The sequence below is a fragment of the Embiotoca jacksoni genome, unplaced genomic scaffold, assembly GCF_022577435.1.
Source record: "Embiotoca jacksoni isolate LCO1_2020_lvr unplaced genomic scaffold, fEmbJac1.0.p SCAF_8, whole genome shotgun sequence".
In the NCBI taxonomy this organism is placed as follows: Eukaryota; Metazoa; Chordata; class Actinopteri; family Embiotocidae; genus Embiotoca; species Embiotoca jacksoni.
In genome coordinates, this window is record NW_027185436.1 from 11,291,620 (window position 1) to 11,823,492 (window position 531,873).

General features: G+C 39.8%; 20 protein-coding genes and 1 non-coding gene across 45 annotated transcripts; 9 read left to right on the plus strand and 12 right to left on the minus strand.

Annotated features, from left to right (window-relative positions):
- Positions 1 to 146,182: 146,182 nt before the first annotated feature.
- stpg2 (sperm-tail PG-rich repeat containing 2) lies at positions 146,183 to 204,868 on the minus strand. The gene is made up of 14 exons (XM_069178323.1): positions 204,737 to 204,868; positions 204,113 to 204,216; positions 203,539 to 203,706; positions 201,534 to 201,692; positions 197,894 to 198,009; positions 196,348 to 196,459; positions 192,421 to 192,528; positions 186,110 to 186,269; positions 182,562 to 182,725; positions 182,064 to 182,156; positions 159,015 to 159,180; positions 155,235 to 155,350; positions 147,016 to 147,213; positions 146,183 to 146,384 (listed from the first exon to the last, which is right to left on the minus strand). The coding sequence occupies exons 1-13, from the start codon at positions 204,834 to 204,836 to the stop codon at positions 147,049 to 147,051; spliced, it is 1,731 nt and encodes a 576-aa protein (XP_069034424.1). The 5' UTR covers positions 204,837 to 204,868; the 3' UTR covers positions 146,183 to 146,384; positions 147,016 to 147,048.
- Positions 204,869 to 207,187: 2,319 nt separating this feature from the next.
- bri3bp (bri3 binding protein) lies at positions 207,188 to 213,370 on the plus strand. Its single transcript, XM_069178325.1, has 3 exons — positions 207,188 to 207,516; positions 208,668 to 208,770; positions 209,388 to 213,370. The coding sequence occupies exons 1-3, from the start codon at positions 207,340 to 207,342 to the stop codon at positions 209,807 to 209,809; spliced, it is 702 nt and encodes a 233-aa protein (XP_069034426.1). The 5' UTR covers positions 207,188 to 207,339; the 3' UTR covers positions 209,810 to 213,370.
- Positions 213,371 to 213,459: 89 nt separating this feature from the next.
- Positions 213,460 to 223,900, minus strand: wdr31 (WD repeat domain 31). Its single transcript, XM_069178324.1, has 10 exons — positions 223,638 to 223,900; positions 221,194 to 221,265; positions 220,687 to 220,819; positions 220,357 to 220,431; positions 220,086 to 220,230; positions 219,091 to 219,191; positions 218,848 to 218,915; positions 217,377 to 217,518; positions 216,625 to 216,787; positions 213,460 to 216,512 (listed from the first exon to the last, which is right to left on the minus strand). The coding sequence occupies exons 2-10, from the start codon at positions 221,238 to 221,240 to the stop codon at positions 216,310 to 216,312; spliced, it is 1,077 nt and encodes a 358-aa protein (XP_069034425.1). The 5' UTR covers positions 221,241 to 221,265; positions 223,638 to 223,900; the 3' UTR covers positions 213,460 to 216,309.
- A 3,105-nt stretch (positions 223,901 to 227,005) lies between these two features.
- On the plus strand, positions 227,006 to 246,223 carry LOC138215839 (guanine nucleotide-binding protein G(q) subunit alpha). The gene is made up of 7 exons (XM_069178265.1): positions 227,006 to 228,035; positions 235,894 to 236,078; positions 239,502 to 239,656; positions 239,824 to 239,952; positions 240,724 to 240,853; positions 241,631 to 241,784; positions 242,072 to 246,223. Exons 1-7 carry the CDS (start codon positions 227,900 to 227,902, stop codon positions 242,260 to 242,262), a joined length of 1,080 nt encoding a protein of 359 aa, XP_069034366.1. The 5' UTR covers positions 227,006 to 227,899; the 3' UTR covers positions 242,263 to 246,223.
- A 1,985-nt stretch (positions 246,224 to 248,208) lies between these two features.
- Positions 248,209 to 261,710, plus strand: LOC138192010 (guanine nucleotide-binding protein subunit alpha-14-like). The gene is made up of 7 exons (XM_069139150.1): positions 248,209 to 248,630; positions 257,219 to 257,403; positions 257,860 to 258,014; positions 258,943 to 259,071; positions 259,183 to 259,312; positions 259,439 to 259,592; positions 260,255 to 261,710. The coding sequence occupies exons 1-7, from the start codon at positions 248,507 to 248,509 to the stop codon at positions 260,443 to 260,445; spliced, it is 1,068 nt and encodes a 355-aa protein (XP_068995251.1). The 5' UTR covers positions 248,209 to 248,506; the 3' UTR covers positions 260,446 to 261,710.
- Positions 261,711 to 261,789: 79 nt separating this feature from the next.
- Positions 261,790 to 301,577, minus strand: vps13a (vacuolar protein sorting 13 homolog A). Of its 4 annotated transcripts, XM_069139148.1 has the most exons (76): positions 301,447 to 301,577; positions 300,288 to 300,331; positions 300,153 to 300,195; positions 299,969 to 300,064; positions 298,964 to 299,065; positions 296,488 to 296,597; positions 296,193 to 296,252; positions 295,968 to 296,027; positions 295,553 to 295,633; positions 295,111 to 295,168; positions 294,545 to 294,672; positions 294,289 to 294,395; positions 293,993 to 294,164; positions 293,543 to 293,605; positions 292,893 to 293,025; positions 292,687 to 292,781; positions 292,355 to 292,497; positions 291,832 to 292,033; positions 291,625 to 291,739; positions 291,049 to 291,185; positions 290,757 to 290,889; positions 290,301 to 290,418; positions 289,791 to 289,929; positions 288,960 to 289,068; positions 288,661 to 288,836; positions 288,024 to 288,180; positions 287,780 to 287,859; positions 287,611 to 287,670; positions 286,618 to 286,816; positions 286,300 to 286,416; positions 286,019 to 286,122; positions 285,566 to 285,733; positions 285,067 to 285,374; positions 284,819 to 284,966; positions 284,144 to 284,315; positions 283,784 to 283,908; positions 283,478 to 283,647; positions 282,972 to 283,228; positions 282,448 to 282,626; positions 282,164 to 282,307; positions 281,756 to 281,965; positions 281,466 to 281,609; positions 281,123 to 281,224; positions 280,857 to 281,009; positions 280,502 to 280,760; positions 279,995 to 280,155; positions 279,620 to 279,723; positions 279,158 to 279,470; positions 278,006 to 278,142; positions 277,450 to 277,744; positions 276,968 to 277,072; positions 276,658 to 276,804; positions 276,106 to 276,237; positions 275,764 to 275,897; positions 275,159 to 275,227; positions 273,317 to 273,449; positions 272,635 to 272,692; positions 272,152 to 272,323; positions 271,573 to 271,720; positions 271,259 to 271,405; positions 270,983 to 271,064; positions 270,810 to 270,879; positions 270,414 to 270,528; positions 270,201 to 270,314; positions 269,841 to 269,986; positions 269,650 to 269,731; positions 269,362 to 269,475; positions 269,041 to 269,116; positions 268,216 to 268,379; positions 267,977 to 268,022; positions 267,647 to 267,770; positions 267,224 to 267,338; positions 263,478 to 263,563; positions 262,942 to 263,065; positions 262,705 to 262,779; positions 261,790 to 262,478 (listed from the first exon to the last, which is right to left on the minus strand). In XM_069139148.1, the coding sequence occupies exons 1-76, from the start codon at positions 301,544 to 301,546 to the stop codon at positions 262,428 to 262,430; spliced, it is 9,819 nt and encodes a 3,272-aa protein (XP_068995249.1). In that variant the 5' UTR covers positions 301,547 to 301,577; the 3' UTR covers positions 261,790 to 262,427. The 4 variants fall into 4 exon arrangements, with proteins under 4 accessions (XP_068995249.1, XP_068995250.1, XP_068995247.1 ...); XM_069139149.1 differs by lacking the exon at positions 275,159 to 275,227; XM_069139146.1 differs by having other exon boundaries at positions 292,687 to 293,025.
- Positions 301,578 to 303,586: 2,009 nt separating this feature from the next.
- Positions 303,587 to 304,890, minus strand: LOC138191854 (C2 calcium-dependent domain-containing protein 4C). The gene has a single exon (XM_069138907.1). It carries the CDS (start codon positions 304,888 to 304,890, stop codon positions 303,622 to 303,624), a length of 1,269 nt encoding a protein of 422 aa, XP_068995008.1. The 3' UTR covers positions 303,587 to 303,621.
- A 10,445-nt stretch (positions 304,891 to 315,335) lies between these two features.
- foxb2 (forkhead box B2) lies at positions 315,336 to 316,496 on the minus strand. Its single transcript, XM_069138752.1, has one exon. It carries the CDS (start codon positions 316,376 to 316,378, stop codon positions 315,419 to 315,421), a length of 960 nt encoding a protein of 319 aa, XP_068994853.1. The 5' UTR covers positions 316,379 to 316,496; the 3' UTR covers positions 315,336 to 315,418.
- A 6,290-nt stretch (positions 316,497 to 322,786) lies between these two features.
- On the plus strand, positions 322,787 to 358,493 carry LOC138215792 (uncharacterized). 4 transcript variants are annotated; one of them, XM_069178184.1, is made up of 21 exons: positions 322,787 to 323,119; positions 328,721 to 328,822; positions 329,310 to 329,512; positions 330,022 to 330,188; positions 332,026 to 332,160; positions 332,494 to 332,582; positions 340,965 to 341,114; positions 341,488 to 341,819; positions 341,931 to 345,494; positions 347,134 to 347,652; positions 349,322 to 349,410; positions 349,804 to 350,025; positions 350,383 to 350,562; positions 350,964 to 351,038; positions 351,181 to 351,280; positions 351,798 to 351,929; positions 352,879 to 352,965; positions 353,306 to 353,404; positions 354,050 to 354,091; positions 355,655 to 355,687; positions 357,229 to 358,493. In XM_069178184.1, the coding sequence occupies exons 1-21, from the start codon at positions 323,081 to 323,083 to the stop codon at positions 357,254 to 357,256; spliced, it is 6,387 nt and encodes a 2,128-aa protein (XP_069034285.1). In that variant the 5' UTR covers positions 322,787 to 323,080; the 3' UTR covers positions 357,257 to 358,493. The 4 variants fall into 4 exon arrangements, with proteins under 4 accessions (XP_069034285.1, XP_069034286.1, XP_069034289.1 ...); XM_069178185.1 differs by lacking the exon at positions 350,964 to 351,038 and having other exon boundaries at positions 349,319 to 349,410; XM_069178188.1 differs by lacking the exon at positions 347,134 to 347,652.
- LOC138215794 (beta-1,3-galactosyl-O-glycosyl-glycoprotein beta-1,6-N-acetylglucosaminyltransferase-like) lies at positions 358,487 to 362,403 on the minus strand. Its single transcript, XM_069178189.1, has 4 exons — positions 361,878 to 362,403; positions 361,657 to 361,750; positions 360,595 to 360,999; positions 358,487 to 360,471 (listed from the first exon to the last, which is right to left on the minus strand). Exons 1-4 carry the CDS (start codon positions 362,183 to 362,185, stop codon positions 359,986 to 359,988), a joined length of 1,293 nt encoding a protein of 430 aa, XP_069034290.1. The 5' UTR covers positions 362,186 to 362,403; the 3' UTR covers positions 358,487 to 359,985.
- Positions 362,404 to 370,013: 7,610 nt separating this feature from the next.
- Positions 370,014 to 375,474, plus strand: rfk (riboflavin kinase). Its single transcript, XM_069138651.1, has 4 exons — positions 370,014 to 370,607; positions 371,781 to 371,932; positions 374,334 to 374,436; positions 374,676 to 375,474. The coding sequence occupies exons 1-4, from the start codon at positions 370,526 to 370,528 to the stop codon at positions 374,852 to 374,854; spliced, it is 516 nt and encodes a 171-aa protein (XP_068994752.1). The 5' UTR covers positions 370,014 to 370,525; the 3' UTR covers positions 374,855 to 375,474.
- Positions 375,475 to 378,424: 2,950 nt separating this feature from the next.
- Positions 378,425 to 453,869, minus strand: pcsk5b (proprotein convertase subtilisin/kexin type 5b). Of its 3 annotated transcripts, XM_069138269.1 has the most exons (37): positions 453,230 to 453,869; positions 448,726 to 448,830; positions 438,851 to 439,003; positions 436,050 to 436,193; positions 434,411 to 434,487; positions 430,911 to 430,999; positions 429,163 to 429,335; positions 425,812 to 426,024; positions 424,117 to 424,217; positions 419,459 to 419,562; positions 417,297 to 417,414; positions 413,210 to 413,398; positions 411,967 to 412,103; positions 411,238 to 411,363; positions 410,940 to 411,042; positions 408,289 to 408,482; positions 406,169 to 406,253; positions 404,310 to 404,413; positions 403,996 to 404,134; positions 402,473 to 402,588; positions 394,799 to 394,901; positions 394,315 to 394,451; positions 391,556 to 391,756; positions 390,206 to 390,268; positions 385,780 to 385,840; positions 385,554 to 385,699; positions 384,878 to 385,084; positions 384,374 to 384,457; positions 383,112 to 383,298; positions 382,796 to 383,010; positions 381,597 to 381,839; positions 381,233 to 381,466; positions 380,940 to 381,120; positions 380,284 to 380,501; positions 379,721 to 379,821; positions 379,303 to 379,501; positions 378,425 to 378,852 (listed from the first exon to the last, which is right to left on the minus strand). In XM_069138269.1, the coding sequence occupies exons 1-37, from the start codon at positions 453,407 to 453,409 to the stop codon at positions 378,425 to 378,427; spliced, it is 5,658 nt and encodes a 1,885-aa protein (XP_068994370.1). In that variant the 5' UTR covers positions 453,410 to 453,869. The 3 variants fall into 3 exon arrangements, with proteins under 3 accessions (XP_068994370.1, XP_068994372.1, XP_068994371.1); XM_069138271.1 differs by lacking the exons at positions 378,425 to 378,852; positions 379,303 to 379,501; positions 379,721 to 379,821; ... (12 more) ...; positions 394,315 to 394,451; positions 394,799 to 394,901 and adding an exon at positions 398,489 to 400,972; XM_069138270.1 differs by lacking the exons at positions 378,425 to 378,852; positions 379,303 to 379,501; positions 379,721 to 379,821; ... (12 more) ...; positions 394,315 to 394,451; positions 394,799 to 394,901 and adding an exon at positions 398,489 to 400,981.
- Positions 453,870 to 459,215: 5,346 nt separating this feature from the next.
- Positions 459,216 to 473,701, minus strand: LOC138215777 (ubiquitin-associated protein 2-like). Of its 10 annotated transcripts, none has more exons than XM_069178140.1 (30): positions 473,619 to 473,701; positions 472,204 to 472,335; positions 471,919 to 471,996; positions 471,671 to 471,781; positions 471,366 to 471,525; positions 471,080 to 471,157; positions 470,369 to 470,432; positions 470,028 to 470,116; positions 469,669 to 469,721; positions 469,457 to 469,512; positions 469,054 to 469,276; positions 468,684 to 468,939; positions 468,461 to 468,592; positions 467,881 to 468,017; positions 467,121 to 467,353; positions 466,536 to 466,776; positions 466,331 to 466,370; positions 465,978 to 466,107; positions 465,727 to 465,784; positions 465,292 to 465,511; positions 465,004 to 465,095; positions 464,656 to 464,706; positions 464,479 to 464,557; positions 463,793 to 463,993; positions 463,207 to 463,377; positions 462,192 to 462,296; positions 462,069 to 462,101; positions 461,652 to 461,725; positions 460,586 to 460,777; positions 459,216 to 460,055 (listed from the first exon to the last, which is right to left on the minus strand). In XM_069178140.1, the coding sequence occupies exons 2-30, from the start codon at positions 472,291 to 472,293 to the stop codon at positions 459,960 to 459,962; spliced, it is 3,543 nt and encodes a 1,180-aa protein (XP_069034241.1). In that variant the 5' UTR covers positions 472,294 to 472,335; positions 473,619 to 473,701; the 3' UTR covers positions 459,216 to 459,959. The 10 variants fall into 10 exon arrangements, with proteins under 10 accessions (XP_069034241.1, XP_069034240.1, XP_069034239.1 ...); XM_069178139.1 differs by having other exon boundaries at positions 469,042 to 469,276; XM_069178138.1 differs by having other exon boundaries at positions 471,068 to 471,157.
- On the minus strand, positions 470,245 to 470,327 carry LOC138192060 (small nucleolar RNA SNORD121A). Its single transcript, XR_011177770.1, has one exon. It is a non-coding gene; the product is annotated as a small nucleolar RNA SNORD121A (small nucleolar RNA).
- Positions 473,702 to 474,104: 403 nt separating the features above from the next.
- On the minus strand, positions 474,105 to 483,552 carry LOC138191886 (kinesin-like protein KIF24). Of its 2 annotated transcripts, none has more exons than XM_069138948.1 (14): positions 483,487 to 483,552; positions 482,525 to 482,678; positions 481,566 to 482,438; positions 481,028 to 481,190; positions 480,793 to 480,890; positions 480,419 to 480,637; positions 480,010 to 480,097; positions 479,260 to 479,381; positions 479,005 to 479,110; positions 478,826 to 478,897; positions 478,600 to 478,709; positions 475,704 to 478,355; positions 475,420 to 475,513; positions 474,105 to 475,309 (listed from the first exon to the last, which is right to left on the minus strand). In XM_069138948.1, exons 2-14 carry the CDS (start codon positions 482,581 to 482,583, stop codon positions 475,163 to 475,165), a joined length of 4,803 nt encoding a protein of 1,600 aa, XP_068995049.1. In that variant the 5' UTR covers positions 482,584 to 482,678; positions 483,487 to 483,552; the 3' UTR covers positions 474,105 to 475,162. The 2 variants fall into 2 exon arrangements, with proteins under 2 accessions (XP_068995049.1, XP_068995048.1); XM_069138947.1 differs by lacking the exon at positions 483,487 to 483,552 and adding an exon at positions 482,812 to 482,828.
- A 1,194-nt stretch (positions 483,553 to 484,746) lies between these two features.
- LOC138191460 (Rieske domain-containing protein) lies at positions 484,747 to 486,823 on the plus strand. The gene is made up of 4 exons (XM_069138301.1): positions 484,747 to 485,066; positions 485,491 to 485,709; positions 485,793 to 485,827; positions 486,041 to 486,823. The coding sequence occupies exons 2-4, from the start codon at positions 485,517 to 485,519 to the stop codon at positions 486,329 to 486,331; spliced, it is 519 nt and encodes a 172-aa protein (XP_068994402.1). The 5' UTR covers positions 484,747 to 485,066; positions 485,491 to 485,516; the 3' UTR covers positions 486,332 to 486,823.
- Positions 486,824 to 487,041: 218 nt separating this feature from the next.
- Positions 487,042 to 490,713, plus strand: gtf2h3 (general transcription factor IIH, polypeptide 3). 2 transcript variants are annotated; one of them, XM_069138589.1, is made up of 14 exons: positions 487,042 to 487,087; positions 487,210 to 487,278; positions 487,427 to 487,506; positions 487,599 to 487,705; positions 488,343 to 488,479; positions 488,677 to 488,739; positions 489,118 to 489,147; positions 489,241 to 489,269; positions 489,358 to 489,432; positions 489,539 to 489,592; positions 489,719 to 489,787; positions 489,888 to 490,023; positions 490,146 to 490,182; positions 490,289 to 490,713. In XM_069138589.1, the coding sequence occupies exons 2-14, from the start codon at positions 487,269 to 487,271 to the stop codon at positions 490,356 to 490,358; spliced, it is 897 nt and encodes a 298-aa protein (XP_068994690.1). In that variant the 5' UTR covers positions 487,042 to 487,087; positions 487,210 to 487,268; the 3' UTR covers positions 490,359 to 490,713. The 2 variants fall into 2 exon arrangements, with proteins under 2 accessions (XP_068994690.1, XP_068994689.1); XM_069138588.1 differs by having other exon boundaries at positions 487,065 to 487,278.
- A 4-nt stretch (positions 490,714 to 490,717) lies between these two features.
- Positions 490,718 to 494,174, minus strand: psmd9 (proteasome 26S subunit, non-ATPase 9). Its single transcript, XM_069138590.1, has 6 exons — positions 494,004 to 494,174; positions 493,791 to 493,890; positions 492,394 to 492,587; positions 492,170 to 492,271; positions 491,770 to 491,858; positions 490,718 to 491,507 (listed from the first exon to the last, which is right to left on the minus strand). Exons 1-6 carry the CDS (start codon positions 494,127 to 494,129, stop codon positions 491,480 to 491,482), a joined length of 639 nt encoding a protein of 212 aa, XP_068994691.1. The 5' UTR covers positions 494,130 to 494,174; the 3' UTR covers positions 490,718 to 491,479.
- Positions 494,175 to 494,824: 650 nt separating this feature from the next.
- On the minus strand, positions 494,825 to 499,869 carry LOC138215797 (rab5 GDP/GTP exchange factor-like). 3 transcript variants are annotated; one of them, XM_069178198.1, is made up of 9 exons: positions 499,652 to 499,869; positions 498,574 to 498,746; positions 498,111 to 498,238; positions 497,233 to 497,384; positions 497,068 to 497,137; positions 496,840 to 496,975; positions 496,655 to 496,749; positions 496,036 to 496,292; positions 494,825 to 495,935 (listed from the first exon to the last, which is right to left on the minus strand). In XM_069178198.1, exons 2-9 carry the CDS (start codon positions 498,735 to 498,737, stop codon positions 495,522 to 495,524), a joined length of 1,416 nt encoding a protein of 471 aa, XP_069034299.1. In that variant the 5' UTR covers positions 498,738 to 498,746; positions 499,652 to 499,869; the 3' UTR covers positions 494,825 to 495,521. The 3 variants fall into 3 exon arrangements, with proteins under 3 accessions (XP_069034299.1, XP_069034297.1, XP_069034298.1); XM_069178196.1 differs by having other exon boundaries at positions 498,562 to 498,746; XM_069178197.1 differs by lacking the exon at positions 499,652 to 499,869 and having other exon boundaries at positions 498,562 to 499,645.
- Positions 499,870 to 501,330: 1,461 nt separating this feature from the next.
- cfap251 (cilia and flagella associated protein 251) lies at positions 501,331 to 510,018 on the plus strand. The gene is made up of 20 exons (XM_069178190.1): positions 501,331 to 501,764; positions 501,947 to 502,087; positions 503,524 to 503,633; positions 503,722 to 503,830; positions 504,246 to 504,326; positions 504,409 to 504,486; positions 504,581 to 504,622; positions 504,754 to 504,992; positions 505,093 to 505,269; positions 505,379 to 505,629; positions 505,753 to 505,904; positions 506,328 to 506,504; positions 506,615 to 506,799; positions 506,891 to 507,005; positions 507,319 to 507,482; positions 507,577 to 507,667; positions 508,424 to 508,567; positions 508,644 to 508,872; positions 509,028 to 509,141; positions 509,239 to 510,018. The coding sequence occupies exons 1-20, from the start codon at positions 501,540 to 501,542 to the stop codon at positions 509,412 to 509,414; spliced, it is 3,000 nt and encodes a 999-aa protein (XP_069034291.1). The 5' UTR covers positions 501,331 to 501,539; the 3' UTR covers positions 509,415 to 510,018.
- A 386-nt stretch (positions 510,019 to 510,404) lies between these two features.
- Positions 510,405 to 523,945, plus strand: mlxip (MLX interacting protein). Of its 4 annotated transcripts, none has more exons than XM_069178192.1 (17): positions 510,423 to 510,952; positions 513,881 to 513,987; positions 514,485 to 514,570; positions 514,726 to 514,815; positions 514,960 to 515,001; positions 515,661 to 515,901; positions 516,185 to 516,274; positions 516,452 to 516,546; positions 518,034 to 518,502; positions 518,660 to 518,766; positions 518,874 to 518,985; positions 519,070 to 519,179; positions 519,336 to 519,440; positions 519,552 to 519,679; positions 519,791 to 519,914; positions 520,310 to 520,439; positions 521,677 to 523,945. In XM_069178192.1, the coding sequence occupies exons 1-17, from the start codon at positions 510,645 to 510,647 to the stop codon at positions 521,775 to 521,777; spliced, it is 2,445 nt and encodes an 814-aa protein (XP_069034293.1). In that variant the 5' UTR covers positions 510,423 to 510,644; the 3' UTR covers positions 521,778 to 523,945. The 4 variants fall into 4 exon arrangements, with proteins under 4 accessions (XP_069034295.1, XP_069034293.1, XP_069034296.1 ...); XM_069178195.1 differs by having other exon boundaries at positions 518,187 to 518,502; XM_069178193.1 differs by having other exon boundaries at positions 510,424 to 510,952; positions 515,730 to 515,901.
- Positions 523,946 to 531,873: the final 7,928 nt, after the last annotated feature.

Genomic DNA, 531,873 nt, shown 5'->3' on the forward strand with positions numbered 1-531,873 from the left:
TCTGTCTTAATTCTCTGTACATGCTGATTGTGCACCTGAAAGACTATCCTAATTAACTCACACACACACACACACACACACACACACACACACACACACACACACACACACACACACACACACACACACACACACACAAAGACAGTTCTTGGGAGAGTAAGCTGACCCTTGTTGAACTATTTAAAGTATATAAGAAAAGAAAAATGAACTGTGCTTTTACATTTTAGTCATTCACATCCTGTTGTGCCTATATCGTGACCATCTAGCCACTGAACTAAGGATGGACTCGTTATAATCACCCTGTGGTACTAAGTATTGTTTTTGGGTAGCACAACAGAACGGGTGCATGTGTCAGCACACCACAGGTTGCCAGAACACAGCAATAAATAAAAAAAACAACAAAAAAAAAACAAAGGGTGAGTCAACTGTGGGAGGAGAAAAAAACACAAGAGCAATATCAACACATTTAGCTGTGTTCAGAAAATACCAAACATTTTCTGTGGAGACATTCACTGTCATATTACTCTCCATTGAAAGTGTGGTTTGCATAATTTATTAAATTAAATTACCATTTTTCTCCCAGATGAAAAGGTATTTGCCCTATTATGCAAGCATTTTGATATCTAATATGTCTGTAGTTAGTATTACTTTGGATTTAAAAGAAAGTTACTCGACAACACTGCACTTACACTGTGACCCCTTGAATGAAATATGAAAAAGGCTCTATATCCTACATCCATTTGATAATTTAACAACTTAACTATTTGGAAATAGTTTTTAAAAGATAATTATAAACAATTTGATTAAGTACTGAAGTCATCTAATAAACCTTAAGAAATAAACATCCCAAGACCCATTGGGATATTGACAACAATCGGCATTCACACATTTAACAAAGGGGCACAAAAGAAAAGAGTGTGGAGAAACACTCAGTCAGTAGCTGACACAAACAGACACCATTCAAACACATTTTCTATTGCTATTTTCCAAAGGGGGACAAAGCCTCTAATTGTGTTCGCAATCGCCCCCGTTGTTCACTCTTGCGTTTCTCTCCATATAATGGTCATTCAATAGTTCATTCAATAATGCAGTAAGGTGAGATTTTGGACATTTACTAATTATATTCAGCTGTTGAGTTGCACAATGGTGAAATGTGGCGCATTGGATTGTTAGCAGAAATCCGTATCTATGCTATCGACGCACCATTTTTTCTTCCACTGTGGAAATTTTTGAGGGCACGATACATTAAAGTGGACAAATTTTGACACTCAATTCGGACAGTCAAATAAAATGCAGGACAGTAAAAGTAGTACACTACAGAGCAAGTCCTGAGTGAAGTCCCATGCCAAGAAATCCAACAGTGAATATTTACCACAACCACGTGGATTTTCTTTTGTTACATTTTGAGATTGTTTGTATTATTAATGCGGCTGGTATTAAAAAGTAATGCCCCACCCTAGTCAAGTGTCTGGATTTCTCTAAGAACAAGTCTGCAGTCTTGCTAGCAGCTATCTGAGGCTGCAGCAAATACTAACATGCAGACAACAGCAATGGTAACAGGTGGATGTTTAGTGTGTGCTAAAAAAAAGAAAGAAGCCCCCTTGTGGGATTAATAAAGCAATTATCTATCTATCTATCTATCTATCTATCTATCTATCTATCTATCTATCTATCTATCTATCTATCTATCTATCTATCTATCTATCTATCTATCTATCTATCTATCTATCTATCTATCTATCTAACTAACTAACTAACTAACTAACTAACTAACTTACTACCTACCTACCTACCTACCTACCTATAACATTTACCATCATAGGTTTGGTGTGTTAGCGTGGTAATAGTTACTCATTTGTAGGGCCTGAGGGTAAAAGTGTGTAGAAAGCAAAGATTTGAATCTCATGATGGTCCAAGAGAAAGAGTCAGGGCAACACTAAATAACAGGATCGAACCTCTGGGAACCATGAATTTTTTATTTTGTGGCAATCCATGTAGTAGGAGTAGTAGACATTTCAAAAGGATAAATTAAATCTTTGACTTGGTGATGCTATCAGAGGAAAAAAAAAAAAAGGGAAATCATTAGGATTAATTACAATTCATCCTCGAGGGACTGTGCACTATCTCAAGGCAATCCATCCAACAAAATGCCAGACTAACCGACTGACCAACATTGCCCAGCCCTAAACCATGTCATGAGCATGTCTAAAAAAATCTAGAGCATAGATTGTATTAGGGTGAATAAAAATAATGTGATTTTAAAATATAATGTTGCTGCGATTTCGTGTTTTATGTGTGGTAGACTAAGTTAAGATGTTTTTTATGATTAAAAAACAAGAAATGAAATACATGTCATTTTTACTTCACAACCTTATTTCGGCCCAAAACTGTAAAGTCACTTAATCATAGCAAGAAGTAGGCAAATAACAAAGAGAAGAGTGTGGATGAGGTTGCTAAAGGACTTGTTCTGCTTTAGAGTGTGTACCTCGTATAACAACCCATTACTTTTTATTACTCTGTTTTGTCCATGGTAATTTGATTTGGGAGGCTGAATGGGTGATATAGTTGGGTCTGTTCTGGTGTGTGTTCGCCTAGGGGGACTGAGGGGAGAGCATGTCAGCGGGAGAGGAGCAACAAGAGATGGAGTAAGAAAGTAAGAGTGGAAGACTGAGCAGCAGAGGGGAAGAGGAGGGGAACAAATTTTGAAAATCAAATAGACGACTTAGCAATTGATGTAAAATCATTTAACTAGCAAGGACCTCCACCTCGATTGGGTATGAACATAACTTATCGATTATGGTACGGTGGTATGCGTTGGAGCTGAGCAAGACATGCGGTTTGGGGAAGGCTCAGCTGAGAATCCACTGCGGCTCTCGGGCCTTGCAGATCCCCACGACATTATAAGAATCACAGAGGGAATAGAAAATAGAAGGACGAGAGGGAGGGTGGGTGGGTCACGAACAACGGGAGCAGCGCACGTACACCAGTATCAGACAGATGCGCCGGGTAGGCAGGTATTTGTAGGCACATGGCCGGAAGGGGAGTGTTTGAGGTGTGGTCCTGCTCCTTAAATTCAGATAAACTTTATCTCCAAATAAAAGAATGCAGAAAAACAGATTAGAGAAATCCTGAGAAAGAAACAGAGATGCTGATGAGAAACAGACTGCTGACCTCCCTCCTTGACTCTTGACCTCCTCTGTCACTCCAACAGGAAGTGTGCCCCTCTCCTGAAATAGGAAATAGACTTATAACCTGTGGATTTATGGGAGTCAGTAGTATCTTTGTCTAATTACAATGTCTGGATTTATAGGAGTCTGTGTTAATTCCCCTTGAGAGCGAAAAAACCCTCAGGATATCGTTGACATTTTAGCTGTGATGGCTATATTGAATGACTCTGTTGTAATTGTGACAGTTATTTCGCTACAGTTAGATACAGATGTCATTCATACATATTATATTACAATGAATTCTTTATATAATAAGCATTTTAAAGACATGATGTTTTGAGAAAAATGTGTATAAATCTAGATTATGTGATTCTGAGCAGGAGGTGCAGCACATTTATGGCAAACTGGAGTGTTTGTTAGCAAGAAGCTTGGTCCTCTACTTTTCTTTAACAGAGCTGGCTTAGATAGAAGAAAGGATAATAAACAAAAGGGATCTTTCTGAGTTACAAATATTGACTCTTTCAGCCTTGTAATTGCAGCCTAAAACTTTTCTAGCCAGGGCAAGTTAACTTTTCTGTTTCCATTTTTGTTTGCCAGGCTTTTTGGTTGATTAGAGTGGTCTGAAAAAAGGTTTGGATAGCATTTACTGACGACTTTGTAGTCCACAAAGAAAACTGTCTGGCAGCAGGGCAAAATGGAGTTCCAGGAGAAAGGACAAGAGGGACAGAGAGAAAGGCAGAGATGACACATACACATGCGCAAAGTCAGTCAGCTCTGCAATAAACAGTAAAGTGGGCCGTCTCATGGAGACACAAAACAATGCTGTTCAATTAGATTTCAGCAGCATTTGCCTCAGACCCAATACAGAGGCGAAGGACCCTTGCTGATTGCAATCGGTCAGAGTGGCAGGTAAATTGGATTACTATTATCCCCCAAAAAACGATTGAATGTGTTTCCTTCCTTTCCTTTCCCATTTTCCATTATTTTATCATCCTATTGGCTGTCAAAGGGTAAATACAGGTCTATCAAACATTACACTCAGTTCATGGTAGTGATATTTAGAGATTTCCTTGGCGCCTGGAAAATGGAGCCATTGTTTTTGGGATGAAATGTGATTATTATGGCAAAGTACATATTGTTCTTCTAAAGCGGACAATGTGACTTTTTTACTTCCTGAATGGAGTTAAACTAAGTTACTGAGTTTGAATTTTAAAGGCAAACATCCTACAATCATTTAATGGGCCTGTTATTACTTTTTGTTCAAACATCTATAAGAATGTGGAGGAAAAACAATGTCACATCTCATGAGATGGGTCAAAAGTGACATGTTCACAGCCCCCACTGTTCAAGGGAGATTTAATCTTGCTTGTTGCCACAGATACCATACAAACCCATACCCAACTATAATGTCAGTTAATTACATATTCAGGTTAGCTCCACTTGATGCAGATGGTGTCTCTGTGGCATTACTTTATATCCGCAATAAAGATGAGCAGGAAGCCACGCTGATACTATGAGCCTGTAACCTAGAATTATCCCATGTTTGCCAGTTCAATAACTTCATAAATGTTCAATGGCTCGTAGGGAAACATAGAAACCTGTAGGATACGGTGAGCGATTCCACATCTGACAAATGTGTCACAGAGAAACCCAATGGTTTGAGCTCTCTTTTATTTCTGTTTGATAATAAACAAGAACATTTCAGTTAATGGTCTCGTTCTCATTCTCATTCAAACTCATTCTGGCTTTTTTTTTTTCTTCTATCGTTACTATCTTAAATATCATTCAATGCAAATACAACGTATGTGCTCCTCAGAAAAATTGGGGCTAAATCAGAGAACATTTTACTTCCAAAGTATACAAGAATTGCATGAAGTAGACTAAGATAGGCATTGTTTCTCTTGGAAATACTGAACCTTGAAGTAAAGGATGTTTGTTTCCTAATTTGAGCCTCTCATACAATTTTTTTCTCCAAGTTTGTTTGCTGCCCCTGACAGGTTTGATCAATGAGGATTGAAACTACCAAAAAATTAAAGGGTCTGGTGATATTCTTCATATTTGTTAGGATCAATAAATCTCATGAAAGAACCAAAATCTACAAAGAACTGATCATTATCAAAACAAAAGCCCGATATCACTTATTTTTCTTTTGTTGTTGTCCAAAAATGTACTTTTTTGTTCACAGCCTGAAGTAAGTTGATGTCTGTGGCCTTGGACACACTGCCTGAGTGGCGTGTGCATAACCTGTCATGCCTAGTGGCTTGTTTGTGTGTGTGTGTGTGTGTGTGTGTGTGTGTCCACACAGGCTGTGTGTCAGCAGCGGTCGCACGTCTGCAGTTTCTCTTTGATAATGGCAACCAATATTGACTTCTTAAGGTCTGACAAGTGATGAGTTGTAACCAAAAAGCAGGCAAGTGATTTTTGTTTTCCTATGTTCAAAATGAGACACTCTGCCACACTCATGCACTCACACTGACACTGAGGAGTGATAGAAGGAGGTGGGGAGAGAGCAGGGTGAAAACATCACCTGGTAAAGTGTATCGATACAATTAGAGCCTACAGTGGGTTTTAGCTATAATCATGTTAATCACGTTTCCCTGTATATTTTAGCTGAGAACAGCACGCAGTTCGCGTGAAAAATAGGCATCGTGTCTATTTTATTAATGACCCACCGCACACACGAGGCGTGAGATGCACAAGACACTCATCTCAGCAGGCAGTGTGGCGACTCTAATCTGTTGAAAACACGCATCCGGTGTGTCCCAGACCTAATGCTACAACTCAAAGTGCAGCATTTGGATGAACTGGTGATTTAATAAGTTAAAACTAAGGGAGAATGTTTGTATGTAATATGAAGGAAATCAACAAGGCACACAACAATGTTTGATCTTGTCCATCACATTCACCTTTGTACACTACAGCACTATTACACTCGGTTGCTGGATTTTACAGATATTTTTGTATGTTTTTCAAGTAAGTATCAAGTATCTTAGCGAATGTCCCCTCATTGAGTCACATTAGCAAGTAATACAACAGTGACACCATCACCCCAAAACATTTGACTACAAAGCTAAGCTACAGGAATGCAACAATGCTAAACAAATAATAACTGAGGTATCCTTTAAAAACCCTGAAAACATATTTTCTCAATCAACGTTTTACTATGATGCAATCGTCCAAAACATTTTCTAATTGGTTTTGGTTACTAAGAGATTTCTGTTTGTGTTGTTTTATTGTTGCTCTTTTTACTGGTTATGGCGGGAAAGAGTAATTTGGAAAAGTTGCACTTCTGTGCACCAATTTGGAGTTAACTGTTTGAACCAAAACTTACGGATGTTTGTTTATCTTTACAGCACTGTCTACGATGACATAAAGTAGATTTACTGAGTTTGATTGTTGTTTATATTGTTATGCATATTTAATGTTAAAGATACTTTGTTTTCTGGCCTTAAAAGCAAGCAGCATTTGCCTAGACAATTATAATTAAAACTAGATACTTAACTTTACTAAATTAAAATACTTCTTTCTTGTTCCCTACTTTGTGGTCACTAACTTCTCTACCACCTGCTCTTCAGTGGAAAAAGTAAACACTCCCCCAACACTGTGTATTTAACCTTGAGAAACTCATTTCTCATTTCCACAATCAGTCTCCCTTCACCAGCAAGAGCCGGGCTGTTTGTATGGGTAGATAATAACTGACTCCCCAGAAGACCTACCTTCATGATTTATGATGCAACTGTCAATTCAGCCAGTTAGTGGTGATTGACAGTGCACAACGATGGCATTGCAGGAGTATTTGGATCGCTAGTGTTTGATTAGAAGCACGTTTTTTTTTGTCATTCTGGAAAAACTTGTTTCCTAACCACAGATTTGTTTCCTGAACCCGCATCTCATCTACCTCTGCACATTTATATAACTCAGACTTTTTTTTAAATTATTTTTCAGAGATTTGGTTCTGCTTCTGCCACTGAAACAAAACAAAAAAGTTTACAATATTAACAACTCAACCCAGATCAGATAACTCATATCTCATACTCATGTCTTGTAATGGAAAAATACAAATGTAATGTTTGGACATGGCACATAACATGCCACTGGTCCTGTTAATGTGGTTACAAGTAAACTGAATCAGCATGAAGACTAGACTCCTGTTAAGTCTTTGTTCGCCGAGTTTAAGGTATGGTTTGTTCGTTTGTCAGGATGATTACAGAAAAACTACTGGCCTGATTTTCATGAAACTTGGTCAAAATGTGTAGCATTAACCAAGGAAGAACCACAAATTATGTTTCAATTCCATTAACATTGCAAAATAGAGAATTTGGCCAACTAAATGCCATAAATATTAAAATCCAGTAGATGTCAGTTAAGTTCAAAATTGACAAAACATAGGCCATTCCAAAACTACTATGACTTCATATTACAATCCACATTCATGGGTAGCAGTAATCCTCTGGGAAATACATGGACTTGTTCAAACTTCATACAGGAAACAGTCGTTATGGAGCACCAGGGCTGTACTGGGAAAAAAAATTCAACCCTAGACTTAACAGCTGGGACCAGACTGCCCACAGCACGCTTTCATCCATACCCAGAATAACTGGCACATAGAGAGGACAGGTAAAAACGATATGGATTTTTTGACCTCCCACCAGCCCACCAATGTGGTGGCCCACTGGGATTTGTCACAGTGTTCCTGATGGCCAGTGCACCACTGTGGAGCATTGGGGGACAGTTTCAGGGTTTCATAGGGAAGACGCAGCATCGGTACAATTGTACACTGTAACATCACGGCTACAGTTTCCAGTTTACTATTTTCAAAGCAGGCTACACAGTAAGTCAAGTGGTAAGTGAATCATGCCAGCTTTAAATGGTGATGTGGTGGCCGTTTAGGTTTCTTTGTAAATGCTCTTTGTACAAAAAGAGGAGAAAGTACGTTTGTACAATGGACATTGCAGCTTTGTTAGGTTGGAAGCTGCCACTTTCAAACCCAAAATCGTAGTGACATCATTAAAATAAATGAATGGGAGAGTGGCAGTTAAAGGATACAGCTGGCAGTCAAGTGTTCATGTCAAACTTGAGGGAGAATGAAATCAGAATATTTCACTAAAATAATTATGGTTGCACAGGTTAAACAAGTTTTTGTCAATAAATTGTCTTAACTAAACAAATAATATTGTGTCAGAACAGGTAATGACTTAATTAACTGCTTGATATTAATTTCCATAAATGCATCTCTTTTGTGACATTTAAATGCTTCACTTGAATTCTGACTACAAGGACTGATTGATGCAACTTTGTCAAAATAAACAGTGACAGACCACCAGCTATGACACCTCTTCTTTGGGCCAATTGAATACATTAAAACACATGTACCAGATACACCAGATAGGTGGACAGAGTCTGTGTCTGCGTGTGTTCAATTGAACAGGCAGGAAATAACAGAAGTGTTTTTGTGTGAGAGGGAAAGAAAAAAGAAGATATGACAGGGTTTAACGACTACAAGGCAGTGAAGAAAGGAGAAATAGAGTGATAGAAGATGGTGAAGAAGTGGACAGCATGATGGGTAGAAAAAAAAAATGGATAGGGAGGGAAAGGCAGGAGGTCCCTACTGAGACGGACATGTCACACACCAGTGAGCCTGACACACAGAGAGGGAATATCATGTTTCTCTCACTTGTGCTCCCTTTTCATAATATTTACTTCTTCTTTTCTATCTTAGTCATGTTTTTTGTTCTTTTTTTCTGCTGAAAGCATAGTACAGTAACTAGCACTCGAAGAAATCTTTCTGGGTATTTTTTATTGAAATGCTGCTGTTCAATAATGCATGACTTGATGCATAACTTACCTCATGACGTCCCTGTGTGAATTTCAACCCTATCGGTCCATGCGCACTTACAGTACAGGTTATTGTCGTGCTTTATGCTGAATTTGGCCCTTGTATTCACCCACACACATGAGCTCATGCTTGCACACAGATGCACGCAAATGCGTGCACATAGGCACATGGAGCATTTGGCTTGTGCTGGGAATTACCTGTTTACCTAATTAACAGCACTTGGCTGGAGGCTAAAGATATGCAAACCAGGAAGGGAAAAATAAACACCACAAAAATTTAAATATTTCTCTTCCCATCTCCTGTGGAGAAAAAAAACATTTCCCTATGACTGCAAAAGCAAATGAGAAGGGAGGAGAAAAGGTTAGTCAATTTTAAGTATTTTATTTAAAACACTGATCGCATTACATATGACTTTTTAAAAAAAAATATATTCTCTCCATGGTGAAAGATAAAAAAAAGAAATACCATAGCCAAGTCTTGGCTTTGATAATTCTTGCTCTTTTTGTTGCTATGAAGCCACATGAGGTAGTATAGCATCACTCCTTACAAGTTGTTTTTCTTCCTCAATATGTCAGGAACCAGGCCTTTCTTTTTCTCATTTTATTTTTGCTTCATGTTTTAGTTCACACACCATGAAGTCTGAGAGGAGTTTCTTTATGAAAAAAATTAGGAGGCTCGATTCTTTATAGAAATGCAGTGAGACAGTTTAATATTAGATGGAGGAATGTAGTCAAACTGTGTGTGTGGATGGAAACTATATAGCTCCCTATATCAGCCTCTCCTTCCTGTGAAACCAGTACCACCCCTGAGACTGATAACTTTCCTGTTTATACAGCTCTAATCAATGTGTGTGTGTGTGTGTGTGTGTGTGTGTGTGTGTGTGTGTGTGTGTGTGTGTGTGTGTGTGTGTGTGAGAGAGAGAGAGAGAGAGAGACAGAGAGAGAGAGAGTGCAGACATGTTCAGTCAAACTCGAGTCAACACAAGTTTGTCTGTCTTGCTACTTTTATGTTTTTGATTAACACTGTGGATATTAACCAGACCCAGGAAACCCCCGAACTATGCACACAAATGATTACACTATTTTGCACATACACAGAGGCCCCCAAACACACACCCGCACACACTAGAAGTCCACACAAAAGGCACTCGAGCGAAACCTCTCACATCCACCCACACTGCCACAGACACCCCAAGTGAAACGTATTGATGAAAAGACCATGAAACTGGCTTAACAAGACTAATTCACGCATACATACAAAAATCTTTCACACATTATAAAGGGATCTTTCATTCACAAATACAAGGGAAAAGAATTAAACATGACCATATGTGCTTCTAAAACAAAAGGGGCCAGCTGAGGTTTTTGTTTATACGCAGTTACAGATGCCATGAATGTGCCACCCCATTACACCCAGATACAAGGCCATGTGCACAGTATTCTTAGACAACAGCAAGTATTTGTAGTGAGACCAGCAAATACAGCTTCACAACCACACCACAATACTGAATATGTCACACTGAAAAATCAGCACAAGGTTAACAGTCAGACACATTTTTGCTTACTCATTTAATGAAACAAAGAAATCAAATGGAGGTCGTGTCTCTTACGCATGAAGAATAGCTCCCTATAGTTGTAGAATTAGCTGAATTGGGACAGCACATGTGATGTAAAGGTCAGACAAACCAGGTTATGCAGTCCAAATTAATCCATTTTGCAGCTATAAACTTGTACAAAGAGTGACCTTTTGTGTCTGTTTACTATTGAGTTGGTGTACAGTAGGTGACTTTGTGTCCTTGCTCCAAGCAGCTGAGGTTTTCACTGTGCAATCATCAGTGTACATTTGACCCTAAAGTCACATACGATTAGAAAAGAGTGAAGTGAAGTAGTGTACTAAACAAAAGGTTTGGCCTGGCATGGTGGCTAACAGCTTTGGTTACTGTTTTGATCTGATTGCAAATTGTTCTGTGCTTTGTTTTTAATACAATGGTGAAGAAGCATAATTAAATATAAATAAACACTGGAGGTTTGTACCAGCATTTGATCTAATGGTCATTTTAAAGTAGAAACTCCTGGAGAACACCCTTTTCTTGGTTGTGGTTAAGGTTAACTCGATTTCTATTCAGCTTTCTACAAACATACATGTGCACAACAAAAACTTGAGAAAGTAGAAGAATAACAGGCAGGTGGACTAAAATAGAGATTATTACTCACAAAGATATATATCCTTGGATTTAATGTGAATCCATCTGAAGTCTGACTGAAACAAGCAGCCAGGTTACAACAATGCTCATAATGTGTTCGCTGATTTCCCTTACTTAAGAGGGACCTATTATGATTATTCCAAAATTTAGTTTTTTGTTGTTTTGTTTTTTATTATTGCAGAACTCCAGGTTAACTTTGCATGATTCAGAGTTCAAAATAATCCTTATTTATTTATCTCATAATGGCCCTTTATGCAGACCCTTATTTCATTCTCTGTCAGTAATAAGTTGTTTTAGGTCCTGTCTATTTAAGGCCCCCATTCCCTGAAAGACCTCTTTCTCCTGATTGGCCAACTTCCATAAAGCCTACACCCAGTGCTTGTGACCCCCAATGGTCGTATGACTGTAAACCTACTAAAATATGATCCATGATTGGAAATGGCAACTTCTCAAATCCAGCTGTACATGTCTGAGCCCCAGTGTCATCTGGAATAGTAGAGTGGAAAATGTGAATACCTGCAGCAACACATCACAGCAACACATCACAGCAGTACATCCCTGTCCAGTAAAAATCACACTCATTACCTTTTTATTGTGTGGCATAACAGGGGATTTAGTCTTTAGATCACAAGCCATATATAAATTATTTCTATGTATGCCCTTGTCATAGATGTACATGAGGGAAATACACTAATATAGCTAGGAAAATGTTATTGTGCTGTCACCAAATAACTCAGTTACAGTATCTCCTTGCACTGTCAGTCTGTACTTTTTTATACTGTGTCTGAAGCAGATGACCAAACAAAGAAATGTGTCGAGCTGATATCAGCTTGTTGCTAACTGAGTGCTCAGAGCAGTCTGAAACTTGAGTTTTTTCTCAAATTTCTTTTACCTATGTTTACCTTATTATTTGAAACTTAGTCCCCTTTTAATATGAAGATCTGATACGTAGTATCATATACATGACAGAAAATATGGAAAAGCATAACAGGTATTATAACTGTGAGGAACACTACATCCAAGGTGAATAACAGTACTTAGTGATCTTATCACAGGAGAGGGTCCACACACCTGCTGCTCCTCAGTGGTCAGAAAATGGTTTGACCAACAGTGAAAACCCTCATATTTTGGTGCAGGGGTCAAAGGAGCCCAAAATGCTTTGCAGAGTTCTCCCTGACGGTGAGAGATGAAGGGTGAACTCCAGAGGAGTCCCACCAAGTTAGACTATGGTTCATGCTCCCCTACACTGGTTTCTGTAGTTCATGCTTTGCGCTTCTTCAACCCTCCAAGTCCCCCACTGATTAGTGACAGCACAGGGTAGACAGCATCACAGTCTGGAAAGCTCTCCCGGCTGCTGAACAGTAGGTCAGCTTTTACAGGTTGTCACTTTTCCCAATTATTCTCTTTGATGGGTACGAGGTCCCTGATTCACACTATCACAGGATAGTGAGGCCTGAAGTGATGTGAGAAACAGAGCAATTGCTCTTCAGTAACTTTCAGAATGCTTCACTGTTATAACCTCCTAAGTCATTCTCAGACCCACAGGAGCATACCATAGGCAGGAGATATGCCACAGTTAGTACCTACCCTCAATGGGTCATATCAGTGAGGAGGGACAAATAACCTATAAGGTCATTTAGGTTGCAGGAGCCGGTGTAGCTAATTAGTAATGCTCTGAGCAGAGTCACCATCTAGCTGGCATCTGTGGTTACTAAGCCTTTGGCATTTTAATGCTGTTCACTAAAAGCAGAATACCCATTACGTTTTTAAAGAGCAAGAAAATCAGGAGACTTTCAAAAGTCAATGAGCATGTTCATGAGCAACTGAATGTCTGATTCAAATGTACCTACAACTGGTTATCAAAAAAGACGTTCCATACCTTCTCTTATATTTTCTGTCATCCATCCATCTATCCATCCATCCATCCATCATCTTCCGTTTATCCGGGGTCGGGTCGCGGTGGCAGTAGGCCAAGCAAGCTGACCCAGACTATCCTCTCCCTCGCAGCATTTTCCAGCTCATGCTGGGGGATCCCGAGGTGTTCCCAGGCCAGCCGGGAGATATATTCCCTCCAACTTGTCCTGGGTCTTCCCCGGGTCTCCTGCCAGTTGGGTGTGCCTGGAAAACCTCCGGAGGGAGGCACCCAGGAGGCATCCTGATCAGATGCCCGAACCACCTCAGCTGACTCCTTTCGACGTGAAGGAGTAGCGCCTCAACTCCAAGTTCCCTCCTGATGTCCGAGCTCCTTACCCTATCACTAAGGCTGAGCCCGGCCACCTTATGGAGGAAACTCATTTTGGCCGCTTATAGCCGCGACCTCGTTCTTTCGGTCACAACCCAGAGTTCGTGACCATAGGTGAGGGTCAGAATGTAGATCGCCCGGTAAACTGAGAGCTTCACCTTCCGGCTTAGCTCCCTTTTCACCAGCATGGTCCGGTGCAGCGCCTGTTGTACTGCTGCAGCCGCACCGATCCGGCGGTCGAGCTCCCACTCCGTCCTCCCCTCACTCGTGAACAAGAACCCGATATACTTAAACTCCTTCGCTTGAGGCAGGCACTCCATCCCCACCTGGAGGGAGCAATCCACTGGTTTCCGGCAGAGAACCATGGCCTCAGATTTGGAGGTGCTGACCCTCATCCCCGCCGCTTCACACTTGGCTGCAAACCGCCCCAGTGAGGGCTGGAGGTCTCGGTCCGAAGAAGCCAACAGGACCACATCGTCTGCAAACAGCAGAGATGCGATCCGGTCAAAAGCCTTCTCCAAGTCCACAAAACACATGTAGACTGGATGGGCAAACTCCCAGGCCCCCTCCAGTAGTCTTGCGAAGGTAAAGAGCTGGTCCACTGTTCCACGATGAGGATGGAATCCGCACTGCTCCTCTTGAATCTGAGGTTCAACAGATGGTCGGAGCCTCCTTTCCAGCACTCTGGCATAAACTTTGCCCAGGAGGCTGAGTAGTGTGATACTTCGATAGTTGGAGCACACTCTCCGGTCCCCCTTTTTGAAAATGGGGAACCAGTCCATGGGCACTGTTCCCGACCCCATGCGACATTGAAGAGGCGTGTCAGCCAAGACAGCCCAGCAATGTCCAGCGCCTTCAGCATCTCAGGGTGGATCTCATCCACCCCCGGTGCCTTGCCACAGAGGAGCTTTTTGACTACCTCAGAGGCCTCTGCTTCCGGAGACCCCTGAGCCAACCAGGCCCGAAAGGCCTCCTTTTTCAGCTTGACAGCTTCCCTCACCCCGGTGTTCACCACCGGGTTCTCGGATGACCTTCTGACCACAACTCTTAGCGGCCGCATCCACAATAGAGGCTTTGAACATGGTCCATGGCCCAACCTCCCTTGGGATGTGCGAGAAGCTCTTCTGGAGGTGAGAGTTGAAGACCTCCCGGACAGGTTCCTTGGCCAGACGTTCCCAGTTTACCTTCACTACACGTTTGGGCTTGCCAGGTCTTTCCAGCTGACTCCCCTGCCATCTGATCCAACTCACCACTTGGTGGTGATCAGTTGACAGCTCTGCTCCTCTCTTCACCCGAGTGTCCAAGACATACGGCCGCAGATCCGATGATATGACTACAAAGTCAATCATCGATCTCCGGCCTAAGGTGGTCTGGTACCAGGTACACTTATGAGCCACCTTGTGCTCGAACATGGTGTTCGTTATGGCCAAGCTGTGACTAGCACAGAAGTCCAGTAACAAAACACCGCTCGGGTTCAGATCGGGCAGGCCGTTCCTCCCAATCACCCCCTGCCAGGTTTCTCCGTCGTTGCCCACATGAGCGTTGAAGTCCCCCAGGAGAACTATGGAGTCAGCAGGCAGCGCCCTTTCCAGGACTCCCCACACCACCTCCAAGAAGGCCGGATAGTCTGAGCTGCCGTTTGGTGCATAGAGCACAAACAGTCAGAGTCTTCCTCCCTGCAACCCGGAGGCGCATGGAGGCGACCCTCTCATTCTCCGGGGAGAATTCCAACACATTGCTGCTCAGCCGGGGGCTCGTGAGTATCCCCACTCCCGCCCGGCGCCTCTCACCTTGGGCAACTCCAGAAAAGGACAGAGTCCAGCCCCTCTCCAGGAGCTTGGTTCCACAGCCAGTGCTGTGCGTGGAGGTGAGCCCAACTTTATCTAGCTGGTACCGCTCCACCTCCTGCACCAGCTCTGGCTCTTTCCCCACTAGCGAGGTGACGTTCCATGTCCCTAGAGCTAGTCTGTTCTGCCGGCGTTCGGTTCACCCGGGCCCCCGGCCAGGCCTGCCGCCCGGTATGCAATGCACCCAACCCCGATGCTTGTCCCTGCGGGTGGTGGGTTCACAGGGTGGCTGGCTGCTCCACGATGCTTCTTCGGGCCGAGCCCCATGGGCAAAGGCCCGGCCACCAGACGCTCGCCGGCGAGCTCCCCTCTTAGGTCTGGCTCCGGGAGGGTGCCCCGGTTTCCCTGATTCAGGCGAGGTGGCTTCAGTCCATGGGCTGCTGTTTATTTTCTGTCATATATAATGTAATGACCATCCATCTGCTCAGTCTAGTTCTATTAACCCTCGTGTTGTCCTTGGGTCAAAATGACCCGCAGCTGTGTTCAACCAAGTTCTATTTTATTTCTATATTTTTATATTTTTTTGGGATCATTGGTCATCACTCTTTAAAGAAACCCTCACAGCCTCCTTGTCACCAATGATCCCAAAAAATATGAAAATAAAACCATCTTATAAAGATATTCCAAGTCAAAAGCCTGTCAAAATAGTCACGGCGCATTTTCCACACTTACACCTATTGAGAGAAAAATATATCGAAAAATTGTATAAATGGCTTATGATTGAAAGACTAAATCCACCATCATGTAGAAAAATGTCGCGGTGAATGTTTGTGCTGTCCACTCTAATATTCTGGTTCGCATTCTGGTTCCATCGAACACATACAGAAGGATTTGAATAGTTGTCATTTTAAAATCCAAACGTGAAATTATATTAGTTTGTAGGTTTAGAGTTTTCTTTAACAGGCAGACCAGAGAATGAGGTGGGGGCAACAAGCGCTGGGTGCTGTCGCTTGGCAGGCTTCCTGGAAATTGGCCAATCAGAAGACAGTTGGCTTTCAGGGAGGGGGGCCTTAAAGAGACAGGAGCTGAAACTGCTTGTGTCAGACAGAAGGTGAGCTCAGGAAGTGTAGAAGGGACCTGTATATGATAAAATAAGGACTTTTTTTTTAGATTGTTAATTATAAAATGCTACTCCAGTGGAGTCACAGAATAAAGATATAAAACCTAAAATGAGCAAAATAGGTCCCTTTTAACTTTATAGTGAAACACCACTTTTCACATTTGCCATATTCACTTTCTTTCCGACGTGTAATGAAGACAAGGGTGTTGAGGTCAGCAGTCTGATGAACAGCAGCAGTTACCAAAATACATCAGCCCTGTTACACTGATCACAGGGAATTAACTTTCTGTCCGGAAATGTATCTGTAGTTTTTAACTTGGTCTTGTTTAAGCACAAGTCCCATTTTTTTCCCTATCTCACTGTAGTACCAGTACCAGCTTAACTTGGTTGATTTGGCAGTCTAAGTATTTACCACTGCTCTCACAGAAACCAAGCTGCCAGTTTATTTTGACATGTCACAAAGTAATGCATTCTTTACACAACAGCCCTGCAATAAAACATGCCTTCATGAGGATTGTAATGTTTAGTTGTTGTTGAGCCTGTTTTAGAGATGTGCTGATTCAACTTCATTGTTATTTTGGAGTCTGACTTTGTTGTTGTCTCATTGCACTGGATTATACCGGGAAGTACTGATATTTACCACAAATACTTCATTGTACCTGTGCTGACTTTAACGACCTTCATCAATATAAATGGGGTTGACAAAATAAAAGCATCGTCTCAAAAAATAAAATCAAGTAAAGGTAATACATGGTTAGACATTTTTTTTATGTCCCCTACACAGGGTAAAAAAAGTAAGTTTGGGTATTCAGAAACTGTTTGAAGAAAATGGTTAAAAAATTGTTGCACAAAATTACACACTCATACACAACTGTGCAAAGAGTAAAATGATTGAATGGTTGTACAGTGTGTCATTGTTGTGCTTGACATGAATGCAAAAATCATGTTAAATAGCCAACCTGCTGTTTTTTTTCACTGTTAAGTGAAAAAAAATTAATGGCTTCCTTCTTTTCTCTTCCCACTATTCCACAGGTTAAAAGCAATAATCATCACTTTTCCCTGATCCTATTTAAGAGGTAAATATCAAATTTAAAACCAAATAATTGAAGAAAAAGGGATGCACCTGCTGAGCCAAAACCACCCTCAATCCATTAGTCTTCACATTTGTGAAAGTGTGTGTCAAACACTTTCAGTTAAAGTCAAGGCCGGTCCATCTAATCATGGTTCGCAACTGAGAGACAGGGCAAAGATGGTGACGCTGGAAAAAGCATTTATTTTTGTGAAGTATTAAAGTTCCCAGAGGCTTCTCAGCCCACATGTACACAACGACCAGAGCAACATAAGACCAAAATATACACCCAGCAACACGCAAGCACTTACATAAAACAGAGCCACAGTCAAGTCTCTTCATATGAATTACAACTATCTAGACTCTACTTAATTATTTATCATGTGTTCTCCAATATCTTCTGCAAGCAGTTAACCTGATTTTGCTAAATCTTATACCTGTAATACCTGCCCATATCCTTTCCAAACCTCAAAGAAAGGGTATCTGATTCATAGTAATACAACAGAGGGATGTTTTGTCCGTTGGGCTAATGTCAGTCACACAAATCCATTTAGTCTGCATGTGCTTCTTGGTGGCACACTCACTAACACACATTAAGATGCTGGTGTTTTGCCAAAGAAGACCTCGAGGTTATTCAGATTTCAGCTCCCCTGGAATGTGAATTATCAGACTTAAAATTATTTCAGATTGTAAAGACTGGCTCTGCTTCACAAGCATATGTTCAGAATTGAGGATTTGATTGCAAATTGTCTTTGTTGCATTTATTTCAATCTTAAACTGGATGTTTTTATAAGACTGTTGTCACTCCTGTTTTTTCTATTTTATAATTGACTGCTAGAAATTACTGTAAAATAGCTGTGGGTCTCCATTAATATTTTTGCATGACACTTGTGAGTATATTTATTTATTTTCTGCATATTATCTGCATTCACATGGCAATATTGGATTTTACAGGGAAGACTTAAAAGGACCTTGAATCTTAATATCTTAACTGAACCCAACAGTCTCTGTATCCAGGCAACACTGACAATGTCATTTCCCTGCAACTGAGCTGCTTCATGTTGGACATATACTGTACAGTACATGTAGACGCAGGTCTTTTGTAACTGGTGAATGGATTTGAACATATACTTTCACACTGAGGATAAGAGATACCCTGAATTAGCATATAAAACCCCAGAAGGGGTCTGTTCTTGTTCACCCATCAATGATTTGTGATACTTGTATTAGCCTGTTCATAAAGCTGCAAGAGAAACAGTGTGAACTATTAAAGAAGCGATCAGATCTTAATCAATTTCACAAAAAAACCTCTATGATAACAAACCCAGTCAAAGTTTTGTTGAAGAAATGAAGGCTGGTCTTTATCAATTATTTAACAAGAGCATTCAAAACCAACTTCAAGTTAGCAGCACCTTCCAAAAAACATGTCACAATACAAAAATACAAAAGATACACAAAAAAACTTGCACATAAAAAAAAGCTCTTTGAACACATTGCACTGACTAGAGGACTTTAAAGCTGAATTTCTCTTTTTGATCTTTTTTTTTCTTGAAAATAACTCATTATTTTCACTAACAATTTATTTGCAGTCATGTTTCTGGCCACTCAACAAATGTTATAACCAATTATCACTCTCATCTAGCTCTGTTTCAAACACCAGGAGGTAATATCTGGGTTTGGAGCTGCTAAATGCTACAGTATGTTCTTCAGCTGGTTGTTGACCTTGTCTTTCTGCTGTTCAGAGGGAGAGGGAGGAGGATGAGACTAATGAAGAGGAAGAAGAGGAAACTAAGACAAAAGAGGCATGAAATAGTGAAGGCTCAAATAGAAAGGAAGCAGTAAGACTTAAGAGGTGTGAAAAAGCCTGGTTTTAGCAGGATCTCTTTGAATTCTGAGATGCTCAATTGATAAGTTTCCAAGACAAATTACTTGGAAGAAGTAAGAATAAACATTGGTCTTTCTCTTTGATTCAATGAATTGATTTTTTTTAATCAAAAACCTCCATCTTAGATCTCTCAGTACGCTGTTATCCAAACACAACACTTTGCTCCCAGAGTGTAGCTTTTCTTACATAAGTTTATAGTTAGGCCTGTCGAGTGATGGTCATCCCCCTCTGAGCCTGGTTCTGTCTAGTCTGGTTTCATCCTTTTAAAAGGGAGTTTTCCATCCCAGCTATCGCTCATGTGGGAATTGTTGAATTGTTGGGATTCTCACTTTAATGTTGCTAAGGTTCTATTGAAAGGACTTAAGTGTCCTGAGATGACTTATGTTGTGATTTGGCACACTATAAATAAAATTGGATTGAAAGTTGAATTTAATGTAATTAATGCAAACAAGTGTTTTACTCTGTTAACTGGAAACGATTATCATATCCTGTTAACAACCTTATAATGACAAAAACTGTAACGGTTATTATTAGTATCTGATAACTAACCAGACCTTTAGTTATGTTAACTCCAACCAAAACAATTTAACTTTCTATGTTTAATTAATGAAATGTTACAACCAACTAGTGCTATATGTAAGCCTAATGCTTTTGTCTTGAAATAATGTATTCAGTAAGAAGGAGGAGGAGATTAGAAAAGGCAGTGAAAAGAAAAAGAAGCGCGAGAGGAGAGAAGGAAAACAAAGAACTAAATGGTGAGAAGGGAGGAAGTTGTGAAGGAAGAAATAAAAATGTTGGAATGGAGATCAAAAGTCAAAAGTCCTGACACTGAGTCACAACCAGATACTGACAGCCCTGACTGACTGAAGTGTTAATCATCGACTCAACAAGGACGCTTGCCACTCCAGGGCAAGGCACATAAATCAATACAAGTGCTCACAAACTGATAGAGAACCATTTCAACCCTGCAAATCAAACGTTGTCTTCATGCATTAAATGAGTATTCTAAATAAGAAGGAGAGAAAAACAAAAAAATCAAGCTGGACCTGAAATAGAAAAAAAAAGATTCATAGACCAAAGAACGTCTGCAAACATGAAGTTAGCCAATGTTTTGACAGGTCATGTTGAGCATGTCAACACACTGATAGACTGATGTCCAGCAGATCAGACCTCCGAATCTTCCAGCCGAATGCTCAGCTCTTCCTTTGCTGACAGGTGGCTGCTCTATATCAAACCAGACAGTCTAATTAAATGGTCCTCTGGCTCAATGTGCTGCTATGGTTTTGAACACACACATAACAATACATCCCACCCACACAACATCAGGTATGCCTATGTATTACCTGTTAACCGTCTTGTGTTTTCTCTGTCGCTGGTGATTTAGATCCTTGTAAACGCCAAATTTATCTCCAGAATATCTCTAATACTATTGTACCGATAGACGGTGATGTTTGCGCTTTAAGAGAAATATAATGGCACTTACGATTGATGTAATGAAATTTGATGAATGTAGTTGGTTAAAATAACAGATTTCCAAAAGTTGGAAAAGCTCGGCTGAGAAAGGCCGAGACTGTGGCAATCTAAAGTGTACTATTACTTTCCACATGAAAGTTCACCAAAATATTCAAGGCAAGTTTGTTTTTTTTAGCAATGAAAGTATGAAGTGTTCATGACTGTCAGATCTAATATTTTACAAAAATAGTTCACAGTGCAGATTCACTGTGAGAGTTCCTGTGTTGAAAAACAGAGATCAAAGGTTTGTTTTTCTTGTCTTCATTCTTCCTTAGCATTGTCAAAACTCCCTGATTTGCTAAAGTATTAAATAATATCACAGTAACATTTACAAATACAAATTTGATCACACTTTCATTTGGAAATAACCACAAAGAAATATTTTTCAGAAAAAGGCCTCCATGCTGACACATCTTTTGTTTTCATGCAGTTCAGAAGTTAAGAGTGAAATCCATCTTATTTTCTGTGGCTACAATTTATAGGTAGCGCTTATACACCTCACATGCAAGTTATTGCGAGACACTTCAATTTACTGATGACCCCTGAATTCCTTCCATGCAATCAGTAGATGCTAGCTAGCAAACTACACACAGAGAAGCCCCCCAGTTACGGCAGCGTAACTCAGACAAGTGTGTGGCCAAAAATAGTTTAAAGAGAGTGAAATAAGGTGTCTTAATGTAAGATTTAGGATACATAAGTTGAAACTGAGTGATTTTCCCGACAAGGGCAGGCCACCCAAAAAAACATAGCAAAGACTATGCATGAAAAATGAAAATGCGTTTGTTTGGATGCAGCTAGGATTAAAAAATTGGTACCAAATGGCAAAGTGTTTTTTTTTTGATAGTATAGTACCAAGGCAATTCAGTCAGTGCCATGAGAATATTGATGTGTAGTAATGTGCCCTACACATTAGAGTTAATTTTTTTCCCAGTTAGTTGAAATGTGAACTGAGCCACAGAGACAATGGCAACCTTCCATTTCCAGTTTACCCCCAAAACCCATCAGACAATAATCACGAAGGGAATACTAATCCAGCAGCGAGGGTCCTGAGTCTTCAGCCATCAAAGCAAAGAGATGGAGATGGAGGGGGAAGAGACGTAAGAGGTTAGAGAGTGATGGAAGGGAAAATAAAGAAATAACAGGAGTGAGCGAGAGATACAGTATTTCAGACCCGAACAAATTGAAATTCAAGTTGGTAAATCGGGAGAAAGTTGCAAAATTAAATTGATGAGAGATAGTACTTAGATGTTAACCGTGCAGGTTTTGCCTTCACAGAACTTGATGTTCCTGTTTGCACTCTGTGGATACTTATTCTGTTCTAAAATATTTATGTTTGGTTATAATGCAGCAGCACTGCTTGTCCTTAACTTTATCTGCTTGTCTCCCTGCCTGCCTGCCTGCTTGTTTATCTGTAATATCAATATCTTTCCATGATTCTCCTTTATCTGTCTGTGATTGATCTGCCTGTTTTTTCCCCCATGTCTGTTCATATCTGGTCTTCTGGCCTTTATATATATAGATATATATACTGTATATATTACTGCAGTTGTAAAAATTATCTTTTGATTAATACAGTATATAAATTTTACTTTTTTCAAAATCTTTACTATGTATTTGTCAGCTTCAAGAGAAAAACGTACAGCAAGAGTTGGGTATTTACAGTTTTGGAGTGTAAAAGATCAGTTTAGGTACAACACAGTTTCTGCTCCTTGAGAACAATGTTGTGGCTTATGTAACTGCTACTAGTCCAATGTCAGCCCTGACCTCACCATAATTCTTGTAATAATGTGAAAAGTTTCTTGCTTTATCAAGATCCTTTCCGTTGGATCTTTCTTCTGGTCTGAGAGCTATGTTACTGATTATGAGACATCCATAAGCATGGGATCAATCTGTAGTTGGCAGAGACAATGTAGCTTTTGATGGGCAATTTGTATATTTGAACAACAGCCAACCAGTCTGTTGCAATTCTTTTAAACTTTCACTACATATAAACAGGACCAAAAACACATGTTCCAACACCACTATGAGAAAGGCTAATTTTATTCTTCCCATGAATCACTTCTGGATATCAAACGAGTCTTTGGTAAACTGCTGACCCATGTGGGCTGTCAACCAATCAATCAAAAAAACTTAATGTAGCCCTGTTTGTGTAACTAATGGCTTATATGTAAAAACTGTAGAACTGCTCACCTAAGACAAGGCAAATTCTCTTTCTCGCTGCGACAAATTCACATTCCAATTGCCACAGACATTAAAAAATGAGTGATAACTTGTTGCACTCAAAACAGATGCCCTCAACAGCTCCTACGCATATTCGTATTACAGACTGTTGCACATTAGCACCTACTGTTATAAGCAAATGGCTGACTAAAAATAGCTAAATATGGCAAGTGGATAATGTAAACTCCAAATTGTATGGATACCCTGTCCACCCAGATTTATCTTTGATTACAGATCTTCTGTGCTTTCAGGTTGAAGATGTATGTTTCAAAATTTGTAGTTTCTTTGTAAGCATATTTGAAGCTTTGTCTACTGTTAGGGCAAAAACTTTATGTCCTATCAGAATCAGCTTTACATATCACAACACATAAGAGTGAACTACAACTTGACTGGTTGGCAGAGGTACACAACAGCGTGTGTGGAATTCTAATAATTGTATACGACTTTATATTTTTTAAAGTGAGATTCAAGGAAATGTATTTTGGCATGGTCGGCAAATGCTCTCTGGCCCAGTCAGCCATTCTCCCTTTGCACGTGTCATCTGCATATGACTGAAGTCACTGATGCATACCTGTCAACTGTGTATTTTCCTAGAAAGTGCTCAACAGAAAGGCCTGCAGAGAATAAGCAAGAATGAAAATAGCTGTCAACTGGTCCATGAGGAGCACCTTGAAGCACCTTCCCTTTATTGTCAATCTCTCTGCTAGAAACTATAAAGAAAAATATTTGTATTTTTAATCAGAAAGCAGGCTTATACGGCACAGTGTTTCCTCTTTCTGTTCTTTTATAAGAAGTGAAGGAGATAAAAAAAAAAAAAAAATTTAAATAATATATATATATATATATATATATATATATATATTATAATAATAATAATAATAATAATAATAATACTGCATGCATGTACAAACATTCTTACTTACAAAACTGCCACAACCTTCTGTCTCATAAATTGGGATATTAGGTTGGTTTTATTTTTTCTTTCCAATGTGCTTCTCTGTTTTGTGGACTACTTTGCTTTTGTATATTAAATTGGAACATTTTAGGTATTAGACTATTAAAAGTTGTCTGTGCATCAGTAAAATTCAGTTGGGTGCTTGTCAAACAAAGACTATGTGAAAAAAATCACCAAAAAAAACCACCAAACTGGTTTCTTGACCAAAATATATTCATTTATTTTAACATCTCAACATTCTGCAAAAATGAGCAGAACATTTCCTTCCTTATGGATTCTGGAGCCTTTTGTTGCATCATTTTGTCATGGGGTTGCCTGTTAAATTGTCAGATATAGGTTAGTTCAATGCAATGGAGCTGGTTGAGTTTTTATTACAGATTATTACGAGGAAATTGTTTCTCATGTTTGCCTTTATGAATGAGGTTATGCGAAAGCAAAAACCATCACAGCACTGAAAAGGTCCACGTGGAAATTATTGAGGACCTGTTTGAGTTGAGACTGTGAATCTCAAAATTTTTATTTTCTTGGACCTCTGTGCAAGTTTCATTTGGTACACGTTGTGTGACACCTTGCAGGCAACAGGAAATCACTCACAGACCTTAAATGGTTCAAGTCCTACCTCTGTTAAGACTTTAAGTGACGGCATTGGTCATTCAGTGATAACCCTCAGGGTACCGTGCTTAGTCCACATTTACGCTGTCTGTGTTGAATGTAGTGATCACATTAAAAACCAGCCTTTTATTAGACCTACTACACCACGACAACTTAAAATCTTAGCTTGTTCATCGTAATTTAAAAACCCAGTCTACGTGAACCAAAAAAAGCTGTTTCATTCATAGTGCACTCAAACTATATTGTAATGTTGTTGAAGAATCTGGATTCTGGATACAGAACATTTAGCTGGCGGGGTTTCAATGGATAAGCATCTGTGAAAGCTACCCAAAAAGCTGCTCTGTGAAACCACTTAGTCAAGCAAGGTATTTTTATTTATTCACATAAAACCAACTTTAATTTGCACGATATCAAATGTTTCCACTGATTTATTGTTAACGTTCACACTATGTCTAAATCATTGACTGTATATAAAAGTGGACGTAGCTTCCAGGTCTTAAAAAAAGAGGCAAATGCGGAAGTACCTTAAAGTGCAATACAACTAAGGGCCACTCGAGGTTGGCTCCAAAAAGACCTTCGCTCAATAGAGTCCCATTTAAATTCTCTCATGCAAGTCTTTTTTTTCTTGTTGTTGGCTAAAGTCCATCATTCTTATTAGTTGTCTGGCGGTCCATCGGAATATAAACCCATCATTAATTAAATATTAGGCCTCAAAATGCAGAATGTTTGGGGGCATGTCAGTTTGATTAACAGGACTGTGGTGCAATCAAGTTTCTGCTCTCGGTGGGCGGGGCGTAGTGTCCTAATCAGATCCAATGAGATCCCTGCTCGCTCCTCCCCAGCTCGTCCAAATATGGTCATCTCTAGCTCAAAAAGAAGCAAGATAGCGACGGCCAAAATCTGAACTCGAAGATTCATAAAGGCGATTCAGAAAACGTCACCGTTAGTGGGTGACGTCACTGTTAGTTGCTGCTTGGTCTAAGTGAAACTTTAACTGCCTGATACACAGTCTTTGATAAATTGCAAAAGGGACGTGAAATCTTACATAAGTGGTGAGTTCCACACATGAACAGTTGGTGCAGCTGGCAGTGTTTGTATGAAGCATAAAGTTGAATAAAGTTCAAAATCAAACCATTTGCTACAACTGGGAGACTCGATAAAAAAATAATCTGTCTTCACTCTATTGGTATTATTGCTGATAAATTCCTTTTGATCTGCTTGTTGGTCTATGGATCTACAGTGTTTTATTTTCTATCTTTTTATTACACATACTGTATCTAACACCAGCTCCTCTTTTTACATCCCTTTATTTTTATTCTTTCGTCTCGTTCCTCTTCCCTCTGGAGCCATTTTCAGGATTGTAGCATTTACCAGGAAGATTTGATAAACACCATATGCCGACATGTCTGCTCTTTAGTATTAATGAGATCAATCACAAGCATCGGCATTACGCTCTCTTTCCACTCTGTCCGCAGGCTCCAGAAATGAGGAGAGAGAGACAGTCAGAGAGATTCATGGAGATACAAGAAGTGGGCTTGTGTTGGTGTAGCATAGAGTGTGTTTGTGTGTGTTTGTGTGTGTCTGTAAGTGTGTATCCTAGTATAAGTGATGAAAAAAATGGTACCAGTCAGTTTGGTATATATATATCTGAATGTGTGTGCCTGTGTATGTGAGAGAGAGAGAGAGAGAGAGAGAGAGAGAGAGAGAGAGAGAGAGAGAGATGTATTGGGAGTATGGGTGAGTATGTATTGTGTCTCATTTGGGCATTTGTGTGTCTGTGAAAGTGTACATCCGCCTTTGTGTGCGTGATGTAGCAGATTGCAGAGGGCGGGGGAGAGTGGGTTTTGCCTGCACACTAACAGATGGCTGGAGAGAGAGGTTTTAAATGTCTTTTCTCGCTTCTTAAAGAGCAACCAGTTAAGAGTGTTTGTATGTGTGTGCGTGTGTGTGTGTGTGCGTGTGTGTGTGTGTGTGCGTGTGTGTGTGTGTGTGTGTGTGTGTGTGTGTGTGTGTGTGTGTCTATAAGCCTTCCTGCTGATATTTTTTTCTTTTTTCTTCTGAAGGAGAGAAGCAGGATTCTGTTTCATTCTCGAGAGTGTTCACTTAACTAAATTCATACAGCGTAAGCAAGCTTGCTCTTCAACTGAAGTACGTACACACACACACACACACACACACACACACACACACACACACACACACACACACACACACACACACACACACACACACACACACACACACTAAGACAGACACACCATACAGGGATGCAAACACATGAACACAAGCACACAAACTGACACACGCAGGCAGGTGTTGCAACCGCATCATCAATGTTTTCTCTTAAGAGGAGTAAAGCTTGGAACAACACTTTTCCCTGCTATGCTTTTCAACACCACCTGGTGGGAAGAGGGTAAGAGGGGACGGAATGAGAGGAAAAGGTGGTGGCAGTGGTGCGAGGCCATTGTGAAGTAGGGCACAAGAGGGAAGAAATATGGGGCGGGGCTGTGCAACATCAATTTGTCCATCAAGGTTTAGACTATCAACACTGAAAATGTGTCTGGCCATCATACAAAAACAAAACAAAATCCAGATTTCTGCCACCCTGACACAGGTTATATTTGTGGTTTGTTTTTATTTTGTTTTTAACAATGCATTTCTTACCGACACTGATAACCTCACATACAAATATATCCACATTGATGCAAAAAATAAGAACATACACATGTAATGAACGGATGGGTTTAACATATACATCACACACACACACACACACACACACACACACACACACACACACACACACACACACACACACACACACACACACACACACACACACACACACACACACACACACTCACATCTGTCAGGGGAAGACTGCATTTAGTTACCGGACAATTCAAACATACTTTAAAGACCAGATCGACAGGTGTCTGTTTCTCAAAAAGCTGGAATCTTGAGAAAGTGGGGGAAGCAGAGAGATATGGAGGGCTTTGTTTTATTAAAATCCACTATAGATTTAACTGTAAGCACAGCATCATAAGCTGCATATACAAGAGAAAATCTTAACTTTAATGCTTCAGCACAGAACAGGTTTGGTGAAGTGATTTGATTCCGTCTGATCCACTGGTAGATCTATCCGCCAACATGGGGTGATCACATACTGCCTTTAAAAGCAAAACAATCATTTCTTTGTGCCTTGGAAATCTAGTCTTATTGTAAGTTTGCTGACAGAAAAATTCATATAAGGATAAACAGTATAATTATCACATAAATTAGCCTCTGAAATCTCTGATATCTTGCATCACTACAGACAAACATCTACTGAAGTAAAAATATGTAAAATGGAAATAGTGCAACTTAAGTGTCATCATTCATAAATTCATACACACAGAATCCATGCAGACAGCATTTCCTGTCCCTGGTGCTCAACTTGTCAAATACAATGCTAGCTTGCTCACATTCTGAACTAACACAGTTAACATTGTAACAAGTATGCCTGCTTAACATCAGCATGTTTCCATTGTCACTGTCAGCATGTTAGTATCCTGACATTAGTATTTAGCTCAAAGCACCGCTCTGGCTGACAGACCTGCTAGCATCGCTGTAGACTGTTAGTGTTGCGACCTAATCTTAAACCCCTTTCTGCTTTTCTGGTTTTCATAGCTTTATTACATCAGTTCATGTGCCCACAAACAAACTGATGAACAGCAACCTGTTGGTATTTAGGTAGGTAGTATAAGACTATTGGTCTCTGGTCTCGGAAAAATGTAAGTTGGCTGACTTGGTCTATAACATAACTAGAAGGTATCTTTTCCACAGTGTCACAAAGCTGTGAGTGGTGTGCATATGGTAGAGGAATCTCAGCCCTATAAATGCCTGTGTCCGCAGGCATCTTGTCATCTCCATCACTAGTTCCCTTCATTCACTGATGCTCTTACATGTATAGATATTTCATCTGAAGAGTTTTTCTTTTCTCCTGTAACTGTTATTTTTTTTCTGATACTCTGCATCATAAAAGCCAAACTATTTCACACGAATATTCAAAGGTTAAGTGGGGTGGATAGTTGCTAAGACACTCCGTAAGTGCAAAACAGAAATAGATATATAAAAATGAAACACACTGAAAAGAATGCACTTATACACTACATGCCTGGCTACAAGGAGGTAGAGTGTGTTACGAGTACAAGAATGTTGGTCTCTACATGTGTGTCCTCAGGGAAAATTCACAACTGTCAGTCTGTGACCAGCTTAGCCTTGCACTGTTATACCACGTGACTGCTAAAAGACATGAGCACACACATGACTTGTCTCTCACACACAAGCACCAACAGGGATGACACTTAGATGAAGGAATGGAGACACTGGCATGTTCACTGATGTACACATGCAACACACACATACACATACACATACACATACACATACACATACACATACACATACACATACACATACAACAGGGCCAGGAGAGGGTTGAGGCTGGTGACAGTCCCTGTCCCTGAGTCAGTGTCAGTCTCTCCAGAGGAATGAGGCAGAGTGACACAGAGTGGTCAGTGGTGACACAGAGCCTGTCATCCAAAAGTGACATAAATGACCCACTTTCCTTTACAGCAGGCCCTTCCCCATTGTCAGCGCTTATTCTAGGTTTGTATATCTGGTTTTACCTTCCTCTAATTCTGTCTTGCTCTTTGTCTCGCTGGCTTTCTCTCAACAAGCCTCTGAAACTTTCTAATCAAACAAACTGCTAAATCAAATACATTAAGACAAAATCAGCAATAAAAACAGCAAGGAGACATTTCCATTGACCTGTAAGGTCACATGAATACAGTATTTGGTGTAGTTATACGAAAAAAATACTGTTTAAAACTGCATTATGGGCTACTTTACCCCTTCTTTGATGTTTGTGTTGCAGATTAGATTTATATTTGGGACACCGCTTTCTGTTTAGCAGAAAGAATCAAGATTACATTTTAATAGGGTGTACCGTGACTGTACCATGACTTCTGCATTCAGGGATTTCTTTCAATATCTTCCAGGAAATACACAAAAACAAGTGCTTGGTCTGAGGATATTTATTGAACAATATTTACACCAAGAATAAACTATGGAATATTTATTGTAGTGTATGGATCATGGATGTGATGAACAGGATTTCTGAGCTATAGAGGAGTGACGGTGGGAAGAATAATAGTTAGGCTATTAAAAACGGAGCTAGTTCCTGACTTAAATGAGAAATTATGAATTTAGAATTGGATAAATCAGCTGTCAGACATCAACCCAATGGATCAAAGTACTCAGTTTTCACTCAGCTTACTCACTTTTCACTCCCGCAACTGGCGTCCCGTCCAGGCTTCATCTGCCGGTACCGGTGGGTCTTGTTTAGGATCGACGACCAGGGTGCAGTGATGCAACAGCTGTCACCTTTGGCAAAAATGATCTTCTGAGCTTTGTCCGGGTTGAGAGATTACTGGATTTATCCTTACTAGATTATCAAAAATAAAGAATAAAACAATGGCGTTGTTGGTTGCAGGTGATAATTAAACTCAGTTAAACTTAATTCAAAGTATGCGTTCTTCACTTGGTTTAAAGTTTACTGGGGATTAATAAAAATGTAGAGCGTGGTAATTCTAAGATGATCGGAAAGAGTGTATTTGCATGAGAAACGAACAGAATAAAATATTATATGCACATTATAGTTTCAGCTTGAGTATTGCGTTTGTCATTGTGGAGTTGTAACAATGTTCCACTACAGGGCAGCAGACATTAGTTGTCTGGATAGTTTCACCTTGTGGGGCTGATGGAAGGGTCAGAGGTCAGCTGGTTCACAGCATGAGACAGAGTCAAACCCAAGCCGAAAGGGCAGTGTATGTTTGTTTATTCAGCCTGATGACTCTTATGACATGAAAGCTTTTGGGAGTTTATCTGTAGATTAGTGGTGTATTGTGTCGTAAGTTTTTGTGACTTCAGGATGACCTGATGCGCTATGTGCTGAAGAGCATGTCTTGCTACATTTGACATGACTGTTTTTATTTCCATTTAAATAAAGTATACTTAAAGTAAAGATACAATGTACAAGAGTTTAGCACAAACAAAGGAAAATAATTTTTAAAGTTGTAAATAGTCCAAACCTTCTCTCCCACTAAATTCAGATCAGATGTTAACAGAAAAAAATTAGTTGAATTAAGTAGATGGATTAATGCCGTAAGAAATGGAGATGGAGTTATTGAACTGAGTTTTATCTAGGTCAGAAACATAGTATAAAAAAAAGAGAAACTCAAGGTTTGGAGTGATAAATGGATGGAAGGAAATGGTCTGACTGATAGTGTTAAATGCTTAGATAGATCAAATAATATAAATATGCAGCACGGTTGTATTCATGAGCGGCCACGAATGGAGACTGGCTTAATATAAAGTTTAAGAGACAGGCAACTAAATGTTTAGACAGGTAAATATATAGAGACAGTTTTTTGACAGTCAGACTGGCAGGTCTTACTAGTACTCTTGTCATTTCTCACCCCTGCCCTGTCTCTTGCAAATTACGTGCACATGCAACTGTTGTGCATTTGCTTAGATGTTTAAGGAAAACTTGGATCTCTCTCTCTCTCTCTATAAATTCCTTGAACATGAAAAGGAGTGCAATCCCACAACATTTCAAGCCAGTAACTTCATGTGGCAGGAAGAGAAACTTGTTTTGAAATATTGCTCTATGAGACAATCCAACACAAACTGTATACTATGTAAAGAAATTCTATTTCTGTTTTGCATAGATTATTATGGATGAAATAAAAAAAAAAAAGTTCAGCTAATACAGGAAGTAGTATGATTGGCATACAAAGTGTGAGGTGAGAGAAGTATTTACTTTTGTGAGGAAGTATTCCAAGTTACAAGGCTTTATCAACATCAATACCTGAGCTAAATGCATTTTTGTAACAATACGTGTTACGTACAAATTTACAATATTGTGAATTTTGTGCCAAACTCAGGGAATCATAAATCTGTGCTCGGCCAGACCGTTGCTCCCAGCTTCAATCGTTGCTGTGATTATAATCTGGAAACTCTGTTTGCATTAAGGTTTGGGAGCAGCTAAGTGCAATGACATTGAAGTAGTTCGTACATTGGCAGCAATGGTAGAGTTTCAGCACACAAGAAAAGTCATATGGTGTTTAATGGTAATTGGTTAAAAGCTATTGGAGTAGTTTTAAAATTAAAACCAAAGGTTTGGGTCTATTAGGATGCAATGATTAGAAAAAAAAAAATCCTCAGTGGAGCTTGGCTAGACTCATATATTCACGCAGTGCATTTGGGTCTGGTAATAACAGGCTAGGAAATTGAATATGCAGACCTCATTGTCCAAGACTTAAGAGACACTTCAGGCCAGGAGCACAAGTGGATTTTCTTTGAAATTCACAGGGTTTGTGCACCCTGAATTTATCTCCAGGGTCAGACTGTCTACTGTCATGTTCTGAGGCGTCTGAGGGAAAACATTCGTTTGGGAACTTTTTGATTGCACCTCGTATAGTCTGGCACAAAGTAAAAGGGTTGGGGTCAGGATGATGAATGCCATTGTCAGAAAGTGTTTAACCGTCATTGTAATCTAAAGTTGATATCCCACATCAAGTAGGAATCTTCCTACCTTAGTTGTTTCTTTACCTGACTAAATTGCCATAAGGGGATTATATACCCAGACAGGCAGCATTACGCCTAAAGGTACAAAATAATTAGTGTGAGATATGATTGACAGCTTTATTAGAGTGCATTCATAAATCAGCTAATAACAGTATTAATTACAATGGGCGGACAGACTAAAACTAAATAGAATTTCTGCCTAAAGTAAACAATTTAAAAAGTTGAGTGAAAGAATTTTATAAAATTAAGAAGAATAAAAAAAAGAAACACAAATTATATTATCACAGCAATATTGGTTTCACACAAAGCAGCTTAATGGAAATATTGTTTTTGCTGCAGTGCAGGGATGTACTGACATCTGATTCCTGGTGTAGTAAATGCTCACTGGCAGGATTTCTCAGGATAATGAATTTGGAAATGATGAACTAAGCAAACCTTCCTTCATCATCATTAAGTTGAAAAAGACATGCTGTTTAGCAGGTGCAACTGAGTAGACACCAAGAGAAAAATGCTCTCCTGAAAACAGACAGCAAAAAGTTCAGCACTCTTGATCAGATATGATCGGAGAGATAGTTAACAAAAACTGACATTTTGTTCAACAGCTTACATATTGTGGATCCCGTGTGACGTAAATGAGCTATGTATGCTCTAAGTGTTGATTGTACATACACATGAGTGTCAAATGAAAGAAAAAGCCAACACAAAATGTCTTAGTAAAGATTTTGGGCCAACGTCATACATCAGAAGGGCTTCAGCGCTTCTTGTAATACATTTTACAAGTGTCTGAAAACCTACCGGAGGCATGGAACGCTGTTCTACTAAACAATATTTCCTATAGTCATTCGTCTAACAAGTGCTTTGTGTGGTTGAGATGTGGTGACTCTGAAGGCCAGCACGTATGAATGACCTCATTTTGATACATTTCAAACCATCTACACTTGTTATATTTCACCACTCTTTTATCAAGTGTTTTCTACTGTTCCAAATCTTTATGCTGTTTTTTTTTTCTTCATGTTAGACCAAAAAAATTTCAAAAACAACTCAAATGCAAAAAATAATAACCTGTTATATATCTTCCATTTAATGACCTGAATTAAATAAGCTGTTTTTAAGTTGAATCCTGCAAAAACATTTGAGTTTAAAAACATGTGATGACAAATCTGTGCGTAAGAAAATGTCATTAATAAAATATGCTAAAAAAAAAAACAACCTTTAGCTGCCTTTCGGTTTCACGTCAAAGCACTACTGCATCTGAATTTACCTTGTTTTACACAAACATATTCCTTGGAAGCAATTCTAGCAATTCGTGTTCTGCTTAAGTCGCGGATTCTGTAATGCACAATCCCTGCCTTCTCCGATTTGCCTCATACAGTATGTCATATATTCTGCATGTGCGCAAAAAAATCCTCACCCACAGACAGACACACGGATGAGCAATTTTTAGCATGACATTGAAAATTCCCTTTGATCTTCATGTTAGAAGACGTCTGAGCTGTTTACTAATCAGTGAGTGAGAATAGGAAAAAATTATGCATGTGCACTATCTCAGTTGTACACATACAGATTAGTGAGGGGGGTACAAAGCAATGTTAGGAGGCTACATGGAAATCACCATGACACTATTCACTGTCATACTGAATCCACTCTGATAACCCATGCAATGTCAAATGACTACAGTCATTAACAGGACTTAAATACTTAACTGCTGGATCCCGGTTTCAGAAAGACGAGAGGAAAAAAAATTGTGTTGTCGGAGCGGTGGAGATTGCAGGGAAGACGATAAAGCCAGAGGAAAGAATAAGAAAAAAAAAAAAAAGAAAAAGAAGCAGAAAGAGGAATAGAATCAAAGAGACAAAAAGTTAAGCTTAGCCATTTTATTTTGTTGCTGCTCTTCTCAGACCATTACAAACTACTATTTTCAGCTTTCTCATTTCAAGAGCCAAAAACATTTGGCTTATTTTCTTGTTATGTGAGCCTCATTTGTTGTTACTTGTGTTGTGGCCTCAAAAGACCAAAAATAGCTTATTGGCCATTTACTCATTCAAGAAACCAATAGTTTTGAGTTTTAGATGATGGATGAGGATGAATAAATCAGGTGGCTGCTGTGTTTCCTCAATCTCCGGTATCTACTTCCTCTTTCAGATTTCTTCCCAGATGGACTTCCTGTGTTGCCTGGGAGACCATTCATCACCATGACAACCAAGTACACCACATGCAGTTATTACTTGAGTCTATTATTATAAGTAGAGCTGCTCCTCGATGTACCGAACATTGTGGAATTCATGTAGCTTTTGTGTGAGCTAGTACACACGTTTATAAAGACAAGAAAGAGAAAGACATGAGGAGTAAGGGACTACTTATACATACCTGCATCTTCCAGCCAACTGTATGCATTATATCTATCTTCTATTTTTTTACTTCTTTACTTTTAATTGTTTCCAAGAGATTTACTCCATGCTGCCAAACATAACCCTTTATATCACTTTGTCCTTCTTTACTGCTGTGTTTAACAGAAGACAGACCTGTAATGAAAAAGAACTATCCTGATTGAAAATGCAACCGTTCTTGCTGCTAGCTGGCTTGCAACGAGCTTTTACCAAAAATGGCAATTCAGAGTACAATTAACAGCCTTATAAATACTGAAAAGAAGCAGCAGTGTCGTCCACTGTGGCAGAAAAATGCTGTCTCACACACACACACACACACACACACACACACACACACACACACACACACACACACGTGTCCAAAGATAAATGCACACAAAGAATACAGACACATAAGTCATTAAGTGGTTTCCATGACATTCAGTCATGTTAATGAAAAATCGGACAATTAGACCAACAAGTTGTTGCAAACTATGTGCAAATTACTCTGCAGAGAATTAACATGAAGTGGGCAATTAAAAAAAAAAAAGCTCTAATATGCTTGTATTCTTTTATTCATAGAAGTACAATCAATGATGAAATTATTGTATTCTTTTGTGTAAATTGGCACAAAAAACCTCACCAACGTGAATTTGATATCACAGAGGTGTGTGGGCTACATCATTGCTGTCAACAAAAGAAATACATATAAAGCAAAAGACGTTAAAAGCCCACAATATACAAAGTAGTGTAGTTTACAATTGGGAACGGGATCAGCAGTTAATCTGCCCGAAGAACCACTGACGTATTGCAATGGAAATCTTGCATTTTAAATCCTCAGAGACACTTCAGTAGTTCTGTAAATGTAAATCATTGCTACTAAAGGCAACTAGAATGTCTTGACCATTTAGAGCAAGTAGCCATGTAACTGTGTATGGAGCTGTTATCTAACTTGTAATATATTCACAAGCTTCATTAGCATCTTACTGAAGACAGAGATATGCCCTTCATTATATGCGACAGAGAAAGAGAGATCATTAAAGCTGAACTGTATCCTACTGGGATTAAAATATTAAAAATTCTGACACAGAGGGTGACAACTGTAATTAAGACATTCACAGCAAAAGAAAGCTGCGAGTGAACAAAACCTTATGTTCAACATAAGCAAAAATAAGAGCAGAAGAAGCAACCAAAGAATATAAGTCATCAGGGAAAGACTTGAATAGTGACTGTGAATCATGATCATAAATGTGAATCACAACCTTTCTAAGAACAAAAAAGGGTCCAGAAATTCTTAGCATGAATGCTCATTATTTTTAGTTTTAAAAAGTTGACTTCAGAGAATTTTTCCTAGATTTTTTCCACAGTTGTTTTTAGTAGTTATTCAGAAAAGAAAGAAGGAAGGAAGGAAGGAAGGAAGGAAGGAAGGAAGGAAGGAAGGAAGGAATTAATTAAGAATGCTAATATGATCTGAAAAGAGTCAACTTGTTTATTCAAATGATTGTGATTCTTAAAAAGCTTTTCGCTTTAAAGTATCAAAGATTTGGGATGGTAATTTCCTTTTGTGGACTGACATGCTTCTGCATTAAAAGCAATTCAGTTACTTTATTGGAAACGTTGGAAGAATCTATGCTAGCATGTATGGAAAATGGCTCCTGTTTAGACAGTTATGGCAACTTGTCATGAGTTACACATGTTGTATTCTTCAGAATACTTCAGCATATTCAATATGAAATAAAACAATGGATAGTAAATTAAAGCGTCGTCAAACAAATTCAAAATATGGATTATACTGTGTAAAATTATTTGCACTCAGTGACTGCCTGAGGCTTTTGACCCATGGACATCAGCAGACACTGTGACTCTTCAGTGGTGATACTCTCCCAGGCCACCTTCAGCTCTTGTGGGGTCTCGTTGCCTTTAGTCTGGTCTTTAACAAGTGAAATGCTGCTCAGACGAAATGAGATCAGAGTTTCTTGACTTGCTGTGCAGTCATAAAGGGGTTTCTCTTCATTATGCAAATACGCCTCCAGTCATGCATAAGACTTGTGCTCCTCAGTCTACCAGGTAATTTGTCATTTTTTTGTTTTCCTTTTTCAAAATGAACCCAGCTGCAAATTTTGGCAGATCAACTGTTCTTGATATCCTTCTGGCAGTTTTTTTTTTTAAAGTTTTTTTCTTATCCTCTTCACTTGAATGGTTACCTTTTTACTCCTCATGTTCTCAGAGAGCTGCACCTCAGTCTAAATGACAACTCTCAATTAAATCTGAGCCACAAGTGAGACCGCTATAAGGAAGTATCAAGGATTTTATTTCAAATTGTATGAGCTGAAACACAGAGCCTGAAGAACAAAAATTTCTAACTGTCCAACTACTTATAGTATGTACTGTTTTCTGCCAGTTGTTAATAAGATGATTTCCATTCTTATAGTGGCTACTTTGATACAGCCAGCTGAGCTGTTTCCTCTAACTACCAATTAGAAGTGAAGTTTGTACCCTTTCTCTGCACCCACACTCTGTTCGATAAGGTGACCCCAGATGCTTTACTAACCTAAACCATCTTTTTCTGAGGACTTAATCAGACACTCTAACAACCAGTTAGTTGAAAATATTAAAATCAGTAATACAACATTTTAAAAAGATAGAGAAATTAAGCAGTTTAGATCTTAATAATTACAAAGTCAATGCTAGGTGTATTTCTCAACTGTATTTCTCAAATCCAACCAGACAGAGATTTTGCAGGAAGCCTCTTAAAAACCAACAAGACCTCCAAACCATACGACCTATACGGATGGTTTGTTCCTAGCCTCAAACAAAACCAACAGGAAGGAAGGAAGGAAGGAAGGAAGGAAGGAAGGAAGGAAGGAAGGAAGGAAGGAAGGAAGGAAGGAAGGAAGGATGGATGGATGGATGGATGGATGGATGGATAAAATCCTTCAGCAGCATGGGAAAACACATTACTCAAATATAGCTGTATTATAGTGTACAACCCTGCATTAATGACATGACAATGAGTGTAAGAATTCCATTGTGACTGGCATTTCTGTTGGAGTAGTACTATAATCTGCTGTCTAGTATGGATTGCGAGTCAAAACCGTAGTCCATCATTCTTTTCTAAGAGGAAATAACTAACAAGACTCTTAATATACCACAGAAGAAGAGAGAGACAACCTGAGAGAGAGACAGAAAATGTGAAAGTCAGAAAAGGCAGCAGAGAAGAGCTGAAAAACAGACAGATGGATACTTCCCACACAGTGTATGTCCAGGAAATGTAATCTGTGATTGTCTCACACAAATGTTTAACCTTTGCTTGACTTCAGCAGATGAAATGAAACAAACTGAGGGTGATAAATACTATTACAACATAGGTCTCATGAGTTGGTTATAGGGTGAGAAATGTCCTCCAGTTTTACTCAGAGCCACTGATCCTTCATAATCTTCACACCAATGATGGAAATGAGTCATATTACATAGATGCACTGTGTTACTGGGCTAGATGATGATGGGCACATATTTGGTCATTCATCATTTTTTATGAATCTTAGAAACAGCAAACAGAATAGCAAATGCACTCTGTTTTGCACATTTTAGTCGTTATAATTATTAAACAGCAGAAAAGCAATGTTTCACTGTCCTCTTTGCAGCTCTAATCACACCCAGCTTCGATGTGGTTGGATGGCCAAAACTGTGCTGTGTTACACCTTAAACCCAAGCGGCAACCAACTGTGATGTTACCCATTGGTTTGGGAAGTTAGGTATTTTAACAATTGCCAGCTTGCTATTTTGGAATGAGAAGTGCCTATATTTGAATGAGCTGGGGAGGAGCAAGTGGTGGATTTTACTTAATTTGATTGGGAACCCAGGGACACTATGCCTGCTCACCTAGAGCAGAAACCTGACTGCACCACAGGCCTGTCAATCAAATAGATTCACCCCCAAAAACACTGCCTTAATATCTAATTAATGATGGAAGTATTACAAAACTAATAAGGAGTGATTTTAGACATTTATTGACTTTGTATTTCTTGAGAGAAGTTTAATGGGAGTCCTTTTTTGGAGCCAAACCTTAGGGGCCTTTGGTGGTATTGCAGTTTAAGGTACTTCCGCACTGGTCTCACATTTCAGAACAGGAAGCTGCGTCCACTTTTATATACAGTCAGACAGATACACCCTGGAGTGAAATCCTTTATCAAACAATATTTTCTGCTGAAGTCCATTTTCATTAACTTACATAATAACCCCTTCCTGATTGCACACCCTCATCAGCACGACTGTCTGTGACTACCAAAGCCTTTGTGGGTCTCCCAGCACTATCATTAAGGTTTTGTTAAGTTTTGGGACAAAAGCTGTTTGATCAAAGTTGAGGAACAATTGTGGCCATAGTTAAAAGAAGTTTAAGCAAAAATTGCTGTCATGGTTAAACCATAACAAGCATACTGCAGGCCACTTTTCCACCATCATCTCCTCCTCAATAGGTGTTTTAGCACTGCAACAACATCACACTACATTTACCTCTGTTTCTGAAAGCTAAATTATTTTGAATGGTTACAAGGGGTCTTTTTCTGGCTAACTTGAACACAATGTTAATAAATATTATTGATATTTTTGGTGAAAACAACAGTATTTTTTTTTTTTTTTACCCCCAACGAAATGAATTTAGAGTGAAAATAAAAGTTCTCTGTAGTGGTTTATTTCTGCTGTCTCACACAAAGCCTTTATTGAGTATCATTCTCTACAACTCCTCACCAGGAGCTGGACAAGAACTTGTTCACAGTTTGATTAACTTGCGAGGCTCGTCACTGTGCGTTTCAAGAGACTAATCTCTGCTCTCTTTCACCTCTCTTAATTAACAGAGGTAGGAAAGAAGAAAAACTGAGAGGGAACTGGAGCAGAGCTTGATACAGCAAGAGAGGAAAATGAGAGCTACAACAGCTGTAATGGCGAGCACAGGCTGTGTTCCTCTTAAAGTCTTCAAATTAGAAAAATATTTTCTTTATCAACTGGATCACCTTAGAAATAGAAAAATAAAGGCCAAGCCGTTGAATAAGATGTAACTGGGGTATTTTACCCTCAAAAACACGCAGCCACAAGTGTTCTGTTAAAAAAAAAAGTATATTTCCTGTGACATTTTATATTTACATGCGTTAGCATTGTATTAGCAACATGAACATTAAAGCAGAAAAGTTTTAGATCTTTAGATTCATATCCATCATACCATAGCAATCATTCTGCAGCATAATAATGATCTCAAACATAGTCACTTTTTTCATTGCCAAGAAATTCTGCACTAGATGGGGTACACAATAATTATTAGGGCCCAAGCACCGAAGGTGTGAAAGCCCTACTGTTATCCAAGGAATTATTATGATTCTCAGTGAACAACTGCATTTTTTGAGGCTTTATCATATTCAAAAACTCATGAAAGTTGGTACACCCGTCTGTCCCGGCGAAAAATTTGGTATTTCAGTGGAGTTGGCGTGGCCAAATGGCTCACTAGCGCCCCCTAAACAGATGCCCCGGCGGCTCCATTTACCTACATTCACGAAATTCGGTGGACGTGTGCATCACACCTAGACGTACAAAAAAGTTACATTGCACCATTATGTCAACTCAACAGGAAGTCTGCCATTTTAAATTTAGTTGCCATTTTTGGCAATTCGCACATGTTGTACTTTAACAAACTCCTCCTTCAGATTTTGTCGGACCAACTTGAAATTGAGTCCGTGCCCTCTTAACATGTTTGGAATTAAAAGTTATCAAAATAATTTGTTTTCGTCGATCGGTGTGCCTGTGGCATGGCGGCCAAAAAGTGACCCAAAAGTCATGCTATGGCATGTTCAAAAAATAGCAGAGACAGCAGTGCTAACCACTGCACCACCAATCTTCCCAGGAGATAGTATGCATTGTGACAAATCTTTGGCTCAGTGCAACCTATAACTCTGTATAGGCTTGTATAAAAAAATACTAATAGTATAGTAAATGACTTTTTTGTCATATTTGGGATGACATGTTATAGTATAACTTTTTTGTCATATTTTGGACGAAATGCTATGGTATGAATTTGTTTTCATATTTCGGATGACATGCTATAGTCTGACATTTATTTTGTATTTTGGATGACATGCTTTAGTATGACTGTTTTTTCATATTTCTGATGACGTTCTATCTTCTCTCAATTAACACATCAAGTTGAAATACTTGAATTACTTCAAGCAACTGGTGATAAATAACAGCAGTAATATTGTGCAAATCAATTTCTTATAAAACTGTAAATACACTCAGTTAAACCAAAAAACTAGAAAATCACTCAACATTGGATTCATATGATTGAAAAAATAAAAATAAGCATTCTTTCATGGTGGTGGGCTTTCATGGTTTCAAAGTGGCTTTTTCAGGCATGACAAATTAATAGAGGAAGCTTCAGAGAAAAATAAAACAAATTCAAATGAAAAAAAAAATAATAATGTAAAGAGAGAAAGAGGAAATGCTCTTTGGGCTTCATTTGCTTTTAGCAGCCCCAGGCCAGTTTAATCATCTAATTCTGATAACACCTGTTTCTCAATTTTGCTTCATCCCACTATTTCAGCACCCAAAGCTAAGTAAACTATCTGCCTCTTCTCAGCAATGTCCTAATGCATTTGGGCACCTCCATTAATGTTTAAGCCACTGGGGAGAAACCACAACTATTTTCTACAGTGTATTTTCTCAGTTTGTAGTGAGATAGTAAATACTTGGCAGGGTTCTTTTACTCCCACATGTTCATTCTCAAAATGTACTAATCTTTTCACTCTGAATTTCCAACCAGTAAAGTACTGCTGCCCGGACGCAAGTTCAATTTTACACGTAAACAATTTTCATATTTGCATTACCTTGGATAAAGATGTTTGCTGCGTGCCTCTCCCTTCGTTGTGTATGTGGTGTGTTGTTAAGGTTTTACTGACATCTGCAATGCACCAAGAGGTAGGGAGGCTGTGGCTCAGTCGGTAGAGAGGGTTGCACACTAATCAAAAGGTTGGCAGTTTTATCCCCAGCTCCTCCTGTCAACATGCCTAAGTGTCCTTGAGCAAGACACTGAACCCTAAAAAATAATAATAAATAATTGCTCTCAGTGTGTTGTAAGTCGCTTTGGATAAAAGCGTCAGCTTAATGAAATGTAAAAACAAAAAAAAGGTCCAAACTCATATATGTTGCTGCAAATAAGCTATAAATTATAAAATGTGGATGGTCACGTACAATTTCAATACTGACAGCAAAGAATATCTATTAAATCTATTACTTTTGGAAAACTTAAATATAGGTCAGTAGGTTACAGAATTTTTGGCAATGAATCTAACGTAGCTACTAAAAGGCAAAAGAAAGAAAAAGAAAAAGAAACAATAAAAGGTAGTCGTTTCCGCTGAGTATGCTAAACTGCCAGTCAGCACTGGCCTAAAGTGGGATTATTCACTCTTTCTATGCACCCAATGACAGAAGATGCAAATATATTAAAATACTGAGCCATCCAGAGACCACCCCGGAGACACACACACACACACACACACACACACACACACACACACAAACTCAGTTTGAGTGTGAGATAGAAAGGCTGACAGCAAGAACAACAGTGGAGAGTCATGAAAAGTTAAAAGTGAAAGACACTGAGGTCAAGAGGTGGTAAAGCAACAGAGAAAAAAGGCACTGAAGAGAGAAGGAAAGAATAAATATTTATGCCAGCTTTAAATGTGTTTTACATATGTATGAATTTGTACATTTTAACAGGTCAACTGGTATTTAGCTAATCTGAGAAATATTGACATAGTTCTATTATTTTATTGTGTCTTTTGCTTCTTTATATGCAGCTTGACATGGATAAATTAAGTTAGAGAACAAGGTTTAAGGCTAAAGGCATATGGAGGCTGGGGTCTTTTTGAAAGCTGAATCAATTGAAAAGGACTTTGAAGTCATCTTGGAAGTCTTTTGTAAAAATGGAATTGTTTCTTTTAGAAGACAGTGTGTTAGTTAACATGACCAGCCCTCTCAAACGTATCACTTCACATTTATATTTTCTTCAATCTGAGACAGCAAAACATATCCGTGAATTATTTCTGAATCTGTGCTGTCAATTAGACAGCAGCCTTCTTTTTAAATGCTTTCCACCTGGTTCTATTTATCTATTTTTTCGCATTAATGCATAATAGCAGATATTGGCAATTACTGGTCTGCCACTCAAAAAGGCGCGACAATGTTAATGCTAAAACTGTTGTGCTAAAACAAAATCTATAATCCTGCAAATGCACTGACATACATTTGAATAAACATGATAAATACACAAAAAAATTGGGGGTGCCTAAAAATAAACAAAAATAAAAACAAAACAAAAACATGTATCATACTGAATTACTGTTTATAGGGTTTGCAGCACATTAAACAATATAAGTCGCATAATATTCACATGTAAAAGTTGGCCAACTATTTTAATTTCCTGTAATGATCCAATATGCAACAGCATGATGTCCAGTTAGCATGCAGCCGTACTATATTTTGAATAATTCAAAGGCTGTGATGGGACTGGAAAAGAAGACAGACATATCCAATAATGGACTGACATTTCTTTGAGAAAATAATAATAATAATGCAAAGAGATTGTCATTTTGCTTCTCTCAGGCAATATCTCTGCAAAGAAGAAGGGGGATAAAACAAATTAACTGCATGTTAGATGTTATCTTAACCTCAACTCTGGAAATGGTCCACAAACATTTCAAAATTGCTTTACATGTTTACTCACCCCTTCTTGTAATCTGTTAATAGGTCAGATAGTGATTGCTGGAATTATTTTTTTTTTCCTTCTCTCTGTACTTTAAAAAAAAAAAAAAAACTTCCTTTGATTGTGTTAAGTCTTTTCCTAAATTTATTTCAGAACAATTTTCACATCTTGCACAGATTTCATTCAGTTCTAAACCTTTTTTCTTTGTAAAAACATCTCTTAATCACACTGAATTAGCTTTTTTTAGTTTGCCCACTTTTTATTTAAAATACATGTTTCTTTGCATGCTTCTGAAAATGCTGAAAAAAGGCTTTGTATATTGTGCACTGTAAGAAAAACATGGTAGGAATAAAATTAGAACGACAGAAACACAGAAGAGAGAGATCAACAAACCCTCCAAGAGTGTAACTTTGGAACCTGGCTTAACACTTCAGTTTTTTTTAGTTTTCAACAGTAGTAAGGCAAGTCTTTGTACAATGTTTAAAGAAAGTTTTTTTTTTTTTTTTGTTCCCCCTAAATACTTAAGGAGCTAAGCAGTGAAGCAGTATATTCGGGTTTTTTTCAGTGGCCTTTTGATTGGTCCACTTAATGTGTGGAGTTTACCAGTGACTGACGACCACCCACATCTACACTTTCTTCTGATATGTCCTGGCTCAACAAGTTGATGCGGACCGCCTGAGTACATTATGAAATATAAGTGATTGGTGCACAATTGATTTGGGAATATGGAGTTCAAAGGATACACTCACTCTGTTGTTCCAATTTAAGCAAAAAAATGGCATAGTCCCTAAATCATAACAAAAGACACAAGACAGAAAATGAAGACAAGGCCACGTCTTTTCCTTGTGGGCAGAAAAATTGCATACCACATTAGAGGGAAGCAGAAAGACAACAAATTATGTAGGAACAAGGGAAAGAATGAAAAGAGGACATGAATGACGATTGATGAGTGAGACAGAAAATGAACAGAACTTACAATATGCGGCTGATTAAATGTGTAGACTGATTCTCCCTTTGTTTCTTCTCGTTATTATTATACTTATTATTACTGTTATTGTGGAAAAGTACTTTGCTCAAAGCAGAGCGAACTCTGGTGCGTATATGTAATCATCTGATGATAGAGAAAGGAAGCCAGATTAGCCACAAAGTGAGGTAGTGGTGTAAAGTCAGATTCTTTTAACCATTAAATCATTCAGCCTGTCCAAATCTGATTGTTTTTTTTCCATTCATTTGACTCTTTCACTCTTTTACGAGTCAAACAGGATGAACAAAAACAGAACAGTGTAAGGTGGCATTATAACATAAACACACCATAGTCAATGATGTTCGTCAGAGACTTATGTTGTCCAAAAATAGCCTGTGGTTTTATTCACAGCCAAGAACTGACACTTTGGGGAAATAGTGAACAAAAACTAGATAGACCTGCTCGCCTCACTAATGGTACACTTCCATTTTATCAAATGTACAAATCCACACTGACTCCCTAGTTAACCTTAGTTCAGTGTCATCACCTTAGTAGCTGTTAAAGTCACACAAATTCTCAACTGATCATGTCCTGAACTTATTAAGGGTAGCTTTCATGACTTATGGAGAAAATCAGAGAAATAAACGACATACTTAACACACAATCACAGCTGAGGTAAAAACAAATGCACACAACACAGCATAAAAGCTGTGTGCATGCACACAAATACACAAATTGTTTTCAACAGTTTTTGGGGCAACAGTTGGTGATAAAGCTAAGGGGCTCTTAAGTCTGTTTTCACCTATATACAGTCACTGTAAAACGAACATTTATTTAAGAATGTGTGTGTGTGGATGTGAGTGTTTGTTCTTAATATCTATACCTTGTGGCCAAATTCCCTTCATTGTGTTGGTTTCTATAAACTCTGCAGTCATAGTAAAAACATTGCTCTGTATGTGTGCAAATTTGTCGACATTACATGGGATTTGGTGCACCAAAGGATGATCTTCAGGAGGGGATATATGTATATACATCGCTATGGGAGGATGTCAGAGTTCATTTCTTCAACAAAAACTATGACTAAAAACATTCATAGACATCCTATTGACATATACTAATATAAAACTGAATAAAGAATAATACAAAATCATTTCATAGCGCCTTGCCTGCTAAAATAAAGATTTAACAAATACTATTTATCAAAGTCTTATTCAGTGACCTGCAGCATCAGTGGAATCACACTGCTCACACTGCTAATAGTGAGCAAGAGAGAAAGCAGTTCTGTTCAGATTGCCACAGCAGAGGTCCAAGCTTGACTGAAATGTTGTTCATTTTGTTGACTAAAACCAGACTAAATCTAACAAAAATCAAATGACAAAGATTTGACTAAATCTAATATACTAATATAAATATAAAACTAATATACATTACCAGGTGCCAAAATTAACATGGTGTGTTGACAAGATGACACAGAGGCTGCTGGGAGGGCCCCCCCCCCCCCCCAGTATTTTGCACGTTCAAATAGAAACGCCCAATACTGCCATGCATTCAGGAAAACATGCAAAATGGACAATGTGTGTTAAAGTGTACATTTGAAAGTAGACGTAATTAGTAGATCTGCTTGGACATTTCTTTGCGGGTGGTGTGAAGTTTGCGTGTGCTTTTACACATGCAAACTTTTAGTTAATAAATACAGATTGTATTTAGGGTTCCCTGTGCTGGTTAAATATACCAGTCTCTTCTTCCTTCAATCGGAGATAAAAGTTTTGGCTAAATAATTTTTTTTACAATTACATCATTAGGTTACTCATATACTTATGTTGATCTTAATTAAGTTTGTTTAATCATAGAAGTTTAAATGTCTATGTCTGACACAAAAACACAGGTCACTAATTGGCAGTATTCTTTTAACATCACAAACAGCCCGTTTGTGATGTTAAAATAATACTGCCGTTTTGAAATACAGGCCCATTAGTAAATCTATGTTTTGTGCACAGTAATTGTGATCCTTGTTAACATCTTCATGAGACGGAGTTGTCAATTCACAAACAAATGCAGATGTGCACAAACAGAGTTGTAAACTCACACATCCATATTTAAAATCAGGTTCCAATGTCATTCTCATTAACAGCTTGTAATTAAGGGAAGTTATTAAACACAGAAAGACTCTCATGTGCACACACAATTAAATGATACACAAGCAGCAGTTAAACACACACACACACACACACACACACACACACACACACACACACACACACACACACACACACACACACACACACACACAGATGACAGACATTCCTCTTTCCATTGGTGTTTGTGTACATCCACACTTGTGTGAGTCCAGCGCTTGAAATGTCAGTGTGATTACCTGAATGCTTGCATATATGTGACAAATTCTTATAAGCACACATTCTGGTGTTTTTTTCTCAGGATCAAGCACACAAGCGTGTTTGCTGTCTTTTTGGGATGAGACAGCAATTTATCACACTGAATCGCACCCCCCAATGGTGTTCGACCTCAAGCAGAAAGAACAGAGAGAAAGGAGAGAGGCAGGAAGGGTTTTTGGGCCTTGTGGGCTCCTCTCCGCAGGCGGTCCCCATGCCTGCACCGTCTGATAACGAGAGATGGCAAGAAAGGAGGGACTTGAGGAAAGGTGGAGGGGCCAACGACTCGTGTGGTGGCAGTGGGTTTTCACACAACACTGCACTCTTTTTCTTTATTTAACATCTTTTCTGTTTTGTTCTGTTTTTTGTTTTTTTTACAGTTTACAAGTTCAAGTTCACTTTTCTTTTTGCATCAAGTTGGCAGTTCAAGTATTGATACATCATTTTTAAAGCTGAAGGATTCATTCTACCCAAGGTTTAAAAAACTGTTTTCCCAAAATGTCATGAAGAGGTCTTTTCTGTGTTGTTGTACAGTTTGTATTAACAGCAGATACATTTGCTAATGAAAATAAGAAGTTTTATTTGTAGTTGCCTAACTTTTTCCGAACATTAACCATATCATAACAACAATCTTTCCCTAACATTGTGACCATATTGTAGTTTGCAAATATTGTACAAAGTGAGACTTTAAAAAACATTTTCACATACTGTAACACAGAATTAAGAATATATGAATTAGAAATGTGACTTATAAAATGACAAGCAGACAGCGACTGGTCAGATTTCTCTCAGATTCAGTAATGACTGAAATAGCAGGCAGAGCAACTGCAACAAGAGGCTTGTTAACAAGCTTGGAAAATGCTTGTCTGAGCAGATTGGGAGTGGGACTCTGTATACTCAGCGGGATGGTAACGCTAACTTTTCAAATAGATGAAAAGGTAAATTTCTCGACTTCATTATTATCATAGGCCGCCTGAATATTTTGCAGCATATATTGCTCTGCTGTTTATCCAGCTTATGAAGCCAAAACCATTTCCATATCACCCATTCACCCCTGTTGTGTGACCTCCCTTTGTCACAGTTTCCTTGTCTTGTGCTGACGTCTGACTCGGCTTACAGTTGCTCACTTTTATCCCAACACATGTGCACTTTCTTTTGCTGTTTTGTTCCCAGACAATACAGCTACCTAACCCTGCTGCAATAGTGTATTAGGGCATATGTGTAGCTGAAGGATGATCAAACTAGAACACGTACACTTATCATAAATTGCTTAAGTTCATCAATGTTGTTGAGGATGTTGTTTTTTTTCCAAATAATTATCAAGCTCATTTTATTATATAAATCTGCGGATTCATGGAATCGTTCAAAATTGTTGTGCACACCATTAGGGTTAAGTTGGCCTGCTCAACTAAACTGAGGTGGGTGTTTAGCTGCTGTCCAACGCCATCCCCAACAAACAACGACTTCAACTTTCAGTTCGTCTCTTCGGTCCGGGTGTAGAGAATATTCACAGAAAAAAAAATCACGGTTTCCATTTTGAGCTCCTTCATAAATGACAAACTAGAACTTGATGAAGAAACCAGTTTAATTTTGTTTATTTTGTTTATTTTATTTTTTTTTCCAGTGATGCGGATTCTGCATATTTGTATTTCAGATGATGTAGCTAAAAACTTGATGTAAATTCCTCTTACAATAAAAACATTGAGCTCAGAGAAACATTAGTGGTGTGCCTAGAGTTTCAAGTCATTTGAAGGTTTGTTTGTTATTATTTGTTTTAGACTGCCTTAAACCAGCTGTTGTGATGTGTAACTCGTTGGTTGTTTTTACAGTTTGCCTTGCAACAGGAATATATTTCTTACTGCAAAAGTAAATCAATATGTTTGGAATCATAGTTTTTAGCCATATAAGCAAGACAAGGTTAAAATGATGGACTGTGTATAAAACACTAGAAGGCTTTTAATTTGAAAGAGATCATAAAACATCATGTAAAGGAAAATGCTCAGTTCTTTGACCTTTAACTTATTTTTGTATCCTTTTGCACATGCTCTCTCTTCCAGAACCGCATATAGCAATGCCATTTCCTGTTTTACATTAGATTAATGAGTTTATCGTCTTTATGATATCCCTTCCTTCCATCTGTTATTTATATTCCTCATACTCTTATCTTCTTTTTCTCATCGCTTCTTATTGATTCAATAATGTTTTTTGTTGATGACATTGATTAGGACAGAGATGAAAGCTCACCACCAAAGCATTAAAAAGATAGTGTAAGTAATCTCCATAACAGGATAACACTTGACATTTGTATTTTTATGCTTTTTGTCATCATGACATTGAGGGAGTTTTAAGTTTCGTCATTTCCTTTATGACAGAATTTCTTGTAGCTGCAGTTCAGCTGTGCACATCCAAAGGACACAACAACTCCAATACATAAGCCCAGACATGATTTAAAGCAATTGTAGTCACACTGATAATACATTATCAAAGTTGTACTTGCTTGGGTTTTTAAAGGTTTTATTACAGTTGTATGGGAAAGTTTGGGCATCAGAAAGTAAATTCCACATTTCATTGATTTTTTTAAGTAAAAAGTGAATTCAGCCAAAGCAGCCAACAGACATTACAAAGTCAACTTTGGCCACCCAAGTAGAGTCTTGGCTCATTGACACAGATTTACTCCTTCATGTATAAAATTTTAGCAGTGAATGACAAGGCATTTTTCAATTCCTGATAGTATCGAAGCAATTGAGTAAGTTTGACAAAAGGTATCCAGTTCAAAAACGACATACTTATTTTAACCCACACTATAATCTTTTCTTGAACCTAACTCAGTCGTTGTGGTGCCTAAAACTAACCAAACTGTTCCCCACTGTCTGTGTCTTTTAGATATCAGGGCATGTTGGTCTTTAAGAGGTCACTTAAATTTTGTTCTAGGAAGACATTGGGAAATTCAAAACCAACCTTGTGTCAATCCCGCAGCTTCTAAGAGTGTGGATCAAAACGTTCAGTGACTGCTCCTATTGCAAACGAACGATACGCAACAACATGATGTTCACGGAGCACAGAGAATATATAATCTTCCTGAGTAAGTACGTTTTTTCCCTGGATCAAAATTAGCACCTAAGTTACACGTGCTTTTGTGAGCGGTGGTCCTGGTGCGCTGGCAATTCTTTAAGCACTTGAAACTTGAGCAGAGAGCACACATCAAAGTTTGTGACATTTATGGGGAAACAGAAAGTATCAGCAGGCAGCCAAATCTGACGAGTAGATGGGGATGGACGCTTGTGTTGTGAGCGAGAAACTTGTAAATTTTTAACACGCAGTGAGCAGGCTCATTGTCATGCTGGAGAACATAAGTTTAGATTATTTGCACTGAATATTTTCCCTCAGACACATCAGAGCATCACAATAGAATTTGGTGTTGACAGTCCGACCGTGTGGGACAAAGTCACGGCGCACAACCCCACAAAGATCAAAGTAAACTCACCTGGTTGCGCGCCTGACCTGATGCGCCCTTTTCGGTTTTGGACACTGATGGTCTGCCCCTCGGAAACGCAAATGCCACTCAAAAAAACCTTTTCAGGCTCATTGCTTCATTGCTGCAGGCTTCCTGAAACATGTCAAGGGTATTAGTTGCCGAATTCCAGAGTTTGACTTTTTTTTTTGATGTGCGCTCTCGTCAAGTTTCAGTTGTGTAAAAACAAGAACTGCTGACTCACCCGTACCACTGCTCACAAATGTATGTGAAATTCAGACACAGACATTTTTATCCGACACAAAACTTGGAGTGCTTACTCACCCAGGTTATAGTTTATTTTTGCATGTCATGGTGCTGCACACTGTTGGCGCGAAACGGGAACAGTCCTAGAACTTTTGGATCCACCCTCATATACAATGTAGGGTTTTTGGTTTTTCAAATCTTGTCTCAAGCCCATTAACTTCCATTTCTTAAAGCTGGAGTGCAGGACTTTCACAAATACCTGAAGTTACATTCAAGCCCTTGCCAAACCAGATTACACAATGCTGATTAAAGTTATCACCACCTGGTAAATCTTAATATACAGAGATGTTAAATCTGGTGAGACATTTCCACGCTGGCTGGATGAATACAAACTGGGCATGCTCTATGGGCCGAGAATACACACCAAAGACTTGCACTGCTCCCTAACTTTTGAGTTTAGCACTATGCTTACTAAAATAGGGATAGAATAATTCAATCGTGCGGCTCCTCTAGACTTTCCACGTTATCGGTCCAAATGTGTCTAATTCTGATAGTGAAAGGAATCATTTGACAGGGGTTGTGACACTTTGCAGCCGTAAAAGCAGTGACATAGTAAGCTACAGCGGAGCCTTTGACGCAAGCACGTGTTGATGGTGTTTTTTTTTTATCATTACTGTTACCAGCAGAGGGGGAAGGAAAAGGTTCTGCATTGCAGGTTTAATGACATTTCGGACAATGCAAGGCATTGGCTGGAAGTGCTATATTTTCAGATCCTTAGTATTCAATAATTCATTATCAATAATTTAAGCTCAGCCTAATAGTTTTGAACCAGGGCCTTCAGTATTGTGATCAAGTAGCCAAGGAAGAATATGGTGTGTGAGATTCAAAAGGCTGCAGCTGGTATTTCAGTCATATACCTTTTTACCCACAAATAGGTAAATATCAGGATCAGATTGGATTTGGTATAGGAGACACCCAATATAAAATGATTAAATATTCAACCCAATCAGGATTACGAAACATTTGCCCCACTACAATATCTGTAGTCACCCATTAAGTGGTTGTATGTTGTTCTATAATCGGCACTGTTTTACTTTGAGAAAATGTGTGTCAATGTGTGTGTGTGTGTGTGTTTGTGTCAGTCCATCCTCTCCATATTTAGTCAGGCCAACAGGAATGCATTACATATTCATGAAATTACCAAATTATGAAAATGGAACATGAGTCAATACTGGGATGAAAGAAAGCCAGCCTTCCATGGCTTCAAAGCCTCCATCTGAAACTAGTTATAATCTGAACGCATGGGTGTGTGTGTGTGTGTGTGTGTGTGTGTGTGTGTGTGTGTGTGTGTGTGTGTGTGTGTGTGTGTGTGTGTGTGTGTGTGCGGTCACACTGGATGTGAGAATAGAGAGCAGACAGAGAGAGAGAGAGATAAGGGCTGACCTTCAGTGAATCACTTCCCTCTCTGGACAGACTTGTAGAGAAGCATCATGTTTGGCAACCGTTCTTACAGAGGAAAAAGACCAAAAAGACAGAAAAAAGGAGCTGGAAAGAGGCAGAGAACTGAGGGCAGAGGTACAGCAGAAGCAAGAAGCAAGCAGAAGAGGTACAGAGTTAGAGGAAGATAAAACTAAAAGGAGACCAAAATGTAATCTGTTGAGAAAAAAGACTAAGGACCAGAAAATATTGGAGTGGAGAGGAAGCTCAACTATCCAAGAAAATCCTAAGAATTGGCATAGACGTCAAGACCGGCTTGGCACAAACCTCAATGAGGGCATTCAAAAGTTGCGAGTAAAAAGTTTTCTTCTTGTGTATCAACATGACAGTTCATCAAATAGACATCACAGTAGCTCTGACTTGAAAAGCAGTTCAATCAGCCAGATTTGCAGCCAACACTGGAAAATATTGAAAAATATGTGAATATAGAAACAAAGACAGAGTCTGTGTTCAGCTCCTGTGAGTAATTGAGTGTCTTCTCCTTTTTTTTTTTTTTTCATGTTAATTTCAATGCTCATGCCATTTGTCCGTCTTTATCAACAATGAAGTCAGCTATCTTTACATTCTCAGCCTGTACTGTGATTGGGCAGTTTTTTTTAACTGTTATATACTGTATACAAGTGTGACACACCTCTTAAAAGGTGGGCTGATGTTTATCTACAGCGCCATGAAGAGAGAAGGAGGCTGTCAACTCTGAAAGAAGGACAGCTTGAAACAAACTGATGGCGGTTGAAAAAGACACTTTTCAAAAACTGCTAGTTGAGATGTGCACACTCTCAATAAACTTGATACACCACTCATTGACGTTATATAAACTGTAAATAGTAACAGGCTTCTAACTGGGATCAACTTCCTAAATAAATGCCTTTCTTATATGTGAGTCAGTTTAAAAGTACAGACATTAATACACTGATATACAGTGAGAAAAGCTATGAGAAAAAGTATGACAATGTGGCCCAACAGTAGTGGAAGTGATGGTTTGTGTGTGTATGTTTATATTCACTACATGTTACTCTGGGCTTGTTAGACCTCAAACTGTACGGACTCCTGAATTGTGAAAACATGCTGCTGCTGTACTGTAAATATTAAATAGGATATTCCAGAAGAAAAGTCAAGTCACCACTTTTGTTTCATAGAGTTTATACTGACTAATACATACAGTCAATTTTAATGATTGTATGAGCTTCCACAATTTAATTCCTCAACAGTTTTGCCCCAAATTAAGAAAAGGATGCATCACGAAACATCAGACCACTGTGCTTTTGTTGAGGAGGTGCAATTTGTTTATTACGATAACTTTTTGTTAGGTTAAACTGTAACTTTATTTGCAATCATTGCGGGGGGGAAAAAATGATCTCAACTGTCATAGCTTCTTTGGATTTTTAAACGAGCTACATATCTTAGAAAATGAATACTTTGTAAAGGTTATATTTACATAATTATTTCTACAGTGACACCTTCATTTTAAATGTTTCTGCAGTTTCCTTTTCCATGTTTCAGTTCAGAATGAAGGTATTTCTGTCATTCAGCACTGAATACCACCCCTATACAGTCACCTCGCTGCACCTCTGGTTATAAATCAAACATGACGCTCTTTAAATAGGGAAATTAATTATTTACACTTCAAGCCAAAATACCTTGAAGAGGAAGGGAAAAAATACTGACACATAATAAGTCATTTCCAGGCCTGAGAGGCTGGCCACTCTATTACCATAGTCTAGATTTATAATGCTCTCATAAGAGTCGAGCCGCCAATGGAGGTACGTTGGTCAGGCAGTACTCTGCACGCTTTTCTATCGCCCTTTCTGTAAAAGGGAAAAAAAAGTGGCTGTCAAATCCAGTGATTGAGAGAATTTGGCGAGTTTAAGCTGTGGAAACCGTGCTGTTCCCTCTTCTCTTGAACAGGAAGTGTTGCAAATAGGCAACACTTTTCTCATCAACATCATCATGCTGAGATGTTGATCAACATTTCAGCTGGCAAGAAATTACATGTAACCTAGCAACGACGGTGGAGCATTGCAGTGACTAAACTGTCTCTACCAGTGATGTTGATAACAGTGTTTCAAAGAAGTACCGGGCTTCTTTAGAGTGTGAAAACCATTGGATATGTCAGCATAAATTCAAAGAAATCGCTAGATTTTCTGACCTTTAGGGACTTAAAAAAAACAACAACTAACAAATCTAGAAATATTTTTGCCAGACCAACTATTTTCTTTGACGGGAGGTGCAAATATTTCTCTGTGGAAGTGTTTTCATGTGGCAGTGGCTCTCCTGCCAGACTGTTCAGTGTGTGGGGGAGGGCAGCAGCACGTTTGAGTGACCAGTTGACTGAATACGCTTTCACAATCAATCACTGAGCCCCATTAAATATCAAAGGAACATCTACTCTTTTGTTTCTTATCTAAATGAGCACAAACGAAAACTAAAAGTTAGTTTTAACTTGACTATTATTCCATACTTGGTATCGAAGTTCGGTACCCATGCCTCAGATAGGCTCAATGCGAAGCAAGACTGGTTCTAAGGCAAAGTCTTTGAGAAGCACCTGGAAAGAGAGAAAAAAGAGGAAGCCTCTGCTGAGGCTCAACTAAAAATACAATGTATTGAACTGCAGATATTGGTCCATAGTATCTGTACAACCAAAACTGAACTTGAGTAACAGCAGTAGGTTTCAGACAAATATTACCTACATTTCTGGAACCACGCAACTTACATCAAACACGTGTTTGATATTTTACTTTCTTGAATTTTGTTGATTTATGTGATGTGCAGTGCTCTTGTCAATAAACTGCCTATATTCTGTGCTCAGTTGACCACCATCAACTCAAACCACAATGTGTGAAAGCTCAATAATCTTTCACTGATCCACACCCAGCTGCCCATTTATCAGGTCCTGTTACTTTTAGTGGCTCATATAAACTGTGAAGGGTACATTGTCTGATCCATTTACCCTGCTGTTGCTTACAGACGCCATTCAGTGAGCCGCTTAAATGGATTTGCTAATTTGACCAAAATCAATCTGCCAAATATTCAACAGAGTATGCTTTTTAACATGTCTTATAAAAAAAGCTAAGTGAACAACTATGTAAATCTCTGCATTCTTAGACAATTTTATATTTATCAATTTGTGAAAAGTACTTCTTTCGTGCAGTTGTCCTCTATATTTAATATTTTCAACTCCCACAAGGCCATGCCTTATGCATGTCTTTTGTTTAAATTTAGAATATTTTCATCCCCACTAAAGTGTTTTTATGAAATAAGTGGGCCAAGATCGGAGGGCTGTCAATATAACACCAAGCAAGCAACGTCCCCAAATATGTGCTACAAGGTCACTGCTTTTAGTGCAGTGTGGAGGACTTGGTGTTCACAAGAGGTCTGCCGGGGCCAGATTTACTCATCTCTGAACTGCATCCCTCTGGGTATTGTGTTTGGACACTTTAACATGCTCAGGCAGGTTTGGTATTTGTCCCTGTGCAAAAGCCCTGTCTAATTCAATTAACATCCTGTTTACACATTGTCCTTCAATTAGGGTATGATGTAATTCAGTTTGAAACTCATTCATTTAGACCTAAATAACCGCTATTTTGGCCACTTGGGCAGATGAAATATTATGTTATAAACATCACCCAAGTTGATATGGCAAACTTGTTTGGGAACCAAGCTCCATGAGGACCACATGGATAATATCAAGATGCACAATATAGGGTTAAATAATGATAAAAATTGAACCTGATTTTTTTAGAAACTTTCATTTTCAATCAACAAAGCTTTTTTTTGTGTGTGTTTACCAGATTTCCTGTTATTTCTTTGACTGGTGATGTATTGGCTGGTCTGATTAATTTTGTTGCCTTCTCACACTGGTAACTGTATCTATAAAGCAGTTGCTCTGATAATATGACAGGTTGCCTGTGGCATAAAGACCTACAGTATGTATAACTCTGTGATGCACTGTTTATGCAAATCAGGCCAGCTGGGGCTTGGATGTGTCAAGAAGAGCGAGGATGATGTCCTCATTTTACTGTAGGTATATTATAGGTGTATTATAAACTGAATGAATTATACTTCAGAACGTAAATTACAATAGTACTTACACTTTACACTACTTCAAGATAAGCAGCATAATAAGATCAACAGATTTCATAAGGATAGTAAAGTCAGACAAACGTACATTATGGAAATTTGCATTTATTACATTAGGAAACCATTGATGCTAGTTTGGATCAGCTGGAGGTATGCGCTTGAAACTCTGCAGTGCTGTGATAGGTTGTTTCAATGTCAGTCAGCTGATCAGCTGGTCTCAAGTCCTTATCTTATCCCTAACGCTCCCACACGGTAACATTCAATCACTAGCAGAGCATCTCTTCCACTGATCCAATCTAGTACAAGCCATCAGGCAACTTGTTTCTGTAGAATACAGTATTATCCATATGCTACCCACATCTTTTTTCTTTTGTTCCATTTTCTGCTTTTTAAGGCAGTAAGTTAAAAGTCAAAATGATAAGGTCGGAGTAGCTGCTTGTTGCTGAAATGCATAACATCAATATATAAAATAAAACATAAAACAGAATGAGACTGCTGTTTCTATGGAGACACAATCTCGGCATGAAAATACATAGAGGACAATTCTAACGCCTTCCCTTATCCATTTACCATTAGTGTAGACTATGGATGACAATGAGTAAAGCAGCCATGTCCAATATAATACATGTGAAATAGTTGCATTACTTAAACTGAGCGTCAGAACCAACTGCACAAATATTACATAAAACGTTTTTAAAACAGCTGCATTAACAATTTGGTTTACTGATCACACAAAGCAAAATCAAGCACCAACATGTCACACATGTCAGCAGCATTCTGCCACCGCCCACCTGATGTTTCACTTCCATTAACTGTAATGTTGACAAAACATATGAAAGCAGTCATTTGCAAATTTGTGCCCTCAACAATTCTCTCACACACAGACACAAACCGCACGCACATTCAAATCCATATGAACACGTTACAATGAACATCCCAGTTTCCCTAACCTTTCTTTCATGTGGAAAAACAGAGGATGAATATAGCATTGCAATCTTCAGAAATTAGGTTAGGTATGTTTAAAGTTATTTGTGCAGGGATATAGTGAGGAAAGAGATTAAACACATGAGTCACGAGCTCAAAAAGATCAAAACGCTTGTTGACAGCAGGGAGCAACAGCCTGAAGAAGATGAGTCCCTTTTCTAAAATATTTTTTTTTTCAGCAGGTTTTGGCATCAGGCTACAGTGTTTCAGTGAACTACATTCTTATTACTTGTGAAAGAGGCAGTTCAGACTATTAAATATCAGCTATTTCCAGCAATAGCCATGTTAGTTCAGCAGTACTGCACAAAAACTCACGCACGCAACGGGAATTGAGCTGAGAAATTAACATGAGCAACCAAGAAATTCTCCCTTCAGCAGCTCTGACTGGCAAGCCTGAGCTCTGTCCCCAGCAGGTTTACACTACTTTTAATGAGAAAACCTCTATAGGGAGAACCGACTTTCAAATAGGCTCTTGTGATCACAATTGTATTGCGATCATTATGTAATACAATCGTTTCTTTCACAGCTGGAAAATTATGTGTGAATTTTAGCAATCCCTCTCAGTGGTAACTTTTTTCACTCATCTATAAATCATGTGCATTTTTTCAGTGCATTGTTATAATTTATCAACCCTTGTGTGGGTTTTTGCAGGTGGTCCGGCTTCTACCCACAGTCCAAAAACATGCATAGGCCATAGGCTAGAATATATTAGCCGTAGGTGTGAATACGACCGTGATTGGTTGTCTGTCTCTCTGTGTTGTGCCCTGTGATGTCTGGCAACTTGTCCAGGGTGTAGGTCGCCAGTCCATCACAGGGCCAACACAAAGAGACAGACAGAAGACAGACAACCATTCATGCCCACATTCACACCAAGGGAATTTAGAATCACCAATTAACCTTGCATAATGTAGAATGTTATTCATATTTCATTAAAGAGCTAATACAGACAGCAAAATGTATCAAGAATAATGTAAAATTTGAGAAAAGCAATATTTTATTGTTTCTGACAGAAAGGTAAATATATGTGTATTGTGATTTCAAAGTAAATTTCTCAAAATTGTATTAGTTTGAGCTGTAACACTGCCGTTGTTCCAAAAGCCTTTTCAGTCCATTTGAAACTATAAACACATCACCAGTCCCATGCTGTTATTTCTTTTTACATTTGATTTGACATTTAATGGCTCTAGGACGCATTCATCTCTGTTGCTATGGGAGATATCTACCCAGGCAATGTAAATTATTCCATCTATGTTTTCCAGCTAAAAATAAGTGAAAAAAAAACCATCCTCATCAGAATTTGACAAACCAATTTAGCCTGAATCTTAACTCACTTGAGAGAAGAGAGGAAATAAACCCTATGTCAACCATATGCTGTAGATGTCAAAATAAACATAATTCACTTTTTAAATAATTTATTTTGTCAAATAATACTACTCTGTATGTTGCTTTTTTATATACATTTTTACAGTAGAAATGTACATTTAGAAAAATATTCAGCCAAAGTTCGCTCCTTATAAAAGGACAATTCCATTTTTTGTTCAAATTCATTTTTTTCAAAATAAAAAATATCTTTTGTTTACAGCTGATTCTTGATTTTAATCTTACTTTGAAGGTGCTCTTTTGTTTTGTGAAATTTCTGCCTGCATATTACTAGTCTGTGTACTTGTCAAACTATTTTCATTAGTTGGTCTAAAGCTGGACATTAACTTTTGTAGGGCTGAGGGTATGACTTACACACTCCACTGTATTGACCATTTATTGTTGGTGTGTGACCTAATTGTTTTGGTTATTTGACAATTATAAGAAAAATAAAATAAAAAAATAAGATGACCACATTCTAAACACTGTTTCTAAAGATTAAAAGACAGTGGAGCTGTGTAAAATTCTACTTTGAACAAAAAGCATGAAAAAAATAGAAACATGAACCTGCAGATGGAAAGATGTGCAAGCAACTTGAATGTTAACAGCCAGTTAAATGGTCATTATTGTTTGTCATCACACCCATAATTATGCTTTACACTGGGCAAACTGCACATACTACTGCCACTAGAGGTCTGCCACAAACTATGAAGGGAGGAAAGGTGAGGCACGTGACATTTTATAACAAGTTAGAAAGTATGCATGGGGAGTTCTGGGTGAGTGACGGTTCAAACGCAGGACGTTCAGCCAGGACACCATTGTCCGTGTCCCAGGTGACAACAAAAGTCAACATTTGTGTAATTTAAGTTACAAACCTACACAACATACAGTATTTATCATATGTAAAATGCATAACGTCACACTTTTAACCTGAACCTAACTAAACATCGACAGTATCACAATGTTAGTAATGTGTTTATTAGTGTCACCATAGCAACAAAGGTGCAGAACATTGGTTACTGGTCATCTCAAATGGTCATATACTGTATGTCATTGATAATGGCCTACTTACCCAACCTGGAGGTGGAGTAGGGCTTTAGTGGACCATATATCTATGGTCGGGATGACAGCTGATAACTTCTTGCTAATGACATTCGAAGTAGGTGGAGAGATGTGGACAATATGGTCTGTTCTGCAGAGGAGCACAGGTATATTTATAGCACAGCAGAGTCTCAGTCAAGAAAGCAGTCAGGCATAAATGTTGGAAATCAAATAGCAAGAACTGCTCAAATTGCAAGACAGCAGACCAAAATTGCTGACATGTCAAAAATCCATTTTATCGTCCAGCAGCTGGATTGTTCATTGTTCTAGTAAAAAAAAAATCCGAAATCATAACAGACCTTAAACTGATTGTCAGATGATGGCCAATCTGATGGAAATGTGGCCCTTTTTCTAAAATTAGTCAGGGACAACCAATTTGGGATTAAAATGGGGTTTAGAGCAATCCATACAATATCTGTCATAATAGCTGACAAACTTTAGTGGGAAATTGATCTCCGTGCACATACGCTGTAATTTATGCAAGATTTTTCTTTGAAAGAAATTTCTTTAACAGGATTAAATATGAACCAAAGAAAATTCATGTTTGAAAACTGATTTGCATTGCCGGAACCAGTTTTAAGACGTCAAGAGAGAAAACACAAAATCAAAGCAGATCGACTTGTCAGTGGAGCTACTCTGGCAAACTTTGTAATCAACAAATCCTTTCTCCAAAATAACATCAAAGTAAATCAAAAAGGAATAATCACAATAAAAGGTAGGATGTTTAACTTTTTACTCATTGAAGGTACAGCAGCTTTGGATGATTTGGACAAATTTCAGGTATTGTGTTAATTAATGTGGACTGAACCAAATAAATAAACAGTACATTTTTATGAGGGAGCTTAATGTTTTTCATCATTTATCTTAATTAGTTTGTCAGTCAATATAAAATGACAAAGGCATACTGGTGGATCTATGTACATCACTGCTCACATTTACACTTTGGTTTTTGGCCTTTGAGGCTGCAGCAGAGGGGGATTTGAATTGATAAGACATGTAATTTGATAATGCACAAAATTCATCACACTGCTAAGAGCCTTTATTCGCTCTCCTCAGACAGACTCATCTATTATGTAGAGATCCATAAGTCTGAAGACATGGGGGTGTGTGGTGGGGTAGTTGAGGCGCAGCGAGATAAAGGGAGGGAGAGGACAAGAAATTGAATGAGATAGATCAGGACGAAGATATTTTGTGAAATCTGTGGTAATTAGATGGATTAATGAATCAGAGACCGTCCCCAAAATCGAGATTAATTCCCGTGACGTTGCCATCATGTTATGTATTTATCAATGCCCAGCAAGTGTTTTATTAATAAGCCATAGATCTGGCCCCGTCCCAGTAGCTAACAAAGGGATAAAACGTCTAATTCATAAAGTACAGATAATCTGGTGGAAGAAGTGATGGGAAGAGAAAGTGATAAAGAGAGCAACGTAGAGAGAGAGCAGTCGTTGGTCTTTGACAGGATTTAATGACAATCATATTTAGCCAACGATTTATGGAATTATGACTTCACACAAATTATTTATGATAATAATACGCTAATCTCTGTGTGTGTGTGTGTGTGTGTGTGTGTGTGTGTGTGTGTGTGTGTGTGTGTGTGTGTGTGTGTGTGTGTGTGTGTGTGTGTGTGCTCGCATGCTGTACTTGCATGTTAGCATGTTCCTCCCATTTAATTGGTAGATGAGGGTTGGATATTAAAAATTAAGGTGTAAACCAGTAGCTTTTAGATAAAGATGGTACTAAACATGAAATGAACGTAGATTAACTATCTCCATACGGTTACTGTTGCACGTCCCACACAAATCAATTCATGACAGTTAACAGAGATAAAGGCTTCACACACTGTGAACCATTTGGGTTATTATTCTCAAAAGACTGCATTGACTTGGTCTACAACTGTAGATCAGTAAGTTACCGGAGTATGTTTACTTTTATTTCCATATACATCTTACTGCTTCAAGTAACAAAAAACAATAAATTCAAATGCATTTCTGCATTCTTCACTGGCTGGAAATTTGAGCTAAATTAAGACAAAACGTCCTACTCGGGTAGTCTGCAAATAGAATATTTAAGTTGAAGTTACTTTATTACTAATTAGGTATTTATACTAGTAAAAACTACTTTTAAAAAAGTACTTCTCTTAAAGGCCTTACTGCGAGAAAAAGAACAATTTTAACATTAGTCAGAGCCAATATCAAACATGAAGCGTTGGCTATGTCATGTCAACATCAGCAGAAAGGTCGGAGTGACATTGTGTTATCATGACTTGCTAAGATGAGGGAGTTGTACTGAGGGCTACAGGCAGTTTTATTACTGAGCAGATGATGAATGTTTACTGTAAATACACAGCTGTTCATGACAACAAATGACTGTAGCCTGAAGTGAAACCGTCAGTGTACGGCATGAAGCATTTACTGTGAATGCTGACTTACTGCGACCAGCTGTGGGGTTTACTCGGCGGAGACCAAATGTCGCAGGCTGGTTCAGTGAAGCTGTTCTCTCCCAACCCAAGTAATAAGTAACATTTTATACTCTAATACCAAGTATGTGACCTTCATAAGAGTCTGAATAAAGGTCTTTGCTACAGGTTTTGTGATCCACTTTAAAGTCAGGACATTTCAGCACACAAGTGGTGTGTTTTTGTCACAACAGCACCCAGCACGGATGCTGCACAATGTGACTTACTACCTGTGATTAATGATGGTTATTATGTTTTTAATTCCCCAGGGTTTCACAACATTTCCCATGATCCCTGGGTCCTGGAAATCTCAATAGTTGACCTTTATCTGCAGGGAATACTGGTGAGATATTGAGATGGTGATACATGCCCTCACGTATGCATCACTTGCACATACACATGTAGCATTTCTACATACACATGTAACTCCTCTTTCCTCCATCTGACCACAAAATCCATTAGGGCAAATGTTTAAACTTCCCAGCACTCTAAGCATTGCCAGAAACCCATTACTATTTTTCAAGAAAATAGAGAAAGAAGAAAAATCTAAATGTCAGTGCATGTCCTTGAAACCACTCACTGTTTCGTTCCTCTCTGCTGTCTGCCCTTCCATCACTGCTAATTACAGTAAATGAGTTTTAATTGGCGATGCTGAAGCCTGCCTCATGTTGGAGATTTAGAGTCAATAGGCATGTAATAGCACTCTGTCTTTGTCCATCATTTATCAAGGTTACGTATTGAGTCGCAGACCAGAAGATCGGATGAACATGTGTAGACTACCATTAGACAAAGGACCGGGATGGGAAGACTTTACAAACAATGTTAATCTTTGCTTGAATTTCACCAAAAAACTCTATCAGTAGACCCCAGACTTACATGACAGACGACCTTGGTCAAGAGATGTATAGATATATCAGTCATCACAGCCTCTCATCACTTGTGCGTCAACAATGTTTCCAGATATACAGAAAACTTCAAACCTTGACAGTAGTTTTTATGTCTTTTTGAGAACTGAAATAAATGTGCAAAGTTTTTGCCACCAGGCTCCAGCAACTACACAGGAGTTCCCGCTCCTCACTAGAAAAGGAAACATCAGATTAAGAAATTCGCTCACAGGCACTGAACTGAGCCGAGAGCAATAGCACTAGCTAATATATTTGAATTGGTCCTCTTTATATTATATATTAAAAACGTCCCTTCAAAACATAAACGTTTTATGGAAGGTCGATTGGATTTGCAGGGCGAAATGCAAAAGCTCTTAAATTATCAAACATCAGTGGGAAGTCTGATTCAAAATGTATAAACTTATCAAAGCCTGTCTTTACATTTAATTACACATAATGACATAAGCCTGCAAACAACCCACAATGATGTACTTACATGAAAATATACATACACTCAATGCAAATAACCCTGAAAAGCATAAGGTCATATTCAGTAAAAACAACAAAACAAGCAGCTGATTGTCCTTGCAGAACTCATTCAGTTCTGAATCACCGATGCATCATTAATTTTGAAGTACTGCAATAATAATGCTGAAAGCACTTGCAAGACATAGTAGGGGCGCCAGTCTAGTCATGATTTTCAGCCACTATGCTATTTAGTAAAATCCCAAGTATTTGGGACACAAACTCTTACACACCTTTTGGCACTTCACTCTGCTTATGGATTATGGACTATTTAACCAACAGGCCACAAAATGTCAGAAGGGCAAATCACACTTCCTCCTTCTCATTCTGAAAGAAGACCTGCCACAGGAATTTCACTCATAATTGCACCACTTTTCCCTCCTCAAGCACTATAGCAAAGTCCACAGATGACCCCATTATAGGGATACCTCCCGCCCCAACCCATCCCCTATACATAAACGGAGACCAGGTGGATGTTGTCAACAACATCAGGTTTTTGGAGTCCACATAACAAAAGAACTGTTGTGGTCCCTCAACATGTCCCAGCTGGAGAAGAAAACACAAAGAAACCTTCTTTCCTCTCAAAAGAAGAAGTCAAAAAGGCAAAATTGCCCCTGCAGCTTGTGGTGAATGTTTACCCCAGCACCACAGAGAGCATCGTCCTCTACTGCACCACAGTGTGGCACAGCAGCACCACACAGAACTGAAAAGACTTGTCTCAGGAAGTGGAAACAGCACAGCGGATCATGGCAATGGAGCTTCCAGTTTTGGATGCTTTGTGTCCTTAGCCGTTTCACAGGAAGGCTAGCAGCATCTGCAAGGACTCAACCCAACCACGACACAGTGTGTTTGTGCTCCTGCCATCCGGGAAAAGATCAGAGCCATCAATTACACACAAGCAGACAGAAGAACAGCTTCTTTCCCAGAACTGTAGCTTCTCCTCCTCCCCCCACCCAAAGGCTGACTAAGGACTTTAAATTCAAAGGCTGCCCTCATCCACCCCCCACTGTTGCTACAGCACTGCAGACATGCACGCCTTATATATATATAATATAGAGAGAATATATAATACAAAACATTGTTATTGTATGAATATGTTTGCTGTGCTAGTTGTTGTCATGCTCATTTTAAACATACAAGACAAACACAAAAGTATTTAAGGCTTCCTCAGAAGGAAATTACATGTGATTGATATTATCATAAAAATAATCAACATGTTCATCATCAGGCCCACCACATTGGCCTGGGGTTAAAGTCACCAGCCATGAACTGGAACACCCCTGGTTCCTGTCAGATGGTAAAAACTGTTTATCATCAGAAATTAGTGATTTAATTGTCGCTGAAGGCAAAGACCATTGACACCCTCCCTCATTTTGAGATGATGCACAATCTTCTTCGTGGGTAACTGCAGAACATCAATAAACAAGTGAATGGTGAGCTGTCAAAGACCTAATTAGTGGAAAAAAGTGCAGTTATCTTATTTGGAGAATCAAATCATATGTAACCATCAAATTTTTCTTTTTGTGCTAGATGTGGAAATATTTAGTAGTTTGTAGAGACTATAAACTATGACTTGGCTTATAAAATGGCTTCTGTAAAACACATGCCTTGTTGTACAGTCTGTGAAATATTTTTGAGGTAATGTGGTGTCATCAAAACACTGATGACAAATCACAGATGCCTTTGAAGATGATAATGCTATGCTGTAAAAGCAGCTGCATGTTCTCACTGGAGAAGAGATATTGCCCTGATCTGACATGGAGTTATATTTTAATCTTCTTTAAGTCTGGCCTTCTAATTTGCATCGTCTATTACCATGCTACTAACGACTCTGACCTTCTCCACTGTTAAACAGCAAGCCAGCAGAGAAGACAGGGTGGACGGTGAAGGGAAGACATGGTGGGGGGTGTGAAACCCCTTGAAAAAAAGGAGCGAAAGAGAGAAGGACAGGATGACAAAGAGAAGGAGGAGACACGATTTTTAGGGGCCTGGCATTCACTAAAGCAATAAATCTGGGGTTTATGGTGAAATGATGGCAGATAATGTAAGAAAAGGTCAGTGCAGCATGTCAGCCAACAATAGATCAACGGGACTGATGACTGTGGTCACACACTGCTTGAGCTGAATCCTTTACACTTCACTCTTTTACACAGGTTTGTCATTTTGTGGCTTACATTTTTGTCCTTTATTTTTTTGGCTTTATCTCATTTAGAGCCTTCAACTCTCATGTTCATAACACAGCAACAGACTGGATAAATTGTTATTGATAGCAACCAGACAGAACGTGTCAACATTGTGTTTCACAGTCAATATCATATCGCCACTGCGGTAGCTCGGGCATGAAAATCTCCTAAATTTATTTGGCTGTTTATTCCTGTAAAGAAAAGTAATGATTTGATACTAATTCATTAATTACAGACCTTGACTTGACATGTTTGTATTTCATCTGCTTTGCCAGACAATGTAAATTTTCCTTTTAGCAGCATATCTGAAAGAAAAATTGATTTTCACTTTTCTGTGTCTTTTAAAATTCAACACCAGCTTTTGTATCTGACATACTCTTCAGATGTTAGCCAGTAATCAGTGTGTGTCCAATGTGCCCCCAAAAGCTTTTATTTGCTCTGTTTATACGATTCAAGATTCAAATAAAGTGATGCCCAAACAGACACGGCTTCACCTATTGTTGCTTTTAAGCTTTTGTAAATTGGGCTGGGAATCCTAATGTGATTGATTTGCCATACCAGGTTATACCAGCATATTGTTGTCAAATACTATCACAGACAAAAATAAACTCAAGCTCACTAATTTAAGTCTCAGGAAAATGGAAAGAAACAGCAATATCACAATATCTTTTAGAATACAATTATATGCAAATTTCTGCTTTATTGTAGATACTTCTATCAGACTACCCGCAATGTATGTGAGCAGTGCACTGCACATTTGAGGAAATTATAACACTCATGAGTAACTGTCACATTAGTATCAGTTCCTGAGTTACGCAAGTTTTAGTGAGCCCTGACCCGTGGGCACTGCGATATCTCGTGGGACCTGAAACTTTAGCAGAGAGCTTACATCAAATTTTGTGTCCAATTTTTGACAAACACAAAGAAGTAGCAAGGAGTCAAATCCAATGAGAAGCGGTACTGAGAAGTGACAATTGTGTGGTTCCGTGTGAGAAACTCACCTGTTTTTAATGCACTGTACACGCTGTCAGGATGGAGGACAAAAGCGCGACAGTTCAGGTCGTTTTCGCCAAATGTTCTCACTCAGATGCCTTAAAATGTCACAGTGGAACTCAGGGTTGACAGTATGACTCTGGTTAACGAATTCAGGGTGCACAACCTCACGAATGTCAAAGAAAATCCACCCGGTTGCACTGCTGACCTGATGCACCTTGTTGGTATTGAACAGTGATCTTCTGCCCCTCTTAAAATGTAAATGTCACTCAAAATAGCTCACCTGGCTCGTTGCTTCATTGCAGTAAGCTTTCTGAAGCATTTTAACCCACGTGTTGTCCCTGGGTCAAAATGACCCGCAGCTGTGTTCAACCAAGTTCTGTTTTATTTCTATATTTTTGGGGATTTTTTTGGTTTAAAGAAACCCTCACAGCATCCTTGTCACCAATGATCCAAAAAAATATGAAAATATAGAAATAAAATAGAACTTGGTTGAACACAGCTGCGGGTCATTTTGACCCAAGGACAACACGAGGGTTAATGGGTCTCCATTGTCGATTTTGCGAGTTGGCCACAAAATTTGATGGGTTAATGACATCAAGATGCAGACGCAAAACAGACTGTTCTTGGTAGAGCTCCAGAGAGAAGCTTAGATAAGAGATGTAAAACTATATTGAGATGATGTTTGGTACTTAAACCCACACAAATACCTTGTTATGGATATCAAAGCCTCAAATAAAACACCGGAAACATGTAAATGTAACCCAGTAACGAATAAAATGTAACCTTTATGATTGTACAAGCAACCATCATGAACAACTGGCAAATATCAGGCTTCCTTCACATAGAGAGACCAAAACAACCGTCCAAGACTCTTTCGCTATCTACTTTTGGCTAAATTGACAATTGTCAAAAAGATAACTGTGACCGACAGAGCTACACCTTCACTCTGTTCCCACCATTTCACACCAAAAAAACATCACACCTCCTGACATAACTGCTGTGTTTAATTAAAGGCACCAGAGATAAGTAACTTGTACCTTTTGAATACTAAGTTACAATTTTCCCTTTCCCCTCATTGTTCATGCCGTATGTTTTTTGGAAACTAAATGGTACTTTAATTGTCTTTGTCATGTCTTCAAACATAACTATAGAACAAAACTAGTAGTAATAGTCTTATATCCAAGCTATTTGCACAAAATTATAGCTATCTAGAAGGCAATGTAAAATTAACCATATTAAATAACATTGAGGACTTTGAAACACATTTAAATAATGGGGCGACTTAGGTTAAAAAAAATGCTTTTTTCAGTCTTCTCTGAGCCCCACATGGGTCTATATTGACCTACTGTTATGCACCTTTACTTCTTTTAGTATGGATAGCAGCAGAGGTCCTAACAAAAATGAGTTTGAGATTGACCGCATATTTACTGTTCGACTGAACATTCACCACCTTTATGTTTTAACACGGGCATAAATCAAGGTTATCAGATTCAGCTGAGAATTGTATCCCCAACACAGACAATCAAAGCAATCCAATATTACCTGAGCAAATTGCAAGGGTGTAAAACTTCTCTCATTACCCATTCACAGGCCTGTCTTATCATGTATAACCAGACAAGCTGCTTGTTGACTCAACCTTGCCTTCCTCAGAGGCAACATTTTGAAGGGAAAAATTATCATTTTGATGGGAATAATGTCTCGGTATGCTGCTGAAGCCACTCTGTCGTCTCCAGCTGATAAAAAAAAAAAAAAAAAAAAAAAAAAAACTGCCAGGCGCCATCTCTCATGAGATCAAATAGGGATGAGGTGATAGAAACATGAAAAGGTTTTATATTTGTGTTCATTTACTTCTTTACTTATTGAAAAAAAAACAAGTTCCAAAGTGCCGATAGAAATCATGATTCTGACTTTTAAATTTGAATATTCTTGTTAATTGGATATATTCTCAACTTTCTCCGTCTTTGCTCAAAAGTTTTGCTTTTGTTATGTGTGTCTCTGTCCTTTGAAATCTGGGCATATAACAACATACAGCTGGTCTACAATTATAGTATATACCAGGTTTAAATCAGTGACAATGTTTTATCCTGAATGTCTCCATACTTCAAAGAAATGAACTTGCTAATGCCATTTGCAGGAATATAGAAAAGCAGCTTGTACATTTCAACGGAATATAACGCAAGTTTGGTCAAAATGGTCACATCCTAGTCACGAGAGCATGTTTGCCCTAAAACTATTGATTGTTATTGGCTTTCTTTATAGATAGACATCTGTTAATCGAAAGTCTCAAACAGCAGTAACTGTATACCTTGATGCAATCTAATGTTTGATGGCCCCATTTGAGATGGTGCTAACATTTCAAAAGTCTGGAAAACTAATTGATGATCATTTCCTCTCATAATGGGTACACAGAATGCTATTGATTAGACTTAAAAGAGAGACGGTACATTGATTTTGTTATCTGCTGAAGCTTACTGTCTACATTGTTATTTTCTTGTGTCACCACCTACATGAACCCGAGACAATCCATTACTTGTTTTTGTAAGGTTTTATTTCTTAAATTGTTTTTTTGGTCTTTTCTTGCTCCCTTTTCTTTTTCTTTATAACCCCTTCACTGTGGATGTCTCATCTATTACTGAGTTGCTGAACTGGGATAGAACAAGCCCGTATCTCAGGAAGTCTTCCTCGTACCCTCTGGGGTTTCCTCATCTGTCTCATTGTGCTGCTCTGGTTACTTCTGTTGTATCTGAAGTGCATGTCTGCAGGTGCACATACATATTTCGAATATGGCGGAACACTTTTGTATTTCATTTGAATACATTAGAGTCCAAGGTCCTGCATGGACATCTGTGCCAACATTTGTTATTGTGTGTATGTGAAACTGTATATGTAGGTGTATGTACCTGCTGGGTATGAACTGTACCTCCATTCTGTGCATATCAGTACGTGTGTGTGTGTGTGTGTGTGTGTGTGTGTGTGTGTGTGTGTGTGTGTGTGTGTGTGTGTGTGTGTGTGTGTGTGTGTGTGTGTGCACACAGTATGTATGTACACTACCTTGCATTGGTCTCTGTGTTGGAATCTCCCAGAGAGTATCTTCCCCCAGGTGTCACAGTATCATGATAAATGGGCTCGGCACCGCTGAGACAACCACAATACCCCACAGCAATATATTTCCATAACTCCTCACCGCTTTGGAGAAATATATGCTATTTCTCGATAATACGGGGGCACCATTATGACACATTATGGGATAGACCTTTGGCTTCAAAAGCTTATAAAAAAAAGGCTGGTTAACTTTGGAGATAGCTTCTGACATATCAAAAAGAAGATGATAAATGAAGAGTATGACTAATTGTTACACACATACTACATTAACTATACATAAACAGCTACAGCCACTTCAAACCCAGATACAGAAACATAGAAACTTGTGTTTGCTTTAATTAATATTCTTCTTGGCAAATGTCTCCTTCAGCCATTACAAAATTTGGTTAAAATCAAAGGAGGATGTTCACTGTGATAGCTCACCAAGTTTTAAGTCTCTGTTATATTTTAAGTTTTCATATTGAAATGACAGGAAATGTTACCTAAGTTTATACAGTATGTCCTTCTCCCACTGTATGTAATTTGAACTTTCATGGTAACCTTCAAAAACAAAAACAATGCCTGCGTCAGATTCCATTTTGTTTGTGTCAGCATCTTGGTAACATCAAACATTTCCACATTGTCTCCTTGAATGTAATTTGCATGTAATTTAATGTTGCACTCCTTTTCCCTGTCCTCTGCTCATGTCCATCTGCGCAATGTCCAGTAGTGGTCCTCTATAAGGCCTAGAATCAGCACACTACAAGGTGTCTTACAGAGGCAGCACACTGCTCCTGAAAATTATACACCTTTACTTTGGTAGTCAAGTCCATCCTCTGTTGTAACTGTAAACAGAGTCCTTAAAAACAAGTGAGTCCCCTTTAAGTGTTGATTACCTCATATTTCTTAGTCTTGGCTGGATTTTTAAAGCAGCAGCAGCTGGAATCAATTGGCAGGTTGATGAAAATGTATAATGAGGATGCAGAGAAAGATGCTTAGCTGATGCAACCTCATTATCTCACAGCTGATGGTGAACTGCCAAGGAGGACCTGCCAAGTTTACTGGATTTCTATCAAGCCTTTATCACAGGATGATTGACTAATCTGACTTTTTCTACATGTGTCTGTTCATAAAATAAAATCAGATTCAATAAAATGCACATTCATAGCTGGGAGCTGAAAAGTGCAATCACTTTTATGTTAGCTACGTAATAGCTCTATTGTGTCCAACTGTACTTTGACAGTAGTGGTCAACAGATTTAGTGTTCACTTCCACATTTTCAAAGTTTACTTACACCTTACCACATTCATATAACTGTGGTCACATTAAAACACAATTTGTCCAGTCAATTGTACATAAAAGGAAAGTAGTCTTTCCTGCAGCCCATATTTGCATTGGAATGATCATCTTTCACATAGTGATCAATTCTGGTCCCAGTCAAGACTGAAAACCATTTGCTCTCCCTTCTCTTTCACGCAATCGATAGAAAATATACGGTATATTACATCCTCCTCCTGTTCATCCATAACTGACACGGAGAGAGCATTTATTCGAGCGCAATAACACTCTGCTCCTATATTAGTATCGAGTAAGATGATTAATCTGCTTCAGATCCACCTCAATCGATAAAGGAGTAGCAGTCTGAGAAGTTACAATATTGCTCAAGCACTTATGAGATGAACATATTAGCTGAACATATTTTTTTGTATTTACTGTCTGTGAGAGTTAGCTTCACTTCCATGTTTTGCCATAGCCTCATAGAAGACCACAACACCTGAGGACAGGGAGCCAGTAAACTTGGGTGGACGGAGTGGCGGAACTGCTCCGGCGGATGGCCCAGGAGCTGGACAAACAGGCAAGACCCACTCCGGGGGATTGTCTCGAGGCTGGAAAGACTTGAGGAACCGCTCCAGAAGGCGGTTGCGAGGCAAGACAGACTTGAGGTACCGCTCCGGAGGACATTGGAAGTGGAAGGCTTGGGGGTTGAGTGCTCAAAGACTGAAGCTAGGAAAACTGCAGGGCTGGGAAAAGAGCCAGCAGGGCTGCTGGACCGATGAGAATGACGTCACCTTCTCCAGGTGGGCCCCCTGAAGGCCAGGCGGGTTTCTTCTGAGGCCTCTACAGGTTCTACTGGTTTAGCCAAGAGCAGGCTGACCAGCTCATTGCTTGTGATGTAGTCTCTGGGATTAGCTGGCAGAACGCTAGCAACTGGAAGGGCAACAGTGTTATTCTAGCTGGGGACTGATGGCTCAGCAGTAGAAGGCTCAGAAGCTGGGTGGGGAGGACGCTGGAGACACAGAGGATGCAGGAACAGAAGAGGACACAGGAGATGCTGGGTAAACAGAGGACGATTTGGGCAATGAGGCTATTAGGGCCGAAGCCGACTGTCGCAGAAACTGAAGTAGCGTAGCAGGTTGAAGACCGGGCCAAACTTGAGAACTGCAGGGATCTTCCAAAAAAAGCCTCCAGGCACTCCCTAAGCTTGGTCATGTTATTGATAGTCTTAGAAACAGAGGGTATAGTAACCAGCCAGGGCAAAGGTGTCACAGCCCTCTCCCTTAGTGAGAGAGCTGCCAACTGTCGGTCAACGTCACGGTCCAGAACATCAGCATATAAACATTCCAGGGTGGACCTCACCCCCAAGAGGTCCTCTGAAGGGTGAGTCTCGGTCGGTGGAGAGAGTGGCGGGGCTGGTTGGCTCGACAGAGAAGCAGTCGAAGGGCATAATTCAACGCCAAGGGGTTTTGACCATGCAGAAGATCTGCTTGATCTGCTTAACCTGGGTTCCGATTGACTTGTGGGCAGCAATTAATCCCTGGAGCACCTGATGATGCTCCTCTAGGAGTGTTCCATGAACCAAAATGGCTTACTGTACCAGTCTGTGGCCACTGGGTCCATACTGGTCAGTCCGTTCTGTTATGTGGCAGCTGGTTGTGGACCGAACATCAGACACAGAGGCAGAGATGGTAAGAATAAAGTGGAATGTTTTATTGAAGACAGGGGTTGTAGATGAAGCTTGAATGTGTACTGGAAGTCTATTCTGAGGTAAGGCCGAAGGTGAGTCTGAGTGTGTGAGGGTTGAACAGGGATGCAGAGTCCAGGGATCTGGAGAACAAGAGTGTGTGCATGTGAAAGAGTTCACCAGCAGGGGCAGGGACAGAGCAAAGTTCTGAAGTCGTACAAAGTTTGGCCAATGGCGAGTTTGTGTAAAAGGTCACTAAATCCAAATGTGCCACAAACAAAAGGACAATGAATCTGTAGAGCAAAAACTGTTTCCAGAACTGAATACTTTGGAGAGTTGTCTATGTGAGAGTTGGCTACTATTGTCAGCATGAATATGGACACAACATTTTGTTTCAGTATCAGGGTCAACTGAAAGTTTGTCTTGGTGGTGGCATACATTTTCGTAAATTGTTATTGCTCACCCATTTTAGGATATGATGACAGCAGATAAACAAACACAGGGATGAAAATGATCAAATATCCTCTTGAAGGAGCTGTTCCGTTAAGGTTAGTGGTAAGACTTGGTAAAACATCAGTTAATTTGATTAATCTGCCTTCTTGTACCAGGTAATAGACTCATCCATGAAAGCATCGACTATCCTCCGACAAGTCCTCTTTGATGCAAGTGTGAGTTAATCACAAGTACGTGAAAGTTAACTGCTCCATGTCTTGGTCCGTTTGAAGTGAGTAGTGTCATCTTTATGCTTCTAAATAGGGAACATTTTTCTTCAAACGCAGCTGACCAGTAGAACAAGAACAACCTCTTCTGATTTCTTCTCACTTGAGGAGCAGCTGCTCTAATGACATATCAGTCTTAGAACCATGAATACATGGACTGTAAAATTGAGGAGAGTGCAGTCACATTTATTTCCCCCGGTTTCTTATTCAGGCTTCAAGCATCTGTGTCCCCCCTGTAGTTAATTGCGGTTCTAAGCCGATGCGATGCCCTCCCTGTCTATTACGTCGCGCCTGGCTATGTCTGAATTGTCTGTGTTGATGTGAGTCACTCTAGGAGAGAAATTCAATTACCTCCCCTCTCTCTACCCAGTCATGGCCCTGCCCAGCTGAGCTGAAGTATGACTGATGTCTGAAGGAGAGGAAAGGAGAGAGGAAGAGGGAGCGAAAGAAGAGGTATACTCAATGTCTGAGAGAAAGAGAAATCGTAAGAAATAAAGACAAGCAAAACAGAGAGACAGGTTAACAGATAAAGTGTGACAGAGAGACAGTTTGGAGAAGTGAGAGACAGGAGGAGATGAATGGAGAGAAACGGGAGATGCCCAATGTAAAGATGCATTTCCATGAAAACATAATCTGACATTCACCATCCAAGCAATTTGTCCTGGATGGAGGTCTGAAAGATATGGGCATCACAACCCGGAAACATGATTATTGGAAGCAGTTTGGTTTTATGAGATATCAAATAAAATTCCATAAAAATGAATCTCCTCATCCTGCTCAGGCCTCCTGGAAGACTCTTACCATGCAAATCTTTGTATTTATTGAATTTTACACAACATTTTAAAGCAGATTTTAATATTTGTCTTGATATACAATCAATATCAATGAGTGTGAAACCCTTTAAGACACTAAATTATGTTTGACTCTATAAATTTCAAAATGTACGAGATGCAGCCCTCTTGGTAGTAAAGTTTTTCTTTTTAGGTACATACATATTCTGTGAGAAAAGGGAAAATGAAATGCAATAAAAATGTTTTGTCTCTGGAAATGTTATTATTATCCAGCTGTTAAGAGAAATCTACAGGGCAATTACAACCAATTCCAAAAAGTTGTGACACTGTAAAATGTAAATAAAAACAAAATGCAATAATTTGCAAATCACATAAACCAATATTGTATTGCCGATAGACCAAAGACAACATATCAAATGTCAAAACTGAGAAATGTTATTGTTGAAATACATGCAGAACGTGGTTTGACATTGTTTTGCTGAAATAAGCAAAGACTTTCCTGAAAGACACGTTGTCTGGATGGCAGCATATGTTGCTCCAAAACATGTATATATCATTCAGCATTAATAGTGTGCAAGCTACCCATGCCATGTGTACTAATGCATCCCTACACAAACACAGATGCTGGCTTTTTAACTGAATGCTCATAACAAGGTGGTTTGTCCCTCTGCTCTTTAACCTGTTAGATGCAGCGTCCATGATTTCCAAAAAGAATGTCAGATCCCAGCACAGTTTTCCACTTTGCCTCAGTCCATCTTAAATGAGCTCAGGCCCAGAGAAGGTGGCGGTGTTTCTGGATCATGATTATATATGATTTATTATTTACATGGTAGACTTTTAAACTGCCTGCATTTGTGGATGCAGTGAACTGTGTTCACAGACACTGTTTTTCAGAAGTGTTTCTTAGCCCAGACTATGTATTCCACTACAAATGTGTGTCTGTTTTTAATGCAGTGCTGCCTGAGGGCCGGAAGATCACGAGTGTTGTACTTAAAAAAAAAAAATTAAAAAAAACTAAGTTTAAGAAAATTAAAACTATCTGCACTAACGAGCTCAGCAATTTTTAACTGTCAGTAGAGTACTGAATGTCTTACCCTTCAGTAACATCTTGGTGGTATAATACAAACTGCACCTGTCTCATGAGATTGTAATACAACTTGATATTTTATTTTGTGGCTCCAGTTCTTTCATTATTAAAAAAAAAAAAAAACTTCCAAAACAATGTCAACAAGCTGCATATCATTGCTTATAGATAATGCTATCTTAGCAGAGATGGGTCTATCACAAGCTTCGGGTGAGAGGCCTAAGGATGAGTATGGCAAAACGTAGATAGTCAGACAATGTTGATATCGCTCCACTGGTTTTTAGTGCCTCTACTGTCTCACTTGGGGCAGTAAACATGCAGGAGAGTCCTCAGATTTGTAGTTACTGTAGAGAAAGGCAGCCTTCAACAAGCCTCCTGATCTTTGTCAATAGTGTTGCCATCTACTGTGGAAAACCCAAAATAATTCCACTGTTTCTCCCGCATGTGATTTTCTGATAGCTTGGTTGCTCGTGTTCCTAGCTGAGTTCATAAGCTGAGTTACTAGCTCTGCTTATTGATTGGGATCTAATAGGTCAAGCAGAATTTTAGGCGCGCCCTCTGTTGGACTACATGGCAAACTACTTCAAATGGTTTGCAGTTGTTGACAAAAGATTTTGAACATGACAATATAGTTTTAATGTTAATTTTTTTCAAGTTCAAAAAAAAAAAAAAAATATATATATATATATATATATATATATCAAATTAAAGGTTAATTATATTCAAATATAAAATTACAGTTATCTCCAATGAAACAGTTGTTGGTAGAGACACAAAGGTGAGACACATGCTAGTGCCCCCATTCCTATATTTTCCAATTTCATGAAAGTATGGCCAAAAGGCCCTGACCTTATTTTTCATGACGAGTGGACCAAGAGAACATTAAAGTAGAGAAGGAGAAAATACCAGAAGATAAAGATGATGAAAAAGAACAACCAAGAGCACAGTTCGTCATTTTCAGATAATGCAGACACCCAGAAGACCTTCAGAGGACATAGTGTCCACAAATGAAAAGATAAATCGGTCCTCTTTAACATATGGACAGTCAAGGCAGTGTTATAGCACATGGTAGGATCAAGATGACCCCAGGGCCTACTAGATTGCCATTTTCCAATTGTCAGGAAACTGTTTCAGTTCTTCATCTTTTCAGCACAGTACTATGAAGCTAAGGCCGCTTCAGTTACGAGAGCACAATGAATACACAACCAGTGTCTAGCACAGACTCCCCATGGTGGGCTGAGAACAGCACCCTTCTCCTAGCCAGACACTTCATCGTAGCCTTCTATTAACAACCACACCAAAGCTCTTCATCATCTCCTGTATGGACTGAAGACTAGACCACAACTTCCTTTGATCTTCCAACCTCCTACAGTGAGCAGCCAGCAACCTGAAACAACTCAATTCAGCTCATTTTTGCCAGCTGTGAGATGATTCTCCGACATCTTACAGTCAGAGATCCACACCTAACAAGCTAACACATTAGTCTGTAAAACAGCATTTGTGCTTGCCAAATAGTAGGGCTGGTTCCACATGGTCAACCATATTGTAATCGATAAGAAAAGGCTTAGTCAACCAGGTTTTCACTAGTCTGTTAGTTGGTACCACAACAAAGGCAATAGAGGCACTAGTGAGAGACTTCAAGAAGACCATAGAACAAATGGACTTCCTACCGAGAGTCTACCTGGTACGGTAATAGCCTAGCCTCTGTAATCGCACCATGCTGGAATAAAGAATGAAAGAAAAACAATATAAATTTGACAAACAACAATTCGCCACCCGATTTGATTAGCTCAGTGAAATGACCTGGGTCAAAGAATTAGGTTTTTGGTCTGTCTACCAACACAGCCTCAAACTCCATTTGGGAGCTGCACCTTGTTAGAGAAATTAGCATCAAAGTTATTTGACTGTGTGCAGCAAAATAATCACAAGCTGTCTGGAACCCTTTAATTAAGCCATTACATTACATACAATGTCTTAATTGAGCTCACAAGAGGAACAGTTCCATGAGGCAGCCCAAGCTCTCTAAAAAGACATGGAAAGCGACCCAAACATCTGAGCACATAAAGAAAATGGTACAAAACCTCAAAGGAGGCAATTCTAAGAGATCCCACCTCCACTGGTTTGCGGTGGGATCTCTAGATAGGAAAAGCCAATACTGATCTACTGAGAAGTCAGAAAATATGAAGACAGTGATATATTTTTCATGCTTTAGTTTCTACCCTGGTGCATTGAACGCGAAATATGAGTGGCAATGAATTTAAAGTGCTGACTTTCGACTCTAAGCTTGTTTGACAGTTATTACATCTACTGTATATTGGCTGAACAATATCTCACTCATAATCACTTTTAGTCCCCCAAATTTGGAACAATGCAGCACAACACTCCAAACAAACTCAAGTAGGGTCATTCGTACTTACAAAAATAAAAAAATATGCTTGACCTTTCTGATTTTCTGTTTAGAAAATGTGGAGCAAAGACTAATGAGCCACGTGAGTGGGGAATTTGTCTCATCAAATCTAAGAAGGTTTTATTGTTGATAGTTACTGAGATTTAAGTTGGCGTTGACAGGCCTTGAGATGACGACTGAACCAATCAAAGACTTAAACATTGCAGGGCTGTTTGCAGGCTAATCCAAATCTTCCCAAAGGAAAAGCAACCAGCCACAATGCACAGGTTTCTGCAATGTGGTGAGGTCTTAATGAATACATCTAGAGCTCAAAAATCATAACCTGACACACACTTTGAGGATAAGGTTTAGATAAGGTCATATTGACAAGAGAGAGAGAAGTCATTACTGGACAAATACACGTTACATTTCCAGTGGCTGCCAAAGGGATGTCGCTTGATAGTTTTCCTCATATTTCATAGCTCTTTAGCAGTGAATTTAGATAATCAAAATGGCAGTCTGCCAGCTTGTCAAAAGCTTGTCTTGGAGCAGCTTGTCTGTTGCCTTGGCATTTCTATTCATAAGCATTCCCACTAAGTGCTTTTTGTTGTATGACAAGGCTAAGCTGAGGCCCATTTTCACCCTGCTGAGAGAGCAGTTACTGGAATCAAAGCTAGATCATAGTTGTCACAATGCCATTTCACTGTGTATTACCATAGCATGCCACCAGCGCCAACAATCACTGCTCTGTCAATGAAAAGAACAGACAACAGAAGGTGAAGTGATCCAATCATTCAACTGAAACAATGGAAAACATGACCAGATCATGTTTTTATTTTCCTCAGGTTTTAAAAAAAAAAAAAAATCATTGATGACGTAAAATGATTCATTCAATTAAATTCAATTACATTGTATTGATATAGCGCCAAATCACAACACAGGTTATTTCATGGCATTTAACATATCAAAGTCCTTACAGAAGAACTTTACAATATTATATTCATGACTTCTAAAGAAGGGTGGCTGGAGTGGGGGAGGGGGGAGATTCCACATTTACCTCATTCAAATCAATATGTTTATGCTGATAGATGAGTTACAGCTGAAGCCTTTCACTTATTAGTCTTAGAGTGTCTGTTCTATCTGTAATACATTTCACTCACAATGAAAATCCACCAGGGATATCAGATTATATAATTACAAGCAAGCTGTGCACATTTGATTGTTGCTGCCATTATAACTATATGCAAAGAAGCCAATCATTTCTGATATGTCCAATGTTTGCTGTAATAGAAAGACTACAGAGCAGAGAAATATTGCTTTGAATACAATTTCACATTTCAGATGTGGTAACCTGCAATTATTAGTAATTGTTGGTTATATCAGAGACTAAATCTGCTACATATAGATTCATTCCCACCCATGTATTATGAAAATAATATTGAGCACCTGTTTCTTGTGCAGTGGGTCGAGTTGCACACAGCAATAAGCCCCGGAGAATATGTCTTGCTGGATTATTAAAGTCTGGTTCTGTCTATATTGATTGGTCCTGATGCCCTTGAGGGAGGCAGGCTGTTTAGTGGTGTGACGGGCACACTGAGTCATAAACACAGCGACAGGATGTCAATGAGCCATAAACACTTCTATAAAAACTATCTCTCCCTGGTGCTGCTGAAATTTGTTTCACATCACATAAACATAGAGGTGAATTGACAAGGCGTTTCAGTGCATGTATTTCTCCATCATCACATTTGGCTCGGATAATAACTCAACTGTATAGAAGAAGAGAAAAAAAAGAGCAAGTGTTTTCAACGTAAAAGTATAATTGAGTCGCGGTACGAAACTTTAAAAAAATAAATAAGATAAACAGTAACAACCACCTTTTATAAATTAAGCCAGGCTTTGCTGCACTCAAACAGTTTTACCGTAGGTCTGATTTTTCAAAAAATAATATTATTCTGTTTGTTTTGTTTTTTTCTTTGTGGTTGTTTTTTGCCAAAGTGTCTTTGTCCCTTACTGTCCAGCCACCATAGCCCAGGTAAGAGTAGAGTTGAACAAAAATGGTTGATGAGGTCATCTAAGCGGCATTACATTTTTAGAGTGTGTTTAAAGCAATGAGCAATGCCCAGCAAATGTTTTTAGGTCTTGTGTGTTCCTGGGTTTTGACTCTCAGGCTACATACAGACTGCTCAGTCTAAATAGTTTTGGAGCTGTGTATAGCCAGAATGAAAACCTGCAGACACTCAAGGCCCAAAGAAAAAGAAAGTGGTATTTTGAATGTGCTTCATTGCTCACCCCGTCCACAGCAGTACATACTCTAACTTAGCCTCGGTGTCAGCACTGCTGCCTGCTTCTCCGAACTGGGGACATGCCAACAAACATCTTCAATACCATGGATAACAACCTTCTTTTACTACTTATGTTCCTTTAGAGTTGTGCCAGCCATGCAGAAATGTACACACAAAAAGGAGAGTCAAAAATGTTACCGAAAACATTTTGTCAGAGAAACCCTACAAACACACGTATGAGCAATTAGAACAGAACAATGTGTCTTCATTTGTAATCAGTGTGGAGTCAAACACGGTGCCAAGCCTCATGCTGAGGGAGCTCCCATAAGGAAAAGGCCTTGGCAGACACAATATACTGGCAGAAGGTGTCCCAGACCTCTTTCTTCTCTGACTCCCCCCAACCACCCTGCCCCCAAAACACACATCACATCTTTTTTTCAGAGACAAACAGCCGAGAGACAAAGGACAACATGTCATCTGTCAGTGTGTACAACTACTGGTGTGTCACAAATGGCCATTATGTGAGTGAAGATGGATTTTGGCTTTAATATTTCTTTAGAATCAGACAGAGAGAAGAGTTCAGTTAAAACTGTAGAGAAGTCATGAAAAGCACAGCTTTAACATCCTGACCACACAACACAGCACTGAAATACATAATCTATCATTTCCAACAGTACTGGCAGTCATTACTAACAAAAGAAGTCAAAACAAGCACCAATCATTTTATTGGAAACAGTCATTAAACTAGCACTAGACAGTGCAGCACTCACTGTAACCCCAATTTTCATAAATGTCAATATTGGCACATAGCATGTGTCACTGACCGAAATAGTTTTAGTTCATACGTGAAATGTTTGAGTATGATTTAACAATGAAATTTTTTTTGAAAAAAGCATATTAAAAAATAAAGATATAAGGGACTCTCTTGTTAGTCCTGCCCTCCTGAGTTTGTTTCTACATGCAGTAAGATTTCCATTCCTGCACCACAAATATATAGTTTACAATAATGGAGGCAGATTTACAGAGTTAGACAAAAACAGCGACTGTTGATTTTGCTGTCTGAAAAATGTTACTGGCAAAAATGATCAGTTCTAGCTGGCTGATGTTGTCTCTGTCACTTCATTTTGAAATCAACAAATTCACCAGTTGATGAAAGAGGATGTCTTAAAAAAAAAAAAAAAAAAAGCAGCTGCTTGTAGTTTCAAACAAAGTGGAGACACATGACAAAATTATTTTAAGACTTAACTGATGAGTTTGCGAAATGTAACACCATCAAGTCATGAGTTTTGCTGGGCTGGCTAAAGTGTTAAAATCTCCAAATGCAATAGAGAGCAGGACATTCATGAGCCGACACTGACAGCATAGCATTGACGACTGTTTCCAAACAGTGTGGGAATACTGGAGAGTGACATGTTAAGCCAGCAAGAAATGGTAAACCTTGCTAGTTTATCACTGTAGCATAGTATGCTTTTTAGCCAGGAAGAATTATATACATTTGAATAAATTAAGATAAATTCCTAAAATCCCTATCTCTACTGGAGCTAACCTCAGATGGCTGAAAAAAAACAAAACGCAATTTAAGTTTTTAAGAGAGAACAGGAAAGTGTGGGCTGGCCAAGTCAAAGAGCGACGTGTCCTGTCCCACCACGACAGCTGTATGTGAAAGGACACTGACAGAGACACAAAACAGAACAAAGTAGAAAGAGACATCATGAGGCAAAAAGGTAGGATTCCAGCCAGAGCACCTGTGTCTACTGCTGGCTGTCATCATTGCAGGTGACTCTGTACAAAAGAGAGGACAAACAAGCGGATGATTGGTAATTATAGTGACGCCGCAACATATGGAAAATCCAACCAAGCTGCTTTTTATATGAACACTGTCTAAAACATTTAGCTATCGGCCTAACTGCATTATAATGTCCAGGAAGTATGTTTATTTAATGCCTCAAAGGGCTAAACCGATAAGTTCATTCACTCATCCGATGTCTGCAAGATTTAACAGAAAGGTTAATATACAATTTTCTGCCTCTGTGTGAAAACTGCCAGAAGCACACAGACAATAATGTTGGAATTCAACACCAATGATTCATGCACCTTTTGTGTCTGCAAGGGATTCAAACTATTCATTTTTCTACTAAATCCAACTGCAGAGGTGACTCTATCTCATGAGCTGAAATCTGAAAATGCGTAACCCGTACAGTATACAGGTGTTGTTGCATTGTGATGTGCTGTCTGAATTATAATAAGAGGATTTACTGCAGGAGCATAGGTAAGACTTGCATCATACATTTCTACCAGATTATAAACAACCTAAAAAGGTTTTCTTGCCAAGTGATCTTAGTGCACCTCCAAAACAACTGTTTGTGATTGTTAGCAAAATTTCACATATTTCTATCAATTTCTATATACGATAATAAAATTAAATGTAATTCACTCAACAGCTGCCGCATCGCCTAAACGTTGATGTATTTCAATTTTTTTACAAAAGTGGATACACACAGGTAATGTGTTCATAAGTACATACTATAGATGGACAGATAAGATAAATTAATGAAATTATTTCTTTCTTTTCTTGCTGCATGTGCGCGTACACTCCGTGCTCTTACTCTGCGAAGGATATGGTATTATTTGTGTGTGTGTGTGTGTGTGTGTGTGTGTGTGTGTGTGTGTGTGTGTGTGTGTGTGTGTGTGTGAATTACAATAATACATTCAAGTGATGGGTGAAATTTGTTTTCCTCACGCAAGCATTACACTTGCCCGGAGTGGAGGGTGGAGAAAAAAAAAATCATCTTCCTTAATGGATCCCTGTAATGTTCCAGTCACAGTCATTAGGGATTCCAACAGGACACATATTTAGAGGAAATCTTTGAGTAATTAAAGGAACCATATGCTATTCTGAGAAAGGGGTTGGCTTTAATAGGAAGTTCTATTAGTCTGTCATGGTGAAACCTAATGGCTGGCCACAATACTATCATTAGAAACACTGTCTGTTTGTGTGTGTGTGTGTGTGTGTGTGTGTGTGTGTGTGTGTGTGTGTGTGTGTGTGTGTGTGTGTGTGTGTGTGTGTGTGTGTGTGTGTGTGTGTTAGCTAATCGCATAATTAAATGGACTATGATTCATCGCGGACAAGTAATGGGAATACAAACCTTTTCTTCCTCCTCCTCCTCATTATCTGTTTCTGTCCTTTTGTTTTTATTTCAGCTGAGCTTAGCTTCTGTCTCTATTTGATTTACGCACTGTCTTTCTTGAAACCTCGCTGTTACTCACCGCAGAATTGCTATTCCTAATTTCTTCTTCTATCCATTTCCATTTCAGTCTGTGATTCCTTGTTTTCCTCACTCCTCTTTCATTCTGTCACTTTGCATTTCTCTCTCCCGTTCTCCCTTTTTATAACCTCCCTCCATCTTTATCCTAATTCTTTCATCTTTCCTTCTCTGCCTACATTCAATTTGTCTTTCTCTCCAGTGTCTGTCAGCATTTTCTCTTTTCCTGACTCCCGTTGCTGCTCCTTCTCTTTCAGTCCCTCTGTTCTCATTAACCTACAGTAATACTATAGTGTTTTCCAGGCAGGGTGTTTTCTGTTCGCATATGGTGAACTATCTTTACTATAGAGAAGTCATCAGTATTTGTATTGCCCCATAAGATCCAAGCAGATGGTTTCTTATTATGAACCGCTGATGAGGGTGTTCTTACCCGAACCGAGGCGACGAATGTGTCACCAGATAGTTTTAACTCTTTTCTTACAGGGCATGGCAATACAGAACGTTTTATTATTAACTATAGCTTTGAGGAGTTTTCGTCAGGTGATAGTGCTGCATGCATATTCACAAACATACTGCATCTCCTACACAACCGCTTTATATTCTCCTAAATTTGCTTTACAAACTATATGCATTTCAGGATGTACAATATCCTATTCTGCACATAAGTTGTGGACGAGTAGGAAACAATCATTTTTTTTGGTCGAATATTGACAACCGCTCAAGTTTCAAGTCAGGTTGGTTGCATCCAACATTAACTGAGGGTGCTATGCTGGCTAAACATTATTAGAAGTAAATAAATAAATAATATTTCAGTTGTCAGATGCTGATTTTGCAGGAAATCAAATGAAATATGTTGACAAAGATTGACCTGACTTTAAATAATCAAGTCAGGAGCCAAAATAAGCATAGTCAAAGTTATTTTAGTTTTTTCCCCAATTGACAGCTCTAGACCCTGAAATGTTAGAAAGCATTTGCAGGTTAACATTCTCAGGTTTTGGTTTCTGAAGCCATTTTCATACAAAAATAAAAATTAGAAACCATTAATATAAAATTTTGATTTAACAGGATCCTGTCAGTGTGCTCCCTCCTGAGAACGTTCAGTATGATCCAACAGCCATCTTGTAAGATATATCTGAGCAGATGGCCTCCCTTCATGAAACTGATGATAGCACAGTAATCTGACTCACCAGAGAAAAGTCTGTCAGATTAAGGGCTAACTCCATTCAAGTGGAATACCTACACAGGTGCTCAGCACTGAGCTAGAATGTCTTGTTCATCAAACAAAGAATGTCTCGAACTCATGAGGTGTGTGTGATTGGCACAGTTTGAACACAAAAATTACACTCCATTTACTTTCCACTTGAGTTATGGATGCCAAACACAATGCAGTTTTCTATTGAAGAGGCTGAAGATACAAAGGTTGCAGTCTCAAAAGTCCATAATATTGACCGAGAATGATGTAGTCAGGATATGCAAACATAGTCATCGAGTTATAACGGCTGGCTGGTTGGCCATTTGACAAATTGGTTGCCATGGATGTTATGAGAACCCTGGGCAGAGGTGATTGGGTCACAGTATCTGTCGCGACTGTGGTCGAGAGTTACACTGAGGGGCCAGATGGGGCAGCAGCAGGGGGGGGAGAGTTGCCATCCTCAGTACTTCATCACAGCAAAAGCAGAACAGAGAAACGATGTCGGTGTGAAAATGATGATCTCACTGAAGCAGTATAAGGAAATTCAACATGACATATTTTGGAAGCAATATAAAACTCCAATTTATAATGTAGATGTGTGTGGACATCCTACACAATTCATTACAACAGCGCTGCAATGAATTTCACATTTCCTATCTTGCATTGGTAGATTTTTGCTGATATTGTGTCATCAAATAGCTCACACACCATTGTATATTGTTTTATTCTTGTCACCGATGGGCACGAAACTTCTGATTGGCTGTTTCTTGTTTTTTTCTGAGTGGCACACACCCAGGCCAGGCACAGGTTTTCCTCAGTCTTGTAGCTTCGCTAGCTCCACGATGGAGTGACCACTCAACGTTTTCCTCCACACAAAAGGTTGGACAGTGGGCCATGCTGAGGGCGGTCAAATGACATGAACGAGACCTTGTGACATCACAAAGTTATGGAAATCCACACAGCCCTATATTACCGAATACGGGTTGTGTGTATTTTTCTGTAGACTTAGTCTTTTGACACTTTCACTATTTATATAGCACCTAGGCATGTTTAATAATGAGTAAAGGAATGGAAATCTGAATTTATACATTATGGGACCTTTTAAGTAAATAATGAATGCCGTTTGCTTCCCTAAAATCTGGTTAATAACGTACCCTTGGGCAGTTCATCAGCTCCGATGGAGATGCTCACTGGGCAACAACATACTGTCACACTGACTGACCATCATCCTTTCTTACGTACATTAAAAAAAAAAAAAAAAAAAAAAAAAAAAAAGAATTCTCCAATTTGGAATTTGCAATTTCTTCTGTGTGTCAACCCTACTGTTGGGTAGGGCTGCAGACAGCCATGTGCTACCGCCATGACACATGGTGTCGCAGACTCTTTTCCCCACCAGTCTGTCTCACCACTCTTCCCACAGATGCCTCAACCAACAAGCATGGGTCACGAGTGTAAACCATCATTGGCTTTCCCTTCTGCAAATATGGCAACTCATGTTCATAGGAGGGTTACAAATTATCAGCGCAAAGGCCAACTCCAAATTACATGAGAGACATGGAATGGTATAAATATAAATGGGACATCTGATACACAAAGAAATTGATATTCTGTCTATTTTATATTTGTTCTGGGGCCTTAATGCTGAGTAGTTGGCTCTTTGTCACTACAATAGCAAGGTATTATCATTAGCACAGGAGACCGAGGGTAAATTTGTTATATTAGTTGTGTACAAGTCTCAACAAAACCCTAAAATAAGTTTAAAAATAATTTTTAAAAAACTGTGAACAATTCTGCAAGAACTATTCTGCATACATTATGCTTAAAAAGCTAACCTAACAAGCAGTGTGTGTGTGTGTATGTGTCTGTCTGTCTGTGACAGCATGTGAGACTGGCACTACACCGGCCCAGTGTGTCCACAGCAGGCCTGTCAGTCCCAGTCATATTTACCTGAATGATGCCACCATGACTCCATCTGTCACCACAAACCCAGGCCAGAGGAAGTCAAATAAAAAAAAAAAAACACTGAGTGTGAAGAGACAGAAAAATCAGAGAAATTGTAAGCAATGTAGCAGAGTAAAAATAAAAATAAAAATAAAAAGCCAGCAGTATATACAAATAAATGCAGTTTGCAAACATACAAAAATAGAAGTAAAACAAAAAAATAAGAAAAGGATGAAAATATGATTTTTAAAAATAAAAGCATATTAAAATGTAAGCTGGGAGAGACGAGAAGAAATGTAAACAGACAAAACCACAGTCTACTCACATGGAGAGGAATATTGAATTTTGCTGCAATATCATCCGTATGTATGAGCTGTTTATTGACAAATGCCTATAATAATGCATCTTTAAACCCTATCTATCCCATGTAAGGAAGACACACCGATTTCAAAGGATTTAATTGTAGATATCCAATCAGCTGTGAGCAAAGATCTCTGAATGCATTTGTGGAAAAAAATGCTTTTGAAAATTCCCTGCCTCAGTCTGTGCTGCTGACTTCTTTATCTTTATGCAAGTGAAGAACAACATGCTGTTTGAAGCAGGGGAGCCTCAAAAGCTGAGGTTGAATTCAAGCAGCAGAATATCATTAAGGAACATTAGTGATTTTTTTTTCTGCATTTTTCTTTCTTAAAGTAAAGAGTGAAGCACGTAGAAGAGGATGGGAACTCATTGTTGTAATAATAATAATAATAATAACTTTATTTCTATAGTGCTTTTTGAAAACAAGTTACAAACCTAAATGGATGAAATATATTAGCATACAAAGTATAATTTGTCATCACTTTGTGAAATTGCTCCACCATGTTGCTTTAAAGTAAGTTCTACAGAAGTTCACATGATAATGTGACCTCACTAGTGATCCTGAGTGAGTCCTTTAGTTCTTAGAAGCTGTGCACACACTGGCCCAGATTTTCTGTGCTGTCTAAATCCCGTCTGGGCTCTCAGTCTGAAGATCTTACACAGAATCCTAAGGATCTGGCTGTGAAGCTCTAAAGCTGAGCTTAGTGATGTGAATCAGTACCATCTGGATAATGTGGGTCACAACATTTTCAGGAGACACAATGTTTCTCAAGTCAGCTGATGCAGTCAGGCCAAATCTGACGGTGTCAAGAGTCAGTGTCTCACTGTAAAGGAAAGATCCACTATGAATTTTACACATGCAGTCACACACATGCAACATGTATGTACACCTACCCTCTCATAATGTGCACAGATACTTCAAATCAATTTTGAAAATCATCAGAAAAAACATACTGTTGCTAGACTCTACAAACTACAACACACACGAACACTCACAACCCCTCTACCCCACACACAGTACCCATGTTGCAATTAATTCACAAATGTTACTACCTTTATAAAAGTAGCAGCTATTGGTAATTCACAGCCTTTTTTTTGGAGCAGGGGAGAGAGGAAATAGGTTTGGTGGTGTTAATGACAAGAGGAGGTGAGGGGTCATTTAACCTCAGCAGCTCTTTGCCTCATTCTCAGATTCAATAAGCAATGAGAGGAATAAGATATATTGCTACTCCTAAAACTTACCAAAATAGAAAAGAGGTAAAATGTGCACAAAAAAGTACATGAATAAGCACAGGAGCAGAGAAAGGAGGATGTTCATCCCCCCTTGTGCCTGTTCCTGAATTAGTCAGTCTCTAATCTTGAAGTCAGCTGTGTTAAAAGTAGAAGAATAAAAAAAGAAAACCTCAAACTGAGCAGAGCACTGTCATCACTGACCTGCAGACCCAATAAGAGTAGCTCATAAAAATGGCAACAATTAGACGAAACACAGGATAATTAGCAGAGCAATTGTGTCAATCATTCCTTGAAAGATTTTTCTTCAATGTTTCTTCGTCTAGAACCATCTTCAAGCTGCAAATGGTGCAATTTTCTTGATAACACCACTTAAAAAGAAAGAGAACAGAACAGTCAATATAATTTTCTATTTCTTTTTCATCTGTCCTTTTATCTGTTCTTTCATAAATAGAAGGCAAGATTAACACTTACGTCTAATAAAACAGGTAACTTCTTACTTTTTAAATACCATATGCACAACTGAATTGAGTAATTGATGGACCAAATTTAGAAATTAAATAAATTATTTTTGGCTGTCCTACATTACCTGTAATTGTTACAGTTTGGGTCATTTAATTCACATCAATAAAAAGTATGGGCTGAAAAAGTGTGCATCCTCCTACAACTTAAAAATCTACAAAATAATTCCACTCTTTATATATGCAGCTCCAAAATAAGGACAATGTTTTTGTGTAAAGGATAAAAAAAGATGAAAGAATGGAATGGATAGTTGATGAAAAATAAAGGGGGAAAAAAATTGACAATAAAATTTCAGCTATAGTGCAACAATAAGTTGATTACTCGATTGGTTGATCGACAAAGTTTTTTGCCTTTGAGTTTGGTTAGTGCACTGAACAATCTTTTAACTTTCGTCAGAACCCTGTGTGATTCTGCCAAGCGCAACAGAACTGTACAGAAATTAGGCAAGATTTACTTACAAACTGAATGTGTGGTTAGCAACTGTTTACTGAATAGGCTGTCTACCTGACGTTTGCTTTACCGAAGCCTCCTCTGGGTTTAGGTTTAATTTCTGCTTTTAGTTTACCTTTTCTGCAAGTTCTGACACATCAGACCCACAGCTGTGGAAAAGCCCCGCCCTCTCGCACAGTTCATGTATCCACCGCAGCACAGAGCCAAACCCTCTCAAACCTGCTGGAATGATTAAATAATCTGATCTTGAATTGATATAATTGGGTCAAGCCTGACAGTTCAGATTGTGAATTACAAATGGAAGCATTCAGATATATACAAACGTAAAATATGTTATAAATGTCTAATTGATGGCGCCTATTATGAGGCTTCAGTAAGCAAATATATTTCAAGAAGCTTCGACTCCTCTCTCCTCTCAGAAGATGCGAGTGGTTGTTCATGGGCAAATATCTGCTTACATAGTTGTTGAGTGTGGCCAACTGTGCATGTGGATTCTGGGTGGGAGGGTGGGCTATGACCACGATGTCGGGCTCCCATTGCGGTGACTGCCAATGGCAATGGACGACATCCCTAGTACAGTAGAGATAAAAAAAGATCTATGTTTGACCCCAGATAGTCACTTAGCTTCTTGCTGCAGATTCTTTTCAAGGTTAAGTAATAAAAAAATGCAAAAGTGTGTGAGAACACCAAGTGTTTGAGCTTTTGCTCTATTTTGTAAACAGGTTTGAAGAAAACATACAGCATACGTCTTCTTTTAAATCACATACTGGCAGCATTAATTATGTCCCATGAGCTTTTGCTCAGTGTTGATGCTGTTCAAAAGAAATATTGAAAGAAATGTTCTGTTTCCCCCACTAATAGATATATTTTTTTTAAGTAATAATAAACAGTAACCCAACAGCTGTTGTTTATATCAAATTATGATTTTTTTGTACATTAAACTGCTATCCATTCAATTTTTAATATGTATTTCTTGAAGAGCCTTTGTGTAAAGTCATTTTTGTATGTTCTCTGTTTATCACCTGTAGTATAAAGCTGCAAAAATGGACATTAACGTCCTTCATATGTGTTTTGGATATGGTACAGTCAAAATAATCAGTCGAGAAATTATTCACTCATCGATAAAGACGAATTTAATGCATCTTCTTTTTGCTAGAGTTTTCTGTTCTAAGCCCAAAAGCATTTTTCTCTCACACTTCTTTTCCCTCTCTCATTGCTACTGTATAGATCACAATAATGTTAGTGGTGACACTCCCTTCCATGGTCATTCATCTGAAACAGAATTACATAAGCCATTTACCACCCGCTCTCCATGATGGATGGCAGGGCCCCCAGCCAAAGCACCCAGGCCTGATCGCTCCGCTTTTCTCAGTGACAAATGTCACCAGAAAGACATATGACACTTCTTGATTTCCTACACTTTGAAATGAGACTATGTTTCGGATAGTAAAACAGAGCCCAAAAAAAATACACAGGGGCTTTGCCCCACATAAAATTAGCAGTTTATTTTAGTTTTTAGTTTTTCCCTTGATTTTTGCTCGGTAACGGTAACAACCATCCGTCATTATCATATCGTATTGTAAAGTAGCAATAAAAGGCCCAATAACAACTACTGCAAGAGGAAACTTGTCCAATATGTGCAGAACTGTAAGAGAAAATATGTAGTGACCCCTGAAAATTATATTTAAAGAAACAATCTATGAGTTATCTTTAGTGGCACCGAACATGACAAGCACTAATGTTAGCTTTTGGATTTCACTTCCCAAAAACAGCTGCCTTTGTGACATTTGTCTTTTAGAAGTTAAACTGCTTCCCAAACAATTGGGCTGAGTGAAAAAAATTAAAAATGTGTTGCTTCAGGTGTTCAACAGATAATTGGTCAGAATTTGCCGAAAGGGGTTTTAAGAGGAGAAGGATTTTTTTTAATTACATTCTGACATTTTATCAAATTCAGTGAAATGTTTTTTCCGTTGTGTCCTGGCGACAATCCCGGACTCTCAAACAACCTTGATGATTTTTACTCCAGAAACTGGAAAGTTGTGTAGAATAGCAAATTATGGCCAAGTAGATGTGCACTTGCGCATAACCATTTATGTGGTTGGTTTTGCAACAGCCTGGTATCTGTACAAGATGTAATCAAAATAACTAGATAATCGAACTCCGAGCTATAATCAGCTAAAACAGAGAGACTCTGTATACGTTGCGGCTGACAGTAAAAATCCAACAATCTTTACCATGAGCTTTAGTGCCATTATCAGAGAACACAACTTCATTTGTTTCTGTGCAGTTGAATGGGTCTACTGGCTGAAGGGTGCCATTTTTATAAGTTAAAAGCATTAAGTTTTTCTTGTGCAAAATAAGATTAAAAGACAATGAAAAAACATAAAGGCATAAATGGCTGTTCAGTAGAATTAAAGAGAGTAATGTGACTGCAGTGAATGCCTGTACAAGCAAAACACCAGCATGTGGTTTATGTATGAGGAGAAGAGAAAATGCATGTGTCATACTTTTGACCTGGTGCAAGCAGGTCAGAGCCCATGGTGCAAAAAAAAAATCTGTCAATCTTGATGCAACTTCTGCAGTGCAAGTCTTCCTTGCCAGACACCAAAATGCTGAACAGCTGCAGGTGAGTTAAAAAAGAAATTCCAGCTCTGCAGGAAAACACCTAAACACTGAAGCTTTGTGCCAGCTTGAAAATGGAGCCTAGAGTTTATGTGTTTGTATGAGAGAATTTGACAGTGTGGTCGGCCCAACATCACAGTGTGTGTGTGGGGGGAGGGGGGTCTTTGCAGACAGATTTGAGTGCATGTATGGTTGGCAGATAGAATTTAGACCAGTCTGACAAATGATTTATAGGTGCAATTTTACCCAGCTGTCATTGCACTTTATTCAGCTTGACATGGTTGTGTGTGTGTGTGTGTGTGTGTGTGTGTGTGTGTGTGTGTGTGTGTGTGTGTGTGTGTGTGTGTATGTATGTTCTTTTGGACTTGTGCTTATCTGTATGCATGTAAGTGTACTGTGTGTGTGTGTGTGTGTGTGTGTGTGTGTGTGTGTGTGTGTGTGTGTGTGTGTGTGTGTGTGTGTGTGTGTGTGTGTGTGTGTACATGGAAGTCACCTGGGGCAGGTAGAAGAAAATATGAGAAGATATGAAAAGAAGCATGTTAACTAAACTGATCACTGCTTTCCTTTAATGGATAGAAATGACTGGTGTCATGTACAGTAGATCTCTATTAACTCATGCATCACACTTCATCCATCTTTCTTCTTCATTCCCTCATTCACCTCAGTTAATATGATGCCGTTATGTGCAATTTCCCTTCTCATTCACCTTTGTGGCTTCTGCTGTGACTGTTGATGGATTGACAAAGCCAGGAGACAACAAAGTAAATCAGTAGAATCACTTAACTAAGGCCATTTAATTAATCTTAGAAGCGGGTAACTAGCATAATTATACCAAATATTTTCTCCTGTGTTGTAAATATATGGGGGAAGAATTAAATCAACAATACTTGCAGGGAAGGAAGTGATGACAATCAAATACAACACAGCTTTTGAAGAAAAGCAGAGATGATTGATAAGTAAAAAACAGCAAATTAAAAATGGTATCTGACAGCCTACTTCCTGAAAATGTAGCACTGGAAAGACAAATGAAAGATAGACTACACTTGTTATCTAAAAAGACAGTGATTAATGATTGCATGAAGAATGTACTGTAGATTGTACTAATCTCTCTGTTAAAACTCATCCCTCACTGACCTGATCATTTCTCAAGTTGGGCTCTTCACTCATAAAAGCAGCAAGGCCACTCTTCATATTCTTTTGCTGCATATTATACGGTCTATTCCATTAATACCCTGAGTCACCTTCTGATCGAATCAGGAAATCTGAGTTTAGCAAATTGTACTCTCACCATTACATGCTTATGATTTTAATACTTTGTTAGTAGAGATGTTGTTTTGCAGAATTCGTTGTTCCACCTCACTGTGTTTTCCACATTCAAAATAGAGGCAACCTAAATACAACAAAACTAAAAACGTCTGTGACCACTGCAACAAAAGTTAGTTTACTTGTGCCACACCATTTTCATGGACAAAGTTGTTAAAGAACCTGAACACCACTGGGACTGTCTGAACAAGTAAGAAACTCGACTGTGAAACTTAATTAAACTAGGAGAGGGTATAAGAGGGTACAAGAGCGTCAGTGGTCTTCTGAACACAAGCCGAAACACACTTGCAGCAGTGGTAAGGAGGGACAGAAAGTGACATAATACCAATGTCAAATGACATAGTTGCTGTCCTTTAAAAACGGAAGCCTTATCTGTAGTTGCATCACATCAGATAGGCGAAACAGCATAAGCCCAGCAGCACCCAGCGCTACGCCGAGCACGTACGTAATGTCTGGTGTCCGAATTTGCTCTGTAGCCCGTCAAGATGAAGCCGTACCCAGTATTAGTGTGGTGTTCCTTACATGGTGTGTTTCATGTGCCTGTCCCAAATACAGTACATCTTGTACATTTTACCTTGCAGGTTGGCAAAGACAGATGTGTCTCCAGAGCGCGATTGATCCTGGATTTTTGGGGCCGATGCAGATCTCGAAATGTAGGAATAGTAGGACAAAAATATGCAATGGACGCAGGATATTTTATAGTTTAACGATAAACTTTATGGCCCAAAATTACATTAGTGAAGCAGTCAACTTCCCTGGGAATTCAATAAATATAAAAACTATACGCACACAAAAATATATATATATTGCTAAATTAATCCAAGCATCTTTTTTCTGCACAATTTTTTTTATTTTTTTATAACATTTCCGAAAATTAAATTGGGCAACCGAAAAAAATCGTTCAGGCTCTACCCGTCTCCCTCACATCCCTTCAACAGTTTGAATATTGAGTTAATTTTGCTGTGTCACTGCTGCTGGCTTTTAGTCACAAGTTAGAGAGCGCTAATCAGCGGAGCAGCTCATAGCCTGAGCTGTAGTCCTGTAATGCAGCTTGAGAAAACCAAGTGCTCTCCATTGAGTCATCTGCTGACTGACTGAAAGCTGAATGCCCGAGTGCCTCACTTTCTCTGCTCTTCATTCATCTCTTGTGCTCTTTTTGGTTTCTCTGTGCTGTTCTGTTTCCAGTTTCCTTACACTCAGTTCATCAAGATATATTAAAACAAGTTCAAAAGGATCCGTTTATCCTCACAATTTTACAAACTCGTGAATGCTTTTTTCAGGTCCCTGCATGCAGTTTGAAGTTACCGTTCATTTAACAGATTAGATAGATAGTACATGATTATCAGAGGGTACAAAACTATCACTCCCTTGAGTAAAGGCAAAATAGACTTGAAGCGCAACAGGTCTCTAAAGATTTTTTTTATCAGCTTTTGGAGGCTAGTACACTATATTTTGCTAAATTGAGAATAGCAGTGTTTGATAGAATTGCTAACTTGGAGGTTCTGATAGTTTATTTAAAACATGTTTGTGTAACAATGCAGGTTAAACTGTAAACATATACTTTGTTTACCATATTAATCATTTAACTAGAATCTGTGACAGAAGGGTATGAGAGTGTGAACATTGTGATCTGAAGGGCAGAAGTACAGTATATGTGGACCTGTGTGTCCAATATGTTTCAGTTGACTGCAACAACACATAGAAGCAGGAACAAAGCAGCAGGGAATTTCAGAAGGGTTATTTTTGTTCGCCGTCTACAGCAACGGATGGTCAGTCTTTATCCAAAAGTATTGTGAAGCTTTGACAGAGCTTTGGCAAGAGTCAGAGCAACATTCCTCACAGGGGGCTCGAGAGCCTTGAAAACAGGTCTTTGTTTACTTGACTGTTTCTCAGCCTCTGCCTCATCTCACACACACACACACACACACACACACACACACACACACACACACACACACACACACACACACACACACACACACACACATCTCTATAGGACTACAATCTCTGTGAAGCTCAGCTGGTGAAACTGTTGTGGCTGTAGGCAAGGACATAAACACAAGGCTAGCAAATGGTGGTTGGTGGGCAAGAGGTCCCTATTTTTCTGTGTGTGTGCATGTGCGTGCGATATACTGCAGTTCTATTTGGATGCAAATGACACCACTAAAACTGAACACATATTGTTCAGTTTTAGTCCCTGATTTTATTCAGTTGCTTAAAATTAATGACAAATATATCACTCAAAACATGAATGAAAGCTGATGTCTCTCTAAAGGTGAGTTTATTCAAGTAGTTCGGTTCTCTTGGTCCAGACAAAGCAGACAATGATACATTGTCGAATTTTAGTCCCGGTCTGTTTGGCGTTCACGCTAGCATTTTAAACATCAAACCAAAAGATGTAAACGGTAGTGAACTTAAAAAAAAAAAAAAAAAAAAAAAAAAGATGCAAGAGGACAGAGACCCCCTGGACATGTTTACACCACGATTCAGATGGCAGCATTTCTATTTGTTTAAATAAACCACACTAACAGAGCAATCGCACCACAGGTAATTTCAATCAAAGTCTGAACCGACCCTAAAAGTATCTTCTTGTGTATCAGAGAGATCTCAGTTACTGCATGTAGAGGGAGATCAAAATATAAAACGTCTTTTCAGGAATTTGAGTGTCAGGCGTATTTCCACTGTGGGTGTATGTACAAGGAGAGAGTCTTTGAATTCAGCAGCTGAGTTGCCACGTAAAAATTGTGCTACATGCAAAGCTTAAGGCAAAAGAAAAAATGTCTCAATTGTTTCAAGTTTAAATTGTTCAAAGAAATTGAGTGTATTATATTAATCTCTAAAAGGCAGATGGAAATAATTAAGCAACTATTTTCATATTGAAATTATTATTTTTAAGGGCACAAATTCTGTGGTTCCAGTTTCCCTAAAAGTAAAGTCTGTATCTATGTCATTTGAAGATGTTACCTGAGACTGGGAAATTGAAATATCCACTGTTTTCTAATATTCTACAAACAAAACAATTAATCAAATATTCAAGAGAGTAATCAGAGGAATAATCAATAATGAATGTAATCCTTAGTTGCAGCATAACAAATTATGCATGCATGTCTTGGAGAAATGATGATTCTGCATTACGTTAACTGATTCTAGGAAATGACATGAGTATTTATTGTTGTTATTTGCGTGTATTTGGAATACAACACTAAACATTTACAAGCCAGTGAGACTTGTCTGGGGCCTGGAATACGTATTTTATTGTAGCTGAAATGAGAACATTTGATTTCAAAATTAACTATGTGGGGAACTGTACCTTTAGTATTGGCTGATTAGCTATGAAAACCAGGATACTTAACCCTAAAATAGGAAAGATGGATCATGATTCATCAGTCATACATTTGAATGATGCTGTAAACCGAACGGTCTCACAGGAAGCTCTTGTTTCTGTTGAATGTTTTTTTTTTTCAAACACCCCCAGCCCTGAAATAATTATGTACCGTCAGACACCTTTAAAAGGCACAAATTAGCTGACAGGATCGGTCTTTCAATCTTAGGTCTTGCAGGCAAAATTACGCAGTCGAACCCATGTATCTTTGCTTCTGTAGCCTGCATGTGTGGGTGTGGGTGTGCCATGTAACCATCATTTGTGTGTATGTGCATGTGTGACAATGGATGTGGCCTTTGTGCTCAGCTCTGCTGGTTGAGTGGACAATGCCCAGAATGATGAATTGAAAGTTCAGAAAAATCTCTGTTAGAATTTAAAAGCCATCAAAGGAGAAAATTGGCAACATTGTCTGAGGCAGAATTCCTCACACCCACCATTCATCATCGAGAGATAAAAGGTTAGATGGGTAGCTGTAGTTTGTGTGTGTGTGTGTGTGTGTGTGTGTGTGCGTGCGTGCGTGCGTGCGTGCGTGCGCTTTCATACAGCACGATGTGTTTGCGTGTATCTGCACAGAAATGAAAAGCACTGATGTGTTGATGTGCATCGACAACAGAAACATTGTGTTTAATACCGGTCACAGCAGGGACACTGACAATCATTTGTTCTTCAGTTATCTGTCACCTCGGAGTATATTTTGGGGAAATTTGTGTTCAGCCTGCTCTGTATCCGTGTCAGTTTGCGTATGCGGCCTGGTGTTTTCTGTAGTGTAGAGGTCTTAAAATTCTCACCGAGTATGAGTGTAATTTGTAGGGAGCAGGATTTGTGTGTGCGCGAGAGACTGTTTGTGTGTATACCATATGAGTACACAGCATTTCTGGCCCACTTCATTCGGCGACACAGTCTCACAGCAGGTGGTTCATTACACGGCCTGTAATTAGGTTGACTTGACTTTCTTCTGCTCCTGATTACAGATACATATTGGTTTCAGGGGAGCATGGAAACAATACTTTTTTTAATTATTTTTATTTCCGTAAATTATTTGTTGCTTTAGTGTACTGGGGCGTGTTTTTGAGTTGATTTTGCATTGTCCTAGTGGTTGTGTTTGTATTAGTCTGCTGTGTTTATTGTTCATTGAGGCGGACGTGTCAAAATAGTATTTTCAAAGAATTTCTCAAATTTGTATGCTAATGCCCGCAACATGCTGTGTATGCCTTTCTCGTCTGGTCCATCCATGTACAAGACCAAAAAATAGACTTAACATGCAGTTGGTGACTATTAGAAACTATTATTCAAAAGCAAAACATAACTGCTGTCCACCGCTAAACTGCAAAATGTGCTCCGGTGTAAGTGTTAGCCTCACACTACCAACAACAAAAATAGTAATTATGTGTCGTGTTTTCTTAGCATTTGCGGCATATTTTTAGTGTGTGCTGTATGAAGGAAACCTCTGAGCAGTTTATGGGTATTATGTTGTTTGACACCAGCCAGAAAATATTGGCATGGTGAAGGTGTGTCACCAGCCAGAGCAAATATGGCAACAAAAGGGTTTCCGCTGTCAACATGCACTTTCCACATATCTTTGCATGTGACAAAATTAAAGTGGCAGTGACAGTGAGCTTAAGTCATGGCACAAGATCACATTGATCATGTGGCCTGCAACTGAAAAGGCCAACAGGCTCCTGACTGTTCCAAAGAAGTTAATATTTGCCTACTCTTGAGAAGGACGTGATCCCTTTGGCTCTGATATTTCCATGTGATGAGCTGAGGGAAATGAGGGTGGTGATCAGCTAACCTTTCCCCTCTGGCCATCACAGTCATGAGGTGACTCACTAAGTGCCATCTGACCTAGATACAGTCATAGGCCAAGAGCAGGCGATAGAATGAGGAAGTATATTGAAGGCTATTTCGTGTGGAAACTATACTGTACAAACAAACTTTACTGATGTGCATAAAAAGCTATTCATTTTTTTTTTATCATCAATCATCTATTAAATAACAGACATAGATGATATCAACTAAATAATATTTTACAATAGAATCAAATTGAATAAAGATACAAATATGGTCAGCTCAAATAGGACAATGCCTTTTGATTTTTTTTTGTTTTGTTGATGGAATTAATTTAAATCAATCAGCATTGAAAATTGAGAAAAAGGGTTTTTGCCAATAGAACACAGGAAACATACCATTTGCAGGATGTCTGCACAACCAGGCGTTCAGCACCTTGGACAGCAACGGCAGCCACCAGCTTTGTTGGTTCAAATTCATAGTCCGCATCACCCCAGCTCACATGCTGTCTCAGTTTCCCCTCGCTGAGGACATAAAATGCCACCGGGACAACTGCACTGCCTGCCCTTATCCATCTACGAAGCATTACTTAGACTGGAGGATCAACTTGCCTGCCGCCTGCTACACCCCCCCCCCCCCCCCCCCCACCACCACCACCACCACCACCACCTCCCTCCGCCCGCCCGCCCACACACACACACACACACACACACACTAACAACAACAGCAACACACTGCACCCTCCAAACATACTGTGGCTCCCTCCTTATTACTTTCTTCCACACTTCACTGGTCTGATAAGCTCTTTTGTTTGTACTTTCTTCAGTTCCATCACCCTCAAGTGACTGTGTGCATTTTGCCTTACCCACATCTCCCCGAGCCACACAATAATACAAGTGCGGTGTGTCCCTAAAGTTCTGGCACTTGATGACTTCAATAATGCCAAAAACTAAAGCTTGGAATTACCTCAAAGTTTGGCTTTGATTCTCTTGTTACTTGAACTTAATGAACATAAGCCTGGTGTGTGTAACAATTCTGTTCCTTTCTCAGTGAATGGAAAAAAAAAAAAAATCAACTCTGATTTATTCATACATCAGTCTGAGCGTCTGAGAATTGTCTCATCACAAAGATGTCACATTTTGTCAGCAGATCAACTTGGGAAGAGATAGATTATCCACCGCCCTGTACTTCACTGTAGAGAATGATGTGTGAAGTTTGGCAGCAGAAGATTGTTTTCAAATACAGTTGCTGAAAGTGGAACGTTTGTCTGTGGTCACCTGAGTTTAAAGGCGTGCACCTGCGAGCATGATTTATGACACCACCACTATTTCTGAAACCAATCCTGGTCCAATATATAAACCTACACGAGTCTAATGTGAAAACCTGAAGCCTGCATCACATGCACAGAAAATGGCCTTTCAGCAGAAGACGTCTTGTGTCAAGATTTTTGCTTATTCACATATTCTGGATTTTTAGATATCATCTTACAAATTTCTAACAAGGTAATTTGACTTTTTATGGAAAAATCATACCAGACAGAAATTATTATTCAAAGCAGAGTATGTTACATATCTCCACACCTAGGGGGGATCTTTAGGTGGAAACTGGATTTTTATAACACTGCATAGAAGACTGCTTGCCAGATCTTACATTTTATTTCAAAGGAGAGCAGAAAGGTTTAGAAAAAAAGGTCACTGAAAGTCTTAAAACTGACGGATTGACAAAACAGTGATGAAACTTGACATGGTGGCATGGCAATATATTTCACTTAGATGTATATTTATTTTTTCTGTAGAGTTGTGACCACCTCCGGTGTCCCTTGAAAATTATGGGCAAGGGTGTATTCCAATCACATGTAACTGACAGTGTAAAGATGAACATCTGCAGGTGTAAAATGTTTTTAGAAAAACATAATTCATCTTTATTTCTGTTATTTCTAATACATGACATTAGAGTTTACCATCATATGCTTAAAACAACTGACATATAGCAGTACTTTATTCTGTTACGCTTGCTGTTGTCCTGTGTTCCCACTTTCTCCCTGTAGTTTTTCCACACTCTTGACATTTAAAGCATTAGGCACAAAAGGCACTTGCTGATTATGTACTTGCTGCATTTTGCTTAAATCGTGGCCTTTAATGATTCTGTTTCCTCTTACCGGTCGATGAAGCTCGGAAAAAATAAGTCATTTTGTGGCTTAGAGGTTAGACAGACTGAGGGAAAAAGGAGACAGTGAGAGAAATTGAGAAAATGGGAGACAGAATGAGGCAGACCAAAAAAGATTGAGTGACAGGGAGAAGAGTGAGTCAGAAGAAGTGAGTTCAGGAATTTAATGATACCAGATAATACACGAGATGAGATATTCTAGAAACTGTACCGCAGATACTCAACGAGCGAAACAGCCACAGTCTAACAGTGAGAAAGTCTGATTCAGCCAAAAATCTCCTCTCGCAATGACGGTGGAGACAAAAACGTAATCCTTTTTGTCACACTAATTAGATTATTTCCTTTTATACACAAATGTATTAAAATAAATAAACATTGTTTGCTGACTTATATTTCTGATATGCACTGAGAGTAGGCAACATGTTAAATTCTGCGGATGCACAAATAAATAACTTTTTACTTAATTGTATAATCTGTTTCCATTTTTAAATATAGGAAATAACTAACTAATAAGATTAAACATGTACCATGGTTTGATGATGATGCCCTGAGATTTTTTTTTTTTATTGAACTCAACTTTTTTTTCTGGTGTCACACAAAAAGGCCTTTTCTTGATATTAGATGACATGTTTAAAATAAGTCTCCATGTTTTTAGCACAGCTGACTAACTGCGTCACTCATCTATCTATCCACATTCAGCTCTCTGCGCTGGTGATCAAACTGTCTCATACATTGTAATATGTATGCAACTATTGAATTAGGCTGATCTGGCCTTAGGTTAAAGCTCTTTAATAGGTCTTTATTAGCAACCCCGTATCATGGTAAAGCATGTAATCAAGCGACACCTGTCGTTGGAAAGTGGTTTGTGTTGACTGACTACCAGCGACCTGCCATTCGAGAACAGCTCTCATCAATGAAGGATCGGCACATGCCACTGAACCAGGTAACTTTTCCATCCAGGTGCTGATGTGTTATTAATTGTCCAAAATGTCCAACATTACATATATTTGTGGGTGTTTTTCTAACATAACTTTGAGCCCATGTTTCAGTGTTGTCATTGCAGAATTGTTGTGGTGCTTTTGTCAGTGTTTCCAGCCAAACATAAACTTCTTAATGCGGATATTTGACAATCCTGTTCAGTGTTGCTCAGGATTCATCTTTTCTCTTTTTCTCTCTTTCTTGCAAATGCCCCCCCCCCCCCCCCCAACACTATCTGCACGCACGCACGCACACACACACGCACGCACGCACACACACACACACACACACACACAAACACACGCGCGCGCGCGCTCGCGCATGCACGCACACACAAAAGGAAACACCTCAGGACAAGCATAACCTTCCTTCTGAAGGTGAGAACATGCAAATTTAACCCCCAAATTTAATGAGAAGGAAAGGAGTTGAGGCAAGACAGATAGCTACGATTCAGAACAGCACGCAAGTGCACACAAACACACACAGTCACCTATACGCTCACACAAGGGGAGGGAAATCAGAGACAGCAGCTATAAATGTGTCTTCTAGCAAAAAATACCACCAGATACAATGAGCCATGTCTACATGAGCAGTGCCGAAGGTTCCTCTCCACTGAATACAAAATGTACGGTGCATTCAAAGCACAAAATGATGGGCTTTACACCAAGCGTACAGGAATAATATCGCTTCCGTTACCAAGACTTGTAGCACAATATCAGGCCCATACATCAGCACACGTCGTTAACCTGTCTCAGGCCTGAGTTACAACAGTGTAGCAGACATGACAGAGGTCATAAACCTGCCTGCTAGTATGACTAGTACGTCATAAACTGTACTAGCCACTTAAGCTTGGCTGCTTTGATAGTAACATATGTCAGTGTAGCTGTACCACCAAATGTCAAGTGTGGGTAATGACCTCTCACATTGTAAAACTGGAATACAACAGAAATTAAGCTTTGCAAAATCTGTGAATTATCCGGGCACGGTATGTGTCTGATTGAAGTCTGTGTTCTATAGCTGCTGATATTCACACTCAATATCCAAAATCCAATGAAATTATAGTTTTATCCCAAACTAAACTCAGAACTGTATCATACATCTTATTGAAAGCTGTCACACTGTCTTCTGAATTAATTTGTGGGTGCAATTGTTTTTAGCTTCTTTTTTTTTTTTTTTTAAGAAAGCGGCTTGCCTATTCTCCTTTACAAATTCATTATTAACATTTATACACAGATATCTACAGAAAAATGTATAATCTACAAGCAATGGGGCAAGATTTTGGTCCTGGAAGTGTTTTGGTTTCTGTACATAGTCTGAGCAGTGGTGACCAGTAATGTTTGAGCAGGCTTTGGTTGTATGCATGAAAAACGGTCTGTGTGTAGTGCAAAAGAGGTAGAACCTATCAGCCAAAATGTTAATTAGCTTTGGTCGAGTGCTTTTAAACTGTTAACTGAGCGTAATTGCTAATTGTGAAAAGACCCGTTCGTAGAGGTTGTCTATCAACTCCAACTTCATCCTTGCGTCTAATCGGACTATTAACAGCAACAAGCACTTCAGTCTCTCTCTGTCTCTATATGTATGTTCAAAATTGTTGTAATCAACTTTTAATCAACTCAAACTGTCTGAATATGGGAGCAAGGCTTTTCAGAGAGCCTTTTATTCATTAGTATCTTGCAATGTGCACTGTCACCATGAAGATTTATGGTGTTGCACAAAACATTTCTGAAGCATAATTAATTGCTGTAAAGGTCTTTTGACACAGCTACTGTTGCTAACCAACATTTTCTTTAAAAAAAAAAAAAGACAAGTAGTTATAATGTGGTTCATTAAGGCTAATAAAAGCTGTCTGATAACCAGACAATTGGTGTTAATTTCAACTCCATATCAGGTAAGTATTTGGTTGGTAGAAATCTGCTTGTGCTCGTGGCAAAATGACTTTAAACCGTTAGGATATCAATCATTACATCACTTTATTATCTCTTACTTCATTAACTAACAGTTGAGGTTCAAAACAATAAGTGTTTATAGGCTTCCAGCTGTTGCTCAGAAACCGTCGAAAGGCTGTAGAATTATGGTCTGTCTGCTCACCATTAACAGAGATTTCCATATGCTTGCTCCAGATGTCCAGTGTCTACTTCTTGCTCATTATCTGCTCTCTGTTTACGAGCTGGCAGAGTGGAAATCATATCTCACTCCAAGTGCAGCTGGAAACATTTGGACATTCAGCTGTCCATTTATTTTCAGTGTATGCTTTGCTCATTACAAACACCGATGATTGTTTCATTATAGGTAATCAGATATGGTCTATGCAGAATACTGATGAATATCACAAAAATGTAGTGTCTGTCAAAGAGAGAGTGCAACTCTTAACATATACATTTCCTCTTTTCATGACTTTATTTTCTGTGATACAATGATGAGAAAACAGAATATGTCCTCTTTTCTGTATATTTAGCTACTTGGAAAAAAAATGTAATATGCTTCTAACCACTCAGCCATCAGTTCACGCTGGATCTGTATTATTTTTGATGTGGCTTGCAAGAAGACTGAGGGAGACCATATTTTTAGAGAGAAACATAGCAGATGTGTGACTGGAATTTGTCAGAATACATGTTGACAAATTAAAATGAAAAGAATTTCCCCTTGGGGATTAATAAAGTATCTATTTATCTATCTAGCTATCTAAAATGCTTCTGTCCTTTGCACAGAGCTGTTTGGTAAATCACATCAGCTCTACATTCAGATAAAAAAAAATTAAGCTTTCATAGAAAAGACTTCCAGCTCGACTACGGAACATGGAAGAGACTCAGGGCTTGTGTCCATACAGCGTTTTTGTCTTGAGTGCCAGTGTCCTTTTTTTCAATTGTTCCCAGTGAGGAGAGAGAATATGCGACAGCATGTGGCAGCCTCGAAAAAGCGCTGCATCCAGCATCTTTTTTTCAGAGCACTCTGCCTTTTTTTTTTTTGCAGCCGCTGTGAGCCCTTCAAGTAGAAAAATCTCTGTACTTTTCAGAAAGAGGCTGGTGTCGTCACTGTCGCTCATTTTCAGGGAACTAATTATATATTAGATGGGGTAGGACTTGTCACACCAAGATAATGGAAGAGATGTTTGTTCTGTCCGTGTTTGTCTACTCTGAGCTTTGTGATATGTCAGACAGGAAAGACCATTTGTGGGAGCAGATCAGTCAGACCCTGAATGTTGCTGGTGCGTGTTGTGCTTAGATCACCCTTCTTGTTGTCAGTTTGTTGTGTAGTCAACCATCTGTCAACGTAGTGTTAAGTTAGCTTCGAAGCTAATGTCAACCATTCATTACGCAAGTTTTTTTCTTTTTCTTGTTTTACTACACGAGCACTTAATGCCAGCACCCCTCCCCCCAGTACATTGCCAACACTTTTCTGCCAACGAAAAAAAACAACTATCTGAACATAGGCCCTTAATTGTGCGGTTGCTTTTGGTGCAAATGGTGCAGGGTGAAAATGACCAGGAAATTCTGGAGCGAAACAGGCTGCCCAGTGTCAGAGAGCTCAGGTCATTACAGACATTGCAGGTTATTGCTATTCTAATGACCCAAAGCATACATCTAAAAGCACCCAAGAATGGATGAGAAGAAAACATTGGACCGTTCTGAACTGGCCTGCTTTGAGTCCCGATCTTATTTCAAGTAAACATCTACAGGACAAGCTAATATGTGCAGTTGGGAAAAGGCAACCATCAAACCTGAAAGAACCAGAGCAGCTTGCTCAAAAGGAGTCAAACTGCCAGCTGAGACATTTAGAAGTTTCAAATATAAAGCGTTTGATTTCAGTGATCATCTCAAATGGGTGTGCTAAAAAATATTTGGTTTGTTGTGTTATTTAAGATGACATATAACTTTTTCAAAAATCAGAAGCAATTTTTCTGTTCTGTTAAATATGACAACATCGGATACCAATTTTGTTAGTTTATACTTATTTCACAGAAAATTGTATTTTATTCTTTTTTATTAATATTTTGGTCATATCTGTATCTGTACAAGTACGTGTAACAGCAAACACAGGCAACAGCAGATACAATTGATGGTCATCAACAGTTGTCCTTGTAAGGGGTGAAATCATCCGTAACCCCGATCGACCCTACTTTATTTATATTATTTATTTAATGGAGATATCAAGCTTGTTGGTTGGTGCAATTAGGGTGCTGAACTGCTGTGCAAAGTGAAAGAGACACGGTTTAATAGAGAGGACTGCCCAAACACACACACACGCACGCACACACACACACACACACACACACACACACACACACACACACACACACACACACACACACACACACACACGCGTACAGACGATGTCATCTCAAGGATAAATCAATATATTCCCTTTGCAAGTTGAGGGGGCATGGTGGGGGAGGGGTGGGGGGGGACTTATACTCATATCAGACTCGTGCAACAATTACATTTTCTCCGATTATGATTGAACAATAATTGAAAGTAACTGATAAATAATAAAACAATGTCTTGTTCCATTTGTTGTTGTACAAAATGTTTTGTTTAAAGCCTGAAAGCAGGTGACGTCGTTATTATCTAAAAATAGTAACTCCTCGTGTAAGGTCACTGTGTTAGAAGTTGTGTCGTTTCTGAATCTTATATTTGTGATATTAAAAAAAATATGACTGACATGGTTGTACTATGAATGATTATGAAAGGCTTCCAAATTCTTTTTTTATGCTAAATATCCCTGAACACACAATGCAGTTATCCAATACCATTTATCATGCTGGTAGTTTACAGTGACTTGTTATTTCATATATTTTATCAAACAAGAACAAACCATTCAAATAACTAATTAAACTTTTAAGCTCAATAAAAACAAAACAAAAGCCTTGTGTTTTACAATAAATAGATGATATTTTCACATGAATACTTCGTCTCCTGCACAAATCCCTTGTAAATGTTACACTGATTGCCACAATTTGGCCCGTCTCTCATTACGGCTCCATTCTTCTCTTATCATGTAAAAAGCCTGCTGCTTGCAAAGACCATGTGACCGATAACAGCACTGTGCTCAACTGGAAAAAGCTCTTTCTCAGAGGAAGAGTGATAACTTTGACCCTGCTGTGAGAGAAATTAAAGGCCAGGACCGGTGCTTTTCACCGCCTTCCATCTCTACATCCTTTGTCTGTGCATCCTCATAGCCTCCTATTATTCTGAAGTGTGTGCATCTCCCTTTCTCTCTTTTTCTTTCTTTCTTAAGTAATTACTTTTTCTGCTCCTCTTCTTCTGTTTACTTTGAGTTTCTTCAATCCCTTCATCTCTCCATCTCTTTTTTTCCCCCACTGCCTCTTCTTTTGTTTTGCCTTTGAAATTTGCACTTTACACTGTGATAATAAGCTGTCTGTCCAGGCATGCAATGGCCTCCAAGAGTCACATTTGGTGTTTAGTGTGTGTGTGTGTGTGTGTGTGTGTGTGTGTGTGTGTGTGTGTGTGTGTGTGTGTGTGTGTGTGTGTGTGTCTGTACGTGTGAGCCTGTGCATGCAAGACAAATAGAGACAGTTGAGCACTTGTATGAGAGTGACACAGTCCCTGTCAGTGTATGTTTGTGTGCCAAAGCAGGCATGTACTCGTGTCAAACTGTGTGTTGTGTGTGGACATGAAGAGAAGTGACAATGAGCGAGTCTGAGTGAGAGTGTGTGTGTGTGTGTGTGTGTGTGTGTGTGTGTGTGTGCGTGCGTGCGTGCGTGCGTGCGTGTGCGTGTGCGTGTGCGTATGCGCTTGCGTGTGCGTGGCATCCATCACCTTCTCTCAGACTTTGAAGGCGACCCACAGAGCAGGAAGCAGAGAAAAGCACCACACCCCCCGCTGGAGAAAGAGAGAATGAGCAGGGCAGATAATGGCCTCTTATCTTCCCCACCACTCCCACACCTTCCCTTTCTCCCTCTAACCCGCCACCTTAACACACACTGACTCCCCCTTCCTCACCAAGCACCCTCTCAGCGGGGGGGGGGGGGGGGGGGGGGGGGGGGGGGGGGGGGGCTTTAAGTTGGATTTGGGGGTTGTGGTGAAGAGGGGTACTCACAATGCAAGTTGCCAACCCCATAACTCGCACGCGCACACACACACACACACACACACACACACACACACACACACACACACTATTTTTCACTTGTGGCAGAAGTGCCTGTAGGAATCTCTATGCTTGTTTGTGCGTGTGTCATTCAACACTGATAGAATTTGAGAAATGTGCAGAAATGTATCAGATTGACAGCATACATGGTACAGAGATAATTTCATAAAGTACACACAAGCAGTGTAAAGGCCTGTAAGTCACATTTTCACCAAATAAACGTTGTTACAATTTTGGTTCCTGAGCCGTTCTTTGCGATCCTCAGAAAGTCTTTTCTGTGTATCCGAGATAGTCGTTGTGCTTCCTGTTGGCCAGATAACAATCCGACCAGAGTTCTAGTGCTGAACACCGCAGATTGATCAGACTTAAACCTCAACGCGGCTGCAACTTTACAGCATTCATTCAAACCACAAGCAAGTATGTTATCAATATTAAGACTTTAAATGGAATTAATCAGATTTAGAGGGTTGGCAAAGCAATGTAGCATATGTCTTACAAACTCAGAAAGAGGGAGATTAAAAGAAAAAGTGGACTAACACTGACAGAGACAAACTGAATTTAATTTAAGTGGACTTCCAATGGGGTTTCATACTGAAGCAGATATAGGAAACACTCAGCAGATAATGGCTAGACTGCAGACAAGACTCTGTTCAAAAGCTACCTTGTCTGTGCATATCTCTTTTCCAAAATCCATTTAATAGCGGCACAAGAGTACATTTTAAAAACATTTTTCAGATATTCAGATATTGAACACAGTTTCTTATTGTGTGCAAGCTCTCTCTGGTAAACCTTTTTTTGGTCTTATTTAGCTTCAGAATTGATGATGTGACTGATTTAGTTTTGATCCTGGGGCTTTGGGCCGTGGAACATACAACAGACAGGTTTGTAGTTCATTTGAGGTGACTGAGGTGTCCTCAGTTGCAGACAAAATGGCAAAGGCTTTTAATAATGTATCAGACTAATATCAGGCTTGATAGGATCTCTCACACCTCAGCTGCACACAATGGAAATGTACGGTATCAAATTAGGCAATCTGTTGATAAAATTAATCGCTTCAAGTCTGGTGATGTTAATAATCTCCTGATTGTATTATCCTCACAAGCCCCCAGTGGGATTCTGAGTGTATTGTAACAGTCATTATTATGTTTATATCTGTGGTTGGGAGGGTGAAGGGTGAGCTGATTTTTAGGGGGGAGGTTGGAGGGTATGCTTGCGTCTGTATCCCATTATCTTTGTCATTAACCACAATAATGGCAGTCGTTGTGGGCACCTCAGGCTATGTTTTGAGGATCTCTCGCGTGCGCGCACATACCAAAGCTGACTTCAGGCCTGCATCTCTGCCTAATTGGGAAGAGAATAGTTGTGGTGTGGGCGATCACACCAAAGCCCCTAGCTCATTGACACGAGGTTAAAGACCCATTAACTTGACCAGTAGAAAAATTGAGGAGAGGACAAAAGGGAGACGGAGTGGAAGAGAGAGAGTGAAAAGGAGAAAGACACACAGAGAAACACAAAGGCTGCCCACTGCAACCTCATTAATGTCAGAACCTGCCAGCCCGACCAAACCTTTGAAAATATTATCATGTAGCAGCAGGCCACAGTAGAACTCCTTGTACTCTATGTCTGCTCACATTATCGGCCTTTTAAGGTACATTTTTGTCATAGCCCAACTGAGACTTCCCTGTGACAACTGTGAACAGATACAAGGTAGCAACACAAAATCCCAATCCTCGAAATTATATTTAAAGATGCAAAGGCTCGGTGCAGGAAGCGGTCTAGTCCAGTGAAAAGTAAGTCAGCGTTTGGGAATTGCATCCTTTCTGTGTCTAATATGTAGCATTTTTTAAAGATGCTGGAGTGGAAAATATACATCGTGCTTAACTTGCAAAAGTACATGGCCAAGTTCCCTTCTGATTTTTATCCCATAAAATAGAAAGTGTAGCTATGTGGCCATTTCAGCTCTGCATCATTAATCTCATTTTCATTTCTGTGTGTTTGTAAGTCAGTAGGCATCAGTGTGTGCTCCACAACCTAAAATTGACACTCATTCTACTCCCCACAACACCGGCACATCGTTTCCCCCTGAGTGTAAAGAATGGAACATTTCAGTGAACACCCCATACAGAAAAAGATCCTCTCTCCTTGTTTTAATCCTTTGAGTAGCACTGTGCTGAAAGTGGCAAAGTCCAGAGGTTGAAGAGCTGGGTAAATCAATTCTTTTTGAGCTGAGCTTTTGTGTGTTGTCTAATGGAAGTGAATGTTTTGCTTCTGAAACCAAATGAGAAGGCTTATGAAAGGAATATGCATGTAGAGAGAATAATTAAAAATTTAAAAAAAAACGGTTTCTAAGAGAATCTTAATATGGCCTTGCCAGTGTGGTGCCTCGACTTGAATGATGGTAGAGGTTAGCTGATGTTGAGTCTGTTTGATTATTATCACACTTTGAGTAAATTTACACACATTTTATTGACATCACGTCTTGCAATCTGACAAGTGAAACTGTTGAGGTTGAACTTAATCAATTCCTATTTTTCTTTTGCTTTTCTCATCTCAAAACTCGACTCCTCTATCTTTTATCCTTTCAGATTTTTCTTCTCCCCTCTTATTTGCTTCCTTACTACATTTGTCTTTCTGCCTTTTCTCATGTTTATATAGTCAAATTATTCATTTTTTTTTACCTTTCATCAGAACTGTAGTGTACAGCCTTCTTGAAAACCAAAAGCTTTGTTCTAGTTCTTTGCTATGTGCATGCTGGTGAATGTTTGTGCTTCTGTACTTCTCACTTCCTCATTGACTTTATGTGCTTCCCAAGGCTCAAATCTTGACCTAAAGCCTAAAAATAAAGCAGCCCTAGGTGGAAGAATTGTCCAGGCAGAATTTCCTCACTTTAGTAAATTGTCCTCACTCTTTTTAAAGACCCCTTCCAATGAAAATCAAGTTTTTAACCTAGTTAACCTGCTAGAAGACACATTATGAGTGACATCAGCAGTCATCACCATGGCTGGGCATTTCCTCTTTGGAACTGTAGTGACTGTCTGACAGTCTCAAAAACACAGATCCAGACAGCAAAGGTTTCATATGTCCAATCCCATCAACCATCGAGCTGCCGTCTCGGGCTTCAAGCGCACGGTGAAGGGGTGGGTGGAGATAGAGCTATTGACTTAATGAAGGCAAAGGTGTTGCGTTACATCTAAGCCACTTGTAAATGTGCCCACAGACATGCAGTATACACACACAGGTAAAACACCTTTCCTGATCCTTTAATCCTTATGCTGCCCTTGTGCAAACTGACATGCGTTGGTGTTTCTGTCCCTGCAGTAAACATATAGGTGCCCAACTCCCACTTAGCTCTCATACATACCAACCTTCTTTTCAGTTCCTTCACATCATTTGAAGTGACAAGATGGTAACCGCCCGTTAACACAGCATACAATTTACCTAATGCAATCACAGAAAAATACATAAACGCATATTCTAAAAGGAGTGAGTGCCAAGACTCAGCAAGTGTAGTTGACATGAATGTTCCTAGTCTCTAATTTCTGTCACAGGAAACAAAAGTACCTCAACAGGAGAGGAGCAGTGACTCATAACACAAATGGCCTTCATATATTGTGAGGAAACAAAAAGACCATGAAAGAAAGACAGACAGACAGACATTTCATCTCATTAACTTCATGCTTTCTCTTTCCCATAGTTTTTGCTTTTATCTGTTGCCTCTCCATACAGTTCCCTCACTCACGTAGTTTCTGTTCTTTCTTTTGCAGATGTCCACGGCCATGGAGCTGCATGTCTCTGCTCTATGATTGTCGGCCCCACCAACAGTTCATGTTTTGGATCTCTAGGCTGTCCTTTTCTCTCTCTGTTCTCCTCTCACCCCAACCAGTCCAGGCAGATGGCCGCCCACCTCTGAGCATGGTTCTGTCGGAGCTTTCTTCCTGTTAAAAAGGAATTTTTCCTTCCCTCTGTTGGAGGTTTTACTCCCTTAATGAGCTTTTCACTCCTCACATTGTGGGAACCGTTGAATTGTTGGGTTTCTCTGTATAATGCTGTAAAGTTCTGCTGTATGGACTTTAATGTGTTAAGTGCCATGAAATAACCTGTGTTGTGATTTGGCGCTATATAAATAAAATTTATTTGAATTGAATCGAAATGGCTAAATTAGCACGTTGGTTCTTAAAATACAACTCTTAAAAAACTGTTTCTTTTTTAATCAAGGAGAACAAAAAAACTTGACCTCCAGTGGTGGCTGGGGTTCGGATGGTAGAGCAGGTTGCCCATTAATTTTAAGGTTGGTGGTTCAATCCCCAACCCTGACCTTGGATGGTAGCTCTGTTGCCATTAGTGTGAGTCTGAATACAAATGTGTGAATGGGAGGCAAAAGGTGATTTCTAAGTACAGACCATTTACAACAGGCGTTTGTGCCTTGTTGGTTTTCATCCCTAATTCACACAGGATATCGTGCAGTTAACATCGAAAATGACGAAAAAGACCCCAAAAATATTCTTCAATTCAAGTTTTATTACAAATTTGAAAGACATGTTTAAAATGCACTTTTTCTGTAATGAATTAAGTTATTTTTATGAAAGAAAAAATAAGATCAGTCATGTAAAAATAATTACACCTGAAAAGTGTGAGGGGAAAAAAAAAAAATCATAAAATAAATTTGTTTACATCCTCTGAACAGTGTTTTCTGATGGTGCTACTTGTCCTGAGGGGATACTGATGCATAAAAATTTATTCATGGCAAACGCAGAAGGGAAGGGAAGAGAAGAGTGGAGCTAAAAGATGAGAGAAGAAAAGATATGATGCTGATGTAAGGCAGAGGAAGAGACGCGCTGAGCAGATGGTAGTGTGCTCTCAGGTGTATGAAGACCTGCAGAGACAGATCTGTTGCACAGAGGGATGGAGGCAAAGATGCAGAGATAGGTGAATAATGGGAGGGACTGAACAGGAACGGAAGGTAGTGAGTAAGCCACAGAACATGGAGCGAGTCGACAAAAAAAAAAAAAAAAAAAAAAAAAAAACAGCTTAGAGGAAGAGGAGGATGGAGGCTGGCGGTGAAGGAGAACGAGATCGGAAGAGAGGATGGAGCGGAAGCTGGCCGCAGTGAAGGGACGGATGGAGGCATGGTGAGCAGGTTAGAAGTTGAGGTGAGAGAGAGCGGGATACAAGGTGACCAAAGAGATGAAAGCCAAGGGCTGGAGGGAGAGAAAGTTTGAGCAACTCGGATCAGTTGGCGAGGTGGAAGGAGGGGATGATGCAGAGGAAGGAGGGAGATAGAGGATAAAAGAGACCGTATGAGTTCTGGACAGCAAATAGATTAAAGAAGGAAAAGATATAGATATGGAGAAACAGACGGAAGAAAAGCAGAGAGCATGGATGAAAGGGAAACAGGCCACTTAAAAAGAGTAGAAAGGAGAGACTGAGGGGAGGGGCAGACAGATGGATGGAGAGAGGATGTCAGATCAGTTATGGTGGAAATGAGGAAAAGTAGGAAGAACTGACCAAAGGCAAGCTATGGCTGTAAGGATGGAGAAATATGAGGCATAAAACAAACACAATCACAATATATGCAGCTTGGCCTCCTCTTGTGCTCCTAGTCATTAAGGAAAGTTAACCAGCTGCTGCTTCCAATTTAACATACAGACATGTGACTGTTATCAATCCTCTCATTTAACTCTTTGCAAGAAATCAAATTTCCCAAAATGTTCAACTTTTCCAGTAACCATGACCATAATTGTTTCCTTATATTTACCCTGGGGCTTTCTGTTGCCTAAAAGGAAAATTTCAAAAAATTTTGAAAAACTGCTTTCTGGTTTCTTGCCGAGAGTTACATGATGACTTTGATTTTATATCTGTATGCAAAACATAAAGCTAAGCCAGTGGCCTGTTGGTTTACTTTCACACTGTCCAGAGGTACTGTTTCTTAGCCCTGCCGTCAAACATACAGTTTATTTTAGGCCTAATATCTAATTAATGATTGGATTATTTTTAGATGGACCACCAGGAAACTATTAAGAAGGAACGACTTTAGTTAATTACAAAAATTATTATTGACTTTGTATTTCATGACAGAAGTTGAATGGGAGTCTATGGAGCCAGAGACCTTTTTGAAGCTAACCCCTTGTGGCATTCAATGATATTGCACTTAAAGGCTTAAATTTTCAGGCCTGGAAGCTACGTCCACTTTTATGCACAGTCTATGGTTCGAATTAAACAATTCTTAAAAGAAATGACTTATACTAACATGTTCTATTACAACTGTGAGAAACCAAGACTCTCTCCACCTAAAACGCCCTGACAAAAACAGACCAGAGAACACAGTGATTCCCAAACTGTGGACTGACTCCAGCTGGCGGTATGGAGGAGCCTTGTTGAAAGGCCTTACGCTTCCACTACAACTGGCCCATGTCCCAAAAACTGTATTCTAATTGAATCTTATTACACACAAAAGCTTTACAAACACACCTCACAGTTGGTAATCCTTTAAATATTTTAGAAATAAATAACCACGAAGGATGTCGCATCATGTCCAACATGGAATAAGACTAGCTTTAGCTTGACACAGTTGGGTTCAGCGATCTGATCAAGACTAATGAGAGGAATTTTGAAATGGCTAAAGGAACCAAAAATACAAGTCATGTGAAAATGAAAGTGACAATCCTAGAGAGCGCTACAAGCTGCAAACAGTTGTTTCTACACACCCCCTGCTGATTTGTGAGAGCTGTGATTAATAAATGTATTCTCTGATTTTGAAACAGTACTCTTACACTGTTATTACAAAACATTTCTGAGGCTATTGTATGGTTAAATTAGTGAATTTCAATATATGAAAAAGAACTGCTGGTACCTGCAGTGTGAGGTGGTACTCGGGAAATTAGGTTCAGTACACTGTCTGGAAAGCTTGTGAACTTTGGATGTAACACACATAAACACTAAATGCACACATCGGTTACAACATGCACACTTGAAGCAGTCAGCCATCTGCTCATTCTCCCTCAGTCACTCTCTCCTTTTCCCCCTTTCTGTTAAGGTAATTTTATACAGATGATGAACTTCTCAATGTAGCTGTCAGAAATCACTTCTACATGCCTGTTTTCTGTGTCGTGGAGACGAGGAAGAGAGTGAAATAGAGTTAGACGGGTAAGGACAGACTGACAGAGAAATCCCATCCTGTGTTCAGCATGAGTGTGCCTTTTATCTTGCTCCCTCTCATTTGTGAAGGTTTGATCAAAACAATTACCGACGTGCACAAGGACTGTACTCGCATATACACACACATAAACATCAGTCATAAAAGTGGACTTCACAGACTGACACACACCAACACAGAGTCTGTCCCACATGAAGGCTGTCTCAAAGCGTGAGGACATGCTGATTGATTGGCGCCTGGGGGAAGCTGTCCCTTACCATTAACATCTCCCCGACTGTGGGAATGTGCGAATAGATATTTTGCCACCAACAGTGAGTGGGTATGTTTGAGCATGTACAAATGAGGGGTGTGTCTGTGTCCTATTACTGGCACTTCTGTGTGTGTCTGTATTTTCAGTTTTTCTTTTCCCCCCCAAGATATTAGCATTTCAGAGATTCTCCAAAGAAAAAGAAAGAATCAAAACAATGTCACTCCACGATCCAGTAGCTGCTCTGGACCTTGTGATGAGATCACATCCTCTTCTTCAGCTGAGTTTGCCCAGTTATAGAAGTGAAGGTGTTTAGATTTTTTTTATTTTTCTCAGGACTCCAAGAATCCATCTATGCTTAAAGTTAAATCTAAGAGTTAAAAAATAAACTTTTGAACTTGGAAACAGAAGGTTGACAAAAACCTTCACTGAAAAGCTTCAGAACACCTCTCTAAAAGGCCTTTGTGGTGAGATTTTTCAATCTCAAAATCATGATCATGTGCATCCAGATAAATTATCATCCACTAAAGTACATTTTTGGCTCAAGTTCAAATTTGGAGCCTTTCACCCATGTTATTTATAAACAAAAAAACTGCCAAGCACTAAAAGGATTTTTTTGTAATCTTCAACAATCATAAATCTATTACACCTTTGACATCTAAAAATATTTGGAGTCCAGTAGTTATTGATAAATAACTTGTGCTCATAAGTAATTTGTCCTAAAAGTGTGAGTGCAGCTGTATTTTAACATAACGGCGCTCTCATATTATGAATGGACCTCCTAAATATACAGGAAAAGGACATTCACTGCATTTGTTCCCCTCGCCTCAACTGTCTTTATCACAGTTTAGATGCTACATTAAACGCTCATCAAGTCTTCTGTGTTTACCTTTGTTAACAATTTAAATAATTAGAGGATAAAAATGACTAATTCATGCACACAAAGTGCTCATTACTTATTAAATTGTGTGCAGTATGTATCACAGACTTTTCAGGTTTGCTGCGTTAGTTCATACCGACAAGGAGACATGAAGTGTGAAATGTGGACATGATCGGAAGTAGACTAGTATTCTGTCAAAAACACTATGTCTGCAACTCTTTCCCCTGTAAATTGCATTATCAAGTAAGCATTGTTCTCTTATTACTTTATAGTATTCATATAATAAGCAAAGCTTATCTTTTTTTACATGAAAACATAGGTTTAAACTAGAAGACAGAGCATTTTGCACACAGGCCTGTAATGTGCACAACTGTGGAAGAGAACACCCACACCCCCAGAGGCCAAAAAAGCCCTTCCTATCTACATGTCAAATTTATATTGCTTTGACCTTTTCCCTGCGGTCCTCCTATTTCCGAGTGCATGCAAAGATTCACTAAATTGCTGAGGTATGCACCACCTTGCTTCTCTCTACACATTTGGATAAAAGGGTGATATGGGGTGGGGGGGGGGTGGCAATATCTACACCCGCACTTTCAGCTCTTAACTCATACAGATGGGACACATGAATGGCAAACTGAACTCCCTGGAGCATTTTTCTTCTACCGTTTGTTCCACAGTAAATAAATGGAAAAATATATCAGTGGTTTGAAAACTGGTTTGCTATTTTTGTATGTTTGTGTGCTCACTGTGTGGTTTTGCTTAAATTTGTGTGATTTCTCAAACTGCAGAGAGGTCTGTACTTGTTTACCCTCGGCTTTTTTTTGTAATGATAATGTTTTTGGTGTAGAGTCGAAGGTAAATTGGAATCGTGATGAACTGACATTATCTTGCTGTGACCACAACTAACAATCTACAATTATTCAAAGGGGCCTTTGTAAGCAAATAATTAGTTTCCAGGACAAAGTGGACAGTTTCTATCAACCCACACCCACAAAGAAGCAGCATCATTCTCTGCTGTCCACCTGAAGGTCACCAGATGGGAAAGTGGTGGAGGTATAGTAATTAAACATTTTGACATACAGTTTAGTGAAAAGAGTGGGTTCAAATGAAGGAAACAATGAAAGTTGTTGTAGGCACACTGTAGTTGTTTAAAAAAAAAAAACGTTTAAGATCATGTCAATTACATTTCAATTCAATTTTATGTGTGTATGAAGTCAACTGTACATTCATTTTTCTTTTCCCATGTAGAATATCTGCCAATCAGTCAATATCCTGGTCTCGCCGTACCTTTTCCACACGCACAGACTTCAACGCACAGACTCATCGACTTTAGCCAGAAATACTAGCAGAGGCAGCTTCATGCCTAAAATGAGGTTCTATTGTAGTTGGAAGAAAATAAATCCTGTTTTGAGTATGATATCCCTTTACTTCCCATTCCAGCTCTCGTATTTCCATGATCAAATGTAGTTTGAAGATCAGACAGACTTGTCTGGAATTCCTCCTGGTTAAAGATCTTGTATTGTGTGACCCACCAATCAGTCATGTTAGGTGCAAACCACAACAATGTCAAGATTCCCGATGACAAGACAGCGAGTAGTGTAGTGTGAGCAGTACAGCGATCTGATGGCTTTAAAAGTCATTCACTGCGTGCTAGGCTTAAACTGTAAACTGGAGCGATTGCTTCAGACTTGTGTCAGTACATCCCCCAATCTCCTGTCACCAGTTCATGTTTTGTCCCTCCTCAAACCACTAAAAGGTGGGTGGGTACCCAACAGTATTGACCTGAAGCTGAACCCCACAAGCCTTTGGTACCCAGTCATCTTACCATGATGAGTTGGCCCCTAACCAAATTGCTCCTATCTTTACGCCTGCCCATTTTCTCTCGCATCCAACACACTGGCTGCGTTGTTATGAGATAATCAGCGTTGCTTCATCTGCGAGTGATCTTTTGGCTCATCTGTGCTTTCTACCATCTGAAGCAGTGTAACACGAAGGTTATTCTCTGTTTGTTAATCCAGTTGGAGCAAAGAGGAGGAAGAGCAGCGCTGTCTGAGTCAATCAATGTCACAGATGACTGTTTCTCACCGTCCTTTGATTCAATGTCCTCTTGTCACTCCCCCAGGGACAAGTTAGCACATTTATGTGAATGTACGTCTGTGTGCGACCTGAGGCAAGTGCCAGCATCTATGACCGGAATTCACCACCTCCAAGCGTGACACATTAGCTAGTGGCAGCTGAGGGCAAGGACACTATCTAAGGGTTACATAAAGGTCTGTGTGTGTGAGCGTATGTGCATTTTTACTACTGCATGCCCACACTGTACTGTATGCGTCAACAGTCCATGACACAACTGTCATTTAAATATGTATCAAACATTTTTATTAGTAATTTTCTACGAATTATTTAACATAACGGAATTATTTAATAAGACATGGCAAAACCATGAACCCTGATTTGAACGGCCACAGCATGTATTAACCATTATTAAAGCTGTATTAAACTGGTTTGGCCTCCTGCTTGCAGTGATGACTCGGTGAGCTGTCAAAATGTCACTCCACAAAAACAATTTATGGAAAAGGTGTCTTTGTTCTACCCAGTTGTTGGAAATTGGAAAACAACGTAGAGCCAAAACTTTTGTATGAAATGATTTTTTTTTTTAACCGACATATACTGTAATCATGTCTTGGCATGTTGGGACCTTCACTCAGTCAATCTCAGCAGATTTTAGTGTTCAATTGGAAGAAATAACCAACTAAATGGAAAAACAAACATGAAGGTTACATCTATAGCGGTGTAATATGTTTGTCTTTTCATGATGAAATTTTGTACCAAACCACTTAAACCAAGAGAAATTCTTCATCAGATCAAACCAATGATGAACTGGGATCACTTAGGCTGAATAGGAGTCATTTGTTTGCCCTTTTTTTTGGAGGGCACTAAAACCCACTCCACTTTATATTAATAATCCTCAATCGACCCGTTAAAAACTCCCGATCTGAATTTAAAGAGCCTGTTGGCTGACATTGACCACTGAGGACAAATAGAACTGCTTTACCAGTTTTATTCACCTTCAGATAAAGAGACCTCTCTGCGGCATGCACTTCAAGTTTACCACGAGCCACAACACAAACGAATAAAGACAGATCCCCGCACAAAGCATAAACACCACCTGCTATCCACAACCAACCTGGCTTTAACCAGCCAATAACAGTCACCGGTGTGCACACACAAGCACGTTAATACACATGAACACACTCACATGTATGCACAAAAATAATGCTGACTGAGAGAAAAAGATGAACACACACACACACACACACACACACACACACACACACACACACACACACACACACGGATAAGAGAATACGCACTCCTGCCAGGTTGGGCTCTCAGTAGGGTTATGGAGAAAGCGGGATGACTGGTGATGTAAGTAGCATAAATGCCTCGCTTCAATTGAATGGATCAAAGTAGGTCTGCAGCACTACTTATTCTGATCTATTGTTATAATGAAATGACTTGAGAATACATGTTAAGGGCTGCTCGAAGAGAAGAGGGAAAAAAAGAGAAAAAAGAAAAAGAAAAAAAAACTGCAGAAAAGGCACAGAGCAGAGAGGAAGATAAGGAATAGGATATGCTGGGCAGGTTAAATGTGGTGTGGGGATACACAATAATAAAGACGTCTTGCTTTGGAAGCTTTAGTGCTCCTGTGAGAGCTGCAGACACAAACAGCAGGAGGATTATATACAAACCTTAGACCTTTCTTCTGCTCTCTGTCCTCTCTGTTGCGGGTTTCATCATGTTGTGGCTCCTCTCTTTTCACATCTTTATTTTCACGCTTGACGCTCCAGTGATGTTTTCTAATGCCTTCTTCCATATACAAACAGCTAAGCTGTTTTTTTTCCCCTCGATCTAATCTGTGTTCTGGTGTACTTCTGTTGAGTCTTTTCTTGCTCTGTCTCGTAATACAGCCATACTCACTCCCTAGTTTAAGACATTCTAAGATACAATGAAAGCTATGCAAAATAACAATTACTGAGCACCATCATCATGACTACAATCATCAAAGTTTTCATCATCGCCATATAAATTATCCAATCCTCACAGACGTCTCAGTCGTTTGCTTGTTCTATGTTGTCCACCTGTCGTCGTTCATCTTCTGGTCAAATTTGTCATGACGGCAGTAATGTGGGTCGACCTGTTTGCCCATCACTTTTGTCCAAACTGAGACACCTCAGCATCTACTGGATAAAGTCAAGATTTACGGCACCAACAGGATTGTTTTTAGAGATTGATCATCTTCTGACTTTTACTCCGGAACATCTGTGAGTGTCAGTCACGCGTCCGTCAGACAGAGGATTGCTGTGAACTTTGACTCTGGCCAATACTTTTTTATTTGACTAAATATATGAAAACCCCAATCAGTCGCAGCTTATTATAATTAGCAGTTTTTGACATGCGAACACTAATGTGGTGAACATCTTAAATACTATGACTTCCAAATATTTACTACTGATCACTGATGTCACTGTTCGCATGCTAATGTAAAGCTCAAAGTGTTGTTGTGCATATGTGTTGGTACACATAGCTACTGGCTCCCAGTCTTCTATAAAGTGCAAGAGCCATTGAGCATTATTTAATCGTCATACCACTTCTGACTAATTAAAATACTCATTAGGCTTTGCGATTTCATAAAAGAGATAAAAATCTTTGAAAACTACTGATACAATGATGCTATTTTCTGCAACAATGATAAAATGGTAATTTAATTATAATTTGGAAGAAACACATTAAGAAATGTCATAACTTGATAATACGGTATATTGTCTGACGTCTAAAATGAACTGTTCTGTAAAGACAAGATATACGTCAGCCTAATTGAATTGCCTCATTTCCCGCACATGGTTTTGTGTGTGTGTGTGTGTGTGTGTGTGTGTGTGTGTGTGTGTGTGTGTGTGTGTGTGTGTGTGTGTGTGTGGTTGTTAGAAAGCTGTCACCCTCATTAAGTGTGGTGACCGTGTGTGTGTGTGTGTGTGTGTGTGTGTGTGTGTGTGTGTGTTAGAAAGCTGTCACCCTCATTAAGTGTGGTGACCACTGATAAAGATGATAGACACTGTTTATATTACACTACCTTTCTCCCTCTCCTTTAAATAAACACATAGGAAACACTTTAATTAAAACACACACACACACACACACACACACACACACACACACACACACACACACACACCATATTCTTTGCCTCAAATTACCTTTAAAATGGAGGCAACTTCTGGTTGATCTCCGCTCGTACATAAACCTGACCCTAAGTTGTACGTACTTCTTCATGTGATGTCATCATTATTTTGTCGTTTTGGTTTTACCAAATCAAGGACACACGTATGCGTGTATGTAGCACGTCTGTGACAAAGTAAAGTTTCTGAAAGATCTGAATTTAGAAAAAGTTACTGAAGAACAAAACAACCTGATAGTGTCCCCTCCTCCCTTAGGCTCGACGCAAAGCAGGCACTTGGCCAAAGAGACGCAGAAAACAAAATGCTTTTTGTGATGACACACACACACACTTTTGATCAGAACAGCTTGTCTAGTGACTAATACACAAATCTTCACGGACCATTAACTTGCTCCAATTAAAACATGGAGCAATATGTTGTTTTCCTAGCAAGAGTTTCTGGATACTCCTTCATCAGCCCTCGGGGATGACACCTTGAATCTATTTCTGCGTCTTATCCCTCCGGTCATTCACATATGGTTGTTTGAGGCTTCTCATTGCTTACAATATGCTAAAGGAGATCTGGATCCTTTAGAACGCTTTTACTTGCATGCAAACTAGACATAGGAAATGAGAAATGAGAAACAAAAGAAAAAGTATGACTTTGTACATTTTCTCCAAATTTGCATAAAGTATTGTAGTATTGTAATCCTAATTTATTCATCAATGTGTGAATTTTTTTTTTTTTTTTTTTTTTTTTAAAGGACCTTAAAATCAATAGTCAACTGTATGCCACTCATTATTAATGCAGCTCCCTCCTTTTGCTCCCTCCCCATTTGCTTCACAAATGGTTGAATGGCATTTGGCAACTGTGTTAAGATATGTTCAAGGGTGTAGTAGATTGCCATCACAATATGGTTTGAAATGGTATTTAAATTGCCCATGCAGCACAATATGGTGTCAGATTTATTTGTCAACCCTTATGAGACAAAACTGTCACATCCCATCAGTCATCTCACCCTCTGTTGTTGCTCATTGGTGACTTGATGCTTACTTTGTGTTTGGTGAGAAAGAAAATGCTCGTATGATAGCAAAAATCCTGACCAATGGGCATCATATATGAAACTGTCAACAGATTAAGGAGCTAATTGTTGCAGCTGATGATGACAACCATCATTCATTGGAGAGGTTGGAAACTTTCATATAGGTAAAATGGCTTTATATAATATTCTTCACATAGTTTTAATTTAAGATTTTTAATTATTCTTGCAGCCAAACATTTGATGACATTTCAGGTAATCAGTCCATATGTCATCACCTAAATGCCGCTTACTCCGGAGTCATAACACAGTCTGCTCATCTTCTACTAAAGCAAAGTTTTACATGTCAATACTTTAGAAACCCTAAAGAATAGTAGCTTCTAATATTGGTTGTTCTGGAGTCTGAGTTATCACCACTAATACTCCTTTTATTGTGAAAAAATGGTTTCAGCTACTGTAAACCACACTCTGACATTTCAATTGTTGGTCAGGAAAAATTATTTGAAGTTTCCATTAACTACAGGCATTAGATCATTTCCTCAAACTTATGGAACAAAGTAAAACATCAGTCTAACCCTTCAAAAATGCTGTGGCTTGTTTGTATTTCTTTAAACCCATAACAATAATATTAGGTGTCAGTTATTGCTACTATAAATAGTGTCAGGGGGAACTTGTTTTGGTGGAACATTTGCACATTGGGAGGTGAGACTTGGCATTAAAACAGATAAAGCCACGCGAAAGAACCAAGCAGGCCCACCTTATTTCATGATCCAAATCTTCAAAACTTGCCATTTTCAATGTGTGGGTTGCTAGCTCAAAGGTTGTTGTTGCTATGGGGACGGTAACACGCAGAAATCAGAAAAGAAGGAGAATGTCACCGGAAATAGTCGACCGATGGCATCATTGGCTGCAAACTGGACAGTCTGGAAAAGGTGGTGGAGAGGAGGACACTGAGGAAACTATTATCCATATTGGATAATCCTGACCACCCTCTCCACCACCTACTGCAGGGACAGCGGAGCACTTTCTCCAAAAGACTCCTCCAGCTGCGCTGTCACAAGGACTGATACAGTAGATCATTCCTGCCCACTGCAATCAGACTGTACAATAACTCACCTCTGGCAAAATCCATCACATAACAATAACACCGTTGTTTGTTTTTCTTGGTTGTTTAAATATTAAAAAAAAAAAAAATTGCACTGTTGTTTAGTTAGTTTTAATTTAATTATTATATTTTATTTTATTATATTTTATTGTATGTACTGTGCGTTTTTATATTTAATTTTTTTTTTACTGTTATTTTATTTGTTTCCTGTATCTATAAATGCTGCTGTAGCGAAATAATTTCCCCTTGGGGATTAATAAAGTAACTATCTATCTATCTATCTATCTATCTATCTATCTATCTATCTATCTATCTATCTATCTATCTATCTATCTATCTATCTATCTATCTATCTTATGCCAAAATTATACATTCGGCTAGTCAGACTACCTCATAAGTTTCAACTAGGAATGCTTACTCAGGTGGGGGTCCATTTTAATGTTAGTGTTATGTCAGAGTCTGAGGTCTAGGTCTCAAGCTAGGTTTCTTTTGCTTTACGTGGGGGAGATGGGTTTTGTCAGCTGACAATTCATGACGGTATGTCATCATAAACTGTCACTAAATGATTAGTCTTAAATGACGTATGCCATACACTGTCGCACAAGGAAGCACTAGGTGATATAAATGGCCGCAAAACATTGTTTTTGCTTATTGTGCTGGATGTTTAGGCCAAAGCCGATATCTCCCATATGTGATGGGAGATGACAAGAATCTTCAAGGTTGTTAAAAGAATATGGAACAGAGCGCAGCATGCAGTCCAAAGCCATGGGAAGATGTCAGCGTGTGTGCGTGTGTGTGTGTGTGTGTGTGTGTGTGTGTGTGTGTGTGTGCGTGTGCGTGTGCGTGTGTGTGTGTGTGCGCGTGTGTGTGTGTGCCCACATTTGAGTGTGTCAAAGAGAGAGATCAGGTGTAGCATAATCTATTTGAGAAAGACAGGTCTGGGGATTTACTCCACACTGAGCTTAGCTCTGCAGGGGGTTTAAGGGTTGTACAGACACACGGCACCATTGGTCATGATGAAGGAGGCAATTTGAAGTTTCACTCTTATTCTTCTGTACAGTTCAATATGCAAGAGAGAACAGCACAGTCCAAACACGCATAAATTGTGGCTGATATAGAGGGAGAGCGAAAAACCGAAGACGAATAGAAAAGGGGAGACATAAATATTACCAAAAAATGTTTTTTTAAGAAATAAAAGTAACATCTCCTTCACCTCTCGCACTTCTGAAGTTCACAGAGGTACTTTATTCCTCAAGACAAAAAAACTCTTCAAATTATGAAATATTTCTTCTTCTTCGAGCTACTTTGTCATGCTAACCTTGTCTGGACGCTTTACTTCACATTACAGATTCAGCACTGCAATGAAATGCAGTGTGACTGCAGTGGAGGCAGCGAGTGCCTCATAGACGGCAGAGTAATGCATGCAAGAGGAAAATTATAAAGTTGTGGATATAGGATACAGGTATAAAACGGAGAGAAACAGGTGGGAGTGAGAAACATGCTTCTGTACAGAGAAAATCCAGCCAGCCATCGTACAATCTTGAAATGTCATGTCAAAAAATTTCTAATAACAGATTTATGCATGCGGACAGACAAGCCAAAGAGATAGGGAGAATAAGTAGAAACATAATGTACTTCATGAGTTAACCGTCGTGCTTTCAATGCTGCAGTATGTCTTAAAACGTGAATTTAAACGACGTACATAATGTAAGCATCATGCTGTTATGTAAATTTGAAAGTCAAGCAAGAGAAAAATCCAAAAGTTTCATGAGGATGCATGAGCCTCCATCCCTGATCAATAGAAGTGATAGCTGCCAAATGGCTATCACTGTCATATTTAAAGCAACAAACAAAGCTGAGGGTTTGAATGCTTGGCTCAGTCAGCCGACAAACACCTGAAAAAGTAGCAGTAGTAGTAGCAGTAGTAGTGGACTAAGCTTCAGAACAACCGTAATGGTCGAAGCATTATAGCAGCACAAGTAGAGGCACCAAACAATCCGTAAAACAAAATATCTTCATCTGCGTCCCTCTAGGACCACGTACTGTAGGAATCCATAGTTCCTGTTTGCGAGCGTGTTTGTGTACCTGCCTCATACTTATGGAAAGTGTCTTGTATACAGTACGTGACTCGAGGGGTGGGGTTGAAACAGACAACTGGTCAAAGTGTCAAAGGGTCACTTCCCTGGTCAGATCATTAAATTTCCACGTGCCCAAGAACACCTGGCTGGGGTTGAGCAATGGGTGGTCTGCTATCACCTATTATTATTGCTAATGCTGTGTTACAGCTGGTTGGGGGTAGAAAGGGCAGATCCCACATCAGATCATTAATGCCTCCTGCAGAGCTGAAGCAGAGAGGGGGAAGAGGATGAGGAGGAGGGATGGAGCGAGTTAGTGAGGGAGATAGACAGGAAATGTCATCTAAACTTCAGGAGATCTGCGAAGGACTCACTACCTTAAGGCACATTTACACACCTGCCACAAGATTGTGGACATGAACACCATGCACAACGGTACAACACAATACTTAGAAATGGGCTGACAACAAATGTGCCGGCTTTATTAAGCCGATACACATCGGAGGAAATACAGCGTGACTTCGATTCAACAAAGAGAAATAAAAAAAAGTCACTCCGTTTAAGTGCCGCTGGGCAGCGGTGTGATGCTGTTTGAAGCACCGCAGGTTGTTGTGGGTTTTTCATGTAAAGTGTGATCGTCTGACTTCAGGCACAACACGTTCCTGCAAATGTTTCACAATAAAGGCCTTCTTATGGGGGGTTTCTTTCTTACAAAAGGCTATAGGGCTTTTAGTTTGAGAAATAAAGGAAGTGTTGCATTTCTACTGACCCATGATGTAAAACTGACAACGCAAATGATAGCAGATCATAACAAGGCTTCAAGTGAATCAGTTAATACATCTTGAATGGAATTACGAGTAATATGACCAGTCCATTTGTCTTTATTGGCCCTCTTGAATAAGACACGCTTTGGATCTTCAAACAGATAAAATATGTACAGGAATTTCCACCAGATCAAGTAAACTGAAAACTGTCTTTCCTCAATTAGAGAAATAAGTGGCAGAGCGGCGCACCGTGTGCTTGGTAGCAGAGTGTCATTTCACAGTTCCTATTGGCGGTGTGAATGCAAACAGCAAAAGGTCTTATAACCAATTTAATTCTGGGGGAAACTCTCCGGGGGGTTGATCTTAGAACTGTTTGGTCCGAAACGCCTATATTCGTACCAGCCGAGTATCAGTGAGGTTAACTTCAGGCAGAAGGTAAAAATAGAGTCACTGGATGGGATCTCAAATGGATGGTCGACCCGAAATTTTGCAGATGGTTATGTGAGCCAAAACATGGTACTCTTTGGGGTATGGTAATATACATCCCAATATCTTATTTCTGGCCCGCAGCTGTTCTGAATAGATTCTCTAAATATTGTTCATCAGTATGTTTTGCAAAGAAATGTCACAACCACAGACAACATGCAGAGAGAATTCTCAAAGATTATTTATGGACGTGTCCTTTGTTGTTGCTATTTTAAATTTTCATCTATTTTCACAATTCTGTCTGTAATACCGTCATCACAGAAACTTTCCAGCTCTGCCTTAATGCTACCATCAGTTGCTGGTACATGCCAGGTGTCAGTCATAGAAAACACTTGGCCTAACAAAACAAAACGTTGCACTTGTTGTCACCCAGACTGAATCTTTTTTTTATCTCAGACGTACAGGGAAGAAAAGGGGAAAGGACCACAAGTGCAGGTCAATGCAGTCTAAATTTAAGGGTGAAGGGTCACTGGTGAGCCTCAAAAGGCTATGCTTTGGGGGGGCGTGTCTATTTGAATGACAGGCCTGTGACGCAGTCAGATTTCCGCCATCAATTGGCGGAAATCCTCGGGTGTCAGTGGTGTTCCAATCAGATCGAGTTAGATCTATTCCATTCAATTCAATTTTATTTATATAGCGCCAAGTCACAACATAGGTTATTTCATGGCACTTAACACATTAAAGTCCTTACAACAAGACTTTACAATATTATACAGAGAAACCCAACAATTCAACAATTCCCACATAAGCTAGGAGGGGAAAAAAAAACTCCTCTTTAAGGGAGAAAAACCTCCAACAGAGGGGAAGGAAAACCTCCCTCTTAACAGGAAGAAACCTCCGACAGAACCAGGCTCAGAGGTGGGCGGCCATCTGCCCAGATGTACCGCTTGCTCGCCCGTTCGTCCGTCGCCATCAAGCCATTTTGGAGCCAGAAGTGACCATTTTTGGACAAGCTGGGGAGGTGCGAGCGGTGAATCTGACTCAATTTGATTGGGAACCAGAGGACACTAGCCCACCCACCTATAGCAAAAAAAAAAACGTACTGCACCAAAAGCCTGTCAATAAAACAGACACGCCCCAAGACGTTGTGCTTTTTGAGGCCTATTAGCTAATTAATTATGGGAATATTTTCAGATGGACCGCCAGAAAACTAAAAAGGAGTGACTTTATCAAATGAACCCTTAATGACTTGTGTGAAAAAAAATTATATATTTGTGTTTCATGAGAGAAGAGACGTCCACTTTTATATACAGCCTATGGTCTGAATGCAGCCTGGTACTGGACCTAAAGTGTGTATGGACTCAGTCTTCTTACTGCATATTGCACGTACATGTTCAAATTAGGTTCCATTCACTTTTCCTCCCCATGTATTACTTGATGGTTGTATCCTTTCTTTCAAAACTGATTCACTTAAATGTAAACATGCCGGCACTTCTGAGACATTTTGTTTACATTTAAAAGAGAAAATTGCACAATTGTACACATACCTACATAATTTACATGCCTGCCTGCCTGCCTGACACACACTGCCTTCCAACCAGCCCTCACGAGTCCATTAACGATCACTACAGGAGATAATTGAACTGACAACAGAAAAAAGATACATATCGTGTCGACAAAAAGCCCTTCCACTGATCAGTGGGGGTCAGAGAGTGTGCTTGTCAATGACTTGCAATAAAAATGGAGAGAGAAATTGAGAGAAAGAAAAGGGGGTATTGAAAGAGAGAGACATCAATCTTCTCGGTGCCCCCTGTGGTCCAGGGTACCTGTCCTGTTTCTGACATCAACAACCAAGCCTTCTGGGTAGTAATCAATCAGTCACACTCCGACAAGCTGGCGGAACTGAATGGTCTGTGTTCGTGTGAGCTTGTGTATGTATATGTGTGTGTGTGTGTGTGTGTGTGTGTGTGTGTGTGTGTGTGTGTGTGTGTGTGTGTGTGTGTGTGAGTATTCAAGTGTATGAGTGTGTTAGAGTGGAGGGGGCACATTAGCCAGGCTAAGGATGAGTAAAAACAGAGATAATGGAGTGTGGAAGGTGGGGAGAAAGAAAGGCAACTGAGACCTCGGTGTGAAGTAGGAGAAATTAAAACAAATTACAGTACAGAAACAACAATTTAACAAAATGATGGAGAGATTGAATGATTAAGAAACCGGAAAGAATAAAGGAGGTGGGCTATAGAAAACTGAGACGAGCCATTTTGTTTGCATAAAAATCCCTCATATCTCTCTTTATGGAATTGAACTGCTGTAATTAATTGTCCACTTTCTTTCACAGTTTTTGGCTTACAGGGATGGGTGTTCGTTATACAAAATCAGAATAACAACAGATGTTTGAATCACATTTTCAGGGGCTGTGTTGTCTAACAACACGTTTCACTGTGTATAATAGAAACGTCATCAACACACCGTCTCGCTTTCTCCAGATAATGACGTGCTCTATTCACGCATTGGCTCAATCAGACATTACACGGGCTTCGTACTAGAGGAGCAGGCACAAAGTAAAGTGGCTCCACCCCGGTGAAAACACTTGCGTGGATGTCCTGGACTTATGAAACTCCATTTTCTTTGAGCTTCTCTGAATAATTAGTGATTTCAGATGAGCAGCTCTTACAAATGCTCCTTCGTGTGTGTGTGTGTGTGTGTGTGTGTGTGTGTGTGTGTGTGTGTGTGTGTGTGTGTGTGTGTGTGTGTGTGTGTGTGTGTGTGTGTGTTGGGGGGCGGAGGGGGGGTTACTACAGCTTTAAAACAATCTATTATCAAGTTTGCGAATAAAGTTATTGTTTAGTTCTTGAAACAACCATTGTTTCAAACTAGAGATTCACTAAATCGGGTTGTGCCATTAATACTCAACACACCTCGTATCTACTATAGTAAACATTGAGGCAATGTGTAAACAGGTTGCTAGGAAACGTTTGTCATGTCATCTAATTGAAACCTCATCAATGTGAATAGGAATTCAACGTGGCATCACAAGCTGTAACAAGTGCCTCTTTTACGGGGGAAATGATGGATTAAAGTCATCAAACCTTTGTAAATAGAGATATCATCATTTAAATGCACTTTAATCAAGTATCAGATATGACAAACATATTTCATAATCCTTCATTCATTCGTCAGTCTAAACTAGTCATATAAAAGTTAACACTGGCTTTCTCAGTTGGTTCCGTTACCTCTGCAACGGTTACACATGAATATTCAGCAGCAACTCATCTCAACATAAGTAACTCCAGAGGAGACTTAGTAGAAGTGAAAAGCATTGTCAGCACACAAACATTCCCCTTAATCATTGTTTTCTTTACTCCAATTCTTTTGTCTTCACTACAATTTTGTCTTCTTACAGAATGTGGTCTGAAGTGATCAACTAGGCTTTGGGTCAAGAGGGCAATAAAAGAAAGCTGTAAGAAGTGAATGTGAAATTGAAAAGTTTGTTTTCAGTTCAAAATATATCTGTAATGTTGTATTCTGCTGAGATGTCAGTTTTCATGTTTTCTGAGTCTCCTTAAAGCCCCTTTGTTATCTCCCATTGGGATATGAGACCTCCAACCCGGCACTACAATAAACTGGTCCTCGTAAATCACTAAGGTTCTCTATTGAATTAGCTCTGCAGCCAGATCAAATCTAGCATAATTGGTTAAATGCATTATGTTGATTAATCGGTTCTGCTGGCTGTAATAAAGTAACAAACAGAACATGGAGAGCGGATCATTGTTTTTTTTTGTTGTTTTCTTCTTTGGTCTTTCATACTAAGAAATCTTCACGAATAGTTGGTTTCCCCCTCCTTTTTTTAATGTCACTCTCTCAGTCGGCTCTCATTTTTGATTGTTCTTCCACTCTGTATCTCAGGCTTCCAGTAAAAGCTCTTTCGACTGCCACCCCCTTCTATCTCATTATCTTCCTCCTGATCTTCTGATTCATAGGCTTTTAGGAATGAAAAACTTCACAAAGCCACAAAACTGCCCATTCTAATGAAGAAATTCACATTCTTTTTCTCGCTAATCACAACACCGTCATCAGTAAAAGCTACTCACAGGCCAGGCTGTATTTAAAGGAATGCTATTGTGCTCTGAATAATGTTATAATTACTGAACACTTTTTAGAGAAAGAGCCACCTTCTTTTATTCCAAAGACACTGTGAATTTGTGCCACAGCGGGGAAAAAACAATTTACACTTGTCAAGTACTTCTTCAGCAAAATAATTTGCAAAAAAAACAACAACTTTGGTTTTGTTCCCCACTGGTTTGGTCCTGTGGATGTTAGGTGTAGCGGAACAGATGTATATTATGCCTATGCTTCACAGTGTCAGGGGTAAGCTGGATTTTTACTTACTGGCTCAACATGTAGGTGACAAATGTGGAGTCGATTTTTAACTTGAACAATCTTGTTCTTGTGCACATTCGTAGTGATTGCAAAGCTTTGATTAATTGTTATGCCGTATTATACTGTTCACGCAAACCAGACATTTCCTGCTGCTTCGTATTAAAAGCTTCCCACCTTCTCTGGAAGACTTTGACTGAGAAACGGACACGTGGAACTGCTAACTTCTTCACAAAGTGCTAACTAACGGTTATAAAACTATATTTATAACATTTGAATGATTTGGGCCTGTTTTACATTAAAAATGTTGCAAGGAAGAAATAACAGATGTTCAGTCCAGTTTTGGCAGGCTGCAGACACATCATCAAGATAAAGGACAACTTTTCCCTGTCGTCTTCTTGCACACTATCTGTGCTATCAGAGGATCTGTAACTTTAAGCATCCATCCAAATTCTAAACATTGGAATAAATAAAACCCAGCCTAAAAGTCTGACAAGTGTTGGAATATTGAGTGTTTCCAAGTAACATTACTGATGGGAGCATTTGGAGAATCAGGGATTTGAACTCCAGATATAACGAAGCTTTTGGTTCATGAGCCAGTATGGGCAGTCACGATATATAACATACTCAGTCACATTGGTTGAAGCAATATAGTTCAGGTTTGGGGGATTTCATTCCCTTGTTTTAACACAGCTTTAACACCCATGCTAGTATAACCCACTTTGTATAAAAGTATCCTCTAACGGATGCCATATGAAAGCTGAACTGTTCAGTGTGCTGCAAAATTGACAGCAACATTTGTAGAAACATTTCTAAATGTCTTCTGGGCATGAAATATTTTACAACTCCTGTGCAGCAATATTATAAGACATTGTAAAAAATAATTAATAACATGATGATCTACCAAAGTGAATGAATACTTGAGGAAAAGGTTGTATGGGTAAATTGTAACTCACTGAAGCTCTAATGCAATGCAATGCAATGGAAAAAGTTCATTCAGAGACTACATACAAATCTGGCCTTATCTATTGCCTAAAAAAAGTTTGCTGTACCATTCATCTCATGGCACATTAGAATAAATATTTATCACATGTATGAAACATTTCCCTTGTCCACAGACATATTACACACTCTGCTCCTGCAGCCATCATTTGGCATCCGAGCATCAAGCCTACTATCCAATATCCATCCAAAATATCAATCTGTCAACTGACCAAGAGCTGCAGTGCAGTTATTCTAATGAGCCCTGCAAGCTTTGACAGCTTTTTCCATTAGAAACAGGCCTCTCTCTGCACCACCATCACAAACAGACCTATCTCTGTCCACGTCCTCACGCAGTCATGATGCTATTTGACAAATTATGCTCTTACCAGAGTCCTTTGGCAAGATACCAGAAGTATCTATTCCCTAAATAAAAGCTTTTAACAGAGTATCCTTCTCCACTTTAGATCATATGCAGCTCTTCAGTAAGATTCCATCTGTTCTGTCCTGTTTGCTGCTTTTTCACCTTTTTTTGTTTTTTGTTTTACTGTTTTGCAGCAAAGCACAGACAGATAGATATTTTCATTATGTGTTACAGAATACATTTGAGCCTGTTCCTACTATAAAAGGTTTATCCCATTATGTCAAACAGGGTCTCTCCACACCATCTTTGACCATTTTGTATAGACCGGTACTGCAGTCATTGTACTGAAAGTGACTGTATCATACTCATGTCACTGTCACCTCAAAGTCCTAGTGCTCAGAGACACTCTCTAAACTCCTTGTATACCAAATCAGCTTTTCAAGCTGACATAGTGGTGGTGACATGGTTCATGGTGACATGAATCAATTCAAACTTGTCTCCAAGTGGAGACAACTTGTCTCCAAACATTTGCTGTAAAGTATTACACCTATTGATGGCAGACTTGGAAAATACCTGCAATGACAAAGATCCCAGCTGTGTAACTACAACAAATGATGTTTATCAGAATTGAGATGCCGAAAACTTTTTTTTTTTTTAGCTGAAAAGAGTAGAAAAGGCTGAGGCCAGCTGGACAAAACGCTCAGCTCTTCATACAGAAAGGAAAAGTGACGACAACATGTGAACCGCTCAGACGGATTACAACACGTGTGACACGCTAGCATCGGGTTATATTCCTGGACTGGCTATGATCCAAAATTACAATGGCTGCTTAAAAAAAAGACCTGGGTAGAAGTACTTTACAGAGAAATAAGCCACGACGAGAATCTCTATCACCCAGGGTCAGCATAAGTCACTGAAAACTGCATTGCATCAACCATTTAGCCTTGTAAATCAGAAACCTGCAGACAGTTGCTGCAACTCTATCACCAACAAATGCTGCATGGACAGCTATCTACATATAAACAGTGCACAAACTGGTATACATTGGTGTGTGCAAGTTTAAAAAAAAAAAAAAAAAAAAAAACAACTCTGCAATGGACCCACAATAGCCACATTTTAATACACCAAAAAAAAACAACAATGATGTAATCTGAATGACATTCAAAACCATGTACACGTGATGCACAGTGAAATACTGTGCACATGTTGTGCACACTGTTTCTTTGTCATTTTGACACACCCATTTTCTTTACGATTAAAAACAGAAAAACAGATACACTCACACACACACACGCGCGTAACACATGCACACACATGCACACACGCGCACACACGTAGCATGTCACTGATTGTTAGTCTCAGGGATGATATATGATATGTCAATAGACAATCAATATCTTGTCTTGTTGGGTAAATAAATGTAGTAGTCAGCCAAATGGTGATGGTGGCTGTATTAAAAGTTTATAATTTCACACTCATAAAGTCAAAAACAAGTTGTCTTTTAATTAAAACATATTTTCTGTTATTGAAAAAAAACTTGCTTCTGTATCTCCCTCAGCAGACACGTACAAGTCATAGCAAATTTAAATTGACATCTGTTGTTTGTTTCTTTTTTTTTCTTCCTTTTTTTTTAAGTCTTTTCTGTTTTTTATGCCTCATTTCCCTTGATTATTTCTAATTTATTTTAACTGTTATTCTGCTGAATCATCTCATTACAACAAGGGAAGAAATATTCCAACCAGAAACTAAACTTTTTTTAGTTTTAGTTTTGAGACATCATTATTCTGTGTCCCATCATCGGTTAGGAATAGAGCTCGGGCGACTGCTGGACTGCAGAACAGCCGCAGTTCTCTGACCAATCACTCGTTGTCACTTATATTCATGTGATACCTTTTGACAAATGAATCTGCAATCCTTTGCGGATCAGTCAAACATCAATTCTGCTGTCAAGAACTATTGACACTAATGATCTGTGATGGAAGGAGAAGGGAGGATATCGTTTTGTAAAACAACACGGGCACACACAGACATTATGGCATCCACACTCCTAATAAAACAGCTACACTCAATATTTTTATACTAACAATGGTTGTAGTGACCCAACTCTGCAGCTCTATGGAGTGTTTAACATCTTTGAAATTAACATTTTGGTTTGACAATTCGCCTCACCAATCTCATCAGCATCATCACCAGCTGCACAGGTAGCTGTTTTAGCAAAAAAGCTGTAAAAACCAACTGCAAACTGTATACAAAGTTATCAGCTAACTGGTAACGACATCAGAACCGTTATCACCCGTAGATCCAGCTACTTCCCTCAGAAGTTGGTGGAGAACAAATATGGAGCTACGACAGTGACAGTATTAGCCTTTAATTTACCAGGTAACATGAGACTATGTGAATGCTAATGTTGGTCTGAGTCTGCATACATAAACAACTGCTGTGTATACTGTCAAATACAGACCGATCTGACGGGGTAAGCTTAATTACCATTGTGTGATTATGTTTGGCCTGAACAAGATGTTCACTTATATATGAAAGTCACACACTAGTGTTTAAAGAACAATAATATGTCAGTCTTCTGTTTACAGCTTGTATCCACTAGCCTCAATTAGTCCCCCCCCCCCAAAAAAAATGCAGTAAATGCACATTTAACACAAGTCAGAAATTATAGGGGTGCTACCATTATACAAAAAAACCTGAAAACGAACAAATACACATACAAATCAAAGGTAATAGCTCCGATGACTATTTTTCCAGGACATGAGGCAGTTACCATGAGGTAGGACTGAAACTGTACGAACACCGATAGATCTTAAGTACAAAGAGTTATAGGACTTAAATACAATTTTGCATCACAAAATCTGCATGATGCTTCATCCTACTTGTTGTTCAATGCGCTCATGAATTTATTTGATTAAAATCCATTCAAATATTCATTTGTTTGTGATGAAAGCCAACGTTCATGCCATCTCTATCACAACCACAGCCAAAAATCACTAGGTGGTGGAACATCAATTTTGGATACAGAGTGAGTGAAATGAAAAACATTTCAAACAGAAAAGCCATCTTCCAAAATTCAAGGTTTAAAAACTGCATTGTAGTGACACTGATGTAAATTATGTAGCAGCTCATTTCAATGCATGTCTGGTTTCATAATTCATAGCTACTGTCACAAAGGCAGTGTTTATTTACTGGTAATCCTGAAATCCACCTCACATGATTGCACAAGCACACATGTAAGTACGACCGCAGATAAAAAAAAAAAATCCAAGTGCAGCTGGAAGAAACAAAAACGTGATTGCTGACAGCAAAATGAAATAATCAGAAAGGGTGAAATGAAAATCACATCTTCCTCATTGCTTGGATGTGAAATAATGAAATCCACTTGACCTTCAATCTGTTTGGTGCCTTCAAGCCCTTCTTTGCCATATCTGTCCATCAAACTCGTATAGAGACACAGAATGGATCAAGTTCCCATTTCATTTCAAGTGTGTGTTGCTTTGCATTTTCACAGAAAATCATTATTTGGCGATCTGCTTCAAGCTTCAGTAAATTATAATAAAGTCACTTTTGGACACAAAACAAAGACATAGAATCAAATCAGACCCTTCGCAGGTATCATGCAAGGCCAAATAAGGCAAATAAATATACACGTGTTCATTTTGTCTCCACGCCTACATAGCACACGGGTTCAATCTCATTATTTCAGAGAGCTGCTTTTCATCCTCCCCATCTTCAGATTCAGCTGACCTGACTTTTCAGACGTTGTATGTTTGTTACTGTCCTTTAACCTTGTGCATTTGCCCCCGATGCTCCCTCTAATTCCTACTCATATCCACTTCCTTTCCATAATACTCTTTAGTGACCTATGATCTCAAATCAAATACTGAGGCATCCGCGCTGTGCTGACACAGGCTCACCTCTCCGCTGTTTATCACTAATTAATATGATTTGTTCTCCCACCTGTTTTCATCATTTCTATTATTCAAACACTCTTCTGTGCATCCCTCAGCAAACATCGCAACTGATGTTTGTTGTTTTGACGCCAAGTGGGAACTAAAATAAACTTGGTTTCAAAATGAAGAGTTCCTATTGAACTTGAAAGAGCCTAAAACGAGCTTCTTATCCGGATGGAAGATGAAAGTCGTGTTGAAAAGTGGAATCAACATACACTAAACTTCACAACACACAGGCACACAGGCATGTTCAAAAATGAGACATTTGACTTTTCCCAGCCCTAACTGAAATAAAGATAGGGCTTCAAAACTGAAGATGCTGTAGTTGGTCTTGTTTCTGTGGAGGATATTGAAAGCAAGTGCTAATCAGGATGCGGTTTTCGTTCATCTCTGTCGCACACTAAGAACATTGCCCTGATACCTTGGTACAATTTTAGAGAAGACGCTTTGATAATGACACCGGGATGAACACAGATGACTGTGCAAATGAAATCAGACCTCTGTTCTTTAACTCGAGTCTCCTGATGAAGGAAGACAGCAAACAGAAAGAAATATAGCAGGAAATATAAATAATGGGATAAAAAAAAAAAAAGATACTGAGCAAATTATCACAGTAAGAGTAACTGCAAAACACAATTGGTTCTATCAAAACATGTAAATTGGGTAGGCAATGAACTAGAGCTGAAATGGTTAATTAAAATTGAAAGAGAATCAAGTAAGAACATGTTGATTGTCTGAAGCTTCTCAAAAGGGATGAATGCAGCTTTTGCCCGTTTTATATCTTTCGAAGCCGAATGTCTTTGGACAACTGGACAGACAAACGAAGGCAATTAAAAGATGCAATTAAAGAATAAAGAAGCATTTTTTTACCCTTTCTATAGACAATTACTCAGTTCATCAAAAATTAACTGAGGCATTAATGAAAATTGTTGTCAGTTGCAAAATTATGATGAAGAATCACGCGAGAAAATATAATTAAAAGCAAAATTTACCATACTTTCTTGACTGCAAACAAACTAAAGTCCTCCACCACAAATCTGATAATCGATTTTTTTTTTTTCAACCAGAAATGTGCTCCAGTTTTAGCTTTTGTGTTCTGGACTGCTTGTCGAACTGAAGCTGTCACGTCTGCTCTGGATAACTGCAATGGATATTTTTCCACACACAAAAATGAATAATAAAATATTTTATTGACCCATTAATCAACACTAAAAACAGTCATATACTGCAGCCCTGCTCACTCATGCTGTTTGCAAACCTTAGTTTTACAGCTAAAGTGACTTGATCAATTACAATTAACCAGGTCCTATTCAACTTGTAAATAGCTTGTCCTTGGGAAGACTGTGCATTTAGATGGATCTTACAATCTTAAAGTAAGTCTACAACACAGTCCGTTCAACAGATGAATAATAAAGCCAAAGGAACAGATCTGTGTCATATACTCTGGAAAGTCATAATGATGAGAAGAATATCAGTTTGAATAATCATGAAGATTTGTTTATGTATATTTATATATATATGTATATTTCAAACTCAACCACACACCTACAAGCAGACCGTCTCTCCTGTGATTCACTACTTTGCATGATTTGCCGCGATACAACGCTCCTGCTATCTGTTTGAGAACGAGTCCCGATAATGACACCGAGATGAGCGCAGCAAAATGTGGAAATGAAATCAGACATCTATTCTTGAACTATAATGACCTGGTGGGGAAAGATAGATGAGGATGAGGAGGAGGGGGAGGAGGAGGAAGAGGAGGAAGAGAAGAAAGAGGGAAGGTTTGAGAGGAAGAGAGTGCAAAGGTAAATTAGATTCAAAAGGAGAGAGGAGGGCCAGGCAGCAGAAGGTGGAAGAAATAGAAATAAATCAAAAGTGTGAAAAATAAATTATATACTGAGGGAAGATGGTAGAAAAAAAGAGAGGAGTAGGGGGAAGATGTGTGAGCGAGATGGTGGTAAGTGGGCTCTGAAGAGGAAATCAGTTGCTTTCTAATGGGTGCTGATTACATCTCCTCCTAAATGTCAAGAACATTTTCATTTAAAGCGCCCCGCTACTTAAAAAGGCATGATGAGAGGAAAACCCAGACCACACACACACACTTGGGCTAATACATATAGAAACACAGGCCACTGATTCACAGGTAGATACAGGAAGGCAAACACCGGTAAGCAAACAGCACAAAACTGCTGCTTGGTGTGTCAATCATTCAAACACCGATCACTGTGTGTCCATGAATCATACAAAAGTGACACCTCAGCTAGAGCACATGTTGGCCTCATCAATAAAATCTGCACATGCACACACACACTTCTTTATCCTTCATTTTCAACCCACCCTCAAATCTGCTCTGAACCAATGAGGCGTTTCCTCCCACAGGGGTTTGGTAATGACTGCCAATCAGGATCACTGTAGCTCTGCCCAACAGCGCAGACCAGGAAGATAGATGAGTGGCCAAGAGGCTCCCACTGCACTGGAGCAAACACAGCTTAGGGATAGACTCAATATGTCACAATAGCACACACATGCTTCAACACGCACACGCTTGCGCGCACACACACACGTGGAAAAAGCTTGGTGTGTGTGTGTGTGTGTGTGTGTGTGTGTGTGTGTGTGTTGTGTGTGTGTGTGTGTGTGTGTGTGTGTGTGTGTGTGTGTGTGTGTGTGTGTGTGTGCGTGTGTGTGTGTGCGGCTTCAAACACACGAGCGCATTCTCGCAGTGTCTGAAACACCAAATTTTAGGATTTTACTACTTTAACAATACTTTCACTGAGTTCACTTTCTCTGTTCAAACAACTCTCCTTTTCTACATTCAGCTCAGTCACAGTTAATCTCACATCAAAGATCCACTATTGCAAACAAAACACATATATCACATCTCAGAATCTATTGTGGTACTAAAACACTGATGCAACAGGCAACACGTCACTCATTACACAAATAACAAAAGATCCAAACAACAGATAGCATTACAATATGTGTCAGTATTAACCTAGAAGCATCAAGTTCACTTATAATTCAGTTATATATAACCTTGATTCTACTGCAACAAAAAGAAGAGTCCTTGTTAAATGGTCTGTGATGTGTTACAGCATATATCACAGAAATGAATCAGCAATTCTGTTAAATAGCTGGGGTTTTTTTTACACCATTATTGCTTAATTTCAACTGCACAAAATAAAACTATACTAATTCCAGCAAATGTAATACAAAACTAAAAACATGTCCTGTTGATGTAGGGTAGCTAGTAATATTATAAGCTACTAAAGGTTCAATCACTTAAGTTTTAGACAACAGATGTAGATTGAGTAGCCACATCATTACGATAGAAACATCTGGATAATCTGCTACACATTCAAATCAGAAGCCCGGCAATAAATGCAACATTTAAAAATGTATGCATTGCGGGGGTGTGCCATATCGAATCATTCACAATTATATTGTTATAAGTTTGAAGATGATAAAGAAATTCAAAGCATGGTAATGGTAATATAATGACTTGTTGATGTAATAACGCCATCCCATTACACCGTGTAACAGTATAAAGTTATTACGTCATTACTCACAGCAACAACCAGCCTGGCTGAAAGCTGATGTATTTTATACAGAATCTGAATCTCACTCGAGTTACTGCAGTCTAAAAATTCAAGTCATTTTTGTGTTGTTTTTGCTGAATATTTTCAGGTAAACTCTTATGTTTATGCTGACATATAAAAATGGAGCACTTATTTTGTTGCACTTGTTGGTTCTTGAAATCAGTAATAGAATACTTTTCAGAAATAGAATTACTTTTTCAGAATATCGTTATTGCAGCAATACCCCAAAACATCTTCAGAATTCTTTAGGGCCATATCGCCCAGCCGTAATGCAGTATATGAAAATGTGTCTCAAATGTTCATCTCTTGTAGTGTATGTAAATTGGGTGGTCAAAACATTACAAACACCGTCACGCCCACACTATGGCAAAACTACAAAAATAAATATACTCTAACGCAGCTTAATTGGGAACAGCCAACTAATTAATCATGTAAATCAATAACAGGAAGAATTGGGTCTGTTTGAGAGCAAAGGGAGGCCCTGTTGAGGATTACAGTGTTCCTAATAAAATCCTCAGTGAGAGTATCATTACGTAAATTAATTAAGCAGCATAAACACTTCACTGATCTACAAGGTTATGTCCACATCAGAAAGTATGACTGCATGTTTACACAGGCCTAACTACAATATGCTTGTCAAGCAACCAACTACCAGCAGGCCGGCAGAGGCCGAGCCACGAATCACACACAGCCAGCGGGTTAATTCAAAAGTCAACGCAGAATTGAACAAATGTAAAATATAGGCCTAATTGTAGGCAGCGGCTTTAAGAGCTCAGCAACATGTAGAGTACAGACAGTAACATCAATAAGAATGCAGTCAGGAGGTAAATACTCAGACAGCCGTAGACAAACAAGTAACCGCCAGCAAACAAACCAGCCGGCAAAGATAGGAGATAACTCTCGCATTTGACGTCGGAGTCCATTTTCCTGTCCCTCAAGGAGAGTAATGGTCCATTTGAAGATGTAGTCAATATCCACAATGCAACAGCATGGTTGTTTTAGTTTGATTGCTGAAAAAAACAAATTCCCGATTTCTTCCTTTGATCGCTGCTGAAGCGAACTTACTACACGGTAGCTGTTGTTTGCAACAGTGGAAATAAAAGCTCCCCCTGTCAATTGATTTAAATTATATGTCTTGACTGTTGTAAAACTATTGACTTCAAAATATGAGTGACAGTGTCGTTGCAGGAGTCCAGCCACAGTTTGTAGGCTACATTACACTGACTCCGTCAAAATGTTTGAAACTCACTAATCAAACAAATGGCTGCAATGCCGGGTTCGACCACACACATTGGAAAACATTACTCGAGCATTAGGATTCAGAGAGGCGCTGTTTCAGAGGTTTTTTTGGTTTCTTGTGGCGGACCGCAACAGCAAGGCAAGTGTCCTTTGGAGCAAGCCCTACGAATAAAAGTATTCTTCTCCTCCTCCTTCTCCTTCTTCTCCTTCTTCTTTTCGAATTAGCCCACCAGCATAGTGTATTTAGTTGTCATTTCTTTGTTCTACCTTCTGACTTCCTTGCTTTCCAGGTAGACTAATTACTCTCCTGGTGTTTGATTTTTGCCAATTCCTGTTTTTTTGCTTTTTTTTTTTACCTGCTCTGTGTTTTTGGTTTGCCTGAAACTTGCTGAACTATGTGAGCAAAGCTTTCAATTTACTAAATCCTCCAGCTTTCTGTGTCGTGCCTTTGGGTCCTCCCTCTTCCTGTGAACTATTGTGACAGATGATAATTTACATAATTACCCCATTGGAGAAATGGCTTATTATGGTGTCACTTCAAAACCACCTTAACACATCTGTGGAAATATTGCAAGGAATAGTTCAGGTCCTCGAAGAAGCGGGTAGAAAAAGCTTTACAGTGGAAGTCAAAATGACATCTGGAATCATCACCTGAGAAAATGTGGTTTTATTATGTATTTTGCAACTGTGCAACAAAATCAATCTTCAAATATTCATTAGTTTGATTTCGAGCACGAGTTGTAGAAGTATGAACATAAAAAGAATTAACCATCGCCTGTCCCCAAGTGGTCCAGTGAAGCAGCTCCTTTGTGGACCTGTGAACGTACAGCAGTATGTTTGTGGAAGGGAGTAGTCTTAAAGACAAAACAACAAGCTTTATTAATAGAAACAAGGTACTGTAAACTCTTATTGATTATATGTTTCTCTGTCATTGTCAGCAACGTGTCTCACTTCTGTAGTTACACTATTAATAGTAAAGATATGAGCTGCCAAGTGGAAAAAACAACTTAAGCAAATGAGGAAGGCAGCTCTTCTCAGATACAAATTTAATAATTAGTAACTCACAGCATGCAGGTGGAAAGTGAGAAAACAGGGGAGGGCATAGTGGTGGGTGGAGAAAAAAACAGGATGGTGATGAAATGACTCAGAGTTCGTGTGAGAGGGAGAGAAGGTGAAGAAAGTGGAGGTAATGCTGCCAAGATTATACTTTTTGTATTTGAGGTTTTTGGCCAGGAGCTGTTAATATGTGAGAATCATGCACGCATTTTTATGTCTTTAATTAATCAGGAGATCGCTCCATGCACCTGCACCAACACTTTGGGAACGCGTATCAATTTCTTGCCCTGACAGAAAGATGGGAAACACAGAGGCCATCAAAGGTTTTGACCTCAATCAAACCAGGACATCGCATCTTATGAGGCCGATCTAATAGGGCGCGAAGAGTGGTCATCAATAATCCGAACAGCGTTTTCCATGTGATCCAAGAACAACAAAACTGTGTTTATTTTGAAATGCTTCACCGTCACGAAGTTGAGAATATATTTGGTAAATCTCTGTGTTGACGAAGTGTCTAACAGCTGCCTGACTAGTCATCATTATTCATCATCGCTACATTAAGAATCATCTGCAACAGCTGCAGACTTTCAGTTGAGCAGCAAACTGCCACTGATTGTAACCCTGTCTTGTTCTTCTCACTGTATCTTAATGAAGCCTCACATCTATTCTGCCCTTGTCAGCACTTGTTAACCTACACATTGATTCTCCTGCACTACTGTACATCTCCTTTAATTAAAGACACCGGCTAATCTGGCTTCCCACCAAGCTGTGTTTGTGAGCACGTAGCTGTCATCTCAACATGACTGAGGCTAAATATAGCCAGTTACATTTACATGTATTGACGAAATGAGATGTGAGGTCATCAGAGGATTGTTAAAACTAGTTTGACACCTGCTGACTTTCACCAAAGACTTTTAAAAGATAAATATTTCAGTGTACAGAAATCTGGGCTCAATCACAGTAAAAAATAATTATATTCCAAATATAATTTTGTTAAAACCCACTGAGACAAGGGTGGATATAGACAAAATGTCAAATATTTTGACTTCAGTCTATGCATCTTTTAACCTGAGGCTAGACTTCAACTTGGAGAAAAAGAAAGCCTGAACCAGAATAAGAGAAAAAAAATGCAATGCAAGATTTTATTTTTCTCATGTGAAACCATAAAACCACATTTGTATTTTAAAGAGCCTTTTAATAAACTCTAGATTTTAAAGGCATAAAAGTGCTAACAGTAAAAATAAAATGCCCAAACAGGTTAACAAGTATGGGCTTTATGATCACAACTTATGATTACAGCAACTGAATATGTCAAAGAATAAAATGTGGTAAAAGCAGAAAAAAACCCCTCTTTTGTTGTCCCTTTGTTGGGAATAAATCATTTTTCTACAATATGTTACCCTTAAAGAAGAAACTGTTGATGCAAAAGAAAGAATCAAATATGCCGTCACTGTGGTGAACTGATTATATAAAGTCATCCGAGTAATTTTTTTTTTCCTCTTTGAACAGTTGAAATGCAGAGATGCCTTTACAAAACTATTCTTATTTCAGAATATGAATATTAATTTAATGTTTGGTTTGGCAAAAAAAAAAAAAAAAAAAAAAAAAATTCTACATTTGCTAACAACATATTTGGACAGCATATGCACAAACAATTATCTCCCAGAGTCAGTTATAGTCTGGAAACAAACTGCAGCATTAGCAGCTGCTGCTTGTTTGCATGTGTTTCATGTGTCAGAGTCCCACTGTAAGCAATAAAAACCCTGATCAGCTTACCTCTGTTTTACAATTATCAAGAGATCTCTCAGGGACAGCGTCAAGTTTCAACAGAACTAATTAGATCTAATAAGGGCTCAAAAAGTAGAACCAGCGCTTGGGTAAAGGAGGCAATAAAAATGCTTTTGCCTCACAAAGACAGTATGAATAGTATTCATGAGGGGACAGCGGAAGGACACAACACAATATGCCTTCATCCCACACGAAACATGTGTTGGTGCTGTGTGAGGGATGAGAACCGAACGGGAAAAAGGACCCATGTGAGCATCGATCACTTTTATCCCCCTGGTCTGTTTGCATATTTTAGACCTATAAACAACATGAATGATGTGCCGTGTAATGCACCATAATCGAGATTTATTCAATCTTGTGCGGAGGGGGTAGGGGAAGGAGATGCTCGCAATCCGAGGATCAGGAGCGGCTGTTGTGGCCGTGTGTGTGCGTACTTGGGTGTGCGTGCGCACTGTGATTTATTTGATTTAATTAGATCGCCGATGTAAAACAGCTCGCAGGGAAAGAAAAAAAAAAAAAAGAAGGTAAAAACGAGTGCCGAGAGAGGCATAAATAACACCAGGCTCTTTCCCCATCCACTCTACTTTTTTTTTTTTTTTCTTCCTCTGCCTCTTGCTTTCTTTCAACTCGCTCATTGTTCGTTTGCCCGTATACAATCTCTCTTTTTTTTTTCTCCCTCTTCCACTTGTCTCTTTTTCACTCACCTCATCCCCTTTTTTTTTTTTTACTTTCTTCTGTCTCAGTTTTACTTCTCACCAACCCCCCCCCCCCCCCCCCCGCCCCCCCTCTGCTCCGCTCCCAGCTGAATAATGATAGGGGGTAAACACCTCATTAGGCTAAAAGGCCCACAGGAACAATCAGAGACACGGTACTCTGTCGAAACTGCTCCTCTGAATGTTCAGAGAGACATTTTGAACACTGCAGGACAACGAGGCATCCCACACAGGAGAGGGGGGAGTGGGTGGGTTGAGTCATTCAGTGGAAAGGTTACTTCAAATCAAACGACTGAACTGTATCTTGACAACAAGCCTCTACCTGCACAGTGTAATGTGTGCGTCTTCTGCAGGTTCTTGTTGTTGCAGCCTTCCTCCCTTTCTTTGTGTTTAAGGATTGAGAACACACACATTCACAGGCAGCCACGAACAGCTGATTTATGGTGAGTGATCAGCGGAGAAAAGCAGCATAAATCTACACTTTTCAGTTGGAACAGCCAGTATGAGTGGTTTGACACCGTGAACCGCCTGCATCACCTCATCACAGCCAACCATCTCTACAGATATGAGGTCAGGAACTTATTTCACTTCATCTTTCATCCGTTTTCACATATATATATTGCTGGAGTAACTTTTATTCCCTCTTTTTTCTACCTTTCAACGTGATGGACTTTCCAACAAATATATCACCGTCCTTGATTTGAAAAAGAACGTGTCGCCACTGCTCTGTGGTGTATCTTAAGATTTCTGCGACCTCTGAATCACAGAAAAACAAGGTGTGCCCTTGTGTTTGACCAGAGCTGTTCTGTGTGAGCCCACTCAGTCGAACGTACGAGATAAATAAAGGTACAGTACAAGTAAAAAGACACATCCCATTTTACAGTGAGGCAAAAGTTTCATCATGCCAAAGCAAGGCTCATTACCACATTATAGCTTGTTTGTTTACAAAAATTGAAGAGTAAAAAGGAGAAGTTGAGAGACGTTATGTGCCGGATTTTTATTTTTGGCTGGCAAACAGTCTTCACTGTGCGGTTGCCAAGAAATCAGCAGATAAGGTATAGTTTCCCCCACCACTACTCCACACAACTTTCAACGCTCTTCTTGATTCTCCAGCCTACAGGAGTTTGAAAGTATCAGAGCACTGTACACTTAATATTTCATACTAACGCTGCAGCCACACATCATCTCTGGATGTTCAGTGAAACCAAGTCTACAGCACCAAATAACTCCATGACAACAGATGAGCTACCACAAACTAAACGTTGTGTGTAGATTCAGGAGGAGGATGTACATGCAGTTGCTTCTTTGGGTTTAAAAGTTATGCGACATATACGCTAATCAGCCAAAACATTAAAACCATTGGTGAATCCGAGTGAGAGGTGTTGTTTTATTTGAATGAAGACGTGTTATTTGTGGCGCTGTTGAACTGCACTGGGCTATACTGAGAGGGCATCCCTAATATTTGGTCCCTTAAAAGATCTAGGATGATAAAATGTTAGGAACACCTAAGTATTCGAACTGAGTACAGTTCAACAGCACCACAAATTACAGTCTCCAAAATATATCAACAACAACTTGTAATCCTTACGGAGGGAGGATTTACAGCTGGGCTGTTGTTTTATAACTTTACCCGCCAGTGGTGTTTAATGTTTTGGCTGATCGGTGCATGTGTTTGAAACAAATAGCGAGGCTAATTTGATGTATGAGTAAAGCATATCAGTGTGGCAGAAAATTGGAACCTGTTTTTTATATGACTTTAACAACTGTTTCTTTAGTAGTTATCACGGATATCGCATGCACTGGTTTGTTGGCATTAAATAAAACATGATTTCTGACAACCACGGCCTCAGGAAGCTAAGACGCATCCTGTGCGAGTTCAAATCGGGCTCAAGGCACGTAATCCCGTGCCACTGTTTACCCAGCTGTCCTCTTATCAGGCAATGCAACCAGAAAAATCGTCCCACCACTTTGTCTCCTTTATGTCAGATTGGATCTTTTGATTGCTGCTGTATGAAAACAACGTTCCCTGTGGACAAGATGTCCTTTTAAAGAGCAACATAGTATGGAAAGACTCGAGGCAATATTCAGATTAATGGCTTTTTAATTGTTATTGATTAACAAAGGGGTTTATAAAGAGGGAACTGATCCATAAAAACAGCTAAATCAGGGTGTCAAACTTGTCATTACTGGAAATAAACAATGAAGGAACAATCAGCTGTAGATACAAGGCTCACTGTACCTATTTGACTTAACACACAATAAAGACCAGTCTTCTTCTTCCAAACTGGTGCCTAAAACAGAAAAAAGTAAAAAAGAAAAGGTCTGTTAAATTTTAGGTTGAAAAAGTCACAAGTTATTAGCTGTTCGAATTAGCCAATCAACTGTGAAATTTCCTGTGAGGGCAATTTCTAACTCTTGAAAAACTGAAGACTATTACCAGAAACAACAGCTCTAGGGATCGACTCTGTGCTGCTATTTATATATATATAAATTTTGAGCTTAGACACACACACACACACACACACACACACACACACACACGCTAAAATGAACCGATTGGACAGGCTACGTTGGTTAACTGGGAGTAGAAACAATGTAATTCAAACAGAGAGACACTCAAACAACCTATGACATTTTTCAGGGATTATTGTCTTTATCTAGCCTGTTTAGAAATCCTCCTCAAGTTTATTTTGAGTTCCAATACACATTACCATTGCAATAGCTAGAGCTCACCCCATTTCCCTTTATTTAATTCATAAACTTAGTAAAATTACAATTTAATAATTGAAAATAAGCTCCCTAATTATCTATTATACATTCAACAGGAATGGATGTAACCATGAATAGTCCTGAGAAATCAGCTTTCCCCAGACTATGAATTGAAATGTGATGACCTTAAGGCTGACCGTTTACCCTACTCACCTTTCACCTCTAAACTTTGACCCACAAAAAGCTCTAAGAAGGGCTGGTGGCGATGGAGGCGTTGGGTGTGACAGCGTTGGTCTTGTGGGCTGTTAGACACCCAGTGTCCACACAGGAGGAACAGCAGGGACTCAGAGGGTTGTTGAGCGTCACGTTGAAGGTGCCCTTCAGCACTGTGTTCATAATGCCTGGACTCAACTGGCAGAGACACAAACAGGGATGAGAGATGATGAAGGTTGATGGAACTTAAAAGCAATACTCTATGGTTGTGTGAAATGTGTGCAATGTAGACAAAATAAAGAAGGACGCAAACACAAAAGAATACATGGATAAGTAAATGTGATGATTTATTTAATTAATACAATCCCCCCCCCCCCCCTTAAAACAGGAGTTAATCAACTGTTCCCGGTGTTTTCCACCAATCACTTTGGTTTTTACTGCATTTAATAGTCTAAAGAAACGTCATAGAAACTGTGTACAGTGTGTGAGCCTGCTCACCAAAGGCTTTACAATGTCTCCCAAGAAATGGAAACACAAAAAAAAAAAAAAAAAAAAAAAAAGGTTCCCACAATGTGTTTGCTCCCCTTACATCACCTCAATGTCGTTCACCTAACTATTATGTCAAAGTATTGGGTAAAGCATATTATTTTCACTAAGATGTATTGCCAGCCGACCTGTCCAGGGTGCACCCTGCCTTCGCCCAAAGTGAGCTGGGATAGGCTCCAGCCCCCCCCCCCCCCCCCTCCCTCCGTGACCCTTTTTATATATACTATTGAATTGATTAACTTTAACTTAAAAAATAGCTCAGAAAAAAATACATGTAGAGGATTAAACAACAGTGAGCCTGTTCACACCTGGAACTGGCATGCGTCCGGTGTGTTGCATAGATCAAAGGACAGGTGTGAAGGGTCGCCTACTAAATAAGCAATAGAGTTAGTTTTATTGTTCATTTAGCCACAGCAACCCGCTCAAACCCGCTGGAATAATGAAATAATCGGAGCCGGAATCGACATGATCGGGTTGCAGCTGACGGTTTAGGTGGTCAGTTACATCCTTGAGTGTTCAGGCATTTACAAACATGAGATACATAATCAGTTTTTTATTGGTGTCACATTAAAATGAGGCTCTGGTGAGCAAGGCTGATTTCTGTGCCTTCAACTCCTCTCTCCTTACGTTTCTATATGTTTTCACGTGTTTGATGTACTTGTTTGTTCACCCAGGACGCATGCTAATGTCAGGTCTGACTATGCTAAGTGATCACCTAAGAGCAGGGCTCAACTCTTCCTGATGTGCTTCGAGAGAGAGAGAGGTCATTGAGGTTGAATTCACAAGCCTGACACACAACAACTCACATGAATTATGAGTCTGTCAGACCCAGGTTTTACCACGGGGAACATGAAAAAATCCTACATTGTAAAAAAAAGAAAAACACTGCATGAACTTCAAAGTCTGACCTTAAAATCACCTCACCATAAAATGTAGGAAAACAGAAGAAGTTCCCTATCTTTCTTTCTCTCTCTCTCTCTCTCTCTCTCTCTCTCTCACACACACACACACAGAGGCAAAGATGCAGACATACATGCATACGGATGCTGCATGTACACACAGTTAACTTATCATCCTTCCCACCCAAGTACTGCCTGAGTAGCCTACCTCTTGTGTGTATAAAAGCCCCCCCCCCCCCCCCACACACACACACACACTACCTCCCCCCAACCTCCCAGCACACATGCACGCATCAGTATGCCAGAGGTGCCTCAGCAGGATTTAGGCACACTGCCGGGGCTGCTCAGATCTCAGTATTGATCCCAATGGGAAAAGGGTTGCAGGTTCAACTCCAGGTCACCCTCGGGGTTACACAGGAGGTCGAGGGGATGGGGAAGATCCCTTGGAAGTGACGACACCATCGGCATGGCAATGATGAGGGAGATTACGGGATGTTTCACCGGGTCAAAGAGGTAGAGAAGGGAGAAGGGATTTCTGCGGGTTGGTGACTGGTGGGGATGATTATGTTACTCAATATGTATGCAGACATATACAAGTGTGCACGCGAGCACAGAGGACGGAGGGCTGGATGCAAAGTTTTTCCCATAACACACACACACACACACACACACACACACACACACACACACACACACACACACACAGCACCTGTCACACGCAGAAAAGCAATACAGGCTCCATATGTGCACACAGTATACACATGCCAGGCAAAACAAAGGAGGCTGATTTTCTATAGGTGCATGCAGGAATTTGCACATTGACTAGACACAAAGCAATGCCTTTATCGCATACAAACATGCCCACGAATTCACAAATCACTAAACAGACCCAGTCCGTATAGCTACAAGTAACTTTGTTCATCAGTGCCTTCAAACATAACCAGTTGATATTAAATAAGGGTTTGGCTTGATAAAAAAAAAAAAACATGTTTAGAGACAGATTGCGGTTAAAATGAAATGATGAGATGGGATGTCAATCACATCTCCCAGCCATCCACGGAAATTCTCCCGTCACAGAACAACATCACACTAGCTCAGGCTTTGGTACTAAAAAGGGATCGTCATTAGGTTGCGTGAAAGCAACACAGCAACACACAGTAGGTCATTTTAAGCGTTTGAGATCAGTTGGATTTCATCAGTTCAGTCAGCCAACAAGTTCAGATTCAACTGTAATGTGAATGTAGGCAGCATCAGTGTTTGACTTCTCGGCTCTGACCATGTCACTGACAATAATTATTTACCACCCTGGGGAACGTAAACACAGTGGACATGTTGAGGTGGATGTTGAGGTTGAGGTTCAGGCTTCTAAAATGCTCTGAGAAAATCAGCAAGTGACAGCATGACTCTCAGGTGAGCAGTGTGCTCCAGGCATGAGGCAAGAGAGTGAGCGCTGATGACTTCAGGGCGCCGAGTTGAAAAAGGTGCATTGCATATGTGCATTAGTGATTTGATTTAGCTGTCTGAACTGTGGTAGCTTACAGGCCTAAAAGAACATTCCAGGAACACTGTATTCACTGTAATAGAAGAGCACTGCCTGTGTTTACAGTCTCTACAATAAAGATGGCAAGTGCAATGATAGCCACTTTTATGGAACAGCGGGGATTAAAAGTAGAAGTATGAAGACTCACACCGAGAAAGCCCACGTGAAGGCATAAACAGCGCACCGTTACAAATGTCTGATGAAATGTCAGCTCTTTTAAGGACCCCTTCTGTTCTAACTCATAATAAATGTCAAATAAACTTCTTTGTATTTGGCAGGCTTATATATCTCTGCAAAGATCACAGCATTTAATTATTTGTTTCTGCTCGACGTCTGCTCCCTGTGTCTTTTTATATTCACCCGTTCCATTCACACTGCTGTCTCTGTTAAATTAAGCCCAACCAATAAGAACAGTGTCGTGTGTGAGAAAGGCAATCAAGCCTACTTTCCAGAAGCAGGTACCGCACACGGTGCATTTAATGGGAACACTAAATGAACCCTCACTGTGGACTAATGCCGCTCAAGTAGACAGCTTTGTGACACCACGCACATATATGGATGAATGCACATGCACACACGCTGATGCTGAAATAGCAACTGTTCCATTACACGACCGTCTGCTTCCGACTGCAGACGCTCAGAACACATTTTCAGCTGTTGAATTTAACAACCCTCTTCAGCAACTCAATTTGCTGCTGGCTGTCTCACTTTTTCTCGTCCTCCACGCATTTCCGCCACCTCTTCGACACCGTCTCACCGTTTCTCTCACCACTCCCTGCCTCTCTGCATCGCTCTCTCGTCACGATCACCCGGCGCTCTGCCTGCTTATCCTCCACTCTCTATTCTTTCTCCTCCTCTCTGCACCACTTCATACCATCTTTAACTCTGTAAGGCCCGTGGTGTCATATAGATTCACAGTCACTCAGCTAATCACTGAGGAGAGCGCCTAAGCATGCGTTACAATGGAAGGAAAAAAAAAAAAAAAAAGATGTGAACTTACTAAATCTAAACTGAGCCACACGATGGCTCACTCACAATGCGACGCATCAATCGATGGGACATGAAATCACAGCATGTTTTATATTAGTGTATGGAGCTAATTATACTGTGCATATGAATGAGCTCCACGTGAACATCTGGTCTTTCATCCAATCACAGGAAATATGTTCGTATGGCTTCCTGCAACAGATGTCATGGAGAATCTCCATTTCAGCTTGAGACATAAATTTATGACAGAAAGCCTGCAGTACAAACCGGAGGAGTGGAACCCCCCCAAACACTGGAATATCCCTTTAGTCATAAATTGCCAAAGACATTTCTGCCATTTGTAGTTTCAGAAGCATCGCCAGCTCAGTTTAGATGTGTAGGAGGGGTTGCAACGTATGTTTCTCCATTGAGCTATTATGTACTGAATATGTGCTCATGCAGATGAGGGGGACTGGGGACTCTTCAAACTCACATTCAGCACACTGGAACAGTAGCCAGTCTTATGCAGTGTCTCTACTGCATGGGACCGGCTCAACTCTATTCTACTCATTTCAGTAGCAGGGACTTTTGGGGATTTTGTTTTCCAATGAGGATAGTACCTCCTCAGTGTAGATGACCACTATCGCAACGCCACATGAAACTACTGCGACGTCATCTTCGTCGTGACACACACACTTGTTGGATCCCTTCATTGGCATTCAGATGAAGGAATGTCTGCATCTCCTCAACTGACCACAGCGTGGTTTTGCAGGTCACCATTTCACGATGAAGTCCAGTGAATAAAAAAATAGCTGTCGCTCAAGTTGTCCACAATTACCCATGAGTGATGATTTTAGTGACGGTTGTCTCTGACCACTTGGTGGTTACCATTTACTGTCAAACTTGCATGTCTTTGGACTGTAGAAAGAAACTAAGATGAATCTAATATAGGGACAGGAAACACAAGCAAACTCCACACAAAGAGCGTCTGACCAGCCAGTGGAGCAGAACCTAGGGCTTTATCTACAGATCTGAAATTCAGGTTTACAGTAGGTGGCATCATTAATTCCATTAAAAAAAAGTCTGGTTTTAAAGATCTAATCATGTAACCACACTCCAACAAATTTTTGCCAATTATCTGCCAACATTAACTCTCTCTGCAATGACTAAAGTGGCTCCACACAAACACTTGATGAGTCAAAATGGACGATTTTACTTGAAATCTAAAACGAGGGGAGGGGAAGGGAAAGGACGGGAGGGGACGGGACGGGACGGGACGGGAGGGGAGAGGAGAGGAGAGGAGAGGAGAGGAGAGGAGAGGAGAGGAGAGGAGAGGAGAGGAGAGGAGAGGAGAGGAGAGGAGAGGAGAGGAGAGGAGGATCATATTAGATACTTCAACAATTTTACTAGCTGCTGTCAGTGGAAAAATTCCCACAGCTACAGTTTCCCTTGTAAAAGAAAGAAATGGAGCAGAGAGACAGCGTGAGAGGCAGAGGAGGTCAGAGAGAGCAGTGATAGAAGCACATCCACAAGCATCCATCCACAAGTTAGAAGTTAGAGAAATGTACAGTACAGTGCAAAAGTTTAGGCACCTTGATGTCTCCGATTCTAACTATCAGGGAGGTGCCTGACTCTGGCCAAATCCCTCACACGGCATGACACCCACCCCCAGTCTACAACCATAAATCAAAAAGTCATAAAAAAAAAAAGCTATATTTAGTGACAACAAGAACACTAGGTTCTCCAGAAACAATTGACTGTCTGAATCGACAGAAGAGCTGTGCCAAGTTCTCCAAGATGACTGGAACAACCTCCCTGACAAATACCTTGAAAACTGATGCTGTTTTAAAGACAAAGGGTTGTTACACCAAATCCTGATTTGATTTAGCTTTTTTCTGTTTGCTATGCTTTGAATAAAAACTGATAAATGAAAATGTGTCAATATACATGCAGCACTTTTGCACAGTATATGAAAAATATATGCAATGCATTCTGCTTAAATTACTGAGGTTTACTACTTACACAGTATGTATATATATATATATATAGTTACTATAGTAACTGTGATTGTATTTGCTTTCTCATGTTTTTAGCTAAGTAACATTAAAATGAATAAAATCCTGTGAGAAAATGAACTCTCATGCAATTGTACCTAGGTCAAGTCTTGTTGAGTATGATGCTACAAGCTTGGCACCTATTTTTGGGCAGTTTCTACCATTCTTCTTTGCAGGACCTCTCAAGCTCATGTTTTTAGCTAAGTAACATTAAAATGAATAAAATCCTGTGAGAAAATGAACTCTCACGTGCAATTGTACGTGGGTGGACACACAAATGCACCCCTTGCTAAGTTATGATGCAATTTACATCGAAAAGGAGGAAGTTGCTATTTTACATATTTAGAAAAGCCAGACTCATTACATTACATTTAGCTGACGCTTTTATCCAAAGCGACTTACAATAAGTGCATTTCAACCATGAGGGTACAAAACCCAGAACAACAAGCATCATCCAATCATAATGTAGTCATTATAGGGTGTACACGGGGGTTACAAATATTAAAGTCTCATAAAAACTTCCAAAAAGCCGACAGTTCTCACCCCTACTGTGCTGATACACTCAGTTATCTCAGCCACCACTACATTGTTTCCCTGATGTTGAGATTTTGTAATCAGATTTTTTTTTTTGGAAGAGGGCAAGTATTTTAAAAAGAATACTTAGAACACAGTTGGAAGAACCATCTGTCTATCGCTATCTGGCACATGCTAACTTCAACCAATCAGGTCACAGTTGGCTGTGCTTCTTGCTGTCGTCACACCTAAACCACACCCGTAACTGCCAGTAGGTCCTCCTCTGGACGCTGACAGGCCCAGACCATCACTGGTTCAGACACAAAAGGATAACTTGAAGTCTCATGATGTAAAATATTTTGAAAATTTAGAGTCAACTGAAATTCAGTGTTTTGGGGTTTATTAAGGCTTCTTTAGTTTCCCCATCAGAATCCTCATTAAGCATGTGTTATTTGAGAGCTCCTGCAAAGAGCAAAGCCTTTTCAGCAAAATCAAACTGTATAACCATTTGCAGTAAATTACAGCGAATTATTTCTCACACTATTTTAAAGGTCAGCAATTCCGTCGTAAAAATGAAGCATCTTTAAAATAATCTTCATCGGTGTGACGAGCAGCAAATGGATCAAAGGACAACCCAGGACAACAACACACACTGTATAATTGAAGCAAATTGGTTGTGACACCCAAACCACATTTACATAGCTAAATAATCAAAATATATCAGGGAGAATGAGAAAGGAGGGACATAGAGGTGGAAACAGGCGAAGCAGTGAGAAGAGAGACAGACAGTGAACTGGGGAGGAGAAGACAACAGAAATGAATCTACTCAGAGACAGCAGGCAGACCGGGAGACAGGCAGACAGAGAAAAAGAGAAAAAAAAAGAGCTCCGTGATAACATTACACCCATGGACATGAACATGACAACGAACTGTGTAGTGAGGCTTGAATCAAACTGAGGTTTTTGTCTTTGATGTTCACCAGTCAAAGTCAGCAGAGACTGGAAGCAACATTAGCTCTTTCAATCACCTCAGACACACACAGCACCAGCAGCTGAAATCCAAAGATGTAATTCCAATTAAAACACACTCAAATAAAGCAGACAGATTAGACTCTGATTAGGTTTCATTACAGGTAAATCATGCTTCAACCACAACGTGCATTTGTCCCTGTCAGCAGTCTATGGTGGCTGCAACTTTACACTTTTCCCAGTTTAATTCACCCAGGCAGGTCAATTAGGAACAAACTCTCCCACAAAGTGAAAAGCTGTCTCGAGCAGGAAACCGTATCATTCAGCCTCGTGTTGTTGGTGGAGACAGGTCAAAAGCTTTGGATTTTTTTTTTTTTTTTTTTTTTACAAAGCAATCAATTCATTCTGCACAGCTCATGGTCACAGAAAAATATGATAGATTCTTAGAGGATTACAACATAAGCAGTGCCAGACATACAGTGTACTGCATCTTGTACAGACACCAGACACACAAACTGTGAAAGCAACATCTGTGTACACATACATCTCAGCACACTCTCATTTTTAGTTACCTAGAGACACCTTAAAATCCAGGGATATACATGCTGTAAATACACTTACTGTATGTCCTTCAACTTGCTAATGCTGAATGTTGTCGTCATATATAATTGAAGTTTAGTAGGAAGTAGGAATGTTTTACAGGACTGACATGTAATCATAACAGCATCATTACCTGATAAGTGGCAGGTCCAGGGTTGGTGTTCATGGAGTCCTTGAATCGATTCTCTCTGGAGGAGATCAGAGTCATCTTTGAGAAGGATTTCACGCTGGGGTTGTACTGGCCGGGGCCTAATGAACACAGACAAAAGCTAAGCTTCAAACTACAGAATTTTATATTGAGCTGAGTCAGGAAAGGCTAGCATATACCCACAAGCATACAATGTGATGCAGACATACTGCTTCATTTGGGCCTGATTTACTAAGATCTCAAATAAAGGGTATTAAATTGCGTGTTTATTCCAAAGGTTTGCACATATATTTTGCACCTGTTTTGCAGGTGATTTACAGAGAGTAATTGCTTCTTTGATATAAGTTGCAAATCACTCTATTTAAATGAGGTATTTGTGTGTGTCATTGCTGGACAGACGATATGTCTAAATAATTCATGCCTCCGGCATTAAAAACTTCTACAGAGGTGGAAAATCACGTTCTCTACGTATTCTTTAGTTTCCTGCGTCTGCTTCTCACCACGATAAGAGCAGCCGTCTCCCCTAATGTGCGCATCTGATTAATACGTTCCTTTCAGTCGTACTAAAATACACAACAATCACTTCTTCTATTTAGTAAATATCATTGTGGGTGCTAAATTTATGTATTTATATTTCCTGTCCCAGTACTTTGCACGTTAAAGTGGAAATGCCCAATATTACATATGTATTCAGGAAAACACGCAAAATCAACGTGTGTTCAATTACACATTTGGAAGACGCAATCCTTACTGCACGTCGTTAGTAGATCAGCTTGGACATTTTTTTGCAGGTGGTGTGGAGTTTGCACAGGATTTTACACACACAAACCTTTAGTAAATCAGGCCGTTTGTGCTTTACTGCCTGGCACCCAGACATTATATAGAGTTCACTCTGTATAGGTCAATGAAAAACTGCTCTGAGGTGCTTTCAGTGGCTGCTGTACAGATATCCATGCACATACAAACACATTAAGAAATACCACAAATATACAGTGCATCCGGAAAGTATTCACAGCGCTTCACTTTTTCCACATTTTGCTATGTTACAGCCTTATTCCAAAATGGATTAAATTCATTTTTTTTCCTCAAAATTCTACACACAATACCCCATAATGACAAAGTGAAAAAAGCTTGTTTAAAATGTTTGCAAATCTATTAAAAATAAAGAACGGAAATATAACACGTACATAAGTATTCACAGTCTTTGCTCAATTCTTTGTTGAAGCACCTTTGGCAGAAATTACGGCCTCAAGTCTTTTTGAGTATGATGCTACAAGCTTGGCACCTATTCTTGGGCAGTTTCTCCCATTCTTCTTTGCAGGACCTCTCAAGCTCCATCAGGTTGAATGGGGAGCGTCGGTGCACAGCCATTTTCAGATCTCTCCAGAGATGTTCAATCGGGTTCAAGTCTGGGCTCTGGCTGGGCCACTCAAAGACATTCACAAAGTTGTCCTGAAGACACTCCTTTGTTATCTTGGCTGTGTGCTTCGGGTCGTTGTCTTGTTGGAAGATGAACCTTCGCCCCAGTCTTCTCCGGAGCGCTCTGGAGAAGGTTTTCATCAAGGATGTCTCTGTACATTGCTGCATTCATCTTTCCCTCCATCCTGACTAGTCTTCCAGTTCCTGCCGCTGAAAAACATCCCCACAGCATGATGCTGCCACCACCATGCTTCACTGTAGAGATGGTATTGGCCAGGTGATGAGCGGTGCCTGGTTTCCTCCAGACATGACGCTTGGCATTCAGGCCAAAGAGTTCAATCTTTGTTTCATCAGACCAGAGAATTTAGTTTCTCATGGTCTGAGAGTCCTTCAGGTGCCTTTTGGCAAACTCCAGGCGGGCTGTCATGAGACTTTTACTGAGGAGTGGCTTCCGTCTGGCCACTCTACCATACAGGCCTGCTTGGTAGAGTGCTGCAGAGATGGTTGTCCTTCTGGAAGGTTCTCCTCTCTTCACAGAGCAACGCTGGAGCTCTGTCAGAGTGACCATTGGGTTCTTGGTCACCTCCCTGACTAAGGCCCTTCTCCCCTGATTGCTCAGTTTGGCCGGGCGGCCAACTCTAGGAAGAGTCCTGGTGGTTCCAAACTTCTTCCATTTATGGATGATGGAGGCCACTGTGCTCATTGGGACCTTCAATGCTGCAGAATTTTTTTTTTGTACCCTTCCCCAGATCTGTGCCTCGATACAATCCTGTCTCGGAGGTCTACAGACAATTCTTTGGACTTCATGGCTTGGTTTGTGCTCTGACATGCACTGTCAACTGTGGGACCTTATATAGATGGTGTGTGCCTTTCCAAATCATGTCCAATCAACTGAATTTACCACAGGTGGACTCTAATCAAGTTGTGGAAACGTCTCAAGGATGATCAGTGGAAACAGGATGAACCTGATCTCAATTTTGAGTGTCATGGCAAAGGCTGTGAATACTTACTGTATGTACATGTAATTTTTTTTTTCATTTTCTTTTTTAATAGATTTGCAAAAATGTCAAAAAAAAACTTTTTTCACGTTATCATTATGGGGTATTGTGTATAGAATTTTGAGGGAAAAAAATTAATTTAATCCATTTTGGAATAAGGCTGTAACATAACAAAATGTGGAAAAAAATGAAGCGCAGTGAATACTTTCCGGATGCACTGAATATAGTATACTCAGTTTTTCAGGAGAAAAAACTGTACAAAGCAATTTCCACTTAGGGAGGGAACCTTCACACTAATTTCAGAGAAAGGCCTCAAAAGGAAGAAAATAAGCCTCAGGGGTTTATCCATTACACAACATTGCTTCTATAAACCCTTTATATTTAAAACTCTAACTGAAAACCCAAAATTTTCAGCAATTATGGAAACAACTTTTACAATCGATTTTGAAATGGTTTGATGGACCCCTCGGCTTTGGATCAGATTCATTGCATTTAGAGTTATGATAAGACAAATACAGAGGAGGAATTCATCACCAGCCCAACACGGTTTTACCGTAAGAAAGCAGTAGGTGCTCGGCTGGCCCAACGACTAAACGCAATCAACTTATGATTACACAAACAAAGGGTGACATTCAAAGTTACAAACAAACATGAGCCAACGAAAAAAATTGTAACTGCACAATAAAAACACCTTGAGCAATTGCTAATGTCACAGAGCATTATGAGTGGCACAGTCTTTAATTTATGTACGTGTGCTTCAACAACAATGAATAGTTAAATGCTCTTACTATCATCAGAAATGTGATCTCAGCAGACCCAGCTTGATGGGGAATATAATGTTCCCTAATGTTCCACATACTGTAGGGCTGTTCATAAATGCAAATTCAATAATGGACAAAATAGATTGTATGTGTGTGTCTACGCGTGCATGTGTGTCCATCTGTTTGTGTCTGCATATTTGCTGCTTCAGTGTGTGTGTGTGTTCTTGTACAAAGAAGAAACACTTCTGCAAACAGTCCAAATCTATTTATATGCAAATTGGATTTTGGTTAAACGGTTTGGGGTGCCTCATGGGTTGAGTCCCTTGGTGAAATGGGGCTAGTCATAAATTATCCAAGTAAGTCATGAATCTATCAATTTTGAAGCAACATTTTTCAATGGGAGTGTAACTGAGGTAAATATTAGGTTAGAGGCCCACAGAGATGGAGCTAATTGGACTGCATGAGGGTGAAAGGGGGGAGTTGTACAGTTTCAAAATGTTCAAAAACACTGAGAAGAAAAAAGGGACAAACGGACGCACAGACAGACAGATCACTCTTTATGTAATGTTGTTCAGTGTGTACATCACCTGGCACGCTGGGGTCATATCGTAGGAAGATATTTTCTCGCAGTGCAGCAGAGAGGAAGCAGCTCTGTCGTTTCTTAGCTCCTTCACCTCGGGGTTCTTGGTAAGAGTGGCCATTAACCTTCTCAAGTGTCTGAGTCACATTGTAACTGTTGGGTGGAGGAGAATCCTACAGGGAGGGGAGAGGAGAGGAGAGGAGAGGAGAGGAGAGGAGAAGAGAAGAGAAGAGAAGAGAAGAGAAGAGAAGAGAAGAGAAGAGAAGAGAAGAGAAGAGAAGAGAAGAGAAGAGAAGAGAAGAGAAGAGAAGAGGAGAGGAAACGACGAGAGGAGAGTTTTAGTTTCCATGCATATGTACATGACAAAAGTAGTCTTCAACCATGCTAGCAGCTCTGTAAAGTGATACCAAGGCATAGCGCAGTATTTGATTGAAAACCAAGTAATATTAAAAGTGTTTTGGTACAACATGAGAAGTCAGGGAATCACCAGAGATCACCAGACGCACTTCACACATCATATATATGGGAAACAACTGAATGATGGTGAAGGAAAACAAAATGTAACATGTAACACACAATTACACACCCAAAATGTGGCCTTTCCCCTTATTATGTAACACAACTGACAGGTTCACAGTATAACAGAGAGATGCTCATAACAAATGACCCATTCACCCATCTGTTATCAGAACACTGTCAAACGGTTAGACGTGTCACAATATCACTCATGTACAGACATTCTTGCATGAATATCAGCTAATATTGCAAGGACATACAGTAAATGTTATATTATCTCCATGCAAATGCAGACAGTGACAGACACACACACACACACACACACACACACACACACACACATATATATGATGGCTTGCAGTTGTTATTATACTGCTTCTCCACAAAATGAAGAGCAATGACAGACACATGGGTGATTTCCAACATATCATAGGTAATTTCAGATATATAGCCATAACAATCTTGTTCTTTAATGAATTGCTAATAATTAAGAGCTAAGTCGTGGAGGCACCCTTGCTAATATGAACAGGTAATGGATCCCAGTTGTAGAAATTTAGATCTGAAATGGGAAACGGTTGAATCATGTCACCTAGTTAGAAAGTTGCTCTACCACTGCTGCAGAGGAATCTCAGTTACTGGGGATTTGTCTTTTCATTTTTTTTTTTTTTTTTTTTTAATAATTGATGTCTAAGGCTGAATATAGCTGCACAATCCATTTATCCTAAACATAGCAGAGCTGTCATTTACCTCAAACTGTCATTTCCCGACTGCTGTTTTCACCGTCCCCTCCTAGATAGCCGTCCATCTTTAATCATTGCTAACCCAGGCCATTTAGCTTTTCATTATAGACACAGCAGGAGGATAAGGAGGCAAGCACAGCAGGTGCACGACAATACAACCTCACAAATTCACAGAGATAGTCAATTTACAGGCTCACACAGAAACTGATTCTGTGTGATGCTGAAAGCATCTGAGGCATTTCTGAGAAGAACCCGAATGATAGTGAGGAGATCTTTATCCCCTGTTACTGTTTCCTATAGTTCAACCTGGTGTATGTCTTATGGTGGATACAAGTCACACCTGTAGGCACACACACCTGTGGACACACACACGCACAAGTACACGAAGACACACGCACCTGCCGAGGAGCCCTATGGTTCGTAATTATACCTGAATATGAAAAAACCCACTGCTCGCAGTGGTAGTCATCAACTATTGACAGCACTCAGGTTAACTTTAATTACACACTCTCGACATTTGGACAGCTTAATACTTACCTTCCTCCCTGTACATTCACACACACAAACACACACACACGTATACACACGCACGCAGACACACACACACACACACACACACACACACACACACACACACACACACAACTTTTCTGTCACATTGCCCTTGACTGAAAAATATCTCAGCGCATATAGACTGTAGATGCCAGATACACATTTGTGGCAGGCAGTCAGCCAGTGACAAAGAATAACTGAAATTAAATATTGATGTGATGCTAGCACCAAGACAGGTCACAAATTTTGACTTTATATTTTTGATGCATGCAAAAAGTTATGTATAAAATTAAAGTCATAGTTCCAGCTCATCAAGACCATGTAGAACTGGAAATAGAGCATGAGAAAAATCATTAAAACAAGTCTTGGTATAATACTGAATAAACTAAGAGGTAAATACTAAATTTAATGGGATGCACTGCAGCAGAAATGCATCGATTGCCTGTATACAGTATGTCCTGAATTTGATACTGCAAAGGCACAGGGCAAATTAATGTTATGAATGAGTTGAGCCCAGCTAAAAATCCATGTCAAGCAACTAGTCAAAACAGATACAGAAACAGAAATTCTTTACCCATCAAAGATTTACAAACGTAACTGAAAAAAAATATTTGCATCTGAAGTTGGTTCAAGCTGGATCTGACATTCTTGATAAACTTTTAAAAAGAAATTATAAAAACCACAAATTCAGTTTCCAAACTAATATGTTAACGATGTAACTGTATAACTATAAAATGTGTTCACATTCTCCCCTTGAATAATGGCCAGAAATGTGTTTTTGCGGAACATCATGATGTCACAATAAAGTTGACCCATGACCTTATGAATGTAAAATGCCATATCTTCTAAATTTCACTGCCGTGTTGGAGTTTTCCCCGGAGAACGAGAGGGTCACCTGCGGCCGTGTGTCTTGGACACTCGGGTGAAGAAAGGAGCAGAGCTGTCAACTGATCACCAGCTGGTGATGAGTTGGATCAGTTGGCGTTGGAGTGGGCTGGAAAGACCTGGCAAACCCAAACATGTAGTGAGGGTGAACTCGGATCGTCTGGCAGAGGCCCCTGTCCTCCAGAAGAACTTCTCACACACCCCGTGGGAGGTTGGGCACCATGTTCAAAGCCTCCGTTGTGGACACGGCCACGAGGAGCTGTGGTCGTAAGGTCATCGGTGCCTGTCGTGATGGCAACCCGAGAACTCTGTGGTGGACACAGGGGATGAGGGAAGCTGTCAAGCTAAAGAAGGAGGCCTTTCGGGTCTGGCTGGCTCAGGCGACTCCTGAAGCAGCTGAGAGGTACCGGGAGGCCAGAAGGGCTGCGGCTGCAAAACTCAGGTGTGGGAGGAGTTCGGGGAAGCCATGGAGAAGGACTTTCGGTTGGCCTCAGGGAACGTCTGCCGGAAACCAGTGGATTGCTCCCTCCGGGTGGGGACGGGGTGTCTGCCCCCAATGAAGGAGTTGAAGTATCTCTCGGTCTTGTTCACGAGTGAGGGTGGGACGGAGCGGGAGCTCGACAGGCAAATTGGGGCAGGCACTGCACCGGATTGTTTTGGTGAAGAGGGAGCTGAGTTGAAAGGCGACGGTTTTAATTTATCGGTCGGTCTACGTTTTCACCCTCACCTATGGTCATGAGCTCTGGGTAGTGACCGAAAGAACAAGATTGCGGTTACAAGCAGCTGAAATGAGTTTCCTCTGCAGGCTGGCCAGGCTCAGCCTTAGAGATCGGGTAAGGAGCTCGGTTATCAGGAGGGAGCTCGGAGTAGAGCCGCTAGTCCTTTGCGTTGAAAGGAGTCAGCTGAGGTGTCTCGGGCATCTGATCAGGATGCCTCCTGGGCGCCTCCCACTGGAGGTTTTCCGGGCACGCCCAACTGGCAGGAGACCTCTGGGCGGACCCGGAACACGCTGGAGGGATTATATATCCCAGCCAGCTTGGGAACGCCTCAGGATCGAGAATGCTCGATCTGCTGCCGCCGCGACCCGAGAAAAGGGATGGATGGATCACTTCTTCATTTTATTCTGTTAAACATTTGTGTGAAATTTTGTCATAATTAGCCTATGAATTTTTGAGTTATGGTCATCCAGTCGCCACGGTGGAGGCATAAAAATCTCATCTAAACAATACAGCTGAACAATCCTTCTGTTTGTCATTGTAGTGGCGTTCTCTGTGCAACCCAAACTGTTCAAAGTACACAATTCTGGATCACTTGCAATGAACAAGGAGGAAGAATTTCCAACAGTGTAAAAAGTATCCTATATTTCTTGGCTATTGGAAAGTGCCAGCTGCATAACTGGTGATTACACAATATTCTAGTCATTCTATCCAAAATTCAGCTATTTCTTGTCCTGAAAATACATTATGATAACTGATTCTTTTCTGTCTATTTCTACCTGCACAGTGATGTAACTAGAATGTTTCTACAAGGATCAGCAGCATATTATATTGTAGCATTTATCAAGGTAAAAGATACTAAATGAAAGAACATTCTCCGTTACATGGCCAGCCTCAAAAGAATAAAAAAAAAAAAAAATGCTCACACAAATTGTGATGTTTCTTTATCTTCTTACAATATAGCATTTCCTCCACATCATTCTCTCCCACTAATGACTCAAGTACACCTGACAGAGGCAATACTAACGATATGGTGGTATGTGCAGTGACAACTTTGACTAATGGCCAGCCACAACACATGAGGTGTGTGCAAGTGTGTGCGCTAGCATTACATCTCATTCTTCATCCTCTCATTACTCTTAAAATCTTTCATTCTTCCTTGCAGGGCAAAATGCTATTTTCAGACTCTGAAATTCCATATTTCACATCTTTGTACTAGAAATATATATTTTGACTGTGTATGTGTGCTAATGAGTGTGTGTGTGTGTGTGTGTGTGTGTGTGTGTGTGTGTGTGTGTGTGACACATCCAAAACACCGATTACATATCCACATATTCATTAAATTAATCACTACTTCTGTGCTCTGACAGGCTGAGCTCTGATTCATGTGGCATTTTCATCTTCCCCAGTTAAAAATAGATTTGGTAGTTTACAATGAGTATTTGGTTTGGCTTATGGAAGCTAAAGCTTTGAAAGGTTGATGCCACCCTGAGGCTTATTTATGAATCTTTTCGGAACTAACTACATAAAACTGAAGTCAAACTTTCCACTGTGAAAAGGTAGATGTGCTGGTAGTTTGTGTTTTAAAAGCTGCAAATCCTTAAACTGGCTATTGCACTTTATCCTCAGTCTGCATCCTGTGCGGAGAATGAACAGGCTGGATTTCCCTGTTTGGAGTTTAACAAATAATAATGGTTACTTAGGATAAAAGAAACTTATTTGAAGGCAAGAGGAGCAGCATTTCAAGAAAGTCTGTACAAATACTGAACAATGAGCACATTCCTGAATTCATGGTTAGTTTAGTGTACCATGCAGCTGAACTTAAACATGAAGTAATATCGGTCAGTATTTCTCTCTTTTGCAGTTTATAACTTCAGTTTTTTTGTTTTTTTAAACTTGTATAAGTTCAGCGTGTTTTAAAAGTTCTATAAGTTGTTTCCTCATGTTCAATAACACTGGTTGACAAAGACTTTCTCCCATGTAACAAAAAAGGTTATTTACGTACTTTTTCACACTGTATCTAAACATGTTAAAGGGTTTTTTGGTTCACCCATAGCATTTAGTTTTATTATACTCACTCGGACATGGAAAAGGGGGTACCGATGAATGTTGATCCCCTTTATGTTGGCAAGCTATTGCTGGATACAACAGAGGGATATTCCTGAGGCCAAATATTGGTGAAAATCATTTACTTTTTTCAAGTAAGTTTGTACATATTTTAAGTGTAACAACACCCTTATTTTTGATGAAGTAATGTAAACTCTGCGACTTAAAAACCATGCCTGATAGAAAAATTCTAAAAATATTTAAATTGAGCATAAACAATACTAAAAGGTTTGCCTATATCAGTTTGTGGGACAAAAACAAGTAAAATTGTGTTGCCCGGTGTTATCCTGTCCTCAGCTCAAATCCAAGTCTTCAATCATTTGCCATCTTTTGTACTAAACCAAACAGGAAGTATTCAAAAGGAATTCCTGCAAAGGTAAATGTTGGGATGCATATGCAACAATGAGTAATATGATGGGAAATCAAAATGTTCAGAGGCTGCTACTGCTGTGTGTGAATGGGAAATGGCACCATGATGTGCACGGGGTAGAGGGAAGCTATAACCTTATGACGTCGCTTGATCAACATCAGCACCTGAATTACACACATCTTTGTGGCCATTAGTCCGGGCACATCTGCGACTTCCCTGTATACCTGAAACTTTAGCAGAGAGTGCTAATGAAATTTTGTGTCAAATTTTTTGGGGAACAGAAAGAAGTGGCTGGAAGCCAAATCTGGTGAGTAGGAATGGTGGGGAGCAATGACTGTGTAGTTGCATGCGAGAAACGTATGCGTTTTTAATGCACATTGCCATGTCGGAGAACCCAAGTACCATTGCGCAAGAGTTCAGGTCGTCTGCACAGAATATTTTCTGTTAGACACCTCCAAACCGCACAGTTGAACTTGGTGTTGACAGTCTGACCCTGGGGAGAAGAATTCACAGTCACGAATGTCAAAGAAAACCTACCTGGTTGCGTTCCTGACTTGATGTGCCTTCTTTGTTCTTGCACATTGAAATTTTGCCCCTTTTGAACTCGATTGCCATTCAAAACACTTCCTGAGTTAGACACAACATTTTATGTGCGCTCTCTGCTCACGCAACACTGGTCACAAAAACGTGTAACTCGGGTCCAGATGTTGCTCAAGAAACAGAACTCTGAATACCTACTCATGAAGTCTACAACTTCCAACTGCTCTTTGCACATTACTGTGCTGTACTCAGTTCAGACAACATCACAACAGGAGCAGTCTTTGATTTGTTTGATTGTCCCTCATAAATTTTTTTGCGCCTTTTTCTTTCCTAAAAAATAAGCATTTTGGTCAATTTTACAGGAAAGGTACAGACAATGTGTTTACAATGAGTAAAAAACATCCAGAATGTGGGTCAGAATTGGGAGGTCATGTGTAAGATTTCAGCTTTCCGAAGGCACAATATAATCATAATTATATCTGTGGAGACAGACAGCATGGTTTATAATTCATATCAGCTTAATTATCTTGTAGAAGCTTTAAGGCACATGGCCTTTAGAGCAGTCCTGACTGTCTACATACAGAAATGCTTCTAGCAGATACAGAATTTCTGTAACAAGCATGACATTGAAAAAACTTTGCTGGGGCACCACTTTTTGTTTTACTGTTTAATTGTATGTACATGTGTTGTTTTATATTGTGTAACAAAATAGAGTCATAATATTAAAATACAAAGTGAACACACCATTTGTTTGCTTGTTTTCCTCCCAAAATCGACTATCTCTGCCATTGTGTCATATGCACAGCTGGTGTCTCATCACAGAGCCTGATAACCATCTGTCTGATTTTAGTAGTGGAGGTATGGCTGGTGTCGTAAGGCTTTAATGAGGTTTTAGACAGGTCTTCAATGTAGATGGAATGACAGAGGGAAACCATATGGGTCCCATTCGCTTCCTGTTCACACTTTATAGACAGCAGTTAGTCTAACAACTTGCTGACAGCTACAGTTTTCTGCTGTTCTGTGGTCCTGTATATCTTGCTTTCTCTTTTATATATATTTTATCTGTGCCTCTCCTGGCTTATTTGCTGTATATTTGTCCTTCTCTCTCTTGCTCCCTTTCTTTTTTCTCCAGCCATCATTTTTTTTTTCTTTTTTTGCTTCCTACTGCTTTACCATTTTCTCATTCTTTGTTTACTCCACTTGTCTTCCAGTAGTCAAAAACGGCATCCTCCTTCACATGTTTCCTTTTCTTCATGTCTATCATATCAACTCCTACCCTTGCAGACTTCCTCACTCTAAGTGCTCATCTGTCTCCTCTGACAGATTCATTTCTCTCACTTCACAACATCTCATGTGACATTTACATCTACACAAACATAGCTAATCGGATTCTGAACGCCAGTGTGGAAGGATTCCATTTAAACTCAGATGGACCACAGTGAGGCTAAGAGCAGTCCATTCTCAAACCAAGGCTCGGCCATCTCCTTCTGACTGACTTGTGTAAGCTTTCTGTGGAGCATGGCAGGTTTAGAGTCCTCAATAAACACTGACATCAACACCTGGGACCTTCCTGATCTGCGATATATCCAGCAGTGGTCCAGAAGGCCTGGTTGAATAAACACCAAGCCCAGGCCTTACACCTTCTTGGGCTTTGCTCTCCCTGTCGTCCCCCTGGCCGCCTGCCCAGCTGACTGTCTGCTTGGCTCCTAAAATCATCACCTGCTCCTAAACAGCTGTCCGTAGCCAAACACACACAAAACACACAGCTGCTGCATAAAACGAGTACATGGCCACATCTGCACGCAAATACACTATACACACAGCTGCTGGCCACAGCTGGTGCCCACGCTTTGGACAGAGAAATATACATGTAGGCATGCACATACACACAATGGACACAGCTGCTTACCAAATGTGTCTGCTTCATCAACATGAGGAGAGAAGCGAAGAGAATGAAAGGCAGAAACAGAGAGAGACTGATTAACTGAATGACGCAGCACAAAGTCACGAGAAAAGAGACAAAAGAGTCAGAAACGGACAGACCAAAAGATGAAGGATTTAAGGTGAAGGATTTAAGGGGGGGGGGGGGAGAAAACTGTAAAGATAAAAAAAATAAAAATAAAAAAATGAGGCTGAGAAAACTGCCAGTAGAAGTAAAACAGCCCTCAAAGACAGGATCAATTTAAAGTACCAGGCCGGGTCACATCTCAATTCTCCTAATTCAATCCAGATGCAGAAAATAAGTTTTTAATTGGTTTAAATACTGATCTCTATTCTGGGCGGTGTCACAGGTCTACAGGTATCTGCTGACGATTCCATTATTCTCAGATAAATAAATACAAATGTGATCCAATCTCTCACACGAGACTTCCAAAAGCAGGTCGATACAAATGAGATTTGACAGACAGAGCGTCATTCCAACAGTAGTCAGAAAAGGTGCTTCTAAAAGGCTTCATTTATCTAAATTGTGGTATTTTACATTGAGCTCTGTAAAAGCTGCTATCTGACAATATTTCTTAATCTGACTGTGCTACTGATTTAAAACACAAGAAATAAACAGGCGACACATGAAAGGAGACATTATCTCTTGTGTATATGCGCCAGCTTTTTCCAAGACAGAGCTAATAGAAAGAGATCAGTTAAGCCTTCTCAATGCAGTGAACACAGTTTGCATTGACCCAAATGTGGACTTTCATTCTATCTGATGCTTTGGCAAGATCTTCCTCTGAAAGAAGATGGAAGTTTGATCATTGCTCAAATGAAACACAATATGTTTTAAGCAACATTTTCTTCTTAAGCTCAGAAAAGCTGGTCTGACAAAAAAACCTCAAACTCAAATCAAGCTCCATAAAATGCTACAAAGCAGACCTCAAGTTGAGAAATATTGGTCAATCACTACATGCGTAGGTTTTCCTGGCATCCCTTGTCCTACATACAATCAATTTATGGTCTTTCCCCAAGCTTAACCAAGTAGTTATTTCAACCATAACCAAAATACGCCCCAATCTTAGCCAAGTCTTTTTTTGTCTAAACATAAAGATGTTCTGTGGAGTCTTCTTTTATACAAGGAAAGGCTGTTTACATTTAGAGTTTCTAACCAATATGTGTGGGTTTGGGGATTAAAAACTGTGTTGAGTGCATTTACTTTGGTAAACTTTTGCAAACACACATTTTTAAAACATTTTAAATCATGCACTGTTTACATCCATGTTTGATTGATTGCCTTTCAAGGTGCAACGCTATGTTTCTTGGCATGTTATCACCAACAACTTGTTTTTTCAGCAGGAACGTGTAGTGTTTTCACTGTGTGCTTGCACACGATACAAACAAAATAGTCTTACTTACTAACCAGACTGTAGCAGTGATCGAAAAAAAAACCTGCCAACTGACAAATGAAGTACAAATGTGTCATTTAGAAAGGCATATTTTCTGTTGTTATTTACATGCAGGTATTAAGGCCCGATGGTTTCTCTTTGAAATATTTGCTACTATTTTGGCCTGAAAATTTTAAACAAGCATGAACCCTTGGTACCAGTGCACGATAGATGCGCGACGAATGGTATCAAATGACGAGGCCGCACACAGGTAGTGAGGAGGTATGGCATCTACAAAGGCTCACTCTCGAGTTTGATGAATGTGCGAGCTGTTTGTTCAAATTCATTTGTAAAATGTCTTTTATTTGGAGTCAGTTTTTCAGTTGACTTGTTTTATAACAGCAAGACAGCAGCGTGGTGACAATAACCAAAACCTCAGAGCAAGAGATGAAGACAAGAATTGCTCTAACCATATGTGATCTTTTCCTTCAAACAATAACTTAGAGAGCATCCCCACATCATAAAATCTGAAAGTGCTCTAGAGGCAAGTTCTCCATCTGTGCCTTATCACACATTTTAAGACTGTTTTGCTCCGTCTTTTCTGTCCGTCTTCCCTCTGATGCTTTCCTCTTATTGGGCCTCATTCACTAACAGTGCATAGATACAAATCTATGCTTTAACCGTGCGTAAGAACACGGGACGCACAAATCTGGGTTTCATCAATATTTTCTTTCCTGAAATTGTTCGTACTCGGCGAACAAATTTAGGATGACATTAGACAATGCGTACGAACAAATGATGACTGCCTGAGAAAATGTAAACATACACCTTTTAACACATCAAAACAAACGGCATTCATTAAAAAAGGATTTAGTAAAGGACAATCTTGAAAACCGTTAATGTACTAATGCATTGACTAAATGTATTAAATAGGCTAGCCATTAAATTGACGCCATTTAATCCTGTTTCCTTCGTTTATTTTGGGTCTGTGATGCGTTTTTTTCAGTCAACTTGAATATCGAACCATTTTTTTAACCCTATGACCCTAGGCTATTTTATTTAGGGTAATTTCACTAGCTTCACTTTTAAGCTCATATACTGGTCATTGTTGGGGTTAACCATTCACCATACGCTCCTGTGATATTTGCTAATACCTCTGTCGTAGTATCGGCCCATAAATACGTTGTTACCATTATTTTGTTCATATAAAGTGGGATGTAATTTCAGACAGTGCAGAGGTCAGCTGTGATTTCAAAACTGGACTAACTGAAAACACTTTGTGTACAGAGGAACGCTGGGTTTAATCAGAAAGGGTACATTCTGCTGTTTATTTAGATATCCAGTACGTTGTGAAGCGATCGGGAGTTTGGGAATTATTCAATTAAAAGTAGCTGGGTGGAGATGGATGTAGCGCGTCATGCAGCGTAACGACGACGCAACTTCGATTATCTCCGCAACGCTTCGTTACACAGACGAGGCACCAACACTGTGCAGCTTTCCGGGGACATCCGCTTTGTCTGTGTGATGAATATTGGCTGTGATATTGCGGCCATCGGGTTCGCAGGGTTACCCTGTGCCACGGTGCGCACTTCAGGGGACACAGCAGCCTCAGTAACAGCAGCCTACGCATCATCTTTTTTTAACCATAATTACTCCGGAGGAAACACTTTTGAAAAGTCTACCTTTTCTAACTTGCACCGCAAACACTATTGTTTCAATTTCCGCAGCTGTGAAACTGTTCTTTTTCATTTTTGGTTCCATCTCTGTCAACTTCTCTTCACTTCAGCGCTTTCTTCATGAAGCTGCAGACAAACGTCTGTCCTTATATGGAGAAACGGGGGCGTGTTAGTATGCTAATCGCAGAGCGCTGACACGCGCCTGTCAATTTAGAATTATTCTGATTCACTAACATACGCAAGGTGGTGAGAACAAAATTGGCCGGAACGCACGTGTCATTAATCCCACGGTGATTTTGCGTGCGCACTCACTTTGTGCCAAAGTAAGAACATTTCTACTCACATATTAGTGAATGAGGGCCATTGTCTCCATGGTCTCCACTTTCACTTCATCTTTTACTTTACCACCACCCTCCTCCTCCTCAAATCTCTGAACATCACGACAGATTGGAAACAATGTACTGGAACTATTGAATATTATATTTGCATTAGTTATGAATAACTTAATATGAATATGTTCCACTCAAGGGAAATTAAGCTCACCACACCTTAACTAGAGGACAGGTGAGGTCAGAATTGAGCATCAGACCATTAAGCATGTGGTAGACTAAAAATTCAGTAAAAGATGAATACACAAACCATGAATTACATTTATTCACCATTAACCTATACTGGCATTTCACAATAACATATTGTGGGGAACATATTGCATATCTGAGTCAGCTGCTAAACAGCACCGCTTTGTACTGTGACCCTGTGCAGACTTTTGATTTTCTACTTATCGGATTTTCTACTTATTGGAATTTCTACGGCACCATCAACAGTCAGAATTTAGTATTCCAACAGACAAAATGCCACCAATTCAAATAAAAATACTTGATTTGTTCATGCCCTGTGGGACAACAGAAAGAAGTGTTCCATGATTCGACATCCCAAATGGCAGGATGACACCATTTGTCAGGCCCTTCCCAAACTGTTCAAAAACAAACCTGTTCCATGAAATGACTTCACATCTTGGTCAGTTTAAAGGAAAGAATGTGGTTGGGGTCAAATTTATACTTCAGTAAGAATAGGTGACCTCTGTCATCATGGTTTTGCTCATAACCAGTGGTAATAATAATTAAGATGAAGCAATATTGACAGAACAGGAACAGTAGTCTCCTGTGTCGACCAATTTTATCTCTGAGGACTTTGTGGCTCCATAACAACATCACACTACTTCCTCCTTTACTTCTGATGGAAAAGAGAAATGACTTTGCCCAGAAGCCTTTATCACTTTAACATAAACACACATTGTTTTTGGACATTAGCTGAAACAACTGATGACTCACAGCCTTTTGCTCTAGCTCTGTTAACTAGCTCGGACCATTTATGTGATCTGAGCATCAAACTTCACTTATATCCAGTAAACTGTTTGAATGACAGACTTTTTTTTTTTTTTTTTTTTAATCAATCCGAGACATCTTTAAATGGACGGCAATTTAACATCAATTCAATTGAAAAAGTAAAGCAAGAAAATGACAATAAAAGCCCGGACAGAGGCTCTTTAAGAGGCCAGACAAAAGCCTAAAATAGTCCCTAAATAATAAATGTACAAGTGAAACTGAGACATACAGTAGATCAGACTAAACCACTGGACCTGCAGTTTTTACTTCAGACCGTTATATTTACTGTAAAGGGTAAATCTATTCTGAGACTCCAGCTGGAGACACATGGCGCAGAATACGCAAAGGAAGGTAATTGAATCATTTAAATATATTGGATTTTATTTATGTCATTTTTGACTGAAAACCATATTCTCTTGTCATCAGTTTTCATCCAGTGGCCTTAATGTCTAAAAACTAGACACACGAAGGGAAAGATCTGGATTAAGAGAGTTTTAACATTGCACGGTGTCTACTAAGACCTGCCACGAGTCAGCCAGCACTTGGTGGCTCAAGTGTTTAACATTAAGTGTGTTTTGTTAGACTTCCTCCTCCCTTTGCTTCACAGGTGTGAAGGAGGAAAGCAGGCAATTTCTTGGCAGGCTTATGATAATATTGATGGTGTCAGTGTAAGTGAATTGACTAATTGAGTTTTGTCCTTTAAGCTCATAACCAATAGTAACTCAGTAACCTCGATCATACCGGGTGGAACCATTAGTGATCCTGATTTACTGTGCGCGAGCAGAAAATATTTCAACTGGAGACAAAATGTCACACAAACCAAGACGAATGATTAGACAGGCGGGAAGGAACGAGGGAAGAGAGAAATCCAAAGAACTGGGGTTCCTGGTGAAATCAGTCAGAGGCTGAGCTAAACAAAAACACACAGGCACACTCCCACAAACAGTCTCTGCATGTGTTGCTAGCCAGCTTACAGCTAACATACACACTCCTGCGCAGCCATGTGCAGCAACGATGAACACACGCCTTTAGGCCATGTTAAGACATCAGAACTGCGTGAGAACATGTATCCCACTCATAGTTTTCAATGACGCACTGCTCTGTCAACAACAAAAAATAAACGCTGTCAACTAGCATCTTTATCCAGCTATCGGTCAAATTCAAAGAAGAGCATATACTTGCCAGAACAAATTGCCACAGTTTGCCTCATAATCACAGAGATGGAGGATTGAACAATTGTTTCCGTGATAACTCTTTAGAGCTGTAAAATAGTTTATAATTGTATTATAAAGAGCTGTGCAGTTGCGGCTTCTGATAAGCCTTCAAACTCATGAATCTATTATTCAAATCAGCCTTCCTCCCACACCAGTGAAGCCCTTTGTGTGTGTGTTGTTTTTTTTTTTTTTAAATCAGCGCTGTTTTCAGTCTGAATGAACAGTTAGTAGATAAGGAGCTGTGTAGCTTTTAGCTTTTAAATGCTGGAATTCAATTTGGCTTAAAGATTATCCGAAACAACTGAGTTAAACTAATCAAAATACAGTTGTGCTGGGGCTTTATGTTCGGACACAACTGGTGAGGCAGAAGGAGATCGGTAGGTAGGCACGCAGTTACAGACTGGCAAACTAAAACACAAATCAATATCATTGCTTGTCATTTCCTTTTTAATTTTGTTTATAGCTACAAGCAGATGAAGGAGAGTGGGCAGGGTGCAGGAGAAACAAAAGAAAAAGGGAATAAAAATCTCTCTTAATAAGAAATACTCAATACAACTACTGAATATGACAGCAACACCCGTATGTTCCCTCTGACCTCCTCTTGAAATCATTCATTTCTATCCATTAAATTTATGAATTGCTCAGGAGATATGCAGCAGAGCATGATGGGAGTGTTATTGTCTGAAGCCTCGGGGTGAAAGTGTCACTATAAGCACTTCTTCTTTCTTCTCATTCAATCACTTAATTGTGCTTATATGTAACTGGTGTGTGTGTGTGTGTGTGTGTGTGTGTGTGTGTGTGTGTGTGTGTGTGTGTGTGTGTGTGTGTGTGTGTGTGTGTGTGTGTGTGTGTGTGTGTGTGGCACCACATTATATGTGTATGCATTCATAACCACTCGCAAATGGTCCCATGCATATATTTATACTGTATGTACATTCTAGGTAATATTGAGTTAACATGTATGTATTTGTGTGTGCATTCTGGTTGAGTCACCATCTTTGTGAGTGTAGAATAGTTTGCGTGTGCGTGTGTGACTGTGCTTGAATTCTCACAGGGACTCACATCATCATCATTACCCCGACAGCTGACAGTAAAATCCATATCAAATCTATAAGTCCATTTTCCTGTTTTCGTTCCTTTCTTTCATCACCCGACTCCCTTGTCTCCCATAAATAGAGGCTGCACCGTGACATGCCATTAGCTGTCCACGGATATATTATAAAAATGCAATGAAACACAGAGACAAAAAGTCAATAAGTGACAAACCCTGGGCTGCTGCATATTTTGCCACTCCACATACTTTGAGAATATCGCGCACATGGCATTGCCTTCAATGTTACTGTCACACTCTTTGTCTGACTCCTATGGCTTTTATTTATTTATTATCTTTCTGTAATGTCTCACTTATTTCACATCTTCTGTCTTTCCAGCTGTTTTCATTTCTTTGTCTCCATCATCAGCCATTATTTCTCTGTGTCCCTCTCTCCTTGGTTCCTCCATCTATCTGTCAATCTCACCCCCTTCATTCTCAGTATGATTTCACCTCCTGGGTTTTTTTTGCCTTTCAGTTCATTCTGCAGAGCAGGGGGGTAATGTTGCTCTTCAGTTGGATAAATGTATGTTTAGCAAATGCCCTAATTATATCAACCAGAGCTAATAGGATAGATAATTACACATTATGCACAGGGGATCTTTTTCTCATTCTCTGTGTTTCCTTCATTCCCTCCTGCTGCTTCTTTTTTATTCAGTTTCATCTCTCCTTTAATTCTCTGACTCTCTCAAGGCCGTTATATGTAGTGTCTTTTTTTCTGAGAGAAGTATGTTGTTTTTGCACAAGTCATCGACATAAATTTGTTTTTTCTTGACCTTGTCAGCGCTCCACAATTATGTCTGTCTGTGTCGCTGGACCAGAAATGTAATACAGTAGCTGTTGTATACGAGTTTTATATTGTACATGACCAGAAACAGGTACGACAGAAAACACAGTCTCCACATAGCTCCCACTGAACAGACATCTTTGAGGAGGTGCACATCATGCTTGGACCCTGTTTGATTTGGTTTGGAGAAAACTCACATATTTAGGTTCAGCGACAATTAACAGATGCATAATTCAGCCTTCACAGTTTCTAACAAAACTAATTTTACCAGTAAATTACCATAATCCCAGCAAATGGGATTTATTATCTCTCGATCCTTGTAACAACTGCAAAATTATAATGGCTGAGTAAGTGCACAACAGCTGCAGTCAGTTACCTTAACAGCCAACAGCTAAAGTTGCCAAGTGGAGGATGGAAATATCCCCTAAGTGCCTTCTTTTTCTATTTGTTTTCATTATTATTATTTCACAATGTTGATATATTATGAATCCTGCTTACAATCAATACCAGTGGTACATGTAATAAAAACCGTGTTTTAATATTGTCTGTCTGATTCCATCAAGCCAGTTACACCGAAACATGAGAATTATGAAGTGTTCTTTATTGTCAGTGCAAGAGATATTAGTGCAGATAAACTGAAATTGGTTTGACTGGCAGAGACATTATTGCTCAGTTACAGTTTCAAAACACTCGCATCAAGCCGACAGGCATGCTCGACCAAGAAATTTATATCGTGAAAAATCTGGCTTTTTTGTAGAAATTAGACTGAAAATTTGTTTTATTTGCTGATGTTATTGAGGGTTGTGAGACTTTAAATTGGGTTAAGACAAGTTTTACTTACTAAACTTTTCTGAAAATCTTTGTATTTTGATCACTATCATTTTAACAATAAAATCGCTATCAGAACAAGTAAGGAGAAAGTTTGAAGCTTATTGGATTGAGAAACGAAGGAAACTATTAAGGCAACCCTGAATGAGTACATTACCTCATTAATTTGCATTTGGCTACTCATATGGTTTGGTTTGGTTTGGTTTGGTTTGGTTATACCTCTGTGTATTGGAACTGTGCTGATTGTATAGCTCTTCAGTGCTGTCAGGTTAAAGCGTTGTCTACTGTCATTGTTACAATTTTGCGTTCTTTCAGAATTAACTTTTTGGGCAAAGCATGTAAACGTATAAACATTCTTTCAAAGTCATATATTAAATGATTCTGGACAAACATGGATGTGAAATGGAACTTGATTAGTTGGCTGAGGCATAAATCCGCAAGGCGGTAGTTCAGTTTTTTGTTTTGTTTTGTTGTTGTTTTTTTGCGATGCTGACACACTGAGATGCAAGCCACAAGTTTAACAAAAAAGTCCAACTCCAAACATCATAACTTCAGCAGCGGCGCATTCGTCAGCCACAAGTTCTCTCCATTTTACTGTTGCCCACTTAAGCAGCACAGCTCCAGTCATGTTAAAAGGCTGCAACAATATATTCATTGATAGACTGGTTAGAAAACAGAACAGAGAATTAATCAACAAATGTTTTGATGACTGAATTATCACAAACATTTGAAAGTTGCCGCCTGTCAAAAGTAAGGATTTGATCCTTTTCTTTCACTGTGCTAAAGTGAACATCGTGTGGCTTTGGACTGTTGGTTGATGAAACAACACATCTTAAGATGCCACCTTGGGTTGTGCAAAATTATAACAGGAATTTTATAACATTGTCTGATACTTTAGAGACAAAACCAATTATTAATGATTATTACAGAAAATAATTGATAGATTAATCAAAAATCAATGTATTTTTACAGAGAACTGCAACTCCGCTTCTTTGATGGATTTCTTACTTCACGGTGAGTCTTAGGCAACGGTTGAACATTATATTTTTCATCTGTGGATTGGGTGGAATTTTATTTATTTTTAATTCCTGGATAATCTTGTGTACAAAATGATTCAAGATTAACTGACAGTCATTTTATTTTGTTGCTGTATTTCATTGGAACTGCATTTTCATTTAAATGCACTGCCTACAATCCACTGGCAGTGCAATTGAAATTGCACCCCTTATTAAAATAATTGCTGACACTATTATTGAGCCATTAACCTTGCCATTGACAACCCCTCACTCTCTCTCAGTATAACAGTGAGCATCCAACAGGACCTCTAGCAATCTCAACATCATTTGCAACAGTAAGAAATCGACAAAAATCACGTAAGGCAGAGACGTATTTGGAAAAAAACTGACAGACAAAATGCCCTGTCAAACATCTCTCCTGTCGCTTCAAGGGACAAGGCAATACTTCACAGATTAATAGAAGAGGGAAGAGAGGAATTCCACAGCCTAAGGTTGAAATTTAGGTGCAAATTAAATTCCACCCTTATACTCTCCCAGCACTGCCTGAGGGTATCCCACGACCTCTGCAACCGAAAGGTCAATATCAGGAAGGGTTGGCCAAGAGGAAGTGGAATCGGAGGCAAAACAAAATCGGGATCAAAGCAAAAAAGGGGAGAAATACATGTAGAAAGTCAAGAGCAAAACTCGAGGAGGAGGGACTGGGGATCAAGAGAAATAATACAGGAAAAAGACACTGGATTAGAGTGGGAGAGAAAAGTAAACTCTCATCTAAACTATAATCATCTCTCCTTTCATATCTGTCATACCCCAACAAGATGTCTGATTCTTTCTTCTCCCCAGACAGGTAATCAACTCCTATCAGATTCAGACCACTACCTAAAGGACAGAGCTTCAAATATTTGAACTAGCTGGGGAGTGTTTGATTTACACAAACAGAAATTTAAGCATCCTTGGAGGGCACAAAACAAGGTAAGACACCGCAAGATAAACTTAAATAAACCACAGAACGCCTGTTATTCAGTGTATATTTAACCCCAATTTGGCAATCAAATCTTGATGTAGTGGATTTGGGAAGAGACCAATTTGAAATTCATAACATCTACAGAACAAATGATCATGAACTGCATATGAAAAAGCTCGACTTTGCCACAAAGCAAAATAAACACAAGATCTAGAAAATAAAAAGCAGAGCAGCTAATAGCAAAGACAGTGTAAAAAAAAAAAAAAATACATTAAATATCTTTTGGAAGTCAGATAACAGGTCTCCCCAGTGGGTTTAATGCACTGTACCAAAACAACTATCGTTTCAACTGGCATGGTACATCTTTTACATTTGATTTCAAAAGACATGCAGTGTGAATAATTTCTCAAACAAAATGTTTAACTTGACTGTTAGACGGAGCTTTTAAGTCAAAGTACAGAGAACATAAACTCCCATACATAAAACAGATAATAAAGATGTACTTTTGCCTTTATTCTTTTTTTTCTTTGTAGTCTTAATCCCTTCTCGTGGATCATGATTGTTTCCTGATTAGACTCTTTTAATATCCATCCCAGTGGGGAGCCGTTACCACGGATACAGCCTAGGCTGTAGCGCAGCATGTGGCTAACTGTTACAGCTAAGATGGTCCCGGGTGATTTTTCATTAACTGGTCATAAAGGAGGCTCTTTGAGCCATTGCACAAGGCCTCAGATCTTCTCCACAGAGCACTGAAAGGGACTACGCAGAAACCAAAAGTCGATGCAAGTCAGGGAGGAAAATATGGAGGTAATATTGTGTCTCTAAAAACGAGTCAAATAAGCAATTGGGAATTTTGCTGTATTTCTTCATATTCCCCATTGTTTTCTCCCAATTTGGAAAGTCCAAGACTAGACTCCGTCTACAGCAGTCTCTGTCACTGTTTATCCTGCTGTTTTCTTGCGGTGGGCTGCTGTCAGGTGCTACGTCCATAACATGTGGTGCCACCAGCCATCTTTTTCTTTTACCTCAAATCGCAACAATTTCCTACCTGCAAACACGACGAATTATGTTTGCGAGAACACACAACCAAGCTGGAGTATGTGCTACTGGGAATTGAACCAACTTAAAGCCATTATTAAATATTTAATCATCCCATGTGTCCAGCATTTAATGAAAGTCCTCCGCTGATAATTTGAACTTGCAGACCTCCAATATCCAGATCTACTAGCACAGTGTTAGCGCATGGCAACATCAAAACACCGACATTATGCAGACTCTATGTAGTATGGCTGTCAAGTTTTCTATTGTCTGCAGTAGATTTAGAAAACCAATGATTCCAAGTGAGCCACGTCATCCATCAGCACAATTTACTGCAGCTTGACAGGAAACTACAGTGAGCTGTTGTCATGAAAAATGGCAAACACTGCAGACAGATATATGAGGTAGAGACTATTAAAGAGGCGATCAGCACCACAAAGCTAAATGGATCACTTTCAGTTTTCTAATTAGTCTCATCACACTACTTAGTTCATTCATGATGTGCAATAGAATGTGACAAATCCACATTATCTGAATCCATAAAACAGCAGGGTGGAACATAGAAATAAGTTAGTGTCATTTGCCCAGAGGAAGCTGACCACGATTTCTGATCTCACTACACAAAAAGACCAGAGAATTTCCAAATAGGGTTTGCTGATATTAGTATGCTCAGTTATGCAGATTCATCGAATGATATTTTCAGGTGTAGCACGTGTCGATTTCTCAGGGTGCGCTGCTCATACAGTGTTCCGGTAGTTCTTAATCATGCCCCTCTGTACCAGGAGTCCTGCTGGTTTTATGTCCTACCAGGTAGTTAATTGCATTCACTTGGGGTCCAAGGTGTAAATCACTCCCTGAGTAGACAGCAAGAATGAAAACCAGCAGGGTATGTGTCTCGACATTGTGGACTGAAAACCACTGGGCCTGGTTGAGACTTAATCAGTGAAACACCCATGTTCACAAGTGTGCTTCAAAAAAAAAAAAAGGACTGTAAAATAATTTTCCATAAAGAAAAATATAATTGTTGTATATTTGTAAAAGTTAAACATTATCTCATTATATCGAATAAGGGATGGAGAAAACCATTCCTGCAGATTTCTGTTAGATTTCTCTTTGAGAAAGCTAATGCTTGTCTGTTTACATGAGAAATCAGCTTTTAATCTGTTTTGTACACAAGTGCAGGACCAGAACTTCAAACATTAGAAAAACCATGTTGGCAAAGCGAGTCCCACTTAAATGGAAAATGTTACTAAGTAGCATCTCGACGCCAAAATGAGTTCTTCTCCGTTTCTGTAAATTTTAACTATTGAAAAGTTCAGACACTTTCCCACTGTGAAGAAAAGCATGGTGAGGTCTGTCACCTCGCTATGCCATCATATAGATTCAAAACACACATACATACACACACACACACATACGGTACTGTGACAAAGTTATGTCAGCGCATGTAAATGCATTCTCCAGTTACGTAGTTCTTAAGTGTAAGTAAACACTGCTGAGAGAAAACACCTGCCGTGAAATCACAACAAGTTAGTTAGTTATACCATCAGAGTTTAACTGAGTGAGAGACAAAATAAGAAAAGTAAACTAAACCAATTGACTCTAATCTATGCACCTACAATGCTGTGCTCTCTGATGAGTGCCACATTACCCTTTAAACTCCATCTTTGCGTGGGTGGCAGAGTTTGCAGCGTTAAGTTCAGTTGTGGAGACCTTTGCCTCAAGATTTGGATAACACTTCTAACCTTTGGCGTTAATCAGAGTAAACACCAGCTGGTACCCAGAAGGGTGCTTGAAAAAACAAATATTGTATTTTTGAATATTAAAATGAAATGGCACACACTTTTTCAGTCAATTCACATAATTTTCTTCTGGAACAGTTTTTCAGTAGTCGAGTTTGTCAAATTAAATCACTAACCCTCCCATCCAACTGCCTCTCAGTGTTTCTCCATTATCCCATTATATATACACAAGTAAACACCATTCTGTGTCATACAGGGAAAAGAAATACAGCCTTCGCAATCTAAACATTGCCACGTTGCCACTTGTTGATGTTATGTATTTGTTGTATACATAAAGCTGAAGTGTTTTAATGTAGAATTTCAAAGATGTAAGTTTTAGCAATAACAAAAGGTTTGTATTCCTCTGGGCTGGCAACAACCATACGTGAAAGTATTACGTTTTACAGGGTGTCCCATCCGTCTGTACGATCCTGAGCTACTGCATTCGCAAGAATTGGACAAAATGAAGTTACAGTGACCTTGACCTTTGACCCCAGATATCAAATCACTTCATCCTTGAGACCAATTGGGCATTTGTGCCAAAGTTGAAGAAATGTACTCAAGCTGTTCCTGAAATAATGTGTTCATGAGAATGGGATGGATAGATGTGGTGGATGGGACGTTACAGTGACGCTGACCTTTGACCACCAAAACGTAATCAGTTCCTTCTTGCGCTTGTGCCAAATCCAGATTAATTTCCTCTGCAGAGAAGAGTTTTCCTACCACTTAATATTGAAACAATTCCATAACGATAAACTGTTTCTTCACTTTACTTTAGATTTTTTTTAAATGTTGATATTCAAGTCACAGCTTCAAAGTAAGCCTGAAGGAGTCAGTGGACTTTTAAATGACACAATTCACTGAAACCTCTTTCTGGGGGTTAGATAAATTAGTCTCTGTGAGGCACTCTTGTGTGACATTGCTTTAAGATGCCCACAGAGATACTTATTTTTTTACCTAAATAAATAAAATCACTTCTTGATGGAATATCTCCATAAAATAAAGCAGATTCACAGCAATAACATTAAAGTGTTCAAATGTATGTAAAATTATAAGAATAAAAGTCAAAGCGTGGTGTCCTTTGGTTTTAGTATTGGGTCACACTGAAAACAGTTTGATCATGATAGAAAAATAATCATTTTAAAATAGACTTCACTATACTTAGAAGTGGAAAGAGTCATCCATGTAAATAAATATTTGGTTTATAATAATGTCAGGAAAGTGGACGAAAGAGAAATGAGGAAGATCACAGGAGAAGGTGCATGGGAGAGGAACAAGAAACTAATTGTCACAGATGTGACCTGTTTTCTTCAGCATCTATGAGCATTAGGAGGAAGAGGAAAAGAAGCAGTCAAAGAAAATTAACTACTGCGGTGGCCCATTTATGAAAGTAAAAACTTGGCATGCCCTTGTGTTTAACTTCATCTCAGACTCTTCTGTTAAGTAGCTTTGAGCAGATTTGCAACCTGGATGTCAAAAAGTCAGACAAAGGCAACTGTGGGAGAAACTGTTCAATAAATAGAGAGCGTAGAGGAACTTACTTTTGCCAGCAGTGATAATGCCAGACGTTCAGTGGCTGATTTGAAAACAGCTGTGTGTTGCTTTTTGTAGCTCTCCTCTGACTTGTTTTCTGTCTGGACACAAAACATACAACATACACACACGACAATAAGGCTATGCAAAGCTTGATGTTTTAGCCCAATTACGATCAGTACATATATAGTTAAATGCAATAACTGCATTTTAGGCAACAAAATTAAAGAGAAGTTGCTTTCAAATGTTTTTCCTGAAATGCTTTTTTTAATTTGTTGTTGTCTTCAAACTGATGCGTTGTTTTTATGTTGCAGAATGAATACTGGACTGGCCTCACACCTCCCTGACGGTATCGTGTGATGGATGATGGATTGCTAAAAACCTTTGCACAGTACTGTATCTCTAAAGAAAGAAAGAAAGAAAGAAAGAAAGAAAGAAAGAAAGAAAGAAAGAAAGAAAGAGAGAAAGAAAAGAAAATGAAATACTATACTGACACATTTTCCTACCTCATACTGTCCTGGACTTGGGGCCTCTATTGATTCCTTGTTGTGAAAAACAAAGCTGCGCTGAGCACTGGAGCCAAAGCCTCCCTTCCTGGTTTGCTCCAAAAATGCCTTTTTAAAACTCTCACCGGCTAAACCATGCTCAAACACATTGTAGGAACCTGGACCTGGACAGAGTACAGAAAGGGATTGTCATCGTATGTTTATCAAGAAAAAAAAAAAAAGGGTTTAAGACAACAACATCACAGAATATTGGTACCTGTGAAACACTTTCTAAAGTCAATGAAGACTATTTAAGTTTGTGCACTTGGGGACAGTGGGACTTTGGTTTGTTTGGGATATTCGGCGTGTATTGTTTGTGTGTTGGGGTTGGCCTTTGTTTGTTACGGCCATCCGTCTTTGTTTGATAATTGCCGTCCGTGTGGGATGTGTCCTAATTAGTCTTTTTATATATATTGCATCACAACCAACCTGTGTCACTTTATAAAACTGTATATTTTTGTTTAAATTTATAGGCAAGTAAAGGTAGGGATATTCCGTTTAGATCTTGAGTTTTTTTTTGTTGTTGTTGTTAATTAGGAGGTCAGCAGGCTGTAACCATACAGCAAATCAGGTCAACCCGTTCCCTTGAAATAAGCGTGTAGCATTCTCCTTTATTATTAGGTAAGGTGAATTGTTACAAAGTGTTTGATGGGGGTCACACAGAGCTTCCAGTGACTCAACCGACAGTCTCGTTAACTCAACAGGTAAAAGATTTGACTTCACCAAGGTTGCTATTAATGGTTCAGATTCCACCTTGGCCTGTTGATGGTGATTCAACTTTTAGTGAAGTTGAAACATTTGGAGAAATTGGAAAAGTTTTGCATCCACTACACATTACAGGAAGATATTTAATATAACTGCAGACCCCCTTGAAAACACGTATATCTACTATCCAAAGAATGTCTGCGGCAATTTTGATCGCATCTGAATTAATATTTGTGGACGGTGGAGAAAGTAATTTTTTCAGGAGTTTTTGGATGTGATAAAGCCTCCAAAAACGCAGTTGTTTACGGAGAATAATAATAACGCGGAATAATAATTCTTTGAAGAACAATAAGGCTTTCGCACCATCGGTGCTGGGCCCTAAATATGTCTGCAAGTGTGAATGGCTGCTTTAGGAAAAAAAAAAAAAAAAGAATGATTTTGCACATCTAACAATACCGTTGCTCTGTGTGCTACCACTTAAGAACGAGCAATTTAGATCCAAGTAACTAAAAAAAAACTGTTCCATCTGCCAACACATTTTTTCCTAATTTTATTTGAAAAAAAAAATTCAAAACACAAGTAAACAAAAAAATACAACAGTTTTCAAATCAACACAAATGAGAAACATTTGTGTTTTTCTGGTAAAAAGACATAAGATTACAACAGCAAAAGTTAACATTTGCTGAGCAGTGGCAACAGCGGCCACAGAGGCCAAATTCTAATTACAGAATTCTGTTGCATTAAATTCTACTTAACGGCTTTGTGTCCGCGAGGGGATAAGCGCAGGGCCACCTACAGAATCTGAGGCTACAAGAAAGAAATTAGATACCGTAAATTGTACGGACGTTGAAAGATCTGTTCCCGTCAAAGCCAAGACAAAGGAAAAGATATGCTCCTTACATGCTAGGCATTGTCCACAAGGGTACCACAAGGGTACCAGGGTAACTACGCAGACCGTGTCAGCAGCGAAGCTTCAGTGTATGACGCCGCATTTCTGCAGTATCTGACTGCTGAGATCCTGGAGCAAGCTGGATGCTGCCCGCCGCAACAAAAAGACAAGGATCATTCCTTGTCACCTGCAGCGGGCCGTCCACATTAATGAAGAGCTCAGCAAGCTGCTGCAAGCGAAAAGTGCACCTTTTTTTTTTCTTGAGTGAGATCTGACTCACTCTACAAAATAACAATGCAAGCACAGGAGCTGGGAGCACGAAGTGAGAATGAAAGACCTGCCACTCTCCCTGTTACAAGTCACTCTGGCATCAAAGGGATTTTGAAGCTTTAATTTTTGGGTAAAAAGAGTTACATATTGAGGATGAAAAAACTAATTATTTGAACTAAAAACAAGCAAAAAGGGTTCTGTACAATGTGTAGGCAGGGCCTTAAAATGAATCATGTAGAACACAAAGACACTACATCTTAGGAATTAAGTCCAGTTTCATGCTCTACAACCTATTCACTAAGCACTCCCACAGATCTGCACTTTAACATTACAATTAAACACTGGGAGATGTTTAGAGAAGAAACTGCAAAAATATATTTTATATTATTGTGGCCATAAAGTCTGAAGGTTATTTTATACATGAATGGCTGTTGTTAAGTGTAATATAGGCAGCCTGAGCAATAAAGGTACACAAAGTGCTGGTCTTAATATCTTATATATGTTGTTTCAAAGGTTAAATGCAAACAGACGTATGAAATGACTCATACATAGATAATACACACACACACACACACACACACTTTAACTTGCGCAGCCCAAGTATATATTGTGGCCCATTTTAGCATTTTTCATGAAAAAAAAAATATATATATATCTGTCAGCGAACAACACGATCTGCACCATTGGTCAGCCATATGCAGCAACTTCCATTTCGAATTAAAAGCCCCCACTTGAAAATACAAGCCGTTCGGCGCTCCATACACAGTCTAGCCATATATTAGGGTTATGAACTCTTGTGTTTCTTTCAGGGAGGGCTGTGGGTCACCATGATAGATGTATCCAAGTTGAAACATTGGGTTTCATCTTCAGTAAATCTTATATAAGAAAGCCTTTCAAATCTTTATTTGTAACTTTTTTTTTAGCCAAACACAAGTTGCGTGCCGTGCAGTAACTGTGTTGGACTAATGGCTTCTCTGTGTTCAGCCCCCTTGTTAGTGTCTGCATGTGAGGGGGCATCTTTAAATTGTAGCTACAGAAAATACGCTCCCCCTCTAACTACATGAGTCTCTACATGCACTTTGGTCAAATGCCTCGCCACTCACCACAAATAAATTCTCAACCTGTGTGAAACACTGCACACTCACCCCCACACGCACTTTTCATTTCCTTTCAAAATGTTGATACAAGATGCAGTAGTTCTTATTCTTGATTATTTCATAAAATGTGTTAAATGCAGTACAATAGCTATCAGAAAACCCAGCGTTTTAAAGAACGTGGGTTATTAAAAAAAAAAAAAAAATTAAATCTTCTTTTAAAACAGCAACTCAAATGCCAACAAATATTGTCCTCAGACATTGAAAGGCAACAATTAGTTGCCAGAGATGTTCAACATGGTATTGCTTCGAAGAGACAAGCCATCTATGGTAAGAAATTTATTTCTGTATAAGAAATCTGAGCAAATTAACATTTTCTGTCTTTTTTGCACAAATGAGTGCTGCTAAAGAGAAACTAGATTTCACTTGCAAAATATAACTGCATAGATCAAAAGAGGAAAATCACTTTGAACAGCATCCAAATTGAACACAGCATACAAAAGAAATGCACACACATATGTGCACACACATAACTACACACACACACTGACCTGGTGTGGAGACATTTCTGTGGTTGGGAGTGAAGCGCACTGCGGTGATGCCAAATGGGCTTTTCGTCACTCCTGTGGTCCTCTTCAGCAGCTCCAGGGCACAGCGCGGGTCATTATATGCACCAACAGGGGGCGACACTTCTTTGATAGGGCTAAACCTCTGAAGGAGCCGGATGAAAAGGAATAACACAGATAAAGGACTAAGGGACGAAACAAGTGAAGTCCGAGCACACCCTGAAATCTTTCAAATTCAAAGATTAATAGCACTTTTTATTGATCAAACGGAGATCAGCAGGGTTTTCTCAACAAAGTGTCCATCTGGAACACAAAAACAAATCCAGCTGTGAATATTTGCGTTATGCACAGATACAACTTTTATCAATCTGACCTTTACTTTTTCATTCTCAGCTGTGCCTCTTCTTCGTTCAGGTGGTAAATAAACATGCACTTTCTAAAATTAGCAGTGAATTCAGGTTATACATCAGTACTTTCAATTATGGCACAGCATGGCTTTGAGCTGAATGCTTATTCTTTAATGTATTAGCACAGCTTTCATAGCTCCAAATAGTAGAACACAAAGACCAGCTGAGGTCAATGTCATTAGCTTTTTGTGAATTTACTGATAAACCGAAGTACTGAACAAACTTAAATTTTGACCTAATGCTATGCAATGTTTTTACAATTCATCCTGACAAGGACACAAATGTCATCGCAATCCATCGCATAGTTATCTAGATATTTCAGTTGGGACCATAGAAGTGGACTAACAAAGATCGCCATCCATAAATTATACTGCAAGTCGGCTGCTTTGCCTACCTCAAATCCAAATTGCATATAGAAACCAGAAAAGCTCTTCTCAAACAACTAAAACACACTAAACAAATTAAGAGAACACAGAAAGGACAAAAAGAAAAGAACAAAAAACAACAGTAAAAGAGAGAAGAAAGTGGTGGGATAGAAAATGAGACGGGGTAAACAGCATCTTCAATGCAAAGATAATGAAGCACATAATCAGGTACGTAATATTCTTTGACTGTTTTGCTGATATCAGAGGTGATTCAGCTTTCCAGAGTACAAAGGTATTTATCCGATAGCCTATTTTAACAACACAGGCAATCAAGAGACCAAACCGGATAAGTTGCCTTTTCAGTCAAAATTACTCAAGGTCAACCGCACTTCAGTGTTACTCTATTTTTCTCTTCAGCCACTCACAACTGAACCATCAAGCAGGTTGTTATCGAACACAATGGAGGAATAAAAAGAACTTGATCCCTTCAAATACCAGCATATTAACAATACATGTGCGCACACACGCACGCAAACACACACACACACACACACACACACACACACAGAGCCTGTTCTTTAAAGGACGTTCAGCGATTAAAAAAAAAAAAAAAAAAAAAAAAAAAAAAGATTTTAAATGTAACTTATTTGTTGGGATCATGCCAATCATTGATTTACAGTTTCCATTTAAACAAGATGCAGCTTATGGAAAATTAGCTGTGGGCTAATGAAAATTGTGTTAGTAATGCACAGTTGAAATATTGAACTGTAAGGCAAAAAGAAGTAATGAGAGACAAAAAGTAAAGAGGTACAGCTGAAGAAGAAAATTGAGAGGAGTGGATATTGACGGACGGAGGAAGAGTTTGGGTAAAAATTGAGTGAGCATTTGAAGAGAAGAAAGACGACTAGCAGGAATCACAAGACAAGCTGTTCCAAGGCCAAACCAAACTGTTTTCATTGAAAATCAGCTGTAGATCTGGGGGTTTGTGGCCATCTGTCAATCCAATTCTGCCCTGCTGGCTTTGGTAAAGTCTTATTTATGGGCACATTTTCTCTCTTGAACTAACACACAGCGCTTTGTTGGCACTTCACATGGACGCTGAATGGTAGACTTTGTTTCGTTGTTCTGTCTCCTGTTGTTCCATTTTCAAGACATTTAATAAGAAATGCCAAAGGAAGGCTTTTAAAAATCACACCCAAAGCCAAAATGTTCTCAATGCAATTTGGCACTGTGGGCATTTCAGTGACAGAACGTTTTAATGACTGTTAATGTGGAATAATGAGGCCACAGAGTAAGCGCACTATAGTGGTAGTGCTCTTATGCCATTCTGGCACCCAAAAAAAATTATCCCTTTCACTGTTGAGGTCAATTTAGACAGAGCAGAATGAAAAGGCAGTAGAATTGTGACTGCATATAAAGCCATTGCTGACACCAATCCTCCTTGTGCTGCACAAGAAATGAATAGATGCATCACCGCAGATTGAAAAAGTTTCAACTTGGGTAAAACATGTACGCTTATCCTGAGGCTGTGAATCCAATTTCTTTCTCTGGTCACATGCTGTGTTAGTGCATTGAGCATGTGACGTCATCACCGACACCCACCAAGGAACTTCTGTGAGTTTGTGTATGTATTCATCGCTAGAAAAAAAAAAAGAGGAAAACTGGAGGAAAATGCAAGTTCTGGATAAATTTTGACATCAGTCAGAAACCGAGTTGTCAAATAAATATAGCAAAACAAAATTCTGCGCACACGTTGCCGGTGTGTACATCGCTACAAGGCTAGAGCTAGCGTTTGTTTAGTCATCACACTGTGGTAAATAAACACAGACTAAACAAACAATCCAGGAGGCAAATTTGTATGAATAAAGCAATATAAAAATGTCCCAAAGATTATGACTAAACACACTGTTAAGTCTAGAGTTTATTCTTTTAAATAATTATTTTTTATTTTAGACAGATAGATAGACAGATAGACAGATAGATAGATAGATAGATAGATAGATAGATAGATAGATAGATAGATAGATAGATAGATAGATAGATAGATACTTTATTAATCCCCAAGGGGACATGTTTTCACTGCAGCAGCATTATAGGCACAGGAAAGCAATAAAACAACAGTAAAAAATAGAATAAAATAAAATAGAATAATTAAATTAAAACTAACTAAACAATAGTGCAAAAGTTGTTTTTTTGTTATTGTTTTTTAACTGCATCCTTTTGGCAAAATCTCATATAAGACATTCTTATACTTCAGCCCTTAGTTTCATGTTTTTGTCACTCGCATCACTGACATGTACGAGGGTCACGATTTCTAGAATGAACAGTCAAAATCACAAAAAGCTCATTTTTGTCACTGACATAATTTGAATTTCAATATTAGATGAATATCTTCACATTACAAAATTGTTGATGTATGGTACGTGAGTCTGTAAGAAGGTTTCGTATGTTTTGCATTCTCAGGATGTCAGAGCCGAGTCAGCTGCAGAAAAGACAGAGTTTCTTACAATTTTGAATGGGTTTCATGGGCTGACAGCTATAAGCTTACTCAATCTTGTCTTTTTTTCTTTCTTTTTTTTTTTTTTAAATCAGAAAATTTACAGCCCGTTATATTTATTAAAATGCCTCATGTACAGTGTTTTTTCACTACCAAATTATAAAATAGAGTACTGTAAGTACAAGGGTGAAAAGCACCAAGAGTGAAAATTACATTACTTTTCATTTATCCGACGCTTTTATCCAAAGCGACTTACATTAAGTGCATTTCAACCATGAGGGTACAAAACCCAGAACAACAAGAATCAAGAAAATACAATTTCTTCAAGAAAGCCAAACTACAAAGTGCTATAAGTAAGTGCCATGTTAAGTGCTACTAAAGTGCTACCTATTCAAGGTAAAGTCTGAAGAGGTGTGTTTTTAGTTTGCGGCAGAAGATGTATAGACTTTCTGCTGTCCTGATGTCATTGGGGAGCTCATTCCACCATTTAGGAGCCAGGACAGCAAACAGTCGTGATTTTGTAGAGTGTTTAGCTCGCAGTGAGGGAGCAACAAGCCGATTGGTAGATGCAGAGCGGAGTGAGTGGGCTGGGATGTAAGGTTTGACCATGTCCTGGATGTAGACTGGACCCGATCTGTTCGCAGCACGGTACGCAAGTACCAATGTTTTGAAACGGATGCGGGCGGCTACTGGTAACCAGTGAAGGGAGCGGAGGAGCGGAGTAGTGGGAGTGAATTTAGGAGGTTAAAGACCAGTCGAGCTGCTGCATTCTGGATGAGCTGCAGAGGTCGGATGGCGCTAACAGGTAGACCTGCCAGGAGGGAGTTACAATAGTCTAGAAGTGAAAATGGTCTCCAGGGACTCCATCATGAAACAAAATCTGAATGAAAAGGATGAAGTAAAATTTAAAAAAAGGCGGACACTAAGGAGAAGGAATAAGTAAGGAAGAGTGAAGGGAAATAGAATGAGAAATGACAGACAAAAGTCCTGTTAGCTTGCTAGACAAAGAATCAAGAAAAAAGGGAAAATACGGGAACAGTAGATGAGTGAAAGCAAGGGAAATCGAGGAAAAGACGTTTTCACAAAGTGTCGGCTCGAGGCTTTGATACTGGGAAATCAGGCAGTCGAAGGAAAGAGGAGAGGTGAAAACTAGAAGATTCTAACTGTTCCTCTTATCTTCCCTTCCCTCCCTCCTTCCCTCGTTTCCTCTCCATCCCTCCACAGGATAACAGTGTCAGATGGAACCGGACTCAGGGAGACGAAGATCTAAGAAAACTGTCGCTCTTAGTTCTGCTCTGGAGATGACTCGTGACACAATCACACACACACACCAACACACACGTTCCTTGGTGGGTGTCAGTGACGACATCAGAGGGTCGACGCACAAAAACAGCATGTGGCCATGAAATTAGGTCACAGCAAACTCTGACACACACACACACACACACACACACACACACACACACACACACACACACCAGAATCTTGAATCGTTTTTCTCCTCAGCAGGAAACTAGAACAATGTTTTGTGCACATACAAAAAATGTTGGCGTAAATTTGCTTGTATGTAAGCAGCACTTGTGAACATGTCTTGGGTCTACTGTACATCTCTCTGCAGCTGAAATACACTCAGATGTGTGTCTGAATGTTTGATTGTGTGTGTGTGAGCATACCCCGTCGCATTGTGCGCGTGTTTGTGTGTCAGAGTGATCATTAAAACATCAGTCAGAGAGTTTCACAGGAGTGTATCTGCGGGCCCGTGCCACAGAGGAGGAGAGGCGCTATTCCTGAAACGTTAAACTACACATTTTCACATGCTTCATTTTTGCTCCTCTGAGCCTCTTAATAAACTCATCTTCACCCTCATCTGAAGAAACCCTCCAATCCCAACACATTCATTAAACAAGCCAAGAACGGCTCAGCGTCGTGGATCTGTAACTGATCTTAAGTATTCCATATTAAAATCCAGTCTCCTTTGCAAATTGAATATGTTTGTCCAATGTAGATTATGTCTATGAAATGGTTTTAGCATGGTCTGATTGTTTTCTGTGTGTAGAGTGTTATGTAAAGTAATAAACAAAGTAAAGAAGAATGGTATTTTATCAGCAGACCACTGAAAAAGTGACCCACAAGCTGATGAAGAGAGTGGAACATTGTGGACTGTGGAGCAGCAGCTAAGAAACCAGATATTTCCCTCAGCAGTCGGTGCCGACTACAACTGTTTCCAAAGAAAGTTGGGACGCTTTGAAAAATGTAAATAAAAACAGAATGCAATGAGATGCAAATCATGAAAACCCATATTGAATTGAGACTAAATATCAAATGCTGAAACTGAGATCGTTTTTTGGAAAATGTAAGCTCATTTAAAACTACGACTAAATATTGTTGGGATGGGGTCATGTTACCACTTTGATGCATCACCTTACTTTTAAAAACACTCTGTAAATGTTTGTTGAAAACTCCAGCCACTCCTCAGTTCACAGTGAAATGTCCCATTTTTTCCTTGAAATAGGATTTCAGCATGATTTGAAAATGTTTCCAAATGACTGCTGATGTTGCTCCTTGTCCATAGAAAAGGAAAATGTTTTTAACTAGTTATGCTGTCCCCAAGTGGCCAGAAATCTATTACTGCGTGCTTAAACCAAAACCTAGCTATATAAACTACTGGTGTTTACTTTTGGATTCACATAACTAAACAGAAAAAGAATTTTAAAAATGTCAAGTTTGCCTTTTGAAATGATGAAACTTGATGGATACCATTATACACTCTGACCTTGGGCAGCATGACCAAAATTATTATTGACAAAAGCAAGTCTGATTCCTCCTCAAAAGATATTGCTGTTCTGGAGTCAGATGCTAATAAATGTGAACAGACATGACATCAATGTAATAGGAAGGCAAAAACAAAAACATGAAATTGAAATAGAGCCTGGAGGACCAAAGCAGGGCTAAAGAACCTGCTCCGTTCAACCCGATTCACCTGAAAGTGCACCAACAAGACTGCACCCAGATCTGTTTGTACTGTACCTCAGCCTGTGAGAGGAAGGGAGAAGTGAACATCAACAGGTTGCCACTGCACTTGACGGGCTTCTCAAATTGACTTCTTATGTAGTATTGGCCTGGACCAGGAACTCCCTGATGAGAAACAGAAAGAGAAATGACACTAAATCAAAGAGGAAATTTAGGTTGGGATGCACTTACATGCTTCGGTAATATCAAGGAGTAAGTCTGGGGAAGTGAAAAAAGACAGAGGAAAGAGGGGAAAAGGATAGAGAGTTACTTTGCTGTTTGGCATTTTCTGTGGTAGCTATATGCAGGGCACAAGGGTGGAGAGAAGAGGTTTAGGTACTATGCAGATGAACTAAAGGAAAGACAAAGCAGAGAAAAATGAAACAACTAATGAGTAACTTGTGAAAACAGAAAAAGCAGAGAAAGAAAAAGCTTTTTTCTTTCTCTGCTCTGCAGTTAAGTCAATTATAAAAAAAAAAAACAATGTTTTTTTAAAAAGCCAGAAGAAAAACTAAGCATAAGGTCTGAATGTTCGTACTTTTGATTGGCACAGCTATAACAATCATGTCAAGTGCAAACTCAAGACTACTACACCATTTCAGTGCAGTAATTGTGAATAGAAAACCAGCTAACAGCACAAGACTTCACACTTAGTGATGCTGACAGCGAGAGGTAAGGAAACAAGCACACACGCACGCACATCCACGTGCCTTTCCACATTCCGTGATACAGAGCCAGGACATTTTTGTATTTGTGGTAAAAGCACAAGGTTGCAGAGCCAGAGGTGGTTTGACTAGGCCTGCACTAAACCGACACGGATTTCTGTGGTGATTGTTAGCATTGTGAAGGGGAAGTGCAGTGAATTTCAGGACAATATGTCCTCCATATGCCTAAAGACAGCTCAGTCTTCTTTCATGAATATTAACCACACTTCCCTCTTGGATGAAACTCATTTCTTGTACTCAGAATCAGATATGTTCCATACAGTATGTGGATTTACAGTAAGGCTGCCACTGAAAACGCTTTCCCTAGGATAAAATATAGAATATAGAAACTTGAGACAGAGAGGAAGCACCGCTCATTTTGGTCATTTTCAGCCCAGTTCTTGGGAGTCAAGCATTGTTTTTTTCATATCTACTGAAATGTTAAGGATTCGGGCACCTTTTATCTTTCAGAAAGCTCTTTAAAAAAGTATTTGGATGCTGTTCTGCTTCCTCATTTCAAAAAATAAAAAGGGCTGCAAACACAACATCTTACATGATAACATTAACATGCAATTCACAACATTTTAAAGAAGAACCGACAATGAACTTTGTATTTGCAGGGTAATATCAGGGACTCTATTGGTACAACTCACAACTCTTTTGCTTTTGTTTGCAGGCATCCACACGATAATGGTTTGTTGAAGTGGTTAGCTCAGTCACTGCCCTTGCTGTGTCAGAATTACTATTTATTGGGAAACACCGAGACACAGACTCTTAAACTCTATGGGACACCAGCAGCCTCAGGCCATTAGAGGCAGACTGTCTGCCGATCTCCAGGAAGTAAAAGGTGTTTGTCCTGAATGTCCCCACTGTGGGAAATGACCCATCTGGTCAGTGTATGTATGTGTGGGTGAACATGTGAGTTGAGTTGCCAGGTACTAATGATGATGGATGGAGGTGCAGCTATCATGGTAGGGGGTCCGAATACAGCATGGCACACTCAAAAAAGGGATAAACAGAAGGCAAAGTTGTTGAGTCAAAGTCACGGGATAAATTATAGCATGTTAGAAAAGATTTTGGTAATTTTAGCTGCCATTTATTATGTAAAAAGAGACAGAACTCGTGCATTAAAATTTAATGTATAACTAACTATGTACCACAAAAATAAAGTGACACCTAAAAGAGAGGAGGGGCAAAGTAAAATGCAAAAACTGAAAGGCTGGACAGAAAAAAACAAAAAAACAACAACAACATATGCTCGCCTTTTTCTCCATCAAACCTCGTCCTACGTTTTTCAGACTCATGTCTCAACCAGTCTAACTCAGAGATCAGTGAAATAAGGCATCAAAAAGCGTTACACTGTCAGCACAGTCAAGTTCATATGCAGGTGAGTAACTCTCCTCCACTCATCCAACTCCACTGTAGCAGTGTGTGTGTGTGTGTGTGTGTGTGTGTGTGTGTGTGTGTGTGGTTGCCAGTCTGTGATTAAAGCTTATGTTTTACTGCCCTCTGTGGGCAATAACATAAACTGATGAATCATAATTAGAGAGGGAAGAGGGGGTTGAATGATTTAATCTTTAAATGACTTGAATAAATCCAAAGTACTTACATTGACACTGTTCTCACTGTAAAATATGACTCATTCTGAATCTGCATTTTTCAAATCCTATTGTGATAAGAATCAATCTAAATCACAGTGTAGAGAAGCACATGTTTAAATAAACAACATTACATAAATATGCTAAAACCGGCAAAATGTATTCAAATCTGAAGGTTAGAGGATTTAGTAAATTAGGGCAGTGCATGCAGTCCATTATTTTTTCACGATGTCGTTATGACGGTTTTCCATTTACTTCACATTAAATATTACTTACAAAAGACAAAATAATAATGCTCTGAACTCTTTTAACACAACGATATGTATAGTAAGTCATTTTTATGATTCAGAGTCTCCCATTGATTAAAAATGTATTTGCTGTTGTCAACATGGTCAGGAGGAATAGTACCGTCAGAACTGTTAGTGAATTACATCTCTAGCTCTTACAATTATTAATAAAAATAAAGCATTATAAAAAAATGTCTGTATGTACACCACCTACAAACTAATAACATCTGAAAGACCCCCGCCTGCCTTGACAGCAGGGCTGTGCTCTGTGTGTGCCAGACTAAAGCTCACAGCTGCAGTTTCTTCACATTACATTATAGTCTGGAAACACTCTTCGCATTAACGTTTGCATGGCCACTCTGAAGGCTGGACCAATCAGCGACCAGTGCCGCTACACAGAGTTGTAACCGTGATGGAGCTTTAGTGAGCTTCGGCACATATGGTTGTCAATGCCTATCGGTTAAAGGATAGTGAATAGTTTCAAAATGAGCCCGAGGTCTACGCCCAGTTGGATATAACGACTGGAAACAATTGCTTGTGGCGAGTGGCCAAACACTTATAATCGGGCAGTGAATTTGTGTCTGGAAACACCCGGCTACCACTGTTTTACTACTCTACTAATATCATAGAAAGCTGCTCAAATTAATACTCTATGTTAACAATCTCTCTAAAGACTACATGTAATATTGAAAGTAGGTGCTCATCGTGACAATACTCCAAAACTCTGCAGTTACTGTCAGCGAAACAGCATTTTAGTGTCTTTGTTTTTTTTTTTTTTACGGGCTGTACCTTTACCTTTCCAGTTTACTTTAACCACTCATTTTTAATATCAACAGGAAGCAGTTTTACACAGAAAAGCTGTGATAAACCAACTCACAGCGACGTGTCTAAGCACAGGTTGGAAAAAAGCTTGTGAACATATTGCAGCATTCAGCAACCAAAGAGACAGATCAAGAGCGGGTAGAGACCAACAAGAGTAAAAAGGAGAATGAATATAAGACTTGTATTCATCCAGCAAACAGAATCATGACTCCGAAAGAATGCGGCCGTTTCTCCCGGATGTTTGCTAACACATTCACCATAACAACTTTATAAGCTGATAGTGTGTCAGTGTTGTATTGTGATTCCCCACATGCACCGAAAAACCCATAAATGCAGGTTCCATTACCATTTGTGGCCACAATGGCCACTGTTGACTGTCTCTTTTTAAAGAATGATGCCCGTCCCCAGCTGGAGAGCTTGACATTGATCCCAGTGCTTTAAACCTTTTTATCACTGATCCAAACTTGTATGTATATCATCACACGGACACATACATCTGCCAACACACACACACACACACACACACACACTCACCTTCTTTTCCTCTTGCCTGGGCAGTAGCTCGTGGTAGCGAGGGATGATGAGCTCGGCTCTGCCTCTCTGTTCATTTTGAAGGTTTACGTTCTCATATTGTGTTTCTGGGACTCTGGGACAGAATGGGGCAAAGATAATACAGTTCAAAGCAAAAGACAGACAAACAAATAAAAGAGATTAAAAAAAATAAACCACACAAAAAAAGAACAGAAGAAGAAATGAATAGGTAGGAATAGACAGATAAACTATTTTGAATGAGAGAAGAGGCGAGATGTTTAATGAGAAAATGAATAGGAAGAGGTAAACAAAGCAAAGACAGACGGGAGCAGAGGAGAGAGAGTAGGAATAAACTAGAGAAAAGGGGCTTCTCCGCATAATGTAATAAGAAACAACTGTACTAGGAGTAAAGACTGAATTATCACTCACGCTTAAATTATTACAGTGTGTACATGTACATCATAGACATGTCTGTATGGGCGTCTATATGTCTGCCTGTGCAAACAGTATGATTGTTCACATGCGCGCCTTCCCTTTTACCACCAAATCAACTCCTTTATGAATAGCTGAGCTGGATATGTGCCCACCCGTGTAGAAGTGCTTAGTAAGCCCCATCTTCCGTGGCCATCAATAGAGATGCTATGTGAAAAATGTCACACATAATGCCCTGGCTGGAGGATCAAATCAATATCTCACTTTGGTGCAACAGCCTTTCAATTCAGCACACATCCTGGTTAGAGCTCAGGAGCAGTGAACTTCTGAGATTAGGTGCCCTGGAGCATCTAATCTAACCAGCCCCTTGGCTTTTTATACCCACTTCAAAATGTGACGTTATGAACATTTTCTTTCCAAATACATGCATCGATGGTAGGCCATCAAATCGGACTAACTATCAATATCTCAGAATTAAAGAAGACGCTACATCTTGTTTCGCAAAGTTCCAAGGGGACTCCTACCTTTAGCAATTTCTATGGAGAACTCAAATGTTAACCATAATTTACATACTAAGAAGATTTAATTTAAACGTTTTTTTTCAGACAGTTTAACTACACATTTTAAAGTGTACGTGTCACTTTGGTTTTCAATATGATACAAATTCAGACTTAAAGGAGCAGTGTGTAGGATTTAGTGGCAATTAGTGGCGATGTTGAAGATTGCAACCAACTGAACACCCCTCGCCTCACCAACTCTTTCCAAACGTGTAAGAGAATCTACGGTAGCTGCAAAAACCAGCAGAAAATGCAAGAGTCTCTCTCTAGATCCAGTGTCTGGTTTGTCCCTTTTGGCCTGCTGTAGAAACATGACGGTGCAACATGGCCTGCTCCGTGGAGGAGGATATGAAGGGCTCATGTTCTGAGGTAATGAAAGCACAGCGAATCTTAGTTTCAGATTACACATATATTCAATTTCTGTCAATACATATCTCCAAATCCTGCACGCTGAGCCTTTAAGTGAACTTAAATCTGAAAGTGAAAGTTTCCAGCAACAATTTAACATTTGGGCATTTTGGGTACTCATTAAATTCCTTAACATGACAGGTGATACTCACATCTCGGGGTGATATTGTCCGGGACCTGGTCCCACCTCCACCTTCGCCTCCTCTCTCTTCCCGGTCATGTTGCCAAAGTGGGCCCCTTTATACTTCTGTGCAGAACTCATCTCTAACTGGAGAAAGAGAAAAAAATAGGGGAGAGAACACAGATGCCAAAATAGTGGAGGTACGGAGTGGATGGAAGAGAACATCATCCAGAAAGAAATGAAAAGAGATAGAAGATGAGTGGAAAAGGATGACAGCGAGAAAAGGCGATGATAAATGGATGAACAAAGCAGAAAATAGAATTGACTCATTCAAACTTATCTGGTTTCTCTTCCACCCCCGGCTCATAAAGTTGGGGGTGAATGAAATGTGAAGTTCAGCTAAATGCCAGAGTATGTCAGAGATCTAGTGGAGACCCTTCGTCCTTTAATATCTCTCTAAGTTTTACAGCCTGCTTTCTCTGCCTCCGGCCTTTCATGTAGAACCCATCCACTCTGCAGCTTAACAACTGAGAGAGGCTACGCTGGAATAGAACTGGCCGGCTGCTGTCATACACATTTTAGAAATATTATATTGAGATTCTCTCGAAAGTATACTGTCCGGACATTTGTTGCATGTCATTCTGCTCTCTCTCTATTAAATAAATGCCAAATTGGAATTCATTTATAACAGTCGAGAAAATAAGACTCTGAGTTTCATGTTCCTGACGTTGACAGAAGTCTTCTCCTTGTCCCTCAATTTCGGGAAAACGAATAGAAAAAAAACTGCCCTTCTCAAATCAAAAATCAAAGCTGTTCAAATTCTTCTGTCTCTTTTCTAACTTCTTCCTTGACCCATCTGTCTGTTTCTCTTCTGTGAGGCAGGTTATGCGAGAACTGGCAGGGAGTCTCAAAAAGTTTCTAACTCAGCATGGTGCCTGTCTTCTTATCTCCACTTTAATAGCGACTGGAGAACGAGATCTGAGGTTCCGGCCCTTGTAATCTTCCAATCAAGTTTTGAGGAGGGCAGATGAGAAGCAACGATGTTCAGATGCCTGAAGTTAAAAAGAAAACAGAACTGCTCTGTACTGCATGCAGACACATACAAGAACCGGGATGTTATCGCAGCTGGCACTGAGCTCAGAGGTGCAAATTGTTCTATTCATGTCAAGGGGAGCTTTTAGAAACAAAACAAAAACACAGCCAGTGTGTATAAACATATCCATTCAGTTCCAATAAAATGGAATAAAATAGTCAACCAGAAATAAAAGTTTCTGTTGGTCTGGATCCCACAGGCTACAACTGCTGATGGTGCGTCTCTCAAACACATACAACACCAAATGACCAGAGTGACCAAAACCTGATTTCTTGTATTAAAAAAAAAGAAAATCTTTGTCACGAACAAGACATAGAGATTGTTGACAAATTAAACGGGGAACTTTCAAAATAAATGAGTGAAGAACTATAATGCAGGTGCGGCCAAAAGCCTCACTCAGACGCCTTTTAGACGTGCTGTCGTGTACGGACCTCCGGACAGGTCAGGACGAGAGGTTTTTGAAGACTGCTTATGCGTTACAGAAAATACTGCGGAAAGTAGAGATGATGCATTTAGTTCTCCTTTTTAATATTCAATGGCTGATCGCCAACAGTATTCAGCCACTGGTTGTGAGCACAGCTGAAGCTGCTCCGCCCGGCTGTGATGGGTGAAGCAGATCATGGATATATGATTACTGTTTGGACTTCAGCCGCTGCAGGGGTGCAATATTTGGTGCTGTGGATATGTTCAGCTGTTACCAGTTGAACCTGCAGTGCTTCTTTGACAGATACATTACCAACACACCACAGGGGTTCAGCAATACGGCAGCTTCAGTAAAACACTCAGAAAACCCACTGCGCACACACACACACAATCGCTGCATGTAGTCAGTGTTACAACCATTAAAAACAAATGTGTCACAGCCGGAATCTTAGCAACCAAAGCCCAGCCACGGCTACAGCTGCGGTAACAGTGACAGCTGTGTCACACCAAGTCTCCCGTCATAGTCACAGACATCCCGTTATCGGCAGCAATCAGAGAGAGAGCTGATGGACCGGCTCCGCTAGCTTTCTTTTTCAATGCAATGATGCTGATTTGTGCATGACAGACACAGTTGAGGGTGCACTAACTGTCCCTGTGGTCCCAACCAGCCGTCTACACAATACAAGTTACTGTATCGTAATACAGGTCAGCCTTTATCTAAGCGTCAGAGGAAATGCAAATGTCAGAGGAAATGCAAACGTCATTGCGAGGTAGCACAGAACTTACGGCAAGGAAACACAACAAACAAAAAAAAAACACTTCTCGACATGACCTGTGGTTGGCGCTGCAGTTTTGTTAATTTATCATCCATGTCTCCTGGCTTTCATATCGTTGTAGTGAGCATGAAACACACAGCAGAAAGCATAATTCCTACAACAGATATTTGTGGTGGAACAGCTGCTGTGACTCCTGTCACGAATGCAGCTCGTTCATTCAATGGCCGATTAGAAAGTGCTGTAACCTCACTCTTTCAAATGCTCCCTTTCTTAACTGGCTCAGGTGCTCTGTCTCCTTTATACCAACACAGCCCTTCTTTCACTATATCTGTACCAGTAGATTTGTAGTAAGTCTGTACTGAACAATAACTATACACTACTATACCCTACTCCAGTCTCTAATTCTGTGTACTAAGCTGCAACTATCTACCAATGATGTAAATAAACTGTTTTGTCGCGACAGACTTCAAGCAATAAAAGCAATAAAGATGTTTTTTGTGCTTCTCAATAACACTCGGATAGAAAACAAAGTTAGGTCCTTTTGATTTCTTCCTCATATCTTATCATTCAAAGGTTGTCCCAGCCACTTTGAAGTTACGTCCTCAGACAACCGCTTAATTCCGCCTCTCCACACTTTTGAACTCAGTCAGAGCACGGGGTGGGGGGGAAGTGTTTGAGTATAAAGAATGTGCGTGTCAGACGGATGAACAGAGGGAAGGAGAGAGACAGAAACAGAGGTTGAACTTTCAAAGGGAGAGCAACAGAAGTTGAGACGGAAAAAAAAAGAGCCATGGATGGATGCGCCGCTGATAGCTCTAAATCACAGCACGCCTCTGTGCCTGCGCCGGTGTGTTGACACAACCTCGGCCAACACTCAAGGACGCTGTTGACTTCCTCTGGTCATTAACAGATGAAAAATGACTTAATTGAGAGCCAGACCAGCAGGCGTGTGCATTATTTTAAGTGAATATTGTAATATAGCTTGAAGAATAATTACTAATGGCTCTCTTTGTTGGCATGTAAAATGGATGAGCACTGGTGCGCTGTGGCTCTTTTTTTTTTTTTTAAGTGAAGCTGCATTCATTAGCTATGGAAATGGGTTTTGGGCCAACTGAATGAGGTGTGGTGGGGGAGGTTCAGTGGTGCATTAGATCTGCCTAACACTAATGGACCTCGCCACGTGGCAGACTAAGTACACTCAGACACGCACTTGTACAGATTAATGAAAGCACACGTGCATCCACAAATGAGCATTTCACACACTCTGATGGATGTATATATTTAAACTTTAACAGGATTGCGCATATGTGTATGTGTGCGTGTGCGTGTGTGTGTGTGTGTGTGTGTGTGTGTGTGTGTGTGTGTGTATTTGTCCTTACCAGCAGTGGACTGTAGTAGGCTGGCCCCAGGGTTTTGTCCTTGGGAGGGGGCTGTTGCTTACGGAGCACACCCCGGGCATCTGCCTCGTAGCCACAGGCCTGGCCCGGGGAAGGAATGGATGGGATATCTGACTGATGAACCAGCCGGAGACTTTTAGCCTGCAGCCAGTGCGCAAAGAGAAAATGTAGAAGAATGGCAAGGAGAGTGAGGCAAAAAGTCAGGGTTTCTGATGGCAAGAAAACACTCTGGCTTACAAAGCAGCTGAGTTATGCCTGGGGCCAATATAGTGCAAAACTGAGGGAGGGACAAAGACAGAGAGAGAAGGAGAGAGAGGATAGGAAGCAAAAAAAGGACAAGAGAAATGGAGGAAGGAAGAAGGAAAGACAGACAAACTCAAAAATAGAGGTGTATGTACAGTACGTGCTGAGGGAATGTCAACAAAGCTACTCTACTAACTTTCTAAAGCTGTGCATATATTAAATAACTATAGCAAGCATAGGAGAAGAGAGTCTATCGAGGCTCTTTCGTGTTTTCATGTGTGGTTAGATCCTGTAGTGTAGTGCTGCAGTTCTCTGTGAGAAGTGAGATAATCATTGGTATCGGTCTTGATCAGATAAAAGCCCTGAGTACATTACTAACTCATAGCTTATCTTTGCATATACTCTGGACATGATTTTAACAGCAGGGGGAGGGAAAGAGCAACCTAATCATCTCTAGAGTTCACAGCAAGGTTAAACTCAATATTTTTACTACTACAGTGTCACTTCTGATAAAGCTGGAGGCTACTGGACAGACTCCAATTTCCCAAACTTCAAACCCTCTTTTCCAAAGTTCATACGGCATATCATGCCAGATATTACGTGGGCTAAATAATAAAAGTGTTTGCTTTCTTTGTTTGTAGGCTTAAACTCTCAAACCTTAGACATTGGATGTAACTGCCAGCAGGAGGAAGAGTTTGGCTGTACCAAATCTGGATTCACAATGGTACAAGGCACTCTTTGTTTGTTGAATTTGATGACCAGCGATACTAAACCTGTCAAGGGGGTTTTGCATACACCTCCTTGTTTCTGTACACTGAATGCAAAAGTGAAGGGTGAGAAAATGTTTAAGGTCCTATATTGGGCACACCATTATCTTTATCACCATTATTCACTGCCACAGTGTAAGAACTAGAGTATCCATGGACAATTGAGGTCCAACTCTGCAGCATTACTGCTTCTGAAGACTGTATAATTGGCATATTCAGCCTAATAAGGCTACTGTGTCTTGAGATATTGCTGATATTTTACATTTACTGATTTAAGGTAAAAGTATTGTCACTGTAACAGTTGAAACCAAGTTACCAATTCTTACATGACTGTCAGATGTCTTTACAATTTTCACTCATTATCTCTATCAGAATCATGATTACTAAGCCTCTGTCACATTTTCAATGATGTGAGAGATTTTCTGTCTTAATTATAGATAAAAAAAAAAAAAGTGTCATATTGTCTCTTTCCTTTGTTTCACCGCCCTTGTTCCAAATATACATTGTGATTCATTTTAAAATGGCACAATAAATGCATCATATGGTGGCTTTTGTTGTTGTTTGTTTGTTTTACAACAGGGGGGATGTAGCTCTTTTGATCAAAGCCTGGATAAAGTGTTTCCTTCAACAGTTTTAAAATAGCATACTGAAGTTTCCATAGATTGGTGTTGAGCGGTATTTGCGTGGATTCCAATATGTGGAGATATGTATGCCATCATTACACAAACTTTCAAATCATGGACAGCTAAACTCCATGCTTGTCCTTTGTTTTGGTTTTATGATATGACTTTTTGATCCATTGTGTGTCCCAATCAGGGAAAACCGAGGGCACAGTTTTTTTTACATACATTTCTTAGACAGAAGACATGCTGTATAAATATAACTCAAATGAATGACACAAAAAGAGTAAATCTATAATAAATCATGGTCAGTACTACTTATTTACTTTGCCGTCATATCTTCACCCATATGCCTACCATTTTTCCGCCACGCTTCTCAGGCTGTCCTACATTAGCCGTGGTGGCCCTGAGCGTTTTTTGTAAGGCAGGCAGCACGTTGTAGGTCCCGGGGCCAGGAACCTCTGACTCCACGTTATCGAAACGCTTGGAGCGGTTCTGCAAACTCTGGCCACCATGGACGTTGAGCTGAAGAGATGAGGGTTCAACAGAAAGGCAAGCAAAGACATAAAGGGACTGCAATCAACAAAATGCATTTCCAGCAAAATAAAAATAGTTTTGAACTAAATACTGAAAATTATACTTATTTATGAACCTCTTGACAGTCAAATTATTGGTTCTGCAAAATCATTATTAACTGCTTCGAATTGGCAAATTCCATGTTATAAAAGTTTAACAGCAAAATAACTTGCTCTATCTTCCTTCTTGATGGCATGTTGATAAAAGTTAACAAAAAAAAAACTTTACATTCTTGTCCCTCTTAAAAATGACCCTCTTTCTCAGGTGCCGGGCAGAACGTCCCACCTATGGCTCTCCAGGACACTCGGGCCTGGACTTGTTGGTAAATGAAATGATTCTCTCTACCCTACAGTACCTTGACAGGTGAGGTGTCATACTGTCCAGGCCCTGGCAGGCTCTCACAGGACTGTGTGAATCCTGTCTGCCTGTTGGTCAAGGACTGGAATGGAGCATAGCCATCTGCAATGAGAGGAAAAACTCAAACACACAAAAGTACAACTTGCTTATTAAATAACAGCATGATTACATGTTAAGGCTACATATATGTTTGTATTATATAAAATACAGTTAATTACACCAGTGTAAAAACAAGTTGAATTGTGTTTTTAAGGAACGGAGCAGATGGACAAAATAACAAGAACGTTTTGGGCTTTTGTAGGTTAATGATTTACTCTGCCACACGACTTCATCTGTCCTTCATCTGGAGGCAACATATGCAGCATTGTGAGCAAAACATTGTGACGTTTGAATGCTGTGACATTTTTCTAAAAAAAAAAAATTAAAAAAATAAATAAATCCATATTTCAATTTAAAACTTTTTTTTTTTTTTTTAATTACGCTAGCAAGCTAGCAAGAGCTTATTTGAGGTTCATTTCAAAATAGCACATTTTGGCCACAGTTTTCAGTGGAGAGAAACAGTTGTATGTAGATTAAAAAACGAGACTATAGTTTTATTTTTTTTCAACTCAAGTCTTACTACCTGCTATTTGATAATGCCGTCTGATATCGTACGATCCGGGGCCAACTGTACCGGTAGGTGAACTTGTTGTGAAGGTCACTCTTGGAGCTCTTCCGTACATTTTTTTTTTTTTTTTTTTTTTTTTTTTTTTTTTGTACTCACCCTGAACCAAAACGGACTATCGTCTTAACTAAACTTAATTTGTATACCACCCAAAGAGGGTATAGTTGTCATTTTAGTTAATTATTAAGCCGCTCCGAGGTTAAAGCACTCCCGCCCCTGCTCTCCTCTTTCTCTGACTGAACTGTGCTCGTTACTCTGCGTGCCTCGTTGCCTGGATACCACATGTCGTTACTCGGCGACCGGAATCCGAAAGCACGCGAAAGAGAAGACGAAGTGACTCGTGGTATTATAGTAAAAAAAAAGTAAGGTTTATCAGTATCTTTCCTCGTGGCGTTGTTTTGTTTTTGTTTTTTGTTTTTATTTATTTTTTTATCAACTGTAGGCTCAACATGAACATGTTTAAAACTCTAGTAATACTTGTTGACTTTGTTTTTACTGTTATTGTTTTTGATGACTTATTAGTGAAATCGTGCTAAAAGCAGGCCTATGTGCCTATAAACTTTAAATGTTTTATAATTAGGCTAATATGGGCCATACTTATCTAGTGTAGGTTATATATTTATTTATAGTGCGTGCCAAGGAGCAACCGCAGCCCAATCCTACCATCTAGTGGGTGAATAAAACGTGGCAGAAGCATATATATGCAAGTGAAGACCAGTTGAAGCTCATTCAAAGTCTTGCTTGTTTCTGTGGTTTAAAAAAAAAAAAACTGTTCCTGCATTTGGCCTTAATGGGCTACCACTCCTGTTTTTTGGTTGTTTATTTTTTTTAGTTTTGACCTACTTCCTTCTCAGTGTAGTTATTATTTGTATAATGAGAACTCAGGAGTTAACAAGTGCCCCTCTGGAGTGTGCAGTGAACTCCATCTTTATTTGAACTTCTTATTTTGTCTCACTAGCAGGAGGTTTCCCTTGCACACTAGTCTCTGATTTGATAAATAAGTAACATTACAGCAGAGACATATCTAGTTCTGAAAGATAATATCTGTTGCTGAGGAGACGAGAACTGAAAGTGAATATCGTCAGTGAAACGGGGATATAATCAAAACAATTGGTATGCAAGTAGGCTGACCATTAACCCACCATCCATATGCTCACATGCAATTTCCTAAAACCCACACTACAATTTGACACCACAGATTCCCCGCATTTCCATACTAACCCAACAAGACTAAAACAGATGGCATGTGTAGCTGATTGAAAGCTGCATCATTAACCACTGACTGAGAGTAGGCTATGACACTTAAAATTTGTGAAGATGTTTTGGCAACTTTAGCTTACTAATTATCCAGTGTGTTTTCCCAGGAAGAGAGGATTTTTGAAAAATAAAAAAATGTTGGATCCCTTTTCTGTAAAAAAAAAGTTGGTTGCTTCTCAGAAAACTGTGCCATAAAACAGGACATGTAAGCATCTCTGCATTAAATGGGTACATTTTTTTTAGAGATCTAGAGTTAATGTAACTTGGTCTGGCCTTAGAATAGGTTTAACATATTTTTGGGATATGGACAAAAAAACCACTTGAAAATAAATGATAAGAGATGGGATTAGACAATATCAGGGTAGAGATGCAGATACTAACGTGGTTTCTTATTGTTTTATGCCAAGAAAAAATGGGTTACAAGGACTTGAGGGGTGGTTGTTCCTCTACATTCAATGGACAATCTTTTTTTTAGGCTTGTAGTTTAAATGTTTGGTTGTACACGCGGACAGACGGTAGCTTCTTAGTGCAGACACACCAAAATATGTTGGTGTTGAAGTCTGATTTGGATGTGCTGATTACTTTGTGTTTAAGCAGAATGAGTCTTTTGGACTGAGATTCAGGGAAGAGAGGGAACTAACGTCACCAGTGGGGGGCAGTGGAGGGCAGCAGAAAGCTTTAGAGGAGCCTAACCTGCTTCAAATTCACATGATGCCAAGTAGTGCCTTTACGGATAATAGGAAATGTTTGAAGAATGAAGGCAAATTGTTTAAAAAAAAAAAAAAAAAAAAAAAAAAAAAAAAAAAAAAAAAAAAAAGGGGGGGGGGGGGACAAATGGGACTCGACACTGGGGTGATGAAATCTCACTTATGGTATGTCCATATATGGCATTTGTCGGGTTATAGCGTTTTGGGTATTTCTAAAAGTACCGGTAAATGTTTTTTTGAATATACAACATTTATAACCAAATTAGAGATTGATTATAACAGGATCTTTATTCCGCCGATGCAGTGTAAAGTATTTACTTACCATTCAGCCGACAAAATAAAGGATAACAAAATCTCAGTTTACTCTCTTTAAGCCTTTGACTTCGTCCAAAATCACACGTCAAACCAGGATAGTGCGCGGAAAGAGGACTTTACGAAGCGTCCGTGAAAGCAACACGAGTTGTCGCCATCATCACAGCCAGTGTCTGTCCTCCTATCCAGCAAGGTGCCTCACTTTGGGCGGCTAAGTACCGAGTACCCTATTCACTCTGCGTTTAACCGGACCATTTCGATATACACCTTTGCGCCTTTGGTGCCATGAAAGGATTCCGGTTTTTCGTGGTTTCCCTGGTGCTTTCTGCGTCTTTGCTGTGCACAGCCGAAGCGGCCAGGGGCAAGACCAGCAACCAGAACAGCTTCCGACGGGCAGCTAATGGCATCTACCAGACTCTGAGCAGCGTTTTCGGAGAGGACAACATCAGAGGGTTGTACAAGGTGAGTGAGGCCGTTTCGTGCCATGATTGCGCGGCAGGCATGCTTTGTTCGAGCGGCTTGCAGCAGGTGTCCGGCAGGGAGGCGGTCTGAGCCTGGCGAACAGAAAAGAAGCGCGCCCGGGCCTGCCCAACCATTTTTGCGGATGCCATTTTGAAAAATGTGCCCTTATATATTAGTCGACGTAGCTCTGTTGTACATGCATGACTGTGGTTTGCATACTAGCATTTTGATGTCGGTATTTTGTTGTGAAACCGATTCATTTATCGTACTCAGTCCATCCGCGAGTGCATCTCTGGAAAGCCATACAAATGTCAAACAGCTGTTTCTCTAAGTACACTTCCTCTCTCGTTGAGGAGAAAGCTGCCTGTGTGCTCTCTTTGGCCCTGCTGCATTTCCTGCATTTTCAAATTAAAATGTTATTTTCCGGCGTTTAGCCGCCAAACCAAACCGAATTGACATCATGTTCGGCTACCACGTGGTCATCTTCCTCTGGCAGCTTCGGCTACTGTCGAGAACATGTTGAAATTCACTTATTTACATGCGTAGTCTTCATAGTACTCTGATGTAGTTTGACCTAGGCTCTTGTATTAGACTGCTTTTAAACTGATACTGACTCGTCACGAGCAAAGGGAGTGGTTCCTATGAAGACTCTTGTCATGGTGGGGTAAAGCCACTTGATCCTGTTATAATGTTTAAAATCGGTCACCGATATATCAGCACCAGTGGTGGAAGACGTATTGAGAAGTACAGTGATGTGAAAATACTTCATTACAAGTCAAATCCATGCATTAAGTAAAAGTACTAGCAGCAAACTGTAGTTAAAGTATTAAAGTAAAAGAAAACATTGTAATGTCAGATCAAAAGGTGTTATGTCACATCACCGTAACTGTTCTGTCATGTTTAAATCGATACTGTAGGTAGTAGCTGACGGGCTACTGTAAATACCTAAAGACCTAAATATTTGTCATGATGATTGATTTAGTTACTTTAAACTAATGTTGGACCTTTTTTTAGTATTGTTTTTTGTTGTTGTTGGTTTGTTTCAGTTACTGTGCCAAGATAATTCCTTCTGTAAACAGTTAAAGGTAAACCTTTAATGTATGGATGAGACACAAACTAACCACACTCCACTTTCTTTCATTATTTCTCAGTTCTTCTCCAAAGCAACGGAGCGGTTCGTCCATGGAGTTGATTCTTTTCTGGACACCGTCTGGAAGGTCTGGTCAGATCTGCTGGATGTGATGGGCATTGACTGTAAGTCTTTAAATGTATATTCTAGCGATGCACAATATTTGATCTTTGCAGACATCTGATAGGCAGATATTTCCAGTTCATTTGGCTAATTGCAGATACTAATATATTCACCAATTTCTTCCACCAAATTGCAGAGAACACCAAGCCTCTCCTGTAGTGGAGTGAACAGATTATCATGCCAACTCTTATTGTGACGGCCCACTGGCAGATGCAGACGTAATGCATTTCAAAATGTACACATTTAATTACAAGAGAAGTGTTGAGCACTTAGGCATGATTGAAGCAGCATTTTACCAGCCTGTCATATCAGCAGAATTGTTCATTTTATGCCGAGGCAGGTATTTCATTTCAAAACCTTTATTGTATGGTTTGGTTGGTGCCGATATTATTGTACGTCCCCAGTATATTCATAACATTTCAGTAAGAAATGTCAGTGATGTATACAGGTAGACAAAAAGTGAAACATGAAGAAATTTGAAATGCCCTGAAGTGAAGTCGGCCCTCCCAGCTTCCAGAGAGCATCAACTGCGTTTAGGATTTCTTGTAGGTATATATATATTTTTTTTTTTTAACAACTTTAACTTCCTCTTGTCCCTCTCTCGCTCTCGCCTGCGCAGCCTCAAACCTCAGCCACTACTTCAGCCCCACATCGCTCACCAACTCCCCAGCACGTGCCCTGCTCCTGGTTGCCGCTGTGCTCTTGGCCTACTGGTTCCTTTCTATGTTCCTCGGGGGTTTCTTTTACCTGCTGCATGTTGTGTTTGGACGCTTCTTCTGGCTGGCACGTGTCACCCTCTTTGCCCTGTCCTGCCTCTACATCCTGCAGAAGTTTGAGGGTGACCCTGAGCGCGCAGTGCTGCCGCTGTGCTTTGTCATGGCTGTGTACTTCATGACCGGGCCCGTGGGAACGTACTGGCGCCGGGGAGGCGGGGCAGGTTCACTGGAAGAGAAAATTGACCACCTGGACACTCAGATCAGGCTGCTCAACATCAGGCTGAGCCGTGTCATGGACAGCCTGGAACGCACTGGGGACCAGTAGACTTCCTGTATGTTGAAGGGTGAGTTTGGGGGGAGGGTTGAAGAAACACCAGATGTATTTGGTAACAGAATACTGTTTCCTGTGCACATCTGAAGCAACACAACTTCTGGGTATTTACACCTCTATTGTCAAATGGGGACAACAAAACTAGATTTGAATACAGTATTTTAACAACCTGAGTTGATTTTAGTGAAGAGATAAGTAAAAATCCTCCGAGGCTTGGACGGATGACGTGGAGCTTACACAAATCAACCAAACAACTTATTTTTTGTCTCAAAGCTTTGGAAGGTTTTTCTACATCTCTGAGCAAGTAATCAGAGAGATGTCAGAGGTTTTCTAAATGCCGGTCTAATTCTACACCAAATTAGAGTTAAAATGTTGGTGTTTGCTTAAACACCGTCAGTGCTTGTGCTAAATAAATGAGCATATTTTATGTACGCTTGTTTATTTTGATCCTTGTAAATAACCTGGGGGTTAAGACTCAGTTTTGTCCACACATTTTTTTTTTCCCCCTTTTTGAAACCACTGACTAGGAAGGGGCGGGGGTTTATGATACCAGGGACCGATGCAAACATTGTCATTTCTAATGTGTAAAATCTTCAAGATGTCTGATAGTTGTCCCTAGTAAGATTTTATTTATTCCATTTTCCATCCAAAGTGTTGAAATCATGTAGATCTAGTATATTTCGTTGAGTCACCGTTCCATAGTGACAATAGTTTAACATCGGGACCTCTTTTTCCTAATATGTGTGTGTGTTTGTGTATGAGCAAATGCATCTCAATGACTTACTTGAATGTGTGTGTGTGTGTGTGTGTGTGTGTGTGTGTGTGTGTGTGTGAGGGTCAAGCTTATGAAATGGAAAAGCATTGTATTAAAAGTCACCATCAGACTTGGGGAAAATGCAGACAGGCAGCAATATCTCAGGGACTCACCCATAGACTCTATGGATTCACCCAACACGTACGTCGAACTGAAATGAGATATCAAGAATGTTAAAATCATGTCTTGATGTCTTTGAGTCTCGTCACAGTTCAGATATGGTTTCACTTTTTTTCTGTAATTTACAATCCTTGTGTTTTTGCCTTGTTTGATTCATGTCTGATGCCATGATCAAATCCAGCTTTTCATTCATGATTTTGATACTAGCGTGGAATTATTGTAGAGATCTGAACTGTAGCTAGTGCTTCTAAGAGTTAAATTGATAAATAGCGTTGTTTTTTTTTAACAAATGCAGGAAGCTATTTATCCCCCCAAAAAAAATCACCTCGGTCCTTTGAGTCACACAACACTGGCTTGAAATCTGTCTTGACACAAACACATTATTATGGGTTTGCAATTTTCGTCAGGTATAAATTATATTTGTTTGTCAACTTGGTTTCAGATTAAACGAGGTCCAGTGCCTTTGATCCTGGGGGGGGGAATTGTGGCACAAAACCATTTCACCGTGCTTTTTTTTTTTTTTTTTTTTTTTTTTTTAACAATTTATCCATGCTAGTATGTGATCATATCTCTTACCAGTATTCAATTTGCAGTAAACGACCGGCCTGATTGACTCATGCAGTATGATAATCTTTTAAAAACATTCTTTGTGTGCATCAGTGCAGCCCTCGAGTTCGTTAGGACTTTTTATATGTTTATTTCTGCCATTGTTTTTCCCATTGTGTATTGTCATAAGAGAATGTTTTCTATTCCCCATCACTGTGGCATATCCTTGTCTACTTACATCCCCCTGTTTCCCTTTTTCAGTTCATTATGTCTATACTGCATAAACATGGTTTTATAGAAATGACCCTAATGCTGTGCAGATTTTTTTTTTGGGGGGGGGGACAACTTGGTGCTTTCCGTGTGTAATGAGAAAAATCGACTAAACAACGACCGATATTGATACGCATGACATTCACATCCTCAGCAACTACCAGCTATGGGATGTATTTCTCATTTCTTTCAATAGTAAGGGTACAATGTTAACATTTTTCTCGGAGAAGAAAGATGTTGTATCACTCCAATATCAGGTACAGACACGTACATGGACTCTGGATATTTTCCAGCACAGTTTGATGATTTCCAGTGCATGTGGATTTTCATGTGCTCAGTACAATGGCTATATTTCAGGCTTTCATTAGATCTGTTGTTTTGACTTGCAAATTTATTATGAAATAAAGGCTGAGTGCGAGCAAAATTCTAAACAAAATATACATTACATACAAAAGATATTTGAAACTATGTGTATTAGTTGTTTGTACATTTTGTCATATTTTGCCCAAACATGTCCAGCTTGCAGTAAACCACCCCAGGTAGCCCATATATCCAGTGTCATCTGGGTGTTTCTTGCATGTTTTTATGCCTCTTAATATTAAGATATATTACAATATATATACATGTTGACTGCCCAGGTAGAGAGCTCTTACAAAATGTGATGAATTAGCCAACTTGATTATATTTGGAATTTTATAACGATAAGTTTCAGTTTTCTGTAGGATGGAAGTTAACATTTGCACTGAACCGTGTCAACCAAATTATCCCACTTGAGAAGGCTGTTTGTCATTACAGGACTAAACTAAACACACTCTCTCTCCTCCCGTTCCAGCAGTGCTGTCTGTGTTTCCGACACGCTGGCACATTTTTAAATACGTTGAATAAAAAGGGTATTTTTTTTTTTTTTTTTTTTTCCATTTGCAGAGGGGCAGCTCACTTTTGAGAAGGACTTGATTCTGGTGTCATGTAAGGTTAGCCTATCAGTCTGTAGCCAATGATCTGCGTGTGTTTAACTAATGTGTGATCTAAGAAGGTGTTCACTGAATAATCATGTATGTTATTTATGATGGATCAGGGCATTGTTGTTTGGTAGTTCAATCCTAAACATGTGATACCGTACTTCACTTACTACAGGATTTTCAGAGGTGTTTATAAAATCTTGTATTTTAAGACACTGAAAACTGTTCAAGAAAAATGAACTATAAGTGAAACTGTTACTTTTCAAACGGTACACTGTTCTCTCATCTTAAACGTACTCAAAAGGCTCCAAGAGGGAGACTTTATCCTCCCTCTGAGATACCATGGAAGAGACAGTGAGTACTTTTAAGTTGCCACTAGTTGTAGATCTGTTCATGTATCACTTGTTATCACTTAGATGCTGAAAGATGGCAGTGGATCTTTTTGTTGGCATCTCTCGGCACCAGATTGAATGTTACATTCAGACCATATTTATTCCTTGTTAAGAGTGTCGTTTGAATGACCTGTAATTCTGTTCATTTTAATGCACTGTATCCTACTTATTCCTATTATTCCATGTAGCCTGCTTTTTATAATATTCTGTGCCAATTATTTGTATTTGTCGATTTTTGACTAGATGCAGATTTTTTTTTCATGTCACCAATTAACATTTTTAGACCTTTTTTTATCTGAATATTTCTGTACTTAAGTGATGTGGCAAGAGCCAAACTGTTCTGCCTGCTGTTGTTTTCTGACTGTGTCTTTATGAAAAGCTGTTGGTGGGAAAGTAATTTTTTTTTTTTGAGTGAAACTGAGGTCCAGATTTGAATAAATTAAACACCACAGTATGACTGAGTGTCTTCCACTTTCTGACTCATTACTTATTTCATGGAGATGTGATTTCTCTCGTGTGTGTGTGTGTGTGTGTTTTTGTAAAACAGGGCGAAAGCACGGGTACGTGCTCAGTTCTTAAAATAATGAGAATAATTTCAGCAAAAACAAAAGTGTATGCAAGCACGTAGAACCTTTGACAGTGCATCCACAAGTGTACAGTCTATTATATCTGAGATTAAATGTTTCTTTAAAGTTTCAACTTCTTTTCTATCACCTGAAAAATCACTTCCATTTTTAAGATTCTTTTTTGTAGCATTTATAGTATTTGGTGATAAATAGCTAACAATGATATTTCTGGGACTAGGTGGTACTACTACATTTCGGGTGATTACTAAAATCCCATAGTAGTTTTAGAATAAAAGATTTTTTTTTTTTTTTTATCAAGAGCTAAAAACAAGTATTCAATTATCTGTTGTGGCTTTAGTTTTGCCTGCACACATACATACATACATACATACATACATACATGCATACATAAAATGTACACACTAATGATAACCAATTCTCTTACTGTAAGAAAGTGAGCTAAAAAGCATTATTGATAAATTAATAAAGATTACAAAGAGCTGGTAAAAAAAAAAACAGTGAGCCTCTTACCAGACTGCCATGGTGCCCTTGAGCAAAACAATTTATGTGATACAGTTCCAGTGAAAATTGGCCAGTGACTGGAAACAGAAAACAGGTTTTACACACTTTGATGATTCAACTTTTAAAACATAGTGACATGACAGGTGAAAGTTAGACTCTCACAATTTATTTCTTTTAGATCTGTTTTGATTTGTAATTGGATGCGTTTCTTGCAGTGTAAGCTTATGAATGATTCATTAGAGCTGCTGGATGTTAACCAAGTTGTAACCAAGTTAAAAATCTCAGCTGACATAATGAACAAGATGTGACAAAGATTTACATCTGTTCATAGCATGCCTTATTTATGTCTTTATCGTAAGCTATATAAAATCAAATTGACTGCTCATGTTTAAAGTGACAAATACCCAAAGAAAACTAAATCTTGTGTACACACAAATGTCGGATCACCCCTTGTTCACTACTACTAGTAATGTTTTGACAGTCTTCCAGCAGACGTACGTTTTTTTTTATTGTGCCTCTCAGTTGTCTGTAATCTGTTGTTGCTGCTTCTCATCTGCCTGAAACAAACCAGATTTTAGTAAATGCTAAACCAACAAAACAGTATCTCTTTAGATTTGCATCCATGTGCTGTATTTAGAAGCACTTGAAGCACATTACCTCTCAACTAGGTATTTGATCCATCTGCTGACCTGACCATTTTGTCCCTCTGTTCTCACATGGAACTGGATGATGGAGCAGCCACTGTCTGAGGGAAAGACGGTCGCCTGGATCTCTATAAATCTTGATTAAACAATATATTAAGTAAACAACTGGTAGTAGGTTTTATGTTGACAGGTTGTAGGAAAACTTTATTTTGAATTTGCAATTTTTTTTATTCCCATTTGTGTATTTAAACAGTATTTTGTCAAAAAAGGGAATTACTCTGGTATTTTGCATAGTAGTTTTAAAATGGACATATATTGGCTATCAGCACAAAACATCCACCATGAGCAGTTTTTTGTTAAAAATATCAGAATCTGTATCTTTAGAAACCTTTATCAAATAAAATCTGCATGAAAACAAAGCATTTGTATACAGTCTTGTGTCATAGATATTCATTTGGTCTAACATTGGACATGTTAAAGCTGCAATACAAACTAATCAATATCATCAGCATACACGTATTCCTTAAAACTGTTTTGGTGGCTTTATAATTTGTTTGACAAACAAAACTGAAAGTCTGACTGTACCTACAAAATAACATTCAGAAAAAAACAAAAACTGATTGTCCTGCTCTAAGAGTGCTTCACCGTTTCCAACGCCACTCCTGTTTTGGGCCCGCCTTAGTTGATATGGTAATTAAGTGCCTGAAGTTCTCGTACTGTTAATTAAACAAAACAAAACAAAAAACAGACATCCAGTGAATCTTTTGTGGCAACTGGTCATCCGGGCAGTTAAGTTTTTCAAAAATATGTATTTCAAAACCACCACGTGATCACCAAGATTTATCAGTGCCACACAGTGACAGAAGTGTCCGTGGTAGAAAGCTACCACCAAATACTACAAAATAAAAGAATCGAATCTCCTCTGCACCTGTAATTGACACGCCAACAGAAGCAATACAACATATGCATAAAGCATTCAGTCCGTTCCACTTACCTGTAAAAGTAAATCCCAGTTTTTTTTTTTGCTTGTCAACACTCAAAGCAAAGCTGGATCACCAGCCAGGCATAGCAGGCAATTACACAGGAGCCCCAAACCACTAGTAGCACCAAAAGCCCCAGTGTGAGGGGTCTATTTTGGTAATTTAGTTAACTGGATAAGAACTTGGACTACTAAGTTACAATATCAACAAAGATGGGCCTTGCTGTATCAGTGAATTTTGTGGCTCCGTCTTTTAGAAGCACCATTTGCTCACATGGTACATATTGCTAAATAAAGTGTATTTGTATCCAAATCCAACGATATGGGAACCAACAGAAAATGTCTTCCCTGGGGCCCTCTACGAGGTCAATACGGCCATGACTCCGAGCATGATGTCTCCCCAGTTAAAAGCTGAAAAGCCCCACAGTCCAGTCCCCCAGAAGAGTAACATCCTTGGGCGTCCTCCGTTGGACAAAAGGTGCATTTTCTCCACACATCTCAATGCCATCTACTCCTTTTCTCATTGATCTCATCTCTCATTCCTCACGGTATGGCAGTCGAGTAGAGCAAAAATGTCTATAGAAAATTGTAAAAAAAAAAACAAGAATGAACTGACATGATGTCAGTGATACTGCTCGCTGAGTCACTGGCTGTTCACAGGTCAGAGTTACGAGTCACATTGTCAGAAACGTGCCACAACTTTAATGTCCAGGCAGCCTGCGCCACCTGAGCCGGCACCAGAGCCCTGAGCCTGGTGGCATCCCTGGTCCACTTGGATATGGTGGACGCCATTGTTGAAGCTGGCACACAGCAGATTGGCGGCATCACTCGGAGCCAGAGAAACCAGTGGGCCAGCACCGTCCAGAGACAATGTTCCGAAACAAACTGCACAGCAGATGACAGAGGGGAAGTTGGAGGAAAGTTAGTGTAAAAAAAAAAAAAACAAACCAAAACAGCGGTAGGTGTGTTTGTCTTCATCCATGAGTGGGGGTATTACCTGCAGTGTTTTGATCCCAGATTTTGACAGAGCCGTCATGGGAGGATGTTGCTACTCGAGCTGTGCCACCAGGAGGCACAGGCAGAAACATGCAGCAGGCGGTGGTTTGGAGATGGCCTCTGTACTCCACCACTTTACAGCCAGGCTGACGCAGGTCCCAGAGCTAACAACACACAGACACAACTCTATTGATAACAAATGACAAGGCAATTCTAAATTTCAAAACTATATGCATAAACATTGGACACATTTGAGATATTGGGAAAATAAAATGGTGAAAATCGATTTTCATGAGGGCGCCGACTCCTGGCTAGCTGGACCTTTGTTTTGGGTTGTATTCACCCACATTTCCTGTCTATATTGTCACTGTGACTATCAATAAAGGCATGAACGTTGATCTCATCAACAATGAAACAGACATGACATAAAATATGATCAAAATGCAAAAGGAAACTTTACAGACTTCGAAACAAGGTGATTCCACATGTAAAATATGTCAAACCCACAAGAAATAGATTCAGTGACCATAAGCACAAGGTCATGTCCAATCAGTGCTTAATTTGAGGGAGAAATAGGCATTTACTGAGTGGTCAATGGTGTTCCTGATGTAACAGTGCATGATTTTATACCAGCAGAGCTCAAAACAGTGAGGGCTTCCTTAATATTGACTTCATGAAACCCAGACAACAGATTACCGCACTGACAACCTCATCTCGTGTGTACAACCACACAAGCACCTCCAGTGGTCTCACCGTGGCCTCACAACCCTGGCCTCCAAAGCCATTGCTGCTGGACACCAAGTAGTAACCATTTGGAGAGACGTCACAGTGGGTCTGGATGTATTGCTTGGCTGGAAAAGTGTTGGTGACCTGCCATGCACGGCTGTCCCACACCCTGCACACATAAACAGACAAACGCTACTGTAGAGAGACACCCAAGTAAGAATATACTGTGCATACACGTGTGCAGTATATAAATACTTGACCCAAGTATGTCATCTCAACAATGCACAACGTTTTGGCCACCCTTCATATTGCCCGCAGGGTCTTCTACTTTTAAACAGACGGGTGAGTACAACAGAACTTGTCTCGTACAGTCAAGGTGCTGAAGGTTTTAATTCTTTAACAAGGGCAATTCTGTTCCATACAAGCAGAACACAAAGTGAACACACCCTCAATAGTTTAGTTTTATACAGCAGGAGGAATTATCCAAATATCATTTGAAAAATAAATCCTACATGTGCTCCTTTGTACCAATATTGAAAACATTTGGAGTCATTAGAAAACATTCTTAGTTTATAAATGTCCTGATTGCATGATATGATCAGTGTCTCATTATAAAGGGTTCAACATGACCAAGAGGTCAGGGTTCAGGGAGGTGAGCTAGGTGTCACGCTCCCAGGCTATTAGATGATAAAAGCAGCTGCTTGTATCATCAGAACCTACCAATCATTGTTTAGTTTGAGAAATAGACTTTTAGTGAGTGGCCAGTGGCATTCCTGCCCAGTAAAACAGAGGGTACTGGTATTTTATGACAGTTCAGGCACAATCCTAAGACTTAATATGATATTCTAATTGGCTATAGCATACTCGGTTATGTTCAAGTTTGTGGGACCAACTGATTTGCAGTCTTGATTGCAGCCTTTCAGTCAGAATACACATAAGACTTTATCTTATGTGTAATATTAAAGTCATACTAAGACAGACAGTTAACTCCAATGGCTATTTTTTTAATCTAAGCAATAATTTAGAGATGGGGTCAGGTCAGGAACAGGGACAGTGCTACAGGGTAAAGCCTCGGTGAAACAATCTATTCCCCAGTCCCAGTTACAGCCAAATGGGACTTGATCGTGCATTTGACTGATTAACAATCAGAGCTGTAATCTGCTGACACATGAAAATAAGAAAGACCAAATAGAATCCACTGGAATATACATTACATTGGTATTACACTGACAGGTAAAAAAAAAAAAAAAAAAAAGGTTTTGACAGACATTAAGTATTCACATTTACAAAACTTTTGACCCTGCTTTGTTTCCAGATGAAGAATATTTCCTCACTGGTATCACAACTCCACAACACCTGCAATTGTTACATATTTTCCTATCAAGTTGAAATAATGTCCTGCAAACTTCAAACAAAAAGCATTTCTAGTAAATTTCACTGTTTGCATCTCAACATTGTGCAGCTACAGGAAAAACTGCAGTCAAACATCTTTCTGTACCTTATGGTCTTATCCTCAGAGGTCTGGACTACTGAGGAGCTGGCTGGCACCCAACACACATGAGTCACCTGGACAGAGAGACCAGGAAAGTGGAAAAGTTTACACCTTGCAATGACATGAACACAGGATCTGAGTGAATGGTGTTTTGATTCTTTTTCTTGCATGCTCAGGTACACACCCAAGGCTGCCTACCATGCCTAAAGCAATTCTTATACACACCAAAGCACATGGTATTATTCTCACCAGGTTCCTTGAGACGTTGTGTCTCTGTTCACATTTTGCAGATTCTATATCCCACAGACACATCCAGTTGTCACGAGAACCGGTGCACAGCTTTCTCCCATCTACAAACCATAGTAAAAACAATTCCATGTACAGCTATATTCGACATCATTTAAACAACAAGCATTTCTTAAGATCTGATTTAAAGCTCCTCTCAACTTCCAAAGAGCAGATCATTAATCAAACATAGAGGGCACTGTGCATACAATTACAATATCACATCAACAACTGAGATAGATGTACTTAGTTCCACAAAAGAAGTTCTGAAGAAATCTGTAATTCCAGCTTGTACCAACGTTCTTAGTAAATAGAACATCAGAAATGATAAACATATAATTCAGTCAAGTTGTGTGTAGCAGCATCATGAACATGTGATCAGTTCAAAGATATCCTCCTCAGCCTTCAATACCATCAGCCTTATTGAGAGGACTGTCACATCTTAAATTAGATCTTAGCAGGCCTGATGATGAACAACTCCACCTACAGTTTTGATAATACATATATTTTGTGTATTTAATGCTGCAGTGACAGGTGGCCAACAGGAACAGAGACATAAGTAGGAGGAGAGAATCATGGATGAATTTTCCTGCTCTTTTTTGTTCCGATATTTGTGAACTCTTTTCAGACAGTTCCCTGTTTTGGGATTGAAATGGCAACTATGTGCACCTATGAATCAACTGATTGGGTAAATGGGTAAATAAGATGCTATCTGCACATAGATATGACAGAATATACTACATGAGTTGTATCACGCATTCTGACTAAATAGAAATCCCAGACTGGAAACTTTATCTTCAGCGCTATAAAAAGCTTTGGGACAACAGTTAAAACATTTACTAATTACTGACTCATTGTGTGTGTGTGTGTGTGTGTGTGTGTGTGTATGTGTGTGTGTGTGTGTGTGTGTGTGTGTGCGTGCGTGCGTGCGTGCGTGCGTGCGTGTGTTGTGTATGTACCCGGGCTGATAGCTAGTCCATTGACCACCAACTCATGCCCACAAAATTCCTGAATAGGTTCGTCCCCCTGGTTTAGGTCCCACATCAGGACAGTCTTGTCCCGTGAGGCACTAAAGATCCACGTACTACCGGGATAAGAAACCACCTGGTAGAGAGACGAAGGAAGGATTTAGAGGATATAAGGCCAAAGGATGCGTACAAGTAAAATGTGTAACGGCTCTGAACAGCGTCACACCTTTATCAGTTTGCGCACACACAGTATTGACGTTACCTTGGTAACCTCTCGGTTGTGACCCTGGAAGGACTGACACATCCGGCCTTGTTTCCAGTCGTACACCACCACAGCCTACAGGGGTGGACACACACACGCGCAAACACATGTCAATTCAGTCAGACAATAAGTCTCTAAAATGTTTTGCTTTCTTTGCATTAGGCACTCTGTGAGCTACTATTATTTTAAATCCCTTTCACAGTTAGATTTGTGACTTGAAGCTTTCTAAAAAGGTCAGACAAACAATTATTGGCAAAGCATTGATCAATCCTGTGATTAAATTCTGGATATATGGACTAATGTAATATACTAATACATATGTTAATTTACCTGGTCAGTCCCACCAGAAACACACAGATCTGGGCTAAGAGTTGTCACAGTGTTGATGGATCCATGATGAGCAGGTTCATACTGCACCACCTGACTGTCAAAGCTATTATCAGCCTTCTCCCCCTGAGACGCCCTGCACAGAAAACACCAGCAGTAAGAAACAATAAACACCCAAAACATATTGACATGTTTTTCATTCAAATCATGCTGGATGTCAAAGAAAAGTGTTTTTTTTCCCAAACATAATGGTGCTGATAATATTTTTCCTTACTTTTCTTTTATTACCGCACGAGATGAAATAATACTCCAAAAATGATTTACCAAATGGATGACTCATGCCAAGCAAACATATTACATTCATACTAAGCATACTGATAGCACTTGTCTTCACACAATAATTTGAAGGTATAAAATCTAATACTTTGTCGGTTTCATTACATATTCAAGAAGCTGCACGCTAACATCTTTGATGGTATTTTATTCGTATTTTGGTAATACGCATCTCACCTGTAGAGCTCAGACCTCTTGCGGAACTTGCTGTGTAGTTTACCCATGTCTGCCTAGGAACCTGCAGCCACACTGATAAACAGACACAAAAAGAAATGCTATCAAATTGGTGGAGGGGATGGGGGGGGGGGCTCATGGTTGCACGGGCACCATGACAACTAAATGTTGATGACTGCCTGTTGTAAGTGCCATGACGATGGGTGATGACTCAGGTCTTGTTGTAACCGTACAATACTTTGGTTCATGATCGCAATTATTTGATTGAGCATGCACTCGCTGTGAGAAATCAGCAGTACAGTGAATGATAAATGTATCATTTGTAATAAAAATACATTCAGATTATTGTCTTAAATCATAAATACCTAAAACGAAATGATCAGTGCTTTGACTTGAGAGAGTGAGAAGCTTTAATGGTAAATCAGGTAAAATTCAATAACTTGATTTTGGTGCAAATCCATGGAGCCCGCATTGACTACCTCTCAGTAGTGCACAGTTAGGATCACGTGACTGCACTAAATCCTACAACACTCCAGCTACCCAGGTATTTATGCAAGGATTGTGTTTGTGGTCTTCAGCTCAGTATTCAAGACCACCATCCCAGAAGTCCTCTTCTCCACACTCAGAAACTTTCTGACAGGCAGAAAGCAGCCGGTGAGGCTGAGGAAAATCACATCCCGCACCCAAACAGTCAGCATCGGATCACCCCAGAGATGTCCCTGTACCACAATGACGTCACCTCCGGAAGACTGCCTGTTAAACTCCTGAAATTTGCTGACGACACACGAGAAATTGCCCTCATCAAAGAGGATAATGAGTGTGTGAACAGACAGGAGGCTGAACATCTGGCACCGTGGTGCAGGCAAAACAACCTGGAGCCGAACACGCTCCAAACTGGGGAGATGACCGTGAAGGGGGAGGAAGGAAGAAGCCCCCCTCCCCCCAGTATAGGCCTTTCCTCACCATAATCAACAGCACTGTGTCAACTGTGGTATCCTTCGGGTCTCTGGGATCTTCAAATCTCCCAAGACTTTAAGTGGGAGTACAACGTTGACACGATCATCAAAAGCGCCCAGCAGAGGATGGACTCCCTGCGAAGGCTGAGGAAGTTCAACTGGCCTCAGGAAACGCGTATGTAGTTCTACACCGCAGTCATTTATCCATCTGGTTAAGATCAGCCACCAAACAGGACAGGAACAGACTACAACTGCCCGTCAAGTCTGCAGAGGATTTTTGATGCTGACTCGGCCACCATTCATGAGTTGTGCACTTCCAGAGTCAGGAAAATCACTGCAGACCCCTCACACCCTGGACATAATCTGCTCCAACATCTCCTCTATGAAAGTCACCACAGAGCAAAAAAAAAAAAAAATACCAGATACAAGAACAGTTTTTTTTCCTCTCAACCTGAACAGTTCAAACAGTCAGCTGTCTCATACATATGTCAATGTCATATATTCAAGAAAGCTGTATATAGTGTACACAGAAAAGGATGCATACATACCCTGTATGTAGAGACTGACTATATGTATGTAAGGTCATTTATTCTCTACACAGCTCATATGGATTTCAGCACTCCTTGTATAAAATGTACAGGAAAAGTTCGCCTTGCATTGAGAGACACTACACTCGGTCTCTAAGCCCTCGGTAAAGATTTAATTCAATTTGAATAACGGAAAATACCAATATTCACGCTCAGTTGTAAATTCTACACTTTACTGTTTAAGAATATTCAAATATGATTATAAACCATTTGCAAAGGCACAATTGACAACCTTACACCACACACAAAACACCTGTAAATACACGTTACTTATTCCGATTTTATTGCGTTGCTGTTGTTATCCCACTTCCAGTCTCCGTCCTGCCTTGTTTCTTACACCAGCACGTTTTACTCTTATTAATTTGGATATCAGCTGTTGAATGAGAGCTGCCAAAGCAACTTCCTCGTGTGGAGTAACAGATTTGGCGAATAAACCGGATGATGTTCAGATTCACCTATGGACATGTATAGATATGTGTACATCCATCTATACGTATATCTTTCTTTTTTTTTCCCACATTTTTTTTTTTTTAATGCAAAATAGCTTACGTGAGACAGACTAGTGTAAAGGCAGATTAAACCACACAAACACTCGTTCTTACACATGCACAGCTAAGCTCCTCTCTCTCTCTCTCTCTCTCTCTCTCGATATACTGCCGTACCTCTCAAAACAAGCGACAGGAAGGAGAGGAATCAAATCCTATTAAGAGCCGCATCATTACTGTCACAAGGAATTAGTCACTCGAAAAACACCTGCTATGAACTGTGCTGATCATCATTAGGTAACAACACCCGCGGGATTTTAACCGTAGTTACTAATGGCGAAAAGCTGTTGACGAGTCGTGATACGCAAAACTCCTGAAGAGGACCGGAGCAAAAAAAAAAAAAAAAAAAAGTTCTTTACCTGTTGCTGGCAGGTGTGGTCGCTGGGCTTTTGCCGAGGCTTGGATAGCTAGCTCGCTAGCATGCTAACTAATCTTTATCTGCCATGCTAAGATAGACCTGTGCACTGGTAACACTAAAACGTGGTTGCGCGCGCGTTCAAACTCGGTTTTAGCCTTGTTAAAACGACAGCGAAGCGTTTCCAGCAGACAGCCATGGTAATACGTTGTCCTAACTGCGTGGAAAAAATGCACATAAGCACCTTTAAACTACAGCGGACCCATCCCTCCCTCCGTAGCGACCACAGAGCGACGCTTTCTCGTATCTAGGTGAGGGTGAGGTCACGTGACGCGGACGGAAGTCACAGGAAGCTCTTTCTTTTACAAAATAAAAGTCTTGATTTTATTTACCATTGTTTCAAAAAAAAAAAATTCATATTTCCGTTTTCACCGTTTATGCACAGTTTCTCTGGCAATGTGTCAACTCACATGAGTAGTGCCTGGTCAAGTCCGAATATTTATACATAGGATGAAATCAGTCAAGTGCGCTGGTTTATAACATAGCTGAAGTAATCTACTGGGGGGAACTGGATAAGAATTAAACTGCTGGACCATAGACCCTCCTGCTCTATGGGATTTGTCTCTACCATGTGAGTGCACCATGTAAGCAAAATATAAGCTGTAATAATTAAAGCATTAAAACCAAATTGTTCAAAACAGGGCCTCAAAACTAAGTAATATAGCAGGACCCCTATGACTTTAATCATCATCACTTGATTCTGTTCTTAAATGTAGCCTATATTACATTCCTTGGCAAAAATCCCAAGCAATATAAGAAGCACAAACCAGCTGCCACACAGTAATTTTATCTCGGTGGTAATTTAGCCTTGTGTAGGCTATACACTATTTCAGAGACTACACACTGACATCTGCATACACAGTTTATTGAAAAGACCGAGCATAACCTCACAGACATGTAGCTATTCACAGTTTGCCATGTCTCTACTCTCGCACAAGGTAATTGTAAAAGAAGGCAGTAGAAAAGTATTATCTTCTTTTCTTTGGTTGGATTTATGTTCTTTGGTTAAACATAAGTCCAAAATCAATATTTAACACAGTATGGCACTATTGACTGCTGTCATTCAACAAAATATTAAGTCATTTCATACAAGCATGATTTTACTTGATGAAAAATGAGCGGTGATGCAGTGATTACAGCATGGAACATGGTTTCTAAAAAGAGAATATCCTTTTTAAACATGATTATGCTGAATAACACTTAACAGGTTAAAATGTTACTGACCTCTGGCTGAGTGTCCCTTTAGAGAGCTTGTTGGTTGACCCTCATCACAGGCACAGGCTGAACGCCTCCCCAAGCTGCAAATCTGGGATGCGTCAGACAGGCACCTGCGACAGATAACGTTAATTCTCTAGGAAACATGTTACAGTTTTTCTTTTCATGTAATGTTTTCAGGTTCTTCAGTGTTGCTCCGATTTTTGTCTGCTTGGTATATGGGCCGTAAAGATAAGACCACCTTCGACTTCATGAGCTCGATTTAAACAAATGCATTAGATGCAATTAAACAGAGTCACTGGGATGTCCCCATTTAAATGGTCTAAATGGGCCACTTAGTTAGGTTACAATCAACACTGCTCGATACCTACATGAGATGGCCTCAATTAAAACTTGTTTGCAGCAAAGAGTTTAAGTGTGTATAACTATAGTTCAGCTTTACAAAACTTTTACAAAGTATAAAATTTCAATAATTATTTCAATGTTAGTAAGTTTTCAAATATGGGTTTATATATGGCTATTCAAGTGACACGGTTCTCTAAAGTGCTGTTTTCTCTGCAGTCCATAACAAATACTTTAGTGCACAAGCACATGCTTGGGTAAAAAAAAAAAAAATGCAGTTCAAGTTTGCCTGTTGAAATGTTTGAGGTCCTCCAGTATAATGTATAATCCTTTACTCACTTTAATGTGTCATTGAAATAAGGCAAAACAAAAGCAGCTCATAAAGATAAGTGTCTTCACTTTGCTATAATCTTTAACTCAGACTTAATGGTGCAGGACCCATTTGCCTGCCTCTCAGATTTATGTCATAGATTGTTGAAAGCATTAAAAGTGTGCTGTACAGCAGATCTTTTATGATGCTTTTAAAAAGTCACAGACTTTTTGGAGAAATGCCCTTCTGCTCATTTACCAGAGACTTCTGTTTTCCATTTGAAGGTTTTTAGCTAATGATAGTAGCATGTGGCTATTTTCCAAACTAAGCAACAAAGCAGAATAGTGCAGAGAAGTGATTTGTTCATTCAGTAATACAGGTGGAACTTATCATGTGACCCACCAAGAAACAAAGCTGGAATCTTTTCAGGCAGGCCTTAAACACAAAAAGCTTTTAAACCAAAACTGACACATAAAGCTGGTCAACATGATTTGACAGTCATGGCTCTGGATCTTTTTTTTAACATGTTGCTTGAAACTCAATCTCGTTACTGTATACATGTAGGGTCTAAAAAAAAAAATCTGCTCATGGCCTGAATAAATGCCCAAACAGCTCATGCATTGACTCCTAATATGATTAAATCTCCTTCTTTTTTTTTTTTAAAGGCATACGATTTACATGTAACAAGTAAACAGGGTGGATACAATGCTCACTTCTTAGTCCCAAAATTGCATCATCACACGGTTCTAACATGGCCTCGGATTCAAACAATAAAATACAAGAGATGACTTGTATTTTCAGAAGAGCTGAGACAGCTGCAACTGTCCAATTTGTAAAAATAGTCAAATCTAACAGTTTCAAGGGAGTGATTACAATAAATTAACACAGTGTAATATTTTATGTTGAGGTATTACTCTACGGTGGCCAGTTTATTAGGTAGACTTAGCTAAAAGTAATGCAGCCTAGGACACGGGCTAAAAAAAATAAATGTATTCAGCACAACACAAACTACAGGCTCCAAAATTGTCATAACCTTGAATCAACGCCTTCCTGAACAAAACCATGAACATCACATCCTACATGAAGGTAAACGATTGATGTATGAGACTGCATTAGTTTTAGTTTAGTAAAGGCTACATAAAAAAAAACAACAACTGTATTTTAAGGAAGTCCTGATTAAAAAAAAAAAAACTTTTCCATTTAACTGCTTTTACTTACACATATTGATAACTGAGACTGCTTAAACATTTTCTCCCACAGTCAGCACAAAAAAAACAAAACAAAAAAAAACAACCTGAATTTAAGTGGAGTTGCCCACTGTTACACTCCTGTCCGTGGAGATATGGGGTTCAGCATGTTCATTCATTTTCTATTCCACAGGTTGGGGTATAAACACTTGTGTGGAGCTTGTTTGACGTGACACTCCCCCACCACCTCCCCCCCTAGTCGATGGGAGGCCGACGTCAGCCTGCCAGCGGAGGAGTGGATGGCCTCTGTAATAAAAATACATGAAGAGAATTGAGGAAAAGGAGAAGATTGGCCGGGGGGAAAAGGCAACCACACGGTGTTTATTCCTTTCTTCCCACCCCGGCTGCGGAGCCACGGAAGTGAGCGCTTGTTTTTTTTTTTTAGTCAAACCGGGATATATTCTCGCCGCGTTATCGAGAGCTCCGGCTGAAATGATGTGTTGTGTGTGGCTTTCTTGGTTTTTTTGAGCACACAGATAACTGTACTGTATCCCAGCCTAGCGGATTGGAGTGAAAGTCGGCCATATTCTGCCTCACCACGCCCGGGAGTCGAGCCATTGGAAAATAAACGGACAGCTTTATTCATGTGTTTTTCTGCTTGCCCTCATCCGCAGACGGTAACCGGAACACAAGGGGTTTCGTGGATTGAAAAATATCAACATTGAGGACTTTGAAAAGAGGTTGGCCGGGCACGGATGACAAGGCTTAACGAGATCACACAGGAGGATGTGTCTTAAAATGATCTGTTGATCATATTGAAACGGAAAAGCAGATTATACCAATTAAGATCGCGCAGATATTCCACCGAAACCGCTTTGGACACTATTTTGAAGCTGCCGGAAAGCCCAGAAAGCGAACCGAAACAGGAGGAGGTGGGGAGGGGGGTCAATAATTTCTCAAATATCTTTTTCCTTTCCACCACAATCTGTGCGTTGTTCAAGCTCATTATAAGGGCGGCCACGCGTTATTTGGCATTCACAGGCTTCTGTTGTTTTGTTTTTTTTGCTTTTGTTTTACCAAATCTCAAATCTGGATGAATCAGTAAGAGAGCGGAAAAGTGTGCGTGTTTTTCAAATAAGAAAGGGGGAGAGAATGACCCTGGAATCCATAATGGCGTGTTGCCTCAGCGAGGAGGCGAAAGAAGCCAGGAGGATCAACGACGAGATCGAAAGGCAGCTCCGCCGGGATAAGAGGGACTCACGCCGGGAGCTGAAACTGTTGCTTCTCGGTAAGCTCAGCAGGGCTACACGGGGAAGGGACTGAGAGGAGTGGGGGGGGGGGGGGATGCAAAGCCCAAATTCCTCTCTCTCACCCAAAATACCTTTGTCGGGAGGGGGGTCTACATGTGGGGCTTCCCACCTGAGTGAAGTTGGGAGTGGGTTGATTGAAATGTCTCGGCGTTAGAAGTCGAGTATACAAATTGACAGGTCAGCAGAGGGAAGAGATGTACGGCTTCCAGTGTTGAAACCACCTGATTTGAATAACTGTGACACGGTTTGTATCGAGGAAACAAACGCTTACTAGTTAATGGCATTACCTTTTTACCTAGCCACGCTTTCCCTGGCCTGACTGCAACGTGTGCAGCCAGGCCTAAAGGGCCCGTCCAGGTGGTGTGCTTATGAGTGTGTCAAATGTTGGCGGGGCCAAAGTCTGCGCTTTATTGGGCGTAATCAAAACACTTTTGCAGCTTTACACCCAACCCTGGCAATGATTATGTAACAGGTGCGAGTCTGTAGGGAAAGCTTGCTGTCCTGTAATAAGGTAGAAACCTGCATGTGATGGTATGCTCATGCAGCCATTACGATATGCAGTATTCATTTATTTGAAATCATTCTGAAAGTGACTATAACCCAACATTGCAGTATGGTAAGAGATCCTTTGACTTTTCTTGTCTCAATTTTTCAGTCACCAATGATTCATGATTTAATCTCAGAATTACAGTTCCCTGATGTGTACAAACTTCAGTCATAGTGTTGGTACTTGTTCATTTTCAGTGTTTGGTTGTGAAAGGGAGGGGGGGTATTAGTCATACCGGAGAAATGTGAAGAAAACAAGTCATCTACTTACCATCCAGTTTTTAATTAGATTTTCAGTGGAAAGCCCATTAGATGTGATGGCTGTGGTCCTGGAGAGTGGTGCCAGAAACCTCTCTTCCTGTTCCAGTGCACTCCTCACTCAGTTCCTTATTTAAAAAAGAAAAAGAAAGAAAATTGACCATTTAGATCCTCGGATCCTAGTTTTGCCTCCTGAGGGATGTTTAAGAGAGACTGGGTGAGGAAGGTTTACCTTCGGCCCTGCTGTTTGCACCAAATGATGAACTGAATTCCCCTTAACAGGATTTGAGGAGCTGACTGCCACCACCCTCACTAAATATGGACAAATAATTGCTTTGTTTTTGCCCCTTAATCTCTCTTAATACCCAACAATTCGCTCATTATGTAAACACAATAACAGCCAATGACCTAAACAAAAAAGGGATGGCGTGTAAGATCAAGGACTTAACTATATTTCTCATGACACAATATATTGTATTTATCAAATTATTAGTCACTATCCTTATGTGATGCAAAACACTTTACAGCACAGTCCAAAGAATTCATGATTCATATTCAACACTTACTTTTGAGTAGCAGCTGCTGATCAGTGGGTCCTATCAGCGAAGGCTATTAGATTGCAGAGTGGTTTAGTAGTGTGCCTCTAATGACAGGAAGCTTACAATTAATGTATTTCTATATAGAGCACGAGAAAACACAGTGAGGGCCATTAAGTGGAATAAAACGTTTCTTGCACTGATTAACTTTATATGGGATCTCTACAACACAAAAAAACCCCTCACATTTTCCATCATGATAAAGTTACAGGGAGTAGATTTGACTTTGTGAAGCATTAATTTGTGTACATTTTGGACAGCAGTATAAACACCTTCCTGCTGTTTGGTGTTGTCATGTGAGAGATTTAAGGGATGGCATGGAGAGGCTAGATGGAGTGCAAGCAGGAAATGTAATGTGGTCGAGGCTAAACCAGGACAATTGACCTTTTTAACCCTTTTGGAAAGTAGAGACATTCATACATGCAGTAAGAAGGCACATGTCTGAGCTTCTAAACCAACGATGGCTTAATTAACCGTTTTGATTCAGAACTCATTGAATGTATCAGCTTACACACAGGGCTCTGAATTCACTGTGGAATCGTGTGTTTCTGTTTGTGTGTGTTAATACACATGGACACCACCACTTCTACAACAAGTGTTCGAGTTAACCAGATGAAGGTGTGTGTGTGTGTGTGTGTGTGTGTGTGCGCGCGCGCGCTCTATTTGGCTCCAATAACCCATATTCATTCAGTGTATTGTGGGTTTTCAAACTCACTCATTTCTTCGTGTCCTGTGAGACTTCAGCACAAAACTCTGGTTAAGTTTAGAAGTTTTTCAATTCCTCAGAATGTCCATCACTGGGTTTTTCACAAATCATCATGGCTTTTAAACTTCACTTCAAATCTTTTCAGGTGGCTAATTGCTTTGTGTCCGCAGGGACTGTGTATGAAACACACGCAACACAATAAATGAGAACATTGCAAGCGTTTCAACCATCCACTTTATGTCTCTGATTAGAAGGTTGTAAACCAAGAACAGAAACACACTGACTTTAACACTCATTTAACCTGGATAGATGACAGATGAATAGTTTACTAGTAACAGTTTGAAAGAGTTGTTGCTGCAGGAGAGCAGTTTAATGCTAGATAAAAAAGGCTGCACAGAGAAAGATGACTTGGGGAAAAGTCTAATTATAAGATCAATGTTCACCAAAGGAGAAGTCCCATAAGGATGGACATCTCAGCCACAACCAAGTCAAATTTATCTGTTCCAGAAATTCATCAACATGAACACATTCTTTCAAAAGAAAATTGTTGTCATAATCCACAAGAACACCTTGGACTTTTCATTGTTCACTGAAAAGTAAACACAGAAAAGTAATTTAGTTAAAGTAAACTCTTTAAGTGTGACATTCGGTCTGGCATATGCATGATAATGTTGTAATGTCATTGGCATCGGCTGATAAAGTTTAAAATGAAATATCGGCATCAGCCCAAAATTAAAATTTTTGCTAATTGAATAGCCCGGTTGGAATAGGATGGTTTAATTAGGCCTAAAAGCTCAATGGTGCTCTTGTGTCTCTTGAGCGTGAAAGAGGATGCAACAATATGTCTGCAGTGTGGACATTTCATAAAGGGTGCGAAGCAAGCTGCTATTTGCAATGATTACTCAGTGTTGGTCGTGTGAGGAGAAACCAAATTGCACTCCTTCAACACTACAATGATTGCCCATTTGTTGGAAAATCAGTTTAAAAAAAATCCAATACTGTGCGTCCCTTCTTTGGGGGAAAGGAAAGTGACAGAGTTGAAAGAAGGTACAAAGAGTGTCGACATAACTTTAGCTGAGATTCCAAAACTGTGCAGGCATGAGATGTATAAGATGAACTGATGGAGGTGTAGGACAGACTTAGCGGAGACTCGAAAGAAATAGAGATCTGTGTTTTTCAACAATGTCAATGATTAAGATACATACTCAAATTAATCTCTTAAGAGTATTTTTTTGTTGTTCAAAAACATGACTACATGGTGGTTTTGTATGTTTTAGCACATTGGCTGACTATGCTGCTGACCATGTGTCAATTTTTGTTTTTTGAGAGATCTTTTTACTTTCCCAGCAACCAGTGTTTTCGTACAGTGTGAAAATCAAGGACTTTCTAGATAACCGTCAATATTTTTTCACAATTGAGTTTAAACTTTATTGTGGTTGCAACAAAAGTTATTTGGAAATTGCCTTACTGAGACCATAGTGCAGGAGGAGGAACAGGACAATTGAACACTTACTGAACATTTTTGTGGAAGCAAATAATGCAGGTGCGAGCAGGGATGTTATGAGAACTCTGCTTGTTGTGTTAAAGGATGCTCTGACATCAAAGAGTCACAAATCAGCTGCAGAACCATAACCTTAAAAATAATATTCCCATGGTTCTTTCTGTTACATTCATTTTTTCTTAATGATTTTGTGGATCATGAGTACGACATACTAGTGCTACTTTTGCCTTGCTGGAATATATTTACTGTGCAAATTCAGCACAAATTTTATAACTAAATTAAATCGGTCATGAAAATCCACACACCTGACTCCTTGAATTAGCTTTGAGGTCTGGAACATCTGTTGACACTCAAATGGGTTAAAGATGAATAATTATCAGGCTTGTCTACATCTAATTTAAAATTGCTCAATTACAAAAGTGGCACAGCCTAACTTCAATCCTCCAGAGACCACTGAACCTAGTTTTTGTTGCCACACACTTACACATGCATATTCACATACACAGACAGAACTATAGAGAAGCTGGATGACAGCCAGTACACTTATGAACAACTTTATATTATATCAAGACCCCGCTAGTCACAAAAACAGGTGCTAGCCTTTGTTAGTTTTGCGCAGCTGAACTTTTAAAATCATTGCAGCATTGCAGCATGTAGAGTCTGCAACTTTGTAATTTAGACTCTCAAATTCTACATCATCTGTAACAAATATTTGTAAAAGTGTTAATCCACCCAATCACTATTAGCTGCTTTTATCAGCCAAATGAAAGCTGTGGGAACTTTGTCAAGGCTACAACTGAACAAAGTCCACCTCAACTTTTTACAAGCCTTTAACAAACACATGGTTGTAATTGTGAAAGGAAGCCCTGGAGATGTCATATGATTCTTGTACAAATGCCACCAAGTTAACAGTGCAGCAACAGAAAATGCAGGAAACTGGAATTTTTATCATTTGGACTTGGATTCAGTTTCAGTATGAGAGGTCATGTCACATTGTAACATATCATAGTATCAGCATTTTTCTGGTATAAATCAGGTCTTGATATTGGCACGATGGTCAGGATGTGAACGACATATTTTTCTAACTTATTACTGCATTATTGTTTATCTAGTTGTCAGAAACAAAAATATTCATACTGTGAATGCTGCTGGAGAGAATGAGAATGTGGTCTAGTGAGGTATTTGGTACACCACAGTATTTTTACATGTTATTTTTATAAGTTCCTTCTGCTTAATTAAAGGTGACATTTATTAAACACTAGTCAGAAGCCAAGCTGAGAATTAAGGCTGACACTGAGACTAGCTGACACTGATGCTGTGATATATTCAGGAGCTATTGAAATGCACAACTTCCAAGACATGTCTGATGGCCAATAACCAACCATCTTTGTAATAATCGTTGTGATTACCTTAATGTTTTAAGCATTGGGCAGCTAACAGTCAAGTTTCCAATGTCCAGATTATCATATAATTAAAGAAACACAAAGACCAGATTGTGTTTTTTATTTTATTTGTTGTCCCTCTCTGAGTCCAACTATGTTCAGGAGTCCTGGGGCACTCTATACTGACCTCAGATGGGATACTGATTCATACACACCCGTCTTAAACAGGGGTTGATCCTGGGACACTGCATTGATTTGAAAGGTGACTCAGCAGCCACTAATGGCCAGTGCACACTCAGACATAGCATATTTGCTGTCTCTATCTTTTTCAGTGCTACTCGTTGGTATAATAGAAACGATCCATTAATACCAAAATGTGGTCAGGCGATCCTTGCTGTATAGCCACCCCATTTTTCTGTAGCCTAAAGTAACATGTATGAACTACTATAGTCTTGTGAGTACCTTACATGTGCTGTGTTTGAAGAGCCAGTGGTCGATCAGAACACAAGAGCAACCCAGAGCCAAAACCCATTGGCACAGTTAATTGAAGTTTGTGAGATTACTCACTGTTCCACTTTGCCTGTTTAAAAAAAATAGTGTCTCTATTTCCAGGGTGAATGCCACGGGGCCTTAATTCTTGTTAACACTATTTGCGGTCTCTAATAACTGCGACTTGCCATTGAGGTTAATGTAATAGTTCATCATAAAACTCTTGCTCACCCACTGCCACAACAAAGGTGAACATGTCAAAGTGCACCAAGGATAACACAATAGTCTGTGCATTCCATAGAGCCATTAAAAGGAAGCATACTTATTCCAAATCGCATCATTTTACTTCAGATGTTGTGCTGTCGATTGCAACGTTTATGACCAAGAGGGTCAAAGTTTTTGGTGGAATTTTATGAAGTAGTATGTTCATTGACTGTTAATAAAAGTGTCCATAGCTTCTGCGTCTATAAAATGAGGCCAGTGCCCAAGTGTCATAAACTGCAATACCACCAAAATTACAAAAAAGCCTCCGGCTCCATAGACTACCATTCAAAGGCTCTCATGAAATACAAAATCAATATTTTTTTTTCCATAAGTTCTAATGGTGTTGTTAGCTAAAGTCCCTCTTTCTTATTAGTTTTCTGTCCATCTGAAAATAACCCCACCATTATTTAGAAACTTGGCCTCAAAAAGCCATGATTTTTGGGGCATGTCTGTTTGATGGACAGACCTGTAGTGCAGTCAAGTTTCAACAATTGGTGGGCGGGAGTCAGATCAAGTCAGATCAACCGCTCGCTCCTCCCCAAATCGTCCAAATATGGTCACCTCTGGCTCAGAAACCGCTCTGAAATAACAAGGTGGTGGCGGCCGAACTCTGAACTCAAAGCTTCATAGTGACAGTTCACAAACCAATGGGTGACTTTGCAGTTGGTTGCCGCTTAAGTATGTCCCAATTGTATGCATACTGCATGCGACAGTGCATACTTTGTAAGGGTAGCTACAGTACATACTAAATTAAAGAGACAAAATGTGCAATTCAAATCGCAGCTGTATGACAGAGACAGACAGTTGCACTGGACTGCTGCACACATTTCTTGACCACTGACATGCAAAACACACACACACACACACACACACACACACACACACACCTTTCTGGCAGTGTTATTTAGGAGTTAGCGGTGTGGTAAAGTTAGACCGCTCACTTGGTCTGCCAAGATTCTCAATGAACCAAAGAGAAAACTACACCCCTGCTTCTTCACACCCAAATAGCTCCTGTCACCACTGAGAGATGTTGTTCTTGGTCTGTCACCAGACCAAGCAAACAGGCTGAGAGGAAAGTAGCCAGCACATAATATTATATGTGTGACTAAGTGAGTACACACTGTATGTCTGTGTGCATGTACTGTACATCTGTGCGTATAAATGTGGGCGCACATGTTTTTTCCAAGACTACATGTTGTATTAAAGAACAATCTTTGTACACATGTACATTTTGAATACATTTTAGAATCATTTTAATTCTCAAATACAATTAAATCTACATTTTCAGGGATTACAGTATTTGTATTAATCAGTATTTATTTATTAACATCCGATCAAATGACTATCTGCTTTTATTTCTGTATTTTCTAGGCCCGAAATCCATTCTGATAAATACTTATGGACACAGCAGACAGCTGTTGGAACAGAAATGTTCACGTAAACCCACAATACTCAGTACCCAATAGCAGACAGACAAAGTTATTGACTAAATGCTTAACATGCTGCATTTATCTTCTATAGGACCAGCCTTTTCTCCTACTATTGGTGGAGACCAAAACAGAGCAAAATAAATAGTGAATATTGGACATTCATCACGGTCAAAAACGTGACTTAAAACGAGTACCAGTGTTTCTCCATGTCTGCGGCTGTGTAAATAGAAAACTGCTTCCTCATAAGGATTTCATATCCACATAACTAGAATCTCATCATCAGTACATAATTCCCCATTGATGTATCCAACATAATGCACTACTAACATTAAAAATTTATCTAATGGTCACATCGAAAGTAGAAAAAGCATCACTGACAAATAGTACAGAATATATTCTGTATTTGGGCCCGTGACTGGCCAAGCAGCCTCTCCAACGAGATTTTAATGGCTGTCTTCTAAGTAATTGTTTTATTGTGATAAAAACAGCTTTTGTCATGTTTTTGCCTATGGAGGTCCAGAAAAATCTTAAATGACTGGGTGTCCATTTAAGGAGTATGAATGCTGACACAGGAGATTAAATGTGTTGTCTGGCTGAATGAAACCCAGCACAAACCTACTAAATAAATAAACTCTTTGTCCCCTTTTCCTGTCTCCTTTCTCAGGCACTGGAGAAAGCGGGAAGAGCACATTCATCAAACAGATGAGGATTATCCACGGTGCCGGTTACTCCGACGAGGACAAAAGGGGTTTTACTAAACTGGTCTATCAGAACATCTTCACAGCCATGCAGGCTATGATCCGAGCCATGGAGACGCTCAAGATCCCCTACAAATATGAGCACAACAAGGTAGATGAGATCACTCGAGCCATTTCAAATTCCCCAAGTGAAAGGACAATGGTAGTCAAGGGTGACAGATGGTTTAAGAAATAGAGAGAGAGACTCTACAAAGTGGCCACAGCGTGCTTGCATATTTTTAGAGTGCCGTCTATCTTATGGGGAACAGCCATCCATAATCATTTCCTGTCCTTTTTACACTTCCTGTGTCCTTAAAGCACGCCAGTGCTCCATCATACCCTGTGTGTATTTGTTTGCTTGTTTCGGTGCACTCAAATCCATGCGTGCATGTACACACACAAATACATCTATACAAACAAATAAGAGAGGCCTGCCCTACACTATTCACCCAAATTTGACCTTTAGTTTCTGTAACTATCACGTCAGCTGGGCCTTCTTTCGCCTTTTTTATTTGTCCGAGTTACCCTTGCCGTCATAGCAAGCTGTTGGTAGCTGTTACAGTGACCTCTTACACACAGATTATTCCCTGTATGAGTGACGAATGAAAGGAAATGGGAGTATAGGAGTCATCACCTTGGCAACACTTTTTTTTTTTTTTTACAAATCAGACCATTTTAGGTGACAGCTGACCAGGTGCTTGAGTTTCTCCGTGCCAGGCCACAGCCTGGTCGGGTTTTGTAGAGATTTTAATTTGGAAGAGTTGATGAACTATTTAGTAGATTTTAGTTTGAGATCCTGGACTGAGAGCCAGTAAGTATTTTATTCATAATGTACAAAACAAAATATGCTATTCAAAGTGACATGAATATAACACATTGATTGTGTAGATATTAAAAGTGTCTTTAATACCGTCACATTTTATGAGCATCATCATTTCCTACAAGTTGCCACTGGCTCCTATTTGCTGCATTAGATTCCTGTTTCAGGCATTGCTTAAGTATTACTGGACAGTTCAGAAGAGTTGATTGATGCATTCAGTGATAATTTATATTAGAGGTCAGATGTTGTTGATTTTTTTAAGTGCGATGTGTTCAGTTATAAGTATTTGGGTATGTATTTCTGAATATTCTTTGAGGGCAGATTATTGAGGGCTCCTTGTAAGGTAACAGGGTGCCACATGACAAATGCTACTGCATATTGTTTGAATTTCAACTACTGCTCAGGCATACAATGTAATGTAAGACAGCACACCTTCATGCTAGTGAAGACGCAGACTGTAAGAACCAGTCCAAAAGTGTATTAATAATTGCAAGAAAATATAATTGCAACAAAATACGTGTTATAGTTTTATATGTATATAAATGTAACCGTTTCCTTTAGATATCCAGTGAAAACTAACAAATTACTGTGGTTTATTGATCATCTGCGCTTTTCTGACCAAGCCACTTCCACATGACTGAAGTCACTCCCCTTTTAACACCTAACTCCTCCACTTATCAGCCATGCTTGTTGTTGCCGCGTGTAAATTAGAACGCACATCATACCGTTGCGCAGCATAACAATATGACATCATTATGTCAACAAGTTGGAATATTTCCATTATCACTATATTAATTTTGTTTATCATATAGAAATTATACAGTTATTACTGTAAACAATATAATATGGCATAGCCTCAGGAGCCAAATCACAAACACCTGTTTGCCATGTGTGCTTTAGATAACACTTTAAAATGACACCACTACTTGGAGTTAGCTTGGTAAAGGCCATTCATCTCCGCTTGTGGTGGAAGATCTTTTTCCACACTTGCTTTCGCTTCCCGTCCCTTGTGTGCATGCTCATGAAGAATAAAACCAAAAGTGAAGTTACAGTGATAAGAGATCACTTTGTTTCACCCTCTTTAGCACAATTTTAAATGTTGTTATATATTACCTACATAGGCTTAGTAAAGCAAATGCTGCTATAATCACATTTTTGAAAAGAAAATACAAGTAACAGTTTTTAATGTAGTGCTTTTTTTTTTAAAATCCCTGCATTTCATTGTACAGTAACTCCAGTTAACCACCTTCTTCTTCATACTGCACATATCTGATGTATTAGAGAAGCCAGTTTTAGGTTAGTGTGTACCAGTGTGCATGAAACATTCAGTACTCAGCATACTTAATTATCTGTAATGAAATCTGAGTTATATATATGAAAACAAACAACAAAACTACAAAAATACATAGTATGCCTGTCATACTATGTACCCAACATCCCTGTGCTCTCATACACGAGGTTAAAATGGGAAGTATTTTATCTTTGACAAAGGAGTTTACTGACATCACAAAGGAAGTGAAACCAGTCGATCGTGTTTACGCTGTCTCTCTGGGCTTTTGTAGTAAATGTCACTATCATAGGAAAGTGGGATTTATAACACATTTAAATAGGTCACTGTCCTCAGACGCTTACCATCCCATCATGTCCTACGTCCACATGTCTCAGTCGTGTTTAGCTGCTGGGTCTCTAAACTTGCTCAGTGGGCATCATGCAGACTCGATTACATGAGACACGATGAAAACAATGTTTGGTCGTCTGGTGCTGGCGTTTAAGGTCAGAAGTGACCTGTTAAGAAAATGTTTGTGCAGTGTTACTATTGACCTGCAGGTAGATCATCATTGGTTGAGTTAGTTAATGAAAATCTTCATCATTTAAGTGAAACAGATTTATTTTTATTTTTTTTGCTATGCTTATGTTTTTCCAGTACTGCCTGCCAGTTCTGTAATCACTATATTCTTCATTCTAGCCTACGGTGCGTCTACTTAAGCATCTTGTGTGGTTAATGAGAGTTGGTTGAGTAGGGGTTCTATAGGTGGCTGTCATGTATAATAAATGCGAATAAACCTTTATGCTAATGCACTGTGTCTACTAACTCCACTTGTGGGAATTTTCCAAATAGACTTTATGATTGTGAAAATAAAATTAAACATAAATTAAAATGTATGACGTTGACCTGCTCTGCATCGCTACAAATATGGCAGAAAAGTTTTACTCTGCCATGTTAGCGTTACAGTTTTGCTGAATTGTCTTGTATAAGTATAAAAGGATTAATCATGTCTGTTCAGCCACATACACAATGCGAGCATGAAGTATCCCATCCTAATTATAAAGAATACCAGTGCAGTGCTGTATGTGAAACCGTTTCGCCATCCAGGCACATGTTGATCTCTTTCCATGGGACACAGGAGAGTTTTAATAGGAATCTGGGGCGGCAAAACTTTCCCCTTAATAGTACCAGTGGGATTTCAGCTTGAAATATTAGGTCCATGCTGAGCCCTGGGGGTGCAAGGAAATTTCTGGATATAGAATATGTGAGAGAGCGAGACAATTAACCAGCACTAATTAGGACTGCACAACCCCTACACTTATTGTTTTTTTTACATAAATGAAATTGAGTGACTTTTTGATGAATTAAGTTTGTATTATTGTTTGGCACTGTTGATATAAATGTCAGTCTCAGTCAATCATGGCATTTCTTGTTATGTTTTCCACCAGGGTAACGCCAACATTGTGAGAGAGGTGGACGTAGAAAAGGTCAACATGTTCGACAATCCTTACGTCGACGCAATCAAGAGTTTATGGAATGACCCAGGCACCCAGGAGTGTTATGATCGAAGGAGGGAATACCAGCTCTCCGACTCCACGAAATAGTGAGTAGAAACCGTTCACTTGATACAGGCGTCCGAATCAACTCAGGGTTATAAGAAATCTCAGGGAAGACTTTTCTAGATGTGTTTAAGGTAAATTAGACTCTCATTCTGTGGATGGTTTCCATGATGACAAATCCTGGATTATTTTTTATTCCCTGTCTCTTTAGTTACCTGAACGCGTTGGACCGGATCGCTGAACCGTCCTATCTTCCCACCCAGCAGGATGTGTTGAGGGTTCGAGTCCCAACTACAGGCATTATTGAATACCCATTTGACCTGCAGAGTGTCATATTCAGGTGAGATGGGACACACGTTCAGGTTCTGAAAATATGATGGCGCTTTTGAAGACTTTTCAACTCTGGAATTAAGCAAAGCTCAGACAATGTTCAGTGGAACGTTTAGTCCTTTAGCCATTTATATGATAATATAATAATAAACTTCAACAAGAACTACTGATTGAATGAAAAGGAGATGGGAGTCAAGCCAATGTTTTAATGATATGTTCACACGACAGCAATACTGTGTATGTCATAGGTGGAAAGGTGCAAAGTATGTTTAGGCACCTATAGATATTAGATATTGGCATGTGATCTCCAAATTATTTTAGAACCTTTAAAAGTCTCATATTTGACACCCTTCCTGTGTTTTATTTGCAGTTTTGCCACCATAAGAAGATATTTTTGTGGTTTTAAATACTAAAAATGATCTCAATATAGATTTACATCTTCTCTTGAAGCTCGTCTCTGGTGCTCTACCAAAACTGGGCTGTGTTGTGTCTTTGGAACGCATTGATATCAGTGACTCTTTCTTCTGATTGGCTGACTCTTTTTTGCATGATGTAAAGTAATAAGATGTGCTTAATATGTAATGCAGCATTTTTACATTGTGGTATTGCTGCTCTTGCTCATGATTTGAGCATATTTGTTTTTATAAAGTAGAAATTCAAATGATGTGTCATGACATTTGAATCACCACTGGTCAAAATGGGCTGATCCAAACAAACTTGTTAACACTTTGAGGGCTTATAGTGACTCTTTTCTCTTTCCTGGATGTACCTTCTGTGACAGGATGGTGGACGTTGGAGGTCAGAGGTCGGAGAGGAGGAAGTGGATCCATTGCTTTGAGAACGTCACATCCATCATGTTTCTGGTAGCGCTGAGCGAGTACGACCAAGTTTTGGTTGAATCAGACAATGAGGTGATTGATCTACTATTGTAAACATAAATAAAATCAAACAAAATTAACAAACAAAAACAATTTCTCCTTTCAAAAAGCTTTTTTATTTCATATCGTGGAGAAGACGAGTTGTCTCTGAAGTTGAAAAGCTTTCCATATTTAAAACAATGGAAATCAGTTTCTTGTCCTGCTTGGCAGTGCTCCACTTCTTTTTCCCTTGGAAAGCATTTGTAAATGATCAGCCAGCTGTTTTGAATACCGCCTCAGGCCACATTTCCTTCTTAAGAGTATATAGCGTGTGTCAGTTTGTTAACGTGTATTAATGAGCAGGTGTGCATTCATATGCGTGTCATCTGTTTTTGTACTTGTGTCTGTTTCTTCCATTGTTACTGTGAGCCTGCATATTGCAGAAAGACAAGACCGACCAGCTGCATGTCCTCTATCCTGGAGTCAATTAGATTAGCTGTTATAATCTTCAGAAAACTTTCTGTTTAACACACTATAGCGCTATAATGTCTGAGGCTTGCTTTCCCAAAAGGTTGTTTTGTTCAATTAAACACTGAAATCAAGTGCACAGGAGAAATTAATGACATGACTGCCCTTCTATCTCATCTTTATTGTTCTCCCACTGGCACGCTAAAACGTTTATTAAAATCTTCACGTAATGAGGATGAAAGACTGTGGTTTAATTAAGTGATTAACTGCCTCTCTCTTTCTGTATGTCTTCACCCCCTCACTACACACACACACACACACACACACACACACACACAACATTGACACACACTCTGTGTGCAGAACCGGATGGAGGAGAGTAAAGCTCTGTTTAGGACGATAATCACGTACCCCTGGTTCCAAAACTCCTCAGTCATTCTGTTCCTCAACAAGAAGGACCTGTTGGAGGAGAAGATCATGTACTCTCATCTGGTTGACTACTTCCCAGAGTATGATGGTGGGTGTCAGCAGCATGGTAAACAAATGTTAAAACAAGTAGTGTCATCTTTTTAATACATTTTTAACTGCTAGTTTATGAGAAGAGAGAAGAGGAGAAAAATAATTGTAAAAAAAATTCCACAGGCATCTCCACAGGTCTACTTGCAATAGTGTCCAAAAAACTTCCAGGAAAAAAAAAAAAGCCACTGATAGATTGAATGATTGGTAAGCCTCGTGATGTTTTATGACTAGGTTGTCGTCACCACTAGCACATGTACTGATAGACCGTATTATTCCCCTCTCCAGGTCTGCAGAGGGACGCCCAAGCAGGGCGAGAGTTCATCCTCAAGATGTTTGTGGACCTGAATCCAGACAGCGACAAGATCATCTACTCTCACTTCACCTGCGCCACTGACACAGAGAACATCCGTTTCGTCTTTGCGGCCGTCAAAGACACCATCCTGCAGCTCAACCTGAAGGAGTACAACCTGGTGTAGAGCGGAGCAGGGCTTGCAGCTACAGCTCCTCAACACACACTGACTGACGCAATCTGTGAAAAGAGAGATCATATACACACCTGCATAAAATAATCGGAGAAAGAAAAAAAAAATCTAATGGTTGCATGATAGTAATTTATTTGCCATTAGTGATCTCTTGGTCCTCAAGGGTGAGCAGAGTAAATGTTATCTTGCTATTTAAGGAGTTGATGAAAAATCGGGAGAGGGGGTAGGATGTTTGCAGGTGTTGGGAAAGGAGCTGGAACGATGCAGTCTCCTACCTGCATTTTTTTATAAACAAAAAACTTTTTTTTTTTCTTTTCTTTTTTTAAAGCCTCCCTCCTTACCTGTCGTGTCTTCATGAGCGTTTACCTCTTTGCCCAATAGGAAATCATGTAACAGATCTCTGATTGACAGCTTTTCCTTAAACAGACTGATTGGCATGTAAGTAGGCATAAACTGTGAGTTTTAAATGATTTCAGATTGACTTGATATTGATTGACTTTAATCATTATTCTTATTACATTGAATTGACTTTGGTACCATTCAATGAGTAGAGCTTATGCGACTGTGGAAATGCATCCCCCAGGTTTGGGGGAAAATAGCCGGAGTCATACGCTGGGCGACAGTCATGTGATAGTTCTCCGTCATCGACAAAACCATCAGGCTCAGAAATGTGAGAGAAATTGGCTTTAAAAATGCTTTCTAAGCTTTGAGCGAAGAGGTGAGGAGGCACACGGGGACCTCTGCCCTGTCATGTGAAGATGAATCAAAATGGTGACGGTCACTTTAAACAGACTGAGAGAAGCTGAGGAGGTAATAATTTATGAGATGATATTATTAAATGATTATCTTCAACTGTGCCACATTAACGCTTTCTATTATGATAATATGTATATTTATTGCGCTGTTAACTACTTCAATGAAAAGTGATGAGGACAGGATAGAGCAGGGCAGGGCTAATGAACGCAGAAGGAACGGACTGCCTGACTTTACTCTCCGACGTATTGATCGACCAACCGATTTCTGCAGTTTTTGAGGTATTCAACAAAGTCAGTGGTATTCTCTCCCCCATACATACAGATCCCCACAGCGTGGACTGACTTAAGATACAGTTAGTTAGCAGGCCATTTAAGAGGAGGCAGCCAGCCACCGGATTAAACTGCTTGAACTGTCCAATCGCAACCTTGCGCGTGGGCTATGAACCCCTCCCCCTTTGGCCTGCGGACTATCCAGTCACATTTTAGCTGTAGCTTTGTAATCATCCAATCACAGCCCGGCTGTCTTGACTGTTGTACTTCATTAGCAGTGGAGAATGCATTTGCCTAGTTCTTATGTAAAAGAGCAGAGTGTTGATGTTGAGTTTGTACCAAAGTAAGCCCTTCTTGTTTCTGATTGGCACCTCTTATTTGCAATTCCTCATTCCCAATTTACTTTGAGTATTTTTTTGTAACAGTTCCCTTGAACATAAACCTGTATTTTACATTTATTGAGGCATAGTGCAATTTTGAATGCTATAATCATTGTACACACATCTCTCTCTATATATATGGCAGCATCTTTGTTGGCTTTGTAATCATTACTTTTTTGGCAGATTGAATGTGCGGTATTGAAAATATGTATCTATGTAATTGTATTGTATGTCTAATAGCTAATTCATTTTTGGAAGAAACAATATGTTATTGACATGTTTGTTTTTGTTTCTTTTTTTTTTGAAGAGGAGAATGTACATTTTGTGTTTTTATTTCTCAGCAAAGAAACATTGTTCAGCTTCAGAACTGCTTAAAAAAGATTATTATTATCCAACAACAGATCAATTAGTTTGCCAGTACTTACACTAGCCATTTTGTTAAATTGACTTTTATATGAGAAACTGCAGACTGAATCTAATCTACAGGGCTAATTTTAATAGTTTAGCTCTTAACTGGCTTCAGGAACAGAGCACTTGTCAAATAAGTGTAATTACATCACTCATTGATTCTTATTCTTTTATATTTAATTTTATTACACTGCTTCTCAATAAGTATTGATCAGCTTTGAAATTCCTTTGTCTAACCTGCACATGTGATCCTCAACACTCCCCACCCCAAACATCAACCACCTTCTGTAGGCAAGATGTTTTATTTCTCATGGTGGGCGGGAGGCAGGTAAAGTGTTGATAAATATCCTGGTAAGGATATTTAATTATTTGTGCTAATAGATGGGAATACCATCACTCTTTCCACTCTTCCAAATACTGATAGAAACTCAGTATTGTACACACAAAAAAAATTACATTATTTGGCCTAATTAGAATGGTACATTTACAGGTGCTTTTTTTAAATTTCTTTATTTACGTCATTTCCATCTTGATTGCCATCATTTCCTTAGAATGTACAGTATTATTTTAGATTTTATTTATGAGATGACAACACAAGAGAAAATACACAACAGTTCACGTGTACATATTGCCTTATTGAATAAGCTGTGCCTCTGAAGTCCCATGCAAGGCACCTGTGTTTTTATGAGAAGTGAAGCTAGTGCAGCCAATAATGTCCTGTTGTGCAGCCGGAAGATTGTTTGGTTTTGGCTTGGTGGTCTTTCTTTGTTATTCTGCGCTATAAGAAGCCCTGGGAACAGCTTTGAAGTGTAGAACAGCTTTGAAGTGTAGCTCATGTAGCTGATATGACATAAATTACAGGACATTATAAGCACATCATGAGTCAATTGTAATCACAACACACTTTCTATGGATTTCGTAATGTTGTCGCATCAGATACATGTCTTAAAATCCATGCCACAGTGCATTATAATGCGTTGAACTGCCTGGTATGACTATGATTCAACAACAGGGCTCGTCACCCATCGGCACGTGTAGATTGTGCTTGAAAAGTGTCACAATCTGGACCATCGGCAGCCACCTGCTGAGAATTTAACAGCCGCTCTGGCAACCCTCGCTTAGAGCTCCCGTTCTCAGATATTTCAGCTGGCTGTTGAAATTGCATACAACGTTAGTTGATTTTTGCAAAAGGGCAACAGGCACGGCAACAAGTTAATGTCCTGTCCAATTCACAGTGTACTTGAAGTAAATCAAGATCTTACAGTAACCACTTATCAACAGCAGCGCCTAACAGGACACACTGGGGTCTTCACACATTTTACTGAATGTTAAAAAGGTATTATTCTGCTTGTTGTTGCCAGAGATGTTTTGAAGCTGGACTGTAGTTTAAATTTATCAGTGTTGATGATCGCTTGTAGTAGATTTGGCAGTAATCAGTAACTTTTGTCCCTGCTGTTGTAAAGTGGGTATTTACACTGTCCCTGTTACTTAAAGGGAAAATCCTTGTTTACACAGTTCACATGCTGCTTTCAACCCACAGAGCAGAAACTCTACACCAAAAACCTGTTGTGTCAACTGATCTGAGATCTGATATTCATTGTCTTGTTTTGATTTTTTTTTTTACATAACAATGAAACAATGAAAATAGATGCTAACAAAACAGTATTACACTTGATGAAATGTAAATTATATTTGGATTTTGTCATAAATCTGCACCACAGATGAGTGTTTCCAACCTTTCATGTTCACATCATCACTCTGAGGGAGATCTTGTGAGTTAAGTTGAGCCTGGATTTTCCCTTTAAGTGAGCAAAGACGCATAGTAGACGAACTCTGCTGTTTAAATATCATGCAGTATGTTCCAGAGCAGTTCAGTGTTACGCAGACTGAGACCTGAGACCTGCAGGGTTGGGAAAAAAAAGTAACGTCTCTATTACTCAAGTGTGAGACGCATCATCTAATTGTTTTCAGCTAGCCTCCTTTTGGGTTTCCTTGCCTCCAAATCCTGAAGATATGAGGTTTAATCACAATTTTTGGAAAAAGTGTTATGATCTCCATAATAATTGTGTAAAATGTTTCCTGTATCCATAAACTCGCACTCCTTCAACATGTTTCTGAATGAAGCAACATGTTTCTTTTCAACTCTTGTTGACTCTGATTTTTATTTTCTTACACGTCAGTGATACAGTTGTCATTTCTGATTTGCTTTTAAATGTCATTACTGACTGCTATAGTTCAGTTCAAAACACAAAGCCTCGTGGTTTGTTGTGTTTTTACATTTGTATTACAAACCTCTGCAAGCTCTGAAAATGTAATTTAAGAGAACACAGGAGGGATTCTTGTAAAGTAGAATAATGATCTCTGTCAAATCCAGTTGAACGTACCCCGTGGACATTGTCAAGCAGCACGTAGGACGAAGCTTTCCTTTAAAATGAATGAGTTAAAAAGAAAAATGTACATGCAAAAAAATCCCTCAAAAGAAAAAGCTGGCTGTGTTCACAGCTTTGTTCACAGCTTAGTCTAGAACTTGTGACAAATGAATTTCAGCGTAAAACTAGAATCATCACCACACACTCAAAATGCCGACCACAATTTCAAGTTGGGGCCCCAAGATTAATGTCACCAATTTCATATTTAACCAAATGTGAAATATGGTCACAATCTCTTCTATTCCTGAGTTCTGGTGTTGAAAAATAGGCAGAAAAGTTGCTTTTGCAGAACATTATGAAGTCACTCTGAAGTTGACCATTGACCATTTAGATATAACACACGATCACTTCACCATTTTATTCTATTCGATATTTGCGTAACATTTTGTTATAATTAATATGAATTCAGGATTTACAGCCACAAATGTAATTTTTGAGATCACAGTGACCTTTGACCACTAAAATCAAATCAGTTCATCCTTCTGTCCAAACGAATGTCTGAGCCAAATTTGAAGAGATTCCTTCAAGGCTTTCCTGAGATATTGCGTTCTGGACAATGGGACTGATGGATGAGTTGGTCACGGTAATCTTGAACTTCTTCTGACAAGATGGTCAAACTATTGAGAGACTTGGATGATTCCTTTACAAGCACCCCTTCTCACTGAAAGAGTAACTGCTAGTTTATTTAGGTAGTACCAGGTTCACAGTACCTTTTTGATGATTTGTCAATTCATTAATAAAAAATAAAAAATAAAATGCTTTCTTTGTAAACTGGATTAATACTGCTCTCAAAGAGGAGTTTGCCCTTCAATTTAAAGGAAAATCCTTGTATAATTGTTACAGGGTCAAACATTTTCATTTGTAAACTTTTTGTTCATCAAATTTTCGAATCTCATTTTATATCGGCTGTTTCTATCAGTATATTCAAACATAATTGTATCTCCCATATATTTTCCTTTCTTTCATTTGACTTTTACAATGATTAAAATGAGCACTGATCTGATAAACTGAATCTCACTTCGCTGACCCCTGTATTCTAACTTTACATTAGATTATTATCTCAGCTTCATTATGATACTGGAGCGATACTACTGATGCCAGTTGACTACCATGCTTTCATTTTCCTCAAAAACCTTTGCCATCCTTCCGCAAGACCAGTTTTTCATAAAGCCTGGTTGTACTTCAAATACCCCTTCATGCACTGAGTCAACCTTCCTGACCCCTAGCGGCCGTCAGAAGTCATTGTCAGAGGATGCGCTGGAGCAGGATACTTCACCTCCCCCTCTCAATTTACGCAGAGTAACTGTGGCGAGTGTTACCTCTTCCTGAACCTTAAATGTCTGATGTAAAAAATAAAAAAAAATAAAGTTTTACCAAGATTGCCGTATTGGCAGCGCCGGCTCAAGAAGGATAGACCCCTGCCTGTTACTTTTCATGGCGTTTTCTTGCAGCCTTATCATTAAGGCCTAGTAGGTAGGGCCGTGCTACTATTACTACACTACTCCTCTTTGCTTATTATGCATGGTGCCACAGGTGGCAGGGTAACGACAACAGTGCGCTGGTTGTGGAGACGGACTTCTCGTTTTATCCTCTTCTATTTGTGGCGAGTGCCACGCCCTCCTGACGCGCCAGGATAAAGTTCAAAAAAGTGTCCTGCAGCTCCAGACTCACAGCGGCACCTAATCCAAAAGGCTCCGCTCGTCCCTGTTCCTTAAAAGAGCAAAGGACTTCCCCCTTAAACGAAGGATTCTCTGTTTAAGCCACTAAATATTCCACCTATCTTCTAAAATAAACCGCTTTTCCCTTCCACACTTAAAGAGGAAGAAGAAGGCATCGATTTTTAAAGATGCTCTGCACCTTTTCCCTCTGAACCTTTGAAGTGTGAGAGGGGAGAAGAAGCGGCTGACTCCACAGCTCCACTTTTCTTTTCCACGTCCTGCAACCGTTTCACTTTGACAGCGGAGGTGCTGATTGGAGAGCGAGCTGGTCAGCTTGAATGATGGCTGGTTGTTGTGTATCGGCGGAGGACAGAGAGAACCAGAGGATCAACGAGGAGATCGAGAAGCAGCTGCGGAGAGACAAGAAGGACTCTCGCAGGGAGCTGAAGCTGCTGCTGTTAGGTGAGCATCACATCGCTGACCAGGAAACGAGCCTGGAGGGTCACCGAGTCTATACAGTCCTTCTCACCCATTCTTTGTGCCTCTTGTCCCATATAGGCCACACGTGAAACTCTGGTATAAATCATATGAAGCAGATGAGGTCGTAATTGTACCCTCAAATGATCTTTTCTGTGCCTTTGCGGCTAAAATGCCATAAAAAACAATCGTCCAACACTCTTGAATATGTTCCTGTAATTTTGTTATTTTGGGGGGGAATTTGGTGGACATTCCTTGTGGGAATCCTGAGTTATTTGCCATCACTTCGCCGCTTCCTGACCACACCTGGACACAAAGGTAGTCTATGGCAGGTGGGACTGAAGGCTGTCCACTGAGCTGTATTTGAATTATAATGTATTTGATTATGAATGAATACTTTCATTGATAGCATTGGCCATCATATCCATGCTCTGTATTTTAAGATGTTTAACAGCTCCATAGATGTCATGAATAGTGTGAAGAGGCATAAAGTTTCACATCCAACTTTTCACCTCATTCATATTATTTGTGTCTTTATGTGGCGCTATGGAGCTGTGTGTTATAGTTGTGCCATTGATTTTACGCACCGTAGACCGTTTGAATCTTTAATTAATTTGTCTACTAGACTCATTTAGTTCCCACCTGCCACAGAAATAATGTAAACCGTCACATGCAGAGAGAAACTGGACAAACTGAAATTTGTTACTCACAGCACATTACTTTCCAGTTAAACTCCATGCAGTAGCAGTTCACATTCCCTGTGTGTATTTACCCCTGTTTTTTTTAATTCTCTGTGCGTCGGAAGTTTTTTTAGGGTTTGTCCAGGAAGAACTAGAAAAATGTGGGCATTGTCTTGGATAAACTCCAGTCTTATGCTTCATTTGAGAGAGAGCATAACTCAGAGGAAATAATGAATGAAAATATAAATGAGTTGTTAAATGTGTGATTTATTAGAGATGAGACGATAAACGTGTCTGCCATTGTATTATTCAGTGGCACAGCCTTGCTTCATCGCGATGTTTAGTGGGGGATTTTTTTTTTTTTTTTAATGGCGTTAATAGTGTGAAGCTGCTGATGATCATAGGAGTATTTATTTTTCCCTTCTGATCCTGCACTTTTTCCACTGTCTGCAGTGAATGAAGGATGTGCAGCTCTTCTCCTCATATCACGTAATTGACTTTCTAAAGCAGGCCTAAGGCATGAATGCTCCTGTATTATGTTAACTTATGCACTTTTGGCAGCAGCTGACCGATCCAGTGATAGTGGAAGCAGAGAGTATCAGAGCTTTGGACCCATTCTGTATAGGATGCGCAGTGGTGTGTTTGAAAGCCATAACTAGCTGCTGCTGGTGCGCTTCATGCAAAACTTATGCAAATTAATGATGGAAGTGAACATGAGCCCGAGGTTGGCACCCACTGTTCTCTACGAAAGGGCTTTTACTCAAACAGAGCGTTAGGTTGCTGCCCACAACAGCTAACATAACATTCATCAGAAATCCCATTGAATTTGCTTTGAAAATTCTTTTGGCCTACGCATTATGGATGGCTTAGATCCAACACAGGTGGTACTTTAACATTGAGCATTAAGGGCACCATGTTTCAGTCTATGCTGTCTCCGTTCAGTGCTGCTCAGGTTAACAGATACTCCAAGACCTGCTGGGAAGTTTTTAATAAGTGTGTGGAGCGTAAAAAACAACAACACAGGAATAAGTTGGTTACGTGGTTAAACAGAGACTGACTGATGGGCAAGAACAGGTGTGTTGTGCTTGAAGATGGTTAGTAACATGAGTGGGAAGGATGGACCAGCATGCAAGTTCAGATTCTTTTTAAATAAATCAAATGTATTCAGACCCCCTACAAAAACAAAACAAACAATAATTAAAAAAAATAGCACACAACAGCTGTCCTCCTACATTTTCTCAGAGTAAAACAAAGGAGCAAAAACACAAAGGAGCAAAAAAAAAACCAAACCGACCAGTTTTCTGCCTTCTGAAACCTTTTATATCCTGTCACCTGTGGCCAATCAGGGAGGGTCTCTGCAATCAGTGCCACTTTGACTCAGGTGTAATCAATCTCTTCCAATTAGGAGCTGCATGTTGTTCAATTGCACTTTTACAGCAGTATGAATCAAATGTACCTTTCAAGAGGCATAATCCAAACATTTTATCGTCAGATATGCTGGTTTTGCAGGTAAAGCAAAGTAATAAAGGCAATAAGCTGACATAAATGATAAGTGATTACAAATAGATAGTGAGCAATCTTTAATCTTCACCACATAAGCAGTAATCTTTATTGACATGGTCAGAGCCTTAAACCTGACTCGAATAGCTGTAGGAGAGTAAAACCATGTCAACATGGCTCCAGACAGTTTAGTATATCAGTATTAGGTCATGAGGTTCAGCTGCAATTTGACTGCAAGTTCAGGGAAAACATGGATACAAGAATGTAGGGAGTGAGCAAAAGCATATGAAACATTAAACAAAGCAGAAATCAAGCAAATTTCAAGCATTTCTATGGACTGTTAAGACATGTAGGACTGTACCCTTCAATAAATGTTGTCCATCCATCCATTTAAACTTAAAACTCATATAAGCAAAAAACACACAAAGTGAATAGTCTTGTTCATGAAGAGTAAAACAGAATAAGTTAATCTGTTTTATTGACACAGAAAGACAGAACATGGGGAAACAAACCGGACTGGGATGTTTTTTTTTTTTAAAGGTTACTCTTTGCAAAGAGAGATTCATTTCTCGTTTGTTTTTCTCAGCGTTTTAGAATTTGTAGCATCTTTCCAGCAACATCCGGATTTAAATCATTGTCTGCTGTCATGGCTACAACTTTGGGCTCTATGTTTGTGAATCTTGGCACAGCGCAAATGCAGGTAAAAGTTCTGTGCGCTGGGAGCGCACGTAGGTGTAGTCAACTTTTTGGGTAATTCGGAGAACACAAACGCAGACGCATCTGTGGAGCAGTGGTAAAGTAGGAGGAATAGATAATTAGAAGGTGTGTCACAACCGAGTTCAATCATGGCGAATCAAATCCGTTCCTCTCATCCTATTTAAAGTGTTGTGACGCAGCGTATTGTCAGTTTTGTAATGGCTGAAGAAGGAGCAGAAATGCACCGCCAGCCAAACTTCACGCTGGAGGAAACTGACATACTCACGGGAGGTTCGAGTTGGCCTCCATGGGCTCATGATGTTAAATGGGCTTAGAAAGAGGTAACTAATATTAGAAATAACCCTTCCCCTGTTGTTACGAGAAACACTGCCCAATGTTGAAGCCGCTCAATGCACTAAGACGAAGGACCAAAGACAAACTTGTGTCTAACAGATGCCAAACATTGGCTTTAATTAAATGTCAAAGTGACCAAAGAACACTCAACCAATATACTGAAATCAGGTGCAGGAACGATGATGAGGAGTGAGGGGGAGTAAGTTACGCACACTCAAAGCTCCCGATGCAATTCAAATATTAGCAACACTGATGAAGAGCGATATGCGTTAAACCTCACTGATGTGGTGTTAATAAATGAATTGCATTGGGAGCTTTGAGTGTGCCTAATTTACTTTCCAATCATTCATTAAATGGCCTAAGCTGTCGTGTTAATTTCCCTAACATTGTACATAAACGATAGTGTCACAATCCATGGTCTTGTATGGTTGGCTAGATTACTAAACCAGGCAAGTAGGTGAAAAGGCTTTCAAATTGTTTTTCCTTTATGTGTAATTTCATTGAAATTCTACTGCATAATGTCACACGTCAACTGCCTGATTCACATCCAATACAGTAAACATGATTCGGTTTATTTTCTTAGATGATTAATTGAATCGGAAGGTTTAATATTGTATATAATATATATAGATATGTACTGTACTGTATCTACTGTATATACTGTGCATTTTATATTTATATTTAATATTTTGTACTGCTATTTTACTGCTATTTTATTGCTTTTCTATTATTCTATTATTATCTTATTGCTTCTGTATGCTGCTGTAGCGAAAAAAATTCCCCTCGGGGATTAATAAAGTAACTACCTACCTACCTACCTAATTCAAAATATGCCCACTGGAGCCACAAAAATAGCCCTCCGTCAGCTGCGCTGATACTAAAACTGGTTTGAGCTCGGACAAAGTGCAATTTCAAAATTGACATCAAAATTACACTGTACAAGTGCATCTTTACCGACACACTCCTTGTTGCACCGTTCCACCCATCTTGGCGAAGCCAGTTTCATGTTGAGCAACGAAAAAAAAGCAACTGGTCGCAAGTGTGTAAAAATCCCTTTGCACTGTGAAAAAAATGAAAATGAAAATGCACCTGGCTCTGAACCAGCATTGCGCCGGTACAGAAATAGAACCCCTTTTGTCTTATCAGAATCAGCTTTATTGGCCAAATCCCTTCAACGTCTTTACTTCTGGACAGAGATGGATGTAAACTGCAATTTGACTGACTGGCAGACACATCCAACCGCAAAGCGGTAATACTAGTTTTATTTTGAAACTGTTATTTGCTTGTGCAATAACAGTCTTTGACAACAGTATAGACGACAGGGGTTGTTGTAGTGTGTATGCTATCATACTGTTTAGACTTTAGAAAATCAGTTTGTTTTGTGACTTCTTCTTTTGTGCTGTGTATTTGCCTATAACGTCTCACCTGATGAGTAAGGTTCAGTTGCAAAGTTCGACAGGTGGTTGTGGTTCTTATCTCGGCGACATTAACACCACATTCATTCACACAGCCATCACCGCATCACGTCACCACGCTTTCCCCATCGAGGAAATGTGTGTAGGTGTGAGGTTGTGTTTGTGTTTGTGGTCAAATCTGTATATGTGTGAAGTTGTCATGTCTGCTGCCTATCTCTGTAGAGCTACAGCATTTACCATCTACAAGGAAAGTGTAAAATAAAAACACACTCCATGTACAGATGTGCACAACGACGCAAGTGAAGACGAATAAACGTGTTTTTATCTACAAAAACATACACCTGAAAATGGGGAAAGCTTACGCCAGGGTGCTTGAAAAGAGGCTCTGACCGATTGTTGAATCTCAGATTCAAGGAGAACAATGCAGATTCTCGCCCGGCTGTTGAAACAGTGGACCAAATCTTTACCCTTGTAACTTGAGGGGTCGCGGAATTGTGCCCATCCAGTCTACATGTGTTTTGTGGACTCGGAGAAGACAATGGGAAGCATCTTGTGGGGAATACTGCAGGAACATGGGGTTGCAACTCATTTATTACGCGTTTAGAGTGGTGTACGTATTCTTGGCACAAAGTGAAACACGTTTCTTGTGGGTGTCGTCCTCTGCCAGGGTTGACCGTTGTCACCAAACCTGTTTGTGATTTTCATGGACAGGAATTACTGGCACAGCCAAGGGGAGGAGAATATCGGGTTTGGGTGTTTCAGGATTACTTCTCTGCTATTTGCACATGATGTGGTTCTGTTGGCTTCATCAGACCGTGAATTTCAGCACGAGCTGGGGTGGTTTGGAGCCGACCGTGAAGCGGCTTAGATGACAGTACCTCCAAGTCTGAGCCATGGTTCTCTGCCAGAAAAGGTGGATTGTTTCTTTGGGGTTGGGGCAAAGTTCCTGGCCAAAGTGAAGGCCTTATGAGCGAGGGAGGGTTGGAGTGGTATATTGACAGGCGGATTGGTGCGGCATCAGCTATAAAGGAGGCACTGCACTGGACCGTTTTGGTGAAGAAGGAGCTGAGCTGGAAGGCAAAGCTTTCAATTTAGCAGTCGAACTATGTTCTGAAGCTCACCTATGGTCACGGGTTTTGGGTAGTGAATGCAAGTATCAGAGATAGGGAAAGGACCTCGGGCATCTGGAGGGAGCCTGGAGTAGCTGCTTCTTTGCGTCGAAAGGAGCCAGCTGAGGTGGTTTGGTCATCTGATTAGGTTTTCCATGCATGTCCAACTGGTGGGAGTATGTATGTATAAAATGAACAGTACAGATCCAAACAAAACACTGATGTTAGAGCCATTAAAATAATTCAATCAAATTTCCACCTGATTTCCAACTCGTAATCTGGACCAACATGTATCTGATTAACGAATCTGACTGGTTAACACCTAGTGGAAAAGTCCACTCTGCCTCCAATAGGACGGTGACTTGAAAGTCCAGGGACATGAGATATGTCACAATAAAAAATACACTTAAACCTGGAGACATAACGAGCGCATTCTCTTAAGTACAACAGTGCGAAGGTGCAGCATCGTGATTTGCCTGCAATTGCAGTGTTTACGTGCCTTTAATGCCCAAACTGACCTCATCTCCAAGAAACTTGACTTGTAAAGAAGGTACATTCAAATGGAGACAATTTGTCTAAGCCTTGTTTTCTGAGATATACTCGATGCCATGCAAAACAGCCAGGAAACAAGAAGACTGCAGCCACCACCAAGACCAATCGCAGCTTAGAGCCAGGGATACAGCTGCAAGGGTGTCCTCATACACATACACTGTCACACGCACACGCACACACACACACACACACAAACGCTGCCGCTTCCAATGTTCAAGCCTGTTAACAAACACATTTGTTAAACAAATGGATTCAGCGTCATGTAGTCTGAATGAAAAATTAGGAGCTTGTGCTGTTAAAACTGGATCGTGCAAGACAAGAAACCGGGTGTTTGAGTGTAGAGACATCTGTAGGTTTTTGTACCTGTGACTCCAATAAAAAAAAATTAAAAAAAATAAGTAGACAGCCATTAAACTATGACTTAGAGTTTTAAAAATGTAGTTATTATCATGAAATCTAGTTTAGTGGACCTTTTTAGGGAGAGTTTTAGTGTGCGTCTGTGTGACTGCGGGTACAAAGTCGGTACGCGTCCAAACACACACTGCTAACACATTACAGAGTTCCATAAAACAATCGAACACACTCATCAATTTGATCTCTTCAGGTCATAAAGACATAAACTAAACAGAGACCGAGTGTCTTGTTAAATGCAATCATGGCGGTTGATAACGTGCTTTTGCAAAATATGACTATGTATTGGTGAAACACTTACTTAACTGACATATGAAACACGCGTCAGTATTTTCCACGAGGCGTCCTTCATTTTCAGATGCATGTGGTGTATATGGTCATTTTACCACAAGTGCCAAGTGAAGCTAAAGTTATGAATGAAAGTGCCATTTAATTAGAGCGTGGTGGCCAGCCCCAGCTCACTAAACACACAGTCCACGCATGGAAATGGTAGAGGTGAAGGTGCTCTGCTGATTGTGCCTAGGATACACTTTTTTTTTTTTTTTTATGTATCAATTATTGCATGGAACTATTTTCTGCTAGCCAAATTGGAGATTTGAGTGAAACTGCTGTTGAAGGATGTCAGCCTTTTTTCTGCACCCACATGTTGATAGGTGTACTTTTGGCAGTCAAATTTACATTCAAATTGTTCAGTTTGCCCGTATGTCCTGCATGGACAAGGTACCAATCGAGAGTTGTCATAGCACTTGCTTGTTGTTAATTTCCCTCAGTTTGGCTCTTAGTAACAAGCTTTGCAGAAACAGATGATCTTTTTATGAAGCTGTTCGTGAATTGTCAGAGCACATACTGTATGTCGAGAAGTACTGTTCAAAGGTACTCATAATTTACTTGCGATAATACTTTTGATTTACTCCTCTACATTTCAAATGGCAGTGTTACACTTTTTAGCCTTTTGCATTTGTTTCCCAAATCAAAATGGCAGATTAAGATTATGATTGTAAATGAATAGGTTCTAACAAATGTGATCTGTATGTAGTTTTCATTAGTATAAAATTTAGCTCTATCTCAACCCGCACCTAAGTGACATTTACACATTAACTATTCAGTAATGATACACTCTGCCTGCATAAGTACTTTAACATTTTTACACTTAAGGTACATTTTACTGTCAATGCTTACTTCTTTTTACTAGTTACACTATGAATGCAGGACTTCTTTTTTAAATGTGATTTTGCTGCTTTTACTTCCTGATCCAGACAGTGTAACCAGTGTAATCTGATTGCTTCTTGTCTGGCGTCACAGTAAAGATGGTTAAAAACATCTGAAACTGATAAATGGTCCTACTCATCTCGCTGTCAACCCTGCTAACAGCTTTCAGAGCTAAAATAGTCAAATTCTGCACCGACCAATCATGGAAACACATTGGCCAGGACAGGAACACAACCACTTAAAAACAATAGACAAAATATTTCACGAGTCCGTTTCAAATCAACCCGGTATCGCACCAAAACATGTAACATACCCGCTTGGACTTATGGCACTTATGACCGTTTACCTGTCATGCAATGTGTGTCTACTTTTCAAGGTAGGCCTAACGGTCACACTGACACACTATCCTCTAGTGGACTGGCGGGTGTATTACACACTTTGTCACGATACGGGGCTGGTCATATCATCGATCAGCGCCCTGTAACCTGCATCTCAGATTCCCGTCTCCTCACACATCCGGCACAAGTTTCCCCTTCCTCATTATTTTGTAGCATGTTAAATTGTAAATAACTATACAAAAAGTATTGCATCGTATATCTAAAAAAAAAAAAGATGTTGTTGGATTAAACTCTCACTGTATCTAACAGGTACTGGAGAGAGTGGAAAGAGCACCTTTATCAAGCAAATGAGGATTATCCACGGAGGAGGATACACAGATGAGGACAAGAGGAGCTACGCTAAACTGGTCTTCCAGAACATCTACACGTCAATGCAGACCATGATCCGAGCCATGGAAGCACTCAGTATATCTTACTCTGATTCCCAGAGCGAGGTATGAAGTCAAACTGGGTCGACTTCAGTTAGAAAGGATTGCTGATTTTGGAGTCCAGGTTTATTTTGCAACATTATTGATGACTTTCTATGCATTTTTTTTTTTGGGGGGTCTTTCTTAAGCGCCTTTCAAACTGTCCTTACTCCGCATTCATGCTCTTGTTTTATCCTGAACTGTTTTGTTTTGTTGATTTAATCAAGTCGATCAGGTCAGGAATCCACAGTGCTTGTTAAAGCATCTTTGATTTCAATTTTCTTGTGTTGTGCTTTGAGTCGGCTGGAATATTTAACATACGTAGCGAAAACGTGTAAAACGTTTTTTTTTTTTTTTTTTTTTTTTTTAAATCTAAACTCATGTCTTGCTTTTTGCTCTCATAGATCTGTTTCCAAAACATCACAGATTTAAGGGATGGACTACACTGTCAAACATTTTTCACATCTGTCTGTGTGTCTTTAGAGCAAGGCAAACTCCGTCCTGAATGTGGAGGTGGATAAAGTGGAGGATTTAGATCAAAGCCTTGCGGAGGCCATCAAGAGTCTGTGGAACGATTCTGGAATACAAGAGTGCTTCAACCGACGCAGGGAGTACCAACTGTCTGACTCCACCAAATAGTGAGAATGCAACATGCAACTTTGTGTTGCTCAATAGTGTGCGCACAGATATTCCACTCTCCCCAGCTCTGCCAAATAGTTTCCTTAGATATATTTTTTTTATATTAAAGGGATTTTAGCTCTGCCAATGATGATTATTATTATTCCTCTTTTACTACTTTAATACTATTATTCCTCTACGTGGGCTTGCTCCCGTGTTTTGTGAGTATAATGGCGAACTGTAATGATCACGAGGAGCCCCTTCTGGCCACATAGATGAGTACCTATAGCGGAAGAGAAAATAGCATTAATAAAGTCCCTGCTTTTTGTGAAGCTATTGATAATCACGATAAAAAAAATAGAATTACATTTTTTTCCTCAGCTCGCTGTTTGTGCTATATTTAGAATTGCAAATTTGGTCTAAATTAAAATGTACTGTTTTTGCACTTCTGTACTGTAGCGAAGCTAACATTATTGTAAGGTTAGTTGACTTTGACCAGCTGCCAGCAGAGACAGCCACCAGCGAGCGGGAACACGGCGCTGTAATTAGATACAGCCAGGGGGACGCAGGCGCTAAAATTGATGTCGCTTTGATTGGTCGTTTCACTGTCAATCAACTGGTCCTAAACCCGTCTCTCACCGCCGACAGTGTAACAACCAATCACAGCAGAGCATTCCTCCCACTGGGCCAATCAGCAAACAGAATACATGCAGCTTGTGAGATGTAACAGTGTGCAAGACAAAGTCACAGTACACAAAAAGTCAAATGTAGAAGTCCCTGTATTGCCACAGGCAAAGGCCCAACATGAGCACTGATTCCACAGACACAAATGTGATGACAGTGATAACTGTACTCATAAATGACTGCGTGCATTTGGTTTAAATCTATTTAAATTCACATACCGAGCCCTCTTCTCCCTCCGATTGTTTTCTCTGCATATATTGCCAGCTATCTCACTGACCTGGACCGGATTGCCCAGCCCTCCTACTTGCCGGACCTTCAGGACATCCTCAGAGTCCGAGTGCCAACCACGGGCATCATTGAATACCCCTTTGACATGGAGAATGTCATTTTTAGGTGAGCTACATATACATCTGTAATGTCTTTAACATTTTCCACAGAAATCTCCCACAGACGTCATGGTGACTTATTACGTGGTGGTCTTTCCTGTTGTTGTTTTGACGGCAGGATGGTGGATGTCGGGGGTCAGAGGTCAGAAAGGAGGAAGTGGATCCACTGCTTTGAGAACGTCACCTCCATCATCTTCCTGGTGGCGCTCAGCGAGTACGACCAGGTCCTGGCCGAGTGTGACAACGAGGTGAGAGTTCGGGGTCAACAGCAAACGATGGCCCATTTTTCATGCCTCCGGATCTCGAGGTGTGAATTTGATCCTTTAAAATGTGTGTTTACTGTTGTCTCTTTGTCCGCTGCAAATCCGTCTCAGAACCGTATGGAGGAGAGCAAGGCCCTGTTCAAAACCATCATCACCTATCCCTGGTTCCAGCGCTCCTCCGTCATACTTTTCCTCAACAAGACCGACATCCTGAAGGAGAAGATCATGCAGTCTCACTTAGCCACATACTTTCCTGAATTCACAGGTTAGTCCATTTGGATGCTCATCTTGGATTGACGTGCAGGAACTGTAGGCCAGGGGTCATCGTGTGCAGGTGGAAAGGTTCTGTCTGTCCAATCATCACTGATGGTCTTTGCAAATTTTGAATCTTAATTGGTTTAATGTGGCTGGCAGAGTCAGGTTTGAATTGTGTGCACATGGCAGTGAGGTTGTTTTTTGCATTTGGGTCTCGAGGCTGAATAACATGTATGTCGTTTCGGGTGCTCGGTGTAGAGCGCGTCTCGACTCAAAATATTCCCCCGTGGGATTTGCTCAAAAGTGATGCACTGCATCTAAAGTCCTTTATTTCAACAATCTCCGCAAAAGCCTGAGACCAGATGTATTATGCAAAGATGTCGTGATAAACTTGTGACAGCGACATTGAAAATGTGTAGTAGAAAGCCAGCCGTCCTCCAACACGTTGTGGGAAAAACGCTGAAAAGATGCTTTGTGAACTGAGAAAAAAAAATCTCCAGACCAAGATTTGTCACATTTGGACCCTCATCATATTTGTAAACCTTCAAATATCAGAGATCCGAGTTTGATTTGTCTTTAGAAAATGATACAAATCATTTGTACGCCGATTTCACACACACACACACACACACACACAAAAAGCAATCAAATAATATTCAACTTTAATTGCAGGACCTCAGCAGGATACTAACGCTGCTCAAGAATTCATCCTGAAGATGTACCAAGAACAAAACCCGGACAAGGACAAGACGCTGTACCCTCACTTCACCTGTGCCACCGACACGGAAAACATCCGGTTCGTCTTCGTGGCCGTCAAAGACACCATTCTCAGACACAACCTCAAGGAGTTCAATCTGGTGTAAAAAAAAAAAAAAAAAAATTTAAAAAAAAGGCAGAACACAGCAGAGAAGAAAAGAAATACAAGACTTGTGGAAAGCCAGAATAGTTCACCGTCTAATATTTAACAATAATTTACGCCAAAAATGAAACATTTCGGGTTCTAATATTTTATTTCAAAAGAGCGAGGTCTCTTGTGCCTCTGTGCAGGTCCAGCCGAAGATAATATGAAACACCGCTGATAGTGTAGGTTACAGCGTCTGAGGTGCACCTTTGTGTAGATGTTGTAGTTTCCATTCTAGTCTTTACTGTATAAAGACATGCTGTAAATGGTACTTGACAGTAGAAATGAGAATGGGAAAATTAGCAGAGAGTAACTGACCCACTGTGTGAACTGCACATTTTAGAAAATACACATAAATATGATTAGAGTGCTTTAATGTATAGAGAAGTTATAGATGTATTAAAAAGTTAATAAGATTAGCTCCGTTTTGTGATTTTAAGATGTATAGAAATATTTGTTTGAAATACTGCGCCGCCTGCAAGTGCCGTCTTCACTGGGGACATTCAACCCAGTCACCGACTTGGTTTCGGATGTAAATAATACGAGATGTGCTACGAAAAACACATCACAACTGTTTCTGTGAGTAGAAATGAAAATTATATTTATGGTCAGTTTCAATAAACAAATATGGGTATTTACTAAAGAGTACAACTTGTCTGCTCGAGGTTTTCTTTGTACAAGAACAAATTAAGATGGCATTCAAATTTGAAACACACATTACATTTAATTTGTTTTGAAAACGGCATGAAAAAAAAAAGAATTAGGACTCTGTAGTGAACATTTTCCTCCCCAGAAACAAAATGACAAACATGAATGGTAAATATGTGATCTTATCAAACTGCAATGCACCCCAAACCAAAATCAAACCTTTAAAATGTACATCAGGGTAAACAGCAGGTGATAATAATTAGCATTCCTGTTTTGTTTTTTTAAATATACTTCCCTCTGTATAATTCATCAACACGGTTGGCATTGCATATGTGTGGTATAAAAACATGAAAAAAAAAAAATCACAAAATTACAACCTGCAATGCCGTAATAGACTCTTCTGTGAGGATGGATATATATACAGATAGGATATTATATTATGTTATCAATATACAGCAGATTGTTACATGTAAGTCTAGTATAAAAATAGCATGCATCTCTAAATCACACTGAACAGTCTTTATCTTGCAGAAATGTATAAAAAAAAAAAAGAAGATAAATAGAAGTAAAAGAAAACAAGGTCTTTAAGGATGCACATTTTTATTTATGTGTATCATAAAGCCTGACGCAGACTAATTTGAATTGGTTTCCCTTTTCTATATTCCAGTAAAAAAAACAACAACAAAAAACAGTTAAATGTGCTACAACAATAGTGGTTAACTCGGCCTCAGTGTCAGTTAAGTGGTTTTCTATCAGCAACTGTTGCAGTGACAAAACTTCAAATACGCTCAGTGAAAATGAAATTAGCGACTTAATGTGTGGTTGAGTTGAAACGAGCAGAACTGTGGCAACCTAAATCCCTGCGAAACTGGAAGTCCTCCGATTTCACCGGCTTCCCCAGACTCAAGCAGATATTACAAAATGTGTTCAAGGCTCAACATTGGTTTTAATAAAATAAGTCATTACAAATCTTATCTACGTGTGCAAAAGGATGAGTGCAAACAGAGCAGAGAGAGGGAGACAAAGTTTTGTTCGATGTATTCAGAGCTTCTGTGGTAAACAGGTGTAAGTCAGCGGTCCATTTCTAGCACTTCTGCTCACATGCGCACAAACACACGACTCACTCAGCCTTTCACTCCCGACACACCAACAGTCGACACGCAGCATCAATTGTGCACGAAGGCAAACAACACGAGCATGCAGCAAAGAACAAAGGCACTGACACGCACACGGGTGTGTGCGTGTGTGTGTGTGTGTGTGTGTGTGTGTTTGGCATTTCTGTATCTTCTTGACGAGTCAGTATTTGGGTAAACTCTCTCTTGCATCCTCCAACTTGGTAAGAACCCACTGAGAACAAAGAGGAATTAAAGTTAGAATGAATTATTATTATTATTATTATTTTATTCCAATCACTTCATTAAGACTGCAGGCCCGACAAACAACTTTGACCTGGATGACGCCAAGAAACTCATTTGACTGCATGCGCACGGATAAATACGAATAAAAACAAATCATGTATATAAACTGCACATATTGTGAGCTTGTTGCATCTTAGTCCAAATTGCCAACGTACCTTCGCTATCTCCGGAGTTTTGAAGTTTATGATCTTCCCGAATTCTCTGGCGTGGAAAACGGACTTCACTCTCTCCTGCCGTACGCAAGAAAAGGTTTAGTGCATCTAATAAAGAAATGTTTAGAACCTGTAATACACATTTACAAATAAAAAAAAAATAAGTCTCTTAAAGGGAGAGGGGGAGGGGGGGGAGTTGTTTGTGGTTTGGAGGATGATGGTAAGAGTCAGCGTTTGCACCTTGGCCTCAATGCGAAGTCGGCGGTCCTCTACAATCATTGGATCCTTGGTGAACTCGTCGAACAGATACTGCCACTCGCAGATCAGCTGGCCAAATGTGCCCTTGGTCACAAAAAATATTCCCCTGGAAGATAAATCAAACAAAACAAAGTTTGTAAAAGCTGCTGCGGTCGCGACTGAAAACGCTGGTTTCACTGGGCAGCTCCGCACAGCGTGTGAATAGAAAACGAGGTTGTGCTTCCATTCAAAAGCAGAAAGATCATTTTTAAGCACGTGAAACATCACCGACCCCGATACCGTGGCTCATTTCTGAAGGGTGCGCGTGTAAACACTGTGCGGTCTTTCAAATAAAATATATGACATTGACACCCGATTAAAAGAATAAAAAAAAATGCCACGATCTTAACTGAAGATCGTCGCTAAAATGACAGGAGAACAAATGTCAACGCACATCTGCGATTAAAGCTCCGTCTCGAATACGAGAAAGCAGTCGAAAAGCTTCTTTCATACTTTAATTAGACACGACAAGCACTCACCTCTTGGTGATCATGAAGAAGTCCGAGTCGTTGACCTTGGCATGAGCAAAGTATCTGTACTTGGCAAAGCGTCCATTCTCAATTTTCTGAAAGAAGAAAGCGAGACGTTATTTAAACAGAGAACGAGATTTGAAACGCTCACCGACCGATTGAAATTAAAACGAACGACAAAATGTCTTTGCTGCGCGTAAAGGTGCCTTCCAAACGTTTTCAAACGGCCGCACGCGAAAGTGAACGCGTGAACGCGAACACGACGCGACGGTAACGGAACGGGAAAATGTTGTGGAGGAGTGACAGAGGGCGGGAGGGAAATGAAAAACGATGGCAGGTGGATTTTGAAAAGGTGAACATTTTATTGAGAACAAAAACGTCAGTGAAGAGCTTGCGGTTGACGAAAGAATTACGGAACGAACGAAAAGGAAATGATAATGAGGATTTAAGAAAAGAAAAGAAAAAAAAAAAAAAAAGAAAGAATGTTAACGGGAGGACAAGTTTCTTCGGTGCGTTGTGAGAAAATAGAAAAGAGTATGCAGAAGTGACGGGGTTAAATAATAAAAGACAAAGACTCTCAAAAGAACAAACAAAAGTAAAATACATAAAAACATATTCTCAAAAGCTTCTTTTTTTGGGGGGGGGGGGGGTTACTTTGATTTTTCTACAACTTCTAACTGTGAAACAGCAAAGCAGAAAAAACTACCAGCGCAAATCACCAACGCTCCACTACGGGCGTCGCTACGAGCGTCGCTACGGGCATCGCTACGGGCGTCACTACGAGCGTCACTACGGGCGTCGCTACGGGCGTCGCTACGGGCGTCGCTACGAGTGTCGCTACGGGTGTCGCTACGGGCGTTGCTACGGGTGTCGCTACGGGCGTCGCTACGGGCGTCGCTACGAGCGTCGCTACGGGTGTCGCTACGAGTGTCGCTACGGGTGTCGCTACGGGCGTCGCTACGGGCGTCGCTACGGGTGTCGCTACGGGCGTCGCTACGGGCGTCGCTACGAGCGTCGCTACGGGCGTCACTACGGGCGTCGCTACGGGCGTCGCTACGAGCGTCGCTACGGGTGTCGCTACGGGCGTTGCTACGGGCGTCGCTACGAGCGTCGCTACGGGTGTCGCTACGAGTGTCGCTACGGGCGTCGCTACGGGCGTCGCTACGGGTGTCGCTACGGGTGTCACTACGACGCCACGCCAGCTCGCGGCTGTTACTCATCGCGCTCGTCCTCCGAGCCGCTGCTGCTCCATTCGCCGCGGGCCGAGCGCCTCTGCGGACGTGACAAGGGAGAAGGGTGGAGAGTCAGAGCAGACAGAAGCGGATCGGTCAGCCGCGGCTCGACTTTTGCCTAAACTGCATCTTCATTTTTTTTTAACCTCGCCCGGCTTCATCAGCCAACCGGAGCGCTCGGTTAGTTTCCTTTAAAAGTTACTCCGACCTGCTCGTTTGAACCTCTAAACGTGAAGTAAACAAAGATACATCCGACCTAAAAAAAAAAAAATCACGATATCGGCGTTCGCTCCCGTCCACCTGCCACGGCGTCAAAAGTCCACTAGCTCCAGGGACGATGTACGCCGAGGCCTTTTCGGCCAGCCGAAAACGAAACGTGAAACGGGAGCCTGAAGTGCAGCGTCTACTGCGGTTTATAGCTGCGTATTTCTTTTCCTCTCGTTATTCCATTTGGCCGACAGGGACACACATCTGATACTAACACACTAATTAACGTGAAACGAACCTAGATCTGAAGCTGGCGCGACGGACGGGGTGACAGATTGAAGGGAAAATGTGAACAAAGGTGAGAAACGTAAGCATGCAGATGCTTCTACGCAGAGAGCGAAGGGTCACTGGATGGTTTGACGACAATGATGTGACTCACACGGGACATTCTTCCCGGTGAACAGATCTGAAAACTCTGGAAGATTTTTCTTCTTCTTTTGTTTTTTTTTCCTTTCTTAAAAAAAAATAAATAAATCACTGAATGATTTCTGAAGCTTCACTGGAGTCCAATACCTTTAATTTGTCACCTGTCTGTAAAAAAAAAAAAAAAAAAAAAAAATCCAAACAAAGGATCTTTACTACGAACCAAACAGCGTTTGCTCTGACCTGAGACTCGCGAGCAGAACCTTCAACCCACTCCATCCAGCACAGCTGCTGACGTCACGGCGAAAGAAAAGCTTCAGTGGATGGAAACGTGAGGCTAAAATCTACGAGAAGCCCCTCCCACTGACGCACGCAGGCTCTGAAACGCTCTTAAAATGTGCCAATCCTCACGCGTTCAGACAAATGGACGCTGCAGTTTGTAAGCAAAAGCTTCAGCAATTGACAGATCGTGTTCCGGTTTTGAAGTCAAAAGGAGTAAATACGAACGTGTTTTCTTCTCTTCTTGATTAAAGACCCCCCCCCACCCCACCCCCCCCCAACCTCCCTCCTCTTCCTTTCTAAAAAGCTTCAGCTTGTAATTCCTGAAGCAGCTCACGGTGGATTTTTCAGGTCTGCTTCAGATCATTGTCCCGTTACGGGCTGTTACGGTCAACTTCTTTTCAGTTTCACTTTCTTGACTGAATATGATGATTTTTTATTTTTTTTTACTGGAATCTGTTCTTCCCTGTGCCGTGTGCGATGTTTGCCGTGACGCTGCCACATAGCCTTGAAGTACACAACTTCCACCCGCTGACTGTTCTTGTTCTTTTCATTAAATACTGCTTGTTTTTTTTTATTTTTCTTTTTAACATACCTTTCGGTGATTTCAATTGTAATTCCGTATGTCTGCGGCACTTGTTTCCAAAGCGAGTCCGGCTTATCCAGATGTTGCTTAGAATACTGCTGACAGTGCTTTTTGTGATGAGGTTGCGGATAAAGTTTCCCTCTGATGACTCGTTCATGGAGACCGTGTTTGTCCATCGACGCTAAACATTTGCAGGGTTGCGCCACAAACCTTTGTGTTAGCCAAACCTTTCGGAGAGTGGAAATTGGAAGCGCTTTGATGTCTTTTTAAATAGCCTTCCCGTGCTTTGTAGGCGTCAATTAGCGTTACTGTTAGTTGCTTGGAGGAGGCCATGGTTCGTTGTCAAACTCTGGTATCGTCAACAGCTGACAATTCCCGACTTAATGATTAAATTAGGGCCTGATGAGTGAATGAGGTTTTGGATGTAGGAAGGTGCTCCTATTTAATGCTTGCTTGCGGCAGGGGTTGGATTTACTTCTTCTCACTTCAAAAATCAACAAAGTAAGTCATTTGCCCAGAGGTGTCCAAACATTCGCGGAGAACTGTATAATCATGTACGCTAAAACCCTGAGGAAAGCACTTCCATCCAGATGTAGCAGAATCCAACCCCCCCCCCCCCCCACCCTCCTCCCACCCCACCACACACACACACACACACACACACACACAAAAAAATGCAACACATCAGAAGGCACTAAACTAATCACGATATTTGAGTAATAGTCTGGATCATAAGCAGTGAGGGAGCCATACTGCACACTAGCTGCTTGAATTCATCACTTAGAATTGAGCCGATTTGCTTTCTCGGGATCTCAGGAAAGGCCAAGAAAATCACTCAAATAAGTAAAAGGGCGCTTGAAGATAATTATAATATGGCGAAGTGAAGGAAGAATCGTTTTAATTCAATGGCATTAAACTACAATTGTGAAATAGTTTTCCCATCTCAGTTAAAAGAAGACGATGAACCAGCTGCTATTTTCCCTGGTTTGACCGTAGACCAAATGATGAAGAAGAGATTTCTGTCCTACCTGGAGCATCTCACTCCCGATGCCCTCCCTCTCCTTATATGGTCGTATGACACCGTCCTCGTGTATGAAACGAGGGGGACGTAGAGATTGAACATCCTGTGACGTCTCTGCTGCCCTAAAACACAAGGAAGAAACGCAAATGCAGTTTGAGACGCCGTGCGAACGGCTCTGCGCTGCATCAACACATTCACATTTACATGAACATACGGCCACAGACATAAAGAGCCTCCGTGACGGCGTAACGCCCAGCTGTCATAAGAAGCTCGTTATTCCACCACAGATCCAGATATGCTGTATCTAAAAATCAGCAAATCAAAATGCAACGAATGGCTGCATACACTTTCAATTATAAATGCCATTTATCTGCACGGACACGGTTGTGTCAACACATCGTCACATACTACAAACACTAAATGAGCAAACCTCTTGATCCCTTGGAAGGTAGTGCTGGCCATGTCAATAATGCCTCCTGTGGGTCTGGCTACTGCACCAACCAAACCTTTGCCAACACCTTTAAAGAAGCCTGCTGCACCCTCTTTCTGGGCTCCTGCAAAATAACACAGCATCTCATTTATGGGAATTGATCTGAAGATTTTTGTAGCCAGCTCACTGTTCCTTGAATTGGAAAGAATTCACAGTCATCGGAGAGACAGTTATTTGCCTTTTTTTTTTTTTTTTTTTTTTAGAAATGACATTTTACACCGTGATTTGATTGCAGCCATGCATTTTCATAGGTAGTCGGACTCAACGTACCTTTAATAGGTTTGGTAACAATTCCTGTGATCCCACTGACAAATCCCTGAAAAAACAAAGTAAACAAGGCAGTATTACCACATAAATTATTCATTATGGTAGAATTCCCAGCAGGGCACCCTCTTTCCTTCAGGCCAGTTTATTGTTGCTAGTTTTATCAAATCATACAGCCTTCTTCTGCTAATAAACACAAACAGGAGTAACAATAAGCAGTGCAAAACAATAAATGTTTTACGTACGGACACCAGTCCTTTTCCACCCCTGGTCAGCCCCTCTCTCAGACCACTGGGTTGTTTGTTCATAGCTTCCCGTCTCTTCTGCTGGTATTCCTCATCCATGGTTATTGCAGCGACCCCCTTTGCCATGGCACCTGTTATCCTGGAGGCTGCACCTGCTATACCCCCTGTACAACACACATGAATCTTTACAGGGGACTATATTGCATGAAATATATATTTGCTGTTACGCCACGTTTTCGTCATACTGGAATTTCTAAAACTACCATTTTCCAACTTGTAAACAGTGTTCACATCAAAATCTAAATAATATTTACTACTGGGAAAGTCCAATTGGTGGACTTGGTGATAACATTTTTTTTTTTTTTTTTTTTTTTTTTTTTTTTTTAATGTCAAACTTGCCAGCCAAAGCCAGTAATCATGGATGTTTGACACCAGCCAGAGTCTGCTGTTAAGGTAATGAAATACAATATACTGCACAGTAGCACTATACTGAACAAGCAGGGTATTTTTATAATCCTCAAACATCCATCTCTGCAGTAAAACAACTGTCGCTCACGCTTTAAACGTTGTCAAATTAAGCGTCTGTATAATAGCTACGCACTCGTCTTATTCAGGTATTATAGACAGCAGGCGCACTGACCAAGGCAGAGCCATGCACATACGTTTAAAATGACAGCTGAAAAGACATTACATTTTCAGACTATGTGAATTCCTTGCAACATTACAAATGTTGATGCTTATTTAGCAAACGATTTTGTTGCTTCTGAGCTCGGGTCTTTTTCAAGGGAGATTAGTCCCTTTGAATTCCCCTGAAATTGTACTTACCTACAGCTCCTCCCACCAGAGCTTTCATCCCAAGAGCCATTCCTTCAACAAACTCCTCTGGGCCCTGGATGGCTCCCTGAAAAGGCCCAGATAACAATTAAACAGGCAGACACGGAGAGACTTGTCTAAGCTGATGGCGTAACCAGAAGCCATATTGAAAATGTTAACCTGAACTGACTGATGATATTTTGATAGATGACACATCCTTAAACACATTGTAAATTAAAGGGTCATGTCAATGAAATACAAGCACTAAATTTGAAATGCCCGAAGACTGTCACATTATTTTACTGGTCCGTATTACTTGTATTACATTCCTACCTGATAGGGCTCATAGAAGAAAGCCTCCACCCCTTCTGACAATCCTCTGATCAGCCCGAAGGGATTTCCAAGCACATCCAGGCCCAGTACAAGCACATACATCTGCCTGATAGCCTGAAATATACATAGAACGAAACAACGCCTAGATTGATGTCTTTTTTTACATTGTTTCATTGTTACTGCACGATAGGGAAACACAAATCATTTAAAAACAAAAAAGACAACACAAAAGGCCACTAATGTGGTTCTAGGTTACTACAGCACCGTCATTGTGCATGTGTGTGTTACCTGCTTGGAATAATGTCTGATGACCTCCCCTTGCAGCTGCTGAGTGGTATAAAACTGGAAGGTCAACTCAAAGAAGGCCAGTCTAAAACAAACAACAGAATCAGTGAAGTAGCAGGGATCTTTTGAACCAACACATAAATAAATGGATGCTATTATTTGTTGTCTATTTGGGTATTGTTGTGCACGCCTACTTGAAAACAACATCCTGCACATCAGTGAGAGTTGCTCCGATACTCTTCAGCAACAGGTTGAGGGACTGGACGGGGATGAGTTCTTTGTCTCTCTTCTCCTTCAAGCCATCTTCTCCTCCCGTGCTCAGAGACACACTCAGGTGCAGCTACAAACACACAAACATGTTTTAAAACTCACGTGACAAATATGTGCTGTAGATGTGCTGTTTCATGCAAAAAGGGGTTGATGTTGTTTTATCTGTGCTTTTTTTTGTTTCAGGGAAGGTCAAATTTTCTAATCACAGAAGGTGTTGATGGAGGAGACAATGTTTTGATCAGTGAAGACATTTCTTACGTTTGATTATCATTGCATTCACAAACCTTAATGGGGGAAATGTGGAAGTACTCGTAGAGGCTGATAGGAGACGTGTCAGCAGCAGAGGCGTGGTTTAGTTCTGTCTTTATATACTCGATGTCCTTCTCAAACAGTTCCACCTAAGACAAGCACATGGAGGTACAGGCACGACTGTTGAGTTGATAGAAATGATAGAAAATACAGAGTATGACAACTTTGTGTCAAAGCGTGTCACTGACCTTCTGCTGTGAGGTCATGATGCTGGCGTTCTCAGTGGTGAACAGGTCCAGGATGGCGTACAGGAAGCCCAGATCGAGCTTCAGATCCATCTCTTGAATCAACACTTTAAAGTACCTGAGGTGAATAGACATTTCAATCAGCCTTCTGGAGCAAAACTGAAAAATCATTAAAGGAATTATAGTAAAGACAGTACATAGAGTTAGATAGGAGCAGATCTGGAGAAGGCAAATATTATCAAACTAAATAAAATTATAATCCTGCCTTCTTCAGACAGTAAACAATGAATATCACATGGAAAAGTAGCAACTAAATTTCCCCACTGTGGCATTAATAAAGTCCAAGTCAAGTCATTAGATGGAAACAGATGAGGAAGAAGAGAGAAAAACAACATTTACTTGATGCGAGAGATATCAGAGTGCCCTGCTGTTCTGGTAACAATGCTGATATCAGTCAGAGGTTTGGGTTCTGTAAGAAAAAGGAACATAATATATTACTATATACCTCTAAACTGCAAATAAACCACAAATTATGGGAAATGAAAGAAAACATGGAAGGTGGATTAACAGACCTGAGTCCATGGTGATCGACTTTGGCAGTTTCACGGGGCAAAAAACGTAGGGGAAGATGGACCCTGGCAGCTGATTCTGGATCTTTAGGAGGAAAGGATGTATAAAACTAGTGTATAGATAAAAAGGAGCTAAGAACTCAAAATGAACGAAAATGCCTGTTTGGCTCACTTGTAAAACAATTGGATGGATGGATGTGAGATTTAAAAAAAAAAAAAAAAAATTATAATTATAATTCAGAAAAATATGTTTCAACTTTAAACTGCACTTCTCTTCACCTGTATGCGGTGGATCTGGACACGGTAGGCGCTCTGTCGTGGTGAGACGCTGTACTCCACCTTCACCCCCGGCAGGAAGTGCCTCCTGAGAGGAGCGTCGCACGGCTGCAGCGTCCGCATATCCGAGCCATTGGGAGTAAAGGACACCTGGGAGACAATCACACACACCACAAAATACAACAATCAATTAAAGTCCGTTTAAAAACGAGCCTACAACCAACATGGCTGACATTAAACTGACAGCATTCATTTGTATCATTTTCAAATGTTGGATGAAATTAGGAACATTGAATATAGAATATTTAGACTGTAACCTGGAAGCTGTGTTCCAGGTCGACAATAGCATTGTCTACGGGCCCAGATTCAATGTACTCTTTGAATTTCTTCTCCAACATCGCCGCATCTTTAGTGCTCATAGTCTTCCACCGACTCTTCTTCTTTGTTTCCCAAACCACACTGGAGCTAAGACAAGAAAAGAGAAACAAGGGAATGTTTAATTCAAGACTACATGATTCAAAGGTAGAAAGTTCAAAAAGTTCTACAAACATTTAACACGGCATTGTCCTAACATAATTGGATCTTCTAATTATCTGACCTGAAGTTCTGATTTTGTTCCACCTGTACATCATATTAACTATATTTTTGCCGGAACACAAACAGAAACTGCTGCTGTGGTCAATTTCAGTGTGAGTCTGATGCTGAGCTGAGGGATGCTGTGTCGGGAGACAACACATTCAGTGGCACAATAACTAGGCTGTTTAAAACCGAGATCACCCAGCAAGCGCTACAACAAATCAATTCCTGAGGCGGTATGTTTTCTTAAATGACTATCTCAGCTGCAAATTACAGTTGTAATTTACTGTTTACAAAGCACACACACAACGGAACAGCACCTTGTGATCCCGATAAAGGAAATCTCTTGGCCGCTGCTGTTGTTGACCAGAGACACGCCAACGTTCTGTAGCGACAGGATGATTTCCTGTTCAGCCAGCTGCGCCTTCTCGTTTTCACACAGCAGCTTGTAGATCCGCTGATCCTCAGTGAACAGCACGATGCGCTGAAGACCTTTGAATTGGCAACAAACAAAAATCCCACTGTTTTATTCCCAAAAGTAAACTCTCTCCCAGCCCACCCTTCAGGGAGGTCAGAAAGCAGCATCAGTTAGAGCACTGTGCCCAAACAGTTGGTAACAATTCAGTCATTCATTATTTAATAAATCAAAGATGAACACAAGCGCAGGCCGCCTTCCTGTCTTTATGTTGTTAACTGTATTCTTTCACAATTCAAAAAAGTATGGCAACATTTATGTACTGACAGTAAATTATGAAGATCATTCAAGTGAATATAAAATTCATTTCAAGATCTTTGTACTTTACCTTCATAAAAGGAAGTCACAAAGAGTTTTCCCTCATTGTTAATATCCACACACAGGTCCTAAAAGATGGAAGACAATCAACATACTGTTTAAACAACATCTGAGTATCTCATGAAAAATGTAACATACTGTATCTGTCGACAGCTAAACGCTGGTTAAACTGTATCTAGCCTTAACTTTGTCCTAGAGAATTACTATTCAGTTTTGCATTAGGCAGAAAAAAGTATGGATTAGACCCATTGTATTTCAATAGGGTTTTTTTTGTTTAATTGCACCATACCATCACCACCACGTTTACAGTTTGACATTGAATTAGCTACAGTGATGCTACTTTGCTGGCCTGACTTTAAAGAAAAAATATATATATCAAATATATTTTAAAAGTATTAAATTATGTTACTTTAATTGCCACAGGGTTTCTAATACCCAAAAGACAACATGAATTTCAGTCAATGCAATCCTCAAGGGAAGTGTATTTATTAAATGAGCTCATTACTATCACTCGCTTTAGTTAACAGCACAGCCTTTTATGGAAATCCCTATGTGTGAATTTTTCATTGCAAATACTTGAGTGAAACTAAACTAATCTGCATTTCCCGATGGAGAGGTCTATGTGTGAGCTAATAAATATTGCTTTGAGGTCTTTTGAGAAAAATGAAAAATGTATAAACATCACTGCGTACCTCCTCACTCCTCAGCTTCCCACTGTAAGTGCTACACTTCCAGCAAAGCTCTCGAGACCCGGTGGGCTCAGTCCAGGTGTAGTGCACAGCTTTCCCAGCCTCCAGATCCTTCTTCTCCGTCTCCTTCTGAGAGCTGCATGCACACAAAACCCGCCCAGACACACACACTGCATACATCAGTAACTACGAAAAATGAAAAAATAGTCCACTTATTCGAGATGAAAGATGAACAATGAAAGATGACAGTACAGTGTAACAGTGAAACGGAGCCCATCCACCAAAAATCTACCACCATGCCAACAGTCCAACCCTAAGGACCCAGAGTACATAAGCAGTTCAACAGACAGAAATACGACGGTACACTGGCCAATCACCCAAAGGTCCTCAATATCTCTCCTATAAAGATAAGGTGTAAAAAATGTATGTTCACACTCATTCTGATCACAACTCGGACGAAACAGAGCAGACATAAGAAAATTAAATAAAGAATAGAAGAAGTGGGGAAGCCACGACCCACAGATGGAGGTACAAAGTAAGTGAATACGATTTGAAGCAACAGAACTACTGGAAGCAGTTGGAGGTGTGATTCCTTCGGCAGAATCCCATTCAGTCAGCAGCATTCAAAACTACTATTTCTACAAGTAAAGATGATCACGGAGATCAAAGGACTACAGAATAAATAGCTTCAGATGTCTAACCTGCTCCTCTTACTTTAACACAGTGATCATTAAACATTTTAGATCAGTGTGAATTTCCAGCAGATCAATAAAAAAAAGATAAGTTGGCAATAAAGTAGGTCCTTTATGAATTAATAATTTAGTTACAGTGTCACAAAGTGGATGTCGTTGTCTTAAATACCGAAACATAGAGTGTTAGTAAAGTATAAGTAGTAATGACACACATACTTCAAATAAATGTCAATAATTCCATACTACATAATGATGTGATTTCAATTTCGACAAAGGAGCAGATTACACAGACAAACCAGAGTTGTGAGTTGAAGCAGTCTTCGTCTGCTTATCTTTACCTGCACTCTTCACCTGACCACACTCTGCTCTCAAATGTTTTGTCACAAAGCGCCTGTGACATTAGCCTTTTAACATTACACTAATGCATATGTAAGTGCTGCATCATTTGTGTATTTCTTCCCTGACCTGCTTCGTAAATTGTTAAACAGTATTTAGATTTGGTTTGATCTTTAAAAGAGGTGTCCCCCTCGGCCCCACTTTCATTATGCATAAGCGAACCGTTACACAAGATATCTAAAGCTTACGTGTCACACACGATTCTTAATAACTGTTAATTTACTGTTGTGTATGTTTACTAGATTAATTACTTCCTATTTATTACAGGGAATAATGTTGTGTCTTTTACTGTTGATGACAATGACAGTTTTCTTTGTGAATAGTTTCCTTTTACTTTACTGATTGTTTTTTCTCAGCAGCGTTGGTCTAATTATCATCAATAGTGTTTAAAGTTAAACAACTGCCTACAGAAAAAAAAAAAAAAATAAAAACTTCAAAGCCTGACTTCCGCCTTTCAGCTGTTACATGGTGAAGGCAGAATACAGAGTTACGTTCCCATACACTGTATGTATATTTTTATAGCGCTCAATATTTTACTTAATGAAGGAGAAAGCTGGCATCTCTGCTGCTTTGCTTTCAGACTTTTCTCAACATGTGTAAATCATCTGGCTCCAGCAGAAACTACAACAGCAATAAACAACTTAATGCAGCACTTCAGAGTCATGTGTTTCTCATTTCTCCATTTGTTATTGGTCATCTTTTGTCTATCTTGAGTTCAGAGTGTGTCAGAAGAGTTTCCCCTTTTATATTTTTCTACCTGTCCTCCTCCACTGAGAAGGAGAGGTCGAGCAGCTCGTCAGCCACCCACGAGGATTCTGTCCGGAAGCTGAATGACCCACAACACACAAACATAAATCACTATCAGCAATAACAAACACTGTTGGTTATTATTAACTTCACTGTTTAAGGCTGCTGCAACAGGAGAATAGTACCGTTATTCAACACTCATGCAACATTCATCAATGAAATGCAAACATGAATGTCGTGCATGAAGAAATCCAACTTTGCTGGTAAAATTAAAACCTGCTGTAGAGTAACATGAAAAGACTTCAATCAGAAACAACAACTGCGAGAAGACAGAAATAAAACAGAAAAGCTAAAATGAACATATACAGAAGCTGAGTAAAAAGGTTTGTCACAACTGGCAAAACATCCTATTTAGATTTTTGAGAGATCTTCTTTTTACACTTGATGGTGCACTGCTTCCTCCTAAGGTGAATACGGTGCATCCACAACATCGTTCAAATAAAACTGAGCACTTTGAAAGGACGTATACAGACAACACCTGCAACAAAGAATTACTACAATATATATATATAATACTGTAATTTCCCTCTAACTGTCTCTCTTGTGTTCTCTCACCTCTGATGGAACTGAAGGGTCTGGTCTTTGGTGTGGTTGATGATGAGGAAGGGGGCCGCACCGTTGTGGTACTCGGAGAATCGGATTGTGGCTGCGTGATCTGACAGGTTTACGTCTACAATCATCCCACCCACCTGCGAAAAAAACACAAACAACAGTGTGGGCGCTGTACAAGGCTTATTAAATGCTCTGCCAGGCGATGTGATCAGATCTTAGCAGGACTAGACATTATCAGCTCTCAAAGCAATGGAAACCAGGTCTTAATACATCACATCCTGTAAAAAAAAAAAAATGATATACCATGCACACACAAACATTATTCCTGTGTTTGCGTCTACTTACAGAGTTGTCCAGATGCAGCAAAAGGCGGTTCTCTGGTCGAGTGAAGTCAATGGTCAGAGGAGGCGATAAACAACCTTCTGCTTTGATCTTTAGGCGCTTGGTGTCGTTTTCAGGCCAGAAGGGAATGGCCGACTAAATGTAGGAAAAAATACCATCAATAATCTGCTGAGGGATTCCTGTCAAAATGTTTTACATTAAGTCATTTAGTATTCTGAAACCCCAAACCTTCAAAAGGTTAGATAGTATTTAATAACCACAGGCAGCAAAATATCATACAAATCAATCCTCATCCACTTTGACTACTTGCATCACGTACATTCAGAGAGCTATCATCCTGTGTCTTTAATCTCCTGTACACCTGCTAATCCAATAGACACTTGTACTTGACATTAACAATTGTCAAATCTATAGGACATGACCACTTGTCATATCGATCTACTGTGTGTAATCATTAGTTGAATGTGTCCAGCGTTAATGTCCAATATACTCAAATTCATTGGGTGTAAAAGTTGCAGTATACAAAATAAAATAACATTTGGTTTTGGTTCTGACCTCCTCTGGTTGTGCCTCAGTCCAGTTATCTTGCCCCTCCTCGCATATGAAAACACTGTGCTGGGTTCTGTTGACCAGCATGTAAAAGGGCACAAAGGTCACGATGCGGGTCAGACTGAAACTGCTCGTATCGATCTTCACTCCAACCTGAGGACAGATAAAAATCACACAAATACAAAACATGACAATCATGTACTTCCTCAATAGCAAAACCACAAAAAAGTCCTTTAAAATGCCACCCAGTATGTGTAGCACTTTAGATAAAAAAAAAATGTATGTCTGACTGTCAGCATCTGTACCAAAATCTTACCAGATAATCTTTGTATCTGCCTTTACATTTCACGTCTCCATGGCTACCGACTGTGTCCAGAGAAAAATCATCGGATAGTTCACTGTCCGAGATCATAAGACGGACCTGAGGGAAGAAAACTCAGTAAGAAATGACAGGTACAACTGAAGTGAGTGCTTTAAGCAAGCCTCCGTATTCACATGTAAGCTGAAGAAACAGTGGCTTCAAGTTGGCTTCAGTGCTATATTTCAGTTCATGTATTTCTTTTGATAGATTTTGCCTGGTTGATTTAATTGAAAAATCTGACAAATGATTTCTTCAGTAATTGAAAAACATCACTACATGTATACATTATTTCATTCTAACTATATAAGATTAACCTAATTAAAAATTAAGAAAAGCAGTGCCAGTTTCACAACTGAGGGGCAAATTCTGTCAGAAAACGACAGATAAAGAAACATCTTGAAAATGTAGTTAAAAAGTTAAACAGTCCTCTTCCCTACCTTATTGTTTCGCAGGAAGTAGCGAGGCTTGAAGGAGAAGAGCAGGGGCATGTCATAGTCCAGGGGGTGTTTACGGTGGATATCGTCAGCCTTGTACTGCAGCAGTCGGCCAGTCTTGTTCACCATCCAGTACGGTGAGTGAATCGCAATCACCGTCTGTCCTAGATCATACTTAACATGGATTGCTATATCCAACTCAGCCCTCTTCCTCTGCGTCCCTTCTCTGTTGTCTTCGTCATCCTCTCGCAGAGATTTGAACACAATGAAAGTGATCTCTTCCTGGTCACTCTGGAGACTGTACAACAGGATAATTTGATGATTCCACTTAAACAATATAACTGAAGAGTGAAACAAATAACAGTGATTTTAATGGCGATTAAATGTATCTTCCTGTGTACTATCTGTATTTAGGACGATTATAATTGTCCTAAATACAAAATTATCTTTTCTCATATTAGTTATGACTTATTTACTCACAACATGTAGACAAAAAAAAAAGTCACAATAACAAAAGTAAAAATTTTAATATTTACAATAAATGAGATTTAAATCTGACCTGTACTCAGAGGACCAATCCTGATCCAAGTAGTTCAGTAGTTGAAGATTGAGACTTGACTGGTTGATGACTGCAGTGTGAAGCTGGGCAGAGTGGCCTGGGTTCAGAGTAGCATCAGGAGCAGAGACTCCACTGTTCTGTCGAGTAGCAGGCAGAAAGGAACAGTGATTATAACAGTAAATCTGGGGTGTCAGATTTAGGAAATATTATCATTGTTTTTAGCTTGGAAAAAAGCTAAAATTCTGAAAAGAGAAATTTGTTCAACATGGTGTTAAACGATGTTAAATTCCTTTGACATTATTTGGATTTTTGCAGAGTAGTACTATTTATTATGTGGAAGTCCCCTTTGTATTAGAAGGACCATCACGGTAAATAAGTATGTCTTCACTGCAAATCACATGTTACTGCTGAACATTTCCCAAGATGTGTCATATTTTAAAACTTTAACATTTCTGCCTTCCTCGATTCAGTTTATGACAACTTTCAACTTAATTAACTAAAAGGGCACTCTGAAAAGTGCAGACCTCTGCCAATGAGTTTATTTCAGACATAAAGTTACATACATATATGTAATATGAATGACATATGTATAGTAAGTTACATAATATGTGTCAATTTACATTTCCATGTTCACACCTTAGTTTAAAGAAAAATTATGTATTTATGATTTACTTATTATTTTTATAGTTACCATTATTTACTTATTTATATAATATTTATTATATATATAATGACCTATGTTTTGTCACTATAATACTTTACTTACATCTACTGGATTTTAAGGTGTATGACATCTTGCAATGTTGATGAAAGTGAAAAATAATTATTGGATCTGCCACGTGATTCAGAGCTACTCCGAAATCTATTTGGTGCTTCCTTAGCCCATGCTACACACTTCCACCAAGGTTAATGAGATGGTTATTCTGTAATCCTGCTGACAACTAGACAAACAAACTACACTGAAAACATAACCTTCTTGGTGAGGTGAAAATGATTGCTTCACAGTATTGCAAATCTCACCAAAGACGGCTTTAAAAAAAAGACGTCTAATTCAACGATGCCATAGTTTGACAGAAGCAAGCAAACCCACTTCCATGGTTCTTTTCAATCTACAATGGTCCGCCTGAGTAGTGTTTACCCGACATATCCTACCTTTAGTTTGCAGGCGATGGGGTAAGGCAGCAGGTTTCGTAGCAGGATGGAAGGCCACAGGTGAAGCACAAAGGGCACATCGAAATTCTCCCCGACACCTCCAGTGTTTTTGAATGTCATTGCATCCTTTAATGGCACGATGTTGACCGTCAACACACCCCCCTGGCTTCCACGGCGACGGCAGGTCTGCTGGAGGCGCGTCTCAGGCTGCTGGTTGCTGACATCCTCGTAACTGAAGCCTTCGGAGCACTCAAACAGCTCACTTTGATCGTCAGCTTTTTCCTCCATTATTGGCTGAAGGCTCAGCTCAGACCTGAGGGGGGGCAGCAAAGAGTAGATGCGGATGAAGAAGTGTTTGTGTGGGACGGGAAAAAAGACAGGTGATTCAAAAAAGTCAAATAGAGACAAAAATTGATTGACGTGTGCATAAATGTGGAGGACTGTGTATGTGTTTGCCCTCACCTATATGAGTCCAGAGGTACACAGTACTCCACATCAGGGAGAGATGTACCCAGACATGTAGATCCTTCAAAAACTTTGAATGGTATTGAGAAATGATTGATGATCTGCATATAAAAAGACAAAAACAACATAATGAAAAATGGCATTTCAACTTGGTCTAAAATCCTATTCTAGGAGATCAATGTATTTTGACAAGAGAGTTTATTTCTGGTAATGACTAAATTAATTATAATTAATTATAATTAATAATAATAAATAATTAGTAATGACTCACTAAAAAATACTGACTTTTGTACAACCTTTTATAGTTTTCCCAGACAGAGTAAACAAAACAATAAAAATGAATAAGTGTGTGTAAGATGATAAGTGATATACCTGGAAAGGTGAGCGGATCTTGATGTGCTTGCTGCCCTCCACAGAGTAAATCTGACACACCAGGAAACGAGTGACTCCTGAGTCTTTGTGCATCACACTGTACATTACCCTGCCCACCTTGATTAGAGGGATCACACTGGTTGAGGTGTGGCCCACTGGAGCTAGAAAGAGCAAAGGAAATAAGCTATATGAAAGCCTTTAGGGTTTTGATGTCTTTGCTATGTTATAAAGTTTGATTGTGTTAAATGCTAGAGAAAAGATGGCAGAGGTAAGGTGTTTTATCACTGACGTCAAGTTCTTTAACTTGTAAATCTTGTAAAATTTAGTTATTTGCTCTATAACAAGCAATCTAGGACACAACTTAATTGTTAAACACAGAATTCTTAGAAATCACATTGTATTACCTTTGCGTTCAAATAGACTCTGTTGCTAATAAGCGCAGAGCAACAACTAATAATGGACTGCTCTCTATATACAGCATAATTGTGAGGGTAACGTGCAACTTACTGGGCTGTATGTAGTAGTCCTTTCCACTCAAGGAGATCATAGCTGAGAACTGATCTGCATCTGTTGTGGTTGAATAGTCCATCCCGAGGGTTGTTCCATCCTGCATCTCCACAGTGTGGTTGGTGCTCTGCTGTCCAATGGGACAAAACATTTCACTGTGGCGGACGGACACTGGCAGGCCGAGCCGGTTTTTCATTACAAATGGAGCTTCGTCCTTTTGAAAACACTCTGCTGTCTGTTTGGCGGCCTCTGCGAATGCCTGGGGGAAAGACAAAAACACACATGATATAAAGTATGTCCATGCCCATCTTCAGACGGATATTCACTGTAAAAATTATGGCAACTGTTTTCTTACAGTGCCCAGGTTACTCAGCATGGCCAGTCCGCATTTGGAGAGTGTGATGTTGAGCTGGTCTTTACTACTGATGACAATGACAGTCTTATAGTCAGGGACATTGTAATCCACTTCATCTGACAAGCCTGTGTACTTCACTGACTTCTTCTTCATCTGTTTACAGGATAGTAAAATGTTAACACTTTCATACAGTATTTATACGTGCATGTTGTGTAAGTATGATTTGTGTGTGTGTGTGTGTGTGTACAAGCGAATATATCAAGTACCTTCAGTTCCAGTCTCCAGGGTCGGAAACCATCTCTTGTCTCATCTTCTAAAGGCTCCAGCAGTGGCTCCCACACTCCCATCACCTCATTGTAATAGTGAACCTGAAGACAAAGCACATCACAAAACATAACTAAACTTCAACAGCATGCAGAGTTTTGGACATCAGACAAGTAATGAGTGAAATATGTGTGGAACTACTGTGATATTACGGCAAATAAACATCAATATAACAATGTAAAGTATTCTATATTTCATATAATGTATATTGTTTTCTCTTGTTATTTTGAAAGAAAGTGTGTCTTTTTAATCCATACACATCTGTTTAGCTTGTGTGTGCGTCACCTCTAGGTTAAGCTCGCTGTGTAAATTAATGAGAGTGGACCAGTTTTTCACATCTCCATGGAATGAAGACTTGGCCAGAAGCATGGGCACAGTGCGGTGTCCCACTCCAGCCTCCAGAGTCAGACAGATGGATTTGATGGTCACCTGCAGTGATCGAGAACCAATGAAATGACGTAGCTTGTCCTTAAGCACCAAACGGGACGATTAAATGTCACCAAATTTGATAAATAAAGCATGAGGAAATTCAATCTGCACAACATTATAATTTGGGTCACAATGCAGCTAAATACCTGTAAGGACTCTCCCTGTGGTATCAGTGGGGACAGTGACCTTATGTCCTCATCCCCCTCCTCGTCCAGGAACCAGAGTTTGAGCTCCTTCCAGCCCCGTTTCTCCCACAGGTCCACGGGAACAGGGCTGTCCAGCTCTTCGGGGGTCTCTGCCACGGGAGTCAGTGCTGACTGGATGGTAATCACTGTGTTGATGATGATTGGAGATACCTAGGCAGAGAGTCACACAGCAGGGACATAAAACGGTTTTATACCAGGTCTGTAGTTCAAAATAAGTTGATATTAAGTAAATGTGCAGTTTAACCCAATCTTTGGAAAAAACCTTTTACCATTTGGATTTAAAGAAGGAAATCCATTTCATGTAACACCCGGACTCAGAACATATGTTTTTAAAGTAAAAACAAATACCTTCAGTGAGAGAGCGTTGATGGAGACCTTCATAGCCTGAGGGGAGGTTGGAGACTGAGTACTGTGGCAGAACACTTGACACGGCTGCAGTACTGTGGTCACATTGTTCTTCCTCTTCTCTTGTAAGAAAGGACACGCCACTACCTAAAATAACCATAATCACATGTTTTCATTTAAATTAGTTAGTGTTACTGAACACTGATATTGCATGCTGTTGCTTATATCATTTTTCTAAATTCTTTGAACATCTTTTTTCAGTATTACATTACAATCAAAATATAAACCTTGAGGTCTTTAATAGCAGCAGTCATCTGTGATCCCTCTGCATTACTTGTCATCACGAGCTCACACTGCGTGGTCATCACAAGGGCCGGGGCGTCAGCACGTGTCAGGTCAGCCACAAACATAATCTCCGGGTTGCGCACCAAAACTTTGATCTCTGTGTTTGACACGACGGCTGGAGCTGAGAGCAGAGAGAGTGAAACATCAGTTTAGATCATCTGGCAGATTAATTGAATTCATCTTTTTAACTCAAGTCACACTTGTAACTCATTATTTACTCTTTATATACAAGTATAGTATGTAATGTATTATTTTGCAGTAAATATAAACAGTATTGTACAATGGTTGAAATGAGCTTTTAAACTCATGATGCAAATTGTAAACTACAAATTTCCAAAAGCAAAAAAAAGACAGACATAATGACTGTTTAACTGCGTCTGAATAAAAAAAACTGGCAGATTATTATTATCATTATCTTGTAATATGCTGTCAGCAAACTAAATTAGAACCGATAATGTCAACTCACTGCACTCTTTAGATGTGACAGAGGAGTTGATGGTCTTTTTATCTCCTGCACCAGAGCTGCTCTTGGATTGAGACCCCGAAGCAAAGCCCTGCTGGCTGGCCTTGAGAAAAATATCTGCCACCGTGAGCAGGAACTCCATGCTGGCACACAGGTACACATCCTGCACCACTGTGTCTAAAGATTGGCCATCGCGGCCCTGACGATAGTTAACCTCCACCATCATGTTCTGCTCTGCTCCAGGACGCATCGCCATCATCCTGGGAGAGTACACAAAAGAGCTGTGATGAACACAATGTAATAATTTACTTTTACTTTACGCAGATCAGTGGAGAAACAGAAACAATAGCAACGGCTAACGAGACTGCAAATTGCTGTCCATCACCATTCAGAGAAGCTACATTTTACTTGGCATCCAATACATTTTTATGACATGACTATTATGTGTTACTGGTGGCACAGATGAGCCTATTTTCTGGGTGTTCAGAGTCTGAGTGTGTATCTTGTACCTTGGGGTGACCATCTTGATCCTTGGCCTCTTGTCATCTAGAAGGCAAGCAGTGAGTCGGACTGCTGCCTTCATGGAGCTGTCGGAGAACATGTGGAGGGAGGTGGCGATGGTGCCCAGAGTAAACTCTGCCAGCTTCAGCTGTTCATCATGAGGGTCTAACAGCTGTAGCTATTAAAAAACATAAGGCATTTAGCCTCTGTTCGCCACATACAGTGTGTCTCATTAATAAAGATGGACAAAGCCAAATTGTACAGTGTAGTCATGTTTTTGAGTGTTTGGATGTATGAGTGTATCTTTGCATTACCACATTCTCATTAATGCTGTACAGGACCAGGGTCATGGAGTCAAACTTGAAGTGTAACTTGAGCGTGGTCTTCAGTTTGCTTTTTTTCTGGGTCTCCACAACAGCAGCTGTCACCACTGTGTTACCTACACCAACATTATCACAGCAAGCACAGAGCACAAGTTTAAGGAGTTTATTGGTTCTTGGTTACAAGCGCCCAAACTTTTTCAAATTTCATAAGATAGCTGGAGTTTTCATGATCCTGACCTTTCTTACTCTGACCTAAAATTATGTTTTCATTTTGTGGACAAAAATGTAAACATCTTTCCAAGAACCACTATACACAGACAAACACAAGCATGCATAATGACAACTCCTTACTGCTGGCTGGTCCAGTGTGTCCAGAGTCCTGGGACCCTTTGTTGGATACAGAGTCAGAGTAGCGGTCAGTGGTGGGCAGACCAGCTGGAGATGGAACAGCTTCAGATTTCTCTGACAGGTTCTCACTCAGAGTCCTCAGGACCACAATCATGTCATCCTTGCAAAGGATCAGCTGTTCGGACCAGACACAGAATATGATTAAAACAGTGCTTGTTAAAGCCTTTTTGAAATTAGATTTTCACTGTGACCTTCTCCCTAATCCTGACATCAAATATTAGAAAAGACAAACAGGTAAAGATGAAAGACAAACAAACTGTCAATTACTGATGAAAATATAATATAACCTGACCTATAGCCAGGTAAATTATTCATTTATCAGGGGTCATTTAGCAAGAAATTAAAATGTACATAGTTTCTAAACAAGACCAGGTCAAAACATAGAATTTGACTGCACAATGTATGAAACAATAGAGGGCTTTTGATTTAAAACATATGCAGGACATTGGCACAGCATTTGACTGACTAACGGTGTAACGTTATCACTCACACACTCATTCACTCAGTGACAAAACATTTTATTTATAGGGCTGGCACGCTGACAGTCCAGCCAACAACAAAAAAAAAACACTCCAGTTTCTGTAAATCAGCCATTCCTTCTTAAGCATCAGTACTTACACTCATTGGCTTTAGATGAGCAGTGATCTCTATGTCAGGGATGCTGTGGTACCAGTTGGATGAAAGATTTCTCTGGATTTCCAGGTCTAAGCTGACGGGTTTCAACAGCTGGCTCTCTCCATGAAAACCTTCATTTACATAAGTTGATCTGAAAATGACAATAACAAAAGAGGAAATACACATAAATCACACAGACAAGTAAACAATGTGTTTATAATTATGATTGCTATTGATGGCTGGTCTCTGACCTGTACAGCTTGAGGTCAGTCAGTCTCACAATCATTTTATCCACAACCGGCGGGATCTTAGAATCACTTGTAAAGGGCTGCTTAGCAAAACAGTTCTTCACAGACAGAAGACCCAGATCAGCGACAATGACATTTGAGGAAGACGAGGACTGGGGGAGGAAGATGATGGGTGCATTGAAGTGAACGTTCAGAGAGAAGCGAGCGCTCCGCTCTGCCAGTTCCTTCACACCTGATGCTGCCTTTTCTGCAGCCTGGACTGTCACCTCAGCCAGCGCCCCTTTAGCCTCCTGGAAGTTATTGATAAATGCCTGCGAGGAAGAAAGAATGGACAACAAGTGTGGGAGAGAAATTAAGAAATCAAGGAGCAAGGTGGTCAGCATCTTGATTTTATTGTTACCTCATTGAAATAATTTAAATAACCTGAATATCGCAGGTGAACTAAATATGATAAGATAGCTAGTTAAAACTCTTGGATTATGTCAGAATGTGTTATTCTTACCAGTATGGAGGAGACAAACTTGTTGAGGAAGATGACCTGAATGCATCCCACTGTCAGTGAGACAGCAGTGTCCACTTTAGACATGTCCAGATAGGCATCTCCTTCTGTTGCATTTGTATAGTTTACCATGCGGAAGGAAAACACTTCTTTATCTTCTATAGACACAGCCTGAGAGAGGAATGACAGACACAGATACAGTTAAAACAAACAGAGCTGTATGGGACCAGAAATCAGAATCAGGAGTCAACTGGTACTCTTATTTAGAGAGATTTGTGTGAGTGGAGAACATTCAAGAATACCAGAAACACAAGAAGTAAAAAAAAAAAAGGAAGAAATATTAATATCAACACAGAATATAATCATAATTGAACAGAGACACCTGTACAGTAAACGGTAAGTATGTATTGCATTGAGTACAAAGCTATATTAGCATAAGCCACTCGCAGTTGGTACCTTCTTGTAAAAGGCGTCTTTGTTGCAGTCTAGGATCACAATGTTCTTCAGGTTGGCCAGAACCTCCATCTGCTTCTTCTTCATCAGGACCTCAGAAACCAGACCTGGAAAAGTGAGAGGAAGTCACATTCTGAAAACACATTTCATTACATCTACCACTAGGACCAAATCAGAGCAGTTGCATCAAACTGCTGTATTAAAAGTAGTTATAATGGCATCAAGTATGTTGTGGAGAGAACTGACCACAGCACCTTGGTCATGCAGTTCCACTCTTTCCATACCTTCAATACTGATCTCTGAGATCCTGGCTTTCTGTCCTCGAATGAAAACTTTGAGGCAGCGGAGATCAGCCCTGATATGCAGATTGAACACATCTGCAAACTTTGAACTCTTTGAGCCTGTGAAAAGAAGGTGAAGGGAAATGAAAAGGGAGTAGTTAGAGGCAGAGTGTAATCATTCAACTTTGATATGGCTCTGAATGTGACAAATCAATGTCTGCAAAAAAAAAGTCTGCATTCATTGTACACTGATCTTTAAGGTGAATTAATGAGGTTTCAAATTGTGAGATAATAACAACGTGTTGTGATTGTATCAGTTACTTTTTTTCCTGGCTACAGTGGCTTCCTCTTTCTTCTCTCCCTCCCTCTCTGCCTCTGCCTCGTCCACTTCGGGGATGGTGGGGAGTTCCTCCTGCCCTCCTTCTTTCTTAGTCGATGGAGGAAGGAGGTTGTTGAGGAAGTTCATGGTGTTGAGGAGAGCCTCCGTATGGAGATGAACATCCAGGGATGAGAAGGACACCTGATGAACAAAAAGGTAAAAATATTACTGAAAATGAATAAATGAAGATGAAGTGGCACCCTCTCTTTTATCAAATATCATTGCTGTTATTCTTCTACTTATTATTAATGCTTTAACAGAAGAAAGAAGAAAAGTTTGGTTTGAAATGTGGAATTTCATTATCTTCCAGCAGTGAACCATAGTTTATAATACAAACAGACAGCAGGCAGTACATTGGTTTATTACTTGTTGTGGCTGGCAAAGTGAATAGATACTTGTGTGTCTATCCCTCTAAAGTTGCTTATTTTCATAATCAACTCTTTAGCTGTGAGAGATATTTCGAACCTTGCTGTTATCTGAGCCAATGTGAGTTTCTCTGTGGCCAACCAGCCCAAAGTGAAACGTGACCCTTGACTGAACGAATAGCAGGTGCAAAGCAGGTGTGATCCTCTTGCAGTCAATCACAGCACATGCTGTCGCCAACACACACACACAGGGTTTCCCTGATTGTCCCTACACTTCCCTGCAGCTGAGATCACTCACATAGATCGTCTACGGCTCAAGATACATGCACTTCTACTTGCTTCCTTATATGTCTATGGTTCAGCGTGATTTGCAGGCAGCCTCTTGTGGGCCGAAGATAAAATTTAAAAGGGCCGTATCCAGCCCACAGGCCAGTAGTAGAAAAGCCCTGTCATAGAGAAAACTGTACAAACATGCGAAACTGTAATTTGTCTCTATTACAAGACAGCAGAAAAGAACAAAGATGTGTCTAAATTGTAATGTAATTGCTAGTAGGTCAACGTTTCGCTCACCTTGATGAGCTGCTCCGTATTGTTGTATTGAGACTTGAACTCAGGGCCATTTTTATCCGCCTACAAAGGACAACCAGTCGTTAATGAGAAGGCTAATTACCCACATTTTGAAATATTCATTGGAGTTATTCTGAAATAGGTTTATTTCCATGTAAGGTATCACATGTACTTTGATATACTCCAGCGTGAGCAGGTCAACTTCTGTGTTGTCTAGAGTGGTGATCAGCTGAACTTGCTTCTCTTCAGAATCTACACAAGGAAGAAACAAATAAAAACTGCAGTCATGACTCCTTCTGACTTTAATTTACAAATTGTTACTAGAATGTTTGTGACGCCAAATGTGAGCCAAAAGTCTCCTGAACTAGCTTCACTAAAAGTAAGGAAACAACAATGTCCTGTTAATATCTGCTGACCCATGTATTCAGGACACTTGAGGCAGATCTCTCGCAGGTAGGTGTTAGATGTCATGTCAAAGGTGCACAGTTTCAGCTCAGTCCCCAGACCCTCTATCTCCAAGTGGAGCACTGTGACCTCCTGACCTCCAGACAGACGACACAACTGGACAGAAAACTGCATCAACAAAAAGAACAGAGAGATAGAAAACACATCAGAAAGTCAATTAAAAAGGGGTGACAGAAATAGAGGAGGGAGGAGGAATATAACAAGAAAACAAAGGAATGGAAAAGGGGAAGGTAGAGCTAAAGATAAAGAAAAAAATATAATTTAGCTGTCAAACAGAAATGACCAGACAGATGGATAAACAGGTTTACTATTTATAATGAAATTTGGGGGTTTAAATTAATATGAGATTAAAGTTTCCATACTTGTATTGTTCATTACTCTCCACCGAAAAGAAGTGCTAATGCAACTGTACTGGATAAAACCTCTTCTCGTTTCAAGCAGCAAGGGAATCCAATACAAAGAAATACACAATATTCAACACTGGAAATCTAAATTAGTTAAACCTGAAGTTAATATGAATGAAACATTTAATGGGAAATGAAAAGTAAGGCTATGTTTGTCTTCTAGTTTATCAAGACCTTTCTGTACCTCACTGATCTCAAAGTTCATGATGAAGTCAGTCATGTTCTTCTGATGGTCCTTCTTGATGAGAGATTTTCTTTTGTTTAAATCTGCGTAGTGGAGCGGCATGGGATTGTCTGGGAAGAACGTCTTATAACCGATGGGAGAGCTGGGAGCGTCAAAGAACAAATCTTCTTCTGAGCCTGAACGATGACAGAAAGATATAGTGAGACAGAAGGATACAAGACAGCAGCAGGAGCAATGCAGAATGAGGAGGACAGCATTAAAAGGTGACTTTAATGTGCAGTGTTACAGCTGCGTCTCACCCAGTGAGGTGATGCTGATTGTCTCGCATGACTCGAAAAGGAGAGAGGAGCGGTGGTCAGCTAAATTCAGAGGTTTTCTAGGAGTGAGCTGAGGGGTGAACTGCTTTGGCTAAAGAGAAAAGATCAGAAATGATTAAAATGGGACAGTGTTGAAATTATTAAAGTCCACTGTAATCCTACATTGGTATTAATTTTATTTTTTATACTTCTATTTTTTATTCCCTCTGGGCCAGTGATTATGAGCTGGTGGGTTGTGACCCCAAAGTGGGACGTTGGACCAATTCGCTTATAGAAAAATAATTTTAAAAAAGGCAAACTTTTATTTGGTCTCCAGCATTTCTGCTACTGCGCTTTTATTTTGAAGGACAAACGTTATCTATTTCACCCATGTGCAGAGACTGCTTGCTGCCAGCCTTGTCACGACAGTAACAAATAAAAAAAATTCTGACTTTTTGTTTATTTCAAGAAAAGTCAACCTTTTCATGTTATTCAAAATAAATCTGCCTTTTTATTTCATATTTCATACAATTCCATTCAGATTCTCGAAACTTGATGACCATCACCAGTTTAAAGTTGTTTAAAAAGCATATGCCTGTAATTCAAGATAAGTCTTCCTTTCATAGTTTTTATCCTTATTTGCACTTTTTAAAAATCTATTTCATGTTTCATTAAGGCATGAGTATAGTAAACCCACTATTTTTTATTAAAATAAATCTGCGTGGCTCAAAAATGTAAAAAATGTGGGTCATGACTTGATGGCTAAAGAAAAATGTGGGTCCTGAGGCTAGACGAGTAGAGAACCACTGTTTTAGCACGTCTCTCTGTTCATACCTTTGAGGATGAGGCAGCGCTGCGAGCAGCAGGTCTGCTCTCAGGCAGTGGGATACTTTCGACCAGCTCCAGGACACTTCGAAGTTTATCATCAGAAATACGAAGAGACAATAGAGGAAGCTCTCCGGATATCTTATACCTAAAAAACAGGCACAAACGTGAAAACACTAAGATGCATGTGACCTCTAACTTTAGTCTGCCTGACATCCTTAAACTTGGTCCTTATGGCTTTAAGGATCAAATTAACCAAAGAAAAATATGTTAAGAGTTTATTGTATTTAGTGAGTGGTTTACTTGGCGGTGTATTGGAAATTAACAGTAAGCAGTTTACATTATTGCTGTTTTGTTTATTGTTGTTATCTGTCCTTTTCTTCTAAATTAAAATGGGAAAATAAAACAAATATCATTTCCAAAATGATGATTTAAGTTTGTGAAAGACTTGTGTAAAAATGTTTCAATGCAACTTGCTGTCCTTGACTGTTGACCAGATATATTCAAAAAACGACTCACTTTGCCATGCGGGAGTCTTTGATGACCATCGCCCTGCAGAAAACCACTTTCAGATCCACTGGCTGCAGGATGTGCATTGGAGACTGTTTCTGTTTACGGGCCTTTTTCCAGTCACCATCTACCACACATAGATAATGTTTTACATTTCTATTGACTCTACAAACACACAAACAAAAATTGAAAATATTCTTGTTGGAGCAATCATATGTGTGATAAAAATCCTTCCTTCACCAACAAACATCCTAAAAGCTTTGAGACAATATCTTTTCAAGTCAACGTGCTGTCTTCTCGGCTAACAAGTGCAAACCTCTGACTTAAAGGCAGTTTCTCTATGTTGTCTGTGTAAACTGTGTTACTTTAATTGAATAAAATATCAAATTATATGCGCTCTTTCAGTTTGTACAGAGACCCAGTACAGAACCTTTGACACATGTCACTGAGTTTATGTGTGCGTACCTGGCTTGCTATAAAGGAACTGAAGGTTGCTGAGCTGTATGTCAAAGCTGTCGTATGCTCTGGACACGATGTCCTCAATGTTGCTGTAGCCCACTGACAGCTGAGGCAGATCCTTCTTGCTTTGACTGGATATCTGAAAAGACAGCAAAAGGAAAGTTTCTACAACTTTGGTTGTAATTGCGATGCCTTTGATTGAAGCCTCTGGAAAACAACTAATGCCAGTCAAAGATGTTGACATGTCTGGGTCAGGTTTTCAGCCCCCTGTAAGTCTTTGCACTTGACACTTTCTGACCTTGAAATGACCGAGATCCAACAGCAGGATGTTCTGAGTGCCATTGTAAAAGCCGCTCTGTGGAATAATGACGTAGGAAGCCATCAAGTTCATCTTCAAGTCGAGAACTTTCTGTGTTTCGATCACATACAATAAACCTGAAAAACAAGGTGTCCTTAAGTTACGTCATAGATACAATAACAGAAAAAAAAACAATAGTTAGCTTGACTTTCATAATAGTTCAACATAAAGCACTATGGTCTGCATCAAGTCTGTAATATACTACAAGTTGTTTTCTTTTCTAATTGAGGCTATACAGTTCATCTCAGTAAGATTTTTTTTTTTTTTTTTTTTTTTTTACATTTTCTTCTTTTAATAATAAACAATCATGTTAAATGCACCTTAAAAAAATAAAAAAATAAAAAATCTGAAACTTCAGCAAACAACGTCCGGAAACAATCAGTTTCAAGGGAGTAAACAGGAATACCACAACCCAGTTGACTCAGCGGCTGAGCCATGCTGACCCTTGCCCATTAGAGAATTAACTTGAGATCAACACTGATAATGTGGAAGTTTGTGCGTGTTTGTGAAACTGACCGGTGGCTGTGCGGTCTCTAAACTGCTCCAGTTTCATCAGAGTTGCGTTGGTGAGTTCATCTAGCTGCAGGTCATCAGGAAGCATGAAGAACACTGACATGCTGTTTACTGTTATCTGCACAGACACATAAGAGGAGAACGCATCTGATAATTATCCTTGTCATGCTTTTTTTATGCTCATACATGCACACGTACAGACTCACTCACAGCATCATAGATGATTTCCAAGGGTTGTGATTCCACATGAAGCCGCTGGTTCGCACTGTCATCCAGCGGGTTGGTCTCAAACAGTATGCAAAGCAGCGGGGAACCTGCTCCTGTGGCTGCCTTCCTGGATGAAAGGAGGGTTGGTGCTGGCCGGTTACAGGCCAGGCCAGTGACCTCGAACAAACTGAGCTGGGCTGTGAGTCTGATAACAACAGAAAACAAAACTAAAACAGAATCCTGGCGAGATGACGCACTCTAAGTACTGAAAGCAAAGGAGGTGAACCTTTACTGTTAAGTATCGTAGTATGATATAAGTAGTAAGTGAAGAGCAACTACGAAGTTATTACTTTGTAGTAAACCCAGTTGTCACACAAAATTAAAACTGCAATCTGCTTCCACTGGTTGAAATGATAATTTACCAAATAATTTCTAAACATTTTGAATCATCTTAATCATGTTAAAATTTTGAAATTATGTGAAAAAATGTTGTATTTGCACTGGAAAACATAAAGTTATGACAAACTTGATTGCTTGTGCTCCAGATCTCTGTGTGAGTGTGGACTTGAGCTCTCCCACGGTCAGCCTGATGAGCTCATTTTTGTCCTTGTCGTCTTTGATGGACACAGACAGCCTCTCCATGTGGAAATCAACCTTCATATCTTCAAACTAAAAAGAAAATGACAACATAGTGTGACATTCTACAGTAGTATCTGATCAAATATTTGTATCATGTCATATTAATATTGTTATTTATAGTATTATAATATATCAATATTATTTCCGTCAGATGGAGAGCCGTTAAACGGATGTGTATTATTAGTTGATGAGTGAGTGACAAAGAGGGAAGTGACTCACATTTTTTGGCAGGTTGAGATTAGCAACGGTGTCACTGTATCCAATGGCTGTGTAGAGTTTGGCTTTCTCAGCAGACGTTAATAGCTCATCAAAACCTGAGACAATGGGACAGGGCGAGAGGATATAATATAAATGAAAAAAAAAAAATGTACGCTTAGGCCTTGTTGTTTTTCTACACATTCTTTTGTCCATTCTCGACATCCTACCTCCAGTCTTGGCCTCTTTTGTTTGTGTGTCCGCCTCTCCTCCCCAGTTCCACATCCAGTTTAACCAACCCTGGGACTCCTCTTCCTCCATCTTCAATCCTGGACGGTAAATACGGAGGCCTGCCTTGCTTGCCTTGGGGGGGAGAAAAAAAAGTCCCCTTCAACTTTTTAATTCTTAGAAACAAAAGACAAAACCAAATAAAATATTTATGCCCAGCCCACCAATATTTACAAGTATTGTAAGAGGAATACTGTATTGAATATGTAAATGTTGCTGTCTATGGCACATTACTGTATAGACCAGGAACAATTCAAATGGGACACAGTCCAATCCTCAACTACTAGATTCTTCTAGTTGTTATATATTGTTTAGTCTATTGTGAGGAACATACATCAGACAAAAACATTGCTGCAGAGGTATAGCACTGTGCAGAATTTCTGTTAATATTTTTCTTCAATAAGTGGGCATTGATGGACAATTACTGATCTTTTTGTTCATGATTCTTAGAAAGTTTCATTTTGGAGAATTAAGGATTGTAAGAACAACTGAAAAATAAAATGTATTAAAGCCATTACAGTTTGATACAGTTCATACCGAGGGTGAAGGCACCAAGTGGAGATGTCCACTCCAGGTAAGACATAAAGCTTACCTCCACTTCAGCCTGCTCTCTGGCCAATGTGATGTTAAAAATATCCAAGGTCTTCTCAGGCCCCTGAGAACAATCACGAGACGTGATGAGAGCGTTTAGAAGATTCTTTCAACGTCTTGCATGAATCCAGCAAATACTAGATGTCAATTGTTAATGACATCAGGGAAACTAAAAATATTAAGAAGAAACTTCATAATTGTATCTATCTGAAATCAACAACTCATAACACAGGAAATCAATATGGATGAGGGGACACTTATCAGAATAATCAAAGACTGTTCTTCTAATATCATATTGAACTGTCTGTAGTTTAAATGTTTACCGAAAGACATAAAAGTGGGAAAGTAAACGTCTCTAAATAAAAGCAAAGCAGTACCAGAGGTTTCTCTGTCTACCTCCTGCCTCCTTCTATCTCCTCCCCCTCTATAGTTCAGTTCAGCTCTGTCCCACCTCGAGTTGCTTGAGAAGGTCATCGCTGGGTTTCTTGCTGGTGATCTTTATCTTGTAGAGCTCTCTGTAGCATTTTACCATCTGCCGATGCTGGCGAATGTGCTGCCATGACCACATGTGGAGACGTGGCTTCACATCCACCTCCAGGATACCCGTGATCACGTACTTCCACCTGGAATCCAGGAACATACAAGCATATAATGTACTTTACAATCTGTAATAACAAATGCACAGCATGCAGTGGTGGTAAAATGGTAAAATGCATGTGGTCGTAAGCCATTCAAGTGATTTCTGACCATATGTGGGAATTGTTGTGAACGAGAGCCGTGGGTCTGTATTTCCTATATGGCAGGTTCCGCGTCATCATATCCACTGAGCCCAGCAGCTCCAAGATGCTAATGTACTAAAAAGACAGGAAGTCAGCAATTACACAATAGCACATAGTCCTGTAGTACAGTTATGATCTAACATTATTTATCTATAACTTCCTCCCAGTTTTAAACAGGCTTGAAAACAGACAAGTTTATACGCACCACAAACACATATACATACCTGTGGCCTATTGAGTTCAATGGCAACCTCACAGAGATTGACCATCAGGTCCATTTTAGGAAAAGAGAAATCCACATCTGACCTAGGATTCATCCGCAGTTTGGCATCCGCTGAGATGGGACAAAAAACTGTGGACCAGCAAGAGGAAATAGATTATATAAAAACTGTGAATGTAAGGACAGTTGTACAGGGCTTTATGTTTGTATGGGAAAAATAGCCACCTGTAGTTCCGGCAATATGAAAATGTATAATTTTTTCCTTAGTAAAGTTAGCAATTTAAAAAAATCTAAGCTAGTGGCTACAAGTGACACTCCAAACAACAAGAAATCTGTTGAGATGTGCTGAAAATCTGTTACAATGTGTTGGTGGTGGTGATTCAAACTATGTGATTTACATGTTTTTCTGAGGCACTGCAGTTTCAAAGCAAATCATTACATACCAAGTACCTATTCACTTTTCATTTGCAGAATTTTTTTTTTAATGCATGTCAATTACATAGTTTAAGCTGGGCTTCACGAGGTGGTCTGGACAAATAAGTGAATAAAGGATGACCGTGAGACACTCACTGAAGTCGTGGTTGACAGGAAGTGAGTGGTTAATGTCCATGTTGTTATGGAGACGTTGCTGTAAAAAGGCACAGGAAGAGAAGATTAATTTACATTTCACTTGTTTTTCATCACTTAACATTTTTCTTATCTCTTAACGTATTTCATTTATTTTTGGTAATGTTTTTTACAATATGCATGAAAGAAATCTATCTATAAACATTTTACTGTACCTATCAGGCCTATTCTCTAAGCAGTTTGTTACAGAAAGTTCATTAGAAAGTTATAGCGACTCATATTGAAACTGTTTTATTGCCTAAAAGTGATTACTGTCTGTCTTTTGTGTGCCCACAATATTGAGGAAGTGTGTCCAGCCTCAATGAGAAAGTAAGACATGGTTAATCTCTAGTCAAGTGGAGACCAGTGGAGACAAAGTGCAACACCTAATAACACGGTGACTCACCAAGGCCTCATCTGGACTGTAATTGGAGAAGAGTACCGAGTTGACATTCCAGTAGGCATACAAATTGTCCAGTTGAACCAACTGAGGAGAAGAAAAATGCAAAGCAATTAGAGTTGTGAGGCTGCTTACCATGAAGATGAAAAGAGCGGACAGTGGACAATCATTTTGGGGTATGAAGAAAAAAAATATGCCCCAAGACCAACTGCTGTCAAAAATTAAATCATAGAGTCAAACTGACCGGTTCTAATTGTCAAAAAGGTTTTCAAAAATTTTGCTTAACTGTAAGTTCACCTGAGGGGACAAATACGAAGACAAAAACAGGCAGTGTCACGCAGACTACATGTGATAATTCCTATAAAATATAAATGTCTAGAGTATCGGTGCAGCAGGCAGATAAAATGGTTGAATTTCTTACCTTGAAGAAAAGCCTGGCGTTCTCATCCAAAAGACTGGGGTTCCAGTTCTCATCAGATGTCTGTAAAGTCAAACTAACAGTGAGGTTTGGGGGCCTTAATGGAAAACCTTACTTATATATATGTTTAAACCTATGTTCAAGTATTAATGAATAATTAAGAACAGCTTAATTGCTGATTGCAATATGGCATATATTCTGACGAGGGATACTGAAACACGTTACTACCTGCAGGCTGAGGTTTTTAAGTGACACTCCAAATGACAAAGGGCAGATTGGATTAGTGACCTGTGGGCAGGAAATGAGAGAAATTAAAGCAAAGCTGTGTCAAAACTATATTTACTCTGCATGATCCATTGTGTTGTTGTTGGGGAGTTATGAAAATACAACCAACTATTCTTTCCTTCACTTTCTTTAGAGACACAAATGTGAGTTTATTTGGGTTTGAGTTATGAATTTTGTATATACTTGTTGTATATTGTATATACATAAATCAATAATGTAACTCAGTTTGAATACTCACATCATCTTCATAGCGCACGTGGATGTTTGAGATTTTGACCTGCAGGTTTTTGATGACCTGGGTGACAAGCTTTTCCATGAAGGTGTCCTGCTTCTCGAGCTCGGGGTTCTCTGTCAAACATAAGCAAATATGAAAATGAGACACAAACTGGTTCCACAGCTTTCCTGAGGCTTTGCTGTAGGAACAAGGATTTGACTACTTTCTCCTAGAATAACAAGGAGAGGGTTTGAAGGATGGCTGGAGCGGCTGTAGCCCGGCTGGTAGAGCAGGTTTCCCACTAATTGAGAAGTTGGCAGTTTGATCCCTGGCTCCTGCTGTCCACATGCTGAAGTAAGGAATGTAATGTAAGCAACTTTGGCTTATATGGTTGAACATTGTTACAACTCCACTGCCTGCCTGTCATATTGGCTAACAATATAAACTTGTATTAAGTATTTCCATCCGTCCATTATCTATACCCTGGACAGATCGCCAGTCTATCACAGGGCCAAATAGAGACAGACGGAAACAAAGACCATTCACGCTCTCATTCACACCTAAGGGCAATTTCTAGAACCATTAATTAACCTGAGGTGCATGTTTTTGGATGGTGGGAGGAAGCTGGAGTACCCGGAGAGAACCCATGCAGGCACAGGGAGAACATGTAAACTCTACACAGAAAGTCCCGGATTCGAACCCGGAACCTTTTTGCTGTGAGGCGACCATGCTAACCACTGCACCACTGTGCTCCCCTGTATTAAGTATTTGTGTAACTGATATCAACAAGTGTTTAACTTTAGTCAATGAACTTTTATTCTTAGCCGTATCAAAACTAATAATTAGCCCTTTTCTTAAAGGAAGCATTCTCCCAGTTTTCAGAGCAGGCTCAGAGAGTGGTCATCGGACACTTGACCCCGCCTCCAGCCTGGCCTTTCATAAAAACTGTAAACCTCAGAGTGAAGCGGGCTTTTTCTCTTCTTCTGATCAACCTTTATATTGATCATTAGTACCTCTGTGTTTAAGTTCTCACACTTTCTGATCGTCTTAGAATTACCACGCTCTACATTTGTATTAATCCCCAGTAAACTTTAAACCAAGTGAAGAACGCGTACTTTGAATTAAGTTTAATTGAGTTTAATTATCGCCTGCAACCAACAACGCCATTGTTTTATTCTCTCTCTGCTCCACTTGTAAGAAGTATTTTTGATAATCTAGTAAGGATAAATCCAGCCATCTCTCAACCCAGACAAAGCTCAGAAGATCCTTTTTGCCAAAGCTGACAGCTGTTGCATCACTGCACCCTGGTCGTCGATCCTAAACAAGACCCATCGGTACCGGCAGATGAAGCCTGGACGGGACGTCGTGCTGCGGGTGTCCCAAACTTCAGGCCCTGACATCTGCACGGAGGTCCGCAAGAAAGAGGCTTGTCTGGAGGACTGGGACCACCTTCAGTAGGCAAAATATATCTGAGTACTTTGATTCATTGGGTTGATGTCTGACAGCTGATTTATCAAATTCTAAATTCATAATTTCTCATTTATGTCAGGAACTAGCTCCATTTTTAATAACCTAACTATTATTCTTCCCACCATCACGCCGCTATAGTTTAGAAATCCTGTTCATCACATCCATGATTCATACACTACAATATATATTCATATAGTTTATTCTTGATGTAAATATTGTTCAGTAAATATCCTCATAGACCAAGCACTTGTTTTTGTGTATTTCCTGGAAGATATTGAAAGAAATCCCTGAATGCTGATGATCACTTGTTTATAGGCCTATACAGCCTATTAAAATTCAATCTTCAGTCTTTCTGCTAAACAGACAGTGGTGCCCCGAATATAAATCTAATCCGCTACACATACTATAGGTTTGTTAAGGACTACTGGAGTATGAAACCTGCATTCTGTTGCAATACTGATGTTAAGGTGTGAATATAATACCAGCCATACTAATTTTAATTTCTTCACTCAAATTTGAATGCTTTGAAGAATTATCATGTCTTTATACTTGTAAAAAAAAAATATAGCATTTAAACAGGTGGAGCCTCCAATATCAAGAAATATAGATATTTTCCACTACAAGGGGAAAAAAAACAGTTCGCTGGTGTTATTCATACAGTGTGAAACCTCAGAAAATACAGAGCTGTGAACACTACAGGCTGCACGGGAGCTCACAACCAGACACACCAGATGTCCACATGCCTGCAAATCTCCGAACCTGCAACTTTGCTGCACATGCTTCACACTTGTAGTGTAGTTGTTGTAGTCTCTGCTCCTACTGTTCTGTCTACACAACCCAAAATAACAGTACTTGCTTCCGCCCATTTTCTCTCACAGCTTGAGTCAGAATGTCTCTGAAACCTGTTAAAAACAGGGGTTTTTTGTACCCAGTTGCACACAGAATATTTGCTCACTTGTTTACACACACACACGCACGCATGCAAGCACGCACACATACAGTCCCCTTAAAATCAGAGTTGAACTCTTACCTTGCTCAGCAGCCTTCAGCTTTGTCTCCTCTATGCGCTGAAGCTCCCTCTGACGAGTCTCCTGTAGCTGCTTCTCCTCCTTTTCAGCATCATACTTTATACCTGGCAGCAATGGGGACAACAAAAATGATTTGACTTTATTACGACCCCAAAAAATATATAAAATACAAAGATGCTATAATATATTTTGTAGTTTTTAAAACACTAAATCTGAAATGAGTAACCTAAACATCTTCTCATTGAGGTGAAACCGGTTAATGTTGTGATGTTGGAGATGTTCTACCAGTCTTGTTGTGGCCAGTGAACTGTACTTCTCCGTAGTCTGCTGGGGGGGCAGCATTGGAGCCGGCGACACCAGCAGACTTAACAAACTGGTTAAGAAGGCCCGGCTCCATAATTGCCTGCAAACTGGACAGTCTGGAAAAGGTGGTGGAGAGGAGGACACTGAACAAACTGTTATCCATATTGGATCATCCTGATCACCCTCTCCACCACCTACTGCAGGGACAGCGGAGCACTTTCTCCTCCAGCTCCGCTGCCACAAGGACTGATACAGGAGATCATTCCTGCCCACTGCAATCAGACTGTTCAATAGCTCACCTCTGGACAAATCAATATCACATCAATAACACCATTGCACTGTTGTAGGTTTGTTTAAATCTTTGCACTATGGTTTAGTTAGTTTAATTTAATATTATTCTCTTTTAATTGAATATATTGTGCATTTTTATATTTCAAATTTTTTTACTGTTATTTGTATTGCTTTACCCTGTATCTATACATGCTGCTGTAATGAAAAAATGTCCCCTTGCGGGATTAATAAAGTAACTATCTATCTATCTATCTATCTATCTATCTATCTATCTATCTATCTATCTAATATTCTTCTGCCACTCTGTGTGTCTACTGCAATGGTGAGACTCAATAGTATACTCTGGGATGTGTACAGTCAGTACTTAAATCTCATTCTTTATGTCTGTTGATGGAGATGGACAGTGATCTCACTTGCTGTGGGGACTATAAGCAGATAGACACCATCCAGTGTGGCCTCCACTGATTGCGTATAGAGGTTCTTCCATGGAATCTTTAGCTCCAGACATTCTATTAACAAAAGCACAAGATAAGAAACTGTTCCTCTGTACCAAAGGCACTAAACAGTGTTAAATGGGGTTAGTGATTACAATCTCACCTATATGACCGGCTCTGACTTTAAAAGGAATGTCAAGCTGACTCTGCAACAAAGGAACAGTAAATAAGCATTGTAACACAAATCTATCATGAACACAATAATATACTGACAGACTAATATTCCTTACACACTTACCAAGGCATTTTCTTTTATTTCAAGATTTGTAAGAACAGCATCACCTGCAATAAAAGGAGTATTTGTTTAATGATTGTTACTAAGGCATGTACATGCTGATAAATCAAATGGATTGAGGTGTGACTCATAGGGACACCGTCTAATCTGGAGAGAAGGTCTTTGGACTTCGTTTTATGACTTAGTACAACACACAAAGCTATGGATCTTATATACTATTTAAACCATTCCTGACACACATATTCTCAGTGGGCAATTTAACAAAATGACTAAAATGCCTTCCCTGTGTTACCCAGCCATCCCCCCTCCTTCTCCTAATAGCAGAGAGTACAGGGGCAAAGGGGCTGTTTAGTCGAATATGTTAGTCCAGTCTGCCTGACTCATTGATCTGTTATCTGACTGAGGCTTTTGCAAGTTTGAATCTTTGGCCCTGTCCATGGCTTTACATAAATGAATAGCCTACGTGTGCTGTGTATTTGGTAAACCACAATGTATTGATAAATGCTCCCAATGGAACCCATTACAAAATTAACAAATTCCCTCCTGCATATGGTATTGTTTCCATAAACCCTAAAGGACATACTGAGCTTATCTGTCTTTTAAGAGGGGACATCTAAAGCACAATATTTGAAAAATGCATGTAATCTGTTAATAAAAGCAGCCGGTATTAAAATGTTATAACACATAATGGTAAAAGGAGGGAATTCATATTGTGATTTAGTTACTTGTTTTACCGGTTGGGGCAGGTTCAGCAGTGGAAACCGCTTCTCTAATCCTCTGTTTGCCCGGAGAGGAAGCAACGCTACAGACTTTTTTTTGGTGTGTAACACAGGGACGAGTCCTGACCTGGCTGTGACAGGGTGTCACCCCTGCATGAATGCACTCATCAAACAGACTTACAGCAGTAAATACGGTCTAACGTTAGAAGACCGCCGCAGTCAGAAACTAACTACATGTCTTTATCGATGGAGAAACTGCCACCGGCTGTGTCGTCTCGTCCACGCTGGACAAGCAAAACTAGATTTTTGGTAAAGATAAACTGACACTAACAGCTGAGGGAGCCTCTCTCACACGTCTGGAAGCTAACGTCTATTAGCGTTTAGCTAGCGAGCCTGGCGAGCGAACTAGTCAACTAAAAATGACAAAACACAAGTTCAGTTACCTCCCCATATGCCAAGCTTTAGCTGTGAGCTGTCGAGGTTGACAACGTAGTCCCCTAAAAACCGGTTGAGGACGTCTACCACCAAGCTCTCGAAGACCATTTTGGCGTTTCTTTCACCTGACTGTCACCATGTTTACATCCGGAGGACTTGCTGGCGACGTCAGATTAGAACGCCTCGCGGTGGGCGGAGCTTGACGTCATGACGTAACTGCGTTACGATGAAATTACTTCTTGCAAAAATGACACGCTGCAAATACTGTCTGGGGTAATTAAGATGAAATTACAGGTTAATTAAAGAGTACCAAGTACCCCTATGAAGGTATTTATCTTACCAGATTTAAAAAAAAAAAAATAAAAAAAAAACAAAAACAAAAAAAAAAAATAATGACGTAGTTGCTGTTTTTATTCACTCTATTTGAAAAATACCTTAGCCGCAAAAACCGTCATAAAGTATATTGACATAATTTGCAAATCATATGAAAGCCATTAAAGTAAAAGATATATGGTCCTTTTCATGTTTTCATGTAGAGTCATTATCCTGTTCTATCGAAAATACAACCTAAAGTTAAAAAAAAAAGAAAGTAGTGAGATTAATTGAAGTGCTTTAACCACGTAGTTTTTGAAGGAAAGGGAGAATAAGAGCAATGTAAAAAAAACAAATGCGTTACTGGAATAACCAGATTTGAACTGTTATTCACTGTGCGTACAGTAGGTGTCGCTGTATTAATACCCAGAGCTCAGGTATACAGGTAGGAGGGTCACTGTTGTTGTCATGTGTATGACTCGGAAGGACATCACCGCTGTGACGCTAAAGTTTTTTACGTCTTTGTGCTGTTGGGTGATCTATCGACAGAAACTGGACAATTTATGCACTGTCGAAACGATAAAAGAAATAGCCTGAAGATTTTTTTTTTTTTTTTACTCAACAAAACGCACAGCAGCTTGTAACCCATGTCAATATTTAACAGAAGCGAAACACGTCAGTCAGTGACACTCCTCGGTCAGACATCTCAATAGACCTTTTTCACGTCAGACATTTTGAGTTGTCATTGTAGGGAAAACTAAGGCGTATTAGCTTCATCCCACTTCGGGGGAGGTCCTGCTTTTGTGCTTGTTCGTTCACTGTCATGACTTACTGGGACACTTAATGAAACTGAGTCATCATTCAGACATCTGCTTTCTCTACAAGTCAAAATATATGCCGTGAAAAAGGTTTAAAGCTTGAGGTATAGCCTAACAGACTGAGCTCCCTCCCTGAGCCAATATATCAATATTATATCATGATGTGATATGAGACCGGATATGGTCTTACATCTTGGATACAGCATTAATGTTCTTTCTTGGTTGCATTATAATAGAGCGATGTCATTTTCTGAACTAGACGGTACTTTCCTATACCCACCTAGTCATTTTATGCACATTACTGGTGATTATCAGAAATGTCATTGTGTTAATATTTAGTAAAAGCCCCAATAGTCTTCTCCATAATATTGCTGCACTATCGACATCGGGTTATTTGTTCAAAAATGTTGTGATATTAGATTTTTTTTTTTTTTCCATATCGCCCAACCCTGATTCACAGTACACAGTAACGAGTCATATATATATAAACCTCTATGATGGTTTAATAAGTGAACAAAACCATTGCATGGTACTGAGGAAGGTATGACTTCATCATATACTACAATTTTTACTATCAGTAGCACAATTAACTAGTGTAATAAAATAACATGACAAGGATACTCTACATTGTTTTGATCACTTTGATGCTGCAGAAAAATACAACAGCTGACATTATTCCCTGTATTATAGTGAATAGTTGCAGAAAACAGTTGCCTATTTGCACATCCTAAAGACACAGCAACAATAGCATTCATTGTAAAGTCAAGTTTCTGGCCACCTGATTAATGCAAGAAAAATATCTGGTTCTGCAACAGCTAAATGCTTCACGATGTTCACTACCTTCTTACAAAGTTATTCAGTGTGCCACAGGTTGTTGAACAGTATAGTAGCAGATGCGAAATATACACACAACCTCAACATGATACATTTCAGGGATCCTTTTTCAATCCTCTGCTTCTGTACAGGTTGTAGAAGATATCTTAAGACATCATGGTTTCATCATATCACATACTGTGTCCATACTCAATTCAAATTATACATTAAAAAAAAAAACTATCCTTCTACTCTTTCATTATGAGTGAGCAACTGAGACAGTGGTTTAGTGATCATTCCAATCATTGTCCCTTTCCTCAGAGTTCCAGCTGCAGGTTTCTCCACCACTTTTAACCTGAGCTGCAGATGCATCAGGTCCTTGTGACTCAGTTCTGTGAAGAAGAAATCTTCATTGAAGACGGGGCTGCGGCAGTTCCTGATGGTGGCGCTCTCCTGTTGCTGCAGCTTCCCCGGGGTCAGACACAGGTTCACTGCACAGTTCAGGGTCCGACGGTCCGTGTCCTCCACCAGGTGTTCCACAGACACCACATGCACTCTGACTGTGGAGAGGGATGAGAACTTGCTGCTGGACAAAGTGGTGTGCTCGGCGGAGAGGCGAACTCTGCCACAGCCGTGCAAGGGGAGGACAAGTTCATGCTGAAGTCTCTCCTGGCATTGCAGGACATCCAATGAGAAGAGGACAGGTGGAGGTAGGGTGAGTGAATTTTCCTCTAAGCTTTGAGGACAACTGGGAGAGGATGTTAAACTCAAAGCTACCTTCTTCCTCCTCCCTCTGGCCGCCTTGCTATCAATTAATGAAGGACAGGATACTGCTCCTTTAAGACGGCCACTGCTTGATGGGATGGAGAGGAAGGATTTGGCACTGTAAGGGGAACTGAGGGGAGAGGAGTCACTGGAAGAATAAATTTCACTTTCTGTGCTCCCTTTCTCTGACAGGATTTTACGTGAAAACATTGGGAGAAACCTAGATAAAGTTTTCTTGGGCAGGCTTGCTTCGTTTACCAGCCTGTGTGCTGCGGTAGGAATGCCTCTATCAAACATGTAAACAGGAAACTTTGAGTGGAACAAAGACTCTTTCCTTCGAGTGTTGGGGCTCTCGTATATCCCAGCCATGCCATAACCCTCTGCAGAGAATGGCAAAGGTTTCTTTGTGGCTTTCAAAGCCACTAATGCGTCAGCATTTTTTGTCTTCACATCCTTCGTATTTACATGTGCAGTGTTTGCACATGTGCTGCTCTTAGGTTTCTGGCTCAGTCCGTGCAGGTACGGTGGGGTTTTCTCAGCTTCTGGCAGTGGGCTTCTCTTGCAGAGCCGTGGCGGTAGGCAGAACTCTGGGATCTTGTCTGGGGTGAGGATGTTGTCGTGCAGATTCAGAGAGAGGCAGGTCTTTGAAGGGGAAAAGAGATCCTCCTCACTGTGTCCCATGTAACGACTCAGCTCTAGAGGAATGCTCTCCACGCTCTCCCTGATCTTCCCAAGGACCCACATAGTTATTTTATGATGATTTGATGATGTGAAAGTAAAGTCCAAACTATTTTCCTTTGACAATAAGAATAAAACATATATTTGGCAAACAAGTATTTAAAGTTTAGAACAGAACAGATGATGTTTTCCGAGTGTTGAAATGGAAAATATTTTCCTCTCACCTGTCAGGTTGTGATGTGTCCTTTCTCGGCAAAAACATCTGCATGTGCGTGACGGTTGTATCAGAGACCGATTTTTAAAGGTGAGTGGAGGCTCTGCATCACTGCTCTTCCGCCCCCGCCTGCATCAGAAAACATCCCGTACATACACTAGAATACACATAACAAACATGGTGTATTAAGTAACTCTGTGTTCCTTGGAAACTGGGTGGGTGGCAAATATGGCGTCAGCTTTGCAAGACAATTACCATCATCACTGAAATGTGCGTTTCTGTTGTTCTATAAAAGACAGAGACCATAATCCCAAAGTATTAAATGTAAATGCTCTGAATTTCACTTTAACGTACAACATACATGTTTAAAACTGAAATTAGCCGTTTAAAAAGGACAACTTTATACTACATCAAATACATTTGGTATCTGAGGTTAAACATTTAGGATATATTGCATTTCAGTATTCATTTCTACACCACTAATGTGTGACCCCACACTCTCCAAATAAAAATTCTATTTATCAAGTGTTCAGTAGACTGAAATTCCCGTGTGTGTTTTTGTGGCCATGATGACGTACATATTTTCTGCTTTTCAGGGAGTTGACCTCTCGTTCAAAGGCAGTTCAAAGACAGGAGCACCCAGTCCTGCAGACAGCACCCACTGCCTCAAAGACCCTGTGACCTTTAAACAGCCGGTGATGCAGACACACAACTGACCTGATGTCTATTAGACAGCTCTGAGTGAGTGTGCATTCTTAGTGAGGTCAAACTCAACCAACTGCTGGTTGAAAACAAAATGAAAGTAGTCACAATAGTCCAAATATGAGTGGATGGTGAGAAACATTTAGTTAAAAAAAAAAACTAAAAAAAAACGTACACTTCAATATATATATATGACCAATATTCTTTATAAACAGTTTAACAAATGCCATGTCTATACATGTAGACCTGGCTCATCTACACTCAGTTTAACAAAAGATGACAAAGAAGCCTTTAGTTATTGGTGTTCTTGGTGGTGGTCATTGCACGTTTTGACAAAACTGTAAGCTCTACTGTATGTAACATACAGGACAGCATCTTTTTGTCTGACTGCATTCATTTTATTCAACGCACTTTTAACACTCTAAAAAAACATGAAATGGCAACTCAGGATGAATTCATCCTCCTCAGAGATTGAATTAGATTCAGGCATTTCCGGGGTACAAATGATTTGGTTTCTGTATTTTTATTGTCACAGATGGAACTCTGTGAAAACTCTTTACTCTGGGGAATACACATTTGTCGTGTTTTCTCTGCCTTTCTGCCATGATATGACTCTACTTTTTCATTAATATCCACATTTCAAATGTTATTCAATTATGACAATGTCTTTCTAATAAGTAATGACACATTCAGTCTGCATTACCAAGCATTAGTCTGGAAAATACACTTTTTGGACTGTTATTCCCCCAGATAATTTGTCAGCTGATCCAAAAGGCATTTTATTGAAGGGTGCCTGTCATTTGTACAATGATTTTATAACCACAAGAGGGCGCACATGGTTCAGATTTATCATTTGACAACTTCTGTTTGTGTTGGTTAAGATGTTAGTGAGATACAGTTAGTAGGTTGGTATAGCCTCATTAGCATTATAACATCTATAAAAATCATTTCAAAAGAAATGGAAACCCAGAGGTTAGTCAAATTTATTCATCCAGACAAGCGCACACAAACACACCAACTCTCTAGACATCTATCCTTTGTTTAATTAAAAAGCTCCTATCTTATTGTTCTAATTAAAGACCAAGTGAGAGACAACATACCGTGCTTGTATGTCTGCCTCGATGCATACAGTGAGTGTGTGTGCTTGTGTGTGGTTGTGGGTGTGTGTATGCATGTGTGAGTGTCTTTGTGTGTCTGTGTCTGTGTCTGTGTTTGTGTGTGTGACAGAGGGAATATCAAAATGATGAATACTTTCAGTCCAGGGTCGCCGGAGTATCAGAGGTCAGGAGGCTTTTCGTGGTAGTGAAGATCAACTTTATTACACCAATAAAAACCCAGAGTGCTCTCCATAATGGAGAGATAAATGATTGGGAGTCAGAGGAGGACCTTGCCTTTAACCGCTGTCACAGCTGCAATTAACGCTAACGAGAGAACGGTACATTGTTGCCAAATGCTCTACCGCTGTCAAGTGCATTAGTGTTAAAACTCTTTTGTTCTAGAGCTCCAGGCCAACATTTTTAAGATAATAATTCATTTGTTTTTATTTTGTGGGCTTCATTTTGTTAATTTGGTGCGCAGATTGTTAACCATAATGCTTTAAAGTCCTATCCATAATGCCCATTGCATTTTATTCTTCAGAGCTTGAAGACTTTAGCAGGATTTAAACTCACAGCCTTAGAACAGTGGTTCCCTCTTCACAGTAATTGAACCATACTCACTTCTGTTCCCAGCTTCTGAGAAACATATCAGCTGAAGCAGAGTGAATCTGTGTGAAGTGCTCTCGCCACAGCTACGCTTGATTGCAACTCAACTTCCCTCGTTTAAGCTGCACACACACACACACACACACACACACGCACACACACACACACACACACACACACACACACACACACACACACACACACACACACTCACTCACTCACTCACTCACACTCACACACTGTTGTTTCAAGGCATTGCACATACACTTTGGTGCATTACACAAACATTTAGTCAGACCCAAATTTCCGGTATAGGCTTGCTCCCTTCACTTAGAGCAGCTATAGACGAGCCAACTGACTCGTGGCCGTTGCATAATATTGACTGCTACAGCTTCTTGTTATCATCCAAAAATTAACCCAAAAATGACCCAAAATAAAACTGCCATCCTTGTTAATAGTCACTCTGTGTTCATGTACATTATAATTGATGTTATGCATCCCTTGCCCCACTGGAGGCTGTAACTTCATCCTACTAACCACCTGCCCGGGGCTGAAAATGAACTTTCAGCCTTCCTACTTCACAAAGAAGGTACAATGGAAACTTCAGCTCTGTTTTTATGAAAGTGAACTCTTTCAAACCTGATCAGTAAGAAAAATGATTCTGGGGTGCTCTAAGTGATTCACTTCAGTTGCTCAATGTGGCAGAAAAGGCCTCTGTTGTGCAAAGATCAATCAGACAAGTCTTTGTTAGTTTTTGGTTACTATGTCTTTAAACCAGGTCTTTTCAATTTCAAATTTCAAGGAGTGAATCATTTTCATGCTTATTGTCTTTGCTGCTAAATTTAAACTGTCTTAATGATTTGTTTGATATTCATATCACATACCATAAAACTGTATCTACCCAGAATAAGAGAGAATGAATAAAATTGTTGTGCCCCATTTTTAAAATGTATGACTAACACATTAAAGACAGTATAATTAAGTGGGTTCCCAAATACACTGAGTTGGAGGCTAACACGGGAGTAATCCTGTGCAACAGATGAAAAACTGAAAATGTTAAATACCTGCAGCAATGCAATGAGGAGGATACATTTTAACAAAGAAATATAAATTTGTTTACTAGATGACATTTTTGAAATGTTTCAAATTTGTTGGCAAATACATTGAAAAGACCAAAGTGAGACAGGTAGCATAAAAAGTTTGCATCCATAATACTCATTGAGGAGTTTGAAAGGAGCTCTAATTGAAACCGACCGCTTATTGTCACTCTTGTAGTGGTCATGTAACTAAACGAGGCTTGTCTAGATCCACGGCAGTCTTAGCAAGTTAAACCTTTGTTATAAGGTTTTCTCTGTCACACTGCCAATTATTATGTTTTGACATTGTGTGATGAGATTTACAATTTCAAGTACAAACTCAGCAGGTTGAGAGCTGATGACACTCTTGTTAATTTCCATTTCACTTTAATCTCTATTATGGAGGATTCCATTGAGCCTGTATGGGCACTCCTTCTCTCACAAAGCACTTAACCTCTGATCAAACTGCTGAAGTTTTTTGGCCACAGCACTTCTTTGTCTGAACTACTGGAAGAAAATGAGGAGGTGGGGAAGTTGGAGAGGAGAAACAGTGGGAATGAGGCCAGAATGGGTGAACTATTGACCTGCTTTGAATTGATAATAAAATGTAATAATGGCTAATAAGGTGTAATAATTTGGGCCAATAAAGATAGATGGCAGATTGAAGATGATATGAGTGACGTCAGAAGACCTTACTTTGAGGACGGAGCAGAGACAATACACTTCAGCCAGGGGGACGGATAACATTTGACCCTGGATCAATGAATCAATGTGTAATTATTTAGGAGGACGAGAGTGGTGGAGGGGTGCTGGATGAGAGAGAAATGGATGAAGGAATTAAAGGGGAAACTTTTGGAGAGGTGGAAAAGACTGGAACAAAATAGAGTAGCAAGCTAGAAGGAGATAAAGACAGCAGTGTAATTAAGAATCAAGCGAGCTGCATTGTAAGACACGATAGAGGGACAGAGTGATAGAGAGTGGGGAAAAAAGGAAAAGAGTCCAATTGGAAAGAGAATGTGATACATTATGGAGGAAAGACTGAGAAGAAGAGTTATATAATGTGCAATGGTCCTGGGTGACCTGTCGTTAGGACTCTCTCCCTTGACAGCTTCCCTCTGTCTCCAGGCCTGATGCCAGTATGTTAATTCCCCTCAGATGGTCTTTTCATTGGTTGATGCTGACTCCTGTCGACACATGTCAGATGACTGTGCCCTTATCCTGCAACTAAAGACCAAGGTAATCAATATGGCTAGGCGACCATTACATTAAGAGAACAGCAGATGAAGCCGTATGCCGGCTGCCTGCTTGCAGTGAATCACATGTACTATTAAAATAAGTTATCACATGGACCAGAACTGCACCAAGTGAAGTATGATACGGTTAATAACATGAAGACTGGTAGGATAAATCTGAACGTAGTGACTGCCTTTCCCTTAATAAAGATACCCTCGAACAAAACCTGTAACCCCAAACTGCTCTACTGCAGCTGTTCAGTGGTCAGAAAATCAGACTGTGATTATATTGACCTGCTTCAATGTGACACGGAGAGCTCCTAAAAAGAAACTAACGTCAACACCAAAACTTGTTTCTATTTTTTTTTTTTTTTTTAAATGTATGTAATTGATGTTGTACAACTCAACATGATCTTCTCAATCCCCATTGTAAATAAAGGATATTTGAAAATTAATATGTTCATATTTTTAATAGGAATTTGCACAATTTGATTTTAGATTTATTCATAGCTGGTTGATTTCATCAATATTTGCATAATTTGAGTTGATTTTGCATGTTTTGAGTGATAAGAGGTTTTTTTGATTGCATGCCAGAGACAGTCCCCATCACTGTAAGGGGTTGGACCTTTTGTAGGTTTCTTAATTGAAAATGGAGATGAACGTTATATTTGTAAAAGCAATAGACAAATTAATTATGAAATAGATATAATTTCTGGACATTAATTATGTGAATTCTGGACATTAATTATGTGAATTAATTGGACGATCGAGGGAAATTTTAAATATACGTCTAGAAGTTTGTCAACTTAAATTTAATGACAGAATAATATAGTTATTAATTATCTCATTTAATTGTCCTTGAGTAACTCCTTTGCTATTAGTTATCTCAGATATAACATTTAAATTCTCATTTAATTAATATCTTCACTATCACAATCTCTAAATTGTGTTTTATATATACTGTATGTCAATGTATTAATTAACTGATTAAGTTAAAAAGTCCACAATTATTCACTTTAACACTGTACAGCCGATGAGATCATTGCAGCACCAGATGATACCTATACTTGCACATAACCAAAAGACACATGAAGTCTTATTAGTTTTTTACTCTAAAGGGTGAAAACACAAGACAAACACTTAAATTCCACTTCTTCTCCCAAAATCCTCAGTACATTTTATTTCCAAACACTTTCATTAATAATATAACATGTATGATACTTTACCAATTCACAAAAGAACAAATGTAACAAATAAACATAGACAGCCCATAAACATTTTAAACAATTCACTGAACAATCTATTTCAATAATTCTATTTAGTTATTTTATTTATATATATATATATATATATATATATATATATTATTATTATTATTATGGACTCCCAGGATTATCAGTTTCATTAGTTTGAAGAAGATGAAGACATTTAGCTATACATCTTACACATTTATGTCCTTTTTCTGTACTCACTTTTTTTTTTCTCTGCCTCTTTTCATCCAATCCTTTTGTTTCTTTGGAGAAAAGTGAGTAAGGTTGAGAAGATTTCCAGCAGTGGGAGTTTTTCTAATGTACTCCGATCATCACATTCACATTCTCCAAATTATGAAACAATTTGATGCATTTTAACTTTTAATAATGAGTTCTTTATGAAATTCATTTGATTTCTGCTCTCCATGGTAAAATTGTTTAACAAAGTGAATATTTGCTATAATGTAGTTTTGAGCCTCCGTCTAGCATTGGAGTGGATCCACTGATATTTTTAATGATCAGTCAAGCAGTGTCTGAACAAGGAATCATTGTATGGCAATTATAGGTTTAAAGAAATTAGAACAGATTTCTGCCATCTGATGTTCCCAATATATTGAATAAAAGACTACTGTCTGGAACAAAGAATAATATTGAAGGTTTGTGTGTGAGCTTGAGTTAGTGTGATCGGCAGATCATTTCAGATGAATTAAGCTGCTCATCATGATGGCCTGCTCTTGCTGATCATTAAGAAAAACGCATGTAGAATTTGCCACCCTGGCCCCTATGAAGTGTGGGTAATTACCGCTAATGTATCATCGTCTATTCAAGACCGAAACGATACGTTTCAGAGGGCTGACAGTGATACACCTCTGACCTAAATGTTTTATTCATTCATAAGACTCCTATTATTCATTTTGAACTCATATTTCACACGATGAATAATTTTTCCAAGAATTAAGAGTTCTTTCATATTAATGTTCAATACACTTTTATCAGTGTTAAAAGTATTTCAAATGCTGTAATATTTTATTTTTTGTTGTTCAAATGAGAAGTAATAATGTACACGTCAACCATCCAAACACATTGTCATTTTAATAAATGTATATTAGTCAACTTTGGCACAGACCACTAAGTTACTGAACGTTATCTTTGTCACAAGTCATCAGTGTTTCCAACAGCATTTATTAGGTTTTCTGTGAGTTTTCTGTTGTTTCTGTAAATTGCTCTCACTTCTCACTCAGTCTTTGGGAAACACATTAGAACCAGCTTCTAATGAGAGCCATGACATGAAGAGTTTAAAGAATAAGTCTCCAGTCTTTAGTTTTTATATTTACACGTCTTAAGTTGTAGAGAATCACCAGCAAATCAGATGTTAGTAAACTGGCTTCTGTTTCTCTATATTTTTTGAATTAGCCCATATAATTTTTTGTAATTAAACCTCATTATTTTAAGGACTACAAATGAACTGACAGTAATTGCTTTACGGCACACAGGAGACTTCATGTTTTTTGTTCAATTTGAATTTGGGAGTGAGACAGGACTTTGAAACAACCATAACTTCAGTCATTTTCCTTTGAAATACCGTAATTTCTGTTTGATACAGTTTGATAACATTTAGCTCCTCATTCATATTCATGTCTGCAAAAAAACTTAAGACTGGCGCCATGATCGATTATTTAATGTCAAACTGGAAGAGAAGCATGAAGTAAAGAAAAAAATTGAGTTGTTTTTTTTCATAAATGTTTTAATATATAACATCTACTGATTACCATAAAGTTAAACATTTTTGCTAAACAAACTCTATGACTTGGTGATGGTACAAATAACATCCAAGTGCAGCTGTTTCCTGAAAGAATTACATTTAATCTTTTGGAAACACATTGCTACCAAAATTATACTTCTTAACACCAAATCAAACAAAAACCCACAACCATCCGATCTCTCATAGGATGTGATCTAAAATGAAACCTGCATACCAGTGTTACGAAAATAATAGTGTCTTGAAATTCATATCTCGAATTTACAACTTGCTCTTTGGACTGAAAATCATTTAACATACATCTTTAAATGCTTTGACACAACCAGCGCAGTGTCTACCATTATATAATTTAACTGCACATATACCTCCTATTACCCCGCACATAAACACATGATATGCACATTAGGAGACCTCATGTGATATTATAATTCCAGAGGCATCTAACTCCAGTGTTGTGAAGACAGAGGATCATGGAGGGTAGTAATGGTTGCATTATTACTCCTCTTATTGTGTCTTAATTAGTGGCATTTAATTATACACTAATGCAGTGAGGGCTATTAAGGACATTGAGGCCTGCTGATCAGGGAATTAAAGAAACACACACACACACCTACAGGCAGAGGCACACTTTTCACACAGACACTTGTCGTGCCGCAGAAATCTCAGTTCCCTTTAACTAGGAATTACAGACACCCTGCAGAGGAAGTGTGTGTGTATGTGTAAATGAGATAGAGTGAAGAATAGGCGGTGTGGCAGAGAAAACTACAGAGAATCACCAAAAAAGGTGAGCTAAAAAAGGAAAAGGATGAAGATAAAATACAAAATAGAAGAAGAAAGACTGAATAAGGCAGGAAAAGATAAGGGTGCTATTATGTGCATTCTGCTCGTTAGCAATGACACCCAAATAGATTTAAATTTTTCACTCCCACGCCTCTCCTCCACTGGTGCATCTCAATTATTTGTTCAGAGGCTGGTTTGACAATAGTGTCAGATCTGGGAGCCTTTGGGATGCTAAACAGGGAACAGGAGGTTAAATATAAGTCATTTTCAGTGGGCTGAACCTGGTGCTTTGTGCTTCTGGAGAGGAGAAGCTTCAAAGCTTCATTTAAACAGAGCAAACAAAAGAGCAAACTTGATCCGATCTCCCTGCCTGCTTTTGAAGTTGTGGAGCTGCAGTCCAGAGTGCTGGCTGCTCATATCCATCTTATGAAGATCATACAGACCTCTCCTGGACATGCATCAGCACATACCTACTCCAGATGTGATTCTTGCCCACACGTGCATGAATGTGTGGACATTGCCTGTTAAAAAACAGATTTTATATGTAGTCTGTATATATATATGTATGTATGTGTTTATATATATATATATATATATATATATATATATATATATGTTTTTTCACAGGTATCTCTTGACTTTGATGAACTCACATCATATTGAGATTATGAACTTCAAAAATATTACCATATTCTTGCTTTTTAATATTCACCACAGATTTCCCTTGTGATCAATCAAAATGAGGTGTTCAAGCGGGGTCTTAAATACTTTTGTAAAAACTGAGAGTCCAAAAAGTTCAAATTGCTTTTATGTTATGATGTTTCATTTAAACATCATAATTCAGTTAAAATGGGCTAACTACTGCATCATCACACGTTTCACTCTTACAACTGTTGCTGTATGTCCTATAATTACAGTCAAATCTATATTAAATTAAAACAAATGAAAAACAACTAATTAAAACAAGGGTTAAAAACTGCTGGTATAAAATTGTGGAAAAAACCTTTATATATAATAAATTATATATTTAATAGAGCAACTGGTGGTGTATACCCAGTGTTTTAACTGCCTGTTGTATGGGTTGATACAGGTATTAAATTATTGTATAATAGTGTGTAGAGTAGTAATTATTACACACCCTATAATCAGGACAATTGAAATCGTAAAAGTCAGGACACACAAGAAAAAACTTGATGTCATAGTAATTTTAAGAAAAGTCTGATGAAATTCATTTTATGTTTCCCTTCTGTTAAGATGTGCAAATACTGATCCCAAAAATGAAAGTGGAAATGTAATTAGAATGATTATTTAAATAAGTACAACACCAAAGAATCGATTTTAAGTTCTTTATAAATATCTTCAGATAAATAGTGTTATAATACAAGCATAACATTTCAATGCACTGCTAAGTAACAAACAAAAAAGTGCAACAGGCCTAATTAAAAAAAGAAAAGAAAAAAGATGGCCTATTGTCATTCGTCAATAAGTCTGCCATGGATAATAGATTAGAATAAAATAAGTGAAATAACAGCAAAAATAGAAACAGAGTTGTTGGTTTGTATTTGGAAAGAATTTCAGACTGTTTGTCTCCTCCAAAGCTTCTCCAAAGCTTTCTTTGGGTTTAGCGTATCTTGTCTGATTGTATTTATCAGTGCCACATTACAGTATGTGGTAAATGCCCTCACAAATTGTGCAAAGAAATTATGATTTCAGTCAACATGGGTCTAATGAAAAATTCATTACATAGCACAATGTTAAGCTTAGTTTTTACAACCCTCTGACAGCTGCATTCAAATGTCTCTGCTAGGCCTTTCTGTCTTATTTTCTCTAATGATAATGTCTTGTTAACTTTTCAGAAATAACCCGTAATTTACCCAGTTAGGACAGCAGGAGTGCCGGGTGCAGTGGGTTGCCTTTCCCTTCTAGCAGATCGCTTTTCTCCATCACTGAGGCCGGTGAGCAGAGCGGCGCCGTGCCGGAATGCAGTCCCGTCAAGCCGGGTACGGGACCCAGGGACGGGGTGGGTTTGATTGGCACGGGAACGGCGGGCAGGGTTTGCCCGTTGGCATTGTGGTAGAGGCCCTTTGCTGACACACTAAAAGGCGCATACTCGGATGATGCAGGCACAGGCACGCCACCCATGGACTCTGACAGCATACCGACGTGCGGCCACATAGAGTTGACCACGCTGCTGAGCTGCGGGGGCACCGGGTAACCCAGGTGGTGCATGACCGAGGTGAGGGGAAGCCCGCTGGCCATCACACCCTTGTAGTCCCGCCCTATAATGTTCTCAATGGCGAACGGGTGTTTAAACCCACCAGGCTGTGCGCAAGTGATGCCCCCGTAACCCTGAAAGTGAGGGAGCCGTCCCACGCTTGCCGGGGTGGCTGAGTGGTCGTGGTGGCCAGATGCTGCGCCCAGCTTGCTGCCAGGGTGGTGGTGGTGATGGTGGTGAAAGTAATGCATCATTGGGGAGCTTTTGCAGGTCATATGCTCGGCACGCAGCACCTTGAAGCGCTTCCGTCTTCGCAGGAAGCTGCCGTTTTCAAACATGTCACCACAGTCCGGATGCAGAGCCCAGAAGCTGCCTTTGCCTGGCTGATCAGGCCGTCGAGGGATCTTGATGAAACAGTCGTTAAACGAGAGGTTGTGTCGTAGGGAGTTCTGCCACCTCTGGGTATTCTCTCGATAGTATGGAAACCGATCCATGATGAACTTATAAATGTCACTCAGAGGCAGCATCTTTTCAGCTGAGTTCTGGATAGCCATCGCTGTCAGTGATATGTAGGAGTATGGTGGTTTCTGGTCGCTGTACGAGTTTTTCCCAGGACGGGGCATGACTGGTTACTGTTGTCTTGAAGTTTTGATTATTAAATGAAAAAAAAAGTTGGGTTATATTCTAAATAATCTCTATTACGGAGCTCGCTTGGCAGTCTTCACACCAGTCTCCATCTGACTGATCTGTTCCAAAGTTCTGAGTCATCAGATTAGATTTCCTGCGTTTTATCGACTAAAAAAGATGTAACCAAAGGCCCGCTGCTGTCAAGTAAGATCCTTGAGAGGCTTGTGTATTAGAATTAAGTCTCTTTGTCTGTCTCTTCGCCAAATTAAACTCTTGAAGCTGTGCGTAAAAGTCGGTCTCCGTGCGTAAAAGTTGAGAGGTCCTTTGAGTTTCCCTTGTTTCCGCAGCGGTTGAAGGATGTGAGGGGCCGGTTTGCTTTGCTGTCTGTGTGGTGTGTGCTCCTCTCCTCTTGTGCGATGCTCCCACTCGCCGAGCGCCGTTTTTGTAAGACCCCCGCAGGTCGTAAACTCTATTATCTATTATCCAGACACTTAGGGGACACGTCAAGAGAGAGCAGAGGGCTGTACGCGCGTTTGTGTATGTGTGTGTAGTGGTGCTGGTGTGGGGGGTTCGAGACAGAGAAGAGATAGGGGTAAAGAAATTGAATAAAAATGAGGGGAGGTGCGTTCAACGCATGCGTTGGCTTCTAATCTGCTGTTTGCCAATCAAAGAGTCCCGCGTAAACTGACAACACAGAGCCGGAGTGACCGATTTTAACCACTAAACTGTGTTTAAAGTGACGGGTCTTTAAATGTCTTTCCGCAAGTCGCTGAATTCAGAATAACTCCATGACTGCTCCTCTGTAGTTTACCCTGACCTTTGACCTCTCCCGTCAAAAACTTTTTGAATGCATCAAGGTATATTGTTATGATGTTGAAAGGTCCCATTGCTTTGGTTATAAACATTGCTGTCACCTCAGAACACGTCTCCTATGCCGAGTTTGCCGAGACAGAGAATGTGGATTTGAATTAAACTATAGCTCATTTCACTTGAGGAAATAAATAGTAAAGAATGGAATATATAAATAATACCGCTTTATTAAATGTGCTCGATTGCACTTTCAGAGTTTGCCAACAATAAATCATGTCTTCCTTTGCGCACAATCATCAGTGCGCTACTCTTCTGCTCTCAATTACACAAGCGCGTTCACACACACACAAACACACAGCGCGAGTGAAGAGAGAGGGGCGCTGTTGTTGATTAATTGCTGAGAGGGGAGTCCGGCGGCTGTCTGTCTGTTCAAACACTCTCTGGTGAATCCTACACGGATGTAAACAAACTTCATCCCCTGCTCTGTTCGGCGGAGAACAACAAAAGCTGCTCCCCTTCCTTATATTTTTTTTCTCTGGCCAGGTGTCATGACTGGGTCCTTGACGGCTCCTGTCTTCCTCGGTGCCCCTGTGGGCCCTCGAATACATTACAATAATTAAGCCTTCCGTGATTTAGCCTCCTAGGAGAGAAGTCCAACAATGTAATTAAGGGCAAGCTCGCTGTATTAGATATGAATATTCAAAACTGTGTCAATTAATTACCCGGTGTATCTCTCCTTTTATGTCTCAGTCCTTCAAGCCCACTCAAAAGGTCAACTGTGTCAACGGAGAGCATATTTTAAGGACATCATGTAACAGCAAGGGAAATAACTCTTTTGTGCCACATCGCTTGACAAAGAGTGAACATTTATATATTCTTCTCTAAATAAAAGTCGTTGTTTTCTTGTGGGGGTTTTTTTTGTTTTTTTTTTTGTTTTGTTTTCTTTGCATTTCCAGGCGCCTGAAAAATGAGATTTGAAACTCAGAGGCCCTCAGAGGCCAACGCCGGTAAAAGCATCCGCTTAAAACGCCCGGGAAAGATCAATATTAAATCTGTTTTCACAAAGGGAGCCGTTAAATAGACACCGTGGCTGATCTGCATAACAAAATTAATTAGGTAGTCTACGGCAGTCTTCGCCTGCACCCAACTCCTGGACAAATAACTAGTTGTAAAGCACACCTTCTGGGCATATGGAACATATGCTGGAATTATCCTTAATTGACTAATTACATAAATTACTCATTAAGTTTACAGCACATCAATTATAAAAGATGTATCAATTAATTTTGCATAAATTACAAGCGGCACGCTGCACGAAGAGGGCGGCGGAGGGAATGAGGGTCGCCAGGAGGGGGTCTACTCTGAGGTGGAGGGTTTCTGTATGTGCTATATATGTGTGTACGTGCACGTAGGCGCGCGTGTGAGTGACGGCCGTCTGTTTGTTTCCAGTCTCTAATAATTATTTGTTCAGCTTAAGGGCAAAGATATTCTTTCTCTGTCTCCCATTCGCAAAGGGAAAGTGTAGGGGTAATGGCAATTATACTAATAATAATAATCTTAAAGACCTCTCTCCAAGTCATAAGGGGCGCATCGTCGCGGAGAGAGCCATTAAAATCAATTAGTGAGGCCTATTGTTTTCAATGGCAAATTAAACTTAGGACTGTAGTGCAGACGCTGTGAGGCTTACTTGCGTAATGGGAAATTATTTAGAGGCAAATTACGACAGATCCTAACGTCGATCAAAAAGCGAGCAAGTGGGAGCATTAACGGATCAAAACTGTTGTGTCTGCCTGTTGCCTTCAAGAGTCAATCAACTCAGGTGAAACTCATCCTTCTTCACAGTGGCAGACTTTGCATGCTGCATATAAAAGTTTGGAGTTTTTCCCAAACACTCCAACTTCAAACTTCCAAAGCAGTAAGAAAACTATCACCAGAAGAAAAAAAAATGCCATTAAAATTTCAGAATTTTACATTAGAAACCAGTATCTACATCATTCTCACATACATACTGAATTTGCGATACAGCAAATTTTGAGCTCATCATATGTTGGACATGCAAATGTTAGCAAATTCAAACCAATACATTTGCAATAATACTTTCTTTTTTGTCTAACCTTTCAGACTATTTTGTGGGGCTATTGTATGGAAAGTCACTGTATTGTAAAGTGATCCTTTAATTTTGTCAGACCAAACATTATTTATTTTCCCCTTAATTAGTTTCTTAAGGTGGAAAAGGGACTCATACACTGCACTTAAAATATGCCTTCATTTAGTCTTCATGTGGTTAGCAATAGTGCTTCCTAACTGTCAGGTGGACAGATCAAGAAAAGATGTGAAAAAGAATTTGGGTATATTTGATTTTTGTTTTATTTAATTTGAAAGTTCTAGGAACTCAATGAAGAAATAGTATACTGCACATTGCTGCTGGCAGTGTAGATTGATTACACAGGATACACCTGAGCAGCAACAACATGCTTTATAAACTTATGGGCGGTAAGCAGTGATTGCTTTTATTATGCTTACTCTGTCATTATCCACACCACTGTAATTCCTTACCTACTCACATACACACAAACTTTGTCACCAACAAGACACTTGATGAGTATATACAACTAAATTCATTATTATGACCTAATCGTAATAAAGAGAAAAAAAGCTATTATACAATGTGAGAAGCAGCAGGGAGCACCAAAATCACATTTGCACATGTAAATGTTGAAAAATTAAGAGCAATCTAATATCTGCTGAAAATAACAGAGAACTCCACATTTAGTAATAAGGCCCTCGCAAAATCTTCCTTTGTAAGGGGTTGCTTAATTTAGAGAGGCTTCAAGCGAGGTTCTGAAGTTTAACCTTTCATATGTTTTTTAAGTGTCAGCTATCTTTCAAAATGCCTGCGTGATTACAGACTGAACACATTTGAAGAATTTGTATTCTACACACTCATCATAACAGTCTAAGAGCTCTCACTAACCACCAATGACTAAACTGAACTTCACTGAGGGGACCTGTACTTACCTTTTGTCAGCAACAGGTGCAAACCTACAGCACATTTCTTTGTTTTCCTATACTGTCTTTAGTCCTCATACAATTCACATTCTTTCACTGACTGCTGTGGTGTTGTTAATTTCATGTATAAATCTTAAAGGAGTCTCCATGTGACCAAACTAACCCTGATAATTCTACAATTACACAGTGACCATACTGAGGTATGCCTTCCCATCAACTGTCATTAAAGACTATCAGCTGCTCTATTCACAGAAGTCATTCATCAACATGAGATTTCATTGCTACAAGAGCTGATTTCAGATCTCAAAAGAAACACATTAAACCGGCACCTAAACTTTAAACTCCTCAGGTATTTTGCAATAAACATTGTATGTCATTTATAACTGGTCGAACAGTAGCTAAATAATTGTCACATATTATGAGCACTATAGGAGTTAGTCAACTGTAATTTTTCAACCAAAGAAAAAAATCAACATTTCAAATTTTTGTGGAAGCCTATTAAAAGGTCTCATTATGAGTTTAGGGATGCACGATAATATTGGCACGTCATCGTTATGAGCCCAAAGGCTTTGAAATTAAATATTAAATTTTAATAGGCTGGTAAAATGATGGTTTAATTAAGACAAAATGCTTGATGTCGTGTCCCTGGTGTGACGGTGTTCTTGCATCTCTTAACCATGAACGAGGGTGCAACAATATGTCTTCAGAGTGGAGGTTCAATCCGTGTTCAAGACAGCAACATTTATATTTACAATGTTTGCTCAGTGTTGTTCATGCGAGGAGGAGCTGCATCACAATCCTGCAACACTTCAAATGCTCATCTTAAGACCTTTCATCCCGGACAGATCTGTGAGGAACAAAGAGAATATGTGCATATGTCGGTATTGCCAACCAGCCAACCGTGTTGGAAAATATTGGCATGTTGGATATTGGCAAAAAATCCAATATTGTGTATCCCAAATATTAAGTCGACACTGAATAAAAACACAGAAAAAAAGTGATGGAGGGATCCATAGTGCATTCTCTGCTTTGCCCAAAATATTCTTCCAATTAAAGTGCTTATTCTATGAGGGGTTTATGAAATGCACACTGGGAAAAAAAATTCAAAAAGGTAACAAAGCTGTGTTTTGGGAAAGTAGCTACACCAAAAGTGTGATTAAATGTCTTCTCACGTTGTCTTACAGACTGAATAATCAATAAGAGTTTGATTTGAAGTTTGCGACCGGAGGTCATGTTGGCTTGAATCGAGTAAGCAGTGTTCGCGCAGTGACAGTGCATTAACACAGCTTCCATTTAGAGCTGAGTGTCACTGTCTTCACCACAAATGACAAACCATGATGTTCATAAAGATCTGCATATTGCCTGCTCAAGTTAATAGACTACTGCAGTAAAAGAGTCAGGTTACCATGGATTCCAACATTTGTGATGTTTAGCTAAAAGTCATATAAGAAGGCACACACACATGAATACAATTTTGCTTGTTTTGGGGCATTATGTCTGATGCAGTGGTTTATCTGACACTTTGTCATTTTATGACCTCTTATAAAAAATAACCACAATCTGATTTTGAGATCATCATCCAACTTCTTTTAATCTTTTAAGTACACCTATGTATATTATATTGACATTGGTCTGGTCTAGCAGGATTTCCTTTTGGTGCATGAAGCCTACACATAATCAAGGCAGAATCACCAACATGGCAAATTTGGTCAAAGCTGCAGGTTCGCAACATGTCAGTGAGTTGTGGCAACAATTAACTGCAAATTTGTTGAGGCAGATAAAAAAAAAAAGAGGAGCAGGCACTATACAATTAGTAGTTAATGTTGTGAGTCTGTCGAGAGGAAACCTGTGTCGAAATCTAAATTGAGGACTGTTATTATTTTTAATTTGTGTTCATTAATTAAGTTGTGTTTAATCTAATTATCATAAACTAAATGACTCTGGGGACAATGTAGCATTACTCCCAGATATAGTAGCAGTTGGGACTCAAACTGTATATAGGAAAGAGGGTGGTTTGTAGGGGGCCAATCTGGGCCCAATAACTTGGTCTGGGTAATCGGGGCATGATGTCCAGAGAGAATGAAGACTCATCAGTCAAACTGTTTGGAAAAGTGAGAGATATAAATCCAGAGGCACCACGGACCAATGATAAATAGTCTATTTTAAATGTTAAAGTTTCAGGATTGCCTAATTTCCTGTGTGTGTGTGTGTGTGTGTGTGTGTGTGTGTGTGTGTGTGTGTGTGTGTGTGTGTGTGTGTGTGTGTGTGTGTGAGAAAGGGTTGTTCATCACAGGGTCATCCTCCAGGTTAATTAAAGTGCTTCCTGTCAAACACTCACAGCAGCAAGATACTGCAGTGCTCTTTGATTGCCGCTGTGCGTTTGATCATGTTGCGGCAGTTTTGTTTTCGGTGCAGCAGAGGTAAGGTGCTGAGACCACCTCTGAAGCTATCTGGCAATGAAGGGGTGTCATATGTGATGCAGGAGCGCTGAAATGCAACCTATCACTCATAACATTCAGGACATTTGCATCGGCAGGTGTAGGAACCATGTACGCGATAGGACAGGGATGCATATGTGTCTAATGTGTGCGTGGTAGGGGGGGCTTCCTACCGCAGGGAGCGCGGTTGAATCACTGACCGCGCCTCCCTCGGATTTCCTCTTCCTACCGTCACACCCACTGCTCGGTGTTGTGGGTTCACCCCGTTGAGAAGGGGAGGACCGACGGCTCACAACAGCAGAGAGTGCTGCAGTGCGAGCGCAGCAGGGGACTCGAAAGCGGAGAAGAAAAAAAAAATAATCACCCACGAATCAGCAGCCTTATTGCCGAAACTTGGTCTATGGAGAGATCTGCAGCAGCACCGTAGCGACGCAGGCCGACATGGAAGAGTATTTGCGGAGGGTCCAGAGCAGACTCGGGGTGAGTTAAGAGCCTTCAGCGGCGTTGACGCCAGGTTGTGGGTACAATGAATGAGACCATGACGGGAAAGCTGCTACTGCTGTGCTACAGGCTGCGTTCCTGTTGCTGGAAAAGCGCACTGCAAAAGCCTCTCACGTCCCTTTGGTTCCCCCACCCCCTCAAAGCACCTGTAGATCTCCAAAATGACAGTACAGGGGGAAAGAAAGGCGTGTTACAATAAGCACGTTGTGTTTACGGGGACATCAGTGTGTGAATTTGAGCTGATTTCTAATGAGGGGGAGGCGTGACATCAACAAGTTTAGCCAGGGGCTGTCCTTCCCTGCTATATGGCTGCTCTGCAGATACTGACTCATGATTTGTATTTGATCCAGAGCTCAATATCTGTTCACACATAAAACAGCCTCAGGCAAATACTAAACAACCTAATCTATATATGCAAGACTAAATGACATCAGAGCCACTGTGGAGAAGTATGTTGTGTCTTTGGGCCACGACTACTTGCATATAGTTGTGTGCAGTTATGTGTTATTCCTTATACATTTCTGTACATATTTTTGGCCGGGACTCATGTAATTCATCAGAAGTTGCACAGACGTTCACACTCGGGAGCCTTTCATGGTTCAGGTGCATGCCTTGAGGTCATGGTGCCACTAAAACTGCTCTCTCTAGGATACATGAGCTTCTTTAAATGGTATTTGCATATTATCAGTTGTAGTGCATGGTCAAAGTGTCTCTCAAACGTTGTCAGTTCTGTACCCATATACCGCAAACACACACACAAAAGGATATTTGTTTCCAGTTATTGGCTCCTCTGCACCTTATATTTTGGCTGAGCTTAACACCACATGTTTTTAATTGAATTTCTATGGTGAGTATTGAACTTGCCCAGGAGCCTGTCAATGTCAGGAGCTGATCATAAATAACTCTCTCATTCTGTCTGTCGCTGAGGAGGATGCCCACTATTATATATTAAGTTCATGGTTTTGCTGTGTGTTACTGAAGTAAGATGGTCCGGTTTCACAGTTAGGTGGGAAAACATAAACACACGCACCCGGACACAATTAACATTTATCTACTTATCCATATTTATACACACACATGAAATCATACTATACTGCACATCCAAACAGTTACAACTGATCTTTATGTAATTATCAGACGTTTCCATTCCACACGCAACAATTCCTTTTCTTTAAAGATGAAAAAAACCCAATCTATTTCACCTGGAGGTCCATTTAGTAGCTGTTATGGAGCGTTCAATCCTGTCACATAATCTTCATCAGTAGATAAACACTATGTGTTATCTATGTGTGCAAGTCACATAGGGCAGCATGTGTATGTTGTCAGAGATTTCTGGTGCAGTAAACTGCCACAGAGTCCAATCTGTACATTTCCTGTACATTTCTGTAATTTCATATAGGTGTGTAATGGTGACCATAGTCGGCATGAACAAAATAATATTTAGTCAAAGGGATATTGGAGAAAATCTAACAATATGTTCCCCAATATGCTGTTAATATATTTTGTACATTGTTGATATAACCCAGGATGCATGCTGTCTTTATTCTTCCTCCTGTGCGACAGCATTCAGAATATTTTGCTTATTCATGTAAACAGGTGTCCGTCAGTAGAATACAAACCTGTGTATGAAGAGACTGAATTCTTAAAACGATTTAAGCGCTTTTATGTGGGATGTACTTCTCACAAACATAGGAAGAGCAGAGAGGAGATCAAAGAAGCAAATCTGCAGATCAGAGCACAGCAGGGTAATTGAGTGATAAAGGGGGCAACTGATGAGTGTCATGGAGGTTTCAGATAAAGTGTAACATGTCATGATTAACAACCATTTCTCCCTCTCACGCACACACACACACACACACACACACACACACACACACAGGTGCACTTTATCTCTCTCTCGCAGCTCTCCAACATAAACTTTGATGATTCACTCTTTTGCTGACCACTCTCTGCTCTGTGTCATTCTCCTTGTCTCTCTCTCTCTCTCTCTCTCTCTCTCTCTCTCTCTCTCTCTCTCTCTCTCTCACTACTCTCTGGATGGCCATGGTCCAAAACAGCCATAGCTCTAATTGGCTTGCCTTTTAGGACTTACTGAACCTATCTTTCCTCCTCACTCAGTTTTTTTCTCTGTATAGGTCCACAGCTTTATCTCCCTCACTTTCACATCGTTTGGCATAGAGCTGAAGCAATGTGCTGAGTGCACTTCCAGCATCTGTCCCTCTCAGGCTGCACACCAACACACGTACACACACATAAAACGGGGTTTTAGGACTACCTCGATTACCTTTAAGCAGTTACTTATTTAAAACAGGCCATTTCTAAACTGTGTCTAGGGTGCGCTAATATTTGTTACTATTCATCCCTGTAAATGTTTACAACATCACATAATTGTCGAGATGTAAAACAAGACTCCAAATTGGTTTCACTTTCAACGTTTTATTGGCACTCTTAAGTTGAAAATGAGAGCTGGTTAGAAAATTGCAATCACCTAAAATACATTTATTAGAACAGCAAAACCAAAATATAAATTTCAAAATGTCACCTTGTTTCAGCAGGGTTTTTTTTTTTTTTTTTATCAGTATAGATATCCTGTCTTTCATTGATTGAACAATTCTGATAAGGCTTATAACCCTTAATTTAATTTATCATTTCTTTTGTGCAATGGACATTGCCTTTGTCTCAATTTTTTTTAACATCAATTTAATAAATTATAATGTAGGCTTTATACAAGTGATAAAACTGACAGTTGGTCAGGGAGTGTATGAATGTAAATGATAGAATTTTTTTTTTATTATTTCTTTAGTTATACCTCACAGCAAGAAAAACCTGCCTCTCATTCTCAGCCCAGCTCTTTCATTCTTAGACTCTTTTCTGTCTGTCTGTAGTTTTCTTTATATGTTTCCTGGATCAGGAATGATTCCTCGGGGTGATTCAATTTCCTCCAGAGACATGTAGTTCAGGTAAAAATTTAGACTCCCATATATACATTCAAGGGTTGTGTTTAATTACCCCCCCCCCCCACACACACACTTTTATAGAAACAGCATTTAAACAACTAATTGTCCTCATTTCAGACATCGATTTGGCCAAAAATGTAAAAAGCAACTGCACATCCAATGGAGATTAATACGATATTTTCCAAATCTCACCTGCAATGACCAAAAGGAGGGAGGAGAGGAGTTGAATATGGCAAGACAAGGAGATAGAGCTCAGAGAGAGAGAAAGCACTTAGATTGAAAGATATCAGATGTCTAATACATGCTCGTGCACACACACACACCAATGTTCTCCTGTTGCAGTAGAACAGACACTGGCCTTTTCTCCTGCTAATGCATCACTTCCTTTTCTCTAGCCATCTAGTATTGATTTATTCTCCCTCTCTCCCTCCCATGAAGAAATTGGCTGGAGACCTCATACCCCCCCTCCACCCACACCCACACACACATCCCTCCTCTATCTCTCCTCCTCCTTTCATTCCCTTTTCGTGGTGTTCTCTCCCTCCATTTTTACCTTTTTGCATCTTCTCTTCTGCTTATCTCTGATTCGTCCATTCTCCCTATCACATTTTTTCACCTGTCTTTCCACACCTCCTCCACATGCCTGACTTGCTGCCTATAGTTCACCCATCCCACCCTTTTTTTTTTTAATAAGCCTCTTTAAACTCTTGGCCTCTTTCCTCCAATCTCACTACACTCCTTCCCTTCTCATTCTTAGTCTCATCAATAGCCTCTAACCTTTCTACTGCCCTCCCTCTCTGTGCTTTGGTCTTTCATTTCTTCACCCCTCATTAAATTTATCCATCTGGCCTCAATGGCGAGGCCCTGTGAACAGAAACAAGACACTAGCTCCATCTCTTCTGCATTATTACCAGCACTTCACTTGTCTAACTGTGGCATTAAGCTCCCTTAAATTACCCGGCTCCACTGTATATTTGATATGTCAACATATTTGCTATGTTAGTTAAGCTTCCAGAGTGATATTTAAGAAAGCAGGATTACCCAATTATATTAAAGTAAGACATCATTATGCTATGTGTAGTGCTCATAACACAAAGCTTTTAGTCTTTAAACGCATTAGCCACACATTCACATCACTCCTGATGATTTTCTACAGCACAACATACCTTAAGTGTGTTATTTGCTACTTCAGGACAGCTACTGACTTTTATTTATTTCAGTGCAGTTTAAAATTGACTTGCAGAGACCTGAAATCTGCTTGAAATTAGTCCGTTTTAGATATAAAGACTGGCATCAACTTGTCGGTTCTGACACACAAAAAGCTGATGTGTCAAATATTGGGTGGAAGCTTAAAGGATGTTGTGACCATAAAATTATCCGATTGCGTTAAAATCCTGCCACGTGGAACATGAATAGACAAGGTTTACTTCAAGTCTTTGTTGTTGTAATGCTGCTTTTCCTTCTCTGCTCCACTCTCTCCCATTGTAGCTTCATACTAGCCCATTAAGATGAGCAGCAGATAGACGGGATATTCATTGTATCCAAATTTTGCGTCGTGATTAATGGTGCAGGCTGCAGGCTAGGCTTGTACTACTGGTGATTCAGCGTATCTGTTTGAGATAAAACATTAGAGATTGACACAGAAAGAACACACAGGCAGGCTTTGGATGGCTGTGGGTGTTTTCATTCAAAATTACTGAAGGTGATTAGACTATTTTGTTTATTTGATTTTGGTATTTTTAATTATTACATTTTTTTATTATAATGGTTTTTTTTTTTTAATGTTTTAAATCTCTAAAAAGTTTTATTGGAAGCTTTTCACTTTTTCAGAAAAATAAATCCATGTCCACAGATTTGATCTTCAGCTTTACCCTGTACCCTGTAAGTACCTGTATTTAAATGCCAATGCTGGAATCAGGTTATGCAAGTCAGTAATAGTTATGAATAATAACTGCCATAATAATTTCTAGTCAATAAATGAAGGGAGAAACATAATTTTCTGCCTGTTTCACCCAGAGATAAATGTTTTGTCTCTGTAATGGATCTGTCATTAATGTCCACTTGACCTACATGGGGAGTGTTTGTCCTCCATTGTTTACTGAAATGAATGGAACTCATGACTTCTCTGATAAACCACATTACTCTGACTCAGAAGTCAAAAAAGGTCCTCTCACTTATTTAGACTATTTCTGTTGCAGCTGATTTTGCTACTACTGTAGTGCATATTGCATCGTACTCTCTTTCAACCATGAGCTAAACCTTGCAACACCATGATTTAATTATTAATGCATACTGTTGCTTTCAAAATGCTGCAGTCATCGAATACGCTCATGCTGGCTCATTGAGGTTCAACTGATACATTACTGTATATATCAGCTATCAAAGCAAACAATAATGTACAGTACTGTCAACTGCTTCCTTTTTTTGCATGTTGGAAAACAAAGATTAAGTATCACAGAATGTTGTCTGTCAAGCAGAATAGAAAAAGACACAAACACACTAACCTTCACTGTGTGTGTGTGTGTGTGTGTGTGTGTGTGTGTGTGTGTGTGTGTGTGTGTGTGTGTGTGTGTGTGTCTGTGTGTGTGTCTGTGTGTGTGCGCGCGCGCGCGCGTGTTTTCAGGAAGATGAATCAGAGGGTCCCATCCATGCTGTTTTAGGTGGACCAGAGCCAGATGTTGACACGGTAGCTGCAACACTGGGCTTAGCACTACACCTCAGCCAGGTAACATGAATTCTGTCTTACAAATTCATGAAAACCACAGATTTTTAGAGGCTCAAAGCTGAAGGGAATACCTTTTGTTCAACTTCCACTGTGTCCCAAAACCAAGATATTTACAAATTCTATATACTTACATACTACAGACTAATTGTCACTGTTTTATCAGAGTGTAAAAAAAGAAAGTATAGAGATTAATCTGTTCTACTCAGATGTTCAGTTTGATCAACTCCCACTTTTTTCACTGTTTACATAGGGTAAATATACTTTTCCTGTTGTGGTAAAATTTAGCTAGCTAATTTAAAGTATTCTTAGTCATAAAAATATATGAAAAATATGATATATAATCAGAACATTATTTAATTGATGTGATGCCGTAATTAGAGTATGTTTTGACGCACTTCTATGCAACAGTATCTGATTCCAAGTCTGTTTCTTCATTTTAAAATGCATCTGCTTTAAGGTACATTGTGTGTGTCTCTGTGTGCTCCAGAAGGCACCATTAGGTGAAGTGTGTGTGCCGCTGCTGTGCGGCCTGCGGTGTGATGCTGCGTTGCCCGGGGAGACAGTGAGGTATCTGCAAAGGGTGAAAGTTTGTGAGAGCTTGCTGTTGTGGAAGGAGGACGTAGACCTCGTGAAGCTTAATCACACCGGAAGACTCTCACTCACTCTGCTGAGAAACGGATTGCTAGACAGGTGAACACACTCTCATATGCAAATCACATCCAGACCAACAGACCGAGGTCAGTTTGTGGATAACTTCAGCTAATGTTTAACTTCTTTGCAGATGAGACATGAGGGAAGTTGTTAAAAGCTAGCATTCATTTAGGGTATTTTATGTTTCTTGCTTTAGTGGACCAACACTGATTAGTGTGTGCACAGGTGATGCCTAAGCACACACACACACACACACACACACACACACACACACACACACACACACACACACACACACACACACACACACACACACACACACACACACACACACAAACCACAAACATACAGGTGCACTGAGTTCTAGCTGAGAGAACTTACAGTATTTGTTGATGTGAAATGAGATTAAGAGTTTGATTTTATTGAAGTGTGTATTTCAGGCCTGCGTGTGTTCATCTCTCATGACCCAGAGGAGAGTTGTATTTATGCAAATGACTCACAATCATCGCTCCTTCTCCAGCTTTACCCCCATCTTCTCCCTCTCCTAGCTCCGAGTACAACACTTTGGAGTCCAGCATCCTGCGAGTGGTCCATCATGATGGGCAGCAGGACATGGGGGATGATGGGGCATTGTCCGCGGTGACAACAGTCGCCAGAGAGATTCTTCAAGAGGCAGCAGAGCACATCACAGCAGCGCTGGGGGAGATTCTTGGAGGTGAGGGAGGCACAGGCGGCCCCCCAGGGGGAGTAATGGGGCGTTGAAGGAGGACACACACAAATCCCCTGACATGACTCGCTTAACACCCACCAGGAGAGATGGAGAAAGAGAGAGAGATGAGGGGTGGTGAATGTGAGTAAGGAAGAGCCCAGAAAGACACGCAGTCCCATAATGTGACTTTTTTAATTTAACTTCGTCTGTTAAATTGTTTCTCTTTTGTCAGGTAGATGTATTTTCCAACTAAAGGAAGAAAAGTTGATACAAAATATCAAAGAGAAATTAGTAAATGTTTCAAAGAGACAAAAGACAAGCTAATAATAGAGCAAATGTACAGAAGTAGAGATGGACAAAGAATGAAACTGTGTCTGTGTACTGTAAGTATTAGAGGTAATAATCACTCTACATAATATGTGTATCTGCATAGAAGTGGGTAAAATAATATTTTTAAGTAATGGTATCTCTTTTATGTTAATGATAACTACATTGGAATAACTTAAAGCATTTAGTTGAGCTGTTGTATGTGTGTATGGCTGTGTGTGCATGTTGTTAAGTCAGTCAAACAGGTGCTCCAGTTGTCGGTGTTAAGCAGCTGTGTGAAGGTTTGGCAGCAGAAATGACTGTTCAGTCATGCACTGCTGCATTTCTCACTGTGATTTACAGAGAGACTGACTAGAGACTCGACAGACAGGGGAAAAGTGAATTTAGGGGCATAGAAAAGAAACAGCAGAAGCAAAGTGAAGTGCAGAAACAGAGACAGAAAGGAGAGCTAAATAGTGCAGGAGAACAATGTGCTATGAGTTGTGTACTTCTCATGTTTCTTTCCAAGAGTTCTTTGGACGGTGAATTTTTAGGTTCATTGATTCTTAAACTGGCCTGTAGCTGAGCTCTATTCCCAAAGGTCATAAACTCGGTGTAAAGAATCAATCATAGAGGGGTCTAGACAACCTTTATTTGATATAGCGAACTGGCCACTAGCTATTTATGGTTATTTTTAACTTAACTGATTTACCGATATCCACTCACACTGATATCCTAAACTTTTATTTACAGAGGCTTCATAGAGGCTGACTTAAAAATTCAGAACTAAAATATAGTAGTATAAATAAAATATTCAGTGAGTGTGTAGTCATAAAATGGTCAGTTTCCACATCAAACTTCCAAAGGGATAAATTAAAAACAATCTTTTGTACTGTATATTTTTTATAAATTATCTTTGTGGTACAAGTTGATGAGAAGGAGGCCAACAGCAAATTTTGGTGGATGATGGATAACATATTTAAGCTCACAAAGTTATAGTTATAAATGTTGGTGTTGCGTTTCATTAGATGTGAATGATTCACCAACTCTGTTGCCTTTGTGAGTACAAAGTCTAATCTTTGCTGAACTTCCCCAACAAATAATTACAAGTGTAGTAAATGAACACAGTGTAAATCTATAAGAAGGCATTGGGTCCAGCTCAATGTCAGTAATTAATTACTGACATTGATTATTATTGGTAATCAGGGGTTTTCACAGACAGCTGAAGCAGCTTACAGTGTTCTGAAATGCACAAAAGAGAGGTGACATTTCACTCTACAAAAGTTTATCAACTAAATTATCTCAAGAAAATATGCAGAGATAATATATGATGAGACACTATACTCCCTCAGTGTAAATGGGTCGTTTTGGCTTTAGACCAAACTGTGTTATAGTGCTGGTTACATTCCCTGCACAAGATGTCTTCTGACAGGCAGAATATCATTGCTGACCCTTTAAGAATTGGCATGTTGTGCTTGAAACTTACGTGGACACGTTGATTGCAACCTAACCTGTATGTGTATTTGTGTGACTAAAGAGGCAGTGCGACTGCAAAGAGAAGCTGCGTGGAACAAACACGGCCGTCAGTCAGCACAGCTGGAGGAGCTACTGAGATCCTTGGAGCACTGGAGTGATGTCACTGCCGGTCAACACGATGAAGCGAAGCTACAAGGTGTGTGTTTGAACATGTAGAGTAGTTAATTGAACACACAGTAGAAATAATAGCGTTTAATTTAAAGGCTTGAAACAAAAAGCGGACACATTTCCTACCATTAGTTCGGCTCTCTGTTGGTTCTATTTTCGACTGTATTTCCAGGTCACATAACTGCTAAAAGTTTAGTGTATTCCCTTTGGTGTAGTATTGAAACATCCTTTTAGTTACCTCTCATTTCTAGAGAGGGCATTCATGTTTGAGTTTTTTTTCTGTCTGTTGTGAAACTGTTTTGTATCCTTTTGTGTGTGTTTCATATAACTGTTAGTCTGTTTGTGTGCTGACTGGATGCAGACTTGATGCAGCTGCTGACAGTGGAGCTGAAGGAGTTTTCTGATGGAGAGACGACCATAGCGCTCACTTCACTGACCACTGAGAATGAGGTACGTTTTTTTTTTTCGTAACTTTATTAAATACAGTTATCCTGTGTTATTGAGCCACATTTAAATGGAAATTCTTTAAAGCATTATTGGCTAATTAATACACTTATTACTTGAGTTAATAGCCCCATTAGTCTGACTGTTTCTTTTTAATATATCATACTGATTGTACTGGGATATTCTCTATTGCTGTCCACTTGTCTATGTTAGTTGTTTTCAGTAAGGCTCGTGATAGGTCATGTTATCTTAGAGAGTTGGGAGAGAAAAACTGTTTCAAATAAAAGAAAACAAAATGACATTTAATTTTGTAAAAAGTTACTTTTGATGGCTTTAATGTTTTTGATACATCACACCTGTGCTGTGTCAATTTTAGGAGTTGTTGTAGTCTAGTGGAGGAGCCCCTCCGATGTTGTGATGTTCTGCATTTGGATGAGATGTAGATGAAGGCCTGAGAGCCTCACAAGCACTCGTGTATCACCTTCCTCCCCACTGACATCCAAAAATCCAACACACACACTGAAACATATACACATTTTCACACAAACAGTGTGCTTTAAGCCTTCAAGTCTCCCTGCTGCAACCTCTAATGTGTTCACCGCCCCCACCCCCACCCCCTACCCCCCCCACCCAAAAGCACCCCCCCCCAAAAAAAAAAACAACAGAAAAATCATTCATTATTTCTTTTATATCTCCTTCTCACTTTCAAAGCCCATTTTTCTCAGCGGCTGCCTAGTGTGCGGTATTAGGCTATGTGTAAAATAAATGATGTCTGTAGCCGTAGGGGTATGGCTCTGCCTCCCCCAGAAAACTACCTAACGTCCAAGGAACATTAAACACCCAGATCCTCGTTTAGCGAATAAATAACCATTCATTTGAATGGCTTTGTCTGTGTGTGTGCACCGGACTTTCTGTGCATATTTTACCAGCGCTGTGCCTACATGCTGTGTGTCAGGAGTGAGAGAGAGAGGGAGATAGAAAGAGAGAGGGAGAGAGAGGGCCCATTAAAGACTTAATATAGAATAAATGGCCAGGGGCCTGCATGTCGCCAGCAGACCCCAACTCCACAGCGTCATGGTGGGTTACTAATGACCTGAGATCGGGCTCCAAAATGAACTCCTTATATGCATGTCATTTGCAGTGTGTATATATTTATATATTATTTTTTAATTGTGTTTGAAAAGAGAGTAAAACGGTATGAGTGTCATTTATTGAGGGGGCTTAGGGAAGTTCTGCCTTAAATGATTCTTTCCAGAAAACTAAATAAATTAGATTCAATTAGTCTTTAATGGTTTATGTGCTATGTGTTTGTCCGTGTGTGTGTGTGTGTGTGTGTGTGTGTGTGTGTGTGTGTGTGTGTGTGTGTGTGTGTGTGTGTGTGTGTGTGTGTGTGTGTTTGATCACAGTTAAAGAGGACAGAGTTCGATTTTGGGGTAAAAAAAAAGTCATGGCAGTGATTGCCTAGTTAGCAGAAGAAAAAGCTTGTGGTGTGTGGTGTAACGATATGGACACATCGTATAGGCTGACTAATGTATGTTTGTATACTGTACAAACATACATTAGTCAATCTGGGTGCTGCTCTATTATTGGAAAGAAAAGCGCAAATGAAATGAAATTCCTTCTTTCAGAATGACTACAGTTGAAACTGTAACGAAAAATATTTCTGTCATTTCCTCAAACAATATTTCCATGTTTTCTACCAAGGGCACAATATATTACTTAAGAACTATCACGAAGACATATCACATGATGCTGCACACGAGCAACAGTGATATGAATATTTCTGTGAGGCTATGTGATGCGTTTTTGTAATTCATATACAAACAGCTTTACTGAAGGTGTCATATTACATTTAATTAGCACAGTGGAGATAAAGCTGTAAAATCAGTGATCCACATATTGTTGTGTACTGTAAATATTGTTGTATTTATGAAATATACTTTTTTTGGCTGCCAACAATGGCCTGTTGTTTAGTTGATACCTATGTCAAGTTTTTGGTATTTTTCTGTTGTTTTCATTCAACTCGTGCTGCTACAACTGCATCTCAACTGAGCATGTTCCCTTGTTGACATCCACTTTCGTAAGGTTCTTTGCGTAATATTTCTGCTTTCCAGAAACGGAATATGTCCAACAATTACCAGCTAAAGGTTCTGAATCAGAGTGAGTCACATTGCATCAAATACTTCTGCATTCAGAACACAGGCTGTGTTTTTATTGTTGAGTACCTGCCATTTATTTCTACTATTGCCTCACCAACTGCACCTTAATTATCACTGATGTCGTAAGAAGTCCTTGTAAAGAAGAGTTGCAGCGGTCACATCCACTGAAGCTTCCTTGTTCTAAGGTAGCAGCATTGTATCAGCTAGTTGGAGAGACATCACAGGAGCCAGAGGTGGTCAATTGACTTGCTCAAGGGCGCACAGTTGTTATGTAGCATCACTTGTAAAAGATATGAAAACTAGTGGCTATGTTGGTACAAGGTAACAGAGATGTTGGAGCTCAAATTATTCGACACAAAACACCAAAAACACATTGTTCACATATCAGTTGCAGTGAGTGTGAGTTTTTCATAGCTCAGAAATTAGCGCTGGCAGATGAAGCTTTGGTCGGATGAAGAGTTGTCATACTGTGGAGTTGATGAACTGTGGGAAGGACAGGAGCCCACTGCCACACACAAACACACAAATACAGCCATTAATATGTGAATAATGTGTTTTTGCCTGTGTTATTATGGTCATCAAAGTACTACAATATGTTCTGGAGTTCTTTGTTTTCTCTTTTCCAAGCTATTTCCTCTGCTCTCTTCTGCCATTTGTGTGATAGTAGAGAGGGGAAAAGTTCTAGTTTGACCTCTCACATAAACGCACACTAATTTAGTGTTCCAGACAGGTACAATAATAATTTTAATGATGTTTGTTTTCTCTGTATAGTAAACAGGATTTCATCTATTCCTCTGTGTGAGTGTGAACACTGTAACTGTGTGCGTATCAGCATCTTCATTCATTAATTTTCTGCCACTTATTCTGAGCCGGATGGCAGCAGGTTAAGCCCTTCTCCCCAGCAAAGCTTTCCACCTTCTCTTGGGGGATCCCAAGGTGTTCCACAATCCAGAACAGATACTGTATATAAAGTCTGTCCATTGTGTCACACATCTACACCAGAGTCTCCTTCTAGTTGGGTGTGTCTGAAAAACCTCCAAAGGAACTGACTGCTTTCAACGCGATGGGGATCCGACTCCACTCTATAGTCCTTCTGGATGTTTAAGCTCCTTACTTTGTGTCAACCCAGCCAACCTACAGAAGAAACTTATTTTGGCAGCTTGTGTTTATGATTTTCCATGATTCTTTAGTTTGGTATTCAAAGCTCATTACTAGGAGTGCGAACGTAGGTTGAGCGGAAAGTTTAAGGCTAGCAGTCCCTTTTCAATTCTGCAATTACTGCAGATGCTGCACCTGTCTGTCTGTCCATTATCCAGCAGAGAACCATAGCGCAGGACTTGGAAGGGCTGTCTATCATCCCACATGCTTTTCACTTAACTGCATACCATCTCAGTGTGTCCTGAAGGTCACATCCTGATGGTGCCAACAGAACCACATCATCTGCAAAGAGTAAAGAGGCAATTCTAAAGGTTCCAAATCCAGACCCTGTCCTTCCCTTACTGTGCCCTGAGATCCCACCCATTAACATAACAAGTATAACCAGTGACGTGGGACAAACCTGACAGAGCCAAACACCTGCTGATACAGTAATACATATGAGTTAACATTATTTTGGATGTTTTTTACTTTTTCTGTTCTCATTGATTTGATATTTTGAGTTGTTCAGGTAGATTTGTTTGTTCTTCTTTTTCTGAGTTTGTGTATGTGTCCATCTCTCCATCTGAGCTATGCTTTAGGTTTTGTTCTGGCGACGTTGATTGTCTCTAATGCGTTGTTTGTTCACAGTCCTCCGGCCCTTCTGTTTGTTTATGCAGGGCCAGTTTTGCCCTACGCCACTTGCACAAATAATTATGCTCGCTAATGAAGGGGCCCGCAGCCACGGCACTCAGTAAATGCCTTTCTGATGAGAGGCACTAGGAGACAGCAGGTGCAGGGCGGGCCTCCCAGGGACTAAGATTGAAGACCAGGAAGCCCTGGTGCCCCGCCCCTCTATCCTTCCATTTTTCTATTAGGCTACTCTGTTTCTGGATCTTTCTGTCTTGTGCCACTGTGATGAGCATATTCATAAAGCCCCTACTGTTGTATCCATGTCAAATTATGGGATGGTTCAAATACCCCAATTGTTAGTCATAAAAATGTCTATTTACAGTAGCCTGGGATATGTTAATGCTTCTTTCTAACATAGTGTTAAGTTGTGGATTCTTACACAGTAATACCCTCATGGTATAAACACATTTGCAGGATTCAAAGATACATAGGCCTATGATCTGAAATTGTTTGGCTGCAACACACATTACACTGTGCATTTCATGTACAAAGGTATTGCAATTATTTACACACGTTTGTAACACTGCTGCTCGCAGTATCTTTCACTGATGTTTCTTCCTCGTCATCTTTTATAAAGAAGGAAGAATCTTCTGATTCTTTCTCTTCCCCCATTTTCATTCTCCCCCTGTGGCTTCCTCAGGCTTTGAGGGCAAACAAATAAACAAAACAAAACATTTATAGACTCATCTTGGCCCCAAAATCCCCACACTTAGAGCTGGGTGAATGAAGCATGCGGAGAAGGCCCATATGAGATAGACAGAAAGACAATTGGGTTTCTTTCTCTGCAAACTTTCATACCACCCTCCCCCTTTTCCCTCTATCTCTCCAAAAACTTCACAAGCAGTAATACGTGAGTGTGTGCGTGTGTGGGGGGGAGGGGGATTGTGTGTGTGTGTGTGTGTGTGTGTGTGTGTGTGTGTGTGTGTGTGTGTGTGTGCACAAAAGCGATTGGCTGTTGGTATGCGAACACGTGTGTGTGTGTGTGTGTGTGTGTGTGTGTGTGTGTGTGTGTGTGTGTGTGTGTGTGTGTGTGGCAAGTGGTATATGTTGCACATGTGTGCACGCATTTGCATGTGTGTGTTTGAGCAGGGTGGTGTCAGCTCGCTCCTTGCCACCCCATTTACTGTAGCTGTACCGCTGTGATCACAGACAGATGTATAAATCAAACCTCGCTTGATGGATTCATCAGGGTGGCGAAACGATCGCCTGAGAAGAACTCGCAACTCTCTTAGCATTCTGTGTTCTGACAGAAAGGGTATGCAAAGAGCCTAAATGGATGAACGCTTGATTAATTCTTTGCCGGAGATGTTGGCGACAGCAGGAAATGTGTTTTTGCTTTGACTGTGTTTGCACGGGAATTTACGCACGCGGGGCGTGAGTTATGAGGCCAGAGTTTTGTACCTAAGGCTATTGTGCATAATGACGGCAGGTTGGGAGAACTGCAAGCAGCCGCTAAAGACTTGCTACCTGTGGAGCAAAGACAACCAATGAGCGAGGGAGTGTGTGTGTGTGTGTAGGGTCGGGTGTGTATTGGGGCCTAGTGTGGGAGGAAGATGAAGCTGCAAACTGTGTTAGAGCAAGATATGAAGAGGCAAAGTGTGACATAAAAATAGGGAAGCAGGTGAGGGAGAGAAAAAAAGAAAGAAAATTTGGGTAAAAGAAACATAAAAAGTTAATGCCACAGGAAAAACAAAATAACGGCACAATGCACTACATTCTACAAAAGGGATGTACTGTATACTCCCTTTTGCACAACAATGCTGTCACATGTATGACATATGATCCTAAACTTGGGTTCAACCTGCTTTTGAACATTCATAATATTGGTTACGTACCCGTACTTGGTTATTTGCAACAGCAAATGAATAGAATAGTTGTTTTTAAATTTATTATAAAAGCTGAAGTTAAAATGCAGAAGTCAAAACTCCAGCGACACTTACAGTATGTGGAACAACTTTATTACTTTACTTTAATAAGGAATAAAGGTTTTCCATATACTGCAAGTGTCTGCTGGAGTTTTGATCTCTATAGATTATTTTTCCCTCTTTGTGCACCATGACAGAGGGTGAAGCTGCACCAGAAACATATTCTTTTTTCCAGGAAATGCTGCAGAAATTCTCTTGAACTACTTCTATCCATGGTCATCACATTATGAAAAGTTAACGCAGACCCTTCTTCGCTATAAAAATGAGCATAAATCGGGTTTGAGGAATTCTTTCAATTAAGACTTTTTTTTTTTTTTTTGCTGTTGTCACAATCATCACATTACCACACTTCCAGAAGAACAAAGTTCTTTGATCTAAACACATAACTCAAAAAGGTCAGATAACCTACAGCATGTTGACACTATCAAACATCAGCCTCACTGCCGATTAATATCAGTTCAACCCAGTTTCTGGTCTTAACCACTTCTTACTTTTTACATACTCATCATTTCTACACGACTTGCTCGTTCAGAACTAAACGTTTTCTGACTGATACTAATTGCCAATAATACTATTTTTTTATATTTGCTTGAGCTCATCTGCAATTCGAATGAGGAAACAGACACAGTAAAGCTTTTCCAAGGTAATGTTTAAAAATAATTGCATAATTATAATATTACAAAACGTTTGACAATCTTTTTAGTATAATACAAATGTTATTTGTAATTATTGTATAACGAATATAGCTTCCAGTGAGTGACAGCTCTCTGCAAAACTTCAAAGTTATTAAAACAGTAAGTTAAGTGTTTAAAGTAAAAGTCTTTATTATCTCTCAGCTGCCCAGAAGCTCAACAATTGAGAAGCAGATTCCTGTATCTGGATCCTGAGGTTCCTGGAGACAGTTAGCAAGTGGATTTTATATCCAACATGTTGATAATTTATAAGAAAAGGCAATCTGTGTATCTGGGGGTGGCAGAGGGAGAATGAGGAGGGGCAGGCGATATGAGTAGTAATTTACTCAGTTAAGAGCCAAATGGTAGACAGACTGTGGCCCTGCGTGTTATCGCAGAGATTTGCACTCGGCTCGTTTTCTCACTATATTTCCCTGCCCGTGTGTGTGTGTGTGTGTGTGTGTGTGTGTGTGTGTGTGTACGCAGTTTTGTGCATATGCACACAGTTGGGTGTGTAGTTTCAGAGTGCCAGCATCTTTTGAACATTTCCGTGTATATTGCACTGTAAATGAAGAAGACTTTATTGCTTTACTAGATCTCACGTGTGTACATACTGGTACATGTTTGTTCATAAACTGAGATTACAGTCGATGACTGTAGGTGGATTTAAGTGTGTATCTGCAAGTGTTAGAGTTACATGTGCTTTTACTTGTGCTTTTGAACTCATGTGAGTGAATATGTGTGTTTTAACGAATCTTTGGAGGCTTCATTGAACTCATCAGGATATCAGTGTTGAGAAATGGCGGTGTCAGTGAAGTGACAGTTGTGTGTGTGTGTGAGAGGATTGATGGGCCTGAGTCTGACAGCAGCCATATTGTGGAGAGAGAGAAGGATGGAGGGATGGAGGGAGGAACAAGGGGAGGAGTATTGCAGCCCCCTCATCCTCACAGGTTAATATTGACTCAGCCTGGGCAGAAACAGTGCCTGAAGCGCTCATCAATCACTTTCAGTGGACAAATGCGCTCACACATACACTCATGCTCAAACAGTGAGGAGGACCAAACACATCCTAATAACACTGCACAGAGGAAGAAAAAACAAGCACATGTCCAAACATAGGACTATTTGGACAGGTCAGACAACAAGAAAAGAAAAGTGTTTTACAGGAAGGCCATACACACACATGAATATCAAACTTTATATATTAGTTTTACTCTAAATGCCTCTTTTGTTTAAAAGTTCTACTTAAACAAGCACAACAACAATTTTGAGAACTTCACAAAACAAACAGTTGTACAAAAAAACCTCAATTAATCAAGCAAATATGTTTCCAAAAGTATCACTTTGCACACTTTCTGCATAACCCTGCGTAGCAAATTATAGTTGCCATAACATTGTTGTTGTTAATCATTTCAGAGAGAACGAAAAAACAAGTTCCCTTGACAAACAAAACAATTAATTAATGCAACTTTCCATCCATCAATCATTGTGTGTGTCACTGAATTACCATAATCTGTGCATGGTAGCTGTTTTAAGAGCAAACAGTTAATTTCCAAACAATAAATCACAAAGTGTCTCTATACCCCTCTGTGCGCTTTGACAGCTTTGTCTCTCATTGCTACAGATGAAGGCTTACTTGAAAGCACTTAAATTTTACGAAATTAAATTAAATCATATGTGCAATAAAAGGCAGGGTCTATAAAACTTTCCCATACTAGCTGTAACCAAAATGTTTGGAAACCTTTATTAGTAATTCTAAGATGACTGTGATCAAATTAAATGTTTGTAATTCTTCTACACTTTCAGGACTGGCATGGTTACTTGGATGGTATGAAATCGTTCAGTCATCGCCATGGTTACGATGGTCTTGTGGTTCTCTTGTCCATCAATGATACAGTTCATCATCCCCGCCAGCAGGTGGCTGTCTACTCCAACAACTCAGACATGTTAAACCAGGTAAATCAGCTGAAAGACCACTAACACAGCCCCATCTACTGAATGCCAAGAATTAAATATACTGTAAGTACTGTCCCAGTTTGCACAGCTTGGTGATAATGATTGGTCTGTTTGAATTAGAGTTTCAGCGGCATGTTTTTTTTCATGGGTTTGTTTCAATTTTAAATGTTTCTGTATCGCAAGGTTTGTTTAGAGAATTGGATTGGGTGCTGCCCTGCAGCAATGATCCTTGGGAGATGATGCTTTGAATCCAGACTGCATGTACTTGTCTATTAGGCAGACATCCTCACTCTTAGAAATATATGATTTAAAAAAAACAAGACAAATCAGACAAGTTAGGTAGGATATTAAAATTAAGTGGCTCTCATTGCAGATCTGCTCTGAGTTGGAGGAGTCTTCCAGCTGGTCTCTTTCTGGTGAACTGGATGCCAGGGAGAATCTCCAGGTCTACCACATTCCTATAAACACCTCCGCATCCTATGGTACTCCTCCCGTGCTGGAGGAAGAGATCCGGGGCATCCTCAAGGACTTTGTCGACCGGAGGAGTTCTGTATTAGCCTGCCACCCCAGCAGTAGGACGTCCTCCACAGAGGGAGTAGCAGGCAGCGTGGAGTTCTCCCAGGGATCATCTGGCATCAATGACATGGATGGTTCTGACATAGAGAGAGCCGACGGAAGCAATGGAGATGTGGTGGCAATAGCAAGGTATAAAATGTATCTCTAAATTTATTTTTGTTTTATGCTCTTCAGTGAACGTCAGAGTTTTGACGGACATTGAGAAAATTAATTGACTGTTTGTTTTATCTCTGCAAATAGGGTGATGGAAGATGGTGAAGAGGACACAGGAGGTATCGGTGCCGGTGGGGAGCTTGTAAGCCCTGACAGTGGTATGACCACCATTCGTAGCAGCCGCTCCTCCAAGGAGAGTTCAGTGTTCCTTAGTGATGACAGTCCAGTCGGTGAGGTTATGGCAGGTGGAGGTCCAGTAGCAGCAGGGCCAGGAGGACTCTTCCTGAGAAACCCCTCTGCCCTGGGCTTGTCATCCCTCTCCCCTCCTGTCCCACCTGAGAGGAGGAAGCACCGCTCTAGCAGAAATAGGAATGATAACTTTGACCTGTTCAGTTTTGACCCACTACATGGCGGCGACCACTGTATGCCAGCAGGAGAGGAATTGGTAAATCCTGGAGAAAGAGGAGATGAAGGCAAAAGGAGAGCAGAGAGCTCCAGCCTATCAGAACTTGAAGAGCTAAGCATGGTAGATTTATCTGCTACCAACTCAATGGGAGGGCTTGAAAGTAGAGATTCCTCCATTGACCACCAAGGTAAAATCCATGGGAATGAGATGATTGACTCTGTGGTTCCTCCAACCCCAGTCAACAGTCTGGTAGGTAGCCGCCCTCCCAGTAGCTGTGGGGTCAGGTTTTTCCCGGAAGATGTAGTTGAAAGGATCAATGGCTTACAGCACAAAGACAGCGTATCTTCATCCTTGTCAGAGACCTGGGATGAACTTGGTTTTGACACCCAAGGAACATTTTCCTTAAACAATAATAATGCCTGGAACAGGCCCAAAGACTCTGAGAGCCCGCAGAATCTTGTGGAAGAAGTTAGAGGCAAAGACTCAGTCGGTGACATGACAGACAGAGAAAGCAGTAAGGAGATCTTGAAGTCAGAGAATGCCCACCAGAAGGGAAAGAGTCTTGAGCCTCAGCTTAGTTTGATCACTGAGCAGACTCAGTCATATGACAACTGGAACACAGATTCTGTACTTAAGGAACAGTGGGGCCCCATTACTTTGGCTGATCTTCAGTTGACACCACCAGAAGATGAGGTAACTGGAAAATGCAAAGCTGGTATCATGGGAGCAAAAGAAAGAATGGCCTCTTCGTCAAGAAAGGAAACAATCCTGAACACTTTAACGCCAGACACATCTAAAGAAGAAGACGAAGGGGCCCAAGCAAAAAAAGGAAACCAACAGATGGAGCTCTTAGACTTCTGGACGTACTCAGCTCAGAAGGGATTTCTTAAATCTGATACCGGAACCACCATGTCTTACCATGAATCACTTGATATGTGGAATATGACAATCCGGGATGACAGTCTCTCACCTCTCACAACCCCTGTCAACTTGTCTGAAAACTCAAGTTCTTTCGGTGGGATGAATCCCAATTTTAAGAGTGGTCCATCTGTGGAAAGCCCAATGGGATACGCTGATGGTGGAATGCAAATGTGGAACACCACTATACAGGAAGACAGCTCTTCCACAATAACAAGCCCTGAAGGACCTGAAAATGAAAAGTACCTCAGTCACATGGGATCATTGGATGTCAATGATTGTCTCGATATACATGCGAGCAAACAGGCAGAAGAAGAAAGAGCAAGTGAGAAGGAGAGTGGAATGCGTAAAGTACAAAGTCCTGAAGAAGTTGGATGGAGAGGACATGAATACAATGTGAAAATAGTCATAGAGGCCGCGGAGGGTGAAGAAACAGGGGACGATGACATGCAGAGTGTTCAGAGGCAACAGTCCACCCTGCAGAACTCGACATCTAAACAAACAAAAGACAAAACTTCCACTTACCAAGGCACTGACAGGTGGGATTTACCTGTCAGTGGCATGGTGACCTCCACCTCCGAATATGACAATGTAGGAGCTGGTGCGTGGAGCCTGACATCCTCCCCTGACGTCTATGGTAGCCCTGTTGTAGACATGATACAGTTAGAAGGGCAGTCTAGCCCGTTTATAGCTGTGACCAAACCAATTCAGAGGCACAATGAATATCAGAAGTCTGATCCTGTGAGAGAACAGCCAGCCAACCAAGTGTTCCTATTTGAGGGAACAAGTGAGTTGGGTCACATGACCAGTAGTCAGGGAAGTTCAGTTGACAGAAGCAGAAAAGGGTCGGAGGAGGTCGACTGGACAGAGCGACCCAGTAGTCATTCCCCATTTGTTCTGGTGGAATACTCCACCACCACTCAGCAAATTTCAGAGAGTCCCGAGGGAGCCGCTGAAACTCTAGTTCAAACGGACCAATCATTATCACCAAACTATGCAAAATGGGACAGTCCATTTTCAAAGAAACACGATGGCTCAGAATCAACTTCAGCATCACATGATCAAGCAATCAAAATGACCCACAATGAAGATGAGTTTGCTATTGAAAGCCCAGAAGGGGAAAACACAGAGAGCAATGGAAATGTGGCGGGCAAAATAACAGAAGCTATATCTCTGAGCTCCAGCCCTGGGGGGGTGAGAGACGTGCTGAATAGCCCTGACAGCCTTCATGCAGGGAGTCAAGATAAACTTGGTTCCAGTTCTGATTCATTCTCAGGCCTAGAAATGGAATATATCATTGTGTCTGGCACAGTGAAAGAAACCAAGAGAGAGTGTCATGATATGCCAAAACAGGGTGACAGGCAATCAAAAGGAACAAGAAAGTCCATGGAGACATTTAGCATGCTGTCCTATGCTGCTAAAGTACTGCAAACTCAGGCCCAAAGTGCACATCGAGATCATCAGGAGAACACACTGCAAAGCAACCAAAACCAGATCAGAGGTCTTGACGGTGCAACTAGTGCAGATACAGAGGTGCCAGAAATGATCAGTCCCAGTCAATCAAAAAATAACTCTGAAGCTTTTCATCAGTCAGATTCAAGACAAACTGTTTGCAGTCAATCACAGGTAGAAGAGGGAAACTATGACAATGAATCAAGAGTTGGGGCCAGAAGTGTGTCTCCGTCATTAAGATATCCATCAGATCATTTCCTGAAAACCAGAGAGGAAGTTTATGTCCATTCACAGATCTCGATGGAAGATTCAGATGAGGGTGGACAGTCACCATCTGCACCTCTATCTTGTCCCACTTCCTTGGGCGACTTTCAAGCCTGGGGGGGCAAGTTAGTGAGGCAGGACACATCTCAAACCACATCCGAACAACAATCCCCTGTTTTCACCAACAGTTCGGTCTCTCACACGAGCTCTCTGATTGGCACCCCAATAAGTGAACTGTGTATTTCTGCTGACAAAGGACTTGGATTACCATTTTCTGGAGATTTAATGGAAGAGGAGAATGACGAGGAGGAGCCAGAGGAGGAAACTGAAATAAGGCAGACAAGCCTTCCAAAATGGACCTCAGAAGTACAAAGTAAGAGGGAAGACCGACAACAGTTGGAATCTTCTGACTTGCTGAGTTTTACTGAGGACCTGATTGGAGGTTCTTCATTTCAAGAAACAGATTTTCAAACACAGCCAAAGAGGAATGCATTTCTAAAGGACACAGTGGATTACTATAATGGACAACATCTAAAGACAGATGATTGGTCTATTCAACAACAGACTGCTGACCACGAAGCTTCCCAAGATAGTTATTCACCTGTTTTAAGGTAAGCAACACACCGGAATTAAAATGCTTATGCCCTTTGCCCCAATATGGTGGAAGTGGAGGGAGTTTAACCTCCACATCAGGAAGATGTAGAGATATCTCTACAGCATTGCTGGTTTTGTTCATGTTTCCTGCATTCAGGCACCTAACAACCAGTGAATGAACATGCACACGTGTGCCTGTCCTGCTCACACTCACGCACACGCACACACACACACACACACACGCACACACACACACACACACACACACACACACACACACACACCGATACACACCGACCACCCCTCCCCTCACTTCCCCTTAGTTCTACAATAGATTTTTGAGTCTTTTGACAATCTTTTCACAATGAAGTCTGTCCGATGAATATTCGAATCACTGAACAGACTATAAAAATTAAGCTAGAAGGCCCTCCTGAGGAATAGAGTGTGGAGATCCGTGTGTCTATTTGTGTGTGCATGTTGGATGGATGAGTGCCTGACTGACAGAAAGGATGAGAGAATAAATGAATCTGCCTGTATATAATATATGTGCGAGTATATGCGAAAAGAAACACACCGCATGTGTATGTAGGTGTATTTCATGTGTTCAGCAGCAAGGTTTGATCTGCTGCTGTGTGTGTGTGTGTGTGTGTGTGTGTGTGTGTGTGTGTGTGTGTGTGTGTGTGTGTGTGTGTGTGTTTATAAATCTGTTTACGCCTCATTAAATATGCATTACCTGCCTCATTACAGCAGGATCCCCGACACAGCTGATGGAAACAGCTCCCCTAGCTCTCTTACAAGGTGTTGGTATGAGTGTATGTATGCAACTCTGTGTGGGAGTGTGTGCATAGGTAATAGCCAGTGCAACAGAGAATAAAAACTGTCTTTGTAGCTTCAACTTTACATTAGCAAATAGTGCAGATGTCTTCTATGTCTGTGTTAGCCTCTGTGTAATTGTTTTTAATACACTGTATGTGAAGCAGACTCTGGGTACTATTGCAGACAAGGATGGAATAGGGTTTTATATGAGATAGTGTCCCTCGATGTTTAGCTGTGAGGCAAAAATCAGATTTTATTTTTGGATTTAAATATTTCTGAAAGTGTCCAGTGATAATTCAGTATTACTAAAAAAAAACACAGTCTCCTTGAGGTCTAACACGTGTGTTTTTAAATTTGCATTTCATTCCTAAAAAAACAACAAAAACCATGCATTATAGATGGTATGTAAAAGTAGAACTAGCTTTGGGGCTGAAAAATGAGGCCAATGTAGAAGTGCTTTAAACTGCACTATCACAGTGGTGCCATCAGAGGTGGGCTTCAAAATTACTCTGGCTCTACAGACTCCCATTCAACTTCTCTAATGAAATACAAAGTCAGTACGTTTTTTCTACAAGTCATTACGGTCTCATTCACTAAAGTCACTCCTCCTTATTAGTTTTCTGACAGTCCATCTGAAAATAATCCTGTTATTAATTGGGTATTAGGCCTCAAAAAGCAGCAGGTTTAGCTGCGTGTCTGTTAATTGTGTGTTTAATGTATAGATTAAAGTTGTACCCAAAAATGTTGCGTAGATGATATGGGTATCACTGTACTTCATGTGTATTGAATTTTTTCTGAATTTTTCCTTCTCTTTGTACTGATCCCTTATTCCCATAAAAGATACCAGGAAGTGACCTCACAACTGTCATCCCAGCCAACCAATGAAAAGGCTGCATACCAGTGGACAGGACGTCAGAACACAACTCAGGGTCAAACCCACTATGGGTACAACTACCACCACATTGACCAAAGAACTGCAAACCAGTGCACCTACTCAGCCTGTGCAGATACCAAATCCAGCAGTCAGCAAAACACCACAGACGTGTATGCTGAGTTTACAACTGATGCCGCACCTATACAGTACAGAGCTGAGCAGACGGAGAGCTACTTTGAAGCTGGAGTTGATGCCCAGTACAGCCTGGATGATGCAGGTTTCAAGTGTCAGTACACAGCTGAAAGCCAGTACATAGGTGACTCCAGGTCTATGTGCACGTCTGAACTCCAGTACTCTCAGTATGAGTCAGACCACACTCATTATCAGTTTGACCGGCAGCCATGCTACCAGTCAGATGCCCACCCTGAGTCAGAAGATCATGCACGGTATGTGCCGGAGGGATATGTTCATTTTCTCCTGTCAAGGTGAGCTTCCACTCATGTAGACTCAATTTTTACCTTCAGTAAGTTCAACGGCTTCAGCACTGTGTAACACACTGCTCTCTGGGATCTAATAATATCTAATACTGGTATCAACTAAAAGTCCATCCCCTTTGTAAACTAGCCTTGGCGAGTCGGTATATCATATCAATCATATCAGATAAAAGTTTTTTTTTTACTGGTCTGTGTAAAACGTTGAAACATTACTAAAGTGGTTTTCTGTCCATCCTAAATGAGAGAAAGTGGTAGACCAACAGTGGATCTGCATAGGTTTTCCAAAGGGTAAGATGCAATACTGTCTTTGACCACAAGGAGGCACTACGTATCAATTTAAAACCATGATCTAACCTTTAGCAGTCTTACTTAAAAAAAAATAAATAAATAAAAAATAAAAAAAAATTTTGTTAAGAAAGCAGCCGAAGGTTGTCAAATCAAGCCTAAATTAGCACGTTTAAAAATATTTAATTTATAATTTCATCACTATACAGAAACTGATAACCACAGCAAAAGGGTTGATGGATCAGTGGAGTTGAGGTCCTGTTTATCATGTTATGTTCAAGTCTCTTACAACAATAGTCACATACCCATACATTCACTTAAACAAATTTTTCTTGCTCTAATAATTTCTCCTGTCCATACTGGCTACTTAGGTTAGGTTAGGTTAGGTTAGGTAGTTAAAGATAACTTCCTAACAAAACATCCAGTGAATGAGATGGAAAAAAAAAAAAAAAATGTTCCATGTGAAACAATCCTCTCGAATCTAAAGGCATATGTCTTAAAAGACAGGGAATGTGTCAAAGTATGGCTTCGCCAAAATCAAATTTCTACAGAATGTCCAAAATAAAAGTATTTTTCTGCTGTCAGTATTCAGTTGGTGTGAATTTGCAAACATGTACGCTGTACTTCCTGTATGTGCATTTGTGCGCGTGTTCAGCTTTTTTAATTGTTCCTGTTAGCAGTTGTGTTGTGGCACTTGTTTTGCCCCACTTTGTAATTCTGATGACCCCCTCTTTGGGATACACGACTCCTCCCCTGTTTTTTTTACTCTGCGTGTGCGTGTGTGTGTGTGTGTGTGTGTGTGTACACGTGTTTGTCTGCGCACATACACTGCAGACCTTTCCATAATCAAGTGGTCATGTGACTTGATTGTGGAAAGAGTGGTACAGTCCTCATGTTGGAGGAAGACAGGTTGAGAGGAAGGTGGGTGACCTAAGATAGATTTAAAAAGTACAAAAAAATATTTGCGTGTCTTTGTCTCAATAATTATGTGTGCTGGTCTCTCTGTACTGTTCCCCTCTATTGTTAGCGGGCCTTATGCTAATCAGAGTCTGTTAGAGGGGCTGTGGATGGGGGGAGGTAGCAACACTGCTCAGTATTGTTTCCTCAGCCCACACGTGCACCCTGGGAATGAAGCAGCGAGTCCGTTTCTCTCCCATCTGTTTTGTCGCTACTCCAATCTTTTATGTCAAATGAACAGATTTTAAACTCTTCTCCATTCAGTGTCATGGGAACAGTTAGGTTCTTTTACTTTGTAGATGATTGTGTTTGGCTTGTTTGCCCCAATACTGTGTGTAGTTGTGCCTCTGGTGGCAGTGGTTATAGCAACGATAATTTACGTTGTGGCTCATTACTGTATTGCTGTGCCTCCAAGCAGACAGTCCCAACAGGGAGCTGGTGCAGTAGGGGTGACGATGAAGACGGCCTCCAGTGAGGAAGCTGCAGATGAGCTGGATAATAGAGAAGGTAAAAAAAAAAACTAACAGACAATGTTCTTTTTTTTTTTTTTTAAAGTCTTTTGGAGTTTTTCTTCGTCTTACCTAAAGTGTAAAAGGTTTGAGGTCTTAAAGATAAAATTGAAAGATGGCTATTAATGATTATTGTTTTGTGGAGCTTTCAAACACTGTTGTTAAAGACATATTTTAGCTGTCTGAAGGAATATTGTTTTAAGAGGATTACTTGGATGTACTGACAGATTATTAATACAAATGTAACTGTACTCTCACTTTTGGAAATTTGTCTTCTGTTGTTAAAAAAAAAAATTGTGAGGCGTTCAAATGATAGTTCCTAGCAATATTTTGGAAAGAAGCAAAACAAAATAGAAAACTTAAGACAATTAAACTTACTCTATCTGAACAGACCCTCCCTCTTCAGTGGATACATCAGGCGGGTCTAATCAAAGGAGGAAGTTGTCAGCTCCACCAATGAACGTGTCACTGGATCGCAGTGAGGGGTCTCTTCTCTCAGAAGATGCCCTGGATACAGAGGATGAGGCATTGGATACTGGGGATGAACTAGATGTCAACATAGATGAGCTGGACACACCTGATGAGGCCGACTCCTTGGAGTTCAACAGACATGGTGAGATTCGTCTACAAATAATTCTACATGCACACGGGAGACAACGGACAGACACGTGAACACACATTTATTATTTATTATAAACAATAAAAGAAGACAAATCATTACAAATTACAGGCATACTGCACAATTCAGAAAGAATAGGCTACAGTATGCAGTCACATGCAATATGTGCTAGTTGCAGCGTACATTGTTTACACACATTTCACCATCAGTCAACAGAGTTGTACAAGAAAAAGAAAATCAGAACAGTGCTGGTCTTTCTGCACCAAACCACTGTCAAATCTCTCCCATATTTATTGTATAATTATGTTATGTCATCTTGTAAAATGTTCACATCATGTTTTTCACAAACAGAGGACTCAGAAGATTCTAATCTGGGTGCAGGAGCACCATCAAGTGATCCAATCGCAGACCACACAGCAGCTGAGGAGAGCAGTGACAGCAGGCTGTGGAGGAGCGTGGTGATTGGAGAGCAGGAGCATCGCATTGATATGAAGTGCATTGAGCCATACAAAAGAGTCATTTCTCATGGAGGTATGTAAACATAAAGGCTTCCAATCAGTTTGTCCTATATGTTTCTTAGTTTAGGATGATTTGAAATCTGCTTATGTCCGCTCTTCAATTCCCCCCATCGAGTTTTGTCTTGCTTTGTTTGGTAGAATCGTGCATTTACTTGATTATTTTATGCTTTGAACACTTTTTTACTCCGAGGAAAGAACTTGAATTAGTGGGTCAATATATTTTTAGAAAAATTGGACGAGAAGAATGCGTGGGTTCTCTCCGGGTACTACGGCTTCGTCCCACCGTCCAAAAACATGCATCTCAGGTTAATTAGTGATTCTACAAATTGCTGTTAGGTGTGAATGAGAGCGTGAATGGGCTTTGTTTGTCTGTCTCTATGTGTTGGCCCTGTGATGGACTGGTGACCTGTCCAGGGTGTACCCTGCCTTCGCCCAAAGTGAGCTGGGATAGGCTCCAGCCCCCCCATGACCCTGTTCAGGATAAAGCGGGTACAGAGGAATCCTTTGCAAATTTAAGAAAAAGCGTTTGAGAAAACAGTTTCATACAGATGAGAGCACAGGTTTGTGCATTTGCACTGCCAGAGACACCCAGTGTGACTGTTGTCTTTGTGTCTGTGTTTTGTGTTTTCAGGTTATTATGCTGAACAGAATGCCATTATCGTGTTTGCAGCATGTTTCCTTCCAGACAGCGACTGTGACAATTACAACTACGTAATGGAAAACCTTTTTCTGTAGGTAAAGCTTCACTACAAGCCCATGTGCAACAAAATACCTCGACACCAGAACATTACAACATCATCTCATTTCAAAACTATGGGGATTAAGTTGCTGTAGTGGCAGTCCCCACTCTTTTAGGGAGGCTTTCCTCAAGATATTGGAGCCTGATTGGAGCCTCGTTGAAGATTTGTGCACACTAAACTTGGAAAGGAATTTCCTTATGGAACTGGCTTCCTGCACAAGGATAATGTCATGTTAAAGTATTAAGGGGAATTTCCTAAACTGTTGAAAGCAAGCTTTGGGAGCACTGTTTGGTATAAAATATCATGATATTCTGTATCTGTAGTCCAAACTATATAAAATAGTCTGAGACCAGAACTACACGAATAAATGTGTACGGTACTTTAAATGTGAAATTCTGTATATTATAGCTTTGAATTAACAAGAAAATTGGTTTCACTTTTTGTTGCAGTCCCTATGTATGCATAAATGCCAGTCTAACAGTGTTTTCAATTGTCTCTGTATTTGTAGGTATGTAATAAGTACCTTGGAATTAATGGTGGCAGAAGATTACATGATTGTTTACCTGAATGGTGCCACTCCTCGCAGGAGGATGCCTGGATTTACTTGGATGAAAAGGTGCTACCAAATGATAGACAGAAGGTAATATTTACACAAACAAATTCACAGCGAACTTAATGCATAATATTGTAATGTTGAACATTCTCCCACAGTTTTGTTCTCTGACGACAGATTTGATTATCACATACATTACATGTGTTAATGACATTATTATGCTATTCTTCGGAAAGTCTAAAGCACACCATAAGGAAGAATTTCAAAAACATTTGTTTCCTCAAAATAAAGAGGAATCCAAAGCATCCTTGAATAGAAAAGTGGCAATTAAATCAGCAGCACCTACCATTTAAGTTAGTTAAACTAGTGTACTACCTCAATGCTGTTGTGGTGCCCATCAGGCACGATTGTATGTGTGTAACAGAAAACAAATGTAAACGTAAAGATCAGTTTATACAATACAATTTATGCAATGACATTTTTTTTCCAGTTAAGGTTGCATGGTGAAATAGTATTCGATTCTAATGACCAATGATATTTGATGATGTTACAGTAATAGGTGACATCTAAGTCATATGAGAGCCTGTGGCATGTTAATGATACGTAACCAAGAAAAATTCAAACATAAGCTGCCACTTTACACAACTTGACAAAGACTTGGATATTATGTACAGTATAAACTCAGTGATTCTTTAGGTTAGTTTTATCATTTATGTGTGACTTCCTTTCTTGTGGTTAATATTCATAATATTTTTGAATATCCCTCATTAGTTATTGGGATTGTTACAGTGAGTACTACTTCTTTTTTTTTTTTTCCAATCAATGACTTGTTGATTATATTTATTGAGTTGCTTTTTAATGTGATCCAAAAATAAAGATGAGTGATGAGGCCATTTACTCTTTACCAAACAATAATTTAATCAGGATGCCAAGTATTGTCAATAAGTAATTATTATTAAAAAGTTAGTAAGTTATTGTTATCACTGAAAATCTACTACTCTTTAACACCACCTCTGCCTCTCCTCTTGTCCCACAGACTGAAGAAAAACCTAAAGATGTTCATCATCGTTCATCCTTCCTGGTTCATACGGACTTTGCTGGGAATCACCAGACCCTTCATAAGGTCTCATTATTGTCATTTACATGGAGAAAACAAAAAATAGAACACTATTAACTATTTTATATTGATAAATACAGTATATCTCGGCTCCCAAAACATACTGGGCAGAATTAAAAAACAAAGCATCATAAAGCATTTCACTCTCCCCATCCTTTGGCATATATTGAGATCTGTTAGCATATTGAAATACGACAGCTCTGTGGCTCTAACTATTTTCAAAAGGATTATTTAATCACACTGGATATCCATGAGCCAATTTACCCCACCACAGTGATGTAATCAGCTCACTTAAATAGACATTACTGAAACAAACCTTTATGACTTCTTTGTTTTTTTTCTGCAGCTCCAAGTTCAGCAGTAAGATCAAGTATGTGAATAGTCTGCGGGAGCTTGGACAAATTATCCCAATGGAGTACGTCCACATTCCACCCAGCATCGTCAAGTGAGTCACACTTTATCAATGTTCAATGTATGAATCTGCACTTTACTTTTGTTGGCCACACAAGGAGAAAACAGCAATATCTTGCTCTGTGGCATATTCCCCTTGTGTAAACAACTTGCAGGTGGTCATTAGATTTTTTGTTTGTTTGTTTTTGTTTTTTTTATATATATATTAACAATGTTGCCACGAGTTACCTCACCCTCTTTCCTCAATATGATTTTGTAAAATGTTGCGACACCTTTTCAATTTAAAATGGAAATTACTACTTGTTTGTCATGTCTGTAGAAGCTGAGACAAACCGTCAAGTCTTTTGTTTGTAGCAACTGTGTAGGCTAAAATAACATAAGTATGTACAGTATACTTAGTATACTCAGTATAAGGTACTGTATATCATTAAGCTGCAAACATGGTTAATGCTTTATTTGAGTCTGTACCTTTAGATATTTTTGTGTGCTTTGTCTTGACTTTCTTAGGTCTTAAATGCCAGTCAATTTAATTTCTATTTAACCTCATCACATAATGTATACTTTTTAGCAAATCCCATCCAGAAATACACACTGACTTTCCTTAGAAATGGAGAACAAACAGTGCAAACTTGTATTCCAAATGCCTGAATTAGGCATGTTTCTCTCACTCTGCTCCAAGGTATGACGAGGAGAGGGGTATACACAAATTTGCATGCGTGAGGTAAATCACTTAACCTGCCTGTATTGACCCGTTGGTTGTGTAAAAGTTTCCCTGAAAATCCTTCAACGCTACAATGAATTTCCTCATGCTCGAACTAACCTTTGACTGACCTTTGGCTGTCTTCTTTTTCAAAGTGAATTGAGGCAGATATTGATTTTCTTTTTTTTCTCTCTTAGCCTGTGATGTGGCTTTCCCTGTAAATTGGTTTATTTGACCTCTCATCTGTGACATTATCAGAGGAAATGCAATGAACATACAGCATATACACTCTGATAGCTTGTACTTACTACCAGATATACACTGTCAAGCCCAAAGCAAGGCAGGTCTGATGTTGTGAGGAATTTATGCAATGCATAGAGGAATAAACAGGAGAACACTGGTTTCTTTGTCAATGCGAAAGGTTGCAAAGGTTTCAGAATTTTGGTGGAGTGTACAAACCAGCAGCATAGACTGGGCTTTCTCATGATTGGCAGCAAAATGTTCCTGCAGTGTAGAAAATATTTGGGACAGTATTGTAACTGCAGCTGACGGACTAACTAACTAATAGCTTCAAGTTAGCTACAACTATTAGCACAAGGGAATTTTTGCGAAGAGCACCACCCTTTAACCACAAACACTATGACAAAATCATTATGGTAGTGGTGTACAGTACACTGTTGTGTGTGGCTTCAAACCAGATTGCTACAACAACATCAACAAAAATTAAATCCTACACGTATTGGCATTAAGGTATTTTTGAAGTTGGTTAAGGTTGGGGAAGGGCAAAAAGAAAGCAACATTGACCTCTGGTACAAGATAATGTAAACTATGGACTTTGATGTCAAAGTTACACACTTTGACCACAAAACTGTCTACCTTGATTTTCTTCTTGGGATACTTTTTACAATACTTTAACAGCATCACACTACTTTGCTACTGAGAGGACAGTCGTGTACACAGCCACTGCTCACGCGTCAGGAAAATGTAAACATTGGAACAATGAACTATGTTGATTTTCTGGTGAAAACCAACACAATAGCATGTAGGATATCATACATGACATTTTATGTGTGGTTACTTTCTGTTCAGCTGAATAAATGGGTTATCCCGTTTTATAGAGTCTGTTTGCAGCTCATGGGCTCCCTAAAACCCACTCTTGAGGATACTTTGGTGGAAATAGAGAGGGGATGAAACCCTGATTTGACGCTGTCCGTTATCCAAGGGGCCATGTCTTGTTCCATTGTGTCCTTATGCCGAATGCCACAGAGCATGTGTGGAGTCTGACCAGACCTAGCACTTATAAAAGTCTGAACTGTCTAAAAAGTCTTTAAATGTTTAATGTTGACTTTTATTGAGGAAAATTATTGCACCTCATTCATTGCAGTTCATTCCTTTAACCTTGAACACTCACCTCAGAGCACCAACGCTTGTTTTGCTTTCCCTCTATTTGTCCTTCTGTGTCAGTGTTGATATAGGTGACTAATCCCCAATACTTGCATGTGCACTGGCACTAGTCGCCCCATCACTTGCTAACCTCCCTCAGTAACATTTGTTTTCTGCCTTTCAATCCCAATGCTAAACCAGACTGGATACAGAATTGCAGGACACAGCAGCTAAGTAAGTGGTAAGCCAATGTTCTCTGTCAGTGAGAGTATGTAACCGAGACAAAAAACATAAAACGAGGAAGTGACTCAACTGAAAAGCATTTCAACACTGCAGAGCTAAAGAAAGAATTAACATGTCACTTCACATGTCTTACCGTAGGATAACTTTGGCCAGTGGTGATGATGTGTTGAAACTCCGCATAAACTGTGTATTTCTAACAGAATAATTAACCTGACTCACCTAAAATCATCTCTGGTCAACTAACTAGTAACTAAAGACAAGGACACATAGAGACACTTATTTGATAAAGAACAATAGGAAATCACATCATATTTACTTCATATTTTGTACTGCTTTGATATAGAAAGAATGTAAGTTTTGATATTTTTTGTGAATATTTTTAGCTAATTTTGCTGCAGCATAACATTAAACTACTTGCCTCTAAAGTCTCACTGAATTCGTCAGGCTGGTAAGACTGCCTCACAGAGGGGTTTCCAAATATTCTGATGCTCTGACTGACGATGTTATCCATGACTTACAAGAACTGATTTATTAAGTAAATGTTTGTCCGGTGTTTAAGGTAAGTGTGTGTCGTGGAAATTGTGTATTTTCGTGTGAGAAATGAACAAATAAACAATAATACAATTAACTATCTTTTGTCAATTTAATAAAACAAGATCATATAAGAATATAAAAGAATCACAGTCAATCTATTTCAGCTGAGAGGACAGGCTCATGCACTCAGTGTGCAAGGTGAGTCTTACAAAACTTACAGATACAGCCACACATTTACAGGAAACATCTCGTCAAAACACAAGGACATCTTCCACCATGAGATTGGAATGTTTCCCTCTTCAATGGACATAACTGAGCAAGCTATCTCAGTTGGAGGTCAGCGGGAAAGTTACAGAGAATAATAATAGCACGTAGGTCATTACATTTATAAAGTCATGATTAATTTTGCTCCGACAGTGTGCAATATTACACAGTCATGGTGTCTGCTCCGTTTTATAAATGACAAATTAAAGGAAATTGACAAAGACAGTAGAATGAATAGATATATGAACAACCTGATCCACAGCAAACTCATCAATCTCTTAAGTTTTATTATTTGGGGAGTAAACCATCTTTCACAATGCTCCACTGAATCTACTTCATAAATAGCCTGGTAGCCACTGAATAAATGTAGATTTTGCAGTGTTGTTGTTAACAGAAAAACCTAATGTGTAGTTAAACTATGAATTATGCTCATTGTTAGTCAAGGTACTCGTGTCTTCTTTTAATTACCATCATAGAAATATGTGTATCTGCAGCTGGGACAGCTTTAGCGCAGCTATGCCCTTTATGACTATAATTTACCTTAATATTTGACCACTGTTTGATTTTCTTACACACAATGTACAGTAGTTTATACATATATATATATATATATATATATATATATATTATTATTATTATTTTATTTTTTGCTTTACACGTTTAATTGTAATGCGTCAATGAGAAAGATGTATAATGGTTATTTTGTTTTCCTTCCTATCTCCTCTCTCGTTCAGAGTCGACAAGGGGAACGCAGCTGTTTGACAAGATACTTGGCTGCCGTCGATCTTCTCCCTGCATTATGCTGTACTCTACCACAGCATGTCTGAATATACAAGCGAGCCCACAGCATGATGCGTACGGCACATAGTTGTTACACCAACAACTAGCAGTGGGTCGAAAAGGAAGATGCTGCTGTATAAAACATCTGGCAACGGCTTGATTATTCAGGAAAGGTCAAATCTGAAGGTACTGAATATACAGTAAAACTATATTCGCAGTGCACAGACTGTCACTGTGATAAAGGGAAGATGCTTTATATTGTATTTCAGTACTTAACACAGCACTTGATTATGCTCCCCATTTTGTTTTCTGTTACTTTCCCTTTTATTTGAACCAGGCTTTAATTCGTATGTAACTCAATTTAGAGATATTAGTTAATGTCTTTAGAGGTGTTCCTTACAGGCTTTGTTACATTCATGTATTAACAACATTCATGTATTAATAATTAACCCATGGAAATCCTAACTGTGGATTTTCTAAAGCCATAGTGAGGCTCACTTATAACAAAATACATGCAAACAGAAGTTGTATTACATCCCATTTGCTTGCAAATACTATGTGTGTTGGACAAATAGGGGTCTTGTAGCTGTGTCAACACACTGTAATGTTAAGTGATTAGCTGTACTTTTAGGTAATCAGAGTTTACAGAAATATTATCCACACATAAAAAAACGTTATACTGTGCAAGCCTTTACCACCCTTACTGACATGAAACAGAATGGCCACAATGGTTTTTGAATAGTTTACAACGGTGTAAGCGGCTCCTGTCACAGTGGGGTTTCACAGTGTGTCGCCGTCTCGTTCAGCACCTCATTCAATCATTAAAAAGCTATCACCGGTTCTGTTGACACAATGCATCACTGTGAAAATATTGAGACATATAAGGAAGCAAAAAAAAACAGTTTTCAGTAGCTTCTGTAATGCATGCTCTCAGTTTTTAGATTGAGATCTAACTACACACCCAAACTAACAGTCTATGGGTTTGTGTGTGCGACAGAGATAGAAAGATTGTTGGGAAGTGATAAAGAAATATGGTATGTTCACATTGATGATTAGAGAAGTACAAAGTACAAAGTGGCCACTGTGCACGTTGGAGCATGTCTTCCGTTTTTTTCTTTTTCTTATATTTGTACATGGTGGCTTGCACGTTAGTCATTTGTTGTAAAATATGTAGAATTATTTACTTCATTAAAGATGTGTTCCTCCCAAACTGTCATAATATTGAATCACAGTGAATTAATTCATCCTTTTTGACACAGATCAGTGAAAAACACTGTTTAATATGAAAGTGAATACAAATCAATCACATGTAAAAGCACAGTACCAACTGCTCAAAGTCGTTTTGCAGTAACAATGGAGTTGTTATTCTTTAAATGCTTTATGATAGGTGTACACCACTTTTGGGAAAAATGCCACAGCGCGTGGTGCTCTGCAGGTGTTTCAGTGCTTGTATGGTCAAAGAAGAAGGCGCTTCACTGTAGTCCAATACCAAAAAGCAGGGGATGTCATATGTAGGCTCCAAACAATCAACCCCTAATTATGCTTTTAAAAAAAAAAAAAAAAAAAGACGCCACTAAGTTGTATGCATAGATCTATGGTTACCTGACAAAATCATAGATGCAGACTGTAGATTGAATGGTTACATGACTAGAACATGAAGATAAATCAGACCTCTTACCAAATTCTCTTCAAAGTTTGAAGCCATAGCTGCAGGCCCCCCAATTTGTCTGAGAGCTGTAGTCGCCCCTGAGAAAGCAGTGTTAGTCTCACGGGATCGTGTGTTGGCTTTTGAGATTTAAGTCTTTAGGTACCACCCTCCGTGTCAGTGATACTGCTGCAACAAAAATCTCTGCAGCCAGATGGCTCCGTTGCCACACTATCTCGTTAGAAATAACATCACTGTTAGTTGTTGTACTGCTCTTAAAGCTGCTTCTCTTCTCCCGACACCGGAGGACGAGCAGCCATGTGTCTGTTTGACACCTATTAATCAATTCTGCAGCCCCAGACCTGATCTCAGAAATGCTCCCTTCACAAATGCTTATGTGTATGGTGGCGCCTCCTCCAAAGATCCTCTCAGAGGTTTGATTACAAATTGGTTACGCCATAATCTCCCAGCATGGTACCCTCCTATCTGAATCTTTAACTTCACATTTTCTGGCCAAGCTGCAAACTCACGGCTCTTGGAAAAGCCTGTTAATTGTCTTGAGTAAGAACAGCAACTATATACTGATAGCCGGAAAGCCTTTAGGGTTGTTGCCAATTTTGGCACATTATGGAAAAACAGGCAGTTCCTGACATCTACTGGCAAACCTGTTCGCCCACGACGAACGGTGATGACAACCATGCCAATCGCAACCTGTTCCCCAATCCCAGCTGTGATCCACCCCACCACTGTGAGGACGGTTATGATAATTCTAAAGTTTGATTTTAGATTTGCTTGCTCAGACAATAATCAGCATAAAACCCACTCAGGCTCCTGGTCCTACTCGCAAGTGATAATATAAGACAAGGACAACTTATTTTCATGAATTGCATGTGCATTTTTCTTCTCCCTTTAGCTTGTTTTATTACCCTGCAAATATACAGAATTTAAATATACCTTTTTTTTTTTTTTTTATCAGTAACAGATAATTGAAATGGGTTGTGAAGCTAGCCAAGCTCTAATAAAGTTAAAGGAGCAATATTTTGTTGGTTGTCAGAAAAGCCTCCACTTAATGTAACTCAGACAGCGCCGTTTTTCTCAGATATTTCTCCAAGCAGTAGACAGTGATGGGATCTGTGTCCATATCAAACTTATTGGCAAAAAGGTGATGCTGCTCAAGCATCCATTGCAGGTCTCCAACACCATACACACATATTTGCCTGACATGGTTACCTTGACACTCTGGGTACGCTGCCTCCAGGGAACCCTGTGACCCCTCATGCAAGTTCCACTTCACCAGCCGTGCCACTGCGTTCATATCCGTCATGTCATGTTTCGGGTTGGGCCACTTTGAGCCAGGAACACCGGGGATTCGTTGAATGGTTGCCCAGATGAACTCATCAGGACTGTAGGTGTCTTTGGCCCACTTTAACAGCGCCTGTATTCGTCTGTCTTCCAACACACTGCGGATGTAACCTCGGTTAACCACAATGTAGGCATTTCCTGACAGAATGGGCACGTTGAAGGGAGGTGGCTCCTTTGCATTTCCTGTCCTCTGAGACATTTGAAATAGTGAATTAATTTGATGGTGATGGTCATTTAGGTCAGTTTAAAAAAAAATTTACGATACCGAAGTTACTGAATTAACACATATTGTGAAAATCTGCAAAAGAAGTACCTGGATTTTCCCATTAACTATTTGGTGAACAATTGTCACCCTCCATTTCTTTTCATTAGGCATTTTTTCTGACTCCAAGCTGTTGCCACCCTTCAATGAACGCAACATCCTTACAATCTCCAAGTTGGTTTTCAGAGGGAAATCCTGGCCACAAAGGTTGATGAAGTATTTCCATTTTGTCTTGGCATGATAGAGATCAGCCATACAGTTGAGGTCAGCCTGGACGCGTGGCCACCCAGAATAGACCACATTCACAGCCTGGCTGACCATGAAGACATTTGGGAAACAGGAAGCAATGGCCCTGATAGCTGCAAAGACTGAGGCCTCTGATTTTATGTCCACATGGATACAATAAATATTTTGAGGTGTATAGATAGCTCGCAGTAGTCGCTCAAAGTTCTGCACCTAAAAATGAAAAAAAAGGAATTCAAGTCTGCACCAGTCTCTGGTTCTTATCGTGCGTTCAGGCAGATGGAAATTAGGAAAGTTTCCATTTCATAGTTCATAGTAAGTGCTGAGTTGACGACAGTAAAAAAGGCAGCATATTCACCCCCAGGAAATGTGCTTTATTTCTACTGTCAGACTACAGAAAACTGACAAACAAGCTCTTCATCATCCATATAAACCAAATCGGGGATGTATTGGAGCACAGGAGGTCAAAACCTTTTGTACACTAAATTTCTACACATTTCATTGTACTGCTGTTTTTCGAAATTAATATTTAACACATATTTAACAAACTGGGTCGGCCAGGCTAACTAAGTCACCTGATTTGTAACAAATGTCTTGGAACTCTCAAAAACCGCCCGACAGGTGTATTATCCCACTCTGAGCTTTTAACTTTCCCACTTTCCAGTTGCTTGTGAACGCACCATTTTGCTCATTGTTCAAAGTTTTTTTGGGGTTTTTTTTTTTTTTTTTTAGAAGTATTGAAAGGGACACTCCAACAACAAGCAGCAGAGCCCAAGATGTCCCTATGGTCTTTCTTACAGAGCTGTTTTCACAGACTTGGAATTGTTGACGTTTACTGGAATTTCAATTCAGTTTTTAAAATTTGCTTACCTTGTGATGTACAACCATAGAGTAAGCCAAAGGAAAGTCCTCTTCCTCCTTGCTTAATGGAAATGTAAAGTAGTTCCTGCTTAATTTGAATTTCCTGGAAGTAAACAATTTTGAACAAACACTGTTTGTTAAATTCAATTATTAGTGTTAAATTCAGTACTGTTAAATTTTTGCTTAGAGTTATACTTCATTACTGAAACCTGTAATTTAAAGCAACGCACCTGCAGTCTTGGGTTGCATCAATATAATACTCATCAGGGATCTGAGCCCTCTTTCGGAAGTCTTTAGTGATGGTCAGTAATTTGGCCTGCTTCAGTGCCTCCCTCTCTCCCTGGAGGATTGCTGAACAGTTGCACACTTTCTCTGGTCCGCAGTCAACATCTGTATAATCCAACTGGCTGTATCTGAGGATGTCAGGAAGACCCCGTCCTGTTTTCACTTGTCTGAGCTGGGAAAGCATCCATAGTGATCCCAGTACAACCGTGAGCTTCAGTAACAGTAGCAGCCAACCTCGTTTTAATTGCTGCATTGTTTAAAAAAGAGGATCTAAAAACTATGATGATTTTACAGTGTTGGTGTGGAGGTGGGGCATGGTTGGGCTCAGCTGCAGGAGGGACTGATTGGGGAAGTGATTCAGGGAATGGTGCCTGAAAGAGGCTTAATTCGCCCAGCTCAATCGAATTGCTGATTATCCCTCTATTCCTCCTCAAAAACCAAGTAGCAGGACACCAGAGGGCTCACATTCCTGGAGAGACTGAGCAGCAGGCTGGCTGCAGACCTGACGTGTGCTCAGATGCTCGGCAGGAGAGCACACAGTCATGGATATTGTTTGTGTTTGAATAAACACGTCAGAAACTGTAGTTTGGCTGGTTGTTGTTCGTTCGTGCTGAAAGAACCCACGGCGAGATGGTTGTCACAGTTAGTTAGTCCAGCTGCATGTTTATATTTCTTTATATTTATACATGCTCTACTGGGGTGTTTTATTAATAATTTAGCTTGATTTCTATCTCAAATTTAAACTAAAAATGCCTGACAAAACATTTGTCCTCTGGTACCAGTAGGTGATTAAAAAATTTTGCCACATTTTGGGATGTACTCCACATCTGAAATGATGTGTCTGTCGTGATGTATAACATTGTGTAGACAAGTTCCTCTCATTATGAAGCCAGGCTGATTAGTCCATATGTTACTGCACCTGCAAACAAGATAAGAGAAGTGATATGAAGACATTCATTCTTTCGCCAATTTTTTTCCAAAATTCTAAATTGAACATAAAGTAAAGTTCATGTTTCCATGTATATAATGTTGACATAATATATTAATGCTTTTAATTAATGATAACTGAATTAATGATAACTGAAATGCAATCACAAATAATACCAATAACAATGCATATTTTAAATAAGAAGTTTAAATTTAATAAAGGTTAAATATCAACTGTTTAACGGTATTAATCATAACTGTATGTTTCTGTCTGTTGCCTATAAAAACATTTTAAATCTTCTTTCATTTTTTTACATTTCTTTTGTTTCAGGAATAAGGATGCAACATTGCCCCTGGAAATCAATTCAGAAAAGTAATAATATAAAATCCTAATTCTGCCAACCACGGCATTTGTTATATTCCAAATGTCCACGCATTATCAATATCTGCAGTGATCAAATTATCATGCTGGCAACTTGGACTAAAACCAATGCCTCAAGATGAGGCTGTAATATCCAAAATACTTCAAAATACTGAAACTGAATATATATTGTCTGTCAACTGAATAACCTACCAAGAAACTATGAAAAAACATGTTGATAGTTGATGTATGGTTGAGAGTTCAGGCAGTTCGTAAAGCCTTCTTAAAATTTGAACCACTGAAAAGGTTTAAATGAGGCCGCCTGGGTTTGTTCATCTGGGTACGATATATTTAACTCCTCAGTGGTGATGAAAAGGCCCCTCTAAGCATACTTACCTTTCTTATATAGGCTGCAAATTTTTTATTTATTTATTTATTTATTTTTTGTCTCATTCACTGTAGAGTAAACGCTTCTGTCCACACACAATAGAAATTTGAAACCAGAAGACGTGGGTCAGTAAAGAACAGTATTTGTTACTGTTAGGAAAAATAGTAACTCATTGTCAGTGTGTAAATTAAGTTACTGTTATGTGTGAAAAGTTTCCATTAGTCTATGTAGATAACTGTAGTTGAAAGGTCACTACTACATAAACAAATCACGAGTTCCTCTCTTGCAACAAAGGAACTGGCTTATCTAGTTTAGCACACACATTGATTAAAAGCAAACATACTCATATAGGGTGCAAAGAGCATTGAACCCCTATGCACTCACGGTACACAACATGTGACCTTATCTATAGTAATGTAATCACGTGATGTTTTGTAACCACATACATACAATAAAAGGAGCAAAGAGGGAAGTCTGATTCAGAGTTGGCTGATGCCAGGTGAAGAGCTTACAACTCTAAGACCCTGCACGGACTTCCCTTGCTGCAAGTAAAACTCAGATATGGTGCCGAGCCTTGTGTTTGTCTGACTGTGGGTTTGATTCTTATGCTATCAGCGCTATGTTACGGTTCTGAACCTAACAGTTACTATATTTTGTGATTTGCCGTTTTTCTCTGTAAGAGAAACACTATCGTTTTCAGGTTTTCACAAAGTTTTCTCTTCATGTTTCATGTTCAGTCAAAAGTAAAGTATAATATTGACCCATTAATAACTATGACCTAATTTAGTATGTTAACTAAAAGCCCCTTAAAATATAATATTTATTGTTAAATCTTTTGCTGTGATGGCAATTTTTTTAATTTCACATATTTGTTATTTGTTGGTACACAAAGATGATTTTTCTTTTATGAAAAAAAATATTGATATGAAATTCACACTGGAGCACATATTGAGATTGAGGCCTTTTTTAATCCAGCCATTTCTGTATCATGCTGTCCTATATTTAGTCATCAGTCATTTTATCATTTTTTACAGACAATAGTGGAAATATTTCTATGATCGCATGTAGAAAAAAGTGAATGCACTTAATGACCAGATAGACTCAAGTAAGAATTAAGTATACATTTTTTTTTACAATGTTCTTTTATGGAGAAATCATGAGTCATATAGCATTATGTTTACAGTATATTGTGACAACACACATCACATGTGTTCACTGTCGGATTGAATGGTATGCTCAAATCAATCATCAGGGAGTGTGTGATTATTAAACAAAAAATAAATCCAAACGAGAAGTCTTCATACAATGGTAAAAATAGAAAAGTGGAACTTGCACTTCCGCTATTACTTCATGTGAACAAAAAAAGGATGTGAACAAAAACTTCATCTCACACATTGACCTATTTGAAAAGATGTTACTGGATCTGAGTTTAGCTCAGCTAACATGTGCAGTGCTGTAAAGCGAATTATCAAATTCCACATAGGACATTATTGGGTTATTCAAGTAACACACCTGATCATATTGATACGTTGGACATTGTTACCTATAAGATTGTTTATTTTCAATCTCTTTTTTACATTTTTTTTTTTTATTATTTTTTTATTTCACTTTATTAATCCCCAAGGGGAAATTTCTTCACTACAGCAGGGGGGCTTTCAGGGGGGAGCTGCTGCAACAGGCTGCCACTAGCGCGGCGCCAGGTAACCTGACCTGAGGTGCATGTTTTTGGATGATGGGAGGAAGCCGGAGCACCCGGAGAGAACCCACGCAAGCACAGGGAGAACATGCAAACTCCGCACAGAAAGGCCCAGGACCGGATTCGAACCCGGAACCTTTTTGCTGTGAGGCGACAATGCTAACCACTGCACCACCATGCCGCCGTTTTGTCTTGGGTATACACTGTGAAATTAGTGCCTCAAGAAATTTATTCTTTATTTTGTGTAGAGTGAATCTGTGAACTGTGATATAACACATCAATTTTAAAAGGTCAAACAAAAGGGTATTTAACCTACACTATTTAGGGCCTGTTGCTGCTGCAATTGCTGGATGTCCAAGCAAAGCTTAAGTAAAGATTTTTACAATTTCAGCAGGCACTTAATATAAAACTTGAAATTACATTGTGACCATGCAACATGTGAAATAAAACAGTGTAATCTGTTGGTGAATACTGGAAAACAAAACTAAATTCTCTCTTAAATTCACTAGGAAAAATGTAATCTGCAGAGAATCCTTCCTACCTGTGATTTTATGAGCACTGGGTCAGATCCGAATTTTCTCTCCATCTCCTACCTGTTCTTCCTCTTATTGCTGTCTGATATTTTGAACATTTTGGGTACACTTGTTCTATTCAAGTCAGACCACACTAATGGGAGGCACATTAGCAGTAAAGCCCTGACTTTCTGTCAGAATTTTTCAAAGTAAAACCTGTTTCATACACCTAAGCCTGATAAGTTTTGACAAAGAGGAAAGAACAGCAGACAGAAAAAATATTTTAACAAACATACAAATCTGTTTCACACTAAGTGTTACTGTGAAGTGCTTTTCTCCGCAGGTTTGGCACTGGTAAGTGTAGCTTTCACTTACAAGATCAGCAGGATTAAGTATACCCTGTGTTACAGTTTCATGCTTTTATATTGAAAGCCAAGTTTAACCGATTGATTGTTCACGCTAAATTCTACTGTCTTCACACAGTCTGTGTACCTGAAAACTGTGTAGATGAATGGTATTACTTCACTATGTTTTGGGGATATTTGTGGGGGAAATTGTTTTAAATTCAATTTTTAATCAAATTAATATAGGCTATTTCAAATGATGATACTATTCTGTCTTTATAATGGCTCAAATTTAAAATTGCACAGCATCTCTGCTTTTAAGTCAAGTGTGGCAGTCACATACCAGGTCTTCAAGCACAAGGATGAATCAACAATTAAAAAAACTGTAAGTTCACAGTAGTCAGACATGCCAGTACAGACGGCTACACAGATGAATGCTGTCAGACTTTATTGTCTTTCTTTCTTATTTCTTAATTGTGCCAGAATGACAAGATTTCAAACTGATAAAAAATACAGTTTGTGACTTTTTTTTTTTTTTTTGTGCAAAAGAAACCATATAAAGAGCAACAGCCGGGAGGAAAAAACTTCCTTTGGACAGGAAGAAAAACCTCAGACAGAACCAGACTCAGAGGCTATCTGCCTCTACTAGCAGGTGAGGGGAGAGCAGAGAGAGAAAAGAACAGCATAGCAGTGATCCAAGACAATCACTTGTTGGTGGGGTCAGTATTTAAGTCCAGTAAGGAGTTGGTTTATATGGTGAAACTAGAGATTTTATTTTAAGCTATGAAAATTGCAGACCGTAATTGATAAGGTGGAATAACATGATTATCATAAATAGTTATAAATGATGTCACACATTTGAATTATGATAGTTATTCAAGTGTCACAGAACTGACACAGAACATTTTCATAAAGTTAGTTGGCGTTAGATGACAACACCTAAATCTACTTATTGTGTTATTATTCCCTGCAGGGTGTCAAGGTGGTATATCTGACTTTTTACATGCCAGGAAACATGTTGACATATTTATCTTCAGTCTGCTTTATCTTGTACAGGCCGTTGAAAATGTATAAAACAAGTTGGTGTCTCACAGTTAATCACTGTACACATGGTGTTTACCTGTAGTTCTAGTCCATATATTTATTCTGCTAGAATTGTGCTGATGTTAAGACTGACCCTTGTTTTAATAAGGCATTTTCTGAAGATAGATGTATCTTGAGATCGCTATCATGTTATATTGTATTTTCCCCTCTCCACCCCATTGCTCTAATGTGGATTCATATTAGAACCTTAATACCAGACTGAATCACTGGAAGTTTCAAAATAGCTAAAAATACTAATAATTAAAACTGCAAGCAGTGATGTACGGGCCCTTGCACTCTGGCCCGCCGCCTCCCGGAAGCCGCCTCCCCGACCTGCAGCGCTGGAGGGACCACGTGTACCCGCTTAAAGGTGCTATTTTTGTCTCGTTTCCTGTCTCCAGCAGGGGGCGCTGGCAAGGCGTTTGGCCACGCCCACTCACAAAACACATATCACATGTATGGTCTCACCACGCCGGATGTATGTGACACGTTTCGTGAAGTTTCAAGCATCCTTTGACCTTAAACATCAACTTCCTGTGTCAGGGCGAGACATCCAACTTTGACAAAATCCCTAGGAGGAGTTTGATAAAGTACAACATGTCAGAATCGCCCAAAATGGCAACTAAATTCAAAATGGTGGACTTCCTATCCAGTTGACGTAACGGTGCAATGTAACTTTTTTGTGCGTCTGGGTGTGATGCACGTGTCCACCGGATTTCATGAATTTAGGTAAATGTGGCCTCCGGGGCATCTCTTTAGGGGGCCCTCTCCAGCCATTTGGCTGCGCCCACTTGTGACTCCACTAGAATACAATTTTTTTTCCCCAGAGACATGTGTGTATCCACTTTCATGAGTTTTTGAATATGATAAATCCTTCAAAAAGGCAAATCACTTTACATAAAGATAAGAACGTCTAAAGTCCAAGAACATTTTTATGAAAAACAATTGGGCTTTCACACCTCAGGCCCTAAGAAAACACACACATTGTTTGAACAACACACTGAGAGTGTGTTCAGGCTGTTTGTAGATGTCATCAAATAAGATGAATGACACAAATCAAGGAACTTACCGTCGATGGTGTAAAACATACTAGTCGTGGGTTACGTCCATACAGTCTACGGTAACGCCACGGCGTTCAGGGTAGTTTAAATTGCATAAAAAAATATAAATATAGCAGGTTCAAAAAAGGTGACCGATATGACAGTCAGATCATTTTGATGTAACCAAAAGTACAAAGTGAAGAGTCACAGCCTGTGTATAAGACAAAGGCTCCAATGAGAGTCCCGCCCACATTAACAGGAATGAGTGCAACATGAGTGACATACCAGCCTAGTCTAGGTAAAAACAAGAAGTGGCAGGTATATAAAACATTCCTACTATAATCGTATTTTATAACCAATTGATTCTCTTGGTGGACTATTTTTCATCCGAGATTAATTCAGCGTGATTTCAAAATATTAGGAGAATCTTGGCTAAATTCTCTTCAGGTCTACAGACCTGACTTTATGTTGTGTATTTTGACTTGCAAATTTTAGTGTCAGATATAAAACACTGCAACATAAAAAAAAATAAAAAAAAAAAATAAAATAAAAAAAATACAGGTTTGCCCACAAATAATCCAAACAACCAAACTCACTCTTCTTTTATTTGTCAGACGTTTTGTCAGAAATAAATGATCTTCATTGAGTGGGTGGATCCTTTGAGTCAAAGGCACAAAGGGTTTGACCTGATTCAAGTGCAGTTCTGAACTCCTTTTTGTTAGAAAGAGAAGAATGAACACCTGTTGGCCACCGGAAATGACACTTTTCATACTTTCACACTCTTATGTCGAGCTGGTTGATCTCATGAACGTAAAGTCGGGTCACAATAACCTAAACATGTAGTTGATGATGTATTGAGACATTCGTTCGACTTTGTCAATGGGCATCGCTGTGACGATGCGACAAAGTTGGATGTCTGGCAGTGACAGGAAGTTGATGTTTAAGGTCAAAGGATGCTTGAAACCTCACATACATCCGGTGTGGTGAGACGAAACATGTGACATGTGTTTTGCGAGTGGGCTTGGCCAAACGGCTCCCACCACCCACTGCTGGAGACAGGAAACGAGACAAAAATAGCAACTTGAAGCGGGTGTACGGTCCCTCACGCTGCACGTCGGGGAGGCGGCTTCGGGGAGGCGGCGCGCTGGAGCGGGAGGGCCCGTACATCACTGCTTGCAGTTTTAATTTGAGTTAAAATAACATTTAGGCCCAGAGAGTCAAGGGCTTGGTCATGGATAGGCCTCCTGTCGCCCTCTCGTGGTGTGTTTCATACATCAATTGAAGCCGACAGACCCCTAAAATAGTTAGTTTATCATTCTGATAATATAAAATTGCTGTTCTAGGACACAGGCACAGATTAGTGAGGGGGAGTTTGTGAGAATCAGGATTATGATTGTTGTCAGAAAAAAAAACAGCATCAACTGTTAAAAGGTGCACAATGTTACGCAAAATTGTATAAGCAGAGCACACTTCGTTTTTTGTTTTTTTTTGTTTTTTTTTTGTATATCTTAGCAGGTGTTCCCACCGTGTAGGGTCAGAGTGATACTTTGGTTGTTTTTTTTGAGAATCAAAACATCCAGCCAGATATCTGCGCCATATTACATTTGATGGGTCAATGAATGGCATGCATTGAATGCCTCATGTGTAATTTCCCTTTTTTTACCTACAGTCTACGTTTGTACACAGTCTATGGTCATTACTTTATTTCCTACAACACGTCACGCCTTCCGCTCTGGTCACGCGGTCAATGACGTCAGTTAAGGCATCGCGGACGCAGATGAACCGTTCGTGGTCCAATCCATATAATACATACAATATAACCCGCTCTCTGTGAGCTACCGGCCCTTCATTTTTATCCTGCGAACGGACATATCTGGTGCCGAGACTGCCGTCTCCCGAGGACTGGACAAACTACAGGCTTTAACAAACAACAACAACAACGGGACCCGCGTGCTTCTGAGGAAGCTAACCGCCGTTAGCATTGCTTCGATAGCTGGTGAACTTTCAACGTCGCTGCTCAGCAACGAGAATTCAACTTGATCCAACTCGAGCAAACCGGCTGAAGACACTGTGACGGTAAAACAATAAGGAAGGACTTTGAACTTTTAAAGGGCGTGAGTTGAGCCTCCCGCAGGGTAAGTTGTTGCGGCTTCAGGAGCCGGTCCGACTTCTTTTGTGTTGTTCGAGGTCATTCCGCCGCGTTAAATCCCGCGGAGAGCCAGCTGTTACCGGGACACGAGCCATGAAGAGCCTCCCGTACTTTTGCCGCGGAGAAGTCATCCGAGGCTTCGGGAGAGGAAGCAAAGAGCTGGGCATCCCCACAGGTAACGTGAGCACGGGACAGGTTATCGTTACGCGCTTTCTCATTGAGCTAACGCGAATAGCTGGTTTACGGAGATGACGTCGAGTTAAATCGTATTCAGAGAACTGAACTTTAGAAAACACACTTAACATCGAGCGTTTGTGGTTTCCATTCAATTGTGATTTGACACGTGATCACGGTTCATTCACCTGCCGGTTTACCGACTCGTACCGAGCAGGACTGGTGACGACACCTTTTTTACGCAATTTGCGTAGTTTGACTAACAAAACAACCTGACAGATGACCAAAGCTGTTATTTACCGAAATAATAGCTGTGAAGTCATGATGGCTCTCTCCAGAAACGTGTAGTAATATCGTATCTAACTCGGGAGTAAACGGACCAAAACGTGCAAATGAGTATTGAGCTGGTAATGACCCAAAGAACAACTTCCGGTGTCAAATATATTGAAAAGCAAAACGTAGGTAGGTAATTTATCCCCTTTATTACTCTGACATCACAGAATTGTTTGAGGATCCCTGAAACCAGTTTGAAGTATTGACTTTAAATCAGACTTTAGTCATATATTCACACAGCTGCAACGATTTGATCAGTTGGTTGACAGAAAATTAATTGCCAACTATTTTGATCATTGATTATTGTTTTTTTATTAATGTTTTCATAACACAATTTTATGATTTCAGCTTCTTAAATGTAATATTTGCCCCTTCCTTTAGCTCTTCATGATGACAAACTGCAAAAAGTCTTTTTTTGTTTGTTTGTTTTTTAAGAAACTGAAAACATATGGTCAGTTTCCCATCACCCTTTCTATACTGTAAATGATACACTTGGTTAAAAGTAACACGTCAACAAGATGCCTTAAAAACAGTGATGTTACTTGGTCTGTGCCAGAAAAGGACAATACAGAAGTTTGTTGATTAGAAACATACAGATACATTGAGAAAATAATGTCAAAAGAATTTATGGATGCTTTTTCTTTATAGAACACTTTGTGGATTTAAAAAAATATATTTTTTTTTTTTACTTTACTGTCCCAATAAGCCGTTGAAATGTTCCTCTAAATTGGCATTGTTGCATGGTTTAAAACATTGTCTTTATCTGCTTTGAAGTGCTATTGAGCAGGTCGTTAACTTCTTAAATGGTGCCCTTTTTCTGACTCTTCCTTCTAATCTCCAGCCAACTTCCCAGACTCGGTGGTGGATAATCTTCCAGCAGATATCAGCACAGGGATCTATTACGGTTTGGCCTGCGTCGGCAGTGGTGATGTCTACAAGATGGTGATGAGCATCGGCTGGAACCCTTACTACAAAAATACAAAGAAATCCATGGTAGGTGCAAGACAAACTGCCTGTTGAGCTCGTCAGAAATGAAGTGAGTCTGTTGTAAATCTATCTAAAAGTAGAGTCAAAGAGTCTTTGACAATCCAGGGTTTCAGTCCAGTGGTGGTCTGGGTCACAAGCTCAATTTTTCCCTCCACAGCTTCGCCTGGAAAATCTGATTTTGCGCAATAATGTTTGAACTGAAAACAGGAACTGTTCATTGACCTTATTGTAAACATGACCGCTTATTTGATTATCTTCGCTGGTTTACGGACTTTGAAAGTTACAATCTGCACAATCTCCATTTTGTACCGTTTAGCGGCACCTGTGAACCTAAACAGTAGTTGCAGCTGTGTTGTTAGACCTTACTTCCAAGAGATCAAAACTGTCACCTGTGTGATGTCGGGACAGTCGGCAGTTTCAGAGGAAGCCTGTTGCTTTAGCTCCTTCTACCCTGTCTGCTGGACGAACGACTACTGGGTGATGGAAAATGCGTTTATTCTTCTGCACCCAGCTCGTAACAGTTAACGCTTTCGTCAGCGGGCCACAGACTCGGTCACCATTGTTTTACCTCGTTCAGCCGTTGCAAGTGACTTGACAGACATTTAATCATGCCCGACCAGTACTGGACCTTTGGGGCCAATGCAGATACTGATATTAGGAAGAAAAAAGTTCCATTATCGATATATCAAACACTTCGAACAAAGATATTGAATAGAGGCAGGACACTATACAGTTAAAAGATAAACGTTACTGTCTAATGAAGTAATGAATTAATACAAAATTTAAAAAAAACACAAGCAGAACAATGTCTAAATTTGCCTGTTCTGCTGACTGGTAAGTAAAAAAAAAAAAAAAAAAAATTGAGATTTTACCTGTAACATTTGGGGGTCACACTGAAAGAAACTTTTTGTTGTACTGTCTCTGGAGGAGCCTAAATACTGTTTATTGATGTGTGACTAATTAGTTGCAATAATTTAAGTTAATGCATAAATTCCCTTTAATATGACTTTATTCATCTTTAGAACAGGTGACAATTTAATTAATTATTACCGAGTGGTCATGTGGATTTTGCGACACGTGGACAGGATGAGGGGAGCTGGAGCGTCAAACTAAGGCTTCATTCATTGGAATTCTTTCCGGAGCCGAATGGGCAGGAAGATGGCGGAACAAATGAAATGAGATGGTTTAATTGGTTGTAACCTATTTGAAAAAGTCCAAAGCATTCAAAAAAAATGTGTTCATCTAATTAAAGCTTTGGAAAACCCCCTCATATATTAATCTGTATCTGATGGAAACTGTTGAGCCAATTGAGAGTTTAATGAGCCGGGAAAGTCCTGCTCATACATCCCAATATAAATGTTAAGAGTTTTATTTTTTTTATCTGCAGTCTTGCTTCTTGTTACAGTGGGAGGATGAGAGCGCTGTGTTTCGTCAACAGTGATAGGAAAAAAACAAGATGTTTTGGCCATTAAGTCCATTATGAAATGAATACTCGTGTTGTAAATGTTTAAAGAGGGTAGTGGATCAAGTTAACAATGTAACGCACTTGGAGCAACACCACAAACCGCTGCGTGATAGTACTGTGGATTCCAGGCCCAAAGGTTTTAGCCCTTAAAGTACGTCAAAGCTTGACACTCGTGGTTACCAATTTCGCGACAGACAAGCTGCAGGATAGATCAGGCATGCAGGAGGTAAATGATTGGAGCTGGCCTCGACTCCGTGTTTGAGTTAAATAAGTAAAGAGGATTTGTGTTTGTTGTTGATGACAATACCTTGGCTTTGGGATGTTTGATGTCAAATTTCAGAACAGACTGCTGAGTTCAGGTGCAGGTAGGTTTTATAGCAGGAAGCGACTGAACACTGAAGATTCCTACTCTGCAAAGTATCAGATAAAACTACAAAGAATAGATAGAAAGATGGACGGACGGACGGACTTTATTGACTGTTACTGTAATATAGCTTTTAGATATTCTTTTGTTACTTATGCATTATTAAGTGGATTTGTAACTGTATTGTACTTTAATTACTCATAATAAGGTGACTAAAAATGGCAACTATATTTTCAGATTCAACGAATAAAAGCTGATGCCATGCTGCTCGCCACTTTTCAAATGTAGTGTTCAGTCCCGTATAGGTTACTACTGTTTTCAGCCCAATCATCTTTCTAAAGTATTAAAGTGACGTTGTACATTGCGCTCACACTCCATACACCGGCTTTTTTTAAATTTTTATTTTTTCACATTTATTTTGCTACTCCTTAATGTCAGATGCAGAAGCAGGGCTAAATGCAAGCCATTCACATATTGTTCTAGTTTCATAACACAACAAGCAACAGTGTGGTAGAGTTTGTCTTTTGCTGTTCTCTTTTTAAAATGAACGTAAATGTTTTGTTTTTTTTTGGTTGTAGGAGACCCATGTTATTCACACGTTCAAAGAGGACTTTTACGGGGAGATTCTCAGTGTCGTCCTGGTGGGCTACATCCGTCCAGAGAGAACCTACGACTCGCTTGGTGCGCTTTCTCTTAAACACCTTGGCTGCAATCTTTCTAACATGATCTCAAAAACCTCAATATAAATATAAAATGTGTTTTTTTTCATGCACCCATATTTTACTTGGTATTTTTTCTTTTCCCGACCATGCTTTCTTTCCTCTTCTCATATTCCTCTTCTCTTCTCCTCACTTTTGTCTCGCACATACTCTCTTGACTTCGCTCACTTCTTTCCTGCACATCTTCATCTGTCTTTACAGAAGCCCTTATTGCGGCAATCAACAATGACATTGAGGAGGCCAAGGTGAAGCTGGACCTCCCGGAGCATCTCAAACTGAGGAACGACAACTTCTTCACCAGCATTGCCAGCTCGTCCTCAGTCCTGCCCTGCACCGCCGCGTCCACGTCCACGTCACAGACCATCATGAACGGTCACTGACAGCTGGCTGGGACAGCAGGACTCTGCGCGTACTCTCGCAGATCAGAACAACAGGGAGGTTTCAGAGCCTCGTTCTGAAACCTCTCGGGTGATGCTATGGCTCCACGTGGACATAATCATAATCAACCAATCATTTTTATTGTATTGTTCTTTTACCTCAATGCTTCTGTTAAAAAAAAAAGAAAAAAAAAAAAGCGTTGTAGCTTGCCATATGGTTTTGTTACAGACAGTGTGTCCCTGAATAAATCGTGTCTATTTGTGTGTAGTGACACCAGATTGCCCTGTTTGGGTCTCACTGGTCCCGCTTTATATCTGGAATCTGTTATGAGAGAAGGCACTGAAAAAAAAAAAAAGTACACCTCTTGGGGTGGGGATGACCACAAATACAGGCAGGTTTGTAATAAACTCTGCACATAGTCTAGTCGAGGTCTAAAACATGACATCATCCAGTTCTTTTCTGTTGAGATTTGTTTCCGCCTCAGACGGTCGAAGTAAACGTTCCATTATTATCTGTAACAAAAACACGAGTCATACAGTTTGAAGAGATTATGCAACAATGTGGCTGAATGCGAGGCATCTATGTGAAAATCGTGATTAAAATATGAATTGATGTAAATTTATTGGTATTGCCCCTGGTTTTCTCCTTTCACCTCCCTCTAGAAAATCTCCCTCTCTTTCAGGTGCCATGTATATCACTGCCCTAAAAGTGTAAAGCTTTTACACCAGACCGGAGATTTAATACGTTGCGCAGAAGAAAAAAAAAAAAAATCGTAATGCTGGTCGACGGGAATGATTTCATAACCTGCCTGCACGGTTATTTATTTCATGAAATGTGTACCAATAGACCGTTTCAAATCGTTTCATCATATTCACTTTAAATACACACTTTAAATGTCTCGCCTTTATCCCCTGCTGAGTCCATAAAGAATTGGGGATGATCTAAGGAACACTAGGGCTGAAGTTTTTATGCACTTTGATTAGGTTTTTTTTGCTTTTGCCGCTGTACCTCGCCGCTCTCTCTGTTTTTATTTCAGATTGTATACTGTCGATAGATGAAGGAGGAAAGAAAAAGCTTGTGAATCCTGTTCTGTGACCGTAGATCTACAGGCGGCAACAGCCGTTGAAGTGTATGAACATAAATTTAAAACATCCAAATGTGAAGTCTGAACTGAAAGAAAAAAAAAATCGACAATATACAAAGTATTCTTAATAAATATATATTTTGAGAGATTTAGATTTTACTTAATTTTTAAAGACCCCGTGAAGTTGTAATAAATATATTCAGACTATTGACAAAAACCCTGAATGAGGAGTGTCTTTAGAGGTGTGTGTTTAGCTTTTCCAAGGAGCGTGACATACGACTCCAGCAAAACCACAAGTATCCACAATTCTTCAAACCCGTGTTAAAAGTGTTTTAAATGACAAAAGGTGCGAGTCTAAATATGTGATTTTTGTATTGTATGACATTATTTCAGTTTATTAAAGTTATTTAGGAAGTAAAAGATTCAACTGCGGGCGGTGCAGTGGTTAGCACTGTGCAGCAAGGAGGTTCTGGGTTTGATCCGGGTCTGGGGTCTTTCTGTGTGGGTTCTCTCCGGCTCCCTCCCACCGTCCAAAAACATGCACCTCAGGTTAATTGGTGATTCTACAAAATTGCCGTATATGTTGCTCACAAAACCTGCATATATTGTTCTGCATTAATGGTGTCTTTCCTGATCTGATGTGCATGCTAACCATAGGCTACCATGTGCACTCATGCATCCCTGTATCGTCACTGATGCTGGTTATTGAACTGTGCGTTAATAACAAGGTGGTCACTCTCCTCTTTTAGCCCAAAGGACATGGCATCCATGATTACCATAAATGATATAAAAACAATGTTGATTTGTCAGACTGTTTTCCACTTCGCCTCAATTCCTCTTAACTGAGCTCGGCCCCAGAGAAGGCGGCCTTGACTTCAAAACGAGCATATATTTTTTAATAATATAATACAATTCTCAGTTTCAGCATTGGATTTGTTATCTTTGGTGTATTTTAAATCAAATATGGGTTTACATGATTTGCAAATTCTCTCATTCTGTTTTCATAAAAATAAAATAAAAAAAAAAAAAAAAAAAAAATCATTATTTACAGCGTCCAAAGCTTTTTGGAAACTGTTCAATTTGACAGTGTTGAGGGTGAATTCACACAACGTGGATCAAAATCCAACTTTATTATGAAAAAAAAATCGTCAAGTCAGTTCAGAAAAAAATTAAATCGTAATTACTTTCCAGCAAATGTATTATCATCTCAAGGAGACAACACAGGCGAGATGTGCAACAGCGAAGTCAAAACATTAAAGTATAAAAATATTTTGAGGAAAAATCAGTTATGATAGACTAAATAGAAGTCTGAACATACAATATGCGTAGACACACCACATTTCACAGCAGCCTAAACAAGAAGAAACAAAGTAAACTTTCACTGAATCAACCCGAAAGGACCCAAACTGTTCCACACAAGGTTACAGATCAGACGGCGCTTCGATGCGAATTGACGTGCGACAAACAGTCAAGTTCAACAAAGACACAGCAGCACAGAACGGTAATATTACAACACTGATTAATAAATGCTCTAAACCAGATGGTGTAAAAACAGAGGAGCTAGTTTACATAAGCATTCTGTCCAGCTGTGGAGTAACATTCTGTTTGTAATTAAATGTGTGTGATGTGCAACAGTGTTTTGTTCCTGAAAATCATCAGTTATGTTGACATAATTATTGGGTCTTTTCTTAATATTGAAATTTCATAAGACAATAATTACTGCATCATTTTATGTTGTAAACATTCAATATTTTCTTCAAATGAAATGATTTATTCTGAAAAAGTAAATAAAACACTTGGAAATGTATATGATTGCAATCATATAAACAACTTCCCCTGAGGTTTGGGACTCAAAACAGAAATCAAACGCTTCTTACAATATGTTTTTTTTTTTTATTTTTTATTTTTTTTTTTTATTTTTTTTTTTTAGGAAAGTCTAATCAAAGGATTCGGCTGCATCCAACACTAAAACCAAATTCTTTATTTTTAAGGCAGAAGACAAGAACAGATTTAAGATTACATCCAACTCGAACCCTGCAGCCAAATATCAAATGACTCAGATGACGTTCACTGTGACTTAATTAGCAAACTGAATCTAAATGCAGGTTTACCAAAAAAACAAGTATACTGACATCAGATATTTTATCGATTTTATATTTCTATAAAATTGTCCAGATATTACAAATATTAGAGGAGCGCTTGCAAGGAATATGGATAATGAGGCTGGTTACACCCATAATTCTTCTTTTGACTAACATGCTGAACCTATCATAAATATAACATATTACTTTGTTCCACTTGTTAAATGTGCTGACATAATACAAAGGAATAGAACTTTTGGAAAAAGGATCAAATAAATATCACGTATGATGTTTATGAACTTGATCTGTCTTCGGTCAAAATAAAAAAAATAAAAAAATTCACAGCATATTTAGACTGCAGTTACGTGTCAGGAAGAACTCTTTCTGTCCATCCAAGGTCTCTCTTTTCATCTGTACGAGTAGCTCTCATCATCATACTCTAACTCAATCTCATCTTCATCCAAGAGCCCATACTTGAACTTCCGATACACCGTTCCATCTTTTCCCATGTACACAATGTCATCATCATCATCGTCTTCCTCGTCTTCCTCGTCATCTTCATATTCAATGATTCTGTCGCTGTACTCTCCAAATGATGAGGTGGTGGCTTGTGACACAACGGCTTCATTGGTGTCCAATTTCTTATACCCTCCGGCTTTGAACTCGGCCGTAATGGTGAGGGATTTAGATCGTGCACTGAGGAAGAGGAAGAGCCCTCCGCCCACAGAGAGGATGAGCAGAACACAAACGGTGACAAAGACTTTGGCTGTGCTGCCTTGGGGCTCTAAATCACCAGCTGTCCTCGTCACAAGGTTGACAGACAGGATGCACTCGTCTGAAAGGAAGCAGGGAAAATGTAATCAGGTTACATGACACAAATGCAATGTGTATACGAGGTTTGTTTGTGATGTATTCCTGCCTGGCACAATACAAGACTTTCCACTGAAATGATGCCTTGTCTCTCGTGCTGGAGGCCAAGAGACTGGAAAATTCCTTGTCATTTTGTATCCTTCTAAAATAATGGAGATGCCTGTTTGGCAGGAAGATGAAACTTGTGTCTTGTCTATGGGAAACCTATCAATTAAATAAATTATACAGGATAACCATTACAAATGGCAGATGCTCTGATAGAAGACTGACTCGCACAGTAACAGCATTTTCCACAGACAAGTATGAACACAGTATCTATTCAAAAGCCCAGTGGAGGAATTTGCATTGCAAAACAATGGCTTGGTAATGTGTGTGTTTAGCTTGACGTTTGTTTTCGGCATGTGTCCTCGTTTACCACGTGATGACTCGCAGTCACAGCACTCCCTGGGTATGGGGCTCATCTCATTTGCACAGCAGCTCAAGCAGCGGCCATCATCAGACATGATCTGGAGTACAGGGCAGACGGTGCAGTCCCGCGTGCTCGGACCTCGGCAGTCCACGCAAGATGGGTCACACGCTTTACAGTTTGGTTTGCCAATCTCTGACTGAGAGTCCTCGAGCAACAAAAGAAAAACAGACGACTGAGTGCCAGGTTCACACATTTCATCTGAAGGTACTTCTCCATAAACCTCAGAGCATCCTCAACAAACTAAAGCTAAAAATAGAATAGGATCTTTATTGTTTCATGAGGCAAATGTGAAAGGTTAGTTTATAATATTGTTTGTAACATAAACAGTCGCTGTAAACGAAGTAACAATCAAGCTGCCTGTCACCTGTGAATCGGCATAGAAGCCAACGAAACACCGGGATTCACAGATGCCGCCGATGAACGCGTAGCCGTCATAACAGGACTGGCAGGTCAAAGCGCCCTCACCTGCAAGGAGAGCGATAGCACACAGTAGGAAACACCAAATGTCATCACAAGGCTGAAATGGAATTTCCAAATGAAAAGCATGTCAAAAGGCACAGCTGAAGAATGTGCTTCATGGCTTGGGGTGGAAAACATTTATAAATAAGACATTTATTATAAATGTAATAAGACAAGCACTTATTGCCCCCAAAAAACTGTTTCTATCATTTCTTTACCTTTGGACTATGTTCCACTATTATTATAATAGACATTATTAATTTATATAATCGTGACTTAGAATGCTGCGACAAGGTGGTTGTTTTGATCTAATGTTTATAATTGCCATTTGTACCTCTGTAACTTCTCACCACATAAAAAAAAAATAAAAAAAAAATGGAAACATTGACACAAGAATTAATACTGCATAAGTGAAATTAAACATAAAATCTGCATTGCAACAATAAAGCCATGAAAGGCTTCCTTTACCGCTGCACGTCTTGCAGGTGGGGTGACACTTGTGACAGGTCGTGGACTGTCTGCCTTGGTAGTAGCCTGTGGGGCAGCTCTGCAGGCATCGTCCCCACTGTCTCATGTAGACGAAGCCTTCCCGGCAGCTCAGACAGTTTCTGTTTCCGTGACCCTTACACTGGCTACAGGAGGGGTCACATCGCTCGCAATCCATGGTGGCCATGTTGCCAAAGTGACTAAAAAGGAAAGAGAATATCTTCAGTTGATTATGTTTTTTCATGAAAGAACTTGAATTATCGCCTAGAGGTTGTAAGCCTCCGCTATTATCTCATGTAGTGAACATGCATATCTGTCCAAACTCATTTAGATATAAACGTGTTCACACACAACTTCCATCCTGACAGCACAGATCTATACAATTATATATATATATATATATATATATTATTATATTTCTAGATCAACACCCCGGTTTAATATCCCCAACTCAGTATCTGTCATACATGTGAAGTATGGTCACAATCTCCCCAAGTTTAAAGAAATTGCCTCGCTTTCACGAGAATGGGATACACAGACAACCCGAAACATATTGCCTCCAGTTATAAAAAAAAAAGTGGTCAAGAGACCAGAGGAGAGGTTTTTTTTTGTGTGTCTGTTGCACGTTATCTTCTAACCTCTCTGAACAGGTCTGGACACAGCTGCTTCTCTGCTTGAAGAATCCAGGTTTACAGGTGACACACTGCAAACTGTGGTGGCCAACACACGACTTACAGCTGAAGTGGCAGCGCTCACACACGCGCTCACCCTTGCCCTCAGCATAGTAACCCACAGGACACTCCTGCACACATGTGCCGTCTGATGGATTTAGATACAGAGTCAATATTTTCAAAGAAGAGGTTTCCTTTTCATAGATGAGACCTGAACGTATACTACATCTGTGAAAGCAGCGTTTGTTTCGATAACTTACTCAGTAGAAAGTATGGCTTGTTGCAGCTGAGGCAGTGGTCTTTGTCTGGACCAGAGCAGCGATGGCAGAATTTGTAGCACCTTTGGCACTCCCCATTCTGGTCCATGAATGAACCCAGAGAGCACTGACTGTACCACAAGCAGTGTCCGCTGGCATCTTTACGCCCTTCAGCGTCACAGCTGAGGCAGGACCCGGCCTCATGATCTGAACAGGTCAGACATGACCTGTCACAATCTGGGAAAATAAGATGTCATGAAACACAGCCAACTAGAGACTAAGGAGCAAAATCCTGTAATAACTACATAAATGTATCATTTAAAATGATCATTGCTTCATGAACACATAAAGTTTCCACCCTCCTGACCTCTGCATTCATTGGTCGTCTTATCACGGTAAGTGCGGGCGGGACAGTCAGGCAGACACTTTCCATTGTAACGGACAGCTTTCGGGTTGTCACACACATCACAGTCATCAAAGTCTGGTCCGTTACATGTGGTACAATCAGCATGGCACCGCACACACTCCCGTTGCTCCTCAGTGGCAAAGTAGCGATGAGGACAATCACCCACACACTTATCATCAAGGAGAAAGTAGTATTCTGCACACTCTGGGAGAGAGAGGGAAAGAGTATATAAGATAAGAACATCAACAAAGAGTTATTTACATACTTATCAAATGGGACTGAAAACTGAAATGTAAGCGTGACTAAACAAGGTTGATATACAAAACTGGACTTTTCGCGTTGCTGTTGACTTAAGTAACTCGTCAACATTTGAATCACTTTAAACTTGAATTGTGCAACATTTGAAAAAATCCTGGGATATCGAGTTCACAAAAATGAAACAGATGTGAGGTCACAGTGACCTTGACCTTTGAGCTTTGACCACCAAAATCTCAGTTCGTCATTGAGTTCAAAGTGAACATTTATGCCAAAATTGAAAAAAAAAAAAAATCCCCTCAAGGCCTGAGATATCACATGCACAAGAATGGGACAAATGTGAGGTCAAGGTGACTTTGACCTTTTTACCACCAAAATATTTTCAGGTTGTCCTTGAGTGACGGATGGACGGACAGATGGACGGAAAACCCCAAAACATAATGCCTCCAGCTATAGGCGGCGTGCAGGTATAAAACTGGTAATCTCCACTGATTTGATTAATTATAATTCAGTAAATTTATCGCCCGTCTTGGCGAGACTATTGCGCACAGCTGTAGTTGTCTCCACTGTGAATACAGTGTGGAAACCTTGTTCAGATTAATGTTCAGCCACGTTAAAGGGTGGACCAATCAGCCACCAGTGCAATGATGCTGAAGTCATCTCAATGTAGTTGGTAAGACTTTCACCTGGTTCAGCACATATGGTAGTCAATGCAGATTGGTTAAAGCTGCTCCAATAGTGAAAATAATGAACAGAAGTCTCTTCTGAATCTCCTCCTCATTTTCCCCTTCCTCCTCTACTTGTACTTCCACACTAAATTAAGTGACCTCTCAAAACCGCACCTCTTTAATTCTCATACCCACATCTTCCATTTTTCTACCCTTAACGGCACCCAGTGCACTTACTCATACACAGGCCATCCTGACTGCACTCGCTACAGTGATCTGGGCAGCGATGGCACTCTGTGTCAGTAGCGTAATAGCCCTCTGGACAGTGGGATCTGCAGGAGTGGTCGAGCAGCAAGAACTGGTTCTCACAGCTCAGACAGCGAGTGGGAGTTTCCTCACAGGATCCACACTCTGGGGCACAGGACTGGCATACATCACTTTGAGGAAACCCTCTGAGAAAGAGGCAGAGAGGGGAAAGAAGCAGGTATCACTGAGGTATTGTAACGTTGTGTGTTCATGTGCAAATCAAGAAATGCAAAAATGAGAGGAGCACCTCCGACACTCCCCCACACACACTCCATCCTGCAGATAAAATCCACTGCGACACCGCTGGCACAGTTGGGCTTCCTGGCACGTGGCACACCCTTTCAAGCACTCATCACATCGGCCAGATGTCTTGTTGGCAAAAGTACCAGATAGACAGCGAGACAGGCAAGTGTTTTGAGCAGTCAGAAAATGACCTAAATTCAAAAAGAAAATAAATGAACATCATATAGGTTATCAGTGGGCAACATCTTTAGGGCAATATGGGGATCTGTCATGGCTTTCTATCATATTGTTCCAATTCAGTATCACACCAAAGTGTGTAATACTACCAGGGACAGTGTGTCAGTGCCACTTAAAAAAGCATAATTAGTTTTAGAAAAGAAAAACATGGTTAGGGTTATCCACCAAAACCATTTAGTTTGAGTTAGGAATGTTGATTTCTCAGACTCAAACCTACAACAGAGTATTAGAACCACATTTAAAAAAAAAATAAGAGGAGGATGATATTTCTACAAGTTTTGCTCTCGACAAAAAAGTCAAAATGTAAAAAATAAAGTTGGAATTTTATTTCAAGAAGAAAATTACATTTTAAGATTAAAGTCAAATATATGAGAGTATTCAAAATGTCTTGCTTTATGCATGTGTATGAGATGAACTCGTGCAACTGTACTTCAGAATCTGCTTTAGTAACAAGGTATACAGTCTGGTATTGTAAGTATTTGGACTTTAAAGAGATTGTGCCAAAAATTGCATCCATTCAAAAATGAGATACCAAACGAACATGGAGGAAGTGGCGGAATATGTTCAGATCGGTTAAGAGAATATACTGTATCACAAGACAAAATAAGACAATTAATCAAGTTGTTTGGCTGTAGGGGTGTGGAGCTTTAGGCGAGTGCAGCGTCTTTCAATGTGACCCTAATACACCGTCATACAAAACGCAGTCTCGTAGTAAAGAAGCCGCTGTTTCATCCATGAAACCAACTGACATCCTTACATGAATTTTAGCACTTTTGTACCTCGTCATTACATTCCTCACATGATCTGTGATATATGACGTGTTTAATTTTCACGCTGAGGCAAGGCCAGCTTTCACACTGACACGCTATCCCCTCGGGGACAAATGGATGTATTACACATTTTGGCATGATATTGTGCTCATTGCTGAATATGCAATGGACGACGTGACATGCAAATACTTTCCAAAAACATAAACAGTTTCTAGTTCCAGAGGCGGCGTAACAAAGCATACAGACAGAGTAGGTGTACCTGTGTCGCAGCTGCTGCAGACCTCCCTCCCTGCAGCCAAACAGGTTTTACAGGAGGAGTGGCACAGCTCACGTTTATCCTTACCTGATGGTAGAAAGAAAATAGAAAGCAGGACAAAATAGTAAGACAAGAATGACATGAAAGAGAGGAACAAATGAGACGGGACAAATCTCATAAAATGTCATAGAAACTGAAAGCAAGTGAGATGGATTAAAATAGAGTAAAGGATGTGCTGATGAGTACATAACAATAGAAACATATTCTACCACAACATGCTTCAACAGCAGGGATTCTAATTTCATTTGGGTTTGATAGGTAAGTGATGCAAGAGAGAGTCAGTCCCACATTTTAAAAGCAAAGGTGGAGAACTGCTTCTGTTTATTAAATTCCTGAGTTTACTTGAAGCTTAGGAAATGAAATAATTTCATCGCTCAGAACAGACGGTTAGAGTTGGGTCACGTTGATAACATTTAGTATTGAGGTAAAATAGAAAATTGGTCGTACTGTTTCTGAACTGTTTCTCAGGGCAAAGAGCAAACTGTCTGCCCTCTAAACATTCCCCATTCTTCAATGTGAACCCGTCTTCACAGGAGTCGCAGTCGTCGTGTTGTGGCCCTCCACATGTGCGACAGTCGCGGTGACACGGCTCACACTCCTGGCTCTCCTCATCCACAAAGAAACCCTCTTCACAGTGATCCAGACACTCTCCATCTGGACACAGAAAGACATATTTCTTTCTGCCTCTATATACCATAAAATTATTATAATTTATTTCTTAATTATTATTAAGAAAGAAATGATTTGTCATCGCTGACATTTCTGGACTTGTGTACTTGGATGATAGTGGTCACAGAGGCTGACAAATAGGGGGGCTTTAACTGTGATGTACACACTTCCTCCAAAACATATGAAAAACACTATCTGGACTATCTACTAAATTTTTGTATTGTATGTCAAAATGAGATGCAAATCAGTTTCCACAAAAAGAGGGATGGTTAAATATTCCGAGAACAGTATATTGACACTTAAACCATTATCTCTGGTGAAGAGTCAGCTCCTCGGGGTACAGTGCCTCACCCCATCTAAAGGTTACTGAGTCAACATGTGCTTGCCCCAGTAGTTTATCATCTGATCTTCACACCACAACTCAGCCCAAAATTATAACAGGTTCAAATGTTACCGGAGACATAGAATCCCTTTTCACACCAGTAGCACTGGAACTGGTCACAGATTTCACAGTGTATGTCTTCACACGGAGCACACAGCATGTTGTCGCTCACACTGTAGGTCCGATCCGGACAGGACTGGTGACAGTCGGTACCTAACCTGGCAGACACAAAGATCAGCGTCAATAAGGATGTACAGTAGAATGTGGAGGTGTAACTCGGTGATCTGACGAGACTTACTGGTAGTAACTGTCTTCACATTTGAGGCACACAGTTACCTGCTGCGTATCTCCTGAATCATCTGTGGTGAAGAGCAAGAAATAAAACAAATCATTAACAACAGAAGTGAATTCTGGACTCTGTTTGCAATCTCAAAGCAAGTCCAAAACGAAGGGTCAGCTTTAGTTGTTGCTTTTATTCAAATCACATATAAATATGATGTAGTAGTTTTCAACTTTTTGTAACATGTGAGGTGAAGAAGCAGCAGTCCTTTTACTGTTGTCATCACCAGATTTCAGGCATCTATTTGAGAGAGAAAATAACGCTCGTATAGATATTAACTGCACAAGCCAGGGGAGGGCAGATTTCAACAGAATTTAGACTGCTATACACATCCTGAAGTATTTACTTGTGGAATGTGCAAACATGCACACATTCACAGTGTACAAGCACTCACAAGCTACATACAATGCTTTACAGAAAATGTATGTGTGTATGTATACATGCTCATAATTACACATGATTAGCATTCAGTCCGGGTGAAAGTCAAGTCAAAGTTTTGACCTATCACCTCAAATCATCACTTCAGTGGGAGAAACTGGCTTTGTGTGTCAAAAAAAAAATATTTGAGAGCTGTGCTGCTGATTCATAAAAAGATAACAGATGTGTCAACTTAATAAATCTAATCACTCAAGAGAAAGACAGCTTTTCAGGCATCTCCCCTGCCTCTCCACACTGAAAAAAAGAACAAATAAACAAAAAAATATGATGAAGTATTTAGCTATGTATGTAATGTACAGTGCACCCAAAGAAGGGCAAACTGTGATGTCTCTAAACTTACTTTCCTTACACACCAGCAGGAGGCACTCTGACAACACGCATGAAATGTGTTCACTGTAGGATTGGATGGCATGCTCAGATCAGTCATCAGCTGAGTGTGATCATTGTAAACAAAAAAACAAATCCAACGGAAAAGCCTTTATACAAATGTAAAAATCAAACAGTGTCCATGGCCATTTCAGTTCACATCTGTAATACCTATGACACTGTGTGTGTGTGTGTGTGTGTGTGTGTGTGTGTGTGTGTGTGTGTGTGTGTGTGTGTGTGTGTGTGTGTGTGTTTGTATAACTATGTTTGTAAGGACCTATTTTAGTTTTAGGCTATTGAAGTGATGACATTTTGACAAATTGAGGACATTTTGGCCAGTCCTCACTTTGTCAAATCCCTTCAAATGGCTGTTTGAGGGTTAAGATTTGGTTTTAGGTTGAAAGTTAGAGTACGATTTTGGTAGGGGTTAGCCGGCACTTAGCTGTGATGGAAGTAAAGGTCAAGGAAATGCACTATGCCAATGAATGTCCTCACAAAGATAGACATACAATTGTGTGTGTGTGTGTGTGTGTGTGTGTGTGTGTGTGTTTTGCTCATCTTAAACTGCAGGCGCTAAACACAAATCAAGCATAATGTCAGTAATATGTAGTTATGATATTTGTTATTTATGATTTCTGTTTGTTTTTGTTTATTATTAGAGACTAGCGAACATATGATGAGGATGTTAATAAGTATTTCAGGTGAGTGTGTGAAACACTGTTTTTATATACACCCCGCTAAAGGAGAAAGCTCATTTTCTTCCAGACTAATTAATTCCTGCTGTCAATCAAAACCATCCAACTGGTAACTGAGAAAAAGTCACGTTATCATCCCTTAGTCCAACGATGTCAAAACATCTCCAAGGACAGAGAGGGCAAGAAGGGGGGGGGGCAACAGGAAAGAAAGGAAGGATCAGACAGGATAGAGAGAGGGTGAAGTATGGGGGGCGGGAGGGGGGGGGGGGACTACTTAAAAAGACTTTTCTGCAGACTTTCCCTCGGGACATTCATCCTCTCCAGAAAATCCTCCATCGACCCCCACACCCTATTCCTCTCGCTGTCTTCTTCCAGCACCCACAACTTAACACTGCGCTAGTTTGCACTTCAATGCAGTCGACAAGCCACTACCTGTGAAAGCAATTACTCATACAGGGAGAGACTGGAAGAAAGGAAAGGTGGGAGGGATAGAGGTATAGAAGAAGAGAGAGCAAGTAAGGAGCTGGAAATCATGCCTCCGGGCTGTGTCTATGTGAGAGAAAATAGCGCCCGCATAAATATTAACCGTGCAAGTCAGGGGAGGAGGGATTTCAACAGAATTTACACCGCTATACACATCCTGAAGTATTCACTTGTGGAATGTGCAAGCACGCACGCATTCACAGTGTACATGCACTCACAAGCTACATGCTATGCTTTACAGTACACATATAACATCCATGTACATAAATACATCTGCTTAGCACTCAGTTCTGGTTAAAGTCAAGTCAGAGTTTTTAGTTTTGCCGTCACCTCAAAACATCACATCAGTGGGGGAAACTCACTAAAAGAAATCCTTGAGAGATGTGCTGCTGATAAAGAAAAAGATAGGAAACGTGTGAATTTAATGACTCAAAACATTCAAAAGAAAGGCAGCTTTTCCTCAAGCACAGAAATAAGCTGCACTGCATTAACACCAGCGAACACTGACTGTGATGTGAGCTTTAGTACGCCAACGGCCTCTGAGCAGCGAGAGCAGCTCCACAGTAAAAGAGCTGTAATATCACTGCTTTTATCGATAGGAAAGATTGATAATAGCTTACTTTAAAAAAACAAAAAACAAACATGAATGCATTTTGTGCTTTGATGATGTTCATGAGTTTAGCAACACTCACCAATGGCATGAAAAACCATCTGGATATAAGTGATGAATGTAAAGATAGGACACAAAACACCTCGGGGGAGAGAGAGTTGTTTTTTGTTTTTTTTTTAACATTGGGAGAAATACATTAAAGCACATGAGCTAATAAGAGACACCATATGTCAGCAGCAGTGCCCGGAAACACAAAAAGTCAGAGAGGAATGGGCCACAGATGACCACGATAAAAGGTCTATTATCCCAGGTAAAGTACAACATTTGGTGATTTCACCAGCTTGAGAGAGATCCTATTATTATTGTGACACGTGCACCGATGCATCTCCTGAAATAACACAGAGATACGACTAATCCAGTTATAGAATATTTTCGAATTTCAAGGCAGTGATTAAGAAGTACAGTATGCTGAGAGGATTAAAGAGTATAAAACTGATGACGAGTTAAAAAAAATAAATGTTGAATTAATTGGATGGGGAAGATAGGACTAAGAAGAGGCTGCTGCATCTCATCACACTGTCAGGCTGGCAAATTCATTGATAGATCTCATACAAAAGCTCATTACAAACTGACACACACACACACACACACACACACACATAATTTATTAATTTCTAAATCTAATCTTAATCTTGCAGGCAAATGAAAACAAAACCCAACTAAACGAGCAAATGCTTGATTTCAGAACAGTTTAGGAATCTTTTTTTCTTTTAAAACATAATAAGACACATCTTTATCCAAACATATTCCTAATTCTGATTTAAGACCTTCACCCAAATTTAAACTGACTGAGAGAAAAGTGAGTATCAGCCACAACAACTGAAAAAACGATCTAAAAAAATATCTAAAATATCTAAAACTGCATTTCACAATTACAAAAACACAATGTCACCTAGTTTAAGCATGCAGATACACATATAAGATGCCAGTCCCAGACACTGCACTGTTTCATCTTCACTTTAGCCTGTAGCATTGCATCACAGGGCCAATAATCTCAGATCTCTAATCTGCTGACTGACTTGTTTAGCTTGCAGAATTGTGATTACCAAAAGCGGGTGTGTGGCAGGGAGGTTGTGGTGGGAGCGAGAGTGAAGAAAGATATTCCACCCAGAATGCGTAATGACATAATAACAGTCCATCTCCACCTCAGACTAGTTTTGTTCACAATAACAACTTGCAATGGTATGTCAATAAATCATCCCTGGGAGAAGGAAGTTCTCATCTTTATGTGTCTTGCACTGAGAGGTTGAGGTGTAAGAGCACATGGAAGCAGTACAAGGGACCATTCATACTATGTGGTTTACAAACATTTCAGTGTACAGGGAAAAAAAAACAATAGATTTTGCCAAATGTTTACAAATTCCAGAACACCTTGAATTGTAAAAAATTTGCTCATTTAAGTTAATTTATGTATCCTCTGTAATAAAGTGTCTACAGCAGGGCGTGAGGTGCAGCAAAGGTCAAAGGCGACACCATTATCAAATGCAACCAAACATATTTTGTACAATAAATTCTCCTCTAGTAGGTGCCATGTTTTGATTAAAAGATTTCCTAAATGAATCTCACTCCTGAGGACTGAAAAAAAAAGTATGAAAACAGTTAAAGCTGAGCAGTGCAGGTATCATTGATTATAATTGATTTATGATTTTTGTAGGTTTGCCATGTGACTGCTTCTGCTTGGTTTTATTTATTCAGTTTGGTTGATGAGGGCGGTAAAATGTAGTCTACTTACTGCGTTTACATTGCTTACAGCCTTCATCACAGTGGAGATAGTCCTCATCTTCTGAAACCTCACCTGATGAACACAGTGGGAAAAGAAGTGTGGATTACTGTAAGAAATACATAAATGAAAATGGCAGTGAAATGACATAGAGAAGATCAAAAGCTGAAAAAAGACTCCAGCAATGTCATTTTGATTTCATTTACGAAAATGAATGTAAAATATGTCTAATTGTTCAATAATGACTAACACTGCTCTTGTTTTGAAAACAAATGAGTCACAATATATTTAAGTGGAGTACAATTTATCTTACAGACATGACAATCAATTTACTACCAATCAAAATTTACACTGTAATCATCTTTTTTTTCATCACCAATCAACCAGAAAGAGTGCTTTAACTGAACCTGTCATATTTTACTGGGAAGGGAAGGGAAGGGAAGGGAAGGGAAGGGAAGGGAAGGGAAGGGAAGACATTGTAGACACTTTATTACAGAGTTTAGTACAAAGTTAGTAAACTAACTTTAATTCCTTCAAACTGTCATCATTACTCTTCACCTTCATCTCAGTGTTGTAACTAGACCGCTTGTCCTTATCTCAAAAGTATACATAGCATTTCATTCAAAACATGTCAGCTCTTTCTCAATCATGTGTTCATCTTTCACAATCTCTCAGAGGATAAAAATATATGTGGCAAATGTTTTTCAGTCGAACACACTGACAACAGAAAGTAGAAGCACGTACACATCAGCACCAGTCTGGCCAAGGTAGATGAACCTGAATATTTTCCCGGTGCCATAAAGCAATTAGCTTAAGCAGTAGTTATATTGTAATACCAAAACACAAACACAGTGTGTTAGTATTTATTTTATGGTGTTTAGTGCCATATGTTTTTCCTTGTTTGCTATATTGTTTGCTTGTAAACATCAGAAGCAATTACCTGAATCACTTAATGGACACATAATGTCAATTTCAACAGTTCCTTGAATATTTTGTGAAATGTGTAATCTTCAGAGGTTTGAAATTCCTCCTTCGAAACTGCGAAGGGAATTCTATTATATTATATTATATTCTATTATATTGTATGTTTGCTCCCTGAGGTGACGTTTACCAAATACGGGCCATGTCTGTGACAGTGGTGCTGAGCAACAGTGGCAGCTACTATAAAATTATTCCCAAACTCTTCATTTATTCAACAATAGTGAGAGTTAGATGACACATCATGCATATTGTTCTTACAACAATACTCAAAATGGTGGCCTCTGTAGAAATCATCCACATATTCAGAATGGCTGGTGCATTTCAAAGTGACATCAGTGACCATGTCACAAAGAGCTATGTGTCTGTACCAGCATCTCTCACCTGCGCTGTACTCCAGCGGGATGCACTGGCCATCCTTGGGTTTGTGTCCTGGGCTGCACTGGAGGCAGCGATCTGCTGCAATACAGATGATGCACTCTGCAGCACAGGGTTCACACCGCCTCCGCCCAGAGTGGAAGAACCGCTTTGGACAGACATCTCGACACTGACCCTGAAAGAAGTACCTGGCCACACCAAACTTATCTAGGTGGAGAAAGAACAGATAAAGAAAGTATTCTGAGGGGCAAGAACTCAAGTGAAGAGGAAAGAGTGCTTAGCACAAACCAGGTATGCAGACGTACTCAGACAGGTGGGTCAGGACAAAACATTCTAACTGCAGGTCTGAGCAGTTTTTTAGAAAGTCACTGTATGGATGTTTCGGTGTACTGCGTAATGGAAAATTATAACATTATAATATGTATGCTTCAATGTGTGCATGTGCTTGTGCATTGGAAACAACAAGGCCCCCTGCTTAGATTCTTAGATGATGTGTCTGAATTTGTGGATTCTTTGCAGACGCGAGGACAAATTCTTCGACGGTTAGAAATAGTTTGTGATTAGCGTTGGCCTTGTAGCTCGCCTTTCCCAAGGGACTGATACTGCGGTTGGGTGGAGCAAGAAAAAACAAATTGTGAGTGTATTCTTCATCCTGGGTCAATTTTGTCCAATCTGTCAGACTGTGAAATAATGGTCTCACTTGCAAGTGTACTAAAAGACAATTAAAACGACTTCTCTTTTTTGAATCTTAACTTCAGAATTTCCATAATAAATGCAAGAACATTTGGCACATTCACATGATGGATGGACAGACAAACATAAAGCCTCCAGCTATGGTTGTCACTGTTGCTAAGGCATACAAAGTATAATATTAAAGTGATACAATTTACCAAGAAAACATCCTCTTTATGAATTTGTGACATCTTTAGCCCTCCTAATAAATTCTAGCAGGTCATTTCAAGTTTTGAAATGCTAGATTTTTTATTTTTTTTATTTGAATGTACAGTGTATCTATCCATTTCATGTGAACTGTAGTGTTTTCCCAGTCTAATTAAAGCTCAGTTGACTGACTGACTTTGATATTCCAAAACAAAACTAACCATCTGAATTTAAGCAATTTGAATAAATCTTTTAAAAAAATCTAACACTTACATTTTTGTCTGAATTTGTGAACCTTAAAATGTTTTTCAATCACTGTACATTTAAATAGATAGGCCTTAAACTGTGATACAAGGCTTTTCAAAGTAATGGATTTCAGTCCTGTTGAGTAGAAGTTACAATTCAGAGTTAGGTATTCAGTATCCGGCCAGTCTTTTCTTCCATAGAAATGAAACAAAAATGTCTGTAGTGTGTGTGACTGTAATTTCATATGTGCCTAGGCTGGTGTATGTGGGTATCAGTAGTTTAAAATAGGCAGTTTTATATTGTTGATGGACCATCTATTTTCAATTTTTTGTTTTATCTCTTTCCCCGTCTTTTTCCCTTCTAGTGACAACAGGGGTGCAAAGCATTACTATCGAAGGTCCGTATTCATATTTACCGCTCAATATGTAGCAATATGTGTGTGCGCGTGCACGTGTGTGTGTGTGTGTGTGTGTGTGTGTGTGTGTGTGTGTGTGTGTGTGTGACTGTCCAAGATAAGAGAGGTTGTTTTGAGGGAAAAATGACAGATAGAGGGTCTATTCATGCTATTATGGTTATGTCTCATTGAATCTCAGACAGATCTGCAATTAAATGGAACCGCATTTGCAAACACAGTCAGACAAACTTGCTGGCTAATTGAGAGTGTGTGTGTGCACATGTGAAGGTGACAGAGAGAGAGAGAGCAAGAGAGAGAGAGAGAGAGAGAGAGAGAGAGAGAGAGAGAGAGAGAGAGAGAGCGGGTGCGTGCATGTGTGCGTGTGTGTGTGTGTGTGTGTGTGTGTGTAGGGAAAATGTGCTGTTAATCTTCTCTTGGGTGTCTGGTAACCCAAGTGTGTGAGTGTGTATGTAGGTGTGTGAGTAACAGAATCTCCCCAGTGTAAATACTTTCATTCTGACAGACATAATACTGTCTGTAACAGTGTGATAAACACTGTTATTACTACCACCCTCAGGTAGATATTTCTTCAGCTGTGATCCTGTAATGATGTCCGGATTCTATAATAACACAGGCTTTTTTTTTTTTATGGGTTTTATCTGCACAGAATCACAAAACCTACAAGAAGTTAGCTTTTCTTTAAGTAAGTAAAGGTAGTCATCAAATACAGATAGTTTGTTTTTTAATTGAACTAAAACCTGAAATGTTTTTAGTAACTTCTACACTTTGGACACAACTCACAAATGACTGATTTCCCCCTTTTAACACATCTATCAGGAAGCCTTGGCTGAACTACTTCTTTAATTACATTCATTTACTTTTAGAGGATTGATCGGTGGAGTCGGGCACCAATGAGCCTTTACTTGATCCATGCGATGTTGCGAAAAAGCACGATTTCACTTACATTCCAGTCACAGTTTGATGGATGGGTTTTAAGTGAGCACCCGTGGACCTCTGCAAAAAGCTACCTGTGTCAGTTCAAAGACCCAGAGCGTGCAGGTTTTATATGGCAGGATAGAAAGATAGAGAATAGTTCAGATATATAATACTAATATTGTGTCTGCTCTAACTGGTAACATTTTTTCTTGTCAGTGAAAAAAATAAAATTTTAATTTACACTATGAGAGCTACACAAAAATGTATGTTGACGGTACAATGTGTTTAAGGTTAGTTGAGGTTAGTGTACCTTTGTCACAGCTGGTGCAGTCGTCAGGTCCTTTGTCAGTGCAATCCTGGCAGGTGTGGTGACAGAGATGGCATTGCCTCCCCATGGCATAACGACCCTTCTGGCAGCGGATATCGCAGCGTCCGTCATCAAAGAACCTGCAGTTGGAGTGTGGTTCACAATGGACACTCAAAATCAGCCACAGCTACTGAGTATAAAACACACGTTTACAGAACAAGTTGGTGTATTTGCACGATAATTTTGAGTTATTTATTTCAATACATCTCAAGGATTTCACAAGTGAAAACAGTTTCATCTGAACCTGCTGAAAGTTTTTGGTCATGTGGATTCAGGGCTTTCTACGTTTACAACAACATCCACTTTTAGCTCTTCACTTTGTGACAGAGTGCAGAGCGGTCGGATCGGAAATACTGGAAGTACACCGACTCAGCAGTATTACTTCACATTGTTTGAATGTAGATGTTTGTATGTCAGTGGTTGTCACCGTGATGAAGGGCAGCTTATGCAGTCCTCTCTCTCCGGACCTGTGCACTGCTGACAGGTAGCATCACACAGGTGGCACTTCCCATGTTTGCTCCAGTATTGTCCTGCAGACACAGAGCCACAGTGAACGACGGTACCACACGCCTGCTGTCTCAATAATGCTGCCTCATTTGACTAGTTTCATACTAGTTGCGTGATGTGGTATTTTGCTTAGTCCATGTTTTTATTTGTTTACCAGATTTATTTTTTATGCCTCCCGTGGTACCCGATGGTACCCGTAGCTGTGTTTTGGGGGTTATCCATCCATCTGCCCATCTTATTCATGAACGTATCTTTCGAATGCAGAGTTGGAATTTTCCACAAATTTGGCACAATTGTTCACTCGGTTTCACAAATAAACTGATTCGAGTTTGGGGCTCAAAAGTGATAGATCAAGGTCACAGTGACCTCACACACATCCCATGTTATTGAATGTGGTATCTCAGGAACTCCTGTAGGTACTTTGTTTAAATTTGACACAAACATTCACTTGGTCTAAGGATGAACTGATAAGATTTTCAGGGTCAACGGTCAAAGGTCATTGTATCATCCATCTGTCTCATTCTCATGAACACGTTACCAAGGCACGCCTTGAGGAAATTCATTCAAAACTAGCATAAATGTTCAGTTAAATTAAATAATGAACTGATTACATTTTGATGGTCAAAGGTCACTGTGACCTCATAATCATCCCATTCTCATGAATCCAATATCTCGGGAATGTCTTGAAGGAATTTTAAAGTAAACTGCACCTTGACTGGTTGGCAGAGGAATATAGCTATAAGGCAGTAATTTTAGCTTCACTTGAGTGACATGTTTTGATGCTGGGATGTATCCTAGTTGCACCAATTACAACCAAAAGTAAATTATTTGAATTTAGAATTTTCTGGCTTGTGACATTTCTTGCATATTAACTGTAGCTCTTCTTCTCTGTATCTTGTGTTAATGTGGAATACAAATACATTTCAGATTTCAAAATGTCACATTTGAAAATGTAACACTTTTTTGGCCCCTTACCGTACAAAGTAAAAACAATACTACTATTCAGCAGTAAAAGTAAACTAACAATATTTTTTTAATGATGACAATATATTTTTTGAACTGGCTGACTGCACTTTTTGTGTTGAGTTTAAATGTTCTCTCCATGTTTGTGTAGTTTACTTCCATCGTCCAAAGACATACAGTTTAAGTGAAATTGAAACCATGTTACCCTTTAATGTATTTTTCTGGTTCCACCTGCCTGTCAAGGACAACTTGAGCCTTTTTTTTTTTTTAGCCCTTTAGGGGGACAAGCTGAGAATAGACGGTTTGAAAATATCATTTAGCATTTTACAAAACTGTCTAGACTCGAGCCTAAGTGTTAAAAGGAGCATTCTGTAAGCAATTAAAACTTATGACCAGGTATGTGACCTGGTGACCAGGTAATGGCGGCATCAGCAGGCCTCTGGCCAACTGTTTGGAGGAGGAATGAGCTTGCTAATTAGAGCAGAGATACAACAGAATCATTAACCACATCATAAGGAACAATCCCTCCTCCAGCTCCCTGGTCACATCCTCCACAGTTGAAAATGTTGAAAATGTGCGTAGGTTTCAGAGGGCCGGAAAGGTTTTGTTGCAAAACAGAGTTCAGACTGGAAATTGAGTTCTGGTTGCCAGAAACCTCAACACCTGGCAAAGTCGTTAAGTCGCTGACATTGATCAAAAGCATTATCAAATTCCAGGTGGACATGTTAATGTCATTTCACACGATGTAGCTGTAAAAATCTCTGTTATTGCACACATAATATTATAAACAAGTCATGTTTCCCAAATTACTTTTTCTTCCTCAGGAATGAGGAAGTAAACATTGCTCACACATTAAAGGTATATAAGCCATTGTGTCTAAGGTTGCTAGAGACATAAGAGAAAACAAAAAAACGGGAACCTTCAGCTTCACACTTGGCTGCATTCAAAAGAGCCATCACAAAAGAGGCACAAACATTGTCTCCAATCCCACTTTTGTATAAGACAAAGGTGACAGACACTGGTTCAGGCATAAGGATGGAGCTGTGTGTGTGTGTGTGTGTGTGTGTGTGTGTGTGTGTGTGTGTGTGTGTGTGTGTGTGTGTGTGAGCATCCTTCAAGGCAGCGGTGAGGTTGTCTGTGCTCTCTGGCTTTCTGTGAAAAGCTCAATTGTTCCTTTCAAAACAAAAGAGCTTTTTTGTGTACAAACACAACAGGCGGTAGCTTCCCATTCAGTAGAGCTCTACTAAAACCATTCAAACAGCCCCCGAATAAACGCCATCACTCTTTCTCACACACACACACAAATTGTCTCCCTGTCTTTCTGTTTGTCTCCCCCTCACTCACGCTCGCAAACAAACAGAGAGCCAAGTTCTCAAGGGGACGGAAAGCCGTACAGCTCCACTCAGCAAAAGCAGACACTTTGGACTCCCACTGCCAGACGGAAGAAGAATAGAGCGGAGAAGAAAGAGACCCTGTCACTCAGGGGAGAAAAACTTTTCCTCTGTTATGGACTCGGCTGACCTTGTGAGGACATGGACAGTCTACTCTGTCGAGAGAGAGCTCTGTTGGCAGGTATCACACGGACATCTGCCACACCCGGTCCTGAATCCCAATTCCCTGGCCCTACCACCTCCTGACACCTGCACATACTTGGTGTCCAAGAAAGCAAAAAGTCCCATTGATGTATTTTTGGGGTGGGAAGCACCCAAAGACAAAAAACACATACTGATAACCACTGAGCCACAGTGCGGGCTGCTTATAAGTTACTGCAAGATTCCTCACGGCTTCTCTTTTATTTGAGATGCTAAACAGTGGAGAGATTAAGTTAATTATGGCAAGTATCTGCACTGGAGGGAACTCAAGCCGCGACAAGACAAACATTCGTTTGGAGTTTGGTGAGGACCGAGTCAGCATTTGGACAGATGTAAGGTCACCGTGACCTCTGATCACCATAATCTATTCAGTTCATCCTGGAGTCAAAGTGAAAATTCATGCCAAATTCATAGAAATTTTCACATGGCATTCCTGAGATATCACTTTCACACAAATTGGACATACGTGAGGTCACAGTGACCTTGACCCCTGACCCTTGACTCCCAACACTTAATCAGGGACCAAGTCAATGTTTGTGCCAGATCTGAAGAAATTACCTCAAAATGTTCTTGAGATATCACATTCATGAGAATGCGACGGACGGACAGTCCGACAACCCGAAAACATAATGCCTTCAGCTGGGGCTTTCCCCGGCGCGGATACATAAAAAAAGCGGCATGGCTTTAATGGGAGGGTTAGTTACAGTTGCAGATATATAATTAAAATATCTCCAAAATACTGCAAGTGACTCAAGACAGCCTTCAAGCGTCAAGCTGAAGCTTCATTGAATGCTGTTGGATGATTGTTCAATGTCACTACTAATACTATAACTAAACAAGAAATTTCTTACGGCTCTTCTCCTTATTTCCCTTTGAGTGCTCTGCCTGGGGCATTCATAACTTTCATTTAATTACTGCCATCGATGAATGTGTAAAAATTAACTCAATAATCAGTGAAAACAATGTCTTGGAAAATTGATTAAAAAAATGCAAATGACACTGAGAAAACACTAATTAAAATAATTAATGGGAACTGAAAAGAAAACAAAAACATGAACAGATTAAACATTTTAATAAGAACACTTAAGTAAAAAAAAAGATTTTCAAAACTAGGACTTTGAGTAACATTAATAATGCATTGTCACAGATATGTCACAGGTACACAATAAAAACAGCTTTTATAGGAGGGGTGTGTGTGTGTGTGTGTGTGTGTGTGTGTGTGTGTGTGTGTGCGCGCGTGTGTGTGCGCGTGTGCCTGTGTGTGCATGTGTGTGCGTGCATATGTATGCCTCTACTATCACACACACACACACACACACACACACACACACACACACACACACACACACACACACACACACACACACACACACAAGTCATCTTAAACAATGACCAAGATAAAATTTTTGTTAACCAAAACAGGGGATTCATCAATCTTTATTACAAATCATCAATAACCATAACCAGTTGACAGTACAACAATTCATCTAATACTGTAAATGCTCAAGCTGTAGGTGTGAAAACCCACACAAAATAAGAATCTTAAACATGATTTTATTTTTTTGCTGTTCTTTATTAGAAACCAGCACCTCCAGAATAACCTTTGAGTTCCATCGGGTAAAGTTCAGGGACAGACAGGAGGAGAAACCAATTGTCTGAAGCCTGTTGGCTTTATCACACACGTAGACTCAACTTAATACGATTTACATTTCTGACACAGCGCCTGGTTCAGCAGAGATATCAGTTCACTTTCAGTTTTAACAATTACAGGGTGAATAGAAAAAAAATTAATCGATTGCCTTGTTGTGTTTGTTTTCAAATTTTTCTTGGGCTGACTGACCACAAAGTTTGGCTGCCAAATGCATTTTTATGTTTGAATTTTGAACAAAATGCCTTTTTCTGAGACAACTGAAAGCCAAATCGTCACTGCTCCGATTTGCACCGTAGTAGTTCGCTGTCTGTCTGCCTGCCAGAAACATTTACCTGCCGATGAAACACAATAACAAGAATATTTTCTCTGCCAATTTTTTTACCTTCTGTGTTCAAAGTGTAGAGCAGTACTTCAGTTGATATGCATTGCCATTATAGTGGAATGACAAAGAGCAGAAACGTCTAAAACTTTTATTTGAGAACAGTAACATGTAGGGATTCACCAATACAGATAGAATATCGTTATTGGGCAAAATTCCCCCAGTGGGGTTATATATGGCATGTGGAAAATCAAACCAACATATAAAATTATCGCAGATCCCTGTAACAAATATGAGTTGTATTTCAATTACTTTATCCAGTGACAACAAAATAATGGAGGAGCTTTATATTGTTTAGTCACAGTAATGGATGGAATCAACACTCAGTTTTGGGCAAAAGTTCAGCATCTAAAATCGTCATGAGTGAGAAATGGGCATCGGTACATCCCTCGTACCACAAATTCATTTGAACTCACTGCCGTGTTTCCTTCCCCGCAGAAAGCTCTGGAAGGAATGACTATCGACTCGTCTTATACTACCTCTTGAATGAATCAATGCTGTCTGGGCTTACATCAAGAATTAATGGCATTCTCCGAGACACACCAATAATAAAGACAATCACACACACTATTCAGAGGGCAGGTTTTTCCTTTTAAATAAATGAAATGAGGTGATTTTGGTCAGTAACATGCATCAGTCATGGCATATGGTGAAACTGTAGCGTCTGTATCTTCAAGTGGTAGCTGATTCATGTATCTATGTTTATGAGTGTGTGTGGTATATACGCATCTATGTGCTGTGCGTGCGTGCGTGCGTGTGTGTGTGTGAATATAACTGTGTGCGAACTTGTCTTCTCTCCCCTAAACAGCCAAAGTCAGCCCAGACACACATTACTTTCACATTACTAAGTGAGCTTCTTTTTTTTTTTTTCTCCTTTGACGTATATTTACAGGCAGAAAACCACAGCCTTTCCTACTGTATGTTCGCTTTCCATCTGTTTATCGTTAACACTGGAAAGAGAGGAGGAAGAGGAGCCAAAATAAAAATACACACAGACGTATTCAGAGATTCACAGGCTGAGTGGCTCCTGTTTTTAGCTATGCTTCCTACACTGGCAACAAAAAAGAAGGTTCAATTATTTTGGCATTAATGCTTTGGTCACAAAATACCGACACTTTTATTCTTTTGTTTGTTTTCACTTTTGTTTTCATTTGCTCATTTGTTCTTGAAGTAAGTCCCAGTCATTTTACACCCTGACCACGTGTGTGTGTCCCAGTACAGAAAAAAGGTAGGTTTGTTGTAGTCCTGTCATCGCACCTCCGATGCAGTCCCTTTAAGAGGCACAGATTCTCTTATAAATTATGTGACTGTGAATGAGTGGGCAGGGGGTTTGAGAAGGAGGGGTTCCCCTGAGCCCCCACATCCCCCCTGCACTCCCTTTACGCCCAGTGACTATGTCCCGTCACCCCTTTTGCGAGCACGTTCTGCAGCACAGTTGCTGCAGCACTTTCCGCTGGCAAAGATTGTTCTTTTTAACAAGCACGCAGAAACTGCCTTCCGCCCAAGATTCTTCATTTGCTTTCCACAGACCAGGAAGAAAAGATACAGGGGGGAGTTTGGAGAGGGCGGGTGGGGGGGGGGAGGGGTTCACACAAACAAACAGGGCAGAACCATTGGCAATGGTTGAATGACAGGCAGGGCCGTGTGATTGGTCAGGAGAGGGTTCAGGTGACAGGAAGAGTTTTGTGATCCAATCACACGTGATGTTCATCGAGGTGGAAAATAATTGTAGTCCAGTGGAGTGATTGGATCCATGTCAGGAGGAAGGGGAAAACAGATTTGGGAGAAAAAAAACAGAGAGAAAAAAACAAACGTCACAAAATTAGAAAATTGAAGATTTTTGAAATGCACAACTTGATGTCATTTTGCATAAACAAAAGTCTTGAAGTGGACCACCAGTCTGTAAAAACTGTAAGCCAATTATTTAATTTATCAACAACAGCGTTTGAGATGCCACTGAAAATATATGAACCTTTGGTTTAGGAAGGTGGACAACAGACTGAGTGTGCACTTTAAGCAAAGTCCTCATCATCAACAGAAAGGTCATACCGTGAAGATCATTTTCTCCTCAGAGTTTTATCTCATCACAAGCTGGGAGACTTTGTGGCCATGTGTACATCTTAACTACAAGGTCATGGCAAGAGCAGCAAATCACAGGCTTGGGTCTCAAATTCAGACCATCAGGTCAGCCGGTCAGTAAAAAGCAGGAAGGTTTACATTAAAAGATCAATAACCAAGCATGCACAATTTGGAAAAAGAGACTATAGGATGAAGCTCACATAAAAGAAAATGGAGAGTACAAGTTATGAAAAAAGAAGATCGGAAAAATATTTTAGTGGGGCAGATTTATGAAATGCATAAGAAAAGAAAAAAAAAAAGGAGGATGCTCTCGATGATCCTTTCAGCCCATTCAGTGTGACTAAGTATAGTGAGAACAACCAGGAAAAGTGTGGCTTAATGTTAGAATAAGAGTGAGTGTGTAATTCCAGAGATTTCATATTAGTAACATGCTGAATTTAAATAAGACCTTGATAAAAAAATTTTTAAAAAAAAAGCACAAAAGCAAGAGCAGACTTCCTGCGTTAAAGCTACAACAGTAAGCAGGTTAATTCAAGGTGTTAGTACAAAGCTCAAACTATTAGAAAAAAAGGCCACAAGTGAGTCCTTTGCTTTGCTTCAAAAAAAGCTACCGTTGGCATTGATTTTTTTTTTCCACCCTGTGGGATATATAACAAAAATTAATTTACCTGGAGACGCAAAATAGTCTGAGAGCCTCAGAGACAAATGATACGGTAATCTGCACCTCTGAGGTTTTTGATTAACTCACAATTTTATTTTTGCATTCAACATTTGGGAAAAATATGATTTTTGTTTTCATTTTAAAGCAGGTTATTCTTCTGTGACCTCAATTCAATCCTAGTCTAACTCTTAATGCCAGCCACATTGACCGCAAGAGGCAATGCAACACACATCAAGACTATCTAAGAGATAAGAAAGCCAATAACTCACCATCTTTGCAGATGGTGCTGACCACGCAGGTTCCTGCCTCCAGATTGTAACCACTGACGCAGCTGCTGCAGTTTCTTTCCCCGGGTCCCAAGCACTCGTAGCAGCTATTGTCACACCTGTCAAAGGTTGTATGAAGAATTATGCATGAGTCTAGGCAGCACTAAATCTTCTGAGAGTTAGAATTGTTCAGTTTAGATATCTGTCACATGCTGCGCATCATTTACCTTTATAGTGATTGACTAAGTTCCAAATTTTGTCATATCGACCGTTCACATTTCAACTTTACTACTCTCCAAATATACACTCAAACCTATGTATTATAAGAAACTATAATCATAAAAACAAAGTAAATGATCCCTCAGTAACAAACACACCAGTACAGTGTGGTATTTTATACTTGAATACTAAAGAGTCATATCAGGTTTTGTGTAAATAATAACTGCAGAATGAAAAAGAGCCCTATTCCTGCACTTTTAATCATATTTATTTCTCCGTATTCTGGCCTGATGTGCATCTTAAACTGTAAAAGTGTGTCAACACAACTGACGATAAAAGAGCAGATCAATGTTAGTTTGCAAAATATAAAAAAAAAAATCAAAATAAAACAATGCCTTGCATTTACACGTAGATCCTTTAGGTGCAAAAAAAAAAATCTATGTTAGGCTACATGAAAACAGTCTTCACATTTACCATCTTGGTAATGGGAAAATGGGAAAAATATTTATCAGAAAGGATCTGATAAAGTTTTGTGAGCGAAGGGGAGCTGACAGAGAATGAAGGAGTCAAATACAGCAAAGGATCAAGTGAGCAATTATTAATTCAAGGTGGGAGAGAAAAATACCAGGGAGGCGAGCCCATACCACGGAACGATAAGAAAAGCAGACAAGACGCCTGACTCTGTGGAGGAGTTTGACTGTGGGTGTGATAGGAGACATCTAACCGTCATCACGTGTTTACATGTTCTTTCCTTCCCTTTTCTCCTCATCCAGGTTGTCATTACTAAAGAGTGAGACAACAAAACTGTCTGCTGCAGTCATTGCTTCAGTCTCAAAGTTGTGTATGGCTTTCCCACAAACGGCATTTCTGATTGGCTTGTCAAAGCCATGCAAAAACTAAGGAACACAAGTTCATACTTTTATTATAAACTCCAATTGACAGGGAAGTTGTAGGAATCTGTTCCTAGGTTTTCTCCTTGTTGTTATAGTGACTGTAGATGAATTTTGTTGAAATATTCCTGTTTGAATCCCACTTTTAAATACAGGTGTATTGCAACAAACTTTGTGTTTCACAGGAGAAGCTGGTGTCTGAATCATCTGCAGGCCACTTTCTCAGAAACCAGAAAATGCCAAGGCTGTTCACTGCTGAGGGACTTGCAAAGGCTAAACTGGATTTAAAGTCAAATAGGAAATTTGCTCTTCACTTGCTCAAGCAGAGTAGAGTTTCTTCTTTATCTCTGCACACTGGAAAGTTGTTCCCCCTTTATTCACTGTGATGTAGAGGTGTTGGCAGGCACGCTGACTCACTTCTTACAGGATCTCTGCACCTGTCCGTTGTCTGAGGTCTGCTCTGACAGGTAGTAGCCAGCGCTGCATGTTGACACACACCGCCAATCCTCAAGTAAGTAGCCCTCTGCACACTTAGTGCATGCCTCTATACCTGTGCCTGAAAAATAACATGACCACACGCTTTAGGAATTTTGTTAGAGCATTACTATTCAGATGACAAACAAAACATGTTCAAAAGTGTTTATTATGTCTTCAAAACTACATGCTGACCTACATGATAGATGTAACCCTGGTAAAGGTATTTCATTATTAAAGGTCTTATGACTTCCTACCAGCGCAGGTGGCACATGCCCGATGACAGGGCTCACAAGTCCTTCTGTGTCCATTGTAATAAGTTCCTGGGTCACAGGTCATCTGACACTTGTTTCCTTGGAGACTGCAAAGTGAAAGACAAACAAGATACACCTTCATAAGAAATACGAGGAAAAAATATTATATTGAAAAACTCTTAGACCAGCTTTCACTTGAAACTCGGACACAACAACTGCTGCAGTACAATTTTTGGACAAGGATGCAGGAGCATTGATGAATCAAAAAAAAACTGCAGCACCATGTGGGTGTGCATAACAACGACAGGCCTTTACTTCAAACTTTTACGAATATACAGGAATATGTCTGTTTTTAAAGCGTAATCAAATATACTTGTGTTTTTGACCAACAAATAACAGAAGTGATTTTGGAGGAGCAAGATGTAGGGGTAGAGGCAAGTTAGGTGGCAAGTTTGGAGGTTATAAAGTCAGCGATGTGAAGTCACAGTGAGGACAGATTGGTGAGCTTGCTGCGCTGAGCAGAAAAACAGCTGGTCCGTGTTAGCTAAAGTTTCCCAGAAGCGATCTGGTCTGGTCCCCTCTTCCTCCCCAGCTCCTAACTGAACATTAATGGTGAATTAAATGGGAGCAGGAAGGCTGTGTCTGTGTGTGAGTGTGAGTGTGTGAGAGAGAGTGTGTGTGTGTGTGTGTGTGTGTGTGTGTGTGTGTGTGTGTGTGTGTGTGTGTGTGTGTGTGTGTGTGTGTGTGTGTGTGTGTGTGTGTGTGTGTGTGTGTGTGAGAGAGAATAAGTGCATGATCATGTGTCTTACTGTGATATCACTGACATTCAGAGGAAATTATGGCCTTTAAGTGTCCCCACCTCCACCTCTGGCTACAATGAACACTTAAAGTTGAGTTCAAGACCACAATATGTTTTAAACACTTCACAAGTGTTTCCTTCATGACCTATCAGGAATTCCAGCACTTTGAAACGCCCTATCCTGTCAGGTCAAGTGTAGTTGGGTCGGTTTGAAGAGGCGGCTGAGGAAGTGAACTGAACTGGAACATGTCTGCATGGTTAATGAAAAGGTTCAGATCAGAGGTTCTTCAAAGTAAGGATTACAACCCAAAACAGATCCACTTCTTGTGGGTCTCCATATGACACGAGTATATGTGGGTTTTAATAAGCCTGGGTCACTGGGTGAATCTCAGTTTACCCAATTTGGGTCCCAAGTGGAAAACAGTTGGGAAACCCTGGTTCATGCTGGCGACCATAAACCACAGAGTAACATGCTGGTCTGAATTAGCAGCAATGTGTTCCTACAGTGTTCAACTAGATAAAAGGTTTTTATCCTGAAACCACAAAACTGACATTCAAGCAAAACTGATGGAACATTAAATGTTCAAGGTTTTCCAAGCACAGAGCCGCAGAGTCACATGAACACCATGTTTTTCACATATTTTACAATGAATTAATGCTAAATTAAACCATATATTTGGGTGAGTTGTGGCAGTGTGGTGCACTTTGGCAGTATGATTGAAACAAAGCCGTTGGTACGACTTGACATCTGACTTTGTTTAAAGACAAAATGCCTGCGGTCATAATGAGGGCCAGATTGTGGATGCTTTCTAACAATCTTTCCTGACGCATTTGTTCGCACATGTAAAAGGGACAATTAGTTACTCCGCTTACTTTCTCACCTCCACACAGCCGACCGACTGCTACATGAAGTACATGTCAAGACTGTCTGTTTTGGAAAGTTACTAAAATTATACCACCCATCCTCATTTAGATACAGTGAGACTGAAATTAGTGGTTGCCAAGACACTTAACTGACTAACTAACTCTGGTTAGGCTCCGATCGACATGGCCCCCAGCTTACCTCATCCCAGGTTTACATTCTGTGCAGATATTGGAGGTTGTACACTTCTTACAGTTCTCCTGACATCTCCTGCAAATATTGGAATCTGAAAGACAAAGAGGTTGCCAGTCACACACAGTGGCTAACAGGAAGCAGAAGTCTGGCTGCATTTGGAAAAGAGAAAAAGGATAGAGGAGAAAGACAATGATGAAGAGTATGAGAAGGGGTAAAATGAGCGAGGAAGTAAGTTAAGTGGAGGAGAGGAAGAGAAGGGGCATACAAAACAGGAAGAAGAGGAAAGAGATGGCAAGATGAAGGGTGGTGGCGGTGGGGGCGGGATCTGAAAAAGAGGACTGTAGTGGTAGTGAGGGAGGATGGGAATGAACATGAATATTTCAAAAGGCAGACTAAAGGCAATGACATGCTTTGACACAATGCACATGGGCACTCCTGCCTTCCGCAGCAATGACGACTGCCAGAAAGATATGCGAATAGCATGTTTTATCTTTCCAGGGAAGCCAGAGAGTTGACTGTGACTACATATTAAAACTATTTCTGCATTTCCAAAAAAAAAAGCATTGCTAATTTATGAGACAACCTTTTTGGTTTTGTTTGGGGTTAGATATACTATCAGTGCTAAGAGGAGGAGACAGAGTATGTGAGGATTTCTGGTAGGATTTTTAGGAAGCAAAATCTTTTCAGGGTGAATGCAGGACACAGACAGGCTGCGGACTGATTTCCATGAAGAAAAAAAGTCACTTTTACATTGCCTCAAGAGTCGTATTCCCCCATTTAAGCTGAGACAGGAGGTCAAAATTCGTGCTTATTTCATACAATTCACAAGTTGTTCAAAACTTTGATGATTAACATATTTGTTAAGCTCAGTTGGTTCATCAAAAACTATTCAAAAAAAAGATTATTCAATAAGGAAAACACCAGCTCCAATAGAGTCCAATACTAGCCGTATTCCTTTTATGGATATGTGAGATTGTGAAAAAATGTCAACACACTTTGTTTATATAAATTCTAACGCTGGCATCTCTAAAAAGTTATCTTGACAAGTAATAAGATCTGTCCATGTACTGATAAAGGCAGGAATTCTCCTCGCTTTGCTCTCAGAATGAGAATAACAAAATAAACTCCAGATTGCTTGTTTAAAAACAACACAATGCTCAGCTACGTTGACATTTCAAAGGATAAAAGTATCCACTACGGCTTGGTGTGTTGAAATGTTATGATTGAACTCTGCTGCCAGAGACTCTTAGAGCTGCCAGGACTTACATTATCTTGGCTGTAAAGCAAATATATATACACAATTATAAGATACATAGTTTCAGTCTCTCATTCTTGATTTGATTTCATCCAGACTGGCATACATGTTGAATTTAAGACAAACCAGTGAGTACATACTATACATTGAGTGCATACTATATATAATACCCCGGCACTACTCTGTTCATTATAAACTGGCGATTAAGGCATAGAAAACAAGACAAGTTATCTAACGTAATCCAAAGACAATCCTCCTGCAGATCTGTTTTATTTCACGTTTCACTACATTTTTAATTTGAAGAAAAAAAGCCCTGCAAACTAACTCTGCCTTTTCAGTCCTGTTTGATTCAGCAAGCGCATAAAAATAAACAAGTGGCTACACGCTACATCAAGGATACAACAGCGTCATTCTGGGGCAGTGAATGAAAGTAGTTTTGCTGATCATTTTTAGTGGCACACAGATGTTTCTAAAAGTCAAGTTTTTTTTCTGTTTGTGGAAACCTTCTCCACCCTTTCCTTGTACTTTAACCTAACCGACTGCAGGATAATTACATCAATGGACAGCAAAGTAACAACAGACTTGCCAGGACAATCAGAGCACTGGGTGGGCACAAAGTAGTAATTTTCCACCTTTGTGTAGATGGGAGAACTGTTAAGTTTAATTAAGCTTGTTTGCCGCATGTTAAGAAAACAGATGTAACACCGCAGACTGAAGAAGCCTTATAAAAAAAAAAAAAAAAAAAGGAACGATGAAAGAAAACCACGAGTTTAGAAACAAATTCTTGACAGCATTATGTGCTATCATGCGTGCACTCATCAGTTAATAGTTTGAACACTGCAGAGTCAGTTTGACTAGCTGGGAAACGCACCATTATCGAGGTAGAAGCCGTCGGCACAGTTGGCCACACAGGTGTTGGAGCCCTCGTTGAGGTGGAAACCCGTTCTGCATGTGGTGCACTGGTCGCTACGACTACCAACACAGGTCTCGCACAAGGAGGAGCACTTCTTACAGCGCTTCCTATCGTCACGGAAAAAACCACTGGGACACTCGGACACACACATCCTGGAGAGAGAGGTGATTAAAGGGAGAGAGAAGAGGGAGACCGGGTGAAAAAAGAGCATCAGAAGACACAATATGTGTTTCTGACAGATTTATTCTGGTTGTCGTTTCCTGTGAAGGGCAGCCCGCTTGAACAACATAATGATGATAGCCATGTCAACCTCATTATTTCCTGATTAACAAGCTCCATCTGACAGTTCAGCATGTTAACAAGTTCAAAATATAAAACACATGTATTATGGACATAATACTCTGTAGTGCATATAAGCTTTAATAAAATATAGTTTTATAGATCTGAAGTAGAAATAAAACCTATATTTGTTGTAACAATATCACATAATGAGTTCCAGCAAATGGATACAAAGGTGTAGGGGCAGAGTTGTGTGTGTGAAGGTGCTGCATGGCAAACAGGTCAACATCTGCTGGATAACTTCACACCCCCTCAGTTCACTCAGAACCTCCTTCGTAAGGTGAAAAAGACCTCGAAAATTCTCAAAAGCACAAAACACACACACACACACACACACACACACACACACACACACACACACACACACACACACACACACACACACACACACTTTAAACTTTATTCACACTCTGCAGTTTCCTGCAAAGAAACACATATAGGACGTGTGAAACACATAATACACGTGTACACACAGCAATGTCCTCCAAATTAATCATCATTTCTCTGCTATGCTGAAATGATAATTCAATCAATAAAGATTATAAGTAACATCGACACCATGGACACCACTAAATGTGAACTTTAAACTGCTTTTTCCAGACCATGCTGTCAGTGCAAACATGTGGTAAAAAGCTATCTAAGGGGACATTTTTTTCAGGCAACATTTCCTGTTAGCTCTCGTTATGTAATAAAACACAAGCATTATCAATGAGCTTTTGAGAATACTCTCAGAATCTCAGAGGACAGATTCATAATTCAATATATCCAGCTGCAATTATATTAAACAGTTGAATAATTCTTCCCATCAGGTTTTATTCCTGATAAAGAGGACAACACTCTTAGAAAACAGTTTATGGACAATAATGTAAGGAAGACTTTTCTTCTACAATACATTCCTTATTAAACATGGAAAGTTATCAATATAAATAGAAACAAATTTGGGGAATTTTCAGGTTGGTCCAAACTATGTGGGAACTTACTGGCCGTACGGCCACAGAAATCCTATAATTAGACATGGACGTGCAAAAAAAACACCCACACACTTCCAAGGACCCTCAAACCTTTTGGTGAATGTAGACCATCAAACACATTCATGCAGGGATGTAATTATCTGCACATTAAACACCGCCGCCACCCCTCCTTCTTCCTCCCACCACTCCCCCAATATTCATTCATCAATTGCTCCCTGTGGTGGCAGAAAAGGGCAGCACACCTCTAAAGTGGGCTAATGATAAGGCTGCACCTAAGCTTGCACATTCTCACTGATTGCACCGGCCTTTTATTAGTGCAGAGACAAGCCGACACAAAGGCAATTACCGAAGACTTTGATCCTAATGGAATCCTAAGGGCAAACACAAATGTACACACATGCACACATTTACAATCACACACTCAAACACACGGACTTACTGTATATGCACAATTAACAGTGAGAAGGGACTGAAAGAACGTAATATGACTGACAGGAAACAGCATCTCTTATCAGACTGATAAACAGACTGGTCAACATGTACGTACTTTCTAAGATCACCATATAAAAGTGACCTTACATAGCCAAAAAACTGAAATGTATATGGACAATCCTAGTTTTAACACTTTTACAAGGCTTTGAAATGCAAGTTTGCTGAGTTGATCCAAATAAATACCTTTGTCAGATTTCTCTCTTTTTAGTTTTCAAATTTACTTGTCAAAAGGTCTTGAGATGCATCACCTCATTTGTTGGATTAACACTGCCAACAAACTTAGATGGTAAATTTCCGCTGGTATGCTGATTATAAACGGATGTTTCTTTGACACAATCAAAATTTCTCCCTCAGCTGATAAAATCCACAAATTGAGGGATTGGTTGGCAACAACATTCACTTTTCCTTTTTAAATCTATCTGACCGACACCCCCTCAGCTAATATTGATCGCTATCTTCATTGGACTTCTGTTAGGATTCCTGTTTGCTCCTCTGTTTTGTCCCCAATCACCTCTCCTCATATTTTCTGTCATTCCCCTGTCTGTTTGTTATTGTTTCCCCATGTGTTCTGTGTCCTCCTCTCCTTGCCGCCTGTCACCTCCCATGGCCACATATATATAGCATATATATATATATATATAGCATATATATATAAAAATATTATAATATAATATAAAACATAATATAATATAAAGCATATATATGCTACATATGCTTTGAGCATCTATAGCCATTCACCGAAAAAAAAAAAAAAAAGGTAAACAATGCAAAAGCAGTTTTAATCATGATGTTGTAAAGCAGTCTGACCTGGTGTTGTTTTTGAACTTGAGGAAGAAGTGAAGGCAGTTAATGCAGTGGTGGGGTCCAGGACCCTCACAGCCGTTCTCATTGCATTCAGAGTCGCAGGGGCCTGGAGACACAAAGAATCACACAGTTCACTGGAAAAGCCCTAAAAATTGTTTTTACACCCTACCAGCCTCATCAAAAATTAATCATTTTTGTTTCACTCTTTAAGAGCGCATGTTACAATACTTGTAAGCTGTTACTTTACAACGCTGCCACTCTGACGAATCTGTCAATGTACAGCTCTGGATTTATCACTTACCGATGTACTCCTCTGGAAACTCCTCATCTGTGGGCATCAGCGTTTCTGTTTGGCGAGGCTTATCTATTGACGAGTACGGGTGGACAGAGGTGCCATACAGCACTAGTGACCACTCCTTCAGCTTGCCTGAGAAAACAGAAACTGTAAAAATTCTCTTCTATATGGAGAGATTTCAGTCTGTCCTGATGGAGAGCAGTTGAAAATCTCTTGATATTAATTTGATTGTGTATTTGACATTTGGACCTGCCTTTATAACTGAGTCATGTAAAGAAAAAGAGCAGGTTTTAAGTTTGTGTTTAGTTCTGTGGTAACATTTGTATTTGGCACAGCACCTGACTTTCACCATTAGAACACAGAGAGAGTGGGAATTGAGTCTACATTTTTCAGCCCTGTATTTACAGCTATTTTCAGCCACCACAAGTAGATCATATCATATGAAACTTTTAATGATACCCAAAAGAAAACTAGGAAAGTTACATGGAATTACAGTGACTGACGTAGCAGCTTTTTAGTCTCAGTTTGAGACTCTAAATTAGTGGGTAATCTTAGTTGTTAAGTTCAGCTCCAGACAAAATTGTGTGCCTCTGCCGATCCTCCATCTATTCCAGACAAAATGTTATCCCTTCTACTTCTACCGTGTCTGTCAATTAGAATAAACACAATAAATAACAATGAGGATTGAGACTTATGGTCCTTTTTTAATTAAATTAATAATTAATGCTGTCTTACCAGGTACTTTCTGGCTGCGCAGTTGAGAAGGTGAGTCATAGATCTCTAGTACCCAGTCGCCTGCTGCCTTCTCTCCCCAGCAGTGGGTGGTCATAAACTCCCAGTTCTTAAAACCCTCCATGGAGTGATCAAACAACCTGCGCATCATTAATACACACACACACACACACACACACACACACACACACACACACACACACACACACACACACACACACACACACACACACACACACACAAAGAAAAAAAAGAAAACAAATCACACGATATCAGATGAGGAAGTACTGTGATTGAAGTACTGCAAATACCAGAGCAAACACTCACAACCGCTCAACAAAATACAATCACAGCCTTTAATGAACTGTAGCCAAACATTGTGCAGGACTGTGGTTTACTTGATGTTGTATAATGGTAGCTGAAAATGATAACTGGTTGGAAGGTGTATATTAAGTTTTAATAGCCTGCCAGTTTAACCCAACACTTTTGACGTTGGTGTTTGTTTGCCATTTTTAATCAATTTTAAATTTTAAACTGAAAGGCAGTGGAAACGGTGGAGCTGGTCGCTCGAGTCTAAAGAAGAGCTGCAGGGGAACAGAGAGAAGACTGGAGAGGAGATGCAACCAAAACCGTAGAGAGCAGAAAGAGATGGCGAAGTCACAGGTAGGATTGAAGGATTGAGAGAGACAAACAAAAAAGTGGTGATGTATGTGTGACAGAGAGGAGAGAGGCAGCCTGCAGAGTGTTTTATAACGTTATCTCTGCGGGTCAGACAGTTTTAATAACATCGTGTAGCAGAACACATCACTTTTCTCAGTTCTTCAAATTGACAGCAATCAGTAAAAAAAAAATTCTCCTGCCCAAGCCCTTGAACCCTTTCGTGTTCACGGAGATTTGGATATATTTCATGCTTAATGTAGGAAAGTAAGATCAGAATTGGTTATTTGTGTAAATTATATTTTTGGCTTAACCATATATGCCATTTTGATGGCAAGTGGCCATGGTACATTACTATACAAGACTATAATGCAAATTTAATAAAATGCATAAATTTCTCTTTTAGCTCAGTATAGAACTGCATACGTCTTATTTGATAGTATCTGACTATGGAGCTCCTTTAGTAAAGTCTTTTCAGCTTTGCATTCAAATTATTTTCTGAAAATTCTCTATAAAATATACACAATATACAAAGTTAATGAGCTGTGGTGTTGCAGATAAACATGAACAACTTGTTTCAGTTCTGTACCTGTTGGCAAGCAGCTGAGACTTGGTCCCTGAGGGTGAAGTCAGGTTGATTGACAGGTCCCCACGGCGAGGGTGTGTAATGGTGATACGTACGACCACGTGCTCCAGATAGATCACGTGGTGGTTGGGGTTGTCGGTGCATCCTGTCGCCTTGTACACAGACCGAACCACATGCTCTGGACGGATGGTTCTGGAGGACAACAAGGACACCAATTCAACATTAAGAAGAAAAAACAGGCTAAAACACTATTCAACCATTGTTTATTATTTATGGGAGCACAGAGAATTTGGTCAATTAAAATTAATATTAATCAGTGCATCACATCAAGAAAATTTTAAGTCATTAGTTTTCTTTCTAATAACACACACCAATACATAGAAGAAACTTAAGAAACCAAATGTATCGACATTTATATATTAACTAAAGCTGATTGATTAGTATACAAGTTCATTGTGTAATATATAATTGAAAACACATCACCAACACAAAGGCAAACCAAAATATGATATCAGATATTAAAGTAAAGCAGATGGCCAATCAAATTCATACGTTGTAATAGGATGGAGAGATGAATAAGTTACACATGACTGCAGAGAGAAGATGGAATCAACAACTGGAAGTATACCAATTAGTAGACAAATTACAAAGTGAGTTTGTTGGGCTTTCAGAGATGCTCTAACTGGGAACAGCTCTACACATTCCCATTTCACTGTTTCATCCACAGTCTGGAAGCATAGAGTTGGTTAAAGTGGATTAAAACTGTCCATCATCTTTAAAACACAGGAGATGGCTGTCTCCCTACACAAAAGACATTCAGCGCTGTCAACTCTTTCCAAAAATGCTGTTAGTGACTGACTTAACACTTAAAATCACTTTTAAATACACCTAAAAGCAACCGCATGCACCTCTTTTGATTTAACCTCTAAAAACCCAAAGGACATGCACAACAGCCCATATTAATGTTTTCTATTTCTTAAACCTCAACCTGCCAAAGAAACTAAGAACCTGAACATGATAAGAAAGACAAACAACATGATTTGCTCTTTCTGCTATGCAGAGCTCTGGCAGAAAGATCACTGCACAGCCAACACAAACATCTAATGGCCCCTTGAATAACATCTGTGGTATGATCTAATAAGAAGCAACACCAATAACATGGACAGGTCCAGAGGAGGGGACAATGAATACCATCTTGGCAGCACAAGACTGGAGAAAAAGAGTCATATGTTGCTGCAGTCGCAGTCGCACATGAAGCAGCTGGTGCAACTCGGCATATTAACTCATTACAGCAACTGGATTACATGCAAGGTTTACTCACTGGAAACTAAAACAGAGCTGGTGAATTACACTTGCTAAACAAAACATAAATTGCTTACTATAATATTTTTTTGCAGAATAGAGGGTTGAAAGAAAATTATTGCCAGTGACTTGTGTCATTTGATCCTGTATTGAAAAGCATTTTATTGGATTCCCGGCCATGACATATTAGTTACTAAGTGATACAGCACAGATGTTTGTCTTTGAGAGGAAAATTACCGTGAGGCAATTATCAGCTGATATAGATTGTCTTCAGTTGTGTGAAACATGAAGCATGTCTCTTGGAACAACACATTTTTTATACTTGGCTCAGAAATTGATTGAGACAGAGAGCCACAGAGTTTTGTCTTGCCATTCAGACCGTGTAATGCCGGTCCACTGATTTTTAATGACTACTAAAAATATCAATATGTTCAGTGAAAAAGCCAAAATTGGCCATTAAGATGAAACTAATAATTTCCACTGAGACATGTTGCTTCATTTCGCAACAATGATGCATTCAGTTAATGTCTTGTATCAATTAGATCATCAAAGTAATATGAAAGGAGCAATAGTGATTTATTATTCAAAGCAGCGCCCTATGAATTGTTTTTCCAGAACAAATCGAGAGACTGTCAATATAAACAATTTACATTAAAACTACTGAAAACAGAAAGACACTAAATTGTGTGAGCTCAAGTTGACTCAGTGGAATGAATAACAGAAAAACAACACTGATTGTCTCTTTGGATGAGTGTTTGGAAAGCGGTCAGCGGTAATGTCTGGGGAGTCTTGAGCCGATATAACGGCTCTGGCTTCTCTATGACAGAGCACAGATAACTGAACCATAGGCATGGGACCAAGCAGAGCAGATGCACAGCTGATTACCACCAGCCTGATTGCACACAGATCACACAATTTTCCCGATGCACACTCCAAGTGGAGTGCCGAGATCAACTGCAGACAGACATTACCAAACGCAGTCAGAGGGGCCAGCCAGAGGGTGTGTGGGAACACAGCAGTAAGGTGACGACTGCACTTAGCGCTGTAGCGAGTTAGGCTGGAAACACAGACTACACGTGCAGACAGTATTCACACCCAGGGAGATGTAGAAGACGCACATGTATGCACACTTCCAAAACATACTCTTTCTTTATTGCTCCCCGTCCTACAATCACAAGCACTCGTAACACAATTGCACACGTACACATGACATTATGCATATATGAATGCTCTACTAAGTGTTTGGTGTACGAAGAATGTTTTTTTTGGGGGGCAGTGTGAAAATTCTGTTTTGAAATGTGCTACACATAAAACTTTCATGACTGTTTTGCCTTCATCCCCAAAGAAAAACAAAACAAAGCCTTTTGTTCCCTCGTGACTGTCGACTTTTACTTTAAATCGGCTGGAAGGAAGTATTACTTTGTTTCTGCTATAATTCCATTTATATATGTCAGAGGCTACTCATAAACACAAAACACATGGAAAAAGGAGGCCAAAATGACAGACAGGGTTGGTTTTATTTGTTTCACTCAACAGCAGTGAATATTTCTCCATTAGCCAGCACACATTACATGAAAAAAGACGCCTGAGCACGACTGCCTCCGACACAAGCTAGACTTTACATAAGCCTCATATGGACCGACTTGTGTACTGGAGCAGAACAGACAGAATGACACTGATAATGCTGCAGTCGCTGGCCACTGAGCCTTCGACTGAAAGCAAACCAGTTCAGGGCCCAAGTTCAGCCAGCCAGCCTAACACAGAACAGTGCTCAGGCTTCCAGCTGCATCAAGAATAACAAGCTGTGAAGCCCTGGCTCTCTCTCTCTCTCTGTGTGTGTGTGTGTGTGTGTGTGTGTGTGTGTGTGTGTGTGTGTGTGTGTGTGTGTGTGTGTGTGTGTGTGTGTGTGTGTGTGTGTGTGTGTGTGTGTGTGTGTGTGTGTGTGTGTGTGTGTGTGTGTGTACACGCATAGTAAAGGTCTTATGTGAGAACCACCCTGCCAGAACTAATGCTTGGCCCCTATCAAGGTACAGCTTGCACAACCGCACTCTCAAACACATGCCAGTGCAAAGCACTAGAGACAGAAAAAATAAGAAAGAAAAGAAAGACAGTACAATTGAGGGGTTCAAAGAGAGACGCACAAAAACAAACTATTCAATATTCATAAAGAATACATTTTCGGTCACACTTGTTGGTTAAACTTGCGCTGGATGGTATCAGATTTCTTTATGACGATGACCAAAACAGTAGACTTTCAAAATAATTTTACATGGACACTCCAGTCTGTTTGCTTTTAGGTAGGCCCTTTTAATTTCAGTAAGGTAAAATGTTAAACTTTAAGGATACAACAAAATATTAAGCAACTGAGTGATTCCAGCTTTGTAGCAGCAGTTTATTGAAGGCCGTTCCTGTCTGTGCACCAAGTCAGGACCATGCAGTGATTTTCTACATTTGGTGTGGAAGGAACTGACCTCAGCTCCATCAAAATCCTTTGAGATTGATTGGAATATAAACTACAACGCAGGCCAAATCACCGAACATGGCCAACTTACCATTGTTCTTGTGACAGGTTCAAAACTCAGGTGTGTAGTTTTCCTTAAAGCGTGTAGGCTGTTACAGCAGTCCATTAATTCCCATAGTTATGGAATGAGATGTTCAGCAATCACACATGAGTGTAATGTCAGCATGTCCACATACTTTTAGACATTGTGTATTTAAATTCTAAAGCAGACGGATTTATTTCTGCATGTCGGGTGGTCGGATTGCGTTTCTTCGGTCTCGTGCCTACCTGATTTGTCGGTCGGCGCTCTCCACACAGACGTGCTGAGTAGGGACTTGCTTCCATCGCTCCGCCTCCTTCACCATCGCCTCAGCGTCCATCAGGCCAAAGCCGTACAGGTGGCTGACTGCAGGAAACAGTAAAAAGTCACAGCTGATCAGACTGATACTTGTTGCTGTTTTACTGACTCTACTGTTTTGCATACTAATGATGGTTTAACCAAGAAGGATTATTTCATGTTCAAACTCATTCGGAAATCAGGCAGCCACACATAATATGATTCAGGGAGTCAGATTAAGCATTAAATGTCCATTCTTTCAAGTTTGTAACCATCCTTAAAGGAATCTGGTAATATAATTTTCAGATTCTTAGAATTGTTATGAAAATGATCAAAAAGTCCAAATGTGTCAACAAAATCAAAACTTTTGAACACTGTTGTTTTAACAGATATTATCTTATCTACAGTATGAAGTTTAATAATTGTAAAAAAATTTGGGATGTAAAATAATATCAGCACCTCATCGGTTATGGATGAATAACAATTTTAAATATTGGCCTGAAATGAAAATTTCTGTTGATATTAGAGGTCAATAAATCATCGTCCAAGCTGTATTTATTTATCGAATTTTATTTTATTTGTTTTTGTGTATATGGTCTGTGTCTGTATTTATTCTTTTATTGCTTTTATTTTTTTCAAAAATAATAATTTTTTTATCCATTTTGTTTAGTTTATTTCATACGTATTTGTAAATTTGTTCATACTGTGTACATGCTGCTGTGACGACTAAATTTCCCCACTGTGTGATTAATAAATTCTCATCTAATCTGAAACAACACTTTAAATATGTCTAAATGCTGAATGCCACATCTCCGGTGTGAGGGTACGTGCACAGCGCCATGTCTCTTATGTCGAACGTGAAAGAGTGTGCAACAATGTGTCTGCAGTGTGGAGTTTTTTTTTTATAAAGCAAAGCTGTATTTGCAATTATTGTCCGAGGGAGATCATCATCCAAGTCTGCTTTAGTCAGATAGATCTCAATGTTTAATTTGAAAGAAAATTTTACATCAAAAAGTTTTACATAAGCTAGTTTGAAGCCGTTTCCTTATCTTGTCCAGTGAATGTGGATTGTATTTCATGTCTGCATCTGTCAGCAAGAACGATAAGAGCAAGCACAGTAATATGTTAACTTCCCTACAGGAGAGACTTGATGTTCGCTGCAATTAGGTGGAAAAATAATATTGTGCATCCCTACCAAAAATGGAAAATAAAGTTTGGAAACCACTCAACTTACTGGTACAGCTAATCAAATATAAATTCCTCTCGTACTTCCGCTACCCCCCCTTCCCTGTTCTGTCACTTGGAAAATCTCCAGGCACACTGGGCCCGCAGCCTGGCTGACCCTTAGTTCTCACTCTCTTGGTTTCTCTCCAGCACACACACACATACATACACACGAAGGTACGAATTAAACACTCAAAGTTACAAAATAGCACCCACCACATGGACCCTGACAGATGGCAGCTGACGGCGCTGTAGTTAAGCAAGCAAGAACGAAACCTTTTTGGAGACTACTTATCACCCCTCATCTGTTTGGAGAAAAACTAGTTCACTGGTGAAAATACTGTATCATGATGTCTCTGCGACTGTCCTGATTTTTTTAAAAATATAATCTCACAATGAACAGTAAATGCAAATGCCATTTTATTGATGTGTTAAGATTAAAAAAAAAAATGTGACAACTCAGAACATCATCTAAGTGGTCTGTGTTCAAATTGAGCTGAAGTTGTCAACCACAAAAATGTTGCCTTTTATTTTTTAGTTGCTCGATAATGATCAGCTCTAACAGTTTGAGAAATCAACTCAAAACGGAGATATTTCATAAAGCTTTGTTATTCAACTTTATCGGCTCAATCCTGTCATGTTTTTTTGTCTATTTGCTTTTTGAAGAAATATCAAACAAAAGTAACACATCTAAAAAATGATAGTCAACTTTATAAAAGGGAAATTCAAATGAAGTTCAGTCAAATCAACTTCATTTCAAAGACTCTTTCGCAGAAAAGATATTGAAATGAATTCTGAATCAATCTGATCCATGTCTGAGAAAACACTGCTGTTGGTGGGCTGAATTGATAAACTAGCGACATTTGTTTGTTTGTGCGTGCATGCGTACCATTGTAACCAGCAGCATTGGTCTTCCAGTCAGGGGCACTGAGATGTCCGGCTCTAGACGTCTTTACAATGATGTGCTGAACATCTCGCCATGTTAGATCAGAACTAGCGGAAGAAAACACACACAAATTCATTTGTTTCTTCATCGTTCTGTCAAACGTCAAATACATGTTTAGGAACACATAACTGGAACCAAGTAAACAAGTGACATAAAGACCTACTTTCGATATTCAAAATGACATTTACGTTTTAAATGAGAGATATATTAATCTGCACACATGCATATACATAAATGACAACATTATGCAGAAAAGGTTATTAAATAAATGATTGTGTTGGATTGTGTTGGATAAGCAGAACATAGAGACATAAACCAAATGTCTAAATGGACATTATGACATAGGGACATATCTTTACAATGGGAATAAATGCAGACAACAGCATGGAGGGCAGATACTGTGGGTAGATAAAAGAGAAACATAAAAAAACAAGGGGGAAGAAAGAAGATGAAATGTAAAACAAGATTAAAACTTAGCAGTATACAGTAGGTGGAAGATTACTGAGGGTAAATTACAGAGGATGTAGATGGAGAGCAATGATGCTTTTTCATCCGTCCCTAGTTTCTTAGATCTCACGTGAGATCCGTTACGAGATGGCAGCCATGTGTCTCAACTCCTTTGATGTCCAAACGCTACATTAAATGGAAAAACCAGGAAGAAGTGGGTCACCAAGTTTCCTGGGATTCCCTTCCATCTCATATGCTGGCCAGATGCTCTGTTCCCTCCCCTCTTGTCACTCCCTCACCATCTCAGACCTCACCGAATTTCCAAATCTCCAAAGCTTTTGGCCTAAAACGAATATTTTAGGTTTTCAACCCAACAATTTGGGTTTTAGACTTTAAGACGATGCACAGGTATGACATGACAGGCAGATGGAGAGCAACAGGTCTTTGCCTGTTGAGTGTCTTGCATAAGAGCAGGTTCTTTCATGGCTTTCTGTGATCTATTAGACCAAAAAAAAAAAAAAAAAAAAAAAAAAAAAAAAAAAAAAAAAAAAAAAAAAAAAAAATCACCAGAAGACATTTCAAATCCTAAACATCTGGGGGAAACATCTCTGTCACACATTCAGCTGCTGACGTTTCACAGATTATAGTCAAAAGCTGCTTTTGCACATGCACTTTATCATGTAATGTTCAGGCAGTTTTACATGAAGCTGTGGTTTAGTATTTGTATGCTGGTGAGACACAAACAACAACAATGTGGGTGCTGAGAATCACTGGATTATATGGACATTTGAATTCTTGTCAGAGGTGGAGTTTTAGTCATTTCCCGGTCAAGCTACAGGATCAAATTAAAGTGACTGTTGTCAGTTAAAAAATGTTTTAATAAAATCCTGATCACAGACAGAATGGTTTATGCATTTTTTAAATTAGTCATCACAGAGAAATCAGAATCACATTTGATTTTATAATTCCTGGTTAAATCAAAGACAGACATGTTGAAGACTGGCCTACAGTCTCTTGTAGCACTGAGAGCTTAGAAATGAAATAAAGCTTTCATACTAGCTGTCTATCATTTCTTTGCTTTTGAAGAAAAAGTATCTCTTGAAGTTTATCGACTTTTTAGTAAACCTTTTGGCAGTTTTCAGTGACTCCGACACATCAGGTGACACAACAACAGGCTGTTACACACGTCCAAAATTTGCGAACGCTTTCGGAGAGCCCACACTGATTGTAAAACCAAGACTAAAATAGAGAATCCTGTAAAAAAATAATTAAAGGATGGTAGCACAGATAAGTCCTGTGAAAAGTTAGAATAATTAACAGTCAGATCAATATTAATAGGCTTAGCTGCCACTGTGTAATTACGGGTCCATAAATGTTTTATGGTCATTAATTAAAAGTGACTTTGGCATCATTATCTAGGCCATGACTGCCTTCCCATAAACAAGCCAATACTAATTAATGGAGTAACTGACATACTGGCGACAACCAACAACAAATCAGGAGTCTAACACGGGTTTCTTTCTGCTTCTCTCTGGTGTAATTATGGATGAAAACACAGGGGTAATCTGACGGGAGTAAACAAAGAGTCAGCTAAAGAAAGAACAGAGGAGACTTAAATCAAACATTTCACCTTAGTTCAGTCCAGTGATAGATTATCCACTAAAACTATACTCCATGAATATCATTTTCCACTCTAAAATCTGCCCCTCTAGCTTCAATTTTAAAGCAACAAATAGAGAAAAAAGAAAAAGGGTGTAATTTTCGCCCATCTGTCCCTGTTTTGGTTTCTTAAAACCTCCCAGTAGATGAGGTTCATATGGCAGGTTGTTCATGCTCAGTTCTTGTTTATCCCTCCAAATTTCCTCACTGAAGTCTTCTGTCTCCGTTTTCACTCACTTTTCCATTTCTTCATTTCCAAGGACATAAGGAAAGGGTAAAGAAATAAAGGTTTTTGAAGCTCTGAAAAGTTGCTGCTTAAACTTGGCAGAATCTACAGAGAGCAGAGCATGGGACAGTTTTCTGAAAAAACATGTTCAAACTCACTCTCATACCAAGAGAAAATGCCTCCTAACAGAGAGTTTAGTGAGGTCCAGCATAACGGCATGTTTATCACAAAGTTTTCAGATAAGAGGAGATACTATCGGTTTCTCTAAACCGTTTCCCTTTCTCTCTTTCATCCCATCGTCTCTTTGACTGCGTGTGAATACATGCAAGAAACTGAATGAATGGAAAGAAAAAAAGTAAAGAAAAAGAGTGTTTGCCTTGGAGGAGTAAAAAAAAATTGATCATGACAGTAGTGGAGGCACAGCAATACGACAGCAAGGAAGTGAGAGCCAGCTCAGGAGAAGAAAGCAAGCAGGCAAGAAACTGTGTGTGATAATCTTGTTGAGGAAACAGGCTTATGTGCCCAGCACTGCCTGGAAACCGAGAATATTTTCTACAGGGAGGATTTGGATTGGATTATCCAGGTTAAATGAAGTGACCTCAGCTTACTGAGCCGCTCAACATGTGATGATGGGCCTAATTCAGAGTCTCTGCACCTGCACTGTTTCCAATTCATGAATTTATCACAAATTAAGCTCCTCAACAGGTTCCAAAGAAGAGCAGGCCAGCACCTGCCGTGCATCCTTTCTGCTTGTTGCAGACAGTTTAAACCAAGTAAATCATTTGTAATGCACTAATGGACTATGGACATTTTGAAACAAAGATCTAAATTGTTTATGGGTTTAAAAGGCAACAAAGTTATGCAAGTTAAACATTTGTAATCATAATACAACAACATCCCAACATTTGTTTGCCACTAAAAAAGATATAGAGCAAAATAAAGACAGCTATCCGTGATATATCACAAGTTTGTGTTCCTCAATAAGAAACTATAATCTTAAATGGAAGTTTCTATTTGTTGAGGATGCAGCTATTATTCTTTTATATTCTATATCTATTAACTGCATTACTGTATACACGGCTTACACTTTTATTGACCGCTGAGATGGAACACTGTGTGCCAAATAGGAAAATAATGTTTTCTCAGCACCCACAGCTACTTAAACCCACATCATCTGATCATCTGCACTTAAGCGGCCATAAAAACAAGGCTGAACTGCCACAAAGCAGAAAAGGTCAAGTTCAAAAGTCTGCAGTAAAATGAGTTTCACACTCGCCTCGGGATCCCAATACATATGACACTCACAACGCTTATGACATCATCTGTGCCAGAGTATTCATATTGAGCCATAAGGGACTGTGTCTGGCACATTTCCAGGTGAGACAGGTTACAGTACGTACCACAGTTATATATGCTTGCCACTTGAGAATGGAGAGCTTAATCCTGTTTGAAACTCAAGTACAGTTCACCTTTGAAGGAGGGTGGTGACAATCCACAACTAAGGAAAGACATAGCGATAATCAAAGTGTATTACATAACACTTAATCAATTGCTTACTGAAAGAGGGTCATCACGCATCTCTCAGTCAAAACCCTCTCAAGATATTTCTCAGTCCAGCAAGTCTAACTGCTGGTTTGTAAAGTTAATGTCGGTCTGGGTCTGGTCGGGACTTGCAGGTAAATATCAACAGCTGATAACTCCTTTCACTGAGCATTCAACTATCACCACCTGCACCCACATTTAAAATATATGTGACAGTCAAACCTGCTTTAAAAAACAATTAAAAGTAGTCCTGTATATTTGTAGAACTTTATCACAAAGCATCCCTGCCACCTGTGCATAGCTGAAAACCAAAACCAATAAATATGAACACATCACTACATAGATGCAGGTTAACTGCATGGATACCAATGTGATGTGCTTTAACCATTACGTTCTCTAGCCCACCACCCAGCAGTGCATTCACACCACACTTGTTGCACTGCTTTAACTGAGCATATCCATGTCGAGTCCAGTCGCATACTCTAACCCAGCACACCCTCCATGTGTCTCCGCACAAATCTCGCTGGGATTAACTGATCAAGACAAGAAAAGCTTTTTAAAGTAGAAAAATGAATCTCTGCTGCTGACATGACAATGATGCATGCATGAAAAACAAAGTGTCACATGTTCCTTTTTTAGATCAATGAGGCCACAGGACAAGAGGGCATTAGAGGGTAATCATGTGCCAAACGGATGAAGTGATGGGATGAGGTTAAGTGAATCTTACTTTGCCTCCAGGGCGAGAGCAATAATGGCAGCGGCCATGGGAGCCGAGGCTGATGTCCCTGTGTGACTGTCTGTACACCGATGTCTCAGGTCTGTTGTGATCTGTAGACAGAGGAGAAGGGGAGAGAGTCAGAGGGGGCAAGGAGAGAGATGCAGAGGAAATACAGGAATGACATTTGAGAAAGAAGGCAGTGGAGAAGGGAGAGAGGAAGGAGGAGTCAACATCAAAGACAAAAGTGGAGAAGATAAGAAATAAAAAAAATAAAAAACATGAGAAAACAGATGATAGGAACGAAGAGTGAGCTGTCACAGAGGTGGAGGGAGAGAAAAGGAGAAATGACAGTGACGGCAGGACGAGAGGGAGAAAGAGACAGACAGTGAGAAATTGAAATCATGAGAATCCGGAGGATTCTGAAACTCACATTACAGCTTTGATGCGCTGCCTTGCGAGAGATAACACACACACAGATGCTCACACACAAGCACACAAATTACCAGTTTCCCCAAAGAATCAGCTCAACGCCCAAGGAGAAACAAAGGACGCAGCATAATAAGCAACAACAGGTAGTATAACATGTTGTTAAAGAGCTGTATGATTGCTTTGATTGTATGGACTTTAAACAGCCAACTAGTCAGACAGCTTGACAGCCAGTCAGCCAAGAAAAGCTTGGCTAACTTCTCGTCTGAGCCCTCATCAAAAGACCTTTCCTGGACCGACAAGTTTGAGGGATTATCTGAAAACACACGCACGCGCACACACACAAACACACACACACACACACACACACACACACACACACACACACACACACACCACACACACACACACAGAACCTGAAGGGGTTTAGACAGAAGTAAAAGTGGTCCAATAGTATTAGAGTGGACAGGACCGTATGTGCTCAAGTAGATAGACTGACGTTCAGATGTATGAGGTTCTACCGCTAGGTGTACCCAGCCGAAGGTAAACTGCAAACCGTGTGTGTGTGTGTGTGTGTGTGTGTGTGTGTGTGTGTGTGTGTGTGTGTGTGTGTGTGTGTGTGTGTGTGAGTGTGTGTGCGTGCGTGTGTTTGTGCGCGTGTGTGTTTGTGCGCGTGCGTGTGTGTGCGCGTGTGTGTGTGCGCGTGTGTGTGTGTGTGTGTGTGTGTGTGTGTGTGTGTGTGTGTGTGTGTGTGTGTGTGTGTGTGTGGGTGTGTGTGTGCATGCGTGCGTGTGTGTGTGCGCCAATCTGTAGCGTCAACATGAGGAATGTAGCAAGACACTGCCAGACAAGCTAGCTCAAGCTAGCTCAAACTGGCCAACTGTCACTGTCCGTCCCGAGCTGGTCATGGCAGGGATTTCGACCGATTTGAGTCAAATGAGGTCAAACCACTGAACCCACAAGCACACACGCACAAGGCCAAGTTAATGCCAAGTTGTATCACACTGTACTCTTGACTGAAATCGAATACTACATGCGCAAACGTACAGGGAGATAGGGCAACACGCATATGAAAGTCTCTTTGGGTCTTGTCGCACATTTGTTCCATTTGTTGCATCTGTAGCATTTTGTGCTTGACTGGAATTTGGACATCAGTGACCAAGGAATATATATTCTGGCCCTGCGTACTTGTACTCCTTTCAAGAACGGATGCGGTTCTATGTGTGTGTTAATCGTCTTTTCTCAAAATCGACCACGCACACAGACTTTAATCCTTACAATCTTTCGGTCATAGTTCTCCCCGCTGCTGTAGGTGGTGGTCAGTGTGGATGAGCATTCCTCCAGGTACCAGGGCTTGCGCCCACTCTCAGCTGTGCTGGAAATGGAAATGGTGTAGATTGAATTGGTGTAGCCGTCACAGGAGCAGTGGTCTCTGCTGCGCCCGCCGTTTCCTGAAGCCCAAACAAAGATGGAGCCACGGTTCTTCCTCCCCTGCCAGGAAAAGATGTATAGACATTACAATGCAAACCTTCGAATTTGTCTTAGTGCTTGGAGGTAATTAATGCCCATCAGACTTTGCTTTGGCTTGATTTTTAAAAGATCTTTTAATGTTTATCAGACAGGGAGTAACTGATTCTGTGTTTAGAAATCGTTGCATGAAGGAGAAACTATCTATAACGGCAACAGCAAGAGGAGAAAAAGATCAGAAGGCAGCCAGACAGTTTAAGTCCTCAGCAGTCCTCTAAGTGTCTGGCAACAGAGCCAGTGATTTGATCCAACTTCAGTAATCATAATGTTTTAACTGGCCAAAATATAGTACATGTTTTTTACCTAAAAAGTTGGCATTGCTGAGTGCCATGTTGTGGAGCGAGTTGTATTTTTTTTTTTTTTTTAGGTGTTGGACTGAGCGAGGTGAATTTCTGTCTCTTGTCACGTCACTGAAGCAGAGAAGGTCAAATTTATTTACTGCCCGACATCAGACTTAAAAATCATAATAAGTCTGCAGCAAGACATGGCTTGAAAAAAAAAACATGTTTTCCTGAACAGTACATTTCATTGCATCATGTCTGGTATTTGACTTCAACTTAATCTTTTCTGTGACTTTTCAGAATTAATATTACATTTGTTGTAAAACTGAGTTGAAAATGTTTAAGTATGGCTTTGTATGCTTGAGAGGAACTGTGTAGGGAAAAACGTGTCTGCAGGAACTCAGGTTGAAGGAGATGCATTTTTTTTTTTTTTATCTCTATTTAAATTCTATTTTACGATGAAAACTATTTTCTAATCTTTCCCTCCAATTTACTTGGTTGCTTCATGTTGTGATATTTTTGCTGTCTGTAGACTTCATCTCTTCTTTTTTCCATTCAATGTTTTCATTTCGTTACATCCTGGAGATAGGTACCCTGTGTTCACTATGCTTATATTTTGCTTAATTACCTGTCCTGCAGTTTTGTGGAGTACTCCTATTTAAATACAATCTGTATTTAAAGAATAACAGTAAGGTATAAAAGGCCAAAAGCAGGCAGCATTAGAATTTATTTGGTTGTGCTCATTTGTTAGAGGAAGAAAAGCAGCAAATAAATGACTTGCATTTTTAACAGCAAGACTTCAAAAGTTGCTTCAACAATTTTAGGTGCAAGTTTTACATTTTACTAGATTTGAAATGAGCACTGAAAAAATGGACATATGTCATAACTGGAGGCCATTACATGAGCAGCCAGGTGGCTGTTTAATATTCAAAAGTAAGATTTCAGTGCAGAACACAGTCCATTAAAAAATAACTAATCCCAGATGTATTCAGGGGATCTTTGCAATGGACAGGCCAGGGCCAGAGTGAGCTTCACATCAACTCATGGTGTGATTACGTACTACAAATCATTTACTAATTAAGTTTTCAGTCTCAGTTATTTTTCATTGGCCACTATTTCAGTCAGAAATCCAGATTTGGCTGAATAAAATATGACGGAAACCTTGGAACCTGGCGGAGACACACTGTGCTGGCGATGACCGACCGAGTGATGAAGGCAAAGTTCAGCCAGGAGTCAGCAAAAAAAAGATATCTGACAAACTGACTGACACTGTGACTCACGCTGTCCAGACACACAAACAACACTATGGGCACACATACATGAGAGTAATAGGTATAATGGAGTTCTTCAAAAGGGGCGCTTCTGTCAGGCAGCGATAAGCGAGTGAAGCCCCTCTAAGTGAGAGGGGGATCAAACAGGAGCAAACGCTGACAGACGAGAGTGATGGGGAGCGCTTTTAAGAGCAGTTAACAAAAAAAATAAGAGGACAAAGAATGAGAGGGGAGGAGGATGAAGGAGAGGGGAGGTGAAACGCAACACAAAACCAATAAACACTCATCAACAGAAGAAAAATGAAAACATTGTTTACTGCGCAAATTAATTGCCGATTAACTAGTTGATTGAAAATGTATTAAAAAAAACTATTTCTATGATGCAATTAATAAATAAATAAAAACAACAGATTAACGAATTATGAAATGTATCCCTAGTTGTAATTTTTAAATGTTTTTAAATTTTGAAAAAAATTAATCCAGTTTAAAATTAAGACATATTTGAATGGGCTTTGTTCTTCTCTTATGATACACAGGTAGGCTAGTTTAAAAAAACTTAAAAGGACAGATGTGCATAAGCAACATAAAGACACTTTTTTTTTTTCTTTCATATATAACAAAGGAAAGTCAGGAAACATAAAAAACACACAAAAGGTAGGTCCCGTTTGAATCAACACAAGAAAGTATAAGTCCACAGCTGTCAGTGTTATCACTAACACCTCAGCTCTCTGATAAACTGTCTCTTCAGGGTGTCTAACAGGTACATGTTACACTCACAAGCATGCCATCTCCGCTCAGCTTCACAAACACACACAACAGTGGGCGGGCAAGCAAGCACACACTCGTGCCCAGCTCCCTGCAGTTGGACAGATATCTCCCTCACCTCTGTCATGTTAAAAGGCCGCAGACTGTCAAGAGCAGCAGGGACTCTCCACTCACTACCTGTCGGCCCCTTTTTTTTCTCCTCTTTCTTTTCCTCTTTTTGTAACATGCTTTGTGTTCTCGGCCTTCATGTGTGAAAATGTAGAGATCCACAAAGCCACAACCACTGACTCCCCCCAATCCCTGGATCTCTGTCTCACCTCCTGGAACATCTGTTTAGCTGAATGGCAGACAGACAGCTGTAGCAAACTTTGTAAATGTGTAGATGTATGTTTGAGAGATGTAATCACTGAATGACTATAGCTTTCCCACTCCACTCCGCCAACAACAGCCCCAGCTTGTCGTTATGCAAAATATGCAATGAATATGTAAATATGTATATGCTAATTGACTGTTGCTGCTCTCTAATGTCCGGAGGAACTTCACAGGTAGAGATAGCCAGAAAAGAGTTAAGAGGGATATGAGTATACACATCTGCTCGGTGTGTGTGTGTGTGTGTGTGTGTGTGTGTGTGTGTGTGTGTGTGTGTGTGTGTGTGTGTGTGTGTGTGTGTGTGTGTGTGTGTGTATTTCTTTTCTTTCCATATGAATACTAATTTCAAAGTCTTGGCTAAACAATAAAGTACATCTGTATGTAAATATGCATGATGTGTGTGTAGATGTGCCCACCGTGCGGATGCCGTTCTCAAAGGCGTGCCTGGCCAGAGATGCTGGACCGTCCACAGTCTTTCCATCATCATCAGGTCCCCAGCTGGCGCTGTAGATGTCGATGTGCTGTGGGTGGAGGCTCAGAGACCTGGCCTCCACCATGTCTGTTACATCTCCATCCAGCATTCGCACACCTGACACACAAAGACAGAAATAATGCACTCACAAACTGAAGTTTAATATATCTCCAGCTATTCCCACAGAACCTGCTGAGAAGTTTAATAAGCACCTATTGGAACTTCTATCATAATCAGCATGATAAATTTAACATGGACAGGCTAACCAGTACATCAGCTATCAAGTATTTACGGACTCTTGTCCCACATAAATCATCAATAAAAGCTAGGGGTCCGCCATATCATATCATTCGTGATAATATTATCAATATCATTGTTTTTAATATGGTTGAAAAAAACGCACATTTTGATAATGGCAATAAACCTATTTGACGTAATGATATCCTTTGGGAGCGTAACTGTATAATGTTTTATATTTTTACTGAATATTTTGAGTCAAACTGTTACGTTTATGCTCACATAAAACTATGACAGTTATTTTGTTCAAATTGTATGTTTTTGAAATCATTAATATGGAAATATTTTTCCGTATTTTCTTATAATCACCAAGAAAATTGTTATCTCGGAAATACCCTTAAATACTGTGATATAATTCTAGAGCCATATCGCCTACCCCAAACAAAAGCACTGAAAAATGTGGGTGTAGTGTAGTAGTGCCATCTGTTGAAGTACAGGAGCGCACTGTTAAGTTGTGACTCCTTCCTAAGGTTGTGTAACCACTGTGGTGGCAATTTTAGGCTACATACAATTGCCAATACTTTAGGTATTTGATTTTATAAAGTAAACGATATAATCAAGCAATTTCCAAGGTATTTCTGCATTGCTCATCGAAAGTGTTATTGTATTATTTTAGTCACATCACATTTCTGAAAATCGTGTAATCATATTATCTTGTATTACAGTAACTTTAACAGGGTAAACAGTAGCGGATCAAAAATGGGGCTTTGGGTTGACATTGTGAATCTATCAATACATCGTAAATGTCCACACGACAACTGTGACCATTCTATTTGTTTTTATTGACTCTCTTGCATCACAAGAGATGATTGAATCTTTAAGCAATATATATAGAATATCAATGAATTTCAGCCAGATAAGGCAAACTGTGAACATTTTATTTCCTCACTTTCCACATAAAAAAAGTGGTGGAGGGATGTGCTAGTATGCTCCAGCACCACTACACCTTTGATTAGGAGATATAATTTAATAAAGATGTGGTATTCCTCTTTAATATAAACATTTGAGCAACATAGACCTCCAAAATCTAATCAGATCATCTGGTCTAGAGTTAGTGTTATGTTTGAAGCTACTGAGAACGCACATATACAGAAGCAGCCAGACTTCCCCATGATATATCAGTCACATCATGATGGAGTGTAGGACATGATCAGTCAGTGAACACAAAGACAAACTTAACAGAGTTCAGTTTAGTTAAACCAAATTTGTGGAATAACTATACAGGTTAATGACAGTCAAGAGAGCATTAACACCAAAACAGAAAATGCTCAGCATTGGCAGTTCTCAGCATACCAAGCCTTAAACACACTCGCATACAAATACTTATGACACAAGCCTCTGCTGAATAAACAGAAATATGTCAAAAAGTATATACAAATATAACCAATTGCTCACCTCCTATTCTGGCATTGTAGGCAATTCCCACAATGCAGTGGGAGTTGTTTGCAGCTGCAGCAACTTCACCCGCACACCGTGTACCATGTCTGAGGAAAGAGTGGGAATGAACAGCTTATTACACAAATCTAAACACATGCACAAACAAACACGCGCACACCATGTATGTGAGTGGGAGAATGTCACAAGGTTAACACAAGGAAATGTATAGACAAGTAGGAAAGCACACACAAGCTACCACATAAACATGTAGCTTTTGAAGGGGAATGAACGGACACATACACGTAAACACACATTTTTACTGATAAATACACACATTCCTGTTGAAGTAATCGTAAACAAAATAGTTAAAGTGTAATAAGTCTTACAAATGTAACAGACGTTATAGATATTTCTATGATTCTTGTTTTTGTTCTGATAGCCCTGACACAAAATGAAAGAGATGGTAGTTTAATATTTGTAATACGGTTAAGATAAATATATTTGGAGTTCTTCAGTGCCAATGCTCTCTAAAGGTACAAACGCACACGTGCAGTTTGGTTCTTCTTTGATATTTTCTGAAGACACCATGCGAGCAATGTGCTCCCCCAAGCGCATGCACACACACAGAAAACTACTAATAGCTGAAACAATGTCTGTCAGGGACAAATCAGACTACTCACACTTCTCTAACAATTACAAATGCACACACCAGGGTAACATTCCACCAGTAACTGCAGTGGCGACCAGCGTAAACAAACATAGCATGTTTGTGTCCGCCGCCTGCTCGAAAACACCACTCTCTGGATTGTCACTTTCACACACATGCACCTCCTGCAGAGAACATCTGCATCACAACACCCCCCCCTCAAGCCCCCGGAAACAGCTCTGACCGCTGCCATGGAAACCCAGCCTCTAACTATCGAAACCCCCGGGAAAGACACGGGCAAGTTTTAGAGCCCATGGAAGCCCTCAGACTGAGTAAAGTCTGTTTCACGGTAACCTGATGATCTCAAGCTAACACATCAAAATATTCCTGTCCTCCCTTAGATAAGGTGCACACCTCCGCATCCATGATTTCTACTACTATTAATTTAGATTCACAAAAAAGCTCATTACAAGGAACTTTCTATCACTTAACTAACTTTCTCCATCGACGATCTGTTTTTAGGCAACACAGTCCTCCATTGTCCTCTACATTGGTGCATACGAAACAGAAGCACAGTCAAATTCAAAATATAACACCAGCAGGTTTTGACCTTTTTGTTTTAACTTATCATAAAATTAGTGGAGTGACCACCAAACAAAACGACCTTCTTCCTGTGCTGTCTACACACATAAATAAAGATTAGATGCGTAGACACCATTTCTGAGGATGTGGAAACCTTCATTTAATCTTTAATGTTGGATTTACCTCACAAGTTTACAGAAATGAAACAGTGAGGGTTAAAGTATAACATATAAAATGGCTGCAACTCAGTGATAGACCCCTTTATCACAGTTAATGAGCCAAACTGCTGGCTCCCTCTTTCAAAATGCTTCAACAGTCTCCACTCAGTTCACTTCACGCCAGTAATCCATAAAATCGTCTGTCTGGCCGTCTTTCCAGCCTTTGTGTTTGCCTGTATTTTCCATTTTCTACACATCTGTGTCACAGTCACTCAGGGATCTCTCTGTTCAACCAGGACCATTCAAAGTTTGTGTAATGGATAATAGTCAGCAGGAACAACTGAAAAACAAAGACTGATACTTTGTAACTTTCTTAAAAGTTTCAATACAGACACTCAAACTCACATTTAACTCTGCTGGGAGGTTTTGTGTGTGTGTTCTGGCCCTGTTTCAACAAGCAAAGTATATTTGTTGTATCTTTGTGAATTCGCCTTAACATAATTGTTGATTATTCAAAATCCAATTGCAGTTAGTTCAGTTAATTTGAGATAGATAGATCGATAGATCGATAGATCGATAGATAGATAGATAGATAGATAGTTACTTTATTAATCCCCAAGGGGAAATTTTTGAAATTTATTTCTGCAGTTTTCAGTGTGTGTCTTCTTGTTTTTTTGAAGGATCTGTATTTCAATCACAGGTTTTAATATGGCAAGGTACTGGGGACTCATATCTACCTGGAGGCTGTTACTGGAAATTACATGTATATTCTCTTAAAGTCAGAAGTCAAAGTCAAAGTTTTTCATAGTGTTATAGGACACACACACATGCATGTATAATATCTCTGCATATTCTATTTTTATAAAACAAGCAGAAAAAAACAACTAATTCAACAACACAAACTGTCAGGAGGTTCAGTAAACATTTAGTCTTTTAAAGTAAATGGCATCTGATATCACAGGATTTTCCCACATTGGTTTTGCCATATTGTGATTTAAAGGATTTAGAAGTCAGACACATGAGTTCAGTGTTAAGGAAACAGGTGATGGTGCGTCCAAATGTGTTAATTCACAGAGATGTGTGCATGCAGTGTTAATATACTTGTTTTTTCCCTCTACAGCTTACATTCAAAGCACAGCTGTTAGCGCCACTTCAACACATAGGCCCCAGATTTAAATCCACAAGCATTATGTCATTGTTGTTGCTATACAACACAAAGTCTGACAAAAATCTGCAGTTTACCAGATGTAGCGAAAGTTTTCTTTTACTTCAGAAATCTAACACATTATGACCAGTTTTAACTACCCAGACACCTCACACCAACTTTTCATATTTATTCAGCTTCCATGGAATATGCGACCACCATGTTTGCATTAAAATAAAATTAACTCTAGTTTCTGAATCCCATAAAATAACTGTAAAGAGAATAGAAATATAAAAAGTCAGAAAGTACACCAGATGTCTGTCCACACGCATAATATCCCAACCAACCATGAATTCAACCCAAAAACTAATCCAGCTCATTACGCCGCTTCTGCAGGACTCATGTCTCTTTAAGAAAATGTATTACCAGCAGGGACTGAGCCTCTGCCACGGCACTGCTGCAACAAAACACACAGACACACACAAAAATCTCTCACTGAGCCAAAGCCAAACTGGCACAAGACAAGTGCATGGACAAGCGAACTTCCTTTTTCCTTTTACACTCACTCACACTCTCTCTCTCTCTCTCTCTGTCTCTCTCTCTCTCTCTCTCTCTCTCTCTCACACACACACACACACACACACACACACACACACACACACACACACACACACACACACACGCGCAAGTTCTTCCAAACAGCGAAACCACAACCCATCCACAAATGTCACAAGCAAATACTCTCAAGTAAAGTATCGCAACCACAACAAAGTCAAAACTCAGTAAATACCAACATCTTGAAGCACAGAGCTTCTGGTAAAAGTCAATCAGAAAAACATCAAGACACTGAAGAGCAGTTTGCAAATTTAAAAACAAACACTGAAGCCACATGCTTGTTTTACATGAACCCTATTTTAATGATTAAAATTACATATCTCTCTCTCTCTCTCTCTCTCTCTCTGTTGTGGGATACTTTGTTTTTTCTTACTTATTCTCGTTGGTTGCGTCATATCGAGGCATGGGGTCCACGTCGTTGCTGTTGACATCATAGCTTGCTTGAGGGTCCTGGAGGAGACACGGCGGTCAATACAATTATATCAAACATCCAAACAACTGATATAATAAATATCAGGGGAGAAAAAATACTTCTTTAAAAACAGCTAAACTCACTAGAAAAGTGTGATCAAGTGACTTCTCTAACCCGATCAAACTGTTCACATTAGCATCACTCAAAAATTGAATGCAATCAGAGCTAACCCAATTTGCCGTGTCACTTCCCCTTCGGCATAAACAATTCCAGGCATTAAAAGCAACCAATAGCAGCAGCGCAGACACCGTCATACAGGGTGTGATTCATTTTATCTGCACAATTGATTGATGGCCTTACCTACTGCCTCAGGCCAACAAGTTACTCTAACTATCTGGCCCACTATCTGGTAGACATACCTCAGCATGCACATAAAGTATGTAACCACAGACAAATAAACATGTACAGTCACACACACACACACACACACTACCTAAAGGTTTGAGGACGCTTCCCTCCAAACTGTAAACCACGGCACATGATTATCTGACCCAAACTACCACCAGTATCATAATCTATTTGATCAGCTGACTTCTGTGACATAAATCTCTTGCTCTATGTAACATGAAATGGAGCTAAAAGCGCAAGTTCAATCAGGAAGATTGGGCCACAGGCGTTTCAGGTAAACCAATCTAACTTCTCCACAAGCTCAATCAGCCAATCGTTCCCTTGCTGACAAAGTTTAAATGTTCTCCTCTTTTCCGCATCAGCTGTCAGGTACGGGCCACCCGCTGCGACCCTCCTCCACCCCTTCCACCTCCAGTATTTATTGCCCAGATCCATCTCATCAGATTCCTGTACTGAGTACACTGCCTCACCATCGTTAAATATGATGACATCACAACGGGGTCTAATCGCCAAAGACTCTCACATCCCTCATGCTTCTGGTTGTTCTTGAGGATGTCAATAAAATGTTGTATCTGTTCACTAAAATCGAGTCTCTCCTGATTGAACTAGTTAGATGATTAAAAAAAAGTAACGTCTACTCCTACTTAAAAAAATTACACATAATATAACAAAAAACTTCGATGTTATTAATATCACAAATATAATCATCTTAGATTTTGTTTTAGACTTAAACTTTTATTAATCCCACAGTGGGGAAATTTAGTCATCACAGCAGCATAGAAACACAAAAAGGTGCACACAATAAGAAAATATTTACAAATATGTATACATAAAATAAGATAGATAAAAAATTATGATTTTTGAAAAAAAATAAGAGCAATGAATAAATACACACACACACGCACAAACTATATACACAACACGTACATGTGCGCTGACATGTCCAGAGTCTAACAATCTCACTGCAATCTAAGTGCACAACAAAAGAACATCACCGTAGTCAGACTGTTGTGATCCACGTGTGACTTGTTAATCCTGAATACTCGTAGCCACACACACAGTCACATTTGAATAGGTAGACCTCCCCAAACATACAAAGATTAACGCTGTAATGTCCCTGATGACTAAACACCCAACAAGCGTACACACTGCCGCTCCCAGCCGCCCTACACGTGCATACATACACACTCACGTAGTTCTGAAAGAGGTCTGGATGGTTCCTCTCAATGCCGTCGTCCAGTATGGTCACCACCACGTTTTTACCCGTGTAGCCCCTCTTCCACGCCCCCATGATGTTCATGTCCGACTGGCAATTATGGACATCATCGTTACAGTGCTGGAGAAAGAGAAGCAGGGGGCAGTTGGAGGAAAAGGAAAACATATGAGGTGGAGGTTAACAAAATGAATCAGGGAGTTGCAGATGTACATCTTAACAGTTTGAGATTTCCTCTTAATTTATAGCAAGCAGGAGGATTACCATGTCTAATAGAGAGGCTCAGTCTGACATTAACGAGTCCAAACAGACCAGTTGGAAAAAATTCTATGTAAAGTCTCATAAAGAGTCATTCAACGATTAAACAGTCATCCTGACAAAAACTACCTCAAGCTCATTATGTCATATGGCAGGTTCAGACTGCACAATATAGAAGAAGAGTTTTAGAAAGTCGGATTAGGTGATTTTAGAGTTGTAAATTCTTGCTGTGACTTGGTTGAAACACTAATCACCGCCCAATCAGAGCCTGCCATCTTTTATGACCTGACTGATGTCATCAGGAACGAGGTGGCAGGGACCAACCATGGAAACTAGAACATAAACAAATAATGTTGTGAATAATAATGGATGTTAAGTGTTTAGAAAAGTCTAGAAAAGAGAAAAATAACTGTGGTGTCTGTGGTTCGCAGAAAACGACCGTATGGGTTATCTGTTCTTCAGTGGACCTTTCGGTTTGCCATGTCGTGTGGAAGAGCGCTCTGTTCTCACACCGTTGGAGAGAGCGGAAACAATTCTGACATGCTTATCTCTTTGTAAGAATTTTATGAGAAATTCTAGCTGTGGCATCGGTTGTTGACAATGATAAACTGGATCAAACAATTAGCTGTCAAGATACTCATTTTGGTCCAGATGGGCCTCTTCCTTTAGGTTGGGCTATTTTCATGCCAAAATCATAAATGATGTTGTTCAAGAAATAAAGAAACCCAGTGGTGGTAAAAAAATAAATTAAAAAAAAAAAACAGACAGTGAGATCAAATCTCCTTTTTACACTGAGGGATAAACTCTTACTCAACTTGCGCTCAACCAATCACAGCACATGTAAACTTTTTGTATTCTCTAACAGCAGATGTGGTTGTGTTATTTAGTGTCTGATTAAAGGCTCCATTACACTGTACAAGTTTTAGCTGTCTGAAATAAAAGTTGACAATCGCGAGGGAAGTGCTAAATTGTTTGATTGCCAATCTAAAACAACAGGCCTTTGTGACAGACAGATGATTGACAAAACATCACAACACTATGCGAGTATACCGACTTGTGCTACATGTTGTTTGTGCCATTTCTGAATAAAGTTTGGGAGGAAAAAAGAAGCACACACACAAACCAAAGCTACAAAGGTGATAGAAATAAAAAGTTAAACATTGTTGAGCAGAATTTTCGAATGAACCGTTGTACTTTTTCCTACTTTGTTCGTGGTGCAACAAATCAACAGGCATCTCGTCGCACATTCTGATATGCAGTTTGACAGATTAAGTCCATGATATTATTAGAGCCACATCTTGCACAGTGTGACGTGCAATAAAGTCACACAGTTGCATAGTCTCAAGGCACCTTAAATCTGATGTTGTCAATCCAATATATTTCACTACATATTTTTTCAAATGCACTGCTTGTGACACAAGCTCATATTTGTTTGCATGTTAAAGTGACTTCTAGATGCATAATGGTCAACCACAATTAAACGACTGCTCCCACTATTTTTCTTTTAATCAGAGCCAATTTACAAGAGACTTCTCACTGAAATCCAAGTCAATTCTGCAACTTCTGTGAGTTCAATAAGAAAATCAGACTTATGTCGAAATAACTAGCACTAGCTTAAGTTTTTTTAAGGACCATATTAAGAGGAAATGTGTGCTCTTTAATAAGTCTGTATATTTTTTGAATGAATACCAAAATATACAACTGTTCAAACTGACAGAACTGTTGCATGTTTCAACCATAGCCCAACCGTACGTCAGGTAATTTTGTTAAAATGCCCAAAGGAAGTATTTTTTCTGTCTAAACCTGAAAACACAAACTCCAAGTTCAGAGAGTTCCATTCTAAAGCTTGAAAAACATAAAAACTTTGGTCAAAGTATCAGGAATTATCTATACAAAGTTAACAATTGACAGTCAACCACGCACACAAATGTATAACTAAAAGAGCAATGATCTGAGGCTATATGCAAACAGTTGTGATAAGGCTGCAAATCTCTGCAGTGTGAATTTCAGAGCACTGACTGTGTGTGTGTGTGTGTGTGTGTGTGTGAGAGAGAGAGAGAGAGAGAGAGAATGTGCGTGCATGCAAACAAGTGCATTCACAACACTGCAGGGAAATGATTTCAAAATACAGAAAAACAGAGACACATACATTTCCACTTCTGTGTGGATACTCTTGTCACAAATACTTGCTAACGGACACAGAACGTCTCACCGTGACCCTGAACTGTCTCTTTTCTAACTGAAGAAAGTCAAAAATGTCATAATTTTGGCCACTCCCTTCTTTTATTCAGCAAAACACACACACACAAAAAAATCTTTCAGCTCCACTGACCATGCAGTAATCAGGACCCTGCCATGACCTCAGCTGACCTTTGACCTACAAACTGGATAAATGTGGGTGAAGAACAGCACGCAAACCATTGAGGAGAATAAAGGAGCACAGACTCGATTCACTGGCTGTGTTTGCTGGCTGTGATATACAAACAGAGATGAAGTCTGGTAAGAGTATACAGTTCACTCACAATGTACCACATACTGCTCCACTTAGCGTCATTATAGAATATGTTGTTTTGGGCTGGGCTGCTGTGGGCGGGGCTTGACAGGGAAAGGGGCGGGGCTGGTTTGTAATCCCTCTTGATCCTCCTCTTCACCACCTGCTGTTGTATCCACTCCACCTGAAACAAACATGGACAGGAGATAAGAGAAACTGAGGAGGCTTCAAATAATAACACACACTGTGGGAATTACTTCGCAGACAGCGCCATCAGTCAACAGGTGGAATTTCAGTCCCAATGGTGAAGATAACACAATCTTTTGGGAAAATATGAGGTGTCGCGTCTTCAATAAGAGAGTGCAAATATAGTGGCTACATTTCCAGTTTTTTGTGTCTTGTGTAATGAAGTCACATACGCAAAGAACAAAGGTACAAATCATTTCCAGAGAATATATACGGCTGGTAAACTGTTGTGCTTGACCAACCAAGACAGACAAAACATTATAAAGCAGCAGAGGGGAATTGAATTTTTGTCATGGATGAGGCACGAACCTAGATGACATTTTTTTTTTTTGTACTGTAGAAAGAGACACTGCTCAAAGGGAAAGTTTGTTTTAGAGAGGGGGAAAGAGGTCAGTACTCAGATGTGAAGCAATTTCAGTTTATGGATTTTCTATAACCAAGTGTAATAAGCTTTTATGTGTGGCCGCTCCATTTAAATGTGTTCAAAGGTAAACATAGAAAATACTGAATAAAAGACGCCACTGAAAGAAACTACAGAACATTAAATCTATATGGAAGCATACATTCAAGAAGAATTGCCACAATTTTGATATTTTTTTAAGACAATTTTAGCTATCTAAACGCAAGACTTTTTATGCATTTAGCCCTCAAACGCTTTGCTGTGAACTAATCAGTTCATTTCCCCGTGTTTGAAAAATGGACAGACAAATGCGTGCGCGCGCACACACACATACACACACACACACACACACACACACACACACACACACACACACACACACACACACCAAAGACTTAAATGTCTCTCAGGTAACATCAATCTCTCAAATGTTATGGGCTCGCTTCAAGGCGCGAGGCATTCCTTGGCAGGAATCTGCCTCCTCTTTGAGACGGAATTTTCCGATTTCAAAATCAGCATTGTTGGACCTGAACAAGACGGCTAGGCCCAGTCACTTGGCCATGGTCAAGTCTTTTTAAAACCCTGAGATCTTGTGTTTAGTCTAGCAAACTTCATCTGTCTAAAAAGACTTCACAGGAGTTTACATGTACCAACAATGACGACACAGAAACTAAAACATTAGCAGGCATCGGACTGGCAGACGAGGGGGAGCAAGTGTAATTCTGTATTAAAGCAGCCTGAGATGAATGATTCTTCAGACTAAGTTGGCCTCTAAACATGACTGTACAATAGTTTACATGGCCTATATTACATTTACTTTAGTAATAGTGCATGTATTTTCAGAAGTGTGCAATCCCTCTGAGAGGCTTGCCTTGCCACCCTCTGTCAACTAAAAGTGTGTCGCTATATGCATCATGTACGGACAAAGAAACTCCACTCATAACAGATAATCAATAGAATCATTTTCACACTGCAGTTTTGTTGCTCAGTTTGCCATTTGCTGAAATCTGAGGCTTTGGAGAATACTGTCCAACTGTAAAGACAAAGCATTTCTCCACATCAATACAGCTCCAGCAGACATGAGAGGAGCAGTAAGAGAGAGAGAGAAGAGAGAGAGAGAGAGAGAGAGAGAGAGAGAGAGAGAGAGAGAGAGAGAGAGAGAGAGAGAGAGAGAGAGAAAAAAGAGAAAAGAATAGCTGACATAATGACTGCAGAGTGATTATCTGGTCTCATGCACCGAAACAATCTGCCAGGCTCTCCAGAGAGTTGGAGAGCGAGGCAACAAGACAAGATAAGACGAGAGAAGGAGCGGCGATAAAGAGCTGAAGAGTACGAATCCCAGGAGAGTCAATAAAAAAGACTGAGCTGGGAAGGGGAGGAAAGTGAAAATAAATAGCAAGAGAGACCAAAAGACGGCAAGTGAAGGGAGGATAAATGATTTTATAAATAACATTGATTTCATAACTCAAGTATGTAGCTCTTTATAAATTGTGATGAGGGAGCGGGAAATAAAAAAATGTGCATAGGTGACGTAATTCAATAATTGCTCAGAAGACCTGCCTTTAAGATAGGGGAGGGGAAGAAATGGCAAACCAGGGCAGGCAGAAAGATAAAGAGTAAAAACCCAGTGAGATATTTTCTTTTAGCCTGATGCTCCTTCTGTCTGCTGAAGTCTCAGCTCGTTTCACTTCAACTTCTATCAGGACCATCAGCTTCAAAGCAACCATTTACACACGCCATTAGCCTCAAAACAACACTGTCATCAGGAATTTGTGCGCGACTGTGTCTGCGCAAAACCACTGGTGTATCATTACAATTTGCATACATTAGCATAGCATCAAGCACAATCTTTGATCAGCAGTGTAACTCTCCGCAACTTGGTAATTCCAAGGAGGTCTGATGATGACTGAATCACTACCTCTCATGTCGCCACAAATCCTCTCCCACTGCAGTTAGTTCTCTCCACACTGACGAGACTTCAGAAAGAGAAAAAAAAGAAATGTTTTTGCTGGAACCAGTGTGCGGTTCTCCTCAGATGTCTTGGACAAGACCCACGAATTTAAAAGATTTCAAAACATTTTGCTGAAGCAGCCAAATGAACAAGGATGCTGATCGCAGAAGCTGAAGATTTATGCGTCCGCATGCTGGCAAGTATCGACCCTACTGAGGGGCCTTTGAGCAAGACGCTGAATCCCTGCTACCTCAGCCGGTGCCGTTTTGTAGCAGACAATGACCTTCACACTCAGTAACCAAAGGGACGATTTAGGTATCAATTATTGCTGCCATAGACTTCCCATTTTTACGTACTAACTTAGTGTGATGAATAAAAAAAAAAAATGTAATCTAAAAAAAAAAAAAGTCATATTTCTGATGCATTGCTTAGTTGAAACAATGTTACACACTTTAGTCATGGTTTGCTGTCACTGCTCTCTTTATAGCTTTAGTCACACGTTTTGAAAAATAAAACGCTCAACCGGAAAAACTATTCTCATGTCAGGTGTACGGACTGAAAACAATCATGAATGTCATTATAATAAGAAAATATAAAATTTTCAAAGCAGAAATATGTTGTCTAAAGTAGCTTGAAACAGATTCTGGCAGGGGCTCTAAGATTTTCCCATTGATCATTAATGGCCTCATTTTCACACCTCTCATTGTCACAGCTGCATGTTTACTCTTTAAGAAGAGGATGAGAGGAGGGAAAACACTTCTGCAGCCAAAAGAAAATGATTCAAGCAAACTGTGACCAACGATATCAGTAAGAGTACGAAGGCTAAGTAAATAAGTCCAGAGGTTTCAGTGGGAGTGTGTGTGTGTGTGGGGGGGGGGGGGGGGGGGGGGGGGTCGTGGGGGGGTTGTCTAAACAACACTGCTGGTGTTTAGATATAAAAACAACGCAGCATTTACACTCACAAAGGCTGATCATTTACTTCTATAGCTTTTTCTAGCAACACAAAACTTTTTTCAAAGAAACCACTTCTGCCACTCGAATGAACATACTGGGATAGCTGTAGGGCTTTATTATGCAAATATATACTTAAAATATCTAATTACATTTCATAGATTTTATGCCAAATGTTTAATCGCAGCAACATTAGTCTCCAAAATACATTTCTTTTTGGGTTTTAAGTAGTTCCCTACTTTCCATCTGCATACTGCTTGTGCTTCCACATGCTGCATTTCTTTTATCAGGATTAGTTTTTTTTTTATTCTATTTTATCCTTTATGTTCAGAGGCAGGCAATCGTATGCAGCAGTTTTTCTAAAGTTATTGAGGGCAGTGTCATCCTTTGTCGTGCTGCTGAAAATCATTCACTGTTAACAGCCTGCAGTTATCCACATCCATTGTGTCACGTATGCCTGTCCCTATCCAATCCAGGACAATATTTCCCTCTATTATTGCCTCTAAAAACTTGTCCTTGTATCACTCATGTTGATTCAGTACCAATTCACTGGCCAGCTCAGAGGCATGACGATCTACTCCATTCATTTAACTCCAGCTCGGAGGCATGACGATCTACTCCATTCATTTAACTCCAGCTTGGAGGAGCAGAGCAATGATCTTCTAGCATCTGCACCTCTCCGTCACCCTCCTTCTTTCCCTTCTCTCCGACTCCCTCTCCTATCTCACTCTTGCTTTTCTCATCTGCTTCTTTCTCACTGCACCTTCTTCATTGCATTTTTGGTCTTCTTCTCTGCAGATGCCCATTTCTCTCTCAGATGGCCTGTCTTTCTCTCACAGTCCCACTCCAACCCCCTTTCCTCCCTCCCTGTCTCTCTCATTCGCTCTCTGTGCAAAGGGTTTGCAGGTGGTTCTTGCTGGCTGGGTCAGTAACCAGGGGAAACTGGGGAAGAGTTCACTTCAATAGAACAAATGGGAACAAATTGATCCACTTTCACTGCTGTTTGTGTGACGATGTTTGAGCTGTAGGCAAAAAAATTTTTAGCTGGGAGTTTAAAAAAATAAAAGGCCAAAGTAAGCAAAATACCCACATACACCTTTGGACATACTGAGCTGTGGCGCTGTGTAGCCCAGCTATAGGTATTTGTCTCAGGGCGTTAACTCTTTAATGTTTCATCTGTTAGACAAATTCAGGCTAAAACAGATTGAAGAGTCTTTACCATAATTTTTACATAAAAGTCTTTACCGAACATGCACACTTTCTTCATGGAAATCTGAACCTGGGACTGTGTGCAGTCTCAGAATACCTGGGTGCATGCAAATAATCCGCAAAGTTCTGACAGGTACAAAAGCTCCGTCTGTGTTGTCTCATTGATGATGATTTTCCTCGTCTTCTACATATTTGAGAACATATTGAGCTCTAAAGGCAGACTGGTGATAACAAAACTGTGAGCCATATGGGATAAATATTGAGCACACTTTGTCCGTTTTAAGTGTTTAATGATTGAATTTGAGCTCTTTTGACCTCATTGACATAGTTTTACTGTGTAGTAAAATATTTTCCTAATGCGGCATGACTTTTAGAAGCCTGCAACACGTAAATTTCACAAAACACTGAAATTTCATTGTCGCTGCAGCCATTTTGCATTTTAGTGTATCCCAGTGAGGATTCAGCTGCAAACCCCACCTGGTTCTTAGTTTTTTGAGTAAACAACAGTGTCGCTAAGTGAAACCGGCTGGAAAAACCATGCTTCTGCAGCCCAGCGATATGGACAGACAGCCGTGAAGGCGCTGAGCAGTTGTTTTTCTCTACTAATCTCAGCAGACTTCAAAAGGACATTATAAGAGGAAAAACAACCACTGTAGTACTGTAATTGTTGTTTACAGCAAACTTGAAATTACTGAAAATAGATTTCGACAAAGTAGACTATATATATATATATATATATATATATATATATATATATATATATACACACACACAAATAAAATAACCCATGACAGTATTGTGTTAAATTTTTGTGTTATTTTTTTAAACCTGGTATATATCCTATAAATGTTATTATATTGACATTGTGGGTCATGCTAACTTTGCACTCAGCATGCTGTGTGAGGTTCCTACAGCTTTTTAAATAAGTTCGATTTTTACATAAATCATTGCAAACAATTGTCTTCGAGTCTGACTGAAAGTAGTAAACACAGAAAGTATCTGCCTGGAACAGTTATTTTGGCCAACATTGAGGTTTTCATCTTGGGCAACTTGCTGTCTGACCTTATCACCCTGCATATTCATCCACAAATCATCTTTTCTTTTTTTTACATGTGGGAGGCTGACTTTGAGTGCAGCTAAACTTCTCTCTAAGGAAACTTAAAAAAGTTAACTGCTGTTACTGATCTGAGCATGATCGCAAGTCATTTCACTTTTACAGCCGAATGTATATTTTAAACCGGAGTATAAAGACAAGTACATAATTCAGATAGAAGAGGAGGCAGAGAGGATGGAGGCAACAGGTTCACCCTGAGAGACAGTGTGCCTCAGGAAACTGGTGGTGCTCCTGCAGACACTGCACTCCAGAGTGAGATCTGTTGATGCCAGACTTGGAAAATAGACATGTTGACAGGTAAGACATTCCAGGAGTGCAACTACAACAACTGAATTTATGGCAATGATCAACATGGCATGTCCTCAAAATAAACTGGAAAAAAGGACTGTGGTAAGACAAAGCAACTACAACTGGTGAAATGCTATGTGATGCAGCAACAAACCAGCATATGGTAATGCATTTTCTTCAACCTACTATGATAAAAAAAAATTACCATTGTAGTTGACAGAAAAAGTTATATTTGTGTTGGACAAGTAGCCCAAGTAATGTCCAAATATAAATTGATACCTGACATCATCAAATATCATGTTGAGCAGTGCAATTAGTCCTGTCCGAAGGCTCTAGCAGCAAGACACATGCTAAATCGAGAGCCATCTACATGCTCACACATGGAAACAAACAGTGTCTGACTCAGGAAGTCACTCAAGATGTAAAACATGTAAAAATCATGTTCATTTGAAAAGCTGTTGGACATTTGCCCAAATAAACTTAAGTTTGGCATGAGTTTCTCCTTGTTTCCCCAAGTCTCTACAATGTAGACAGAGAGTGCAAAATGACCACGACTCATAGAGCCAAAACAGCCACAATGAACGGTGAAGGTGAAGACACAAACTCTCCCCCTGCGAAACACTTTTCACCAGCCTGGAAAAAGAAGTGCTCTTTGACCTGAGAGGCGAGTGACACTGCAGTTAGGCAGGTGCCATAAAGTGGTAATCTGTGCTGTGCTTCATCACCATGGTAACATGCATGCCAGTGAGTACTGTGGATGGCAGGGTGCGCCTTTCATGGCATCGCTACACCCCTCTGACTCATTCACACACAAAACACACACGGGCTGTCATTCTAACAAAACGTGATTGCAAAACATCATTAGCAACATGCCAGACTGTGCTGGTGCCAAACTGGCCGTCATGTTGATCCCAAACCCCCAGACAGGTCCGCAGTTATGCTGAAAGGATGGCAACTTGGAGTAGGGGGGCACTGACAGCTCCATTTCTCTCCACTCCACTTTTCCTTTATCTATTTGGTCTCTCTAATCCATGTGTCCTCTCTTCCCTTCACCTTCCTTCCGCTGTAATAGCTCATTTTCTGCTTTCCCTCATTTAACCACTTCTCTCTGATCTAGTCTGCTAGAATTTTTCAGTCCCTCAGCCAGCTGGCACCAGGACACAAACCTTCTTCCACCATGGCACAGTGTCAGGCCCAAGAGGGCAAGAGAACCAGAGACAGTGGGAGGCAGACGAGTACAGTGAAAGTACCAGTGGAAAAAAGAAGGAAGAGGAGGGAGTCTGAGGAAAAGAAAAGAAAAGAAAAGAAAAGAAAAGAAAAGAAAAGAAAAGAAAAGAAAAGAAAAGAAAAGGGATGACAGGTAAGGACAGCAGGTGTACAAAAAAAGCTGAGTTGGCCAAAAAAATGCATTGAAAGATAAAGAAACAATGTGCTCCAGAGGACAACGAGATAAGTGGATGACAGAGGGTGACAGGCGCTGTGTTTTCTTTCTGTTCTCTAATTCTTTCTTTTGATAATCACTGATGCATCATTATCATTCTTCAGCAGACAGGATAAATTTAGGTGTATGCACTGATAAACAATCGTAAAAGGCCATTGCTGCTGTCTGAAAACCCTGAATCTCCAAAAAGTGTCTCTGTCCTGTTTTCTTAGGATCAAGTCCCAGCCTGTTTGATGAAATGACCTGCTTCATCAAACAGGCAGTCATTAACAAGTTTGAGTCAGATACAGAGATGACAAAAATATGCCAAAGGTAAGGGAAGGAGCGTAAGGTTTTCCACATATCAAGAATGAGTCATTTCCACAAACGGCTTTGTCTTTGAGTACCATTTAAAGCTGTCGACTTGAGCACTTTATACACATGAATGTAAACAAGACGTTGGTGAAGGAAAGTGGACACATCATGCGTCTCTACTGAACTCTCACCAAGTTTGATTTAGTAACTTGTCCTGTCAGAGTGTTTTGAGATTCAGGCTTCATTTAAAATGCAGCCAGGGTTTGATGACCTGGCGAAGTGATGAGAAGAGCACCGACAGGACAATAGTACAAGTTTACCTAAGGTCAAACTTCTATTTAAAGGGCCAGTTCACCCAAATCACAGAGTACCATACTGTTTGATAGACTATGATGCTTTCAAAGCTTGTACTTTATACTTAAGACGGTAATTCTAACTTCAGTGAAATAGAAACCTAACCTATCTAATATATATTAGATATAATAGATATAATCTGACCATAATGTAATAGCGACCACTGGGACAAAATATTAATGTACAACACTTTTTGATTCCGGTTGTGGCGCCAGTTGTGCTCATTGGTTGAAAGTTCAACTCTGAACAGCCTGATACCTCTAATTAAGATCAAGTTAACCTGCCATTTAGCAGTTTAGCTTCACGTAATCAGTAACAGACACAGGCTTTCTATAAACTACTGTTTCTGGAAATTACACTTGAAAAGAGCTCGCTCCACCTGGCTAGTCCTTCCTTCTTTCCATCAGGTGGCCTTGTGTATATTCTACATAATGGGCCACAAAGGAAAATGTAAACTGCTTTACATTTTGATTGAATGCAATTACACCCAAACAGAAAATCAACCGTGATATAACTCATTGGTTTGTGAACTGCTGTTTTGAGCCCTCGAGTTTGTCATTTCCGGTCCATCTTGGTTTTTTTGGAGCTATAAGGTGACCATATTTGGACAAGCTGGGGACAAGTGAGCAGTAGATCTGACACGATCTCCAAGGACACTATGCCCACCTACAAATACTGGGAGCCTGACTGCGCCCCGGGCCTGTCAATCAAACCGATACACCCCCGAACATACCGCTTTTCGAGGCCTACTATCTAATTCATGATGGGATTACTTTCAGAGGGACGAGAACACTGATCAGAAGGAGTGAATTTTGTAAATAACACCATAGTGACTTGTGGAAAAAAAATTATCGACTTTGTATTTCATGAGAGAAGATAAGAGATTCTGTGGAGTCATAGGCTTTTTGGAGGCAACCCCTAAGTGGCCCTTGGTGGTATTGTAGTTTAAGGCACTTCCACATTGGCTTCACTTTTCAGACCCAGAAGCTACGTTCACTTTTATGGAAAGTCTATGACTAACTCTCGCTCATGTCATATGTCCACCCTAAGTGCAGCCCACTGTCCAACCCTGTATGTGGTTGAAAATATCAAGCAGTCATTCTGTTGCAGTGTTAGCAAGCTTAATGACCAAAGATACCTGTGATTGACCCGGGCATGCATTACTGAAAAAAGCCAGCTAATCAGAAGAGGGTCATTGATATCAATAAGATTTAAAGACACAAAACAGCCTGTTCTTGGTAGAGTTCAAGAGAAAAACTTGAGAGGATATGTAGAACTATATTAAGATGGTTTTTGGTCCTTAAAACCACAAAAATGATCGTCTTATGGACCTCAAGACTGCAAATAAAACACAGGAAAAGTGTCAAATTTGTGAACTTTAAAAGTTAATTTTTAACTTCGAATGTAGTGGTTTGATAAAACCCTCTTCACTCAAGATCCACGAACCTTTTTCAGACCTTATAACAGATTTTCACAAGTTTGCTTAGTTGTCATCCAGAATGAAAGTTGGTCACATGACATCATCATATTTGGGTCACATGATGACAACTGAATCATCTCTAACATAGGTTATCCAGGAAAAGCTGGAATATGGACATTGAATTAAGCTTATTTCAAACCATCTACAGTATCATTTCAAATGAGTCCAACATGCTTACCTTGGGCTCCATGGAGATGAAACTATGGCGACCATGGCTGGACAAGGTCGACCTTTTGATCGTCCGACTGTGGAAGAAGTGATAGTGGTCCTTGAGATCCCCAATCTGCAAAAGAAACATACAGTCTGCTTTCTACAGTTTTTCAAGGTACATGTTGGCAGCTGGTTTATTCGAAGCATCTTGAAGAACTTGCTTGTTGTGTCTCTTCATGTGATCCCAGACTGACTATGTGATGTTGAAATTAAGTCTCTGTGGGAGCCCTACTATCTACTGCAGGCCTCCTCATCCTTCTTGTTGCTGAAGGTTAATCTTTAACGCTCTTTATGGCGTTATGGCGTGATGTTTTACTGACATGCCCGAATTTGGTACTGATTAGATGCCTCCCTGTTGGTATTGTGTGATAGATAAAAATATAAAAATTCAAAGTGCCTACAACTTTTGCACAGTACAGTGCACACAAAACACAAACATGTCATAAGAGTTTGTCAGTCATTAACTAAGACAATAAACTTGTGGTCTAAGTGACAACCACCACAGTAGTAAAGTAGTAAAGTGACATTTGTTTTCTAAGTTGTGTTAATGTTGTTTTTTTATATATATGTAACATATATATATATAGATATATATATATATATATAGATATATATATTATACAATTCAAGTTTTGCTGAACTCTTAAAACTCTCAGAGAAAAAAACAAAGGGACGTGGACTAAAAAGGTGAGACCGGGAGGGTAGACAAGTCAAACAAAAATCAACAAAGAGACACAAAAACACAGAGACACAGAGTGAAAGTCAGACAAATGTACAGACACGCACAAACAGACAAAGACTTTGAGTGACAGCGAGAGGCAGAGGATCCACAGTCAGACAATGATCGACAGACGGCAAGCTGCTGGACGGTGATTAGTTTTAATAATTGATAAAGACCATACAATCCCTCAGATGATCAAACTGTCATGGCTGCCAAGGGTCCTGTGGTGCGTTACTGATCCATGGCTGACATCCACCGCCACAGAGCCCATTAGATCAGCTTTCAGCTCATGTACATACAAACATTCTCCAACAGAAGGTGCCAATAAACTGACATGAACTGCCTTTATCGTAGCTTCAAAGCTTCTCCAGGTTTTACAAAATCGACCTTCCATGTGCATCTTCTCATCCATTCCTATCCTCAACTCTATTCTACAAATGTGACTGAAATTGCGACCACGTGATCAGATGGACACGCAGGGGTTATGAACTCAACAGGAACTTCATCTTAATGCAATAAACCCACATAGTGAATCACAACTTCAGCATAACCTTTGGTTCCAGGGAATTATGTTGTCATAAAATTGTGAAGAAAACCTCTTGTCATGGATTTATGATGTCTTGCTTCACAAACGTTTTCACAGGAAGCGTTACATTTCTTTGTCGTCTGATGCAGTACCCTTACAAAACAATAAGTGTTGTAGCTGGATCAGACTACCAAACTACAGGTTCAAGTTTTGCCTAAAAAAGTGTCATTAAGATTAGTGTTTTCTGTCCACAGTGAACAAAGGGACAAATGACACAAGAAGATGAAGAGATCACACAGACACTGCAGGATTCAGCCATGGCAAAGAAAATAATCTCATGCGTCCAAAGAAATGGAATGACCAACTACATGTTTCTAACTTCTTGCTCCGTGTTGCAAATGCCACAGCCTCATCACAGCTATTTGGTTGACGTGACATAGAGCGCACACTGGTATAAAATATTGATTTCATATATTTACATTTGCATGCAAATGTAGACAGATGAAGTAGATTTGATGAGATTTTCTCTGTTCAGTTCTTCAGTGTTCAGCCGTGTCACCCTACAGAACAACCGGCACTCACTTTCATCCCCATCGTCACAACCCCCTTCATCCCGATACCAACTGGCCAAGAATAAAAAATAAAATCAGCAACTGTGGCCAAACCTTAACCAACAAACCAAATGTATGAATAAAATACACCGTCTGTTTTCTGGGTCATCACAGATACTAGAGGATCAGCTTGGACATGAATGATCAGTATGAGTGAGGTATTTGCTGAAAAATGTTTTATCTAGATACTGTACTCTCCAACAACAACACAATGTTGGCCTGATTCCTTTGAGAAATGGTGTAGCTTCAGTACAAACAGCTCAGATAATCACATAAAATGTTATTGATGAAGGCACCTCTAGTCAGTGTCTGGCTTCAGATTATGATCCTCCCTCTCAGGGGCTGTCAATGGCTCCAACTCATCTGTCATCTCTTCAAAACACCAATTTGAACAGATATCCAAATCTGGGGCCTTGTCAGCTGATTTAGACTCAATTTGGGCCAGTGTCTTAGTCTGGGAAGGGGGCTCCACGGTTAAGAGGATTACCCAGAATTCCCCAACGAGGTGCTCGCTCACTCCATGCCAACTCTTTTCATCCATCCGTCTATCTATCGTCCCTTCTTTCACTCCCTCCTTCTTCCATATCCCAGTGTGTGGTTATCTTTGTCTGTTCTCCTCTTTCCAACCTTGTCAAGAAGACTAAATAGTCCCTCTGCCACATTTTTTTCGACCCATCCTCCTTTTTCTCTTTTGCTTTGCTTCCCTTCACAACTTAAAACCTCTTCTCATTTAAGAGTCATACTCGTCACAAACAGTCCAAGCTTTGGTCCAAGCAATTTTAATTAACTTTAGAACACTTGTATCTACAGCAGCACCAAACTGCACTTAGTCTGCTCACTTGATGAATTTAATTTCATTCTCTCTATACATCAGTGCTGCACTGGTATAAGGGAGGGAGGGGGTCGATGACGGAGATGTCAGAGTTCACATTAGGCAACCAGAGTGTGCTGTTATCACTCCCATGGGAGCAGCTTTCAGCTGACCCCAAAACCAGGAAGTGAAGTAAAACTCTTGTCTATGAGTTGTCAAAGTCCAATGAACGCTCCATATTGAGATGGAAATTAGGGCGAATGGTGGGGGTTGGGGGCGACACTGCACTCCACAGGGGAATTCCTATGGGGGGGTGGTATGGAAAAGGGGGGGAGGACTCCACACATTAGTTCTCCTCAAAGAGAGGGGATAAACGAGGCCATTAAGGCCTGCTCTCTAGGGAGTATAGTGGGTGGGCAGGCTGGATAAGGTGGAGAGGGAGGGGGGGGGGGGTTCAATAGCTGTTGACTAGGCTACCCCACAACAACCTGTCAGAATGCCCCCCTCTGTTCCATGCTGTCTTCACGTTGAGCGCTAGCAAGTGCAGGCTTGAACTACCCACGTATTTCAGTCGTATTGGAGCGTGTGTGGGGTCCATAATTGCATGGTGCATTCCTTTTGTCCACAAAGACCACATGACTGCTCTTTAAACTTTGTCAAAACACATTGCAAAGTGACCAAACATGCTCTTCCTCCTGTGCAGACTCCTGTTCATTAATAAAATGACAATATGAAGAAATACAGACAAATATTACACCAATGTCCCCTCTGTGTTTGTGTGTGTGTGTGTGTCTATTTTTTACAGATATGATTGGGAGATATTTTAGACGATAAGTAAATCGTCTAAGTGCTTTTGGCCTTGAGTGTTAGATCCAATGAATATTGTAGTACCTTGCACTGTGGAGGCATTTCTCCTTGGTGAATTTAAAAAATGCAAGCTATGAAAGATTGGCTCCATATTTTTCTCTGAAATATGACAAACATTTCTCTTAAGCGGTGCGTCAACATTACGCAAAAGAAAGCAGAAAAAAAACGCTTACCACCAACAATTTGTGAACAGTGACCAAATGTATGGAGGAATCTACTAAAGAATTAATCTTGAGTGTAAGCAGATCTCAGCTGCCCTGTTTGCTGGCAGCTGACTCAAGAAGAATCCTGTGGCACACAAGCAGAGAAGTGCAACACTAATATCCTCATCTCCCTTCATGTATTGCCATCTTTTTCAGTTAAAAAAAAAAAAAAGTTAATGCTGCACAGCAGAATCTGTCAGGGCAGGTTTTTGAGTCAAATCTTCCAATAAATCACACGGGTGAAATAATACATAAAAGAAGTAGCAACCACATCCGTTATCACATACTGTTAAAACAATGTTCGACCTTTAGATGTCACTTCCAAGATCATAAACCAAACAGCGCTAGCTGTCTCACTAGTGTGTCAAAAGGACCGAGCACACGAGACCGCTGTGGCTGTGAGAGGCTGATCGCCGTGTCTCCAGCCCGCAAACTGATCTCTGGAAACACAGTGAGGAGGCACCTGTTGTGCCATCCAGCTTTTTGGTCTTCTTTGTCCCCGGCAGCTTCTCTCTCCTTTTCCGAGACTCGGGAGAGCTACAGAAAGAGTTGACAAGAAGGTTCGTGGCTCAGGTTTGGGACTTCAAACCTTTTTGAGGTCTCACCCCGTATGGATTGTTGTCTGGTAAAGGGATAGTAAATCACAATGTCCCACTTCTAAGAGTTGACGAAAACGTCTAAAAAAGACACACACGTAAGAGGCAACTTTGGCCGGAGCAAAAGGCGACCTTACCTGTCCCATGTTCCTATAGCCATATTTTTCCGCTATCCACTCGGCCACCTCGGGTCCCCCAGCTATCCTGACTGCCCAGTGGTTGGTGTAAATCCGAGCTTTGCACGGCGGGGACGCAAAGCCGAGACTGAGCGCCAGGACGCATAGCAAGCTTCTTCTCCAAGCTGCGTTGTGGACCATCTTCCCCCACTTTCAACCAGTACTCTTCTCCTCCTCCTCCTCCTCCTCAGCCGACCAGGCAAACAACCAAACTTCTCTTTACGCCGAGCAAGACTCTCATAGAAACACAAATATCCGGGCAAAAATACTGAGAGACAGAGAAAGAGAGGGAGAGAGGGAGGGGGGGGAGGAATGGAGCCCCGCAAAGGAAAAAAAAAATACACCTTATCTTCAAACCTCTGCTTTCCACATGGGAGAGTTGGAAGTTTGCGTTTCGTGTCTTCTCTCTCTGTTCCCCTCTCTCTCTCTCTCTCCCTCTCCCTCTCTCTCTCTCTCTTTTTTTTTTTCCACGGCGGACGAGGAAGGAAGTGTGCGTGTATGTGTGTGTACGCGCGGAGCTCCTCAATGCTGATTTCTCTTCTCCACGAGCAACTCGGATGTTGGTCGTTCAGCTCATCGGGCTTTCATGTGGCGAAATGGCTACAGCGCCTCCCCACAAATAACTAGCTGACACTCTGGAGAGTAGAACCAACTAAAGCCGCGGGGTTTCCCTGCCGAGCTCCGCTGGGTCTTAAAGACACTCGTCTTGGATCCGCCGCTGACCGCCCGTCCGCTAGACACAGCTCTGGGAGGGGTCAACCTGGGTGCCAGCTACGGGGGGCTTCCTCCAAGAGGGCTCCTGGGAAAAAAAAATTAAGAATCATTTACTTTCAAAGCTGGCAGGAAGTTAGAGATGGCTGTAGTACATTTTGAATGACCCTTTTATTGAGTCATAATTCAGTGAAACTTACAAAAGATACCGCAAACAAGTGTGAATTTACAGTTAAGGTGTTCGTGTCTGTGTTATACCTCCACGGCCAGAAGGCCTTTCAATACACTGACCTGAAAAGAAGGGGTGGAAATCACCAGATGCTTCACAATACATGTTATCCCGATATTTAAGTCATGATACAATATTATTGTGATTTTAAACAATTTGCAACATGTGTATTGCAACATCATACTGTGATATTTTTTATTTTATTTTTTATTTTTTTTAAGATTTAGATGAAAATGATGTACCTTAAGGAACAATTTATTATTCTGTTTTATCTAATAAAATAAAGTTTTTGGTCTGTTCATCTCACTTCAGCTTTTTTTATTGCAGTAAAATGTTATCGTCAGGCAGACTAACCAGCGCTAAATTTCAATAAAGACCTGTCACTGTGGTGCATGCACCTGACAGATTTATGCATTTATTCATAAGATTAAATATTGATCCTTGATGTCAATGTATAAACACAATAGCGTGGTGCAAAATATCACAATAGCATGTATTCATCTTATTTTCTTCCTACCACTACTCAAAATGACAGCATTATTAATAGTTTTGTCTTTGGTGTGGGATTTTGTCAGTCACAAACACCACTGGCAGACCTAAAGGCTGCAAATGGTGAAGAAAAACACAATATACTGAACATGTTAAGATGATTTGATACTTGGTTTGACATCAAGCTACACTTTTAAAAATACATGTATAGTTTGTTATAACAAAGAAAAGACCTTGAAAATATGTTGATTTAGTTCGCTTATTGCTTTAAAGCTGACTTAAGAGTTTGTACTTCTACCTCTTTGTTTTTTACAATCGTCAACAAGTTAACAAGTTTTCTGAGTGACTGAGATGTTCACGTGTTTGCCAGTGTGTCACATTTTAAAAGCTGATATAGAGTGTGGCTCCAGCAGTAATGGCAGTGGTGCTTTTCCCCTCATGTCTCCACCAATTAACAAGTGGATGCATTACATTTTGGAAACTGCTCCGCCTTCCAACACTTTGAAATCTGCTGTTGAATGCAAGCTTTGTCAGCCAGTCTCCTGGGCAATATTGACATAAACATACCAATGTAAAGTTGAGTAAACTATGAACATGAGCTGAACTCGGGTGTGTTTAATACTATCATACCATTACAGATAACTTCATTGTATGTCTGACTTATGTGGTAACCGCTGCCAATTAGGCCTACTGCCCTTCATTTAATGCATATTTCCCCTTAACCAGGGAAGCTCTAGATGTCATGCCCCCCATCGCAACACAGGTCACAGCTGACTAAATGCTGTCATTTTGGAATGCGCTGAGTATTATCTGCAGTTGAGCCTTTTATTCAAGGCCTTTGTTGATTGATGGGTTTTTGTTTTTTGCAGCAATTTTCCCGGGATGTCTTTGTGTACAGCGAAAACTGTTCTGCATGGGACACAAGTGAAAATCAGCATAATTGCACTAATTGCAGCCAATTTCTTGCTGAATGGACCCTGCTGTCACATCTCACAACAAGCGGGGGGACAAGAACATCTCATGGTCCCCCAGATGGAGATGAAAGGGAGTAAAAGGAAAAAACAAACATCCAGTGATCGTTCTCTATTCAGCTGGATGGAAGGGTTTGTAATTTGAAGACAAAAAAGGAGAGGGGACAAAAAACAGCAGAAATTGATTTGAGTATCAAATCAAGTACCCAGGTCACGAGGCCACCTTGGGCACCAGGGCCCCCGGTCTCCATTCAGGTCTTAACTGTCGCGATATTCTGCGTGACAGCTTCACAGCTCCCAGAGTTTCTCCAGGGAGTGAACTGAGTGAACCCCAACAAAACTTCTTTGTCAACATCTGAGAGCGGAGCGGTCACAAGTGTCAACAAACACTCTGAGGGGCATTCCTATGTGCATTCCTGTGCCTCTTCAATGAAATAACAGGGTGAATCGTGTGTTTAGGCCAAACACAACTTGGGAAAAACGCCACACTACCTCCATGATACATTACTGTGGAAGGCCCCGAAACTGAGGGCCAACACGCTTTATTCAGCCGGGATGCAGCTAATTTGTTCATTCGGTATCAAGCCCAACACTTCTAGAGGGGAACCTCCCACATGATTCGTGTCTCATCAAAACAGACGTATTAACAAACGTGTGCTCCTCTTCAAATGCTTCTTGTAATTACCCATCTACCATTGCTTCTCAACACCTTTCTCACGTCTCCATGTTTCTCCAATGGCCTTGCCTTCCTGTTCTGTCCTTGGCTTTGCTTTCCTTCCCAGATGTTCAGCTTTTTTTTTTTTTTTTTTTTTTTTTTTTTGTCCGCATTTAGTTCTTCTTCTAATGAATCTGGGTCCTTTCTTTTTAGTCGTCTTTCTTTCCTTCATGTACATTCCTGTTCCCTTGGTTATTTCCTTGTGCCCACCACTCTCTTTAACCCACCGTATCTGTATCTCTCTCTGGGTGGGCTTTCGGGGAGTTGGGGTTGGCCTTTCAACTTCACTTTGACCTTTGACCTTGTTGCTGTAGGCTCCTGCACTTAGGCCACAATAGCACCTGCCACTCACCGACTTTCTATCCTCTCTGCTCAGCATCCCATCCTCCCATAACTATCTCTCTCTTCTTCTCCTCACCCTCTCCTTTGTCAGCCACATTCCAGGGTTATATAGGCTCTTCTGGGGGTTCACACACTCTCGACATTCAGGAGAGACAAATGGAAAGAAAAAGGGGGTGGGGGGTGGGGGGGGGCAGAGAGAGCGCTATAGTCAAATGCAACTTTGACCCTTGCAGTCCCTAAGTATCGTCAATTCCAATTATCTTGGTACTCCTCAACTATAGTAATGGGTTGTCAAATAAAACACAGAAAACAACTCAAATAATGTGAGAACAGTGTTTGATCATTTGCTTTGACTATTTCCAGTTTAGGCATTCTGACACAGAGATCATACACTTGTTTTTCTGGTCTGCCGTTTCTTTCTAATCATGTATTCATTGCCAGGGTTTATCATTATTTGTTCAAACTTCTCACGTGCCAAAAATGAACCATGCATTTAATCAGTGAGCGACCCTTTCACTGATAAAATTTCATGTAGTATAAGTATAGAAGGATATCTTCCAATTAAGAGGGATCATTTCTGTCTTCCTGAGCAGTGACCCACCTGGTCTGGGCTAGTGTCAAAAAAGTACATCAGGCATAGAGTCAGTAAATAACTTCATAAGCCATATGTATATACTGCCACCCAGTGGTGACTGATGAGACTACACACTGTATCTGTAGAGGTTGATAAAGAGGATAATGCTGTCACTGTTATTCACATTCATACATTTACACTTTCACTGACAGAGAAGAATTATTCATGTTCCTAAACACATTAAGTTTGCTGAAACGGTGTCCTCTGGACTACTATCTTTCCCTCAATAAGCCATGATTAGATGAACGACAACATTAACAGATCTTTCTTTATAGACATTTAAATATACTTGAAATAAATCAAATATTAATAAAAATAAAAACATGTAAACTTTGGTATTGTGATGTTCTTATTTAGAAAATGAAATTATTCTCAATCACCATTGTCTTGTTATTAAGTTACTTCTATTTTTTTATACATAAATCATTCTATTGACAGTGTTTTGCCAGTCTTGGGAAAGTCAGACCTCTCCTTCCCTCCACACACGCCTTCAATAGCGCTTTTTGCAAAATGATAAATGGGGCCATGACATCCAAAACAGAGGGTGACATCATGGTTTAGCGTCAAAAACATTTCATTGTCTTTCCTCATGGTGAATGGTTCTACATGACTGTATACATGCCCCCTTTTAATGAATGTGATGTCGGCAAACTGTCATCATCTCCTTTTCCCATTCACAATTAAAGGTTGCGCTGTACTGAGTCGTAAACCAATTACCATATTAATTCCCAATATCATTTCAAATATGTAAAACCAGTTGACCTGCATCACTTTGACTCTGCAGTGAGTTTTGATTAATGGCATCACAGAATATGTATTTCATGGGAAAAGGAGGTGTCTTGTGATGGATTTACGAGCCACCTGCGTCTTGCTCAAGCTGGGCCACCGTATGGCCATCTGCCTTAAAGGAGTTATGCCAAGCAGATTACAGAAAATGTTCATTTCAGTTTCAGGGAACGACTCCGTTTTCATGAATAGGTTGATTATTTTAAACAACTTTAAAATTTTGTAGGGGAACCTCACACATTAACAATTTGAAATAAAACCGTTTTCCCTTAGATTCTCATTGATAAGGAGCCAAGATACAATCAAGCATTCAGTTGTAGCTTATGGGTACATATTGGATCAAATAGTTCTACTGTGGAATAAAGATAGATCTACATTTACACAACACAGGACAGCAGGACTGAGGCTGTCAATGCAACTTTATCTCTCAATATACACATTTTTAGAATATGTTTGTATAAAAAAAATCATCACGATAAATGACAGCAAACACAACCCACTGCCAATCGTTTTGCCTGTAACTTTGTGCTGGTAATTCCTAATTTATCATTGTAGAGGTTAGAGAATACTTTTGTTTGTTAACAACAGAAAAAATAGATTTGGTTCGAGGACATTTTTACCTTTTAGACTTTGTATATGTAAATGCTGTAATGTACACCAAAATAATTTTGCCTAAGACAACTATAAATTAAGTTTGTCACTACAGGCATGTTTTTCCTGTGTGTGAAACTAACAAGGTACTGTAAATACTTCGCACAGTAATGTGCAAGAAATCAGTTTGCACACAGACATAGATCCAAATACAGCCCTCTGAATTTATATATATATAAATATATATTCAAATATAAATATATATATAATTTACAGCTTTCCTCTAGGTTACCTGGGATATTCGTTTTAAACCATTCTTTATGGATGAGTAAATTTGAAAATGGTGGGCACTTCTGTCTGACTATTTGATATCTGACACTTTACATCAGAAAATCAGAAGTCTGAACTACCAAGACATGGCTTGTGAATCACTGGCACAAATAGGCACAAAATACAAAAAGACTCAGACAAGTAAGAGCTCCAACTGCTCAGAACTTTATTGAGAGAAAATGAGGGTTAAAATTAATTTAAAATATAAAATTTAGATGGGGAGGTTTGTCTTTAAAAGGGAAGGAGTCGACACAGGGAGAATTGGCAGCCCTCCAGAATAAGGGAGGGAAAGACGGGAGGTTACAAAATTAAGTTTAGGGGATGAGCCTGGCCATTCAGGAAGTCATGTATAAAAAGAAAAAAAAAGAAGAGACAGATGCAGTTAGTTATTATAAACCCCACCCCCTTCTGAAGTGTCCTCATATGCAATCAGTGCTTTAGCTCTCTCATTTTCCTTTTTTTTCTGGCATCTTCCAGGAAGTCTTTGATCATTTGATTTTCACTCACATTCTCATCTTCATCATCTCATTGTCTTAATGTAACATCTTTTCCTGCAGTTTTGAAAAAAGTAAACAAAAAGTCCTTCAAAAATAAAATGCAGCAACCACATTTCATGTTCTACTATTACATATACAGTATATATATATTTATATATATAAATACATACATAAATATCTTACATGTACAACCAATTTTGAAAAGGGGGGGGGGGGAGAGAGAGAACCCAAAAGACTTATGAGGACTTGTGGAGGTGGGGGGAGCAGGGCAAGGAGGCCCAAGGTTGCTCATTGTGAGGGTAGTGTGTCTTTCTGTTTGCGTTTTTGTTTAAGCTTTACACACACGCACGCACACACACACAGCCTTTTGGGGGAGAGGGGAATGGGAGGCATTCCTCAATTAGCCCAGTATGGGGAGCTGCCGTAGCTGGACTTGCTGCCTTGGGTTTTCTGCTGCATGCCGCTGGACTGACTGCGCTGACCAGGACCACCCTGCAAAGAAGTACAAGGTCATTCACTCGATATGTCCAAGGAAATGCCCAACCCCAGTGGATCTCACCGGGTACGGGTCCATGACATTGTGTCTACAGCGTTTGTTCCATTCTCAGCGCGGCTTAATGGCCCACCGGGATCATTTTGGAGTGTTTTGTTGGCTTCTTGGATTTGTGATTTCCCCCCAATTTCTGTGCTTTTAGTGTGGGTGACGTAGGCTACATACTTAAATGGTTTCAGTTTCATTTTAAATTGCATTTATTGTCATTTTCTACTTCTACTTTTGCTTATCCCATTTCTTGAGAAGGAGTTGAAATGTAAGAACAAAAGTAACCAAACAAAGTGCAAAAGCGTTTGTCACCAAAGTCTGAAAAATACAACACCAAGCTGAGATTACAGCCATGTAATAAGGTGTCTAATAAAATGGGTAAAATGGAAGACTTAAATTTACAAAATCCTGATGATACAAACTTATTTCGTGAGACACAGTGTGGGCAGGATGTGTTGTATGCAGAGTAACTTCAGTTTACCTGTCCGTCCTGAGTGAGATGATGGTGGAGCAGCTGGGAGTGGGGCTGTTGGTGTGGCGGCAGGATGTGCAGGAAAGGAGCAGGGGCGTAGCCAGGAGCACCGCCAGGGTTCAGGGGCCCAGTTCCCCCGAGTGCTGAAGGCAGGCTGAAGGGGGGCGGTGTCCCCGTGTGGAAGCCCTGTTTGTCAAATGACTGCGGAGAAACAAGAGAGGACGCAAGAGAGTATACTTAGTACATACATGTACAGTACATTTACAATTAAACTGTATGCAAAGCATGCACATTCATTTCAATAAGCATTCTATTGAATCTTTTGTGTATGCAAACATTTCTTCATAAAAGCTCAACCTATAATTGGCTAATTCAAGCTGATGTGCTGCTCATGTCTACATATTTTATACTTTTGATGAACTAACTCAAGACTACTATTATATTAGTAGGGCAAGGCTGCTCATCATCCAAACAGTTTTGATTCAGGTACCGATAGCTTGACTTAGATACTGGTACTTATTCAAAATACTATCTTTGTAAAATCCATTATAAGTAAAAGGAAATTTCATTGTACATTACGTTACAAATCTTTAGTTTTCATGCATTTTCGAGGGGGAGAGTGTAACCCATGTTATTTTCTGTAGCTACAATTAACCAATGTCCCATAAATGCCTCACATGCAATCAGTAGCTGCCAGCTTGCCAGCTGTTACTGCAGCGCACGCAACTTAGACAAGCGTGTACCTAAAAAATAGTTTGAAAATAGTGAAATAAAGATAATTAAATGCGAGATTTAAGCTACATTAAGTTGAAAATGATTTTATGCAAGGGGGCTACATGCTGCTGTTGCTCACTGACACAGATGATACTTAGTCCTGTGTAAATGGAGCAGGTTATGCATTTTAAAATGAAAACGTGGTTGTGTGGATGAATTGAGGAATCAAACTTTGGCACCGAATGACAAGGCATTTATCGGTGCTTGATAGTAATGCACCAATTGGTGCCCAGGCCTACTTCCAAGCAGAAGCGAAAAGCCTCGATCCAAACACAGACATACAACACAGTAAGTTACACACCTGTGTTTTGCTGTAGATTGAACCTCCCATGTCAGGAACTCCACCACTGTTACCCGATCCTGACAATCCTGGTGCTGAAAGGACAAGGAAGAGACGGAGAAGGGAAGAGGAAAAGGGGAAAAAAAGGAATTTAAGAGGGAAGGGAGGAAAGCAAAAAAAAAAAGGGAAAAAGAAATGATAGGAGAGGAAAAATAAAGGGGTTAATAGGGAAGAACAACAACTGTCACTTCACTGCTGAGGAGTGAATATTACACACTGAATAGCCATTTCCACTGTTAGTAGGACGGGGGCCAGCCAGTACGAAGAAGCATATTAAGTGAGGGGGCGCAGAGGCATGTTTCTCACTTTTCTCCACCCTTTGGCATGTACCCACCCATGTGCACAGGAAACTGCAATCACACACGTGCATATACACACCTTTCTCCAGAATACTTTTGCCAGTGGAATCATCTGCAATTGTGAGTACACCCGTTTTTCCCTCAGGAAAACACCCACTGACTGTGTGCTGTTATAGAGTGTGCACATGTGTTGTGTGTGTACCTTTCCCTGGGCCGCTGCCCGCTGACTTGGCCTGTGACTGGGCAGAGCCTCCGTACCCTGCCTTACTGTATTCCCCACCGTGGGCTTGAGACAGGTCATCAAAGGCTGAAGGAGGAGGTGGAAGAGGAAAAGAGGCAGAGCGAGGAGAGGAGAGGAGAGGAGAGGAGAGGAGAGGAGAGGAGAGGAGAGGAGAGGAGAGGAGAGGAGAGGAGGAGGGGAGGAGGAGAGGAGAGGAGGGGAGGAGGAGAGGAGAGGAGAGGAGAGGAGAGGAGAGGAGAGGAGATTTGATGAAGAGAAGAAAAGAAAAGAAAGAGGAAAAAGAATGGGAAGAGAAGAGAGAGGGGGGGCAAGGGAGAGAGAGGCAGTAAGGTAACCTGACTAAAATGGCAGCTGTGTCTATTTTGAGCCGTGTCCAACTTCAGCAGGGGGTTTGAGCTATGCATGCACCACAAGCAAAAACACACAGGCCCAACTCCACACGCACATGCAGCATTTGGTATACATGGTTGATAGTCGAGTTCTCTTTTTCTTCCCTGTGCACTCTTCACGCCTTATTCCAGCCATAGTCTAAACAAGGCATCTCTTAATGCCTGTTCTCCTAAAATACTGCTGTACATGAAAATGTGCCAGACCGTAACATACTGCAATGTTGTAGGACAAGACTGGGTTGTCAACTTGACAGCATCAAAACACATCGGACAGAAGTAACTGGCCAGATAACCCACAATAACTGGACCAGCTCTTCAAGCTGATCAAGTAAGCTTCAACTGCACTTTGTGGCAAGCTGTGGCAGTTTGTGGTTGGTAAGAATTCAAGATAAACCTGTGCTGTCAATTCAACACACACAGGCTCAACTCGTTAAATCAATTCAAAAGCAGAACAAAAACTGCTGAATGTGATGTATTTATGACTGATAAGTCTTTGTAAATATTTGACTCTGAAGAGAATGTGCTGTGTTAATTGTCTGGAAACAAAATCAGTCAGATCGAGCCCTGTTGTTTGGTCTTGGTCTTACCTGTGCCATAGGCATGCTGTCCGTAACTGGGCTGATGCTGTTGGTGATACTGATTGGAGGGGTTGGCCAGGCCCATTGTAGGCTGCTTGGCTGAAGCAGGAGGTACAAAGACAGTAGGGCCGTACTGGAAGGCTGAGGGAACTCCTGGGACACCAGTGTAGTATGGCAGACCTGAGATGGTGAGTTGGAAAAATTATGCAAAACGTTTGTTTTTTTTTGTTTTTTTAAACAAAACAATGCTGAGAATGGCATTAATTAATAAGCTCTTCATAAACTTAAATTGCTATTTTGTCAACATTAGTGGTTATGTAAGAAAATCTCTTCTTACCTAAATGAATTGCATCATTTTCAAGAAATATACTTATTCTTGGGCTTTACTGGCAGAAATATGTTAAATTCTAATTCTCATTTTGGCTTAATATGCTCTGCCATATTTCAATAGAGTCCTTTCAAACATTAAAACAAGAGGGACGGTAACTGAAGCTGTACTTTTCATTAGGTGTATATGCTTAGGGTACTGATGAGTTAACTGAAAGTTAAATTGGGCAACATCCCCATCATTAAACATAATTCCACTCTTCCTTACCAGTGTATCCATAGCCAGGGGGAAGAGGTGGGTTGAGGAAGGCCTGGTTCTGTGTCTGCTGCCCCTGGCTCTGACCCTGCCCCTGTCCTTGTGTCCCTGCCTGCGGCGTCTGCTGGGGCTGCGACTGCACCCCCGCTGTAGACAGGCTGGTTGGGGGAGCTGGAGATGAAGAGTCATTCCTGCCAAACTTTGTTGCCTCACCTGGACAGAAACCGATGGTAGAAAAAGCAAAACTGTGACTGAAAAAAGAAATCCAAATCTTTGCCGGTGGGCCAGCGAACAAAAACATGTAAGGAAGCCACCAAAGCAAAGTGCTTAACTATAGTCATTGATTAGTCCAAATAAACACACGGATGTCATGAAAACTGCCTAATAAGCGCAAGTACAAAAATGACTACCATACATGGAAGAAGGTGTAAGCCGATGTGTAGATTTATGAAATGGGGAATAAATAATAAAACCAAATTAAAAAAAAAAAAAAAAGGGCTCTGGCCCGAATGTAAGCCGCAAGACGTAAGACGTGTTCACTTTGTGGTGTCCTCTGTCCAGCTTGATATTCCACCGGCGGCTGGTGAGATGTACTGCAGCGCTGCGCAGCCGGTGAGATATGAAGCATTGATTTTAATGACAGCGATTAATTTCGGCATCGATATATATATAGACATATCAACTCCAATTCAACTTACCAGAATATGGATTATTAGCCAGGCCATCTCTTCCAGGCATTGGAGCCGTAGCACCAGGGAATGTTACACCATAGTAGTCCTATTAATCAAGATGGCAAACAAAGCCCTTGCTGGTTATCTGAAAGTTAGTTACTACAAAAAGCAATATTACCGTGATAAGCAGAACAACAGACTCACCAAAGGAAGGCGAGACTGTAGCATTTGCAAGTCCTCATATCCGTAGATCTGCTGATGAAATAAAGTCAATGGAGATCATTTAGTATCATAGTAAAGTCTTGAACAAACCTCACTGATGCCTACAAACTTTGTTTCAGTTGTATCGATTATCACAGAATCTACTAATTCTCTTTTAAAACAGTCATTACCGAAGAGCTCTGCAGACTAACAAGTAAACAATGATTGTTAATGCATCCACTTATGTAAATAAAGCCCACTTTTTTTTCCTTACAAAACTCATGCGACTCATCAAAACACACTAACTAATCCATAAACAAGCACATAAACATTAGGAAAGCATGTAGGTACCGGGTAAGCAGGGAGCAAGCCACCAGGACCCATGATGTACTGGTTGGCCAGGAGAGGCGGCACGCCCTGAGCCAAGTTGGGAGGAGCCTTACCTGTGGAAGAGGAGTAACATAAGGGTCATTTCAGGACTTCATTATAAGTTAGGTGAACGTTACTAATGTGAAATTTCAGCAGCCTGATTACATTTACTATAAATGATAGTTGTAAACAAAAAAAGCGAGAAATTGCAGTGATATTTTAATTTATAGAATCTCTTCTAAGTGCCATCCATGGTGGTCATGACTGTACCGGATGTGGTGGTGAGCAGGGGTGCTGTGCGGCTGACTGCAGCTGAGAGTGTGGAGTTTGTGCCATTAGGAGTTAGTCCCAGTGCTCCAGATGGGTGCAGACCATTGGTGGTTGCGCTACTGACAACCATGGGGACTGAGGGACTGGGATTGACAACTTGGCTGGATGACGCTGATGAAAAGGCATGGAGGTTACTGCTGCTGCTCTCCTCGTGATTTATCTGACGGAACAGGGCAATAGCAGAGAAACTGTGAAGAGACCTAGCACCCGTTTAATAAGGGAACAAATGGATGTCTTTATAAGTTAGTCAAACTTTATTAAGATAATAACTGTATCAAGACAATCCAACTGCACAACCAAATATGCCATGTACTAGTAAATAAAAGCAGCAGGGTTGATGTCAGCATCTTCATGTCTGTGTGCAGACTCACTTACCGTCAAGGAGGAACTTGTGGTGAGGACTGACCCAGATGAGTGAGTACTGCTCACGTGACTACAAAGAACATAAAGTGATTTTGTTAGCCTGCTTACATCTAATGATGCCACAAAAGCACTTCACCTAAGAAGCGTGATTAGGAAGACGGGAGATTCAGTGACAAATGTTTCCACATTACAGGATTAAGATATGTGCTTGTAACCATCATTATCTCCAGGTAAAACGTCAGTGTGTCTAAACTGGGCCTTACCTGTTGAGCGAGGGGATGGGTGTTGAGTGGGAAGGTGTAACTGCAGGGGAGGGGATGTGGTGGACAGGGCCACTGTCACTCGTCATGATGGGAGACTCTGTTTTCACTGTTCTAGATGATGATGATGCAGCTGGTGTGAGAGAAGGAATACAAGAAACAAACTGGATTAATGTAATGTAAGAGAAAAAAGATCAGTTGACGCTGCCTTGGTCTTTATCAAACTTCATCAGCTTTCACTGAGAGGCTTCTTTCCACTTCCTACCAGACGCATTAAGAAATCAATATTCATTAGATCAGATGTTATTGGCCATTCCAGTGAAGCCCTTAAAATTGACAATGCTCAAACTACTTACTGTCCTGTGGGCTCTGTGTCTTCATTCCACTATAGCCATTCTATGAAAAGAACAAATGATCGGTCTTAGTTTTATCATTTAACTTTGATTATACATTAAGCAGACAATGAGCCTTCAAGAAAAAACAAACAGCAGATGTTAAAAGTCTATATTGTGTAATTTTGTGCCTCCTAAGCATAACAAAATTAATTTAATTTATACTCACTGTTAGAGGTCCACCAGCAGCCAATGGGACATCTTTGCTCTGAGAGAAGCCAAGATGAGGTGGCAGGGACCTTGGGCCACTGCTCTCTACACGGCTGGCTGTGGTAGATGCTGCAGAAGAGGGAGGAGCAGCTGCACTGGGAAGACCATGAGAGGGCGAGGGTGTGGCACTGGGTAAGCCCAGAGATGGTGAAGGGAAGTTGGTGTCTGACACAGCTGAGGGCAAGCTGCTCATGTGTTCGCTGTTCACAGGACCAAGAGAAAGGTGGAGCGGGAAGGGACACACATGAGATAAACATGGTAAGAAGATGGAAGAAGTAGAGGCATCAGGTGTCATTTATAAACACAAACTGTTTCTGCAGGGCAAAAAACAAAACGTGGCGGAGTTCCAAGGGGTCGTGGGAGGGGGGCTAAAATAAGTTTACATTAACGAAAGTCATTCTGATGACCAATAGTGTCACTCAAAACCTAGTTCTGACCTAGTTCTATGTCTCCGTCGAGGATGGTTGCCAAGTTATCATGGAATTTTCATGCAGTAAAAAATGCCTCATATACAGACCAAACTGCACCGTACACTGCAACATACCTCACAGCTCCTGGCTTGGAGAACAGGCTACTGTGTGGCTGTTGTGTGGGAACAGCTGTAGCAACAGGCATGGTTGCTGGGGCCAGAGTCGGGGTGTGTTCCCTGACCATGTCAGTCTGCGCCATGTCTACCGCTCCACTACCAGCCTCAGACCCGAAGTCGAGAGCTCCAAATTGAACATTCAGACCAGATATATCTGCTGAACCCGGCATCTCCACTGCCGACGATGGGATCTGAGGTAGACAAAAAGGCAATTCAGTAGAAATTGGCCAATTTATCTCATCTTTTTTATTCTGAATGTGTTTGTTTGAAACCTTTGTTCAAACCAACACGTGAAAATACATTATTTTCAAAGAAACACAAAGATATATAATAACTGGTGAGTACTCGTGGCGAGTTAAAACAGTCCTGTGGGGTAAAGCTCAAACGTGTTCTATCATGACAAGAAAGCAGGCACTGGTTGCAATCATTTACGACCATTACATACTGAAAATAGACTGCATACTTTTCTGTGGTCTCTGTGTTTGTTGACAAGACAAAGTCAGTGGAGCAGAGATCAAAGCATGTGAAAACTTGTCTATTAAGTCTGTCGATAACCCATAATAGTTTAACTAGCTGGCTCGTCTTTTAAAGCATGTAAGAACAGATAAATTACAGACTTTCAGTTACTACCTTGTTTTACAAGTAATACCGCTCTTTGGTTATTTGTGCCTAGTTGTTTTATGTCTCATATAAAGGTCCAAATATTAGAGAAGCTTACCTTTGAGGGAGGAGGTGCTCTGCGTCGCTGTGTCTTTAGTTGCCGCTGAGGGGGTTCTGTGATCGGAGGCTCCAGGCCTGGCAGCTTCCCTACTGGAGAAGCTCCATCTCTTGCAGAAGGGACAGATGACTCGTGACCTGAATGAGATTGAAGGCAGTATGTTCATTCCCAGTGTCATTTAAGAAAAATCACAGCACTAAGATCTACTATATAATAATTGTCAGAGGAAGACATAATGAGTGTGGTGATACTGCCATGGCCGGGCAAGACAGACACTGTTTGCACGACTCCTTTCCTTAGCAGAGAAGGTACTATAACTACGGGGTAAAGGAATCGTCCTTACATATATGGCCACAATCGAGAAACTGGCATAACGGTATGTATTTGCTCATATCTGTCGTTGTGGCTATTAAACATCTCTGTTGCTTCTAACCAATAATTATCAGTATTATCAATATTCAATTGTGAAAATAACCATGAGTTACATGGGATACTATGCCTACTTTCACACCTTTAATAGTGCAGTAAGTTACCATTTTGTACAGCTGTGAATATCATTGCAGCATGTGTGCCATCCTACCTGGCGGTGTGGGGACCTGTGGAGCATGTGACAGGCCCAGAGGCTCTGTGCTGGAAAGGATGGAGGATTTTTGATGCCTCTGAGCCAGCTGGCTGAGCACCGCTGATGGTTCTGGCTGAAGCTTCATCTCCACTGAATAGAATGGGGGATAATCATATTATTACAGTACATGCAGTTCAATGAACATTTTGCGTTGTTTCTTATCTACCCAAGATAAACTTACAGTGTTGGGCAGTAACAGGGCCGTTCTCCACTCGCTGAGCTTTGACGTCTGCAGAAGGAGAGGGGGCAAGAGCGGGACTTTGCATTGGAGGTGGCCCTGCATCTTTGGAAACAGTGCTGTTGCTGGTGGTGGCCAACATCTGACTGGCTCGCTGACCCAGCCGAGGCCCACCGAGTTGCTCAGATGTCCGGATGTCAGGGGCAGGTGACTGCTTAGGTGCATTCAGGGATCCAAAACCAGAACCTAGAACTGACGACTGGGAGAGTGAGAGAAGCAGAAAGCACAGAACTGAATACAAGAAAACCGTATATTGGTGTGTATCAAGTGCTGGTTCTTGCACATGTGTAAGGTTGCGTACAAGTGTGAATACCAGTGCAGCATGTGCGTAGGTGGTACTAGCAGAGGCGGCATGGGCGTAGCTGTTGGCTGTGGCATGCGCGTAGCTGTGTGTTGCAGTGCGTCCATTGTGATGGGAATTGGTAAACACCAGGCTTTGGCCCAAATCCTCAGCTGAGGGGCCATCGACTATCGCCCCCAAGTCAGAGTCCATAGAACCACCTACAGCCACAGGCAACAGACTCGCCAGATCCACACTGAGGAAATGGAGGAGACAAGAGAGTAGGAGGTGTGAAGAGTGGGAGAAAAGAGGTTTGGGGAGCAGGGTGGAGAAGGAGAAGAAAATAGTATGGATTAAATTAAATGTAATTCCCCAAAATAAAACCTGTTCTACGTAGTGTTTTAAGTTGACTAGGATTTTGGGCAGGATGGCTTACTTGTGTGTGATGTGGTTTGTTGGGGCAGAGGCAGTGAATACTTTGGTCTCAGACAACTGTTAGAAAGGACACAACACATTATTAGCCATTAACGCAACACATAAGGCAGGCCAGGCCATATTTACAGCAATGTCACTAAACAATATTTTGTGTAGGCCATTTCAGTGAAACATTGTTGATCCCTTTCAGATAATTAAAAAGTGCAGCCTTACATCCTCATTCCAGTCTTCTGAAGTCCAGTCTTCCAGATTGCCTCCCCATGTTCCTAAGATAAATAGAACGACAGCCAAGTTAGTGTGACAATGTTCGCATATAATCACAATATGTTCCCAGCAATCATCACTCACCCCAAAGTAATGACAGAAAATAAAGCACCAGGACTCCTTTAATATAACAAACTACTAAAATATTGACTCATTCTCTTGATTCCTTTTTTCCCTGCCCCCCCCCTAATAGTTTGAAATTGGAAATCTGCACTCATTTTGGGTACGTGAACAGGTGAAGTGGGGTAACAGAAAAATATTAAGCTGGCATCAAAATTAGACATTTTATGTTCCGTAATCTTCCTCACCAGTTCCTTCAGCAGGTTCATTGCCATCCCCTTCCCATGTCTCCTGGCGAGCTCCAGAGTTAGCAGTGTAGTCAGCAGGATTGAAGGTGCTGAAAGAAGCAGAGGGAGGAAAGGGACGACAGGGAAGGCAGAGACGTGTAGGGAAGGTGAGCCAGTATAAGTATGTTGTTGCTATTGCTAACAGAAGACAGCAATTAAGTCTTTTCAACACGTTTTCAATGAGGAGATTCAGAAACTTTTTTTTTCGACACACTTGTTTTTAAGATATGTGCTTGTAATCAACATCACTACCTCCTCATCTTACTTCAGGCTTTAGATTTACACTGAGCGCAGGTTCTTACCCCATTCCCTGTGAAGAGAACCTGTTAACAGCACCTGCTCTTCCTCTGCCACGACCCCCTGCACCTGATGAGACACAAAAAACAACCAAATGACTGCTTGTCTTCTTCAACCTCAACTCCTCATTAAGCGTCTTTATCAATGTATCAAACTTCATAATAGCAAGTAACACACAGAAAATATTCCTTTTTTTTTTTTGTTTAATACCATACCTGAATACTTGTATTTAAGTGTCCTTTCTGTCATGCTGGATTTTTTTTTTTTGTAAAATGTGGTATGGCTCTAGTAATGTTGTCCAGTCAAAACAAAAAAACATTGGCCAAGGTGGTAATAGACATGCAGTTTTAGGTTTAAACAGCCCAAAAGATATAACGTGAATGATGTGATGTAATAGTAATATCAACAACTAGTTTATTTTTTTCTCAGTTTTGACTCAACAGTTATTCCTAAAACCAGGCAGCCACAGGAACACACACATTTCTCCAGTTAGGGGAAACCTTACCATCTGACCACATTTCTTCTGAATCACATCTCGATTAACTTCATTCTTACACCATTTCATTTCTTAAAGAAAGCTTTCCAAATCCAGTCAGACTCTACTAGTTTCCACCTTCTCCAATCTCTATCAATGACAATTCCCCCACCCACCACCCCCTCAACATGCAAAAAAAAAAAAAAAGAAGTAAAGATGCGTTATTCACCGTAATGCTCACCTCTGCCCCGCCCTCTACGTCCACGGTCTCCCCCTCTCTCTCCAGGAGCCACCTCAAACCCATTTTCCTCTAACCGACCTGGAATCCAACAAGAAACGAAGGGACAACGAATATAAGACTACTTAGAAATCATGATTAATACCCAACTGGGCTGAAATACTGTTTCAATATCATAGATGCAGCAAACACCAAACATCACTTTCACAGACAGATATACACATGGACACACAACCCAGGACCTTCATTCCTTAAGACATGACAAGCACAGCTTTTGTCCTTTTCTCACCTTCACGCCCTCGGCTGATGCCTCTGCCCCTTCTGTTGGAGCCCCCACGTCCACGACTGGCCTCCCTCTCGCCTCCTTTCTTCTCCCTGCTCTCCTTTATCTCTGAGGGTCCTCCTTCTTTCCCAAGGCTACGCTTCTTCCCCACAGTCTCCCAGGAGTTCTGACAGAGGTGAAGAAAGGAGTGATGTTGGCACAACAAAATGAACCTCTATTGTGATTCATATTTTGCAGGAATCATTTTGGTCTCTGCCAAATCAGAAAATACACGTGTGACACAAAAATAATCCATATCTACACACACTTACTGTGTCAGAGGTGCTCTCCAGCAGAAAATTGATGGCTCTGTTTACATCTTCGTTGCAGTCATGGAGGGCTACCATGCACTCATCTTGAGTTTTCCCAGTTACCTCAATCAACTGTGAGCGTGAAAGATAGAAAAACACGGTTTTAAGTTAGTGCAACATGTGACACAGTGAGGCTCCCAATGTTAAGGAATTCCATGAAAATGAGATGCTCATCCAGAAGATTTTTTTTTTCTTTTCTCGATTTCTACCTGTTTGACCTTGTCCTCAAAGTCAGCATCATTTTTGTCGTAGATCATTTGGGCTAAACGGATCTGTTCTGCTGTGGCCTAGTAAAAAAAAACAACAAAAAAAAACAGAGCTCAATAAGTTATTTAAACAATTCATCAGACCACAAGTCAATGGGATTTATTTGTTTAATTAAATGAAAACTGCTACTTTGTGTTATTGTATTGTATTAAACATGACAGACTATATTTTGTACAGGGGTGGCTATCCCTGGATTTAACTTTATATATTCAATCGTAAAATCCCACCTGTATCTGTTTCTGTGTTGTTTGTGTGGTGGTGGGCAGCGTTCTGTCCCGAGTTCCCCGGACTTGATTGCTGACCATTGAAGTCATCATTTACAGTATATACAAAACAATGTATGTACAAAATAGAAAAATCTAGACGAGGGAAAGAGGCGACAGAAACAAAGAGTTACATAGCATCATAATTCCATATCGAAATACAATGCTGAATAAACGTGCAATGCCAGTACTGTATCCTGAATTTAAGCAGACCGAGACTCACTGTTGTCAAGTATACCGTGTAAGACTATAACCCCCATCTGTCGCTCCCCACATCCCCGGTTAAATTTAGCCAGCCAAGAGGGGCCTGTCCTGGGTGTCAACTTACAACCCTCCCACACAAAAACACCGTCAGAATGCACCAGTGTATATATATGATCGCTGGTATGAACACTTTGCCTCATCTATGACGTGATGACACACACAGACACTGACATTTGATTAAAAGCACCACGTAACCACAAAAGAGCCAGGAATCAACTAGAAATGTAAAGTACAACACTAAACCAAGTTATTACGCGTCACACCGGACCACAGTCAGATGCAACCGCGCGTTGTATTCACTGTTCGTCGGTGTTTTCACGCGGTACTTCACGTGAAGTGATAAACTGAATTGCAGTCTTGTTTTGGTGAACGTGAAGTGACTCTCGACGGAAACACGAGCCACACGGGCTCACCACGGCGGCTACAGCCGAGCTAACAGCGCGTCATTGTTCTGACTCACACTCCGTTCAAACGTGATATTCTGCGAGGCGGACATTAGCCTTCGTTTAGTTAACCCCCGTCTGCCAATGCGTTTCATCCACGCCCGGTCCTGCCGAGGCAGGAACAACAACAACAACAACAATTAAAACAAACGTGACAAGCGCGACGATGTCCCCCCCCCCCTTTTGTGTGTAGACCGAGAGACACGCTAACGTTAGCAGAAAGCTAACAACTGCGGCGAAACGGAAAAGAAGAAAAAACAACAACAACAACAACAAAAAGCATCGTTTTTCATTTACACGTACAAACGGCCGGTGTCCGAAATTGCACTTTCAAGTAAACGTGTGTGGGGAAGAGGGGGAAACAGTTTCGCAATGTACGTGGCCCGTTCAGCCACGACGTGTGTCGACAGCATGCTAACTGCCCGGCATGTGAACGGCCCGTCCGCATACAATGCAGCACAACGCTGGCTGGCTAGCTAGCAACTTAGTTAGTTAGCCAACCGACGAACGGAGCGAAGTGCGTCTCTGAATCCGCCCTTCGGCTTCGTTAAACTGAATTAAAAAAAATATTTGATGAGGCACTTGAGCCGTTTGAAATGTTTTTATAATGCTAACGACAAAAAAAAAAATAAAAAAAAATAAAAATAAAAATTGTTGTCTTTCTTTTTTTACCTGCTAACACGCTTTGCTCAGCCAGCAGCCGCAGCAGATGCTGTCACGTGACTCACCGCGCCGTTGTGAAGCCGATAACTGCCAACCACAAGCCGCAGAGCCGGTCAGGTGGTCTCCGAACGCCGCGCCCTGGACGTGCGCGCTCCCGTCTGGAACGGCACAGCGCCGACTCCTGAGATGAGCTCAGGTATGAATGTGACGCTTCACTCTTTGTTTATAGAGGGGTTTAAAGGAAACATCTCAATCTTTTATTTAATGTTACAGTAATCCTCTGGTATTCCCACTGTGTTTAGGTAGACTAATTGTATGTTGGCCTACTTTAAGCTTTAACTTATATATATATATATATATAGCTAGATGTGTACATTTCTTAGAGTAAAAAGAACACATTTGAGGGGGTGTTTTGCACTCTGTTTGCACCGTCCTAAAATTATCATCAAATCACATGCTTTCTAATATTAATATTTGACAACACATACAACAATGTTATCTACAAAATTTTATTCACTCTTTAACAGTTAAACTTCTGTTTCAAAAACCAAGGAGCCTCAATAACGCAGTTGAAAACTGAAAATTACCTTACAAATATCACAATATCTTATCACAAGAAAAAAACAAATCTTACAGTCTTCACAATTTACTACTTGAAAAGGTTTCCATTTGCTTAGTAAACATATCTCACAACCTGAGTTAAAGAATAGTTTCTCAAAATATTAGTTGCATCTTTTGTTCTGCGTATCCTCATTCACAAGTCAGAGATTTAGCGAAGCACACAGTTAGACAGAATAACTAACAGGCTGGGCTGGTCTTTGATAGCATTAGACCATGGATGAAACTAAAATTATGACTCAAACAGGAAAATTGAAACTCTTAATTAAGTTAAATACCAAGGCAATGTCTCAAAGTGACAATGTGATCATTTCTGTAACTTTTTTCACAAGAAGAACTCAAGACTAGTAGCTTTTAAAGACCAAGCCAGACTTAAGCTGATGAAAAAATTATTCATCAGAAACTATAGGAGAAACTTATCACATCAAACTGGACATAACTTTGAAATACAAGAAATAACTTCATTTCTAAAACATTTAAGTTTCTTAGTAATATATACATAGATGAACTTAATGAATTAAATTAGGATCCAAAGAACTAATCATGTTTGATTTTTAAAATGCACAGTGAGCATCTGAATCAGTATGTAATCAGAACACAAAAAACAAACAAAGCTAACTATTATCAGAATGCATAAACATGGACATATGTTACCTGTTTGATTCTTCTATATATATTATTCTCATGGGAAAACACATTAAAGTTACTTGTATACATATCTCTTAATGTCATCCACACCAAGTGATATTTGTCCAGAGCCTAATGAACTCATAAAGGTCACTTTAACATGAAAAAACGTGTAATATTACTGTAGCAGAGTCATACTGTTTGTGTTGTCAGTGATAACATATTATGCACCAATAGCTTGCCATGACTACAATTTGTTCTGTGTAAAAAAAAAAATGCACATACTCCTGCTACTTAAATTATTTAATTCAAGTAATTGGATCATGCTTATCTTCTTGGGGGGGGTTAGACTGAAGGTGCCTCAGATATTGCTGGAGCTGAGCTCTCATGCTGCGTACACACCAAGCCTTTCTCTCCATGATCTCCTCAAGCTTGTGGACATAATCCCCAAATATCTATAAAACAGACAGACAAGAATGTGTTATCACTTTGAAATGCATGATTTACAAAAAGAAAGGTAGAGGACTGAAATAAACAAACAACTTTGGTTGGGATTCATTCTGACCATATCAGGTTGCTGACACAGAAGCTTTCCCTCCTTATGGCATAAAGCTTCCATCTCTTTTAGCTGCTCCCAATGGGCCTCGACAATGCACCACCTAAAGTTAGATTGGTTTATAGGGTTAGAAAAAAATATATATATTTTACTCAAACCAATACCCTGTAGTTTATGATTACTCCATTATTCTTATAACAAATTAGTACTATTATCATTTGGGAACCAGATTTTTCAACAGCACTTATTTTCGATTGGTATTTTACAAAAATAGTGAGTATTCTGGTACTCACTTAGCATGGTCCAAGTCGTTCAGGGTAAACAGATGGATTGTGGGTAGAATTTGGTCATCACTAATGCTTTCCTGACCATTTGACTCTGCAGGATTTTTTTGGGGGGGTGGCATTTTCGAGTCGCTGGAATGGTTCCAGTGTACTGCGTAACATCGGCTTGGCACTGCATTCAACGGGCCCGGGACGTTTTCTGACTGTGCTCTTGCAATGGAACGTGAACATTTTTTGTTCTCATCGTGTGCGTATTCCTTTGGGATTTCTGTGGCATTTGTCATTAGATTACGCAAACTGGGTGAACTAGTGTGGCTATGGTGCTGCACAGAGGGTGACATGATGGAGGTTTGCACAGAAGCACATGTAGAGGGTTTTGGTGAAGATGCCGAGGCCTTGTTGCCAACAGCTGGTTTAGTTTTGGGTTTATGACTGTCCTCTTGGTCCTGTAGAGAGCCTTGCATAACCTCAGGAATATGAAGTTTGTTCCTTCCTGGATGAACGCTGTGATTAGTAGCTCTCATAGTATCAGAGGTGGTGGGCTGGTGGGTCTTTGCTTGTGGCAGCTCCAAACAAGACAGGCGAAGTTCTACATCTTCATCCTCTAAAACTTTCCCCACCATCTCTGCACATGTGAGACACACTTTTCTCTTTTCCCATCTGTCTTTCTCAAGCGGACAGAGTGAGGTGTTGCTGTTTTCTCCTTGGAGGAACGAGGCTGTGGCAGCTTGTTGGTCCACTTGAAGGAGGGAGATGCTGAGTGGGTCCATGACGTTGCTATGAGAATCTGCTGAAGTCTCATCTTGAGGTAAAGGTGACATTTTAGCTTTAATGTCTGAATGGCTGTGTACCTGCGTGTAAGGTGGATTTTCAGGTAGTTTCTTGAGGGGTTCAACAGGTACTTTAAATCCAATCTGTGTGATGGAAGTTGTGAGAGGTAATGTAGTGGACTGAGCATGTGACAGTTGTCTTCCACTGGCATTAACAGCAGCAGACAATAGTTCCTTCCCTGTATGGCTGTTTGATGGCAGTGTCTCAGAGGTATTTTTCAATGGTAGAGGCAGAATGTTGGCATTGCATTTAACATGTTTCAATTCAAGAGAGACATTGCCAAGTTTGTCTGTAGTCAGGAATGCTTTGGTTCGTTTGCAGGTTGGCGAGAGGGGTCGCTCAGCAGGAGCTTTCAGAAGCGCTGAATCAAAAGAAGGGTAGCTGAAGAGACTGTTGCTGTGGGCAGACGCTAAACCATCAGCTGCTCCTCCCTGCTCAGCACTCCACACTCCATCAGCTGCGCTATCTGAGGCATCTAGTCCTTCCACAGATAATTCCCTTCTGTTTTTTGAATCACAGCTGTAAGACAACTGTGCCTCTACATTTGCTGGAATTGCCCTTGTCATCCTATTTGCTGGCTCTGTCTCCTTTGCTGCCATCCAAGCCCATCTCCTCTCCCCCGTTTCCATCCCAGTCGGCCGGCTATCGTCCCTCCTGACGCTTGCTTCACCCGTCGCATCCACCGACCTCCTCTCACTTTCAGCCCTTTCTTGTTCAAATCTTGCCTCTGTCCTTTCCAAAGACACCCTCCAGTCTTCACCAACACAACCACAGTCACCACTCGTATCCGTGTCATCACTGTAGACTAAAGAGGATTCAGTTTGTAAGTGAATCTCACCACTGGGATGAGGCTGCTTTCCTCTATTACCATCAGCCCTGATCTCAACCCTGGCTTTGCATGCATCTAAAACATCTACCAAACTGTGATACATATGGGCAGAAGCTGATAGGCGAGAGGAGTGTTGAAGAGGTGATGGAGAAACAGAAGAGAGAGAATCCTGAGTAAAGGTGGATAAAGATGGACATGTAGAAGTTGAGGAGAGATGGAAAGATGAAGAACTAGATGAAGGGATAAACTGCTGCAGCTGTTCATGATAACTTTTCAGATGCCTCTCCCTCTCCTTATTCCTTTCATCGGCCTTTTGGAAATCTCTTTCCCTTAGCCTTTCTACTTCACTACTCTTGTCTCTCCTGGTTTCCACTTGTCTGCGTAATTCTATCCATTTTCTCTCCTCCGTTCTCTCCTCTTTCAAAATGCATTGTGGGTTATCTTTTTCCATGTTGTAGAATCCAGGTTCCCTTACGGTAAAAGATGAATTACCCTCATTATCTACTCCATGTTTTTGCGATTCCCACAAGTGAAGCTGCTGGTCTACTGGTTGTCCCAACAACAGTCCTGCTCTGACGCTTTGCTCACTCACGGAGTGAAAGCCAGGACTTCCATCAGTTTCATTTTCTATGCTCTTGCCTTCCCTTTCACCTGCTTCATTACTCCCATGTCTCTTATTACCCATCCTCAGCCAACCTCTAACAGGTGTAACATGTTCAAGTCCAATCCCTTTTCTGTCCCTTGCGTTGGTTTCCTCTCCACATTTGCTGTTCTTTGGTGTCGAGCAGAGAATTGCCCCCCCTATGGGTGACCTGTTGGTAGGAGTGGTGGGACCAAAAGTCTCACTTTGTCTCTCTAACTTTGGTCTTTTAGGGGGACTTTTCCCTCGGGTGCCAACACTCCTGCTTCTGCTGTTGTTGGTCAGGCTATGCTTGGTAGAGGGCACTGTCTTGCCTCTTCTTCGTCCTCTTGATCCGCTTTGTCCCTTCAACTCCTTCACCCTTTACAAAATGAAGTATACATAAAATCTCAAATAGTGGACAGGGATTAATGCCACCATAACCCTGGACATCATGAAATGGGAGCAAAAAAAAAAAAAAAAAAAAAAAAAAATCCCTAAATCATATTGTATTAAATAGGAGGAATGAGGGCTCTGAACTGATATTCAATAAATATTTCAAGCAACAAATCAAATATATAACCTCCTCCCATTATACCTTCTCACAACACTCACAAAACACTTACCGATTGGCATATCTCAGTGTATTAAGTGTGTGTTCTGTTGCCGTGTGACCAGGTGAAATATTGGCAATCATGCATGTCATTGAGTCACCAACAAACGAGTCTTTCAAAACCTAGAATGAGAATGAAGTCATTCGATATGAAAACACAGGGGTGTCGTTGATGAAACAAGAAAATTGGCCAGGATATTAATGCAAACTTGTATCATTAGTTACATGAGTCTTACTACCTGAGTAAGTTTGCTTTGTCTGAAAGGTGTATGCGCTTGCTCTTTATCAAGGGACCGGATACACTCTTTAAGCTGAGAAAAACACAAACAAACTGTCAATGGGAAAGACCATACTTTCACAAATATCTTTGACTTTAGGGGATCTCATAAGTGTATATGAAAGTGTCTGTATAACTTACAGCCAACAGACTCTGGTTAATCTCAGCTCCCTCCATACGACTCAGCCTGTCTGGTTCTTTGGCATCTGAGGCCCTCTCACTTCCTGCCAGATCCACAAACCACATCCTACACACAAACACACCCACTTCTTATTTCAGTCATTTTACTCCAATAACTCTAGTATCGCTTCCGGGAGAAAAAAACATAGCTGTCACAAAGTGTGTACACCATAAGCCTAAAATTAATTTAAAAAAACCACATCCGTTGTAACTCACCTGCCTACAGTGCGCTGGTTTGGATCTCTCAGCTGAATCTGAAGCAAGGCATGGGAACGAGAGGAAAGTGGATTCACGCCACTCATCCCCTGTGTGCGCTCTTCTGTACCCTGAGAAATCACCTTTGTAAAAGCAACAAAAAATTCAGGAGAAGGAAGAGAAAGAAGAGAAGGGCAAGAGATTGATATCTAAAAAAAAAATTTGTCAAATAGATTGTGGTAGTCACTACTTCAAACTTATAAAATTCCTAGAATTATTCTCGTTGGGCGATATATAAGTATTTAAGGTCTGCTGGTGTATTGGTGAGGATGTTAGTACACAATCAGATGACTTGAGGTGCTAGAAAGAGATGATGATTTGGACTTAAAATACAAAAACAAAAACAAACTTAAGTCAGATATGCAAGACAAGCTCTCATTCAATCATAGTGCCAGGAAATTTGGCGAGGGGGAATGGTTAAGATGCATCCCCACAGCAGCTACATCTATGATTCGATCATAGCTGCATGTCATACCCCTCTCCCGGCACTGTCCTACTGAATATTAAAAAAAGAGGGATTTTGCCTTTATTATGAATTTAGCTATTTAGATTGTCAACCATACTATTTTTCTCTTTGTTTTAATGGTAGAGCTCTCATTTTAGAATCAAAGTCTTTGTCTTATTGTGCTCAAATGGTTTGGGTGCTAATCAGAACCCCAGCTCTGGACAATATAGCATGGACATGGTGCAGTTTTTAAAGAAGGGACGAACCTCAAGCAGCGAGCTCACAGAGTCCACTCTGACATCCCGCAGTCCTGAAATGTGAACCACTTTCTGTCCATCCTCCCTGGCAAATAGCCTTCAGAAGCAAGAAAGAAAGAAAATTAAGGTTTAACTAAAACTCCAAATATGAAGTAGAAAGGACAAACTGCTTCTTGTATGATAATGTTATAGAAACACAAATGATCCAATTCAGGATATAAACAGGCCTATTGTCACACTAATGTACAACTGATGAATTAATGACAAATATTTCAATACTTGAAACCAGATTCATCAGGTTGTTTTTTTTTAATCATTTGCTATCTGGTCATCTTCGTCTCCTTCTTTAGTGTGCAAGCTCCACCTCACAAATTCGTACGCTCTTCTAACACAACCCTAACAAGACACAAACACAAACCTTTTCCTGTGGTCCAAGAGGTCATACAGCTGACCACAGTAGATCTCAAAGAAACTGACATACACCAGCAGGGATGAGTATGTGTGTGCAGTGGACAGGTGAGCAAAAATGTCCCGAACTGCCAGAGCGTACAACCCTGGTCTCCCGGGAGATGAACCCAGCATGGTGTGAGTCTTCCCTGCACCTGTTTGGCCATATGCAAAGCAGGTGGCCTTACCTCTGTGGACACACACAACAAAAATATAAACGTATGGGAAGTACAGAGTAGCAAAACATGTGCTTCAAACTCTAAAACTGAATCATTTGGACTGAAAAGATGGTATGGTGACAAAATATATACCTCCACAAATACCATCACATCAATGCTAACATACCCATTGAGCATGTGCTGCACCAGAGGATATGCTGTTCTTTGATACACCTCCTCATTGGAGCTCTCCTCCCCAAAGACATGGTCAAAGTAGAACCTGTGCTGTGGGGACAAAAAAGCAAGGGGCAAAGTCAGAAATAAACAAAAAGAAGCCTAATGATTTTACAAGGTGACCTTCAGCATCCACCTGAGTAACAATACAATGATTTGTCATTTTCTCCTCCATTTAAAACATCTACCTGTAGTATGTATTCTGTGAGATCCACAGCTTCTTTGCTTTCATGGACAATCACACACTCCCCACCCGGAGTAGTCACAACATCTGCCTCCCTTCTTTTGTGCTCTGTATGCGTCAGAGGTCTTTTCCTCACACACACACTAATCCGCTGCTCCCCTGCTTTTCTGGTACACACACACACACACACACACACACACACACACACACACACACACACACACACACACACACACACACACACACACACACACATAAATCACAGCCACAATTAAGATGATCATGTCCAAAGGAAACAATACTCATATGAAAATTTGATGTAAACATCCTCATCTAAAAAAGACAGTCATAAAGAGCATGTACATTATTTAAAAACTATTTCTTCAATGTAAGTATTGTGGCTTTTGAATACTTTATATATTTTTTTTAAATGCATTTTATGTTCAGTAAATGTGAATAACTTACTGTGGTCATCCCCGAGATATATGACATTTGCAGATAGGAAGCTAGCAGTGAGGACGATACAAACCACTGACACTCACTTTTTGTTTGGAGCAGGAGGAGAACTCAGTGGTAGTCCGTAGTTGTAGCCAGCTTCTCTCTTTGCTTCATAAACAGGTGTCTGCTTAACCATGCGTCCAATACCCCCATTACTGCCCATATCAGTACAGAGATTTTGCTTCCTAGAGATTCCTTTTCTGTTTTTGCATCCAAATGGTTCGTTGTTAAATGTCCCTGATGCCACTGTTGCAGGACTGGGTTTGGGAAAGGACACACACTTTGATGACAATATGGTGTCAGAGTTGTACAGAGAAATCCCTCCTGTGATCTCTGGCTTGATGTTTTCTACTTTATAACGATCAGAAAGGTAACTACGAAAACACGGCTTGTACTTCTTGTTCCCCTGGCAACCACATACCACGGCACTCCTACTATCAAGCTGCACAGGTTTGCCTGATCCATTTCCCTGGACTGACTCATCATTTCTATTCAAATTTGCATAAACATGAGCAGTGTCTACAGGACAAGAAAAAAGCCTCTGATGATGATCAATGGTTTCATTACTGAAATCAAGACGTCTGCGAACGCACGATGGTTTGGTAAAAGTGGTTTCATTAAGCCTACTCAAAGCAGCTCCATTTTCATCCTCGTTAGTACTGACATCTTCATCAAGATTTGCACAGACATCATGACTAAAGCTACTATCCTCTACAGCATGGTGTTCATCCCCTCCATCAACATCATAATCGTCACCATCGTCATATCCAAGGCTCTCCAGGTCAAGAGTTTTGACCAGCTGGACCAGATGGAAGAGCCGAGTCCTGTCCACCATAGTACAGATTCCCAGGAGGGGGTAGGCCTCCATGCTCAGCGTTAAAAGGTGGGCTGCACGACAAACACCCGCTGAGATGAACCTGAAGGACAGGAAAGAGGCGGACAAATAATCTTATAAGAGAATACAGAGTGAGTGTGAGTTTATATGTCCATTGAGTGTGCTTACCTTGCATAGTGACGATGTAGCTCAACTGCTCTCAGACACTCATACAGGCAAAGAGTCATGTCCTCCCTTAAAGTTGGTTACTTTACTCAACCAACTCTGGATAAAGCAGACATGTCACTTTAGTCACTGTCAGTTGGTCACAAAAAGCAAAGACCTGCAAAAGAAATCAGAGCACAACTAGAGTAATTCTGTGATTAAAGTCTAAACTTACACAGAAAATCACTCAAAACAACTACGAACTGCAGACACAAAACTTTTTCCAAAACAGTGTGTTGCTGCTGTTTTACCTCCCCCTGTGATGTCTATCAGATAATAATGCTCACGAGTCAGTCGCCGTGTCATTACTACCACCCTGCTCTGTCGTGGCGGTAAGCAAAGCATGGGACGGTGGTACGATGGTGAAATCTGACACGAGGTCAGGATGCAGCCAGGGCAGCACTGTGCAGCCGTCACACATTTCTGTATAGTAGTAAATATGATAAATATAGCAGGCATGGTCAAGCAGCTGTTGGCTTCTACAGCAGGTTTGCCGGCAGCTGCAATAGCCCTGCCATACGGCATGAGTGAAATCCGCTTTATGTGCATACACAAGTTAAAAGTGTTTTTCATACCTGTGCTAATGAAATGCTGCTTCACATCACGACAGAGCAACAGAGTTACGGGTCCCTATTTCCTCAAGGCAGAGCCAAAGTCCTTACAGTAATGTAATGTTGGGATTTCATGCGCTGCCTCAGCAATTTATATTTATGTCTGCATAGCATAAAGTAAAAAGGAAGTGTGACGTTGACACCTGTCTAAGTGTTGTTAGAACCAAACCACACCCCAAAAATAAAGGAAAAGTTGTCATGCTTTTTTTTTTGATATTGACAAAAACTGTGCTTAGCTTGCAAATAGTTTCATGTACAAATTGGCTAACTGTAAGAACAATACGTTTTTCAAAAAAAAATCTGCAGAAAACTTACCAGACCCCCTCCTGAGGTTTTTTTTTTTTTAGCAGCAGAAAATGACTCGAGCTAGTTCAACTGACAAACCTTTCACAAAGTTGATAGCTTGAGTGGCGTCACTATTTCCGTACACAGCTTGGGTCTCCATGACGACGAAAACGGTTGAAGAAGCACGTGAGAGCATACGGGTACCGGCTCCTGGTCGGGCAGGTTTTTTCTGAGAGGGAGAAATGTTATCGGACGTAGATGCACAATTTAAGGAGGACAACCGGTCAAATTACGCCCAGTTCAGCATGAAACAGGGGGATAATCCGTCAGAGGGCTTAATGCTCACCAGCATTAAGACAAAAAGCCTTCTCAGACTAAACCATTAAGACGTTTACCTCCGTTGGCTCTACAGCAGCACGGAGAGCTGAGAAGACCAATGCTGGGTTTATTAATGATGTCACAGAGATTGTTATTGATATCACCCGGGTTCATTTAAACAATCTAGCTATATTGTATGGAGCATGGTGTTGATTTGATCCGAACATTATGATTAAATACCATTGTAAATTGGCAATTTGGTTTAGCCCCTGATGTTGTGATAAATTGATAGATAATTTCCATAATTGCACGTGTAACAGATTTATTTGAATTTGATTATCTACAAGCCATGTTTTTTTGTTTTTTTTCAAGTAATCCAATTTTATCCTTCATATCGGGCCTAATCCATCATACAGTATGCCCATATTGGCAGGCTGCGTTATAAACTATATGTATTGTCTATGTAGTGGTGAATGCATGAATACTTTGTGTAAACTTTGCACATAGTCTGTTTGCAATGTAATATTTTTCAACATTGGGGCCACAGAAAGACATCTTTACATTATTCAGAAACACGTCGGTGTTAGAAGAGTACGTGGCGGTGGCCCAAAGGAAGAGATGGTTATTATGCAATAGGCAAGCACCCTACTGGACACTGTAATGGACCATAACTGTCAAACATGTAGCCTATTGATTGATAGGTTGCAACAAAGAAGGGAATTATTATCAGAACAAGGATGAAGACAATTTTGCTTGGAAAAACCTCATAGAAGCTACTCAGTCTTCTTGTTTATTATTTTAGAGTAAGAGGAATAATGGGGAGAATTTAGGGTTGTTGTTTTTTTAATTTCCTTTCCTCCCCATTTACTAATCCACACTCCAGTCAAGTAGGTGGAGCCACACTGGGGGTAGAAGGAAAATCCTTTCCGTGTTTCTCTGGGGACAACTTTGGATGTAACACATAACAGTGGCTCTTCCTCAAACACAGCAGACCCGTGGCTTTCTTTACACTTCTATGGTGTCCATAATTATGTTTTGATTGTATTTGAATCTATTCCTTCTCTTAGTTAATGTCCAAATGATTTAGCAGGGCTGTTTGAGATTGATAAATAATCGCATTCATGTGTATAATTTTAGCTGGATAAATCACATGTCTCACCCCGGACATGTAGCCTAATTAGCATCTCCAGTTGGCATTTGGAAGATCCCGTGAGAAATGCTGCCATGGCAACCAGCTACGGAACTTAAGAGGTGACAATCGGAGTCACAGATGCGACTCGACTACATAAAAGGTGGGTTATTGTAATATTTAGATTGAGAATTAATGAGTAAGTGCCTAATTAAAGAGGAATTATCCGCCATTAATAAATCATAATGTGTTTCCCCCTGTGTCTGGACCAGACACAAAGATAAAATGATGATCAGTTGGGAGTGAAAAATTCACACATAGCAAATACCTTACTGTATATGTTTTGATTGTATTTGAATCTATTCCTTCTCTTAGTTAATGTTGTATTGTAGATTCAATTTTTAAAAAGCCACATGGAATGAGGAAGTTGCTGGAAATGAGCACACATGGACAAACACAATGTATGTTATGGGTCTTGACAGTAGTGTGAATTAAGTCTACGAGGTCTGCATAAACCAGCAGTTTACTCTCCTGTCGGGTCAAAAGGTAAACATTACTTTTAAAAATATAATCTTATTCAATCCCAGGAAATCTGCTGTAAGAAGTGCTCCGAATGTTCTCCTCCGAGGAGACGACTGAGACTTCCTCCTCTTCCTCGTCTCCCCCGCCGTCCGCCTGCCACTTCTTTGGAAAGAGGGAGGACATTGTGAAGGCTGGGCGTGTGACCAAGCTGGTGAACGGATGCAGAGAGGTGCTGGTCCTGCACCACCAGGGGCAGCTTCATGCGATGGACATGCGGTGCTACCGTAAGCTCAGACTGTGTGGGTCGACATAATGTACATGTTTGAAACACTGCTGTGTGTAATGACACTTGTTATTTCACTGACAGATGCAGGTGGTGCGTTACAGTATGGAGACATAGAGGTGAGTTTTGTCTGAATATTGGAATAAGTTTCGTAAAAACACATCAGGCACTATTTGACACACAATCCCTGTAAAGAGTCATGTACATTTCTAATATTTAAACCTATCTATGAAATAGTTGATTAATAGTGTTTTTTTTTTGTGACACTATCTTTCCAGCTGCTATTATTATGTCCTTTTTCTCCTACCACCGTCATGCTGTTTCCCCATTAGGTGTTTAATGGGAGTCTGTGCATCGTGTGTCCATGGCACAAGTACAAGATCACACTGGCAGAAGGGGAGGGGCTTTACCAAGCAGTGGTCGATCCCACAGCCAAACCCCTGATGACTCACTGGCGCTCCAAGGGTGTCAAACAGAGGATTCATAAGGTCACTGAGATCAACGGGGATGTGTATGTGACGCTGAACAACTCCAGCGAGGCCATCGAGTCAGACGCCTACCAGACGGAGAGATACAGGACTGTCTCACTCCAAGCCCAGCCAAAACCCAAACCCAGGAACTAGACAGATGCACAAGGACTCTTTGATTATACAACCAAAATTACCCCCCGATGCTTCAGGGACAATTCAGGAAGCACGGTTTGTCTTGTACTGGGAAACATCCCTTTCAAGAATCTTTGTGTTTTTAAATAATAACTGAAATAAAGATGGAAAAAAAAAAAAAAAAGGAAGAAGAAGATGTTATTATGTGTTTGTGATCCTAAAAGCTAATAAGATTGAAATGAGTCAGTCTAGGGAAAAGGATGAAAACCTGTCAAAAGATGTCCTAAAATGTTTCAGGACAGTTATTGGACAATATTATACAATAATGGACAGTTGTTGAAGGATGTTGTTTCAATGTGGATTTCAAGCTACTTCAGTTGTGCCTGGTGAGAAACTTTTGTTCTGTCTGGACAGACTGTTTGGTGTTTTGACTCCTGCTCTCACACACTCTGATTTTGTTGTTGAAAGATCTGAATATTTTGTTTCCTAGTTCATAAACTCATAAATTGTTTACATTGTTGTATTGCTACTTCTGGTTCCGTAAAAGATTTGAATGCGTCACCTGATCTAAATGGGTGTGGGTGTGCAGTGGCTATAAAGTGAACTTACGCAAAAATATAACAAATAAAAACAAAATAAGTGAACTTAGGCCAGAGCATTGATAGGCGCTGGGTGGCAGCAGTGCGCTAAACGGTCTCATGAGAAGCTCAATGATTAGAAGTAGAAGGAGATGTAGACGGTCGCATTCTGATGACGCACACAGACTTCATCGATGTGGTGGGTAACAGAAGAGAGTGGCTATATTTTCCTACATTTTTAGTTTTTACTAAATTATTCATGGTCAGAATATCCAGACTTTAAAACGCTCCCGACTCTGTGGACGCCGTGTAAACTTTCAGATCAAAGATGGAAGCTAACAGAAGATAAAGCTCCAGTCTGAAACACATATCTTCTCGTGATGGCATCAGGTAAGGTTGTTTTTTTTTCGCCTTTTGCTGATGATGTGCCATGTGTTATTTTTGAAGTTTGCATGTGTTTATTTTATACACTTGAAGATTTTTGTGGGAGGGAATTTTGAGCTGTGCGATACTGAAATTGCTTCAAAATGTTCTGCAGAGGAGGAAATCAACTTGCTGGTCATCGTCGTGGATGTAAACCCGATATGGTGGGGACAGCAAGCTCAACGTGGGCCAGAGGTATTACCATTATGTGGGATATTATTCTGACTGTGTTGTTTTAAACGTGGCTGATGCCAAACTGCACCCACTGTCCTCTTGCGTGTGCCCAGTTCACCCTTTCCAAGTGTCTGGACGCAGTCATGGTGATGGGAAACTCCCACATGGCCATGACCAGGACAAACAGGCTGGCTGTCATCGCCAGCCACTGTCAAGACAGGTAACTTTACAGAACCGTCTACAGTGGGGAAAAACAGTAAGGATATTTAAAGTATAATTTATTATCTTAAAAATGTCCAGGGATGACACACGCCATTCAAAACCGGTGACGGAGGAAGTATTTAGATCCTTCACTTTAAGTAAAAGCACCAATACAGCAATATAAAAATACCCTATTACAAGTAAAAGTCCTGCGTGAAAAAATCCGACATCAAAACCGTTAAGTATTGGCAGCAAAATGTAGTTGAAGTATGACCGTAAACAAACCTAATAGTGTTTAAGTTATTTATAACTAACTCCACCATGACTCACTACAATAGTAAAATGCTATTTACACATTAGTGTAGGTAACCTTTTAGTGCATCAGTATTAGTTTCTACCGAAGTCACATAAATGCAATTATTTATCACTTACAGGCCATTTTTCTGCAAAAGCAGTAATCACACTTTTGGTACTTTTAAGTGCTGTTTTTGCCAATACTTGTTCAATCTTAGTAACATTTTAAAAGCAGAATTTTTACTTGTAATGGAATATTTTCACAGTGTTTCAGTGGTACATGTCCGCCACCAGTTTTACTTTCCAGGACTGAAGCGCTGTCAATGCTTATATGCATTTGTCTCCCACTTACTTTCTTTTAGTCACTTCCTGTATCCCAGTAAGAACTGGAGAAACGGGGATGGGGAGGATGCATCCTCCAGTGGGGATGGAAAATATGAACTCCTATCTGTCGCCAATAACCTTATCGTTGAAGAGATCAGGAATGTCATGTCAAAAAGTAAGTACAAGTCTGATTTTGTGAAGGTGAAATTAAGATGAAATACATACAGCAGGTTGATTTAAAGCAAAACAGCTGGTTACTGTCTTTGCTATCACTGCATTGTCTTTATAGCTCTATTTTCCAGTGTTTAGTGAAGCCATACAAAGTTGGTGACACCTTAAAATGTACCATGTGACTTACTTTTGTGGTTACAGCTGAGGTGAGGGGAAATTCAACTGATACTTTGTTGGCTGGATCTCTCGCCAAAGCGCTTTGCTGTATCCTTTCAATGAAAAACTGTTTGCAGTTGTATCATCTATTAGCTAAGAAAAAGTCAAACATAACATTAATGAATCACTGCACTGAAGGTATAAGGAGCCTATGAAATAAAGAAGTGTAAGTGCAGGTAAAGGCATGTGTTGTTGTTGTTGTTGTTGAAAAATGTTGTGCTCAGTGTGTTCACAGCATGCTCATACTGTTTGTGCTGAAGGGTATAGGTGGTGTTTCAATCTGTTCACTGTTTGCTTGGCGATTACTTTGCTGGTCTAGTTTACAAGTAATGACTACCGATTGTTTGTCATCTTTTTTTCACTTAATGAAGTAATGACTGGCAGCTGAACTCTTTTCCAAATTTTCCTTAAACCATTAATATCCAGATATTCATAGGGTTTCAAAAGAGCTGGAAGGTAATCCTTTATTAATATAAACTTAATTAAGCCCTTCATTGAATTTCTGTTTTCTTTTAGAAACCTAACATGTTTTTCCTTATCCTTTTTTAGTTGGACAAGAGATTAAATCAAGAATATTGGTAAGCCCCAAGTGGTCTAACATCACGAGTATTTGAGTTTTCTTCACCTGACTTTGAATGCAGCCTCTGTATTCTCTGTTCTGGACAGGTGATAAAAGCAGCCGAGGACTGCGCCCTCCAGTACATGAACTTCATGAACGTGATTTTTGCTGCCCAAAAGCAGGTAAAGTCAAAGACCTCACTTGTGTTTTACTACTTGTTTCCCATAAGTAAGTATATTTATTTCATAGATTTTTTAAAAATCACAATATTTCTGTGTTTCATAACAGAGCATCCTGATAGATGCCTGTGTGTTAGACTCAGACTCGGGTCTCCTGCAGCAGGTATGTTTTCATTGCTTTGTTAGGACAATCTTAGTGTTGAAAATATAGTATGTCAATATCATCAGTGTATGCCAGTGTATATAGCATATACCCAGTTTTTTGGTTTACTTTAAGCCTATTTTTTAGGCTTGTGATATTACCGGAGGATTGTACCTGAAGATACCACAGAAAGTTGCCCTGGCACAGTATCTTTTGGTGAGAGTGCAGTACAGGTGACACATTTCTGAGAACAGCTTTGTCTCCTTTAAAATGCAAAGACAGTTGTTTTGTGTGGATGGTGGTGTTTTCTGAACAGTGGGTGTTCCTGCCTGACTCGGAGCAGCGTTCGCAGCTGGTGCTGCCGCCACCTGCACACGTGGACTACAGAGCTGCGTGTTTCTGCCATCGAAACCTCATTGAAATTGGTTATGTGTGCTCAGTCTGTCTGTCAAGTGAGTGTGACTTCCAGTGAAAGAAACAAATGCATGACAACTATCTTTATATATGACTGGAAAAAGCTGCAAATGTTTTTATGGTGGCACTCTCTTATCTTTTTTTGTTGTTGTTTTTTTAGTATTCTGCAACTTCAGCCCCATTTGTACAACATGCGAGTGAGTTTTTCTTTTCTTTTTTAAGAGTTAAATCTTGACGCTGAGCAGTATTGGCAGTACATCTGACATTATGTAATACAATTTCATTTCATTGTTTTCTTTTTAGGACTGCCTTCAAAATCCAACTACCACAAATGGTCAAGCCCAAAAAGAAGAAACTCAAGCAACCCATGTGATTTTTTTTTTTCTCCACTTTAATAGAGTGAATTTTGTTTCCTTTTGTAATATTAAAATTTTTATTATATTGGTAGGTTTAGATTTGTAACAAACTTCAGTGACATTCTAGAAAAACCTTTGAGGGAGTGGGGCCACTTGAACATGTCTTTACACGTCAAGGAACTCTGATACTTTAGTGTTCAGAAGTCTTTAATATTTTGTTCATATTGACAGAAACAGAAACAGCCTACACTTAAAAGGACTCACTGCTTTTGGAAAAACAAATTAACTTTTGACGTTTTGGTGATGCCAATTTTCATGTAATAAAAACACATTATTTACAAATAATAAAGAAAGAAATGTTTGCCACATCGATGTGTTGAGGTGGAAATATTTTACTGAATGAGTACAGCAAATTGTGTTTCACAGCAAACAGGTGAAGAAGGTGTATTAAATCTAAACACTTGACAGATTCAATCCAAATCTTAAATTACATGTGTAAAAAAACATGGTAATTATTTATGATCTCATAAAGATCCCCTGATTTATTCTTACATAATATCTGACGGGCCATCTTTTCCCTAAAAGTAGAAAATAAGACTTTATTGATTGATGATGGCAGCAAAGTTAATCAGTTTTGTTCTCAGTCAGTTTTTCAGAATCTGTTCCTCACTTCAGATCACTGCAAGTTATCTCAACAACTACTCCAGATGTTCAAAGATTTTGTCATTAATATCTTCCATTAACCCCACAAGTTTCAAGCCAAAACAACCAGATGCGCATAAGATAGAGATTAATGAAACGGGCTTAAAACTGATATTTGCACAGAGCAACTATGCTCCTGAAAGTGCTACTCTTTGATCAAGTAGAAATCAAATCAAAGTAGTTTAAGGTAGCTGTGTTTATTCAGCTCTTAATTAGTAAACTCAGCTTGACCTTTGACAACATACTTTCATATAGCCCATTCTGAAGACTGCGCTTGTATGAAGAAAAAAGGTAGAAGTCACATTAAGATGTTGAAAAAAAAAATCCAAATTGATGGTACCTTCTGCAGTATAGAAATGTCAGGTTGAAAGCACTCTAAGGAACAAAAGCAGAGCAAGGAGTTCCAAAACCAAAAACCTGCACAAAGTCATGGGGATTATCGCTGGACTGGAACAATGTTGCATCTGAAAAAATAAAGACACGGCTTGTAACAGACATGGACAACTTCATACAAATAGAAAGCTATTTAAATTATGAGTCATGCCTATTTAGTGAGTATTTTAGTTCCATCACAACATGGAAAAGTGAAACACACTCTAGTAAACATTTGCTTTTCAGCATTTTTGTTCTTGCTGGCTTTTTTTGTTTCTAAATATCAGCTATTCTACTCGACTCTCAGTTTGTGCCAACCCAAACACATGATTGTGTTTTCAATTGTGCACTCACCCCAGCAGACCTCTGCCAGACCACCGCTGTGGAGTCAGGCTCATCTGAACTTTCTGGCCAACCCGGATCACTGTGACACGTAGTGGTTTCTGTAGTGGAACATGACATTGCAGTTTACACTCTGGAAAATAAGTGTGCTCAGCAAAATTTAATTTATACCCACTGTCAAAGCCACATAAGGTTGGAAAGTATAAAGCAGATCTAATACAATCAGAGGACCTTCCTCTGTGTAGTTGTAATAAAATATAAAGTTAAACCGAGTTGAAATGTAACAGAAATCTCCAGATTACACAAGCTGCATCCTCAATAAAACTACCACAATGAAATTAAACTGATGCATAATAAACAATGAAATGTGATTTATTTTTCATAAAAGATGTGGATTACACCTGTAACTTACCCCTTCACTATGTTGTACCACAGACGCAATGTTCTGGAGGTTCTGAAAGTTCTCAGTGTTCACAGAACCAAATTCAATGACTTCATCACCAAGTCTGAGCCCCTTTAAAAAGAAACAACCAACCACTATGACCACAGGAACAAAAGCACAGTCACAGTCTCAACTGTACACAGTTGTGATGCTTTGTCTGAAACAACTACAAAAGCATAGTTCACGTCACTCACAGCTCCCGAGGCAGGCGAGCCTTCTGTCACAGCATCCACCCGTGCAAAAGGAGGAGGCAGGCTGACCTGCAGCTCCATCAACTCCTCCTGGACTTCTGACTCATCCTGTTCCCGCTTGGCTTTCTCTCGAGCATGCAGCTTGTGCAGGGCTTCTTCTATCTCCACCATGATGGCTTTGTGATCGTTCTGCAGGCCTGAAAGACATCATTGAGGCTTTGCCTTTAAAACAACAGAGAACTGAACTTATAACAGTTTATATAGCAGATAATGAAGGAGTAGTGTGAAGTAAAATACAGAAAAGTAGTGTACTTTATAAGCTTTTCCCCTTTGTTTTTTATTTAAAATCTAAAGTAATTCAAACTAACTTCACCTGCAGCAGCTACAACTGTAACATTATGCTTTTGTCTATTTTAAGTAAGTGTCAATTAAACATCTTTAAGATTTTGGACTGTTGATTGGTTAAAACATCGCATGTTATGAGTCAACTTTGGCTCTGTCGGCTTGTCAAGGAAATCGTTTTCTACATTTTACAGTTTATGCAAAGAATTGATAAAAAAGAATTAGCAGTTTAAGTAAAAGTGAAAATATTAGTTGCAGACTCATTGATATATTGACAAGTATATATATATATCAGCTGGTATTTTTAATGGTGAAGCCAAGATCTGACCAATTGTGAAACGGGCAATCTGTCATGTATTTTTCTGACAGTAAGTTAAAAGACCAGTGTGTAAGAGTCACGAGAATCTGTTGGGTATATTATCAATCGTTATTTTATAATTAGTGTAAAACCACCTGAAACTACGAATCATTGTTTTTGTTACCAGAGAATGAAACCCTTTACATCTGAGTAGGAAAGTGGTGGTGAATTTCTTTTTTTTTTTTTTTCAGTTTGGCTGGGTAAAGCTCATTACTCTTCATGAGGAAAGTATTACCCGATTGGCCAGTGAATTCATTTCAAATGTCCCAAATCCCGATAAACCTAACCTTAATGCTCCCAAAACATAACAACCAATCATCACTGTATGCAGGCCCAGCAAAGGTGTGACTTTCCCATTTCAACCTGGAAAAAATAAATAAATCTAGCGAGCCGGTATGTGGCTACCTGATCTGTACCTGACACCCAATTTGTCTAAAACAGCAGAACACGCATGGCACGTGTGGAAAATATCAGGGGCTGGTTTTGGTTTCAGTAACAGAAATGCATCCCAATGCTACTACACAGCAGGAATGAGAAAGTGATCTACAATCACTAAACATCATACAATGACAATCTACTTATTCTGTGATGGTCACGACTTCACTACTTGACCATAAGAGACTTTCGCATTACGTTCACAGTTACCCAAAAGTGCCCTGCTATCCACGAAAGAAACAGAAACAAACACACTGCAGCTTACATGAAATATTGTGCCTTGCCGTCCTGATCTGGTGTACATTAACATCTGCTCGTGGGTAACCCTCAACGTCAACCAAGGGACCTTCAACTCCGACACCCTGCTGTGAACAACACAAGTAAACAAAGACATAATTTGCCACATGTATTGATAAATACTTGCAGTGCAGACTTAGCGCGGTGCTGCTTAGAACTCCTCGTCCGACAGCTGACTTACGTCTTGTAAGACGTCGTAGTAAGCTTGGATCTGCTCTTCAATTTCATCTTTCTTCTTAATAAGGAGTTTTACATCGTCCATTGTTATTTCCGAGTTTCCAGAACTGCTTTCTCCTGTCATCTTCATGGCTGACGCGAAGCTTGATGCGGAACTCGGACCTGTGACGGCACTTCCGGTGGCCCCCCCTCGTTCTTCTTCTTCTTCTTCTTGTCATTTATCGCAGCGTAAAAGCGCTTTACCGCCCCCAAGTGAAGCGGTGGGGTCACGAAGGAATTCACATCTCGTGTACAAGACCGTCACAATGAATATTATTCAAGGTGTTTCATTGCTGCAGAGCACAAAAACATTTAATTAGCATAAAGTCCTTACATTTACACACTTCAGTTTTCCCTTTACAGACCAATGTTTTTACTGACCAACCAAGCACTTCTTTTCTGATGAACACATCACGTACATATGCGTTAACGCATAAACACGTCACGTGCACACAAGGCTAGGAAATTATGAAACAGATTTAGCTAGGGTGCACTGATGAGACTAAATCAAGCCTCGCTTTACTCTTATTATCCTGAATTTTCTCTGCTTTTGTGAAACAGTCCCAGACAAAATCATTACTTATTTCCAAAAGTCAACACAACACCAAAACTCACATTACAGGTAGTTTCCAGTGTGACCATCAGAATCAGTTCAGCTCTGGATTGACTATTAACCCACCAGCTCTCTTAATATTTAAAGGTTACTATGACCTATACCTGTTGACAAAGTGTTATGCAAAATCAAAAAGCTTTCCAATTTATCCAAGGAAAAAAATGAAAATATAATTGAATTATGTAGTCACCTTTAATATAATATTGGCTACAATTCTTGATCATACATAACATAACCCCTTTGATTTTCTTCAGAAACCTTTCAATAGATGTAAACAATGTGCAGCTTCAGCACACTAATACAGATGGAATAATACAAATTGTTTTGCACCAGACTCAGTAAGGGCAACATGTTGACGACTGCTACACAGCTCTGAAAAAACAGGATTTTCATAAATACACCCACTGACCTGTAGTGGTTGACAAATGCCATCCAACATTTTCTTCTGTAGCTTTTATTTGAATTTCACAGAAGTCTACAAAAAGGCACAGTGGTTTACACTTTTTAAAAAGTCTATATTGAATAAGCACCCTTAAAAGTGTCAGGTGATATACCTACCTGCAGTGTGCTTTTGATCACATGTTAATAGAAATAGGAACGTTTGAATTTTAATGGCCTTAATCCTCAAATAGGATACAAGTGCAAATCATTTTTTTTGAAAAATCATGAAAAACCTCTGTACACTACATGCATAAAGTTTCCTTCAGGAAGTTTTCCTTCATCTTTAACTGACTGACGAATCTCCTCTTTCTTTGGATGGAACTTGTGCAAATGTGGCATTGTAATATCAATCTCTGCTGCAGCTTGCATATGTTAGTACTCATGATTAAACAGAGTCTAGTACCACATTAGGAGTTTCTGTTAGTAGGGCTAACAGTCTGTATCTTTTGAACCTGCATGTTCATCCTTAAACAGCCGTACTGACTGCTCCTTGTCCTCTTGCAGTGATGCATCCTGAGCTGACGATGAAACCATCTGTGAGAACTCGGCCTGAGCGGTTATTTCCTTCTGTACCACATCAAACCGGATTGTTGCCTCATCCAGCTCTGAGTGAACTGCTTGGACCCACTTTTGTAGTCCCACGTTGAGAGCATCCATCCCTTGGTCAAGTTTCTCCTGCCTGCCTGTCAGCTCTTCTAACAGGTGCACCGTGTCCCTGGCAACCTGCTGACTCTTGTTTAATGCAGAGGGAGCACGCTGACCCAGCATGAAGCTCTCAAACTCTTCTGGACTAAGATTGAGTGCTGGGCCATCCATTTTCTCAATGAAGGCCACCGCACAAGACTAAATTAGGGGAAAAAGACAGAGTCATGAGTTATCAATGGACAACACTTTACAACATGTTGTGGCGTATGAATGATGTGCAGCTTTGCAACGAGCTTACCAAATTTGTGAAGTAGTATCCGCTCTCTCCTGCCATGAGACTGTGAGGGAGACCAAAACGAATCACATATTGCATGTTGGAGTGCAGGCGAGGTGGATTGGCCTTCAGCACCACATAAACCAGCGCTGACAGGAAGTCATCAGCATTGGCAGGCTCACTGCTCGAGGTGGAGAGAGCCTCGAAGACATGCTGACTGCATTTAGACACACATGCAAGTTTGTCCTGAGGTGCTCGTTTGGCATCCATTTCGATTATTGCTGTTGAAAAAATATGGAATAAGATAACATTTCAGACCTAATAATGATGTTTACAGCATGTGTGAAATAAGCACCAAGTAATAGTTTAGCATCTTTTTCTTCCCAGATGGAGTTAGATGAAAAGACCAAAGCTATTTTCATATCTGTCTGTTAAATATAAGGCTACTGTTAACTTAGCTTAGCATGAATTGTGGAAACGGGGTGAAAAAGCTACCCTGCTTCTGTCCAAAAGGTAACAAAATCTGCCAACCAGCACCTCTAAAGTCACTAGTGTTAATAATTCCTATCTCTCAACAAGGAAGTAAGTAAGTATATTTGCCAAAATGTCAAATCACTCCTTTCATTAATGAGGTTTTGATCACCTGTTATAGCAGGCAGAAAGGGGTCGCCTGTAACTGAAGTCTTTTTATCTGGAAACGGTACGCTCAGCATCTGCGGAGTGACCCAGTTTAAGGAACTGTAGAGGAAAGGCATCAGAATTCCATTCATACTTTAGTTTAGAGGTTTTGATCATGTACAATATAAGCAAGTTGTATGCAAGAGTTACCGTATCCTTCTCTGGAGGGCTAGGTCCTTCTGTTCATCATCACAGCTGTCATGGCAGAACGTCCACTTGTGCAACCGTGTCATTATTAACTTCTCTACATGCTCCATTATCTGAGTGACCTGAGCCTCAGGAAAGCCTGAAGACAAAAATAACAAACCTATAGTCATTCAACATTCTAATGTTTTCAGAATGAGCAGCCCGAGACATGTTGAACTAATCTGTACTCACTGCTAAAGTACTCAGCAAAGGATTGGTAGAAATCCTGCGCAAGGTCTGACTGCTTCTGTACCGGCAGATCCTGTAAAGATGATATCAATCTATGATCAGGAAACCTCTGACAGATCAAAAAGAAGTTATGAGAAGTATAAAGTTTAACTTTAAACATATAATTACATGGTAAGCCTCCATTGTGTTGAGGAAAGCCGTACAGCGGGACTGCAAACGCTGGGAGGAAGGGCTCCGAAGTACTTTTAGGAAACCAGTGAAATCTCCCGGCTCCAGGCTCTGATAGGCTTTTAACACATTTGCATGGCTTTCAGCAGACTCTGGAGAGACAAACAGTGGATGTTATTTCAGATTAATAAATTGAGTGACGTCATACACAGACTGAAACTGCTAAAAAAAAAACTAAAAAAAAACTGCTGGCTCAGTCACTGCATGTGATGTATGAAGCAGTGGGACATACAGTCAAAGCGGCTCAATCCCCGGCAGCAGTACCAGCAACAGGATAGTAGGTACATAGTTGGGGATTTATTTCTATGTAAACCCACAACTATGTCCATAAGAGCCTGCATTAGATGATGAAATATAACAATTGTGTTTAGCAAATGTTTTTCTTATCGCATTACAACAACTAAAAACCATGTGCTGAAGAGATGTATGGGGCTTTCTGTTAAATATTTTTGGCTTTATTTCAATAAGCAGAATTGCTAAATTAGTTGGTTTACAGTGAAGAAAAATTAGAAAACGGCTCCTTTCCATCTCACTTTTATGCTTCAGGAGACAGTCTTGAAGCAACAATCCATTACTGTGGTACTAGCAAACACAGACTGTCTAGAAGATCAGTCGGCTTTATATCAGATAATCCTAATAGATTTTGTTGGATCACAAGACACACAGTTAGAAGAATTAAATACTAATTGGTCTTTAAGGCAAACTGATGTCTGAATCACATGTGGTGAAGCAGCTGATAAACAGGGCCAGCAGATACTTTTTGGACCTGATGGAGCTGAGAACAAGGAAATCAAAATGCACAAAGCTAACAGAGCTACCTTGAGGTTTTGGAGGCGATGGGCTGCCCCAGAAGAGTCTCCTCATGGTGTTAATTCGACGGCCTTTCTCAATGTTTTTCTTCTCCTCAAATTTGGAGAATGTGGGGAGCGTTCCATCATTTCTTGGTCTACAAAGAGCGACAATATTAGACATCCAAATCTAAACCATATCAGAAAATATATCTGTAAGCAGTTAGGCTGGTGAGTCCATTTCTAGATGTTAACAGTAACCCAAACATATCCAGATAGTAACAAATGAAATTCACTAATTAGAGCAGTTAGTAGTTATTGTCATATTTTCTCATTGATCGACATGCATTACTTGTCTATTCAAATAATCCTTAATGATCCAAGTATAACGTTTCTTTTATGCGTTTCCTTTGAAGATGTTTCAAAAAACGTCCATCTGCACACTGATGGCGAGGGACCTAACAATGTCAAAAAAGTTCACCTAATTTCTTGCCTCGAGGCTCCGGCAGTACGTGCTCTCTCTCTCCAGCACTTGGAGCAGAAGCCTTGCCATGCAGGGTTTCCATAATACCCACAGGCGTTCTTGCAGAGCAGCTCCTCCTGAGAAACTCCGATTCCTCTTTGCTTGTCTGTCCACATTGTTGAGGTCTCTCTCATATATCACACCTGTTGTACATACCATCGACATTGCAGCAACAACAACAACAAAAAAGTGTTTCAGAAGAATTAGTTGTGCTATTAAGTCCTTTGAAAGGGAAAACGTTTAACTGAACCGTTTGTTCTGCGATTGTGCCCGCAGGGGTCTAAATCTCACATGCTCAGCATTCACAATAGCCCACTGGGCCAGATTTGACACAAAACCTCAAAAGCATCTGAATTTATCCCCCTTACACAATGCAGACATTCAAGCCCAGGATTACTCATTTCCTTTGCTCTTTCACTTCAGGATTTCTAGATGTCTTACGATCAAGCAGATGAAAATTATTACATGGGTTAGACTGGTTTAATTTTAGATACTGACAGAGTCTGCTTATATGAAAACTATCATTAGTTTCATAAACAGCAGAAAACAACAATCAACAACATCTGACAAAACAGTGTAAATTCAGAAATGTAACTTATCTAACTAGTTTTTTCTCTAGTAAATTAATTTAGACTGATTTTCAGGGACATAATGATGTTTTACCAAATATATATACATGTCAAGTATGCCTCTGACAAGTCTCCCAGTTTGCTTTTATGTCAGTCACTATTTAATATACGCTCTAAGGAAACGTTTTTAATGATTTGTAATACTACAGCAAAACACAAAGTCTCATAGCTTAGCGGACAGCCTACTGTTGAATCTCAGGGTAAGTTCCCTTTAAAGGCTTAGTAAAAAAAAACTTTATGAAAGTCGAGTGTTAGGTAGCAGCTTAAAAACTGGAAACGCCAGCTGTCTGTCAGCTGAGGGGATTGGAGATAAGTACCTCAGGCTAATGCTAATGCTGGCTAGCGTTGAGCAACCATTCAATCATGAAATCGATCATTAAAATGCCTCCCGACGTGAATAAATTCACGCTCCTCCTCACCTGTCAGCGGGTGAAACCATAACAAGCCTTAAGTTGCTTTCTTATCGGAGCGCCTCTTCACTGTCTCAGAAACTCTTCATAGTTTGTACAATGACAACGACAACCCTTTAGACCTCGGTCGGTGAGGAAGCGAGAAAAAAAAAAAAAAGCACGACAACGTAATCGAGAAAAGACGTAGACAATTTAAAACACTGCCAGATTAAAAGCCGCTTCCGAAAACCCACGCAACCAGAAACTAACTGGTAGGAAGAGACCGTGATGCTCTTCTTCGTTCCGTTTTATGGCGGCAAACAGGGTGAAGGTGCATCACCGCCACCTACCGGGCTGGAGTGTGTACCAGATTTATTTCTCACTGACCAAAAGAATAAAAATGATTAAAAACTAACAAATTAAATAAATGATAGTTTTTAATTTTTTTTTTATATTTTATAGAAACCCGTTTCTTCTCCTCCCTCCCGTTTAATGGTGGCAACCAGGGTTAATACGCGTCACTGCCTGCTGTGTTGGAGTGTGGACCAGAGGTATCTATAAATGCAACCAAACAACTAAGAAAAAAACTAAATATGTTAATAAAAGTTCATTCAAAAAAAAAAAAAATACTATATTTAAATGAAAACTAGAGAGTTTCTTCTTCTGCTTGAGGTCAACTGGCGGTGGTAAACAACAAAGTAGTTTATTACTGCCATCGTCTGCCGTGAACTGTAGATCAAAATGTCTTCATTTTTTACATCACAAAACAGATGCATTTTACAAAAAAATCCAACTCATCTTCTCAAACAAATTTGTTTGCCCAAGATACAGATAAACGATTCAAAAACCCTCATGTCTTCAGTTTTTTTTTTTGTAGAAATGAATTTTATCTCACATGCCTTCTTGCTGTTTCAAATTTCTGGCAGCGTGACATCACATGCTCCATTTCTTCTTTCCCATAGTGGTCGCATCTGCCTGTATTACATTTATCTATTTTGAATAATGTAGATCCAAAGTCTTGATATTTTTTGTATCATCTCTCCTACTCCATCCTGCACACCTAATTTCTCCCACTTTTGTTTGAACTCTATTATACCATTGTCCTTTCCTCTCCTACTCCCATTGCGTTTGCCACTTAAATCTCTGCTCACTGGTGCTCTTGATCTGTCCTCCTGAAACAAACTGCTAAATCTGTTATTATTTTTTGTGGCCTTCTCTGAAACCATATGAGCCATTTAATTGTATTTGATACCAATATGTGGCAGCAGGCATAATATAATTAATATTATTGTAATATCCATCATTTGAATTCTGTGTTTCTTGTATCTCTATCAAAATATCGGATTTTCTGTTTAAATAATTGGCTTACTACAAAGTGGCTGGTGATAAATTGAACAAATTATATTTCTTAATGGTCTTGTATCCTCCATTGTGCTGCCAGCGATTTAGCAAATTATAATAATAACAACACACTCTGTCGCCTAAAGAGTATTATAATCTATATTATGCGCTTCAAAGTAGTTATCAAGGGCTCAGGGTAGATGTTGCTAAGATCAATTAAAGATCAATTGTGCTCTTAATTTGAAAGGACTGACCGGAGTGACTGTATTTTTTTTTTCCTCGTTGCCATGCGACAGCCGTAACTAGGCAACGAAACGCTTCGCAGGTTTACACTTCTCTATGCCGCCCAGTTATTACACAGACGATATTTTAGGCATTCAGCTTTAAATCTTGGAAATAATGAGATTATGAAAGAACCGTACTCGTGGTAATGTGTGTTGGTTGATTCAATTTGTTATTTTCGATAGGCTGATTTAGCCTAAAGCTGACGAGACTAATTTTTTACCGTTAGCAGTAACATAGCACCCTCAACTTGGTGGAAAGTTAGAAAGGACTGATCTTCTTATGGTGAGACATAATGTCAAATTCTGAAGCCGAGGAATACGAGTCATCCCCAAGGTACAAAGCTGAAAAAGAAGAGAAGCAGAGGAAGAGCAGTGATGAAGCGCAGGAGAGTGCTGGTGTCCGGAACACGGACGCGGATCCGGGCACACTGGAGACGACTGGGCAGTCCCAAGTCTTCACTGCAACCAGAGACACACTTTTCCCAAAGAAGATGACTCAGACTAGGACACATGCATTGGTAAGTAGCAACGTTGTGTAGTTTTATTATATTTGTACAAAACGTGCAGAAAATATCAAATAGTATTTTTATATTGCTTCTCTGCACTTGCAGACAAGAACAATATTGCATTTACAATGATGAAAAGCAATTCAGAACTTTTACCTGCTCATAACAATATGGAAAATTTGTTCTTCATACAGTCCCTGGACTGGGTCTTTGGGATGAAGCCTGTTCTTCCAGTTTTCACTCTGCAAGACCACGATCAGCTTGTGGTCCTCTATGCTGGACATCAATTTGGGATCATATATAATCACACTTCAAAATCCCAGCACATACTTCAGGTAAAAATCACCATTGGTTTAAACTGAATATGAGACCGTGTCCTTCAGATTAAATCAGTGCTCTGAGTATTCTGGCTCAAGCTGTAAATAGTGGAGTTCAAAAGTCTGAGACTACATTGAAAATCTGTCAAATTTTCATGTAAACCTGGAAATAATCAGAAGGTTTGAGGATTTAGAAACATTTTAAAACACAAGAACTTGTGACCTGTAAAATGAAGAAGAAATGTAAGAGTCTGCACTTTTTCTAGGTCAGATATCATATATAAAGTAATTTGTGGCTTGACCATGTCAGCTCTTTTGTACAACATTTACTTGAGTTGCATCCTTTAACTGAAACATGCATTTAGATGACACTTGTGTATGAAGGTATTTTTGTGTCTTTTTTGTGCGAGTAAAAACAACAGTTTTGAAAGTAAATTTCTCACACAACAATATAAAATCAAGTTTGTAAGTAAAAATATATTAATTGAGAATATAAGTATTTGCGTTGCAAAACAAATTGCTCTTACATATTTGTTAGTTTTGGTCACAGAATTAAAAACCTTTACTTTTAAATCAAAAACCTTTGCTTTCAAAGAAGCGATCGAAATGCTGCATTGACAACGTGAAATATAATCAAAGTGAAAGCTGAGTTGTCACTTTTAAAGCATTTCACTAGGAAAGGGTGATATAACTTAAGCAGACCTCTGATGTAGCTCAACACAGTCCTCTACTGTCAGAGGCAGCCAATCCACCAAAAGAAACTCCCTCCTGTGTATGTCCCGCCCCTTACACCCAACTCCACTCGTAGGTTTTTGATTTGAAAGTCAAGGTTTTAATTCTATGACCAAAACTAACAAAACTGTCAGAACAAATTTGTTTGCACTGCAAATAATTATATTCTCAGTTTAGGTATTTTTACTTACAAACTTGATTTTTGATTGCAGTGTGAGAAATTTGCTTCCAAAATACTACCATGTGGTTTGCATCATTTTGGAGAAGGATTTATACTGCAGCAGGATATTGACCCCAAACACAACTTGCCATGGACTTTTCTCCAGTGTCACTTGATCAAAACATCTCTGAACATTTATGGAGCACTTGAAGACTGAGAAAGCCAAACATTCCTGAGATCACAAGAAGCTCTGTGGATCATAGTGAAGTCATGCAAGGAAATTATGAGTTATCAGGTTTGAAAAAACTTGTTGAGTCCACATGTCATTAATGAAAATGGGGGCAAATCTGATGTTAATTCTGAAATTCATGTACATTTTTCAGAGATTAAACTTTTCCCCTTAATTGTGAAGCTGATAATATAATTTGTAATGAAACAGTTTTAAATCTGAAACGAGTGGTATCAGTAGTTTGGACCCAACTGTGTATCATTTGATAATGGGTCTGCAAGTTACAGATTCAATTTTTTAAACTTTACTGTCGATACTTGCTCATGTCTGCAGGGTCACTCCCACTCCATCTCATGTATGTGTGTGAGTGAAGACAGACGCTGGATTGCAACAGCAGACCAGGGGTCGAATAGCATGGTGCTGATATGGGACTCCTACTCTGGGTATCTTTTGATTCTGCACACATTGACATATTTACTGTATACTAACCTGTCCTATTGATAGTAACCACATTTATGATAAATATTCCAGTATTCCTGTACAAACATTATTCGACTGCCACCCTCACACTGGTGTCATTGCGATGGCATTTTCAAGAGACACAAAACACCTGGTAACCCTCGGGGCTGAACAAATTCAAGTGAGTATGACAGATGAAATAGACAAAGTAAGCTACACATAAAAAAAAACAACAATATTGTAAACAGCACTATTTAGTCTCGATTATGAAATGCGTTATTTAGGAAAAAGACAAATGTATTTATTGTAGCACCGTCTGATCTTTGTTGATGATGACTATGAAACAAGCACTCGTAGGACTCGCTCTAATTTTATAGAAGCAATATTCGATGACATTGGAGTGTGGAATATTTTTCCATATATTTAACATCTCTTTCTTTGTCAATCTTTGTAAAGATATTCTTCAACAGCGAGTTCATTAAACAGCTTAGATGATGGCTTTTCATACTGCATTGAACAATACAAAACAGAAAGTGCCTATCTTAAGTAAAATTTACATCTGTTAACAACCTATCTATGATATGACAATCTTTCAGACTGTGTGTATTTGGGATTGGACAGATGAAATAGAAAAGCCTTTGTGGTTGACTGAAATCAATCCTGAACATGGTTTTCATGTAAGTAAGCTTTGTTTTCTTTTACCTGTGAATGTTGCCTAACTTCATTGAAATGGTACTGAAGAAATCAGATGTTTTTCAGGATTGCATCGTTTTTAATCCAAACAATAGCACTCAGCTACTCAGCAGAAGTGAGAGCTATGTGCTATTCTATAGCAATGTAAGTCCAGCTGTTCATTTTTTTTTTAATCATTAAAACAGATTACAGCTGTTGTGTGGAAGTTTATTATATTAATCAGCTGGTCTTTTTTCAGGCCCAAGAAAGCCTGCAATACTTTCCTCTGACGCTCAAGAAGGTAAAGATGATGGTTCAGATTTTGTCACAGATGTTATAAAATTGTCAAAGATGTGTCTTTTTTTATGACTGATTTATAGATTTATGACTATTTTAGTTATTATTTTGCAATGCTTCATCTCACCACTGCAGTTAAGTGACGTACCCACCAGTGGAGCTGGTGGAACTTCGAAAACTGTCAACTTGGCTGATGTGTCTCTGAGTCGGACCGCTTTTCACTGCAAAGAGTTTAATGTCATGACAGCCTATGGAAGCAGCATTGTGGTGTGGGATGTGAAAGACTTGGTTTCAAACAAGCGCACACTCAAGAATAGAGCCCTACAAATTGACCTCCAGAAACATCTGATCACTCTTCTCACTGTGATTGACAGGTGGCCAGAGCCAGAAATATTCACTGTTGTCACCTTTTAAATGTTCCATGTATTTGCTGTTCTCTAAACACTTTTTTTTTTCTGTCATTTGATAACGCAGCTGTATCATAACTGGTGATACTCAAGGTCAAATCCACTTTTATAATGAAAACTTCCTGCTTCTTACTTGGTACACTGAATTCAACCTGGACACTATTGTTTCCATTTCCTTTTCCAAAGAGTGCAAAGAGGGTTATCTGGAGCACTCCACTCTACAGGCCAAACCATTAATTATCAGGTAGAAGAAAGCCAAGCTGTTATTTCTTAAATCGAAACAGTTTCTGTGCAGCAAAATGAAAAACCCAGTATATTACATTTTAGCCAAGGTGACCTCTCTTTTCCTGCAGGAACTTTGTTGTGTCCACAATCAGTTCCAAAGTCGTGCATGTGAATAGACAGAGCGGCATCCCTCAAATCCTGCTGCATGAGAGCTACGATCCCCTACATACAGTGGTATGCCACCCCTCTCAGCCAGCTGTGGCCATGGGAAATCAAGGGGGCATTTTAAAAGTGTGGGACTACAACAACAAAGAAATCATTGGCAGCGTGGCATTTGAGACCGAGAGGCAGATTCAGTGTGTCACTTTTGACCCTAAAGGTGAGCCAGTCTGTTGGCTGCATGTTGTCTGAAAACCATTGGTGTTCCATATATTCAGTGTTTCCCAGCTGCTGTAGTATTTTATTGTTACAGTTTAAGAGTTGTCCTTTTGTCTCTTAACAGGGTTATACCTGGCAGTTGGCTTTGGCAGTGGAGCCGTTCACATACTGAATGCCAAGACTTTACAAAGTGACCCAGAGGAATGTTTTCACTACACTAAAGACAGCATCCACCTCATCACCTTCTCCTCAGACTCACAGTATCTCGCCACTGCAGTGAGCAAGTCTTTGTATTATGTAATAGTTGTAACATGTCTGAACTTAGCTGAAACAGTGGTTCTGGACTGGACTTTGTGACATAATATTGACATACTGTTAAAGCTGTGATTATGACACAAAACTATTTTTGTCTGAGGTTAGGTTAGGTAGTTACTTTATTAATCCCTGAGGGGAATTTTTTTTCGCGACAGCAGCATACAGGAAGCAATAGATGATAATAATAGAATAATAGAAAGCAATAAAATAGCAGTAAAAATATTAAATATAAAATATAAAATGCACAGTATATACAGTATATACAGTACAGTATATATCTATATATATTATATACAAACAACCAAGAACACAGACAAAGTTATGCCATCCATTTTTATAACTTCAAATGTCACATATACATTTCTCTTCCTTGTTCACCGTTAGGATACTGGCAAAGCAGTGACAGTGTTTCGCTTGCAAACTAATGAAGGCTCTTTGCCTCGTTGGAAGTATCTGGGCAGATACGGCTCTCACTACAAGCCCATCAAAGACCTCCTATTTGGGGTTCACTTGGACAGCACCCAACCCAGACTACTGTCTCTGGGTATGGATTGCCGACTGGTTAGTACACTTTTTTAAAGTTGTAGAACTATTCTCTATAGTTTGGCTGTTTTTATGGCAGTATTTTTAGTACTCACACCTCTTCGTGCATTTGTGAAACTGACTAATAGGTGGAGTATGACCTGGAAAACAGTGAAGTGGACCAGCTCCTCATCTTAAGCACGGAGCGCATCGAGCAGAGTGCTGTGCCAATGTGCATGACTTGGTATCCTCCCCTCACAATGGAGCAATTTCTTCTAGTTGCCTCAGACCAATACAAGATGAAGCTTTTCAACAGCACAACAAAGATGTGCAGGTCTGTAAAAAAGTGTAAAGAGATTAGATGTTCCATCAAATTATTGGAAAACATTATTACATGGTATGTATTACATGTTCTACAAAAACAGAAAGACTCTCCTTGGCCCAACATATGGCTCCCCTATTAAGAAAATAGTGGTTCTTCCCAAGTCTAAAGAACCTGAGACGAACTTGTATTACCTGGCATACATCACAGAGGACAAGGTCAGTGCTGGAACTAATTTATACTGTTTCATCAAGTAATCTTTATTTTGATAGTGGCATTTTATCAAATAATCTGCTTTATAAAACCAAAATGGGGCTTTGTTTCTAAAGAAACTTCCTAGGCTTAAAAAATTTAAATGTTTGTCTTTTATTGTCACAGATAAGTTGTGTATTTTTTTAATTGCATCATCTTTCAGCATCATGTTATGCTTTGATGTTTTTTGTTACAATGTTCAGCTGAAAATAAATGAATCAGTGTCGTAGTGTTTCACATTTTTGATATTATACTGAGAGTGTTTTGCATATCATGTAGGTGGGTCTCCAGATTTTGCCTTTGGATGGGAACCCCTACAAGTCCAATGCTTTGATCTGCCATCTGACAGGGGTGTCTGCTTTTGACTGCTCCTACGATGGCCGCTATGTTTTTACTGCAGGAGGATCTGACTGCTCTGCCCTCTCATGGGAGATAAACTTGAAGTAAGGTTTAATAGTTACAACCTGGGAACCAGAAGAATTGCATGAGCAGCGTAATTGTGTTTCCTGAAATTTGTCCGCTCTCCTGTGAATGCAGTGTGTTGGAGGCAGCAGCTGCTTTTGGTGGGAAGGATCTGATGCCCTTTTACACTCTCTTAAAGGGAGGGAGAGACGGACAGTTCTTCAGGGTGAGTTTGGCGTTACCCTTGTACCAAGTGCAGCGTCAAGTGAACAACTACTGATTATTCATTAGCTTAAAAGGAGGCGCTTATGTTCCATTCCCCAATATGTAGTCTCATTTGGGTTATTATACTGATGTATTATGTTATTTGATTACTTGGTTTCATAAAAATATTTGACCTGTGTTCATGTTGAGCAGCTAGTAAGCTGGGGGAACATGTTTATCAATTGACAGTTATAATTGTACCTGTCTTTAACAATGTAGTGTAACTGAGTTTTATTTGATTCTCCCAGCACTTTTTAATGATTATCCTTTTACATGTTATTATTATTTGTTATGATGATGAAGATGACAGGAGTAGCTTTGACATATACGCAATTTTGTTAAATGTTTTTTTTTTTTTAAAGGTTTTCTTGGATTTTAATGTGGCGGCCTTTATATAAAGTTTCAAATCTTTTACCGATGTGGCTGTAAAACCTTAACTTTAAAAGACATAAAACACATTAAAGAACTGGAAAAGGTGGTTAGAGTGACTATTTTTGACAATGGATGCTTTTGAAAAGAAATATGAAGGTCAGGATCTTTTTTTGGAGAACAATGCTCATATTCACAAATATATTATATTCATTGATTATATAAAACCAGATTAAAATATCAGTGTTTAATTAAAGATGCATTTCCCCTCCAGCTATGAGTTTTAGACAGTCTTTATGATGCCAATTTAAATACAGATTCTCAGTGTTTTGAGCCTTTCTGTCTTTAGGAGATGGAAGAGTTTTTCTACTACTGCCAAATCCATCATCAAGGCCTCGACTCGATGGAGAAACGACAAGTGTCTACCAGAATTCCCTTGTCAGAGGTTCCCTCTCTAATGAGAGCTTTGGCCTACTTCCCTACTGAACAAGAGGTACAATCAATAAACCAAGAAGGGAGTTTTACTCCTCAGAACTGTAATAACACTTCATTATGTTATTTCTTACCAGATAGAAGACATGCAAAATGAAGTCAAGTTCAGCAAGTATGCTGAATCAGGAAAATACGTGACTGACATCGACCTGGAGGAGTTCATCAAGCTGTATATCAACCACCGGCCAGCCTTCGGCATCTCCAGCAAAGAACTTGAACAAGCTTTTCACGTCCTTGGTAACAGTGACAGTTCAAGACAACCTGTTCTGCAGAGGCATAAGCTACTTGAACTTCTACAGGTCCGAGGTATACTGCAGGCTATTGAGCGTGAAATCGATTTGTCTGCTCGTTTTCCCTCTTTTTTACTGTCAAATTATTGAGAAAAATCTTGATCGTCTGTTCCATGTTTCATTGTCAGCATGGCACAACCAACATATGTGTCATTTTTATGTTATTAACAGGAGAACACATGACGGAGGAGGAGGTTGCAGAGTGTTTCGCTGCAGTTTTAGACCTCAATGAAGAGGAGGAAGAACATGTGAGACGTTCTGAGCGTGGCATTAACAAATCTGCCAGTACGTAAAACAAAAACGTACAAACCACAAGCTTTTCTCTATTAATTTACATAACCATTATAAAACAATCATCCCTTTGTGATGTGCATGTGTCCAGGTGCAGATTCAGAATATTCTTTGGAGTGTGCGATCCCAGCTGAAATATCTATGGAGACATTTACAGTCCACCTCCTGGGCTTCCCATCTTCAAAGAAGAAGGGTGACATCTCTTCCCTCTCCAGCCATGATATCAACCGATCCGCTAGTAAAGACTCTCCTGATGACAGCGTTTGAGAAGAGATGCTAGAGTTTGTATTTGGTTTAAAAAATACGATGAACACATCAATATTCAGACGAAACTTGTTTTGTAAAACAAATTAACAAAGCAAATGAAGCAGAAATACTTTTTATTTGAATATTTAAGGTATGCGTTACTTTCAGTTAAGATACATTTTATGGTATTTTTGTGTTTTGGAAGCAAAATTCTCATACTGCAATCAAAAATCAAGTTTGTAAGTAAAAATATATAAACTGAAAATATAATTATTTGCAGTGCAAATAAATATGCTCTGACAGTTTTGGTCACAGAATTAAAACCTTGACTTTCATATCAAAAACCTACGAGTGGAGTTGGGTGTAAGGGCCGGGACATACACAGGAGAGAGTTTCTATTGGTGGATTGGCTGCCTCTGATAGTAGAGGACTGTGTTGAGCTACATCAGAGGTCTGCTTAAGTTATATCACCCTTTCCTATTGAAATGCTTTAAAAGTGACAACTCGGCTTTCACGTTGGTTATATTTCACGTTGTCATTGCCGGCAGCATTTTCGATCCCTTCTTTCAAAGCAAAGGTTGTTGACTTAAAAGCAAAGGTTTTAATTCTGTGACCAAAACGAACAAAACTGTAAGAGCAAATTTGTTTGCAATGCAAGTAATTATATTCTCAATTAATACATTTTTACTTACAAACTTGATTTTAGATTGCAGAAATTTGCTTTCTTAACTGTTGTTTTTGCTTGCATAATAAAGACAGATAATTATCTTTCATAATTTTTGACATATTTGAAGGGCAATTTGGTTTCCATTACCTGCCGCACTGGCCACAATCTCTCATCTGTCCCCTCTGCGACCTGTCGCTTCCGTGTGTTAGGAGTTCTTTGGTGGGTGGGGCTCTGACTCCAACCAATCAGAGACGCTGTAGCACAGCCACTTCCTGCTCTGGGCAGAACATTTTTATTTTTTATTTTTTTTTTGTCAGCTGGTCGCCGCCTGCGATTCGAAGCGACGTCAACTATCAAGACAACAACAAGTTTACTTGGGCTAGTAACGACCAGCAGGGAGTTTTAAAAATGAGTGAACTAAGGGCTCTGACGCCACGGCACGAAGTTGGCAGACTTTAACAGTCGGACTCGAGTGTTTTCCGGCGCCGGTGGCCAAACCTCATGAAAGGGAGAGTTTTATTGTCTTAGCTCGCTAGCTAGCGTTAGCTGTTTTATCTGGTGAGTTACCGACATCGATACCGGAGATGTCTTTTCGGCAAAAATACCGTCACTCACCGGACAGCATTAAGCAGGAGCCGGATGACGACTCGGACGCGGAGGAAACCCCCCTGGGGCTGAGGAAAGCGGACGGGCTGGAGTCTCAGATCATACACAGCGGACACTTCATGGTGTCCTCCCCCCACATCGAGCACCCCCCGAAGAAAGGCTACGACTTCGACACAGTCAACAAACAGACCTGTCAGACGTATCATTTTGGCAAAGCCAGCACGTCGCACTTCTCCATAGACGCCTCGCTCACTAAACTCTTTGAGTGCATGACTCTCGCGTACAGGTATGTTAAAACACATCTCACTGCATTGGGAACACTTGGCGTCGACCGCAGGCTCCCCCACCCGCTGCATATTGAGCTCTCCTCCATATCCTGTCCTGATCAGCACAGTCAGGCGTGGGACCAGCAGACAACCCTAACCCTGGTCACGAGTCTCCTCTTCATGCAACTTCCTGCATCGACACTCATGATCTCAGAGCATGGCAACATGTCAGTGTTGCACATTGAACGTATTGAATAGGTGCTGATGGTAATGGATATTTTGTGGGGGAATTTTTTTTTTTTTGTGAGGCTCATCTTGTTCTCTGTTTACAAGATGTGGTGTTTGTATCGTTGCTGCCAGCCGCTCCAGAGAATTCCCTCCTACTGTGCAAATGGCACTAAATTATACTCACTGGAAAGTTATTTATAGATCAGTCACTGTTCTGCTGTGGTCATTTCATCATATACGGAGAAGTGATGAGTATTTCTGTGCATGAAAGAGCCTTTGCTCTCGTTACCAAAACACTGGTGGATCTGAAGAGTTGTCCCCACTGACAGTACCTATTCTCCGTTATACCTCCCCATTAAAATAAGACTCATAAAGTACTCATGCAGTAACTGAAAGAGACTGAAGCTGTGAACTGTGAGTTAACTTCTTTAGCTTGAGATAAACAATGTCCTGTTTTTTTTTTTCTTCCCCTGATCGTGATGATCTCTGGTCCTTTTAAAATCAAGACTGTCACAGTAATGCCATTGGGCCTCATTCACCAACCGTTTTTAAGAAGGAAATTTCTTCTTAAAACCCACTTGTGCGGTTTTTAACAAAGATTCTGGCATTCACCAATATTTTCTCATTTGGGATTTTTTTTTTCTTAGGAAAGAACAAAATGTAAGCACACTCAAGAGCACACTTACGCACATCTGAATGCTGAAATGTTTGTGCCAAATAATTGGGTAATGCATTTTCTTCAATTCAACAGTTGTATATTATTATAATATTTCATCTATAATGACATTTCATTATAATTCATGATTTTAATTACTTCACAAAACATCATGGTTTTGAATAAAAGACTTCACTAACACTGACAAGGTCAGTAGATTTGCTGTCCAGGTTTGACAGCAGTGAATTGCTTGTTAGTAAATTCAAATACATTTGACTTTTTACAGTGTGATACTTTATATAATACAGTTCATCTCAAGAAGGAAACACATCACTAACGATACAAAGATGTTTCAGTGCATTTTGACTTTTAGTTTTCTTGAAGTGTTTTTATGATTGTAACCAGTGCTGAGCCTGTGCGTCAGTGTTTGGGTTGTTCCCTCCTGGATGTCCAGGACCATCCGAGATCAGAAGTGGGGCAGGTCTGGAGGTGCTGCTGCAGGAGCGTACGGTCTGCGAGCTGTTGGTTATTTTTACATCATTGGTTTGGCTCCTGATACAGCGTTCACTGAACGAGCCATAATCACGTGCATATTTTTATTTTTATTAATTTTTTTAAATTTTACATCCAGTACTTACCTACGCTATTAAATATGCCTGCGCTTTTTCTGTCCACCTCCTGCAGCAGCACCTCTTCTTCAGAGCTGCTGTAGTTGTTCTTCCTCCTGGAGTCCGCTGCTCCACCGTTTTTCGGCATTAGTTATGTTTCTCTCATCTTCTTTTTTTTTTTTTTTCTCCTTCACCGTCTGTGACTGTGTGCGCGCGGCACTGCCGTCTTTTGCCCTTTTATGGGCATTGGCAGGACGTTTACTTATGTTAATTGGGAACAACTGGCTCGAGCTTTCAATTTACGAGCACCGTGGGATTCAGAACGCGGGTGCGAACAAATCCGGGGTTTAAGAGCACGTCATGAATCTGACGTAGACATATCTAAAGACCAAATAATTTTTTTTTTTTTTTAAATCTTAGGAAGATATTTGTGAATGATGCCCATTGTGCTGTCACCATTAGGCTCACATACTGCGACCATATTAAAGCACAACAATGACTTCCTCCAATGTCCCCATGTCCTACATTAGCAGAGCGGGTGTGTGATGTTCCTACTTAGTTTATGTGTCTCCTTGTATCCATATCAAACTTGAAGCTGCTGTATAATTCGAAAGTGGTCTTGACTTAAACAGACTTCTTCTTATTGCTTTGCTTGCTTTATTTCTTGATGCCCCGGGGCTGGTCAAGGTGACCTGTACTTTTTAAATTATGTACCGAGTGCTGTTGGATACTCAGGAAACAACTGTTGCTGCTTGCCTGTTCTTGTGGTAAGAGACAAAACACCCATTTAGGATGTAAAGAATGGGTAAAGTGCACGTGAAGTTTATTTTAATCGTTACATATTTTTGGCACTTTCATACAATTAGTATTTAGTAGTGGATGATTTTTGTCCTAAAATGTCATCAGGATATTTCAGGGTATTTCTGTGATTACAATAATGTAGACAAGAAAAGAAACGTGTTTTATTCGTGTCAAGAAAATACTTTTGCAACAAAATAAGTGTTACAGTTTTACATGTCAGCACAGATGTAACAACTTGCCTTGAAATATTACATATATTACAGTGTTTTGTTTTACATTTGATCTTACACACTGAACTAATTCCTCCACTGTGGAGCCGCTTTCAGCCATGCTTGTTGTTACTGCGTGTGAGTTAGGAACATAGCAGACATCGTGCAGCAGTACAACGTCATGACCTCAACAAGTCGTAATATTGCGCTTATGGTGCTGCTGTTTTAAAGTTGACTAGAATAGATTCTTGAAAAATCATTCATTTCTGGGCATTTTCGAAGTCTGTGGAACATTTTTTTTCATCCTGTACGAGCATGAATATTCTTCTGATGACATTAAGGAACGCACTGGGATCTTTTCAGAGTTTTCTTATACAGATCCTCACAACTTGAGAAATATCATCACCTGAGAAGTTATTTCAGTGTTAATTTTATTCTTCTTTTCAGTGGTAAGTTGGTGTCTCCCAAATGGAAAAACTTCAGAGGTCTGAAACTGCTTTGGAGAGACAAGATTCGCCTCAACAACGCCATATGGAGAGCCTGGTATATGCAGTGTAAGAGCTTCACGGCATCTTTCATTTGGCAACTAAAGAGTGTGTAGACTGTATCGTTTATTCTTTAATCTACCACATTTTAATCAAGTTGCAGCATGCAGGAAGACATCAGGCTCTAGTTCAAGAATCTTTTGTTAGAAATAGAGGAGAGATTCCTTAACGACTTCGTCATTAATTATTCCTGTATGGAGATGGATTCTGTAGATAAAGATCTCAAGATAAATGTTGGCGCAGTCTGTTCAACTTTGTTACAGAAGATAACATGTTGTTGTTTTTTTTACTTGTCACATGACGGTGACTTTTAGTCAACTCTTAGTCATGTCAAACCTGAAGCTGTTCATGCTGGTAGAGCCCGGTGAAGCTGTAATACATGATGGGGTCTTTTCTACAAGATGATCAGTTTTTGACTTGCGCTGTAAATGTTCTTCAATGAGATAAACAAATAAGAACAGTGTGTTTTCAGCTGGGAGTGACTTTAGTTGTTTTCCTATCCCCAGACGTGGAGAAAAGGGAGAATCCTGTTTGTCATTTTGTGACGCCCCTGGATGGAACCATGGACTTGGACGTCAATCGGCCTGCAGAGGTAAAGGCAGAAGAGTGTGGTTGAAATTGAGCATTTTATGTTCAGTTTCTCAAACACTTATTTGTCATTTAGTTTTCTGTTTCCCTTGCCACTTCCTTTATTTGTGCTGTGGCTTGTTGTGCACTTTGTTTAATTTCCCTTTCTTTCTTCTGCAGGCCATCGCCACAGAGGGGAAATGCTGGAAAAGACGCATTGAAATTGTCATTAGAGAATATCACAAATGGAGAACGTACTTTAAGAAAAGGGTACAACATTTTTCATTTTTCTTTTGAATACATTGTAATATTTTAGCTTTTATCAGAGCCTTGTAGTCATATCCTGTTTCTTTGTTTGTTTGGCCTAAAAACATTAATATTTATCTAATGCAGCGCTCATTAACTCTTTTATAGCTACAGAAACACAAGGACGATGACCTCTCAAGCTTACTTAAGGTATGCAAAACTGCATCATGCTCAATTCACTAAACTGCTGTTTGTACCAACATGATCATTACTATCAGCATCTGTTCAACGAGATGGTGATACTAATGAAATTAAGCCACGCTAACACTTGCATTATTTATGTACATTTTAACAGATCATCTTTGACTATACAAAGTACATTTTACTGCTTGCACCTAATTTTAGCTTGTAATTTGCTGACAGACACTTTATATTGTGCATACAATCACACAGAATTGTGCAAAAGTTGTAAGCACTTATATGAAGGGGATGATGATTTAAAAAATAATGCCATGCAATGTTGTTTTTTTTTTTAAATCATTTAGTTTCCTACAAACTGCAGTCATAAGAACATCCCATAAGAAATGAGTATTTGGTGTGATCACCTTTGCTGCTGAAGATGTTTGGGGTAGATGTCTTGCTCAAAGATGCAGAAGAAATTTGGGACCAATCAGATGATGTTGCGTGATGGATAAGAATCTAAACATCTAAACTGCTTAAAAGATTTGCACAGGACTATACGTGTAAATGAGGAGCTATTTTTAGTGCATGAATTACTGAATTTAGTGCCATCCCTTGTTGGCTGTACACAGCACTGCATGCTTGTTTGTCATTAACTGGCCTGCTGGTTGCGTTTTGAATACTCCAAGGGACCAGAGGAGCAGTTGTCGCTGTTTGGGGAAGTCTCTCCAGACATGCTCCGTGTGTCATTTTATCAGGATGAAGAGACTGCTGCACGCCGTGTGCCTCGTAAGCTTAATGAAACTCCTGCCCCCATGGAGATGGACCCCCTCTTTGACATGGATGTTCTGATGTCTGAGTTTTCAGACACGTTGTTCTCTACGTTGGCCTCGCACCAGCCCATAGCCTGGCCCAATCCAAGGGAGATTGGTGAGAAACAAAGCAGATTATATATTTTCTAAAACCAGTAGAGTAGTGTTCCTGCCTTCCACTTAATGCTTGATTTAATAATACATTTTTGCTTTAACCTCTACTTTTGTATTGTGTTCATTGTTTTCTTCCCTTTTAAATTTGTTAGAAAACGTTTTAAAATTATGAAGTTTCTGAATATAATTGCGGCTTGGGGCTGGATCTCAACAATATGTTATGTATTTGTCAAAATATCAGCATGTTGTCTCTTTGCTCTCCCTACCTCGGCCTCTCCCCTCCACAGCTCATGCGGGGAACGCGGACATGATCCAACCAGGACTCATCCCCTTACAGCCAAACCTAGACTTCATGGACTCCTTTGATCCACTGCAAGGTAGCAGTAAGGCACCACCCATAGCTGCAGTGGCACTGCACACAAACTAATAGTGAACACTACACAGGAATCGAGCGCACATGTTCTGGTAACTCTGCTACAGCAGTTGGCTTAGCCTAACACAAAGAGTAGTGTGGTTTTACTAACCTATAGCTAACATAGAGACTCTTGTTCCAGACTTATTTCACAGCCTCCGTCAGCCCGTCTTCCCCTCTGTTTCCCCCACTGCTTCATCTGTCACCCCTCTACCCAGCAGCAGCTCTCAGTCACAGGTAAACACCGACCCAAGGCTCAGTCCCTAACACACACTATTAAGGCAGTCTGTGAGTTTTTTATTTTTTTTTTTTTACTTTATAGTTTTAGGATTTTTGGTCAATTGTTGAGGATCTCTGCCACATCTTTCTGCAATCTTTCTGTCGCAGTGTAGTTACACAAAAAAAACCTATGTAACAAATTAATATTACTAAACTTTGTTGACAGCACTTTTCATACATGACTTGCTCAAACTGATTAACATTAAGGGTGCTTTCACACCTATCTTGTGTGGTCCTGTTTCCATTTGGCTTTTTCAATCCAGACATATGCGACCTGGCCGTGATCGGACCACGAGTGACCAGCAAAAGTACAGGTGGAAACACACTCAGGAAGCATTGAGCTCTGATCTGTTTAGGCCACATTCGGAGTTGGAGAGCTCAATCACGGCCAGGTCGCACATGTCCGGATTGATGTAGCCAAAAGGAAACAGGGTCTCGGACGCTCAGCAAATGTGAAAGGTGCCTCAGACCGCGCTTCGGACCAAAGGACCAAAAAAAAAAACAGAGGAGGAGGGTATTTAACTGTAATTTGGTCCAACGAAGAAATCAAAATTCAGCTTAAAAATCCATACAAATTTTTAAACTTATAACTTATTTTCTGAGAGGAAAATAAGTGTCGTTTATAACGCCACAATAATAGCAATAATAATATAGTAGCAATGAAATGTGTTCATTCATTTTTCTCCATTCAAACAGAAAAGGCTTGACAACACGCTGACTTCAATTGCACGCCGTCTACAAACCAAAGCGAAGTGTTAAAACAAAAATGAACAGGATCAAATGTATATGTGACGAAAGCATGAACATTGGTTGAAACTTTTAGGTGTGAAAACACCCTAATTTTATATTCTTTTGGAAAATCAAACATTCACTGAAAATGTGTCTGTAATCCTCCTTGAAGCTCCCAAGAAGCCATTCAGTCAGCCCTATTTTGGTAAAAGTATTTTTTCAGTGTTTGTGTTGGGTCCATTAATGCATTATTGTAGGTCGGGGGTCTCCAACCAGTAGATCCCGAAATACCTGGTAGATCAAAGGAGCTCTTAGAGATAAAAGGTTGGAGACCCCTGTTGTTGGTCCTTGTCGGACTTTTAAGATTAAAAAAAAATGCAACAGTAACTCTTCATTGCAAAGCCATGCCAAAGTAATATTCTGTCGAAGCAGATTCATGATGGTTTTTAAACAAGTAAAAGGATTTTAGAATCTTTCCTTGAGTTCAGGGGAGGCGAGTGCAGAGACTTCAGAAAGGAGTATCTTCTGTTAGAGTTACATTACATTACATTACATACAGTTTTGATTTTTCTTTGGATTTTGTCTCTCTAAAACATAATTCTGTCTGAACTTGGTCAATAAAAAGACACATATGAATGCAGTTAGTTGGTCCACAGTTCTATCATGGCTGTCGGCTGGACTAAGTATGTTTGTTTCCTATTGTCATCCCTTGCCAGGCCCAATTAATGTCCTCCATGCAGCTCACAACCAACCACATCACCCGCTCTGGCCCCCTGAACATCCCATCCCCTATGGCCAGTGAGACCAATGGAAGAGATGGTGGTGATGCTGCCTTTGTACAAAACTATATATCCCTGTTTCCTGGGCAGGTGCCACCCAGTGATCAAGCAGCTGTTTCCTCCGTCTCTCAGCCGTTGTCCCATGATCCTCTGGTACAGTGCCTTCCAGGTCAGGACATGGCCTCGGCAGCACTGGATGAGACGGTGGCATCCTCCATATCCGCACAACCTCCACCTCCTCCGTCCCAACTCCAAACCTTGGCCCCGGCGCCTGCCGCTCCTGTTCAGCAACCTCAGACTTTCGCTCTGCCTCGCCTTCTTCAGCCGTCCAGTGCCAACAAAAACCGTCCCATGCAAAGAATCGCTCCGGCAAACACCCTCCCCGCCTCCCACGTCTTCCTCACAGGTCTGTGCTCTCCAATGTCAATATCAAATATTGTCTTGAGAAGAGAGAAATTTAATGTTGCTGAGCGTTGTCACTTAATCACCACCAGATAGCGCTCAAGCCTTTCTAATTCAGTCCTATTGATTTCCCATGACCATAATGTAATATTTGTTTTCAGCCCCTTTCACGGGTCATGCCAATGCTGTGATTGTCACACCAACACCCCTGAAAGCAGAGGTAGTCTCTAACACTGGTGTGGTCATCACACCCTCTGCTCTTCGAGCGGTATGTTTTAATCTGTTTCAAAATTTAAAAAAAAGATAAGATTCTGTTGCAGAGGTTCTTGCACCTTCTTTTATTTATTTCCTTTGCTCTGTTTTCACGTGTCTTAGGCTCCCGGGTTTCACGTCGGGACTCGGACGCAGAAGTCTCCCCAGCTGATTGTTCCCAAAGAAAAGTCGTATTCTTCCAGCCGCAAAAACCAGAAAGCTTCCCCGAGTGTCGGTGAGCGTTCACTCAGACAGGAAATCACTGAAAAACTCCAAGCCCTCTACTTCTAAAAACAAAGCGTTTGTGTTTGTGTGTCAGGATCCAGTCAAGCATCGCCATGTGGGTTAGATCAAGTTCCTAGGTCGCAGTCACTAATCTGCGGCGGCAGCAGCAGCAGCACAGGTCTAAAAAAGAATGAGCAAAATCAGGTGTGTGTGTGTGTGTGGTAATAGAATTAATTAAGATTAACACAGACAGAATTGAATCTCTGGGCATTAACATCTGCAGCGTTTCCCCTTTTCTTCTGTGACATAGGACACACTTAATAAAACCCGTTTAATATTTCCACTGCTGTTGTGTGACAGAGCCGGAGGACATACATATCTGCTGAGCAAAAGAGACGATCAAACATAAACATTGGCTTTAAGACGCTCTGCAGCCTGGTTCCCACTCTCAAGTCACAATCAAATGTAAGTATGTGTCACTGCATGAAACATCCGTAACAGATTATGGACAGGTTTGTGCACAGTATTAGCTTCCAATTTTCAGTTTGCTAACATATTTATGAACTGTGCATTTAGATCAGCAACGCAGTCACACTGCAGAAGACAGTGGAGCACATTGGAAAGCTCCAGCAAGAGAGGCAGCAGATACAGGAAGAAGTCAAGAGACTTCGAGAGGAGATAGAGGAGCTCAACACTTCTATTAAGTATGTTAAAACATCTTATATCTCACCCCACGTATGACGTGAACAACAGAAGCTGCTCAGATACGTATTAACTGTCTACTTTTTCTGTCTCCTTTTGCTGGTTAACCACAGCTTGTGTCAGGAGCAGCTGCCGGCTACAGGGGTGCCGGTGAGGCGAAATCGCCTCGACCAAATGCAGGAGAGGTTTAACGAATATGTAAAGGGCCGCACTCTTCAGAACTGGAAGTTCTGGATTGTATCCTTCAGTGAAAGAGTTCTTACACTGTTTGTTGCTCAGTAACTGCTCAGTAACTGGTTAGTGATGGTGGAGGTCGGGAACTACATACAGCGTGCAGTAAATCCATTATACTAAAACGGTGCTAAGATTGCATTTTGATGGTTGCTTTTATTTCTAATGTATTCCTTTACTGAAGGACATATTTACTGAGACATACTTGCGTTATTAGGAAATTGTTTTATTAGCTGTAGCGTTTTCAATTTCGAGAAAACCACAAAAGCAAGTGTGAAGCGGCACAAGAAAAGCTGCAAAAGTACAGATTAGAGTTGGGTACTCAAACAGTTTGTCAGACGGACTTGTATTTTTTTTCTCTGTGTGCACTGTAATTGATCCTTGACAGTCTTGCATTTTAGTTCAGCATCATTATCAAGCCTCTCTTTGAGTCGTTCAATGGGATGGTGTCAACGACGAGCAGAGCAGAGCTGTGTCAGACCACACTGCAATGGCTGGATCGTCACTGCTCCCTTCCAGCACTCCGACCCAGTAAGTAAAAGACTGCTTCTTTAAAAAACACACACGGTCTCGCAGACATGAGAAGGTACTGCAGCCCTCCTGCTCTATGTTGGAAAAATAGATCAGCCATCGTGGATCATTTGCAGCCGCTGCAGTGTGTCAGATCACTGCTATCTGTATTTCATTTTCCACATCCTATGTCACTATCTCAGTTTTTCTGCCTTTTCTGCTGTCAACAAGCAACCATTGCCGGAAATCTAACAATACATCTAATTTTTTTTTAATATTACAGGACATTATTCCAGTAGTGATGATCACAATTTCCAGTCGTATTTTTTTCACCTCTAACTTTTCAAGTAATTATGGTTTTGTTGCTGACTAAGTGATCTGACGTGTAAGGTGACGTCAAAAGATTTTTATCATTCTGTTGCAGTTGTAGCAGATTGCTGACGGTTGGGCTTGCCATTGCACTGCAGAAAATATCAAAGACATGAGGTTATCACTCCAGAACCTTATTCCATGTCTTGAGGGGCTCTCCCCACAAATGTAATAACTGATCTGCATCAGACGGTCATCATGATTTCTGCAGGGAAATTATTAGTTGTACCACAGTTGTTAAAAAAAAAAAAAGACTCAGCTCTACATAGTTTTTATTCTCACCATTGTGCGGTTGTACAGTTTTGGTCTTTTCACTGTTCTCATCGTCCAGACTTTCAGCGAACAGAGGAAAATGTTTTCAGGAAAAAAAACTCTGATATACAGTCCAAAAACCAAAGTATCAAAAACATGACCCCACATAAGTCCTAACGTTGCGTTTTCGACCCCATGTTCTGATGGATGTATGAACAGGTTAACATTTGCTAACATGTTTGCCATATCAACTTTATTAGGTGACAAAATTACGATGTGTTTTCAGCTTTTTGTGCTGCCCCTATGTGATCAAAAGTAATCAGTTGATGAAAGCTTAAGGCAATAAGAATTCAAATGATATTTTAACAGCTGTTGTACAGCTTGTTTTCTGTCACTGTCTGTTTTTTTTAACATCCCCCTCAATCGTGCCAGTGCTGCATTACACCCTGAACATCGCCCCACCCAATCCTTGCAAATGTTGAAATTGATGTATTGAGCTGCCAAATCCTATTCAACTCAAAAGGATGTGAATTATGTTCTGGTATTTAGCCGGTTAACTTGGAGAGTAGTCTTTTACAGCAAGGTTTTTTTGTTTGTTTTGTTTTGTTTTTTTAATCTGTGGCTTTCTGTTTTTCAGTGGTGCTGAGAACTCTTCGCCAGTTGAGCACAACCACGTCCATTCTTAGTGATCCATCCCTGCTTCAAGACGAAGCCATCCAAGCCGTCTCACACACATAGGTGGCTGAGCAAAAAGCCCCCTGAGCTGTTTTATTAAAATTAAATATCACAAGTTTTTCTTACAACCATTCAGCAAGGTCATCGTGTCTTCAACAGATCAACAAATTCCCAGAAGAATCAATTAAATGATAAATACACACTGACCTACCTTTACAATTTAGTCTGTTCAACATTGATTCTTGGGAAGGAGACACACAGGGAGCCCAACAGTTGTGCAAAAAGGGCTTTGATAATATGTTTAAATAACTGCGACTACTTCAGGTGATGATCTTCCAAATACTTCACTGAAGGCTGGTTCTTGTGGTTTCTTTCTTGAACAGCAATGTATATTTAGATTTAAATGACATTTATCACTTAAAAACACAGCATTGTGTTCAAAAGGGAATTACTGCGTGAATGGTGTTTTTGTGTTCTCTCTCAGGTGTATAAAGTGCATGAATATGACATGTTTTTCACCGGAAGAAGAGAGTAATGTGGTATTTTGTTTTAAGACTTGCTAGAACTAGAGTTTTTGTGGTGGTTCAGAAACTTCCCAGAATGTAGCAGAACGCCTGAAACATGGCCAAGTTGAGCTCTTGCAGGCTGTGTAGTCAGTACCACAAGGAGGGTAGAGTTTATTGTGTTTTCCATCCCTCATTTACTCAGGTAAATGTTATTTTGCCAGTTAACCAAAGTGGTTTCCTGGTGGTTTTCCGTCCATGCTGAAACTTTGGCCTTCACACTTTTCTTCTTTACTGATTTGAAGTGAGTAACACCAGACAGCAGTCATCTTCGATATGTTACACACTGAGGTTTTTACTGGGCAGGTCACAACACGATGGACCGATATTACCTCCAGCCCTCATGGGGAGCGTAACTGAAATAGCAGCACAGATTATATATGTCTACTATATTCACATGTACAGTGTTAAGGATCTGAATGCGCAGTAAAGGGTTCTTTTCTGTTCTTCATTGGTCACTCAGGGCTACGCTGGTGTGTGTAATTATGTTCCATTAAAGCACGAACAAATCAAGTCAGGATCATTCTCAGCAGGACATCATGTTTTTCTATAAGGGTACAGGCTCTGTCACAGGGTTTGCTTCAGTTCAAATGTGTTTTTTCCACTCATGGTTACATTAATTTATTTTGTGCGTTAACAACAGACACAGAAGAAAACAATCATTCTGCATCCTGAAGTCACAGAACACACAGTTTACCCAGTTCCTTTGTTGTGTTACTGACATAATACTTTATTGAGCGCTCTGCTTGAGAATTGGACACCATGCAGATGTAGTTGGCATGTCTGACATACATCAGTCTTAAAGTCAAAGTGTCCTTACCTGTGATCTTTGCAGGCTGATTATTTTTCATGTGTGGTTCAGCACTCCTCAAGCAGACGTAGATTTTTTGTTTGTGTCATGTATTTTTACTCTCTAGTGTGCAGAAGAAATGAGTTTACGGTAGAAAAAGGCACCACTTTTAGTTGTTGAATGTTCAGCTTTTTGTGTGCAGTCTTTTATGGTGAATTGCAAGTGTCTTTTAATGGGAAATATTACTTTTCTACGGGGTAATTTACCTTTCAGTGTGTAGACTGCACAATTTACAATATGATGGAGAAAGCAGTAATCGAAATTTAAACACTTTTACAATGTACAGTACAAATGTGCAACCTTTTAGTTGCAATTCAAATATTAAGGGCTTATGTGTTCCCTAAAATAATTTATTACTATTTAAAAAATAAATAAATAAAATGCACCTCTAAATGAAACTATGGATGTTATGATTGCAAATGAATGACAGCATGAAAAAGCCACAATGTCCCCTTCAGCTCTAAATTTGTGTGATTTTGCTTGTTTTTTTTTCCTTTCCCACCCACTGATTTTGAGATGTTTTTCATACCATGTTGGGTTTCAAACTTATGTTTGCTGTTTCTGAGAGGATTTTGTACTTGATGATGAACAGTATATCATTGAAGATGTTGGCCCGTGTTGGTTCTCCCTACATTGTCTTTTATTTTGTTTGTTTCAAAAGGAAAATATATTTTCTGATGCTGCATATGAGTGTTAATCTTTTTTTTTTTTTCGGGAGGACTTCCAAAGTTCTCAAATGTCGACATGCAACATGTTTGTTTTAAAATGCCTTAAATTACCCAGAATCACAATAAACACAAGAAAAATGAAAACTATAACTTCTCATCACTTTATTTTCAATAAATATCATTTCAATACATATTACTTAGTTATCAGATACTGATGTTAAATGGACTATAAAGTCACTTTTAGTACAAATTTACTTTCCAACCAATTAAAATGGCTGTAAAAATATTGAGATATATTTAAGGCTGTTGTAAAATCAATACAACTTTTGTACTGAAATCAAAAAGTTGCTTTGCTTAAATGTTCATCCACATGTTTCAGCAGGCAGTTGGCATAAACATAACTGTCAAAGACCTGCTTAAAGGGGGGGAGACTGCATTCCTGAGGGACCATGCAGTTGCTCATCCGCTGCGCCGCATCCAGGCTGTTCTGGCTGGTGATCTGCAGCAGCTCTGACAGCTCAGAGATGTGCTTGGAGAGCTCCAGCATGTAGCAGCTGAGGGAGCAGAGTAGATGAGCATTGACCAGCTCTGGTAGGTTCAGGGAGAGGCAGGAAGTATTGGGAAGAACCCCGGGTTCAGCCTACAGGAGACGGACATGATTCAGTGAGTCACAAATAAACTACTCAAGTATTGAAGCCTATTGTAGTTTATAATGAAGTCATTTCTTATGAAGTTGTGTTCATTACTTCTGTGTAATGTAATTAACAAAAAACAAAAAAAAACTAAGACTGCAACCAACAATTATTTTTAGCTACAATACATTTGACAATTATTTTCTTTGATCATTGATTGTTCAGTAAATAAAAAGTTTAGATAAGTTCACTGTCATTTGCTGGAGTCCAAGTTAAAACATTCAACATTCAATTGCTTCATTTTTTTCTGACCAAAACAGCCAAAAACACAATAATCTTAAATTTACAAGACTGCCATAAAAAAAAATTGGGAAATTAACAGATATCACTGATAAATCTTTATTTACTGTCTATTAGCTAATGATTTCAGGGCACTAGTTAGTTTCTGAGTACCTGAAGAAATAGTAAAACTCATGTATATTGGTGGTCAATTTGAGCCTTCTTGGAGCTTCACCCTGCTTTCCTGCATAGCCCACATTTTCTACCACTAATACCTTTCCAGACTGTAACCATTTCACTATAATTACACCTTAAAAGTCATTAATGCTATCAGAAGGGAGCTAGATTAAATCTTTAACAATTTTAGAAAGCACAACGCATTAAAAACTTTCTGCTACGACCATAGAAGGTTCACAGCTTTCAATCCCTTACATATATAAACCCTGAGCTCTTATGAATTTAAGTACCACTAACTACTTACAAGTTGGCGCAGGGCACACTGTACTTTCTCCCGTATCTCCTGGATGGTGGTGTTCAATGCCCCATTTTTGTCTCCGTTTGTTACAGGACAGCAGGCTGCTTGTGCAATGAGCATGCACAGGAAGATACTCACTGCAGCAGTGACATGAAAGACCACACAGTGGAGATGAATTAGATTTGAATACACACACACACACACACACACACACACATGCATAAAGAGAAAGAGGGTTGAGCTACAGCCATCACTGAAGAGTTTCAGTGTTGTGCAATTTTGTCTGCATTAGATTGAGTTTTAAAAAATAGACACATGCATGATGTGATGTGATGTGAGCCACATTTAAGATGCTTACCAGCACGGAAATCCATGATAGCAGAAGGCTTTAAGTCAACAGCAGGCTCTGATGTGAAACCTTCTCTGATCCATTTTTTGGTGATCACTTTTGTTAGGGCTCCTCAGAAAAAGATCAACATCTTCACACTTTCCTCTGCGTCTGGCTTTCACGGAAAAAAAGTCCAATAATTTCAGGATTCAATTTTACACTCTGGGGGTACCCCCTTAGGAATCTTTACCTAAGAAAAACCTACACATTTCATAACTCCTACAGTAAACCAAAATGCTGATTAAATCTTTATCCACTGGAACAGTTGTAAAGAAAATGAAAATAAATAAATATCCTGCCACATTACTAATGGTCTCTAGAGCTACAAAGAAGAAGAAGAAGAAGAAGAAAAAGAAAGAAAAAGAAAAAGAAAAAGAAGAAGAAGAAGAAGAAGAAGAAGAAGAAGAAGAAGAAGAAGAAGAAGAAGAAGAAAAAGAAGGAAAAGAAGAAGAAAAAGAAGAAGAAAAAGAAGAAGAAGAACAGTTCAAGGCGTCCAAATGGCGTACTTAACGGTCATTAACAGATGGTACTCTTACATGCGAGGACTTGTGCAGTACTTGACATTCTGCTTTGACTGTAAAGAATCGTAGCATTTGAATGTATCACCTGCCAACATATGTGCCAGCTTTGATTTTACCCAGAAATTAACTTTGTGTTTTTGTGCCCTCTGTTTAATGAGCACAATTAACACAAAAATGGTTTCTGCATTATGGTGGTATTGGTACTGGTGGTTTTCAGCAACAGCTGCGGCTTGCTCAGATCCTTAATTGGAAAATCTTTACGTTGGTGGTCCCTCCCTTCCCTCTACGTAGCCAAGATGGCGACCGTTAAGTGTGAAAAATGTCCATTGTTTCACCTAATATTTGGACAGTTTTGAGTGCATCATCTGGGTACTGCATTTTTCTGTACTTGACAGTGTGAATCCACTGATGCAATCAAAATAGTGAGAGTTCTTATATTAAGTACACCATTTGGAACACAGGTTGTGTGTAAGATTACCAGTATTTCTTGAGCACTTGGGGCCAAATCAGGACATGGCAAGCTTCAATTTAGAAAGGAGGTCAGGCAGTAAATGCACTGTGTATAGTTTGACTTGTAGTGTTTGGCTTGATTACAGATTGCTATTTGATATAGTATCTTTTCTCAAAGTCATGAAGAATGTTTTTTTTTTGTATATATATCATATTTTTGTGATACTTTATTAAATGTTATGAGGACACTGGTCTCATTGAGGTCCCTTAAGGAAGAGATACCTGTTAGAAAAATTACTCAGAGGCTAGATTCAAAATCAAACATATCGGACATTTATTCTTGCAAGAAGGAGCAAATACATGTACACTCAAAGAAGGATGCCCAGCATTGCTCAACGTCACTCCTCCGTAGGGCAGCTTTTATACATATGGATAAATGCTGTTTTTTGTAAATATTTGTGTACTTTACCCCATTGTTTTTTCATTTCATAAGTATCATTTGCCATGGTCAACATCTACGGCCCAGTCAGTGCCCCCCGGCCACAACATTCACATTTTGGACATTAAAAATGCAGAACCTCAAGTGGTCCCTTCTTTGTTGTTGTTGTTTTGTTTCCCACTTTTGACAAACTACTTAATTTTCACACATGCGCAAATCTATATCATTAATAACAAAACAGGTTTTTTTTCTAGCTCTCCCCCATGGCCAGGGCGATATCTAATAATAAGTCATTTCTTTGTTAGACGAACATGGTCAGCTGGACGAACTCATGTATTAAATGATACATATTTTGGTCATAAAATGTTAAAATGTTTAGAAAAATGTGACTGCATAAACATCACACTTGCTGGTGAGAGTTCATGGCAGTTTCCAATCTGCATGATGTACATAACCTGTGTGCAAATAGCATCCCCTTGTGGAGAAATATCCTACTACTACTAAATAAGCAGGAGTGACTGAATGTTTGTTTGTTTTCTACTTTCAAGATATAGAAATATTTCCAAGCAAAAACATTTGCCTTTGGTAAATGAAAAATAGTTTCATTTAAAAGTAATTCATTGGCATTAATGACAACATTAACAGCTAGGATAACAGTATTATGCTCGCAGTCAATAATAAACACAGGCTAAAAGCAATCTCTGAAGTTTCTACTTTAAACATCACTATGTAATGACAAGCACGGTTGCATCAGCTCTTGATTTATGACTGGTAAAGAAGTAGCGTCACTTCACGTGGCTGGATAAAGTTGCCTAGCACTTGTAGCTTGCCTGTCAATGGCCCACACAAATAGTATTATAATAGTAATAGTAGCAGCATGAATAAATCACTTGTCAAAAATCATACAAAATCCTGTTGAATTGTACATCCCAAACCAAGAGGATTTGTACCTCTGTGTATCTAATATTTTATTTATTTTTCTATACTTACTAAAATGCAGACTTACCTTTACCCAGATCCATGGTGTGGGTTTGTTTCTGTTTGCTGTTGAGTTAATGGACAGTTCATCTCTCGTATTGGGGGTGCTGGATCTGCCCAACCGCAGTCCAAACCCTGCATTGTCTACAGCAAACAAATAAGACTGGGAAGGGAAACTATGGGGAGCCAGAACACAATGAGTGACTTTTGATCCCATTTAATTTGAGCAAATAATGGCATACGATTCACTTTAAAAATTTGGAGACACTCAGGTGTTACATAAATCACCCATCTATACAAATCCTCCACTTGTTAAAAATCATTAAAAAAAAATCCTGTTGAATTCTACATCCCAAACCAAGAGGATTTGTACCTCTGTGTATCTAATATTTTATTTATTTTTCTATACTTACTAAATTGCACATGTCTTTGTTGCGTTTGCTGTCTTTGAAAGGATCTTTTAAATCACTGTTTAAAGATTAAAACTTGGTTATAAGGCTAAGATTACACTGTGTGCACAATTATTAGGCAAGTGCGAATTTTGACCATCATTTTTATGCATATTTTCCAACCCCAAGCTGTATAAACTTGAATGCCTATTGGATTTAAGCAAATCAGGTGATGTGTATATATGAGGGTGTGGCCTAATTAGATCAACACCCTATATCAAGGTGTGCATAATTATTAGGTAGCTTCTTTTCCTCAGGCAAAATGGGCCAAAAAAGAGATTAAATCTTTTTTTTGGCTCTGACTCTGAAAAGTCAAAAATTGTAAAAAGTCTTTCAGAGGGATGCAGCACTCTTGAAATTTCTAAAATATCAGGGCGTGATCACAGAACCATCAAACGTTTTGTTGTAAATAGTCAACAGGGTCGCAAGAAACGTGTTGGGAAAAAAAGACGCAAAAGAACTGCCAAAGATTTGAGAAGAATCAAACGTGAAGCTACCAGGAACTCATTATCCTCCAGTGCTCATATTCCAGAACTGCAACCTACCTGGAGTGCCCAGAAGTACAAGGTGTTCAGTGCTCAGACACATGGCCAAGGTAAGGAAGGCTGAAACTCGACCACCACTGAACAAGACACATAAGTTGAAACGTCAAGACTGGGCCAAGAAATATCTGGAGAGATTTCTCAAAGGTTCTATGGACTGATGAGATGAGAGTGTCTCTTGACGAACCAGATGGACGGGCCCGTGGCCGGATCAGTAACGGGCACAGAGCTCCACTTCCACTCAGACGCCAGCAAGGTGGAGGTGGGGTACTGGTGTGGGCTGGTATTATTAAAGATGAGCTAGTTGGACCTTTTCAGGTTGAAGATGGACTCAAAATCCACTCCCAAACCTACTGACAGTTTTTAGAAGACACTTTCTTCAAGCAGTGGTTCAGGAAAAAGTCTGCATCTTTCAAGAAGACCATGATTTTTATGCAGGACAACGCTCCATCGCATGCATCGAAGTACTCCACCGCGTGGGTAGCCAGTAAAGGCCTTAAAGATGAAAGAATAATGACATGGCCCCCTTCCTCACCTGACCTAAACCCTATTGAGAACTTGTGGGCCCTTCTTAAACGGGAGATTTATGGTGAAGGAAAACAGTCCACCTCTCTGAACAGTGTCTGGGAGGCTGTGGTTGCTGCTGCACAAAGAGTTGATCATCAACAGATCAAGAAACTGACAGAAACCATGAATGGAAGTCTTATTACTGTTATTGAAAAGAAGGGTGGTTATATTGGTCACTGATTTTTTTGTTGTTGTTGAAATGTCAGAAATGTTTATTCGTAAATTTTGAGTTGTTTGTTTATTATTCTCACTTTAACAGTTGGAAATAAACAGGTGAGATGGGAAAATTTTCGTTTTTTATTTAGTTGCATAATAATTCTGCACACTGATAGTTGCCCAATAATTGTGCACACATAGATATTCTCCTAAGAAAGCCAAAACCTCACTTTTACTTTCTTAAATATTCAGGTTTGAGGTTTATTAACATTTTGGATTGACCGAGAGCACTGAAGTTGTTCAATAATAAAATTAATCCTCAAAAATACAACTTGCCTAATAATTATGCACACAGTGTAGAGTTAGTGCTGCTATTAGGCATTTAGCGGTGTTAAAAAATGCATTTACTAATTGTAAGTGTTGCAAGTTGTACTTATGAAATAAAGAACCCTCACATTGTTTTTTTTGCTATAAAATAACAGGTTTAAAACAAAAGAAGCATGGTTTTATTTGAACACTTTACTATTGCAAATGTATATTTAAACCATGCATGTAGTTGGCTGCAGCATCCAGTCTGAATGGAGCAGCTCACAGCTGACACAAATTGTGGGAGACATTTTTAAGAATAAATAAATACATAGTGGCTGTTAAATATTAATAAATACATAAATCTTGCCTCACAGACAGATAAGCAAATAAATACACTGTTGTCTAAAGTGTTAGACAACACGTTAGTGATAGACAACACTTTAGACAGGAGGTTGTCATGTTGGTGAATCTCTCCACCCATTTCCTGGTATGCTGAATGATATGCAGGCCAAATTTTTTCTTCATGTAAAAATCTGAAGGTGTTACACGTACATGGCATTTTTGGCCGGCAGCTATTGTCTCTTCAAGGGCTCGGTTGAAGTGATTATGAAACCCTTCAATGTCCTTGATGATGTCGTCCCTGAAGTCCTTTTTGTTCTCCATGGTCAGATTCTTGATGATTGATGGCAGTTTTTTTAGGTACTCATTGATGGCACAGGTGGAGTTTTGGATCTCTTCTGTGGTGTTTCCCACTGGTAAAGTAATTCCTTTCAGGGACTCTACAGCACTTTTCACCCTACATAGATGTTCTTTCTGGAGAGAAAGTGAGAGCCATTATCACAAAGGTGATGATGGAGAAAATCATATGAAATGAAAGTATGAAATGGAGTTGTGAAATCAGAACTACGTTGTTCAGTGTCTGAGACTATTTTGTGTGACAAATGTACTTACATATTTCAGTTCCGCCTTCATTAAAGTACACAATGGTAACTTCAAGCTTTTCATATTGTCCTCAAGCTTCCTTAATTCAGTTGCTCTGGAGGCTGTAGAGATGTGCATCAGCGCGATGCAGGCAAGCAGCAGGAGCTCTGCAAGCAGTTATGAACCAGAAAATATGCTGCTGTCATCTGCATAGTGAGTCAACCGGAAGCAAGTGGAATCAACATCATGGTCACAAGTCAATATTATACTGAGAAAATAATAGACTGTCAGGGGACAGTGCTTTAAAGCTCATTTTAGACAATGGACAGCTTGCCATCACACTTTCAGTATTCAGCAATCAGACAGCCAGTATAAGTATAACTATAATCCTAGAGTGACTTTGACACATTTTTAATTTTCTACCTTTTTGCAGAAAAAAAATTATACTCCTGAATCGTTACTTACCTTTACCCAGATGCATGGTGTGATTTTGTTTCTGTTTGCTGTTGAGTTATTGCTCTTAAACTGGCACACACTGGGTTTATATATTGTGACATGGGAATTTTCTTTTGCTTGCCATCACTAAATAGATGACGTCTTTGTCACGTTATCATGTGAAAAATCTTGTATATGTTTCTATTTTGCAATTGTGGGGCAGCATTTACCACAACTGTGTCATGTGGGGAGACCATGCAAACTGACACAGAGTTATCTAAGACATCTCATGCTCGCTGGTCGAATTGGAAAAAAAAATTCAATTGTCAGTAATTTCTGTTTGTCAATGAATTTTAATCCCAGACAACCCAACAGATTGCGAAGGGGTTGTAGAAATTATTGTTCTGATCTGCCATTAAACCTTAGGAGCGTATAATGTCAACTGTGGGTTTATCTCTTGTAAATTCTGTCTGAATCACATTTCTTTCCTCTTTCCTTGTTCAAAATATTTCATATAACTTTAATATAAAGACTTTT

Bases quoted from the DNA above. Each gene is read 5' to 3' on its own strand.
- stpg2 (XM_069178323.1), bottom strand. From the start codon at position 204,836: ATGTACGGAAGAGCTCCAAGAGTGACCTTCACAACAAGTTCACCTACC. The intron at 204,217-204,736 runs GTAGTAAGACTT...CTCTCATTGCAG, and splicing joins ACGGCATTATCAAATAGCAG to ATGGCTATGCTCCATTCCAG. The intron at 198,010-201,533 runs GTAAGGACAAAT...CTCTTTCTCCAG, and splicing joins CCTACTACAGTCCACTGCTG to TTAGAGATGAGTTCTGCACA.
- bri3bp (XM_069178325.1), top strand. From the start codon at position 207,340: ATGAAAGGATTCCGGTTTTTCGTGGTTTCCCTGGTGCTTTCTGCGTCT. The intron at 207,517-208,667 runs GTGAGTGAGGCC...ATTATTTCTCAG, and splicing joins ACATCAGAGGGTTGTACAAG to TTCTTCTCCAAAGCAACGGA. The intron at 208,771-209,387 runs GTAAGTCTTTAA...TCGCCTGCGCAG, and splicing joins GGATGTGATGGGCATTGACT to CCTCAAACCTCAGCCACTAC.
- wdr31 (XM_069178324.1), bottom strand. From the start codon at position 221,240: ATGGGTAAACTACACAGCAAGTTCCGCAAGAGGTCTGAGCTCTACAG. The intron at 219,192-220,085 runs GTACATACACAA...TATGGTTTGTAG, and splicing joins TGGACTAGCTATCAGCCCGG to ATGGGAGAAAGCTGTGCACC. The intron at 218,916-219,090 runs GTGAGAATAATA...CTCTCTGTCCAG, and splicing joins ACAACGTCTCAAGGAACCTG to GTGACTCATGTGTGTTGGGT.
- LOC138215839 (XM_069178265.1), top strand. From the start codon at position 227,900: ATGACCCTGGAATCCATAATGGCGTGTTGCCTCAGCGAGGAGGCGAAA. The intron at 239,657-239,823 runs GTGAGTAGAAAC...CTGTCTCTTTAG, and splicing joins CTCTCCGACTCCACGAAATA to TTACCTGAACGCGTTGGACC. The intron at 239,953-240,723 runs GTGAGATGGGAC...CTTCTGTGACAG, and splicing joins CTGCAGAGTGTCATATTCAG to GATGGTGGACGTTGGAGGTC.
- LOC138192010 (XM_069139150.1), top strand. From the start codon at position 248,507: ATGATGGCTGGTTGTTGTGTATCGGCGGAGGACAGAGAGAACCAGAGG. The intron at 257,404-257,859 runs GTATGAAGTCAA...GTGTGTCTTTAG, and splicing joins ACTCTGATTCCCAGAGCGAG to AGCAAGGCAAACTCCGTCCT. The intron at 258,015-258,942 runs GTGAGAATGCAA...ATATATTGCCAG, and splicing joins CTGTCTGACTCCACCAAATA to CTATCTCACTGACCTGGACC.
- vps13a (XM_069139146.1), bottom strand. From the start codon at position 301,546: ATGGTCTTCGAGAGCTTGGTGGTAGACGTCCTCAACCGGTTTTTAGGG. The intron at 294,396-294,544 runs GTATGTATATGT...CTGTCTTTTTAG, and splicing joins TTGAACTCAATAGGCCACAG to TACATTAGCATCTTGGAGCT. The intron at 289,069-289,790 runs GTATGAACAGAG...TTTTCTCTTTAG, and splicing joins GCGCTGCCTCATCCTCAAAG to CCAAAGCAGTTCACCCCTCA.
- LOC138191854 (XM_069138907.1), bottom strand. From the start codon at position 304,890: ATGTGGGTCCTTGGGAAGATCAGGGAGAGCGTGGAGAGCATTCCTCTA.
- foxb2 (XM_069138752.1), bottom strand. From the start codon at position 316,378: ATGCCCCGTCCTGGGAAAAACTCGTACAGCGACCAGAAACCACCATAC.
- LOC138215792 (XM_069178184.1), top strand. From the start codon at position 323,081: ATGGAAGAGTATTTGCGGAGGGTCCAGAGCAGACTCGGG. The intron at 323,120-328,720 runs GTGAGTTAAGAG...GCGTGTTTTCAG, and splicing joins GGGTCCAGAGCAGACTCGGG to GAAGATGAATCAGAGGGTCC. The intron at 345,495-347,133 runs GTAAGCAACACA...TTCCCATAAAAG, and splicing joins AGTTATTCACCTGTTTTAAG to ATACCAGGAAGTGACCTCAC.
- LOC138215794 (XM_069178189.1), bottom strand. From the start codon at position 362,185: ATGCAGCAATTAAAACGAGGTTGGCTGCTACTGTTACTGAAGCTCACG. The intron at 361,751-361,877 runs GTGCGTTGCTTT...GTTTACTTCCAG, and splicing joins GATGCAACCCAAGACTGCAG to GAAATTCAAATTAAGCAGGA. The intron at 360,472-360,594 runs GTACTTCTTTTG...CAAATGTCTCAG, and splicing joins TAGTTAATGGGAAAATCCAG to AGGACAGGAAATGCAAAGGA.
- rfk (XM_069138651.1), top strand. From the start codon at position 370,526: ATGAAGAGCCTCCCGTACTTTTGCCGCGGAGAAGTCATCCGAGGCTTC. The intron at 371,933-374,333 runs GTAGGTGCAAGA...TTTTGGTTGTAG, and splicing joins AAAATACAAAGAAATCCATG to GAGACCCATGTTATTCACAC. The intron at 374,437-374,675 runs GTGCGCTTTCTC...CTGTCTTTACAG, and splicing joins GAGAACCTACGACTCGCTTG to AAGCCCTTATTGCGGCAATC.
- pcsk5b (XM_069138269.1), bottom strand. From the start codon at position 453,409: ATGGTCCACAACGCAGCTTGGAGAAGAAGCTTGCTATGCGTCCTGGCG. The intron at 406,254-408,288 runs GTGCGTTTCCCA...TTTGTCTTTCAG, and splicing joins CGGCTTCTACCTCGATAATG to ATTCCAATATTTGCAGGAGA. The intron at 378,853-379,302 runs GTAAACGAGGAC...GCTTCCTTTCAG, and splicing joins TGACTGCGAGTCATCACGTG to ACGAGTGCATCCTGTCTGTC.
- LOC138215777 (XM_069178133.1), bottom strand. From the start codon at position 472,293: ATGATGACTTCAATGGTCAGCAATCAAGTCCGGGGAACTCGGGACAGA. The intron at 471,997-472,203 runs GTGGGATTTTAC...TTTTTTTACTAG, and splicing joins CAACACAGAAACAGATACAG to GCCACAGCAGAACAGATCCG. The intron at 469,722-470,027 runs GTGAGGAAGATT...TATTTATCTTAG, and splicing joins TGAACCTGCTGAAGGAACTG to GAACATGGGGAGGCAATCTG.
- LOC138191886 (XM_069138948.1), bottom strand. From the start codon at position 482,583: ATGACTCTTTGCCTGTATGAGTGTCTGAGAGCAGTTGAGCTACATCGT. The intron at 479,382-480,009 runs GTTCGTCCCTTC...GCTTTTACAAAG, and splicing joins CTGTGAGCTCGCTGCTTGAG to GTGATTTCTCAGGGTACAGA. The intron at 475,310-475,419 runs GTCAGAATGAAT...TCTGTTTTATAG, and splicing joins TGTGTCAGCAACCTGATATG to ATATTTGGGGATTATGTCCA.
- LOC138191460 (XM_069138301.1), top strand. From the start codon at position 485,517: ATGTTCTCCTCCGAGGAGACGACTGAGACTTCCTCCTCTTCCTCGTCT. The intron at 485,710-485,792 runs GTAAGCTCAGAC...TTTCACTGACAG, and splicing joins GATGGACATGCGGTGCTACC to ATGCAGGTGGTGCGTTACAG. The intron at 485,828-486,040 runs GTGAGTTTTGTC...TTTCCCCATTAG, and splicing joins TACAGTATGGAGACATAGAG to GTGTTTAATGGGAGTCTGTG.
- gtf2h3 (XM_069138589.1), top strand. The intron at 489,593-489,718 runs GTATGTTTTCAT...CCTATTTTTTAG, and splicing joins ACTCGGGTCTCCTGCAGCAG to GCTTGTGATATTACCGGAGG. The intron at 490,024-490,145 runs GTGAGTGTGACT...TTGTTTTTTTAG, and splicing joins GTGCTCAGTCTGTCTGTCAA to TATTCTGCAACTTCAGCCCC.
- psmd9 (XM_069138590.1), bottom strand. From the start codon at position 494,129: ATGAAGATGACAGGAGAAAGCAGTTCTGGAAACTCGGAAATAACAATG. The intron at 491,859-492,169 runs GTAAGTTACAGG...GTTCCACTACAG, and splicing joins TGGTACAACATAGTGAAGGG to AAACCACTACGTGTCACAGT. The intron at 491,508-491,769 runs GTGAGTGCACAA...TTATTTTTTCAG, and splicing joins TCTGGCAGAGGTCTGCTGGG to ATGCAACATTGTTCCAGTCC.
- LOC138215797 (XM_069178196.1), bottom strand. From the start codon at position 498,737: ATGAGAGAGACCTCAACAATGTGGACAGACAAGCAAAGAGGAATCGGA. The intron at 498,239-498,561 runs GTGAACTTTTTT...CGCTCTTTGTAG, and splicing joins GCCTCGAGGCAAGAAATTAG to ACCAAGAAATGATGGAACGC. The intron at 496,750-496,839 runs GTAACTCTTGCA...TTTCCTCTACAG, and splicing joins GCCCTCCAGAGAAGGATACG to TTCCTTAAACTGGGTCACTC.
- cfap251 (XM_069178190.1), top strand. From the start codon at position 501,540: ATGTCAAATTCTGAAGCCGAGGAATACGAGTCATCCCCAAGGTACAAA. The intron at 504,623-504,753 runs GTAAAGATGATG...TCACCACTGCAG, and splicing joins TTCCTCTGACGCTCAAGAAG to TTAAGTGACGTACCCACCAG. The intron at 505,270-505,378 runs GTAGAAGAAAGC...CTTTTCCTGCAG, and splicing joins GCCAAACCATTAATTATCAG to GAACTTTGTTGTGTCCACAA.
- mlxip (XM_069178192.1), top strand. From the start codon at position 510,645: ATGTCTTTTCGGCAAAAATACCGTCACTCACCGGACAGCATTAAGCAG. The intron at 518,986-519,069 runs GTGAGCGTTCAC...TTTGTGTGTCAG, and splicing joins GAAAGCTTCCCCGAGTGTCG to GATCCAGTCAAGCATCGCCA. The intron at 519,441-519,551 runs GTAAGTATGTGT...CTGTGCATTTAG, and splicing joins CTCTCAAGTCACAATCAAAT to ATCAGCAACGCAGTCACACT.